We start from the raw sequence: 575,301 nt of genomic DNA on the forward strand, positions 1-575,301 counted from the left end.
CCACCACAGTACCCACCCAGCATGCAGTCGGTTCTCAGTGAGTGAAGTTCCCTTCATCAGTTTTCTCCTGAGGTTGGTCATCAGCCGCCAGCATTCCCACCTTTTGCCTGTTCCCATCTCAGCTTCATGTTCAACTCTCTCCTATTGCCTGGTGGAGCTCTGCCATCACCGATCAGATGCCAGAATTCGCCCGGGACCCTCCTGAATGGAGCCAACTTCTCTCCTCCAGGCCAGGCTCCCTCAGTTTTTCCAAACTCACAAACTGTTGCCTCCTGGAGGTTCTGTTTCTATTCCCTGGACTGCCTTGTACTTCATCTGTAGCAATGCAAATGTTCCTTACTGTCTATACCAGCTAGCAGTACCAATGAGTTTACATTAATGTTAATACACCAGTCTTGTTAATTTTAGGCCCCCACCTGCTTCTGTAGAAATACCAGTCCCCAGCGATGTTCCTTTCAAAAGCTTCAGTTGTGCCCGTGGATCAATCCAAGCTGCTGTGCTCCACTGGCTGCTGTTGCTAAGTACACCATGGATGCTGGCCTTGAATGTGTTTGCTTGATGTGCTCTGTTCTCATCGTACCAGGATAGTGTGAGAACACGGTACCTTCTCACCAAGTAAGAAGATGACTCCCTCCATGGTACATTCAGCTAGGAGGATGTGAAGCCCACAGCTGGGTTGTCGGAGCTCTTAAGTGTTAAAGAGACAGAGTTTCCCACTTACTCATCCAGTCTTTTTTCTTCTCATTATGTATGCCTACAACCATCAGAATCGTCAAGATAGGGTGAGATTATATAAGAGCCATCATGCTGAACCAAAGCCATGATCCCTCTTCAACCTTTAGTCCTGTTGCAGGAACTGGCTCATCTGCCAGACTCTCCCCTCCTCTGTCCTTAGGTCTCTTTCTCAAGCTGTGCTAGCCCTTCCAGCGATATGGTGTCCACTGGGTTGTCCACATACCCCGACTCTTATCATGTTGGTATATACCTGACCTAGTTATGGGCTTGGTTCAAATTTACTAGTTTTTCTCTAACAGGCTTTTCAGCCCCCTGTAAAAGAGTGTATTCAAATAGGTGTTTTGGTCAGGGATGTTGTCTAACTCCCCACAATGGATGTAACCCAATATCAGTCCCAACCCACTAAGACCCCCATTACAATGCATTTTCCCCCCAAGATTTAGTGAATAAACACCTATAACTGCCTGCCACTTCCCCTACCTTCCCAGACTAGCAGGATTTTGTCCTTATACCAGACCCCTTTGGGTTTCATAGTTTCTTCTTCCTGGTCTTGACATGGCATTCAAGTCCACTATACTTAGGGTCCAACTGGGCTTCCAGCCTTATTTCCCAATAGTTCTTTAAATCCCCTTCTCTTCCAGACCAAAGGGACTAATTATTACTCATCAAGGTGCTTTGTACTTTTCTGCCTCTAAGACTCTGCTGGTGGTGTATCCTCAACTGGGAGTACCTTCCCTATTTCCATCTCTACTTTTGAACTCCTAGAGAACTGTGTCCTGCTCCAGGAAGCACTCTCTGCTCCCAACTACTCAAGTGGCTGTTCCTTCCCCTCCTCTGACACCCCAAGCCCTATCTGCAGGTCCTGCCCTTCATGGCACTCACTAACTCATAGGGCAGGGGCTTGCTCACCGTTCTTACTAATTTTGAGACAGTCCATGACCATAGCTGCCTGAACCTGAGAATGCTGTAGGGTTTTTAGGAGGGCATCCAAAGCCTTCAGGGATCTCTTCCAGCAACCTCAGCTGAACTAAGGTTGAGCCCATACTCCTCCGACAGTATTCGTTTCCAAGATTCAACAAATATTCTTTGAATACCTACTTTGTCCTAGGCTCCTTGAAAGCACAGGACAAGAACATGAATAGACACTGTCTCTGCTATTACAGTGCTTGCACTTTCATGAGGGAGACACAATGGTAAAGAAGTAAGTGTCACTCAGAGTGATAGCTGTGATCATAGAGACTGCTCGCAATGAAGGTTTGAAAATGAGGCACTGATCACAGCTGGAAAATTTTCCCAGAACAGGCGACATTCAGGTCAAGCCTTAATGGTTGAGTAGGAAGGAGGCCAAGGAGTGGGGAAGAAAAGAGTAAAGAGAAGACATTCCAGGCAAAGGGAATATCATGAGCAAAGCCATGAGGAAAAGAAATGGCCCATCTGTGGATGGGAAGAAACTCAGTACTATTGGAGCAGAAAGTTAGCAAAGGGAGTAGTGAAAGAGGAGTTTGAAGAAGTAGGCGAGGGTTAGATCATGCCTAGGCTTAGAAGCAAGCCTTCTTCATGTATTTGGACTTGAACTTGAGGGCAATAGAGAGCCACTGAAGGTTTTAAAGCAGGGCAGTAACCAGGGCAATTCTGTCAAGGTGGTACTACTCAACTTCAATGTGCATTCCAATCACCTGGGAATCTTGTTAAAATGTAAACTGTGATTACATGGGCCTGAGAAAGGCATCAGATTCTGCATTTCTAACAATGTCCCTGGAGATGCTGATGCTGCTCGTCTGCAGACCGTTGAGTGGAGGACCCAAGTTTTAGATAGTGTAGTCTCTCTGGCCCGCCTTCCCACCTTCCCCAAATGCTTCCACTCACATCTGCAAGCACAGAGCATTCTTCTTCCTACTGAAAATGGCTCAAGGCTGCTGTGGCTCTTCACTTTTATTTAGTGTCTATATTTTAGAAGCCATCAATTAAATATTTGCTCCATGCTCAGCAAAGGACCAGGAACAGGGGGTTGGGGACTGGGGGAAGACAAAAAGCAAGACATTTTCCTGCCCAAAAGTGTTCGGCATCATCTATGAGGCAGCTTTTCCTGAGCTGCCCTCTGCCAGCCCTGTCATAAACATGGTAAATGAAGCCTGTCTGGCGGTGCTCCCTGGGGCCCCACTGCTTCTGCAGCCCTATCCAGAGATGAGCCTGTTTATCCCTAACGTTTGTCTCTGACCTCTAAATCAATTCCCTATCGGATAAATTTCTAGTCCTCCCCAACCCTCCTCCCAATCCCCGGCTATGTCAATTTGTAGAACTGGAGGCAGCATATGATGACAGTGTTTACCAGCCCAGGCTCTGAAGTCAAACTGCCTTGTACTTCGTAGCCAGTACTTGTGGTTGGGTGACCTTGGGCAAGTGGCTTAACTTGTTTAGGCTTCAGTTTTCTCATCTGTAAATTGGTGATGATAATTCTTCCTGTACCATGAGGCTGTTGTGAGAATCAGAGGTGACAGTGCATATAAAGCACAGCTCCTGAAACATGCAGAGAGCCTCCAGTAATCATTAGCTATTGTTTTTATAAATACAAAAACCTGTGTGTATAGCAGTTTATCAAAGCCCTTTTGGAAGCCTTTCTAAGCAAAAGTCCCTGTCATCCCTTTTCCACCTAGATGGCTTTTCCTGCTTGCATCAGCCTCTCCCTAATGCTGGGGAGGCAGAATGCCTCCTTGGAGGGTCAGCGCAGAGAAGCTCTGCTGGATGAGGTTTCGGCACCAAAGCTGAGGCTCCATGTTAGAGGGGATGCTTTGTGGATCTCCTCCTACCTCAGTCCCATCCCCACACTGTTCCCTCTGTTCAGGGTCACCCAGGCTGCACCTCCTCTGGCTGCAGGGAAAGAGGCAGTTTCAATCATTCATCTTAATGTCTCTATTAAGCAGGGTTATGACCAGGACGAGACAAGAAACAAGGTCTTTTAGTGCAAAAACATGGCTCCCCAGGCTTGGCCCCAGGGGACCCATCCCGGCACTGCTGCTGCCCCCAACTATGCTGCCCAGCTCTAGGTGGAACAGGATGATTTTACCCTGCCTTCTCTCTCTCTCCTCTTTCCCTTGATCCTTCTAAGAGCCTGCCCAGAGCTTTCTCTTCCAAAGAGAGGAGCAATGACTTGGCATCAGGTGGCAGCCACAGGGGGCCCCAAGGCTGCCTGTTCTAGGCCTGCATCCTGACTTGGAATCATTATCCTCATCACTGTCTCTTCACTACCAGCAAGATGGAGTCAGCATATGTTCAGACCCAGGCCTGGGCTCTCTGGTGGTAGCAGACAGCCCAAGGAGCCCAGTGCCTACTGTCTACTGCCTCTCACCTGTACCCATGCATAGGCAAGGCCAACCCACTCACCTGAGGAAAAGGGTTGAGGCTCCCAAAGAACCAGAATCAAAAACCTCAGAGGGAGCGTATGCACAGAGCCACCATTAGAATACAAGTCCATTAGATAGCTGGCATGGGAGGATAAGAAAGTGAAACACAGAGGTCAAGGTACAGGAGAAACGGGTCACCCAACACAGTCCGCTGACCACAGCCCTGTTGATCCTCAAGCCACTGACTTCTATTTCCCACTGTGCTGCGTGAGGCCTTCTCACTAGTTCTGTTATTTCCCTCTGTTTTAAGACTTATCTTAAACCTTTCTACTTGGGCTCCCCTGAGGTAGGCTGGCAGAAAGGGGAAGCTCAAGCTGTGAAGCCAGGTCAATCTGGTTCACGTCCTGGCTCTACCCTTTCTAAGCAGAGTGACCCTGGGCAAGTCGTTGCTTCTGCCTGAGCTTCAGTTTCCACCTTTGTTCCTGTAGGTCTTGAGGACTCAGTGAGGCAGCACATGCTCAGCTTAGGTAGGAGCTGGAACACAGAGGAGGAAGAGGGCATGGAGAAGGGGACTGGGAGGACCAGTCCTCTTCAGGCGTAGGAAGGAAGCCTCTCTGCCTAAATGCAGGGGGTGTTCCTCACTCTCCTCCCTGTGGGCTGTGGGTAGAAGGGCCTTGACCAAGGAGAGCTGTGAGAGCAGGGGGGCCATGGAGGGAATGCCAGAGCAGCTGAGGGCAGCACAAAGTCAGAGTGAGTTAGCACTGGTCCCAGGGGCTGCATGAGCCAGGCAGGCTTTTACAGAGATATCCAGGGAACAAGAAATACCAGCAACGAAGTTGCCCCATTAATAAATAAGAAGGCGGGAAATTAATGATGGTCTGAAAATGGCTGAGCTACTGAACTCGTTCTTTAAATCTGTCTTTAACAAGAAAAATAAAGAAAAGAGATTTGGCCAATTAGGAGGTAATGAAGACATTGTAGAAATAGCACTTGACAAAAGCACACATGGGGGAGAGGGGTAAGGCGCTGGGTGAACATCCAATGGCCTTTCCACAGCCCCCTTAGAAGAGGAGTGCCCAGGAGGGGAGAACAGACAGACCCCGGAAGGAAATAGGATGGGGAGACGCCATCTGGGCTTAACTGATGTCTTTCAGGAGCTTGTTGTGAGCCAGGCAGGATGCTCCACCTTCTCCAACTTTGTCTCCTGGAAAGGCTGGAATGAAGGTGAGAACTGGGGTGGGGTTGGTGGGGGAGTGGTGATGAGGGGCAGATGGAGGTGACAAAAGGATCTTCAGAGGAGAGATCTCTAAGAGCAGGGAAAGAGCAAGACCCTGATTAGAACCGCAGAAAGGCTAGGTCCCTGGTAAATTTGGGGTAACCTCCTTTAGGGAGTCTATGCCTATAAATGGGAGAAGGGAACAGGAGAGGAGGCATGGGAAGGAAGGAGAGAGAAGCCAAGAGGGGGACCTGGGATCTAAAGGAGAGATGGCAAGATGATTATATGGAGGAAGGAAAATTAGACCTGGTATTTGGGCAGGGCTTAGGGATGGAGCTGGGTGGACAATAGGAGGGAAAGGGGCCATTGTGTTAATTTGGGGCAGGGTGGGGGCACACTTCTTGCCAGCTCCAGCACTCTACTGAGGTGTGGATGACCCACCCAGTGAGCAGAATGGCAGCTTGAATGACAAGTGGCAATAAAGTAGACAGGTCACAGGTTGAATGTAAGCAGAGGGGCCTCAAGAAATAAGAGAAGGGTGAGCTAGAAGGATGAGGGTGATAAAGAAGTAGGGTAGTCTTTCTGCCAGGATGAGCTGCAGTGGTCAATAGGCTGGACGCTGCTCTGCACACCTTGCCACCCAGGGTCACTGCTGCAAAAGTACTCATCCCCCCATTGTCTCTGAGGAGCTGGGTACAGGGTGGATGCCTGTGAGACTAGCAGGGTCACAGAGGAGCTGATTTAAAAGAGGACTCTTGGGAAGATCTAGGCAGGAAGGGAGGAGAAGGTCTTGAGGAAGAAAATCCCCTCTTATGCACAAATGAACTTGGTCCTATGGCTAGGAAGGGAACCCTGTGCTCCCTTTCCCAGACCGGAGCCCCCTTCCCTGAGCCCCTGGGTGTCATCTTTGGACTAACCCACTGCCCAGGGAAGTGAAGGCCCACAGTCCCCCAGGGGTAGAGATGGTCTGGCCCAGGAAGCTCACCAGCTCCAGAGTCTGTCCTGAAATCTGGTTCCAGGAATCAATCCAAAGTGGCTGGGCCACAACACTGACACTGTCTGTGTAGGGGTGTGGGGGGTCCAGGCACTGAAAGTGCAGGAGAAAGAGAGGGCAGTCAGTGATGAATAGGGGTAGCCAGCACCTCATTAGAGGGGGGTGTGGAGAGGATGGCCGCTGCAGGGATGAGCCCCAGGCCTGATTTATCATCTTCAGAGCTGATCTGAGCAAGAGGGGTTAAGTAGCGAGTTAATGAAATCCGCAGATGCTGCTAAATGGGGAGAGCTGGGAGCACCTTGCGGCTGGAGGGGATACAGGGAGGGAGGCAGGCAGGCTGGCCACTGAAGAAGGAGATTCATCTGGAAGAGAGACAAGATAGACATATTCCAGCTGAGAGGAATCCTGTCACAGTCTCTGAAATCCAGTTTTGGCCAGCCAGAGAGAAAGAGGTTAGACAGCAGGGATATAGGCAGAACCCAAATCCTGTTCCAGGGACGCTGCCAGTCAAGCTTTACTGCCCCCTGCCCCAATCCCAGTGGGCTTCAGCAGACATTCTCAGGGTGGTCCCTGAGCCCCCAGACAAGGAGGTGGATCAGACCCTCTGCCATCTCTTCCCCCAGGCTGAGTGGTGAAACAAGTAACTACAGTTTGCTGTGCTAAGTGCTGTTGAGCAACACAAAGGAGGGAGCAATTAATTCTGACAGGGGAGGGCAGGAGGTCAGGATGACATTAAAGCAAGGCTTGAAAAATAAGGATTTTATCAGGCAGAAAAAGGAAAAGAGGGATTCTGGGCAGAAGGAACAGCATGAGCCAAGGCCAGGAAAAGCACAAGGTAAGCCAAGCGAAAGGGAGCTGACCTGGCAGAGATGCCTGGGACAGGGAATAGACAAGGGGAAACCAGCCAAAAGCCCTGTGTGCTCCAGCACTGGGCTCAGCTGGGCACGGTTGGTGTTGTGTGAGGCCAGAGCAGCGGCCCAGGTCCTGCAGCGGTCTGAATGTGTGGGATAGGCAGAGGCGCCACAGAATCCTGGCCAGGAGAGCTGCTTTGGCATGCCGACTGCATGCTCTGCCTCTGACAGTAGACAGGACTCCCGTTTTAGGGCTAACCCAGGATTAAATAAAATCACCCATAAAGCTTTTGGCACAAGGCCTAGCACACAGTAAGTGCTTACTTAAGCCATTATTATTTTGGTTGTTGGTATTTCCAGGCTGGGCCCCGGGTAGGACAGCAGCTCCAAAATGAACCCCAAGAGCAAGCAGACAAGTGGCTACTTAATAAGTAGAAACTTGGGCCTGTGAGGCAGGAGGTAATCAATTGCCCTAATGATGAGTTGGGTTGGGTGCTGCGGAAACGTAAGGGACCAGAGATCCCTGAGAAGAGGAAGACTGACATACAGGCTTAGAGAAAGGAACTTGGAGAAACAGACTTTCACCACCTCTGCCCAGATCCTTGGGTAGCTTTGGAAGCAGGGGAGAGCAGTGTGTATGTGAGGATCGAAGAGCCAAGCCATCTTATCCTTTCTCCAGCCCTCAGAGCTGTCCTGGGAAGATGAGTACAGCCTTTCCTACAGAGGCCCTCCCTTCTCTACTCCTGTCCTGAGCAGCAGTCCTCCCCTTGCAGGAGAAGGGGAGTGGCAAGGGTCTAGTGGCAAGACCTCTGTTTCACTCCTTTGCATTCTATACTAACAAGATACTCAGTGGACATGAGATGAAGAACTGAATGAACTAGTGAAAACCTTGAAGCTCTTTGGCACAGCATAACACAGACATAGCTAGGGAAGTCTCCCCCCATCCCCCCCAACTAAGACACATGTGCGCACACATACACACACAAACACACAACCCTTTTTCCCATTCTAGCTCATGGCAGCTAGCATGAAGAGAATGGCTTATAGTGTAGTTTCTTAAAGAATAGGCCTTAGAGCCAGACAGTGGTAGGATTCCAACTTTGCTCTACTACTTGCTATCCGTGCTCCTTAGGAAGTTACTTAACCTCCTTCAGTCTCAGTTTCCTCCTCTGTAAAGTGGTTATAATAACAATAGTACTGCCTGTTTTGTAGATTGTGTGTTTTTAATTAATAATTCATTGTAGTTTATGTAAAGAGCTTAGTACAGTGCCTGCACAGAGAAAGGAACTTATGCAGATGGAGTAGGATTCAGTAAAATTAAAACAGTAGAGAAAATTAAAACAGTGGTAGAGAAAACATCTTAATTCTCCCTTTACCTCCGTTTTGTGTTCCTTCAAACCTTCTCAGTGGGCCTATAATACCCCCTGCTGCTACATGGGTTTTTTTTTTTTCAGATCCTATAACTTTATTCTTCAATAAAGACTGGATTCTGAGTTTCCTTTGCATACCAAATCATATGGTTAGGCAGGCCCAGTAACAATCCATCCTAAGATGAAAGAGTGTGAGCATGACTGGAAGGCATAAGCAAGCTGCAAAGCTGGTGTCCCAGACTCCCAGGTCATCTCCCACTGGTGCACCGTTGCCCCTCCTCTGCTCACATCTAGCTTGTATAGAGGGATTCCTTGTGACCAGGGAGTAGGAGGGAAAAGCCCTACCTTGGTTCATGGGTTGCTCAGTATGTGGGCACAAGCTCAAAAGGGACAACAGCTACACTGAAAGACAATGGTGAGGGAGAATCTACCCAATGGGCAGAGTACTGGTCATCTGCTTTGTGTGGGAAGAAAAGTGACTCAAGGATAGAATATATATGGACTCGTGGCAGTGGCTAATGACTGGGTTGATGGTCAGGGGTCTGGGAGGAGCAAGATTAGAAGATCACAGACAAGGGGGTCTGGGGTAGTGGCTGGTGAATGGACATATAGGAATGAGCACAAAGTGTGAAGATCTTTGTATCACATGTTAATACCCACCAGAGAGTGCCTGCCATGGAAAGAGCACTAACCCATCAAATAAGCAAAATGACTCAGCCCACTGACATCAGCCAACCTCTGTCACTGGCTACCCAATGTCAACACAATGAATGCATGGATGAAGTGGCTACGATGGCAGGGATGGGTGGAAGTTATGCACAGGCTTGTCAGCACGGGTTCCTACTTAACAAGGCTGATCTAAATACTGCACTGTGGAATGCCCAGCCTACCAAAGACAGAGACCAGTGCCAAGCGTGGCCCCAGCCATAAGAAGATCAGCTGGCCAGTTGGTGGCAGGTTGACTATTTGGGGCCCTTTCCATTCTGAAACAAGCAGAAATTCACTATGACAGAAATAGTACATATTCTGGTTATGAGTTTGCCTTTCCTGGCTTCAGAGCTTTAACCAGAACTGCCAAATGAAGGCTTATAGAGTGTTTGATCCACCAGCATAGGATCTTTTATAATATCCACCATGTCAGACCAAGGGACCCACTTTAGAGCAGAGCAGGTGTGAGAGTGAGCCCATGACATAGATGCAGTGGCTGTGTCACACCACAGCACCCAGCCTAACTGAGCAGTGGGGTGGCCTGTGGAAGGCACAGCTGGGACACCAGTTGGGGGTGACACTCTGTGAAAATGGAGCACCATCTTCTAGGAGGTGACACTCTGTGAAAATGGGGCACCAAAACTATGGACAATTTTCCCTCTAAGGGATATTTGATAATGTCTGGAGACATTTTTCATTTTCACAACTGGTGGGGGGTAGGGAAGGAGAGGCAGTGCTACTGGCATCTAGAGGGTAGAAGCCAGGGAGGTATATCTATGTACAGGAAACCTCCCACCCCCCACCCCACGAAGAGTTATCCAGCCTGAAATGTCAGTAGTGCTGAGGTTGAGAAACACTGTTCTGGGGCACACTGTACATTCTAAATCAAAGATCTTTATATGGAGATATGTCCCCAGTGGGTCCAGAAACCAAGTTCCCAGTAATCCACTTGTGGAAGTTGTGCGATGCTGGGCTTTGCAAATTTAGAGAAACTGATTCCCAAAGGGAGACACTTCTGTTAGGAGACACAGCAAGAGACCCATTAAACTATATGATATGGCTGCTACCTGCATTCTGTAGGTTCTTCAGACAAATTGCCCAACAGACAAGAAAAGTCACTGTACCTTGGCAGCCAGAGGTAATTGACTTTGATCATCAGGAGGCTGCTGTTACACCATGGAAGCAGTGAGGTAACTACTTGATACATGAGCATTGATTGGTGCTTCTGTCCCCTAATTCGATAATATAAGGACAAATGAACAACCCCAGCTCCAGGAGGTCATGGTGACCAGCCTGAGATCCTTCAGTGACAAGAGGCTAGGTCATGCCACCAGGTAAGCTGTCAACATGGACAGATGTGCTAGCTGAGGATAAAAGGAATCTAGAGTTGTGCTTAGGGAAGGAATAAAATGGATATATTGTGACCCAGAGACCAGCTACAACAGTGGAGTTTGTAGTTCATTCTGCAACCTTCCTTTTCTAAGTTTCACCTAGGAAGAGAGGCCCACTGAAATCCTGGAGGAGATGCTCTCAGAACCAACATAAAAAAGTGAATCCAAGTAGTACTGGGGTAGATCGCAGTGGATGCTGTGGTCTCTGCCTAGATTCCCCTTTAGGAGTGAAGGATTTATCCCTTCAGTTGCTGGGAGTGCTGATAGCAGATAGCCCTCAACTGCTAGCCCTGTTGGGGGATTGCCACAATTAGAGAAATCTTCCCACACCTCCTTCCAGGGACAATTGACTCAGTGACTGATCAACATGGAACTTAAAGATACAGCCCTCTTGTCACAACTCCAGGTAATTTTGAAAGAGCACCTCAGCTCTAGAATTCCCTATGGGATTGGCCAAAGCCTTTGTTGGGACTATGTCACAATTTGACTTCTCCCTCTGCCTAATCCTGCTTCCTTTCATTGGTGTTGATCCCAAGAGCACTGTCTGACAAACATCATGCATGCTAGCCTTTTTCACAGAATTAGCTTCATTGGGTACACAACCTATGATAGTCAGTAAACAAAATAAGACCTCTGTCCATGTTGAGCTTACATGCTAGGTGTGGGAAGTAGGCAAAAAACAATAAACATAATAAATAAGTAAATCATTAAATATATTGGACCATGGTAAGTGTGATCATTTCTAAGGAATACAGAAAAAATAGAGCAGAGTAAGGAGATGAGTAGGGCCTGGGTATAGGAGTCAGCAGACAGGATGCAGTATTAAATCAGATGTCAAAGTAGGCTCATTGAGAAGATGAGATTCCAGTACAATTTGAAAGAGGTGAGAGAATTGAACAAGTGGATATCTTGAGACATTACAGGTAAAGAGAATAGTAAGAACAAAGACCCTATGGCAGGAGCCAGTGTGTTTCAGAAGCACCCAAGAGGCCAGTGAAGGTAGAGTAGGGTGAGCAAAAGGGAGATACAGTGAGAGGAATAGAAATTGGAGAGGTAATGTGTGGGTAGAGAGTATGGTTGTATAGGGATGTTTTAAGGATGATGGCTTTTGTTTTGAGTAAAATGAAAACTGTATCTTATTCATCTTCCTCCAGAAAGCCCTCCCTGACTCTCTCTGGTGCTTTCTCTGTGCTCCCACAGCCTCCTGGGCTTCAGCCATGGTTGCATTTATTATTCTCTATTGTAATCGCCTTAGTGTCTGTCTGTATTACCCACTTAATGATGAACTCCATAAGGACACATAAGATTGCATTGGTAATAGAGGATCATTGTGAGGATATAGATGAAAATAAGGAAGTTAAGACGTATAGCCACACAGTGAAACTTCACAGAGAACATGAAAACTTGAGAACTGGAAGGTTGTTCAGGATACAGCATAGTTCCAGAAATTAGGTATTTTAATTGCTGCTGCTGAATGGTTATTCGTTGATCTCCACTCTTGTATTTCACCATTATAGTCACTTAGTACTCTGTCCTTGCTTGTGTAGCACCTAATACTTCCAACCAACATGAGTTTATATTTTCCAAGAAAAAGGACCTAATTGGTTTGGCCATACCCAATCAATAACTGTTGAGCAGGGCTTTCTTGCTAGGCCACTTCATGGACTCCTGGCCAGCCATAGATTAGCTGCCTTGGGGTCAAGTGTCCATCCCTGTTCCAGTTAGCTGTGGTCAGAGTAGTAGAGTCACTTGATAGAAAGCATGGTCATTTATGTATGAGAAAGCACCCAGAGCCCCTTCTCCTGGGAAGGAGCTGTGTATTTAAATGTGGCCGTTATTCACTCCTCAACACAGATTCCTCTCTAGTACAACTTAGGACAGTGACTAGCAAATAGGAAACATCAGTAAATCAATCATTCTTATATAAAGTCCACCCCTCCCAAGAGTCCAACACAGTGTGTGGCACAGAGTAGACAATAATTATTTTGGAGTGGAAGGCTAGTGTGTCCAGATAGCACAGCACAGAAAGAAGCAGTTTAAGGTAATGGCTTTGCATGTGGCTTCTTGCCATAGTCTACTTGAGTTCAGATCCCAGCTCTGCCACCCAGCACCCAGCATAACTTTAAGCAAGCTACTTAACCTCTCTCAGACTTACTTCTTACAATCTGTAAAATGAGACCACAAATGACCCCAATGACGTAGGAACATTGGGTGCATTAAATGAGACACTGTGTATGAAGTACAAAATACTTTTCTACAGTCCTTGGCATGTGGTGATGCGTTGATAGTAGTAGTGTTATTGTTTTCCTTTGTGAGACTTAATGCTAATGAGTATGGAGCTCTAGGCTAAATACTGGTCTGGAAGGCAACAGTCATATTCCACCCTCAACTGAGTGAGTCAGGGGCCTACCACACAGAGCTTCCTAACCACACACTGATTCTGAGACAGGCAGTGCTATGGTCAGCTTGCTGGACCCTCTGTCCTCTCTGGGCCCCCACACACCAGGTTACAAGCAACCTGAAGTTTATGGGTCATCTAGGCAGCTGTCACTGGCTTTAGCAAAGAAAGCCACTATGAAGGGTATACCCCAAAATCTTTCTGGGTCAGTAATAAACATATTAGTTACTGGGCAGGCAGGCTATACCCTCAATCTCCTGAAGTGATGGGTGTCCAGTAGAGAATGGTGGAAGGGGAGAGGGAGAGAGAGAGAGAGAGAAAGGAAAGAGTACATTGACCACAATCAAGGATTCTATAAGTTATAATCAGTAAGTATCTAGCCAATCTAGCCAGGCCAATCTTATTCTATCCAGCACGGAGAAGCCATCTGGTCACCACATCTAGGTACACAGGGATCAATAACAAGGTCAAAATGAAGATAGCTTTCTGTGCATTTATGTGAAGGTAAACATGTTTGAGATTGGGGATTATTCCAGCAAGGCAGGGCCTGGCCTTATACCCTGTGAGCCCCACTCCAGCTGGCATACAGACTGGGAATTGAAAGCTGATAAAAGGTGAGGTGGTTCTTTAGCACCTCTTAACCACGAAGGGCTCCCACGGAAGAGACTATGAGAAGGTTTGGGGAAAGGAATGAGAGTAGTTGCCTTGGCTAGGATTATGTTGAGGAGGCAGAGGGTGTGGGCAAGGAGACAGAATGGAGAGAACAGAAGATGGAGACACTGCTGCAAGCTGGGCCCTCAGTAGACTGTGCAAAGAACAAGGAGAGTCCCCCAGTTGCCAGAGCACCCAGTGGCCTGCATGTGGGCGGGGCTTCACTTCAGACTTTCTGGGGCTGTATGGCTGGACCTCTTGGTTCCCTGCAGGTGTTCCAACTGCTACAAAACCTGCTGTGCCGGCCCGTAAGAGGACCACACAGCAGTGCCGACTCCCCCTGCTGTGCATAGCACCTGGTGGCTTTGAGGCGCACTTATCAAGGGAGAAGTTTCTATTAGGAAACCAGTTTTCTCTTTCCCCCACAAATTCCGCTATGAATTTCCTCTGAGGAAATGGTGGTGCCTCTGGCACCACCAGGGGGCACTAGGGCCTCTAGGCACCAGGGGCCAAGAAATGAAATCCCCTAAGCCTGAAGGCCCCAGGTCCAGCTGCTGAGCCCCCTGCATCAGCCCCCTCCAGCAGAACCTTGGTGCAGTAGATCACAGAGATGGTGCTGCTGACTTATCTAACGAGAAATGAGAGGACTGGGCCAAAGAGCCCTATTTCTGTCCAGCCCTACACTACCTGCCATAAAATTAAATGATCACAATGAGTACATTAATTACCTGACACGAATGCTTTAACATAACAAAATTATTAGCCGTTTTAGATTTAGTGTTTGTACAGCACTTTATATCTGCAAGGGCGTTGCAATAACTTCCCCTGCTGAGGGTGCATTTTGGGCCCTGAACGACATCCTGAAGGGTTTCTTCTGGCTAGCCAGCTGTCTGGCCTCTGCCACAGCTGGTCCACTGCCCTCCTCGCCTTCACTGACTGCTTGTCTTCTTCTCCAACTGCCACCTGGCATCTCCTCTTGACAGCCCCCTCCTCTGCTCACCACAGCCCTTTTGCTCAGAGTGCCATGAGACAGTTTCTTCACTTGTGCCCAGGTTGCCTACCTGATCCTGCATCAGAATTAACGGGCTGTGGGGGGCAGCCCTGAGCAGGGCTGGCCTTAGTGTCCATCAAGTCTTTCACATTCTGGCTGCAAGTATGGACACATGATGGGCTCTGCTCATAGTATAGACTCAGAGTTTAGGGCCTATTGTTGCTCAGACTTCACAGGAATTGACTGCATGTCCTGTAAGATCATTTGCATTGTGTTCACTGCACCCGTACCAGAGCAAGCCCATGGCCCAGTTGGGGGGCGAGGATGGCACTGAGGAGACTCACCACTGTGCACATTCAACTCCAGACTGGATGGGATATCACAAGAAACTTCACTAGTAAAACCTGTTGCAGTTGGCTTGGGTGTGAAATCTGCTTCCCCAGGCAAGGGAGACCAAAAGTCCCGTTGATGGATGTCTGTGTACCCAGCTCTCCTTGCTTGCTTTCATCTTCCTTCCAGAAAGAGGAGTAAACATTCAGCTAGGGTGGCTCTCAGGGCTACTGCATGTGTTCCCTTGAGGAGTGGTAAGGAATATCATTGAGAGCAGACAAGACCACCAATGAAGATATTCATGGGGATATTGAGGGTCTCAAAAAGGAGCAAAATGAAGGGCATTTGTAGCAGCAGGTCCAGAATGTCTATGTAGGAAGGTCTTTGAGGCAGCAGCCAGTGGCTGAAAGGCAGCTGGGGGGTACTTACCAAGAAGCTGCATTTGTATAGCTTGTATGATACAGATCCATTACATTTCCTAACATGCTTTTAGTCATACTTTTCAAAAGTTAAGATAAAGTTTATCTTACTGTTTTATAGAGTGGTTCAGAGCAGAACTCTGGAGCTGGATTGCTTGGGTTCAGATTCTGGTTTCCCCAGTAACCAGGTAGGTGATCCCAGGCAGGGACTTTAGCATCCCTGTGATCCTCACCTATAAAATGTGGATGACTATAGTACCTACCTAACAAACCTGTTATTAGGATTCAATGAGTTAATTCATAGAAAGTGTTTAGGATATAGTAAGTTCTCTTTACTTGCTACTGTTACTTATTAGAAAGAGATTTCAGAGATCCTAGGGGCCTATGGTGCCCAAACTGGGCATTTGGGGGTCAAGTTCTAAGTCATTGAAAGTGCAAAGGAGGTGAGGAGAACAACTCAGGATTTAGGATAGGAGTAGTGTGTACGGTGGGGTGCTGAGGAGACTTCTGAAAAAGTCCAGAGAATTTCATCTCTTCGGGGTCATGGGAGGGACAGGGCTGGGTTCCAGGTGATCAAAGGGCCTCAGCCTTTCAGTGTACATTAAGTCGTGGGGCTGCCTGACACCCCCTTTGACTGGACTAGATGTTATACCTGAGAGTTAGTGCAGAGAGTGGTGTGTTCTATTGCCTTCCCCCACACAGTCTGGGACACCAGTGGGAGGGGGTGTGGCAAGGGAGAGAGGAAGGTAGGAGAGAGCCAGGGGATGGGTGGGTTGTAGGCATTGCCCTGGGACAGGACATCTTTGTGGTGGGGAAGTGGCCTTGTACCCTGTCCCACCCACACCTGAGTGTCCAGGCTTTGGAGGGAGGATGGCTCTCAGGGCTACTCACAATTACGGGCTAATCAGCCGGCCTCCTCCCACCTCTCCTGCTGCTCTCAGGTTCTATACTTCCTAGAGCCTCAACCCAAGGATGGGGGAGCAGTGACCACTCCAGAGAAGGAGACATTCCAGTTCCTGGCCCTGACCTAAAATAGTATTGGGGTGGAGATGAGGCTGGCAGGCAAGGAAACCTGGCCCCTAAGTGGGTCCCACAAAGGCCCAGGCCCATGGACTTGGGGGCCCTTGAGTACCTCACCCTACTTTTCCCTCTCCAGTGAGACAAGGGGCTCTGACATGCCTCCCCTGAAATAAGCCCATTTGAAATTGTCTCTTCCTGTGGTTGCCACAAGGAAAATGAGGGAGCAGAGCTGAGTTCTAGGGTTTTGCTTTGTCTCTTCTAAGCTCTGGAACTTTAAAACTGAGATGACCAAGCCCCTGGTTCTCCCCTATGCTCCAGATGCACAGTAGGCTCACTCACCATGTAAGTGAACAAGAAGACCCAGATGTACATGTTTCTTCCTTGGAACAGCTTTTTCAGGAGGACTCTGGACTAAGCATTAGACCTTGTTACTTGAGGCAATCCTCTAGTGTAGGGATCTTCAAGGATAACTCCTTACATCAGGAGGAAACTATTAGAGTCATAATTTATGTGTGTTTTTAATGTAAAAAAGAAAGAAATTGGATTTTACTGATATTTGAAATGCATATTGAGACAGGCACCCTGTCTTGCTAAGTCACTTGTTACCTGTTAAGTAGGGGACATGATGTATCCTGAGGGGAGAAGGGGGATTCAACAACATGGGAGGTTGACAGTGGTGCTTATGACATACTGCAGTTAACATGTGCCCAGCTAAGATTTACTGATTATATTAACTAGTTTTAGCTAAACATCTTCATAGAATAGACACCTGGTTTTAAAAGATTCTTGCAGGGAAAACATAATTTTCAAATAATACAAAAGAATGCAAGCACAAGCAATCACTTTTACTCCTAGTAGGAGCTCTTAGTCAGATTATCAGATAAAAACAATTACAAGCTATCAGACCTGACAAGAAGTTAGCAAACACTTTTGGAAATTATTAAGAATATTTCAAATATGGATATACATACATTATAAGGAATTCTGCCCTAAGTATATGCTGTACCTTGAGATATTAGCTGATGGTAGTAGTTTAGAAATAAATAGGAGATTATCTGATTAAAGATGGCGGAATAGGAAGGCAAGACAGAAACCTTCTAAAACACGCAAATGAGGAAAATACAGCAAAATGCAACTAGACCTGAAAACAACCTGAAGACTGCAGAAAAGACCCCTTATACCTGAGGAAGAAGAGAAGACCACACATAAAACAGTGAGGTGGTAAAACTGAGATTGAGCAGGACCCAAAGCCTCCTTCCATACCAGCCCACAGACCAGAAAGCACAGCAGAGACATGTAATACAAAGGAAGAAACACAGAATCCCTGACAAAATGAGCAGGCAGAGGAGTTTGCTCCATCAAAACTGTAAGACAAAACCCCAGAAAGAGGGCTAAATGAAACAGAAATCACCAATCTTCCTGATAAAGATTTCAAAATAAAAGTTATAAACATGCTCATGGATTTACAGAAAAGTATTCAAGATCTCAGGGAGGACTTCAACAAAGAGATAGAAAAATCTGAAAAAGAGCCACTCAGAGCCGAAGGATATAGTATCTGAAATGAAACATACAATGGAGGGATTTAAAAGTAGGTTAGATCATGTAGAGGAGATGGTAAGTGAAATAGAAATTAGAGAACAGGAAAACAAAGAAGCTAAGGAACAGAGAGAAAAAAGGATCTCTAGAAATGAAAGAATGATAAAAGAGCTATGTGGTCAATCCAAACAAAACAGTATTCACATAATAGGGGTACCAGAAGGAGAAGAGAGAGACAAAGGGATAGAAAGTCTCTTTAAGGAAATAATTGTTGAAAACTTCCCCAATCTTAGGAAGGAAATAGATGCTCAGGTCATGGAAGCTCTGAGGTCCCCTAACAAAAGGAGCCCCAGCAAGACAAAACCAAGACATATAGTAATTAAAATGGCAAATATCAAGGATAAGGAGAGAGTGTTGAAAGCAGCCAGAAAGAGAAGAAAGATTACTTATAAAGGAAATCCCATCAGGTTATCAGCAGACTTCTCAACAGAAACTCTTCAGGCCAGAAGTGACTGGCATGATATATTTAATGCTTCCAACCAAGAATCCTCTATCCAGCAAGAGAATCATTTAAATTTAAAGCAGGGATTAAACAACGTCAAGATAAACAAAAGTTGGAGGAATTCACCACCACCACACCAGTCTTAGGTGGTATGTTAAAGGGATTGCTGTAGATAGAAATGACCCTAAGGTTAAATAGCTTTCACTGGTGAAAATAAACCCACAGTAAAGGTAGTAGACCAACTAATTACCAAGCAAGTATGAAATTAAAAGAAACAAAATCAACTGTACACAAAATTAGTCAAAGTATACACAAAAAGTGCAGATTATGACATCTAATATGAAAAATGAGGAGGAGGAAGAAGAAGAAGGGAAAAAAGTACCTTTAGATTATGGTTCAAATAGAGTAATCAGCAATTTAAGATAGATTATTATATAGTAAAGAAGCTATCCTTGAACCTTTGGTAACCACAAAACTAAAGCCTACAATAAATAGACACACACAGAAATAAATTTTAAAAAGAGAGAAATCCAGTTACAACACTAAAGAAAACCATCAATAACAAGAGAAGAATATAAGAGAAGAAAAGAACAGAGAGGAGATATAAAAAACAGTAGAAAACAATTAATAAAATGGCAATAAGTACATATCTATCAATAATCACCTTAAATGTAAATGGACTGAATACACCAATCAGAAGACACAGAGTGGCAGAATGGATAAGGAAATGAACCATCTATATGCTGCCTACAAGAGACTCATTTCAGACCCAAAGACATACACAGACTAAAAGGGAAGGATGGAAAAAAATACTACATGCAAATAATAGGGAGAAAAAAACAGGAGTAGCAGTACTTATATCAGACAAAATTGATTTCAAAACAAAGAAAGTAACAAGAGACAAAGAAGGACATTACATAATGATAAAGGGGTCAGCCCAACAAGAGGATATAACCATTATAAATATCTATGCACCCAACTGAGGAGCACCTAAATATGTAAAACAAATGCTAATAGAATTAAAGATGGAAATAGATTGCAACACATTTGTTTTTGAAGACTTCAACACACCACTCACATTAATAGACACATCAACCAGACAGAAAATAGATAAGGAAACAGAGGCACTGAATAATACATTAGATGAAATGGACTTAACAGACATCTACAGAACATTCCATCCAAAAGCAGCAGGATACATATTCTCCAGAATAGATCACATAATAGATAGACCACAAGAAAAGCCTCAATAAATTAAAAAAGATTGAAATTGTATCAAGCAGCTTCTTAGACCACAATGGTATGAAACTAGAAATAAATTATGCAAAGAAAACAAAAAGACAAACACATGGTGGCTAAACAACATGCTTTTTAAATAATCAATGAATCAATGAAGAAATTAAAACAAATCAAGCAATACATGGAGACAAGTGAAAACAAAAACACAACAGCCCAAAATCTGTGGGAGGCAGGAAAGGCAGTTCTAAGAGGAAAGTACATAGCAATAAAGGCTTACCTCAAGAAACAAGAACAATCCCAAATAAACAGTGTAACCTCACAATTAAATAAATCAGAAAAGGAAGAAGAAATAAAACCCAAAGTCAATAGAAGGAGGGACATAATAAAAGTCAGAGCAGAAATAAATAAAATAGAGAAGAATAAAACAACAGAAAAAATCAATGATACAAGGAGCTGGTTCTTTCAGACTATAGAAATAAATATATATATATTGCAGGAGTGTGTACTTTTGTACTGATAAGTATGCATGGTCACAAAATTTGGAGAGCACTATTTTAGCTTATCTGTGGCTCGGGTTTTGTAAAAAAAAAAAAAACTATTATTTTCCAAAAAGGTGATACAACTTAGCTTTTCTTTTCTTTTTTATTTTAGTATCATTGATCTACAATTTCATGAGGAACATTATGTTTACTAGACTCCCCCCATCACCAAGTCCCCCCCACAAACCCCATTACATTCACTGTCCTTCAGCATTGTAAGATGCTGTAGAATCACTACTTGTCTTCTCTGTGTTGCACAATCCCACAGTATACATGCTAATCATAATGCCCCCTTTCTTTTTCTTCCCCCTTATTCCTCCCTTCCCACCCATCCTCCCCAGTCCCTTTCCCTTTGGTAACTGTTAGTCCATTCTTGGGTTCTGTGTTTCTGCTACTGTTTTGTTCCTTCACTTTTTTCTTTGTTCTTATATTCCATACATGAGTGAAATAATTTGGTACTTGTCTTTCTACACCTGGATTATTTCACTGAGCATAATACCCTCTAGCACCATCCATGTTGTTGCAAATGGGAGGCTTTGTTTTCTTCTTATGGCTGAATAATATTCCATAGTGTGTATGTGCCACATCTTCTTTATCCATTAATCTACTGATGGACACTTAGGTTGCTTCCAAGTCTTGGCTATTATAAATAGTGCAGAGATAAACATAGGGGTGCATCTGTCTTTTTCAAATTGGGCTACTGCACTCTTAGGGTAAATTCCTAGAAGAGGAATTCCTGAGACAAATGGTATTTCTAGTTTGAGCTTTTTGAGGAACCTCCATACTGCTTTCTACAATGGATGAACTAATTTACATTCCCACCAGCAGTGCAGGAGGGCTCCCCTTTCTCCACAACCTCGCCAACATTTGTTGTTTGTCTTTTGGATGGTGGCAAACCTTACTGGTGCGAAGTGATAACTCATTGTGGTTTTAATTTGCATTTCTCCTATGACTAGCGATGTGGAGCATCTTTTCATGTGCCTGTTGGCCATCTGAATTTCTTCTTTGGAGAAGTGTCTGTTTAGCATCTCTGCCCATTTTTTAATTAGATTATTTGCTTTTTGTTTGTTGAGGTGTGTGAGCTCTTTATGTATTTTGGATGTCAACCCGTTATTGGATCTGTTGTTTATGAATATATTCTCCCATACTGTAGGATGCCTTTTTGTTCTTTTGGTGGTGCCCTTTGCTGTACAGAAGCTTTTCAGCTCAACATAGTCCCACTTGTTCATTTTTGCTTTTGTTTCCCTTGCCTGGGGAGATGTGTTCATGAAGAAGTCGCTCATGTTTATGTCCAAGAGATTTTTACCTATGTTTTTTTCTAATAGTTTTATGGTTTCATGACTTACATTCAGGTCTTTGATCCATTTCGAATTTACTTTTGTGTATGGGGTCAGACAGTGATCCAGTTTCATTCTCTTACATGTAGCTGTCCAGTTTTACCAACACCAACTGTCGAAGAGGCTGTCATTTCCCCATTGTATGTCCATGGCTCCTTTATTGAATATTAATTGGCCATATATGTTTGGGTTAATGTTTGGAGTCTCTATTCTGTTCCACTGGTCTGTGGCTCTGTTCTTGTGCCACTACCAAATTGTCTTCATTACTGTGGCTTTGTAGTAGAGCTTGAAGTTGGGGAGCGAGATCCCCCCACTTTATTTTTCCATCTCAGGATTGCTTTGGCTATTTGGGGTCTTTGGTGGTTCCATATGAATTTTAGAACTATTTGTTTGAGTTTGTTGAATAATGCTGTTGGTATTCTGATAGGGATTGCATTGAATCTGTAGATTGCTTTAGGCAGAATGACCATTTTGACAATATTAATTCTTACTAGCTAGGAGCATGGGATGAGTTTCCATTTGTTAGTGTCCTCTTATAATTTCTCTTAGGAGTGTCTTATAGTTTTCAGGGTATACGTCTTTCACACTTCCTTGGTTAGGTTTATTCCTAGGTATTTTATTCTTTTTGATGTTATTGTGAATGAAATTGTTTTCCTGATTTCTCTTTCTATTAATTCATTGTTAGTGTATAGGAAAGCCACAGATTTTTGTGTGTTAATTTTGTATCCTCCAACTTTGCTGAATTCCAATATTAGTTCTCGTAGTTCTGGAGTGGAGTCTTAAGGGTTTTTTATGTACAATATCATGTCATCTGCAAATAGTGACAGTTTAACTTCTTCTCTACCAATCTGGATTCCTTGTACTTCTTTGTTTTGTCTAGTTGCCATGGCTAGGACCTCCAGTACTATGTTGAATAACAGTGGGGAGAGTGGGCATCCCTGTCTTGTTCCCAATGTCAGAGGAAAAGCTTTTAGCTTCTTGCTCTTCAATATGATGTTGGCTGTGGGTTTATCATATATGGACTTTATTATGTTGAGGCACTTGCCCTCTATACCCATTTTGTTGAGAGTTTTTATCATGAATGGATGTTGAGTTTTGTCGAATGCTTTTTCAGCATCTATGGAGATGATCATGTGTTTTTTTCCTTCTTTTTGTTGATGTGGTGGATGATGTTGATGGATTTTTGAATGCTGTACCATCCTTGCATCCCTGGGATGAATCCCACTTGGTCATGGTGCATGATCCTTTTGATGTATTTTTGAATTCGGTTTGCTAATATTCTGTTGAGTATTTTTGCATCTGTGTTCATCAGGGATATTGGTCTGTAATTTTCTTTTTTGGTGGGGTCTTTGCCTGGTTTTGGTATTAGGGTTATGCTGGCTTCATGGAATGACTATGTAAGTATTCCCTCCTCTTTTATTTTTGGAAAACTTTAAGGAGAATGGGTACTATGTCTTCTCTGTATGTCTGATAAAATTCCGTGGTAAATCCAGCTAGCCCGGGGGTTTTGCTCTTGGGTAGTTTTTTTATTACTGTTTCAGTTTCGTTGCTGGTAATTGGTCTGTTTAGATTTTCTGTTTCTTCCTTTGTCACTCATGGAAGGTTGTTTTTTCTAGGAAGTTGTCCATTTCTTCTAGGTTTCCAGCTTGTTAGCATATAGGTTTTCATAGTATTCTCTAATGATTCTTTGTATTTCTGTGGGGTCCGTCGTGATTTTTCCTTTGTCGTTTCTGATTCTGTTGATGTGTGTAGATTGTCTTTTTCTTTTAATAAGTCTGGCTAGGGGTTTATCTATTTTGTTTATTTTCTCAAAGAATCAGCTCATGGTTTCATTGATTTTTTTCTACTGTTTTATTCTTCTCAATTTTATTTATTTCTTCTCTGATTTTTATTATGTCCCTCCTTCTGCTGACTTTGGGCCTCATTTGTTCTTCTTTTTCCAACTTCAATAATTATGACTTTAGACTATTCATTTGGGATTGTTCTTCCTTCTTTAAAAGGCCTGGATTGCTATATACTTTCCTCTTTCTATATACTGCTTTCGCTGCGTCCCACAGAAGTTGGGGCTTTGTGTTGTTGTTGTCATTTGTTTCCATATATTGCTGGATCTCCATTTTAATTTGGTCATTGATCCATTGATTATTTAGGAGCATGTTGTTTAGCCTCCATGTGCTTGTGAGCCTTTTTGCTTTCTTCATACAATTTATTTCTAGTTTTATACCTTTGTGGTCTGAGAAGTTGGTTGGTAGAATTTCAATCTTTTTGAATTTACTGAGGCTCTTTTTGTGGCCTAGTATGTGGTCTATTCTGGAAAATGTTCCATGTGCACTTGAGAAGAATGTGTATCCTGCTGCTTTCGGGTGTAGAGTTCTGTAGATGTCTATTAGGTCCATCTGTTCTAGTGTGTTGTTCAGTGCCTCTGTGTCCTTACTTATTTTCTGTCTGGTGTATCTGTCCATTGGAGTAAGTGGTGTGGGGAAGTCTCCTAAAATGAATGCATTGCATTCTGTTTCCTCCTTTGATTCTGTTAGTATTTGTTTCACATATGTTGGTGCTCCTGTATTGGATGTATATATATTTATAATGGTTATATCCTCTTGTTGGACTGATCCCTTTATCACTATGTAATGTCCTTCTTTATCTCTAGATATTTTCTTTGTTTTGAAGTCTATTTTGTCTGATACTAGTACTGCAACACCTGGTTTTTTCTTCCTATTGTTTGCATGAAATATCTTTTTCCATCCCTTGACTTTTAGTCTGTGTATGTCTTTGGGTTTGAGCTGAGTCTCCTATAAGGAGCATATAGATGGATCTTGCTTTTTTATCCATTCTACTACTCTGTGTCTTTTGATTGGTGTATTCAGTCCATTTACATTTAGGGTGATTATTGAAAGATATGTACTTATTGCCATTGCAGGCTTTAGATTCGTGGTCACCAAAGGTTCAAGGATAGCTTCTTTACTATTTAACCATCTAACTCAACTCACTTATTAAGCTATTATAAACACAGTCTGATGATTCTTTATTTCTCTCCCTTCTTATTCTTCCTCCTCCATTCTTTAAATGTTAGGTCTTTTATTCTATGCTCTTTTGTGTTTCCTTCGACTGCTTTTGTCAGTAGTTGATTTTATTTTTTGCCTTTAGTTAGTATTTGGTTGGTCTGCTTTCTTTGCTGTGATTTTATTTTCTCTGGTGACATCTATTTTTCCTTAAGAGAGCTTCCATCTAGCGCAGTCCCTTTAAAATATCCTGTAGAGGTGGTTTGTGGGAGGCAAATTCCCTCAACTTTTGCTTGTCTGGGAATTGTTTAATCCCTCCTTCATATTTAAATGATAATCATGCTGGATACAGTATTCATGGTTCAAGGCCCTTCTGTTTCATTGCAATAAATATATCATGCCATTCTCTTCTGGCATGTATGGTTTCTGTTGAGAAGTCTGATGATAGCCTGATGGGTTTTCCTTTGTAGGTGACCTTTTTTCTCTCTCTGGCTGCCTTTAATACTCTGTCTTTGCCCTTGATCTTTGTTATTTTAATTATTATGTGTCTTGGTGTTGTCCTCCTTGGGTCCCTTGTGTTGGGAGTTCTGTGGGCTTCCATGGTCTGAGAGGCTATTTCCTCCCCCACTTTGGGGAAGTTTTCAGCAATTATTTCTTCAAATACACTTTCTATCCCTTTTTCTCTCTCTTATTCTTCTGCTACCCCTATAATATGAATATTTTTCCTTTTGGATTGGTCATACAGTTCTCTTAATATTGTTTCATTCCTGGAGATCCTTTAATCACTCTCTGCCTCAGCATCTCTGTGTTCCTTTTCTCTGATTTCTATTCCATTAACAGCCTCTTGCACCTCATCCAGTCTGCTCTGAAGTCCTTCCAGAGATTGTTTTATTTCTGTATTCTTCCTCCTAACTTGATCCTGTAGCTCTTGCATATTTCTCTACAGGTCCATCAGCATGGTTATGAATGACCTTTATTTTGAATTCTTTTTCAGGAAGATTGGTTAAATCTATCTCCCCAGGCTCCTTCTCAGAGGTTGTCTGGGTGATTCTGGACTGGATCAGATTCTTCTACCTTTTCATGGCTATCGAGGTAGTCGTGAGCAGTTGGCACATGTGTTAGCTCAAGCACAAAGTTCCTTCCTGCTTCCTGGTCACCGTGCCCTCCTCAGAGCAGCTTCCAGTTTTATTTTCTAACCCACTGGGGGTGGGGCAGCCGTTGGGGCAGCCCAGAGCCCTGCGGCGAGGGGCAGGCACACCGAGTGTGCTCCTCTGGGAGAACAGCAACCCTTGGCACCCTGTCCTGGCTTCCTCTGTCTGTGTGCGCTGGTCGGGCCTCTGAGTCTGGCCTGGGCAGCTGCAGAGGAGGCTCTGGGTGGTTGCTGTGGCTGTGGCCGCTCTCAGGCTGCTTCCCTACTATGGCAGGGTCGCACCAGAGAGCAAATGAATGGGAGGCTGTTTATCACAGTGAGGGGCTTCAGAGCTGCGCTCCCTCCCAGGGGGCTGGGGTGCCTGGAGTTCCCCGGGATTCCCAGCTGCTGGGCTGCATGTGCCAGGACCCTTCCATCCAGCTGTGAGGCCCCTGTCCCTTTAAGACTTTCAAAAAGCACTTGCTTTTCTTTTGTCCCAGAGGCACCGGCTGTGGGGACCTGCTTGCAGATTTTACTGTTCAGTTTCCCTAATATCCAGCACACCACGCAATGTGTGTCTGCACTCCCAGTGCAGATGACTAGGGCTGGGTATTCATCAGTCCTGGGGTTCCACTCCCTCCCCGTTCCGACTCCTCTCCTCCTGCTGGGGACCTGGGGTTGAGCGGGCGCTCGGGTCCTGCCGGGCCACGGCTTGTATTCTACCCCCTTCATGAGGCACTGAGTTCTTACAGATGTACATGTAACCTGGCTGTTGTCCTGTATCTTCTGGTCTGTCTGTTGGGAATAAGTGTATTTGTTGTATTTTCAAAAATATATATGGTTTTGGGAGGAGTTTTCTGCTGCCCTACTCACGCTGCCATCTTGGCTTCTCCTCCTGCTTTTCTTGATTTGTGATTTGTTATTTACTATCTGGGCTGTCATTTTCTATCAGTGAAACCTTGTACAAGTGTCTGAAAATTCTGAACCTTGCTTTGATTATCTGTAAAATCATTATTGGGTTGGTATAAGGACTATATGAAAATGCTTAAATGCCTGCCACATTGTGGGCCCTTGATAAATGGTAGATATTGTTACAAAGAAAGGTATTGGTAAGCCAAATTAAGAGGATTAATAAGCTAATAGGATAAACAATATCTTGGCACACCATTTATCAAAGTATATGAACGTCACAAGTCACTTTGGGCTGAGGGCTAAGAATACAAAGACGTATTTAGTGTAGGCTGTGTAGTCTAGAATTTGGGACTGGCTTTGTCTAAATGACTACAGCAGCCTCCTGATGAGCCTCCCTGCTTTCAGTGTCCTGCTATTCCCCAGCTCCAGCTTCCACCTTCATGACTGACAAACCAGTCCTCATCACTTTTGTCACTCACTTCCATGCCTAAAAGCTTTCATTAATTCTCTTGTGTAATACAGTTCTCTTACCTGTTCTATATTGTTTTGTATTGTTGTGTAATTTTTCCTCAGTTTAGACTTCTCTTCCCAGATAAACTGTTGGAGTTAGTACTTAGAATTTAAAAAATAAGGAAAACAAGGTTGCGCATGAGAGAATTTAACTTAATCAGCAGGGAATGAAAGAAACCCAGTGTCTCCTAGGCCCTTGGGAATGGTTACTTGACTACTCATTGGTGGTACTAACACATCTAAGGAAAGAAAGCTTCCGTGTGGCCTGCAGTACAACTTGAAATAGAAGAATGGCACAGAGATAAACTTCAGCTGAATAAAGCCAGCACTCTCCATGGGAGAAAGATATCAGAAACAGGAGAACCAGAGCATTTCAACCATTAGTCTTCAGGGCTATTTATTTCCTCTGATCAGATGATGTCATGCTCCATTCTACATTATACTTCTCTAGTTAAGATGCCCAGCATTCTTCTCCTCTTTGATCTCCTGGATGAAATATTTCCCCTTTTTAATTATTAGTTCTGAGAATACCATCAGAGTACTGATTTACTAAATCTGCTTCTAATAGGGTCTCAAGCATTCTGGTCAGTGGAAAATCTTATCTCCATTGTTCATGAGTCTGATCATCAAAGTCTGATAATCTTAGTTTATGTGAATCTGATAATTAACTGAAGATCTAAGTGAAACTTATGGATCAGGAGGAAATACAGCAGAATAGTTTTAAAATTTTGTGGTTGAAAAAAGCAAATAATCCAATTAAAAAATGGGCAGATTCTCCAAAGAAGAAATTCAGATGGCCAGCAGGCACATGAAAACATGCTCCATATTGCTAATCATCAGAGAAATGCAAATTAAAACCACAATGAGATATCACCTCACACCAGTTAGGATGGTCGCCATCCAAAAGACAAACAACAACAAATGTTGGCAAGGTTGTGGAGAAAGGGGAGCCCTCCTACACTGCTGGTGGGAATGTAAATTAGTTCAACCATTGTGGAAAGCAGTATGGAGGTTCGTCAAAAAGCTCAAAATAGAAATACCATTTGACCCAGGAATTCCACTCCTAGGAATTTACCCTAAGAGTGCAGGAGCCCAGTTTGAAAAATACATATGCACCCCTATGTTTATCACAGCACTACTTACAATAGCCAAGAAATAGAAGCAACCTGTGTCCATCAGTAGTTGAATGGATACAGATGTGGTACATATACACAATGGAATATTATTCATCCATGAAAAGAAAACAAATCCTATCATTCGCAACAACATGGATGGAGCTAGAGGGTATTATGCTCAGTGAAATAAGTCAGGTGGAGAAAGACAAGTATCAAATGATTTCACTCATCCATGGAGTATAACAACAAAGCAAAAACTGAAGGAACAAAACAGCAGCAGACTCACAGAACCCAAGAATGGACTAACAGTTACCAAAGGGAAAGGGACTAGGGAGGATGGGTGGGAAGGGAGGGATAAGGGGAAAAGGGGGCATTACAAATAGCACACATAATGTAGTGGGGCAGCACGGAAAAGGCAGTATAGCACAGAGCAGACAAGTAGTGATTCTTTAGCATCTTACTATGCTGATGGACAGTGACTGTAATGGGGTGTGTGGTGGGGACTTGATAATGGGGGGAATCTAGTAACCACAATGTTGCTCATGTAAGTATATATTAATGATACCAAAATAAAAATTAAAAAATAATAATAATTAGCACATACATAATGTAGGGGGATCATGGGGAAGGCAGTACAGCACAGAGAAGACAGACAAGTAGTGACTCTATAGCATCTTACTACGCTAATGACCAGTGACTGCAATGGGGTGTTGAGGGACTTGATAATATGGCTGAATGTAGTAACCACAATGTTTTTCATGTAAAATCTTCATAAGATTGTATATCAATATTACCTTAATAAAAAATTTTTTTAATTAAAAAAATTTTGTGGTTGAAATGCTCTTTTAAGTAAGACATAACATCTAGAAGCTATAAAGGAAAATTTTTAACTAAGTAAAACCTTAAACTTCTATACAAAGAAAACCACTGTCAATAAATTTGAAAGACATGGTAGACTGGGATCACACATCTGCAACATCCATAATAAGTAAAGGATTAATATCCACAATATATGACAAGAACCTAATAATAAATAAGGAAAGATACAACCCAATAGGAAAATGGGCAAAGGATATGAATTAGGAGACACAGACAATATGTCCAATATTAACGTGTCTTGCAAATATTTGAAAATGGTTCACATTCAGTTTTAACTAAGGAAATTAAGTTAAAATAACAGTGATATACTCCTTCCATAAGATTGATGTAATTTTAAAAAGATACATGAGAAGTGTATATCACTGCTATTTAACTGAAAAATTGATAATGTCTTTAATGCAATAATAGTGTCTTTAATACAATTGATTTAATATAACATATTCTCAAATACTGTTAATGGGATATACATTGGTTGAGCTTCTTTTGGATAATCATTTAGAAGTTTCTATCAAATGTGACTCTTGATGTTATGTAGGCATTCCTCAGAGATACTGCAGGCTTGGTTCTAGACCACTGCAATAAGCAAGTCAAGTGAATTTTTTAGTTTACCAGAATATATATATTTATGTTTACATTATGCTGTAGTCTATTAAGTGTGCAATAACATTATGTCTTTAAAAACAATGTACATAATTTTAAAATACTTTATTATTAAAAAAGGCTAATCATCATCTGAACTTCCAATGAGTCATAATCTTTTTGCTGGTAGAGGGCCTTGCCTTAATGTTTGTAATGGTTAACTAATGAGGATGGTGGCTGCTCACAGCTGGGGCCGGCTATGGCCATTTCTTAAAATAAAATAACAATGAAGTTTGCTGCATTGATTGACTCTTCCTTTCACAAATGATTTCCAGCATTCCGTGCTGATTGATAGTATTTTATCCACCATAGAATTACTTTTAAAATTGGAGTCAATCTTCTTGAACCCTGCTACTGCTTTATCAACTAAGTTTAGGTAATACTCTAAATCATTTGTTGTCATTTCAACAGTCTTTATAACATCTTCTCCAAGAGTAGATTCCATTTCAAGAAACTACTTTCTTTGCTTATCTGTCAGGGCAACTCCTCATCCACTCAAGTTTTATCATGAGATTATAACAATTTAGTCACATCTTCAGGCTCTACTACTTATTTCTAATTCTCTTACTATTTCCACCATTATCTACTGTTCCTCCACTGAACCCTTGAAACCCACAAAGTTATCTATGAGGATCAGAATCAGCTTCTCCCAAACTCCCATTAATGTTGGTGTTTTGACCTTTTCCCATGAATCACAGAAATTCTTAATGGCATCTAGAATAGTGAATCCTTTCCAGTATGTTTTCAATTTACTTTGCTCAGACCCATCAGAGGAATCATTATCTATGGCAGCTATAGCCATATGAAATGTACTTCTTCAATAACAAGACTTAAAGTCAAAATTACTCTTCGAGCCATGGACTACAGGGTGGATATTTTGTAGCAGGTATGAAAACAGTAATATCTAGTTGTACATCTGCATTAGAGCTCTTGGGTAACCAGGTGCATCGTCAATGAGCAGTTATTTTTTTAAAGGAATCTTTTTTCTGAGAGGTAAGTCTCAAGAGTGGGCTTCAAATATTCAGAAAACCATAATGCAAACATATGTGCTGTCATCCAGTCTGTGTTGGTACATTTATAGAGCACAGCCAGAGTGGATTTAGATCATTCTTAAGGACCCTAGGGTTTTCATAATGGTAAATGATGCTGGCTTCAACTAAAAGACCCCTCTGTGTTAGGCCCTAATAAGAGAGTCAGCATATCCTTTTAAGCTCTGAAGCCAGGCATTGACTTATTCTCTCTAGGTGTGAAAGTCCTAGATGACATCTTCTTCCAATAGAAGGCTGTTTTGTCTACAGTGAAAATCTTAGTGTAGTCACCTTCACTAATGATCTTAGCTAGGTCTTCTGGATAACTTGCTGTAGCTTCTACCCCAGCATTTTCTGCTTCCCTTGCACTTTTATGTTATGGAGACGGCTTCTTTCATTAAGCTTCATGAACCAACCTCTACTAGTTTCAGAATTTTCTTCTGCAGCTTCCTCACCTCTCTCAGCCTTCATGGAATTGAAGAGGTTTAGGACCTTGCTCTGGATTAGGCTTCAGCTTAAGGGAATGTTGTAGCTGGTTTGATCCTCTATCCAGATCACTTAAACTTTCTCTATATCAACAGTAAGTCTGTTTTGCCTTTTTATCATTCATGTGTTCACTGGAGTAACACATTTTTTTTTTTGGTATCATTAATCTGCAATTACATGAAGAACATTATGTTTACTAGGCTCCCCCCTTCACCAAGTTCCCCACACACACCCCTTCACATTCACTGTTCATCAGCGTAGTAAGACGCTGTAGAATCACTACTTGGAGTAACACTTTTAATTAATTTCCTTCAAGAACTTTTCCTTTGCATTCACAACTTTGCCAACTGGTGCCAGAGGCCACCTAGCTTTTGGTCTGTCTTGGCTTTTGACATGCCTTACCCGCTAAGCTTAATTATTTCTAGCTTTTGATTAAAGTGAGAGACATGTGGCTCTTCCTTCCACTTGAACACAGAGAATATTGTAGGGTTATTAACTGGTCTAATTTCAATATTGTTGTGTCTTACGGAATAGTGATGCCCTAGGAGAGGGAGAGAGATGGGGAACAGCCTGTACACACACAATATTTACTAAGTTTGCTGTCATATATGGGTGTGGTTTATGGTGCCCCAAAACAATTATAGCAGTAACATCAAAGATCACTGATCACAGATCACCATAGCAAATATGATCATAATAAAAAGTTTGAGATATTGTGAGAATTACCACAGTCTGACACAAAGACACAAAGTGAGCAAGTGCTGTTGGAAAAATGGTGCCAGTAGACTTACTACACAAAGGTTGCCCCAAGCCTTCAATTCATAAAAAAAAAAGATGTAGTACCTATGAAGTGCAATAAAGAAAAGTGCAATAAAATGAGGTATGCTTGGACTTGAAAGACAGCTGGGCTGAGAATAAAATTCATGGGCTGCACTTTCTTCCCTTCAGAACCTTGAAGTTGTCGATCCATTGTTTTTCTGGTGTTGAGTGTCATTTGGTTCTTTAACCCCTGCATTTTCATTCCTCTCTTGGTTGGTTGGGTTTCATCTTGTCTTTTTTTTTTTTGCCAGGAAGGGACCATATTTTATTCCCTAAGTTCCTGCTTGTTTGAGAATGTCTGTCATTGACTTGTTTGCTTAAATGACAGCTTGAACAGATATAAAATTCTTGAGCTCCCATTCTTTCCCTAGAAACTGTGCAGCCACTAAACGCTGCTGTGGAGAAGTCTGAGGCCAGCCTGATTCCTCCTTCTTTAAAGTGACCTGCTTTTTCTGTCTGGATGACTGAGGAATTTCTTCTCCTGAAAAGGCTGAAGTACTTTTATTTTTACTATCAGGATATATCTTAGTTTTGATTGTTCATTCTCAGTTTTTCTTGAAACACAATATGTCCTTTTAATGTGTAGATTCAGTTCTCCACAGTCCTTCACATCAGGAAAATGTTCTTCTGTTGTGCATTAAAATACCTCTCCTTTTTAATTTGCTGCTTTGTTCGAGAACACCAGTTGTCCTTTGTCAGATTCATCTTTATGTGTTCTTCCATTTCTTAAATCTTCTCTCAAATTTTTAAAAAAGCTGACTTTTTCCTCTGATTCACAGTAATTAAACCAAGAATCATTTTGTTCCTTGCTGTTTTACTTTATGAGTTACGCAATCATGTTGACTGAATCCCTATTTTCATTTTCTGTGTTCTGCAATATCTCTTTTCCTCTCATGCTGTTGTTTTATCATGTTGTCTTTGAGTTATTTTATTTAATTCGTGTTTTTAAAAATTTCTTCTATAGCATGAACCATTCATGGGCAACTTTCTGTTCCTCTGGTTCTATTTCCCTCAACAGTGCATTCTTTATTTTTTGCATGCCGTGTTCCTTTCTTTCTTTGTTTCTCTTTCTTTTCCACTTGCTGTGTTATTTTACACACCTATCATGTTGATATTGTGGAAGAATTCCTTCGTGATGCCTATCCAACTTTGTTCATTCCAGGAGTGGGTACACATGCAAACAAGGCCAACCAGAGGTCTAAGACAGCTGATAAATGGATGCCTCTTGTTTCTTTTTTTACATTTTATTGCATTGACTGAGAATTGCCAGGACAGTGTTTTATAAATTACTGGGGTTAGCAGTTATAACAGCTAAGCATTCCTCACCCTTATCATATGTCCTCAGGCTACAGATACGTTGATAGACTGCACCAGTCCATGCTCAAACTGTAACTCTTAGGGAAGAACAAACCCCAGTTTTATTGTCACCTCCTCAGAGAGGCTTCCTCTGACCACCCTTTCTAAGGGTGTCCATGCTCTAGTTACTTATTTAAGTACCTGGCTTTATGTCTTTAAAGCCTTTGTCACTATTCAAGAGTATCTTATTTGTTTATCAGTTTATTGTCTTCTAACCCTTGGAATGTAAACTCCATGAGAAAAGGAACTTTGTATCTCTATTGTAATTTCTATATCCCCATCATCAAGAACAGGACCAGAGCAGGGCATTTTTTTTTTATTAAGGCATCATTGATATACACTCTTATGAAGGTTTCACAAGAAAAACAATGTGGTTATTACATTCACCCTTATTATCGAGTCCCCCCCATACCCCATTGCAGTCACTGTCCATCTGTGTAGTAAGATGCCACAGAGTCCCTATTTGTCTTCTCTGAGCTACACTGTCTTCCCCATGACCCCACACACACCATGTGTACCAATCATCATACCCCACGATCCCCATCTCCCTCCTTCCCGCCCCCCCATTCCTCCCCTTTGGTAACCACTAGTCCCTTTTTGGAGTCTGGGAGTCTGCCGCTGTTTTGTTCCTTCAGTTTTGCTTCGTTGCTATACTCCACAAATGAGGGAAATCATTTGGTGTTTGTCTTTCAGAGTATGGCTTTTTTGATAAATATTCATTTCCAATTTTATAAATTATACAGTGAACATTCTTAACATGCATCTTTTTGACCGATTTACATGATCTCTTTAGAGTAAATTTCTGGAAGTGGGATTACTATTTCAAGAGGTACACTCATTTCATATTATGTTACCCATTGCCAAACTATTTCCAGATATGTTATTCAAATTTATACTGCCACCAATAGTGCAGGTAACTTCAGTGAGTGTAGTCAATCTTCCTAATCCTTGCCCACTTATAGGTAAAATATAACAGCTCATTGTTTTATTTGTATTTTCTTTAGACTATTAGCCATTTGTTCTTACTTTGTGAATTGTCTATTCATGCAGTATGATCTTTTTCTAGTGGGTTGTTAGTATTTTCTTATTGATTTGTAAGAGCTAGTTAGGTATTTGTTATTAGCTCATTTTAATTATTATAAATAGTTTCCCTATTTTTTATTTGTCTTCCAGTTTTACTTTTGGCCTATCTTAGTATGTAGAATGTTTACATTTGTGTGTGGTTAATATTTTCTCTTTATGGTTTCTGGCTTTTGGGACATGTTTGAAAGGCCTTCTTTACCTCCAAGATTATACAAATATTTACCCATGTTTTCTTCAAGTATTTTTTATGTTTTCATTTTTTTACCCTTTTGGGTCTACAGAGTGAGATTAGGGATAGAGCTTAATTTTTTTCTAAAGGCTGGCCAATTATTCCAAAATCATTTACTGAATTATTTACCATAGCTCCACTGATAAACATTTATTGACTATCATGTGCCAGACACTAAGTCCTTTACATACACAGTCGTGTTTAATCCTTACATCAAAAAGGTGATTAAAATCAGATTTGTACTTAAACACACACTCACACACACACAGTCTGCCTTTAACATGGAAAATAGACTGGAGAAGGGAAAAAGAATCGCAGGGAGACCAATTATTTAAGTGATCCAGGCAAGAGGCTCTTCTTCTGAAGCTGTATAGTCTAGCACTTACAGGTCTTGGCACATGTAGATATTGAGTAAGTGCTTGTTGAATGAAAAATGATAGAGAAGTAGAAATGTAGAAAAGTGGACACATTTTGGGAAATAGTTTGGATGCAGAATTAACAGGTCTTAGTGATTATTTAAATATGGGGAGATGTGAGAGAAGGAGATGATGACTCGGATTTTGGAAGGAATGATTTAATGGAAAGTGATGAACTTACTTTTGAACTTGTTGAGTTGGAGGTACCTTGAAGATACCCATTTTGAAGACATCAGCTAAGCAGTTACATATATCGAACCAGAGCTCAAACAACAATTCAGAACTCAACATATGAATTTGAGGAGCATATGTATACTGATGGTAATTGAAGCCATGGGAAGAGTTGAGATTACTTAAAGAAATGGCATAGAAGGAAAAAGCTTCTAGGACAGATCCCTGAAATACTCTGATATTTGAAGGAGGAAGGAGGGGCCAGTAAAAATGTCTGTGAAAGGCTGCCAGACAAGTAAGAGAAACCAGGAGGGCATGATGTTTTAGGAGACAAGGAAACAATGTATTCAAGGAGAGAGTTCAGAGTAATTCTGAGAGAATGAGTGAAATGAAGGGCCATGAATGCTAAACTAGATAAATAGAGAAGTGAAGATGGGAGGGGAGTAATGGAAAGAAAGTGAAGGGATCAACCAGTGGATACTGAAGCAAAGGGAAGAACCATTGCAGCCAGGCTCATTTAGTAAGTGAGCTGGAAGGATAGTTGATTATAGTCAGAAAGTGGACTTATTAAAATTAGTCACTTTAGAAATAGAGAAAATGGAGGCGTTTCAGGTGATGTCAACATCCAGGGAGTGATTGTGGAGGCAGCTGGTCAAGTATCATTGTAGGAGGACATGGGCCATTAGGTGGGTCTTTCACAAGGACTCTGAAGTCACTTAGGATGATGGCAGGACTAGTACAAGAGAAGAAAGTATGCCAAGTGCCAGTATCTTCTGTGAATGACAAGCACACAGGAGGCAGGTAGATTACAATGACCAATCAGAGAGAGTGTAGCAGGGGTTTTTCCAAAGGGATGGGAAGCAGTGGAATGGGCACTGGGGAATATCCTCATGCCTTGATGCTAGGTAGATGTGAGAATATGAGCAGACTTCACAAGAGGGAGCTGCAGGAAAAGTGGCATAGAGAAGGCCAGGCTTAAAGCAGGAAAGAAGTGGAAAGGGCACTCATGGAGGTGATCAAGGGCACAGAGAAGTTGGTATTCCAGGAGGCAAATAGGAAGTTTTGGCAGAGAGAAAAGGAGGGGATTGAATTAGATTTAAGGAAGCATAGAGCATTTTAGGAATGACAGTTCTGTAGAGGACTAATTTGGGAAGGGAGCAAGTACTTTTATTTGGGGCTTTGACCTATGAAATTAGGAATGAAGGTTGGCAGGTTTAGTCACAATTGACCCTTGGATAACAGTGGACACAAGGGCTTAATAAAAGTTAGCTGTGCTCTGGAAGATCCTTCAAGTATTTGTTTTCATGCAGAGGTATGATTAATCACAGTAGTTAGTGATGCAGCAGAGGACAGTAGTAGGAGCAGAGAAGCTTGAAGTTCAAGGTTCTTTGAGGGGAGGGAGGAATAGTGGTCCTAAGAAGATTAGATTCTTAGGCATGGCATCCCTGGTGTCCCATTTAATCAGGGTTGGAGGTCTTGGTGTTTGTAGTTTGGGACAGGGAGTAAGGGAAGGGGGTGCTTAGTACTGACCCAGAAATAGAGCCTAGATCCTACAGATGCAGGAATAGCTTAGAACTTCCTTTGGAGCACAATTTTTTATTTTCACTTTCTAAGTAATAGAAATTATGCCAAAACTATTATTGCAAAGTACTTTCACTGTTTTTAGAGGCTCAAATTTTAAATGATTTGGGCCATTTCCCCCAAATTCCATTCCTGTTTTAGCATAGTGTGATATTTGCTTAATTTTAAATTTACATAATTATTGTTAAGTTAAATTTTCCAACACAAGAGAAATCATAGTTTCAGGCTGGTATAATTTTGAATTCAAAATTCTTAACCAAACTTAAAGCTGTCACATTTAAAGAGGGAAAATGTAAAGTTTAGCTTTTCATTTGTTCTTTTCTTGCCGGTGCCTTATAGAATCAACAGGAAATACATTAGCAAAACTAGGCCAGCATCAGACACAGGGCACTGCCCTCACCAACCTCAGCTCCTGGGGTCTTCCTGCTCCAGTGAACTTCTAAGGTCCTTTTTGTCCCTAACACTCATTTCACACTTTTATGGACACAGTCTGTATTTTCTCACTGTGGAAGCTTTGTTTTTTATCCACATATAATCACTTTTTAGCTGCATATTTTCCTACATTATAACAACTCAGAAAACAATTATTACTTTGTATCACTACCCCACACATCCTAACACAATTCCTGACACACTGTAAGCACTGAACAAATGTTTATTGACTAATATGTAAATTAAGAAAAGATCATCTAAGTTACTTTTTTTTTGTATCATTAATATACAATTACATGAGCAAGTTGTTACTTTTTTTTTCTGTAACAGCTTTATTGTGATGTCATCCATATCATATACAAGTACCCCATTAAAGCATATGATTCCACAGGTTTAGTGTATCTACAGAGTTGTGCAACCATCTACACAGACAAGTTTTGGACATTTTCATTACCCTCAGAAGAAACCCTTTCACAGTCACTCTCCAACCTCTCCAACCCCTGGCAACCACTAATCTATTTTCTATCTCTATAGTATTATTTTATTCGGGACATTTTATGTAAATAGAATCATATGATATCTGGTCTTTGTGACTAGCTTCTTTCCCTTGGTGTATGTTTTCAAAGTTCATCCACATTGTAGCATGTGTTCGTACCTCATTCCTTTCTATTGCTGGGTAATATTCCATGGTATGGGTATATCATATTTTGTTTATCCATTCATCTGTTGGTGAACATTTGGGTTGTTTCTACTTTTTGGCTATTGTGAATGATGCTATTTCATTCAGTCCATAAACCCTTTTGTGTGGTCATATGCTTTCATTTCTCTTGGGTGTATATCTAGGAATGGAATTATGGGGTCATTGGTGGCTTTATGTTTAACCTTTTGAGGAACTACCAGATTGTTTTCCAAAGCAGCAGCACTTTTTCACATTCTCACCAGCTATCTAAGGAGGGTTCCAATTTCTCCACATCCTCACTCAAGTTACCTTTCTCTTTGATCATAGTGGTCCTACTGCATGTGAGGTGGTATTTCATTGCAGTTTTGATTTGTATTTTCCTGATGACTAATAATTTCGAGCATTTTTCACTTGTACATCTGTATATCTTCCATTTATGTACTTTTTTTCAAGTGATGCCTGTTCAGTTCCTTTGCCCATTTTTAAATTATTTTTCTTGTATTATTGAGTTATAAGAGTACTTTATATATTCTAGATACAAGTTCCTTATGATATATGACTTGAAACATTTTTTTCCTAATCTGTGGGTAGTCTTTTTTTTTTAACATAAATAACAATTTTTTTTGGTACCACTAATATATAATTACATGAGCAACATTGTGGTTATTAGATTCCCCCCATTATCAAGTCCCCACCACATACCCCATTACAGTCACTGTCCATCAGTGTAGTAAGATGCTATAGAATCACTACTTGTCTTCTCTGTGCTATACTGCCTTCCCCATGCACCCTCCCCCGCTATATTATGTGTGCTAATCGTAATGTCCCTTATTCCCCTTCTCCCTCCCTTCCCATCCACCCACCAAGTCCCTTTCCCTTTGGCAACTGTTAGTCCATTTTTGGGTTCTGTGAGTCTGCTACTGTTTTGTTCCTTCAATTTTTGCTTTGTTGTTATGCTCCACAGATGAGTTAAATCATTAGATACTTGTCTTTCTCCACCTGGCTTATTTCACTGAGTGTAATACCCTCTAGCTCCATCCATGTTGTTGCAAATGGTAGAATTTGTTTTCTTCTTTTTTTTTATTTTGGTTTCATTAATCTACAATTACATGAAGAACATTATGTTTACTAGGCTCCCCCCTTCACCAAGTCCACCCCACAAACCCCATTACAGTCACTCCATCAGCATAGTAAGATGCTGTAGAATCACTACTTGTCTTCTCTGTGTTGCACAGCCCTCCCCGTGCACAATCCCACAATATACATGCTAATCATAATGCCCCCTTTCTTTTTCTTCCCCCTTATTCCTCCCTTCCCACCCATCCTCCCCAGTCCCTTTCCTTTTGGTAACTGTTAGTCCATTCTTGGGTTCTGTGTTTCTGCTGCTGTTTTGTTCCTTCACTTTTTTCTTTGTTCTTATATTCCATACATGAGTGAAATCATTTGGTACTTGTCTCTCTCTGCCTGGCTTATTTCACTGAGCATAATACCCTCTAGCTCCCTCCATGTTGTTGCAAATGGGAGGATTTGTTTTCTTCTTATGGTTGAATAATATTCCATTGTGTATATGTACCACATCTTCTTTATCCATTCATCTACTGATGGACATTTAGGTTGCTTCCATTTCTTGGCTATTGTAAATAGTGCTGCGATAAACATAGGGGTGCATACGTCTTTTTGAAACTGGGCTCCTGCATTCTTAGGGTAAATTCCTAGGAGTGGAATTTCTGGATCAAATGGTATTTCTATTTTTAGTTTTTTGAGGAATCTCCATACTGCTTTCCACAGTGGTTGAACTAGTTTACATTCCTACCAGCAGTGTAGGAGGGTTCCCCTTTCTCCACATCCTTGCCAGCATTTGTTGTTCCTATTCTTTTCTGTGTTGGCCATCCTAACTGGTGTAAAGTGATAATCTCATTGTGGTTTTAATTTGCATTTCCCTGATAATTAGCAATGTGGAGCATCTTTTCATGTGCTGTTGGCCATCTGAATTTCTTCTTGGAGAATTATCTGTTCATATCCTCTGCCCATTTTTGGGTGTTGAGGTGTATGAGTTCTTTAATATATTTTGGATGTTAACTCCTTGTCAGATATGTCATTTATAAATATATTCTCCCATACTGTAGGATGCCTTTTTGTCCTGCTGATAGTGTCCTTTGCTGTACAGAAGCTTTTCAGCATGATATAGTCCCATTTGTTCATTTTTTATTTTGTTTCCCTTGCCTGAGAAGATGCGTTCAAGATAAAGTTGTTCATGTTTATATTCAGGAGATTTTTGCCTATGTTTTCTTCTAAGAGTTTTATCATTTCATGACTTACATTCAGGTCTTTGATCCATTTAGAGTTTACTTTTCTGTATGGGGTTAGACAATAATCCAGTTTCATTCTCTTGCATGTAGCCGTCCAGTTTTGCCAAAACAAGCTGTTGAAGAGGCTGTCATTTCCCCATTGTATATCCATGGCTCCTTTATTGTGTATTAATTGACCATATATGCTTGGGTTTATGTCTGGGCACTCTAGTCTGTTCCATTGGTATTGGTCTATGGGTCTGTTCTTGTGCCAGTACCAAATTGTCTTGATTACTGTGGCTTTGTAGTAGAGCTTGAAGTCAGGGAGCATAATTCTCCCCACTTTATTCTTCCTTCTCAGGATTGCTTTGGCTATTCGGGGTCTTTTGTAGTTCCATATGAATTTTAGAACTATTTTCTCTAGTTCATTGAAGAATGCTGTTGGTATTTCGATAGGGATTGCATTGAATCTGTACATTGCTTTAGGCAGGATGGCCATTTGACAATATTAATTCTTCCTATCCATGAGCACGGGATGTGTTTCCTTTTATTGGTATCTTCTTTAATTTCTCTCATGAGTGTCTAAGTTAAGTTACTTCTTAAACATAAACTTTAACTTGCCCTCCAGCGTTTCTTCAAACTCTTAAGGTTCATAAGTCTTTATTCAATAAAACATTAGATTGTTACAAAAATAGAGGCAAGGAATAAGGAAAGTGTAATTATCTGCTTTCATAATGATTTAAAAATGAATTTCACACTTAAAAGGCATTCCTTCATAATATCTATCTTGCTTTTGTGTAGAATTTGTCATAAAACCTCTGCAATGTAGGTTAAAAAAAAGACTATTAGACTAACAGAGAAAGTATATGATTTATTTGCCTAAGTTCCACAACTAGTCACTGTCTTGGTTTCTTGTTTAGATGTGCTTGTTCTTTTCACTGGGCTGTGTCATCCCATGGAAGGGCAGATGTACCAAAAGCATTCTTAAATGCAGCCCATTTCTGCAAGGTGCTTCTTAAAATTGATTGCCTCAAAGCAAAATTCTACCTGCAACTGTGCTATTGCATTCATCCCTGTCTCATCTTCAAACAAAAAGGGAAAGGGGAAAGGGGAAAGATGAGGCAGAGCTGAAGTATAATTGCTTATAAGGCATTGCTCAATGAGGGAAGCAGTAAAAAGTGAAACTACTATTATTACATAGTAAAGAGCACCTTATTTAGCTCTTGGGAAAGATTGAAGGATATTTACTGCTGAAATGCAATTTTTACTCATTTTCAAGGCATCCTCACAAGTGTCAACTTGTTTTCCAACCTGAAACATTTAAGTCATTCTCATGAAATGTTTATATTCCTTTGTCTGACGTGATTCCTTCTCTGCACATTCCTCCATTGTGTCATTCCACTCCTTAATTTCTGTTCCACTTGTGGAGTAATTTTCACTTCTACACATCAATTTCCAGGCTCTCTTTAGGTTATCCCTTTCCTGCTTTTGCTTTCATTGCAATGATATCTTATCTGACATCCATTTTGGCCAAGATTAACTTCCTTTTGCCCCTGCATATTCTATTTTTCTCTACATATAAGCTTGTTTTGAAGCCAGGTGTGTCCCAGTGTGGGAGTGTCTATTTTCCATTTCACTGAAGTTACTTCCTGGAATTACTTCTTTCTTGGGAAAAGAAGGGTGGCTTTCAATGACGCTCATTACTCCAGAAAATAGTGGGCCTGATTTTGTAAGTTGTAGTGAAGGATCTTGACAGTAGTGGTTGCCCTTTCTTATGTTATCATATTGATGCCTTCTTCCTCTCTTACTCAAAATGTTTGCAAGTTATCAGAGAAGGGACCTCTAGTGATTTCCAGGTATTTCCCCCTTTGACTTCTTTTTTTTGATTATTTGTTTATATTAATTTTGCTTTCTAAGTATGTTTAATTTTTTAGCTATGTTTTAACTAACGTTTTGAGCTCCAATTATCAGTAAAATATGGATGAAATGTCTACCTAGCAGGTTTTTTGTGAGAATTAAGTGACATTGCTTATCTACAAGTGGCTAGCTGTTTCATTTCATAGTTAGCTTTTCACTACAACTTACAAGTTTCATTTCATAGTTAGGTACAATTTCTTCACTATCTGAAACTTGCAATCACTGTAGTGCCTTGCCATGCTCTTGTCCTTAATATTCTTGCCCTTAACTCACTCAACTTTTTCAAATTCTTGTGGTCTTCTAATTCTAGTAGTAGGCTGGCCATATAATTTATTTGGATACTTTCTGAGAGTGTTAAGGGGACAAGCACTATCAATTATGCTAGGACAAGAGGTGTAAACTGGGATTGTCCTAGGCAAATTAAAATGTATCCTCTTCTGGCTACAGCAGGCTGCTTTCTACCCTGGGATTATCTTCATGTTGCCCTTCTAGGACTCCACTGTGTTACTGACTTTCTCATTCAGTATACATTTTTCCCTCTGTCACCACACTTATCAATACCTGCTCAGAACTGTGTATATTTATTTTCTAAACCATCTTTCTTTACCAACTTCTACATTTCTGTTAAAGGCTAGACCATACTTCAGAGTTTATCTTTGAGTCTCTATATTCTTTCAGATCTCATATCCAGCCAGTTGGCAAAATTTTTCAGTTCAATTCTTTAACATTTATTTGAACATTTACTTTGCTCCAGACACCAAGTCAAGTGCTAAAAAGATAAACCAGTGATAAAAAGATAAATAAGATATGATCCTGATATACAAAAAGCTCACACTTTAGAAGCACAGCTAAATGTATAAATATGTAAATAAATAATAGCAATACAGTGTGTGTTAAGTACAAAAATAGAGGTAGTGTCTTTGATACAGTGGTGATGTTAACTTGGAAGTTATCAATTCTGCTTGAGTGATTCAGGGAAGGCTTTGCAGAAATAAAGATGAAGTCGACCTGTAGTTTACTATATGAACTAATTAATAAATATTTTATCACTTACAATTTGCTAGATGCTATGCTATGCACTAGGAATACATTGATAAGCACAACAGGTAAGGCCTCTGTCCTCTTGGTGCTAATAGACTATTATGGAAGGCAGACAGTATGAAAGGGAGGAGTGTTAGAAAGAATAAGACTGGAACATCATGTAAATAAGTAAAGGGAGAACTAACCAACTCTGCTTCCAAGTCCAGAACAATTAAGTTTAATCCTGGAAAGATAAATAGAATAGGTAAGTGAAGGGCAGAGATTGATAGGAGAGGCAGAGAGAGCAAGGTCTTGAAATGGAGAGATTATGATGCATTGAAGCACCAAGAGGAGACCAGTATGGCTAGAAAGGAGAGACAGTGGAGACAGGAACATGGAGTGCAGGTGGGAGTGTAGACAAGGGTCAGAACATATAAGGCCTTGTAGGCAGTATTAAGGATTTTAGACTTCATCCCAAAGTCAATGGACACCCATAATGTAAGCATTGAAAGTGATATAAACAGTTTTGTCCTTTTTGAAAGGAGTCTGCTACAGTAGCTTAGACAAAAGATGGTCGTGGTTAAAATGGAGAAAAGAATGGCTTTTAGAAATATTTAGGAATAATGACAAAATTAGTAATTAACTTACAATGAATGGTGAAGAAGGAATGGTCAAGGATGACTTTCAAAGCAACTGGTACTGTTTTTTACTGAGTCTAAGGAACACCAGTAGAGGACCAAGTTTAGAAATGAAGATGATGAGTCCAGGCTTGGGTATGTTGAGTTTGAGGTGTCAGTGAAATATGCAGGTAGAGAGCTTATATAAAAGGTTGGAAAGTTGGTCTGGAGCTATAGATTTGAGAACTATAGGTATATCGATGGCAATAAAGCCATGGGAGTGAATGCATTTACCTTAGGAACAAGCCAAAGTGGGAAGAGACGCTTACATTAGAACAGGATGTGAAAAACATTTAATGGTTGCATAAAGAAGATCTGTCAAAGACTATCAAGAAAGATCATCTAAAGAAGAAAGAAGAAAATCAGAAACATGTGATGTCATAGAAGATGAAAAGAGCATTTCAAAGAGGGAATAGTCAACTAAAATGAGAAATAAAAATTGATGGTCTTACTGAGAGCAGTTTTTGAGGAATGGCAGGCACAAATTCCAGATTGATGGGATTGAGAAATAACTAGGAGCTGAGAAAATAGTAGGCAACACTTTCTACAAGTCTGGGAAGAAAGGAGGGGAGAGACAGCATCATAGCTGGAGAAGGATATGGGCAAAGGACTAAGTAGAATTTTTTTTTAATGAGAGACACTTGAGTATGTTTAAATGAGAATAGAAAGGAACCATTAAAGAGGAAGAGGTTGATAATGATACTAGTGCAAAGAGATGATACTAGTGCAAAGATCCCCCCAAAGAAGGCCAGGGCTCCAAAGCACAGGTGGAGGGTACAGCCTTTAAAAGGAGGAGGGCTCTTCCCTCTGCAGCACGAGAAAACAAGGAATAAGAAGTTCAGGTGCAAGCAGGAAATGGGAAGTGAAGTAGTTTCCACTTGATGGTTTTCATCTTTCAAAAATAGGTGCTCAATAAATATTTATTAAACCAACGAATGAATAAATGTAAGTAACACAAATCTGATAGGGAGGGATGTTTAAAAATCAAATAATAAGGATACTAAAATCTTGCTCCAAATGGTAATCATCAGGGAAAATGCTACTAAATTTCATGAAGTGAAAGCAAAAGGGCTGGCTATCTGTTCTATACAGTTGTGTTTTGTTCTATACTTCCTTTTAATTAAAAAAATTCTCCTTCAACCCCTACAAGTTTCAAAGGCTACAAACTTAGACGTTGAGGGGACAGTATGGAACTCTTACCTATTGAGCACTTACTTGCCCAGAACTATGGAAAGCAACTTTCATTTAATCTTCCTATCAACTTTATGAGATGGGTGTAATCAATACTATCTCCATTGCAAGATTGTGGAAACTGAGCTTCATAAAGGATAAACGTGACAAAGTCACTTAACTGATAAGTGGTAGAAACAGAATTCAAACCTAGATCTGCCTTTAGTTGTTCTTAACTGTTCTTAACCATATAATTCCATCCCAAATTTAATACTCTTACCATTGCAGACCCTCTTCATGGTAGTCATGAGTAAACTGTTCCCTGATATGTCAAGAGCATTATCCTCGCGATCTTTTCCATTCCTCAGTATTCGAAACTTATCTCCTGCAATGCCCCACTTAAATCCTACATTCTGCCAAAACACTTCAGGACTCCTCAAGCCCTGATAGTCTCTCTGACCTTTGAAATCCTGCAACAGGTTGCCTGTGTTACTCACTTGATAAATTTTTTTCTGTGTTATAATTGAGAATATTGAACTTTTCTTTTGATTATGACAATACCACAAATGCACAAGCTTCTTAGAGGATAGAAAGTGTGTCTTATTTTTGGGGGGGTAGGGGAAGGATTTTACAACTTCTTCCTAATGCCTCATCCGTAGTATGTAGTCAGTAAATATTTGTTGCCATATTGCTGGATCAGTCTCATCACTGAGATTGATTGGGTGTCTCTGAGAGCTGTCTGCAGCTACTTGAGGAATTTTCTTATTGATGTCAATCTGAGAAATGGAGGATTTGTTTTATCTGCTGTGGATTTCTTTTCTTTTTCTTTTTTCTTTTTTTTTGGTTATAAAACTGGGAATCTCAAAAAGACTGTCAGTTTGTGTGTGCGTGTATTGTATGGGGTGGGTGTTCTTTTGGAAAGGGACTATAGAAAGGCAGACTTTTTATTTTGTAAAGGTTTTTTGAAGCTTACAAATTCTCATAAAAAATCTAAATTGGTCGAATTTGAAGCTCCCCTCTTCCATTCTCCTCCTTCAGAGCCTTTTTTTCTAAACCTACTTCCCTTAAAATGACTTTTATTGATTTTCACTCAATGAGAGTTATTCTTCAGAATGAGGATGGAGGGGTCAGAGAGAGAGATTTACCCTGTGTTACCTGTGGAATAGGTGTACCTCTGTATCCAGTCTTGCTTTATTTGTTCTGTTTCCTGTATCCAGAAACCTGCACACTAGGGATCATTAGGTCCTCTGTGTCTTAGTCAGAGCTTGAGTACAGTATACTAATGGATCAATTTATGTGTTCATTCATTCAGCAAACATTTATTGAGCAGGCATGTCCTAGGCATTGGAGATACTAAGATGAATAAGACGTAGTCACTGCCCTCTATGACCTCCAGATGTACATGAAGGCACCGGCTTTGTGGGGTTGGGGTCAGGGAAGTCTTCCTGGATGATGTAACTGAATATCCTCTGCTAGGGAATCCTAAGAGAATAAAAAGATTAGCCTTGTAAAATAAGTATCAATATCTAATCAAATTAGCCAATTAGAAAGACATTTATTAAGAAAAGACTATCTTTTATCAGTATGTCCTATGTTTCTTTTGCAGTATTTTCCTTAATTTCTTTGTCTCGAGCCTGCATTTAAAATTACCTCCAGAGTTCTTTTTCTAAACCCTGATCTGATAGTGTCATTCCTGTCTTGAAATTTTTTAATGGCTACTCATTCATGCATTCTAGATACTCATCAATCACCTATTGGGATGTTTTAGGCTAGTGTTACCTGTGGGATGCAATGGCGAGCACAACAGCCCCTCCCTTCTGGAAGCTTATAGTCTAGACCAGGAGACAAGTAAACAGTTTGTATAGTTTAATACTAGCTTGGACAGGGTAAGCACATGATTCTGTGGGTATATACAGGGAGTACCTCATACTGTCTTGGGAAAGCAGGTAGTGCTTCCTGAATCTTGTCCTCAGATTTAAATCAATTCAATCCAACAGCTACCAGTATCTACTGTGCTAAGTACTAGGCAAAACAACCTCATTTAAGCAGATCAAAGTCTAGTGCAGGAGCCTGAAAACTTAATAATTCCAGTACAATGTAGTAAGTGGATGGATAAACGCATAGAAGGCAATGATAACGGGTTGAAGAGAGGAGAGAACTGGTGAGCAGTGCAGCTTCCTGGAAGAGACCATGCCTAAGCAGTCTTATAGTAGGAATAGGAGTTAGCTAGACATTGGAACATCCAGTTCCTTAAAGTGACAAACAACACCCTTCACAATCCATTGATCTACTTTTCCAGCACACACTTGTACCTTCTATACCTTTGTTTTTCAAATGAGGAACATGAACCCCTGGATTATTTAGTGTTACACACAGGATATAAGAGCATTCTGGACAAATATGGTGCTTCTTCCTGGAGCGTCAGTTTTATCAGATAATAAATAACTGAAAACATTGTTTTTTATTAAGGCATAATGTATTTGTGGAGTTGAAGGCACAATTTCCATTGACTTTTTTCAAGATACATAAATTCCCAGCAAGTGGCAAGCCATTCCAGGCTGGCCCTTCCATACCACCATCCATCATCATCCCTTTCTTGTGGAAAAGTATGGAATGCATTATCTGAGTGTGCCAAAGACATTCATGTCTCTGTGCCTTAGCACATGCTATTTCTCATCCCTAGAGTGTTCTTCCTGCTTTTCTCCCTAGGTAAACCCTACTTATCCTTCAAAGCCCAACTTAAGTGTCATCATAACAGTCATTTTTAACACAGTTTAAATGTCATCCACACACTAGTTTTTGAACACTCATTCCTGTCTCTGCCTCCTTTCCTACTAGCCCTGGGGAGAGGTAGGGCCTTCCTCTTCTGTGTTCCCACCACCCTTTACTCACAATGTCCATTACAGCACTGCTCACTATTGGTTTCCTTAATCATCTCTGCTACTGAACTGTAAGCTTCTCTAGGGCAGGGACTGTTTTAAAATTAATCTTTGTGTCTTTACTGACTGGCATTTGGTAGACACTCTATACATGTTTGTTGAATGTTGAATTTATGGACCATTCCTCAGTCTGCATCACCTCTGCTCTTACATAAAGTAGATTCTCCTTTACTTCTTATTTTCAGGGAATGCTGTGTTCCCCAAATGTATATTTTCCAGACAAGTGAAATTTACTCCCTTAAGTATTAAAATCTACTTTTGGTGGGAATTTATTTTTCTAAGTTTTCACACACATGCTTGCTCTCGTAAGTAAAATATACTAAGCATAATGTGTTATTTGATGACTTATCCCTGAATGCATTAGGGTTTTGCTGGTTTGGAATTCATGACATTCTCTGGGGCCACTGATGAGTTTGGACTTTTTGTCTCCACTTCAAATAACCATTCTCTTCTGGTTTTTGAGTTCCTGTGCTCACTTCTTATGTTTTGGTCACCACTTCTTGCTGTTACTTGCCCTAAGAGCACTGCTCTTTGCTTCTTTTATATGCTTTTTAATGGACACAATATTTTTCGAACTGATATATGTTCATTGAAACAGACACAGAAGCATTTGAACTAAAAAGTCAGCGTCCTCCCTTCTTTCTTGGCTCCCCACCCCAACACTCACCCACATCTACACTCCCACTCTCCAGGCTTAACTGTTGTTAGCAGTTTAGTGTATATCCCTACAGGCCATTTTCTGTCAGTGTGTGTGTGTATGCGTCTATATACAAATATCAAATCCTATTATGCATACTATTATATGACTTGCTTTTCTTCCCACTTGACAATATACAATAAGTATCCTTGTGTGTCAGTACATCCAAGTCTATCTCATTCTTTTTAATGGCTGCCCCCTTTTAATTTGACAATCTTAATCAGCCGTGAATGGGAAAGCCAAATAATCAAGCTTATTAGAATTGTACCTAAGAAAGAGTAAATCGTCTCTGAGTGAGGCTTGAGGAATTCTCCTAGGAGTAAAATGTGTTAACTTTAGTGCATGGACTTTGTAATGTTTATTTTGGCTATTCTGGGACCATTTTTTGCTTATTTCCTGGTTCCTTGTGTTTTGGATAGCAGAGGTTGCTGGCCACATGATGTGTGAATTAGTGAGGTGTTACATATTCATTTTGGATTATGTAATTTTTCTATGGCTTTGTGGGGTTTTCTGCATTTAATTTTTTCATTTAGATTGTCTTTATAAAAAGTGTTGATTTATTCTAATTCCTAAGTACTTGCATTATAGTATAGACCATTGCATATTGATAGCAGTTAAAAATGTTTGGCTTGATGATTGACACACAGCTTCTCATCTATATCATCTACCTGTGAGATTGTGCACTGGGTTTATGGGACTATATAAGCTGATCTGAGGAAGCATTTCACTACTAATGAACATTAAAGCACTGACAGCATAAGGTCCTATAAATAATAAAATCCTATTTAGGATTTATATAGGGTCTTCCTTAGGCCTCCATCTACCATAGTAAGTGGCTAAATCCTGTTGATTCCACCTTTTAGATCTTACTGTAATGTGTCCCTTCTTCTCCATTCCCAGTGCCCAATTCCTTGGTTCAGACCCTATTATTTCCAAACTGAATTACCTCTAACAGACTTCTTAATTGATTTTCCTGCCTCCTCTCTAGCTTCCACCATTCTCACCCAGTAACTAGTGGACTTTTTAAAACAGAAACCTTACCATGTCACACCCCTGAAAAGCCCTCCAGGGGTTTCCCATCATCTGTAGAATAAAGTCCACTTTCTTTAACTTAAAACACATAGTCTGTTGTGATTTGCCCTACTTCTCTTGATTATCTTTAGTTAAATCAAATGGCTTGTAGTTCCTTCAACACACCACACAAGACAGTTCTCAGTAAATGCTTTTTTAATGAATGAATGAAACACCCTATGTAGCTTGGGTGACCATTCATTCTGCTTGGCTCAGGATGGTCCCTGTTCAAGCCTGCCATCCCAGCATGATTATTAATAGTTCTTCTTGTCACAAACTTGTCTCAGGGCAATAAGATTGCCATCCTAATTACAGTAGTCATCTAATTGTTTTCTGACTCTAGCCTCCTCTACTAGATGATGAGTCCTTTGGGGGAAAAATTTTTGTTCATTTGACATTCATATCCTCATTTATTCATTCAACTATGAGACTGACATTGTTAGAAGCTTAGGATATAATTTTGAATGAGACAAATGTGGTTCTTGCCCTCATGAAGTTTACAGTTCAGCAAGAAAGAATAACCTAGTGGGAAGAATAGTGCCTAATATAGTAAATCCTGTTGTGTGAATGAAAGACTAAACATGGATAAAGATTTAGAGATTCTTAAACAAACAACCCTAATCCATGAATTAACAGAGAGAAAAATAATCATAAACAGAACTCTAGGTTGATCAAATTAACCATTTACTTAAAGAGTTGCTAATTAAAATTTTTTAAATACAAGCAAGACATGTACACATAAACATACATAATATTTACACATTACCTTAGTGTTAAACGTTAAGAAAAAAAGAACAGTGAAATAATAGCAAGACTGAGACTTTAGGGCTCTGTTTTTAGAGAGACAGTTTGTGATTGTGATCCCATGTGTTTATTGCAGAGTAGATTATCAGTATGTATTTCCACCCCCCTTTTTTTTAGATGAGAAATCTGAGGTTTCAGAAACTGAGACATAAAACAAAGGAATGATTTCTTAAAGCAGGATTAAATTTTGGTTGGGCTTTGCTTTCAGAGCTATGACTACCTGCTACCCTAGATTTGTTAACTGTTCCCCTGGGCAAATAACAAAACTCTTTCAACCTCAGTTTCCTCCTCTATATTTAAAATAATGATAATATTATCTCCAGAATTAATCTAAGGATTAAATGAGATTATGTAAAAGCATTAAGTTCTAAAACCTGGCTCCTAGAAGGCACTCAGGGAATGTTAGTTCTCCATCCATTTCCCCTATTTCTTTCTGTCCTTTGAATTAAAGGGTGATATAAAATAACTTGAAAGGGAAGGACTGTAAGATAAATACCAATAAAATTTTTAATTTCAAATCTGGGTGCTAAACTAGGCCCTCTCCATCCCCTCTAAAAGTTATAGTTTTGTTATATTCATTTATTATTATCTTATTATAGGCAAACACTCAGAAAAGCATTCCAGGAGCAAAGCAGTAAGGTTTTTCTGGAAAAAGGCAGAGTTTATGAGGGTGCCAGGATTTGAGGGTCATTTAGCTGCAATGGGTGTCAGTCTTAAAGATTTATCCATTTAGTCTTGGTCACTTTTGGTTCAAGAGAGGAAGAAAAGCACCAGACCCTGAGATCTCTCAGTGGGTGTTTGGTGGGTGGGAGGGAATATGTGAACAAAAGCAAGAGCTCTTTTCAGTCTCCACAATGTCTGGCGGCGACCCCAAGACTTTCCAGCTCCTTCGTGAGGGCCGGCAGGTTTGCTCTCCAGGAGTGCCCTGGGTCTGGACTCCATTTCCCAGAGTCCCTAGTGCCCTAATGTATTCAGTGCTCAGAGTGCCTGTATGTGTGTGAGTGTGAGAGAATGTGTGCGTGTGTGTGTGCGTGTGCGCGTGTGTCTCCGAGTCCCTGGGAGAGTGGAGGCTCATTCACTGATTAGAGCCAGCGCTGAGAGGCAGCACTGCTCCTTCTCTCACACCAACCGAGTCTCCTGTTCTGTACATGCAATCCCAGGCAGCTCGCGAGCACAAACCCGGGGCCAGCCGCCTGCTGCCGCCGCCGCCGCCGCCGCTGCCTCCGCCGGCTCTGCGCACCCGGGACTGTTCATGCACCACACTCACCGCCCGCTTCCCTCCGTGTCCTGAAAAGTGCGACCGTTCTCCCAGGGAATTTCCACGGCAAGTATGGAGACCAGAAAGGGGTGTGAATGTGTGTGCGTACACAAGAGGGGTGGGTGCGAGGGCAGCCGGGCTGCTCAGGAACCTGGTTAACTTTCCGGGTCCGTTTCCTAGGGATTCGGACGGCTCCCCCCGCGACGGGGCAGGCGCTGGGACCTGGACTGGAGCGTCTTACATCTTCGCGACGGTGCCTCCCGGCACCGGTGCCCTGCGCACTCGGTGCGCTGCCTCACTCAAACTTTCCGTCTTGAGTTTTCCTTCAAGTGTTTTATTTGGTGGGGGTGCGAGGGGGAGGGACCAGACGCGAGAATTGGACAAGTAGGGAGAGTGAGGGGACAGCCAAGGGAAGGGAGCAGGACTTCTGTTCCCCATCTTTTAATCAGCCCCTTTGCCACTTTGTTTGGGTCGTTCGCGAGAATGCCTCTCGCCGGGCTCCGCTGTGTAACCCGCGGTGATTTCCGGCTGGGCCTGGACCGGGTGGTACTCAAGTGGGGAGCCCGAGGCGGCGGGCAAGATGAGGAAGGGGAGATCCGAAAGAGAAAGGACCCTGACCGTCCCCAAGCCACACACTACGGGCCCAGTGCGGTACCCAAGGAGAGGCTGGGAGCCTTGGGCCCCCGGGCCTCGGCTTACTTTTTCCTGGCGGGGCAGGGTGTGAAGGGTATGGAGGGGGGTGGGGTGGGGCGGGGGGAGTCGCAGCCTGCTGGAAGGAGGCAGGTGCTGGCCCAGAGGGGGACCGACCTCAGTGCAGCCAGTAAACTCCCCGCTCTGCTCGGCTGGACCGGCTTGGCCTCAGAGCAGCCCGATCCGTGGGGGGTCTCCCGGGATTTTCGGGGTCGGGACTCTCTCCCAGCGTTTCTACAGAGCGGGGCGGGAGGACCACCGTATAGACAGCGGCGCGTTGCTCTTTTCGTGATTGGTTTTTATCTTAGACCTGTCTTCCTGTCTTAAACTGAGTAACAATTTCTCTTCCTTCGACTTGAAAACAAAACTTTTCAGCGAGCATGCCAGTCGCTGCAGTCCTGCGGCCACCACCGCCGTGCTCGTCAGCCCCCGCGGAGCGACCTTCTCCGCCCGGAGCCCGGCCCCGCCACCGCGCTCCCCACCCTCCAGCCGTCCCCCCACCCCCCAACCCTAATCCCGGGCTTTTCAGGGCTCGGCCAGGGCGTTTCGCCTTTGTGCTCTGTAAGGGAAAGCCTTTTTTTCCAGGGCACAACAAACTTGGGCGGAGAGCTTCCGTGTGTCCCCTCTCCCCCCTCCAACCCGGGCAAGGCCGCCCACGGTGGTGAGGCCATCTGAAGGGATGCCCGGTCGGTCCTCCGCGCCTGGAACCCTTCCAAGAGCTTGAGGCCGGGGTGGACCCCGGCCGGCGAGGGCGCGCGGGAGCCCGAAGTAGTGGGGACCCGAGCTGCCCGGAGGCAGAGGAAGAGCTCTTGCTTCCCGTTAAGAACGCACTGCCTTCTCGGGCCGTGGCCACGGCTGAAGCGGAGGGCCAGGGTCCGGGCCGCCAGCCAGGCGCGCGTCACACCGGGTGGGTGCATGGGGCAGGGGCGCTTGGTGTGGAAGTCAGCCCTGCCGGGCCGGGCCGTCCAGGGTCTCTGGCCTTTGCCGCCTCCTCCCTGTCCGGGGAGCAGCCGAGAGGGGAGACTAGGGGCTCTCTGCCCACGATACCCACCAGCCACGTCTCGCCTCTCGGCTCCGCTCCGGACTCGGCTTGAGGGGCAATGGGGAAAGAAAGGAAAAATAGAGAGAAAAAAGGGCGCGCAGTGAGGAAGCGGCGGTGAGAATAGAGGGAGCAGCGCGGGAAGCGGAGCCCGGCCTCCTCCTCTGCCCTTCTCCGGAGTTCTTCCCGCAAATGGAAAATGAGCCGGGGTGGGGTTGGGGGGAGGCAGAAAGAGTGTCGAGGAAAAGCGTTGCGGGCGACTTCATCCCCATCCTTCTGGGCCTGCGGCAACCCGGCAAAAGTGGCGTGAGTTCGCTCGCTGCGCCCCGGGGTGAGGTGGACGCAGGCTGAGGGCAGGGCGGCGCCGCGCCGCTGGCGACCTACGGGGCTTGGCCCAGGCGCCGAGCGAGCGGGGACACACACCTGTTCGGCGAGCTGCGTCCTGTGCGGCGGCTGTGCGGCCGCGGCGCGACAGGCAGAACCCTCCCTCCCGCACCCCAGGCCTGCAGTTCCGGAACCGGGAGGGCCCCACTGACCCCCGCGGACCCACATTTGCAAGAGCGCCGGAATCCAGAAGCCCGGTGGCTGCCCGCTGAAGCGGTGGTGCGCGGCAACGGGACCCGGGTGACCCGCGGGGCGGGGCTGTCAGGGGCTCGAGGTCCATGGACTTTGATCCGAGGCAGCTCTCTCCGAGCCCCTGGCCTGCGAGCCTTGCCCGGCGGCGGACCAGGGCCCCTAGCACTCGCCCGTTCTTCCCTGGCCGGCGCCCTCGTTCCGCAAAGTTACACGCAGATTGTTGCGTGCGGAGGTTTGTTGGGACCTAAACTATTCTTTGTGCAAAGGCAGCCGGGAGCTGGAGGGAGAGGTCAGGCCTAGGAGTGGTGGGCTCTGCTTGTGTTGGCCCCAAGTGTACGTAGGTTTCGCCTTCACCTCTTCTTCCTCCGTTTTCCCTAAAAGAGTGGGTTTTTCCCAGATAAGACTCTTACCGGCTGAATTCTGCACCGGCTGGCTGAGCCGGCAGCCTCGCATCCCCGCACTCTAGGACAGGCCGGGGTGTTTCGGATTCGCATCCGGTGGTTACGCGAGGCCTGGGTCAGTGTCCAAATCTGGGACCGATACCCGGCCACATCTGAACCGCAGGCGCTGGCCCCAGCTCTGGAACCGTGTTAGCCTCATGCTTCCTGAGCTCTTGCATATGGTGGTAAAATTTCTGTTGGAGCGGTGTTTCCAAATACCCCCTTGGCATTTGGTGTGCGGGAATTCTCTTCAAGCGAAGAAGTCTGTGAACTTAAAAAAAAATTGTTTTTCTTTCCTGAGTTCTTCACGACCCCCCACTACCCTGGTTCCATTTACCATTGTTCTTTCTTTTTAAGTTGCCTGTTAATTTTTTTAAAGTTTATTTATGCAAAGGAAAAATATCGTTTAATTTGTTCTATTATTTTAATTATTGGTTTTTGGAAACGGTTCAGAGACCACAGAAATGTCACCTGTTGTAATAAGCAGAGGAGTGTTGCGTGTGCGTTTTAATTGCCAGCAGAGTCGTAGTTTGGTGCGTGTTCAGAGCTAGGGCTCCGGGAAAGAGGCTTTGCTGCTTTTCTTTGTGGCAGTCATTTGCAAGTGGGTTTGGCTCCCAGCAACAGCAGTCTCGCCGCTTCCTTCTACCGCGATCTCCGGCGCGGGTCAGGAAGCCCAGACCCTAGACAGGGGTGGTCGGTGGCTAGGGTAGGAGATTGTCCACTCTCGGAGACTTTCTCACTGGCTTTCGGTTTTTCAATGCGAAAGTGTCTAGTTCGCCCCGGGAACGCGCCGCGCTGCGCATCTGCCCAGCTTCAGACATTTTCACCTTCCAAACGTCAGCTTCTTCGTTTCATTTGTCTTGGTTCTGGCGTGTTTAACCACGCAGTTAGTAATCTCACTACTTATTCAGTTAGCTGGTGTCTTGTAATCACTTTAAACCATGGTCGGGTGTCTGATTTAACAAACTCCCACACATGCAGACCTGAACCAAACCCAACACGTCAAGGATTTGAAATTTTTTAAACTCAATATATGTTGGTCCTTCGAACGTCCAACCTTACTGCCTGCCGGACAATTTATTTAGCTTCGTGGATTGATCCCTCCTCCTTGTTTAGTTATTTCAACAAAGACTTTTTGCAATCTGTTTGGAGTTTGTCTGATGCCGTGGAAAAGTAGCTGATGATTTATTTGGTTGCTTTTCGATTTCTGTCTTCAGCCCTTCTTTCTCCTCCTTTCAGCGGGGATGTCAGCTGTTATTACTTCCTATTGATCCCTTTGCAAAGTGAGAAGTGAACTAAAATTAATGTCAATTCCACTGCTCAGATCAATAGCTGGAGTTATTTTAATCTGGATTTGCACGAAGTGCTAAATTAAAAAAAATCAGCATAGAGGCAGAAAAGTAACAGTTACTTACTTTCCCTTTGCCCAGTTCTTTACAGTCACCCAAATGCTCCATCACGCTGATTATCTTACAATCCATATTTTTTTAATTAAGAGGGTCAGTTAGTTTCCTTATTTTGGGTTCTGTGTTTAAGCCCATGACATTTTGACATTGGGAGTGTATTAACTATAGATTTTCATAATGACTGTGGTCTGCTGAAGCCTCATCTATACAATGTGAGGCGGGGGTACAAAAAAAGGGGGGAAGCACTCCTCCTTCTCCCACAGAGACCAACGCCCACACAGAAGAGTAAAAGAGATGTGGCCTGGAAAAATATTCTTGATTTATTTTCAGGATAATGAAGTTTCAAATGAATAACCAGGTTTGAGTGATTCACTGGGTTCTGTTACAGTGTCCGGTGCTGTCACCAGATTACTAATTTATGAAACTCATTTAACATAATGAGGTGGTCCAGGAAGTAGAAATAGAAAGTGAATTCTCAAGGTGGTTGGTTATTTTTTGGAGAAAACATTCCTCTTCTCACCCCCCAGTGAATTATGTTTGCCTTTTTCTCCAGCTTGTCTCATGTAATATTGCTTGTTGATAGACAAGTAGTTATTTTTGTTGTGGGGAGCTGCTTAGAACCCTTGGAACAGCTCTAGACCAATTTATGCAGCGTCCATGTTGTGTGACCATTAATCTGACTTGAAAACAGCCAAGAACAGGATTTCCAGACTTGTCAGGCTAACTACTGTCCTTGGCAGATCATTCCCCACACTGCTATAATTTGACAGGAAAGTTATTTAAAATTTGGAAGGGAGAAAAATCCGTTAATGTGAGATACATAATCTGGTAATTTAGCAATGATGTCTATAAGGAAAGATGCCAAATGAGGAAGCAGTCTGATGGCGTGCACTCATCTCCCCAATTAATAACAGTCATTGACACGTTTGCTACAGGATGGGAGAAGGAAATACTCTCTTCGCACTGCATTAAGCCAGGAGGATTCATCCACAGTTTTACTGAGGTTTCTCTGTTTGAGGGAATACCAGATACTCCATTATCTAGGTGGTTTTTTTAAAGGGAGGAGGTAAATTTTATTTGTGACATGACCCTCAATTTAAAGGTTATAATCTGTAGCAGGTGGTGATTCTTGGTTACACTTGGAGTTTCATTAACTTTCTATTTAGTGTATATTTCTGAAGCTAATAAGTCTGAGTATTCATTTTAGGTTATCCGGACTTTTGATATATAGCCCTTCTCCCACCCTCAAGATAAATTTTGAAACGGAATCAGTGGCTATGAAAATGCACAACCTAAATTTAAAAGGGAAATTGAAAAAAGTCTCCTAAAACTCCAGTTTGTTCCAGGGACCTTTATTGGACATCACCTCTGACTGGGCCAATAAGCAGAGCAAAATAAGTCTGAAATTTTGTTGACATTTTGCTCTAAATGTTAATGGCAAATTCAAGGCTGTTTACAAATCTACTTAAGAGTGAGTGAGTTAGTAACTAAAATCACCCATCCATTCTTTGAGGCTCCTGGAAGACAGTTGCTTCTAGAGAACATATGCCAAAGGCCCCCATTATGTTTTTAAATCTTGTCAGAGATGCCAGGCATTTTATTGATGAAGGTTTTGTTCCTTCTCAGAAAAGAGAAAGCTGTATGATTAGACAGGGGGTGTGCATCAAAAATAATGGTGCTGTTGTTTCTTCACATGGCTCTTCTTTATGGAAACCGTCTTAGATGATACATGAAGATGTGTGTTTATATGTGTGCCAATGTGTGTGATTTATCCACACATACAATTAGTACCAGCTAACATGTACAGATGGTCTAGATATGCTTGATTTAGGGATTCTTCAGTGTCAGGGCGTTGTTAGGGGAGATGAAGAGAGGCTGTGTATGTAGGGGGGATCCTGTAGGTGGAACGTAGTCTCTGAACATCAGGCCTGCCTTGAGTGGCGAATGCAGGTGCAAGCTCCTTAAAATATAGACCCCACCTAATCTACTGGGTGATTTAGCTGTCCAAAGCTCATTTGCTCAGGGAATATTGTATTTGGAGGTTTTATGATTTTTTTTCCTTTGCTGGGCTCAGGCGCATTTCACCCGGAACGTGTAGGGACCAAAGTCAGCTACGCGTACATCACAGTAAGTTGTCTATTGATTTTCTGGAATGAAAATGGTCGGATGCTGCTGCCCACTGGCTCCTAAAGCCTGTGGAGTCCCTTGCCTGAACATCTGTAAGCCAGAAGGATTGTGTTTTGATCACTTGGGGTTTCCCTTCTTTTTCTCCCCCTGACCTCCCTCCCCCGCTTTTTTCTCTTTGCTGTTTCTGCAGGTCTTAGAAGGGGATGATTCCCCAGTAACACTCCCTGCCCTGATCCGAGGTGCACTCAGCCTCCCTTCCAGGGAAGACTGCTTCTTGTGTGACGCCGGCCATAGAAAGAGACTCCGATGGACTTACACCGGGCAGCCTTCAAGATGGAGAACTCGTCCTACCTCCCCAATCCTCTGGCATCCCCGGCACTGATGGTCTTGGCGTCCACGGCTGAGGCCAGCCGTGATGCTTCCATCCCCTGTCAGCAGCCACGACCCTTTGGTGTACCTGTCTCAGTAGACAAGGACGTGCACATTCCCTTCACCAACGGCTCCTACACCTTTGCCTCTATGTACCATCGGCAGGGTGGGGTGCCAGGCACTTTTGCCAATCGTGATTTTCCCCCTTCTTTACTACACCTCCACCCTCAGTTTGCTCCCCCAAATCTAGATTGCACCCCAATCAGTATGCTGAACCATAGTGGAGTGGGGGCTTTCCGTCCCTTTGCTTCCACTGAGGACCGGGAGAGTTACCAGTCAGCCTTTACGCCAGCCAAGCGACTTAAGAACTGCCATGACACAGAGTCTCCCCACTTGCGCTTCTCAGATGCAGATGGCAAGGAATATGACTTTGGGACCCAGCTGCCATCTAGCTCCCCTGGTTCACTTAAGGTTGATGATGCTGGGAAGAAGATCTTTGCTGTCTCTGGCCTCATTTCGGATCGGGAAACCTCATCTAGCCCAGAGGATCGGAATGATAGATGTAAGTACTTTGGTGTGAGCCCCCTCCCCGCAGGAAGCCTGCCTCACAATAGTGTTCAACAGGTCCGCGGCATTTTTCAGGCTCCTAGTAATGGGAAGGGCCAACCACTGCCCATTCAGTAGCTGTGGATTACTGACATTTACTTATCTCTTGTCAATGAGCACTGATAGTCCTGATAGGAAATGTTTTTCTGAAGGTGGCCAGAGGCAAGTTAGCCTGGGTACTGCCTCTCCCCAGGCCGTGACTGGCTTATTCCCTGGGGACTCTGGAGTGAGGAGCAGTGCCATATGTGTACTGGAGTATATATCATTTCATTAGAAAGTGTAGGTTCCTAGGGAATTTGGGGGCCCCGAAGAAACATCCATCCCTCTCTCTTGGCTTGCCTCAATTGTGTTTCTCTGATGTCGGTGTTATTTTTTAGTTTTTCCATAGTATCACACCCAGCAGACTCCATGTGATTTTATTTTCACAACTCTCAACTCTTGTCCGCATCAGGCTATTTTTCAGAGAAGAACAAAGGTGTCGTCAATCACCATAAAGCATTTCAAACAGCTGTGTTTTCCTTGCGATTGCAAGGCTAGAAAGCTGACTTCTCTTGGGATTTAACACGTTTGCTGGATGCTTATCCTAGGGCTCACTTTTAGGACTAGACACGGTTGACCTGTGTGGCTGCTCCGTATTTGATGTTCACAACTATTACTAATTTCTGCTTAGGGAACACCTCTCTCATGGTCTCCAAGTGCCTTATTGGGCTGTGCACTCAGGAATAGTTGGAACTAAACCTTTATTTGGAACTTGTAGACTAGGAGTGCAATCTTCTCTTCTAATATAAGCAGAAAATAATTGTGTTTTGAAGCTTTTCGGTTGCGGGTAGACAGAGCAGTTTTCTTCAAGCCTGGTGAGAATTTATGAACTGAGGGTGTTTTTCCACCCAACCCTTTGTTCTAAGATTGCCTTCATTTTATTTTCTTAAGAAAACTACATCTGAGGTTTGCTTTCCCCTCTTCTCTATTTTTTGTGCTCCTGTCCTCTGTATAACCACCAACACGAATGCCATTTTTTTTTTCTCTTCTCTTTATGATGCCGAGGAGAGTAATAGAGACATTGCCGTTCTCTCCCCTGTCGGCACTGCTTCCTCAGGCTGTCTCCTTGAATTAGGCACTGTGTTAACTTTCCTGCGCTAAAAGGCATCTGCCTAAACCCAGCGTACCTTTTCAATAAAAGTCATCATAAAATCAACCTGCCTTGTAAATCCATCGCTCTTTGGTTTTGAAATATGTTGCGAGTGTGTCTTTTATGTCAGCGTCTGTAAGCCTGAGACCTCCCCACTTAAGGGAGAAGGCTGCTGTGTGATAGCTCGACTGCCCGTGTGTGCTCTCTTATTTTGCTTTAGCTGCTCTTCCACCTTCCCCCTTGCCATACAGCCAGTGTGAGTCACAAGTCTGCTTTTTGGATACACCTGCTGAACGTGGTATGGGGTCGGTCTGTTTTGTTTTAGTTCAGCTTACTGTTTTCATTTGTCGGTGTGATCAAGGCTAGCTGTGTTCTACCTCTGGCTGCCTGAGTTCGGGTATGACAGATTCTGCCCCTTTTTTCTCCAAATGTTAAGTTGAAAATGAAATCCTCTAGAAACTAATACACCACAAAGTAACATCTGGAGATCAAGATTCCTGTCTTCTCTCTTAGCACATCCAACCTGTCTCCATTTTTCTTTTCGGCCCAAACCTGTATCAGACCCCCAGAGCAGGAGGAAGCTTGTTAGTCAAGTCAGAACTCATGGATGTGGATATCCATTCCCCTCCGAGTGTCAAATCCATAACTCTTCTGTTTGCCTGGTTGGCATTGTGTGGTGGTGCCGTCCCCCGTGGAGATGGATCCCTCACACAGGAATACGCCTGGGTGGAGAAAAACTAAATGAGTCTATCTGCCAAAGTGAAATGGAATTCTGACCTTGAAATTAATGAGATTCTGATCAGAAGGGTGGGGAACTTCTTTATGTCATATTATAGAAATTGGAGCCCTTTTCCCTTTAATTTGTTTAAAAGACTCTTCATTTAAAGAGTACTTTGTGTTCTTTTTCCTCTTACACAAACAGTAAACCTACGGGCATGTCTATGAATGTAGATATTTGTACATCCACCTTATTATCTAGGGTTGTGTTTGTGACTAATCTTGAACAAGAAACAAAGGTGCACAGTGAACAGGAGACTGTTTGCCTCTGATAACCCTGGATAGGGTCTCCTTTCTCCTTCTGCTTCCTTAGATGGTGTGGGAGTCTTCACAGGATTGTACTGTGAGCACTGGTGCTTTTGATTTTGAGTTTTTGGAAAGCAGGAGAAACATTTTTCTCAGGGAAGGGTCGAAGAGGCACTGTGACAAAGTCAGCAGCAGCTTTCTTGGCTCCTGTCATATGCCGACGTGTGTCAGAATATTTATGGTCTGTTTTATGTAAATACATATTTAAGGGCCGTTAGAAGGCCTGATTATTCCCACTAGATGCCATTCAGTTCCTCCCTACAGAACCATTTTGAAATAAGTAATATTTCTCAGGTAATCGAGTGACAGTATACAAGACTGCTTCCAAAGGGGGAGCTCAAGGGGCAGATGGGGCAGTAAGGGGGTGGGGAGGTGAGAAGAGAGAAGATGCAGAGTGTTCAGAGGAGCAAAGTAATAGGACAGAGTGGCTTTTGCCCAGATTGCCGAAATCAACCATGTATATTTTAGTTTTTTATTCTTAGAATTTAATTTCTGATATGGTTGACTCATTTTTCAATTCCCTTCATATAAATTTTTTTTCATAAAATGTAAAAAAAGTTTGCATTTAATACAACAGTAAAACCCTCAAGCATTTAGCTTTAGGGGTTCTTGTGGCAGGGGGTGGGGTTAGTATGGGAGTGTGTATGTGTGTGTCCCTTACTTAGAGTAGAACTTTATGACTGAGTTTTAGGTCAATGAAAAACCAATTTTACAATGGAAACACTGACAGTTTTTACTGTTGAAGCAGCCTCTACCCCCCACCCCCACTGCATCCATTGGCAGATATGTTCACGTGTGAGAGCATTTGAAAGAGGTGCCTGCAGACATGTAATACACGTGTGCTCTTTCCTTAAATCTGGATACTGATAGGCAGGATTTCTTCTGTGATTAAATATGTGTTTTTATAGAAAGAAGTGTAGCTATTTGGATAAAGTATTGTCTCTCCTAGTAAATGATGATTCTGGTTTGCTTGCCTGTTCATCTGCCTGGCCTCACAAGTGATTCCTGAGGTAGGTGTTCGGTTCTATGGAAAAGGGAAGGCTTTACTCAACAGGACTGACTTATTTGCCCTGGAAAAAGGGAGAAGTGTTTTGTGAGAAGCCATTCGTGGAGGATGCATAATTCCCCCGGAAGGGGACTGAGGTAACTCCTGTTTATTGTCACTCCCTGAACCAGTCTCCAAGGCTCCTTGTCCAGGGAAATGATGCTAAAATTTATGGACCAATTACGAATAGTCCACGTGTGTCTTACATATGAAGTGTCTACAGATATGTTTCCCAGGGCTTTTAAAATAAACATTTCCTCATTAAGGAAACTTTATAACAAAAGGGAAGATAAGTATTGTCTGCTGCCTTTGCTAGAATCTATACATTTATTACCCCCTTAGTACTCTAGCTCTTATCATGTACATTTCCTGATTGTTCTCTGTAGGCACCCCTGTGTCCAGATTCCTGCCTGGGCGACAGGGTCTTTGGCCAGCCTGCCAGTCTCTCCCTTCAGTCCGAATTGGAGTTGGCTGGTCTGCATGCTCACCATGGCTGAGAAGGACCAGAACTGCCCCAGTGGAGCAATGACTGGCCCTGCATTCTGGCTTACCTCAGGGGTGGGCACTGAGCACCTACCCTAAGCAGCCCTCTTTCCTAGCCTTTCCTTACGGTTAGGCAGATTCACAGGTAGGCAGGAAACCAGGTGGCGTAGAGCAGTTCCTGGATGTTCTGCTTTGCTCTCATCTTTGATGTATTTGAAAAATCATTCTTAGGTCCCAAAGGCCTTGAGTAGGAGATGGCATTTTGTACTCTGAGATGTGTCTTTATAAAGGCATGTGTCACTGAAGAACCTATGGCTTAAGAACCAAATCAATTGAGCCCACATAGGCCCAGGGCAGCCTGGAGTGAGGAAGGCTGCCCCCAGCATGGGGGTAGTGGTAGTGGGGTTAGTTCCCAAGGGCTCTAGGACTAGGGTAGGTAATGACCCTAATCTGGGCTTTTAGGGGAATTTCTCTCTGCTGGGGAGAATGTTAGGGGCAGTTCTCAGGTCACCAGGCTCAACTTCTGGGCTGTAGCTGAAACAGAGACCACTGTGAAAGGGTCGGCAAATCACCACAGGAGATGGGTCAGGCTGTTCCCTGTTACTGACTGCCCAGACCTAGCCCGTCGCTCAGCTGCTCACTGGGCTCTCTGGGGGTCCCTTTTCTCATCCCCACCCTCTGCCCCCGTAGCCGGGCCGGGGTGGAGGGATAAGAACTCCTGATGTGTGTGGTTTCTGGTTGTTCACTCCACACACAGTCATGATGGAGACTCCTTTTCATGCTGCTGGGTTTAATTGTCTTGTTGGGATAAAGAAATGTTTGCACAGCTAAAGTGGGGCCGGGCTGGACGGGAGCAGCCCCTGATGGCTGCAGAGCCATCTGGCCCGGCTTGGCTTGGCTCGGAGCGCCGCTCGCCCGCCAGCGCGGCGGCTGGGCTCGCTCCCGCTCCAACTCTCTTCCCCGTCCTCGCTCCACGCCTGGCCGCTGTGGTCGGCGGCTGCCTCCTCGCACGGCCGGAATGCCTAATCACCATGGTGAGAAAACGGACACCGCAGCCGTCCTCCCTCCTCGCCCGACGCCCTCCCTCCCATCAATTGTCATGCAGAAGTGATCTGGGCTGCCGTTTCCTCGCGGCCGCCAGCCAGCCCCTCGCCGCTCCCGGCAGAAGGGTGGCTGGTAATTGATCGTTTGGGGGAGGGGGTGCGGAGAGGCGCAAGGCCGGGCGTGGGGCAGGAAGGACCACCGAGTGGACTCCGTTGGCTCCCTTGAAAAGGACCCCCAGCCTCCGCCACGGAGATGGCTTTCAAGTGGTTTCAGAAATGTTGGTGACCTCGCCGTCGCTTGGCCGGACTTGGAGGCTGTGGGAACACCGGGCGCTGCCCCAGGGCTGGGGAGCCCCGCGCGCCGCAGCCGCAGGGGCCGGGACCCACGGGTCGGGCTTGCCCCCACCCCGTCCCGCCTGCCTCGTCGCGCGGCCCGGGTCGCACTAAGAACCGATCCTTGGGCTGGTTTCCTGTACGTCGTTCAAGGCACAGAGAGAGAGTGGGGACGGGGTGAGAGGCTTGGGAGGGAATGTGACCCGGGAGGGGGCACGCCCACGCGGATGTCGGCGCGCTGGGGGCTAGGCTGGAGGCGCAGGTGGGCGGGCGCAGGGCGCAGGGCGAGGGGGCGAGGGGTGGCCGCGGCGCAGTCGGGGTGCACGGCAGGGGGCGCGCCTAGGCGCGCAGAAAGGGAGGGCGGCCGAGGGGACCTGCGCATCTGAATCTAGCGTTTCCCTCGGCACCCGGGGACTTCGACGTTTCTCCTGTAGGTTCGAAATGCTTTCCCCGTCTTACTTCTCAAATCTGTAAAACGTTCTGGGTTCGTGAACTGGCAGGACGGCTGGTGTTCGGACGAGGCGAGTCGCAGTCGCCTCGGCCCGTCTGAGGCCCGGAGCCAGCGCTGCGGGGCTTGTTAAAGTCCGGGCAATTTCTGGAACTCTTCCCACGGGAAGTTTTCCGGGGCTGCCTTCCGGTCAGCGGCCCCAGGTTGATTATTTGGTGGCCTTTTTTGTTTGAAAACAAAAAACACACATTGTATCCCAGTAACAAAAGTTGCTCTCCCTCCCCACCCCCTTCCCTCATTAAGGCAGGGAAGAGGAAGCTGAAAAATAGGATTGTATTTTTACGTTGGTTTTTCTTATTTTTAACCCGTCATAACTACATCCATCTGATTAATAAATACGAGCACACTTTGAAATGTATTATTCGTAGACACTCGGAATTTGGAGTGACACTACATTTAAGAAAGTTATATTTTCATAATGGTTTTTCATGTTTTTAACTCTTATTAGCCACATACGTCTGGTCAATAAATATCAGTATATGTTGGAATGTACCCTTTATAAATACTGGTACTTGGAGTGATGATGCATTTTATTGTAAAATCCACAGGATTTTAATACCAAAATAACCATTATTTTTGGATTTGACTATTTTCTCCGAACAGTTTAACAGCATTTCCCAGTGCCATTTTACCCCCCCCTTAAAGAGACGAACTGCAGATTTAAGGATAGCATTGCTATATAGCAACTAAAATGCCCTAACATTAAAAAAATGTATTTAAATTGTGGCATTTGTGGCTGAACAGAGTGTGTTTAATTATTTGTAAGCTCAAGGTATTCTATAGGGTATTTGTAAATATCTGTTAGGGGGCAAAGAGGAGAATTTTCTGCAAAAGAACTTTCACCTAGTCTCTCCTGCCTTTTCCAGGAAAAGATCCTGAATTGGGACTATATGGGTTTAGGCCTAGAGAAATGATAGGCTGTGCTATGAATCAGTAAACGTCATAGATGCTAAGTAAATAGGAATAATTCATTGCCTTCCTGCCTTACGCAGTGGATCAGACTTTTCTATTGCCTTAATCAGAGTTTAGTTTTAGTGTTAATAAAGTAATTTGTTTTTGCATCTGTGCCAATCACGTCAAAGGGTTCAGTAAGTGTTAGCTGACTAAATGGATGATGGTGATTATAATCTAATTTTTACTTTAATTTTCATCAGTTTACCACTCTTTGGCATTTCACTGGATAGTATCTGTAAGATGGCTATCCCAAAAGTGTAGAGGTTTGAGGAAAGAAAGGAAGAATTTATGTCTTAAGGTTTAGTAATGACAAAGGTAGGTAGAGAGTTTTTCAAGAGAGAATGTGAAATTACCTCCCTCAAATATAGACTCATTTTGTTGATTATTTTGAATACCAAAAAATATCTTTCCTAACTTAAAAAATAATTTAAAATGTGTATTTCTCTTCTGACTCTCTAGAAACCTTGAATGGAGTCTCTCCCCTTCCTAAATGTCTCTCACAACATCCCCTAGCATGGAGTCCACAAATAACAGATCTGCTTTTGGTGTGTATTTTAGAAAAATCAAGTTTCCCCCTAGATCCTGGTTGAAGCTGGAAACAGACAAGTGATGTGGGGCTTTTGTAGAAGCACATAACCAGCTGGCAATTCAGACATTTAACTGTCAGTTTTCTTGTGGAATGTGTTCTGATTGAAGATGAGCTAGAGAAAATAAAGTTGTTTTCGGGGAGACATGATGCTGTACCCAGTATATTCTGTTCATCAGACACAGTGCTTTAGGGAAGTCTAGAGCTGCATGTGTGAAGGAGGAACCTTTTGGTACAGTCTCATGAGAAATCAAGTCCAGTAAGCCTTAGTGTGACTCACCAGACAGGGTTGTCTTTTTTCCACTGAAATTCATTTGCAGGCTAAGACTTACGGCTTTGCGTCCATCTTACACCAGCATACAGAAAGATTGTAAGGAAGGGGTAAGGGCCAGCCCTGGGAAGACCTTTGCTCTGTTTTCAGGTATATGATTCTCATTTTGGTGCTAGCTAATCCTATATTGCTCTCATTTGACCTTGCTTTTTGGGGGTGTGATTTAAACCAAATCAGAGTGATGTAGCATAATAAATACCTGTTAGAGGAATAAACACAGTATTTTCCTCTTTGAGCCTCAACTTGAAGGTGTTTCAGATCAAAGGTGTGAGACAATATAACAGAGTAGTTATGAGTTCAATTTCTGGAGCCAAATCCTGACCCTTTAGCTTACTTTCTCCGTGACCCTGGGCAAATGGCTTAACCTCTCCCTCAGTATTCCCACCTGTAAAGTGGGGGAATTGTACAACTTAAAGGGTTGTGGTGAAGGACTGAAAGAGATTAAATATACAGATAATGCTCAGAACGGTTAGAAAGCACATACTAAGTGTTCAAATACATAACTATTATTATTTCATGGACAATCTGGTGATTGTAATCTTCATTGTTAGAAGCAGTGATGGGGCCAAACACAGGGTCATTAACAACTGGCATGTATGTAGGATCCTTTCACACACTCATGCCTTATGGCAGTGCGGAAAGAGAGCAGGGGCAGTGTGGAAAGAGAGCGGGACAAAGGCTCAGGGCCCTTTTCTGTGATAGCCAGCTGCTTCACCTCCCTTCATTATTATCCATCCAACAGGATTAGCCCGGCAGCCCTCTGACCTCTTTCTCCCTTCGTTTTACTTAGAAGCAAGGTAATGTTAAAGAAACTGAGGGTCTGAGTTAGGAAGGGACTTGACTAGGATTAGATATCCAGGCAGTGTGACCCAGGTTAGAGAATCCCATTCTCACCATATTTTCTTATTCTGGAATTTTGTATTATCAGATACTGTTTGAAATAAATGGGCCATTACAATTTGTGTGATAGAGATTTAGACTATATATAATCAGATTTGCAGTAATGGTATTTGACTAGTATTAGAATTCAAAGTCCCAGAGTTTCTTCTAGTATGCCCTTAGACTAAGTTATACAGGCACTTTTACACTCTTGCCAATGTGAGAGAGATCTGTGAACCTCCCCCATCTGTGTGTGTCACAGTCCCACAGCATGATGGATTGTCTCTGCTTGGGGGAGGCTTAGGATGGGGCTTGAAGGGGCCTTGTAGGTCAGGAGAGAAATACAGCAGCAGGCCTGAGCTGGGGGGTGCTGGTGGGGAGGGATTAGCAGGGGAAGGGGAGGGCCGGGTTGGGCAGGGTAGGCCTCTTCCATAGTGTCTGTATGCATTTTCCTAGGAGTAAAAGAGGGCTGTCCATTACCCTGAGTGCACAAATAAACTCAGTGTTTTTCTCTTTGTAGAAAGCAAACCCCATGGGACTTGGGAATACCAGAGAATGACTCTGCATGTCTGTGGGAGAGATGGGGAGTAGGAGTATGAGAGTGGGAAAAGCTGACCCTCTGCCTGAGGATCTTGGCTTTGAGTCTGTAGTTACATATAGTAGCTCATGTTTGAAAAGTCTTCTGTTCACATATGTATGTAGCAGAGGCAGCCATTGGAGGCCAGTTGTCCATACCTCTATCCCTATCAGTTGCCTCAAGGCTCTGTTGAAGAATTGGGGCTCAGGCAACTGTTGGGGGTGAAATGTCTCTATAGATCGGACAACACCAACTTCTCCTCTCTCCCTGCCCTCGTCTTGTCCACATATGGACACAAAGGTGTACAGGAGGTAGGAAGGGAAGTGTCCAACATTCTTAATTTCCAGTTTTAAACGGGAAAGTCTGGGATTTAGACCCAAGTGCCAAAGTCACAGTTAGGAAGGAATTCTGGAACAGGAGGGAGTTGGGTCTAAGAGGCAGATAGCGCAAAGGCAGCCCTGCACTCATGCTAGGGTAAGTAGGCAGCGGTACTGCAGTTAGGGCCTAGGCTTCGGCTTCCTTCCTGAGCAGTAAAATTTTAAAAAAAATCCTTAGAACAACAAAAGTCTGGACGCATGGGCTTCCTTCCTGACAGGCCAACCTGGTGGGGCTTCATTCAGCCTGAGCAGCAGTCAAGGCTGATTTACGGGTAAGAGGTCTTGGACAGATGGGTGGGCTTAACCCTCTCCTCACCACAGAGATACTTCACTGCAGATGCTCCCCTCTTCCAGCTTCCCATCGTGGTGGGGTAGCTTTTTATTTGTCACTTTTCTTTATTTAGATTGAATACCTGCTGCTGAAGGGCCCAATACCCTCTTCATGAAAAAGCTGAATCTATGAGAAGTTGAATGACTTATAAAAAGATCTTGACATCAAGTGCAGAGCTCACATTATGGTTCATGGCCAGTATAACTCTCAGGCTCTTGGTGATGTTCTATTTACCTGGGAGCATAGCATCCATCTCTGATCATGGGAAGTGCCTCCTGGAGTCAGTATTCGGGTGATCCTTTGAGCCTCAGTTCGATCTCTAGAAAATACCAGTACTGCAGAAGGAGTAGTGCTGCTTCATCTTAAGTGTTTATTGGTGGCATGTGGATAAAACTCTTGCAGGATACATGAAGCGTGATTCAGATTCCATCTTAACTCATTAATTCATTGAATCATTCAGCCAGTATTTACTGAGTACCTACATTGTTCCAGGCACCAGACTAGGCACTGGGGGATACAATGATGATCAAGACAGATTATAGTCCTTGCCTTTCTAGAGCCTAGCAAGCAAGTGCAGGATGTTGGAAAAGTACTATATGAGGGAAGTATAAAATGCTGTGGGATTACAAGTAGGAGCACCTGATCTTGTCCATGAATCAGGAATAGCTTTCTGGAGCAAGTGACCTTTAAGATGATATCTGCAAATCAAGGAATGACTTATTTTAAGGGGCTAGGTGCGGCAGTTTTCTTTTCTAGACAAACTATAGCGTCTGAGAATGGAAGAAAGAGCTGCCAAGGATTGTTCACGATGGAGTAAAATAGAATTTTTCTCCACTAGTGTCTGAGACTTGACCTCAGATCTGTATAATACTTCATTCTATAGCCAGGCATTCTTGAGACTATCATTTTGGTGCTCTATGTAGTTCTGAGGCCCAATATCATATAGGGTCTTGCTTCTGAAGTGACTTTCCAAAAATAAGCCATTGTAAAATCCTTTCTGAAGACATATGATATTTTAAGGCCCATGAGCACCCATGCTTGGTACAGCGTAGTCACTCAAGAAACATTTGTTGAGTGAAGGAGGATCATTACCCTGCTGGTATTTAGTGAGGCAGATCAAGGGTTCTGGTCTTTTACTGAAGTTCATGCTCAGCTTTATACTTTACCCTGCAGAAAGACCTGAAGGTCTCAAGACCTAGAGTACTCCCTGGCTGGGAAACCAAGCCACATAGCACCCAGGATTCTTGGCAGGATTTCTTGGCAGAGTTTGCTGTGGGAGGTGCTTTGCTCGGGCTTGACTTTCATGAGGGAGGTTAGCCGTATAGTGCCAAGACTATTGAAGAAGGGAAAAAAGAAGGCGAAACAAACTGTTGTTGCAGCTTGGCACACGCAGGCAGGGTATACTAGAAGCAGTCCTTTCCTGCCAGGGCCTCGGTACCCTGCCATCCCTGTTGTGGTTTCCCTTCCCCTGCCTCTTATCAGCACAGCCCTGGACATCCACAGCATTTCCTGAGCTCCTGTATATAGAGCTGCTGCAGTGGAGTCAAAGAAGTAGGAGATGATACTTCCTCTTCTTGAGGGCTTTGTGGTTAAGGTGTGTATGGACAAGAAACGATAATATAAAATAACAGACAACAAGGGCTCTGGGGTTTCAGGAAGAGTAATCCCCAAGGTGGGGTTTCTTAAAATGTGATCCATGCCCACCCACTACCCAAGCACCTGTAGTAGTGTTGGAGAATGTTATTTATTAGACAGATTCCCAAGGCCCAGACCTCCTCATCAGAATCACAGGAAATGTGGCCTAGAAATCTGTATATTTAGCAAGCAGGTGGTTCTTAACGCTCTTTAAAGTTTATGAATCACTCATCTAAGCTGAATCTCAGGGGCAAGTGCCCGTAGAGATGTATGGCATTGGAGGAAGGGGAGTTAGGACAAGATGAGTAGACAGGGAGAGGCTGGGATTTCACGGAGGAGCTTGGAAATCTGCCCCAGGGCTGTGAGTGCCTCCCGCCTCTTTGCCTTTACTCCTCCTCAGGTTTTCCCCCCTTTCCTCCCTTATTGCTGATCAGCTGATTGCATATGCTCAGACTGCCCCCTTCTTGGTGCAATATTGTAGTTATAGGGTGGCCCAGCGGTGCTTAGCCAGATGTGAGGGAGGCCAGTGTGTGCTCTGGTGTTCCTTGGGCTCCAGCCAGCTCATCTCACTGCCGTTAGACTGCCAAGAAGGGGCTGGAGAGGGCTTTTTGCCAGCCTCCTCTCTCCTCTTCCCCAGCCCTTAAGCTTTCTTTTTATGCTAAAATGCTCATTTGTAAAGAAAGAAAGATTGGAGGGTTGGAGGAATCTCTCAGTGGTGGAAACAGTCACCAACACCTGGCACTGGCCCTCTGCTTCAAGCTTTAATGCTCCTGGGGACAGCTGCCAGTGGGTAGAAGGTTAAATGAACCTAAGTGGAGGCCTGGTCCAAGGTTCAGGTGGCTTTAGACACCTTTCCCCTAATGAATGCCACCTTCAGCCTTGCTGATGGATTTGGCAGAGGTGTCCTTTTCCCAGCATACTTCCTCTTCTTAAACATTCATCACATTGTATTGTAATTATTTGCATAATTGTCCCTCTTCTGTGGGTCCATGTCTATCTCTGTGTGTGACTCTATCCAGGGTTTCTCCTCATGTGGCACCTGGCCTAGTAAATATTTGTTGTGAGAGGAAGTGAACCCAGAATCACTTTCCTCTGCTGAGTCTTGTTGAGTGTTTCCAGCTGGCTCTACCCTCTTTGACAGAGTCTGAAGGACCACACAGGATCCACCACAGGACTGGGCACCTCCTGGCACATTATCGATGATTAGAAATAGAGGCGTTGGGAACAGCTCAGTAACAGGGCAAGAGCATAGAGCTAGAAGCTCCAGCTTGTCATTTACTAGCTATGTAACCTTGGCTAAGTCTCTTTGTTTCTCTCAACCCCAGGTCCACATGTATAAAATGGGAGGTGGCAAATAATCCTTGCCCTACCTTCAGGGTTGAGTCAGAAAAGATAGCGCAGATGTGTTTTGTAATCTAAGAGGAACCATATAAATGACCCCCCCACCCCCTGGCACCCCAACACACACACACACACACACACACAAATACCTATCCCCTTCTAAGAATATCTAAAGAGCGGAATGGTCTTAGGACACTAAAGTAGTTTATGAAATACCTCAGTATTCAACCTAGAGGGAGCCCTCTTACATGCGGTTTCGTTCTTGAGGATGAACTCAGAAGAGATGGCAATCCCTGACCCTGATTGCACCATTATTTCCCTAAGTGGTTTGGGACAAAAGTTCCACAGACTTTTTGTGAATGTAGGTTGGCAGGCCACTTTCTATACAGATCTGTGACATCTCAGGTGGGATTTTATTTTGCCACATCCCCACCAAAAGGAATTTACCTTCTGCCTTTCTTCTCAGCAAACTTCAGAGCACCATATTTTTCAGTTTCCAGGGCTACTGACTATTCCTATTTTGTGGAGGGCTGTGTTTGGCGCCGAGGCATAATGCCTCGGCGTAAGGAATGATAGGCAGACTCAAGGTGAAGAGGGCTTTCTGCCCTCGTGATCTTGTCTAGGCTGCAAGAAGTGCCATGCTATGTAGGAGAGCATGACAAAAGGAAGATTTGGAAGGATTTGGAAGGCTTGCCCCCTAGGCATGATCTTTAGAAGTCAGAGCTGGGCCAGAACGATTGGAATGAGCAAGCATTTGAAAAAAAAAGGCTTTACTTGTGTGGTAAACTTCATTGTGTGATTATTTAATAGACCATTAACAAGCAGATTCATTAACAAGATCTTAATTAACAAGTTCCAGGGTTATTCCTCCAACTTCCCAGGGGAACTGTTCTCCTCCTATTTAGTCCCAGAGACTTCCTATCCTCCTTAAACTAACCATACCAGATGCATTTAAATTCAGTCTTTTTATTGCAAGTGAAATGACTGCAGGCAAAGGCAGGCGCAGAGCCCTACTCCTAATAAGAATAGCTAACACCTTTTTTAAAAAAATTTTGTTATCATTTATCTACAATTACATGAAGAACACTATGTTTACTAGGGTCCCCCCTTCACCAAGAAATAGCTGACACCTTTTGGAGCACTTTTGCTGTCAGGTAATATTCTGAGTGCTTTAAGGGTAATCATTTATTTAATCCTCCTAAACTCCCTCTGAACTAGGTATTGTTATTATCTCTGTTTTACAGATGAGGAAACTGAGGCCTAGGAGTTTGAGCAATGTACCCATTGTCACAAAAGCAAGAAATAGCAGAGATGAGATTCAAACCTAGGCAGTCTGGCTCTGGAGCCAATGGCGAAGAGGAAAACCCCAGGAGAGGGAGGCCTATAGGTCAGATTTATGAAGTAAGAATAAGAGTAATACTTGTATCTGTTCACTGTGTGCTAGGCACTGTTCACAACACCTTGTGTATGTATGTCAGGCTGTGTGCACAGTGGCAGAAACTGTGGGAGCCTTTTGGAATGAAGCAGCCCTTAGGCATAATCTATTTGGGCTCACTCACAAGCCTTTGTCAACCTCCCTGCACTGAGTTCCTTGAGGTGAGGACTGGCCGTTTCATCTCTGTTCTCAATACTTCATATGTTGCCTGGAACTTACTAGTTATGATCTAAACAGTTGGTCAGACATACCCTTTGATGGGAGAGGGGAAGATGGTTTAGCATCTGTGAACTCTTAATGCTCTTTGTGGAGTTGTGCCTGCCTTTGGGATTCTCAGCACTTTACCGACACAGCAATTCAAGAAGAGCCCACTCTGACATGGGACAGATGCACCTGGTCTTTCTGTGCCTCAGTTTCCTCAGGGAAAGGCAGGGTTGGCACTAGTACTGATCTCCTGAGGTTGTTAAAAGGAAGAATAGGGCCTGAATATAAGAACAGAACACGTAATAGCTAATACATGTTAGCTATAATTACTACCACAAGGACTTGGGCACAGATTTGAAATCTCTTGAACCAGGCTCTTACCCCTACCTCAGTTCTCTATGACATGATAGGAACAGTGACTCTGGTGAGCCCTGATCTCTTATGGGTTTATGCAGTTGGTGACAGGTTTTTCTAGCCAAAAATTTTTCCCAGTTCCTGTTAAGGAGCTGGTACCCATATGTTGTCTTTCCTTCTTGGCTCCAGCTAAATGTATGGAGCAAGGATGACTACAGCTCCTCTGATGATCCCTAAAAGACCCAGGGTGGAAATAACTGGAATCCCACACTGAACTCCTACCTGGGAAAGGACCGTGAGCCATAAGGGCTTTATTTTGGGATAAAGGGCTTGGTTAGTCTTATTCTTCGCTCTGCCTTGCCAGCCACTCAGCAAGCCTGTGGACTCTGCCAACTATACTGGGGACAGGAGAAGGAAGTGGCAGAATGCCTAGAAATCATTGGGAAATTTGATCTACAAAGGAACTGTTGCAGGTTGCTTTATTTTTTTGTTTTCTAATTACTCGTGTGAAGCTTAAAACTGTGTTTTCCCCTTTTCCTAAGAAACCAGTTACTTTTTCGCAGTTCAGATTCTCATCGCATTTGTTCACTCTACAAATGCAGTTCTCCTCAATCTCCACTTGAAGATTTACAAGAGCCCCAGTTCTCGCACCAGCTACTTTCGCTCCTACTCTGGTCTCCAGCCCCTGCCCCATCATCTTTAGTTAACGATAGATGCTCAAAAACCCCTAACTGGCCTCCCTTATCCCAACTTAGCATCCTTGTGTTCTTTCTAAGTAGCTTGGCCATAATATCACTTTCTTTAGCAGCATTCGAACTTCTAAGAAGCTTAATAGGCAAGGAGATTGTGGGGTCTTTGACTTTCTCTGAGCCTCGGCCCTAAGTGGTTTATTCTATTAAGCTGATTCTTGGTGGTGGATAGAGCTTTGCTGGATAAGAAGTTAGGGGTGGGGTGGGGGGTTTGCAGTTAGAGGAATAGGATACTTTCAGGCCCTCTTCCACTATGCCCCACCTTCCTGTGATTCTGTTTTTAGAGCTCAGGAATGAAGGGAGTGGTGATGGAGCTAAAGTAAAGAACTTTTCTTCTTCGAGGACTTGACAAGCTGGCTTTTTTCAACTTTCTGAGCTGCACTTTACCTCCTTACCTCCCCTTCCTGCCCATTTATTTGTTCCTAGTCTTCAGTCAGTCACTTTTGGATTTTTCCTTTCTTTCCTTCCACCCTTACTTTTGCCTTCACTCCAATTCTAGCTACCAAAAAGGAGTAATGAATAAAAATTACGAACTATTGATTCAAAGAGAGAAAATCCAGTTGTGGAAAGTAGGAAAAAATAATAGATTCAATTATAACAAAGGAAACAATGCAGAATTCTTCTTGATGTTTTTTCCTCAGAGTTACACCAAGATGAATTATTCCTCCTGATATTTTGACCCAGATTAAAGATTTCAGATTTCCTAATTAACATTCTGTCTTGGTTCAGGAGTGCCAGCAGGTTTGGAGAACAGGGAAAGATTGTCTGCTTTTATTGACAATTCAATATCAATGTTGAGCTACAGAGAAACTATAAGGGAAATTTGTGAGCAGGAAAAACGGGATTGTTGGGGCAGTGAGGGAAGGGAATCAAGAGTGTAAGTATGGGAAACAAAGCATAGGACAATCTTTGCAGAGAAGAGAGGAAGATTTCCAAAAGTGACCAGAACACTTAAAAAAAAAATGAAAGAAAACTTGAAAATGGAGGCAGAAAGATAGTGGACTATTTGAAGCAATCCAATGAATTACGGAGAATTTGTTTGATAACATGCCCATTGATGATGGAGGGATGGGGAAACAGCACCCTACATATAGTTTGTGGGAGTGTGAAGTGATATATAAATCTTCTTGAAGGACAATTTGTCAATACCTATCTATGAGAATGTTAAATGCAAATATCCTTTGATGGGATTTAACTATAGAAATTTATCCTGCATATATTTGGTCATACATCTATACATAAAGATGTATGTACTTTGTAGTGTTGTTTGTAATTTGAAAAAACACATTGATAGGGAATTGGTAGAATAAATTACGATACCTCTATAATGAATACTGTGTAGTGGTTTTAAAAATGATGTAGGACCATACATGCTTATATGTAAAACAAGATACAGAAAAGTATAGGACCCCTTTGCACAGCAAAGACAATAGATACATATATGTCTTTATATATACACATACACCTTTTGGAAGGGTACAAAAGAAATTAACAGTAGTTTCCTTTGGGGACGTATGACTGGGATGGAAAGTAGGAGCAATACTTTTAATTTTATGCTCTTCACAGGATTTGAAGTTAACGTGCATATACTGTTTTTATAACTTAAAAAATCTGGTTTATGATTTAAAACAATTTAGAGGAGTTGGAACAGAAAAAGGGCATTAGGTAAAAACTAGAAAACTGAATAAAGTATGGACTTTAGTTAATAATAATGCATCAATATTGACTCATTAGTTAGGACAAATGTACCATACTAACATAAGCTGTTAATAATAGGAGAAACTGGCTGTGGGGAATATGGAAAATCTCTGTATTATCTTTTTTTTTTGTATCATTAATATACAATTACATGATCACCACTGTGGTTACTAGATTCCCCCCATTATCAAGTCCCCACCACATACCCCATTACAGTCACTCTCCATCAGCATAGTAAGATGCTAAAGAATCACTATTTGTCTTCTCTGTATACTGCCTTCCCTGTGCACGCCCCCACATTATGTGTGCTAATTGTAATACCCCTTTTTCCCCTTAAAACCTCCCTTCCCACTCATCCTCCCCAGTCCCTTTCCCTTTGGTAACTGTTAGTCCATTCTTGGGTTCTGTGAGTCTGCTGCTGTTTTGTTCCTTCCGTTTTTGCTTTGTTGTTACACTCCACAGATGAGTGAAATCATTTGATACTTGTCTTTCTCCTCCTGGCTTATTTCACTGAGCATAATACCCTCTAGCTCCATCCATGTTGTTGCAAATGGTAGGATTTGTTTTCTTACAGCTGAATAGTATTCCATTGTGTATATGTACCACATCTTCTTTATCCATTCATCTACTGATGGACACTTAGGTTGCTTCCATTTCTTGGCTATTGTAAATAGTGCTGCGATAAACATAGGGGTGCATATGTCTTTTTCAATCTGGACTCCTGCATTCTTAGGGTAAATTCCTAGATCTCTGTATTATCTTTGCAAATTTTCTGTAAATCAAAAAACTATTCTAAAATGTTTACTTAAAGAAGACAATATTGTGGGAAAGGTCCACAACCTAGCATTTAAAGACTGAATCTTGGAGAGATGAATTGATTAGATTGCATGATTCTTCCAGTTCTAGAACTAACTGCTAGTTGATTCTGTTTCTTCCAAATGCCAATATAGTCATGATTGCTGGGAAAGTGTCTGATTTGTTGTTGTTTACAAGATTAATTTTCTTTTCTGGATTAGTTTGTCAAAAGTTTAACTGGTGGTTATTTCAGTTTCATCATCCAAAAAGTACAGACTGGTCCAGGAGCTACATATATAGAGAAGGGAGTTTAAAAATCAAAAGAGACTTAAAGGTGGTTAAATGCTTGCTACGTTCTGCAGAGGAGCCAGATGGGTTGGAGAGAGAGCAGGCATGAGGGGTAAGTGGGATCCCACTGAACCCACTCTGTTTGTGGCTGTTTCTATGAGATTTTCCCTCAAGTTAGCACTATGGCCAACAAGGAGCAGACCAGAAGACTCCATCCCTAAGCCATCCTGTAAGTGGAGCCTCTTCTCTCTCATGCACTGTCAGGGCTGGTAGTGGCCATTGGCTGGAGTTCTTTGCAGGATTAAGGTCTAGAGAACATAGACCTGGCATTGCCTCAGTATGGCATGTGCTCATCTATCTTTCTGCTCTGACAGTAATTAAGATCATAGATAAGAAATACTCCCTTTGAATTAATTTACATGCCATCCAGAGGAAGGCAGACTTAGTTTTACCTTCCATGTGGTAGAGGGAGATCTCTGGGCTCTGCCCCCAGTTGGCTCTGGCACCTGGCTCAGAGGAGGGACCCTCTGTAGTTTGGGATATAACTGACAACTTCATCCTTCTTGGAATTTCCCATCCTTTGGCCTCTGGTCTGTTATGCTCCCGCTGTTCTTCTCCTCCTTCTTCAACCCTGTTTTTGTTCCCATAATATCCTGTGTTTCCCTATATCTCAGCACTTACAACATTTTTATTGTGATACTGAAGGCGAGGGGAGCAGGGTAACTATGTCAGTCTGCAGAGGAGTTTTAAAACAAGCCCACTAAAAGTTGTTCTGCTTTTTAATATTGTTATATGCTGGCAATTTTTTAATATGTAAATTATAAAATATTTTTCCATGAAATTATCTTTTGTTGGTCTAAGTTCTAAAAAAAGTGCTGTGGTTACTCTGGAGTTTTAATAATATATATGTAAGTTTCAAGTTAGCACACTTTTGTAATCTATAAAGCATTATATTCTATAAGGAAGAATGGGAGAACTCCCAGTTATGCTCTGGACACCTGACATCTTCAGACTCAGTTTACTTCAAGAGTAAGCGCCTAACAGAAGCAGTTGAGCTCCCTTAGGGTGCAGTTCTACCTACAGCCCCTGTGACAATGCATATTGCTGCATGTAAACGGTAGACTCAAACAGTAAGAGGACCTTAATTGTAAAGATGAAGAAAGGTAAATTGAGTGATTTATGTTTACTCTTATTTGTGTCTCAGTTTTGAAACAGTAAAACCATGAACTGTGGGTGTGACATTTTCATTTGGTGTATACAAATTTTAGTTTCTGAAGTTTCCTAAATTAGAATATCTTTTAAAATAAAATATTCTTTGTAAATTGTTAAAACTGAAGAATTAATCAATAATTATTATGACTGATTATGACACAATGATTTGTCATAAAAAAAATGACCCATTGTGTCTGATTTGCTGGAGGTGATATGTTTGAATTGAAATGTGAATGATGTGCATGTGACAGCCATGTAAGGGCTTGGGAGAAGGGTTTCTTGGCACATTTGAGGAGCAGAAAAATGTCTGAGGGCTGGGATGGAGTGAATTTTGGGGGATCCAGCCATAGCTGAAATGGAAGCAGCCAGATGTCCATGAGCCCCTAAGGTCACACAGAGTTTGAATTTTATTCCAGCTGCCATAGGAAGCCACAGATTGTTTTAAGGGAGTACCATGCTGTGAGTTATCATTGTAAAACATTATTCTGGCTGCTGTGTGAATGACGGATTGAAGTAGAGTAAGTGATAGTAAAAGACCATTATAGAAAAGCCATTGCACTTGTCACAGTGGAAGAAGGAGAAGAAATAGTGTCTTATACTTTTTGATATGTCCACAATGCCTTTCCCATAGTAGTTACTCAATGAGTACTAAATAAATACATATAAAATACTAAATGCCTGAAAAAAAACCCAAACAAACCCAAAACTGCAAAGAGAGGAGGTACTGAACAACATGATGTAAAGCCAAGAGTGCTGATTTAAGAGTTCAGCAGATTGGGTTTTAGTAGAAGCTCTGGCTGTGCTGTGCTGCTTTAGGGCAGGTAATTTAAACTCTTTGAGCCTCAGTTTCCTTGTCTGCAAAATGGGAATGAGCTGACTCACCTTTTTGTTTCATTGAACAAATGAAGGGAGATAATGTGTCTATAGCATGTCTGATCCACAGTAAGTAACCACTCAATAAATGACTATTTCAGTTACAGGAATGAGATAGTGGTCATGAGGCCTTGATGTGGTTACAGCCACGAGAAACAGGGCGTCTACTGTTCCTTAGGTTATCAGGAACACTTGGATCTTTTCATAATTGAGATTCTGTCTCCTGAATGTAAACTTTTGCTAGCCTTTGAATAACTGGATTTTCAAGTCTAAAGAGGAAAAACATTGGAAGAGAAAAAAAAGCTTTGGGAAGAGTGAGTTAGGGCTAGAATATTCTCTCTCAGCTCAGTTCTTCCCCTGATTTTAGGAGTCAAATCTCCTGTCCCTTCATTTCCAAGTTGAATCAATAGAATCCTAAGGTATGTGCTTCCTCTGTGCACAAAGTAGCTGTTCCCTGAAGCAAGTTTCCAGTTTTCTTTGCAAAAGCTCCCTGGGGCACAGGGAGCTCTAGTCTTGTACCTAGTTAAATGCCTCGATTAAGGATGCAGTCATAGCTGTTTGGCTGTGTAAATCATTTGACCCTCACCTAGAGCTGCCTGGGCCTCTGGGGCTCCAGCAATGACCATTCTGAATCTGTGAGGCTAGGGTGAAACTGGAGATAGCTTTTATCCTTAGTGGGGAGATAGCTACTTCTTTAAGGGTGGCATATTTTTCTTCTTAAGGTTTTCTTGCCAAGATGTGTGTATGTGAGAGTGAAAGAAAATAAAAAAGAAAGGGGAAGAAAAGGCCCAACAGTGCACAGAAACTGTTAGCACAAAGGCCAGGGGAGGGACTTGCAGGGGAAGACAAGGAAGTGATTTTGCCCTGTTTAAATCCCACTTGAACTGTGTGGTTTCTGAGTCCTGAACCTTTTGAGGTTCAAGTTGAGTGCACTCTTGACAAAACGTGATTTTCTGGTTCACATCAAAAAGGCTTTAAAGGACTTCGAAGTCTTTTCCTTGGGACATCAAACAGTCCTCAACAAAGAGCAGGGTACTGATGAGATGTGTGCAAATGAACAGATTAAATTCTCCTGTGAGGATTAGATTCTCCTTAAGAAGCATGTGAAGTTGGAAACACGGGTGACTCGGCTATACCAAAACATACTCACACGCAGGGACCCCAGAGTTCTCCTTCGCCTGGTTATTCGCAGTACTGTCCTGGGCCTAGAGGCTGACCTTATTTGTTATAAGGTTCACATAGCAGTACCCAGGGAATTAGAAACTGGAAACAAACTCTTCTGTATTCTCTCTCTTGCCTAAAGCAACACTTACATCCCCCCAATAAAAGGTGTAAATTAACTTAGAAAAGATAGGTCATTCCTTTGAAAAATTGTTGGTTGTCTTGGTGGCTTATAGCAGAATTTTGCTTTATTGAACCAGCCTCAGTCTTTAGAGAAATAAGGACTTAAATGCCTGCTGCCTTAAGGTAAGTGGACTCGGCAGACTTTGGGATTGGTGTAGCAGCTCACCCAGTGCAGCCAGCTGCTGATGCCAAGGTTGACTGCATAGACAGAGCCGTGAATAGGTCAACTGCATGAGCACAGTTTCTGAGCTGAGCAGCTAAAATATTAACGATTAGCTTTAAGGAGGAGTAACTCTGAAGCCACTCTCTTGAAGAAACCATAATTAGCAATTAAAATATATTTAAAAAACTGTTCCAACCAGCAGCTTCTAAATAAATAATCGTCACTACTGATTGAACTTGTTTTATGTCCTTGTGTTTTTTCTTATCTATTCTCCCCCCTGCATAACTTACAACCCTGTAAATGCTCAGTAGCTGTTAATATGATTCTGTCAATATGTTTACCATGGTGACTTGGGCTGTTTTTGGCGAGCATTTGAAGAAATCAGTCACTAGTTGGAGGGAGGAAAGACAAGCTGTCGATATTCAGGGAGAAATGCTAATAACCCCGGTGACAAATCGTCCTCTGGATTCTCCAAGGGTTAAGAAAAAGCACCTCTTAGACATGGAAGCTCAGGGCTAAGTGGTGGTGACTTGTTAGGAAGCATACACAGCAGCTGTCACAGACCTGCAATGTCCTTTTCATTGTCTTATTTCGCACCTGTCAAAACCACAGGTGGGTTTTGAAGACAAATGGGCCTGGATTTGGATCCTGATTCCCCTACTTTTAAAGGTGTGACCTTGAACAATCACCAAATCTTCATTTTCTCATCTGTGAGTTAGAGATTGTGATGTTTAACCTCATAAGTGAGTGGGAGTGGCCTTGCATGAAAACATTCACTGCTTCTCAACCTCTTCAGGGAAAATACACAAATGACAGAAGAAAATAAACTGGCCCCAGCCATGGTGTATAAAAAGCATGACATATTTGGGAATCTTGTGTTATATACATTTTTGTGAATTTTGCATTCTGGGTTTAATTTATCAAAATAATGTTTAAATATGCTTATCATTAAGTAAATTGGTGCTCTGATATGACTTATAATTTCATACATATTCATTGAATGCCTAGTATGTGCCAAGCAATTTGAGATACCGGGGACTGGATATAGCAGTGAACAAGATAGGTTCCCAGTGAGTTTACACCTCCATCGACCAGGAAACCTGGTATTGGATATTTCTCAGGTTCTCTGTGACCCATGTGAGGGGACACCAAACCTCGCACCGGAGAATGCTGGGGAGGACCTCCCACTTACCATCTGCCATGAATCTAAGGGGGGAAAAAGAATGAAATATCCACCCAAAGAGAACCATTAATATTTTCCTTCCAGATTCCTTTTTATGAGTAGATAGGTAAGTTGACAAATATTTTTACATAACTAGACTCCTATTAACATGATAGCTTGTGACTTTCTTTTTTCATTTTCATTTTTTATAGATAATGCTCCATGACAATAAATATATATTTTTATCACCACTCTTAACAGCTACTTAGTAGCCCATTACAGTGATATATCATATTTTACTTAACCAATCTCTAGTGGTCTAATTAGGTTGTTTCCTACTTTTCAAATATTATAAACAACACTGCAGAGAACATCTTTGTAAATTCACCTTTGTCAAGTATTTGATCATTTTCTTAGGATATGCTCCTAAAAGTAGAATTGTTGAATAAAATGTATACATGTTTAATTTTTTATGCTAATTGCCAGATTACCTTTTTCTTTATGCTCTAATCATTATCTAATAATGATAAAATATCTTAATATATACTAATTTAATAGTAAAAATGGTATTTTGTTTATTTAATCTGCATTTCTTTAGTTACTAGAAAAGTTAAACATTTTTTAGAATATTTATTGAGATTAATTTATCCTCTCATTTGAATTGCCTGTTCACATCCTTTATCTGTGGGGTGTCCATCTTTCTCTTATTGATTTAAAGAAGTATTTTTATAAGAAGGCTATTCATCCTTTTTTATCTATAAATATGATGTATATTTTCTTCCAACCTGTCTTGATACTAAGATGGTAGGGTTTTGTTGTTTATTTTGCATTTAGAAAGTTTTTGTTTTTAATGCATCATTTTATCATTCCTTTCCTTTTTAGTTTCTGACTTTTGGCTTAACCTTAGAAAGGTCTAAGTTCACTTCTAAACAATACCTAAGTCTATTCAAATATGCAGTAGTTCTCTCAAACATAACAGCTCCCAACTTGAAAAAAGTTTAAACCCTAAGCTCCGCTCAAAGGAGTAGGGAAGATAAGAAGCATCCAGACCTGAAAGAGGGAAATTTGCGTGGCCCCAATATAACCAATGAAATTTACAACCTAGTGGAAACTATAGACAGTAGTTAAAATAAAATGTGATGAGTGATATAACAGAAGTGTAGAGGATGCTATGGAAGATAACAAAGGGGACACCTGAGTCCAGGATCTCAGGATATGCATCCTGGAAGAAGAGATGTTCAAGTTGAGATTTTAAGACCGAGTAGAAGTTAGCTAGGTGAAAAGTGGGGAGATACATTTCATGTAGGGAAATGGCAAATGCAAATGCCTACAGTCTAAAACTGTAAGTTATGGTAGCCACTAGCCATATGGGGGCCATTTAAATTTGATTTAATAAAAATTAAATAAGATTAAAATTTTATTTCCTCAGTTCCACCAGCTAGCATTCCAGTGCTGACTACCCTCGCATGACTAGTGGCCGGTATAGCGAACAGCTCAGGAGCAGCACTTTTTTCATCGTTGCAGAAAGTCCTCTTGGACAGTGTCGTGGAGAAAGAGCTTGATGTATTCAGAGAGCTGGAAAGGGTTCCCTGGAGCAGGTACATGGTTTGCAGAGGAGGGGAGTGGCCAAAGATGAAGAGGATATAGCAAAGAATGGAGGGACTTAGTCAGAGCTGACCCTGGCATTGCAGCTGATGTTCCTAGCCTATTACAGAGGAAATGGAAGGGAGCAGGGAAATAGATTTGTTTCGTTATCCAACAACCCTACTGATGGATATCATCTCCATTTGACCAACGCACAACTAGTTAGTGGCACAGCTGGGATTCAAAGCCAGACCTGTCTGATGCCAAAATCTTGGGCTCTTTACTGTATAATTTCAATGGACTACAGAACTTCTACTGGGTGATCTCTTAGGTCAGGGTGGGAGGGATTCTGACTTAGAACAGACTCCTTCTCTACTTGGTACCTGTTCTGTTGACCAGTATTAATCATGGGTGAACTTGGGACCAGCCTGGCAGTATAAGAGAGAGCTTAGAGACACAGCCTTCTGTGGAGCCTTAGGGCCTCCTGTTCCCTGATCTCAAAGAGAAACTCCTTCAGCTGCCGTAGAGACATTGGCATTAGCCAAATTCAAGAGGGAGTTCTACCCAGGGACTGACCCTCAACTAGGCCTCATCGCCAAGAAGAGAAGCCAGTCTGAAGAGGCCTCTGAAACCTGTCAGGGATGCTCACTGATATTAGAATATCTGATTTGATTCATCCCCTGACCTAGAACCTATTGTGGCCACTTTTAAGGTATTATCTTTGGGAAGAAAGAATGCTGATCCCCACTTAAAGGGGAAATCCTTGCCTTAGTGCAATCCCATCTCATTCAGCAGTTGAAAGAAGAGTGTGTCAGGCCATGCCTGCCCCAGCCCCAAGCAGTCACACGCACTGAGGCTTTTAATTTGCTGTCACAGCTCCAGGCATTTTCTCCAGTGAAAGTCATGCCTGGCAGGCTATTAAAGAAAACATTACCATCAGAATGTGAACACTGGATTAGTCTGTTTCCTAAGTCCGATATCTAGTATTTTCTAGGGTGAATATGATACCTTCACATTCTCTGAGCTGATATGAAGGAACGAAGGGGAGGATAAAATGTATGATCATACAGATCGGGAATAATGAAGGATGCAAATCTGAGGAAGAAGTACAGGCTATACAGTCAGGGCGGTTTTAGCCTTGTAGATGAGCAGTAAATCTAAGAATGAAAGAAGAGAAAATTCTAATGGATGGGGAGGAAAATGCTAGTGGTCTCTACCTTTATAGTAGTAAGCAAGATACATTGTGGAGAACAGTGGGATAGAGTTGCAGTCGGAAACAGTATGTGGAGAAGGTCTGTGATCTCTTGAATGTAGTGCAGAGAATAACAAGATACAGTAGTAAGAGGAGTGAGCAGCATTTCATCATTCATTCATTTCCTAAACTTATTGATTACCCACTATACACTATGAACCATTAGGTCATCAGAATCCAATGTAAACAAGACCAGCTTCTACCTTCAAGCAGCTTACAGTTTTTGTGGGGAACGCAGATATGTAAACAGTGAGGTAAGTGTTTTGAAAGGGAGAAGTACATCCTGTAGTTCACAGGAAGAGCCCCCAACCTGGAATTAGGTCAGGGAATCCTATTTTTTTTTCTTTTCTTTTTGGTTTGATAACTACTTGACAATCAGTGGTCAATTCAATTCTCATTCACATTTACTGTCTGTAGATTTTTTTAAGTGGTGAGAGGTTCATACATAACCAGCAAGAGCTTGTTGGGTGAATCTTCATCCCACTGTCTTCTGGACAACCACACTTGAATACGACGGTGTGGGACATTCCTTATTCCTTTGGCCCAGAAAGCTTTGTTGAGCCTGGTGATAATGTGCACATCTGGAGTTGCCACCTCCTTCCTGGCAAATTTCTGGATCTCTGTGAGTGCCCAAGGGGTGTGTTTCTTACAGCCTACTCCATGGATGTACTTGTGAATGGTGATAGTGTATTCTCTAGCCACTGTCTCATTGATGGCAGATGACTCTACTTCTCAACACCCCTCTTTGCAGGGGCAATTCTACCAGACACTGGTTTTAAAGCAGGGAAACCTTAACTACTGTTTTTATGCTAATGGAACCCCAAATTAAAACTCCAACCATGACCGTGCCTTCTAAGCTCCACACTGGTGTACACAATTGCCTGCCTGATGTTTTCAGTTGAATGTCTAAAAGGTATTTCAAGCAGAGCACAATGTCTTAAAAAAAGCACCTGAAGGAGAGCTCTTGATTCTCCTTCCATCTTTAAAAACAAACACAATTAAAAATAATCTTGCTTCCTCACTAGTTTTCCCCATTTCACATAATGGCATCACCATTTTTCTCATTGCTCTGGTCAAAATCTTAAGACCCATCCCTGTTCCCTTTTTTACCTTCATACCCTACTCTCATGCCCAGTGGAAGCGAGACATCTCAAACTGGTAGTGGTTCAAATCACATGGAACTTTTGAGCAATTCTGAGATCTAGGCTTACCAGGATTCAGATAAAATATTTCTGATCAATTCCCATGGCCTAACAATTCTCCTTATTAAATACCTCCATCTGTCCTTTCTTCCTTCTCCACAGTTCATGCTCTCATGATATCTTCCCAGACTCTGCCAGTTAGTATTCAATATTCACTGACCTTAGGTTATCTCTTTCAGTTCATTCCATATGCTGCTGATAGGGATCTTTCTAACAAGCAAACTGTTTATGTCATTCTACCTAATACTCCCCATTCCTATGACAAAAAAATCCAAGACTCCTCAAGCCTCCCTTTCCAGGCTTTTTTCTCACCATTATCCTTCTCTTAACTTCTAGCTTAGTCATACTGAATTAATCGTCATTTCCCTGATATGATTTGTTCACCCATGCTTCCATGCATTTTGGACATGCTATTTTCCTTACATAGAATTCTCCTTTTCTTACATTGGCTGGGCAAATTCCAACCAATCTTTTGTGTTTCAGTTCACCTATATCTCCTATGCAAAGCCTTCTCTGACTTTTATTTTCAACAAAGACAGATTTTCATTCATAAACACATCTAGCATACATAGCTGTTCATGTGCTTTTGTTTTTTCCCCAAACACACTACTTTCTTCTTTTATGTTGTGAAATATAACTCACATAAATAAAGGTGCACAAAACATACTGTACAGTTAAGCAAATAATTATATGGTGAATACTCAAGAAAATACACCCACCTCAAGAAACAGCATTTCCAGCATCCTAGAAACCCCTTGTTTGCCTCTCCTTGACCACAACTCATCCCTCGTTTACTTGGGTAATCACTATCTTGACTTTTATGATAATTATTTTCCTGATTTTCTTTGTAATTTTACCACCTATGTATGTATCTCTAAGCTATATAGTATATAGTTTACTTTCACATTTTTGAATACTTATATAGGTGAAATCACATTTTTATACTGTTTGTGTCTGGTTTCTTCTGTTCGTCACTAAGTTTATTGGATTCACCCATATTATTGCGTGTATTTGGAGTTCATTCATTTTTTTTATTGATGTGTATGAATATATTGAATATATATAAATATGCAGAGTTAACAGTAAAGGTATATTGTATGAATATGCCCTGATTCATATATCCACTCTAATATTGATAGACATTTGGATTATTTCCAATTTTTGGTTCCTATGAAAAATACTACTATAAACATTTTGCATATGGATCCTGGTGTGTCAGGCACACGTTTCTTTAGGGTAGAGATCCCTGAAGTAGAATTGCCACATGTTGGTGTAAGTGCTTCCTCAACTTTACTGGCTAACATCGACCTCTTTTCCAAAGAGCTTCTACCGATTTGTTCTGCCACCAGCTGTGTATGAGAATTTTTGTTGCTCTATATTCTCTCCTATACTTGGTACTGTAAGATCTTTCAATTTCTGTGAGCTCTTTGGGTATATTCTGATTTCTCAGTGTCACTCTTATTTACATTTCCCTGCTTCCTAATAACGTAGAGTACCTTTTCGTATGTTTATTGGCCATTTAAATGTTCTCTTTTGTGAAGTACCAGTTCATGATATTGCTCACTTTTCTACTGGGTTGTTTTCTCCTTGATTTCTTCACACAGGCTTAGTATTTCTCCTTTCCAACCATTGCTTCTTGTGAATATCTCTTCTAAGTATATCCTGTATATTTTAACTGATCTCCTTATTTCTAAATTCAAACCCTCTTATTCCTTCCTCTTTACTGCCAGGGTTCTGTTTCTAAAACAGACCTTGTTCTTGTAATTCCCATGCCTGGAACCCTTCAGCGACTCCCATGGCTTCCTGGACAGCACGGCCTGTGAGGCCTCCCCACCCTCCGCCATCATCTGCCTTTGTCTCAGCTCCTGCTGGATCCTCTCAACCCCCTTCTCCCTCTTTATTTATTTGTAACCTCCATCTCTACCATCTCAATTGCTTGCGGTTCCCTGAATACACAAAACTGTTTTACACCTGCCTTTGCCAGTTACCCTTTCCCTTTCCTTTGCTTTTAATTTGGAGAATACCTGCTCCTCCTTTTTAAACTCAATCCAAAATTGACTTCCTCTATAAAATCTTTCCAACTCTCCTTTCTCATCCCTTATTAGCCTCTCCTTTCTTTTTGTTCTCCTACTAAAAACACTATTATTTTTTCTAGCAGGCCACCTGTTTACTCTATTGCATATATTGGCTAATATACCTACCTCTCCCATCAGACTGTACCTAAGCCCTCCGAAGACCTCTTGAAGGTATGGAAATTTCTTATTCTTCTTTTTATTCTTGGGGCCTGGCACAGAGAAGCAGTGGCAAGTAGTAGAAATTATCATGTTAGTACTGTTATTGTGAGTGCATGTCTGTTTTCCTTATTAGGTTGTGAATTCCTTGAGGGTCTGGCACTTGGGTGTCATGCAATGACATTTATCTAATCAATGAATACCTTATGAAAACAACAATTACTTTAAAGCAATATTTGGAGTAGGAATATAGAAGTCGTGTGTATTAAATTTACAGAGAAACAAACCTGATATATAAATACATCTCATGAGGATGAAATTTTAGGCTCAAATTAATTCAAAGCAAAATTTTATAAGAACAAAAATAAAATGTTATGCTTGGGTTAAAATTTAAGCTGTAAAAGTGGGGAAAGCCTAACTTACCAGTAATAGGGAAAAAGAGCTCAAATCTGTTACATTGTCTCTCATCTAAAGAAATAAGTGTTTGCAATGGATTACAATTTGTATGTAAGTGTGACTGCAAAGATGAAAATCTGAGAAACACAGTGCCAGGATGATCCTTTGGAGAGCACCTGTGTCTGCTGCCTGAGGAATTTGTCACCGTTAGAAGTGAAATCTTGTAGCTAGCCCAGCTGTGACTTTCTTTGCTCAAAAACAGTGCCTGTTCCTTGGAGTAACCATTCTTGAACTGTTTTCAGCTTGACACAGTGGATGAGTTCAGATGTATGGTAGTTTGTCAGAGACAAATCTGTAGCAATGTATAATTTCTGGTCCACAAGCTCTGCCTTCCCCTCCCTGTCTCCCCCTCAAAAAACATATAAAGGAAGTGAGCAATAAATTGAGACATTATTTATTATATCAATAACATACATCTGCTCCAAGTTATAGTTTCTAAAAAAATCATTTCTATAAACTTCAATACTTCAATTACTAGAGGTAAGAAATTACTATATTCCTTAGTTGACATCTTGGTAGAGAACTAAGATGTGTACAGGAATATGTTTTGTTTGTAGAAAGAAGAGAGATTTTGGAGTTGCACCAGTTGTGATTCATAGTTCAGTTCAGTCACTGCCCTATAGTCCTGAGCTTAATATCTCTGGCTTTCATCTGAAAAATGGGCTACTTTATAAGTTGCTGTCAGGACTATGAACAATTATGTAAAATTATTATCACCCAGCATAGTGCCTCCCTCCTAAAATCTTTCAAATCTGTATGCATATCTTTCCTTGCACTCCCACCCCCACCCCACCATGGCTGCATCCCTGTTTTAAGCTGCTGTGTTCTGTATTCTAGATTACTGCAGCAGCCTTCTTCCTAGTCTTTTGCCCCAAGTCTTGCTTGCCCTATTTCTTTCAGAGCAAAGGATATTCTGAAAGGCTGATTTGTGTTCTTAACAGGTGTGTCCCTGGTTTGGAGACAGATATGTAGCAGCCATTTATTGAGGGCCTGTCATGTGACAAGGCTGGTCTAGCATTTTATGCATTATGTAATTTAATCCTCACAGTATGTAGGTATCACTTGAAGTAGTCATCACCATTCCTTTTAAAAACTGGAGGTGGGAGGAACTGAGTGACTTGCCCCAAGCCACTCTGCTGGGCAGTGGGGAGCCCTGTGGATGTCCAAGTTCATCTAGTTCCAAAGTCTGCTCTGTTCCTGTTTCATGTTGCATCTAATCAGGTTATCAGAGCCTGGTGCAATTAAACATCCTAATCCTATTACTAGCTTCCTCACGTGCTGATCCTGGTTTTACCATATGGTCTAATAATTTAGCTTTGCACATCTCTTGGCTACAGGAAGATGATGGCAGATGCAAATATCCAATTACATATTAATAAACTGACACTCTGGTTTTAGACTTCAGTTCTTTATGACTTAGTGAACATGCATAAGCGTCCGTGTGTTCTTTCAGCTCTGAAGGATTGAGTTTCTGGCTCAGCAAGGGTGAGGGCCAGATTCTGGACTTTGACACATTTGCCAAGGGAAATACCACCTGGGATGCGTCTTCTGGCAGCCAGCCTGCTCTGCTCCAAGCCTCAACTTTCTGATGCCTATAATTAGCCTTAATGACATTGATGAAAAATCTTTTATTTGGTTGAAATCTGGTTGCTTTTATAGACTTTTTGATGGTCACAGAGATAAAGACTGTCTACACTTGGTTTCCTGAGATTTAGGCTAGTTGTGAATGACTACTCCTTTCTTAATGTTTTCTCAGGCATTCAATCAACAAAAGTGTTTTGAGCCTAAATACAAAGAAATTTAGTATTTAAAGATACAGTGTAATTGAGAGTATAAGGCATGAAAAAAGAAATGACCGACAATTAAAAACACCAGATCCCAGTACTTTGACTTAATAAGTATTCCATGAACCAAATGGGTTTGTAGTGAATGTTTGGTATTATATATGCTGGAGCTTATGTGGGAGCTTGATAAGTATTTGTTGAATGATTACTGAATGTTGGCCTCCCAGATCCACTCTCTCCAGTCCATACCTCTCTCTAGCTCTGACCTCTCTAAGAAGCTGCAGGCTGGTGATATCCAGCTATCTACTGGATAGTCCTCAATGAATATCCCACCAGCATCCCATTCACAACATAGCAAAATTGATTTCATTAGCTTTCCATCTTTGGAGAGGCAATACAACCTCAGGATTAAGAGCATGGAGTCTGGGATATTGGTTTGAATTGCAGCTCCTGTACTATATGGCTGAATGACCTTGGGGAAGTCTCTTAACTCTCTATCCTTGTATGAGGGAATATAAGGTTGTTCTTAGGATTCAATGAGATAATGGAGACAAAGCATTTAATACAGTACCTGCACATAGTAATTGTTGCTTGTTACCTATTGTCATAATTTCCCCCAAATATCCTATTTTCCTTATTTGGTAATAATGCCGTTATCCACTCCACCCATCTTCCACCCCATCTCATCTAATTAGTTACCCAAAACTGTATGTTCTACCTTTGTATTATCCTTCAGATTATGGTTTATTCAACATGCACTTATTTAACATCTGCTGGATGCCAAACATGTTGGTAGACACTGAAGACACAGAAATGAGTACTTACCAGTCTGTGTTTGTGGGGGCAGATACATATATATTTGGAGACTTCAGATGGTCCACATAATGGAAATGGATGTTAATGGAAATGGAGAAAGTATGTTAAAAGAGCCTGGACAGTCCTCTTCCTCCTTTCAGAACCAAGGCTTTCACCTTCATCATCTCTTACTGTAGATATCGCAGGAGTTTTCTTCCTCTTCTTTTTATTCTCTGCCCCCTCCTCCTCTCTCTCCTTCTCCTCCTCCTCTTTCTTCTACTTTATTGATTTTGAAAAAGGTAAAACAGAAATACATGCTCATTGTAAAAAAATAAATTACAAAATAGTTGTAATGTAAGTCTCTTTTACTCCACCTCTTTAATCCTACTCCCTTCCACAAAGGTAAATATTGTTTACAGTTTAGTATGTACCCTTCCAGACCTTTTCCTATTTATACATATATACATTTATGTAAATTTATGTAGATAGAAATTTAGTTTTTTACACAAATAGAATCATGCCATAAACATACTTTGTGCTTTTTTCCCAGAACAATATATCTTTAAGGTTTTTCCATAACGGTACATAACAGAATTACCTTATTCTTTTAACCTGTAAGTGCTATTCTATATTTTGTAACTACCATTATTTAGTTATTTCCCTATTGGAAGCTTTTTAGTTGCTTCCAGTTTTTCACTATCATAAACAATGCTATGGCAAACTTTCTGCACATATACTTTTATGGACATCTGAAGTTCTTTCTGCAAGTAAATTTCTAGTATTGAAAGTTCTGGGTTAAAGATGTGAGAATTTAAATTTTTGTTAGTGTGTGCTCAATTACCCTCCAAACAGACTGTCTCCATTTATACTCCCATCTAACAGTGAGTGAGAATACTCATTTCCTCACACCTCACCAACACTGGATATTATCAGTCCTTCAATTTTTACAAATCTAGTAAGTGATAAAAAGAAAAAGCTATATTAATCTTTTATAGATTTGTATTTCTGTGGTCACAGTGAATTTGAGTGTGCTTTAATATATTGATCATTTGTATTTCTTCTGTGAATTGCTGTCTGTATTGTCTATTTCTCTATGATCTTTTTCCTTATTGAAGGTTTGTGTCATTACATTATGATATTAATCCTTTCTCTTATATGTGTTACAAATATTTTTTCAAGTCTACTGCCTATCTTTATTTACATTGTGTTACATCATAGAAAAGGTTTTCTTATGTGCCTAAATCTGTCAGTCTTTTATATATGTCTTGTGGTGTTTGTGTCCTGCTTAGAATGGTATTACTACTTGCAGAAGATTTTATATATATATAATCTTTTTTGCAATACTTACATAGTTTTATTGTCCAAGTTAGACCTTTAATACAATTAATTTTTTTTATTAAGGTATCATTGACATACAATCTTACGAAGGTTTCACATGAGCAACATTGTGGTTACTACAGTCACCCCATTATCAAGTCCCCACCACATACCCCATTGCAGTCACTGTCCATCAGCGTAGTAAGATGCTATAGTCACTACTTGTCTTCTCTTTGTTTTACTGCCTTCCCTGTGACCCCACCTACATTATGTGTGCTAATCTTAATACCCTTTCATCTCCTCCCTCCCTCCTCACCCGCTTTCCCTTTGGTAACCGCTAGTCCCTTCTTGGAGTCTGTGAGTCTGCTGCTATTTTGTTCCTTCAGTTTTGTTTTGTTGTTACACTCCACAGATGAGTGAAGTCATTTGGTACTTGTTTTTCTCTGCCTGGCTTATTTCACTGAGCATAATACCCTATAGTTCCATCCATGTTGTTGCAAATGGTAGGATTTGTTTTCTTCTTATGGCTGAATAATATTCCATTGTGTATATGTACCACATCTTCTTTATCCATTCATCTACTGATGGACACTTAGATTGCTTCCATATCTTGGCATTGTAAATAGTGCTGCGATAAACATAGGGGTGCATATGTCTTTTTGAATCTTTAATACAATTAATATTAATTTTTATCAATAGTGTGAATTAAGAATTATAGCTTTAGGTTTTTTTCTAAGATAATTTCCGGTTTTCCCAACACAGTTAATTAAATTGTCTTTTTTCCCACTGATCTGAAATGCCAGCTATGAATGGGTCTGCTTCTGGGTTCTTTCCTGTTCCTGCTATTCTTTGAGTCCACTTTTGTGCCAACACCAGGCTCTTTCAATTCTTGTAGCATTATAGGACATTTTTATACCTTATAGGACCTAAAACTGCATTGTCTACCTTTTTATTATCTTCCTTTCTTCTTTGTCACATTGTTTTTCCTTCTTATAATTATTTGACTGCTTTTGTACATTTCCTCTCCCAGGTGAACTTTTGAATAAATTTGCCCAGTTCAATAAAATATCCTGTAAGTATTTTGATTGGAATTTCATTAAATTTATAGTTTGAGACTCATCCAAGAAGATTATGCATTCTTTATTTATTTTTGTCTTTTCTTAATGTCTTTCAATAAGGTTTACAGCTTCTTCATATAAATCTTGGACACACTAGTGAGTTTAGTCACATGTATTTTATAATTTGCTTGCTATTATAAATAAGATCATTTGCATTACATTTTTCTATTTGATTATAGTTGGTACATAGGAAAAAGAATGATTGTTGTTGCTCTTTTATCAAACTTTTACTAAAACCTGATGTTAGTTTTTAAATTTTACAGTTAATTCTTTGATTTTCCAAGTTGAAAATTAAATCTCTTGTAAATTTTGACAGTTTTATGTCTGCCTTTATAATACTCCCATTTCTTTTTCTTGTCTTATTGTACCAGCTAAGACCTCCAGTGTCATGTTTAGTAATTACAATAATAGCAATGAAAGCAGGCATCTTTGTCTTGTTCCTAACTTTAATGGGAATACTGAATATTCTATCAAATTAAAGAAATTTTCTTCTACTACTGGCTTGCTAAGAGTTTTTAAATTTTTGTCTTGTTTTTCATTTGTTTGTTTGCTTACAAACACAAATGAAATAAAATACATTAAAATATATATATCTTTTTAAAATATCTTTTGTTTGGTGATCATGAAGTTTTTCTCTTTTAGACTATCAATGTATTGGATTACATTAATTGATTTCCTAATATAGAATCATCCCTTACATTTCTGGATAAATCTTATCTAGTCATGAAAATTGTTCTTTTAAGAACAATTAAGTTTAAGGTATTTGCATTGATGTTCTTAAGCAAGCTGAGTTTTCTTCATGGTCTGTTTTTCATGTGGAGGTAGTATTAGTTTGGTACAGTGAACCCCAGACTCTTTTGTCTCAGGACCCATTTGCATTCTTAAAAATTAACTGAAGATCCTCAAAGAACTTTTGTTTATGTGAGTTCCCTATCAATATTAGACATTAAAATGGAGACATTTTTAAAACAGAAGAATGTACAAGCATGCATTGTCTTAATTGATGCCAGAGCAATGACATTTTTCTAGTCATTACATTAGTTTCTAGAAAACTCCTCTATACACTTGTGTAAAAGAATAAGAGTGAAAAAGTCAAAATGTCTTCATGTTATCAAAATAGTTTTGACCTTACAGATCCCCCAGAAAGAGCCCCAGGGATCTTCAGGGATCCTTAGAATACACTTTGAGAACTCCTGATCTAGCAGAATAATTTATAAATTTTTCATTTTTTTCCTCTGTACTATATAATAACAGGAATTATTTATGTCTTAAAGGTAGAACTCATCTGTAAATTATTTGGAACTGATGGTTTTTGGAATGATAAGTCTCTGTCTACTATTTCAATTTCCTCTATGGTTATTGGCCTACCCAGATTTTATATCTCATCTTGAGTCAACCTATACATATGTATTTACATAGAAAATCATGCAATTTCATGTAGATTTTTATTTTTTAAGTGTAAGTTATGCTTAAATTATACTTTCAGATCTTCTTTATGTCAAAAATTAAATCCCTTTTTTTATTTCAAATAGTGTTTGCTTGTGTATTTTCTCTTTTATTCCCATTTGGGTTTGCTGAAGGTTTATTTTATTGCTATATATTTGTGTGTTTTAAATAACCATTTTTTGTATGAATAATTAAGTTTATTGTTTTTTGTTTGTTTCTGCATCTATCTTTATTCCTTTTATTTTGGTGACTTTATTTCTTTTAAGTTGTATTTATTGAAATATAATTGCCATTGAGTAAAATTCACCCTTTATAGTGCACAATTCTATGAGTTTTGGCAAATGTATACAATCATGTAACCACTAGTACAGTCAGGATTTAGAAGAGTTCTACCATTCTCAGAATTTCCCTCACTTACCTTTATAGTCATTCTTCCCTTCGATCCTCAGTTTCTGGCATCTTGTTTCCTATCTTAGTAGTTTATTCTTTTTATTTCTGAGTAGTATTCCATTATATGGATGTACCACAGTTTGCTTATCTATTTGCCAGTTGAAGGATATTTGAGTTGTTTCCCATTTGGGACATTTATGAATAAAGCCACCCAAAACATTTGTGAATAGGTTTTTCTGTGAACATAGTTTTCTTTTTCTTGAGTAAATACCTTGGAGTAGAACCTCTGGGTCATATGGTAAATATATGTTTGACTTTATAAGAAATTGCCAACTTGTTTTCCTATCATTCTTTGCTTACTGGATTTCTGTGTGTTTTGTCTATTTCTTTGCTTCTGTCAAATCTCTTTTTTGGGAAAGTGAGTTTGTTCTCCTCATGCTGATTCACCTTGGCAAGGGCATTAGGGCACACCACAACACCTCAAACATAAAATGCCAGGGAGGATGCCTCAGTGACAAGACTTGGGAAGTGGTATGGTATGACAAGAGTGAGATGATTTTAAGTTTTCCCAAGTGAGACTCATGGGAGTCATAGGAGGGAGAGGAGGAAAATGGGAAACACAAAAAAGGAGAGCAAAAGAAGAGAAAGAAATGAAAACAAAATGATGCATAAAAGGGAAGTGGTCAGTGCTCCCTTATAATACCTTAATGTAACGTCATGATGTCATGGGAGTCTGCAGAGAGCACTGGCCTTGAGGTCAGGAGGGTAGGAGAGGTAGGCTGGGAACCAAAAATGCAGATCCTGAAAGCCTGTGGTTCCAAGTTTCAATTTGAGTAGAGAGGTAAGCCATGGAGAGCTCTGAAAAAGGGGAAAGATCTGGTCCCAGTGAGTGTTATGATGGGACTGGGGTTTGGGTAAAGGAGAGAGGCTGGAGATGGGACCAGCAGTGAGGTCACTCTCCGAAGAGTCCTGGGGGGGTCATGATACTATCAAAGGAAAGAGAAATTTGTGACGTGAAAAATATGGTAAGTATTCAACAAATACTTGTCTAAGTAATTAATTAAGGACTTGATGTTCTAAGTTGGTTGCAAGAAATAGAGGTTTATTAGAATTGCAAGTGAATGAACTGGAGATGGTGAAAACATTGAAACAATATGAAAAGATCAGTAAAGTGAGAGGGGGAAAAGAATCCTGAAAATGAATTTAATGGTCTGGGATTAGGGAAGGAGTTGGCAACAGAGACTTAAAGCCGTGCATGTAACACAAACTTTTTGGAATGAACATGGAAACCTAGTGAAAATCAAAGATGACTTTCTGAGTTCTCTAGCTCCAGCACCTGCCATCTGTCCCTGGTTGACACCTGAGTTTATCAAGGGACGCTTGAGTCCAAAGCCATGTGATGAGAAAGGAGTGTTACTGAGAGGGCTTAAACGTTGGGGTGGGAGTGATGGGTAAATCAAGTGACTCTGAAGATCTTTCTAGCCTTAGGATCTTGTCATTCTAGTGAAAACATTGCTTAAGTGTCATATTCCTAGACTAAGAATAAGGACTCTATATTTGGAGAAAGGCCCTACGACCTTCAGTGGGAAAGTACAAGTAAAGGCTATTGGGTAATCTAAGCCAAGACAATTACCATTATCTCTGGAGGTGTTTAATTTAGAAGAGAATGAAGCTCCTTTCCACTGCAGAATGTGTAATTTGTGGCATTTTTTTTGTCCAATGCTCCTTTGATGAGGTATAGTTACTACATGATGTAGGAAAAGGAAAAAATCAGGTGTCAGGACACATGTCTTCTCCCATCAGATTATATGATTTTTATTCACAACTTCCACAGTGCATCAAGTAGGACTTCAGTTCCCCCTTTAGAAGAAAGGTCATTTACCTCTCAGAGCACTGGAAAGCTCGTGGAGATGAGAACCTATATAAGAAAATAATTAGAGTGTAATGTGAGAAATGACATAATAAATTTGCACTATTTACTATAGGTAACATTTATTAGGAACCTACTAAATGCTGTCACTGTTTTAGGCCCTGGACGTACAGCAGTGAGCAAAACAGACCTGCCCTCAAGAAGTTTCTAAATTTTGATGAGAGCACACAGGAGAAAGCACTGACCCTGCCTGGGACCAAGGAAGACTCAGGAGAGAAGTGACACTTGCCATACTCCCAATCTGCTCTCTACCCGCAGCCAGAAATTTTTTTTTGAATCACAAACCTGAAAATGTTATTCACTTGCTTAGTCTCACCAAGGCTTCTCTTGGGCTCTCTGAAGAAGATCCAGGTCCTATTAGCATGGCCTGTAGGGCCCTAAGGGATCTGGTTTGTCCCCTGTCTGACCTCATTGCCCCTGCAGTCTTCAGCCCTACCACCCTAGCCGCCTTTCAGTTTCTCAAACATGTCTCCCATCCTTCTGCCTCAGGGTCTTGGCACCTGCTGTTCCTTTATTCTGGAACACACATCCTTCTACCCCACTTTTTCCCCTACTCACCCCACTTTGCCCAGTTAATCTGACCTCTCTAGCTGATCTCAGCTCCAAAGTTAATTCCTCAGAACTTTCCCCACCATTTCCCTCTTCCTGCAAGCCACATGTACTCTCGTTAACAACCTGTACCTACCCTCCTTTCCCCTCTTCTTCTTCTGCTCTCCTCCTTCCCTTAAACATTAAACAAGTGAACACAAAAATAAACAGAAAATGGTGAATTGTGATATATGCTTTGAGGGAAAAGAACAGCTTATATTATTTTAATAGGGGCATATGATTATATATATATTAGTTCATTATTCACACAAATAGATATCCAGAATTATTTGTTCAATAAATGAATGAAGAATATTTATGATTTCTCCAACTGGAGGAGGTAATAAAGAGAAATCCAGGCAAAGAAAATGACACGTGCAAAGATACAGAAGCATGAGTGGACATGAAGTACTTGGCAAATGACTAGAAGTATGAGTAAGCAGACTGGCTGAAGATAAGATTAGAATGGTAAGCAAGATCTTGTTTGTAGCCTTGGATTTTTTCCAATTGGAAGTGGGAGAAGCTGGTGAAAGAAATAAAAGTTTTTAAGGAAGAGAGTGTCATATTCAGATCAGTGTTTTAGAAAGATAACTGATTCTCCACTTATTACTATTCCATCTCCGAAATTTTAAGTTCTAAAACAGATAAGTGATACTCATCGAGCATTGCTACTAGTTGATTAATCAAAGTCAGTTAAAGTAGGAAATCATACAAAATACTACATATATGTTTTCAATATTTCATTCTAATTTACAACATATAAAATGCATAAGCAACCACTTGGTAATCTTTAGCAAGTTAGAGGGCCAAGGCTTTTCCTTAAGGGTGGAGTTCTTGATTCTTGAATGACCCACCCATATTGAACTGTCTATGGATTTCAGTTTCGGCTTCTTAAAGTAGAACAAAAAAACTTAAATATTTGTAAAATAACTTGAGTACAGACTTCATTATTATGCTTTTTGCAGGTTTTTACATGATAGTGTAATGGTTAAGAGTGCAGTCTCTCAAGCCAAACCGCCTGGGTTCAATCCTGGATGTACTGCTTCCTAACTCTAGCAAATAATTTACCTTCTTTGCTCCTCAGTTTCCACAATACTCACTTCAGAGAGTTATCGTACGGATCAAATAGATATTTCATATAGAGAATTAATGCAGCACCTGACACTAATTAACATGCAATAGATGTTAAATATTTTCCAGTTGTCTCACTCACACCGAATTCAACAGCATTTTAAAAAGAGATTGCCTTTATTGAGACTTTCCAAAGCATTTGCTTTAGTGTTCTTAGAAATAACAATTCTTTCTTTTTGCACCATTGATTTACATAATACTTAAGTAAATTACGTCAATATAGTAACTACTAACATTGGCATAAACGGATTTTGGAACACTCACAGTGACTTACACTCTGATAGAAGCAGATGTGGACATGGCAGAAAGTAGCCTACTAGGCACCATCAATAGGCAAGCACTATTTGTATTTTTTGCACCTCAGGGTGCTGTGGCCATTGCCTAGTAGTGTGTGTTACAGTGGAAGTAGAAATTTTAGTGAACCCAGTCGGTCAGTAGAGAAGGGGTCAGTTAAGAGAACGTCTGCTCTTGGATGACAGCCTCTACCCTTCCAGCGTTCTCTCTCCCTTGCTTCTATTATAGCTATGTTTTAATCTCATCAGCTTTCTATACCCAGGCCAGACCTTTAGTCTTCCTAAGCACCAAAGAAGAGAATGTGCCCCTATGGAATTTAAAATAACAGCAATACTAACTTGTAAAATACACATAAGGAAGGCCAATAAAGTTCTGACTTTCCCATGGGGATAATTTCAGTGTTTTTTTTTTTCAAATTATTTCCCAAAAAATGTTGTAGGGGTTCCCTTTGCTTTGCTGGTGTCCTGAGGATGTGGTTATCTATTGGGTAATGCAGCGCTGCCTTTGACTCCTCCATTTTTTTCCCCTATCTCCCAGCCTCTTCCTAGAATCATTTCTCTCCTATTGAGCTAGATTCCACAATCCATTACTTTTGACTGTTCTCTTGCCAAAATTTGCTACCCTCATTTCCTTACATACTTGTCTTCACAGAGAACTTATCCAATAACCCCCAAACATTGGATATATTGAATTTGAGGTAACTTTGCACCTTTCAGGTGAATAATGTCCAATAGGCAGTTGAACATAAAAGTCTGGAACCCAAAAGAGAGAGTAAAAATAAATAAAGAGATTTAGGAATCTTCAACAAATAAGTGGGATTTGACCCCATGCAAGTAGGTCACATCACCAAAAAAGGGTATGTCAAGCAGGAAGAGCAACGGTTGAGCTGAGAACTCTGGGGACTATCGCTGTGTAAGGGGTAGGTGGGCAGGAGCTCTCCTTAATAGGCAATCTCCACTGCAAGGAAGTCTGAATGCAAGGAAAGAGGGCTTCAGGATGGTTATTGGTATCAAATGTAACAAAGAGGTGAAGTAAGATTAGGCAGTGCCTGGCACTAGTAGGTGCTCAGTGCATACTTGTCAACTAATTGATTAGGATTGAAATAATTAGTGTCATTGGTGATCTTGGTGCTAGCTTTGGGTTTCCCTAGAATCAGACCCTGAGAAAAAGATTAGTTTATTTGAAAGATGAATAAACACTGGGAGGCAGGAGAGAGTAAAACAGAGCCAGGGAGCACCAATAAAGGATGAGTTATCAAGGCAGCAACCCCTGAGGGCAGTTTAATCCCATTGGGAAAGCTCTGGCAGACAGTGCAGAACCTTAGCTCTTAGCTACCCTCTCAAGGGATGAGAAAACTGGGGTATTTACATACCAACTCTGCAGGTCATTGGGCTGCTCTTAGGGGGCATTAATTCACTGATGTTTGCTTGGGTTGCTAAGCAGATGCTGGTTGCAGGAGAAAGAAACGAATGCAGGTATTGGCAGTCTCAAGTCTGATGTGCCCTCAAGTAGTAAGGACAGGGAAATGAACAGGGCAGCAATACCACCCGTAACTCTTGGTAACTGGATTAGCAGTGAATTGCAGGTGAGAAGTGGAGATACTGAGTGTTGGTAACTATTTAAAGATGCTTGGCTGAAACGAGACGATAAAAGATAAACCAACAGGCTGACTCGAGTGGGTAGGAAAGAGAGGCGGGAGAGATCCGAGCGTCTGGTCATGTTCACTGAAGAAATTCACAACATTTCCCATTTCAGTTAGGGTGAGAAGTAGTTAGCTGCACCACTTCCTACCTCAGGGTCCTTCCTCAACTTCCTTGGACCAGCATTGAGCGTTTCCTGTACTGGGCTCAGGCCTGGGTTCCCCCACTGAGAGAGTCTTTGTCAGCCTCAAGGTCCCAGTGATTCTAAGCCCGAAGAGCCAGAGGAATACAGCTATAGGTGCTGAGCTGATGGGGCAGGTGTGGTGCCCAGTAGCCAGACTCTGAGCCCACAGAGAGCCACAAGGTCCAAGGAGAGCTGCTTCAAAGGGACCTTCCACTAAGTGGCTCCTTGCTTTCCTGGCCCTACCGTCTCATGTCAGCAAAGGACAGTGACGGTTTGGTTGGGGTATAACAGGCGTGACCTCAAAAGAAACATTGCTGTGACATTCATCTAAAGTATGGCTCTTTATTTGATGTCTCTCGTAGCTAAAGCATAAGCTCATGAGGGCAGGAACTGTAATTATTTTAGCACTATCAACCCCTAGTGCCAGGCACATAGTCAGTATTAAATACATACTTGCTTAATTGGGGAAAAACATACAAGTAGTACTTGCCTATTGATGGTACCTAGACCAAGAAAATGCTGAGATTTTAATCTCCCAGAAGTGGATTTTCTGTGAAGCTAATGAAATTTATACTTAAGGGCCTCTTACTTGCATGGGCTCCTTTCAAGACCCCAGAAAAGGCCTTAGCAATATTTTCACATGGTCACTTTATTTTTTAGTTTGCAAAAATAAAATACCTAATCAAAGTTGAATAAGACACTGTTTGTACTCCGACTTCACACTTCCTCACCTGTGTAGTGACTTTGGAGTGACTGTGGGTGTTTTCGGACCTAGTTAAGAAGTTGATTGGCAGTATATTTAGTTTATTTGTTTTTAATGGGATCTATATATGTGGTTCACAGTCTCTTCGGTGCAGAGTTAACTTACTATTGGCATTCCAAGTGTAGGAATGACTTGCTGGAGTACTGCTACTGCTCGCTGTGCTAATTTACTGGTGTAGGAACAGAAAGGTGCATGGCCAGAGCTTGTAGGGCATATGAATGTGCCCTACAGCAAGCACCCTGCAGTGGAAGAGAAGGTTTATCGTGTATGGATCCAGAAAGCAGTCATCACATACAAAAAACTGTAAGTGGAAATTTTGGTTCTTACTGACACCTGGTCAAAACAGAATCTTTCATCTATCAGGAATATACTTCTTAATGCAGTGTATAAAATGATAATTTTTTTTCTTTTCTTAATGAGACTCACATGAGATAGTTTATTAAAATTCCTGTGTTTACAGAGCATAAACCTGTAGCAATGCTACTAAAATGAGTGCACTATTTTGTGAAGTTATATATTTTACATATCTCCAAAATACTGATACTGTCAGAACTCAGGAAAATTTGAAATGCCCTGATATTTCACAACTCCTATATGAAAGAAACTTGATAGATGTTTCCTCAAATTTCACAATAATCCTAAAACATTTACATGACAATGCTAGCTGGGAGTTTTGAAGCAGAAAGAAACTTGTCTACATTATCAATAATAAACAGTCTGATCGACAATGGTAGAAGAAAGACTGAATTAATTTCTATATTCTATATAGAAAATGATGCCTTAAAATTGTGCTTATGAAGTCACAGTCTAGCTCAAAAACTGTAGGAACTTGGTACCTAGGGGTATATCATACAATTTTAAAATTACATTATTAAAATGTTTTTATGATGTTTATGGTTTTCCTCAAATTTAAAAATTTTATAATTTGTCCTGCTATCATTTATCATTCTAAAAAAACACTCACTTTGAGCCTAATTTTGTATTTATAATTTTGTTCCTTTTTTTAAAAGAGGGCCTTCAAAATTGTATGTGCTAAGCTTCAGATGCCACAAAACATGATCTGCCCCTATATCCTCCTTTATCTTCCTAGCTCTAGGTGGTTTTGGATGAATAGCAATATCATCTTTAGAGTCCCAATTATAGGTCATTGGTGTAGGACTAGTTTCTGTATAGGGATTTCAGATGGCTCCTGACCTTCTTTTTTGGTTTATCGAATAAGTTGAGTTTCTAGAATTAACTAGGAGCTTAGGATCAGTTCCTTTTGGTTCACTCATGGAGCTTAAGTTTTAATCTTAATTTTAGAGTCCCTCTGGCCCCTCTTAATTTTAGAGTCCCTCTGGCCCCAGGGACAAATTCCTTCTTCCTTGGCCATTTGACTGGCTCTAGAGTGGAGGCAGAGTTGAAGGGAAGAGAGTGAAAAGGGCCATGTGTGTGCAGAGTTCTAAGTTGATGACTCTTTGGGGGAGTACCTCTCAATTGGTCCTAGTTGATGTATTTTGCTAAGAAATTTGGCAGAAATGAGAAAGAAGGCTGATGATGACGAGGTGAAGGAAGAGGGGAGATTTAGTGTATAGAAAAGGTATCTCTTGAAAAGTTGTATTAGCAGCTCTTGTCACAACATTGCATAACAAACCTACTCAAAACTCAGTGCCATGAGATGGTGGGTATTTATTTCTTGAATGCACAGATATATGGATCAGATGATCTAGGCTGGGCTCAGCTGGGCTTGGCTCCAAGCTGTGGGTCGGTCTACTTCTCTCACATTTGTCTTTTCTACTCCTTGAACCAGCCACTACCAAAGACATGCTCTTCTCAGGGTGAAAGGCAGGAGCCCAAGAGACCGAGGTCAACATATGAGCACTTTTCAAGTCTCTGCTTGCACTATGTCTCCTAACATTCTATTGGATGAAGCATGTCAAGGGCCAAGCCCAAATTCAAGGGTAAGAAAATCACTCTACCCTGTTTTAAGGACTAAGCAAGTCATATGGGCAAGGCAGCATCAGTGGGGCAGGGAAGCTGGAGGTGGAGGACTGGAGGGAGTGAATACTTGATGAACAGTCATTTTCTAAAAAGCCACAAGAGCTGTCATCTCAAAGAAAGAGCAGATTTCCCCACCTCTCAGTCCTCAAGCCACTATAGTCTGTCCTCATTCCTGCTTTACCAAAATCATGAAGTCTTACTTATTTTTGCCTTGTATCTGGAATCTGATTCTTCTTATTCTCACTGAAGTGCTTGCCTAGATGACTGCTACAGCCTGCTAACCACTCCCCTTGTCTCTGGTCTTGTCCTTTCCCAATTTATCATCCACAGGGCTCTCAGTATCGCATCAGCATCAGCAGTATCAATATTGTTATCTATTTTGCATTACACTTACTGGTTTATGTGCCTCGCTCCTTCATTATACTGAGAGCCTCTGGATGGCAAGAACTGTGTTTTATTTATCTTTGAATCTCCAGCATCCTGCACTGGGTCTGACACATAGTAAAACTTCAATAAATGAATATGGAAAGAAAGAAGAAAAGAAGGAAGATGGGATTTCAATATAAGTCAGTATGACCTCAAAGCCTAAACTCTACCATAATTTAGCCTTAGTCACAGATGTGTTGCTGATAAAAATAAGGATAAAGCTCAAACCTTCCTGCTGCTATGCCAGGGGAAAAGCAAGCTACTAGATCTAGATTAACTAAAGATTCTTTCTCCCATAATCACTATAATCCTTCCTAATCCCAATTCTTCAAAAATGGAAAGGTCTAGAAGCTATAAAAAATCCTAAATGGACATAAGCACTTTAAATATATGAAAAGGTACTCAATTTCATGTGCAGAGAAATGCATATACCATTTTTTACCTATCAGGTTTGACAGAGATCAAAAAAGGTTTTAACATTGTATTGGTGAAGGAAAGAGACATTCACATATATTGCTGATGGGAGTGTAAATTGATTCAATCTCTATGGAGAGCAATTTGGCAATATCTATTGGCTCTTTATGTACTGACACGGAAAGATATCCACTATATCCTGCTGGTAAATGAAAAGGCAAGATGCAGAACTCAGAGGACACTGTTACCTTTTGAGTGTGTTTGGGGGCAGAAAAATAGATATACATGTATGATTCTATTGCTCAGGAAAGCTCTGGAAAGATATATAAGAAACCTGTAATAGCACTTGCCTTTGCGAAGAGAATTGAGCTGAAGAGTGAGAGTGAGAGGAAGATTCCTTTTCCATTGTGCATACTTTTACATCTTTTAAGTTTTAGTCCATATAGAATAGGATTGTTTAGATGACTGGAACAACATCATAAGATCAAACTAGAAAACATCTGCATACAATATAGCAAAGGTCTAATTTTCTTAATCTGCAAAGTTTATAAATCAGTTAAAGTAAGACAAGGAGAAACAGGTAAGGGATGTGAGTACTAGCTTTAGAAAGAAATACAAATGGGCAATAACTATATGAACAAGATGCTAACTCATACATTATTAAAAAGAAAAATCAAAAGGAATCCTTCAGAGAAGAATTGAGCTCTATTATTAGAAATGTTTAAGTGGAAACTAAGTGACCGATTAATAAGGTTATTGTTGAGAGGTTTGTTTCAAGCATTTGTCAAAGGAAAGATTTCTACCATCTGAAGGAACTAATTCTTTCTAATCCTTGAGGTCTTTAATTCCTTAAGGTGCCCAATGGAGGGGTATCCACAAGGCCTAGGGAGAGAAGGGAAAAGAAAATAATGAAAGCTCACCTAGAAAGCATGAAATCTCAAAAGTGGGAGGGATCTTGGAGCTCATTTTTCAGACTTCCAACCTGATACATTGTCTCTTCGGACACAGTCCCAGATTTGCCACTTAATAACATTGAGCATGTTTTTTACTCTATCATTCATTATTCAATAAATATTTACTGAGTTCCTTCTATGTGTCAGGCGCAGCCCCTGTCCTCATGGAGACAGACTTTAATCAAATATTTATTCAAACAAATGTAAGATTGCAACTGTGGCAGGCTATGAACTCCTAAGGGTATGATGTGACCCAGACAGGAGTTTTAGGAAAGTTGAGCTGATTCAGATGAATAGGAAGGAATTTAACTAGGCAACAAAGATGGAGAGAATATACTGGGCAGAGACAACAGCATGTGCCAAGGCCCTATCACAAAGCCTACCATGCCTAGGATGGGAAAGACTGGAAATGATGATGAGTATGTGGTGTGAGACAAGGCAAGGAGATAGGAGTCTGACTTTAAGGAATTCAGACATAGCCTTAAAAGCAATGGAAAGCCTTCAGAGAGTTTAGAGATGAAGAGAATGGGGACACATTTTAAAACCATTTTTCTGCTACAGCATGGACAATGGAGAGAGAGGCAAGAGCAGATGTGCACATGTGAGTTCAGAAGCAGATGCAATAAAGAAGTGGGTGTGGTTGCTTAGAGGAGAGTGTTGGGGGTGGAGCAATCTGGACAAATGTAAAAAAAGTTTTAGAAAGTAAAAATGACAAGACTTGGTGATGGATTAGATCTGAAGAATGACAGAAAGGAAAGAATATGTCAATAATATTTCCTAACTGGATAGTGATGGTACCATTCACTGAGATAGGAAACATTGAAAGAAAACTAAGTGTAGGAGAATATATCAGAGATCAGTTTAGAACATACAAATATGAGGTCATTTGGGAACAGCGGGAATATTATGCTGCTGACAGTGGAATATACAGGTTTGTGTATTTGCTATAAAGGGGGGAAAGGATAACCCCAGTTCTCCCTTCTTTGAGGCCCACTATTCTTTTGTGTCTTCCTTCTTATTTCTGTCATTTGTCTATTCTCTGACTCTCCATTCCTCATTTATTGGATAGAATCATCCAATACTTTACATTTATAGTTTCTTGGCCTATTAATTTCTAAAGACCTTTATTCACCACTCCACTTCACTATCCAGCCCCATGGCCACACCTTGAACCTTATCACTCAGCTCATGAACCTTAACCTTCTCTAACTCTACTCTCCTATCCCCCCAGATTTCCCATTTTGTCTACTACGTCCATGCCTTCCTCCATTTACTGTGCTATTTCGTCCCTTGCCGTTATTTCCAAACCTCCCAGAAGGATTTCCTCTCTGTCATGGCCTGACACATAGCAGACATTCAATACATATTTGTCGAGAGAATAATTGTCCCCATTCACTTATCTCCCACTCATTCCCCAACTCTTTGTGGTCCAGTGTTGACCCCCATCACTGCACCTGTAGGTCAAAGGCTTCCAAATTACCAAATACCATGGCTAGTTTTCAGCCATTATTTTACCAAGCCTTTCTTTGGTGTTCCTGTGACATTGTTGCCTTCCTTTTCAAACTCTTTATTTCCTTGAACTCTGTATTTTCTGCCCGTCCAACTACTTTTCCTTCATCTCTTCTGAGGAATCCTAACCCTCAAGGATTCTCTTCAGCCTTCTTCATGGCTCATCTGCACATTTTCCCTAAAAAAGTTCCATCCACTCTCTATGTTGTTAATCCTAAAATATCTATGTCCACCTTAGAATTCTCTTATCAAACTCCAGACATGTGTCTCCAACTGGCTACTGGATATTCCCATCAGGCACCTAATAGGTATTCATTGAATAGTGGTTGAATGAATGAAGCATCTATAAGCTCCTATAAGCACCTCATGGTTATCAGTCCAAAAATGACACCATCTTTTCCTTCCAACCCACTCCTTTTTTTGTGCTTCCTATTCTGGTTAATGGTAGCATTGCCTGTCTAGTTATCCAAATGTTTCAATTAAACACCAAGATCTGATTATTTTTACCCCTAAATATATTAAACTGTATCCTTCTGTCTATCCTCATTACTGTTATCCTAAAACTGTATCCTCCTGTCTGTCCTTGTTTACTATTATCCTAATCAGGCCCTCATCAGATCCCTGTAGCCCTTTCTTTTCTCACTCTTATCATAACTCACCTAGATCATTCCAACAGGTTTCTAAACTAGCCTTTCTGGCCTTTATCTTGTTCCTGTCCATTTCTTTTCTTTGTTAATTGAGATAAAATTCACCTAACATAGAATTCATCATTTAAATCATTTTAAAGTATACAACTCAGTGCACTTTTAGTATATTTAGTATAGTCATTACCACTATTTAATTCCAGAACTTTTCCATCAACCCAAAAAGAAACCTTATACTTCCCCACTCCCATCTCATGGCAACCACTCATCTACTTTCTGTCTTCATGGATTTGCCTGTGCTGGACATTGCCAGTAATGGAATCATACAACACGTGGCCTGTTATGTCTGGCTTTTTTCTCTTAGCATGTTTTTGAGGTTCATCACATTTTAGCATGTATCAGTACTTCATTCCTTTTTGTGGCTGAATAGTATTCCATCATATAGATACATTACACTTTATTTATGCATTCATCAGATGATGGACATTTGGGATGGTTCCATTTTTTGGCCATTAGGAATAATGCTGCTATGAACAGTAGTGTACAGGCTTTTGTGTGGACATATGTTTTCAGTTCTCTTGGGTGTATATCTAGAAGTGGAATTGCTGGGTCATGTGATGACTCTGTGTTTAACATTGTGAGGAACTGCCACACAATTTTCCATAGTGGTGGCACAATTTATAGCCACCATTCCCATCAGCCATGCACGAGGGTTCCAGTTTCTCCACATCATGGCCCACACTTACTATTTTCTGGTTTGTTTGTTTTTTAATAGCCATTCTAGTGGTTGTGAAGTGGTATCTCTTTGTGCTTTGAATTTGCATTTTCTCTAATGACTAATGCTGTTGAGCATCTTTTCATTTTTAGGCTGCTTGTATATCTCTTTGGTTGCAGAGACTTTTTAAAAAGCAGTCTCATCGTGATACTCCAGTATTCAAAATTTTTAGTCACTCCCTATTGTCTAAATAATAAAATTAAAATTTCTTAGTATGGCATACAAGGCCCCTCAGGACCTGGCCCCAGCCTTTCTGTTCAACGTCTTCCCTTGCTCTCCTCCACACACTTTCTGCTTTAGCCATACGGAAGTGAATAGAGGTAGAGGGGCTTTTGCTTTTGTCTCCTTTGTCTACTCAGTCTCCAACAATAGAGGATACTCAGCCAAAGGTAAAGGAAAGAGTCATCTGAGCAGTGGATTGATGAGTTGGCATTAGAACCCCAGCAATCCCTGCTGCTTTTTTCTTCCTCACTCCTGCTCCTTGGTGGCACTTGCTCTGCCCTAACTAGGCCACAGAAGTGCTGGGCAGGACTATGTTAATGTCCTTACACCTTCCTGAAAGGTTCTAGCTCCTTGGTCTTCCTGTGCTGTGAAGTGTGGGTCTCTGTATGTCCCTTCACTTTCCCGGGACTTTACAACCCAGGAGGAGGCAGGTGGGCAGAGGAATGGCAGGCAGTTTGCTCTATAAGCCCCTTTCCTCTCTTGTCTTGACTGCAAAGGGCTGGAAAGGCAGCTTCTATTGTGATTAAGTTATAATTTAAGGCAGTGAACATGTGCTCTGCTGGCGGCTATAAAGATTCAAATCATAAAGTTTTACAGTGGAACGGTTTCTGTAAAAGCATCGTTAGGAAGTGGGAACCATGCCTTTAATTCTTATGACATATGGGACTGCCTGGTTTGTTTTGATTTCAGTGGAGTTTAGTAGGGTGATGGTCTGACTAATTAAAATCAGACCTTCTTCCTTGCCACCGTGCTCTGCCCCATCAGAGGACAATGCAGAAAGGTGGAACTTTGCTCCTTACTTCTCAGCATATTAGAAAGAAGAAAGAGTAACTCTTCAATAACTGAATATTTTTAAATCCCCTCCAACCTATCAGGCTTCATTCCTTAGGGAGTCCATGTCTTCTTTTGTCCCTTACTGGCCAAGGGGCAAACCTAGACAAAAAAACAAGCTTAACTGGAAGATGATTTCCTCCAGCCAGATAGGCTGAGAAGATAGGCGGGCCCTCTAACTAGGTCAGCAATAGAGAATAAATACAGTAGCTCTCTTAACCACCTACCACTGAGCTTACTTGCCAGGTTAACTATGCCCTCTCTGTGCCCTGTGTCAAACATACTGATGCCTACAGTGTATTTTCAGCGGATGGTTACTCTTGATTTTGCTGTTACACAGTATGGCCACTCACGGCTCTTCCCACCAGCTGGCTTCTATGCTTACCAGCGCTCTGCTGTACTTGTTCCTAGGTCTGTCTATGCCAGTGGTAGCTGGTATTGTAACTGCCTAATTTCATTAAATATATGGTAAACTCCGCAATATAATGCTGGGAAAAGAAGTTTTTGTTGTCGTTGTTTATAAAAGCCAAGTTGAAAACTAGGGCGAGTTTTTTTTTTTTTTTTTTTTTTTTGAGAGGGCATCTCTCATATTTATTGATCAAATGGTTGTTAACAACAATAAAATTCAGTATAGGGGGGTCAACGCTCAATGTACAATCATTAATCCATCTCAAGCCTAATTCTCGTCAGTCTCCAATCTTCTGAAGCATAACGAACAAGTTCTTACATGGTGAACGAATTCTTACATAGTGAATAAATTCTTACATGGTGAACACTACAAGGGCAGTCATCACAGAAACTTTCGGTTTTGATCATGCAATATGACCTATAAACAATAGGGCGAGTTTTTTAAATAATTGCTGTTGAAAAAGTTGTGGATAAGACTGAGGAAAAAACATCACAACAGTGTAGGACTCTGCACTCTAATTTCTTTAAGTTCTTGTTCCACTATAAAAAACTAAAACCAAGAATTGTAGACAATGTATTACAAGTGTGATTTATGCAGGAAAGATCTAGAAAGCCAGTCAGCAGGCACATTCCTTGGACTGATATCAAAAAATTGGAGAATGAATCTACATTTATGTATTTTAAGTTACAATAAAATGTTTGAGGTAAGTATATATCTTTTTTAAATGATATTCTGCTTTACAGGACTTTATGGGTTATCAACCAGTTCATTGGATAAGAGGGTTTCTCTGTAATAGGATTTATTATTTTCTGTTGCCATTCTTGAGTGTGTTAAATCTTTACAGAGGGAGGCATTGCTATCCCCATTTCACAAGTGAGGAAACTGAGGCTTAAAGTAGTTAAACTTGTCCTAGTTCACACAGAGACAGTGGCAATTCCAGGTCTGTTAGCTATAGAATGAAGAAGAAAATGAAAAGTCTAATGTGGACCCGATGAGCAACTAGAACAGAGAAAGAGGTATTTGTGTTTGATTTAAAAAGTAATAAGTTGGACCTGATAGGCTACTGGGACTATAAATTGGTATCATCACTGTAACATAGCATTATCTTCATTTATTCAATCAATAACAATTGAGTCACCAACTCTGCCAAATATTGGTCTAGATTTGGGGTATGTGGTAATGAACGAAAGAGACCAAATCTCTGACCTCTTGCATTGTAGCTTACATTCTTGTAGAGCTGAACATGTTTATATGCCATGCCTTACCAGTTGCATCTCTTCATATTTTTCCTAGAGAAATTCTTGGTCATATACTCCAAGAGATGTGTATATGATGATGCTCACAAAAGAATTGTTTGTAATAGCGACAAAATAAAGCCTGTGAATAACCTGTATGTCTAGAGCAGGACGATAGATTGACAGATTGTGATATATTCATATAATTGAATATGAAGTGGTGAAAACAAAAGTACTACAGCCACATAATCAAACAGAGAACTCTTAGAAATAATGTTGAGTGAAAAAAAACAAAAAACAAACAGTTGCAGAGGAATACTTAGAGTGTGACACACTCGTATAAAGTTCCAAAATAAGCAATATATTGCTTAAGGACATACGTATTTAGTAAACTATAGAGAAAAGTAAAGATTGATGGGGGAAATGTCTGGGTTTAGTAGTTACTAGGGTGGGATGGGCGAGGCAGGAAAATGGGATCCAGAAGGAGCACATAACTGTTAGTGGTTATGTTCTATTTCTGAAATTGGAAGGTAGGTCACAAATGTTCATTTTGTTATTATGCTTCTTATCTTCATATGATATCCTCATATTATACATGCTGTCTTCATATCATATAATTTATATAATGTTTATAAAAACTTAATGCTTTGAAGAAGGAAATGGAAGTAGAAAAATATAGATATTTGAGCAAAGATCTTGACTGGGGAAGCTTTGGGTTAGAAAGGCCAGGAGAAGCCAGACCTCCAGAAACAATTCACTTAGCTTGGTAGCTTGTACCAGAATCCTGGCCCTGGTTTTTCTTTCCATTCCTCCCTAATGAGATGATCTCCATGCTTCTGAACCCCCTTTTTTTACAGTGTGTGGTCTATGGCTTCAGAAGCATTGCACAGATTGACATTGGGACCTTGTAGCAGGGGCAGAAATTCTACAAGGAAAAAGCTAGAGATGGCTTGGGGAAGGTATATGTTAGAGTTGCCAGGTTATGGGCTTGCAGCCACCAGGCTGAAGATATTTTTTGGCTTCAGGTTTCTGCCATAGCCTTGAACCAAACTCCATGTGTCTGTATGTGTTTTTGTAGGTATGCTTACATTATTGGACAGGATACAGTATACCAACCAAACTTTGTGAAAAAATTCCCCTGGCCTTGGTAGAAACAGCAGACGGCCCAACCTGCATCTTTGACCTCAAGTCATATTTGTCCAGAAGCAATCAGCATAGTGTAAGCAAGGAGTCCATCAGTAATGTATTTCGACTAAATTTGGTTACCAAGAAGGCAACCTAGTTCCCTGGGAAGCACAGTTCACTGGGAAGGGAACAAAGCAGTTATTATTAAAAATAAGAAAAATGGAAATAATTGAATTACATGTTCTAAAGCTGCTGTCTGAGTAGTCCAAAGAATATTCCAAGTGTTTCCTAATATATCTAGGTTCATTCACTCACTTTTAAAGTTCCTTTATCTAACAAATATTTACTTATAACCTACTATGCATCAGTCTTGAGTCCTAGACTTTGAGAACACGTTAGTGAATAAATGGTTATGGTCCCTCTGCTTATAAGGCTTCTAGTCCAATGGAGAAAACACAAATATTTATTGTTACAAATGGGCATGAGTGCTCTGAAAAGTAATGGCACAATAGTATAGAATAATTAAGTGATCTCCTAAGGCTGGTCTCTGAAGAAATACATTTAAATAAAGATCTGAAGTTAAGACTTACAGTGAGCATGGACATGTCCAAAAAGAAGGAAGAGGTTATTTCACAAGTCCTAAGACAGGAAAGTACTTGTTGCATTTAAAGAATGAGAAAGAACCAGTGACATCAGTGGTTTGAACAATGAGAAGGAACCAGTTAGCTATCACTTTGTAATAACCACAAAAACCTCAGTTGCAGACACACAGTAGCATTTATTTCTCATGCACGTCTTAGTCAGCTAATCTAGGTTCAGCTAGGCCAGGCATCTCTACCCCTTGCAGTAGCTGAGCTCTCTCTGATCCATGGATGCTCATTCTGCATCTTGGGCTGAGGAGATGGCAACCAGGGGAGAATTCTTCTCAAGAGGCCAACCACACAAGCACATTTCAAGCCCATGCTTGGGTCACGCATGACCCAATGTACCACTGGCCAGAAAAATCACATAATTGAGCCAAAAGTCAAGGAGCAGATAAGTAAACTCCTCCACAGAAGTAGCAGGGGAGTAAATATTTTTGGACAATAATCTAATCTATCACAGTCTTCTTCTTGTTTGTGAATATTCACATTTCTCTCAACTTCAAAATATAGTCACACACAATCCCAAGACTCCCCCAAGTTTTATCTAAATCATGGCACCTGGCTAAACACCAGAACTTTGTAATCTCTAAATATGATTTAAATGTGGTTTCTCTAGATGTGAAGATCTAAGAACTAAAAAAATAATAAACCAGTACTCCCCCCACTTACTTAATATACACTGGTGGAATAGGTACAACAGCAATAAATTATTCCCTTCAAAAAGGGAAAGAACTAGATGCACATAGAAATCACCAATCTGTAGCAGATCTGAAATTCTACTGGGCAAATGTTGACAGGTCCTGCCATCCTGGAAGTTGGGAACATTCTCTGATTAGGACCTGGTTCTGCTTCCCAGGAGCAGATCTCCAAACCACTGTTCTTTGTGGCTCCTTATTCTGTCCTTTGGAAGTCCCTCAGTTTCCATCATTTTTGGGCATTTCTGAAGAGTGTGTTAAATAATGCCTTTTAGGTGACTGATCTGTAGAAAATGCTCTTTTCTTTTTTTCTTTCTGCCTGCCTGTAGAAAGCTGGGAACTCAGAGATCTTTTTACATATTGAACAGGCTCAGTCTTTCAGTAAACGCATGTTTAGGCAGTGCTTTTGCCAATACAACTCTCTCACAAATTTTGTGCATTTTCTATGTATTTGATTCTAAGCAACGTTATGTGCCTACAATTTTTGTAAGACATCTTTACTTGATTATCTATACTTGATTACTGGTACTCTGGGCATGTCAGGCTGCTGTAAAACCATGCTCATAAGCTTTCTAGGAGCCTCTTTTCCACCTAAAAGAGCTTACTAGATACTATGTTATTTCCTTCAAGGCTTAATGAAGACCCGTGATTTTGACTTCACCTTGAAACTATACCTTCTGGTAGCACCCTGCATTTGATCTTTAGCCCCAGCATGGATCTTAATTTGAAAATCTTTTCCTAAAGAGGCTGAAGATGAGAAAAATTTATTTTACAACCCAATATATTCTGAGTTCTTTATATTACCACTGAATTCTGCTTGCAAACTAGCAAGAGTTGATCTCTTTCTTACTAGTGCCTCATCAAATATAGCTAAAAGGAACCTGCTAATGATTTCAATGTTTTGCCTTACATCTATTTCTCCAACTCTACTAATTAGATACCTTTTCTGCCTCCCAGATAATTATTGTTTAACCAAATGTGTATCACAACATAATGTAAGTTGCTATTATTCTAGTCTTATGCTATTATTCTATCAGCTTCTTGCTGCTCACTGCCTAGTTCCAAAGTCAAGGGTCACATATTAGATATCTTGTTTTTGTTATAACAGCACCTCAATATTTTAAATAATTGGAAAACTTGAAATCACCAATGCAAATAATATAAAAAGGATAAAATAAAAGGGCACAGATCCAACCCTTGGATAATTCTAACATTTAAGATTTAGTAGAAGAAAAGAAGAAAGAGTCTGAGAAGAAGTAGGCAGAGAGATGGCAAAACCAAGGAGCAGAACAGGGGTGTTTTAAGAAAGAGCAAATGGTAAGCTCTGTCAAATGCTACTGAGAGACTGTGTAAAGAGACATGTCTGCAGGGTCTGGCGACATGGAGGGCAATTAGTAACCTCGAGAACTATTTTAGTGGAGTGAAAGGGCAAATCCAAAATGACATGAATTGAAGAGTTAATGGGAGGTGAGAAAAGGTATATAGCAGATACAGACAACACTTTGGAGATGTTTGGCTATAAAGAAAAGCATAAAAATATGATGGCAGATGGAGAGGATATGGGGTTAAGTGAGGGATTTTTTTTTTTGATAGAGGATACTAGTACATGTGTGTATGCTGATGGAAATGACCCAGACAAAGAAAAAGACTGATAGTTCAAGAAAGAGAGGTGATTAATGAAGCAGTTTTTAAAAGGCAAGAAGGGTTGGGATCCAGAGCACACATGTACAGAGGACTAGACTTTAGTGGGAAGAGGGTCATTCTTCTTATCTGGAATATGGGTGTTAGTTCAGAGCTAGGAAACCAAACCAATGATAGCTAACATTTCCTGGGTGCCTATTATTTGTTGGGTATTGTGTGAGATGGTTTTATTTCATCCTCATTTTACAGATAAGAAAGCAGAGGTTAAAGACCTTAAGTGAGTTTTGTAAGATTTCTCAACTTGTAAGTAGCAGAGCTGGGGTTTGAACCCAGTAGGTCTGACCCTGAACCCACACTCTTGACTTCTATTCCAAACTGACTCATTTTTCCATAGAGGAATGTATTTTTTAAATGAGATAAAACCAAGAATGCTGTATAAACCAGAACTGGTCTAGCCTGGATCTCGGCAGGCCCCCTTCTCAAGTGGGCAGGAGGAATGGAGAGAGTGCTGCAGGCAGGGGAGACGTTTAAGGGAAGGAGGGAGATCGGACTGATTCTAATACAAATCTGTCTCTCTTTTATGTACTGCATATTTTCAAAGTGTTTTTGTGCTCCTTCTCCATGAGTAATGATAGCTTAAATGGAGCTAGAAGTCTTTCTGTAGGAAGAAAAGGAGCTATTTTCTGGTAGCCATGAGGTACTCTCTTCCTAGGGATCTGAAATGAGATTCTTCACATTTCACGTTGCTAGCCCTTGGTGTAATCTATGGCTACTTCAAGCAAGTATTAACATACACCTTTCAAGGGGTTGAGTTCCATCTGCTGTGGGCCAGTTAGCACTGCTCTACCCTGCTCAGTGTCAGAGGCCCAGCTTTCATATACCTGCTCTTGATCAGAAAGAAAGCTGAATGGAAGTATGTGGAGGAACTATCTCCAGTTTCACAGCACTACTTTAAGAAGCATCCCAATGTGTAAAGAGAGGGAGGAGTGCCAGCCTGTATCAGAAACTATTCTCATCCTAGTAACATGCACAGTGATTTGTGCCATCCATTTAGCAGACATTGATCTCGTACTGGGTTCCAGGCCCCAAGTTGGCTGAAGGTGCATAGAGATGAAAGAGGCTCTTCCTACTTTGAAAAACTCCCAAGCTAGCAGGCAAGCAGTACCTTGAACAGGTGTTCAATGAAGATGCGCCCAAAGAGCCATGAGTAGTGCCAGGAGCAGTGCCAGGCAGACAAGGAACCAGATCAGAGAGAGCCCAAGACAGTAGGGAGTGGTGCAACCTGATGTGATTGGAGATTATGATTTATAGTTTGCTTCCATGTACATGTTTATTATTCTGTTTAGATTAGATTTTCATATACTTCCCCCTCATTACCTGTTCTTCCTTGAGCTTTCCAAAGCCTATCAGAATGAAACTTGTCAGGCACATGAGGGACCAGGGAACCCCCAAAGTCACGGGCTCCCTTTGCCAGGTCAAGAGTCTGGGCCCACCGCTGACCAGAGCTGGCCCCAGCCCCTTATGCTCTCTAAGTGCTGAGATTCTCCCAGATCTGCTTGCCCAGCCTCGGACTCCAGGTTCTCCTTCCTCCCTGTTCTTCACAAGCTGTAAAGCCTCCTGAGGAAGGGGCGGGTCATCTCCTTTTCAGTGCATTAGTCAGAGCAAGGCAATCGCCACAGCAAGCAAACCCCATTTAGAAGGCAGTTTCACGGTGGATACTTTGTAATTCCGGTTCTTTAAAAGTTCAGAATCCTCTGCTGGATGTTCTAGCTGGCGTATGAGAAAAGAGAGCAAGGAGGCTCACGTAGGAGATTTTTACTGGCCCGGGAGAAATGGCTTACATCACCTCCTCCTACAGTCCAGTGGCCAGAATTCAGTCCTATCTGCGAAGGAGGCTGCGGAAGGCAGTCCAGCTGTGCCCAGGAAGAAGAGGAGCCAGGCTTCAGCGGGTACCCAGTAAACTCTGCACATCAGGCAGGACTGCCAAGGACAGGAGACTACTGAGCTCTGGTGACAACGATGAGCAAACAACGAGATGCCCCAGTGGCCATGTCTGCAGACCTAGCATGTTCTACTTCAGGTTATAGGTGGGATGACTGGGGGGGCACTATCCACCCTGTGAATGCAAGGAGCCCAGGCATGGTGGGCTGAGACCTGCTTTGAATAGGCTGGGCACTGCCTCATGTGGTCTGGAAGGGGGTTCTCTGGTGGGCTAACTGAATTATGCTGCAACTGAGTCAATCTGATTGTCCCTTTGCATCCTTTTTCAGCCAGGATAAGCACACATGCCCTAAGGCACCCTTTCCATATAATGAATTAACGTCTCTCTTATATATCTAGAATGTACCAACCTTGGGAGAAGTAAGAAAATAGTTACTCAAGTAATGTTTCTGTCTCTAGTTCGGTTGAGGAACCCTGATTGAGAAACACTGCCTGAGGAGGGGCAAACAGCATTTTATGTTTGAGGCAAAAGCCCTGGGCTCTTTCCCGCCTCCCCCAGTCCCCTGTCCCCTGAAGGGAAACAAACTGATGTCATAAGAAATTCCTTTCTAATAACAAAAACAAATGGGAGGTCTCAGGGGATTGTTCTAATGGAGAGACAGTGGTCGTTTAAGAATGAGAAAATGGTGACTCCTGCTCTGAGTTCTAGCGAAGTATCAGGTAGAATTTTTCCAACATCATTTTGAATCAAGAGAGGCAGTGAAATCACTTTGGTAAAATCTCTGAGTGGGAAAAATGTAAAGAAAACCAAATCCAAGTAAGGCTGCTTTTCCCCAGGAAAGACATTAGTCAGCAGCCGCTGGAGCCAGCCGCCTCTCAAGAGCCTGTTTTTCAGTGTCACTACGGTGACTCTCCATGCTCTGGGTTTTAATTCTAGCCTCTAATCTCAGTTGCTTCTGTGATAAATTAATTGTAATGATAGAGGCCCCAGTTACGAGGTCTGCACCGTTTGCTTGTAATGTGAGCGACAGGTTTAGGACCTGCTTTATTTAAGATGCTGGGGTAATTACATGGGAGTTAGCATATGCAGGCAGAGATATGATTCATTCTTCCAGCCGCAAGCATGACACAGCTGTTTGTGGGATAAAATAGGGGAACCGTGTTGTTACAAAATGTTCCCCTTATTATACCTCATTAAAAACAAGGCTGTGATAAGTCAGGACTGGCAATGAAGAAAATCTATTGCCCCTCTGTAAAACCTGATAGGAGAGGGGCTCAGAGCTGTGCTGTGTCACTTTATATTTTATTTCTTTTTAAATTTTTTATATTTTTGTCCTTTCTCTGACTCTTTTTTCCCTGTATTCAGCAGCTCAGTGACTACTTGGGGAAGGAACAGTCTCCCAGACCCTCTTCCTTTCTTCTTATGAAATAGGGTCTGCCCTTTCCCTTTCGTAGATAAAGCTAAGAATTTTCAGGAAGAGAGAGCATTCACTCAGAATAAAGGAAGTGGGGGTCTTTTGGGCAACCTGTCCCAATTTTGTCCTCATCACCTTTGACAGAGGTACATGGGTTGAGAGAGAGCTCAGAGGCCCCAGCAGGACACAGAGCTTCAAAGTCAGAGATCATGGGCGAGAGACAGAGGCTCATTCCTTTCAAGGGACAGACATATGCTGTCTTCCCCCATCATATTGCTTTTTAAAAATAACTTTAAAAATTGAAATGAATTTTGGCCTCATTTTCTTCCTTCTTTTCTTTCTCTCCAAGGGAACTAGTGAGAGTTTAAACCGACCTGCAGGACCAACTCAGGGCCAAATAAATTAGGCTGTTCTTTTTCAAACTGGATGGTTAGGAAAAATAGGAGCCACAGTGTAGAGAAGATTCTTCAGGCAATAGCTCCTCGGTGTCATTCCAGAGTACCTGTTCCATGAGGCACACGTGTGTCTGTCCAACACTAAAGTCCACTTGGGAAGCCATAGATCCTAGTGGTTAGGAGCATAGCTGGGAATCTAGACTGCATGGGTTCAAATCTTGCTCCACCACCACCTAGCTGTGTGGTCTTGGGAAAGTTGAGTCAATATCCCCATGCCTCAATCTCTCAGATCTATAAAATGAGGTTGGCAATAATATTACCTACCTTTAGAGTTGTTATAAGAATTAAATAAGATAATACATATAAAGAGCTTAGAACAATGCCTAGAAAATAGCAAGTGCTCAGTAAGAGCTAACTATTATTATAAGTAGCATAATTAACAGCAGCAAACTGCCATGAGCCCAGCTATGTGTTAGATTTGAAAGAACAGTTGTTTTTTTAATGTGGTTCCTGCAAGAAAAGTAAGAACTCTAACCTGATCTGTGATCCTTCTTCAGAGTTTGGGCTTAGGGACAAAGTCAAATTTACAATTAGAGATACAGGGAGGGAAGTTCACAGGCATTCTTAGGTGTTTGGATTATAAACCAAAGGCCCACTCACCTTGGCAATAGGGATCTCTTGGAGTATTGGCCTTCAAACTTCTTGCACTATAATTTGCAGTAAGAAACATGTTTTACAAGCTGACTCCGTAAACACCCAACTGAAACAGAAGTTTCACAAGGGAGGTACTTATCCCAACTTTATACAGTTTATACTTTATGTACACAGTGGGAACTCAATAAATATTTATTGAATAAATGAATGTGTGTACAATCTATAGAACAGAATCCTGAGAAATACCAGGAATTTCTAGAGGCTTTGGCTTTCATTTATCTCTCTGATTTTAACTGCAAGAGGATAACTTGGGTTTTCAGCTGCCTGAACGACTAGGCATGTTCCAGCATGAGAAAGCCAAAGTCTTTTTTCTCAAAATCCCATTTGAAGTCCCAGTGCATCCATTTTTTTTTAACTTGTGCCCACATTTTAAAATTAATGCCATAATTGTCTTATGCATGGGTCACATCTATTACCTACAAGTGAGGGGTAGAATCTGCTTCACCAGAATCTCACAGACTGAGGCTGGGGGAAAGGATGGTCTTGAATATCCCATTTTGTTTCACAGCCCTAAGACTTTCCACCCACTGTCTCCACTGCCTGGAAAATGGTCTTTCATCATTTTGCCTAACTAATTAATTACTATTTGTTTTTAGAAACCCTGTACAGTAATCATCTCCATTGTGAGATCTACTCTGCTAGACAGAGCTAATTACTTTCTTTTCTACATTCTTTTATACTTTAAACATAAATCTGTCATTGAATTTATCAACCTATATTATAATTGTCTGTTTCAAGGTAATCTATCCCACTGTACTGTGAATTATTTCAGTGCAGAAACTGTGTTAAAACATTTTTGTATTCCCAGCTCTCTGCTTGAACATAGGAGGTACTCAACAAATGTTTATTAAACTAAACTGTTGGGCAGCAAAATGTAATATCAACTAGAAAGAGAAATACTGGATATGTTTCTTAGGGCCAGTTAAAGATAAATAATGAGGGAACAAAAAGAAATAAAAAAGGAAGTTAGAAATTAAGATGAATGAAAATGACAATACAACATACCAAAACTTACAGGATGCAGCTAAAGCAGTGCTGAGGGAAATGTATAGCTATTAACACCTATATTTAAAAAATGAAAAATTTTATATCAATAACCTAAACTTTCAACTTAAGAAACTAGAAAAAGAACAGCAAACCTAAAAACAAGAGGAAGGTAGGAAATAATAAAGATTAGATAATAAAATTAATGAAATATAGAATAGAAAGGAGAAAATCAAGAAAACCAAAAGCTGGTTCTCTGGAAAGTTCAGTAAAGGGACAAACCTTTAGCTAGACTGAATAAGAAAAAAAGAAAACTCAAATTACAAAAATTAGGAATGAAAGAAGAGACTTCACTACCAGCCTTACAGAAATAAAAAAGCTTTATAAAGGAATACTGTAAACAAATGTATGCAAAAAAAGATAACTGAGATAAAATGGACAAATTTCTAGAAAAATGCAAACCACCAAAACTGACTCAAAAAGAAAGAAAATTTGAATAGGCCTATAGCAAGTAAAGAAATTGAATTAGTAATTTTAAAACTTCCCACAAAGAAAAGTCCAAGCTCAGAAGGGTTCACTGGCTAGCAAACTTTTAAAAAACAATTACTACCAATCCTTCACAAACTCTTCCAAAACATAGAAGAGGAGAGAACCCTTCCCATATCATTCCGTGAGGCCAGTATTAGTCTGACATCAAAACCAAGCAAATACATCACAAGCAAATAAAACTACAGATCCTTTCTGAATATATGTGCAAAAATTCTCAGTAAAATTATAGCAAACCAAATCCAGAAAAATCTAAAAAGGATTATGTACCATGATCAATTGAGATTTATGATAGGCATGCAAAGTTGGTTTAACATATGATGTAAATCAATGTAATACATCATATTAATAGAATAGAGAACAGAAGCCAGGTGATCATCTCAATAAATGCAAAAAAAAAAAAAGAATTTGAAAATTCAGCAGCCCTTCATGATAAAAACACTAAACAAACTAGGAATAGAAGAGAACTTCCTCAATGGTGAGAAACCAGATACTCTCTCCCTGAGATCAAAAACATGACAAAATATCCACTCTCATCACTTCTGTTCAACATTGTACTGGAGGTTCTAGCCAAATAAATTAGTCAAGAAAGTAAAATAAAAGATACCCAGACTGGAAAGAAAGAAGTAAACTCAATAAAAAGAATAACCCAATATATTAAAATCAGCAAAGGGTGTCAATAGATACTTCACTAAAGAAGATAGATATATGACTATTCAATAAACACATGAAAAGGTGCTCAACATCATTAGTTATCAGGGGAATGCAAATCAAAACCACAATGAGATTCTACTTCACACCCATTAGGATGGCTATAACCAAAAAGTCAGATTAACACTAAGTGTTGGTGATGATGCAGCAAAGTTGAAACAATTGTAAACTCCTGTTAGGAATGTAAAATGGTACAACCACTTAGGAAAACAATCTGGCAGTTCCCCAAAAGTTAAGTATGGAGCTACTGTTTGACCCAGCAATTCCATTCCTAAGTATATACCCAAGAGAACTGGAACATATGTCCACAAAACATATCTGTACATTAATATTCATAGAAGCATTATTCATAACTGCCAAAAAGTGGAAACAGCCCAAATGTCCAACAACATGGATAAGCAAAATATGATTTGTCCTCAAATGGAATAGTATTAAGCCATAAAAAGAAATGAAGTACTAAACATTTAAAGAATTAACTCTTCAAAAAAAAAAAAAATGAAAGAAGAAGGAACATACCCAAACTCATTTTAGGAGTCCAGCACTACCTTGATACCAAAGCCATATAAGGGCACAAGAGAAGAAGACTATAGACCAATATCCCTGATGAATATAGATGCAAAAATTCTCAATAAAATATTAGCAAACTGAATTCAACAGCACATTGAAAAGGATAATACATCGTGATCAAATGGAATATATCCCTAGGATGCAAGGACATTGCAACATACACAAATCAATAAATGTGATATACTACACTAATAGAATAAAAGATAAAAATTATATGATCATCTCAGTAGATGCAGACAAAGCATTTGACAAAAGACAACATCCTTTCATGGTAAAAACTCTCAACAAATTTCATATAGAAGAAACATATCTCAGCATAAAAAAGGCCACATATGACAAGTCCATAATTAACATCACACTCAACAGTGAAAGATTGAAAGTTTTTCCTCAAAGATAAGGAACAAGATAAGTGCCCATTCTCATCACTACTATTCAAAATAGTAACCGAAGTCCTAGCCATAGCAGTCAGGCAAGAAAAAGAAATAAAAGGCATCCAAATTAGAAAGGAAAAAGTAAAATTGTCTTTGTTTGCACATAATATGGTCTTATATATAAAAAATCCCAAAGACTCAACCAAAAAACTTTTTTAAATAATCAACAAATTCAGTAAAGTAACAAAGTACAAAATCAACATAAAGAAATAAGTTGCATTTCTATACAATGAAATTCCTAAAAATGAAATAAAACAATCCCACTTACAATAGCATCACAAACAATAAAATACTTAAGAATAACTTTAATAATTTAAGGAGATAAAAAATTTGTACATTGAAAACTATAAGACTTTGATGAAAGACATTGATGAAGATACAAGTAAATGGAAAGATATCCCTTGTTCATGGGTCAGAAGAACTAATATTGTTTAAATGTCTGTGCTACCCAAAGCCATCCTTAGATTCAGTGCAATCCCTATCAAAATTCCAATGCATTTTTCACAGAAGTAGAACAAACAATCCTAAAATTTGTATAGAACCAAGATAAAATACCCCGAATAGCCAAAGCAATCCTGAGGAAGAACAAAGCTGGAGAAATCACACTTCCTGGTTTCAAACTATACTACAGAGCTGTAATAATCAATACAATATGGTACAATCATTAAAAATAGACCATAAAAATTTTTTAAGATAATTAATTAATTAATTAATTAATTTGAAAAGATAGCACACACAAAAAAAACAAAGAATAAAACAAAACAAAACAAACAAAAAAATACACCATAGAGCAGTGGAACAGAACTGAGGCAGAAATATACCCTCACATATACAATGAACTAATAACTCACAATGGAGCCCAGAATACTCAATGGAGAAAGGTTAGTAGCATCAATAAATTGTGCTGGGAAAACTGGATAATCACGTGCAGAAGAATGAAATTGGATCTTGGTCTTACACCACTCACAAAAATTAAATGAACAAAGACTTAAACGTAAGATCTAAGACCATAAATCTCCCAGGAGAAAACAGTGAAAAAGCTTCTTGGCATTGGTCTTGGCAGTAATTTTTTAGATATGACACCAAAAGCAAAAATACTTAAGTGAGACTCTACCAAACTAAGAAATTCCTACACAGCAAAAGAAACACTCAACAAAATAAAAAGACAACCTGTAGAATGGGAGATATTTGCAAATTATATATTGGATAAGGGGTTAATATCCAAAATATATAAAGAACTTATACAACTTAATAGTAAAATAAACTATCTGATTAAAAATTAAGGAGAGGATCTGAATAGACATTTTTCCAAAGAAAACATACACATGGCCCATAAGTACATGAAAACGTGCTCAACATCACTAACCATCAGGGAAATGCAAATCAAAATCACAAAGAGCAATCACCTCACACCTGTTAGAATGGCTGCCATCAAAAAGACAGGAATTAACAAGTGTTGGTGAAGATGTGGAGAAAGAGGAAAACTCAGGCACTATTGGTGGGAATGTAAATTGGTGCAGCTACTACAGAAACTAGTGTGGAGGTTCCTCAAAAAACTACTATATGGCCCAGCAATCTCATTTCTGGGCATATACCCAAAGGAAATGAAATCAGAATCTCAGAGTTATCTGCACTCCCATGTTCACTGCAGCATTATTCAGAATAGTTAGGATATGGAAACAACATAAGTATCCATCAGTGGCTGAATGAAAAAAAAAATGTGGTGTATACACATACAGTATATTACTCAGCCATTAAAAAAAGAGAGAGAAATCTGCCATTTATGACAACATGAAGGGACTTGAGAGCATTATGTTAAGTAAAATAAGTCAGACAGAGGAGGGCAATACTGTATGATCTCACTTATGTGTGGACTAAATGAGCTGAACCCAGAAGCAAAGAATAGAATGGAGGTTGACAGGGGCTGATGGGTGGGGAAAATGGGAGAGATGTTGGTCAAAAGGGTACAGACTTTCAGTTATTAGATGAACAAGTTCTGGGGATCTAATGTACAGCATGGAGTCACTATAGTTAACAATACTTGAACATATTTCTAAGGGAGTAAATCTTAAATGATTCATGACAGAAAAGAATTATGTGAGGTGATGGAGATGTTAACTAACCCTACTCTGTTAATCTTCTTGCAATATGTGTGTATCAAATTAACATGTTATATACCTTAAATTTACATAATGTTATATGTCAATTATATCTCAATAAAGACGGGAAGAAAACTGGAATGAGATACTGATACATCCTATAATATGGATGAACCTTGAATACATCATGCTAAGTGAACAAAGCCAGACCATTTATTGTTTTATTCCCTTTATATGTCATGCCCAAAATAGGCAAATCTATAGAGACAGAAAGTAGATTAGTGGTTGCCTAGGGTTGGGGGGATAGGATTGATCTTAAATGTATGGATTTTTTAGAGGCTGATAAAAATGCTCTAAGTTTTATTGTAATGATGGCTGCACAATTCTCTGAATACACCCAAACCACTGAATTTTACACTTTAAATGAGTCTATTGCATGGTATGTAAATTATATCTCAATAAAGATGTCATTTAAAAAGAAAAAAAATCATGAGGACTTGAACTGGAAGTGTAATAGTGAAGACAGGGAAGAGGGGATAAACAAAAGAGATTACGGAGCTAGAAAATCTACTGGACTTAGCTAAAATTTTAATTTATAGACAAGTGAAAAGAAATCAATTCATGATAAAAGTTTCTAAATTAGGTGCCTGGGAGTAATCGTAACACCATTAAAAGGGACAGAAATAAAAAAAGAAAAAGTAGGTTTGGATGGCAAGATAAATGCTTTACCACAGTGCTTGGCACAGAGCAGGTGATAATTAAATATCTATTTAATTAATTCAGCAATGCTAGGTACTCACGGAGACAAGATGATGTCAGAGATTGCCTTCAAAGAATGTATAGTCTAATGGGAATACAGACAACTTAAAAAGTCGTCATAGTAAAATGTGATGAGTGTTTTGATGGAGCTGGTACAAGTTGCTTTGGAAGCATATAGTTGGGGGAACTTAACCTCGTCTGGTGAGTGGCAGAGACCTAAATGGTGAGGAGTTAACTAGGCGAGTGGAACTGGAGTAGGAAGGCATTTGCCAGAAGGAAGACAAAGAGTTTCTAAGCAGAATAAACTATAAACTATACATATGGGCCTAGAGGTGAGAGGGGAACCGAAAGTAAATCAGGATAGCTAGAGTTCCAGGATGGCAGAGATCCATTTTGTTCACATCTGTGTCCCAGCATTTAGAATAGTGTCTGGCACATGGTAAACACTCAATACATTTTCACTGAATGAATGAATAAATGAAAGAGTGGCAAGAGATGATGCTGGAGAGGTAGGCAAGGGCAGGTCATGTGGGGCTCTTATAAGCCTTGTTAAAGAGCTTGGACTGAATCCTAAAGACAATGGGAAACCATTGAAGAGTTTTAAGTGGGGCAGAAACATGACAGGTCTGTATTTTCGAAGGAGGAGTAATAGGGCTGTGGAGTGGAGAATAAAGAGTAGCTTCAGGATAGATTGGGCGACAGGTGAACAGAGGGATCATCCACTGAATGGAAGGACACATTAATGTGAAGGGGAGAGAGAATGAGCTCAGTTTTTGACATATTGAATTTGAGGTGCTTGTGGGAAATTCTGGTGAAGTTGGGGATATGGGCAGCTTTGCCAGCACAAAACTCCAAAGAGTCAGAGTCACTACCATTTGTATAATAGCTAAAGCTGTGGGAGTAAATGACATATCCTAGAAAGAGGAATGTATAGGCCTGAGAATGAATGAGTGGATGAATAAATGACATGCAAAAACCTGTTCTGAATAGCTTTGGCTAAAAACCTGTAGGATGAAGAACATGGCAAGAAGGGAAGCCTTAAATTAATGAACCCCTGCTCTGGCCCAACTCCACGCTCAGAGCTGGGTGTAAGGGAAGAAAGCTACGCACCCTGAAGTAGGCCAGGGACACTTGCCACATCAGCAGTTCCTACTTTTCCCCCTTACACTTTGACATCTCCCTAGTAGCATGGCTTTCTGGTCCAGCGTGGAGCTGTTGTGTAGTAGATTTGTGTGATGTGGGCTGATGGTCCAGAGCCCATCTCTCATTCTAGCTCTTCCCTTTCCCACAACAATGAAACAGCCTCCCCTGTTCACCCAGCAGGTTGCTAAAATTAAAGCTTAATCAAGCATATTCACTTGGGGATGCTGAATAATTTTGCAGCATGCCCCAGAGAACAGGGAACTGCTGGGGCAGAAAATTTTAGCATGAGAGCTCAAGAGGTGCCTCCTCTTTCTTGTGGTCCCCTTCGGACTCCTGATGGACAGGAAAGACGGTGGTGCCTGCCTCCTGCCCACCTGCCTATTCCTTCAAACGGGAAGGGTCCTGGCCAATAATGTCTCCTCCATGACTCTGGCCTGAGGATGGGGACAGGACCTCAGGGACCAGACTCACCTTTCAAATAAATTCAGGGTCTTAGAGCCCAGAATTCCTGAGACATCTCTGGAGGTTCTTTTAAAACAATGTGTCATGTGTCTGACTCATTCTTTCCCATTGTGTCCCACCTCATTCACAGTCCAGAAACTTTCTTTAGGGTCTTGTTGGTTCTGGGCATGTATGTATATAATTCCTCCTCCCTACCACCAGTATTCCACCAAGCTCTTCCTGCATAAAATCCCCTGCCCTTTATGACCTTGGACCATTATCCATCTGTATGGAATAATCTCCTACAATCTTGAGTGAACACCAGGTCTCATCAGAATCTGATCAAACTCCAGTGTGTGGCAATTCCTATCTTCCATCCTTGCATGATAAGCCCTTATTGCCCTATCACCAGTAGGTGATAACCCTTCTCTTTGGCCTTAGTTTTGTTTTACTGTATGAGATGATCTTCCCCAAGCAAGTCTTCCTGCATAAAGGCCAAACCTCAGGAATATTTGATCATCCTTACTCCTTTTCCACAGTACATGGTATCTCCCATCGTCCACCAAATTCCCCTCATTCCTGGGTTCATTTACTACCTACATTTATTGAGCACGTATTATATTGCTCCCAAGACCCTTTTTCTCATGCCCTGCTTCTTTTCACTAGAAGTTGCCTCCTAAATTCATAGGATACATCTTTCTCCAAAGCTAATGATGTCTCTTCTCTCATCTGAACTCCCAAGGCATCTGGACTGGAGCTGGAGGCCAAGATGCCTGATACAAAGCTGCCTATGCTTCCACAGAAACAGAAACAAGCTGGGGAAAAGCCTGGCCTGGCCAAGGAGCTTGATGGCAGGAAGCAATGGATGAGCAGTAGCCTGGCCCTAACTTGGCTCTGACAGTGGTTGCTTCCCTAAACCAGGCATGCCAGAAAGAAGCCAACATTTGCTATGGAGTATATTTGGTGGGTGAACAGCCCTATTTCTTTCATTTATGCATCTGTCTGTCCTCCCAAATTACATTTCTGGGTTTCCAGAAGAGAAGAACATATTTGAGAAGTGGAAACCCCAGAGCCCACACGGTCCCGATAATACTGTCACACCTTCAGTGCTAGCCCACCCAGCCTCACCACTGCATTCTGGCCCATTGTCTTCCAGGACTAATATCATAATGCTGTCTGTTTACTTCACTCACCATTCACCATAAACGCTCACAGGCTTCCAGGAAGCCTTCATAGCCTGGCCCGCCATTCCTTGGGGCTCTGTATGTTCCATAATCTAGTGGTGCTCAGCCTTGCCTGCATATTGAAACCACTGGACACACTTTCAAAAATGCCGATATCCCTAAAGCCCCTCCCTGACAGATTAGGATTCCCTCAATTCTGAGTACAGCCTCAACACCAGGATTTTGAAAACTCTCCTGGTGATTCTAGTGTTGTGCAGCTGTGACTGAGAACCACTGCCCTAATCTGACCCTACTCCTCACCCCTCCTCAATGTCCACAATCCATCAAAATCCAGTATACCAGTAATTCTCAAACTTTAACATCACCAACTATCCAGGAGGGCAGGATTGCTGGGCCCTATCCTCAGAGTTTCTGACTCTGTAGGTCTGTACTACGGCCCAAAGATAAACATTTCTAACAAGTTTCCAGTGTTACTGGTGCTGCTGGTCCATGGACCCCACTTTGAGAACCATTTCCAGTTTCCTGCTCTCTCAGTTCCTTGACCTCTCTCCTCCAGTGATCTTGTCCCCCACAGTACCTCAAAGACTCTAAAGTTTATCCCCAAAACCTCATCATTACCAATGACCCTACCCCTTTGTAATATCTATTTTAAGCATCCTTCCATCCAGCCACCAATTCACGCCTTGTAAGCACCCCAGTTCCAGCCCCAGTGGGACAGTTCTCCACCGATGCTACCAGTGTTGTACCATTTTACATTCCATCAGTGTCCCTTGCCCCAACATGCCCGAACTTCTCTCCTAACCCGGCTTAGATTCTATGCCCCACTGTTACTTGTGTTCCCTTGTGCACACCCTAGCCTCTTCCTCTACCCCTGTTCTTTCATTATACTCACCTAGCAAAACTCCAACCCTAGTTAAGTCTACCTGTTGTCTTCTCTCTGCTTAATTGTTTCTTCTCATTTAATTGAGAAAATGAAGCAATCTGATTCAATTCTACCTGCTCCCACCATCTCATGTCCCAACCCATTTGTGTCTGCACCATTATTCAGCTCTCTCACCTGTTGCTATGGATGTCTTGTGCTGCTCCTTCTCTAGAAGGAGAACTGCTCTCACTTCCTTCAGGACACTGTAGCAGTCGGCTCCCACATCTCATCATCAGAGTTTCTCTCTCTCTACTGGATCAATCCTGTCAATTTACAATCATGTGATAATATTTACTATCTTTTTAAAAACCCTTCTTTTGGCCCCGTGTCCCTTTTACTTGCTGTCACCTTCCTCTCCTTTCATTCTCACTTGAACTCTCTCTAGTCAGGCTTTCCCCCATCGTTCCTCTGAAATGGCTTTGAGGTCACCAAATTCCTGTTGCCAAGTGCAATGGCCAATCCTCAGTCCACATCACAGTCAACCCTTCCCTCCTCCCAGACTTCACTTGGCTTCTGAGACACCACTAGCTCTTGGCTCTCCTATCTGATTACAAACTCCTCATTTGCTGGTTTCTCCTCTCTCTGATCTCTAAACTTTGGAGTACCCATCTGCTTAGGCCACAGATTTCTTCTCTTTTCTAGCGACAGTCCCATCCTAGGTAATCTCATCCAGTCTCATGGCTTTAATACCAGCTGTCTGCTGGTGACTAGCTCAGACCTCTCCCCTGGACGTTAGACTCACATATCCAGTTGCTTATTAGACATCAAATAGGGAACTCCAATTCATAAGCCCAAAACTAAACTCCTGATTCTTTTAACTGCACAGGCTCAAATAATTATCCCCTTTATCTCTGCCATATCAGTAAATGGCTACTTCTGTCTTCCGTTTGGATCAGGCCCCAAAGCTGGAAGTCATCCTTGATTCCTTGCTTCCATATAACCTGTCGACAAACTCTATTGGATCTACCATCAGGATGCATTCAAAGCCACCATCATCTCACGCAGGCAATTACAACAGTTTCCTGATGTCTTCCCACTTCTACCCTTGCCCTGGGACCTTTTAAAGCATAAGCCAAATTCTCTGACTCCTCTGGCTTCCCACTTATTCAGAGTAAAATCCAAACCCCTTATTAAAGCCAGAGAGACTGTACATTATCTGGCCTCCCCTCCCGGCTCCTCCCTGATGTCATACTGTGTGGCCTCCCCTTTGATCTCTGCCTCAGACTTTCTGTTCCTGGATGGATAACCTGGGGCCTTGTTCTTGCTGTTCCCTCAGGCTAGAATTCTTTCCCAGACACTCCAGCTCTGTAGCATCTGGAGGCCTTCCTGACACGCTTACCACCCCTCCCTCCGTATAACATAACCCCCACCTGGCACTCTCTAGCCCCTTTTCTTGCTCTTCCTATATAGATTTATACGTGAGTGTCTGTATTGATTCAATTTGTTGATGTCTTGCCCACTAGAATGTAAGCTCTGTGAGGAGAGACTTTATTTTGTTCACTGCCATTTCCCCAATGAGCATATGGTAGATGCTCAATAAATACTTGTTGAATTAATTAATTAATTGACAGTTATTTAGGTCCCCCCCCCCCCCCCCCGCCTTTCTCCATTCTCTAATAGCCGCCTGGCCACCACCTGGGACCCCTGCCCTCCCCATTCTAATTGCTCCTGCTGCAGAGGGAGGGAGTTAGCCTCTAAAGAGGGAGGAGAGTGGGAGGAGCTCCATCTGGTGTCCAGGAAACTAAGGGAGCTGAGCTTGGGTCTGCTGTTCTAGGTACACCTGGAGCCCAGGATGTGCTTGCCCCCCGCACCCCAGCCCCCACTTTCTGCCTAAATTTGCCTTTGGCTCTTTTCCTCTCCTGTCAGAGGGTGGGCCTTGAGCCCCCATAGAGGCCCCAACTTCTCTTGGTTTGACCAGCCAAGCTGGGCCAAGCATCAGGCTCCAAGCTGCAGAAGGCAGTGGGGGTGGAGGTGGCGGGAGACAATGGAGAGCGGAGAGCCAGCTCTCCTTTTCCACCAGCCCCAAGTGATACAATGATACAAAGGGAGAGTCTTGTGCTGGGGCAAGGGGGGTGGGGGAGCCCTTTGTTCTGCTATTTTATGCATTGCTGGGGGGGTAAGGGGTTGCAAGGTTGGGGGAGGTGGTAAGCGGCTGTCTGTATGGGGAGGAGTAGATAGTGGCTGCAGAGGCCCTGGAAAGTTTTTGAATTTCAATCAGATTGGCTTTGAAAGAGTTTGGCTTTTGTTGTAAGAGAGAGGTTAATGCTAAAGTTGAGGGGGAGGGGTGGGTTCTGAAGATAGAGTCCTGTTTGCAGGCGGTCAGCTGTGGGACACCCAGGCTGGCAGAAAGGCTGCGCTGGGAGAGCAGAGGAGGAGCAGGGATGCCATCTTCCTTCACAGGACCAGACAGGGGAGCACGCCTGGCAGAGAAGCATCAGGGGTATTGGGAATGAACAGAAGAACCTGCTGGGAAGGGGAAGCACCACAGGGGCTGATCAGGACAGCCTCTTTCTTCCTTCTGCAGGCCTCACAGAGCCTTTGACTTTTTAAGCCAGCAAAGAATGAAGTTCCCTCCCTTCCTCCTTCGCACCCCACCCGTCACAGCAGCAGTGCACTTGCCAGGACTGACTTTGTGACAAGTGCAGGCTTAGGTTTTTAGGTTTGGGGGAGCGGGGGAGCCGCTTAGGACCGCCTGCTGGTCGGGAATCAGCAGTTTTCCCTGCTCTTGGCCTCTGCTGATTCTCCTGTACACTCTAGAAACGTGAAGTTAACATAAAAACGTAGTTGTTGTAGCCTTTGGAACAGAAGAAAAAGAGAAGGGGTGAGGGAGCTGTAGGCAGGAATCAGGCTAGAGAGCCGCAGCTCCAGGCTGGGTGTGGGGACCTGGTGGTCCCCCACTCAGTTCCACTGATATCATGATATGCAAAGTCTTGGGTCTTTCTCTTTCCTGAATTTGTGACAGACTACACACACATACAACCTGCACACTTTATAAAGCTCCTGGTTGAGGCTGAAACTTGATCTGGTGATCTGCGAATCCTTGTGGAGAAACCTACTGGGGTGATCAGTTCTCCAAATGGTACCACTGTGTGTTCTTAGCTCCATGCATTACAGATCTGCCAATGATAGCCCCAGACTAATTCCTGAATTACAGCCTGGAAATATTTGAGAGGAAAAGGGTCTAAGGCAGAGAGAAAGAGAATTGGTGAATGGGATTATTCTCATTTTTACATTTAATAAACATCTACACACTGTTCGGCCTCATCCTCACAGAGTAAATAGTCATTCTTTGAATATTTGTTAAACATTCTTTGCATTAAACATTGTGCCAGGCCCTCAGAGACACAGAGAGAATAAGAACAGTCCTTGCCCTCAAGGAGCTCACAGTCTAGAATATAAAAACAAACATTATACAAATGACTATGAACCAATATCACATCACATAGCACATTGTAACATAAATCACATCTAACTTCACCTGACAAGAGCATCTACAGAAATATGTGTGACTTATTTTGCTAAGATCACTTTCACATTTTTGTCTTTAATTTTGGTACACTGAAATGTTTACAGAGAAAAAGCATTGCAGGGGTGAACACTTGTCCCATCAAGCAAGAAGAGGCTTGGATTCCATCCAGGCCAAGGGGGAAAAAGTACATCCATTTTTGTGTGCACACAGACGAATTTGATAAAAGGCATCCCTAACTGTGTTGCCCATCATCCAGTGCCACACTGAAAGCATTTTTCTGATCTTGTTCTCCACCTGGTTTGCAGCCAGAAATAATCCCAGGCCCCCCATCCCCAACCTCACCCGCTATCACCTCCACCAGAAGATCTTTAAGGGCCAGATCTGAGGTGAAAAAAGGGCACAGAGGAGATTAACAAGAGGAGGATTTGGGGGCCAGCATTCTAAAAGCCTGACCCCTGGACCAGTAGCACTGGCATTGTTTGGGAATTTAGAAACGCAGCTTCTCAAGCCCCACCCAGGCCTACTGAACCAGAAACTCCGTGGCAGCCCAGCAATTTGGGTTCATCAAGCTGCCCAGCTCATTATGATGCTCCCTAAAGTTCTAGGCACGCTGATCAACATTGCTATTCTTGTTAGATAATCCTGATGCTTCTCAATAATGACTTGTCTGGGCAGAGCCAAGCCAGCAGGCCAGTCCAGCCCAACACCTGTCTTTTGGCTAGTTCTTGAGATCATTTGCCCAAAGACTGTGGATCTGAATGGCTGTCACACAGTATCATGGATACCTGGGTCCCAGACCCTTCCGATCTGCACTGGCCTCCCGTGCTCACATTCAGAGAGCAGGGCCTGGCAGAAGGAGGAGAGGCTGCTGGAAGTGCAAAGTGACCACCCAGTATGACTGGTCCCTTTGAGATTCCTCCCAGGAATCCAGGCTTCTAATACATTTTCACAGAAATTGATTCTCTGGGGTTTCTGGGTGGACATGGATTGTGAAGGGTTGGTTAGAACTGGGACGGGAAAAGAGCAAATCCCCCTCTTCCATATTTGATTTTTCAGGTAGTATCTGATACCTCAGTACAAGACTCAAGAGACCCCAGTGGGCACCTGTGTCTCCTTGGTATCAGTATCTTTCTTGGCTTAGATGGACAGTTTTATTTTGGAAAAGTCCCTTTGCCAAAGCCACGTGACCATCTCTGTCTTAAGAAGTTGGCATCTATTCTTTTCTCAAATTTTTCTCTCTGACCTGTCTATCCCCTTGGTTAGGCTCAGGGTCAGGCCTTTCCCAATTTCTGTTTTCCTGTCCCCCAGTTTGCTGTGCTCTGTGCCCTCTTGGCTCTGCATGGGCTCCCAGGGGAGAGGTCAGACTGAAGCCCAGACAGGTTGTGGTGAGGGTCCTTCCACCCAGTGTTAACCCCTGCGGCGAGCCACAGCAGGGAAGCTTCCTTGCCCAGCTCTGCACAGACTGCTCGCCTGCCTGAGTCTGCATTATTTATTTAATGTCTTGTACCGTAAATAATGGTAACTTTATGGTTATTAGGAACGGGTTAAGGTACATGCGGGTAGCACCAGGCTGCCTTCAAAAGGAACAGTCCTGGCATAAAATGTTGCGATAATTGCTTTACTGCTGAGTGTTGGTCTTTATTTTGTGTCTGATTTGTCCCTTAAGCCAGCGTAACATTCTCCCCACGGCAGGAGAATGCAGAGAGCAAATTGAAGGGCTGAGCATGAACAATGCGACATGGCGCACTGCTGGGTTTTTCTTTTTTCCTCTTTCTTCGTTTCTCCCTTGACCTCCCTCCAATCCTCTCCGCTCCCCTCCCCCCATGCCCTGCCCAGTCTCCGCCCTCCTCTGGTTGGTAGACTCATTCTCCCCCACCCTTGACACCTCAGGAAGGTATTCCATCTTAACCACTTATTTTGAAAATTAGGTTAAGAGAGCACTCCTGTTCCTTACCTCTTCTCCGGGCAACAAACAAGGCAAAACAGAAGAATAAACACAAATAAGCAGGCTTCCCTCCCAGGGACCCAGCACCCAAACAATGCCCAGGCATCCCAGACCAGAGGCTGTTGTCCCTTCATTTCTCAACAGTAGGCTAAGTCCCGGCACCAGCCAGGACACTAATCTTCTCCGTAGGACCCACCACACCAGCATGACCGTTCAGTCCAGTGCTGCAGCTGTCAGAGGGGCTGGGTGTGCGGGAACACTGGCTCTGCCAGTAATTTCCTGACAGTGGAACAGGGAAATGGCCCCCAGTGGTCACTGGGGGGGTCCTCTTCCTCCTCTCTTGGTGCCATCACACCAAGGCTGCTGGCGCTACTTACCATATGTCCTGCCCATATTTCCTGGTCTGCAAGGAAGGCTGTGGAATGGAGCAGTGGGCAAGGTGCTGCTCAGCCTCGGTCAGCCTTTTGCTTTCCCTGAGGTGGGGGCTCTGCCTTCATCCGTTTACCCCAAGGGTCATCTCTCAGCTGCTGGCAATGCCTCATAGGCCGAGATGGGCCAGGAAAAGTAATGCCTCTGCCCCTCTTCCCAAAGAGCAGGCCCTCGGTCAAGGCTCTCTAGCTCACCTGAAGCCTTGTCAACCAGCTTGGTGTTTGGCGGTGAGGAGACCCTGAGGCAGGAGGCAGGGGCTGGAGGCTTGGGCTCTCATCTCAGTCCTCCCACTAACTTGCTAAGTGGTAGTAAAATTGTGGAAGTGGAAGTTTCTTGGAATCTCTGCCTGTTTCTCTGTAAAGTGAAAGCAAAAATATCTGCCTTGTGGGATTATGATGAAGGTCAAAGGGAGGTCATGGATTGATACAAACCCCAGGACCAGGGTAGTAGGCTTTCGGGTTGGCTCAGACATCCCATCATGCTCTATAGCCAAAGGCAAGTAGGAAGAGAAGGAGGTGGGAGTAGAGGAGATTTGGGGTGGGCCAAGGAGGGGGGCAGGACTGAGGCAGAGCTCCCCCAGCCCCCATGGCTCTCCTTGGAGAAGGAAACAGTGTCAGTCTTCTCCATATGAGTGGCCATCAGGGCAGAGCACAGGGCTGTGCCCGTCTGAGCAAGATGCCCCCCAGCCAGCAGCGGGATCCCCTGTCACCTCCAGCCCCATTCCCTTCCCTTTGGCTTCCTTGCCTCCTGCTCCTTTGCTTCCCCCTCTAGGGTTTCTCCTCTTGGCTGCATGGGAGGGCCCAACAGAGTCCAAGCGTGTTGACAGCCAGTGGCTTTAAGCTGAAGGAGGCTGAGGGGATTTGTACTTCTCTCCACTTACCCCACCTCTCCAGAGCCTAGTAACTCATCAATAGCGGAAATTTGAACAAAGTGGAGAACCTGGGATGAAAGAAGAAAGGCAGCAGTGACTGGGGTGGGGGGGCATGGGCAGGGGGATGGCTTTAATTAGGGCCCCTTGGCCTCTTTAGTCGTGGGGCTGGTTGGGGTAATCCAGTTAGAGTCCTAGCCTTTCATCTCAGCTGGCCGGCCTCTCTGGGGCCCTGTCAGAGCCTTTAGGGGGCAACAAGTAGCGGGCAGGCTCCGCGTGGGCTGGGGGTTGGTACCACACTCACTTCCAGCTGGACGCAGAGGGGGTGTGGCCCAGCCAGCGCAGCAGTTGGTGGTGGGCAGTGAAGTGGCCAGCGAGGGCGGCTTGGGCTCTGGGCGGCTGTCTCCTGACACCAGAAACTCTCGTTGTGAAAGGATCAAGTCAGGGGCATTGTTCTCTGGGCCAGGGAACCAAGGGCTCAGAATGCTCTTTTGTGTGGAGGTGCCCCCCCCCCACTCTCTCCCTTCTCTTTTCTCCCTTTGAGCCTCTGCTGGCTGTGCTTGTGCCCCCATGCTTGGGGGAAGGGAGCGAAGGAGTGATGGAGATGGGCTCGGGACAGACAGTCCTGGGGGAGCCATCTGTGCTGGGGTAGGATCCACTGGAGCTGAAAAATTAAACAGCGTTTTCAATTAACTTTTCCTCTCTTGTTTGGGGGTGGGCGTGAGGAGGTTGGTGGAGCAGGCTGGTTGAATTTAACCTTTGAAAAGCTGCTGTGGAGAGGAGGAGGAGGGAATGACCTTTCTTCCTAGGCAGGGTTGGGCGGGGGTGGGGAGCAGTGGGATTGTTCCTCAGACCAGGCAGGGGACCCTTCTCTGGTGACTGTTCCTAGAAATTCCGGGTGTCCTTGGCCTGAGTCCCCACCTGTGGGGACTGGGTTTGTGTGCACATCCCCAGAGCGCACACCCCGAGGCGAGCTGCGTGGAGTCAGCAGGTGGAGTGAGGACTCCCTGCTGAGCAGGAAGACCTTTTTGACCCCTTAGTTACCCCTGCCTAATGGCCATCGCTGTTTCTCTACATGGCTTCTCTTCAAGAAGCCCTGCTGCTTGGTTTCAGCTCTTGGGAAGGGTGGCCCAGCACATGAAGGAACACTACAGAAGGGACCTCCTTCACGTGGTGTTTGATCCAGGTGCCCTCAAGCGCCTTTCCAACCCTGTGGCATTTGGTAATGTAGACTATGACTAGAACATAATCATGGCCAGAAATCAGAGCCCAAGAGTCCAGCTTGTAGCCTTCTCACATCCCCAGGGCTGCATCCTTGGCCTTCTCCACCTTCCCTGGGATCTGGGAGCAGATCTGCAAACTTCGCTGGTCTCTTGCTTACTGCAGGCCACTTAGTAGCTACAGGGCCTTCACCTCTTTCTGGGTCCCCAGTGGTGACCAGTGTCTCACCATAATGACTATTAATACCTGAAAAACATTCTGTAGTTTTCAAAGTACCCATGTGTGTCTTCTCTTAATTTGTGGGGATAAATGGATAGGATTCACCCTTTTTTTTATGGTAGGGACACTGAGATGCAAGAGAGATTAATTTTGAAAAGTAGGTTATCCCTTAGAAAGTATATCGGCATCACCTAGGGGCATCTTTTAAGTGCCCATCCTACCCAAAAATATGAAACTCTCCCTCCCATGCTGCACCTTCACTCCAGAGTATAATTGTTTAATGGAATTGTACCATTTGCATTTTCCTTTAACTAAGTACAGGGTCACACTTACAGGGGAGAAAATCAGGAAGGCCTCTCAAGTCTGCCAAGGCAAAAGAGGGAAATGATTCAATGGTTTCATTTGATTTTTCACCAGCCTTGGTTTTCGTCAAAGCAGCAGGGAAGAATGATACTGGGAAATGGAAATGAGTCGTCACTCCACATTTCTAGGACACCATAGAGCATGAGCTTCCTTCCCAGGACTGTGCCTTGTCCTGTGTTTCATGCTCAGTTTAAGACACTACTTTCTAGCTTTGGCTCTGGGTACTTGCCCTTTCCCTGCCTATGATCACAAGCTGCTCTTCCTTTGGTTCATCAAATGCACAAACTTTCCTTTTCAGTATCTTAGCATCTATTCACCCAACCTCACCCATCCTACCTGTCTCCCTGAATTGTACTGCTCACAGAAGCTTGTCCTGCCTCCCAGTGTAATTTGTCCTCCAGATACGCTTTCTCCCAGCACCTTGCACTCCCTCAGTATAACGTGTCATGGTCTGTAGTTACCCACTGCATGGGGAGCATCTAATGTCTCTCTTCCACTGGACTTTAAGCACTGTGAGTACAGGTATTCTGCCATTTTGTTCACTACTCTATACCCTGTGCCAGGACATGTTGAAGGAAGGAAGGGGGAAAGGCAGCAACTCACAGAGAGAGTGAGCAAAATGAAAAACAAGTTTTCCCCCGCGGTGAAAGTGAAGCCTGATGATTGCTTTGACATCTTGACTACTTCTTTAGAACCCCCGTAATGGAACCTTGTAGACATGAATGATGCAGAGAACCCTGTCACAGCAGAGGGTGGGAGAAGTCTTCTAGGAGAGGAGGGGAGAGCAGGCAATCAACTTCAATTTTTCAAGTTTCAAAGATGCCCATCCATTTTTGGAACACTGAGGAGGGGAAGGCTAGAAGAATGCTAAGAATGCCAGCCAGTTCTGATGAAGAATAAGAGAATAGAAAAAGCTTAGCCTGCTACAATAGCACTGGGTTAGGTCACCCTAGTTTTCTGCAAAAATAAAGGGATTGTCTTCAGGAGGCAGCAGAGAATAGATCCTGGGGCCTGTGGGCAAGAGGATGAACCAGAGGAGTTGGAGAGAAACTTGAACTATTGAAGGGTTAAAGGGAATAAACATTTTAGCAATATATTGAGGGTGAGGTGAAGGGAAAGGTGGGGAAAGACCAGTGTGCATACAGACCACTAATAAATGAAGAGAAGAAGGAGATTCATCTTACCTCCTACAGGGCAGAGATATACTCAGCTCATTTTTTAGATCAGTCTTTAAAAAGAAAAATGACAAAAAGGAATTTGGATAATTAGGAAGTAAATGCAGACTGTGCAAAAATCGTTACTGATAGAAAGCAGGTAGGAGAATACTCAGAAAATGTAAAGGTTTCACAAATCAGCAAGCCAGGATGACATCCATCATGAGGTATTAAGGCTAGTGTTCTGGGAACATGCTAAGCAGGGAGCTGATTGAACCACTTATAATTATGTCTAGAAAATCATAGAAAGTAAAAGAGGCCATCAGGAGCCTGGGGAAGTGAAATGGATGCGACTCCTGTCTTCTAAAAAATGGTGCTGCAGTCCTAAAAATATTCATCCAATTGGTTTGGAACTAGATACAGTGAAGGGGGAAAAAAATCTGTCAACTTCAGGAGGAAATTGAAAGCAGTATATGTGTGTGTGTGTGTGCCTGTGTGCCTGTGTGTGTGTGTGTGTGTGTGTGTGTGTGTGCACGCCTAAGGGCCAAACCACACCAAACAGAATAACGCTAAGTAATCAAATTGGAAACAGAAAAGCAGATGTGTTGTAATGGGTGTACCACAAGCGGCTGTTGTTAAATCAGGTTCAAGGTCTCACCAGTGGTGTAGGTATGTAAATGAAAACTGCACAGACAGGAAAAATCCATGGCAGGGAATCCATTCAGTGAGAGGGATGCCCTCCCATTGACCAGAGGATTCTCAACCTAATTTAACAAGGTCTCATTTTGGACTGGGAGGACTGCATGTGACTGAAGGAGCCGATAGGTGTGGCTGGGGAAGAACACAGGACCAGAAGCCACCGACACAGGCATTTAATATTACGTGTGTGTTGGGGTCGTGCTTGAACACATGAATGGTTTTGGGGGGATACCTCGCCCTGCTCTTCCAGGAGAGCCATGGGAAGGCCTGGGAGCTGCCTTGCTGGGGAAGCATGCACAAAAAGTGGGTGTGGAGCCCTTGGGCCTAGAAGAGAGGCATCACCTGGAGCGGTTTCAGAAGGAGCTGGAAGGTCCCTACGGGCTAGCTGAGAGGGAGGGGCCTCTCATGGTAATGATCCTAACTGACTCCACAGCCCCAGCGCCCTGCACCGCTTTTACAAGGTTAAAGCAACAGCTTGAACCTGTATGGGGTGAGCATTTGTTTCCTTTCCAGATTGCCAGCTAATGAGGAAAGATTAAAGGAGCTAAATCTGTTTAGCTTGGCTAAGTGACGGCGGAGGCTGCGGGAGTGGAGAGGCATGCTGGGCCCGCCTGGCCCAGCTGAGGGGTGTGATAACCGGCTGCAGATTTCAGATAGGTGCAACTCCAGCGCAGGAAGACCAGCCGCCTCGGGTCTATGCGGGCCTCAGCCACCATCAGCAGAAGGAAACCAAGAGAGGGTTTCCCAACAGTAAGCTCGCTTGGTGCTCACGGAGTAGTCAGCTGACAAGAGAAGGCGAGTGGGAGGCACGACACTGTCCCAGCTGAGCTGGGGGAGGGACCAAGCCAACCCACATTCTTCACAGGCCTGTCCCAGTGGACCAGCTTTCATTGTGCCTTCTGCAAACAACAACTTCAGCGTTCCTGAGGGGCTCCTCTGGCCCACTGCATCCGCCACAGCCTGTGCCTTAGGAAGGTTGGGGTCCAGAGAGGGTATCCCACTTTTTGGCCTGTGACACTCTTAGTAGCTGGCCTGGTGACTCACAGCCGGGCATTTCTTTGATGTCTTTAGATAGCCTCTTCTTCCAAGGCTGAGGTCAACCTGTGAGAACAGCTCTTCTAGGAGAGAAAGAATGTCTCCAAGAAGGCGCAAGGCCAAGGGTCTGGTGTCCCAGGGGCCCCCAAGCCTGGGCCCACGGGAGAGCTGGGCTGCCTCTCCTCATGCTTCCTGTTGGCAAGCTCACGGTTAAACACTTAAACAAGCTTTCTCTCTCCTCTTCTCTCTCTCCCCCTCTCTTTCTCTCTTCTTTTCAGAGTTGACAGGGGCCAAATAAAGGCCCTTTTAAAAAAAAACACACAAAACAATTTTGTTCCTTCTGAAAGTGATGGAGCGAAAGTGAGTGCAGATTATAGGCCTGTGAGGCGAGGGCCTTCCTGACGGGGAGAAGCGGTGACATGATGGGAACCTAATGGCAGTAATTGGCCCTGGCTTTGACAGGGCCCATATCACAGCTCGGGAAAAGAGAGATGTTTAAAGTAAAAATTTACACAAAATTATATGTTTTCGGGGTGAAAAAGACTGTTTGGATTTCATTTTTTTCTTCCTCTTCTTTCCCCCAAGGCATGTCTCATGAGTCTTCCTCTGCTGTGTGTGTGTGTGTGTGTGTACATGTGTGTGCACACATGGCCATGCATCTGGCCCTCCGGGTACAGGTACACTTTATACCTGCATTGCCAATGCCTTCCATTCTCTCCCTTATTCAAATGGAGGCATTGGGTAGTCCTGGAAGTTTCTCTTCCAGAGATAGAAAGAGCCTAAGAGAAGGAAGAAAAAGATAACTATTCAAGGCCACCCTTCATAATTTCACCATAGCAATTCTTGTTCAGACTCAGTAGATGGTCAGCTAGCATCTTGTATTTTCCTTGTAGCACTTAGTCCTAAGTGTAACCAAATAATTTATTAGGTAATTATATTTGCTTAGCATCTGGCTCCCACTCGACTGTGAGCCCTTTGAGCACAGGACTCTGTTTACCTTGTTCAGTCCATAATCCCAGCACCTAGCCCAGTGCCTAGCACATAGCAGGCTTTCAGTATTTGTGAAATGGGAGCCCAGAATAACAGAACTTTGTTCACAGCTTCCTGAGTGTAAAAAACTGATTAGTCAGACTTCTGTCGTGGGTTTTAGAATATTCAGATAATTGATTCTCCATTACTAATTGGAAATGTGGACTGACAAGAAGACTTCAGAGGTGGCAAGGAAACTGGAATATTAGGTGCTCATCCCTCGTTCAGAGTAGTTAAGCTTTCTCCAGTGTGAGCTGTACTACATGCACTACAATCAAACTCCAATCAGCTCTTTAATGCTAATGGTCATTTCCATGTAGACTGATCCTCTTAGGACCTGCAAGATGTACTGCAACCCCCTCTTTTACTTGGAGTTCAGGCATCATGTATGGGCTAAACTGAGAACTAGTCAACTATCCATGTACTTTTTAGATTTTTTTAAAAAGATGTACCCTTTGACTAATATAATAACAAGGCACATGAATGAAACTAAATTGAATATTCTATTCTCACAAGCTCAAGGTGAAGTACCAGAATCACAGGATCTCAGAGTAGTGAGTGGCTTTTAAAGGTTCTGAAGTCCATCCTTTCCTAGTTGCATGCATAACTTCTACTATCACCTTGCAAGCTGAAATTGCAGAGATTGACGTGTTCGGCAAGAGTCGAGAAATAAAGGGACTGGAAACTGTCTGGGCAAGAACCTGCCCTTGGGAATGGGCCAGTCGTGGGAAATAGTTAGAAAGGGAAGACCTACCAAGGACTGTGCCTTGCATGTGCTGCAAAAGTGGGGATCAGTTCTGAAAGGAGAGCCCAGGAAGCTGGTGTGGAATGGAGATACATAGGTACCAGCCACAGGGACCAGGCAACATCCTCTGTCTTTCCCATTTTACCTTAATGTTTAAAGAGAATTTCAGCCCAGGCAAACTGGGAGGTTCAAGACCACCAGGGAAATCAACAACACTGGGTGGACGTGCCTGGGGTTGGGAGATGGTCAGCACTGTCCAGAATCAAATGGAAATGATGCTCCTAGAGACAAGACTCTGAGACCAAATGATTGTGGGTCAGTACAATTCAGTGGCTGGTTCTTGAATAGTACAGGGTATGGCCCATGTGCTCAGTACTGAGTTAGGAACAGTAGTAACAGGGGATGTTGTAAATGATTCACAGGGTTGATGTGCTGTAGGAGTAGAGAGGATGAAGTGATCATTTATGGTCAGAATACACGTTCTAAAAGAAAAACTGAGCCAGTTGGAGTTTTAGAACCATTTATTCGTACAAACATCTATGGAATGTGTATTCAGAATGATCTATTCAAAGCCCTTCAGACTTACTATTTAATTTGCGTCACTTCCCTTTTATTTTCCCTTTATATGCAGAGTTGAGATTGTGAGTAAAGAAAAAAATGGCTGACATTCCATCCAGGAAAATCACAAAATATGAGAAGGCTCTCTTGGCAACCTCAGGGTTCTTCAAGCTTTGTAGTTGCTCCAAGAAGTCTAGAGGAACAGCTGCAGCTTACAGAATTTTCCTCCTTTGGCATTTAGGGTGAGATAATAACCTTGTCCTATATTAGCATGGTGTAGGAACATTAAAATTGTAAATTGCATGAATTTTCCTAAAATACAGTCATTTCACTGGGATCTGGAATAATGACTTGGCTGCAGGTGCCTCTGGGTACCACTTGGCTTGCCAGGCAATGCAGGGCGTTGATCTGAAGAGATGCTAAAACCTTCCAATCTTACTCCCTTGGATAGGATCTTTGCTATTATACCAATTCTTCTAAAAAAGCAAAGGAGCTGTGGGTAGTGTTCTTTATGCATCTAAACTTTTGCTTAAAACTAGGGAACTCAGAGCTTTGGAGGTCATGCAACATTTTTTATAGACTGCCTATTCTAAGTTAAATGCTGGAGATAATACAGAGATTTAAAAACAGTTCCTGCTTAAAAGAATTCATAGTCCACTGAGGAGACAGCCCAAAGAGATCATTTCAGTATGCTATGATAAATGCTGAGATAGATACCTGAGCACATTGCAACACCACCTAGAAGAGGCAAGCACCTTCCTCAACTAGAGACCTCAGGGAAGGCTTCACGGAGTTGGGAAAGCTGGAAATGACTCTTTAGAGAGAAGTTTGCTAAGCAGTGAAAGACAAAGAGAAGGGTGTTCTAAGCAGAAGACATACCATAATTGTTGAAGCACAAATTTTAAGTCAACTAATTCTGGCCCTGAGTTTCTGCTTAGCAGTTTCTAAGAAGTGCACCCTCCTCATTTTTGTGACAGTTGTGTGCAGTTTATAGGGACAGTGAGAAAGGGAATAGGTTTAAAGGGCCACTAAGAGGAAGGAAGATGGGACTGAAATAGAGGGAAGGAAGAAGAGAAAAGAAAGGAAACCAATATTTTATTATTATTTTTTTTATTTTGGTATCATTAATCTACAATTACATGAGGAACATTATGTTTACTAGACTCCCCCCATCACCAAGCCCCCCCACAAACCCCATTACAGTCACTGTCCATAAGGATAGTAAGATGCTGTAGAACTACTTGTCTTCTCTGTGTTGCACAGCCCTCCCCATGCCCACACACACATTATACATGCTAATCATAATGCCCCCTTTCTTTTTTTCCCCCCCCTTATCCCTCCCTTCCCACCCATCCTCCCCAGTCCCTTTCCCTTTGGTAACTGTTAGTCCATTCTTGGGTTCTGTGAGTCTGCTGCTGTTTTATTCCTTCAGTTTTTTCTTTGTTCTTATATTCCACATATGAGTGAAATCATTTGGTACTTGTCTTTCTCCATCTGGCTTATTTCACTGAGCATAATACCCTATAGCTCCATCCATGTTGTTGCAAATGATAGTATTTGTTTTCTTCTCATGGCTGAATAATATTCCATTGTGTATATGTACCACCTCTTCTTTATCCATTCATCTACTGATGGACACTTAGGTTGCTTCCATTTCTTGTCTATTGTAAATAATGCTGCGATAAACATAGGGGTGCATATTCTTTGTTTTTAAGTATTTTATTTTAAATATTTATTGAGTGTCAGTACTTATTGAGGTGCTTCTACATTATCTCATTTCATGTTATTGTTCCCATTTTACAAATTAAGAAAATGTGATTCAGAGAGATGAATGAATTCCTTAACTTCCTTCATTTTCAAGTCCTCTCCCATCTTCATTCCCACTGTAACTCTACTTCAGCCCCCTGAAGCTCCCAGCTGCTGTTTACCACCACCACTTGGATCTCTAACAGACACTCCAACTTAACCATCTAAAATGCTGCTAACGTTTCCCCCGCCAAATCTGCTCCTTTCCCACTCTTCCCCTTCACTTGCTCATACCAGAAACCCAGAATCACTCTGCGCTTTCCCCCTTCCTCAGCCCGACATTTGATACATCACTCAGTCCCAACCCTTCTACCCCTAAAACATATCTCAAATAAGGTGCTTCTCTGGCACCACCCTCAATCAGGCTGTCATCACCTGTCATCTGTCACTGCTGTAAGAGTCTTATTTGATTTCTGTCTTCCGTTCTTGCCACCTCCCCATCCAGCCTCTCTATCTGGCAACCCAGGGATCTTTAAGATGCACTTGCCCAGAGTCAAACCCATAACCCTTAACCCTGCACGGCCTGCCCCCTGTCTGCCCTGACCCCCCGCCTGGGGTCTTCACGTCTCATCCCCCCTCTGCCGCACCACCTTTTCACACAGCTGCATCCTTCCCACCCTTCCCATCTTCACTTAAATGCCCTTCCCTCCAAGAGCTCTTCCCAATCTAGTAAAGATTTCCTGTTTTTCTATCTCTTATCTTTGTCTTTAAGTGGCTGTATGACAAACTGTAGTGGTATGTTTCTGTGTGTGTTTATATGGTGTCTACCTACCTCGTAGTGCTCTATGAGGGAGGCTCTGTATCTCTTGTTCACCATTGAATCAACACCTCACACAGCAGCAAGCACAGAGGAAGCATCCAATATGTTATATTTTAAAATATTATGCATTTTTGTTTGTTTAAAAGGAATATTAAGTGAAACTGGTTCAGGATCAAGAAGAGCTTGGATTTAAAGCCACCTCTTCCTGACACGGAAGCCTATGCACTTTCCTCTCCCCACCCTCCCTTCCTGCGGGTGAGATTCAGTGCGGGCAGTCAGGTGGCGTGCGGTCTCCCTGGAGTTTGTCTTAGAGACAGGATAGAGAGCCTTCAGAAACTTCATCTTGACTGGACAGTGAACTCTGGGAAGCTGGAGGTCATGTCCTCACTGTTTAGTGAAGTGCCCGGAGCAGGGCAGGTGCTCAGCAAATGATGAATGAACAAATAGATGAACCATGAGAAACCCCAGGTTTCTAATATGAGCCACTGGGCAGCAGAACCATTTACTGAGGTGGTGAGGGGAGAAGGGGACAGATTGATTGGTGGGTGGGGAGGGGTGGGCCAAAATGAAGAGCTTAGTTTTGGAATGACACGCGGAGAAGACACAGTCATCAATAAGCGTGTGTTTCAGGAACAAAGAGAAGTTTATTCAGTCAGTCATTTATTCACTTATTTAATCAACAAATGTGTATCAAAAGTTTAGTATATGTCAAGCACTATGCTAGGTGCTGAACATTTGACAGTAAATCAGATAAAGCCAAGTAGGGAAAATGGATAAGAAAACAGATACTGAAATGCAGAATGGTTAGTGCCATTATAAAAATGAGCATGTGGTGGTGTGGGGCTTCAGACACAGAGGCAGAAAGGCTCCGGAGAAAGTAACAGTTCCATCAAATCTTGAAGAATAGAGGAAGCAGATGCCAGCCTGACTACAAGCCAGAGAAAGAGTGTTCAAGCGGAGGAAGTGGCATTTGCAAAGCCCAGTAGGAAAAGAGAGAAAAGCCACTGGGGAGCTGTAATAGTTCAGAAGGTGGAAGTCATGGTGTTGGGAGAAGGGTGCTCCATGCAGAGTAGTGAAAGACCCGAGCTGTGGACCTCCTCGACATCCCTCCTCCTACCTCTTCATTTAGAGAAAATAGAGCTGGAAGTTAAGTGCAGATGTTAGTAAGTCACTGTGGCTCACAGCCATGCGTGTGAGGTGAAGTGAGCAGAGAGAAAGTGGGGTTGGAATCATTAACCTTGGGCCAAACTGATGAAAGCCTTGTTTGTCATAATAAAGACTATGACTTGTAGGGGCAATTGGTAGCCACTGGAAGTTTTTAATTGGGAAAGGTGGTGATGACATGATCAGATACATATATTAGAAAGATAACTCATGCTAGTGTGAAAAATATGACCAGAAGCTACCATATTTTCTGTCAAGAAGACATTCTTCAGATTGAAAAAAAATAGAATGGTAAGCAAATACTGATGTCCAAGATTTTTTGTGTGTGTGTGTGTGTGATTTTAAGAAGCTACCTACATAAGTCCCCATTCTGGCCTTCATGAATCAACAGAACTATTTGCCATTTATTTTTTTCCCACACCCTGTGTTTACATCTATACCTGGACACATTTTGCCTCCTCTTCATGAAAGGTCCTCCTTGCCTCTTGTCCATTGTAAACTAAAACTTCAAGTCTCCGTTTAAGCCTTCCCTACTCCTTTTCCCCCAGAGCAATACAACGGTTCCATTCTCTGGGCCACTGAGTCACTCTGGACATAACAACTGCTTTAGAACAACTGATTTTATTATCCATTTCCCAAACTAGACTATAAGTTCCCCAAGGGCAAAGACTGTGCAAGTTTCTTTGTAGCCCCAACATCAGGTATGGTTCATGGTAAACAGTAGGTACTCAACAAATATGAGATGGATTGAAATTTACTGGAATACTAATAACCTAGATAGTCTAAAAATGTGAAATTTAGTAAATGCAAATTGGATCCAAGACTCCAGCTCTACCAGTGCAGGATGGGAAAGAAAGATTATTCATTCATCAAACATCTACTGAATATCAAGTACATGCCAGGTACTGTGCTTCATAATGGACATAAAGCAGTTAACCAGGAAAACACATTTTTTGCTTGCATGGAGTTTACAGTCTACTGGGATGATAAATTTTAAACAAATAATAAACGTAGGTGAAATGCTGTGGTGCAGAATATAGAGAGCAGTGGAGATCTAACCTAGTCTGAAGGGTCAAGGAAGGCTCTAGGAGGAAGTGATACATAAGCTGACCTGAAAGACTGGCAGGGTTTTCTAGGCAAAGTCAAGGGTTGGTGGAACCTGGGAGAGGGGAATAGGTGGGAGAAGGGCTTCTCGGCTGATCTCAGCTCTATTATTACTTCCTTAAGTAAGCGTTCCCTGACCTTCCTGACAAGGTCACAGCTCCTATGTTGCTCTGGCAGGACTCACCTCTGTTGCAGATTCTCATTTGTTTGTCATTACTTGATGAATGCCCATCACCCCACTGGACTTGTATACACAGTGAAAAGACTTGTCTCTTTTTGCCACCTGTGTGTTCCCAGTGCCTAGTACAGTATCTGGCATAGAGTAGGCTCTCAGTTGATGTTTACTGAATGAGTGAACAAATAAATGAAATAATTAGCGAGTGAATGAATGAGTAGGGGGACAATACAGGCAGAGGAAACACGCACCAAAGACCAGCATGGCCAGGAACACAGTGAGGGGGTGATCGAGTGACTGAGTAAACCTGAGGATTTGGTTGACTGTCAGCTATGTATGAAACAAAAAGTAAGATGGCTGCAGACTTAAGCTTCATTAGGAAAAATCTCTACCCTGCCCTGGCTAGACTAAACTCAAGGTATTTCTTTCTTTCCTGGGGGCCACACTTTAGAAAGTACTGTAACAAATATTTCCATGTGAGAAGAAGCTCAATCACATAATGGAAAGATCAGGGAATTTCTGACTTAGACAAACCTGAGTGTGAATTCCAGCTCTACCACTTGCTAGCTGAACTGGATGAACCAAGTAATTTCTCAGATCCTGTTTTTCCTATTTATAAAATAGAAATAATAACATCCAGAGTTCTGAAAGCTAAATTAAGTGACATGCAAAATACCTAACATGAAGCCTTGCATGCAATAGGAGCCCAGTAAATGTGAGCCCACATCAGTTAGAAGAAAAAGTGCTCTGGGCTGTTTGAATTAAGAAAGACTTTTTGAAGGGGGGAAAATTTGACCTGGTTACTGGAGGACTGGGCAATTCTATTTCATTAAAGAAAAGAGAGAGACCCTAGTTGAGGTGAGTGGGCAATAACTGAGCATTAGCACTGTGCTGGGCTCTATGCATGGACAGAGAAGCAGGTAGAGCCCAGTCCAAGCTCCAGAGCAAGAATTTCCCTCCTAGGCAGGGACCTCCTGTCCCTGATCTCACCTTCTCAACAGGAATCATCTCTGACTAGTGGACCCACTTTGGAAAGTAGGGAACCTACCCTGGCTCAGGATTTGCTCACAATCTCAGGCAACCTCTGAAAGCCTTCACTCCAAGCTTACACACTACATGCTCTCCACTTTTGGAGATTTGAGCAAGTAGGAGTGTGTGTGTGTGCACACACATGCACGTGCACACACTTAAGCATGCAGCAAAGCCAAAATGAAGCATGCTTCCCACACTGCCTTGGGGCTGGGTGGTTAACGACCAAGAGCAGCCCATCCAGAGGGTAGCTTTGGGTAAGGAAGAACTAGTCAGGGAGAAGGCAGGGAAGAGATGGGAAAGAACATATGTTCAAAAATAAACACTGCCTCCTGCTAAATGGTCTAGAAAGCATCTGTAAGAGGGGCTCGGGGCTGTGGGGTTTCCGAGGATGGTTAGTTCGGGAATGTTTTGTCTGTAGAGTTGGGGTTGGGGGCTTCTACATCCTGCCCCACCAGCACATCTGGGGAAGTCATCTGGGCTGGGCTGATGGCTCCCTGAGCACTCCTGTTTTAATGGCTCGTGGTGCCGCAAGAAGTGGCCCTGTAATGGCCATTCCAGGCCGCCCCGGGGAAGGGCCTGGGGCAGGCCCCAGGCAGCCTGTCTGCTTTTCTCCTGCTCCAGGCCATCCACCATCTTGTGGCCCCTCTTTTCCTAGATGAGCTGGCCTGCATCCTGGTTGGGAGCCTCGGACTGCCTGGGGGGCGACTGTGGAGCTAGAGGACACTGGCATTCAGAATGGGGAAAGGACTCGGCCCTACTCTTCTGGACTGCCATCCCCTTGATAAGGCTGGGGCTCCTGCATCCATCACGGTTTTCCTTCTTCTTTTGATGCAGCTCTGTCTCATCTCTTTGCAAAAGGGTGAGGTTCGGGGTTATGGGGTCACTTCCAAGACCAAATGGAGCAGAAAGGGCAGGCACTGCACATTCTGAAGAAGTGCTTCTCCCTGTGAGGCATGGTGTAAGTGAGAGATTGTGAGAGGAGCAAAGCAGAGAGCTGTGCTGAGGGCTTCTGCCTCTGCTGTCCCCTAAGGTCTAAAGGACCAACTGGTAATTCTGCCCTCATGCTCCGATGCAGCCCCATCCTAGAGACTGTCCCTCAGCCTGAGACAGACAGCTGCAGGTGCAGACAAGCCTGCTCACCGGGGAACTCAGGGACAGGGCATTTTAATGGCATGGTCCCCTTGCCTCGCTGTCAGCCCTGGAGAAGCACCTGGAGGACCCGAGAGGGAGCACTGCCTGTGGAGACAGCTGCAGGTCACAAGGACGGAGTCATGGACCATGGTTTCAGCAAAGCCCCCCTTCTCTGGTGCCCCCGTAGCAGCCTGGTTCGATTGAGGGCCCACAGAGTGCACAGAGAAAGGCTGGAGGGGCGGAGGAGAGGGGAGGGCTGCTCTGGCCTGGGCTCATAAAGCTGCAGGTGTGAGATGTTGTTATTTAGTCTAGAGCCTGGTATGTGACAGCCTGGGCCCTCTCTCCTGTGACTGCCACCACCACCGCCTCTGCTGGCCAGATAATTAGTCCATTACGACTCTCCCACCTCGGGTGGGTGGGGGCAGGGGGAGAGCCCACCCTCAGACTCCTTGTAATTCAACTTCCTGTGTTTTATGGAAGCGGGCTGTTGGGGGCAGAGAGTGAAAGGCCCTCCCTAGGCTTGGCCAACCCCTTGCTTGCTCCCAGCCCCCACCTCCCTCCTTCCACCCAAGCCCAGTTGCTGTGGTGACCAAATGTTATTTCCCAGCTTCATATTCAAACTAATTTGTAAAAGTTTTTTTACACCTCTTACCTGCCTCCAGAATGAACACAAGATGTGTCTATCTCCTCCCGAGTCTTGCCCTGCCAGTCTCTCTCCCTCTGCATCTCTCCTCTGTCTCTCTCTCTATTTTTATTACACGCTTATCGCCTTTTTCCCTCCTGCTTTTGAAATTGATTTCCTTTCCTTTCTCCCCCTATTCAGGACCTAAACGCTGAATGTTCGATATTTCATTTGAGACCGCTAATCGCATTACTGCCCTTGACGTTTTACAGATATCATATTATGGGCGCAAATTTGGCAAATTATTAGCGCTGTAATGTATAGCTTGTCAGAGGTATTTAAGACGCTAAGAGCCCAAGGCTTATCGGGGTTAGCAGAGAGCTCTCGTTGAGCTTTTGAAATGCAGAGAGCCAGTTATAAAACACACTGTGACTCTCTCTTCAGCTGCTGAAAAAAAAGAAAAGAGAAAAAGGGAAAGAAAAAAAAAATGTCACCCGTCTATCAGAGGCTTCCAGGGCTGATAACAAGCAAAATTCTTCTCTGTGGGTTTCACTGGAAATGTGAGAAGCTTTTAAAACATTTCTCAAGCTGTCTGGAAAAGAAAAAAAATCTTTATTGAAAGGATGTAGGAATCTTTTTTACTGTGGCCTATTTATCTCTGGGGAAAAAGCTGTAACAAGAAGATCCCCTACTGGCCATCAGCCGTGTCAGGGCCTGCCTGGCTTTGGTGGCAGGACTTTGGTGTGGGGGGCTTGCTGAGAGAGAGTGGGGCCACCTTTGGCAAAAAGGGGAAAGGCTGCTGCCTCCAGTGCCTTCCTCCGGGAGAGGCAGCCTCAGCACAGCGCTGGCCCCGTGCACAGGACCCATCAGACGCATCTCATCAAATCCTTTAGAGTGAATGGATGATTGAACCAACCAGCAAACAAAACAAGCGGAGCCTGGAAGCTGCTGCCCCGCTTTGGCTGGCCTAACTGCCCCCTGTACCTGCTGACCCCCTAGTGTTGTAAGCAGGGACACCTCGTGGTCACATGAGCGCTACTTTTTCCTCCCACAGTCAGCCCTGCTCTCTGGCGCTGTGCCATCCCCTCTGCCTCCTTGTCACTGTCATCTGCTGATGACATCTCCCTTCTATGCAGTGTGAACTTTGGCACTTGGCTCAATACCTCCCTGCTCATCCGGATTCCTGCCTTCATCCTGGGAATTTCAACACCCACTGCACCATCCAAATCCTAGGATATTCTCTACTCCAGTCTCCTTCACCAATGGCAGCAGGCCATAGGAACGTGGCCCCACCCTCCATCTGACCATCTCCTCAAATTTCTTCACCTCAGAAACCATGAACTCAGAAATCCCACTTTCTAATCGGAACCTGCTATCCTTACATCTGTTCTACTTCCTTCCTCCACTTAATCTGTTTTTTGACCTTATTTAGACTTTTAGTCCTTGGACCAGTTCTCATTTAACAAGCCCATCATTCCCTCCTAGCTTCACTTCCTTTCTTACCCAACCTTGACCCTTTGATCAATCTCTTTAAAGAATTTCTTGGTGCAGTTTCCTTACCCCTTTGCCTCTCTGTCCACCTTTCTGCCTATCTCAGATCCAGATCCATGTAAGCAGTTGCTTTCTCCTCTACTTCTGACCTGATATGCTTGACTGAGAAAATCATGTAACTCCCCGCATGTCAATTCAGCTAGGCCCTGAATGCTCCTCACCTCTGGTTTGTCCCATAAGCAATTCTCTTTTCCATTTCCCATAGCCGTAGTTTTAAGCCTTTCTTTCACTCAAAAAATTTCCTTCCTTGCCTTTGTTCACCTCATTCTCCATAGATGACCACTTTCCTATGTTAGAGAGAACAGAGGCCAACAGGTTCACCTCTGTTCCCCTTCTAACCTTACCCTTGACCCTAGCGGTCATCTTCCTTTCTTCCTGACTGCCTTATAGCCTGACTCAGCACTGACCCTTCCGCCGGCACCCTAGTGCCCATCACTCCTGCTCTTTGAGACCTTGTCCCTCCATCTCCTCTCTTGTATTTGGAATGTTCCTCTTCCCACCAATGCCTTTCCCTCCACCTTCAAACACCCTCAAGTCTCCCCCTAAGGCTTATATTAATGCTGTCTTCCATGCATTTTGCTGTCCCATATTCCTCTTTCTCTTTACCATAAACTTGTTTAAAAGCAACCCTACTCTTAGTACCTCCACTTCCTCATCTCTAACTCATTCAACCCATTTTAGACCGTGTTCTATCTCACTACTGATATTTTGATCATCTCTTCCATCTTAAAATTCTCTTTCTTTAACTTCTCAGACTCAACTACACCTTCTCATTCGCTTTCCCTAGTTTCTCCTCCTTTATATGCTCCTTCAGCACAGTTGCTGCTGTGCTTCGCCTGTGTCTTCTTATTTTCCACATCTGCCCTGAGTGAGCTCAGCCATGCCTGTGGTGTCACTTGCCATCTAAACACTGAAGACTACAACTTCAACCTCACACTCTCTCCTGAGCTTCATGTCCATATTCTACCTGCTAACTCACTATCTCCCCTTGAATCCTTGCTGAGCACCTTGTATTCAACTATTCAAATGTAACATCTTGATATTTTTTCTAGCCTGAATTTAAATAGTCTTAAAAACCAACCAGCCAAACACACAATCCAGAAACCTGGATCAACCTAAATTCTCACCTCTTTTCCTGCTCTTTACATATCCTCTTTCAGCTAAAAGGGAAAGGAATCTTGTGGGGGTAGGGAAGAAGTAGGTCCCTTGCCTTGTACCTCATATCAAAATAAATTCCAGATGAACTAAAAATCAAAATGCAAAAGATGAAGCCATAGTTAGAGCTGCATCAGATATTGATATAAATCTGGTTAAAGAAAGACCTTTTTAGCATAAATACAGTGGAAGACGTCACCAAAACTTTTAAATTGCTATACAACAGAAGCCCCACCATAAACAAAAATAAAAGGCAAATGCCAAAATGCCACCAGAAATAAAGATTTGCACTAAACATAGTAAAGCATTTGATATCCTAATATATAAAGAGCTCTTACAAATCAATAAAAAGCACTAATAGATCAATATAAAATGAGCTAAGTCATAAACAAGCCTTTCACAAAACAAATATGAAAATCTTCAAATTAATATAGCTAAGATCAATTGGAAAAAATGAGATGATATTATGCCTATACAAATGGTCAGCTTTTGAAATTATGAATTTAATAAGAGTAGAGTTCAGTAGGCATTCTTATATACTACTAGTAAAAGCATTAATTGTATAGCCATTCCAGGAGCAATTTGTAATATGTAGCAAAATTCTTAAAATATTTATGCCTTTTATTTTACTAATTCCCTTTTTGGTATCTATTGTAAGAAAATAACTGGAAATGTAGTCAAAGATTTATGCATAAAATAATCATTTCAGTATTATTTTTAGTAGGGAAAATCTGAAACAACCTAAATGTTCAACAAGGAAATGGTTACATAGATTGTAGTACAATCATATGATGGAATAGTGTGCAGCCATTTGAAAATCATGTTTTTGAAAAATATTTCAGCAGAAATCCTAAAATAACGTTAGGTAAAATATGCATAGAAAAAAATAAAACAAATTACATAAAAATGAATTTGAACATATAATACTGGGTGGTGAGATTATAGGTCACTGAGTTTCCTTTGGTTTTCTTGGTTTTCTAAATTATCTAAAATGGGTATATGTTACTTTTATAATCAGAAAAATATTATTATAGAAAATACTGATCATATAGTCACCAATGATCCTTCTATGTTTGTGCTTCCACTTTCTATACCTCCTTCCACTTCAGTCCTTTCTTACAACTCTCGCCAGTGATTATCATAAAACTCAGGTGTGACTCTCACTCTTTCAATTCGTCCCATCCTTCCTGTAATTCTCAAGGTAAACTCAAGGTCCTCAATGATTTTCCCTAAGTGATTCACAGTTCAACCCCAACCTATTTCTTCAGCCCCATTTCCCATATACCTCATCTTTCCCTAAACATACCCTGCTTGTGCACAATTCCATGGCTTTGCCCATCCTGTCCCTTCTACCTGTTGTAATCCTACTTCCTTTTTCCTTCTGGTAAAATTATTTCTTCCAGACTCAGCTCAAGGACCTCCCTCTGTCTCTGGTGCACCCAAAGCACTTTGCCAGACCATTATCACAGCAGTTAACCCCACGAGACTGTAAGACCTCTGAAGCCAAAATTGTCTTCTTATTTTTGCTCACTTTCTCAGCACCTAGCACAATGCCTGGCAGGTAGTAGATATTGGTATCTGGTAAGTGATTAAACTGAGAATTTCTGGCTCTTCCCTACCCTCTGATAACAGAGGACAGAAGGCAGAGAGTGCCTCTACCCTTGACATTTCAGGGTCAGGAGAATTTGAATTAGGACGTATTATCATCAACCATTCTCAGCTTGAATACCTCTTATGAGGGAGAGCTCATTACTTTTCAAAGCGGTCCTTATGTGGATATCTTTGTTAGAAAATGCCTTTCTTAAAGTGAGCCTAAATCTTCTAATGAGCCTAAATTAGCTTTCACTTTGACCCACTGTTCTTGGCTTTTCTCATAGGGGACATACAGGAATTAGCTCTCCCTGCCTTTATTAGCCTTTTATAAGCCTTCTTTTTACAAACTAATGATTTCCCTTTTCTTTCTGTGGTGCTGTCTCCCACCCTCCCTTGCAATACTATTTACTCCCCTCTGAAGTCTGTAGGATTATCTCTATCTTGGTTATTTTTATGCGGCTGATCATTCATAATAGCATTTTACATGTGCAAAAGTTCTATGGTTTACAATAGGCCCTCACTATGTTGTTATTTGGGGCTCTCAAAGAATGGTACCCAGACCTGCCCTGCTGGAAGTGGCTGAACCAGGGCAGAGCACGGTGAGCCTGTCACTGCTTTGTGAATGCAGTTGAACATCACATTAGCTGCTGATTCATGCTGAGCTTGTTATCAACTAAAACCCAAAACTCTTTTCAATGCTGAGTCATATCTCTTTCATCCTGTTCTTATGCTGGTGGCTTTGTAGATCCAAATTCAGACCTTTAAATTTATTGTTAGTATTCTTATCTTTTACTATTTATTGAGTCCCTACTACCTACCAGGGGCAGATACTTAAGATATACACATATATTGATATCATTTATAAAATATTTTATTCTTTATTAAAATTATGGGTGGGCATTATTATTCCCATTTTATAGGTAAGAAAACTGAAGCTAAGAAAGGTAAGCAGTTTTCCCAAGGTTGACTAGCTTGTAAGAGACAGAATTATTTTAGAACTTCAAAGCCCATGTTTATTTGTTTTTTCATTATAAAAAAGGTGCCTTTCAATGAGGAAGGAGTAGGACAGTATGACTTCAGTGCTTATGTAACTGACACAGTGCTAGGAGCATGGCATCAGCCCCATTAATGCCCTGTAAAAGGCATTAGTAGCTTAGCTCTTATCCACCTAAGTGTCCTGCAAATGGAAGTAATCCAAAGGAGAGGGGACCACTGGGACTTCCTGTTGAACAGAAAGCTGACCACAGCGTGGAAGGAAAAGGGGGGCTCCAGCAGTCTGCCTGGCTCAATAGGATGAAGCCCCAGGGGGCTGTCCCTGGCCTGGTCAGTTCCTATCTGCAACTTTAAGGACTAGACTCAAAGTAAGAAGTAAGTAGATGACAATAAAGTAGTGGACTTTCAGTGTCACAGAAATGGGGGTTTAACCCTTTTCTCTGGTTTTGGAGGGCACTGCCTGACTGTGAGTGCCTTGCATGTGCTTAAATTAGTGCTTATTGCATGAGAGTAAAGTCCCCTGCAGGCTCTTGTTGGGTATATTGGTGTGAGTTTAAAGCTTCAGTCCAAGTTGGTTCTCTCAAACTATGCAATAAGTAAAAAACACATTAAGCACTTGGTCTAGGCCAGGCTCTATACTAAATGCTAGGACTGCAAAGAATAAGACACCTGCCTTGAAGAGATTTAAAAGCTGCTGGTCAACACTGAGGTAGAGGTAAATACAGGCACACAAGGGGTTATTTAGATCAGATTAGGGGTGAGAGTGTCAGAAAAGGCCTTGGTTGGAGGTATTGCCTGACCGAAGTTACAAAGAGTTGGCAGTAGAAAACAAGTGGATGGGCATTCCAAGCAGAGGGATCAGAATGAGCAACAATAGAGAGGTACAAGAAAACCTTTGTTTGGGGGAACTAGACCCAGCACAGCCTTACAGGGGCTTTGGGTGAGGGCACAGTGCTGAAGAGGAGGCTGAGAGGGAGTTGGGTACCAGTTCACAGAAGATCTTGTAGCCTCTGCCAAAGAGCTTGAACTTGATTCTTTAGTCAATTCATGTAACAATTGCACCTAAATCCCAAAAACCATTTATTCACTGTTGGACTCTGCCAGAGCACTGGTATTTAGTCTGGGCTAGAAACTAAATATGAGTCCATCACCCTTTGCCCCCGCCCCCAGGTTCTCTCCTTAGATCAGGGAATTGTCAGGTGTCAGAATAAGGAGCTCACTCCTTTATCACCACCACCATCATCATCACCATGGGTGTCACCACAATAACTGAACAATAAAACTTGGAATCGCACATGGGAGAGAATTCTGACCCTCCATTTCATCAACCTAAAGTCTGTAATACATCAAAGCTGCCTCTGTCATTAGAAAATAGTCGAATGGCCACTTCTCTGGCCATTCGTAGAATGATTCAAACAGACATTTAAAAGGTATAGAGAATTAAGACAGCAGAGAACTTACCTAGAACAGAAAGTTATGACACATTGTTAAGTTCTTCAGGAGGTGATGTTATTCAAAGGGGGTAAAGCCGAGCTGTTCGGTTGTCTGGATTATGTATGACCGAGGGGTAGTTACAGCGTGTCGTCATGCTGGGAGAAGGAGAACCGTCTGGCTGCATGGGGGTAGAGGCTGGAGTGAGGAATAAAGAGGGAAACAGCTTCATTCCATTTCCTTTCTCCCTTGTTGGGAGGGACTTCGGGTATGCCCTCCTTTCAGGAGGCTCCTGCCTCTGAGCAACGTGTGAAATGCCTACAGGTTTGCCTTGTTTACCATAGGGTTCTTTGGGAGGAGCCCAGAGTCCAGGACAGATGTGTTCAAAGTTTGCATTTCATTTGTGAATCAGCAGATCCACTATGGATCACTAAAGGGAGTGTGGCTGTTTGGGGTACATCCATGAAACTGACATCCATTTCCTCAAACCCACATTCCTCCTTTGGTACACCAGGACAGTGCAGAACAAGGCCGAATTGACTCTGTCCTGCCACTGCTCCTGGGGAGCCACTAAAGTTGTTGTCCCTTGCCTAGTTAAGACTTCTGGTCAGAGAGATCCTTTTTAAGAATCCACTGGTTTGATTCTGTGACTCATTCCTAATGACTGTGAGGCTACTGGGAGCTGCCTATATGCTGTGGGTATAAGAAGTTCAAAAAAGATGACTAGGAGAACTTAGCGAGAACTCTACAAATTCTCCTTCAGCCTGTGCAGCAGTGGAAGCGGGTGAAGGAGCATGACAGGGCCCTGAAGCCTCTTCCTATTTCATCACTTAAATAAGGGGGCTCTTAAAATCTGCCACAGAAAAACTGAGAACGGGGCCTTCCCTGCTTTCCAGTCCCAGCACCATGATGGGCCTCCTCCCTTAGCTAGCGCTGATGGAGTAGAGGGACCTTCAGGCGTGTGGCTTGGGCCCAAAAGGCCAGCTGGAGAAGCTGGGGCTTCCCTCACCTTCTCCTAGCTTCTTCCAGAGCACTGAGGGGGGACAGGGTTCTGAGAGTAACTTGAGGCCACAGAAGCGCAGTGCAACCTTTGCAAGAACCACTATCTCCGGAATGTCTCCCCCAAACAAGGTTGCCTTCCCTAGAGCTCATGCAATAAACGTACTCCTGGTGGGATAAGGCATCAGGGGAATGTATTGCTTTGAACTGGGTTACTTGGGCAGCCACTTTGGAAGGTTGGAGAGCAAGTGGGCAGGTTTACAAGATCTCGTTAAAGAGCCTGCAGGACTGATACAGGACTTTATGCTTGGAGGTCCAGCGGGCTGCGGGCCTGTGACTCCAGGTCCAGAGGGGTAGGCCTGCAGCCCTCCTCAGCTCTCACTCTCCTTGCTTTCCTCCTGAGCTGAGGAGATGGGGAAGGATGGGATCTCATTGCTTCCCTCTCATGAAATGGCGCATCAGTAAGTGCTACTTAAGAAAACACATGGTCTGCCCCTTGAAAAGGCCCCCCTCAGCTGCCGCCGCCACCAACACCTTTCTTTATTCCGCCCAAACCTCACCAAGGGGAATTCGAAACAACTGTGGTGATAAATCCGCCTGCAGATAATTGGCAAGAAAACAACACTTGTGCAGTATATAACGTTTTATGGTTGTTTCATGTACTTTATTATAATACTAATGAGCAGTTATATATCAGGAGCTAACTGCACGCCGGATTAGCTTGTTAGCATGATATGAAATGGCAGAGCAAACAGTCCAGGCCCCTCGCTCCCTGCATGCCTCCCCCACCCTCCCTCCCTACCCCTCGGTCCCATTTGCACTCAGTAATTAGTATGCAAATTAGGCCCCGGGACCACACAAGTTCTAGTATATTACAAGGGCTTTATTATGCTCTTGTGAGTACATGATGGAAACGGCCCATGACAGTGTTTATCTCAGTACCTCTGTCTTACCTTCTCCTTTATCTCCCTCTCTCTCTTTCTCTTTCTACCTCTCTCTACACACACACACCTTCCTCTTGGCATGGTCTACAACCTGTTCCTGAATCAGACCTCCAAACTTGATGCAGATTTAACTAGGTCTTTCAGCATACCAGCAGTGGGAAGCGTGCTCATTCAGGAAAGCCGTAGATCCATTCCAATTGCCGTAATTAAGAGAAAATTCTCCTCTTTTTTGCGGTTGTTAGTGTGTGTGTGTGTGTGTGTGTGTGTGTGAATGTACATGTCACAGACCCCGTTAAGAATTTGTTGAAAGTCATGGACCCCCTGCATATTCACATATACACAGGATAGTCAGTTTTAGGAATCCTGTGCATAGAGGGGGATCCATAAACTTCTTACTTCATATGCAGCCAAAATTTAATTTGCCTTTATTTAATTCTCACTCTAGTATTAAAGTTCTGCCATTTGAATCTCTCCAGAGGAAATCTGTTTTCTTTACTATGTGATAAGTGGGCAAATACTTAAGAATTCTTATCACATTTCTCAAATAATTCCTTCTTCAGCTGCCCCAACCAATGATCACAAATCATGGTCTCAAGACCTTTCCATCCTGACCAACTCTGCCTTAGTTGCTGGTGCCCCTCAGCAGTGTGGGCCCAAACCAGAGCAGAGAGTCCCCTCCGCCTGTGGGGCAGCCAGCCCGCTTTGGTCCTAGCCTCTGCTGAGGCGGCCTAAGGGTTCAGAGACCTTTGGCAAATGTCCATCCATCTAGAAATCCCAGGTCTTCTCTCCATGAATCCTTCTCAAAGCATAATTCCTCCAGCCTACACTTTTTCAGAATTTACATTTTTTGGCCTACACAAAGAACACTTATATTTGTTTGTTAAATTTCACTGTGTGGAAGTGATTTTTGAATCCTGATCCTGATTCCATCCTGTTGGCTGTCTCTCACCTTGTCTTGCTGTAAATTTGTCCTATTGTGTATGGCTTCAAGTTGCTGATAAAACACTGAACAGGGCAAAGGACAAAATCTTGTCCTGTGTCACGGAAGACCTCTTTTTTCAAACGCTGGCCATGTCCTTTGGATTTGGTTATCCAAAGAGGTCAGGCTTTCCTTAACTTTCTCTCCTAGGTCTTCTTTTTCTCTCTTTTTTGTCTACTTTATTTTTAAACCCCCCTCCTTCCTGAAAACATCTCCCCTAGATCCTATATCTTCCCTGAAGCTACCCCCATTTTTCTTATTCTCTTCTTAGCTACAGTCCTTGAAAGACTGGTTTATACTTTCTCTCTTCCCTTCCAGAAGTGAACTGGCGGGTCTGGCTTCTGCCCTCACCACTGCAATTAAACCGCTGTCATGAAGAAAGATAAGTAATAACCTCCAAATTGCCAAAATCCTGCAGACACTTTTCTGCCTTTGCCTCATATAATTTCACTTTCCCATTTGGCACCGAAAATCGTTGCCTTCTTCTTAAAAGCTCTGTGCCCATGACCTGCCGTGAGCCAGTGATGTGACTCTCCTAGGCCTCTCCTAACTTGAACCTTCCTTCTCAGACTCCTTGGGTGGCTCCTGTTCTTTCGCCAGCTCCTAAATCCCTCAGCTTTCTATCTATAATTCTGTCTTCTCTCTTCTTTTTATTTGTTCATTTGTTTGCTTATTCAAAATAAGTACCAGTGAAACATTCTACATGCCATACACAGTAATAGATGGTAAGATACAAAGATTCATGTAGCCCAAACCCTACCTTCAAGGAGCTCAGACTAGTCGTCATAATACAAGGTGATAAAGCACCTGAAGGGAGGAGAGGGATGACAAAGCTAGTATGGGAGCCAAGATGAATGAATGAGCCCACCTGGAGGGGGTGGGCGTGATTTCCCAGGGAGGGTAACAGTAAAATCAGTCTCAGAGTATGACTAGGATTTACTGAACTCTCCTAATAATCCCTCATTTCTGAATCCCCTCCCTTACTGTGTTTCATCTGTATCACTGCAATACTCTTCCAGAATTTTCTGATCCCCACCTGACCCCTTTAACTACACCCCTCCCCAATCCTTTCTCCACTAATTATGCAGAAGAGTCTAACATGCAACTCTGATTCTTTATAAAATACGTGATTGAATCCCTTTGCCTGTAAGATAAACCCCAAACTCTTCAGCATGGTATGCACACCTCTTCTTACGAGTCTGGCCTCTGTTTAACCAGCCAGCTGTCTTTGGGGGCTTTTTGCTTGGCAGGTGGTCTTGCCCACTGTGATAGGGTCCATCAGAGTTGACCACGAGAAATCCAGGCTGTAAAAGACATTCTCCTACATTGGCTTCAGTTGAACTTTGAAGAATGCTCCCCCTACCCATCCAAGCTCAAAGACTACACCTGAAAGCCTCCCACAGATACCTCTGAGCCACTTTCCTCTACCACTGCCCACCCCCCTTCCCAGCCTACAGCAAAGCCCTACAGGACAGGCAGACAGCAGAGCAAGCGGGGGCAGTTGCTGCCCAAAGGAAAAAGACCAGAAAGGACGAATCTGTAAAGCAGGAGCACAGAATAATGGGCTCATGAATACTTAGCATAAGGAAGAGAGGGAAAAAAATCTGTGTAGCAGGCAGTTTTTGTAAAGCGTTGAACTGTACCACACATCACCCCCTGACAGGCCCTGATGTTAGCTCCTGGAATGGATCACAAGAGACTCATTAGAAAAAACAAATATTATCGCACGCTGAAATGATTTATGGAGAAAAATGAAAAATTTTGTGTTGTTGCTTTCCCTCTCACTCACTCCCCCTCGCCTCTGCCTTCTTATGGGGAAGTTATTTATGGCTCCAGACCCTTAACAAGAGAACAGCAAAGCTCTGAGCTGATCACTCCTGCAAACTGCCTACATTTGATTTTTATTAGTGACTTAAAGCTTCCCTTTTTTTTCTTTATTGTCCTGGGTGAACCAAAATGCATTTTAATGCCTGCTATTCAGGCCAGATAAGAAATGTGTATATGCCTCCCACACAAACCAGCCATTGCAATGTCTCTGCCCAGAACGGAGGGTGACGTGCAAGTAGGGAGGCAGAAAGACTGAACTCTTTGAGGGCAAGCCAGGTGCTGTGAATAGGGGTGCCTAACACATCTCCTCCTTCTGTGGTGGCCACTAGGTACAACCACTCAGGTCTCCTTATCGAGGCATAGACTGAACCAAGTTTCAGACAGGAAAGGATAGTAATTAACATTTACTTTGGTTTTTGCCATATGCCAGGCATTATTCTAGGTGTTTTCACTTAATCTTCCTAACAACTGGGAGTTAGATACCCTTCTGCTCATTTAACAGGAGAGGAAACTGAGCCTTTGAAAAGTAAAGTAACTTATTCAAAGTCATGTAGCTAGTAATCTACGGAGCAGAAGTTCATCTCACACCATTGTCTGGAAGTTGTCCTCTGTACACATTGTCTCCTAGATTGAATCAAGAAGTCTCTAGAGTTGTAACTCTGGACACTAAGTGGAGGGTTCTGCAGAAACCTCTTTCAGAGTCCCATCTTCTACCCCTCTTAGGAGCTTCCCCTTTTCCAGCTTGGACAGGTCACCACCAAGCCCCTGCTGGAAGGCACCTAGGGCACTGTGGAAGCAGCCCAGGGTAGTTTCTACTTCGAGAAGCCCCAAGTGCCTCTCACACTGAACAGTGACCTGAGCATCTCCAGTTTGGTCAGATGCTGTCCCATTTTGGTCACCTCACTCTGGAACAGTGCAACTATGGGCATCTCTTTTACCATGTGTGTCCCGGACATAGGTGATTTTACAAAATCAAATATTGAGAAATCCCTCTGGGGAAAAATTTGAACCTTTGACATCATCCTCAGATGGAAGGTGATCCTTGCTTCCCTCACTGTGGCAACCAGGACCTGTGCTACAGGACAGTCTGGGCTTGGCCTAACTAACCCTGACTACTGGTTTCTGCCTGGTCTCCATGATCGTTAACCTCTGTCCCACTCTGGTTCTCTAGGGTCTAGGATCTCTCTAGCTGCTTCTCATAAAAATAATGGCAGCACTGGGCCAAGAACAAGTAGGTCCCTGTGCAGACCCACGTGGACCCTCAGGGCAACTTTACAATAAATGTCATTTTTCCTTTTCCTAGTTATTTCCATTCTGACTCAGCAAACAGTGAGCTCCTCCTGGGAAGCAGACAGTTACAAAGATGCACAAGAAATCTCAGCAGGCAGGAGATGGCCGAGTCTTTCATCAGTATCTTCTGGGGGCCACTAGTCCAAGTCGGCGGCTCACTGAGGAAACAGTCAGTGATGGGTTACCAGCTGTGCGTCTAGTGATGAGCCTTGGAAGATACCAATGCCTCTGTACTTTAGGTTGTCTCATGGACGGGAGCACGTTGGGAGTGGAGGAGGGGTCATCAGGAAGCAGGGAACTACCGCAGGGATGGCTTGGCTGCGTGAGCCCAGCTAATCCTAACCTGTACTCTCCCCTCCATGGCTGTCCCAGAGGAAGGAGGGTCCAGGAAGAGAGGATGGTGGTACTGACAACACAGGGCTGGAAGCCCCAGATGCTAGGCCATGGGGGCTGCATTTCAGTGCGCTCTGTAACTCACTCTGACATCTGAACAGAAGGAAGGGCCCCTGACTAAAAAGCAGCCCATCCCCCTAACCGCCCCCCTCCTTAATCCTCTGGAGAACAGGGAACCTGGCCGGGGGCATCGCTGGCAGGTCCTCCCTAGTACCTTCTCTGGCAAATTAGCCTGGTCCCGAGGAGCCTGGGAAGGGGAGCAAGGGAGTGCTAGAGAAAGTACGGACACCTGAGTGGGCCTGATATCTGGAGGGTCTGAGCCTTCCCACCCTGCTCCTGCCCGAGTCCTTCCCGGCCTGCTCTAGGGCCAGCCGCACTGGGCCTCATTCCTGCAGGGCCCCGTCTCTCGGCAGTGTTGCTAGGTGCGGTGAGCCCGGCCGCCTGCCACCGGCTGGCCAAGGCTCTGCCTAGAGACCACTGGGGAGGCTGGGAAAAAGGAGCTGCATTATTTGGTTGATCCCTCCCTCCCTCCCCCAGCCTCAGCACAGTGAGCTTTCCGGAGGGATGGTTATGAGCTAGCCCATCCCCAGGCCTTCCTCTTTGTGCAGAGACCTCCCCGTCAGACCCCCCACCTTCGCTCGCTACCCCCTCCCCCTTCCCTCCAGTTCTGCAGAGCCAGAGTTAAGCCCGGGGTTAATGCCCAGTGACACCTGCAGGTTGGCTAGTGTTGTTGACATGGGGGTGGGGGGAGGGGAGGGGTGATGGGGGAGATCGTTGGTGGCTTTAATGGAGAACTCAGCAGGCCTGGGGCCTTCTATTGTCCAAGTGGCAAATAAATAAATAGGAGAAAGTAAGTCTTCCCCATGGCTTACCGACGGGAGGTTAACAGCTGGACATGACATGACAAATTGGGCATTTTTCTTTGGGGACTGATCCTTACTGCAGCTAGCAGGGAGAATGAGAAGGAGAGGGAGGAGGGGAGCTGAGAGAGAGAGAGAATAAACAAGCCAGAGCACAGACTGAGCTAGTCACCGAAATCAACATCGAAGTCGCATGTGCGTGGACAGGGGTACGTGACTGGGGTGTCCAGGGAACATGACATCATATTTTGGACATTTGAAGGAAATAAAACAAGTGTGTTGTGTGACTGCCTCAGAAGTAAATCCCAGAGCCCCAGAAGCTGGGTATCTGGCTATGGGGGCAGATAGCCCTGGGCTCTGTCTCCTTGGGCCCCCCTCCCCACTCCTGCCAAATGGAAAACCAAAAGGTCAACACTGGCTCTGATTCTAAAGGATCTCCTCCCTCCAGATGGGTGGGATTACTGGGCAGTTGACAGTGGTGGAGCAATCAGCCTATCTCAAGCCTGAGGCTGCAGAGAGGGTTCTTGCCAGTATGCCCAGTTGGCTGGAACTAGTCCCAGTCCCAGTTGGGCAGCAGAGCATCCAACTTGTATCCCTAGCTGGGGTCAGGGAGCAGCAGCTTGCTCCTGGCCCCATCCCAGCCCCTTTCTCTTCCCCAGGGAGTCCCCAGCAGGCAGTGTGGAGGCCCAGAGGAGAGAACCTCTCCCAAACAATCTCAGTTGCCCATTGTCAATTGCAGAATGGAAGAGGAGCAGATGGAGAACATTTGGTATCTGCCAGGGCCCCGGACCATTCAAGCCCAGGACCACTGTCCAGCTCCTCATTCTAAGGCAGCAGAGTGTAGTGGTTAATAGCTCATGCTCTTCAGTCAAATGGATCTGGGATCCCATTCTATTCCTCTTCTTGGCCTGTGATCTTGGCATGTTATTTAACCTTTCTAAGCTTCAGTTCCTTTCTAGGTAAAATGAGGATCATACTAGTACCTTCCATATAGGCTGATGTGAGGTTTAAATGAATTAATACCTGGGGGAGAAGCCTGGCCAATGTTCCAAGGACATTTAGAGGGAAGAGAGGATTCCTGACTTCCAGGAGGGATTGTGGCTTGTTTTTCTGGAAAGCAAGCTCTCTGTTCTTCCTCTAGGACCAGGGAAAAACCACAGGGAAATGGTGAGAGAAGCTGAAGTAATTAATTCACTCAAGAAACAGTTGTTGAACATTTACCAAGAGTCAGGCCCTGGCTCTAGACACTGGGAATAGAGCCATAAACAAAGCAGGCAAAAAAAACTGCCCATGTGCAGTTTACATTCCAGGTCTCTAAGAAAGGTACCTGAGTGTTGGGATACCTCAGAGTTGCCCCACCCCTAGATGGGCTTTTCCATGTGGCCATGGCCTATTGTGAGCTCTGATGCTCTTGCAGATGGATTTGAATCAGGCCCACACCGGAAAGGCACTCAGAAAGGGAGCCTGGGCGATGTGCAGGGTGCCAGAGAAGAGCAGGTGGAACACGTGGCACCTTTGGTTGGACGGAGGGCAGTTTCTGATAATTAACAGGAGCTTCATTGAAGAGAAGTTTGAGGAGGAGAAACGTGGAGAAGGAAGCTAGCAATTATCACGTGCTTATTCCCTGCCAGAACATTAGGCCCTGTGCGTGCATCGTCCAATTTCATCCTCACAGCTGATCGAGGTGTTAGTATTATTCCCCCCTCATTGATAAGGACACTGAGATTCAGAGGAATATGTGACTCATCCAAGATCCATAGCTGGAACATGGTAGGAATGGATTTGAATCCAGAGCCTCGGCTCTTTCCTCTGCCCCATAAGGCCCCATTTTGGTTTGCTGGAGAAAGCTTGCCAGAGGGTTCAAAGGCAACAACCATGGATGAGGCAGAGGCTGGGAGAGCTGGCCAAAGCAGAGAGGTGCTACATGGGCAAAGGAGTGGAGAATTCCAGGGGGCCTAAAGAATGGGTGAGTGAGGCCCCTGAGCCTCCCTAACGCAGCATGCTGCAACTTCCTCCTCGGAAACATTTCCAGGTGCCAGTCCCCATCCTGGTCCCTACCTTCCTGCAAATGTGTCTATGCTAGGAAAGGAACAGTCTGAAACTGAGCGAGGGAGAGGGACTAATTCTCTGAAGATCATTGCCAGATCATGGAACCAAAGGGGTGGAAGGTTTACAGAAAGGAGATTTGAAAGCTATAGGGCCTTCACAGGTGACAAAGATCATAAGCACACTGGTGGCTCGAGCGTGGCCAGATGGGCATCTCATGCAGGCTCCGGAGGGACTGGGAACGCACTCTGAGCCTCACTTGTTCTGACCACTCAGCCTCCTCACAGCCAGTACCACAGGCTGAGTCCCTGTCCCAAGCCCAGAGCCTTAGCCCCGTGGCCCCCAGGCCCAGCCTGTGTCCCCATGGCCAGGACCTCTACCTGGAGAAACACCTCCACTGTGAGGATCTGAGGGCAGGAGCCACCAGAGCTTTCATCTTCCAGGAAGTCCCTTCCCCCAGCCCCCTGCCACTCACTCCCCTATATAATATTCCACGTTAGAGCTCATAAATGCTGCTGCGGGTCCCCAGCCTGATTGAATTTGGAAGCCATTGTTTACAGACGTCTGGCTGTACAGGGGGATTTATTGAATTTTCCATGAAATGTTGCTCCCCTAATGCTGTAAAAGGCAAGCAGCCCACATCAGAGGAGCCCTGTGTTACAGGATCATGTTACCCCGAGATGGAGTGCTTGCCTCCGGATCGTTGACACACCCAGCCCTGTCTGTGAGCAGCGAGAGAGGCCACAGGGATCCCTCCAGACTCCTCCCTGGCCCCCCAGAGCTGCGACTTCCAAGGCTGCTCCTGCCCCTTCTGGCCCCGCAGCCTCCTTCCAGTCAGTCTCCAAGCCCTGGAGTCGCCATCCCAGCACATGTCTCCAGCACACGCTCCTCTCAATCCCACCTGCTACTGCCCAGGTCAAACTACTGCACTGCTGCAGTGTCCTCACCAGTGTCCCCTGCAGGCCTTTCTCTCTGGGCGTGTACTGTGCCAGCTAATTCAGATGACACAGAACAGGTGTTCAATAAATGTTTCTCTTAGAAAGGATGAGCAGTCAGGGCAGAAAGAATGGAGAAAAAACCAAGGTGTTCATGAGGTCGCAGGTTAAGGGGACCCTTCCCCCAGGGTCACTGGCACACTGGCCCTGGGGATCTATGACCTGGAGAGGCCTCAGGACAGAGGAAGGGCATCACTAACAGTCCTGTGAGAAGCTCACGTGCAGGTGCGTCCTTACCTGGATCACCAAAATGCATCTGGACCAAGTTTTTCCCATTTAAAAAAATCCCGTAAATCCTATTACTCCTTGAGCTTCTGGCCCCTTTCCTGCCTCACTGCTCAGCTGGTTGTTTATACTTACCAGCCACCACTTCTCAGCACTGGCCCGTCTCTGCCATCACCCCTACCTCGTTATTGAGTCTGTTCTCTTCAGTCCTCGCCCTTCTCAGAGTCCCCTCAGCTAACCTGCTGGTCACCTTGTGGAAACCCTCCTCCTGCCCTGGTACCACGCTCCTGGTTCTCCTAGCAGACAGCTCCTTCTCTGGCTCTCTGCCCTCCACCCACCCTAAGTAAAAGTAGGTGTTTTGCAGTGTTCTGTCTTTGACCCTCTTCTCTCCATGTACACTTTAATCTGATGATCTCATCCATTCCCGCAGCTGCAGCTATCATCTTTATTTAGAGGACTCCTGAATATAAAGCTCCAAATCTGATCTCTTGCTGCTCTGATCCCATTTTTTTCAAACTGCCTGGTAAATATCTTCAGGGATCTGTCCCAGCCACAAGGCAAAATTGAATCCACCATCAAGCCCCCACCCGCATCATAATTCCCCTCCAGCGGCCCTTATTTCCATTGATGGCATTGTCATCCTTGCAGTTATCCAGAGTGAGACCATGAAGTGATCTTTGGTATAGATGCTCTAGAACCATAAGCCCACTGCATACTGAATATCTCCAACTGGGCCAAATCTCAGTCTTAACAGCCATTATTACACCTAAACACACACATACACACACACACCACGAGTTCTCTTTCCTTTATTTCTCTCTCAACATGAATAGCACCACTCTCCTCCCAGACACCTCCAGAAACCTAGACATCCCTGCTCTCTTCTACCTTGGCCACACACACGCCCATGTCCCAAAAGTCACTAAATGCTATGGATTCCTTACCATCCCTTATGTATGTCCCTTTATCTCCAGCCCCTGCTACTGACTTAGTCCATCAACATCCTCGATATGTTTCACTTATACTATCTAAAATTCCTCCCACCTGGAGTTCACCATCCAGTCTCTCTCTACCGTCCATCCTCCATCCTGCTCCTGATATGACCTTGCTAAAATGCCTCTCTGTTACCTGCCAAAAACCCTCCAGGGGTTCCTAGGGCAATATCCTCGTGCTCTAACACCTCTAAGCATTTAAACACACCATTCCATTTACCCGGCATGTTCTCCATCCAAGCTACACACCCTGAGCCCTTCATGCAGCTTCTGTTTGCTACACTCCTAATCATTCTGTAAGACCCAGCCTAGATCATCTCTCTGTGACGACTTCTTCAACTCCTCCAGGAATAAATGAGCCTTTCTTTCCACTAAGTACAGGATTCATGCCGCTGTTAGAACAGATATGATGTAGCCAAGTGGTACATAGAACACATGGCCACCTTCCCCAACTAGATATTATCTTATTTGTTTCTCCAGCTCTGGCACCTGGCACAATGCCTTACATCTAGGAGGGTCTCTGAATGTTTGCTAAATACAGGTCAAATTTCAGTAAAGGAGGCACAGCTCACCCAAGGCAGTTTCACCTACAGTGGAGATTTTTTCTCTCCACCTTTTTTGTGGTTCTCTGAAGGTGCAGATTCAAGACCTATCATCTCTTTTTTTGCATCTTAGTGTTCCTGGACTGATCCTGGTGCATCCGTGGGCGGTGGTACTCACCAACCACCAGTTTCTGAAGACTTGCAACTCCCTCTCTCCCCCAGCCTTGACCAGCCTGATCCGTCATCCCTCCCAGCTGAGCCTCCTCGATTCTGCAGCCCCTTCCCTGCCCTCCCTCTGCCTCTTAGCTGGGGGATGCCTGGCCTTCCCTATTCCTCCCCTCCAGTGTGACTGAAGGGCCTGAAAGAGAAAACAATGATCCTCCAGAGAGCATGTGTTCACCACGTTAGGAAAACACACCAAGATGCAGGGGCCAGCCTGAGGAGGGGGTCTGCAGCCAGGGGCAGGGAGAGTCCCCAAAGCAGCTGTATAGCTCGCAGACAGACCCACCCTCCCTCTGAGTCAGGGGTGGGCAGTGGCTCTGGAGAGAAGTAGCAGGACACTGTTTTCTCAGATTTGATTGGTTTATTTATCCTATGCCTGGGCTCCATCTGTCCAACCTCCAAAAAGAGAAGCAGCAAGGACTTGAAGCCACCGCGGGAGCCCTGTCCTCAGCCGGAGGCTCTGCAGGGACCTGGAGCCAGCTGAGAAGTTTGGAGTTTGTCCCTTGCAGGGCAAAAGCCTGGGAGGACCTCAGGCCCTAAGGCTCAATTGCCCAGAGAGGAAGAGCAAACCAAAGAAGGAGAGCGTATAAGTACAGGCTTGAGCCCTTCTGACTGCCGCTGGTGTTCCTCCTCAGTCCCCTTAGCAAAGCCCAGGAGGTGCAGGAGTTTTTAGACAGGTGGCCAAAGGCTGCTGGAGAGAAGAAACCCAGAGGGCCCAGGTCTGACCCCTCCTCCTGCAGCCGAGTGAGGCAGGTTTGATGAGGGGGGCAGGTGGAAATATTTGGGGCTAGGGAGATGTCCCCTCGGGAGAGCCTACTATGTGCCTGTGTCAGGGTACACTATCTGGAAAGGCCAGTGAGCACCAGCAGCTGCCCTTGATTTTGCAGTGTTCTGGCAGTCTTCAGTTCCCTGAACTCAAGGACAACAGGACAAAGCTCCTCCCCTGGGTGCCTAGGGAGAATCTGAGGGCCTGTCACCAATGATGAACTGACAGGAATAAGAAATGGGGAAATCAGGAGAGCAAGAGATTCTAAGGAGATGCAGAAAGGTTACTTTCCCACCCTTAGGATTAGGAACTTTCCGAGAACAAAATCATGTCTGCACAAGACTTGCCCCAGATTTGTGCTCTGCCTTGTCCCAGCCCCTGAGGTTAGGCTGCGAGAGCTGTACCAAAGTGTATCACAGCTAGGCCATGGGTGAAGGCTCCATCCAGCCTGCTAGTCCTGAGCCAGTGAGTGGCTTCAGCCGCAATTCAGTGGAGAAGCTCTGTGATGCTTCCCCTGATCAGATTGGCCCCCTATGCATCTCATCCTCAACCTCCACCCCTAAACCTGGCAGGCTATCGGAACAGGTAGCATGGAGGTTTTGGCAGCTCAGACAAACGTCATCCAAGCCAATCTCAGGGCGATCAGGATAAAGGAGCTCAGTAGCAGGCTCAGAACTTACAGATATGGAGGCTCCAGATCCTGGTAACTGGCTCCCTGTAGGCTGCCTCAGACATGTCCATCATCTCAAGACAGGAAATGAAACTCCTCATCTTCAACCTGCTTCCAGACCTGCTCCTCCCCCCTTTTGTTGCTTCCCATCTCGCCAGTCATCCACGTCAGAAATGGGAGCAGTCTCTGACGCTTCTGTCTTCTTCCCAACATCTATCACTCACCAGTCCATATTGTCTCAGGTCTCCCTGTCCCTGTCCCATCCAGGCTACTGTATCCATCCCTATCACTGCACTGCAGCTGGCTGCTTCAATACAAACCTGGTCATGGCCAGCCCTGTTTAACAACCATCAGTGTCTCCCCACTGCTCTCAGAACAAAATCTAACCTCCTTAATTCAGCCTAGAAGGCCATATAAGATCTGGACTGTACCACCTGTTCAGCCCAGTCTCTCACCACTCATCCTCTTGCCTTGCAAACTCCAGCCTTTCTGAGTTGTTTGCAGATTTCCAAGGCATCGGACTCCAACTGCCCATGTCTGGACATGCTGTTCCTGCCTCCTCCCGACCTCTCCTCCCCCACCCTCCACTCCTGTCAACTCCAAGATTTCCTTCAGCTCTTAGCTTAGACTCACTTCCTCTGGGAAGCCTTCTCTGCCCTACCCCCAAGATTACGCTAGGTGCAACTTTTGTGTATTTTCACATCACTCATACTCAACTCTTTAGTAAGGTTATTTTATTGTAATTGCCTAATTACTGCTCTGTCTCTCAACAAAGTTGTGACCAGGATTGTATTTTGTTTACTGTTTCTTGTAGCCACAGTACCTAGCATAGTATCTAGAATGCACTGCTTCACAAATATTTGCAAAATATAAGAATAAATGAAAGAGTGAATGCTCCATGCCATCTGGCTATCCAGTCCTGACATTCTCTATTTCAGTTTAACTTCTTTTGGGACATGGTATGCTCTGCAAAGCTGTAGAAACAAACATCTAAGTAGAACTATGAGAAGCTGCCTAGGCCAAGAGCATGAGACAGTTTCCCTTTGGTTTCTCTATAGTCTGCCCACTGACCTGGCAGGGAATGGCACTTACCAATACAGTACTGAAAGGCCAATGGTAGACAAAGTAGCATGGGACCCAAGAGAACTTGCTAGAACAAATATATGTCTAGCTGGTGTTGTATCTCTGAAGATGCCTACTCTACACTCTACTAATCAGGATTTTAGCAGGACACAGGGGTCCCCAAATGGAGTAACTGAAGAAAGGTGTAATGAAGGGACTATTTGCAAAGAGAAGATGAAGTGCAGCAGGGAAGCCGTCATCACCCCCAGGCCTGAGTGAGCACATACCAGGTTCCACAAAGAGCTGTGGCTGTGACTGTGGCTGTGCACAGGAGCTGGGGCCTTCAGTAGAGGAAGAAGGAGCCAGGATAATATTTATCCCAACAGCTTCTCTCCTCCTATCCTCCAATGTCATCACGTGGAAAATCCAATACAAATCCTGACAGCAAGGGAGCTTGGCTGAGGCCGTCCACAGAAGTCGCCTTCCAGGGTATGTGACAGCATGGAGAAAAGAGGTGTCCGGAGCCAGAGGGGCAAACATATCCAGCCAGCCCTGACCCCGAGCACAGAGGCAGGATGGAGAGGAGGGCAGGGTCTCCTTGCCCACTCTGGCTTCATGCTGGACAAAGAGCAAGAGCCTCTGAAGAGGCAAAGCCCGGAATGTGGAGAGCTGGCAGCCCCGTGGGCACTGAGAGGGCACTCTTCTCAGTGAGGACCTCTTATCACCACGCAGGAAATGTTCTTATTGTACTCCACTGCTGTCTCACTTCCCAGTGTAGTACCAGGACCCAGACTAGGAATCCCAGCACGTTCCTCCAGATTACACTTCCGACCTATTTCTACTCACCTACGCTCTCTGTGCTGCAAGCCAAGAACCTGCCAATAGCTTCTCCAGTGTTGTGTGGGGCAAAGAGCTCCAACATTAGGTCCAAGAACCAGAAACAGTTGTGGGGCAGGGGGCATTGATCTGGGGCTGGGAGTGAGCTGAAAGATAATGGAGACACAGCAGATTCACCTTTTCCCTATAAATTATCTGAGGCAAACCTGTGGGGCCGAGGGACCCGATGCCCCATAACGGAACAGTTCTTACATGTGGGGTCAGGTGGGGACCCAGTCTAGGTCCCAGATGGAATTTCATAGCAGCACGTAGAGGCAATGGCCTTCCCAGCCCAACTTCCTACCCACCTCTTCACTGTTTCCTTCTCTTCCTCATTATCCCCATTGCTTCCATTGTTCTAGCTCAGACCTGTCCTCATCCTTTCTCCCATTTCTACAATAGCTCCTTAGCTAGTCTCCCTGCCAGCTATTCTGATTCCTTAATTCCTCCTCCACACTGTTTTGAAACTGACATTCTAAACTGCAAACCCAGACATATCTCATCCCTTCTTTAACTGCCTCTTTGCCTATAAGATCAAGTCCAGATTCAGTACAGCATTCAAAGCCCTTTATGATCTGACCCCACCCACTTCACTAGTCTCAGCCCCTTTGGTTCCTCCATGCAAACTCTAAATTCCAGATACTGAAGTTCTTCCTCCACAAATACTAATTCATTTTTACCTCCATGACTGCACACACCCTTCCCTCTGCCTAGATTGCTCTCTGCCCTTCATCCACCTGTGGAACTCCTGCTTATGTTCCAAGACCCAGCTCACGTGACACATCCTCCTTAAACCTTCCTTGATATTGCTGATCATTCCCTTTTTTGTGCCTCTACCCAGAACTTAGCTTCTACCACCACACCGTTTTCTAGCAATCCGTCCACATGTTTTCCTCCCCTCCCAGACGATGAGCTTCTTTAAGATAGGTACTCTATTTACTTAGATCTAACTCAGTGCCTGACACATAAAACATGCTCCAGGAATGGCTAGATAGGGGCAATCTGAATGGGAAAAATATCTCCCTTTATTTGAGTGATTATCCTCTGCAGACCTCCCCTGTTTTTAATGCAACTCCCCTGATGGGCTGCACCTATTGAGGTATCTCCTTCCCTCTCTTGTCTCATCCTGGCCGTACCTAATGCTCATTTTTAACCAAAATTCCCCTCTGTACAAATGTTGGTGGACAGGGAGGGAGTACCCAGGGAGCTCGCACATGATTGAGCTGAACATCCTTGCCCATAAGAACCCCAGGATGACAGAAATGGCAAAGACGTCCTTGTGCTAACAGGGAACCATGGGGCCTCATTCTGCATCTCTCCGGGGGCTGAGCTGAGGGAGCTTCTTTCTGTTTAGCTCTGAAACCTACCAGTTATTTTGATTCTTACATTTGAGAGCTATCTGAATCCCTGTCTGCTCCTTTCCATCTGAAGGCCTGATTGCCACTGGCTCTTGAATGCCTTGTGTTGGGAATTCTGACCCTGCTTTTACTCTCCGAAAGGTAGCTTTTTCCTTTGCTGTTCATCTGACACTGCGGGGTTCTCTCCCAAATATCTCTTCTCTCTTTCCTTCTCCTTCTCTCTGCCTCTGTCTCCCTCCCCTCTCTCTCTCCCCTTTCCCTCCTCTCCTGCCTTCTTACTGTACTATTATCTGTGCCTTGACATGTCTTTTATTTTTCCATCCCAAATCTTGGGACTTGTCATTCCCTCTTTCTGGGATCCCTTTATTGCCTTCTCCTCTTGCTAAAACCAACTTGTTCTTCAAAGCACATTTCATATATCACCTTCTTCATAAAATCATTTTGATCCCTTTTCCAAACCTTACAGAATCTCTCCTCCTTTAAGTGCCTATAGTCCCTGCATTTTTCTTATGGTGCTCGCTATGTCCACCCTGTGTTGACAATGTTCTTTCTAATCCTCTTATAAAAGTGTAAGCTTCTGGATAGAAACTGTTCAGGTTTTCATCCTGCACAATGCTTTGTCATAGTAGATACTCCATGAATATTTATTGCATTGAATTGAAATACCTTGAAAGCCAGGATCATCCATATGCATTCGTTCATTCACTGAACAAACCCTGATGAAGGGACATACATGACTCTGTCTTTCATAAATTTGTCCAAATAAATTTTTAATTCATTTGTTTTCTACCGGACCCACCACTTGAGATCATTAATTTTCTAAGTTTCCTGGCCACTGTGTAAAATAGCAGTCACCTTTGTGCATCTTAAATGGACTCAAGTTTCAAAGCAGACCCACTTGCCTAGCATTTCAGGATTTTGTGAATAAGTCTCTAATCACCTTCCCTACACCATTTGTGATTTCCTGCACATCCCCAGCAACCTTCACATTTGTAGGCTCAAGAGTGAGTCATTTAGCTTTCCTTACTAAGAAGGTGTCACACGCCCTGGATCTTCTCCAGAACAGGACAGAACAACACAGCCAAGGCCTAAATGTAGCACTGCTTTGGCTGGACACCTGGAGGAGTGTGTTCTCCTTCTTTAATACCTCATTCACAGTTCTTTTAGTCTTTTGGCCAACAGCCTCAGGGAACTGTCTAAATGAAGAAGGATTTCCAGGTCCTTTGCCAGAACTGTGGCTGACCATGCAGAGTTGAGCACCGGAGAGAGGGTTTTGATGTGTTTATCACAAAAGGCACTGCCTTGAACTCGCTCACATTTAATTGAGTCCATACCCTTTTAACCTGAAGTCTTCCTGCCACATAGATCCAGAAGGATCCTGGAAAACAGTGTCCCTTGGCCCATCCCCCACCGTATATACACATGCACTCCAAGGGCCATATCTTTCTTTGGCTGGATGCCTGGGGCTTTTTTCCAGGAGAGTCTTTGCACCATGTGAAACAGCAATCTCTTCCATTTCACCCTGTCTGTCCAATCAGGCACAAAATGTGTCAGACTGTCTAAGCCTTCAAGGACCTCACAGTAGGCTTGGGAGGAAAAACAGACACATGTACTCTTACTGTTAGTAGCAACATCTACTGCATTGGGCATGTTCTACATGCCAAGTACTGTCTGTATACATTCTTTATATTGAGGATCAAGCTTAATCCTTACAAAAGCCCTGCAAGGTGGGTACTTGAACCCCATTTACAAATGAAGACATCAAGGCACAGCGAGATTAACTCACTTCCCCAAGATCACACAGCTGGTAAGTTCACAGCTGAAATTCAGACCTAGGGGTGTCTCTCTCCAAAGTCTGTGTCCTTTGCCACTACATTGCATGGTCTCAGCACATAACAGTTATACAACATATAATAGTCCTGTTGAAGGTGAGCAGTTATTGGACTATTCTGGTCTCTCCCAGGGTACCTGTCACCTATCTCAAGCCAGTCTTTTCAGACCTTAGCTTAAACCTCATTTCCTGAGGTAAGCTTTTCCAGTGCCCATTCACTCTCATAACACCTGTCCTTGTCCCTCGCAGACTTTATTTGGGCAATTGTTTGTTTGAGATTTTCCTTTCCTACTGGAAAGCAAGTCTGTGAGGGCAATGCCACTGGTGGTTTTGTTTGCTGTTTCATCCCTACCACCTAGCACAGTGCCCAGCATCTAGTAGATGGTCATCAAAGCTACCGTTCTCAGAATGTCTCCCCCATGGAGCTTCACTGGTTTTCCAACCTTACGTCCTTCCCAGCTTGGAGCAGGACATCCCAGGCCAGCCCTCCTCTATCCCTCCAACATGTTCCTAGAACTTACTTCAGTGGTGACCACCCCAATCTCCGCTAGCCTCAGTCCTCAGCCTTCCTGTCTCTCAACCATTCGGGAGTTGATTGACACCTTCAGGCTTCTCTGCAGACACAGGGCATCCCCCAGATCCAGCAGGGCAGGGCACTGACAGGAGCAGCCAGCAGACAACCTCACCAGGTTTCCCTTCGCTAAGCTTTTTCCTGGGAATGATTTAAGGCCCTGAACAGATAAGTGAAGAGCAAACCCGCAATGAAGTCAGCACTCTGCTTATTAAGTGGAAAAAGCTGTGCTTGGCTTATTGAAATGTTCATTAGACAGATATATAGAGATGAGAAGGAGGGAGGGAGGGCAGGCAGCACCAGGGCTCAGACGGAGCTCTGGCAGGCAAGGCAGGGGGCATCTCAGGGGAGACCTCAGTCTAGCCCGGAAGGAGAAGGAGAAGGAGGGAAGGCTGGAGCAGGTGGGTGGTACCTGTGAGGAAGGGACAGCACAGCTCTGACTCAGGGGAAGGAGAGCAGGAGGCAGCTGGGCCCGCTGAAGCCGCTGTCAGTCTGGGGCAGTGGACGGAAGGACGTGGCCCTACAGTGGGTGTCAAGGCATCTCGGCTCACTCTGGAAAATGCTCACTTTTCTGCCTCAAACATTACTCCCTTTGCCCTGGAAACTATGACCCTGTCCGTATGCCTACGGTGAAGGCAGGGGTGGGGCGTGACCTGTGCTTTGACAGGAACAACGGGCCAGTGCAGAGAAGCATGGGGAAGCCACTCCATGCCCACCCCCTCTGCGGGAGCCTTCTCTCTGACAGATCCCCCATGTTCCTGCCTACAGTTCCGTCTGTCCTGAGCCGCTACAGGGAGGGCTGTTTCTGGGGTGGGGGCTAAGGCTTGCTGGGCCCCCACCCCCAGGCAGAGTCCTGGCTCGGTCAGCCCCTTCCAGGCTCCACGGCCCGCCCTCTTCATTGCCCATCCAGATGCCCAGAGGGCTCAGAGCTCCAGAGAGAGGTGGCCTCGAAAGGCTGTCACTACTTGCTGATGTGTCACCTCCTGGCACATGGTGAAGCCCATGGCGAACAGGAACTTGTCTGATCGTTCTGGGTCCCCAGCACCAGCACAGAGCCTGGCCCAAAAAAGGGCTTCTTACATGTAAGGCTGAGTTGGTAGCTGGTGGAGTGAGTGCAGATTCTGGAAGGATCTTGGAAGGGAGAAGAATCATGATGTGACTTGAGGAGGAGGCACAAACACTTCAAACGAGAAAAACAGCCTCAAGATTCTCCACTGTCTTCAGATCCCTTTCTTGGTTTCATCAGTTTGGCTCCTAGAGGTAGAGGTGGTGATAACCAACCTGATAACAAAAAGGACACTGGCAGGAAACGTGTGAGAACACAACCATAAGAATTGTTTCTTTAGAGTTTCAGAGGGTTTTTCACTCACATGGTCTCATTTATTCCTCATTCACTTACTCACCAAATAGTTGTTGAACTCCTATTACCTGCCAGGCACTGCCCAAGCATCAGGGTCACTGCCATGAATGAGACCCTCACTGTCTCCACCCTTGTGCAGCACAGGGCCTTATGGAGAGCAAACTTCATAGCAATTCTGCATTAATTCTTTCATTCAGCAAACAGGATGCCAAGCCAGACTCCTGGGGATGGAGAAGAGTCAGACATGAATTCTGTCATGGAGAAATTTATAATCTATGAAGTACGACGTAGTTATCAAATAGTGTGATAAATGCATTGAGAGGTTAGGGAAGCCTTCCTGAACGTATTTGAGCTGAGTCCTTTGAAAAGAGTATATGTTAACCAAGCATTCCAGGAGAAGGAATTTCTAGGCAGGCAGACTATGGATCTGAGGAGAAATTCAGATCATTCAGCCATGGAGGGAATTAAGTGGAAATTGGTGTTGAACACCGAGGCAGGGCTCAAATCCCAAAGGAGTTTCCATGCCATGTCAGGATTAGATCCCCCTGAAGGCAGCTGGAGGTCACAGAAAGGGAAGACTGCCTCGGCAGCAGTGGAAGAGGTTGTCTTGAGGGGCCAGCCAAATGCAGGGCCCGTTAGGGGCCGTCTCAATGGGCTGAGTGAGAGACGGTGCCATCTGGTGAGAGCAGGAACGGCTTGGAGGGCTCAGAGGAGGTCTGGACACAGCTTGGTGCCCTGCTAGACACAGAGAATGAAGGAGGTGGTTTCCATCTCACAAGGGGGGAGAGCGCATGGGCAGTGCCCCACCCGGGCGGACCCCAGGCAGTGTGGGGAGCTGAGTGTGCTGCAAGCAGGCGTGGCTGTTTCAGCCCACATGGCAGTGCCTGGCTCTGCTGTGGAGGCAGCTGACACCTGCTCCCAGGCCTTGATGACTCCATTCCCCAGCTCCCCCTCTCTGCCTTGCTGACTTTGGAGGTGATTAGTAATAAAACTTTAACAAGCATCCATAGGTGCGTCTCCCTGTCACTTTTATGAGGCCATTTCCTGAGCAAAGATATAGGAGCGCCTTCGGCCTCTCCCAGCCATGTCTTTGCTGCCACAGTTTCAATCTCCACCTCAGCCTTAGCAGGTCCCAGACAACCACAGCGGAAGGAGGCCAGAACGCAATGAGCCCAAGGAAGCCCAAAACGGGAGGCACAAGCACCCTTTAAGCCAAGGACTGCGAGTGGCAGGTGGCAAGCCTGGGGCTATTTTAACTTCTCAGACCATTGGAAATCAAAAGGGTCCTCATTTCTCCCACCTCCCCCTCCACCACCCGACGCATCCCTTTCCAGCTTTGTCCTAGAGTTCCACTTTCTTGATTCATTTAATTGGTATGTGTTTATCTAATGCCACCACAGAAGGATGCTGGGGATGCAGCCAAGAATCATACTTGTTCCCTGCTCTTGGGCAGCTGGTGACCTGCTTGAGGCTGGGAATGACAGATACTTTCCAAGGAACCAAAATACATTGTGATCGAGTTCTCGTAGGCAGGAGTGAAGCGCTGTGGTGGGAACCCAGGAAATGGCACCCTTTGTGAAGCCAGGGCAGTGGGGAGCAGCTGGGGACTATCCCACCAAGAAGGGGACAGTGGGCCTGGGCCTTGCCAAATACAAATGATTTTGTGAGCTGAGGCAGAGGGAAGCAGCCCGTTCGTCCTGGCAGGGTCCTCTTTCTGCAGAGGTGAGGCCAGGCTGGCCCCTCCCAACTGACCATGCTCTCACTGGGCTGAGCTGAGGCTGAGGGGCGGCCACTCAGGCTGTTGGGCACCTGCTGCAGGAGGTGGCTGAAGTGGCAGAGCTGTGGGGAAAGGAGCTCTATCCCAAACAGCTGACAACCTGAATGGGGCAGTGCTTCCCTCCCTGGCCTTGATGGGGCCTATTCCCAGGCCACCCAGGGAAGAAGGGCCAGGTGAACAGCAAGAGGGGAAGCTGCTGCATTTGACACTGCTGACCCCTCCGTGTCCTTGACATTCCCTCCCTACTGTTCCCTGTAGTATGACAGTGCAAAGATGTTTTAGATTGGACATGGTTTCAAATCTTAGCTCCTGAATTTGAATCTCCTAGTAACACCTGAGCCAAGTTAGATCTCTGACCCTGTATCTCGATCTGTAAAATAGAGATAGAGCATCTACTTCAAAGGTGGCTGTGAAGTTCAAGTGAGACGGTGACTGCAAGGCACCAGGACAGCGCCCACCAGAGTGCCGCCTCGGTTTGCTTTCCTCCTTCCTGCCTCTCTGGTCGCCCCGCTGTCCTGTCGCTGTGCCCCTTTTCTTCCACCAGCCCCTCGGTTTTCTCCAGGTTGACATCTCGCCATCCATATCTTCCCTTCCTCTCTCCTCCTGAGATTTCTAAGTGCCCCCTAGATTCGGTTCACATTGACATTTACTAGGCGTCTGTCCTGTGGTATCTCTGCTGGGCCCTGTGGCTCAGAACCATGCCTGCCCTCCAGGACTTACCATCCCACAGTTTACCCAGCGGCCTCACTTTCTTTGGCGAAATGATCATTGAGGTCATCTGCTAGGAGTGGTGGGAGTAGACCGAGTAAATGGGAGACCTGAGAGTGTTAATGGTTAAAAAATAGCTGTCAGGAGAAATGGCTCTCAGATTTCCTCTCCCTTCCATCCTCGTAACTGCTGCCCTTGTCCAGGATAGTGTTGCCTCTTGCCTGGACCATTGGAGTAGCCTTCTAATTCAGTGCTTTCCAACCTTGGCTCCGGGACTCTGGACTCTCCTGATGGGGTTTGGGCTTTTTGGAAATTCTGATGCCTGGATTCCTCCCCAGAGATTCAGATTTAATTGATCTTGATGTGGCCTGAACATCAGCCTTTTTAAATCTCCCCAGTTAATTCTACTGTGCTGCTAAGGTTGAGAGCTACTATTCTGCTTTCCTACCTCTGCTGTCATCTGCTCTCCACCCTGTGTGGTCAGGATGATCCTGATGCAACACAAGTCTGGTTGTGCTGTTCCTTTACTTACCTGCCTTCAATTTTAAGTTCCTCCAGAACACGGACTAGACCTGAATAGCTACGTATCCCTAATAGCTAGCATAGGGCCCTCAGTAGAGAGTGCTCAGTCAGCATTCAGTGAATGAATGAATGAACTAATGAATCAGTAACCAAAAAACCCACAGAGAGCCGTTGATTCTGTTCCTAGAAATATGTTGGTGAATTATGGCAGTTTACCACTGAGCCAAGAGAATAAGGCTAGTTGGGTACAGATCTAGAAGCCTGGGGAGAAAGCAGGGCAGGAGGGAGGGAGAGAAAGAGAGGGGAGGCAGTGAGAGGTCAGAAAGGCAGAGTTTCCTGAGAGGTGAATTATCAGAGGGACCACCACGGGTCGGGCAAGCACCTCAGCCAGGGAGTAATGGAGTTAGGGAGGAAGGCCCCGGCAGAGCCAGAGAGAGCGATGGAGGCAGCTTAATCTGCCCCCAGGAAGTACAGGCTGGGGACAGGCAGGCGGGAGGCAGCAGGCCATTCCTCAGCGGCTAATGCCCCCAGCCTAACACAATTCCTTCTCCCTCAGCACAGGCAAGGGGGAGGTTGCAGGGAGGGCAAGCATGCCCCGCAGCTGGGGAGGGTGGGGGGCATGACTAGAAATCCAATCAGGAGTTCCACTTCAGTATTAGCCTGAGCTACCCGTTCTAGCTGGGAGGCTTGGTGGGGTCTGGGTGAGGACTGGGACAGGGACACTGCTGGTGGACCCTTGAAGCCCTCCGTTTCTCACCCTTCCCTGGGTGCCCACGGCACTTGATCTGCTGACTCCCAGTCCCACCGAGTGGCCCAGTCCTGCTGGCCAACAGCCTTCCCATTTCCCTGGAGCCAGTCTGCCCCCTCGGGGCTGGCCCCCACTGCGGCTCCTCACTCCCCACGTCACAGCCTCTCACCCTCCTTCTCTGTCCACATTGATATAAATGGAGACTTCGGCTGCCTTTAAATAGTCCGATCTATCAGAGGGGCACACGCTGCCCATAAATCTGCCGGGGCTGATGGCTCCCTAAGTGGACTGATGGGAGCTATTTCCGGCAAGGTGTTCAGTTACTGTGCCCCTCCCATCCCTCCCCCAGCTTGCCCTTCCCCAGGGGCAGGGACCCGTTTTGTCATCTGATAATTGGCATTTTTTCACTTGCACTTGGTCCTGCAGAAGGAGTGCAGCGCCCAGCCTGGCCCCTAACCGGATTAGCATTGGCTTTCAGAGAAGGCCCCTCTGGGGTCGACCTTCCCTTTCAGGAGATCAAGATCGAGCTGTTGGCTCAACAAGGAAGGGGGCCGCGCTGGGAGGAGGGTGCCCAGGGGAGCCAAGCTAAGTGCAGAGGGAGGGAGGAGTCAAGTCCCAGCCCCTCTCTGGCTAAGCCTGCCTGCTTCCCAGGCCCTGGCCTATGAGGATGGAAGGCACTAGAAGATGGGCTCCGGAGTTGGGGCAGTGTCCATGCTGTTAGATCCATCTCTCCTTCCTAGCAAGGCTGCTTTGGGCTAGCCTTGAACTGTTCTTGTCAAGAAATGATCTAGCACTGAATAGGGATAGAGTCTCTCCAGACAAGTGGTAGGGGTCAGAGGCAGAAGCTGGAGAAGCCTCAGGGCCAGCTGGTATACAGCGGAGGGTCTGTACGGGGGCACATACATCACCCTAATGTGGGGGGCAACTGTTAATTGGATAGATTTCCCTGAGGGAGGGAGAAAAGACCTCGAGCTCTGCCCCACCTCCTGGCCCCAGGGCCCTGCTTGGGGAGACATAGAGATGCCCTTGGAGGTCACCCCCAGTGACCTCTGGGCAAGAGATCACTATGGCCACTCAGAGAACATCACTAACACTTCTATTTCCCATCTCAGCCTCTTTTGGTTTTCAGAGAGCAGAGAGCTGAGCCAGCCTGACTATATAGACCTAGGCCCTTGCCCCTGAAGGACTTCTAGAATATTCCTAAGGTTCTTGTGTCTAAAGAAGAACAGCCAGAGATGGTAAGAAGCAAGGACGAGCTGGTGGAGACTTACCTTGGAATGTGTCCAGAAGGCCTTATCAGGCTTCTCTCCTGAAATCCAGATTCTTAGGCATGGAATTAAGTGGGTGGGTCAGTGTTCCTTCTCAGGGTGCATGAAGTGGGATGTTCCTGCTGTGGATTCTGGTTAGGGAACCAAGAAGAGTCCAAACAGAAGGCTTGGATAAGTGTTATTTCGAACAAAAGAAGATTTTCCTATTACAGTGACCCCATTTCTGACCAGCTGTTAGGGATTTGGACAGGGAAATAAGGTGAAGGGAAGGGTATATGGTGAGATTCCCAGCCAGGTGGATCCTGGGACAGGGTCAGGAGTTGGCCATGTAGCCTCCTACCACAGTCTTGGATCTGAAGGGAACCTTTTCTTCTGCTCCAGGGAAGGGCCAAGCAGTCATCACAGTGACAGACTGAGCCTGATGAAGGACATCAGGAAAGCCCAATGTAATGGCAGTTGCTAAGGTCATGAATAGCACTTCTCATGTGATCTTTCAGGAGACATGGAGAGGCCTACCCTTTCTGGGTTAGTGGTGAGGATGGGGAGAGGAGCCTTTGGTTAGGAGCAATCCGGACAGATTGTGAGGCAACCCCTGAGACCCCAGGGGGAGCCTCACAGAGCATACACAGTGCTCTCCATTCATTCATTCATTCATTCGCTCATTCATTGCCCTTGGTCTCATCAACTGTGCAGCCTTGTGCTGGTGACTGAAGGTAGAGAAATTAACCAGGCCCCGTTCTTGCCCCAAGGAACTCAAGTCTAGTAGGGAGAAACAGGCTCGTAAGCACAGATGATGAAATCCAGTGTGCGAGGTACTGTGAAAGCCCAGAGGTGCCTGGCTGAAGCCCAACCTTGCCCTGCAGCCCAGACTCTACCTGGATTCCTGGATGTTCCCACTTGTCTGACCCTTATACCCCTCAGATTCAACTTGTCCAAAATTAAACTTGTCATCTGTCCCCAAGTCTTTTCTCCTTCCAGCACCCCTAACTCAGTAAGTGGCACCACAGTGAACTGGCATGGAGTCGCCACAGCCAAAACTTTGGCTCATTGTAGATTCCCTCCCATGCCACATCCCCTCCACCCTCAACCTCCACATTCAGCTGGTGATGCTCAGAGTGTCCCTTTAACAACCTAACACCATGCCCTCCTCTGAGGGTCCTCCAGTGACTCTCCCTCTCATGCAGGTACAGCCTTACTCTGGCCACAAAGTCCTACAGAATTTGCCCCTCCCGTCCTCACTCTGCTCCAGCCACGTTGGTTGCCTGGCAATCCCTCAAACAGACAATAATAATAAAAAAGACTTGATATGAAATAAACATGTGTTGTTTACATGCATTATTGCACATATACATGTGTGTACCTGTTCTTGTCTTTCCCATCCTTGATCCTGACAGCGCTGAATTTATCTTAAATCTTGTTGGATAAATTCGTCTTTGTAACCCCAGTGGCTCGTACAGTGCCTGGCACATGGTAGATGTTTGTTTAAGTAGTCTGCTGAATAAATGAATGCACTAGTGCCGAATGATATATCCCTGGGTGGAGAAAGACCCTGGGGGAAAGCACCAGTTCTAACCATTCTGCAGAATTTGGAAGGTGTTTCTCTCTATAGCCCTTGCCCTCCTGGAACTCTGTCCAGACCTATGACAATCCTAGACAGAGAGAAGTCAAGGCCATCTGACAAAGACTGACAAGCAATGTGCCCACTACTCATTGGTGCCCCTGCACTTGAGCTGGGCCTTGCTGGATGAGGAGGGTACCCGCCCAGGCTGGGGCCAGAGGAGGATGGGGTTGTCGAGGCAGGAGAGGAGAGGCTTGGAGGCATGCGAGGGGTCACGGGGCTGTCCCAGCTCTCCCACAGGCACACCATGTGGCTGGTAATAATTCATCTCCCCTCTCTGCTTTTTCCTCCCATTTGTGGAATGAGATGGAGGGTTAGATAGATTTCTGAGGGCTATTGCTTTTTGAACATCCTAGGATGCTACAGAAACAGTTTGGGTCCAGACTGACTGGGTCTGGCAGCTCAGCAGGGGAACCTGGTTTTGGTCTTTCCAGCAGAACAGTTTCTAGGATGAAAAGTTTGGCTTCAGAACTTGGTCTGTTTCAGGACTAAAGGCAAAAAACTTCCTTCCTGCCCTCCAAAGAGACCTGGAGGTTTTTGGAAAATTGATGAAGAACAAAGACTTGACTGGCGGGCGGGCTGGGCATGGAGCTGAAAAGCAGCTGTGGCAGAGGCACCCTCTCCCCAGGGGATGCTCTGGAAGGGCTTTTGTCTGTTTTTAGACTAGCCTCTCTCCCTGCCACACTCTCCCCAAAAATTATTATAAAGAATTATTGCCATTAGTACGTCTTTCCTACTGAAAGGAGAAAATCGCCTCATTCATAATTTATACCCTCAATTACTATTAATAAAGAAATATTTCAGCAGAAAATCGCCTGGGAAAATTACACGTAACATTGCATTAACATTCTATTTGAACATTTTCATCGCATTTGTTATAGAGTTAATAAGAGGGATACGGTCCCCTGACTTCTTCATGAAATTATGGGCTGACGATGATAGTTTAATCTTTTAGACTTTATATAATATATTCACTTTACTAATTGAGCTATCCAAGGAGCAGTTAGAGATGTTCTTAAACATGGAGACAGAGGAATCAGGGCTATGACTTTGCTGGCAGACACACCGCCTGTCAGGGTGGGGCTGCGAGTGAAGCCTGCTGACTTAGGCACTGGCTGGCCTAGACCCCACCCTGGCAGAGCCCAGGATCTTTGCACTACCTCCAGAGACACAGCTGCCCAGGACCAGTGGGGAGGTGGGGGGAGAGGGCTGCTGAGAGAGAGAGAAGGGAGGCCATGGGGAGAGGAGAGGAGAAAGAACATTCCTTTCTAGACCATTCCTTTAATTGTCATTTACTTAGATGCCTTCTGACTTCATTGGCCTGAGCCTCAGGGGGAGCTCAGACTCCTGATAGTTGGGGTTCTAGATCTGGTGTCCTTGGCATAATCCTGTGAAGGCCACGAGAAGCAGGTGCTGGAGATGGTGGTGTCCCTAAGGACCATCCTAGCACAAAGGAAGGAGCTGTGGCTTCTTCTTCAGGTCTTAATGGAGACAGTGGTTGTATATTTTGGGTAATGGGAAGGAGAGCTGAGCCCGGTTAAGACAGTCATGTGTAACTGCTTTAGTTGGCATGCTTTTCCATCCATTGTCGCAATGAACACCCATCAGAGCTGGGAGGCAGACCCAGGGAGGGTGCAGTTCCGGCTCCTGACTCAGCTCTGATGTTACCCCCACAGGAGCTTTGCTGACACACACACCCCTTCCCTTGTCACTTTCTGTGACAGTAGCCAGAGTGACTTTTTGGTAACATTTATTACTTAAAATTGCTTGTTGTGTCCCCTAGTAGAGCCGAAGCTCTCTCAGTCCCATTCAGCATTGACTGCCTAGCGCCTAGAAGAGGGCCTGCCTACCATAGGCGTTCTGTCCATGTTTGCTGGGTTAATGTAAGTGGAGTATAGAACGGTCAGATAATGTACCTAATACCACACAGTTATATTACAGCAGAAACAAAAACTGAAGTCTCCTTTCTAATTCACCTGCGATTCTCTATCTTGCTTATCCAATATATCAGCCAATGAGAAGGCAGTCAGACTACTTCTCGCTCTTTCCTCTGCCTGTGTTGCAGTGCAGGCCGCTGTCACCTCTCACCGTACTACTGAACTCGTCTTCTTGCTCCCTTTCTTGCCCTCCTACCATCTGTTCTCCACAGTGGCCAGAGAAATCCTTTAAAACATCAGTCAGATATATTACCCCCGCTCCCAACTTTTCCCGGTCCTCCTGTCGCACCCAGGGTGAAATCCAGTGCCCTTATCCTGGCCTGCAGGACCGGAGGTCTGGCCATGGCTTTCCCTCCCCCCACCATTTCCTGATGCTCTGCCACATGCTCTCCAGCCACATCAGCCTTGCTGCCCCTTAATACATCAAGTACATTCCCCATCAGCATCTTTGAACTTGTTTGCTCTGCCTGAGGCATGCTTCCCACAGATTTTCATGATTCTCTTGCTCACTTCATTCAGATATTAGCTCAACTGTAACCTCTTCAGGGAGCCCTTCCCTGACTGCCTACCATGGCTCCCATCATCTCCTTACCCTGCTTTATGCTTCTCCATTGCACTTGTCCCTTTCGGACCTCCTATTGTATTTGTATACAGTAGAAGGTAAGTTCCATGTTCACTGTTACATTTCCAGCACCTGGAATAGTACCTGGAACATGATAAGTGCTCAATAAATTTACTGAAGGAAGGAATGAATGTTTGCTCCACTTTTCTCTGCACACACTCTGAGTAATTTCATCCACTCCCAAGTAAATGCTGCTCCAATAGGCCAGTGGCTTCCAAATCTTAACTTCAATTGAAATCAATCTCCTGAGTTTCACCTCACTTACCAACCACCTCTGGACATCTCCCCATAAATATATCTAAAGGGCAATATGCCAAAAATTGAACGTATCATTTTCCTCCCTCCTTTGGTTCCCATTTCATTAAATAGCACTATAGTCTTAGATGTTCCATCCAGAAACCTGGGATCATTTTTTACTTTTCCTTCTTTCTCACCCATACATCCATTTAATTCCCAATTTTTGTTCATCCTACTCTTAAATGCTCTCAGATCTATCCACCTCTCTCCATCTCAAAGGCTCGTAGCCTAATCCTGGCCACCGCTATCATCTGAATTGTTGCATCAGCCTCCAGCAGGTCTCCCTGCCTCCAGTTCCCCTCTCCTCTGATCCGTCCTCTACAGGATGTTTTATGTTTTATCTAAAACATAAATCTTAGCATCGGAGATAATGTCCAGGCTTCTAGCTTGAGGAATTGTATGATAATGACTCCTATCATATTAAATGGAAGAGGAGGCAGTCTGGGACATGTGACATTTGACTGCCTTTGTGCCATTTTTTAACCTGTCTCATCCCGCTAGGTGACAGAGATCATGTCATTCATCTTTGTATCCTGTGTGTTCGGCACCCAGCACAGGGCCTGGCACAGAGCAGGTGCTCATGAATGTTTTTTGCATGTGATTGTCACCCTGAAGTTCATTAGGGTAGGAACTCTGTTTGCAATCCATGCCTTGATGGCACCCTATCACTGCTACAATATTTAGCATATTGTACGTCCTGTTTTCTTGTCTGATTCTTACTAAACAACAAGCCCCTTTCTCAGCTAAATCATCAGCACAGAGCAGGTGCTCAATAATGTTTGTTAACTAAATAACAGACCGAATCTCTGCCTGGTACACTGCAACATCCTACTTACTGGTCTGTTCCTCCTGACCAGCTGGCCTGCGTAGCAGCAAGGCCAGCCCTTCTACCAGGCTAATCTCTGGCTCAGCCACTTCTCAGCTCTCTTGGTATCATACTGCCTCAAGGGCAACTTTTGATCTCTACTGTCAACTATAGCCACTAAGGATTCAGGTCATTTTCACCCTCTTCTCTACTATCCCAAGTAAATGTTGCTGTCTAAGAGAAATGTTTGTCTGTAGAATCTGCTCTATTTGTGGGGAGATGCTCTTGAGGAAGGGTGGTGGAGGGTTTACCAACTAGACAATAAAGGGAAGGATCCTCTGGGCAGAAATCACATTGGATGAGGTAGACAAGGATGTGGAGGCTTGAAAGAGGAGTTCTCTAGGATCTCATGGAGGAAGTGTGTAGGAGAACAGCATGAATGGAGACTGTAGAGAAAGACAGGCAGTGGAACACAGGTTGTGGGGGAGCTTATAATATAATTATAATATGATATGATATAAATTATGTCATTATTAAATTAGTATAATAGTAATAATATAAATTAAGTCATTATTGAATTATAATAGTAAAATAGCTATTATTAATTGAATGCCTAAAATGTCCCAGGTGGTGTGCCAAGTGCTTTACATGCATTATCTCTACCCTCCACTAGAATTCTGTGAGTTTAGGTGCTAAGGAGTTTGAGCCTCACTGTTTATCTTGAGGGCATGGGGATCCACTGAAGGCTTGATGAAGGAGAGTTGCATGGTCAGATTGGTCTGAGGCCTTCATATGGAATGCTACATACAAAAGAGGGAGTTGTGAGTACCAGGAAAACCGTGGGATCGTTCGTAAGCTATCAGTCCATGGGGACACCAGACCAGAGATAAGAGGAGACCAGAATCCATGGAGGGAAGCTAACTAAGACAGGGTCATCGTGTAAACCAGACCTGAACCAGAGCAGAGGCCTGAGGTAGGATCAGGAGCTGGTTTGGAAGAATTTTCATATTGGATAGTTTGAATTTAAGGAGTTGACATCCACTGACAGTTGGATGTAAGAGTCTGACACTCCCAAGAGAGCCTGAGGGTAAAGATAAGAAGTTAGAATGAACAGAATATAGATGGCAGTTGATTCCATAAGAATGTGTCCCCATTTGAGACAAAGATCTGGGCTTACCAGGCCAGCCATCGGCTAACCCTCGCTTCCCTCTCAGGAACCATCCCTCAGGTCCCCTCATAGTCACTCCCCCCTCTGGCCAGGCTGCAGTTCTTGGACTTCCTGCCTGGAACATGCTCTCCCATCCGCAGGCTATTTTGTGCGCCCTCCCCTCTGTTTAGAACTACCTCTACCTCACCCACTTCCACTTGGCTAACTCCTACTTGGTCTTCAGATCATTTTTTAAGGTCAAGTTCTAAATTGCTTTCCATTAAGAAGGATGATACTCTAAGAAGAACACACGTTCATCTGGTGCATCCTGCAGCCCATAAGCACACCATGTCACTCCCCTTCAAGCTCAAATTGAGGAAGATTGGATAGCGCAGACAAAAACTACCTGAGGCTTCATGTAATTCTTTAATAAACCTACTTAGAGAACCCAGATCCAGACAGTTCAGTGGTCCCAGTGCCCAAGAGTCTAAAGCCTGGCCCTACTGTACTGTTTTGGGAGGACAAGGGAATAAGAGAGGTCAGCTTACCCCTGCACTGAGGGACTCTGCAAGTTCATCCTTCCTTCATTTAGTAAGCACATTTGTTTACTGTATCTTCAATGCGATTGCCTCTGAGAAGCCTTCCCTGACCTCCAGGCCAGGGGAGGTGCTCCGTCCTGTGCTCATCTCTGCCTCCTATTAGTGCTCTTAATTGAATTTATGACCTGTCTCTCCCACTAGTCCAAGAGCTTCTTGAGAAATATGTATTTTATAAATGAAGTCATTGTGTCCCACTGTGTGTCATGCTCCCTGATGGGCCCTGGAGGCAGCAGGTTGACTAGGACAAGGGCCCTGCCTTCAGCAGCTGCCAGTCTAGGGGCTCCATGCTCATCCCTAGAGATCAGCTGCCTCACTTCAATGGATTACCATACATGACTTCCATCACAGTAGCAAATGCTTTTCAAGTCTTTGCATACACATAATTTCCTTTGATCCTCGGAGCAGCTTTGAGGGGGTGGTAAGTAAGGGAGAGATTAGTCCCCAGACCTCAGCTACCAGGAAGAATGGGGGCCAAGGGGGGCTACCATCTTTGCTGCCACAAGTTCACCACTTGAAAGACCGAGACAAGGCCATGGATCCCAGCAGCTCTCCTTTCTCTGGGGCTGCGAAAGCCAAAAATTTGCTTGTGGGGCCAGGTCTTACTCTATTCTCACTCCATCTTGGGGCAGTGCCTTCCCTGGCCTTCAGGCATGTAGGCTGCCCCCAGCCTTACTGCTCCTCAGCCTGAGATTGAGGTTGAGATTAGGAAGCTCTGGTCTAGGAGAGGCCACTGGCTATGCCGACTGGAGCTCCCGGCACAGCCAGGACAGGATGGGCCCCGGCGTAAACCGGATTTGCCTTGTAAACAGCTGAGCAGCTGGGCTCCATCTTGGCGGGGGAGCCTGAGCAACAACCCAGCAGGACAGCCCCAGCCCAGCAGGGCATTGTCCAAAGAAAAAGGGGGGAAAAAAGCTGAGTAAACAAAGAGGCCTGGCCAGTTTTTAGTCTCTGACTTGTTATTTCAGCCGGACAGTGGCTGGGCTGACTGCGGGGTTGGGCCGGGCTGGGCCCAGCCAGCTTGGCTGAACTGTGCCGAACTGAAGCTCAGTGATCTTCCTCATCTCCTCTGTCTCCCTCACCTCAACTCACTCTGCCTTCTCTGATCTAGGCTCACTTCTGGGAAAGGGGCCAAAGATGGAGACGACAAACAAGTGGGGACAGGCTCCAGGAGCTGATGGGGGGGTGAATTGGGCACTTGCCAAGTTTTTGTGCATACATGGAGGTGTAGCCAAGGTGCTGTGAGACCATAAAGCAGAGACCCAACTAGTTAAGACAGACTGAACAACATTGTCACAGACACCCCCCACTCAAAGCGAGGTCACTCTAACTCCTAAGTTCCATTTGGAACCCTAAAAATGTCATTCCTATCAGGTTTCACATCCCAGTCATCCTCAGTCACTGCCTAAGACCAAGCCCTGCAGTGTTCTCCCCAGTCTTTTCACTTCCAAACTATTGTGCATTCCCTTCCCTCCCCTCCCCGCCTTTCCCGTCTGTCACCTGAAGCCACAGATAAATTCCTCTACAACCTGAGTTTCTTAATATTCACTCTAGTTCACCAGTTAACTGAAATTCAGCTATCTGCAAAGGTTTCTGCCTCATCGACAGCTTTCTTCAGCAGAGGCCACTCATTCTGCCAAGACCCCAGTTTCATTCTCTGATCACGCACTACTTCTAGGATGTCACTAGCATGCCTGCATGTAAAAAGAAAATCCCTTTTCCCTGCAAACTCCTGACATTTGGTTAGACCCTTTATCACTTGCTGTCTTTGTCATCTACTAGCTTCTTTGTTGTTCCCCAACATGTATGCCTATATCAGTCTTCTCTACCCCATTTCCTTCCCTCATCTTAGGGGATCTCAGTTCCCATGAAATGATGAGCCATCTAGTACCCTCAGTTCTCCAGTTTTGACCACCTCAACTTCAGTGGCCCTTATCACCACTTTATTTGTCCATCTCTGATCCCATGTCACTCATTCATTCAGCACATATTCATTAAGCACCCAGTCTATATTCTCAGTACTGGAGATAGAGTGGTGAACAAAACCTTATCAAAAAGCTTTTGCTTGAGAGGTAGGAAACAGATAAAGAAACAAATACAAGATAATTAAGAAGGTGATCAGTACTATGAAGAAAATAATCAGCATGATAAGATAGAGTCTCGTGGGAGAGACTGTTTTATATAGGATGATCAGGGAAAGGGCTCTCTGACATTACATTTGAGCTAAGAACTGATAGATGAAATGGAGTCAGACATGCAAAGAAGAGTCTTAAGAAAGGAAAGAATTGGAGGAGATCAAGGACTTGATAAGGAGGCCAGAGGAGCTAGAATGTATTAAGGAGAAAGTGGTACGAGAAGTCAGAGAGGCAACAAAGAGGCAGAAACGTAGGGTCTTACAGCCTATGGCAAGAAGTTTGGACATATTCCAAGTACAAAGGGAAGCTATGTAAAGGTTTATAAGTCATTAGATAAAACTGCATTACCTCTGAAAATGCTCATTCCAGCAACCTATGCTTTCCCCTCATGCACCCAACTCCCACTACATCTGCTACCCATTTCCCACCAGAGGGACAAAGACAGCATCCATCAAGTTTCACCCCTGTGTCCCTGGCACATGGTTGGTTTCCAAGAAATATTGTTTGTATAAGGGAATAAATAATAAAATACATGAATTTGTTACCTTTATTACTATTTATTATTAATGTATTATTTCCCCTTTGACCTCATTAAGGCCTCCAATACCCAATTTTAATATTTTCTCCCACTATATCAACATACCCTGTTCACTATTTCTTTACCCAGACTCAATCCCTGAACTATTTCTCACCAATAATCTTCAAGTCCTCTGCACCTGTCCTATAATAAATACTACATAGCAAAGCCCTAACTCTGTATCATTGCCATGATCTTTCTCTATGCCCATAGCTGAGTGTTCAACAAAATGACATGACTCTGCAGACCTATCCACCAATCATCTGTGTCTCCGTGTTGACCTTCTATCCCTTGATCACTCTCACTTCCTACTCTATCTAGAAAACCAGGATATATGACATTTCTCAACTTTGAGCCTCTCTCCCTTCCACTCCGCTTAAACCCTCTCTTCTTCCCTTCCCTCTATCCTAGAGGCCTGCCTCCCCTTGCTTAGGGCTAAGCTTCTCTGCCTACATACAGTTCCCTTCCCATCTCCCTTCATTCTGTCTTATCCTTTAACACCAGACCGTGCTGTACCAAATAGCCAACATAGCTAACATTTATTGAGACAATACTATGTATCAGTCTCTGTCCTAAGCACTTTGCGTATGTTAACTCATTTCATTATCACTATAACCATATAACACTATTACTGTATATTGGAATATACTATACCATGCATGCTATGTTATAATTATCCCTATTTTACAGATAAAGATAATTAGGCACAGAGAGACTCTAACTTACCACAAGGCCAGACAGCTAGTAAATGGAAGAGTTAGAATTTAAATCTTGTCAGTCTGACTGCAGAATTCATGCTTTTTGCTCTATTGTTTCTCTGTTGACAGCACCCTTTGCCTCTACCTCTTTGTCTAATTTCTACTCATCTGTAAAGTGTGATCTCAAGAATCATTCACTCCAGGGAACATGCTCTTACCACCCTTCCCCAGTCTCTCTCCCAGCTCGATAGCCCTACTGCCACCAATGTCTTCATGCCTGATAATTTTTTAGACAGCATTACTGAGATATAATTCACATACCATATAATCCAAAGCATACACTTTGATGTGGGATCTTTTTTTTAGTATATTCACAGGACTGTGCAACTATCACCACAGTCTAATTTTATAACATTTTGTCGCTCCTTAAAGAAACTCCATTAGCAGTCAATCCCCCCATCTTCCTCCCCAGCACCAAGCAACCACTAACCTACTATCTTTATAAATGTACCTATTAATACCAACAGAATCCTACAATATGTGTTTTTTTTTGTGACTGGCTTCTTTCCTTTTACATGTTTTCAAGATTGATCCATGGAGTAGCATGTGTCAGTATGTTATTCTTTTCTATGACCAAATACTATTCCATTGTGTGGATATACCACATCTTATTTATCTGTTCATCAGTTGAAGGGCATTTGGGTTGTTCCCACTTCTGGCCTATGATGAGTAATGCCACTATGGACATATGTTTTTGTGTGGAAGTATGTTTTCCATTCTCCTGGGTCTATAACTAGGAGCAGAATTGCTGGGTCCTATAGGAACTCAATATTTAATATTTTTAAGAACTGCCAAACTGTTTTCCAAAACAGCTGCACCATTTTACATTCCCACCAGCAATAAATGTAGAGTTCCTCTACATCTTCAACAACACTTGTTATCTTTTTCATTGCAGCCTTGCCAGGGAGTATAAAGTGTTCTGACAAATGTTTTTTAAGCTAAATATTAATTTAAGGGTTTTCAAGAAAGCTGACATTGGAGTTCCGTCTTGAAGGACAGGAATGAATTTACCGGGTGAACAAGGAGGACCTGAGACAGCTGGATGCCAGGCAGAGAGTATGATTTCTCTCTCCTGGCTCTGAACTACAGAATTTCACAAAGGACTTAAAGACATGTTGATGAGCCTTGCAGAAAACACAATTCTAGGAGAAAAAATGGCTGGCTTGGAATATCAAATGATGTTGATTGGCTTGAATAATGAGTAGAATCTTCGAGCCAGATGACATGCAACCACGATAAATATTTGAATTTGAGTGCATGCAGAGGGAAGGGAGAAAAAACTAGAGAAGCTCTGAGGAATTTTTTTTATAGTAAATTCAGAAGAATCCAGCAAGTGCTATGGCTCCCTCCAAGTATGTGGTATCATACGGATCCCATAACAGTTAAAGGGACAGATAGCTCTGCTCTGCTTCACACTGGTCAGACCAACCTGGAGGACCTTGTCCAATGTGGGAGAATAGAAACCAATCAACAAGTCTCATCACCCCCAGGGAACACAGAACTTGACTGCTTGCCAAGGATGACATGTTCCTATTATTGAGTACCCATGACCTTCACAACTGTCCTGGGAGTGAGATAATAATAATAGCTAGTGTTTATTGAGTGTTTACCAGGTGCCCTACATTCTTTGTTTGAGGTGTTTTACATGTATAAAATCACAAAATCCTTGTAACAACCCTGAAACAGATGAATTACCCACATATTTCAAATGAAGAAACAAGCATGAAGAGTTAAGGAGCTTGGCTAAGGTCACACAATTAACAGGTGGCTGGACCAAGATTCAAACCCAGGTAACTCAGGAGTCTGAGCAAGCCACAGATATGGGGACTTCCTGGGAATCAGCAGGAAGTGCAAGGCTGGATCTTAATTTCTCCCTAGACTTGGGGAGTCCCACTCTGAGCCTAGACACCTGAGTTCTGACGCTGGGGGGCCTCACTCCTTGGCTGCCCCATGGAGACAGGCAGACTCTTAATATGGGCTTGTTTGTCCAAACATGAAAGGCAAGAATGTCTGTTATCATACAGACAAACTGCACACTATTTACAAGGACTTGGGGCAGTTGATTCTGGGCACTCATCTGGGAAAAGCAGCTATTTGTGGGTATTGTTTACTCTTTCTGTCCGTCATCCTGTGACCTCTGCTGACCTCCTCTGATTGAGTAGGTGTCCACAGAGGTTCTGGCCAGTCCTTGGACCACACCTTGAAGAAGTCATTCCCATGAGGAAGTAGTACCTTCAGCTCGTATTATGATACAGAAACTGAATCTCGAAAAGGGGAAGTAACTTACTCAGATTCATACCACTATTAAATAATGAGGCTGGAATTTTGAACCTTGGACTCTGACTCTGGATGGTTTCTTTTTTCCCCTTTATCATACAGACTTTCTTTTCCCACCGTAACAATAGAAAATGGGTATAACATTCTCAGCGGAACAGACTAGAGTGCCTACAGGTCATGATACTTAAAGTTGATTCATATTGGGAATCATCGAATGGACTCAAAATACTCAATCTAGAGGAAAGACTTCAGGGGACATTATTAGTGTGTTCAGATTCCCAAAGGCTATTGTGTGGGACACAGATCAAACCTTTTCTGAGCCCTGGGGGTTAAACACAAACCAATGGGTATAACTTCCAGGGAAATGGATTTTATCTCAAGCTGTGTGTGAACTTTCTAAACAGCCAAAGCTCTCCAGCATATAAAGGCCACCTGAAGCTATGTGGAGTCTCCTGGCCTTGGAGCTGTTTAGGTAGATCACCTGTCAGGTGCATTGTGGAGACTGGCTGGACCAGGAGAACTTTGAGGCTTTAAACAGAATAGTCTGGGCTCCTTGGCTCCAATTCTGCCTTTCCTGGCCCTCCGAGCTCCAGCAGCCTCTGAGCACCACCCTTGCCACCAGCCTGCTCTCTCTGGTTGTGTGTCCTTCTTTCCCGAGTGTCCTCCAGTTTCTGCAAGAGACCACGGGGAAGTGACCGGCATGCCTAGGGCCTGTGTCTGTAGGGTGTCAACTTCTGGATGGCTGCCTCCTCCAGATCTTGCTTTTCCTGATGTTGGGAAGACCTCCCTAGACCAAGCAGTGGAGTCAAGGCCAAGTTCAGAGCCAGGGTCTGGGCCAGGGGAACGTCACGGGAGAGAGGCTTATCTGTGCTGGGAGCTGAGGTCCAGGGCCAAACCCTGGCTGAGAGAGGGAGTGTCCTGAAGCCCTGCCTTTCGGGGGCTGGGGAGGGAGCCTCGTTTGACGACATCTTCATTAGGATTTTCCTCTCGTCATGCAGACTCTGCACCACACTCACACACATATATAGCTATTGGAAAAACGATTTTAATACCCATAGCACATTGTCCTTGTGTGATATAAAATCCAATGACATGTGGCATTTGGAAAAGGTCACTTCTCCCATCAGGATTCATTAGCCTGTTTCAGTCTCTACGCCTGCAGGACAGGCCCCAGCTGCCTGTCCCCTGCAGTAGGGCCAGATGGACAGGTGGAGCCTGCAGGGACCCTCCCAGGAGAGCAAAAGGACTCCATGGGGTACTAACCAGGGAATCCTTGCTCTGGCCAAGCTCCTTCCCACACATGCCTGAGTAGGAAGGCATGGTATCCAGAGGAAATGAAGCCCCTGGCTTTCAGGTCTGGAGTGCATGGAAGGAGAACAGACAGAACCAAAGCCTTAGTGTCTTCCAGAGAGTATCATCCTCTGGGCAGAAAGGACCTGGATAGCACCTGAGATCTCCAGGTGTTTTATTCATTCCTCTTTGGAAAAGCTGGGGCCCAAACCTGGTCTTCTTACTCCACTCTTATGTTCTTTATGCTCTTGAATTTCATCTCTAGGCGTGAAGCAGCTGTGCCCACGAGCCAGGTCCATGGGTACAGGCACTATCCGTTAGGGCTGGCTTTGGTGGAGCAGGAGGATAAGCCAGCCAGCACCAGCATCCATGGCTCCTCCACCTCCTGTGTTTGGCCTGCGCTGGCTCGGTCTGCAGGAAACACCCAGCGCTCACTGTGGGAGGGGATCTCCTCACCAGCTAAATGGGAGCTGCCTGATCTTTGCGCCTGTGGTTTGTTTGCTGAGCGTTACCAAGAGATCACAGAGGAAGTCTATCTTCAGGGTAGAAAGAAGAATAAGGCCAGTCAGAGGAAGAGAAATGACTCTGAAAATACTAGAACTGGGGGCCAGTGAACTAGGATGAGGGGAACAAGAAAGAGTGCTCCTGAGGGAAAACCTGAGAGACCAGCACCCCAGTGTAAGCAGGGAGAGCCCAGGGTCCTGAACGTGGGGCCAGTCCACTCACACAGTCAAGCACGCCTTTTATGTAACTATTCTTGCACTCCAGTACTTAGAGGATGGGAAAAGGAGGGGCCCCAGCAAGGAGACCAAGGTGTGTCCAGTGAGGCAAGAAGAGAACAGGACAGTGTGTATGGTAGAAGCCAAGGAAAATAAGTGCTCAAGAAGGAAGAGTGATCTACTGTGCTCGCATTGCTGCCAGTAGAGAAAGATGAGGATTACTGAGACTGAAACATCAGGACCGGCAGACTGGGCATCATTGGCCATCCTGGCAAGAGCACTTCCAAGAGAGGATGAGAGAGAAGGAAGAGAAAATGATGACTATTGACGGCTCTTTTGAGTTTGCTCCCAGGAGCAGATTCGTACATTTATACAGAGATTCACTTATTCATCTGAGGAGTGTGTGAAAGCCCTAATGTCCGCAAGGTCCTGTGCTAGGCCTGATGTACCGGAAGTACCAGCACAGCCCTTGATCTAGGTAGCCTCACAAAGTAAAGGTGAATGAGTGAGATGACACCTCAGTTCTCCCACTGACGATTTTAGCTCCTTTTCGTAACTGTTCAAATAGAGAGATGAGAAATAGCTGCCTCCTCTGTTTGTGGAACTTTTTGAGGTCTTTCTCCAGATTTTCTAAACTGCCCCAATTCCGAGTGTTTTGACCTGTTGTTACACCAGGTCGTCACACTGGGTTCTAATTTTTTATTTAGAAAATGTGGTCATTACAGGATTATTGTGAGTCTCAAAAGAAGTAATCACATGAAAAGTATTCTGTGACCCACCAGGGGCTGTATCAGTCCAAGGCATATTCAAACTGATTCCTAGAAAGGGGAGCTCAGCCACTCCTTTCTTTGTGCTCGCAGAGTAACTTGTACAGCCCTCTAGCACTGGCCTCTCTTCTGTGTTTTAAGCTGTGTGCCTCTCACACTAAATTGTTGGATATAGGGCCTGGCACACAGTGTAACTTCTGAATAAAGATTTATTGGATTTCTGAATGAATGGGTCATTGGTGAGGGAAATAGACAAGTAAACAGCAAATTGCAATGTAAGGGAATGAAATTATAATTACCATAGCTAACATTCACGAGGACTAATGCTAATCCATTTACACAGGGCACCTCTCATCATTTTCACAGCTACACTACGAGGTAGATGGCAGCATCCCTCTTACAGATGAGGCACAGAGAGGTTAAGTGACTTGCCCAAGACCCAAAGGTCCTGAGGGCCTGGGGTCTGAAGCTCACTCCAGCCTACCAGAGAATTACTAGAGGGCCCTTCGGTCCTTGGATTGTACCCCCTTCTGTCCACTCAATTCAGAGCCCACTCAAGGACAATTGGCCTTGAACCCACCACTTACTTTTCCCCTCCTTCACCAGGGTGGGCCAGGCCAAGCTAGTCTAACCCTAAGCAGCCTGGGGAAGGAGCTGCTCAGAGCATTCATTCCTCTTTTACAGCCCTTGTCAAATTCCAAAGCAAGTCGTAAATTCATTAACCTCAAATGGATTAAGCTATACAGCTTACTTAGCACCATAAACAAGATCATTGAGATGTTGATTTTCCCCTTTTATTGCCTCACTCGAGGAAAGCGTAGCTGGCTCCAGCTCGGAGAAATAGGGGTTGGCTCCCTGTCAGGGCGGAAGATGTTGGGAAAATCCTAGCTGACTGGCCCTTAGTAGTTGCTGGTACAAGCAGGACTGGGACTTGGGGTGCAGGTATTTATAGCCCAAGAGTTCCCACCCTCGGCTTGTCTTGGCACAGCCAGAAGTAGCCATTTCCAATCCAGCTACTGGAGCTCCTCTCTCCGGAAGTGGGACTATGCATCCTGGGCAAAAGCAGAGGAAAGAAACTTAACCGCCTACACACCAGGTGACATGGCTGTCCCAGCAAGACAGTACTGAGGTGGCTTCTCCCTTCTCCTGGCTCCCCAGTCCCTGGGGATTTTCTCTAGCTCAGCTCTTGCCTAGTAAGGCTGCCATTGTCTGTTTAACCCATCTCTCTCTCTCCAACAGATTCCTGTCCCTCGTGGGCAGAAATTGCTCCCTTTTCAGGCGCTTGCGAACCCATTTCCTCGTGTTCTCTCTGAGGCCTGGCTCCAGCAATGATGGTGTCCCCTGGCACTCCAACCCTCCTCCATACACTAAAAACAAACTCAAGAGTTATTTTCAGACCCTGTGCTCCTCTCTCTCCTCCCTTCAAGTTTTTGAATGAGTTGTCCACACTCAAAGCCTGTCTATCATCCTGCCCACCCATTTACTCCTACAACTGCTGCAGCTTTACCATGTGCCCACCTGTCCCTTGACTCTGCTTTTGCCAGGTCAGCAACTACTCAATCTCTCAAATCGAATAGTTTTATTCCAGTCATTTACTTGTATGTGCTCTTCCACTCAACAGACATTGAATGGGTTCCTAGATGCTGGTGACACAACAGTAAACTAAACAGAACAAAAGTGAGACCCTGAGAGGTTAACTGTAGCAAAGTGGTCACAGCACAGACCACGAGCCTGCTGGTTTCATCCCCAGCTCTGCCACATGCTAAGCTCTGTGACCCTGGGCAAGTTCCTTAACCTCTCTGTGTCAGGTTTTCCAGTCTCTAGCAAGGCATATTTATAGTGTTGTAGTGAAGATGATTGTGAGGATGAAGTGAGTTATAAAGATAAGGCCTTTAGGTCAGCGGGTGGTGCATAGCAAATGCTCTGTGTTCACTCTAAGTAACTCGCCTAATGTCATATAGCTGGCAGGTGGCAGGGCCAGGCATTGGACCCAAATCTGCCTGGTTCCAGGGCCTTTACTCTTGGTGGCACTGTGCTACCTCCCTATTCTTCCTGCCTCTGCCTCCACCCACTCCACCCTGGGCCATTGGGCTGGTGCATGGCAGGTTGCCAGAAAATACTTGCTCGGTGTAGTGTATTCATTTCATCAGTGGCTCTGTGTTTGGGGTGGCTAAGCAACCAGAACAATAGTTACTTAATGGATATAACTGAGGTGGAGGAAAGAGAACCATTTTATTTTATTTTATTTTTATTTTTATTTATTTTTTTTTTTTGAGAGGGCATCTCTCATATTTATTGATCAAATGGTTGTTAACAACAATAAAATTCAGTATAGGGGGGTCAATGCTCAATGTACAATCATTAATCCATCTCAAGCCTAATTCTCGTCAGTCTCCAATCTTCTGAAGCATAACAAACAAGTTCTTACATGGTGAACGAATTCTTGCACAGTGAATAAATTCTTACATGGTGAACAGTACAAGGGCATTCATCACAGAAACTTTCGGTTTTGATCATGCATTATGACCTATAAACAATCAGGTCAAATATGAATATTCGTTTGATTTTTGTACTTGATTTATATGTTGATCCCACATTTCTCCTATTATTATTATTTTTTTTATTTTTAATAAAATGCTGAAGTGGTAGGTAGATGCAAGATAAAGGTAGAAAACATAGTTTAGTGCTGTAAGAGGGCAAATGTAGATGATCAGATGATCAGGTGTGTGCCTATGGACCAAGTATTAATCCAGGCTAGACAAGGGCAGCAAGACATCCACGGATGCAGAAGATTTCTCTCAAAGCAGGGGGGGTGAGGTAGAGAACCATTTTAAAGAGAAAGTAATTGCCCCCAAGTCCAGCATGTTGCACTTGCAGTGAGAATGGGATGCCCAAATGGATATGTCCTTTGCACAGCTGACAATTCAGGAGAGGAGTTCAGGAGAGGCATCAAAGTGGAGGCTGCTTTGGGAGTCACATGAGAGGGGAAACTTGAAGCCCATGAGGGTGAGAAGATAAGGTCTCCAAGAGCAAAGAGCACAGGAGTGAACCTCAAGTCGGGGGAACTGGGAAGAGGAGACAAGACGCTGGTGCCAAGTCAGCTGAAGAGCGGGGAGGCACGGCAGGAGACAGACAGCCGTGTGAGGGGGCGGAGCAGGGGCATGGGAGGCCGCTGGGCCCGGGGAAGGGATGCCACGGGACTAACCTAGGGGCAAAAGAAAGAAGTGAGAGCAGTGGGCACAGGAGAAGCCCCTGGTGAGGCCCGAGGGACGCAGCTCCCAAGGACAGGAAGCACCAGTTTTGGAGAAAAGGCAGTAATTCTGAGACAGAGTAAAGTGGAAGGAACCAAGTAGAGGCAAAGGGTATTTGAGCTGAAATGAGGAGGGGTGGACTCCTTTCACATGGTCTTCTCAGGAATAGAATAATGACAATAATGACGATAAAAAGAGTTTATTGAGGAGCTAGACTTAGAAGGTACAAATATGAAATCTTCTCCCCCCATCAACTCTGCTTTGTTGAATACCATTTTTTCTATGGGTAGTTGATCCCTTACAACATGGGCAAATTCCCCCCAGTTCCCAGTTACTTCTGGTTTGTAAAAGTTTGTGCAGTTTGAAATTCCAATCTCATATCTGGTTTAAGGTGTTTCTCACCTGGTTTTTATTCTCCCTTCTCTCTATCACTTCGCAGGGGGGCGGGGGCAGATCGGCCTCTAGAACATTCCCTCCCCCTCTGAACCAGCCTCTGGGTCCTTCAATGGGGAAGGGTGAGGGCATGGGGTGGCCTCTGTCACCCCCCAGGCTGCTGTAGAACAGGCTTTCTGGTAGAGTTCCTGTTTCCCTGGCCAGCAGCTGGGGCCTCGAGATTCTCTGCAGGGCACATGTGCTCAAATAAATTAATCTGCCTGAGCCTTAGTTTGTTTCCACTTCTAGAAAACGAGTAACACTGACTTTCGCCTTTTGGGATCAGCCTCAAGGATCAGACAAATGCTTAGAAAACACTGCCTGCACGGTACTTGCTCCACAAACGGAGCTCCCTTTAGTGGCTGCAGGAGTGGGATAGCTCCTGGACGTGAGTGCATTAGTGTCTCTGTCAAGATGTGTGTGGGTACCTGTGTGTACAAGGGAGAGTTATGTGTGGGCTGGGAATGGGGCACCCTTGTGAGTCAGCTATTGTGTGTGTCATTGCCTACAGCTGACCCCAGGGCTGTAAATCCTGCCTCAATGCCCGCTAGAGTGAACACTTTATAGCCCAAGGTCAGGCCCATGAATCATAAGTGGGGCTGGCAGGAAGCAATCAGACTGGGCTAGGCAGGGCCAGGCCAGGGTGAGGAGCTGGACTGGAGGAGCTCCCAGTATTAAGACCACTTGGAGAGGATCCCTGGGCATAACTGATCTCCGTGCAAGGGCTGTTCTCAGCAGGCTTACAGCTTCCCTGGAGCTTGCACCGGCAGGGGTCCTTCTCTACTGACAGCACCACACCCCCCCCAGGGTTCAAGCTGTGGCCTGCTTTCCCAGGCCCGGCCTCTCCTGAACACCGACACCAGCGCTGCAGGTGACTGAGCTGCACTGCAGGCCTTGGAGGACACTGGGCCTGAGCCGAGCCATCAGCCCTCAGCCTGGTGGATGTAGAGCACCCAGCCTTCGAGCCAGAGGCTTTTATTTCTTCGTTTCCTTTCCAATCTGTCTTGGGGAAAGTGGCCCCAATAAGGCAGCCCTTTCACTCTGAAACCTTTTTATGACTCCAGCCATAATTAACTCGAGTAATAAAATTTTTCAAATCCAAATAGATATAATTAACATTTAATGCCCCTGGTTGGTGCTGGTGGCTGGGCCCATTAAGAGCACAGTATTGATTGAGAAGGTGAGCCAGCTGGGCCTGCTGCTGGGCCAGGGGGCAGAGGTAGCTGGAGCCTAGAGCTGCCAATGGGCCAGGCCCCAGCCCAGGTGTGAGGAGGGTGGCAGGTGGCCAGTCCCCACCCCTGCCTGGGGACCAGGGCATGAAGAGTACTGGAACCGAGTGGACTGGCCTCTGCCATCTGTCTCCGATGGCTCTCCCACCTTCCCACTCTGTGATCTCAGGCCTCCCTCACTGCCATGCACTTCTGCCCAGCTGTCACGCTGCCTTCCCGTGCCTGAGGCCTGCCTCCTCTCAGGGAATTCATCAGGCTTCCAGAAGACAAGGCTGTGTCTTCTTCCTGAGGAGCCCCCTGACTTGAGGCATGCCGTTTCCCGATATTTCTCCTCTCTGACTCTCCCAGCTTGGCTCTGGGCTTCAGGTTGAACTCTAAACCCAGCTGGTCAGATAAGAGGCCTTACCTGACTTCCCAGCCTGACTCCCTACAGCCAACCAAACATCACATTCCCAAGAGGCTGGGCAGAGGTACAGTGGGGAGAATATTCACTTGACGCCCAGCCCCTCCACTTCCCTGCTGTGTGGCCGTGGGCAAGTCACCAAGCTTCCCTGAGCCCCAGTGTGCTTGTCTGTGAAACAAAGATAACAAGAATATCTTCCTCCTAAATGTGGAGTAATGTCAATCTTAATCTCATTTACACTCCCAAGTACCTCAGGTGATAGGGATTACTGTCTACTTTTTACCTCTAACAACACAGACTTTAGGAAGGCAGAACCCTCAACCCTGTGTCTATACTTCTCTGCCTCTCTCAGTAGTTAAATTGAACATATATTTATAAATGACACCTAGGCTGGGAACTAAAAAGAACAAGACAGTTCTGAAACCAGGCACCTGCACTCAGGGAGCTCCTGGTCTGGAGGGGTTACTGTGCAGGGAAAAGTGGCACATACAATTGGCTAGTTTAAGTTAAGGCTGCATGGATAGGTGTGCAGGCTGTGGGCTCTGGTGCGAGCTAAGAGGCAAAGTACTGCAGGAGAAATGGGTAATGGTCACGGGCTGAAGGCAAAGCCAGATATGAGAGCAGAGATACTGTGTGTAATGCATTTTCTGTAGGCAGCCCTGAGCCAGGGAGAAAGCACCTGGTGCCAGCATTCACAGTTGTGGTTTGTGACATCCCAGCTCATCCAGTCAGCATGTCAGAAGGTCCAGCCTCCCAGGCACCACCCACATGATGCCCTTTGGTTGGGTGGACAGCCCAGGCCCTGCTGGGCAAGGAGAGTCTAGGTAGGGGGCTGAATTCTTGCTTCCAGGCTTAGCATCCTCTGCTCTCCATGAAGTGTGGAATTCCCTAGCCTTCAAGGGCTGCCCTCTCAGTGGCACCTCCCCAGCCTTTAGGAGCCCCATTCTTCCTCAGAGTTCTCCTAGCCCAATGGTGGCCTTCCACTGGGGCCCTGAATACTTTCTGCTCTAGGTCAGGTCTTGCATTGAACTTAAACTTGAGTGAGTCTCTGCTTTCTCCATGGCCCCCTCCCGTGTGCTTGCTCCTGGCAGGCCTATGGCCATACTCGGTTCCATCTCTGTTCCTTGAGCCCAGCCCCTCAGAGAGTGCTGTGGACCAAGGAGGCCCATGGGAAATGGATGCTGCCTATACCAGAGCTAACAAACAGGAAGGTCAGGGTGGGCATGAGCTCACCTTCTACTCACACTCATTTGGCATTACTCACTGTGCCAGGCCCTATTGAGGAAATAGATAAATATGTGACAGGTAAGGCTTGGAGGCTACGGAGATACATAGTCTAGCCTAAAGGTTCAAACAGTACTGCTTCCTAGGAGAGTTCACTTTGCAGCTAAGCTCTCAAAGGTTTTCCAGGCGAAGGGAACAGCATACCTAAAGGCCCAAAGGTGGGAGGAAAAAAAGGTGGCCCTTTTGAGAAACGGAAAGAAATCAGTGTGAGCAGAACCATGGTGTCCACAGTAAGAAGTGGGACAAGACAAGGCTGGCCAGGTAGGCAGTGGTCGATGCACAGACCTTGCAGACCTTGCTAAGGAACCCAGGTCCTTTCCAGCCTCAGCTCCATTCTGTGCTGCCCTGGAACTTGGGGTATCTCATATGACTCTGAGTCTCAGTTCCAGCATCGGTGAAGTGGGGGTGATATTCCAGCTACCTCCACCATGCGCAAGGATCAAACTGCTTCGTGCTGGGCTGGTGCCCGGCTTCTTAGGGATTATAGTGGTTATAGCCATGGCCAAGACATTTCCTTCTGCAAAGAACTTCACTAGTCACAAGCCTCAATTCCCTGGCTTAAGATTAAGGGGGGTCAACAACATGGCCTGTGAGACCTCCCAGCTCTGAAATGCCAAGACTGTGTCATCTCTGGCTCACAACGCATCCTTGACTCCTAATGCCTACAGACCGAAGGCCTGGGCAGCCCCCACCAGCCTTTATCACCCAAATCCCATTACCCCCTCCATCTTCCTCCTACTCCAGCCTCCCCACGGACCCTGGTGGGCCTTCGCTCTGCCTTTGTTTTGGTTATTGTTCTACCCTTCCTTCTCTTGCTGTCCTTCACTGCAGACTTCTGGTGCTCCCTTCTTCAGGAAGCCCTCTCCTCCTCTGAGCCCCAACCTGGTTCTCCTCCTCAGTCTTTCCAACCTGAGCCTCGTAGTGGAATCTTTTGTGCCCAGACCAGGGACTTCTGACCCTGGGCCACACTTCTCCACAAACTCTCAGATCACTGGCCCTCAAACTTTGAGGATGTTCCAGGTCTAAGTTTGGAACAGCTCATGATAAAAATGAGAGGGACTGACAAACCCATGAACAGAATAAGAGAGGGCAGGCCGTCCCCCGGCCAACGCAGGCTGAGTTGTGGTAGACTTTCCCTAGATTCTTCCCTCAGCCCCACTCCAAAATTAGATCTGAGAACTAGGACAGGGGAGCCTGGGGCTGGTGACTCTCAGCTGCTGCTGGCAGGGCTTAAAGCTGGTGGCGCAGCTGGTAACAGGCTGTGCCTGGCCAGGCCTCCCAGCCGCCCCATCTCAGGCCCTCTTTCCGCACAGCCTCCAGCCCAGCCCCCGCCCCCCCCCCCCCCATGCAGCTGCCTTCCTCATGACACAAGGCTGTGTTGTCCTGGTGGCCGCTGACCACTATGCCTGGGGCAGGGCCAGGCCTGCTGGGAAGGAGGAGCCTTAGAGCCTGTAGGTAGAGCCTCCCCAAGGCTCCCAGGTTTCAGCCCGGTCCCCCTGCACTCGCAGCTCACAGCTGCTCCCCAGGGTCTCTGGCAGGCCAGGAAGGCATGCTGAGACCTACTGGGCACAAGTCTCTGTGCTTCAGGCTGTACACACTCACCTCATTCACTTGTTAAAGCAACCTGGGAGGCCTGGTATTCTTATTCCCCTCTCTAGGTGTGAGGAAATGTAGCCACAAATAGAGGGAGGTACTCACACAAAGGACGCATGGCTTCTGATGATAAATTGGATTTCAAGACCAGGTCTGTCTGACTCCAAAACCCATGCTCCACCCTCCCAGGCTTGTTCCCCACTTCTGCTCCCTGCCTTCAGCCCAGCCCTAGCCCTGGGATTCTGCCCGTGCTTGAGCCACCAGGACGGAATGCAGGGAGTGCAGGTGGAAGGGAAAGAAGAGAGAAGGATACAAGCTTGAGGAGCAAGGAACGGGTTTCTGGTGGTGGGACTGGGAAGTGTCTCCGCTGCTGTCTCTCTGGGTCATGCAAGCCCAGTAGGCAGCCCCAGAACACAGCGGCAGAGCCGACCCAGTCTCCTCCCCCCACGCAGACACCCCCATTAGCTCCCACGATTCAGCAAGGGGCAGTGAGGCCTCCACCCTGTTCTCTCCCAGGCTCAAGCCCCAGCAGGAGGCAGGGCACGCTCAGACCTATGTCCCGCCCAGCAGTCTTTGCTTCCTGACAGGGATTACTTTGGCCAGATGTTTCTAGTGGAGTAGACGGCACAGGGCTGGACTACAGGAGCCAAAAGTTTCTATTTTAAGCTTACTAGCAACAGACTCTGGACAACTACTTTTACCTTTTCCTATCTAAAGAAACTTTCCCTATTTAAGGTACCAAGTATCCCAAGATTGAATAATAATAATAGTAGCGGACACTTGATATAAAGCTCTTCTGCGTGGCAGACACTATTCAAATGACTTTATGCATAATCCTGTGAGTTATGTATTTTTATTTTTTCATTTTACGAATCAGATAAAGGAGGCACAAGGAAGTTAAGTAATTTTTCCAAGGATTCAAAAGGATCCTTTTAAATGGTTGATGAGAAAGTGATTTGTGAAACTATAGAGATAATTTGTAAATGCTTTATGAATACAGAGGTGGTTTTCCTAAATAGAGCTATTTACAAATGAGGGGCGAGTGCTTTTCAAAGGCAGAAGTGTTTGGCAGAGCAGGAGTATTTTTATGTTCACAGTGTGAGAAATGGTTCTTCTCTGAACCCATCTTCCGTAATCCAGAGCTGAGGAGTGATTCACAGTGGGTAGCCCACCAAGGCAAGACCAAATTGCTATTTAAAACTGCATTCCTACTTAAATGGCTCACATGGAAGAGAGAAACTCTCATAGTCTAGCTCATGTAACCTGTCATCCTGTAAGAACTGGCTTCACAGCACCCAGGAGGGCCAGACAGTGGGCAGGGCTTGGGAAAGAGCAGGGCCCCTCAGAGAAACCTTGATCTAGAAGAGCTCTGGAGGGTGCTTTGCCTGGCATCCCCCACTCACTACACCCCCACACACAGATACATACATCCTCCCTTTTCACCTGAATTGGGACTGGGCTAGTGAACATACTTCCTCCCTGCCCACCCCACGTCCCAGGAAATACAGCCCTCAGGACAGAGGAGAACATGGAGTAAGGGCAATGCACCCCTCTTCCCCCTACAGAAAGGGGCCTTCCAGGAAGAGTGTAGGAATGCCCAGTCTCAGCTAGATGCCAAACTGCTTTTTCCTCTACCTGGGGCAAATGCCTTGTTGCTGAGGCCTGGGTGACCTTGATGAGGCATGTGTGCCCACTCAGGCTGGTATTGAGCAGAAAGTATAACAAGGAGGTTATCAGAGAGGCTAAGGGGCATTCAGCCCTGGAACAGGATTGAGCAATGGATGGATGATACAGGTGTTGAACTCAAGAAAGCACAAGAGTTGGGCTGAGGTTGGTGTAGCTCTGAGGGTGGGAACTGGGGTTAATTTGGGGAAATTAGGATTGGATTCGGGTTTAGATTTAAGTTTAGGATTGACCTAGGAAGTAAGGCTGGGTTGGCTCAGAGGACTGAGGTTAGGTTTTGCTGCAGAGCTTCCCTAGAAACTGCTGCTTCCCTAGAAACTGGTGGAGCCGAGCTCATCTCCAAAAGGAGGGGATCCCTAATAGTTGCCCATGGCCTCTGGTCTGGGTAGAAATAGGGGGCAAGCATTGGCTTTGGAAGGGAGCAGAGTCAGTGTCCCCCCCACTAGGGAGCTTGCTGCTCAAAAGGTGCACAGCCCAGCCGCAGCCTCACCAAAGAGCTCCATGGAAATGTAAAATCTTGGGACCCACTCCAGAGCTACCAAATCAGAATCTACATTTTAACCTGAACTCCCAAGTGTCTCATTTTTACTTAATGTTTGAGAAGCCCTGGGAAAGCTTCACTGTCAGGAAGGCTGAAGGCTGGGGGCTGGGAGAGGCCAAAGGGCCCCCTGCCTGACACCCCCTCCCAGTGCTGGAACCACAGCGACACCTACTGGCAGTGGGCACCTAGGCCACCCCCTCCAGGACATCTGAACCCTAAGGTCCCAAGTTGCCTTGTCACAGCCCCGAAGCTGGCGTTCCTGAGTTCTGGGGATCTGGCTTCCCCAGCTAGGCTGGAACAGGTATAAGATGGGCCAGAGCCTCAGGGTGGGGCAGGGCTGCATGCAGGTTGGGGCTCTGGGGCCTCAGTGTGAAGAAGGACAAGCAAGCAGGTGTCCACCGAGGAATGCAGAGCTCAGGGCACATCCCCAGTGCTGGTGTTCTCACTACACTCAGCAGCACAGGGCACGGGCTTGTTTGCTTGCTCTCTTCATCTCGGACCCCGGCCGGAGAGGACAGGATGCAGCTTCTCATCCCACCAGCATCCAGATGATGCCCCGTGAGGAGGTGGGATTTCAACCTACGTCTAAAATCTCTTCCCGGGAGCAGACTAGGAACTACAACAACTGAAAAGCAGCTCAGGGGAGAGAAGCAGCTAGGATATTTCTGGCCCAGGGTGGTGGTTGCTGGAGACTATGACAGAATTCTTAGTCAAAAAGGGAGACTGAGGCCAAAGCACAGAGAAGTAAGAGGATGGGAAAGGAAACCCAACACACTTCCAAGGCAGGGCTCAGCTGACTCACCCCAGGGGACCTGGCTAGTCCAGAGGGCCCCCGAGGCTCCTGGCTGCTGGCTCAGGACCACCAGGGACAAGAGAGGGGCCTCTTCTGGGAAGAGCACCCTGCTCATCTTTCCCAGCTCCCAGTACTGCCAGACCCCTCTAACCTGCTCCCGACTGTGAGAAGGGGTCTGCCTGAGAACTAAATGATTGTGATTGCCCACCATTAGTGCTGATTAGTTAAAACATCAGAGTCTAAACAGTCGATTGGTTCTAATAATTAATACCATGGCTCAACTGTGATTGAGAACGAGTGAACAAGAGAGGTAAGGGAGTTGGAGAAAGGAGAGAGAAAGGGGGACAGGAGAGCCCTAGCTCTATATAGCTACCACTTCTTGACCCACGTGCCAGGGGCCGTGCCAGGATGCAACTAGCTCCTGATTCTGTACACTCACAAGACATTGGAACAAATTACATCACTGAGTTATCTCAATCACCCTGCTAGTCTCCATTTCATAGATAAGAAAAAGGAAGCACGGAAAGGAAAAGCTGGTAAATAGTGACAGTTTCGTGAATGAATGGATAAGTGAATGAATGAAGTACCCAAAACTGAAGTTCAAATCCAGGTTAGCCCACCTCCAGAAACTTGGGGAGTGGGAGGGAACATACAGAGGGGAGAATTTGCAGACAAAGGAAAGAGATACACCCCTCTCTCTCACAGCACCTCACAGCATCTCCTTATACTCACCCTCCCAGTCCCACACATACCCTCTCCATCATGTACCACCCTCGGCCTCACACCGAGAAACCGCCATCACCCCATGCTCCCTCCCTCACTGTGTGTGCCCTTCTCTCACACTCTTCACATGCACCCCGTGTGTCACACTCTCCTTTCCCTGATCCCCGTCTACACAGCCCCTCTCGCGTGTGCTCACAGTTTCCGTGAACATCTCTGGATGGCTCCCTTAGCCCTGCCGGCCTCCCTCTCCTGCTCACAGGTACAGATCCCGCTGACTCTCACTCATAGCCACACCTCTCTCTCTCCCTCAGCTGCTCTTCTCATTTTTACCTCAAGCGCACCTGTCTCTCGCACACTGACACATACCTCTTTCTCTCACACTCACACCTTCTTTTCAGGGCCCTTGTCTGGCCTCTTCAGTGCTGTGCCTGTTGATGCATAGTGAGCGCTCAGTGTTTGGGAAAGGAAATAAACATACTTCTGCCTTTCCAGCTCCTTCACACACACACACACACACACACACACACACACACACACAGCTCTCCCCTTCTCCCCTGCCTCCCACCCCACCCCCATACACTGAGGCAGGGTGGGTGTAAACTCTAGGGCCGCATCTCATGCACTCCTACTTTCCTGCCCCCTCCAGGAGTCAGGCCCCAGAGACCTCCAGCTCAGTTCTCTCTGGCTAGGCTCGCTGATCTCTGAGCTGTCCCCAGATCTGGAAGGGTCGTGGAGACCTCCCTGCCTGGCAGTGGGCGGGGGCTGGGCTCTAGCCCAGACTCCTTACCCTAGAGCAGGCTCACCACTCCCCACCCCTCCCCAGGTCACGCGCAGTGGCAGAGCGGCCAGTGAGCAGGATGGCTGTGTGTGCATTGCTATTAATCACCCCTCCTGGTCCGCTAACAAGGCTAATGTGGTAAGTGACAATAGCCCATCTTGGTTCCTGATTTAGGGGCTCAGGACGGAAGCTGGGCTCCTGGGAGTGAAGACGTGAATTCTCCACGACACTAAACCTTCAAATAAATCTCCTCCAGTCAGAGAAGCCCAGGGCACTAAATCCCATGCGCCGGTAATTGAAACCCTTAGAGCTTTCTTGGGTAGGGAAATTGCTGAGAAAGAGAGAGAGAGAAAGCAGCCCAGGGGTTCTGGGTGGGGTGATGGGTTAGTTAGCATAGAGGCCCACAGAGGGTTCTGTGATGGGGGAGGCTGCTGGGGACCCTCCATGAGACATGGGTATCTGTCTGTCCTGATGGGTATGTCTGTTTGTCAGTGATTCTAGGCATGGGATTTTAAAGTCTGGTTGTGTTCCCGTGATCACTGCCCACCCTGTTCCCACCAGATCAGTGAATGCTTGGTATTTTTCTGGGATAGCAGTTACGGAGCTTCTGCCTTGAGAACCTCTACCTTTCGAAACCCTTGAGGTCTCTGTCTCTCACTGACCATAAAGCTAGGCTTCATTTAAGCAAAAGAATTTCGAACATTACCTCAATTGCCTTACTCCCCCTGTTCCCACCTCTCTCACCCCCACACCTCCTACACCCACCCACTCCCACCTGTCACTCTCTTTCTGGGCATTCTCCTGCAGTCCCTTCACATCCTCCTCCCGTTAACTCGGCCACTGAACCATTCAAACCATTTATCAGTCACCACTCCTCGCCAGACTCTGTGTGGGGTCCTGAGCATACCAGGATGAATCAGAGACCCTCCTTGCCCTGAAGGAGCTCAAAGTCGACCAGTGGAGACTGGTGGGTAAATAAATAATTGCAATATTTTATGATGTGGGCAATAGTAGAGATACAGACATGTCAGAAACGGCATTAAAAAGAGTAGTTAATATCAGGGAAGGCTTCAAAGAAGAAGTATTGTCTGAGTGTGGTCTTTAAAACTAAATAGAGTTACAAGTTGCCATGGGGAGATCGATGTGGTGACATTACTAGCTGTGAGAGCCCAGCCTTGGCACACAGCATTGCTGGAGGGCATGAGGCTGGAGGCGGGCTTGTGTGATAAGGAGTGCAGAATTTATGCCGTGGGCTTTGGGCAGTGATGAGTGGTCTTAAGTGGCTGGATGAGAGGATCCCATTTGTGTTTTAGGAAGATCCTTCTAACCGTAGAGATAGAAATGAATTAGAGGAGAGAGAGATGCATTAGGAGACTTAATAGTAAAGACTGGAGATGTTGCCAGAACTAGGGCAATGGAGAAAAGAAGGTGGTTCTGAAGAGCCATGATGTTGATTCCTGGATGGAGGAGCCTGAGCAGAGTGAGAGTCCAGATTGCCACTTAGAGAAATCTGGATGGTGGAGCCACTGATGGAAAAAGCAGAAGAAGGGCAGGTCTAGAGGAAGGAAAGTCCTGTTTCAGCCACACTGAACTTGAAGAACTCAAGTAGAGAATCTGGTACACAATGATGCATATGTAAGGGTTGGAGGTATGAAGTGAGGAAACAAACCTGGAATAGAGACCACATACCCAAAGGGAGGAGTGGATGGTGACAAGGATAATAGCTAACTTCAGAGGGAGGGGAGTCAGGTGGTTAAGAACATGGGCTCTGGTATTGCATTGCTAGAGTTGAAAGTCCCATACCACTACTAACAGGGTAACAGTGGGCAAGTCACAGAACTCCTCTGTGCCTCTGTTTCCTCATTCATGAAAAGGAGATAAAATAGCAAAATACTCAGCATTTTATCAATGTTATCACTTCCCTTCCTCCTCATCTATTCAACTCCTACTTATCCATCACATCTCAGCTTGTGTCTTATCCTCAGCAAAGCCTTTCTGGATTCCTCTGAGCAGGGCGAATCTCCACTTGCAGGTTCCCATAGCAGTTCCCTTTCTTTGGCACAATGGAAATTTGCAATGTTTGTTTAATCATTTTATTTCATCTGTTTCCTCACTACTTTGTAAGCCTCAGGAGGACATAGATTTCACTGTATCCTCAGACCTTGGTGTAGTGCTTAGCACAGGGAGGACCTTCAATAAATATTTATTGAATTAACAAATAAATGAATATAACTGGAGTACTGTTATATTTGACAAATGATGGTCATCAAGAATCTGAGAGCAGTCTGAGTAGAGTGGTGGGATGAAAATCAACTGTAGTGAGTTAAGAAGTGCTTAGGAGATAAAGAAGTGTGAACAGCAAGCAAGACTTTTTAGAGCATCTTAGGTGACAAGGGGAAGGAGAAGGAAGGGGCATATTATCTGCCAGCTGCCATATGGAAGAGACATGAGTTGTCAGTAATGTAAAGGGATAGACTCAGACCGGGTATATGCGGATGGGGGGCTGCATGAGGAAGGACAGCGGAGTCGCAGGAGAGGGGGGGACCTCAACAGCTTTCCCAGGAAACATAGGCAGGAATAGGATTCTAAATCCAGGAGAAGGGATTATGCTGAAACAGGAGGATGAACACTTCTCCTACTCAAACTGGAAGATGAAGAAAGGCAGGAGTTGAGGGAGGTCATGCCAAAGGACTTCCAGTGTCTGAGTAAAGTAGGAAGCAAGGCCACCTAGTGAGAGAGGGCAGGACAGAAACATGGAGGAGGCCTCAAGGTAGTAAAATATTATTGGACCGTCTCTGCGGGAAAGAGGAGACAGAGCTGGCCAAGGGTATGTTAAAGGATTGCTTAGACATTGGAAATTGTGAATTTTTATTGGCACATATCTGCGTGGTTTTGTGATTTTCCCCAGCTGCATTTAACCGCCTGTGCATCTGAGACAAAAAGGAGACTAGTTGCATTGTGCAGAAGGCAAAGGAAGCACAGAGGTTGAGTGCGGTGGCAGGAGGAAGTGATGCACCCTGGGGTTCAGTGGTGCCTTGGGAGACGGCAGAGGGGAGAGGGGGAGCAAGCATGGTGGGTATGGGCCGGGCCTGCAGGACACAGGGTGCTCTCACAGAGCGACTCCGGGGGTTAACAAGGCCCTCCAGGAGCAAGTGGAGTCCAGGAAAAAAATAACGAGCTGAGGAGGTCAGGGCAGTAATGGGGCAAACAGGCGAGTGCCCAAGTCCTCCGCCCATGTGGAGAACGGGGACTAACAGGGATGAGGGGTGCAGGGCAGCACCTGGCCTCAGAGCCCTTGGGGCGGAGCAGCAGTGAGCACCAAGGAAGACACTGACCACAGCTCCCGGCCTGAGGAAGCGGGCTTGGGAGAATAAACAGCCTGCACGAGAAAGGAGTTTGGGGTGCGGGGGGTGTCCAGGGATGGACAGGTTTCTGGGAAAGTGAGGAGACGAAGTAAAGGGGGTATCTAGGCACCAGGATAGATAGCTGTTTGGCATGGAACTCAGTCCCAGAGGACATGATGGGAAGATAGTACGGAGACACCAGCCAAGCCCCGCAGCCCCCCTCAGGCAGCATCCCCCTGGCCTCAGGCAGCATCCCCCGGGCCTGGTCATCTCCAGCCCACCTCCTGCACCGTCCACTCCCACCTCCATGCTCCCACACCCTTGTTCCCTGTCCCATCCACACACCCATCCCTCCTCTTCCCCCACTTCCTCCCCAACCCCTCCCCCTGCCCCGCCCCACCCCAGCCGGCCTGAGTGAGCAGGAACCCCTGCACCTTCATTTCTCAGGTCACTGCTTGGCTAATGGGCTATTAATTTGCTCAATCGTCCCCTGTGAGGCAAACTCAATTTCTGCCAGCCAGTCGTCCCTCCCTGTCGACAGTGTGATTGATTGGAGGAACAGCTGTCACCGCCCGACTGCCTGCTCCCTGCCTCCTTTCCCGCGAGTCCACGCCACCCCTCCTCCTCGGGCTGCTGCCCCGCGCCCACAGAGGCAGTGCACCCCTGCCACCTGCCCAAGGATCTGTCGCCAGCAATGAAAAATGACAGAAATATTTAAGGACAAATAAGGTTTCCCAACGCAATTGAAAATGATTACAGGCAGCTACAGATGGGGCCAATCTGATGCGCAGCAGCAAATCAAATCGAATTTCCTTATCGGCGTATTATTTTAGGCGTTATCTGGCACGTTGATGCAGTTATCAATTCAATTTCAGCCGCTGGTCCGCTGTTTACTGTCTCGCCTTTGCTGGGAAAAGGTAAACATGCTCAGCCCAGCAAATTAATTTCTGGCTGAAACCAGAGGCTTGCAGAGGACTGCCATACAGCCCACGGCCCCCCACCTTGGCCCTGGGCTACAGTGGGCAGTCTGGTTGGGTTTGGGGCAGCCAGAGGTTGCTCAGGAGCAGAAGCCCTGCTAGCTGCCTGCCCCAGCCTGGCCCCAGCCCCAAGCACGATTCAGGGCTCCTAGGAGGCTGAGGTGACCGCTGTTGGCTCTGTGGCTGCTGCCAGGGAGAGGTGAAGGTCTCCCATTAATTCCCAGCTAAAAATGACAAATTCATCTTGGACGACAATTAAATGAAGTCAGTAATTGATGCTAATTGATCTCCAGATGCGAGGGCTCCCCTCAGCCTTAGCAGCACGTGGCTGTCTCGCGCGCTTTCCCCACCCCAGCCCTTCTCCTCTCCTCTCTGCTCCTCTCTTGGTCCTTGTTGCACCCCTAGGGCTCTGGGACTCTTGACCCTACAGGTCCATGGGAGACAGTGGGCCTGGCCGGGGCTGGCCAGCAGTGCTGAGGCCAATCAGTTGGGCCAGTGCCCATCCAGCCCCGCAGGTACTTGTCATCAGTGCCCCAACTTCCACCCATCAGCCTAGAAAGCAGGTAACACTGCCCTCCTCAGCGATTCAGGATTTATTGCCCACAGCTGCAGAGGTTCCCACTTCATTTTTATAAGCCCATAGTCAGAGCCAGCAGGGGGTAAAACACACTTGGATTTACTTTACTTTAAACAGTGTAGTCCTAGCATTTTGGCTCCCTGGCAAGGAAGGCACTGGGGGAGGGTGAAGTGCATGGGCACACTGGCGAGCGTATCCAGGTACACTCAGTCTGCACTTGCAAATACACAAGGTGCCCAGGTGTGTTTATCTAGATGTGAAAAAATACCCACACTTGTGTGAACACCTGTGTGTGCTGACGCCTGCATGCTTCCAGACATTTGAGAGGATATGTGTGCATATCCATATATGGATATTTTTCTGAATTGGACCCTTTTCTGCGGTTTGTAAAGCCTAACTCCAGGGACCTCTGGGAGGCCCCATCTACCCCACATACTGTTGGCCAGGCCCAGCACAGGGCACTGTCTGCAAGCTATCAGCAGGGAGGGGGGAACTGAATTGTAGCTCCAGAAGAGAAGAGAGGCTGCAGTTGGGTTTGGGAGAGCCGAGGGCAGGGGTATAAAATAGCTGTGACTCCTGAAGCCCCACCAGCCTCTGGGCAGGTTAGCTGATGCACTCACTTAGAGCAAAAGCTTGTGAGGCCAAGGATTTAGGTACCCCACCCAAAACTCTGTGAGCTTGCTCACTTGCTCATGCCGTGGCCCAGAAACCCTGGCTCCAGCTGTGAGCCTGTACCTGTCCACTGACCTCCACCTACCTGGCTTGCAGTTGTTTCCATTGGCCACCCAGGAGCCATGTCTGGCTCAATTCAGATGCTAGAGACAGTAAATAGCATCCATCACAATAGGGATCAGGACACCAGTCAGGCTGTTGTTTCACAAGGAGCTGGAGCTGGCAGGAGGCCATGTGGTGTGGGCAGTGCCAACACAAGCTTCTGAAGGCAGAGTAGTGGAGGAAGATGGGAAGGTGGCAAGGGCACGCGGGCATGACCATATCACCCCTGTGTACTGTATCTGGGTGTGCGTGTCACATGTAAGGACCCTGGTGCTGTGTGAGGGGTCTGCACAGGTGTTATAGAAGGAAGAGGAACAAGGGAAGAAAAGCACATCGAGTATGACAGATGACCAGACCAGAGGCAAGGAGCCCGAGAAAAGCCCCATGTCATCTCTCAGCTAACATTTGCATCTTTTGAGGATTTGTTTGGCAAGGTCAGTGATCACATATTCATTCATTCACTTAAGGAACACTTACTGATTTCTAATATTACTATTACTATTCTCTTATTTTAGGCTACACCCTCTGCTAGATGCTGGAGCTATAGCAGTGAACAAGTTAATCCTTGCCCTCAAGAAAGGGGGTGACAGACACATAATAACCCTGCAGTTATAACACTGTGTGACCAAAGGTAGCACACCAGGCTGTGGGAACACAGAGGAGTTACCTAGTATAATTTGGGAAGTCAGGGAAGGCCACCCGGAAGAAAGAAGTCTGAGTCCTAAAGGATGAGTAAGAGCCAGTTTGTGCAAATGGCCACTGCCACATTCTTTTTGGTTGTTTGGTAAGCCTAAAGCAGAGACAAATGAGCCTTTTTGGTTCCAAGTGACTCTGGAACTGCTAAAAATGTCACCTGGCCCCATAAGCACTGGCCATTACTGTGGAATCCAGACAGGAGAGTGCACAGCTGTTTGCAGGGCATCCCTGGGCACTGGCAGCTCAGTATGGGCCAGAGCTATATACACATCTCTCTGCTACCCGCCCCTCCCCCACCTCCTCGACCAAGGATGCCTATTAATCCTGACAAATGATGACTTACGAACATGTAATGCAAACTGATTCATCATACATTCAAATCCGCCGCCCCGCCCCAGCGGGAGGCCCCAGCCAGACAAGTGTATTACACGGATAATGTATTTGACGTATTAATAAAACCAGCCGCATTGCTCTGGCGCGGGGACTGGGGAATGCCAATATACGATGACAGATCACATATTGATGAAATCCAGATGTTTGGAATCATAGTCTTGGGGCCTTGTTCCTATTGACTGAAGGTAAAAAATGCCATCTGTCAGCATGCTAACTCTTCCTGTCCCACATCCAGCAGCGGTGCCAATCATGGTTTTCCAGAGAAAGATAAGGAAGAAGCGGGTGTGTGAGAGGGGAGCGTGGGTGAGTAACTAGGTGGTCGGGATGGGTGATGGATGGATGAAGTGGGGGGTAGACGGTTGTGCTGTGGGCACAGTGGGAGGGTGGGACACTGCTCATGTCTTATATTCCTGACCTCTCAGAAGCATGTGACCCTCTCAGTGACACCTGCCTCCTCCTTGGCTTTAGTGACATCACACCTGTTTTTGTCCTCCTCTTGACTCTTCCGTCTTAGTCTTTGATGACTTAAACTTCCTCCACCTGTTGGAATTACTCAGGGTTCTGTTCCAGTCTCTTCTTACAAACTCTAGGTGTATATATACATATGTATGTATATATATTTTTTCTTATATACATATAGGTGGTCTCCCTAGGTGATCTTGCCTACTCCTAACTTTATTAATTTATTTATTCATTCAATAAATATTTACTGAGTATATGCCAGACATTGTTCTAGGCACAATGGATGCAGCAGTGAACTTTGGCTCTTACCTATGTCAGTGTCTCCGGTCCTATAACTCTACTCGGCTCACATGGGGCACCTACTCACCATTTTCATGTGGATGTCTTAACAGTTCCTCAAACTAAGTACATCCAGAACTGAACCCATCTTCTCCCCTATCAAACTTGCCGTGGCTCCTCCTGCTCCATGGGGGAATAAATGGTCTACTGCCTAGTAGGTGCTCAAGTCAGAAACCTTGGAGTCATCCTTGACTCTTTTCAGTTCTTTAACTCCCACGTCCAATCTGCCTGCTTCCATTCATCTCCACCAACATCGCACTAGAGCAGTCATGTCTCACCTGAGCTAGTGAGATCACCTGCTAAACAGCCTTCCTGCATATGATTTCATCCCCTTAGACCCCTTAGAATGATCTTTCTAAAATGCAAGTCTGATATGTCACTCATCTGCCTAAAACTCTTGGATGACTTCTCCCTGTATGTTAAAAAAAATAACCAAAATCATTAACGTAGATCAAAAGTCCTCCAGGATCCAGCCTCTCTATCATCATATCTCAACACTCTGCCCTTCACTTTCCCTGCTCAGCCCCATGTACTCTTCATTCTTCACTTAGGTTTTCTCCTCTCTGTCCCTTCAAACATGCTATTTCCTATCTTGAACACTACATCACAATCATGGCTCGACTGGTTTCTGCTCATCCTTCAAGCCTTTGCTTATATGTCACTTCTGTCACCTCCAGACCTGATGATACACTTCCACAGTTCCATGTACTTCCCTTTTTCTAAAACCACTGTTGGAATGTTTGTTTAATCTCTGTCCTCCGGGAGTTCCTAAGCTCCCTGAGGGCAGAGAGTGTGTCTGTCCTGTCCATTTTTGCATGGCATTCATACTATAGCAGACCATCTGCATCCAGTTACCACTTGTTGAATATTACTGAGTTGTTACCTAGCCAAGTGGATAAGTAGGTAGGTAGCTGGGTATTGTGCAGCAATTAAGAGAACTAGCTTTGGAGTCAGACAAACCTGGATCTAAATCCTTACTATGAACCTTCTAGCTCTGTCACTTCATTGTTCTGAGCCCTATTTACTTTTTCCTTTTCCTATTACAATCATTGTGATTGTAATAATATCTTCCTCACAGAACTGCAATAAGGATTAAATGAGGTAACATATGTGTAGCATTAAACCCAGAGCCTAATATATACATAATAACTCTCAATGAACAATTGTGATTATTAATGACAACAGATAAGTGGTTGGGCAGATGGATAGCTAGGTATATTGACATACAAACCAGTAAAGAGCTAGATGAATATGGATGGATAGGAAGAAGGGCCTCCACAGAGGCCAAAAAGGTCAGGACCAGGATACCTGCCTAGTGGTACACAATCCTGATCATAACAAGGAAGAAAGCCAGATCCAGGGCACGGCGGGCTGGTGTCAGGAGTGGGTAGCTACAGGGGCAAAGCACAAACTATCTAGTGCCGTCCTAAAGCTGATGACTCAACACTTTGTACACATCCCTGATTTAACTGAATCTTCACAGAAGTCCTGGGAGTTAGATGTTATCATCCATGTTTCACACAAGGAAAAACTAAAGCTCAGAAGTGTTAAGTGATTTGCCCAAGGCTGCACAGCTAGTGAGAGGCAACTCTGCTGATTCTGCTTGAAGGCTCCTCTGTGTCTAAGGAATGAAAGCCCTTCTACTGGGGGTTCAGGCAGAAGAAGAGTGGGGAAACACAGACGTGCACACACACACACACACACACACACACACACACATTTGTACTCTTTTTGTTAGGTAGGTAGTAGATACAATAAAATGCACAATCTTAGTGTACAGCTCAATGTGCATGATAAAGAGCTCAATAAGCATGAACTTTAATGTATAAACATTCACACACATATGTGCTCTTAAAAGTCCAGCCTCCTTTGCCATCTGTCACTAGATGTACCCTCACCCTCATTTTAGTCCTCCCTGTCCTTAAATTGGACACCGTACAGTCAAACACTGCCTTTGGTGGGCTTTTGCTGGGAACAAGCCCCTCACGGTGCAGGTCCAGTTTCACAACCCTTCCAGTGGAAGGTGGCAGAGAAGGAGCAGCTGGGTGGGCCCTTGAGTTGCCTGCTCCCAATGGTCCGCAGTTCCCAACAGAGGGGGGCAGCAGAGGGCTGATCTGGGACCCCAGGTGCCTGAGGCCTTGTTTCAAGGCCTGAGAAGGGGATTGGCCAGAGTCTGGCCCAAACTGGCAAGGAAAAGACTACTTGGCTTGAAGGCCTGCAGACCGTCACTGCTGCTGGTGCTTCACTGCTCTCTGGTGAGGAGGCATTGGCAGCTCAGAAAGGAATAGGGACCCTCTGGAGGTCACATAACTAGGGAGCCTCCAGGCGGGGCCTCTCAGCCCTGACGCTGCAGTCACGTCTTGCTCCTTGAGCTCGAGGTGCCCTGCAGAACGCTGAGGATAGGGTCAGGGCCCCTCTGCTCTCCTCCTGCTTCAGGAGACACCTGCGGCAGGCGGACAAGTGGAGGTGGCAGGTGCTACAGCGACTGGGCGGCGGAGGGAGGTGCGGTAATGAATGTGGACGGGAGGCAGAATGAGCGATCCATCTTTGCATGGGAGGGGAGGGGGCTGCGGGCGTTCCCCCCATACACTCACACACTCAATCAGGCGCTGTCAGACCTCCGGCCGCCTGGCATTTTGGTGAAGAATCTCTCAGCTAAAAATTGTTGTCAGTCCCATTTCCTCGTTATCAGTGCAAGGGCTGAGGCAGCGCCCAGGGATTAACAGGAGCGACGAGCGCCGGCACCCGCCATCCGCCGCCGATAACACTGGGCCTCCCGCCTCACCTCCCCCATTCATCATCTTTAGCACTGACAGCCCGTCCCAGTCCCTGTCCCCATCCCCTCATGCTTCCCACGTCTCCCCACTATGCTGCCCAGCTTGGCTCCTGACGCCCCTGGGGAGCTAGGCCTTCTGAAGAGGGGCAAGGTTCGCCCTAGACGCACCTGTGGCAAGGGGCATGGCCAGCTCTGGGGTGGGGACCCAGGGGCAGAAGTGAGGGATGCTCAAGGAGAAGATGCTTCCTGACACCTGCCCTTAGTGGGCTCGATCTGCCTACCTGTGAAGCTGGCAGGAGCGCTGGTGAAAGGATTCCTACATCAGATGGGCAGCTGGAAGAACAGCTTCCAGAGGCCTCTCCAGCCGGAGATGGACTCCCAGATTCTGGGAACCAGGGAAGGATGAGCCAGAAGATGCCTCCTCCCTGGCCTGGGAAGAGTAGGGGGTTGAGGACTTCATTCCCACCCCCACAAGACCACAGCCCCCTCCTCTTGGCCATTCCCAGTGGTTTTATGGCCCATTTTATGGCTACTGTAATGGCCCAGGTCAAAAGCTTCAGGGAGCTGTATTCTGGGAATTATGCAAACGAGGAGCAGGCCCAGGGCCAGAGTATGGATTTTGTCATTAAACCTGGGCAGGCCATGTCGTTAGTGCAGTAAAACCCACGTCATGACCACAGGTCTCAATATAAAATTATAGGGAACACAGCAGGGGAGGGGTCGCAGGGGCCCGTGACCATGCTGACATCTGCCCCTCTGACCCCTGCAAAAATGGGGGTGGGATGGAGGGCACAGGCTGTGGGGTGCCTCTGCGGATCCCTGTCAGTGATATTCCTGAAGCCAGGGAGAGGGCCCATTGTCCTGGTAGAGAAACTGAGGCCAAGCTCAGAAATGTAGAGCTCTGTGGTAGCAAAGCAGACGAACTGAGAACAGGTATATGAGAATGTTGATTCCCGGCCCCAGCTTGGGAGGGAGGAATTTGCCTCTAGGAAGCCCTAAGAGATAGATTGGTGTCCCAACTAAAAGGGGATGAAACCCTCATATTTCCACCTTGGCTCAGACCCTGTGCACTGATCTTCTTTCTCCAGTCTCCTCCCCTACCATTTTTCCCTTATGCCCTAGACCCTGCCTCAGTGATCTGTTTAAACAGCCTTGTCAACTCTCCCTTATTCATCCCTCATGCCTCCCCTCAGCCATTGCCTTCCCTAGATCCTACCAATCCTCCTCTGGCCCCTTCTTGTCCCTTAACCCCCCAGTACCTGTTCATACCTCCCTTGACCTTAACCAGCCCTGACCCTGGCCAGGGCTACCCTGACTAGAACCACTGACTTCCTTTCTACTAGTTTGTGTTCTCCTTGAGGACAAGAATGTGTTTTATTTATCTCTCAACTCCAGTTTCTCCTAAAATAATGCCTGAAGTAGAATAATGGTTTAATCAATGATTGCTAGATGAATAAATAAATGAAGCAATGAGATCAAGAGCCAAGTATCTGGGTCCCTGTCCAGTTCAGAACCTCAATTTCCCCATCAGTCAAATAAAGATAAATAGCCTGGAGAATTTCTAGGGTCTTATTTCTGAGATTCTCTGGCTGAATGAGGTTAGAGGCAGAGTTGAGACTAGAATCCCAACTCCCAGGCCAGATCCACTTCTGGCCTTCTCTTCTCTTACGCAGAGCTGCCTTCCTGCTGTCCCCTGAGCATCTGAGGCATAGCCACCATAGCCATGTGACCAGTAGGGCCCCTTCCCCTCCTCAAAGACCTAATCACACAGACTAGAACCATACCTACCCCACCATGGCACACACAAAGCCTCCACAGCACACATCCCAGCTCTGAGAAGGTCATCTGGCTTCTAAGACAATCTCCATCTCCTTCCCGTCCTCTTTTCCTCTCCCTAATCATCCCTAATCATCCAGGTCTATTTTTAATTGTCAATAGGTATAAAGATATATAAAAAATGGCCCCTGCCCACAGGAAAACTCACAACTCATTCATTCATTCATTTGCTCCCATTCTCTGCCTAGAACACTTCTAAGGCACAGCTTAAATTTCACTTCTTTGGTTAAGTCTTCTCTTTCCCCACTCCTCAAAACACACACCGAGAATGAATACTCCCTCCTTTGAGCTCTCAGGTGACTCCTTCTGAGCATCCAGGAGAACTGTGATCATCCTGAGTCTTATGTCAAAGGGAGGTAGGTTCTCATGCTCAGCCTGAACTGGGAGCTCCTTCGGACATAGGATTGCTAAATTTAGCAAATAAAAATACAAGACATCCAGATAAATTTGAACTTTAGAAAAACAATGAATAACTTTTAGCATAAGAATGTCCCATGCAATATTTGGGACATACTTATACTAAAAAAAATTATTCATTATTTGTCTGAAATACAAATTTACCTGGACAACTTGTATTTAATCTGGCACCCCCTACTCAAGCACCATCTTGGTCATTACTGGCATGGCCTCTGTCTCTGAAAGCCAATTTTTACCCTCTCCAGGTACCAGGGGGAAGAAACAGGAAGAAAGAGTTCCGGGCTTAAGCTAAAAAAGTCCTTTCTATAATCAGAGTTTACATGGCTAGGCAAGGGTGTTTGTGTAGATAAATAGGACTCCTTGACCCCATGCCCATAAGCAGAAGTCAGAGGAGCACTGGATAGAAGACTGGAAAGGAAGGGAGTTCAGGCTTCCCCAGGGGGTGTGCATTAGGCAATCTCCAGGCTCCTCCACAGCATGGTGTGTTCTGGCCAGTATCAGTGACAGAGTTGGGACAGAGTTCAGGCTCCCCACCAGCCCCCGAGCCAGCAGAGCCAGCCCTAGGTATTCCCATACAATTTGAAGGGTATCTTGAAGAGAAAGAACCCAGAACCTTTTAGACTCAGAAGAGGCTAACGAGATTATCCAAGTGAGAGGTAATAAGACCTAAACAGGATGACTGTAGATTCTAGGAATATGGAGGAAGCAGAATGGACAGGACTTGGGTTTAAATGTGAGGGAGGGTAGTAAGACAAGGGAGGGGCCTAAGGTGAGGTGAAACTTCTGGCTTAGGTGATGGGTGGGTGCCAGTGTCACTGAGACAGGCACTGCTGAAGGGGGAGCAGGTTGAGAAGGGGTAAAGAAGCTGAAGAAGGTGTTTTTGGATTGTTAGGTATCAGATTCTTGTGGGACATCCAGGTATTGCTGTCCATGAGGTGCTTGGATGCGGCACCTGGAGAACATAGGAGGGATCTGGGGTAGCAATACAGATTCTGGAGTCTACCGGGCACAGATGGGTGTTAGGGCCATAGGAGGAAGAGGGTGGTGTAGCATGCAGAACGAGGAGCGGAGAGGCTGTGGAAAGGACCCCAGGGAAAATGAGGAACACTACCCTGGAAGTCAGCAGAGCCCCTCTCAGTCCTTCCCACCTGGCTGTGAGAGCCTTGCGGGCAGGGACTAGGTCTGATTATATTCTGTGTCCCCTTGGCTCTATAGTGGGCCTGGTTCAGGGTAGACGTCAGACAAAGTTTGTTGAATGACTGCAGGAACAAACCCCCTTTCTCCCTCTTTTCTTCCTTCCCCAGCTTTGGGGAGTGTGAAAGCAGTGAGGAAAGGAGAGGCAGAGGGGGCACTGCATATTCTGGGCCACAGTATGATTAAACCAAGACCTTCTGCACTAGCCCGTGGGAAATGAAGTGATCACGGTTTGAATGCACAGAGCACTGCTTGTGTCTTGGTAAATTTCTGAGAGGGTGGCTAGCTAAGAAGGTTCTGCTCATGGCTTCTGGAGCTGCAAAGAGGAAGGATGCTTGTGGGCCCTGAGATCCCCACATTCATCCCTCCTCTAGGCCAAGAAGCCCTAGGAGGCAGCATCAGGCTTGGGTTAGAGGACTGGGACATTGGGTTTCCCTCAACAGACCAGCCCAGCTTATATGTCTGTCTCTTCTTCTTCCCTCACCAGGTAAGAAAAAGGCAGCAGCATTGTTTGACAGCCAGGCCCCTATTTGCCCCATCTGCCAGGTCCTGCTGAGGCCCAGCGAGTTGCAGGAGCACATGGAGCAAGAGCTGGAACAGCTGGCCCAGCTGCCCACCAGGTAAGCCACCAACCAGGGCAGGCTGCCTGCCAGAAGGTTCCACTGTGGGTTCTAGCCACCAGGTCCCAGAAAAAGCTGTCTGGCCCATGCCCCAGCCTTCAGGTGAAGACGAGGCCCTGCTGCTATTCTCCTCCACTCTGCTTTCAGATTTCAGAGCTTCCAGCTGAATGGCGCTGCCTTTCTCTTCTTGCTCTACTTTTGGAGATGGGAGAAGCGTGATTCCTCCCCCCCACTTCAGGCCTCAGCCTCAAAAGGGCACAAGAGGATCTGGAATGGGGATGAGCCACTGCCACAGGCCCTGCACTGCCATGCTGAGCCTCACGGCAAGGTATCAGAAGCAGGGACTGGGCCTGGCAGCCCACCAGAAGTGCAGCCTGGTGCTGCCATCCAGGGAAATTAGCTTTCCCTTTTGTATGGATCTCAGGGTCTGAAAGAGATGATCTTGAGAATGTGCTCAGGCTTGACCCACCCTGCACCACCCCACCTCCCTTATGCCCCATCTGCAGGACTGGGTGGAGCTGCTTCCATGGCCCTGTGGAGGGGCCAGGTTGTCAAAGGGAATAGAGGAGAGAGGTGGACCAAATCACCCCAAATCTTAGTGGTTTAAAGCAACCATTGCATTATGCTTGTGGGGTCAGGAATTCAGACAGCAGAGCAGAGAGGGGACAGCTTGTGTCTACTGCAGGGTGTCTAGGGCCCCAGCTGGGAAGACTCAACAGCTAGGAGCTGGAATCATCTGGAGGCTGGTGGCTGATGCTGGCTGCCAGCCAGAACCTCAGACCAAAGCACCTACACTTGCTTCTCCATGTAACCTGGACTTTCTCATAGCCTGGCAGCTTCAGGGCAGTTGGGCTTCTTACATGGCAGCTTAGGGTTCTAAAGCAAATGCTCCAGCCAATGGGATGAAAGCTGGATCACTTTTTATAATCTACCCTCAGAAATCACTTAATGTCACCTCCCTTGTACTCAAGACAGTATTAGCCGGCCAGATTCAAGAGGAGGGGACACACACTCCGCCTTTTGATGGGAGAGTGCCGTGGTCATATTGTAGAAGAGCATGTGGGATGGAAGATGTGGCTGCAGCCATCTTTGGGAAACACAGCCTGCCACAGGGGTTCAGCCTGCCCAGCTACTCCCAACCCCACCCACTGTTTAGTGCAAGTCAGCCGACTTGACTGACCCTCCTTCTTCTACTGTCTCACGGAATCCCATGTGCAGGGTGCAGGGGATCCAAAGGTGAATAAGAAATGGTTCAGCCCTCAGAAGCCCATTGTAGGAGAGTAAGGAGAGCTGGGCATAGAGACACGGAGGGATGAAGACTGCCCTTTGGGAAGAGCTGAAGATGCCAACCCTGGCACAGAGCTGAAAAGACCTCCTGAGGGGGCGGTGTGGCCTGAGAGGAAAATTTGAAGGAAGAAGTAGTGGTTATCTATTGCTATGTTACAAATTACCCCAAAACCCCATAGCTTGAAACAATACACATTTATTATCTCACAGTCTCTTTGGACCATCAGATCAGGAACAGCTTAGTTGGGTGGTTGTGGGTAGTTGTGGCTTCTGGCTCAGAGTCTCTCCTGAGGCTGCAGTCAAGATGCTGGCCAAGGCCATGGTCACCTGAGGGTCTGACTGGGCTGGAAGGACCTGCTCCCAAGCTGGCTCGGTCACGTGGCTGTCGGCAGGATGCCTCAGTTCAACATGTGGATCTCCTTCCATGAAGTCACTTGGGTTTCCCTATGACATGGCCGTTGACTTCCAGTAGAGGAAGTGATCCAAGAGAGAGACTGACAAGGAAGCCACCATGCCTTTTGCAGTCTAGTCTCAGAAGTCATTCTCTCTTCTATTCTATTTATTCTATTGTTCAACATATTCTGTATTCAATGTATTCTATTCATGAGGAGCAGGTCATAAAGTCCAGCCCACACTCAAGAGAGGACAATTAAACTCTGTAAGCTCTATCTCTTGAAAGGAAGATTACCAAAGATTTTGTGGGAATACTTAAAATTACCACAAAAGGCTGTACTACTACTACTACTAATACTAATAATCCTATTGAACACTCACCATGTGCCAAATGCATTTACATTGCATTAATTTATTTAATCTTCACAACAACCCTCTGGGGTAGGTAATAATTATTGAGTCCATTTTGCAGATGAGGAAACTGAGCTACAGAGGAGTTAAGTGACCTCTCTAAGGTTACCTGGCCTGTAAAGTGGTAAAGATAAGATTCAGACCCCAGCAATCTGACTCTAGTGCCCATTAACTAAATCCCCCCTTACCTCCCCCACACCCCACCCACACACATACCCAGGCCTAGCCTAGAAGGGGCAGAGAGTGAAAGAAACATCCTCTGCAGCTGAGCTCCATACCTTGGCTGTCCATACCAGGGTTTCTGGGTAATTTGTTTCCAAGCAGCACTTCCCCTTTGCAGAAACAGAGTAGAGGCAGAGATGTGGAGGGACCTGCAGTGACTTTTAAAAGCAGTGCACCCCTAAATATCTGGAAAATGGGGCCCAACCTCCCGTTCCACCTGCTCAGTAGAGGCCAACACATGACCCTGCACCAATCCTTTCTTACCCCTTCATCCTCTCAGAGCATCTCCTACTTCTGCACCCTTACCCCCACGTCCATTTCCCCACCCTGAGTCCCCTTAGCGATTCCGCCCTTCACGGCGATGTCTTGAGACCCCCCACTCCGGTGCCCCTCACCTCCAGACCCAGCCCAGCACCTCCTAAACCCCGGCACGCCCACCCACCCCCCAACCCGGTGTCTGACAGCCGGACAGCGGGATCTGCACAGCAAGTGAAATTCCCGTCGGATCGATAAAGCCGAAGCGCTGGCGGCGACGGGTCGATGGTTTTATCTGTCTCGGCCCCGCCGCGCCCGGCGCGCTGACAGTCCGACCGGCCGGCAAAGGCGTTCAAGGGCAGCCGCGCCCGCCGCCCCCTTCCCCCACCTCCCGCCCGCCCCTCCCTGCGGCCGCTGCGCCCACCGGACTGCAGGCTGGACCGGCCCGCCGCCGCCCTCGTGATTTATCTGGATTTTTAATTGGAAAAAATTTGCGAATTAATTGATTTCAGGAACTTGCCAATTAACATTGTAATTGGGTGCGTGATAAATTCCCAAGGAGCGTGTCAGCTCCCTCCGGGCTGGGGCTGGGTAGTGGGGGGAGGGACCCCGCTTGGCAGCCCTTGCCCCTCCCCTGCTGCTCTCCCGGAGGCAGAAGAGCAGCGGACGTTGGAAGAGTTGTGCGCTCGGCAGACCCCTCCCTTCTGTCCCTGCCATCATCTCCCTGAGCTGAGAGGGGCCTCACTAGCCATTTGACAGATGGGGAAACTTGAGTTCTGCAGGCGGGCAGAGCCTGTGTGTGCATCACTCAGACAGTTCTGGGCAGGACACAAAGAAGGGCATCCCATCCATGGCATGTGGCGGCACCTTCCTCCCCAGCTCTCCAGTCCTCCCTCTCCCTCCTGCTCCAAGCTCCCTTCTCCTCTCCATTTCCTTCTCTTCTTTCCTCTCCTCTTCTCTCCAGCGGTCCCCTTCCCGCTCTTACTCTGTCTTTGCCTCCTCTGCCCTGCCACGCCTCCCTCAGACTAGCCATCTCCTGAGCCTGTGAATGCTGCTGCCAGGGTGCCTATCACTGACTGCCTCCCACATGGTTGCTCCCTGAGAAGCTCTTCAAGGTGGGCTGGTGTTGTGCCCTCTGCCTCCTTCTGCCAGCACCACAGAGCATCACCACCCCAAAGGAGGACCAGCCGGTTTGGGACACAGGTGCAAGCATATGTAGGTGGCATACAGGCACACACACATACACACACACACACACACACACATTCTGACACACACAGATGTGCTCACACAACCCCTCAAAGAAACCCTTCCTGCAGGTGCTCATTCCTGCAGGCACGTGGGCGCACAGACACCTCCAGGAAGAAGAGTCAGAATTCCCACTGGCACAGCGCTTTCACTTTTCAGAGCATCAAAGCACTTTCACATTCAAGATCAGAGGCGATGCCCACCCACCCTCCTTCACCCCATCCTCTATCTTTCCCCCTGCTCAGTCCTCCAGCAGATCCCAGGACTTGCCTAGATAGAGAAAGGAAGGCAGAGTTAGACTGAGGACAGGTGTGGAGGGCCTTCAAGGCTGGAGGGTTGCCCTAGACATAGTGGGACAATCAAAACTTGCTGAACCAGAAGAAGCTTGATCAGAGAGCTGAACTGTAGGAGAATGGCTCTGGGGGTTGGTGTGGCACACAGATGGAGGTACAAGCAGGGAGGCGAGTGAGGAGGCTGAGCAGGGCCCAGGGGACAGATGCAGAGGCTGACCTAGGACAATAGCAGTGGAAGTGGGAACGGAGAAGAGGGAACAATGAGAGGCAGGTGGAGAAAGAAGCAAGAGAAGTAGCTGATTACTACTCATGGGACACCTACTTGAAAGAGCTTTGACTTGGATGGGAAGGGCCTTGATACCAGGGAAGCAAGCATCTGAGGAAGGGACAAGGAACAGGGGCCTGGGCATGTAAGGCCTAAGACGTCTCTGGGATGGTGATGGGGTGGAGACGGGACGGATGTGTACAGACAGGCAGCAACAGAGATGGAGGCTGAAGCTTGAAGGACAGGTGGGGCACGTTCCCCAGACGTCTCTGTGGCCTTCCGACAGGAATTTCCACCCAGAGGGATGAAAGAGCCTTGGACACGGAAAGAGACTGCCCAGAGCCGAAGTGGGGCTTGCCTTTGGCTGAAGCGTGAGTTCAGAGAGCTTTTCTAGGCTTCTGGAGCCACTTTGAGATCTAGGCTAGGAAGCCAGCTCTCTAGTCACTGCTTTAAAAGGGCTGGAAGGAGCAAGAGGAAGGCTGGGTGACTGTGGTGAAGAGAAGGGGTGTGGAGACGTCAGTGCCCCCACCCCCACTTAAGCCTTATTTAAGGCCGGCCTCGGTGTTTGGTTGGGTAATGAACTAGATAAACAATTCCCCAAATAGATTAAAACGAAGTGTAACTTACAAAGGCGGCTGGTGATGATGGTTTATTCCCCGGCAGCGCACCATTTCTTTATTTCCAAGGATAATTCAGTGTAAATCACCTTAATTAAAAGTGTCAGCCCAGCCCATGAATATTGTACTTAGGAACGCGTTTCCTGGGTCCCAGTTATAATTTAAAACCCATGGATCACTAGGCAGCGAGTGACTGAGAAAGGAGGAAATCGTTGGGGGTGGGCTGTGGAAACAGGGAGGGACGGAAAGCAGAGCCCACAGGCTGGGCGAGCCGCCTCACCACTCCTCTCCAAGGCGGGCCCTGAGCCAGCCTCCTGTCTCTGGGGGATGGAGCACACTTAGAGGTGATCAGATTGTTGGAGGAAAAGTAGGGTCAGGGGTGCTTGCTCAGAGAGACCGAAGGAGTCTGGGGTAGTACCAGGCCAACTCTAGGGAAAGGGAACAGGATTGCCAGGGAAAGATCCAGAGGATGGGCAAAGGGAGTGGCTGGGCATTCTGACCCTAAGTGTCCCCAATCGTTTTCACCAGCAGAGGAAACTAAAACCCAGAGTCAGAGGACCGTCCCCAAAATGGAGAGAGAAAAAAAAATTCAGAGCTCTGCCCTCCACCCTAACCACTGAGTACCTTTAGGGAAACAGTGTGAAGAACTGAAAAGCAGCACTTTTAGATTCAATCAGACATGAGCTCAAATCCCAAACCCTGCAGGGACTGTGTGAGCACAGAGATGTCACTCAACCTCTGTTAGTCAACTTTGTAAAGTTTTTGTGAAGATTACAGAGATAACACATGTAAAGTGCCTGGCCCATGCCTGTCACATGTGGTGGTTGCACCATAATGGCTCATTCTTCCCTTTTCTGTTCCATCTTGACCCGCCCCAGCAATATTCAGACCTCCATCCAAGGGTCTGATGAGAATTGTGTGATACAGTTCTCATGTCCATACCTCTAGGTGCAGGCATGGTGCCTAACATGATGGTGACATCAATACCTGTTGACTGAGTGAAGGAATGATAGAAGTAACGAACTCACAAACCAGCTGCTCAAGAGCAACTCAGTTTCCTCTCTGGATCCCCAGTGCTTAGATTGGGCCCTGGCACAGAGCAGGAATATGGGGACCATTTATGAACAAAATATAATTGAATGGAACCTGGTCTGGCTGTTCTTCCCAGGCTGTAATGCCCGCACTGTGTGATCAGACAGGCAGAAAGCTCTGTTTTTGTACTTTGACTTTAGCCTCACTCTGCTGCCCATCTGGTGGCCCCAGCCCCGTGCTGTATGTGTCTATGTGGGTGCCTGTCCACTTGTGTCTACATGAGCATCTGGGTGTGTTAGTGCACTTGGGTGGCTGTATCTATGCGTGTGTTTAAGTGGATGTTGGTGCATGACCAGCCTGTCACCCAGGTGTGGATGACTGCTGTGAATGTGTCTTTATGGACATATTTCTAGGGATAGGGCTCTGTGTGCCTGTGCATCTGTGTGCCTGTCTGAACCTCTGGGTGTGACCACCTGTATCTGTGTGACCGTTGACAGAATTATAGAGAGACAATGGATATGTGTGTGTCTGCCTTTATACCAGGGTTTCTCAACCCTGGCGCTATGGACATTTGGGGCTAGATAATTCTTTGTTGTGAGGAGCTATCCATTACACTTCAGGATGGTTAATATCCTTTACTCACTATTACTACAACTCCCCACCCCCAGTTGTGGCAATCAAAAATATTTCCACACATTGCCAAACATCCCCTGGTGGGGGAGGAGTGGTGTGAAAAACGGCCCCTGGATGAGAATCACTATTTTATTAGAATTTGCCCATGTCTTTGCTTGCATATTGGGAGTGTCTATGTCTGACCCTGTGGGAGTCCATGTGTGCCCAGCATATTCTGCCTTAGATGTGCATGTGTCTTTTGCGCTTTGTGGCTATCTCTGTGGGTGTGCTCTACCTGGATAGCTTGTATATGTGTCTGTGCAGGGACGCTGCATGAATGGGCTGGGTCTGCCTCCTGAATTTATCAGCCAGTGTCTCTGCGTGCATGTATTTGTGTGTGTGTGAGTGCATGTGCATGAATGTGTGAGCACAGATGTAGTGAGCACAGTGGAGGCAGCAGGGAGGGAGGGACAGGAACAGGGATATTAATGTTTCTGAAGTGGATCTGATTTGATACATCTTGTTCCATTGTCAGCATCTGTTTAGCAGGGATTTGTAATACTTTGTGGCTCTGGATCACTCATGCTTAGCGCGAGATGTGGCCTTGCATACCAATTTTGTTATTAAACACAGTCCTCGCCTCCCCCACAGCCCATCCATCACCTCCCGCCCCCGCCCCTGCCTTCTCCGAGCCGCCCACCATATTTCAGGGCCCAGCTCCCGCCCGCCGCGCCCGACGCCGGAGGGCCTAGGGCTGACAAATTGAATCAGGGGGAGATCATTCCTGGCCTAACGCAGTTTGCAGCGTGTTGGAGGGAGAATTGACAAGAGCCTTGTCAGCTACATCACCCCAATCCCATAGGAACTAAGAGCAAGCTAGGGACAGGAGGTGAAGGGAAGGGGGTATCCAGGACAGGCAGAATCCTCAGGACTGGTACCAGGAGTCAGGTAAAGTCCTCTGCTCAGATCCACGGGGGTGCCTACCGTGCCTGGGTGTATTCCCTTCCCAGGAGCCAGCTCTAGTTTTTGGCCCCTGATGGAGGTTGAGCTAGGCAGGGCCAGCTGGGGTTGAAGGAAGTGGGTGGACCTTGGCTTAGCTGGGCTGGCTAGGCTGGCTGTGCCTTCTCTCTTTGGGGTCTTCTTGCTCTTCTACTCTTGCATGCCCTGGGCAGCAAGTGGGATGGTCACCCTGTTCTCTTCTTTCTTGGCAGCAAGAATTCCCTTCTGAAGGATGCCATGGCTCCAGGTACCCCCAAGGTAGGTGGACAATTGTGTGTTTTCCTCCTATCCATCCTAACCTAAGCCCACCCAGAATTGGTTCCTCTTGAGAAAAAGGAGCTTCTCCGGGATCCCCAGCTGTCTGCAGGGTTTGATTGTCAGCCTAAGGCCGAGTTCTGCCCTGTGTGCTTAAAAGAGAGAGAGAGAGAGAGAGTGTGTGTGTGTGTGTGGTCAGAGCAAGAGTATGCTCATCTGACTTCCTCCTCTTCCAGTCAGGACAGGAGTCAAAGCCAAGAATGACTTGAGGATGTGAAGGACCCAGACACTAAGGCTGGGAAGACTCAAAGGAGGAAGACGGGCAGTAGCAGATAAAGAAAAATATAGAAGTACAGGTCAAGACAGTACAGGGCCTTAGAAGCCAGACCACGGTGGGTGTGTATATGTGTATGTGTGCGTGTGTATGTGTACTTTGTCCTAAGGGCAACAGGGAGCCAGGCAGGATGCTGGACTAATTTAGGGAGACAGTCTGCCCCTCTGAACAGACACTGTGGGAGAGAGGCCTCAAACATCAGGTGGAGAAAGGAAAAGTAAAGGGCAAGTAGCTGGCTCAGAGGAGGAGCCAGAGAGTCCTCTGCACAATGATGTGATTTGTATCAAGAACTCCCATCCATAGCCACGGAGGCAGATGGTGCTGCTTCCCCAAAGGTGATGATTTTGAGGGCATGCGAATCTGGGGAGGAGGACTAAACCCTCATTTACTGTCTCCTTCCCTATCCCTCAGTAAGGTGTCACCCTTCCTTAGAGTTCTCGCAATGACTCATGAAGGAATCCCTAGCCCTGTTTATAGGGAGTGAGAAACTAGTGTTAAGCTTTGTGAAGGGATAAAATCATTCCGGAGGAGTGTATGGAGACATGAGAGCAAAAGCCGAGAAGAGAATCTGGGGGCTCCTACACTGGGGGTCAAGAGGAGGAACAGGAACCTGCAAAGTGTCAGAAGAGGTACAGTCACAAATAAGGAAGGGCACTGAAGAGCATGGTCGTTCAGATTCCTAAGGGAAAAAAGTCCCAAAACATATGAGGTGGTCAGCAGTCACAGAGAGAAAGGCTGGAGAAGGAGGCCATTGTATTTAGAAGTCTTAAAGGCACTGGTGACCTCTGAGAGGACAGTTTTAGGGAAAGGAGGCAGAATGACAATATTATCTCCAGAGGGTGGCCCAGCTCCCCTGCAGGCCTTTGAAAAGAGGGGGAGTGGACTTGGTACCTTCATTCAGGAAATCACTCCAAACAAGCTGAACAGAGGAGCCACAGAACCTAGCCCAGCCTTGGATTGGTACAGGCCCTGGCCAAAGAGGCAAAGTCCTCCCTGCCCTGAAGAGGACAGGTGGGGGGCTGCCAAGCAGCTGGGGATCACGGAGCAGGAAGCCACACTCACTGAGCTCACTGAGCTCTGCCCAGCCTGCAGCATTCAACGGTTGTGGTCGGTCTTGGACAAGCTGCCAGGTGGGCCACAACCACTGACACCTGACCCCTGAGCATGGCTGGCAGGCTAGAGATTGATTCCCAGTGAGGCCTGTATGCTAAGGATAAACACAGATGCAGTCCATGTCCATACCTAGGTCCCCACATACACAGATGTACACACACCCCCAGGTGAGAGAACTCACACAGGAAATCTTAAACACAGGCAAATTCCTGCAACCACCAGCACCAGGAATAATGAGGATCAGACTCAGTGGCAAGGATCACTTCTCAGCCACTTCCAGACATGCTCACACCACCAGTGCTGAGCATTTCAGGGCCTATCCCCTGCCTTGACCTAGGCTTTAGGGAAGCAGGTCATAGGTGGAAGAGGCGCGAGGTAGAAGGTTCAAGTAAGAGACTGAGAGGACAGGGAGAAGGAGGGAGGGAGGAGGAGGAGAGGGCGAGGGGGCCTTAGACAAGATTGATGGCCTCATTGCCATTAAGAAAAAAATTAGCCGGTGGCGGCTATCATATTAAAGGGTGAAGAAGCCGTGAATTATTTTCTTAAAGATCTTATCGCTTACAATGATAATTTTACCTTCCAAAAGGCCACTTTTAATGAGGCAAAGAGCCAGGCAAAAAGTCATGATTTAATGCCGGGATTTTTTTTTCAAAACACATTTTACTGCTTTTTGGTCCATGTTTAAAAAGCGCCAGTGACCTTTTTTTATTCCGCTTGCCCCAGGTGTAATGCTGAGGCCTCCCAGGGCTTCTAACCTAGAGAGAAAGGGAGGCGGGGTGGAGCACACAAGCATGAGCTTTCCCATGGTGGGGGTGCAGGAACCCTATGTCATTGCCCTCCCTCAACATCTTCCTTGGGACCAGAGAAGGAGAAAGACGTTGCCTGAAAGCCTACCTCTTCTGAGCTGGGGTCTGAGTTGCCCACTAGGCCTCCCCCTGGGCCTACGTGGGTGAAGCAGGAGCTCCAAGTTTCAGGACGTCCCACCCCAGGCCCTTCCCAGCCCCTGCCCAGCCCCAGGGCCAGACAGGGAGCCCTGCCAGACCAGCAGCTGCCCCCTCCCTTCACAGGGCCCTTGCCTGAGGATGTGCAGCCTGGCCACGGCATGCGGGTCACATCCTAAGGCTCAGTCGGAGATGAAGGATAAATGGCTGCTCCATCTTTCCCAAATTGCTTTCTTTGGGCTGTCACTGGCGATTTGGCATGGTTTTCTAGGCTGGGGAGGCCTCCTAGGGAATTGTATGCTTCCGGCTCAGAGCTTTACAGGCTGAAGAAGGTGGGGGAAAGAAATATGGATTGCTTTCAGGCCTCCAGGCCCCCAGTTTGCAGAGAACAGGCCTTGGCAGGAGCCAGTAAGAGCAGGTTGAACGTGCCATGTGGTATTTAGAATTGTGGTGCTTACACACAATTTAAAGCAGACAGTTTATTAATCTAAACTGCAGGCGTATGTAGAAGAGGCCGTGCAGGATTGACATGGGGGGATTAGTTTTGCTGGGTTTTTTGCTGGGGTCATCGCTGCAGCACGGGGATAAATGGACCCAGCGTACATCCCTAGCTGCACGCAGGAAACTCATACATACTATTTAATTTACTGTCTCCATAGCAGAGCTGCCATCAGCCTGTATTAGGGGCAGGCAGGGCAGCAGGTATGTGGCTTTACCCCCAACCCTTCACGGGGGTCCCAGAGTCTCTGCTCACTAAGGGAAAACAAACCACATACCAACTCAGCCTACTGGGGTAGAGATTGGCTGGGGTCTAGGAGGTTTGGACCTTCTCAGGGGGACTCTACCCATCCCTAGAATTAAGCCATCCTTTCCTACAGCCACACTCCCAGGGCTTGACCACATGCCTTTAGAATCACAAGTGGTCCCTCCGTCCCTCTGCCCTCCTTCTCTCCACCTCCCTTCCCAAAGCTCCATAGAACTGGGGACTCTAGGGGACTGACTTCAGGTCTCATTTGGCCTGAGGCCACATGTCCTTCTTCTTCTTCCAGTCCCTCCTGTTGTCTGCTTCCATCAAGAGGGAAGGAGAGTCTCCGACAGCATCACCACACTCCTCCGCCACCGACGACCTGCACCACTCAGACAGATACCAGGTGAAGAGGGGATGGGAAGTGGGTGTGGGACATGAACTTCTCTGGATAAGAGCTTAGAGGGCATGCCTGGTGTTAACTCCTTTCATCCTCAGGCGATGAGAAGCGAAGCTTCCTCCGTGTTCGTGCCCCTAACTGAGCCCAGAAGGCACAGGTGTCAGGGAATGGGCCTTAAATAGATGGAATTTAGGGAGTGATGCCTAGTTCACCTGGGCTCTGAGCACCTCTGAGGCATCACATCCACCAGGAGGTACCCTGTAGGGTTCAGTTTCTTGAGGGACCCAGAGAATTAGCCCAGAATCACCTGAAGACGTCACACTTCAAAACCAGGAGCCTTGAGCAGATAACTATTCCATCCTGCCAAACCTTGGAATTGCACCCGAGGGGTGTGGCGGATAGGGGAGAGGCAGCGATTGTCTGGTAGTGCCTTGGGCAGAAACAAAGAGAGTAATCACACAATCCTAAAAGACCAGAGATGGAGGGGGGCTTAAGATGACATCCTAGCTCTGTATGGACCTTCATCAGCGAAGGAAAGAGAAAAAACTCCCCCAGAAGCTGCTATTGAAGAGAGACAGAGGCCTGCCTTTGAAAACAAGGCCCTGCTACAAGGCATTTGCCTAAACAAGGCTTCTCAGGGAGCCCCAACGTGAAAAGGAAAAACAGCCCTGACTTGTGATGCAGAAATCTGGGTTAGAGAACCAGGGTCACTGCTGGCACACTTGAAGCCTTTGTGGGAATTGAAGGTGTTCTCTTTGGGCACCCTTTACAACCAACTGATACAGCCTGGTGTCAGATTGCAAAGCTTGAAGAGTGGAGGTCCGAATATGGCCTGGACACCAGCCACCACTGGCACCTCCTCCACTAGATGCTTTTGTATGGAACTCAAACTGCATAGTCCAAGAAACCAGCCCTGGGGAAGGATCCCTGCTCTCATGAACCCTGGTTTGAAAGAGGCAGCCCAGTCTAGCCCCTGAGAGACACTCCCCTCACTCAGACAATTCTCACAAAATAAGAGAAATGACTCAACCCTGGGGAAGTCTGGACTGATAGGGAGATCAGGGCTCTGTACCAGAGTTCCACTCCAAAGGGATAGACAGAGCCCTGCCCTCAGAGGCCTGTCCTCTCTGCCCCAGTAATGGCATTCAGCTCACCATCTGCTGGACTAGGAAGCATAACCATCAGGCATTCACATGGCAAGCTAGGCATAGGCTAGGCATGCTAAGGCATGGCACCAAGGCCTTCTGTGATTTAGGTTCAACCTGTATGTCCAGCTTCCATTCCTAATACTGCCATCCATGAATCCTATGGGCTCTGCTCACCAACTTAATGCCAACCACTCCCTGGCTGTACCATTCCTTTCTTGCCCCCAACTTTTTACATATACTGTTTCTTCATCAAATTTCTGTTTATCCTTCAACATTCTCCTCCAGGAAGCCTTTCTAGATTAACTATCTCTTCTTATGACCCCTGTGTGACCCTGTTATTGCCCTTATCATCCCATAGCGTGATCATCTGTTTAGGTATGCCCCATTATCTACTGATATACATTAAAACAAAGCACCCAAAAATCTATTACTTTGAACACAATTTATTATTTCTTATGATTCTGTTGGTTGACTGGGCCCTTCCTCACTCATTCAGCTGGAGGACTGGGTGGTCTGGAAAACCTAAAATGGCCTCACCACGTCTGAGAGACTGGAGTCCCTTGGTCCTCTTCCACATGGTCTCTCATCCTTCAGTAGGTTAGACTGGCTTCTTGACCCGGCAGCCTTAGGGCATTGTGACTACCAAGAAGACAAAAGCCAAAGCTGTGAGGCCTCTTGAGGCCTAGTCTCTGGAACTCACACATCACTCAGCGAAGCAAGTCCTAACCCATAATTGAGGGATGAGAAAATGCAGTTCCTGATAGGAGGAGCTGCAAAGAGCTGTGACCATAATGAATCTATCACAATGAGCCTGACTTCCACTAGGCCTGGAGTTCCTCCAAGGCAAGTACCTTGTCATCCTTCTTTACTCCCTTCTCTTACTCAGACTTTTCTCTAGTACTCATGTTCAGCCCCCAGTGCCCTTGTCCTGTAACTGCAAATAAGCAACTATAGCCCAGTGTTTTAAGTGCTATGACAGGGGTATAAATAAGTTTTCTAGAATAGCAGTGGAAAGGGGGAGAGTCAGAGCAGGTTTCACAAAGGAGGTTATAACTAAACAGGGTTGCAGAAGACGAGTAAGAATTCACTTTGATGGACAAGAAAAAAGTTCCAGATCAAGGCAACACTGTGCAAGGGGCAGAGCAGTGTAACTCAAATGATGTGTTCGAGGTCCTGCTAGTAGTTCAATTTTTTTAGAATGTAAAACACAAGGAGAACTAGTAGGGGGTGAAGCTGCAAAGTACCCCAGGGACTAGGTAGGTATCCCATCCCCTGGTCTTTATGCAGTCAATGCCTGGCATTTAGTAATTGCTCAGTTATGTTGGATTTTTTTAAAAAATCATCAAACTAGGCCTTAAAAAGCAGGGAGTATTGGTTTCTGGTTTGGATTCCCATTTACTTAGCTCCTGCTGGGTTACCTAACCATCTTAACCATTATTACCGAACTTTACCCTCATAGCAATTGTGCAAGCTAGGATTCAGTGCTTCCTACTACTTACTGCTAAGGAAACAGGCCTAGAGAAGAGAAGTGACTTTTTTAAGAACCCGTAAATTATGAGTAACATAGTTGGGATTTGAAATGGGATCTCTCTGGCCCTGAATCCTAGACTGTTTCCCAGCCCTGCACTGGGCTCAGGGGTTTCCCTCACACATATCCTTCTCTTCTTCCCACTGATTTCTCCTGCATGCTAGACCCTGTGCTGGGTGCCTGGATAAAGATGACCCCCCCAAATAGAAGGGACTGATATATAAACAATGAAAACATACAAGATCAGAGGGAAGCCAAGGGACCATGAAAACTCAGAGGCAACTGACCCAACTTTGGGGGTAAGAATGAACAACAGTTAACCAAGCAGGGGATATGTGAACACAGACAATCTAGCCCAAAGTCCAGAGCGTGGAGTGCTCAAAGAACTATAGTAGTTCTGCTAAGCTGAGAGTCAGGATGGCAAAGGAAGAGAGCAGGAGTGGTAGGAGGTGCCTCTGGAAAACAGGGCGGGTCAGAGAAGGCCAGTAACACAATGTCATAGATCTGAGTGGAGAACATTGAAGGATTTAAAGTTGGGGGGGGGGGGATGGAGTCAATTTTGCCCAATAAAAAGATCACACTGTGTGTAGTGTGGAGGGTGGGTTACAGGGAGAGAAACTGAACACTGAAAGGCCATATAGGAGACAACTGCACATTTAAAGAGCTCCTAAGGTTATGAACTAGAGCAACTGACATCCAAGATAGCTATAGCCATTAAAGAAACACTCAAGAATGTCTTGCCCATGCCAAATGTCCTGGGCTCTGGGTTCACCCATGACTGCCTCATACATGGTGCCAACCCTGGAGTGGTCAGTCCACCAATGAAAATTTTTATGAACTATAATTAGGGTAGAGATGGAAACATATTTTTTGGTTAGGCTCGGAAGGACGAGTAGGGGGATACACAGAGGTGAAGACAATAAATTTAAGAAATTTGTAAAGGTAGACTCCATTGGACCTAGAGTATGGAATTGGAAGAATGTAAAAGAATGTGGTCAAGGAAAACTCTGGATACCGGTGTGGGCACTCCTGAGTGGATGGTGGTATCCCCTTATGAACTGAGAACCCAGGAGGAAGGTGCCTTTTTGGGGATGTCGACATCCACGTTGGCCTCGCGGTTTGCGGTGCCTGTGAGAGCTCCAGAGGATTCCAGCAGACTGCGGCAATGTTGGGAATCCTCTAACGGGACTGCTGCAAAGCTAGGGGCTGGGGGCGGGACAGTTGGGACACGAAGTGTGTTCGCCCACGGGTAGTTGGGAATTCCGACTTCGCCTCCTCAGCAAAGCGCAAGCCTCTGCGCCGGTGCCATAGGGCGGCCGCGCGGGAGCTGGCAAGGGGGAGCCGGGGCGAGGGCTCCGGGACAAAAGCACCGCGGCGGGATGGGGCGTGGAGAGTAGGGGGAGGACCTGGCAGCCGCTAAAACTGGGGCGGGCAGGTGTTTGCGGTTAGTGGGAGGAACCCCAGGGCGACCCCAGCCGGTTCCTACGGGACTACTAGCAACTGATTCCTCGTCCCGGTCCAGGCGCCCCCCCACCCCCGCCCCCATCGTGAACTTTCACCCCCAGCGCGTGAGACGGCAGCGGGTCACGTGATCAGGGCCAACATGGCCGCCGCCGCCGCTGGGAGCTGAGGTGCCGCCGCCGCCGGGCAGCCGGGGGGAATCCGCCCGCATCGCTGCCCTTGCGGGCCAGGCGGCCGCGGGGGCCGGAGCACCGGAGACCGAGACCGGGGCGGCGCCGCGCGGCGGCCACGGGGTCCCGTTAGAGCATCCCCAGCGGCTATGCCGAGGGCCCGGAACGGCCGGCGGAGCAGGGGGGCCGGCAGGAGGGAGGAAGTAGGTTTGTTTACGGGCTGTTTGGGGCGGGGCAGGCCTGAACTAGGGTCTGGTGCTGAGGCAGCACCTGACGCTCTCTTCTCTTTTTTTGCATCTGCCGGGGATCTTCCCCTAGACCTTCCTGCGAGTGCGAGCCAACCGGCAGACCCGACTGAATGGTGAGTCTTTCCCGGCCCCTCCCTCCGCCCCACCCCCGGCCTCCTCCCTCCTTCACTGCCTGAAGCTCCTGGTCTGTCTGTGACTCTTCAACTTTGAGGCCCATTGGTTTCGTCGCCGTCAAATCGCCTAAGAATGTGCTTACTAGGGCGGCCGCCCTCAGTTTCCCCGTCTGTCTAATGGAAGTTATGGTTCCTAGTGCCCCCAAGCCTCTTTAAAGGCCTTGAAGAACCCTGGGGGGCAGTAAGTGCCAGAGAATGAGGAACAAACTACACAATTCCACTCGGGAGCTGGGCTTTGAATTTGCAAACTGCTGGGACCTCACTGTACAAACCGGCAGGGCGCTGAAAATGTTTTTCTTCCAGTTTTTAATCAGTGCCCGGTAGTGTGAATTCAGCCTCTCTGCTGAGACTTGACAATGCAGTGAGATCTGGAGTTCCCACGGCAACAGGAACTAACTCATCGTAGGGCTCTTTGAGTTATCAGTCGGCCCACATTCCACAAAGGTGATCAGCATGGGCTCTGCAGCTCTTAGAGGCCTCTCTGAAAGCACACCGTGTATGCACTACCTGGCGGCCCCCCCCTTTGGATTCAAACCTCTGGAGCATTCCTATTTGACGAACACAATTGAATGATCCTAGCTTTTTGTGCTGACTAGGGTGTGGTATATCTGGGGGTTTTAAGGGGTTCAAGGAAGGCCCTTGGGTAAGTGCGTGAAGCTATGAACTTTCAAGATTCCCCACTCCTGCCAGTTGGTTTCTGCTGCCTGGCTGAGCCCCAGTCTCAGGAGGGAAAAGCAGTTATGGCCTGGCACCATGCAAAGCATCATTCTAACATCTCTGAGAGGAAAGTGTTAACACACATTTTGTAGATAAGGAAACTGAGGCTGGGAGTGGTGAAGGTGACTTTTCACGCAGCTGGGATATAACTGAGCCATCGTTTAAAGTTTACCTCCAAAGCTTGTGCCTCTGCGACCATGCCAGGCTACCTCCTTGGCAGATACTTTGGCTCTGCTTTCTCAGATAGCCTCTTGGTAGGAAGCAAAGCTTTCCTACCACACTCAGTAAACTTAGTTTAGGACTTGGAAGATGAATGACGAGAATAAAAAACAAACGTGCCTTGCTTAGCTGGGAAGACCGTAATGCCCAGTCCATCAGGTTGCTTTTCTGAGACTACAAGAATCTTCTGTCCTGGGTGGCCCGGGCAAGGACACCATCTGGTATTGCACCCTCCTTGGCAATTCTGTGAAGTTCATTTCTTTAGTCTTCAGTGTCTGTCATAGGTCCCTTCCTACCAGAAAGGCACTTACTCAGGCTCCATGCAGGGTAGGTAAGGAATCTGCATACTGCTGCACAGTTTTCTAGAACTCTTAGGGCCTCTTACTCAGTATTTTCTGATGACTACCATCCCTTCTCCATCCCAGCCCTGGATCTAGAGTATCAAGGTGACTCAAGCCTGAGATTTCAAGGGTTAGGGCAGTCAAGGCAAAGGATCTAGATCTTTGTCCCCAAAATTAAGTAGGGGACCAGAACGTAGTCCTCTGTCCTATAGAGAGAGCCCAGGAATTTGAAGAGATGGAGCAGGCTACAGACCTGGGTTTCTCAAACTCCATGCTTAGTTCTGGTGGGATGATGGCTTTCCTGTTGGTTTGGGTCTTTGTAAATCTACTCTGTTTTAGAGTTGGAGGTGGGTCCCTGCCTCAGACCCTCAACAGGCAGAAGCTGGGACCCCAAGTGCATATTGCTGCCCTGGCACACACTGTTGATGCTGATCAGTCAGGGGAAGAGGACAAGAGAACGTTATAGCCTATGGAGTCAGGCCTGGTTTCCTCTTGTGCCCTTGCTACTTGTTAGCTACTTAAACTAGTGCCTTGATCCCTCTGAGTCTTGAGTTCCTTCCTCTGTTAAAGTGGAGAATGCATGAGCTACCTTGTATAAGATATTTGGCTCTGAGCTTAGCACACAGTTGAAGCTCTAAATTATAATATATCATCTCTGACCTGTGTCACTTCTCACCTCTGCTTCCTGAACTGCACTCATGAGCTTCCTACCAAGGTCAGTGTCCATAAGAAAGTGCTTCCTGGGCCTGCAGTGGGGAACTTCTCCCTCGTTGGCTGCATCCCCCTCCAGTCAATCTAGTCTCAGAGTAGTTAGCTCTGCTTCTGCTGTTGGATCTGGGGAGGGGCCAGAGGGAACATAGTCCCTTGTTTTGACCCCTTCCTGCTTCAGTGACAGGAGGGCTGCAAAGAGGGATTAGTAAGCTAATTAGAAATGATTGCATCTCTCAGCATTAATTAGCAGTACTGTGGGCTTACGGTGTGTACTTTGGAATTGAGCCCCCTGTGGGACAGCATGGCAGGCAGTCCTCTGCCTCGGGGGTCTGCCAGCCCCTCTGCACTGATTAGAAATGATGGAACAGGTTTGGGTAGACACAGTAACAGCTGCCCTCTCGGAGAGCCCAGGGCTCCCTGACTCAGACCCTCTCTACCTTTATGACTGGGCCTTGGTCTCCTCTTCTATAAAATGGGGCCAGTGGACATGCGAGAAATTCTTCCTAAAGTGATTCTAGATAGGACATTAAGAGCTATACCTCTTGGCCTAGGAACAAAAGGAGTTTTAGCTGAGAAGTGAACAACAGGCCAGATCAGGCCCCTGGATGGGTTCTGGCCAAGAGATGTTCTCTGAGGTTTTATTTCTTGATACCAAAAGAGCCATGGTCTTGGCCATCTGGGGAGATACCCAGCAATGGGGAGTGTCTTTGCTCACTGGATTGATTGAGCACTGCAGGTAGCAAGGTATGGGTTGAGCTTGAACCAGCTATGGCCAGAGAGTGAACACTTCCCTGGCCTAGCACCAGTGTCCCCAGGTGCTCTTGGCAAGGCCCAGTCCCCAAAGGAGCTGCATAATGAGAAGGTGCTGCATAATGAGGGCCAGATCAGGCACTGAACAAAAGGGCTAATTGGCTGGCAGGGGGTCAGGATGTGTCAGCTCCCCTGGGACTCTGGGAGCTACAGTGACCGTCTGCCTGTTCTGTGCTTTGTTTTTGGTTTCTCCATGCAGCTCGGATTGGGAAAATGAAACGGAGGAAGCAAGATGAAGGGCAGGTATGTCCCCTGTGCAACTGCCCCCTGGCAGGATCGGAGCAGGAGATGAGTAGGCATGTGGAGCATTGCCTTTCTAAGGTAGAGGGGCCATCACCACCTACCTCCCCTTCCCCCCTGCCACTACTTGCCGACTGCCCCCAGATCTACGGGCTGTTGGGGTCTCCATGTGGTCTCAGAAGCTTCTTCCTCCCTGTTCTTTGCCCTCTTCCTTTGTTTTCATTCTCCCATTTCTCCCCTGGGCGCTCCAGTGGAAAAATTGTTGGGAACAGGCCCAGGTCTTTGACCTCTAGATTGGTTTATTTCAAAGGAGCCCTAGAGCTGGGGGTCCCTCTGGCATATCACAGCTGGGGGTTAGGGATGGCCTGGGACCTGCATGATCCTGCTCTGCTCTTCACAGAGGGAAGGCTCCTGCATGGCTGAGGATGATGCCGTGGACATCGAGCATGAGAACAGCAACCGCTTTGAGGAGTATGAGTGGTGCGGGCAGAAGCGGATACGGGCCACCACTCTCCTGGAAGGTGGTTTCCGAGGTATTAGCAGCTGACACATAGGCAGTGGCACTCTGGTGGCCAGGCCTCTGCTGGGTATCCATCTGTTGGGAGCTAGGAGGCCAGGGCTGGTGGCTGGTCATCCATTCCACCGCGTGGGAACTGCTGCTGGTGGGGCTCCTTTGTGGCCATGCTGCCTGCCTGTGATGTGCATATTAAAATGGATGTATTTGGGTGGGGAAATGGAATTGTGAGGCTGCAAGCTAGGAATGACGAGGGGGGCTCTCAGCCTCGGGTGATGCATTGAAGGTGACAGCCAAGCCGCGTTAGCACCTGCATAAAATATTAAAGGGACGGTTATGCATTTATCACTCCATCCCTCTTAAGGCTGATAAATGAGAATCCAGCAACCTGCTGTACACCTCCAGCACTGGGGGCCCTGAGGGCTTCCAGGCAAACACATTGGATTTTCCTCCTCCTCCTCCTCCTCCTCAGCCCCATGTCAGGGAAATCAGTTACAGAGGAGAGAGTGAGTTATGGCAAAATTTGACCTCCCATGAGCTTCATTGGTGAATCTAATTTTAGTTCTGATCCCATCCCTTCTCCCTGGGCGCCCTCTGCCCTAAAGCAAGAGAGGCCTGGACCCAGCTGCTCCCTGCTTCCCTTGGGCTCTTCCCCAGAGTGCAGAGGGGAATGCAGGGCCTGCCCAGCTCCATTCCCCCTGCCCATCTTCTTGGAGGGATTTGACTTGGCCCAGTGGAAGTCCTCTACCCCCACCAGGTCATACAGCAGACAGGTTGGGTACCCAGGGTCAGTGTCCTCTTGTTAAACTGCCCTGCTTTGGGCAGAGGAAAGGGGAAACTGTCTGCCTCCTGGCCTCCAGCTTTTTTCTCCTTCCGTGCATAAGCACAGCTGGCAGTGCAGTGATGGTCTTTAAGTGATCCAGTCTGCTTCCCATCTGCCTCCAGGTCTCTGGGCAACACCCTTGGGAATACTACTGTGTCTGGTCCCTGGGGAATCTCACAGCAGCTGGGAAGAGGGTCTCCACCTCGTTGTGGCTGTGCTACATGGACTTGCTGAGGAGTGGTCTCCATAGTGCCATCCATTGCAGACTGGCTACGTGGAAGGGCTACAAGCTACAAGCATTTGGGGACAAGCCAAAGTATAAATCAGGAAGGTTTATCAGACCAAACCATTACCTGAGCCCTGAGCTGGAGGAAGTTCATTTGCCATTTCACTCTGGTCCTGTCCTGGAGTTTTAGAGTGGGTCCCTGAGAGGATGAGCAGCAAAGCCTCAGGCCCCTGAATTGCACACACAGGTGTTTGCTGGCAGCCCCTGCAGGGTCAGTTCCAGGACAGTGCTCGGGGTTCACTCTATTGGCAGTTGCAAATACATCTCCCATTGCTGTGGCAACTTCTGAGTCAGCTTTCTTGGCACAGAACTGGACCTGATGGCTTCTGGGCACCAGACGGCATGAGGGGGATACAGTTGTGTAAGGCCTGCTGATGGGCCCACAGAGTGGTGTGAGGGGCTCTTAGTCCCTGAGCGGTGGTCAGTTCTCCCTGAGTGTTTATGCTGTGAGGCTGTTCCCTTTAAGAATTCCTGAGGGGAGTTCAAAGGGGGCTCTTCTTTGAGCATCTTGGAGAGCGAGGACGAGCGTGGGACTTGAAGGGGGAATGGGCTGGAGGTGCCTTTATCTGCAGAGAATCGCTCCAGCTTCCCTGATAGAAGCTGCCACCGCCTCTTATTAAACAGCTTAGTGCAGTCGAAAGGCAGGCCGACTTGAAAGGCCGTTACACAGCGAGACCAGCAGGGGCCACAAGGCGGAGAGCGGGATGCAGTGGAGCAGAGGTGCTGAGGCTCCTGGGGCAGAGGTGGAGGGTTGTCAGAGGAATCCCTGGCTGATCCTGGCTGCCCCTGCCCCAGAAACCCTGCGTGCAGAAGCTGGCCGTCTGTCAGCCTACCCTCCCTGGCCGGGACCAACAGTCCCCAACTCTTGGGGGGCTGGGTGTGGCCTGCCAGGCTGGCCAGTGTCACTGCAGTGCATTGATCGCCCGCTGGGCGGGCCAGGCCGCAAGCTGGGCAGCACGTGCTTAATGTGATTGAAAGGCAGTTAAAATGGCGGTGACCTTTTCAGGAGGAATTAGATTGCCTGCCAAGACCGGTTAGAGGGAGTGATAACGCTGGCTGAAGAAGCTGCCCAGCCAACTTCAGAGAGAAGGAGCAGAGGCAGGATGAGCAGGCGAGCAGTGAGGCCATTTAAGCTGTGCTGTACGTGCTGACAGAACAGAGATTGCTGTCCTTGTTAGATATGAAAGAATTGAAGAATTGCAGATAAGTTCCTGTATCTGAGCATCCACTTTCCCTCCTCCCAGATCAGGGCCCTTCGTCATCCTCAGCAAAGCTTCCCACCAGGCCCACTGGAAGTTGGTCTGATGGAGCAAATCGGTTACCTTGAATGCAGTCTGCTTTGGGGCCAACGAACAAGCAAGAGTTTTGTTGGAGACACTTGGCTGAGGAGACTGGGCCTTACAGGTGGACCTGTGGCTACTGAGGGTGAGGCCAGATAGCTCAGGCCAAGGAGTGCTTGGAATTGGGGTTTTAGGACAAAATGAAGGACCAGACAGAACAGGTAAGCATGGAGACAGGTCCAGCTGGAAATAGATCTTAAAGAGGCTAAAGGAAATAGGTACAGGTTTCAAGGGTAGTTTGGAAGAAACTTAGGTTCCCTAACACAACTGCGTCTGTTTCTCCCTACCCAGTTAAAATTGGCACAAAGGGCAGTACATACAGCCTAGTGCCTCATCAACATTTCCCTAAGAGCTCAGCAGTTAGGGGGAAAGATGCTCTTCTGAGCCACCATGCCAGCCCTAGGCAGGGTAAAGCAACTCCAGGCTAGGGCATCAGGCCACAGGGAAAACCTAATTATACAGCCATTTTACAAACCTGTTTCTACCTTTAGTCAAAGGAGGTATGGGATGGATGAGCCTCAGCTTTCCCTGTTTCCTACATCTAGCCCCTGGGTCCTAGAGGAGAGCATTGACCATAGTGAGCCTTGATTCCTCCCCTGTATTGGTTGCCAGTGAAAGTTCACCCAGCTAGATTTGGGGGGCCTGAGCTCATCGTATCTGGAATGGACAGGCTGGAGATAAAACATGGGAATGGTTGCTTTCAGATAAGGTGACAGTGATGTGGACAAGAGTGGTGAGATGAAGGAATTTCCCAGGAGGCTGCACAGGAATTGGAAGGTGTTGCAGCTGTGTCCCTGAACCCCAAAGGAAATTCTGTGCTAGAATCCAGCACTGAGCCCCTTTGGATCAAACTGGTGGAGTGGCGGGAGAAAGAGGGTACTGAGAGAGACAGCTAGGCAGGGCCTGTACTCTGCCCTATCCTGGTCTAAGGCCTGCATCTCTCTTAAGTTCCTTTCTTTGACTCAGGCTGGTTCCAGGTAGCCTGGGGTGAGAATGCTCAGAGAGGATAGGCAGGGTAACTTTGGCCCAGATCTTTTAACTGACTATTGCTTGGTAAAACTTCAAAGGCAGATAATGGCTCAAGGGGATGAAAGGTATTGCGAGTCCAAGGGCATGGAGAAACCAGCCTCGCCCTAGCTACTGGCTCCTTCCTTTAGCATGTTGATCCCCCAAAGTGGGAGCCCTGGGTGCTAAAAATGTCCCCCAGCCCAGCCCAGCTGCCTGGTCCATTCAGTGACAGGCAGTCCTGGAATGGGAGGGTTCGGGCTGTGGCCTGGCCTTCTAACTCCTTACCACCTTTAGTTAAAACTTGCCTGGTGGGAGGGGTGAGGAGAAGTAGCAGGGAGCAGAGCACCTTCAGTCCCCTATGGCAACTGACGGAGAATTAATCGCCTTTTGGAACACAATTGTTAAACTAGGACAGAGGGAGTGCAAGCAGAAGGAGCAAGTATCAATGGTTTTAAACGGCGTCTGTCTCTCTGCGTCTCTCCTGACGTGAGGCAGTGAAACGCGTTATTGAGGAGGCCCGGAAAGTGGCTAAGTGCGTTTGACACACGCCAACTCCCTGCCTCCACACTGGATAATTGCATTGTCAACTGTTCAGCGAGGTGGCAGGTGACACTGCAGGCCGATTGATTGTCCCGCATCGCCGCTCCCCAGACTGTCAGCTCCCCAATCGATGGCGTTTACACAAGACACCGTAACTGCATCTGTAACTAATTCCAGTGTAAAACTCTCTGGAAGCTGCTGCCCCTACAGCCTCTGACCCCCCTCCCCACCCCTGCCTTTGGACAGCCCATGCCACTGGAGGGCCCCAAGACTTTACCTTTCTCCCTGGGCTTAGTTTTGTTGGGAGCAGCAGGTGAGGAAATCAATTGCTCCTGTTTTGCGGTTTCAGGTTCCAGGACTCTAGTGCCCCCAATAAATGGGCATCTCCAGTTTCTCAATCGATCACCTGATCAATTGATTGAATTAACACTGACTTTTTTTCCCTTCTCCATGACCCAGGAAGAAATGAGTTTATGAGACAGGGGTCGTTTTTACACAATTCAGACTTGCTTATCATTTCTGCACTTACCCTCTCCCTCTCTATTGTGAAGTGTTCTCTGGGGGTGGGGGGTGAGGATGGATGGACTTTCTTTCACTGCCCACCTTCCCAGGCCTAGGTGTCATTGATCATCAGGCTTAGTTTGCCTGTGTGGGGCCAAGCTCCAGCAAGGGGGCCTCCCTGGTGACTAAAGAGCACTGTGGGTCATCTTGGAGGTCTGGGAGCGTCGAGTCCCTTCCCCAGATAGCAGCAGGAGTGGCAGCTTGCCTGTCACCCCGGGAGCTATGCTGAACAGGAGCCAGAGGCTTGGAAAGGCGCTCTCTGTGCCATCTTGCTTCTGACTACTGGCTTGGGATGTTCCAGCAGCTGAGAACATAAAATGACTGTGGAGCCTTCCTCTCAGCAGAAGGGGGGGGGGGCAAGCTGGCGGGGCACTATCTGTATAAAATGGCTTTATGGCTGTTTCTTTTTATTATGATTCTGCCAGAAGTCAGCAAGTGACATTTCATTAAGAAAATAAAGTTTAATGTGCTGGGAAGGAGGTTGGAGCAGGCTGGGGCAGCACCAGAGTGAAATTGGCAGCAGCGGCCTATTCTGAACACCTATGGGGATAGGGAGGGGTTCCCAACATCTGTTCCCTGGGGCTGGGGTCAGGGTCAAAATAAACCACTTGGACCAGAGACAGAGAAGCCTTTTCCATGGCAAGCAAGATGTGTACTGCTCTCTGTCCTGCCCAACTGGTCAGAGGATCAGAAGGTCACTGTCCGCTGGAGTCTAATAGGGAAGGTTGTGTCCGGAGAGGTTTCTCCAGGCCACCAGCTAATCAGGCTTCAGCCTGCTTCTGGCACAGGGCTCACAGAACGTAACAAAATCACACCATTAGCTTGTAGCCATTACTGCTGGGGTGTGCTGTATGGCATCTGCTGTAGACCTGGCCAGCTCTGTGCTGGGTGATACTAAAATGATAGCAGTTGAGTCAGACTTGGGCTTTCAATCTGGTGAGGGGCAATGACAATATGTGGTAATAAGTTTCAGTGTGGAGTTGCACAGGAGTCTGGGAAAACACTAAGGAAGGGACATGTATGTAGAAATACCTGAGGAAATCTCACCCACCCTCAGTGCTTTGAGGGTAGGTATCAGGTCTTGAAACTCTGTCCTGGAGACAAAGTGAGGCAGAGGAAGATCTCAGTGAAGGTTGAAAGAGTGTCACTGAAATGAGAGTTCATTCAGGAATTATTTCTAGAGCAACTACTTCGTAGGCACTAGGAGAAGGCATGGATGAGCAAGTCAGACTTGGTGAGTGAGCAGGCATTTGTTGTGTAGACCAGAAGAGAAAAGGTTCTAGGCAAAGATAACAGGAGGTATGAAGGTATGGGGAGCATGAGAAAACATGTAGGATTTGGGAAAACCAAAAGAGCTATGCTCCACTGAAGTATGACTCCAGGCTGCAGAGCTGCTATATGTCTTGAGAAGCTGGGACTCTTCCTGGCAGCTTTGGGGCGTCCTGTTTTCTCGGCTTTGCCATAGGATCTTTGCTTTCCTTTTTGCCCACCCACAGTGCAGAACTGGGCTGAGCCGAGGATGTGAGGCTGACTGCCAAGCTGCATATACTTGGGGGTGGGGGAGTGTTGACAGGGCTCGGGGGGCACAGGCTGTAAGTGAACGTGATAGCTACATTCTGATTGATGGCAGAGTTTGTCTCCCAAACTGTCAGAGGGTTTATAGAGGTGCCACTCACCCACAGGCAAGAATTGCTTGTCAGGACACCTGGCTGGGAACAGGAGACAGAGCTGTAACTTGGTGTTTTCCAACCTAACGGCCCTGCTGGTGACCTGCCTGCTGCCTCGAGTGTGTTGGTGCCTCAGTGTGGAGGACAAATGAGACCTGTCAGGGGGGTGGAGCAGAGGCAGTTCCTGGTCTCTCCCTCCTGCTGCTTAACCTCTGGGATTGGAGGAACCTTTCTGAGACCAGAAACCAGATACGTGCAAGGAAAAAGAGGATCAGGAAGAAAATGTTTTTGAAATGGGCTTAGAAGATGGAGAATATTCCAGATGGAGTGAACAGCATGAGCAAAGGTCTTAGGAGCAGGACATGCAGGTTATGTCTGAAGTGCAAGAGTCAGTCCATATGCACTGGGCCTATGGAGTGAAGTGAGGGAAAGAGTGGAGGAAGTAGGTCCATCCGGATGTTGATAAGAGCTGGCCAAGGAGCCTAGACTTGATTGTGCATGCCGTGGGAAGCCATAGATGGTTTTGAGCAGGAAAAGAAGGGTCGGTAGGGTGAAGGAACAGACATGAGGCTTGAGGACCCATGCCAAGACTTAACTCTAATGAGTGGAAGAAATGGACAAGAAGAAATTTCTGAGATCATTAGGCAGAACCCTGAGCTGCTGCTTCTCCTCTGTCATGATTTCCTTGCTGAAATCTACTCACCACAGATTCCACTACCTTCATTTCTCTGTGTTCTGGCAGGACTGCTGTGCTGGCTAGTGAGATGTGGTCTGAGACCACTGGGTGAAGTCAGGGGCAGGGAGGGAGAAGCAGTTTTGTGGCCCCTGACCCTAGGCTCTTAGGAAGGGTGGTCTAGAAGTCAGACCACATGGCAGATGAGTGGGCCTAATGTGGCTTTAGCACCTCACCCCTCCTCATTGGCCAAGAGTCTGTCTTTGGCTGGTCCAAATGCACCTGTGTGGGGTCAGCTGCCTGTCAGCCCTGTGGCCCTACCTCCACCCAGCCTGCTTGTCCTTATAGACTGCTTTGAGAAGCAGGTGTGCATGTCTGTCCTCTCTTGTCTGTGCCTTCATAATCCTTTTATAACTGTACTTGTCCAGGAATCTGGGCTGAGTGAGGTAGAGATGAATAATTAATGTCAGGCGCTTCAGACACCAAATATTTGAACAGCTGCTTGCTGTTTTTACTGGCAAGGACCTAGCGGCCAAAATCAGGACGTTGGCTAGGGGTCTTGCTCTACAGCTCTGACTGGCCTTAGCCAGCCTGTTCTCCCCTCTGATGGCTTTGTCAGGCTGGACCAGGCTGCCCAGGTGGGGGTAGCTTTGTAGACCTGAATTTCTCTGTCCTTTTCCTATTCTTCCCAGACCTGGAAGACATGTGAACAGTAGGCCTAGACTGGTATCTCCTGAGGACCTAACATAGTGTATAAATGGGCTAGTTTATGAGCAGAGATCACTTGGAGCAGCAGGCAGTAGCAGAGAAGGGTGAGGTATAAAGAATAACAGGGGATGAAATATCAAAGCCAAGAGTACCTAAGTATCTGACTCTCAATTTTTCAGGCCCACATTTCCATCTGGGCCTTACCTGGCGCACAACCTGATCCCTACCTAGAGGCAACAGAAGGGGCACTCTTGGCTTAGTCTTATTGGCCCTGAAGCTCACATCCCTGCTTCCCACAGGCTCTGGCTTCGTCATGTGCAGCGGCAAAGAGAATCCGGACAGTGATGCTGATTTGGATGTGGATGGGGATGACACTCTGGAGTATGGGAAGCCACAGTATCCTTGGGGCACTGTGGGACAAGGTGGGGCTGGTGGGACAGGACAAAGGGGATCAGAAAGTAGCTAGTACCTCTACTCACCCACACCATCCACCTGCTCACCCCCCTCACTAGGGTGAGTGTCTCAGCTTTGGCCAGAGGGAGCCTTCTTGAGGGCTCAACCCTCATGGCCTACTGCAAACTGGAATCTATTGTCCTTAACCACCATGCCAGATACACGGAGGCTGACATCATCCCGTGCACAGGCGAGGAGCCTGGTGAAGCCAAGGAGAGAGAGGCCCTCCGGGGCGCAGTCCTAAAGCAAGTGTGGGCACAGGCTTGGGCGGGTGGGACAGAGGAATGGGAAGCCCCGAAGCTGGGGTCAACCCAATACCCACCCTCAGGGCTGTCCTGTCTGCCTTCAGGCCTCACGTTCTTTGTCCTCCTTTTCCCTAGTGGCGGCCCCCCCAGCACACGCATCACACCTGAGTTTTCTAAATGGGCCAGTGATGGTAAGTCTGGACCCAGTTCAAGAGTAATGAGGGAGAGGGGACATCCCTTGGGTACTGGTGCTAACTCAAGCCCAACCCCTCACCTGTGCTGCCCAGTCTGGCCAGAGCATGAGTTGCCTCTCTGTCTTAGCAGAGATGCCATCTACCAGCAATGGTGAGAGCAGCAAGCAGGAGGCCATGCAGAAGACCTGCAAGAATAGCGACATCGAAAAGTGAGTGTTTGGCCAGGAGGGAGGCCCCTGGCTCATCAGTTTAGTGGAAGGGAAAGGGGCCCTTTGCTAGCAGGAAGGCCTGCTGCCAGGGCTCCTAGCCCTCCCAAATGCAGCTTAAGTCCTGCAGCCCTGGGCACACACTAGCAGTGTGGCCCAGCTGGTGCTAAGCGTGAATCTGTGAATTGATCACTGGGCCACTGCCCCAGGAGCTTTGGTGGAAGGCGGAACAGTCCGCCTGTTTGCCTGCCCGCTGCGGCAGCCTCTGCCCGGGGAATGTGATGTATGGCCACCCAGCCCAGCCAGCACACTTGATTCATCTCCAGTTTCTGTTTCTTAATCGGGAGCTAAATTGGTTTCATTTTTCTTGTCCCGGGTGGCGCTTGCAGTGGGTTTAGGCAGGAGCATCAGGTCTCATCACATCTAGTAGGAATTTTTGGCCTGGGTTCTTTGGCAGGGGAAAGTGGGATCCATTAGCACTTTACCCAGAGCTGGGCAGCCCCTCACCTGGATCCCCAGGAGCCACAAGGATGTGAAATCAACTGAGCACCTTACTGCCTTTCCAGAAGCCCAAGGAAGACTGGTTCTCGCCCCAGGAGGTAGCATCGTCCAGGTTGGGCTGCCTGGAGCCGCTGCTGTTGGCCATTGCTTAACTCCCCACACCCACCCTTCCCTCCACTGGAGGCTAGGTTGCTGGGGTTAAAAGGCAGCCTCTTCATTCCAGGGCCAGCGTTCCATCTTGCTTTCTGCCAGGAGAGTGGATTGCAGGCCAGTGCAGGGCTGGGTCGGTGGCCCAGGGTCACCTCCCATTTGTTTCCCTCCATTTTGTGTTGTCATAAATTCATTCCAGCCCGTTGTGGTTGATCAGTTTATCTCGGCCGGGGCCGCGAGTGCTGCTGGCATGATGTATGGGCCGCAGCTCAGGGCCCGGCTGCCCATGAATCACCGCAGCTGCTCCGTGTCAGCGCTGGAGCGGGCCGCACGGGTTCGGCGCAACCAGCTTGGGGTGGGGGAGAGGAATGACGTATGGATGTTTATTTAATAATTCTCTCCTACTCCAGCTGAGCAGGGCGGGCGGGGCCATAAGGAGCACCCACCCTCATCTGGAGGGGCTGCTCATAAATCAGAAAGACAAGATCATTAATCAGGGATGGCGCCCGAGGAATAGGTGGGGGCCTGAGCCAGTGGCCATCCATGAAGGTACTACCTACCCAGGACTGGGGAATTTGGGATTTCTGTCCCACCTGTGTGAGCATAGGCACCAGCAGGCGGGGCTCTCTGGAAAGAGCTGGGGACTAGTTCAGTCATGTGCAGAGATCTCCACTGGGTCTGGATCTACCAAAATTGGCACCCTTCAGTTCCTGTGACTTCTTTCTTACTCAAAAACAATATGGGTTCCTTTCTTAGAGCTTTTTCACAACTCAGGGAAGGAGGAAGACAATGCCATGGCTTCTTCCAAGACATTGTCCACCTCATGTCCTGGAAGGGCTCAGAAATAGCTCACAACCAGCCTGGGTCGGGCTGGAAGGTAGGTATTTCACCAGAGCAAACATGAGAGGTCAGAGAGGTGCTGAGCAAATCCAGGGTAGGGTGGCCTCTGAAGTTTGTTGTGGCCTTGGAGCTTTTGGAGAGGGAGTGGGAAATGGCTTCATTCTCCTGGCTCCATCCCTTTTGCTTTTCTAGCTCTAGTTCATTCTCTGATTTGGGGTTTGAGAGTTTTCTCTGGGGTAGCCTCGGCTCCAGGCCTTAGTTCCCAGTATTTGAAAAAACCACATGGGACCAGCAAATGCCCAGCTTGGTCCTTGGAGAGAAAGGGAGCACAGCTACCCATCCTTGACTCCTTGTCAGGAATTTGCCAGCAATCCAGATGGAGATGGCACATATGGATGGCACTGGGCAGAATGCCAAGGGAGGAGCCAGCTGTGCAGGTGCTTGTGAGGAAGGAGGGGTTGGTGAAGGTTCCCAGGCCTGGAAAGTTGAATGAACGCTCCCAGGGAGTCAGCCAGTGTTAGAAGGAGCTGGAGTCAGAGCCTTGTGCAGCTTCCCTGTGGAGAGAGGCAGGGCAGAGAGAACCATGGACTTGGGGTGATGATGGATCTGGAACATCCCTAATACACGGAACACAGCCATCAGCAAGTCACCTATGTTGCTGCTAGCGCCCTGAAACAGGAAGGTCAGAGATCAGAGTTTGCTGCCCATGGAGTATTACCCACCATCTCCCTGCACCCTCCATTACTCCTTAGACCCAGAAGGGACAGACCACTGGTAAGCTTTCAGGTTTTCTTGGGCTGACTTGACAGCCCTAAACCTCAGCTCTTACCTCTCCCAACATCCTCAACAACTTCCCGCTACCTGTAAAAAACTTCCCTTTCCAGTTGTGGCATCTGAGGTCTTGGTTACAATCTCTGTTCCCAGTTTGGCACCTTCTGCTTACCCGTGGATGAGCCTTCCAGCCAGATGGGACTCTGGGACCTCTTGGCCTTTGTTCCTACCATTCCCTTGGCTTGGAGACCCGTCTCCTCCTGGGCACAGCCACTGTAGAGCAATGGTCACTCACACAGTTACTGGTTGATCAGAGTTAGCCTGCCAGGGTTTGAAGCCCGTCACACCCTGCTCTCTGTGAACCTGGGACAAGCTACGTAACATTTCTGTGCTGCTTTTGGTTCTTATGTAAAAGAGGAATATTAGATCTCTGTGTGGGTTTTGTCAGGTGTAAATAAGGTAATAATTTTCAATCCCTCAGTACAATCTTTGGCATTTAGTAAGTGCTTAATAAATTTTAGCTCCTTTATTCATATCATCATCATCATTATTCCCCAATGCCTATCCCCAGTACCGTCTTCCTACTCCTCTGGGAAGCATTCTTCTGAGCGCCTCGAGGTTCTCCCTTGTTATAGAAGGGGTAGGAGGGATCACTGGAGATGGCCCTGGCTATTCCTTGTTCACTATAGCAGCCCAGAGAGTCGCCAAGAAGTTCTAAGGATCTTCTTGTGCAGGGCCTGGACAACAGGTGAGGACTTCCAGGGCATCTGATGTGCCTAGGAAGAAACAAGGAGCCCTTGAGGTAGGCCAGGCCTGTAGCCCAGGGACCTAGATTAAGTGGGACTCGTTCAGTCCCTGCATCTCCCGCTCCTCCTGGGGGTTGGGCTGGCTCTTTATTTAGCAAATGTTTACTCATCTGTACATGCCTAATGTGGGACTGATGTCCATAGTCAGTGCTGGTGGAGTAAGCAGCTTGCCTGCAGGGAACTTCATTTAGCAGAGGGGACCAAGACATGTGCAGTTCCACTGCTGTGGTGGAGCCCAGTACCGGGTGCGGGAGGAGCACAGAAGAGGCAGCCATCAATGCCAGTGCTGGCTGGAGGGTGGAAAGGGCTTTGGGGAGGAGGTGGGGACTAGGCCTGAAAGATGAGCTGGAACTAGTGAGTTAGGAGGTGGGTGTGACCCAGAGGAAACAAAGTGCCCAGAGGCCACAGTAACAAGAAGGGTGGTAGGTGTGGAGAAACTTGTGGCTTGGTGTGGATGGAGCAGGCGGCACCTAGGGATGCTGCTGGCTGGGGCTCGACTGAAGAAGCCCTTGTGAGGCTGTGAGTTCTAGTAGAGCTTCGCTGTGAGAGAGACTTGGAAATGCTGGGAGTAGATATGGTCAAATTTGCAGAATTCTAGTGCTGGGAGAGTGGGATGGAATGAGGGTACTGGGGGCAAGAGAGGCCTTTCAGGTTAGTGGAGTAACCCATAGAAGAAACCAAAACCTGGGCTAGCTGGTGGTGGTAGAGGTGGAAAGAAATGGAGAGAGTCCAGAGATATTAGGAACTAGATGACAGATTTTGATGTCACGTGGGAAGGAAGGTTTTTAGAATGACGGTGGTTTGAGAATGGCTTATAGGTAACATGGTTCAGAAACCCACCAGGATGGAGGTGGAGGAACAAGGAGGGTGAGTTCAGGTCTGGAATGTGGAGTTTACAGATGCAGGATAGGAGCAGGTGCAGAGTGGGGATGGATGGGAAACATGATGTGGCTCTGGAATTCAAGAGAAGTGTGGGCTGGAGGTTCACATTAAGGATTACCCCCTGCTACCCGCCCAGCTATGCCACCCTTTTTACAGAATCACCGAAGATTCAGCTGTGACCACATTTGAGGCCCTGAAGGCTCGGGTCAGGGAACTTGAACGGCAGCTATCCCGTGGGGACCGTTACAAATGCCTCATCTGCATGGTGAGAGAAAGGAACATAGGGGTACCCTTGGTCAGGCTTCAGTGCCCTCTGGGGGGTAGGAGAGGGTCTCTCTGTTGTGATTGGATTTCTTAGAGGGTGGGCCAGCCTCAGTGTGACCCCCTCTCTGCCCACCTCCTCCCTAGGACTCATACTCGATGCCCCTAACGTCCATCCAGTGTTGGCATGTGCACTGTGAGGAGTGCTGGCTGCGGACCCTGGTGAGGTGGCATGGGGTTCTCAGAGTGGGTGGCTGTTTGGGGTACTGCCCAGATGTCCATGCTTATGCTTGAGCCTGCTTGGGGAAGGGGGAGCAGGAGCTTAGAACACAGCTAGAAGCCAGGATGTTCACCCCCTAAGCTCACTCACTGCATTCTCGCCTCCACCAACCCAGCTGTATTAAATTCTCCCTTTCAGTGGATTCACTGCCTGCTCCCCTCCCCCTATCCTTCCTCCCCTCAGAAGGTCCATGTATCACACATACTGGTGAGACCCAGGTCAGGAGGAGGCTGGATGTGGGTAAGCAGGACCAGGGCCTCAGCCCCTCCCCCTCCCATTACCAAGCTCCTGCCCCTGTTCTTCACTGGGAGCAGCCATTAAAATGTCGCCCGGAGACAGCAATAAAAGGCCCGGACGTGGGCTCTGTGTCCTGATCAAAGGCCGCGTGTAATCTTGTTAGGGCCGCGGCAGCCACAGCTGGACCCAGCCTTGTTCTCATTACCGGGGCTCCCGCTGCGGGGCTGGCCAGGCGGTTTGATCCTGGCGTCCGCCCAACACAGGAGTCTGCCAGCCTGCCTGCTCACAAGGCCGCCTGTGCATCCCCAGCCTGGGTTGACAGGACCAAGGTCTCAGCACACAGCTGGTGCAGGGAGACAAGTTTCAGGGCCAGGTGTTCACAAGCACAAATGTGCAGTATGGTGTGTATAACCAAAGCCCTCCCTATGCTTCCTGCAGGGTGCCAAGAAGCTCTGTCCTCAGTGCAACACCATCACAGCGCCTGGAGACCTTCGGAGAATCTACTTGTGAGCTGGCCACCCCAGGCAGGCCTTTCCTCGAGCAGCTCCACCTGCCCACCTCTGTGATGTGACCTTCCCCCTTGTACATACTTGCACACAGATTCCCCGTGTACATACATAGCGTACACACACAAACATACACATACACACACACAGGACTCTGGAGCCACAGTGGAGGCTGAGGCCCAGGCCCTGCCTGCTGGCTACCACCGAGACTAGGGCCCAGACCTATTCCAGGTTCTGCTCCCAGTGTGGGCAGAGGTGGAGGTTGGGGGAGTGGTGGGGCAAGGCTCCTGAGATCTAGCCCCCAGACTGACCAACGGACAGACAAACATGCAAACACCAGACTGAAGCACATGTAATATAGACCGTATATGTTTACAATGTTGTGTATAAATGGGACTCCTCACCCTTCACCCTTCACCCTGTTCCCTCCCCTTTGGTTGTATGATTTTCTTTTTTTTTTTAAACACCCGGAAGCAGTGCCTCCTCAGGGCTGGCTGGGGGCTCGGCCCATCCACCTCTTGGGGGGCCTGCCTCTTCCTCTCCCATGGTGTCCCTTCCCTCTCCCATGTGCTCGGTGTTTAGTGGTGTATATTTCTTCTCCCAGACAATGGGGCACATGCCCCAAGGGACATGATCCTCTCCTTAGTCTTAGCTCCTGGGGCTCTTTATAAGGAGATGGGGGAGGAGGGAGGTACAGGGAATGGGAACCGAGCTGAAGCAGAGGCTGAGGTTGGGGCTGGAGGATGGTGCTCCTGGCTGCCCAGCCTTCCGCCAAGAACCATTCCTGGGATTACAGCTGCTGCTCCCAGGGAAAAGTGACTTCCTTTGCCCCTCCCGTGGGCCCCATGGTGTGATGCTGTGTCTGTATATTCTATACAAAGGTACTTGTCCTTTCCCTTTGTAAACTACATTTGACATGGATTAAACCAATATAAACAGCTGCTGCCTGTGTATGTGTGTAGGGAGGGATGGTCATGGGGTGGTGTGGACAGAGGCAGTTAAGGGGTTAATTCCTGGCAGCAATGGGAAAAGGACTTGGCTAGAGTGTGTAAAGCTGGGCAGGGTTGGTCTATTCAGCAGCCCTGGAGCACTCGGTCAGGGGTTGGGGGTGGGCTGGAGACCTGGACTCTTGACTATTGATGGGTAGGGGCTCCAGGTTAATTCCTTATTGATGGAGAATCGTCAGCTCATTAATCACAGAAGAGGTCAGAGCTTGGGGGTACAGAGGGGATGCAAGCTTTATCCCCCAATGTAGGGCAGGAACAGCTATAAGCTTGTGTGAAAACAAGCCCCATGCCTCTTCTAGTCCCCTGGAACAAGCCAGGAACCACAGAGAACCTGCATCACAGCCCCCTGTGGCTTTTTTCTCTTCATCCCAGTGACAACAGCCCAGTAAAGCTACTGCCAGGATCCTCAGGAGAAACCATTGTTATCCAAGATGGACCCTCAAGTTGGGGAACTGAGGCTGGGCAACTAGCACTGAAGATGGCACTTAGTCAAATCCCCACACCTGTCCACAGCCAGTGAGTGAGCAGCATCCGGTGCTCCGCGGCCACCTGAAGCAGAGGAGTCCTCGCCCACCACAGCTCTTATGAGAAAGTAAGACCCCAGACCATCTCCATGACTCTAGACACCTTTCCTTTACATATTCTCATGCACCAGACCCACCACCATCTTCCCAAGTCCCCTGCTTTAGATAGACCTGTCTCCTCTGGGAGCCCACAGTGCACACAACAGAATGGGCTTCAGCCTCTTTCTGTACCCAGATGATAAATCACCCTGGTTGGAGCCCTGTAAAGGCTGTTCACAACCCCATGCCCAGCTTGATGGCACCAAATAGCCCCTAGGGACCCAAATTCTAGGCAATGTGTGTGGCCTATCAAGGCAAAGCAGCCAGTGACGGCTGCAGGTTTGGAAGAGGTGGATAATGCCCAGTTCCCATCAGGCTGGCTCCTTTCAGGTTTCAACTCTACCCACTCCCTGACTTGGACTCAGGTCCTTGAAGGCTGGTTACTCCCACCCTAGGAGCTACATGCTAGCAGGGGACAGTAACCCAGAGGGCTTGAAGCCCACCTTGCCACGGGATCCTCAGACTCCTCATGGCACAGGCAGCACTGCCACCTGTCAGCCATGGTTGGGAATGCAGCCATGCAGCATAGCAGTTGGTACACCAGTCCCAGAGGTCCCAGCAGTCCCAGAGAGCTGACGTGACACAGATGAAGCTCAGCTCTGGAGACAGGGCCCATCAGCCCTAGGAATACCAGGAGTCGGTTTCCAGCCAGAGCTACTCCAGGCATCTCCTTCACTGCCTGTCAAACTTTCAAATACCAGCCCTGTCCCCCAAGTCCCTTGATCACAGTAAACTCATTCAATCAACAGATATTTATTGAACACCTACTGTGTGCCAGCATTATGCAGCAGTAACTTGGAGAATGATAAACAATACAAAACACTAAGGTTGAAGTCACCTCCCTGCCTAGAGAGGATCCAACTGGGTCTCAAGGAGATGGAGTTTGTTGTTTCGGCTAAATGGCCCTTGCCCTGGTTCTGGTCTTCAGGGCTCTTGCCTGTTTGTGCCACTATCTTCCTGCCCTCTGCTCTGTCTGGACATCACACACACACCTGGCAACACTCCTGGATGCAGCGGCTTCCTGGCAAAGTGTGGTGCACCTGGACACATCTGCATCTTCAGCTCCCCATCTGGCTTTTGCCTCAGACTCCCTGGCAGTGAGGTCAGAGAAGCCTCTGAGTAACTGCTAAGTGGGACCCATGGGGATGGTGTTTCACACTGTGGGGCTTTGCCCTTCTGGGGCCTTGCAGCAGAGATCACAAGCCCTGCACCAGCCTGACCCCACTTTCTGGCACCTCTCCACAAAACTCACCTTCCTTTTAAGGAATCAAAGCTCAACTCTGGGCTCATCGTCAACCTCCTCCCCCAGCCTTATTAACCCCATGCAGCCTAGTATCACAGGAATCAGTAGCCTAGCTGTTCCACTTGTCCAAACCCAACCACTTCAAGGCTCCAGCACAGACATGCCCAAACACTCCTGCCCCCTAGGATCCTAGGATAAGCAGACCACAACAGTCCCAGCACAGTGGCCCACAAGAACTCTCTACTGGGGGACCACAAAGTCCAAAGGGCCATAGGGAGTTGAACCAGAAGAGGACCCCGCCCACGGATGTAGGTTGTAGAAAGGGGTTAGGCATTTCTTTCTGGAGCAGAGGTGAGGTGGGTGGGGCAAGGACCTCAGCAATGGACACAACTGTGCATGAAGTTGATACAGAGGCTCGTGTAGTAAGTAGGATAGTCACGGAGGTGGCTCACGTGTGCAGATGACACAAAGTCCACAGAACGCACCAGGACCCGGCGTGCCAGACGTGCCTCCACCATGCGCTCCACATCCCTGGCCAAAACCACCTCATCAGCCCTGGAGTAGAGGTAGAGTTCAGGCCAGCAGGAGGCTGCATCAAGCAGCCGACTGTAGAAGTGGGTGTGGAAAAGGGCGGTGAGCGGAGCAAGCAGGACGTGGAACAGAACTGCCACCAGGGCGAAGGCCACCAGAAGCAGCAGGCGCAGCACAGCAGGCCGATGCTCCAGGATGGCTGCCAGGGCTCGCAGAGCTCCCGCCAGGTTACTGTCTCCAGGCCCGCTATCAAAGATGGTGCCTACCACATGCAGGTGACAGAAGCGCTGATGGGTCTGCAGGAGCTCCAGCACGTATCGGTACAGCATGGCTCCAGCGTTGCTGAAGACATGGAAGAGCAGGGGCTCCTTCTCAACCTCATAATCAAAGAGTAGCTCAAGTAGCTTCTGGGCCAAAACACGAAGTGAAGGGATGCCCAGGGACTCGGAGAAGAAGACCATGTGCCAGGGCGCTGTGTATCGAATCACGATGCAGCCCTGGGGAGAGGAGAGAGGCCTGGTCGGTCCTCAGGGGAGGGGTGAGAGAGGGGGTACAGGTTCAGGTCACAGCAGCTCCAACTTGCAGGTGCCTAAGTCCAACAGTGCTCCAGGCCCTGCTGCAGCCTGGGTGCCTGCTCACCACTCACAGACACAGGTGCCTTCCAGAGTGGAAGGCACCTGCAAGACCCATTTTTGGAATAATGCTAGCCCAGCCACTCAGCCTGGGACGGTAGGTGAGGCCAAATGTCTCGCTTTGGAGACATCCAGGCTGTCCAGAAGGAGGTCCCCTGCCTGTCTCCCAGCCCCCACCTTGTACCCTCATCTGCTCTATTCTGGCACATTTACAGCCTGCTATAGTGACTCTGCTCTGCACTGTCTACCTCCCAGGCACACAGAGGTAACCCCGTAAAACCCAGCACCCAAGACACAGCCTGCAGGCTCCAGGCTTGACCACCAGAGGCCACTCGTGAACCAGGCCTGCCTCCTGTCGATCTCTGGCTACTGCCACCTTCCCAAAGGTTCCTGAGAGCAGAGTCTGTACTCCAGGGCTAGGCATCCAAATGTGGTTCCAAGGCCTGGGATCACTCTTCCCATTCGCTCTGAAATTCCAAATACAGTAAATACTGTTGTTATCAAATTCTCAAATCTGAGCCACTCTCTCAACTAAGCACCTCAATGCCTGAGCCAAGGATGCCTCAAAGTCTCTAGACAGATCCCCTTCTAGGCCAGTTAGAAAAGGCAGCCAAAGCCACCTGCTTGAGTCCTAATCCCTCCCATTAACCTGTTCCAGAGAAAAAGGTCTCTTTGTCAAGAGAATCTGGAGTCAGACAGGTCTGGATTGGGTCTGATTCCTGGCACCACTTATTACCAGTAGATGGAAGGCAATTTACTGCATCTTTCTGAGCCTGTGTCTCCACCTGTAAATTGGGATAATATCCATCTCATAGGGTTATGATGAAAATTAAATGAAAAAATGTATCTCAAGTGCCCAAAACAGCACCTGATACAAAATAAACTCTCAACTAATAGTAGCAGTAATACTGGCAGTAGACGTAGTAACAAGGAGGAAATTACCTGTGCGCAGGACTTGAATGACCCATAGCTCAGCTGAAGTAACCCTGCCATCAGCCCCCTGAATGTGTCCCCACTATGACTCCAATCTGACATCTGCCCAAACTCCTCCTGGTACTGCTTTCACCTAGACCCCAGCAGGCAGGCACCCCTCCCGGTACTCTGCAGAGGGATCACTGATGCCATCCTGCCCCACAGCTCTGCAAAACTTCAGCAAGTGGACTGTAATGGGGTTTGTGGGGGGGGACTTGGTGAAGTGGGGAGCCTAGTAAACATAATGTTCTTCATGTAATTGTAGATTAATGATTTTAAAAAAAAGGTTATGGGGTTGTGAAACCAATATAATATTGTATATAAACTTTATTTAAATAAAAAATGTTAAAAAAAAATTTCAGCAAGTGCTCTGTGAATGGGATGTGAAATATCTTCCCACCCAACCCAGTCCACACATACAATTGCACACAAATGCAAAAACACTCCCACATCTCATCTTCACACACACTCAACTCCCAAGACTAACCAACTCTCCACCTCACATCCCACAGATGCAAACACGCAAGTACCACTACCCCACCTGTGAGTGTACAAAAATGCCTGGCCACCAGAGCACCCACAAACACACCCACCTCTGGTGGGTGTAGCCCCACCCGCTGCACCAGCAGGAGTGCATGGACACTCCTCCCCAGGAGCACACACCTGTGAGAACCACCTGTCGGTGCAGATGTAAGCTCAGCAGTTCCTGTGCGATACCTGTGAGCACTGCGTGCCTCACCCCACTCACCCCACGTCACCCATGAGCACACACACTCCTTGCGAAGGGCACACACACACACCCTCCCTACGCCACGGGTCTGGGCCTCACTGGAGGTTTCCAAAGTACCTGGCTGCCACCTCCCTGATCAAGTGCTCCTAGAAGTCCCTGCACCAGAGCCCTGTGGTCTCGCCACGTGTCAGATCTCCATCTCCTCTCTCCCCTGAAGCCAACCATTCCCCATCTCCACACATGGCATGGCCTCAGGACAAGGCCCTGCTGTCAGTTCTGGCCTCCCTCTCCTATATTTTCAATCTCTTCCTGTCTCTAGATTCCTTCTCAAACTCATAAAAATTTTCTTAACAGCCTCTGTCTCTACACCATGTTCCCCTCTCACATTCTCCCACCCTCTCTTCACCTGCCTAGACCCATTTTGACACTGCTCCACCCTGTCCCTTCCCACTGACTCCACTCTGATGAGCATGCTGCTCCTGTCAAGGGCACCTGCATTCTCCCCACTGTCAGATCCCCTGATGCCTTCCCCTCATCCCCATCATACTTTCCTTCCAGCAGCATCCAGGATCATGCATTCCTAGACCCAGGCTCTTCAGTAAGTCAGCATCATGAAAATTAGGACTGTTGTAGATTTAAATAAGAGGCTTAAGGAACAAAATAGCTAGATGCAGTGGGTAATAATGGACTGAATCCTGGTTTGGGCAAGTCAGTTCTAAAGGACACTTTGGGGACAATTAGAGAACCTGAATATGGACCAGAATCCAGATGAGATGAAAACTTGTTAACATGGGAAGGTGGAGACCATGACGTGGGAGAAAGCAGGATACAAAAGTTATTCAGTAGATCTCATTTAGGTGAAGGAAGGACACACAAAAAAGCTGAAAGGATATACACCACTGTGGAAATAAGGTAACCTCTACGTGACAGAAGTGCTATTTCTGTTTTCTTTTAAATAGTAAAACATTAGGAGGTTGGGGTTGGAACACTTTTCCCCACACCCATCCTGTCCTGAGCAGAAGGTAAAGTGCCAGCTCCCTCTGCCGACCACCCCTCCACAAGCCCGGCCTCTTCAAGTCCCGGGCATTCCCTGGGATCACACACCCTCACTTTCTCCGCAGACCTTCTGCCGCCGTGACATCCTTCCTCTGGCTGCATTTCCCAAAGACTGTCTTCCTGCAGGTTCTGCCACACTCGGGGGTTTCCTTGTTACCCCCTGGGCACACCTCCTCTTCTCAAATGGCCCTCTTCATCTTCTGCTCCCCCAAGTGTGGGCATCTCTTTAGGCCCTCTCCTCCTTGCCCTCTACACACTCCCTGGGGAATCCCATCTACTCCAGGGCCTATGGCTTCTCTTCCAGTGTTCCTTGTCTCAAAAACCAACCCCCGCCACCCAGGAATTGCCAGAGCCAGAACCCTGGCATTTCCCTGGGCCCACCCCCATCTCTCATTAAGCTGCCATCCTGTCTGCTAACAAGCTCCTTGGATCCAACCACCACTTCCTTCCCACAGCCTGGTGGTGGGTCCTGGCCCCTCCCATCTTCTCCACACTCTGCAGGGAGGGGCTTTCAGAAGCACAAATCTAACATCATATCCCTGCTTAAAGCCCCTGGGGGCCTTCCTTGGCCTCATCTCTTGACACTTGCCCTTTCTTTCATTCTCTGTCCTAGACATGCTCATTGATTCCTATTCTTCCGCCTGCCCTCAATGACCTTAGTCTAACGGTGAAGCCAGATAAATAAGCCTAGCATGGCAAGTGAAATTCATAATTAGCTAAAACTACTTGCAGACTAAGGCAACGCCAGAGGACTTGGTTGGGAGAAGTCCCCAAGCCCAGAAGTATTTTCCCCCCACCCTTCCCCCATTGCAGGGCTACCTTCCACCTCAGGCACAGTGCAGACCTGGGTTAGAGGAGGGAGGCAGAGGCAGGGACAGGAAAGTTCCACTCTCCTCAGGCCAGGGCTTCCAGTTAGCAGCTGGAGCTGGCTGTCTCCCTGCTTTGGGACAGGGCTGAGACAGAAGCCAAAGATGTGAAAGGTGCTTCCAAACATATAACCATGTCCCGCTAAGACTCTCCAACTACCACAATCTCTATGTCCAATGGTTGGTGTGGCCTAAGAAGCAGCAGGAAAAGCTCAAGCCTGAACCTCTTTTCCAAGAGGCTTCTCTAGTCTTGGAATGCAAAGGTGCCATGGTCAACCCCAAGACAGAAACTCCCCTGGTCAGAAAAGGAGAAACTCCTGGAGCAGAGACTATGCTCAGCACACCCCGCACGGGCTCCTGCTGCCCAGACAGGCAGCATCCAGCCAACAGAGACTTGAGATCTGGACTGACCCACAGATGGGAGCACCTCAGGCCTGGGCTGCCCATTGTGAGGTTTGCAGACGAAGGAAGGGGAAGCTGGTCAGGGGCCTGAAGCGGACAGAGCCATAGAGCTGGCAGCAAAGGGGGGATCATCCTGCCAAAGTCTCCATGACCGCAGCGTCTTCCTCACAGGCCATTTCCAGGCCTGCCACATTGGTGTCAGCCTTCACTGCAGCCCAGAGATGAAGGCAGCCAAGACTCAGTGCGCTCTGCCCTGTAAGGCCCCAGCACGCCAGGCATGGCATGCCTGTAGTACTCACCCTTTTGTGGTAGATGGCGCTGTACTTGGCAAGGTTCTTGTCCATGCAGCCACCCCAGCCCAAGAGAATCACCAGAGGCTGTCGAGTCCCCGCCTCCTTCCCACCTTGGCTGGTGCCATTCTCTGAAACACAGATGTGGTGGGACTGTCAGCACCAGAGCTGGGATGCAAGGTGGGGATGGCGGGCCATTCCCGAGCCAGCACTTCGGCTGCGGGTCAGGAAGGGAACCAAGAGCGGGGTGCCAGGCCCAGGCATCCCGCCAGCCCTGTGCCTCAGGTTTCTCCAGGGCTCTCCTTCCTCTGTCTTCCTGCTTCAATGGCTTTTAGGCCTCTCAGGAGGCACTGCAGGGTCACTGGAAAAACCCCTATGAGGGCACCTTTGGTGACTCCAAGACATAGGCCAGGTGAAAAAAATGAGTATTTTCTCCATGCAACTTCACCTTCTAACCCAGGGGTCAGCAAACTACAAGCCAAGGGCCAAATCCAGCCTGTGGTCTGTTTCGTATGACCTATGAGCTAAAAATAAAAATTGTTTTTACATTTTTACATGGTTTTAAAGTATCAGAAGAAGAATAGTATTTTGTGACACATGAAAAAAATATGAAATTTTAATTTGGGTGTCCACAAATAAAATGTTATTGTGATGCAGCCACATTCATTCATTTACTAAAATAGCAATTGAGTAGTTGCAACAGCGACCATATGGTTCACAAGCTTAAAATACTTATTAGCCCTTTAAAGAAAAAGTTTGCCAATCCTGTTCTAATTCCACAAGCATATGGAAGAAGAGGGTCTTAAAAGGACGGATGGAGAGGCAGTGTAAGCAGGGTGTGGAGCAGACTGACCCTGAGGGCCCATACCAAACCCACCCCATCCTGCCAGAGAATCACAACCAATATTTATTGAGGCTTAACCCTCAAACAACATGATGAGGAATTATTATTACAGATAAGGAAACTGAGGCACAGAAGGGTTAAGTTTCTTGCCTAAGGTCACACAGGAAGTATAGAGCTGGGAATTTGGCCTCTGCTCCCCACCCTAAGCCACTAGTGACCTTCTGTGCAGTCAGCCCTGTCCACAGTTAGAAGCATGTCTCCTTCATTGATGTTGCCGAGGCACAAGCCAACTGCCTCCTACATGGCTGCTTCTGAAGAGGCCTCTCCCACAACCTTGTTGGTCAGACCTCATCTCATTTCCCCTGCCAAGAGAGTACCCACCCGCTCAGGGAGCCTTCTGCGCAGACTGTCTGTTACTAGTTTATCTGCCCTCCCAAAAGGGCTGGGGTGTACCCTTGCAAGGATCAAGCCACTTGGCGGTGCTCAGCTGCCACCCTGAGATTTACGGATGCCAGTGGTGACCTGGCAACTGTAAATTTCAAGGCTAGTTAAGAGGATGGTAAATATAAATCACTAACCTTTGGACAAAAGGAAGACAACAATTTCCTGTGGAAATTAATGTGATTGAAAAGTTCAATGTTCCTGCTCTCCAGCAGTGGTGACTCTGGCCTTTGGAGATTAACTGCCCACCCCGGCGGGATCCCAGGCTGGGTTGCAGCTCAGCCTGGAGCAGGAGCTGCCGGCACCTCAGTCCCATGCTGATGCCTGCCAGCCCTTCCAGGCTCTGCGATGCTGGCCGCAGCCTCTGACAAGGGAGACAATCCCACGGTTCTGAGGCCACTCCGAATACTCTCACCACCTTTCTTCACCTGGTGTCCCTGTCCTCTGCCAGGGCAGCTCTTGGCCTGCACTGGCCTTTCGGGTAAAGAGGCCATATCTGGGCCTCACTAGGGCCCCAGCCCTGCTTTGCTGGGGATGACTACCCATGAGGCTCAGGTTGCAGCAGCCTCATGGGGTGATTACCAGCTACCATTTGGATCTGCCTTTGAATCTCTTAGATCCAAAGATCTAGATTAGCTTGATTTCTGAGACCTGCCCTAGGGAGGCTCCCTTACCTCAGCAGCAGTCTGAGCAGAGGGTCCCCTCGCCAGCCTCTGGGGTGGGGGGCCACTCCATGTGCCACCATCAAGCCGCACCAAGGTGCTTTGGGGTTTACTTCAAATACAGAGAAAGCAGCCAAGGGAGGCCACATCCCCTGGTGGCTGCCCAAAGGTAAGGCCAGCCCCAACCATCAGTGACGGTGCATTCCCAGCCGGGAGGGTTCGAACAGCTTGCTGGATCCCTGACCTGCCCGTCCTCTCACGGCTAGGATTTACTACTCCATTTGCTCCACCACAGGCTGTACTGGCACCCTTGGCTTGGCGAACTCCTGTAGGAACGACTCTTCCCCAGACATGCACCTCCATGAAGAAACTCAGAATACAGACACTCTGAACACACTGCCTGCTCCCAGAGACCCAATTTTCCATGTTTCTAAAGGAAGGGAATCAATCCCCGCTCCCCATCCTAACTAAGCCACTTGTGACCTGTGCCACCAGCCCGTCTCTTTCAGTGATATGCTGAGGCACAAGCCAGCTGCCTCCTCCATGGCTGCTTTTCAAGAGGCCTCCCTGCAATCTTGTTAGTCAGATCTCATCTCATTTCCCCTGCCACTGACTCCACTCCAGCCAGGTCTTTCTCAGCCTGGCATCCCCCCATCCTCTGCCAGGGCAGTTTCTGGCCTGCCCTGGCCTTTCTGGTATAAAGGCCATTCCACTCCTGCTAAGCACTCAAGGCTGCCCCCTAAGCCATGGCCACACTTCCTATCTGTGGGCATCTCCCACTCCTGCACATTCTCCTCCCAGTGCCCTGCTCCCTACGCCCATTCCTAACGTGGGACCTTAGTTATGGCCTCCTCCCACTGGAGCATGCTGCTCCTTGAAGTGCTCTAATCCAGAAAAGACCAAGGTGCTCTGGGAACATGGTTGAGAAAATTATGGTGACAGAGAAAGGCCTCCTGAAGGAAGATACATTTGCTCTGCTGGGCATGAAGGACCAGTAGGGGCATGCCAGGTGGAGAATGGGCATGAATGGGAGCTGCCAAAACTGGGGCTGGGGCTTGATCCTTCAGGGCCTTCCAGCCATGCTTAGGAGTTGGGATTTTATTCCATAGCAGTGGAGGGCAAATGAAGACTCTGGAATTGGAAGAGTGGTGTGATCCAGTCTGTACTGATTAATGACTTGAACAATTATTCACTTAATGTCTGTCTCTCCCCTTAGTCAGTAGGCTCTGTGAAGGCAGGAACTGGGTCTTCCAGGTGTCTCCCCATTCAGGAGCTCAGCAGAAACAGGCTGAATGAATGAATGCGGGTTTGCAAAGTGAAGGATGGATCCAAGGAGAAAGAGCTGGCGTTCTTCTTGTTACTCATTGCCCTTTCCAGGTAGCAAAAGTAATTGCCATGGCTATTGTTATTTATTACCCCGTCTGGATCATGATTACTCCACCTTCTATAAAAACCTCTGCTCCTTTTATACTCATTCAGCTGTCCAGACCACCCACTCCCCTCTGCCTGCTGATAACCCCATGCCTCTGGCCACTGCTCCTCAGGCACCGTACACTCTGGCTCAGCTCTCCCCTCCCGTGCTCCAAGACTTACCATGACCCCGCACAGGCAATCCAATCTACCTTGTTCCTAAACCTCACTAACCTCCCTGGATCTCACATATCATTCCGGCTCCTACCTCCCCCCTTTCCCAACGGCAAGAAAAACTGTAACAATAACAGCAAAAAGAACATTATATAGCAGGCAATATTCTAAGAACTTTATACATCAACTTATTTAATCTTCACAATAATCCTATGAACAAGGTAGTTATTCTTCTCATTTTACATGAAAAAGTAAGCCACAGAGATAGTAAATAACTTGCTCAAGGTTATACAACCAGTAAGGAGTGAAGTTGGAATCCAAGTGCAAATGGCCTAGAGACTAGCTTGTAACAAAACCCAAGCACCGAGTCTTCTAAATTTCTATCACCTCAGCTCCAAACCTGTACATGACTGCCTCTGCACATCAACAGATCCGGTGCTGACCTCTTCCATCTGCTCCTCCTCAAGACCTGGCTAACCCAGCCAGAACCTCATACACTGCTTCTTTGGGTTCTAGGACATACGGGGTTTTGGCGGGGGGAAGGGGCTGGAGAGGGCATTACGGGGGCTTTCTGGAAGTGAATGATGAGCTGACTCAGCCAGTGGAGTGGGTCATCCTAGAAAAAAACTACATCCTAGAAGTAGCTACTATTGTTAGCTACTGCCCCCATTTAACAAATAAGAAAATTAAAACACAGAGAGGGGAAGTCCCTTTCCCCAAGAACACGCAGCCAAGAAGCAAGAAAGCCAATGTTCGTCTCTCTGGACCACCATACCACCCTGCCTCCCCCCCAGCCCAGCATGCAGGTGCTCTGTGTTTATGCTTTGCTAATGCCCACTCCACAGGCTAAGTCAGCTCATCATTCACTTCCAGAAAGCCCCTGTAATGCCCTCCCCAGCCCCTTTCCCCTCACAAAAAAAAAACCCTCAAATAATCAGACTGAGTTAGATGCCCCTCCTCTGTATTGTCATAGCAACCGCCATCACCATGCCACTATGCTCATCAGATTGAAACTGAAAGTGTCCATTAGGTACAGGTAGGAGGCTACTGCCACATGCAGAGCATGAGATGACAAAGGCCTGAACCAGAGCAGTAGTAGACAGGTAGAAAGAGGAAGGGAAATGACAGGAAGAAGAGTCACTATAGCTTTGGAACATGTATCAAAAGTCTCAAAAACATGCAGTCTTTGACTTAGTAATTCCACTTTTAACAAAGAAAAAATGTTTAATCATATGGAAATATTTAATAATATACTAACAGGTAATAGACATAAATGCAAGAGCTAAAACTACAGAACTCCTAGAAGAAAACACCGGGGTAAATCTTTGTGGCCTTGGATTAAGCAGTGGATTCTTGGACATGACAAAAAGTAGAAGGAATAAAAGAAAAAAACAGATAAATTAGGGCTTCACCATAATTAAAAACTATGTACTTCAAAGGACACCACCAAAAAAGTAAAAAAAGTCCCTCTCTCTGGGGGCAGCCATTTTCTCTTTCAGATAATAAAACCTCTTGCATGGGCCCGTGTCTCCTGAGTTGTTCTGGGGTTAGGAGGGTCGCAGCAAGATACCCTTTCATTGGTGCCATGACTTCAGATGAGGTTCTCCCATTGACTTTGCTCTTCCTCCAGGACTCTGTGCTCCTTTGGGAACCCTCACTGCCCGATCCTTGTCCACGGGCTCACCGTTCATTTCCCTGGTCACTCGTCTTCTCACCCAACACCAGCCTTCAATCTGCTACTGCTCTAGGGCTATCAGGGCCAATAACGAAACCAGCTAGATGCCACCGCGAATCATCTCAGGATGCCCACCCTTCTCCAACTCTACAGCAATGGCCTTGCTAATCCCAGAATCGGCGCCCCCTTCCAGCAGGAAGTAGCAAGAGAATGAGATTCTACACCCAGTTCCCCAGAGGCCCAATTAAGAAAAGGAAAAGATGGGAATGAAGGCAAATTCTGGCGTGCTAAAACCCCCACCCCTTAAGATCCAATCACCAACGACCAGATGGTCAGGCACCCCTTAAGATCCAATCACCATCAAAACCGAAAGTTTCTGTGATGACTGCCCTTGCACTGTTCACCATGTAAGAACTTATTCACTATGTAAGAACTTGTTCATGTAAAAACCTGTTCGTTATGCTTCAGAAGATTGGAGACTGTTGAGAATTAGGCATGGGGTTGATTAATGATTGTGCATTGAGTCCCCTATACAGAATTTTATTGCTGTTAACAACCATATGATCAATAAATATGAGAGATGCCCTCTCAAAAAAAAAAAAAAAAGATCCAATCACCAACGACCAGATGGTCGCGCACTCCTTAAGATCCAATCACCAACGCTGAACACATCATACCCCTACTCTTTAAAAATGTGCTTCCTCACCCACGAGCTGCTGCTCCCTCTCTCTGGGGGCAGCGATTTTCTCTTTCAGATAATAAAATCTCTTGCATGGGAAAAAAAGTAAAAAAAAAGCCAACCCAAGGAATGGGAGAGAATATTTGTAAACCATATATCTGGTAAGGAGCTTGTATCCAGGATATATAAAAACTCTTACAATTCAACAATAAAAAGACAAATAACCCAATTTTAAAATGGGCAAAGGATTTAAACAGACATTTCTCCAAAGAAAATATATGAATGGCCAATAAGCACATGAAAAGATGCTCAACATCACAGTCATTAGGGAAATGAAAATCAAAACCACAGTGAGATACCGTTTTATAGCCACCTGGATGGCAATAACCAAAAAGTCAAATGACAGCAAATGATGATAAGTATGTGGAGAAATCAGAACCTTCAGATACTGCTGGGGTGAATGTAGAAAGGTACAGCCACTGTGAAAAGGGTTTGGCGGTTCCTCAAAGAAATTAAGCATTGTGTTACCATATGACCCAGCACTTCCACTCCTAGGTACATACCCAAGAGAAGTGAAACCATATGTCCACACAGAAACCTGTACACAAATGTTCATATTATTATTATGAAACATTACTTGTAATAACCAAAATAGAAACGATCCAAATGCATATGCCCTGTAAATGGATAAACAAAATACAGTATATGAAATACTATTTGGTCATGAAAAGGAATGAAGTACTGACACATGCTACAACATGGATGAACCTTGAGAACATACGCTAAATGAAAGAAGCGAGCCACAAAAGACCATATATTATATGATTCCATTTAGATGAAATGTCCAGAATAGGTAAATCCATACGACAGAAAATAGATCAGTGGTTGCCAGGAGGTAGAGGGAGGGGAGAATGGGGAGTGACCACTAATGGGTACAGAGTTTCTTTTGAGATGATGAAAATGTTCTGGAATTAGTGGTAATGGTTGCACAATTCCATGGACATACTGAAGACCAACGAACTGTACAATTTAAAAGGGTGAACTTTATGGTATATGAATTATATATACCTCAATAATGCTACTATTTTTAAAACTAACAGTAATACATTAAACTGAAAATGCAAGCTGAAAAGCAGTATGTACAAAATACGTACATATATATACATACACACACGTTTATGCACAGAAACAATACATCAAATGTTAATAGCAACATTTCTAGGACTAGAGGCAATTGTTTTTCATGATATTTTTTACCCATCTTCTACAATCAATATGAATTGCTTTTACAATGAGATTAAGATGTTATTTTTTTAAAAGGGGGTGGGGAGGTGTGTCCAGCAGAGTCAAAAGCAGTAGAGAAATCAAAGAGGTCGTGGATGCCCAGAAGTCCCTTGGCAAGGTGGAAGTACTCTTTTCAACCTGGTACGTCTTGAGCACCCCCATAAACAATTTAATCTCATGGACTCCTTGTCTTCTAGAATTTCTCAACAAAACAACACTGACACCAATAATATTAAGAGTCACAGATGTGTATATGTCAGCTCAAGTCATAAAACTAATGCATAAATTAGACTGTGTACATCCCACGGCCATATGGAGAAGACAATGGAAAGGGCTTGTCTGTGGCACAATACATGCTTTTTATCTGTAAGCTGGAATCAAAATACAAAGAGCATACGTTTTCTTTTTAAATGTGAAGAATAAAAGGATCCTCACTTTACTCCCCAGAAATATTTTTCTAGAGTCTCACAGTTCCTAAAATAAAGTGAATTACTTTATTTTAAAATGACATTTTTTTTTAACTTGTTGAAATAACAGCATAGGAGAGCAGCACAGTATCTAAGATATGTATAAAACTGTATCTGGGTTCAAATCTCTGGTTCTGCCGGTACTATGAAACAAACCTTGAGCAGATTCTCTAAGCTTCAATTTTCTTATCTGTGAAATGGGGATAATAATACAGAGGATTAAATAAGCCAATGACTGTAGAGAGCTTACCATGGCACAAAGAAAGTTCAATAAACCGAACTTGTTATTAATACTTCATGAGGAATGCATGCTCACTGCAGAAAAGGGGAAAATGAGTATCTCATAAAACTGGAATCAGATTGTTTTGTAATCTTTCTTCCATTTAGCAATATATTGTGAACATCTCTCCCTGTCAGCTTATATATTTCTACTCCATTCCTTTTAGTGGCTGTAGAGCAGCTACAGAAATTTCATAATTTATGGTGACCCATCTCCCATTATTGGACATGGTGTTGTTTCCAATTTTTTGCTGTCATAAAAATACTTCAGTAGACACCTTTTCTTTGTGCATGTCCTTACTTGTTTCCTAGAAATGGAAAACTGTATCCAAGCAACATTTCCTAATGGCAACTGAAATTCACATGCACAAGTGGCTCCCCAGCAGAAATGTGTGATGACCTGGGGCATGATACTTCACCTCCCCCCAGCTTCTGTTCCTCATCTGCAAAACAGGATAAGGGTCCTCCCTACTTCACCAGGTGGTCGTGAGAGAGGGTCCTGCCACACTTGGCATGTAAGAAGGGCTTGGTCGGAATGGGCAACAGGGTAGTGCAACAGAAACCCCAGAGACCTCAGAGAAAGGAGGCCCATAAAGGGTCCATCAGGTCTGGATCTCAAATCCAGGGCCTAGCACAGTACCTGGCACAGAGCAGACAAATTAGAAAGGGTTTTTATTAATGCATGAAAGAGATCATGAATCAAAAATAAATGAAATGCCTCTGTTTTTTTAAAAAAGTGCCTTTGGGGGTCCCCGTAGTCAAGGAGAGGATCAAGGCTCAACTCACTTTTCCCCTGGACCTCTGAAGTCTCAGGTGTGACAGCTCTTGAGGTTTTCACCTCATCCCCCTGCTCCTAAAAGCATGTCATAGCCTCCTGCCAGGGCCTTGCTCCCTTGGGTCACTCTCCTTCCTCCCCAGAGCCTTTATTTCTGCACTTACCCACCTGTCACTCCTCCTGAAGCTTTAGGTCCAGCTTGGGCCACTCTTCTCCAGGAAGCTGCCCTGACACTGTAGCCCACCACGGTGGTCCAGACCACTCTGGGATGTTTCGCAGATGCCAGTGAAAGCTCCCCGAGGGTTAAGATGCTGTGTATACTTCTGTGGCCCGGGCCACTGCTTACCAAAAGAGAAGGCTCACAGTAAAGCCTGGGTTCACAATAAACCTATCACTTCCCCTCTCTGTGAGCCCCAGAAGGCCCTCTTTGTACTCTAAGAGCAAGCCCCTTGTCCCAGCCCAATCAGTTCTGTGAATCAATCATTCCTGGAAATGTCTACTGAACATGAGAGCAACATGGTGCCTTTAAGAAGGCCTGCTGGCAAACAGCAGAAAGGCCCTGGAGCAGGACCCAGCTGACCATTCCCTGGCTGCGCGGAGGGGCAGCACAGCCAGGGCCTGGAATATCGGAGCAGCTCTGGCTGGGGCCCACGGTGCTGCCCACTGACTTCATTCAGCTCACTTGGCACCTCACCCTTGCCAGGCCCTGGCAACAGTGAGCGAAGCCGTCAAAAGCACTACAGGGACAGGGGTCCTGCTGCAAGAGCCCTGAAAACAGAACCTTCCCCAAGGAAATGAAATGGGAGCAAGATATTAAGAGGGGGAGGTGATCACTGGGCAGAGCAGAGTAGGTGGGTTGAGGGGAGATTTCAGGTCCAGGGATCAGCTTGAGCAAAGAACCAGGCCAACTACCCTGGCATGGGCTTCCACAGATTCTAGCTGGTGGGATTCCTGGCAGAAGGATCCTGGGCTGAACAGCCTGGATCCTGGAAGACCCCAGATCTGCAGCTTCCTCCCAGCTAACTGATGGGCCAGCAATAACTGCTCACCTGTCAGCTCACAGCAGTGCTATCAGCTCACAGCAGTGCTGGGTTCTGTAGTTCTGATGCTCAAATATGGGGGGAAAGCAATTCCAGAAACCAAGTATCACTGCCCTACACACCATTAAACAGCAAGTGCAAGAGAAGAGACAAGCTTCTTCAAAGCTGTCACTGGGAGAAGCCATATCCTCCTGAAGGGAAGCTCTCTGCAAATGGAAAGCAAATGAACTCAGGGGATCACAGTTTTGTCACCTCCTTCTGAGGGGTCCTACAACCTCTAGCTCAGCTCTGGGGTATGCATTTTGAGAGGGAAAGTGCATGATGAACTAAAGCCAGTTCATAGGAGCAATCAGGAGGAGGAGGTTATCAGAAGGACATCACATCAGAGGACAGACAGCTAAAGGCCTGAGGTATTTTTCTTGGAGAAGAGAGATTTGAGGAAGGCAGGAAACCATCCTCTTGGAGAGAAAGAGAGACTACCTTGCCCCATGTTGTACCCACCATGATCTTGAAGCCCTGCAGTTACATATCACCGTGAAACCACCTGCTTATAAACCACCACCCCTCCCCAAAGCCACAGCTCCCTGGAGCCTGTGCATGAGTCATTTGAGGCACTGGCAACTAACAGGTGGCCAGGACATGGCTGAACTGAAAGCAGAAATGGCAGGAAGGCCTATTGTGGCTCAAGAAAGGGAAGTGCTTTCTAACAATCTCAGCTGCCTTCAACAGGCCAGGATGTTTGGAGGAAGCATCCTGTCAGAGAAGGGTCTGGTAGCAACAGAATGTCCTCATGCCAGTAAAAGTATACAGAACAAAATGGTCCCCTGAGATTTCTTCCAATTCCAGGACCTAGCTTCCTCAGTGAAGGGAGCCACAAGCAGAGGAAATGCACCCACAACATGCCAGGCACAAACATCAAGTCACTACCTTGCTGACCCTCACAATCCCAAACAGAAGGCCCTATTATATTTCCCATTTTACAGCAGAGGAATCTGAGACTCAGAGAGGCTTAATAACTTGCCAGAGTCATAGAACCAGTAGACGTGGAGCTGAAATGCTAACCAAGACCAGCAGTCTGCCCACCTGGGCTGCGGGAGAACTTCTGCCCCACTGGCCACACAGAAGACAGCTCCTGCTCTTGGCCGCTGAAGGTCTCCAAGGGCAACAATATTAACTGGCTTCATCTCCTGCCAATGGCAAAACTTTTCAAAAGCATTTTTACATCTCTAAGTCCAATAGCCCTAAGCCAAAAGATCCAGCACTAGGGAAATGCAGCTGGTCTAGAACCATCTGTTCTGTGGGAGCCTACGGGCTGCCCTCCCCTCTTAACCCCAACCAAGGAACATAAGATGCTTTGGGAGAGATCTGGGAAGGCTCTCCTGAAGGAGGCAACATCCGAGCTAAGCCTTAAATAATAAACCAGACAAGCCAGGGGGCAGTGTGGGGCCGCAGAGGGGAAAGGGTATTCCAGACACAGGAAAACAGCAGGAGCAAAGGCAGAGAAGCAAGTGTGTGGAGAATCACAGCATTTTGGGTGCCAGAATATAAAACTGAAACTGAACAGCGGAAGGACATAGTAATCAAAGAGATAAGCAGGGGCTTATAAATTATGGAGAATTTTGAATGCCACGTTAAGGAATCTGGGCTTGATTTATCCTGAGGGCAATAAGAAGCCACTGAAATAAAAAAATAAAATAAAATAAAATAAGGAGCCACTTGAGGGTTTAAGCAAAGTGTGGTAAGATCAAACCTCTGCATTAGGAAGATCGCTTGCAGCAACCTGAGAGGCGGAGCTGGGGCAATGTGACGGGAGGCATAAAGGTGATGGGGGTAAGGTGATGGGGAGTAATGCGGGGGAGAGACATGCTGGGCTCAGGCTGCTGTGTTATTCAGGGATCCTCTATCATAATTCCAAAACCGGGCCAAACTTCCCATTCCCTGAACCCCCACCAATCCTACTCACACTGCCAACTGAGCAGGGGAAGCAGCAAGGGAGCGAGGCTCGGACAAAGCGCGCGCTCGGGGCGGGACCTATAAGGGGGCGGGGCTCTCAGGGCCCGACGTAGTATGGGACCTGCGAGACCCTTGAGGGGGCGGGGCCGAGAGGGGCGGAGCCACAGCTGCGTTTGCGAACCACAGACTCGTTAGGTCACCTTCCCACGGCTGGACCGAACCCCGTTCCATACCCTGGCTCCGGCAGAGCTGATCCGGGATCTCGATGGTGTAATCCAGTTCAGCCGAGGCCATGGTGAAGGTCCCGGCCCTCGGCACAGGCCTCCACCGGAACTCCTGCTCGCGCGCCCGCGCCTCTCCCGGCACCTCCTGGGCACCGCCCAATCACCACCCTCCCCCAGCGCTGCCCTATCCCTGAGCTGCGCTCCGTGACCTCTGGCCCTAGCAACCACCGAGCCTCTCGGGCCTCTCGCAGCACCCCACTAGCGGGAGCCCTAGCAACTGTGCCCCGCCCCACTCTGGCCCTGACCCGCATCCATTGGCTGACTGGCTTAATCTAAGTCAGGTATTGGTCAGCCTGTAGCCGTTCAGAAAGAGTGCCCACCCTCCTGTGTAGGTAAGAGGGTCTGAGAGTAGCGGTGTTCTGGCAATGGGGAGGGTACTTCTTCCCAACCGTCGCTTATCCAAACGGGTGGACTGCAGTGCTCTTTGAATTACGTCTAACTACCTCTACCAGCCGCTCCTCCGAGGGCTGGAGGTAGAAAACCGTATGAAACGGCCTTAGGGGGTGCGTGTCAGCCCATCCACCCAGGAAGTCGAGGCACTTCCTCACTGGTGGGAAGAGCGGGAAGCAGAGGGTGGTGGTGTCTTCAGGGGAAGGTTAGAGATGGCCCTGTTCGTGAAAGATACAAAGGGGCTAGAGAGCACGGTTTTGTTGCATTTATCCATGCATTTAACATTTACTGAGCACCTATTATGTAAGTGGACTATAGTGAGGGTTAAGCTTGTGGCCCAGATTTCCACAAGCCTTAAAAGGAGAGGGAGAGAAACTATGCATGATCCAGCTCCAATTCTGTGCGAGGAATAAATACTGCAGAAGAGTTAGGCCCTAAGGATTTTAGAAGCGCAGAAAGTGTTGAAGGAGTATTTATGGCAGTGGGGATGGCTCTTGAGCGGGACCAAGAAAAGCTTGTGGAGATATGGAGGGAAAAGAAGTCTTTGCGGGAGCTCAAAGAGGGTGAACTGAGTGGTGAATGTCAGAAATTAAGAGTATCTGGCCAGAGGAGATACTAATGGAGTAACCCTGAAGAACAGTTAGGCCCAGATCCCGGAGGGTCGTTGGTGCCAAGCTCAGCTTTGAGCTTATAGGTAGATCTTACTGATGGTAAAAATTCTCCAATGCACTTTACAGTGAGCACAAGAGCTTAGACTTTATCCTCAGGGCAGTGGGGAGGCATTGCAGGGCTTTAAAGCAAAGGAGTAACAATCAGATTTGTTTTAGAAAGATCAATGCAGAGAATGGGTTGCAAATTGGGAGGAGGAGACCAATCAGGAAGCTTCAGTAAGAGGGAAGGATTACTGTGGCCCGAACAATAGAGAGGTAATAGGAATGAAGAGGAAGGGGGTGGATTCCTGAGACGCTTAGAACTAAAAAGAACTGAACTTGGTGCCTGGTTGTGCAAGGAGGAGAAATGAAGGATGCCTTTTAAGTTCCTGGCTTGACAAACAGAAAGAAGAGGAAGAAGGGTTTTAGGAGAGGGTAAGTTCTGGGCCTGGTGAGTGTGAGGTGCCAGTGGGACTTGCAAGTGGAGGTGTTCAGGAGTTGCATATGCGTGACTGGCCTTTGTAAGATAAGTCGAAACTGGCATTAAAAGTGTGGTAGTCTGTAGTGCCTTACAGTTGGCAGCCACACCACTGGGTTGATTCGTTGGGCTTCCCAGAGAGTATATGTTATGTACGAAGAGAAGAGGGCGTCAGACAGAGCCCTGAGAACCACTCAAGTCAGAGGGTCTGGCAAAAGACAATGAACCTGCAAAGGTAATTGAGTTGAAGTGCCCAGAATGGTAAGATAATCAGTCATAGAATGTGGTGTTTCAGAAGCCAAGGGAAGAAAGTTTCGAAGGCTGACTAATTACATAAAATAAGATCTAAAAAACCCCACTGGATTTAGAAACGAGGATGTCGGTGACCTTTGCAAATGCAGTTTCAGTGGGGTGATGGGAGCAGAAGTCAAATTACAGCGAGTTAAGAACTGAGTGGGAAGGCGAGGAAGTGAGGACTGCGTGTACAGGACACTTTCAAGAAGTTGGCTCTTTAGGAGAAAAAAGAGCAATACGTAGGAGACAGGTTTTTATTCAGATGGGAGAAATGCTGTTGGCATTGATCACCTAAAGGGAAAAATAAAATTATAGAGAAAAAGAAACAGCCTCAAAAAAAAAAAAGTAACATGTCAGGGGATCCAAAGCATTCGTGGAAAAATTCACTTGGAAAGGTAGGGGGAACATTTGCAATGTGACAAATAGGAAGCATGTGAGATCAGTACATTCATAGGTTTGATGGCAAGAAGTTGAAGGAATTCTTTTTTGTGTTTGTTTTGGGAGTGCAAATATCCACATTTTTCTAAACTTATTTTTGTATTGAGGTGCATACAATTCACAGATCTTAGTGTACAACTCAATAAATTTTGAGATGTGCCTACACTCATAACTATCACTCAGGAGGGAATTCTAGTTTGATGATTTCTGTTTCCTCTGTGAAATGGGGACATGATGTCAGCCAGAGAGAGTGAGATTGGACATGCCAAATTGGAGAAGAGCAGAGAAAGACTGAAAACAGCTGCAATGGAAAATGGGCAGCATACCAAATTCTGGGCAGTTATGAGGCCTGTTGAGGTTGGTGACTATAGGTTTGTAGCAGTAGCAGTCTGCATGGTTGTGTGATGGGTATATTTCCCCCAACAATATTCAGCCGTCAAATGGTGGGTGCAGAGAGGTTAGTTGAACTGATCCAGGTTTGGGTTTTATCAGGCTGATGAAATGGAAGGACAAAGGACAAGGAAATTGAGAATCCTGGCAAAAAGTTGAGATGATGGGTCTTAGACCCTAAACTGTATAGGAAAGTATAAAGGTGTTATGGGTAGGGGGTCCCAATGAAGTCAGAGAACCATATCTTGGAGAGCTTAATGAGAGAGTTGTGATCAGCAAGTGGAGTAATGAAGCTTGAGTAGTTCCAGGTGATGCTTAGGTCTGGGGTGTGGCTATGAGAGTGCATGGCTAAAGTAGAGTCCAGAAAAGACACCCAAAATGTTGACATGGCCATTGAAATGCCTCTGGATTATGGCAGGACTAGAGGGAAAAGGGAAGAGAATGTTGTGAGCTAGATACCAAAGTCCTTGATGAATGAAGTAGGTTTCCTGGCATCTGTAGATGTCAACATGAGGAATAAAGGTCAGCACAGCTGAATGGCATGACCCTCAAAGTAGCAAGGATTTTCCCAAAATGAGATGGAATAAGGAACTAGGTTGGGCTTTCCTGAGGATACACCAACTCTGAGCTCCTTGGGGTGTAAGGGTGTATGCAGCCCCCACCAGGGAGGGCTTGCAGAGGTGGTGCTCCAGGGTGGAGACAGCTTTCAGGCAGTTGGAGGTAGACAGAGCAATGGTGGGGAAGCTATGGATGGAGGAGACTGCTGTCAGAAACAAAAGCTTTTGGCAACAGAATAAGAAGGTTGGGAAGGTGTGGGGAAAATTGAAGTTCCTATGGCCAGGATCCTCACCTGAATTTAAACTACTTGATGATGTAACTGGCCTACTACTATGCTAATGCCTCCACACCCATAGGCAATGAGCTATTATTTACTGAGTCACTATATAAAGAGCTTCTGCCCAGTGCTCTGGGTGGAGGCAGAGGCGGAGGAGTACAGACCTGCAGACTGTTGGATGCAGAGGTAATTCCAGTGCTCGACCTATTGCCAGGAGAGCAGAGTAATAAACCCTTTTACCTCAAGAACATTCCATTGTCATTTCTCAGTCTCACTGAATCCGTAGTGAGCTTGCCCAGGGCTGAAACCCATTCACAAGATAGAAGGGAAAGAAGGGTAGGAAATCAGGTCAAGGAAGATGAAGCATTGAGCAATGAAGGGATGAGGAGAATGTGAGTAGAGAAATTATGGTTGACCTCAAGTTACATTTTGTGGGGAGAGCATGAGAGTAGGTTCTGGGGAGTGGAGTAGGGGGCAGAAGTGAGTCTGGTGAGAGGAAAAGTGGGGTGTGTTGGTAGAGAATGAGGGTAGATCTGGGGAGAGAATTAAGGCGGGATTTTTGGCAAGAAGAAGATGGGGAAAAGATGGTCTATGGGGAGAAGATGGAAGGGAAGGCGACTGTGAGGAAAAGATGGGACGGACGGAGTCTGTAGGCAAGGAGTCTGTGAAAAGGGTTTGAGTGGGAAGCAGAAGGAAGGAGGTCTGTGCGAAGGAAGTGACAAACTGTAGAGCATATGCCCTGAGGTAGAAGTAAAGGTGAGGACACCCTCTTTGGCCTTCCAGGTTTGGAAGGAGAATATGTCTCTCTCTCTGCCTCTCTGTCTCTGTTCTCTCTCCTTTCCTCCCTCTCTCTGAATGGGCAGCTGAGAGTGAGGAATCAGGATGGGAACCAAGAAGGCCTCTGTCCCGTTCCTGCAGGTGGAGCCTGCAGGAACAGGAGACATTGATGGCCTTGTTGTCTCTGAGGCCATGTGGGGACAGTGAGCCAGGCAGGCAACCCAAGCCCTGGAGGCTTCTTGCTTTTAGAAATGTGCCTTTTCCCCCTCTGAGAAATTATATTTAGAAACAAGAGCTAGTGACCTCTGATTCTTAATAGCTCTTCTCCCTTGCTGCTAAGGGCGTTTGGCTTAGCAAGAGCTAAGGTTTTTGAGATTTTGTGATTTTAGTTTCTCTGCATGAAGAACCATTTGGCTGCTATAGAAATGATTTATGGATGAGTCCAGATTTATTAATCACCTCTGAAAATAGAGAGGAAATTAAAAACAGAGAGTCCACTCTGGGCTGAAGATAAAGTAGATTTGTTGTCCTTGCAGAGGGCCTTGCCAAGGTTAGAAGGCCACAAACAAACCAATTTGGACCAAGGTTTCCAATCTGGATTTTAATTTCATGTGCCTTGATTTCTCAGACCGTTTTCTCTCCAAGGTGAAATAATGATTTTTAATTGGCTGCCACTTACAGAGAGATTCCAGGAAGCATGATGGCAAACATATATTTTTCTCTGGCATTTCGTGTGTGCTCCAGTTCTTATGATCAAGCTGGTAAAGCTGACTTTTATTGCACGCTGCATGCCATGATCGGTTGACTATAAATTAAATCCTCTTTTCCAAAAGCCATTTTCCATTAGTGCTAATTTGTTTGCTTCTCATTTCCACTGATCATTAGAGTCTCTGGTTGTGAGCACCAAATTGGAAATAATTTCTTTGACATTTCAAAAAATTTTCTCCCCTTCTTGAATGCCATTTGGCTATAGCTAAAGAACATTATGGTTTGCAGAGGAACAGTTCACTTCAATTACAATTTAACTGACCGTTCATGGCACTGATTCCATCCTTAGTGCCCAAAGATGACACGGCTGCTGACACTGCTATTTCCTGTCATCGCTGTAAAATGCCTCATAGGCTGCACTGGCCTTCTTGGGTCGAGGTGCTGCCACTCTGCATGTGGCAGCTTTGGAAGTTGGTAGTTTTGTGGACATTCATTTATAACCATCTAAACAGATGCTGGCTGATTTCTTCATCCATCCACCCAGCAAGCATTCAGTAAACATCTATTTTGTGCCAGGCATTATGCCAATCCATCGGGGCATGGAGATAGGAAGACCAATCCCTGCTCTTGAGGAACTCACACTCTAGGAGGAGGGATGGTTAGGTTCTACAGCACAGTAAGGTACATTGGAGAGCCTTCAGTTGTCTTGGGGAATTAGCCAAAGGGCTAAAAGGAGGCTGGCCATTCCTGAAGGCAGGGCAGCATGGAGATGCCGAGGGCCCTGGAAGGGCAGGGGGAGTATGTGGAAGTAACAAGATGAGGTCAGCCTGGAGCCATGTTTTGAAGGGCCTCATGTGCCATGTGGAGTTTAGACTTTATCCTGTAGACCAGAGGGAGAAATCTGGGGATGAAGAAGGGAGAAAGTATAGAAGCTTGAGGGAAAGGTAGTCAAGGAAGGCTTTATTTCTGTATTGATTTGGTTTGGTGAAGATTGAGTAAGGGTTTAAGAGGAGTCCGAGGAAATGGAAAGATTGAGAATGGAGGGGCAGAATCTAGTGCACAGAGAAAGGCTGGGTGCTGATATGGTGAGGCTGAGAATGGAGGGGAGAGAAGGGAGTCGCGATTAATGGTCTCTATAATCTCTGTGAAAATTATCCGGTCCTCCCCCTTGAGTCCTTCCCCTCTTTTGTCCTCCACAACCAGCCAGTCACAGGTCCTGGTCTTCCCACCCATGTGGCATTTCTGCTTCTCCCCAGCCCTGTGTGGTCAGCATATTTTGCCAAGATGATATTTCCATAACACTCTTTTCTTGTCACTTGACTTAAAGCCCTTCAGTGCATTCACATTGGCCTCAGGATAGAGTGTAATTGCAGCGGAGGATATAAGGCCCTTCATTCTCTGGCCTCTGCCTATTTTCCCAGCCTCATCTCTTGCTACTTCCATCCTCACCCCATGTTCCAGCCATTCTAAACAATCTCAGCAATGAAAATAAGAGCTAAGCTTTATTAAGGGTTTTCAAAGTTAGGTAGTTTATTGACCCTTATGAGGTAATTATTATCACCTCTTCTCAGGCAAGAGAACTGAAACCTAGAAAGGCTAAGTAATTTGCATAAGGTCATACAGCTGAGAGGTGGGAGATCGTCCCACTCATGTCTGTGTTCCTAACCACTACACTGTACTGCTTCTCACTTGCAATTCTTTTATAGGCCTTATAACTCTCACCTCTGAGCCTTTGCATGTTCCATTCCCTCTACCTGGAATACAGTTTCCTCTCCTCTTAACCCAATTAGCTGCCTTTCAGCCTGATGGCATCTCCTCTGGAGAGCCTTCCATAACAGCTACCCGCTGAACCAAGGCTGGGTTAGATGTCCCTTCCACATTCCTAAAGTATCCTGTGCTTAGTCCATCATAGCACTTACCACACTGTTGGGGCTAAATTGCTGATTTACAGCCCTCTCTATTCCACCCTCAAACTGTGTACCCCTGAAAGAAGGAACTGTGTATTTTCTTCATGTGTACCCTAGAGGCCTGGCACAAGGATGGAACATACTTGCCTCTCACTATTTGTTGAACTTCATGTTTAAAAGAGTTGCTCATAATGAGTTTGGAGGTGGGGCAGAGGGACTCCTAATCATGTTTGAGGCAACTTCCTGAGGACTTAGATATGTGACAGGCACTGGAAACTCAAAGATGGGGCAAAGGGAGGCAGCAAGCAGGGATGCAGGCCGACCAAGAGAAGATGTCATGGTAGAGAGGCATCAGGGAAGAACGTGTTTCAAGTAGGAGGAATGGTCACTGATGTTAGCTGAGCAATTAGGAGGTTGTCAGGGACGCTGGCCTGAGTGATGTTAGTGTGGGGTCGGGGTGGGCAGGGGCTGGAGAGAGACGCCAGACTGAGCTGGATTGAGGAGAGTCTGGTCAGCGGGAGAATGGAAAAGAGTGTGTAGACTGTTCTTAAGTTCTGCTGGGAAGTGAGAAAACCAGAGAGGTGACTGGAGGGGGACAGTAGGGGGAGGTAAGTGGTTTTTGTTTTAATTTTTGCCTATTTTTGTTGTAGGATAGGCAAGCATTAAGTAAGTTAACAGGAAAAATGCTTAAATAAAGACAGCAGTTGAGATACAGAGGAGGAGGGAGTAGTGGACAGAGTGAGGGCCCAAGGTGGCAGGTGGGTGGATGGAGAGCTCCTGTAAAGGGGAAAGAAGGAAGGAGGGTGGGTGTGAGTACAGGTGTTAAGCAAAGAATGAAGAGGACTGGCAGGACATTCTTGCCTAGTGGCCTATAACTTTTTTGTAAATCCCAAGAGTTGGTCTTTTGGGAACAGATGGAGGAGGTGGGGGGAGGGTAAAGGGCGTGGAATTGAAGGCTTCACAAGCGATTCACAAGTTGAGGATGTAGGTCATGAGTGTGAACACTGGGTTGGTTAGAGGTCATTGGAGTCTAGATTTTGTGCCTCTCCTATGTGCTCCAACAGATCCTGGGATGGCCTCCAGCAGAGCACTTAACCACTTTTCATTAAAATCTCCTGGTTGCCCCATACACGAGAGTAAATTCGAAATGGATCAAAGACCTGAATGTAAGTCATGAAACCATAAAACTCTTAGAAAAAAACATAGGCAAAAATCTCATGGACATATCTCCCCAGGCAAGGGAAACAAAAGCAAAAATGAACAAGTGGGACTATGTTCTATACAGCAAAGGATACCATAAGTAGAACAAAAAGGTACCTACAGTATGGGAGAATATATTCATAAATGATCCGATAAAGGGTTGACATCCAAAATATATAAAGAGCTCACATACCTCAACAAACAAAAAGCAAATAATCCAATTAAAAAATGGGCAGAGGAGCTGAAAAGACAGTTCTCTAAAGAAGAAATTCAGATGGCCAACAGACACATGAAAAGATGCTCCACATCACTTGTCATCAGAGAAATGAAAACTAAAACCACAATGAGATATCACCTCACACCAATAAGGATCGCCATCATCAAACAGACAAACAACAACAAATGTTGGCGAGGTTGTGGAGAAAGGGGAACCCTCCTACACTGCTGGTGGGAATGTAAATTAGTTCAACCATTGTGAAAAGCAGTATGGAGGTTCCTCAGAATGCTCAAAATAGAAATACCATTTGACCCAGGAATTCCACTTCTAGGAATTTACCATAAGAATGCAGCACTCCAGTTTGAAAAAGACAGATGCACCCCTATGTTTATCACTGTACTATTTACAATAGCCAAGATATGGAAGCAACCTAAGTGTCCATCAGTAGATGAATGGATAAAGAAGATGTGGTACATATACACAATGGAATATTACTCAGCTATAAGAAAAAAACAGATCCTCCCATTTGCAACAACATGGATGGAGCTAGAGGGAATTATGCTCAGTGAAATAAGCCAGGCAGAGAAAGACAAGTACCAAATGATTTCACTCATATGTGGAGTATAAGAACAAAAGAAAACTGAAGGAAAAAAACACCAGCAGAATCACAGAACCCAAAAATAGACTAATAGTTACCAAAGGGAAAGGGACTGGGGAGGATGGGTGGGAAGGGAGAGACAAGGGCGGGGAAAAAGAAAGGGGTCATTACGATTAGCATGTACAGTGCATGGGGGGGCATGGGGAGGGCTGTGCAACACAGAGAAGACAAGTAGTGATTTTACAGCATCTTACTATGCTGATGGACAGTGACTGTGAAGTGGTATGTAGGGGGGGACTTGGTGAAGGGGGAAGCCTAGTAAACATAATGTTCTTCATGTAATTGTAGATTAATGATACCAAAATAATAATAAATAAAAAATCTCCTGGTTGCCTTTCGCTCTCTAAGCACCTTGAGGGCAAAGACTGTGTTTGTCATGTCAACCAATCCCAGTGCCAGTGCTTGGCCAGGAGTCGACACCCAGGACATCTGTTTAATTAACTATTGTGTGGAGTTAAGAAAAGTAAAGCACTCATGAGTACAGTGTGTTGGATGTCAGTTTAAACTGCACTTGTCGAGCACCCATTATGTGCAAGGGATGACGCTAACCAAATTAGGAGGTGAAACATGTTGACGCTGAAATCGCCTAGCAGCTCTCAGGTAAACAGGAAGCCTTCGGGGGCAGACATCACAGCGTGAGGAAGGGGCCCGTAAATGCGCACTGAGGCAAGGCTGAGGGGAAAGGAGAGGAGGCCTGACCTTAGAGAAAAAGGAAAGATTTAGAAACAGTTGGGGAATTCAGAGAATGACTTGAGGTGTGGGAAAGCTGGCAGCCTCCTCCTCCCAATCCCACTGGAAGCAGGGACATGGGGTGTGGGCGGGGAGGGAGGTCAGATTTCAGCTGTGGCAGAGTTTAGATGGAAGGTCTTTGGGTTTGAAACTTTATCTTGTGGGAAATGGGGAACAACCAAATAATTTTAAGCAGGGACACCGCTCAGATTTGCATTTTTTCTGTAGCAATTAGGAAGGGGTAAACCTGAAGACCAGTTAGAAGGCTGTTGCAGTAACCATGTGTGGGATGAAGGAGTAAATTAAAATAGTGGCAGTGGAGATTAAGATAAATAGACTGATCTGAGGTAGATTTAGGAGACATAATTGGCAGAACCTGGCCACTTTTCAGATAAAAAGAGCAAGGGAGAGGAATACATCAAAAATAGCTCTTGGGTGACTAGAAGACTGGTGGCCCGGTAACTGACATAGAACCAACTCAGAGGAAGGAGCAGGTGTGAGGGCCTGACGGTGCAGCTTGGGACTGATTGATTTGAAGGGTGTGTGAAACACACTGATGAAGACACCCACTAGTCATTTATATTAGAAGGATCTGCACCTCTGGAGGGAGGCCCAGGCTGAGAATATGGATTTGGGAGTCATGAAGCCTGCAGATGTAATCTGAAGTGATGGGAATGGAGGCGGTCACCCCGGAAATTATGAGCTTGAGAACTGAGAACAGCAAAAAGACCTGAAGAGGATCCAGGCTGAGGTGCAGAACTAGCTGAGGAGTCGGACCAGAACCAGGAAGGAGTTTTGAGAAGAGATCTTCCACAGTCCACCAGAGGTCAGACAAGGTGGGACTGAAAGCCAGCCACTGAATCTGGCAACAGCAGGTTATTGGTGTGGAGTTTTGGAACAGGGGAGAACAGAATCAGTGCTTTTGGTTTAACTGAGAGACCCTGACCTCTGGAGTTCACACAAATCTGAGTTCAACTTCCATTTCCACCCCTTTTTAACTGTGAGATCATTAAAACATGAGCATATCTTTTTAAACCTTCAGTCTGTCATCTGAAAACTGTGGATAGTAATAACTATCTCCTCAGGATCTTAAGAGGATTAAAACAAATAATGTATATAATACATATAATGATATGTGAGTAGCTTTTAATAAACACTCAAAAATGTTAGTTTCTTCTCCTTGCCATCTTTCCTCTCTTTCCTAGGAAAGACACAGAATATTCTCCCTTCAATTTTCGTAGTCAAGAAGCACTTAGATATAGAATTTATCCCAGCAACTGTCTCTTGAAATTGGCACATTTCTCTCCTTTTCCCACTGTTTTCTTCTTTTTAAAATTGTACTTAGTTCGTTTTGATTTTCATTTTATTTTGAAGAATAGTTAAGATAACAATAAATAAGTGGCTGGAAGTACTTGATTAAACATGACTGCCACCTTTTATCTCCCCCCACCTCTCAAAACCTCACCACCATAATGCTACAGAAAGAAATACCTAAAAGGTATTAAGTCCAGAGAAGGAGGTAACAGCAGATGAAAGTTCAACAAATATTAGAAGGTAGAAGGAAAGCGAAGGAATGTTACCTGGCTTGAAACATCCTGAGAAATTAGGACTAAGCGCCAACAAGGGTGATTACCAACAAGAAGCCAGTCGGCTCACCCACTTTACCCTCCACGAGACTGAATGCCTCGGAAGCTCAGTTAGCAAAGGTCAGAAGCGAGGTATGGGGTAAACATGGGAAGGCCTGAAGTCCGCATGCTTTACCCCCACCCCCGAGCTCTTCTCAAAAGCCAGACCACACCTCAAGATCTTTTGCTGCACAGGGAGGAAGGGAACTGACCTGAACGCTGCAGGCCTCCATACCAGGAGCCTCGTGCACAGTCTCAGCGGCAGGGACAAGATGCAGGGTGGAAAACCGAGTGAGGAGAGAAGGGCTGCACGCTGCCCTTTGGCTACCCAGCCCCTCCCCCTCCTCCACTCCCAGCGTGCCGGCGGCCAGGCACTTAGCATCCCCACCCTCTCACCTTCCCTTGGAAAGTAGAAAAGTTTCTCCAAGGGCCCTGAGAACCCCAGGAGGGGGAAAAAATCATTTACTGGCATTTATGGGTTCCTAAAAAGATTAGTCGTTGCCTGATAAAGAAATTTCCAAGAATTGAAGGACATGGTGCCTGACTAGAAGAGCCCACCAAGGGCCTAGTGTAGTAATGAAAAAGATCCGCACCAAGGCGTGACATCATACAATTTAAGAAAAGGATTTAAAAGCATCAGGAGTAACAAAAATAGCCACAAAGGCACAGAATCAGAATGTCAGACTTCTCAACAGCAATAATGGGGAGGCTCAAGCCAAGGAAGTTTATTTCTAACATGGAATTATATACCCAACCAATCTAACATGAGATCAAAATACTTTCAGACTTTGAAGGACACACACATACACAAATAATTTGCATATCTTAGGAAGCTTCTGGAGTCTGTGCTTCAACAAAATGAGAGTAAACCAAGAAGAAAGAAAAGGTAGATCCAGGAACTAGGGCACTGGACAGAGTAGACTGGCAAAAGGAAATCCCAGGACAACATTTGTGCACCAGGCTCAGCGAGCAACCAGTCCAAACTGGAATAGAAAGAAGTCAGTGGGACAGAGGTCTCCAGGAAAGAGATGGAACTGATCAGGAAGGGGCTGAACATTTGGAAAAATCATTGCTACATGTTTGAACATTTGGAAGAAAGTAGCTCTAGGTACTTAGAAAACTACATGATGGAAAAAAAGAAACAATTCCAGGGAAAAGCAACTTAGAAAATGTAACAGTAGTTTACAGCTTGAGTGAACAGATTTTATTTACTTGGTCAACAGTATAAACACTAACTACTGATTTAAGTGTAAATTGTGGAAAACTCTTTGTGAGGTTTAAGAGAAAAAAATGGGGGTTAGAGTGCTAAAAGACAGCTAATTTCTCAACTGTCAGAATAAGAAATAAATACTGCCTGATGTGGATAAATCAAGTAATGTCATGTATGAGTCTGCACAGGCTGCCGTGACAAAGCACTGCAGACTGGGTGGTTTACACCACAGAAACGTGTCATCTCACAGTTTGGAGGCTCCCATCAAGGTGTCTGAGAGGAAGGTGTGGCAGGGTTTCTTCTGAGGCCTCTCTCCTTGGCTTGGTCCCTGCAGAGTGTACCCTCTATGTGTCTGTGTCCTGGTCGCCTCTCATAAGGCCCACCTTAATGACTTCATTTTATCTTAGTTACCTCCTTAAAGACCCTGTCTCCAAATAGAGTCACATTCTGAGGTACTAGGGGATAGGGCTTCAACATATGAATTTCAGGGGTGCAGTGATGGGGACACAATTCAACCCATAGCAAGTAGTATAAACTCACTTGAGGATCTGGAGGTAAATACCTGAAGAAATAGCTAAAAAGGTTGAAAGTGGTTGTCTTTGAAGTGAGATGCGAGATGGTGAGGGCTAAGGCAGGCGCCACTATGTGACTGTTCACTGAACAGCACGCGGGGACCTGGGCCTGGGCGCTTCCGGCTGCAGCCCTCCTGTTCTCCAGCTCTACCACAGCTCGAGTTCCCCAAGGGCCCGCAGTGCCGTGTCTGTCTCCACGTCTCCCTCAGCACCTTGCGTGGTGCCCCATGAGGGCTGGTCACTGCGTATTTACTGAGTCACTGCTGAATCACTATAACCTTTAAAGCTGACATTTGTGGGTTTTCTTCTCCTGTTAAAGAAAAAAAGAAGATAGGGGAAGGCTGAGATTCAAGAAAATCTCCAGGCCCATAATACGGAGCATCCATCTCAAAGCTTCCCACCTGGGGGTCCTAGAGTTGCTGGGTGCATCTCTGCTGTAGCACCTGACCCTAGAAAATGTCCATCCATAGCAGGCCAGGGGAACAGGGTGCTTTCCTGCCTCATGAAACTCGTGGTTGTATTTCAGCCTCACCTCCCTGGAGTCTAGAACAGCCACTCATCCCCATTTTCTTGAGGTCTGTTGAAGGTGGCTATGTCCTCAGAAAGTTAAGTCTACAGACTTAGAGGTGTAATGTCATCCACAGTGACGGATGCCTGATCCAATGAAAGGTTTTGGTCATTTCTGTGTAGGATAGGCCACAGTTACTCACCTGGCTGTTAAGGCTGACAGGATTTTGTGGCTGTCTCCATCCCTGAGGCTATGTGGGATGCCCTTCCTGGGAGCACATATCCAGTGTCCTCTGGGGACCAGTGGAGGTTGGTGTGTATGTATGTCTGTCTCAGCATGCATCAGATTATTACTTCCTAATAAAATTCTGATAGCTAGGCCCCATCAATATCTCAAATACATGTGAGGAAACGTTAATTTAGAATCAATTTTAGGATGTTTCAGACTGTAAAGTCCTTTTAACTAGATCTCTGGCGAAGATGTAGAAGCACTTTATGGGACTGTAAATTTCATGTTGAACAGTCTGAGTGAAATACACATCTCCCCTACATACAAGCTCCTCTCTCCATATCAATCATGGCCCCTGCACGTAATGTTTCACAAATATTCTGTAAATCACGGAAAACCCCATGATAATGTGAAATATGACTTTCACTTGTCTGTTAGACAAAAGAATCACACATGCCTCTTTCCCATCAGCACTAACATTTGTTATGGATAATAACACTTTCAATCACAACTATTTTTGGAAAACGGGTTTATTTTAAACCTTCCCTCCCCCACTGAAAACACTCTCCCAAGGACACAGACTCCTACAAACCACAGCCCATTAATCCAACTACAGAATGGGAACTTTTTCTTCCCACTAACTTTTTTTAAAAGTTCCTTTTAAGAGAGTTAGTATAAAAGCTCAAGGTACAAGGTTAAGGAGAATTTTCCCTTGGCTGACTGGCATAAGAGGGAGCCAGGTCTCTGAAGACCCCAGATCTCTGAGCCGGTATGAAGTGAGGGGTGAGCGAGGCCTGGGTCTTCAGCAAGCAGCGGGAGCCTGTAGTCCTTTTAGTTGCCTGCATCAGCGGAGAAGCCAAAGGGCTAACATTTTAGCTGTTAAATAGGAAGCAGATGTTTACTACCTTGATAGCTTTAATTCCATTACAGCACAGCTAGATCCTCCCTGTTTAAGTAGCAGGTGACCAGTCCTAGAGATGCATTTTGAGTGTCACTACATCCAAGTGGGTGACACAGGCTCACCCCACTTCCAGGTGATTCTAGAAAAGCAAAACCCATAGAGTAACTTAAGGACTTGCATGGTTCTAAATATTGTGGTAACCTGTCTATTTCCCCTCCCTCTATAGCCAACTTCAGGACTGATTCATCATGACTTCTGTGAAGGAGCAGGCGGCAATTAGCCGGCTGTTGAGTTTTTTACAGGAGTGGGACAATGCTGGCAAAGTCACAAGGAGTCACATCCTCGACAGTTTCATTGAAACCAACCAGGGCAGAACTGCCCCTGAACTGGAGCAGGAGTTTTCCCAGGGAGCCAGCTTATTCCTGGTGCGCTTGACCACCTGGCTGAGACTCACGTATCCTTTGCTAAACAGAAAAAAAAAAAAAACGAGGCAGTCTTCCAAAGAGCAAAGGAATGAAGATGGAGAGAGCTCTTCTCTTGGTTCTAAGATATTAGAACAGGACCTCTGGTGATCAAAAGACCAACATCAAAGTCAAGAGCTCCCTCACTCCAGTCTTCCCAACCTATAAATAGATCCTCATTCTTACTCCTAGTCTCTTTTGCTCCCATCAGTTAAAGTGGGTATTCCTTCCATCCAGGGCTAATCTCTCTGTGCTGCGCTTGAATCCCCTCTGATCTCCTCAGGGACTTTATTCTTTCTCCCCTATAGCCTTTGCTTTGGCCTCATTACCTGCTTTTTCATCAGCATTTACATATGCTCAAATCACTTCCATCTTTGAAAATGAAATCCCTTTCTCAATCCTGCATCTCACCCAGCTCCTGCCTTTCGCAGTGAAACTTCTTAGAAGGGTCACCGACCTTCCCTGCCTCCATTGCCTCACCTCCTTTTGCCACCCCCGCACTGCAGTCTGACTACTGTGCGCTCCACTCCACTGATGCAGGTCTGGCCAAGGTTACTGGGGATTTTCTAGTTGCAAAACCACATGACTACATCCTTAGTCCTGCTAAGTGACCTCTCAGTGGCATTTGTTACTCAACCATTCCCACTTCTCAAAACACTCTTCCCTGAAACTATATAATGTCATATGTCAATTATGCCTCAAGAAAAAAAAGAAAAAAAATGAAGCATATATAGACCATATCTCACACACACACACACACCTCCTCCTGTGGTTACTATGATACCAGTTCTCTTGGTTATCTCCTTGCTTTCTGTCCATTCCTTCTCTTCTTCAGCCATCCCTTAAATGTCAGTTGTTCCCTGGGGCTCCATCCACATCCCTGTTCTCTGCTCACTCTCAGATCTCCCTGCGTGACCTAATCTATTGTCAATACCACTCCAGTTCAGGGACTCCCAAGTGTGTACCCCTGCCCAAATGTCTCTCTGGAGTCAGGGTTCCATACCTATTAATCCAACTACCAACTCCACCCATATCCCACTGAATGACTATCGTTCCTGGCTTGGGAACCTAGCTGACTGGGATGCCATTATGTGGGAAGAAAATACAAGAAAAGAAGTGAGGTTAGGGGTATGCAGGTTTAATTTGGGACATGTTGTGTTTGAGGTGCCTGTGCTCAGGAGCCCCAGAGGCTGACTGGGGCTGGAGACACAGGGGGTCACCTTTGGGGTGACAGTTTACATTATGGAATATGAAATATTATTGGGTGACTTGGTGCTCCCTTAAATCTCACACCCGAAGCAAGTACCTCACTTGCCACACTCCAGCCCCAGTCCCTGACCACTGCCCCTTCAAAGGCCCTCCACTCCTCCACCTTCTCCCACTGCTGCTTCTCAGTCACTATTGTGGATTCTTTCCCACCCACCCCTTAAATGTTAGTGGTTCCAAGAATTATTCTGTGTTCTGCCCACTGCTTGCTTACTCAACAATGCCCTTATTCCCCGAGGCCTGGTATCACTCTTCTCTGTATCCTAATGCCAGTCAGAGTGGCTGACATTGCATGGGCACTCAGCAAGCTGAGTGAATGCCTGAATGAACTATGCTTTTTATACACAGCTGTATATTTATTTTCTACACCTGTAATAATTCATAATTTTCTAACTTGTGACCTTGTCAGACAACAGAGAAAAGACCAGCTGAGGTGGCATGATGTTTTAAGTCAGTGACCCTACTTCTCCTCCCCACCTCTCCAGTTAGAGTGGATTTTTAAGGAAAACAAATCAATATAGTATCATTATGTGTGGCAAAACTGACTTCTACCTAATCCCACATAAACCCCAAACCCCCTGTTTAACCTTGAACTTACTAATAAATCAGTAAAACTAAGGATTTATACATTATATGACAAAATTATTAGTTACTGTTTATAGAGTCTTTTTATGCTCTAGACACTGAGCTATGTGATATACAAATATCTCATTTGAGCCTAATATCAAGCCTAATAGGAGGTTGGCATTATCCCATTTTAAAGATAAAGATGAGCCTGAAAACATTGCATAATTTACTAATGTCATAGATAAGGTTTGAAATGGGTCTGGTTGGCCCAAAGCCCATTATACTGTCCACTCTACTTCAATGCCTTCTACCCCATGGACAGTGCAGACCCACAGTTCTACTTCCAACTCTACACAAGGAGATAATCCAAGTGAACAGCCCCACTCCCTCTGTCTACAGGCAGGAAGGCCTTACAGTACAGACTCAGACTCTGAGCTAGGCTGTCTAAGAACTTAGGCTGCCCAGTTCCATCAGTTAACTTTGGGACCTTGGCCAGGTCGTTAACCTGTCTGAGATTGTTTCCTAGTGAGGAGAATGGAAACGCTAATAGCACCCACTGCAGGGTGTGGTGAGGATTAAATGAGACGGTGCAAGCAAAGCAGTTAGCACAGGGCCTGGCACACACTAAAAGCTTAGCACTTGTTAGCTGCTGTGATATTGTGGCAAACTTCTGGAACTAACTGCTGGAAACAATGGACCAGAAATGTGTAGAGAGAGTAGCTATGAAAATAAAAGACCAACCTGGGACAAAGGAAAAAGATGGTGACAGAAGTTGGCTAACCTCACTGGTCCCTGAGGGCAAGAGAAAGAAGGCCCTGAGGCAGGGATGGAGATGGGGCTTTGGAAGAGCAGGGTGGAGGACAGCGTGGGAGTACCACATGGGCTGATAGCCTGGCCCCCAGCTAGTGAGGCAACAGGCAGGGGAGCCTGGCTCCAGAGCAAACACTGCTTTTGCAGTAAAGAGCCTTTCCTAATGAGCCAATCTGTCTCTACTTCTATTGGCATCCTGGGAACCAGGGTGCAGCAGAGATAATTTGCCTCACGCACCCTTCCCCCAACAAAGCACCATTACCTCCAACCCATTACATTAGCCTTTATCAGTCTTGGAAGCTCTCAGTCATCCTCCATGAGCTGCAATAATTTCAGCTAATTTCTTAAGTGTTCTAAGAGCCTGTGATGTGTTATGAGCCTAGTAATTGTTGACTGGTTCCTTTTCTGTTGTGGCTTGATTTCATACCTTGTATCCAAGCTGATGCGTGCTCTGGGTGCTTTATTACAATGAGGCTTTTTGCAAAGCTCACATTAAAAAATAACATTAAATACGGAGGTTGTTTTAAATCAGAGCTTAATTTTTCCACCATCTCCCGTTGTTCTTAATAGAAAGACATGCAATTCTTCATAAAGATAGTGACCTCCAGTGTAAAGCTTTGAGCAGGTATGAAATTGAGAATTAATGATGAAGCTGATTATATTTAGAGAAGTCTAAAAATGAGGCATAAAGTAATGGACTGTGTTGAGACCCAAGGGTGCAATGGTCATGGCTAGAGAGGCTTGGAAATTGACCCCCAGCTTTCTCCATGTACTTTTTATTCAGCAGAGCTTCCTTGCTCTCTAGGGGGCCTGTCAGCCAAGATGGCCGAACTACCCCTGAAAAGCTTACAGGAGAACCGTGAACATGCTTGCCAGCAGCCCACATTCCTCTTACCCTGTATGTGTAGCCACTTCCCCTTCAATCTAGTGTGGCCTCTTCTCCAGTAAAGGATACAACTCAGCTGTTGGTCACCCTGGGCCATAGCCGGTACCAGGGATCAGACCCCAGATCTGGTGTCTGTGTGCAAAGCAACCCTGAAATTCATTCTTTAACTTGTCATACAGCTATATGATTGGCTCATGTTTAAATAAGATACTAAGGTCCATTGGCATCTTCTTGTCAGCTGTAAGCAGGTGAGTTCTAGTCTAGAGAGATTCTGGGGTCTTAGTTTCATATTGGGTTCATGGCATTCTTGCTATTCATACCACATGGGACCACGGCTTCTAGTTATCAGTGGGTACCTAGTAGCCCTCAGGATGTACCCAGAGGTAGTGTCAGATGTGGTCCTGCTCTGGTTTCTCCATCCCTGTGTTCTACTGACACTTTATCAGTCAGCACCCTCTTGGTTGTGAATTATAGAAAACCAATTCATACTAGACCAGGAAAAAGGGGAATTTACTAGTTCACTTCACTGAAAAGCCCAGCAGGAAGGTAGAAATCCATTTTCAGGCCTGGCTATATTCAGGAGCTCAAAAACTGTTATGAGTACCTGGTCTCTCCCTCCATTTTTCTCCATTTCTCAGCTCTGTTCTCTGTAGTCATAGGCCTCCATGTGTTATCTTCCTCAGAAGTGCTAGATACATGCCCTTCTAACTCAGCCAAAAAGAGAGCATACCTTTCCCAGGGGCTCCCAAGAAAGTCCAGGGTGTTGAACCTCATTGGAGCAACTTAGGTCACATACCTGGCTCTAGCCAATTACTGCAGTCAAAAGAATGATATGCCCTGTCACCTGCTCACTCTACCAAAACCACATGGCCCATGAGTGGCAAATGGGTGTTTACCCAAGGGACCATTTAGGTGCTGTTTCTAAAAGAAGAGGAACAAATGCTGGAAAGCCAAACATGAGAAATGTCCGTTGTATTTAACTTTTGCATTTCCTGCTAGAAGGAAGAACTTCCAAATTATTGTGTCACTTTACCCATGGACAAAATATGTGAAGAAAAGACCTTGAGATCCCTTAGAAAGGTTTGTGCCAAAGAAGTTGACAAGTGTCTTATTTCTACTCTTCTACCCTCTGGACAGTAATCGGTACCTTGTAGAATTTCTTGAGGTTGGAGGTGTCCTCACTCTCTTGGAAATCCTTGGGCTGGAGAAGATCAAGGAGGAGGACAAGAAGGAATCCATCAAGCTGCTTCAAGTTATTGCAAACTCTGGCAGGAAGTACAAGGAGCTCATTTGTGAAAGCTATGGTAGGTACTAGGTATGGAAAGGGTATCAACTCCCATGTCTCTCTAGGGACCTTGGTTAACTGGCGGCAGCACCTAGGCTTACTACAGCAAAACGCATCATGGAACTATTTGCAGGCGAAGCACTTTGTAGAGTGGACTCAATTAGCTCCTGTCCAAAGCACAACTAGAAGACCCAGATTTATGGTTTTCATGATTTGTCACTTGCTCAAACCTTTCCATGGTGGTTTTGGAAATACTTCTCCATTTGAAACATATTCTCTCTCATGCATCCATTCAACAAACATTTGTTGAGCCACGGCCTAAAATCCTTTGTGAAACTAAGTGAGTTAGGAATAATTCTTGAAATAAAATTACTGAATATGCATGCTAGGTATTTGCTAAGGTTCTTGGGGTACAAACTGAAAGAGTTTTATCCTCAGAGAGTGTACAGTATGGTGATAAAGGTAAATAATCCACTGATTTCAGTATGTTCTATCCAGTGCTCTAAGTGTGCAAAGGAGATGCCATCTCCCAGGTGCCCCTCCTCAAAGCACGTCCCCCACTCCACTTCCATCATGGTTCTTCTCTATGTCTTGCCATGGCCTCTCTGAGCCTCAGTGTATTTAAGCATGAAATGGACAGTAATACCTCCCTCTCAGTATAGTTTCTGGGATTAAATTAAGTGATATTTGTCAAAACATTTAGTAAACTGCTGAGTGCTACACATTGTTAGTTATGGACCAATCAGAAATGCATGCTTATTTATGCATTTTGCAGAGCCAAGTTAAATTTTAAAACAGATTCTGACAAGCTGACAGGCCTCTGTTGAAATGAAATCCTCCAGCCACATAGCATTAAGGTGAGCAGCACAGTGATGCAACGTGAGAACTGAGTGGAACTCGATTCTGCTCTGATTGAATGGGCTTGAATAACTTCTTAATACCACTACCGTGTACTCTTGAGTGAGGACTATTTATATAAATCCCTTCCAATTTAGCATTTCCTCTTTTCTTTGCTCAGGCATACGATCCATAGCAGAATTTTTGGCAAAGTCTAAATCAGAAGAGACCCAGGAAGAAGTACAGGTTCTGCTGGATTCTTTGGTTCATGGTAATCCCAAGTACCAGAATCAAGTGTACAAAGGTCTAATTGCTTTACTGCCCTGTGCATCCCCAAAAGCTCAGCAGCTGTCCCTGCAGACCCTCAGGACTGCTCAGGTAAGCCCAAGCTTCATGCTCCTGTGGTTCTGATTCTAGCACAGTAACCTTACAATTACCTACCACAGTCGCGCTCCATGCAAGCATGAGAAACCGAGCTTGGCCTCCCACTGCAGGTCTGCTCTTCAATCAGTGTTACTTCCAGAAGCCTGAGGCAGGGCAGAGAGTGCACGTCTCCCAGCGGAGTGATTTGTCCTGTTTACTTCAGGATCAGAAAGATGTTGGCCAACTTAAAAGTGGTTGAGACAAGCAACAAGGATGGTGGAAGGACTGTAGTAAAGATCAAAGGAGTCAATATGATAGGGAAAGAATCATGGCACACATTTGTAGATGGCATGTAAGTGAAGAGGCAGGATCTTCAGTGCCTGAGGAAGCCCCTTTTCTCTTGTTGGAGTCTGCCTTCTCAGACAGGAGTGGGAGAGAAGTCAGATCTGGGGCATGGTGGCCACATGAAGACACTGTGCCTAGTAAAGAAGGAAGAGAGGAGCTCAAAGAGTGGTTTTGAGATGAATCACCAAAAGCTTTCAAAACAGCCCCAGGATGGATGCAGGAAAAGAGACCATTAAGAGATCAAAGAGACAGTAAGACCTGAACCGGGACAGTGGGAAGAGAGGTGGCCATGTTGGACAGACATTTCTGAGGCAGAGTACATGGGACTTAAGGCAGTAAAGGAAAAGGAGTTACAGATGACATGCAGTTTTGGACTTAGACAGCAGGGTGAGTTGTGTGCCACCGAGACAGCAAGAGAAACTGATTGGATTTGCGAGGAGATGTGTTTTGACCCAATAAACTTGATGAGCTGGCTGGTTCCCCACTGCCCATCTAAGGAGCAGGCCATGCTAGTTGCAGAGATGCAGCTAGGTCACTTGTGTAAAAATTGCTGTATCCTGAGCCTCTCTCGCACAGAATCTGACAGCTTTCAGGCAGCCTCTGGTAATGCTTTTCTTTTTTAAGCTCCCCAAGGAATTCAGATTCTCAGCTCTGTTGAGGAATTATTGCTCAGGACATCGAGTAGAGATGCCCAGTGGACAGTAGAAAACAAAAGCCTGCAGCTCCAGAGAGAGACCTGAAATGAGGACGCACTTTGGATTCCATGAGCAGAGAAGTGTCCCTGACAACAGAAACAAATAAGATCACCCAGGTAGCATGTACCAAGTCAGAAGAAAAGGAGCACTGCCAACCTTTAAGAGATGAGCTGAGGAAGAAGGTCCAGGAAAACAGAGCTGACGATCATTATTATTTCTAGTTTCCATTTGTTAAGTGCCTCCTACATGCCAGGAACTGTTAGGGGCCTTACCCTGTTTCTTTTAGTCTTCACAATAGGTAATGTAGGCAGATGATATTATCCCATTTTAAAGATGATGGAACTAAGCCCTGGGGATGTTCAGTGACTTATTTAAGGCCACACACTAAGTAAGAGGCACTTACTAAGAGGGCGTTTAACTCCAGCTCCAATTCCAAAGTCCTTGTTTTTTCCATATACTGCTCTGCCTCTTTGAAAAGAACAATGGAAGCCATAAAAGGAAAACAGATAAAAAGCAGAGCTGCAAAAATGAAGGGAAAAGTTTCAATATGGAGAACACGATCAGCTGGGTCAAATACCACGGAGAGATTAAGCGTGAGTAGACCAGGATGATGGTACCAGCAGGAAACGTTTTTGGTGAATTAGGCCCCTGCCCTTGGCAGGAAAAATAAGTTGCAGCAGATTGTCTAAAGATGCTCAGAGGATGAAGGAGTGGCTTCCCCTGGGAAGCTTGGGTGTAAAGGGAAAAAAGAACAATAGTGAGAGAAAATAGGTTGAAGGATAATTTTGTTCCATGTGGGTGAGCTTGCGGGTGGTTAACGCTGCAGGCCCAGAAACAAAGCCTGGATAAAGGCTGAAGAGGTGGGAAAGAGGGTTTCCCTGACTGCGCAGCTCCGGAGGAGAGAAGATTTAGGATCTAGGTTCCACACTCCCCTCAGCCTGTGCCCACCCTCCCCTCAGCAAGGCAGCCAGCTTTTCCCTGCACCTCTGGCAGGTAGCCAACCAACCTCAACGGACCGCCTCCCAAGCTACAGGGTCGGTGGCAACCTCAGCAGGTTCACGGGCTAACTGCTGGCTGCCCACCTCTGCCCCTCCTCTTGAGAAGAAATGTGCCCCTATGGTGCAAGGCCTTGCTCAGTGACTCACTGCCGCCTTCCCTCTTCCATTCAGCCAGGCTGCCAGCTGTTTGGAAGTCTGCTTTTCATTTCTTCCAGGCGGACTAGCTCTAAAGAGTAACCACATGCCCCGTTGTCTGTCTTGTCAGTCGATCATCAGAACCACCCACCCCAGCATCGTGGACCATGTGCTGCAGCTGCTGCGCACGATGCACCTGGAAGTCCAGTATGAAGGTAGGGGAGGCAGCTGGGTCTGCTCCAAGCCCCAAAGCGCAGTGACAGCAGCAAGTAGACCGATTCGCTCATAAAAGTTTTCTCTTAGTCACAAAGAGCCTTGTTGTGGAGTGTCCTGGGTCACTTGCTAGATGGAAGATGCTGGTTCAGTATTGATCAGCAAGTTATTCAGAAAATGACAGTCCCTTTCTGGACTTTGAATCAGCCACTTAGTGCTTTAACAGTTGTTAGTATCTGCCTGGGTCCAGAGCTTATGTGGGGCTTCCCTTTAAACAGAAATCACCCTGAGGACTGTCCTTCTCCTAAGAAACTAAATTGGGTAATGGTGGTATTAATAAGTTTTCATTTATTCAGTACCCCTTTGTGCCAGCCACTTTCCATGCAGCATTTCACTTAATTCTCACAATAACTACAAGAGTCCAGAGACCCACACATAATGGGTATTCAAATGTTCCCATGAATGAATGGTGGGGTTGGTATTTTCACACTTTCAAGCTAAAGCACTGAAGCACAGAGAGATAAGTATGCCTCCCAAGGCTACACGGCTAACTAGATTCAAGCCAGATTTGTCTGACTCCAAAGCATATGCTTAAAACATGTAACCCGTGGCATTTCCTTCCCTGTTCCCACAGTGGTTCAGAGAAGGGGTATTCTTTTTTCAACAGGAGGGATCAAAGAAGGGTTCTCTGAGATGGTGTTGCTTAAGCCGAGCCGTGGAGAATGGGAAGGATTTGGGAAGGTAGAAAGGAGCAGAGGAAGGCATTCTGGAAAAGGGAATGGCACACATGAAGGCCTTGACAGAGGGCAGTACAAGATGTGTCTGGGAAATGACAGGTAGATCACTTGGTAGAGGTCTGGTAGAGTGTCAGTCCAGAAGGATCTAGAAAGGTAGGCTAGGACCAGACGGAGGAGCTTTCAACCCCAGATGCAGTATTGGCACTTCCTCCAGCAGGCGGCATGGGGCCCAGAGAAGGAACGGGCACAGAGCGGTTGCGCCACCTCAGGAAGATCTCCTGGGTGGTGGTGTGCGAGGTGGGCCAGAGCCGCAAGGAGACTTGTGATGGAGGCCATTCGGAAGGCTTTGCAGGGTGTTCAGACAACAAAGTAAGAATAATGTGCAGGTCTAGTCAGGTGCAGAGGCCCCGGAAGAGAGAGTGGACAGGATGAGGAGGTGCCTGGATGTGGGGAATTAGGTGGCATGTGGGAGAGGGAATGGCAGGGCCCAGGAGGCCAGCACAGAGGCCCAGTAAGCAGGAAGGTCTGGACGCCAGTACATATCAGGACTCCTGTGACCGGAATGACAGGCTGAGCCCCAGGGCCAAGAAGTCTGTGAGGGGCAGAAGGAGCGGATCCTGGGGAAGATCAGCAAAGGTCTGGAGGCTCACTTCCAGTTTCGAGTATTTTTCAGAGGCAGTGTTGACCTTGAATGTCAACCACATTTTTCCTTCAGCAGCCCATCAGTTTTCTATTTGTCCCCTGCAGGCATGCATGGGTCTGTGGACCTTGTAGGCTGGGAAGTGATGCTGTGGTGAAATCCATTACCAGCCGGAGCAGAGTCTCTTAGCCCGGAAGGAGTTGCCAGTAAGGGGTGGAGTGGTGGAGGGACCTTGGTTAAAGTCAGACCCAGGGACAGAAATTTATCACTGGCGTTGGAGCAAGGAGGTGACTGGAGAGTGGGATCATGTTAGGAAGCTTAATCAAACAGCTGGAGAACACTGGGCTGGGTGGCCATGAGGCCACCTGCCCACACCCCGGCTCCATGTGGCAAACGTGGCCACCCTCCTCACCCGTCACCCCCAGCTTAAGCATTTCCTCTCTGAGGCCTTCCTGACCTGCCTGCAGCCCCTGCCCAGATGTCAGCCCTCCCCCCTTTGACAGGATGAAGAGGTGCCTGGGTGTGGGGAATGAGGTGGCATGTGGGAGGGGGAATGGCCCTGTGCCCTCCTTCCCCTCCAGGACCTGCCTTCCCTGAAACAGCCATGCCCAGGATGGTAACGCCTCTTGCACAGACTGCACAGTCTCAGGGCGGCTCTCACTTTGCCCCCAGCACAGCCCTTAGCTTATGTTCGACCCTAGTTAGGCTTGTAGAGGAGGGGGTGAGGGAGCACCGCACGTACACACTGTGGTAGTGACTACTTGCCTGTATCCCTTGCTGCTCCCGCCCTCTGAGCAGCTTCAGGATCAGGGACTGGGTCTGATGCGTCTGTTTTCCAGCTCAGTAGGAGTTTGTTGAATACACCTATGAAAAAATGGCTTCGTTTCAGTTTCACTGATGAACCCCTCACAAGTTGCAACTGGCCCAGCTCCTTCCCATCTTAGGGCCAATTGAGACTCCCTCTGCGTTCCTTATGTACCAACTAATCCTGGTGGAGGCAACAGGAACATGAAACTTTCTCGTTGCTTTTTTGGTTTCACATCTGTTCATATGATAACAGTGAAACTCTGCATCTCAGAGGAATTTCAGATATGCCAGACTCTTGACAGGCGCTCATGAGTTGTTTGTTGAATGAATGAGTTCCCGTTTTTCACCAGGCACTTCAAAATAGTCTTGAACTGCGAATATAGAGCACGCATATATGGAGATTGTCCACTGGGGGGAGCTGTTTCACACGGTCGGTGGCGTGGAAATGAAGGGACAGAGCGCAGGATTCAGCTTCCACTGAAACTCCATCAACGGCAGGAGGTCTTAGATGTGGTCCTAACAGTGATGACTGGAAAGGATCAGAGGTGCATTTGTCCGAGTTTTAGGACACCACAGTACAAGACCAAGTCCTGCCAGAATGGCAACAGTCAGGTCAGAGAAGCCTGGACTGAGAGGAACAGGTGATGTAGCTGTGGACTAACCTTAAAAGGGCAAGGTTGGTTTTTCTTTAAAAAACAAATACGATTGAACATCTGTGATGTGCCAAGTACTGGGCTTTGTTTTGTTTTGTTTTGTTTTGTTTTTCTCAAATGTACATCACAGTGATTCAACAGTTTCCCACCCCCTCCCCCTTGGTAACTTACTTCTCAGTATCTATGAGTCTACTGCTGTTTTGTTCCTTCTGTTTTGCTTTGTTTTTATATTCCAAAAATAAGTGAAATCATATGGTGTTTGTCTTTCTCCACCTGACTTACTTCACTGAGCATAATACCCTCTAGCTCCATCCATGTTGTTGCAGTGGCAGAATTTCTTTTCTTCTTAAGGCTAAATAATATTCCATTGTGCAAGTACTGGGGTTTTGACTGTGTTTGTATTGAGGAGAAAAATGGATAGTGTGGTAGGAGGAAGGCAAGGAGTATGAGTGCTCTACCTCCCGCGCTGCGTATGGCTGGGGACCGACAGCCTTCCACAGAAGGCTACAAGAGGAGCAGAATTCTCAGGAGAGTCTGATGGAGACAGGAGGTGGAGAGGCGTGGGCGCCCAGTGGCTCTTTCCTTTGCAGTGGGCGTTGGTGGCAGAGGAGCCAGGTGATGGCCTCACCTCTTTTTTTCATGTAGAACTCCACCTTCCCACCTCCAAATCTACCAGCCTGCCGGACAGGTTCCCCACATTCACGACTCTTTTGCATCACAACAAAGTGTCCCTGCCCTTTTCATAGGCCCCCTCTTCTGCCTCTGCTTATTCTCTGAATCACATTCCCTCAAACACTCCTCTGAGGCAGTGACCCCCTCCCTTTTTCTCAGGACCATCTCCATGGACATGCAAATATGCTGTGTCTCCCATCTTAAAAAAAAAAAGAGCCCCTCCATGGTAATCTATAGATTAAAGAAATTTAAAAGACATGTCCCTCAAAAAAGGTAAAGTCATATTAATTAAGAATGCATACCCCTCCTTGACCCTATCCCTCCAGCTACTCATTTTTCCATTTTCTTCCTACTTGATCTCTCAGCTGTTTTTGAGCCAGTTGGCCACAGGCTACTCTCTCTTCTCTTGGCTTCTGTGACACCACGTGAAGTTTCCCTCGTGCCCACGGCTTTGCCATACTCTCCTTTGCTAGCTTCCCATTTCTCTCCCACTGTCAGGTCAGCCTGCTTCTCATCTTTTTAGCAACACCTTCTCCCTGTGTGATTTTGTCTAGTCCCATGGCTTGACATGCCATATATATGTTATATACTCAAGATACCAAGTTGTCTGTATGTCTGGCACTACTCTCCCCCCTGAAATCTCCATGGATATCTAACTGACATCTGAAATTTATAGCCAAAACAGAATTCTTGGTTTTCTTCCCAAAACCAGTTCTTTCTTCAGTTTTCAGTAAAAGGTACCACTACTAACTGATGCTCAAGTAAAAAGTATAGGACTGATACCAGATGATCTGCTTTCTCCCACCTCCCACCCCCTCCCTTCCTCACCAAGTCCTCTACACTCTATCCGCACTTCCCTGTCCCCACTGTGATCCCCCTAGACTAACCCACCGTCCTGTCTCTTAGCTGATCTTTCTGCTTCCATTCTGGCCCTATGTAAATATTCTCCCACTGCAGACAGCATCATCATTTTTTTTTTTGAGGGCTCTAGATACTCTTTATTATTTAGGTGTACATTTTTGTCATGTTTAAAATTACAAGATTCCAAAGGACTGGAGTGGAATGAAGAGTGCTGACTGCAAAGGCCAGTTCTGCCCCTCCAGTGAGTAACTCTCAGGTTCCTCCCCGTGATGAGGGGTCATAGCACCTCTCATCCTGTGTGGCAGGGATTTGAAGCAGCATCATCATTTTTAAAATATAAACCAGACAATGTCACTCCTCAGCTTCTCATTGCACCTAGACTGCCATGGCCTGCAAAATTTCTGGAAGGCTCTCCTCCCAGACCTTGGGTTGATGAACAACTTCTCAAACCTCAAGTGCCAGCTCAGATGTCACTTCAGAGAGAGGCCGTGCAACCACTCTCTCTCTAAAGCTTCCCCATTTACTCCCACCACCCGCCTAGGTCTCTCTCCATCATATCACATCATAGCACTTATCTCCTTCAGAAATTGCCTTCTTTATTTACTTATTTATTATCTGTCCTCTGTTAGGAAGTTGACTTCAGAAAGAGCTGAGACTTCATCTTCTTTGTTTACCATTGTATCCCTAGGGCCTAAACAGTACTGGCAGTAGGCTCTTAAATATTTATTGAATGAATGAATGAATTGGGGTGACTGCATGCTGTGTACCCTAATGTGTACTAACAGTCATATTGGAAATAAAATTTGAAATACCTAGTTTTTAAGCCCAGATGGCTAAGTGGGGGCTATGTGTCTTAAATGACCCTTTACTCCCTGAGAGTTCTTAGGGCCAAGGAAGAGGGTTTGGAGAAGAAGGAAAAAAGAGAAGTTTCTGGAGGAGGGTAGAAGATGGTGAGGCCTGTAGAGCAGAAGGTGGATGTTCTGATTACCTATTGCTTATAACAAACCACCCTAAATTTAGTGTTGCAAAACTATCACTGTTTTATTCTCACACAGTACTTAGGTCAGGAATTTGAACAGGACACAGTGGAGTGGAGATCCACATTGTCTGGGCCTCACCTGGAAGACAGCTGGGAGCCACAGCTGGAACTAGAGTGAGGCTAGAGAGGATTACTATTACTGATTTTTCCTTTCACCTCAGATTCCCATATTGGCTCCACATGGCACTCCTTCAGATCCTGTTTTTACTTAACATTTTGATACATTCATCATGAGGTTTTTTTACATTCATTTTTTTATTTTTAAGGAAGATTGCTTTAAAGTAATATTTATCTTGATTACTGAGTTTCTTAGCCTTTCCCTTAAATTTTTCATCTGAAGCACATGTCTCACTTGCCTTACCTGAATCCCAGCCTTGGGGTAGCCCCAGGGAGCTGAAATCATTTGGGGGCTTGAAGGTAGCTGTCCAGCAGCACCTACATGTGGCCTCTACGTATCATCTAGGCTTCTCAAGCTTGGTGGCTGGATTCCAAGAGGGGGCCGCCAAGAGCAGGCTTCCAAGGACATTGCAGAACTGAAGCTGCCTGGCCGTTTTTGACCCAGCCTCGTAAGTCACACAGCATCACTTCCTGCCCATATTCAAGGGAAGCACATAGACCCCACATCTCGATGGGAGGACAGTCGTAAAATTTTGTGGCCAAGTATTAAAACTACTACAGTGAGATATGTGGGAGCTGGGTCTATGTCTGTCCACATGAGATAAGCTTCCCTTTCTTCCTTTTCCTCCCCTTTTCAATATTTTAATGCAATTTCTTGAAATATGTTTATCTGCCAGAGCTGGGTTTCATAAAATTACATTTCTCTCACATCTGCGCAGGTGCCCCTGGAGGTGGGGTGGGTCAGGAGCACTGCAGGAAATGTGGGGAACACCCTGCCCTTCCAGGTTCTTAAAAAGGAGTGGAAGAGGAAATCTATGCACCAAGTAATGGCTTTCTAGTCCCCACTGCAGAAGATTCTGGTTGTCCATTCTTAGCCGTGCTGCACTTTGAAGTAGAAATAGTCAAGGAAAGGGTACTGACGCCTACACCCACTAATTTTTGAGGTTTTTTTTTTTCAAAGAACTGAGATTTTAGAATTTCTTTTAGTGATGATCCCACTTAACCTAAGAGAGCCAAAATTTAAATTAAGGGAGGACTTCTCCAAAGTGGTCCTGCCTGGAATTTATCTCCATTTATGATTGCTGTGAAGTGAAAAATGGCAGTTTCCTCCCAGGGAGGATTGCTATTCCAGGAATTAGTGGCAGGCAGGGACTTAATCATGACAAGCAATGTAAAGCCACAGAAGTATCTGCCCACTAGCCTCCCTCCCTAGAGAAGAGCAATTTCAAAGTCACAGAAAGTTTTTTGGAAGGAGAAATTAATGAATTATGTTAGGAATCTGAAATGTATGTATGTGTGTAAATAAATTAGTATCTTTTACAAATAAATTATTACCTTAGAATGTTAAAATCACTATGTATGACTTAATTAGAAGAAAGCCAATCATCGTAAATTAATTGCCAAATGTATGCTTGCCAAAAATCAACTGGCCAAATGACCAGTTTGCAGAGTGCCTAATTCACCAAATTACCAACTTACTAAAACATGTTTCCTTTAAATATTTGTAAGGTTTATAGCAGCTCCTACTGGTTGTATTGGTAGAGCCTTATAGAACTGGGGGAAGCCACACCTTCCAAGTTCTCAGGACTTCAGACTCTCTCTGCCCCTTCACTGGCCTCTTCTCTCACGCACCCTCTCCCTGTCTCCTCCTCTCAAGGATGAGCAGCCTAGGTCATGCAGTATGGTGACCTCCCACAGGGTCCCTCACCAGCTCCCCTTTCCAAGCCCCCGCTCCTGCTATTGCAGCCACAGAGAGCTTGGGCAGAAACAAATGAAGATTCCTTAAAATGTTGCTGATGAAGTCAGCATGCACACCATTAGATTCAAACTTTGCAGAAATCTACAATCAGTAGATTTGTACTTAAAATGTTGTGCTGTTTAATCAGTCCATCTATATTCATTACCTATTATTATACAACAGATTATTCCAAAATGCAGTGGCTAAAAAAAAATAAACATCATCTCACACAGTGTTTGAGAGTCAGGAGCCTGGGATGAGCTTCACTTAGTGGTTCGGACTCAGACTGTGTCATGAGGTTGCAGTCAAGCAGGAAGCGGCAGCTGTGCTCATCTGAAGGTGTGATTGGGCCTGGAGGACCCCTTCCAGTGTGGCTAACTCACATACATGGCAAGTTAGTGCCGGGTGCTGACAGAAGTCCTCAGCTCTTCACCACATGGCCCTCTCTTTAGGGCTGCTTGAGTGTCCTCCCAACATGGCAGCTGGCTTCTCCCAGAGTGGGTAATCCAAGAGAGAGCAAAGAGGAAGCCCAACATCTTTTATAATCTAATCTCAGAAGTTGGACATCGTCACCTGTTTTACTCTGTTCATTGGAATCCAGGCACTAAGTCCAGCCCACACTCAATGGGAGGAGAATTAGGCTCCACCCCTTAAAAGGAAACACACTAAAAACTTTGTGGATATATTTTAAAGTTAATATTTCAACTAATAAAAATTGTTGAAATATTAATAATAGGTATAAGAAACAAGTTTATAGTAAAATGGAAATGTTTGTGAATTTGGAAAAATGGTCATTTGGAGAATAAAATTTTTGTCTAAATGACCTGGGACCTAGGATTAACTGACTTGCTAATCAAATGATCATGCTTCATATAGTGTGGCTTATCAGCCACAAAGTACAGCAGTATTAATGACTGAGCAAACCACACTGCAGTACTGTACTAACATGGTGGAATCCTCTAGAGTGTCACTGCAGGGAAACAGTGGCCTTAAATGACCAAACAGGACAGACATGGACAGTCTCTCCAAAGACCTGGAGAGACTAACTGCACAAGAGTATCACTGTCAATATTCCTTAGGTTCTTGGTTTTGCGAAGTTACATAGATTCCTAATACTAAGGAGTATGATTTATTTAGAAATTAATCACAGATTTGGTTTACTTTTTTTCCTTCATAAAAGATGAGATTCACATCTCATAAAATTGGCCATTGTAAAATGGACAGTTGAGTGGCATTTAGTACACATTGCCAACATTATGTAACCACCAGCTCTATCTAGCTCCAAAACATTTTCATTACCCCCAAAGGAAACTGTACTATCAAACATTTGCTACCTGTCCCCTCTTCTCAGCCCCTGCAAACCACCAATCTTCACTCTGTCTCTATGGATTTACCTATTCTGGATATTCATGTAAATGGAATCATATAATATGTGAGCTTTTGTATCTGGCTTTCACTTGGCATAATGTTTTTGAGGTTCATCTATGTGGTAGCATGTATCAGTACTTCATTCTTGTTTATGGCTGAATACTATTCCATGGTGTATATATGTTTCTGTCTATGCATTCACCTGCTGATGGACAGTTAGGCTGTTTTCACCATTTGGCTATTGTGAATAGGGCTGCTACGACATCCATATACATGTATTTGTTTGCGTGCCTGTTCCCAATTCTTAGAGATGTATACCTGGGAGTGGAATTGCAGGGTCATATGGAAATTCTGTTTAATCTTTTGAGGAACCATCAAACTGTTTTCCACAGCAGCTGAACCACTTTACATTCCCACCGGCAATGTATGAGGGTTCCAGTTTCTCCATGTCCTCACCAATCCGTGTTATTGTCCTTTTTTAATATACAGCCATCCTAGTGGGTGTGGAGTGGTGGCACCTCTTTGTGGCTTGGGTTGGCATCTCCCCAGTGACTAATGATGTTAAATATCTTTTCATGAGCCTCATGACCATTTAGATTTCTTCCTTGGAGAAATATCAACTCAGGTCCTATGCCCATTTTTAAGGATGGGCTGTTTGTCTTTTGCTTGCTGTTGAGTTGTAGAAGTTCTTTGATATTCTGGATACTAGAATGATTCTCCCATTCTACAAGTCTTTGCACTTTCTTGATAATGTCCTTTGTTGGTTTACTTTCACGTGATTCAAGTTTTTCATTCATTCATTTACTTACTCAGCGGACACTGGGCTGGCATAGGGACAAATTAAACAAAGTCCCTGCCCACAGAGAGCTTCATTACAGAACTAGTAATAATAGTAACAGTAACCAGGAGGCACCGCCTGTGACCGATGACTATACACTGGGCACCATTCTAAATGCTTTCATCATCTCATGTAATCCTCAGGAACAATTCTGAGAAGTAGGTACTGTTATCATCCCCAGTTTACAGATGAGGCAGTTGAGGCACACAGCAATTGAATAAGCTGTCCAAAGCCTCGAAGATGATGAATGGAGAAGTTGTGGGTCACACCCAGGCAGTCCTACTCCTGTACCCATCTCCTCACTACCACACCATCCTTTCTCCCCTTGCTGACAAGAACAAGACTTTTTTAGTTCTTCCCTGTTTTGAGAAGCAGGCAAAACCTAAAGATAAATAACATCATTATGATTACAATAAAACATTTTTAAATTATTTTTTCTCATCTTCATGCCCTTCACAGGGTCAAGCAAATACTACAAGACCTCATTTTTAAAACAACAGCCTTCACCCCATAGAACCCTGTGCCTTTGTTTTCCTCTTCTGACCTAACATGAACAGTAGAACCAGCCTTTCCTGCGGCCAGAGGCCACCTGTCTCATGTCACTTCATTGAACAACAATCACAAGGCTCTGATGCTATAGTTTCACATAAAAACCTGCTGAATATTTTTAAAAGATACATTATTTCCCCAAAATGATATGTGCACTTCAACTGCAACACTTTATTCAATGTTTATGTTTTACTATATAGTCTTTCAGAGTTTTTTTTAAAATAGAAAGTCCTTGGGAAGAACTTATTTCTAACTACCAGTTTGTCTGGCTGTCAAAACCTCCGTTTCTGCCCTGCCTGGTACTGTCTGACCTTGTACACCCAGTGCAGCATGCTGGACTCACATGTCAGCAACAGCTCCAAGTGTCAGAGCTCAGGCCAGCTAGACTTGGTGAGATTTGCCCGGACGAACAGGTACTCAGGGAAGACACACCGCAGCAATTCCTGATTCAGCAGTGCATACACCACCAGAGCACATAACATCAATTATTTTGTTGTCTGGTTTTTTTTTTAACAAAATAGTACATAAAATATGTTTTTAATGTTTCAACATTGGGCTTTGAACAGGACGTGGTGAAAGTGGTGGCAAAATATACAGAAATCAGAGAGAGAATGTAATTGGTCAGGAAGATGCCTGACCCTGGTCTCTTTCCTACAACAGCAACTTGCCGAATCTGTGCCTACTCTTCCCTGCAGGAAAAGGAAGCCAACCTGTAGGGATACAGGCACTGAAGCGTACTTCTCACACACGCCAGTAGGTGGCAGTCTTGTCTGGAAGTGAAGAGAAAGCACAGGACACTGGTTTCCAAGGCCGAGGAGCAAAGCATTGTAAAAGCTCCTCAAGCTGAGTGCCTGGGAAATGGTTGCAGGGCATGGCCACAGTTCCCAGGTGGAGTACCATTTCTAAGGTCCGTCTGCTAAAATAATACTAAGGCAGCTACTACAGCTCTGCCCCCTATTCACTGTGATTCCCTGGGCAAGTCGTTTGTCATGGGCTGCTTCATCTACCAGACTGGTGATCACCCAGCTTCCTTCTGGCACTGACAGGCTGTGGGTGCTGTGGTTCTCCTGTGGAGAGGAGGACTCTTTCCTCTTGCACTGAAGTTTCCATCGAGTGTCAGTGGCCCACTGCTGGCAGGTTTTGCTTACCGCTCTTTCAGTCAGCATGAGCACCATGGCTGCCATGTGCCTGATCAGCCTTTGTCACATGAACCAGCATGGACCCCGCAGAGCTGTTCCACAGCCTCACCGAGCTTGACTGTCAACTGCCTGAGCACCCAGATCGCACCCCCCTCCCTGAATCCTCTGATCCCTTCTTCCCAGCCCCAGCGCTCGCCTGGTTTCTCTCTCTCCAGAAACTGCTGCTAGGTCCTTGTACTTTCCTATTCTTCCACCAGTCCCTCAGGTATCAGTCCCTTTGTCCCTCAGGATTCAGTCCCAGGTCCTCTTCTCTTCTCTCTTTCCTGTCTGTGGTACCTCATCCACTACCGTGGTTTTAATTATCACTTACATTAATAGAAGCAATGAAGTTTTACTCCATGCTAGGTGCTGCTCCAGCTCCATACTTTTAATCCACATAACAAGCTGACAAGGTGGACACTATTATTATCCCTGTTTAGTGGGTGGTAGGCAGAGTGGTGAGTGGCATCCCTACAGCTCAGGCCACTCTCCCGAGCTCCAGGTCTCTATTCTATTCACCGTCTGAACATCTCCCCGTGGATATCACTGACCATGTTCACAATATGGCTCCTGGTATTCCAGCCAAGCCCCAATCTCAGTGAAAAGCATCCAATTCCCAGGCCAGAAATGTGTCATCTCTTCCTCCTTCCTACCTTCAACCAACTTCTAACAAGACCAGTCAACTCTAACTCCCAAATCTGTCCCCTCACCTTAACTCCTGTATTGTCTCCACTGCCATAATTCATGTCCCTGCATTTCTTGGTCTTCATCTCTCCAGTATGGTGCCCACACCCAGTCTGTTTTCCTAGCCCTCCATCACAGTGGAGGCAGTAGAGCTGAGTGGTGAAGAATATGCACTTTGAAATCCAGCAGTCACTCCACTACTTATTAGCTGTGTGATGTTGGGCGAGCTACTCACCTGAGTCTTAGTTTTCTCTGAAATGAAAGACCAAGAAAACACTTTCTCTAAAGGGTGGTTGGAGCCGCTCCTATTGTACTTTCCTATTCTTCCAGGAAAGCATTCAGAAGCTGGGGCTAGCCTGCCTCCACAGGCTTAGCTACCTCTCCATGACCCCACACCCTGTGCCCCAGCCAGACCTGCCTGCTTGCCTAACCACAAGGGGGGCATGCTCCAGCCAACATGGTACTCACCACATGCCTCACTCCAGACACTCCCTTCCTCCAGAGAGCTTTGTCAGCTCACGTGGCACCTTCTCCAGGGAAGCCTTTTCCTGACTCTCTGTCCTCCAGCCCCCTCAACATGCCCTCACACCAACCTGGCTTCCTTTGTGTTCCCATGGGTCTTGTAACACTGTGTTGCAATGCCAGTGACCTTACTGTTTCATATGCTGTACTAGACTGTCATCCCTGAGGGCAGGGATTGCATCTGAGTCCTCCTCGATGCCCTAGCATGGGGGTCTGGCACACAGAATATGCTCAATAAGTATTTTGTTAGATATATGAATGAATCAATGGGTAAATTAGTGACTGCTCCAATTTACAACAGTTGGGCACTGTCAGAACCATAGGCTTCAGGCAGAGCCGCCAAAGACCACAGTGTCCTGCTGCCCTTGTTTCCTGAATGAGTCGGTATGCTTAAAAAGCCACACAGCGTCTAGAGCGGTCACTGGCTGTGGTTCTTGCAGACACATTTGGGTGGGTGCTAGCTCTTCTGCTTTGGGTGTAAAGAGTGACAGCTGTGAATTTTAAAACTGAACCAGAAATGACTCAGTGAACAAATCTGCATTGTTCCAAGGAGCACCAAGTGTTGCAGGTCCATCGTCAATGAAGGATCAAGCATTTAGTGTAAAGTGAACAGGGAGAGCCCAGTATTTGTCTCCTGGAGTGCTTGGTTCTGTGTGGGCAGAGAATGCTGTTTGTGGTCAGGGAAATTTCATAAAAATATTTTCACCCATTCATTGTCACCCTGAATGTTTACTGAGTCATTTCTCACTGCAGGAAGAGCTCTCTTAGGCACAGGCAGGCATTTTTCCCAGGGTATTCTGGCAGTAAGGGGCTGCCAGCTTGTGCCTGGGAAGAGCCCAGCCACTCACAGGAGCCGTAGTGCAATTGACAAGGCCCAGGAGTGTCAAATATGAGGGGGAGCCAACCACTCAGACCCCAAAACTGAGCCACACTAATTCAGGAAGAAGGGAGAAAAGGTCTCATAACCAAACAGCCAGAGGACCAGTGAGAAAGACTTGGGAGTCTCAGGCACCAGCCGGCGCAAGCTGTGGGAGGCATCTGGGGCTGCATTTGTATCCAGGCAGGAGAGCATTTGGGGGAAGCCAGGGAGCCTCGGCGTGCTGGTCCCTTTCCCTCCACAATGTTGCTGGCTCCATGATTCCAAATTAGAACCACATCCGAGGAACTGGAAACTGGGGCAGGGGACTGCTGGGATTGGGAGGGCTACCCTGAGAGATGAAAGAGAAAGCCCTGAACAGTGGCTGGATGGTCATAGGAAGTGCGTCTGAATGAAGCAGCTGTTTCTGGATCAGGCTGGTTCAAAGAGGAAAGGGACTTCCCAGGAAAGCCTGTCCCCAGAGTGCCGAGCACTGAAAGGGGTTCCACATGTCCCTGAGGACCTGCTGCCTGGGAGTGAATCTTTGATTCTGTGACTGGGAAAAACTGGCTGAGACAAGACCAGCTTTGTGTGGGGGCTTCAGGACTGGGCCTTCTGGTGTGCCCCATGGCTCTGGAGTCCAGATGGCTGGGAGACCCTGCAGGATCTGGAACAGAGGCTATTTGGGGGAGACAGGCAATTTGGGGGAGGTGGGCTGATTCACTGTATGGTAGCCTAGCGGTGCCTTTCCTTAGACACACCAGCCCAAACTGGTTCTCCTTCCTGCCAGAGGGCCCTCCTGAAGCCTGGAGCAGTTGGCAGCTGATGATGTTCAGTGCCAGACAGGAAAGTAGAGTGTACAGCATACGAGGCATAGGATGGGTCTGCCTGCTGCTCCCCAGCCTCCACCCCTGGGTAACAGGCCTCTGCTCTGTTGATGATTGTCAGTGAAGATTTTCTGACAAGGCTGTAAATCACCAGCACATGTTTGCTGTTAGGCAGCATGTGTTTGTTTGGAGTTAAGCAAGTGAAGCTTCCAGAAGCTGAAAGCAGTCTCCTGGAGAGACCCACTCTCTGTGTCAGCACATCCGTGCAGTTCCTTTCAGTGGCCACTGGCCCAGGTGCCCTTGTCTCCCACACGGAGGCAGGGCTGCATCCCTTTACCTCTGCACATGCCCAGCTCACATGACGCAGGCATTCATGGCACAGGATCCATTCAGGGCTGACCAAGAAGTATAAGTTCCTGGCTTCAAAGAGTGCTCTCAAAAGTGGCCATGAGAGGTGGAGGAAAGAAGCTGCGGCAGTGCTGGCTCTCAGCCTGTGGAAGTCAGGGCTGGGAATAGTTCCAGAGCTCAATGTGGACAAGGGCCATAGGGGCTAGTGCAGAGCCTGCTCTGGGATCATGTCCCACCAGGCTGGGCATTTCCAAGCACAGTCCCAGGCTGCCATGACCAGAGCGTCTCTAGCCTCAGAAATACAGGATTTGGTCAGTTCTTTTCAACAACATTTATGGAGCATGTGCCTGGAGTGGTTTGAGGCTCTGGGTAGGGCAGGAGAAGATGCCTAAGTTATGTTCACTGGAGTTCATGCACTAGAAGAGAGAATGTTACTGCATGACACCAGTACTCCATGGCGGGAAAATGGGGCTAAAGGGCCACAGACCTAGTACATCTCTATTCTTGAGAGGCCCAGAGGAGGCAGGGGGAGAACAGGCCAGAGAAAGCTTCCAGAAAATTAATTTTGGAGCTGAGTCTAGAAGAATAAGTAGCAATAGCCAGGTGAATAGGACTCCTTTCTCTGATAATGGTAACCTAGGAAATTTGGATCAGTCCCCCTCCTGGGGACTAAAATATTGAGTGTTTTTGTTCATAATACTACTGACACCAAATGCGTTAGGGAGTTTTCCACACCAAGCAGTTCTCCAATTCTCTGTAGACACTAACTAGATGTCCTACAGTTCAACTCAATTCTGACACTCACTACCCAGAGTTAGCTTCAGACTGCACAGGTTTAAGGGCTCAGTCCCACCAGACTGCCCTCGCTTCAGTCACAGGTGTCAGGTCCCAGGTTTACCCACACTTCTGTCCAACATAGCTACAAAGTCAGGGGAGTCCCACAACCCCTCCTCTGTTTCAGGTTTGATAATTTGCTGGAACAATGCACAGAACTCAGGAGAGCATTTGCTTACAATTACCAGTTTATTATAAAGGACACAACTCAGAGACAGCCTGAGGGTCATGTACAGGGCAAGGTATGAGTTGAAGGACTGCTTTGGGCATATCACCCTTCCACACCTCAGTGTGGGCTGAAGCTCTGAACCCCATGACTTAAGGGTTTTTGTGGGTTTCACTATGCAGCTGTGACTGATAAGTCATTGATCATTGGTGATCAGCTCACTCTCCACTCCCTCCCCAGAGGTCAAGGGTAGAGATGAAAGTTCCAACCCTGTGATCATGCCTCGGTCTTTCTGGTGACCAGCCCCCATCCTGATGCCATCTAGGGGCTCCCAGCCAGCAGTTATCTCACTTATCATACAAAGGACACTCATAACTCTGGAGATCCCAAGGGTTTCAGAAGCTGTGGTCTAGAAACCAAGGACAAAAATCAAATAACTGTTTCCCATTGTACCACAAATATCAAGAAGGAAAAAAATACTTGTAATTGTCTTAATAACACTGGAGAGCAAGGCAATGAGGAATTACCAGACCAAAACTTAGGGGAAGGTCAGAACTCAGAAAGATAAGCTCAGCACTCAAAGCTGAGGTCACTTGTTGATCCTAAAGAAACTCAGCAGCATCAAAAGACAAGGGAGAAAGAAGGCACCAGGGCAGGTCTGATACCTCTAGCAAAATATACTAAGCTGGGACCCCAGAAGACAATGCCCTCAAGGTAAAGGTGAGCCAGAAGTAATCCAGCCCTCAAGTGGTCTTGCATGGATTGTATAGCCACCTTTATAGTCCAGGGAACCTCAAGTCTTAGACTTAAGCAAAGATGGTCCAGAATTGTTAGTGCCTGAGTGGCTGACAGAAACAAATGAAAATACTCCCTGGAAGCAAGTATCTTCATCTTAGCTCTGAAGTTTTTCCAAAAATTAATTTGCAAATATAAGACCAATCCAAAATATAAAATAACCATGCACACACAAATCACAATGAGAGACTAGTAGACTAGAAAATGACTCATAAAGACTTCAGCCAAAGTAATTATTAGATACAGATACTATCAAAAAAGTACATTTTAAGAAATATGGTAAATAACTTTAGGGAAGAAGCTATAAAAATGACATTATAGATTTGAAAAACAACCAAATGGGATTTTTCAAACTTAAAAATACAATAGCAATAGCCAAAGCAATCCTGAGAAGGAAGAATAAAGCTGTGGGGATCTCGCTTCCCAACTTCAAGCTCTACTACAAAGCCACAGTAATTAAGACAATTTGGTACTGGCACAAGGACAGACCTACAGACCAGTGGAACAGAATAGAGAGTCCAGATATTAACCCAAATATATATGGTCAATGAATATATGATAAAGGATCCATGGACATACAATGGGGAAATGACAACCTCTTCAACAGCTGGTGTTGGCAAAACTGGACAGCTACATGTAAGAGAATGAAACTGGATCACTGTCTTACCCCATACACAAAAGTAAATTCTAAATGGGTCAAAGACCTGAATGTAAGTCATGAAACCATAAAACTCTTAGAAAAAAACATAGGCAAAAATCTCTTGGACATAAACAGGAACAACTTCTTCATGAACATATCTCCAGGGTCAAGGGAAACAAAAGCAAAAATGAACAAGTGGGACTATATCAAGCTGAAAAGCTTCTGTACAGCAAAGGACACCACCAATAGAACAAAAAGGCATCCTACAGTATGGGAGAACATATTCATAAATGACAGATCCAATAAAGGGTTGACATCCAAAATATATAAAGAGCTCATGCACCTCAACAAACAAAAAGCAAATAATCCAATTAAGAAATAGACACGCAATCTGAACAGACACTTCTCCAAAGAAGAAATTCAGATGGCCAACAGGCACATGAAAAGATGTTCCACATCTCTAATCATCAGAGAAATGCAAATTAAAACCACAATGAGATATCACCTCACACCAGTTAGGATGGCCACCATCCAAAAGACAACAACAAATGTTGGCGAGGTTGTGGAGAAAGGGGAACCCTCCTACACTGCTGGTGGGAATGTAAATTAGTTCAACCACTGTGGAAAGCAGTATGGAAGTTCCTCAAAATGCTCAAAATAGAAATACCATTTGACCCAGGAATTCCACTTCTAGAAATTTACCCCAAGAATGCAGCACTCCAGTTTGAAAAAGACAGATGCACCCCTACGTTTATGGCTGCACTATTTACAATAGCCACGATATGGAAGCAACCTAAATGTCCATCAGTAGATGAATGGATAAAGAAGATGTGGTACATATACACAATGGAATATTACTCAGCTATAAGAAAAAAACAGATCCTACCATTTGCAACAACATGGATGGTGCTAGAGGGTATTATGCTCAGTGAAATAAGCCAGGCAGAGAAAGACAAGTACCAAATGATTTCACTCATATGTGGAGCATAAGAACAAAAGAAAACTGAAGGAACAAAACAGCAGCAGAAGCACAGAACCCAAGAATGGACTAACAGTTACCAAAGGGAAAGGGACTGGGGAGGACGGGTGGGAAAGGAGGGATAAGGGTGGGAAAAAAGAAAGGGGGCATTACGATTAACATGTATAGTGGGGGGGGGGCACGGGGAGGGCTGTGCAACACAAGAGAAGACAAGTAGTGATTTTACAGCATCTTACTATGTTGATGGACAGTGACTGTGAGTGGGTATGTGGGGGGGACTTGGTGAAGGGGGGAGCCTAGTAAACATAATGTCCTTCATGTAATTGTAGATTAATGATACCAAAATAAAACTAATAAAAAAAAAAGAGAGACAATGGCTGAGAATTTTCAAGAACTGATGAAAGACACCAAATCACAATAAAATCTAAACAGGACAAATGAAAATAAATCCATACTAACCCAACTACATACTGTCTCACTTCAAATAAAATAATGAAAGTAAGAAGATAGAAAAGATATATAATGAAAACACTAATCAAAGGAACACAGGAGTAGTATATTAATAACAAAAAAGTTGGCTTCAGAGCAAATAAAAAAAATTTACTAGAGACAGAGAGGTACATACATAATAATGAAGGGGTAAATCCACCAAGAAGCATAGTAATCCTAAATATATATGCACAGAACTAGAGATCCACAAAATATGGGGAACAAAAGGAACAGAATTGAAAAGAAAGATCTATAATCATAGTTGGAGACCTCCACACCCCTCTTTCAAGAATGTATAGAACAGTAGACAGAAAAATCAGCAAGGATCTAGAACTCAACACCATCATCAACCATCAACATGGTCTAACTGACATTTATAGAACACAATGCCATATAAACTCTTCTAGAAAATAGAAGAGGAGGGAATACTTCCTAACTAATCTTATGAAGTCAGTGTTACCCTAATAACAAAACCAGACAATGGCAGTGCAAAGAAGAAAAAAAAAGTCTATAGATCAATATCCATCATCAGTTTGGATGGAAACATCCTTAACAAATACTAGCAAGTAAAATTCAGCAGTACGTGAAAAGAATTATACACCATGACCAAAAGGGTGGGGGCTCATTCCAGAAGTGCAAGGCTGGTTCCAGATCTAAAAATCAACCAGTTTAATTCACCAAATTAATAAGCTAAAGAAAAAAAATCACATTATAATGTCAATCAGTACAGAAGATGCATTTGACAAAATTCAACCCCGATTTGTGATAAAAATTCTCAGGAAAATAAGACTATAGAAGAACTTCCCCAACTTGATAAAAGCATCAACAACAACAAGAAAAAAAATCAGCTAATATTATACTTTAATGAAAGACTGAATGCTTTCCCCCTAAGTTCAGGGGCAAGGCAAGGATGGCTGCTAAAGGATTACTACTAGCAAAAGAAAAATGATCCTCAAGACAATTCTCTACATGTCTCTCACATTTCTGCATGTCTTATAAGTGAAAAACTAACTGTTCTTTGTTCCAGACTAGCTTTTCAAGGATGTTTGGTTAGCAAAAAGCTAAGCAATATTTCCCCCTTTGTAGCAAAGGGTAGGCATGCTTACCAACTACTCTATAACATTCTGGTTCTCTGAGATCAAGCCTCTTCGTAATGCACTCCACTGCATAAGGAGGCATCCATCTGTGTTACCCCATGGGACCTGAGGGTAAAGGACACTGAGACAAAAAGAGAAAAGCCATTTAATCAATATGAAAAACATAAAAGGAGACATTCCCAGAGATGCTACATTCATTAAAATGATAAAAAGGTGATATAACTTTTTTCAATATGTTTGAAAATTTAGATGAAAACTGCTAGAAAACACAACTTACCAAAACAGACTTGAGAAGAAATAGAAAACACAAATAGTCCTCTAACCCTTAAAGGAAATAAATCAGTATTTATTTATTTTTTCTATAAGATCAGATAGCTTCAGAGAATTCTATCAAACATTCAAGGAAAAAAAATTCTAGTCTTACACATACTCTTCCAGAGATTAGGAGAGCACATATCCCAACATTTTCTAAGACTAACATAATCTCAATATCAAAATCCATCAATGACAGCATGCAAAAGAGAAGTTATATACCAATCTTGGGAAGATAGATGCAAAAATCCTACACAAAATATTAGCAAATTGAATCTAGCAGTACATAAAAAGGTTAATATGCCATATACAAATGCACATATATCCTCTTATTAGAAAAAAGTTTGAAAAAATTGAATCTCGCTCTGATAAGAGGTATCTATAAGAAACTATGGCAAACGTCATACTTCACAGGTAAAACATTGGAAACTTTCCCGTTGAGATAAGAAATAAGGCAAACTTGCAAACATTCCTCTCCATGGAAATCTTCAGTAAAATGCGAAAGACGTGTGAACTGAAGAGAAACCAGAGTACACTTAGCTACATTTGCCACTCTTTCCTTAACTGATACAATTCTCCCAGTCTAGTGCCTATTCCTGTGCCATGACCACTGTGCTCTGAAAAATCTGTGATGAGGTTTTCTGGAAAAGATGTACATTGACCCAAAGATGTACATTGACCCAAAACACAGGAACATGCTGTTTTAAACTGAAATGGAGTTCCGGATACGGTGCCCTGTGGGTGTGCCTGTAAGCCTTGGCTCCATGCCTTACCGAGGGTGCTAGCGCGGGTCCGCAGCCTGCCCCGTCCACGGCTCCGGGTGCAAGCAGACCCAAACCTGTAAGATGTTGTCCAACCCTGGGAATCCCAGAGAAGCGCTTTTGGTTTTGTGGCTCCTTAAGGACGGGGCATCTATGCAACCCACGAATGAAGGCCTCAGCTGCAGCTGGAGGAGGTAAATAAGAAAAACCAGTTATAAGCCACCTTTACAGAAAGAAGACCCAAGTCACAGCTTCCAGGCAGCATGTTCAAATTCTGTTTCCTTACAAAAAAAATCAAAATCCTTTTTAAGGAAGCAGGTCAAGAATCTGTCTTCAACATGCTAAATACTTAGTCTTAGCTAGCTAAGGCCTACCAAAAATTTTACTACCAATTCTCTATTGTTTTCCTTCCTAATTAACCTCTGCTTGAAGGCAGAAGGCTCACTTAAACTGAAAAGAAACAAAAACTTACCTATTCTTACCCTGCCCATCTTCCCAGATACTGGCTGATCCCCTATGCTGTGCTGCCTTTGCACCTACGGACAAAAACTTTTCTTCCCGTCATACAGAATTATCCCAAGCATTTTCTTATTGGGTAAAATCTCCCAAAAAAGAAAATAAAAGGCTAATTTTCATTATTCAAACAGGTAACACTGGTAATAGTTCTCACGTCTACACTGCATTCTGTTATGCAAATGAGCTAGTCAGGGAAACAAAAACTCCCTAAGTCCTGTCTCCACCTGGAGTAAGTAAGGGAGAGACAGGCCGCCCTTGACTTCTGTGCTGGGGGCAAGCTTCTAAGTCCTGTCTTCCATGTCTCCAGCACGGGAGTTTAGAATAAGTTACCCTGGTGTACATTATCACTTCACCCTGTCTCCTTCTAGCTCTGCTTGTTTCCTTTCTCTTACAAAAATATGCAGTCCTCCCCCATCTTCCTAGGTACTCCCACAACCTACTGTCCCCTTTTCTATCACTTGTCACCACATTGTGCACCTGGCACAATAGGTGTATGCAGATTTGCCAAAAGGCTGCATGCATGCTGGAATGAATGATGAACGAAAAGCATCTACAGAAGAAAATCCTCTCAATAAGCTCTAACTAAATCTTTCCCTCCTTTTGTTTCCACTATTTCCTAGCTGTGGAACATTAGATAAAGAGCTTCACTTCTCCGTGCCTCATTCCCTCAAATGTAAAGTGGGAATAATACTCATAGTGTTTTTGCAAAGCTAACCTCATTTGGTTATAGTGAGCTTCAGTGGGACACAATATAGGAAGCTCTTAGCACAGAGCCTAGGCAAAGAAGGACTCAATAATGGTTTGTCAGAAAAACTGCTGTGTACCTCATTTTCTGCCACACATCCCACACCCACTTGCTCTATTCCTTTCACCCCTTGTTTTCCCCCATCCTGGTCCCCCTTTGAAGACACAGCCCTTTCCTCCTCCATTAAACCTGATTCTTCCAAGCCCAAGGCGGGCCTCCTGCTCTGACAGACTGAGCCTTCTTGATAGCTATCACCATCTATCCCTTCCATCCCCACAAACGACTGGTTCTGTGAGCTTGGGCAGTCTCCGTCCCTTCTTCCTCCTCCTAACCACAAGCTCCAGGAGGGCAGGTCTGAGGTGTAGCCTGCCCAGCTCCCCCTTTGCCTTGCACAGTGCTGGTCAGTGGAAGGTGCTAGAAAAGGTCGTTGAAGAGGATGGGAAAAGGGGGACGAGGTTTGGTTCAAGGGGCTCTTTGCTTCCTTGGTGGGGCTGTAGAGTGTTGGAGCGGCAGGCCTCCCCATTGCCTCTGTCCTTCCCCAGCCATAGCTCTGATCAAGGACCTGGTCGACTACGACGTGTGCCCGGAGCTGCTCAAGGGCCTTGTGGAGCTGCTGATACCGTCCTTCAAAGAGACCAGCAAACTGCAGCCCAAGATCCTCTCCGGTAGGGATCTGCTCAGACTCGGCGGGGAAGGCACCTGGGTGGGGGCGGGGACTCTCCTGCCTCACGGCCGCCCTTCCGCCAGAATCCTCGGCTCTCCAACTCACCGCTCCGCTGCCAGTGTTCTTACAGCAGGCCGCGGCCGCCAAGGCCATCGGGTAAGCCGGCAGAGGGTGGTGGGTGGATGCAGCAAGCCAGGCTGGGCGCTGCCTGCCGGACAGGCCCAGGGTCCAGCAGCCCGAACCCCCGGCCCAGGGTCCTGGCGCGCAGCAACACCAGCCTCGCGGAGGAGATGCTGCACTTGCGCGTGGTGCACAGCCTGATGACCGCCATGGGCAACACCGACCACAGCAACAGCCAGCGGCAGGCCAGCCTCACGCTGGAGGTGAGCGGGCGGCTGGGGGCGGCACGGCGGGCACCGGGCGTGGGCACTGCAGTCACCCGCCTGCCGCCGCAGTACTTCGTGCAGACGTTCCCGGTGGTGGAGGACCACGTGCGCAAGTCCATGGGGGAGGAACTCTACCAGCTCTTCCTCGTAAGCGTGCCCCGCCCGCCACAAACAGCAGTTCCCTCCCACACATCGGGCCTGTCGGCCGGCTGCAGAAGGGGCTTGGGCTCCTCCACCTGGGGTCCTTTGGTACCCTTTCCCGCCCCTCCGGTCAGCAGCATCCCTCTGCCCAAGCCCACCTCCGGTCCGCACTGTCCTGGCCCCGCAGCCGGGTTCCTCTCGCTGCCGTCCTCAGAGCAATGCCGGGGACTTATACATGAAAATGAACAGCATTCAGGCGGATATCTTGGCGGCCAACAAAGTCAATGTTGCCAGAGGTGAGTGGGGAGTAGGGGGCCTGGAGCAGAGGTGCAGCCGGCAGCCAGACTCAGGTTCCCATCCCCCGCCGACAGCATTATACCCAGGTGACCTCTCCTCCGGCATCACGGGCTTTTACTTCGGCCCTCGGGATCAGGAGGCCCGTCTCCCACAGTTCCAGCAGGAGAATACGCAAGGAAAAGAGTAACAGAGCCTCTGAAGCAATCCAGGAAGGCCACGCTGTGTGACAGGAAGCCTCGCAGAGGAGCCTGGGGTCAAGCTCAGGGCATTTCTCCACTTGGCCCTACGTGGGAGGCTGGGGGTTAGGCATGCCAGTGGGTGTGAGGGAGAGCAGCTGCCCGGGAAAGTTCAATAAACAGTCTTGCTATCTGTCTGTCCTGTGTGCCTGTGGAGCTGGGAGGGAGATCAAATGACAGCTATGACAGTGGGGTGGGGTGCCTCTGTTTACCAAGCAGAAAAGTTGGTGCAGAGGGAAGGGACGCCAACATCCCGGAAGGCCCAAGAGCACAGCCTAAGGAGAGACCCCCACCTCCGCTCCCTGCTGGCCCCTGCAGTCTCTCCTCCAGGACACCACACTCAACCTGGTTTTGCTCCTACCTCTCGGGTTGCTTCCTCTCATTCTCTTTCGCTGATTCTTTACAGCCCAGCTTCTTTCAAGTTGGAGTGCGGCAGGACTCTGACCTTGAGCCTCTTCTCTGTCTACTTTTACACCTTGGTGATCTCATCCAGTCTCCAAGCTTTAAATACCACTTCTATGCCAATGACTCACATTTCTATTTCTAGCTAAACATATTTCCACCTCATGTTCAAAACTGAACTCCTGCTCCTGTGCTCTCTCTGCCCGCTCAGCTCATCCTTCCTGCCACTCAGAACAATGGGATTCTCCTTGATGTCTCTTTAATCTCTATATCCATTCTGTCTGCTGACTCCACCTTCCAAGTATATCCAGAATCCAACTATATCTCACTACCCCCATTGCTAATACCCTGGTCTGGGCCACCATCATCTCTCCTCTGGTTTACTCTGCTTTCTGCTGATTCCCTTTTCAATACAGCAGCCAGAGTGATCCTTTTAAACTTCAGATTCTAACATTCTGCCCCCAATCTCGCAAGGCTCTCCATTTCACTTAGAGTAAAGCTAAAGCCCTTACTGTCGCCTGGAGGATCCTAGGTGATCTAGTCTCCCATTCTGAACTCATCCTCTACTTCTTTCTCCATACTGGCTCCAGAGGAACTACCTGTGTGGGTCTTGAAATTGACAAACAAGCTCTTGCCTTAGGGCTTTTGTACTGACCTTTTGGCTGACCAGTGAGAGAGGTTCTGTTCTTAGAACTCCTGACCCCACAAAATCTGGCTGCATGGTTAACTCTCTCGCCTCTTTTCAACTCTATACAAAAGTCCCCTTCTCAATGCGGGACACTCTTAAATTGCATCCTACACTGCCACTCCCTGTACTCTGCCCCCCAGGTCCCTGTGCTGCTCTTTTTCCTTAGCGCTTATGACTTTGTTTATTGTCTTGTCTATCCACCTGAACGTAAGCTCCACTAGGAGGAAATTTTTTTTTTCTTTACTGATATCCCAAGCGCTGAGAACAATGCTGGGCATGCATAAATGATATGACCATACAGGAGGGAATTGTGCCTCAAGTCCGACGAAATCTAAGTCAGATGGCGGTAATTCTCCAGATTGCCACAGGAGGGCACCATGGTCCCGATGGGCTGAAGCCGCCCAGCCTTCCCTCAAACTATTTTGAGCCTTAAATTTTCTCTATTTGGGCCCAGGAAGGAAAGTAAAGTTAACAGAACAGTTATGGTTTCTATAAAGTTGAATGGATTTCCAACTTTGGAGAAGTTTCCTCTCTTTCAGGCCCATCATTCTTACTCTTTTTAGTCTTGAAATGGACTAATTTTAATAATTGAAAAATCAAAAAATATGGAAACCACTGGTATAAGGTGATTATAGTTTAATAAAATAATAAAACTTTTAAAAAACGAAAACTTAAGTACCATACAAACACCTAAAACACATATACATGACATGGAATTTATTAATAGTTTACTTTCTTCCAACTTTTCACTTTCAAAAGTTCAAAGTCACAACAAAGCTGAAAGAAAAATGTAATAAATACCTATATGCCTAGCACTGTTTGACACACTTCTCTCTCCTTGGTTACTGAGCTATTTAGAAGTTTCAGATACCATGATATTTCACCACTAAATACTTCACATTATGTTTCTCCTAAGAATAAGGACATTCTCCTACAAAATTACAATATCATTATTATAATAGCCTCCAGATGTGTCCACATCCTAATCCCTGGAACCTGTGAATATGTTACCTTACATGGTAACAAGGATTTTACAGATGTGATTAGAAGTCTTGAGATGGGGAAATCATCGGGATTACTGGGGTGGGCCCAAGGTAATCATGAGGGTACTTACCAAAGGGAGGTAGCAGATGGAGAGTTAGTACTAGGATAAGACAAGACAGAAGCAAGAGTTGGAATGAGGCAAGGAACGGGTCATGAGACAAGAAATGCAGCTTCTAGATGTGAAAGATAAGGGAACATTCCCCCCTCAAGTCTCTAGAAAAAATGCCACCCTGCCAACACCTTCATTTTAGACTTCTGACCTCCAGAGAATAAACTTGTGTCATTTTAAGTCACCAAGTTTATGGTTTTTTGTTACAGCAGCAGCAAGAAAACTAATACAATTATCAATTCAATAATATAATCTAAAATAGAGTACATATTGAAATGTCCACATATGTCCCCAAAATGTATGTTTTGTTTTCTTCTTTATGTTTTATTTTTGTTTTCTGTGTAGGATCCAGTTAAAAATTGTATATTGCTTTTGACTGTCAACTCACTTATTTTTAAAGTTCAAATTTTATAACAACTACTTGCCATTTTGATCTACATAAAAATATGAAACACAGATATACCTGAGAATTTCTTATTTTTAACAAATGATCCAGTTCTAGTTTTAAGGCTAACTTAGCTTATTAGGAAAAAAACAATACGCAAATGTGTGTCATACAAAAAGTAACCAATTATACTTCAATTTTTTTAAGTTTTTTTTTTTTTAAAGCAAACAAGTGCAACATTTAGAGCCAGAGCCCCCAGAGAGATAGGCCTTGCCTGAGGTGCTCAGGTGCTGCCTTGAAAAATCTGTGTTAACAGATATGCCCAAACTTGAACATTAAAAGTTTTATTCAACGAAAACAGATTAACCGGATAGTCCACAGGCAGCTAACATCTAGGGGACTGCTCTGTAGGCCCCGTGCCAAGCACAGGAAGCAGTTCAAGTTAATGCTTGGTGGGTTCCAACGTGCAACATAAATTCGAAGTCTTAGAGATGAAGTGTATCCGCCATCTTTGTGAGTGCTCTTGAATTCCTTGTATCTGTGTGGTCAACTAGTTGGGTAAGGCTGGGGTTGGGGCCCTCCGGGCGGTGGCCCTGTCCTCCCGGATGAGCGCGCTCATCCCTCCTTCCTCCTTCGGGGAACAGCACCGCCTCTCCAGCAAGAACTCCACGCAACTCCGCGAGAACTGACAGCACCATCCACGCCACACCCAGGACCGGAGTATTTACCTAAAGGCCCCCTAGGAGGTAGGGCTCGCCCCCCGAGAGCGACTTTTCTCCAGCCAAGGAGTCGAGATCGACTCAAGAGACGAGAGCCGACTCACGCACCTATCCAGTCTTCAGCCGTTTGCCCACTGGACAAAGCGGCATCTGTGCCATTCGCTGGGGGTGGGAAAGGGACTGTTCACCTGAAATGCACTTGGAACCCAGGTAGTTCCCGCTACGGCGAGAACGTGTGAGAAGACTGGAGAAACAGGAGTTTATCCTGGAACAACGCCACTCACGCACAAGGCCCCAGAGCTGCAACTAAAACACCTCTACAGCAAAACTTACTCCGAGCTGTTACCTTTGCGGCTACCTACACATTACAGGCTTTTTTTCAGACACGCGGATACCAGTCCTGCAAGTGCAAGACCTCAAAAAATTAAACCAAAACTCAGAGTTGCTTCTCTCCACGGAAATCTTTAGTAAAAGGCGAAAGATTTATACGATTTGAAGAGAAACCAGAGTATACCAATGTTGAGCCTCACACAGTTCTCGAGTAACTGTAACTCCTAGGTCAACAATGGTAGTTATGTGCGCAAAAGAGCTAGTCACTTCTGGCCTTATCACAGACAATTGTGTAAAAGTAGTATCATTTTTAAAGAAAAAAAAAGGCTGAGAGAAAAAGAAGATCTAGTTGTTTTAAAATAAGAACATCTTGGATGCAATGCATTGTGGGTATGTAAATGAGGCTGAGGCACCAACCTCCGGTTTCCTCTAACAATTACCTATTCTATTACAATTCTATTCCCGCTGAACCGCGGGCCACCAGCAGGGGACAGAGCATAAACCAGATTGGCAGGAATATAGTCGGGCGGTCCAACCAGAAAGTCTGATTTTGTTTTGTAATTGGCACTCCAAGTTAAATTTTCTTTTGAATTAAAAAAAAATTTGGGGGGGGAAAGGATTGAAAATAATGGTCTGCATTTCACTCAACCAAAATTTATTGAACAGTTATTCTGTCAAGCCTGTGCTAGGTAGGCCCTAGGAGATAGATAGGTCTGCGTGATGAGCTCTCCTAAAATGTTCAGTGACACATGGGCTGAGCCTGAAAACATCCTTAGAGGTGGTGGTGAGGGCAGAGAAGCACCATAAGCGGTGTGAAAGGGCAAGTGGCTAAGGGGCAGGGACCAGATTTTGATGGACCTTCAGTGCCATGTTGAGCTTTGATTTACCTTGAAGGCAATGGGGAGTCATTAAAAAACTTTAAAAGGAGACTATTATTGTCAGGCAGGAAAATAGATATGAGCAGGATGGAAAGAGAATAGGGCCAGTAAAACCCACTAGAAGGGACTCAAAGAGTTAACCAGTTAATAGAAAACTCAGAAGGCCAGGAGCAACTTGGCCTAGAAGTTGGAATACTCCCCAGATAAAGAAGTATTTCAGCATAACCTATGTTTTCACTGGGTCAATTAGAACATACCACTGTTAAGATTTACTTTAGCACCTGCTAAAAGGCCCAGCTTATTCAAGAAGAATTCTATCTTAAAGCTAAGACTGCATTTTAATCAAATGGACAGTGGCTCAGCCCACCTTGGAGGCAGGGCAGACAGTCTTGATTGATATGCTTCCAGACAGAAGCTGATATCCTGAAAAGGAATCAAAGCAGTATATTTCTTGTGTTAAGAAAGAAACTCAATGTCTTCACAAAGATGAACATTCTGTGACAATTTGGCCGGTCCGCACTCGGTCCTGTGTCGCATTCCTGAAAATCTTCAACTGCCTATAAAACCCCAGACCTTAAACGTTTCAGTGCACTCCTCTCTCTGAAGTCCCCTGCACTTTCTAAGTGTGTAGCCTTAAACTTTATCTCAATCTTTCGGTGTGCCTCTTCTATGATGTAGCTCACACTCCCCTTTCTACAAGTGTCCACTTGCTCTCTTTAAGTAAAGCTTAAATCTTTCAGGGCACCTCTCCTCCCTGAGGTTGTCCGCACTTTTTCTCTCTTTAAGTAACTTTAAGTAAAACTGTTACTCTGCTTCACTACTGTATCTCTGCCCTTCAATTCTTTGTTGCAGGGAGGACAAGCACCAAGGAAAATACACAACGCCACCCTAACATTATGATCAGATTAGTTTTGAAGCTACATCAGCATCGTCTGGTGTGTGTGATGAGCTGAACTGTGACACTGCAACAAAATTCGTATGTTCAAGTCCCAACCCCCAGTACCTCAGAATGGGATTTCATTTGGAAATAGAGTTTCTAGATATTAGGATGAAGCCTCTAGTTCATCCAGAGACCATAAGTTTCTGTTATTTAAGCCACCAGTTCGTGGTACTTTGTTATGGTTCCCTAGAAAATATACTTAATACATGCCAGACTACTGACTCAGACTTGGGGTGCTCCCAGGTTCCTGAGTTTTAACAATCCTCCTGCTGATTCTGATGCAGGTTAAGATGAGAACCACTGGTTACCCACTCGGGCTAAAGTATGGAGACTGGCGAGCAGCAGGAAGTTTGAGAGGCAATTTAGGACACGCGGCAGTAAAGCCAGAGAGAATTAAATGGTGGCTTGGACCAGAGACTACCTGGATTGCCCAAGGTAAGATTGTAAAGTTAGGACAGTGATAGAATCCGGGCAGGAGTACCGCCTTTTTAAATAAGCCCACCTGTCATCTCAGGCCTAGGTTTCATCTTATCTAGGCTACAAGTATTCTCCAGGGGACATGTCAGCAAGCCACAAGCCCACCTTTTCCCTGATCCCTCCCCTCAAAAAGTGCACCAAAACACCTGGCCATAAAAAGCCTCTTTGCCTGAACAGAGGGGGTATGTCTCAGGTGTAGCAATAAACCTGCCTGGACTGTTGACCTCGCATTCCTTCTGCTCCTTTCAGAGAACAAACGACTAGGAGAGGCCCTTAGAGAACAGTGCCCTAAAGGATAACTACGCAGCATAAAGAGCATGTTAAATTAGGTCTGATGGTGGAAAACAACACAGAAACCAAGGGCTGAATGGAAGTTTCAAGAAAGGAGTAGTCAGTTCTGTCAAATTAGGGAGCGTGAGACGTGAGGACTGCAGTCCTTTGGATTCAACACCAGGCCAGTTACTGGTGACCTTGGTCTGGGCAGTTTCCCTGGAGGCGGGAAGGGGCGAGGAGGGATGGGAGTTGACTGCAGAGAGACGGTGGTAAGAGGGTGGAAGGTAGAACATGCAGAGTATAGGCAACTCTTGAGAAGCGTGACCCTGGAAATTTGAAGACCCTGGAAGGGGTGTGAGATGAAAGGCAGCCCCCACCTCTTCCTAATATGTGGAGAGTGTTCAACCAGTTTAAACACTGGTGGGAAGAAGCTAGTACAGAGAGAGTGAAGATCCAGGAGAGAGGGATTAAACATTAAATAGATGGGAGAATGGAAAGAATGGGTCCACTTTAGGTAAATGGAGGATCCAGATTCCGACTACGTGGTGACAGGAGGCGGGACAGGAAATCACCACCACAGGGGTGCTCATTAACGCTGCATGTCCTCCTTGTCAGTTCCTCCTTCCCCGCAGTTCCTCCTCCGTCCTCCTGCCCTCCATCTGCCTCTACCTTCAGCATCTGCGCTCTAGGACCCGAACTGCACAAATCAAACACCTGAGCCAAACCTCCCACGAAGGCCCTCTCCTGCTTGACATGGCCTTTGTTGGCTCTGATCCGCTCCCGAGGCACCCATTTCATACCTTCCTATCCCAGCAAAAACATCCCACATCTCCTTCCGCCTCTCCTCTCAGGGCAACCTCCTAGAGACTTCTGAGAGAGCAGAAGCCATATCCTTATCCTCCCAGACCCCAGCCGGGAGAACCCCAGCGTCTGCCCTCCTCCCACCCAAGGCCGGCGCCCACTCTGCCAGGGCGGGGTGCCCAACCCCGCAAAGCCGGCGCGGCTCCTGCTCGTCTCGCAGCAGCGCCGGCTGGCTGCTGCTTCCCGGCCCATCCCTGCACATCCCTGCACAACAAGCAGGCTCCACTAATCTCCCAGCTGAAACAGAAAGGGGGAGGGGAGGAGGGAGCCAGACCTACATCACCCTCCAACTTCATTCTCCTTTTGAAATACAGCGACCGACCACAACCAAAGTAAAAACAACGCTTTTGTCCTTATGTCCTTATGTTTCAGAAAAACAATTCATATAGAAACCTCATTATTCAAAACAAACTTTCCTGCAGCCACAAGAGAACAAATGGAGATTTTCATTCTAGTTTCCGCTGAATTTCACCTTAAAAAGCTTTCCTGTGGGTGCATTTACGTCGACTGGTAGGTACAATTTTGAATGAATCTTCACACGAGATTTTTTTAAATGATTTATGTAATTGTCTGAATAATGCATCACATATCTTGAAATTGATTCAGACATCAGAGACTTTAATATGTATTTTTAATAAGGTGAAATAACTTCCAAAGTAAAAGAGTTCTTAGTTTTCTCTTTGTCCTACTTTCTCACTTCTCATTCATTATTATTTAAAAACTTCATGAACTATTTCCAACTACTTCTAACCCCACAGAAAAGTATAGGGGACAAAAACACACAATACTCCAATTTAATAGATAGGAACATTTCTTCAAATGTGCTTTAGACATGTTCGAAAAGTAAATGAAACCTTATTAGCTCTCTTTTCTCCATTGTGGAGCCTGTGGGGGCCTTGCTGGGACCAGGGCTTCAACAACATTCCTCTGGAAGGCTGTGGTAAAGTCCATTGTTGCTGCCTATACGGGCGTCTGTGGACCAGAGGGAGGCACACGGCTGTTCTGAAAAATGAAGGTGTTTATTCTCTAGATGAAACTGTTCTCTCTAGGCAGGAAATGTGCTTCTATGTATGAAGGAAAGAACAACACAGTGACTTCTCGTGGAAAACCAAACAAACCAGTCATCTGGTGAGAGAATAACAGGGGTGGTGGAAACAGCACTGTGGTTTGTGCCAAATTTCAAAGCAACCTTCCTTCCAAGGGCATCGGACACAGAATCCATGTCATGCGTGCCCTCAAGGATTTAAACTTACTGAAAAGTAAATAAATAAATGATTTGTTCTTTTGTTAAAAAAAAGGTTTACATATGACATATAGTAATCATCTATGTTAAGTTGATAACAAGACTGATCTCTATAAAACTCAGCATTATAATTCTGTTTAATGTTTTTGATGTCACATTTTACATTTTTTTATCTTGTGGATTCCTTAACTAATTATTGTAATCATAGCTATTTTTACTACTTTTGTCTTTTAACCTTAATCCACTACCTTTACTAGGTATTTATTTGTTTCATGAGATTTATTCTTTCACGTGGGTTCTTGTTACTAATCAGCGCTCTTTCTTTCCAGCTTAAAGAAGTCCCTTTAATATTCATCTTAGGCCAGTTTAGTTAGTGATGAACTCCTTTAGCTTTTGTTTGTGTGAAAAACTCTTTATTCCTCCTTCAATTCTGAGTGATAACCTTACCAGGTAGAGTATTCTTGGTTGGAAGTTTTCTTTTGTTTTTTTCTTTCAGCACTTTGAATATATGGTCCAACTCCTTTCTGTCCTGTAACATGGCTTTACTATTCTCATAAAGATGTCCTTTATAGTTGTTCTTTTTCCTCAGTTTACTCAGAGATTCATGGATCTTATTTCTCCACATAAATATTAAAATAACTTTATAAAGTTCCTTAAAAAATTTTGCTGAAAATGTAATGAAAATTGCTTTAACTTGTTGTATATACCTAGAAAGAAATAACATCTTTACCATATTATTATCCAGCCTTAGGCATTTCATTCTATTTGCTCTTAATCTCAAGTCCTTAAGAGACTTAAAATTTTTTTCTCTATACAGATCATATTTTAAGGTTTGTTCCTAGGTACTCTATAGTTTTTGTTGCTAGCAAATGGTATCTTACTTTTACTATTACATTAACTAGCTGGTTATTGCTGCTAGAGAGGAATACCAATTTGTAAGTTGATTTCATCTAGAGCAAACTTGCAGAATTATTTTTTAGTTTTCATTATTTATATATTGTTGTTGATTCTCTTGGGCTTTTCTATATAAGAAACCGCATCATCAGCAAATACTGACTTTTCTTTCTTCCTCTCTGTGTTAGTATTCAATTCTACCATGAATAACAAAGATTCCCAAAAGAGTATCTTCTACAAGCAAGTTTATCTTCCCCTCACACGAAAGAAGCTAGGGGAGGTAAATTCAGAGTTATGGAGGCTCCATGGGATCTGAGGCCCAGGCTGCTCTGGTGACTGCACATGGCCCCTAACACATGGCTGAAGCCAGCTATGTCATGTATACATCTCTTCTCAACTCTGTCTTCAGTGATTTCAACTTGATAGCTTGAAATCAGCCATGGTAGGTATATTTACACCATGGAAATGGAAAAATGTTATAAATCAGGGCTCCCCACTCCCCAGTTCTCACATGAAGATGGTTGCTGGTGCTACATTATCATCTCCACACTCTAGCAGCAGGAAAGAAAAAGGAGAGTGGAGAAAGCTGATCCATCCTTTTAAAAGAGAAGTCTCAAGTACTTTACACAGGCTTAGTATACTTTCCTTTATATTTACTTATATTTCCACTTCCACCTCTACTTGATCTTAGTCTCATGGTCATACAGAGTATCAGGGGAGTCTGGGAAATGTAGTCTCTTAGCTGGTAGCCATGCTATGCTGTCTACGTTGAAGTAAGAAACAGGAGAAACACTATAGGTAAGCAAGTAGCAGTCCCTGTAACACCTTTCAAACCTTAAACACTGAGGCAGTGCCAGGTTGAACAGTAGTGGGGATAACAGTAATCCTTATCTCTGTCTTAAGTATGTACATTTACATATAATGTTTACTATAAGTTTTTGGCATGTAGCCTATAGTCTGTTAAGGAAGTGTCCTTTCACTGTCAATTTTCTGTTTTAATCAAATATGGGGGCTGAGCTTTCAATCAAATGCTTTTCTGATTCTATTGAGATAATGGTATTTTTCCCCTTTAGTCTATCAATGTGGTAAATTACAACTGCTAAGTTTTCATATGCTGATCATCTTTGCATTCCTGAGATAAACCCTATTTTAATCATGATACATTTATAAATTTGAGTTTACTTTTGAATATGTAAAAGACTTACAAGATTCAGAGTCAAAACTATAAAATACATAAATTCAGGGAAGTCTCACTCCTGTCTTTATCTTCTCCACCCCCCACTGTGTTCAGTAGTTTCTGATTTAATCTTTGTTTCTTTTTGAAAAAAAAAATGAATTACAATCACACACATTTTATTTATTTTCACAAAAGATAATATACCTTTTACTAATTTCAGTTAATAGTATATCCTGGAAATCATGTACTATCAGTTTATAGAGATTGTTCTCATTTTTTTGGCTATACACCATGGTTGACCCTTGAACAAGTTTAAATAGCATAGGTCCATTTATATGCAGATTTTTCAATAAATATATTAGAAAATTTTTTGGAGATTTGGAACAATTTGAAAAAAATATTTTCTTTTCTCTAGCGTACTTTATTGTCAGAATATAGTATATAATATGTATAACACACTAAATGTGTTAATTGCCTATGTCATCAGTAAGGCTTCCGGTCAACAGTATGCTATTAGTAAAGTTTTTGGGGAGTCAAAAGTTATATGTGGATTTTCAACTGACCAGGGATCAACACCCCTAACCCCAAGTTGTTCAAGGGTGAGCTGTACGCCATTTTGTGGATATACTATAGTTTATTCAGCCAGTCCCTATAGGTGGCAACTTGTTTATAGAATTTGGCTATTACAGATAATACTGCATCTGATAACTTGTGCATATATTTTTCATATTTGTGGGTATGTTTCTTTAGGGTAAACTCCCCGAAGTGAATTATTGGGTAAATGCATGTTGTTTTATTAAATATTGCCAAATTCCACCGGTCTAACACAATGTATGTACTCCCTCTGACAATATAGGAGGGTGGCTGTTTTCCCACAGCTTTGCTAACAGGATGTTGTCAAGTTGTTAAATTTCTACCCATCTAAATGGTGAAAAGTGGTATCTCAGTGTAGCTTAAATTTATATTTCTCTTTTTTATAAGGGAAGTTGAATATTTTTTCTTATGTTTAAGGGTCATTTGTGTTATCTATTTTGTGTGTCTACTTTCTTTCTTTTTTTTAACTGAAGACAGTTGATATACTATGGGTAAAATTGCAATATTTCCAGAATCTCTTGCCTGGCTTTAGTTCATCTGCATATCAATAGGTGCTTCAAGGGGGGGAGAAAAATAGTCATCTATATATCAATAGATAATTACAAGGGTGTGCAAGGGTTTATCTGAACCGGAGGAGGAGAGGTTGGGTGGAGCTCTCTTCTACTGCAGCCTGGTCAGGAGAGAGATGGGAATGACTCCTTGTAAGAAATAAAAGGGTTTCTTAACTTTATTTCTCCCTTTGACTGATTTCGGTTTTAGAGGTATTTTGCCCTGGGATTTTCCCCCTGGAGTTACATATACAATTATACTGGTTTCAAATGTACAGTACAGTGATTCAACATTTATTCTCAGTTTATGTCTTCTGTCCATTTTTATCTTGGGTTTTTGCTCTTTCTCTACCCCCTCAATTTTTCTTGGAAAGCTGAAGCGCCATTTTAAGCCATGCATCACAGAAAGGAAAAGTTTTCCTGAATTTTAAAAAGCCTTTCATGTATTAAGGAGATTAGTCCTTTATCTGCCACATAAATTGCTAATATTTTCTCCCAGCTTTTAATTTTTGCCAAGCAAAAGTGTTTTTTTAATAGGGTCAGATTTATTTGTCTTTCATTTGGATTTTGAGTCATTGTTCAAAAGGCCTTCATATACGTACTATTTTTAAAAATTCACTCACGTTTCTTGCTACTACTTCATGTGGTTTCATTTTTTTACATTTAGAATGCTAGTTCTGTTTGAGGCTTATTCCAGTGTGTAGTGTCAAGCATAGATCCAATTTCATTTTTTTCCCAATGCCTGAAACTACTGACATATGATAGAGGGGCTAACTACTCCTGTAAAGTTCAGTGGAAGTTATCTATAACCATTTCAACTTGGAGCTTTGGGGATGGAAAACTTTTTATTATCTGTGGGTAAAATTTAACTTTTCCAGAATATCTCGCCTGGCTTTAGTGTATTTGCATATCCTCAGGGGTGGAAAGAAGTTCATCTCTGTGTCAGTGGGTAATTACCTGAGCAACCAAGGGCATATCTGAACCTGAGAGTTTAAAGGGAGGAGCTGGCTGGGTTGCTTGCTTGCTTCTTCCAGAGCCGAGGAGAGATGGCCTTGGACTGCAGTTTGTAAGCAATAAACAAGTTTTAAACTTTATTTCTCCCTTTGACTGATTTCTGTTTTTAGAGGTATTTTGCCCCGGGATGTACATATTATTTTTCAATTTCTTTATTGGTTATTGGTCTGTTTAAGTTTACTATTTTTTCTTCTCTTGTGCCAGTTTTAACATTTTACATTTTTTCCTAGAACTTTATCCATTTTGTTTGTTTTTAAGTTTACTGACATAAAGTTGTTCATGGATTTTTTTTGGTATCATTAATGTACAATTACATGAGCAACATTATGGTTACTAGACTCCCCCCATTATCAAGTCCCTCCCACATACCCCATTACAGTCACTGTCCATCAGTGTAGTAAGATGCTGTAGAATCACTACTTGTCTTCTTTGTGTTGTACTGCTTGTTCATGGATTTCTATAAATATTTTTATTCTGTGTGACTATACTTATTTCTCTTATTCTGTATTTGTTTATTTGCATATTTTTCTTTTTTGTCACTCTCACCAGGTTTGTCTAGGTTAAGACTCAACTAGCCTTTTAAAATTCTTTCTTATACCTCTTTTTCAGATTTCTGCCATTTTTCCTTCTCTGAATCTTAACTAGCCCTTTCCCAAATTCTTGAATAAAACATCAGTTAGGAATGTTTTCAGCTACAGGTTAAAGAAAATATGAATAAAGGTGGCTTAAATAGGTGTGTTTTTGTTGTGCTTTGTTTTGTTTTGTGTTTACACAACAACAAGGAATCTTGATGTGGGTGGTTGCTGGCTTTGGTTCAAACACTTAGCCGTCAAGAAACCTTGTGAGCTTGTCCTGCTTTTGGACTTAGCTGTCCTGAGTGTGTCAGATTTTTTATCTGATGACTGTCATCCTACCTCATGATCACAAGGCAGCTGTCACAACTCCAGACAGAATATCCATGTCCAAGGCCAGAAAAAGGGGGATGAAATATTACAAGCAAAAGCATCCTCCATGTCATTTCCTTCTATTAGATAACAAAATATACTGCCCAGAAGCCCCCAAACACTCCAGCTTATATCCCACTGGCCAGAACTATGGTCACATGACTAGTTCTAATTACATGGGAATCTGGGAAAGCAAGTATTTAGCTTTTTCTAATGCAGAGATGAATAAGGAAGGGGGCTGGGGATAACCTGGATTAGCCAACAATCGTATGTGTGTCACAAACAACTGGCTCATTTGTTTTCAGTCTTTCTTGTTTTCTTTATCCCTTCCTAATGCCTTTTAGATGAATCCTCACCCTGATCTTATTGTTTCCTTTTGGCTGTAAGTATTCTGCTATTCAATCCATGTATGGATTTAAGCTATTAAAAATTTCATACCCAGTATTTCCAATTGTTCCTTTTTGTCTATTCTTAACTTGTGTTAACAATATCCCCCTTTATCTTTTGAGGATATTTATTATGCTTATCTTAAACTGGATCAGGTGGATTAAGTCTGCTTCATCTAGTATTAGTTTCTCAGTTCGTTGTTTTTCTTTTACTATAAATGTTCCCCTTTGAGTTTTTATTACTTTGAGGGTGTCAGCAGACATGGCAGGGGAAAACTAATGCTCAGGTCCTAGGATATGAAGAAGGAGGTGGAGAGGTAGAGTTTAAGGTCCACTGGTCTAACCAGTTCCTCTAACAGGAGGGTACTGGAATAAGAAAAAAGTCAGGAGGGCTGGAGTTTTATCACCCATGCAGAGTCAAGAAAAATTAATTGGATCTGCCCAAGGTTGAAAAACTGGTAACCCCCCTACAAAAACCTATGCACCACAAGGGTTTCACATTGGTCTCGGGAAGCAGCAATGAAGTTCGCAATTACCTGGACCCACAGATGGAAAAAACCAAAAAGGTGTGAATGGGTCTGAATTTACATCACATTCTCTCCACAGGAGATACAGAAAAGAACATAGTCAACATTCATGTACACCCAGGATTCATGTAAAAACATAAAACCTATTTGTTGAGGTACCACTTCTCTACAATCTCATTACCCTCTGCCAGAGGCAAGTGCTCTCCTGAATCTTAGTGTTTATCACTCCCAAGCATACATTTATCCTTTTATTACATAGTTTGTGTCCCTAAACAATATTTCACTTCTCTCTAGTCTGGCTCTCATCCTCAATACTATGCCAAGACTGCATAAGGTCATTAATGACTTAGGGGCTAGCAAAATCAGAGCACTTCTATGTTCTCAATTTACAGTTAATCCTTCTCTAATCTTTCTTAGTCTTCACTCCCTGGCTTTCCTCATCCCTTCAAACCACCCTAAACTCATCTCTTTTGTTCTTCCTCCTCTGCCGTACCTCAAAACTGTTAGCATGTCCCAAGGCTCAATTACAGATGTTCTTCTCATCTCCATCTCTCCCTAGATATAATTCAGTTCCATGAGTCTAAATACATATACATAAAAAGACACCAAATCTCTACCTCTGGGCTTGATCTCACCCTGAGCTAATTGTATATCCAACTGCTCACTTGATACCTCCCCTCTGAAGTCTTGTAGATATCTCAGATTCGACATAACCAAATGAAACCCTTGACTTATGCCCCACTCCACCCCGCCCATACCTATTTCCTTTACAACTCCACTCCAGTTTCAGGAAATGGCCCATCATTGACTCAGTTGCTCTATCAAGAAATCAGGAATCATCCATGATTATCCCTTCTCCTTAACCCCAACGTTCAACTCTCCTGCAAGACCCATTCACTTCCCTTCCCAGATATGGTACACCTTTAAACCATTCTCTTAGGTACATACTCACTGTCACTACCCCAGCCTGCGTCAGCATAATCTCTTGCCTACTAAATGGTCTCCTCACTTCCAGTCTGGCCCCCTTCAAATCAGTTCTCCACACATCGGCAAGACTGACAGACGTAAAGTCAAATGTATCTCAGATCTTGTCACTCCTTTGCTTAAAATTCTTCAATGACTTACCATTAGAATAAAAGTCAAAATTGTTACCATGGGCTACAAGATGCTACATGATCTTAACCCTCTCCCCCTCACCTATTACCTTCCAGCTACACTCGTTTCTTAGCTTTTTCAAACAAGACCAAGTTCTCCCCTGCCTCAGGGCCTTTGCACAGAGCACCCTCAGATCTTAGTCTGGAAGGCTCTCCACCTTTCTGCCTCCCATTGTGACATGGTTTCAGTATCACTTTAAAGACTTGTTCCTGGCCACTTTATCTAAAGGAGTCCAAAGTCTTTGAAGTCTTCTAACTTGTCCAAAGACTGAAGTTAACTGAAGTGACGATTGGAACCGATGTCTGGAGGACCCCAGAGCTTCACTCTCAAACACCACACTGAAGTTTCTCCGTTTTTGAAACCCAGCAGAACAATGGGACTCAGCTGCTACACCGAGAACCGAGAGCCTTACGTCCCGCCGGCCGCCGAAGCTCCCAGCAACCCAGGACTCAGGGGTGTGACCAAGAGAGAGGGCGGCCCCAGGCCCCGGAAGGCCGCCCAGAGACTACGTATCCCAAAAGGCTCTGCAAACTAGCGGAAGCGAGGACGGGAACAGCGTGATGACATTTCAGGGACGCCGGCGCGCGGGATTTAAATTGCGGCGGTTTGCACAGCGTTAAGACTTCGTAGGGTTACCATAATTGTGGCCACTTGGCATTTAGCGTTTCTTTTCCTGGCGCATCTGCTGACTGCCCATGGACTCGTCGCTTCAGGCCCGCCTATTTCCCGGTCTCGCCATCAAGATCCAACGCAGTAATGGTGAGGGGTAGGGTCCTGAGGAAAAAGGGAACTCATGGGCTGTGAGACGACTTAAATAACTTCTCCTCCCCTAACGGCAAGGCCTGAGACACTGTTGGGGGTTTCACCACCTCCTCCTGGTCCTGGCTTCTGCCCTGGCAGTCGGTCTTTCCCACCCAGAGCAGGGACCTCTGCACCGGCGGTGGTCCCCTTTCCCGTCCTCGGAGTGGGCGGGGCTCCAGCACATCAGTGGACCTCCCAGGGAAGTTAAGGTTGCTATTATTCACTTTCCGTCCAAAGTTTTCCCTGAAACTGCCCTGTGCTTGAGGGACCTCGGCTTCCTGGTCCCTTTACTCTCCTCTAAATAAATATTTCTCACTCGCAGTATGTCAGGCCCCTGGGATTCAGAGTAAGGAGACAGAATCTCTGCTCTTCAGGAGCTTGCAATTCTGTCCTCTCTTATTCGGTTAAGCAGCTACCGCGTCAATGGTAGGTCTAATACACATGTCACTAAGAAAATGGTCAGACATCACCGTCAGGGATGAAGCAGGGGGACCCCAGGGCGCTAGAGCCTCAGTGCTGTGTTGGGGAATAGTTCCTAAGTACTAGAGTGACTTCCCTGCCCAAACATACCTTCAACCCACTGTAGGCTCTCTTTTGAGTGGAGGTGAATCCTCTGCAGCTCGGTTTTAAGACCTGTTCCCTGCCTCCCTCACCGCGGGGTGTCCTAAGGATGAAGGGCCAGGAACTTCATTATCTCCTGGTGTTTAAAAGAAAAAGGAAAGGCAGTTGTCCCTTCCTTCAGGTCAGCTGCACACTGAGAGTCTCTGTGGAATCCTAAAAATGAAAAAGATGGGTAACTCTGGCCTTTTCATACTATAGGCATAATTCACAGTGCCAGTGTAAGGACTGTGAACTTGGAGAAATCCTGTGTTTCAGTGGAATGGACTGAAGGAGGTGCCACAAAAGGCAAAGAGGTAGGTTCTATGAGAATGCCTCTACCACATTTAACACCTAACTACCTAAAAGGTCTATGTAGAAATGGAACTTGTAAGAGCCTTATTTCTGATGCTGTCTTGTCCTCCCTGATCTTAAACATGGTTCTCTCTCTCTCTCGATGGATTGGGATTTTATTTAAGTGAAGCCTGTTCTAAACTGAAGCAATCAACAGTTTCTGGTGTGTTTGTAGAAAGCAAACTGCACAGAATCCTATAACCTTGCTCACCTGTGCTAGCTTCTGAGTGCACACTACCTATGCAACCAGTTTGGGCAGCAAAATTGATAACCTGGTTGAGACAGAAGTATATTTCTGCAACACCAAATGACAGAAGGGAACTTGTAATGAATGGCACAGATGAATAGTGCTAGAGCAGTTGAGAGGTGGCAGCTCACTGTGGATGAGCTTAATTTGAGTTGGTGGGGGTGGGAAGGCTTAGCAGAAACAGTGAGATTACCCTCATGGAAACTAATGAAGAAGCTAGGTCCAGGTAGTGGAAGCTCGGAATGCTTGGCAGCAGGAGAAAGGCTGAAAAGGAGACTAGAGGGTCTTCATCTCTGGCACTAGGATGTTTCAGAGTTTATTCTGGAGGCCTTGGAAGGATTCTGAAGAGAGATGTGACTAAGACGTGTATGTTTTAGAGGGGTTTTGTGGTGAAAAGGTCTTCAGGCGAGGAGTATGAAAACCCGGATCTTAGTCTTGCTCTGCCACTACTGTTTGTATTCCCAGGCATTTTTCCACCCCTGTTTGGAATTCAGTTTCCTCATCTATAAAATGAGGAGGATGATAACATCTATCTCATGGGTTGCTGTAAGGATTTACTCAACAAATCTTTTTGTACTGGTCCCAAAATACCAGTGTGTTTGGTGCTGGGGATAGAGGTGAATAAGACGGACCTGGACTGTCTTTCTGGAGCTTAATGAGAGAACATGTGAAGGGCTTGCCTAGTATAGCATGTGTGCCTTAGGGTAGGCATACAGATATTTAAGTGGTATATTTGAGAAATGAAAGGATTGAATATTTTACATTATCTGCCCTTAAATTACGAGGTTCCTAAAATTCCAGCTATTAGTTCCTTATCATCTGTTTTATGGTTTGCTGTTGTTTACAGTACAGCCTTTGTGAATGTTCCCTGTAATTTAGGGACTGAAAATGGGGGAGGTGTGGGTAGTAAGGGTCTGTAGTGGTCCAAGAAACAGACAAAAGTTTGTTTACTGAAGTACTTGCCAGCTTTTGTATTTGACGATTCTAGCCTTGCCTATCCCATGCCACATTAGTTTCTAGCCCTTTGTGCATATGACTTCCCTCCTCCATTAGAATGTGAGCTCACTGAAGGTGAAGGCAAGGGCAATGGAAGTCTTAATTCATCTTTGAATACCTTTCCCCTACTGTCTGACTTATGCCTAATAAATGTTTGAATAAGCCAGTTAGTAAATATAAGTTGTATACATAGGAGGTAAAGCTCTCACCTGGAGCACATGCTTTAGCTCTGTTGTATTTGGAGATACAGATAACCAGTTGGTACTATTTTGGTGTGTTTGAACTGCTATGAAGTTTCTGGTGAAGGTTGAGTTGTTCCTCAAGGATTGCAGGACTCTGGTGATGTAGACCTAGAATTGTGACCTCATTGAAGGCATGAGCAGGAACCTCCAGTTTCTGGACCCAGTAGAAAATGTAGGTAGACATAGGGCTAGGTAGCAGCTCTAGGGAACTTATCCCTTGCCCATAAGATCCTGAAGGGCCCTCTCTTTTGACTATCACTGGGACAGTTCGAACTTGTTTCCTCCTTCGTGTCAGCCCTCAAGAGGTGCTTGGGTGGCTGTGTCCAGCAGGACTCCACTGCCCAGCAGAATATTAGGAGAACCAAGTGGCCTAGATCTATTGTAGACCACCTGACTGTCGGCATGTGCCTTCCTCTTCACCTAGTTCTCATCACTGACATCTACCACTGACTTAGAAATCAGAAACCAATATTCATCTAGATGGTAAAACATGACTAAGGAACAAATATTTGTTTATACCTATTAGTACTTGGTGGAGCTTAAAGTTAGTAAAGTTCTGAATCTAGGAGTAGCTTTGGTTGTTGCAGAGATGCAATTGGATTAAAGAAGCTATGATGTTCCACTGAAACTTTTATTTGATCTTTGCAGATTGATTTTGATGATGTGGCCTCAATAAACCCAGAACTCTTACAACTTCTTTCCTTACACCCGAAGGACAATCTGCCCCTACAGGAGAATGTAACCATGCAGGTAGGTGCCTGTCATTTGGCTACAGCCAGTGCCCCAGGTGAGTCATTTGGCTTGGTGGCTCTTTGGTTTTCTGGGACCGCCTAGGACTCAGCACAGCAATGGGCCCAGGATAGGCCTTTGAGAATTACTAGGATCCACTACATTGTGGTTTGTTATATATTTGTTTTTCAGAAACAAAAACGCAGATCAGTCAACTCCAAAATTCCTGCTCCAAAGGAAGGTAAATGTATTTCTATTGGTTTATTGTCATGGGATTTATGCCAGGAATGATATTCCTGGGGCTCAGATGAGTGAAACAGACACACTGCTCCAGTTTAGCAGGTGGCTTCCATGTGAGCTAAGTCCTGCCCTGTCTTCCAAGTATCTTTCTCAGTAAGAAAGAATCCAACCTACAGGGAGAGGGAAATGGGGAGGTATTGTTCAGAGGGTACAAAGTATCAATTATGCAAGATAAATAAGTTCTGGAGATCTAATGCATAACATAAGACCTATGATTAACAATACTGTATTTTATACTTGAAGATTTACCATGAGAGTAGATCTTATATTAAGTGCTCTTACAACAAAATAAAAGTAAAAAGAAAATATAAAACAAAGGGAGCAGAAGGAAACTTTTAGACCATGGGTAAGTGTATGGCATTGACTGTGGTGATGGTTTCATGAGTAGATACATATCTCCAAACACATCAAGCTGTATACATTAAATAGCTATCATTTTTTGTATGTCAATCATACCTCAATAAAACAGTTTTAAAAAAAAGAATCCAACCTACAGCTCTTAGACCAACCTCTCAGGGACTTGGGAGATTTGCTAACTGGTCTACAAGTCTTTCCCATAGAATCCAGAGCTTGTTTTCTTTCCTCAAGGGAATAGTGTGCCTTGGAGTGAGGTGGTGAGCACTCTGGGAGGAAAGCTAGATCTGGCTGTTTAGAAGTATAGTTGGTGGTGCTATTGGGCTCTCGGGGTAGAGCAGGATGGGAAAAATATTAGCAATGCCTCAAGTCTAGGAGAAGGTTGCCTTTCTCTGCAGAAGTAGTCAGCGGGTAAACCTACTTCCGACTGCAATAGTCTGTGACTATAAGGGGTGGATGTAGGCACAAACTACCCAAGAGATCCTTATTACTCAGAGCTATACCTTGCAGCCTGAATGGCCTATCCCAGTCCAGGAATTATCATTGCTCTGACATGATCCAGCTACGTCAGGGCCCAGAGACTGACTTGGTTGCAGCTTCAGGCTTTGGAGACCCAGGTGGAAGGTGGTGCAATTGCAAGCACGGGCTGGGCCTGAGTGGTGTGGCTGTACCGTAAGGGCCTATAGGAGAGATGGAATTGACAGTGGTCTCACTCCACATGTATGTCCTCAAAGGATATAACCACAGCTATTTTTAATGAAAAAACAATAATAATAAAGCTGCATGCTATTCGATAGTAGAAATGAAATCTTTTGTGAAACAGCAAAAATATAATAATTCATGCTCTTTATGAAAGACATGGATTATATAGAGCCATCAGATCAGCCTAAACTTAGGAGACTCAGAAATTCATTACAAGTTAATGTTTGCCTATATGACAGCATGTTTTCTATTCCAAATTTATGACTTCTTTTATAGGTGAGGAATTATTTCTCTCTTAATGAAGGGTAGAAAATTGACAAGTATTTAAGTATAACTCAATTGTTTCTCTCAGTTAAGCATTCTTTTAAAATTCCAGAAAATCAGTGTAGCTGATTCTATGTGTTTCTGATGATGTGGCCCAGGCCTGGCTCTGTAAAGCTTCCTGAAGCAGTGGAAAAACCCCAGACTTTGGAATATGACGGTCCTGGGTACACTGCCTGGCTCTGACACTTACTATTTGAGTGACACTGGGCAAATTGCTTAATTTTTCTGAGCTTTAATGTTCCCTTTCATCAGATGGGAGTACTAATATTCACCTTTTAATGTTGTTTTGAAGTATGGGAAGATTGTACAATGGTAGATACTGCTGCTGCTAAGGTTAATAATGCTTTTTTCAAGGATTAGGTCTATCTCTTCAGAAATAATTTCAGATGGGCTGTAGGTCCCCTCATACTCAAGACAGACGCTCTTGTGGGAGATGTCCTTGCCTTCAGTAGCTCTCAGATTTGCAGAATGTGAACAAGTTAGTTTGGGGTCACTGGTACTTGGCCTTTCTAATTTTTCCTTTCCATGGGTGGAAGGAATGGGGAACTGGTTGTTTCCTTTCCTAGTGGTCAGGAGCCATTTCACTGTGTACAGTATCTTGGAGGGTTGCTCCCATCAGCCCCCCTGATCATGCTGCACTGACTGGCTACTGCCCTTGGTTCTTCAGGTCTCCGAGGGCGTTCCACTCGCATGTCCACCATCCCAGAGATTCGCAACACCTCTCAGGAGAATGGCATGGAGATGGAGCTGCCTGCATCTGCAAATTCCCGCAAGCAGTTTTCAGTGTCCTGTGAGTAATGTTCTCCTTTTGAGGCCTCACACACTGCCTTGTCCCTCTTCTGGAATATCCTAGAATTCCTACACTCCCTGGCTTCAGGACTATTCTGCCTCTGCTGCACTGCTCCCTTATCTGCAAATATCTCGCTTTACTTTTTTGAACTTTATTGAAACACAATATATATACAGGAAAATTATCATTGAATATATCATTCACAAACTGAACACACTTATGTAACTAGCACTCAGATCAAACACAGCATTACCAGCACCCCAAAAGTCTCCCTCAGGCCCCCTTCCAGTTCCTAACCCTCTAAGGATACCTATAATCCTGACTTCTGATAGCATAAATTAGCTTTTTCTCTTTTTGGACTTCATACAAATGGAATGAAGAAATATTTTTTAGTTGTCAACTTTTATTAAATATATAAAGTGGGTGCAGATTTTGTAACATACACAATTGTTACATCTTACATGTTTCAAATTCCGCTCTAATAAAATGAAGGTAAACAAAAGTGTTACAACCAGGAATGGGAAGTGATGCATTGTCAGGGGTTAAATCAGTATAGTTAGTTGTTGCTCCGGTTCCCATTAGTCCTTGCTTTTCTGTCTTTACTCCCATTAACCACCTGGGTTTCAAGGCTTTGGAGAAGTCAGATAGGCTTGACTTTTCTCCCAAATGAGTAGGAAGGGCTGGCCCAGCCTGAGAACCCGTGCTTGGGTAAGCCTGAAGAGTTCAGGCCTTTAAAGGCCTTTCTTTATGGCAAAGCCCATACTGAGCTACTAGTACACCATTTAAGATTTGACCCCAGGAGCCAGCCCCAGTAGTGAGACTGGTCAGGTTTAGGGTGTGGGCTGAGGTGAAGGGAAAAGCCCAATCTCTGCTCACACTGTAGGAGCCTGAGCCCTTGCTGAGCTGGTAGCCAGAAATCCTCCTCTTGGACTGCTAAGGTCCAAGGTCCTCTTGGTCCTCCTCTCAGGGCTCAGATGAGTGCAAGCTGCAGTATGCCTGCCTGCTTCTCCATTGACCCTTATTCCCCCACAGCTGGCCCCTCTAAGCCCTCCTGCCCTGCAGCAGCTGAAATACCATTGATGATGGTCAGCGAGGAGGTGGAAGAGCAAGTTCATTCCGTCCGAGGCAGCTCTTCTGCAAACCCTGTGAACTCAGGTAGGCACGCTGAGCTGTCTGCTGCCCTGCTCCTGCTACAAGACAGGTAGTTGCAGCCTGTCTTAAACCTGGCCTGCCTTGGCACTTCAGTTCAAACCATGTTTGTCACATGGGGGCATGTTTCCCTGTGTCCATGGAATTGGTCTTTCACAAGAGGAGACCTTGTCCCCACCAGCTGGCAGGAACCCTCTGATGTAGCTGAGGTGTTGTCACAGCTCAAGTCTTGGCCGACACCTGAAGACCAGCCCAGAATGACCATCAGGACCAAGCAGGAACAGTCTCACCTCCTCTGGTTGTTATGCCACAGAGGCATGGAGAGAGCTTGGGCTAGACCTGGAGTGCTCACATCTTTACTTTGTGGGCCTGGCCATCCCAAGAGTCATATCGCTTCCTCTCCCTGCATATGGTGATTTAAGAGCAAGGGTCTGGGAAAGGCCAAGTCCTGGGGAAGGCCCAAGATGCAGTACAGCTGCTGGAGAACCGGAGGCTGGCTAACCTAGACTGTTAAGAGTGGGTCTTCTTTTGTCCCCCTCTAGTTCGAAGGAAATCATGTATTGTGAAGGAAATGGAAAAAATGAAGAGCAAGCGAGAAGAGAAGAGGGCGCAGAACTCTGAAATGAGAATAAAGCGAGCTCAGGTACCTTGGGTGTTTGGGCAGGCATCCTTAACTGCAGCCAGACTGGCAACAGAAATGGCTGGGCCCCAGCATTTCTGAGGCTCCAGTTCTGATATCCAGGACATTCAAATGGTTTCTCATCAGGATTCAGAGAACAGAGAAGTGAGATACTTTTCTGAAGGCCCTCAGATGAGGAGTATTTCCTGCTGATCCAGTGGGTACACCCAGCACACGGTTCATTGACCAGTGGGGCTCCTGGGCACAGTTGCCAGCTTTTCCTTGGCCTCCTTGTGTGTATAGGGTGGGGTGGGGAGGGTGCTGCAGTGGAGTTCCAGTTCAGAGCATTTCCCTTAAGTTGACTTAATTGTTCCAGGGAGTCTCAACCTGCTGGTCTCCTAAGAAGGGGACAGTGGCCCTGGCCCAAGTTCCTAGAGAGTTTTGGTGCATATATTGGCTTCCCTGCCAATCCCTTTGTTCCTAGGTTCTCAGCTAGAGCCAGGGTGGGAGGAAGGGAGATTTGTGGGGAGTTTGTCAGTTCTGAAGGGCTTTGTGCATGTTAAGGAGCTGTTGGTGCTGCTTAGCGCTGCGCTCTGAGCACTTCAGTTCAGTCCGTCCTTTTTCACGCTTGTCCCAAACAGGAATATGACAACAGCTTTCCAAACTGGGAATTTGCCCGGATGATTAAAGAATTTCGGGCTACTCTGGAATGTCATCCACTTACTGTGACTGATCCTGTGAGTAAACCCAAAGGGCTTCTACCTCTCCTTCCTGAGTAGGTGTACAATTGAGAGACAGTAAACTTTAAGGGAGTGAGAGCATTCAGGAGTCTTCACTAACCCTTGAGGGTATTTTTAATGCCATTTGATGGGCTGAGCTAGAAAAGCCTGGGTGGGAGGGTCTTTGTAAACCTCCCTCTACCTCTGCACCCACTCCCACCCTCCTTGCTTCTGTAGGTTGGCTAGATTCTTACTAATAATAATGAAAGTGGGGCCAACAACCTGTGGGTAAAAGAGTGAGAAAACTGGGAAGAAAAAATCAGAGCTGCTTTCTTGTGCTTCAGCATAACTAATGGCAGAGGTGGGTGTCCTAGTGACAGATCTTGGTTCCTGACTAGGCTAAACATGGGATTAGAAAAGGAGGGGTCCTTTCAATATTGCTCTGACTTTGCTGGTTGGTGGTCTTTTCTCATCCTCTTGAAGATTGAAGAGCACAGGATTTGCGTCTGTGTTAGGAAACGCCCCCTGAATAAACAAGGTAAGCCCCATTCAGCCAGAAAGAGTTTTTGGACTGACAGGGTTCCTTTGTGTCCAGGGAGCATCCCCTGAAATACTCTCCTTCTGCAGAATTGGCCAAGAAAGAAATTGATGTGATTTCCATTCCCAGCAAGTGTCTCCTCTTCGTACATGAGCCCAAGTTAAAAGTGGACTTAACAAAGTATCTGGAGAACCAAGCATTCTGCTTTGACTTTGCATTTGATGAAACAGCTTCAAATGAAGTCGTCTATAGGTTAGTCCCTTACCTTTTTTATTTCCCCCTCTCTTCCTGCCTTTCCTCCTTTCAATGTGGGGCATTGTAGTAACACTACTCATAGATGTACTGAACTCTGAAGCCCTGCCTGGCCTCAATTCATGTTCTCTTTGGATCAACCTTCACAGAGCTGGCTCTGGCTCTGCTCCTGGCACCAGCAAGGCCCTGTTTGGACCTGCCACTTCCCACTTTGCAGCCTTAGTGGCCCATCCTTGAGTGGATCAGAAGTTAGGTATTACCCATTGCCCTCTCTGAGACAGAGCTGGGCAGGCTCCAGGGGCTCATCCACTGTTTTGTGCAGCCACTCCATTACCCACTGGGCTTAGCTGAGTCAGCAAACTAAGTCTAGCAGACTTAGCAAAACTCTGTATTGAGCCCCCAGTAGCCTCATGTGGCTGTTTAAATAAAATTAAAAATTCAACCCTTCAATCACACTACCACATTTCAAGTGCTCAGCAGCAATGTGTGGCAATGGTTACTCTTGGACAGCACACATAGAACATTTCCATAATGACAGAAAGTTCTATGGGACAGCACTGCTCTAGACCAGAGGTTGACAAACTATAGCCCATAGGCCAAATTTGGCTCACAATCCCTTTTTGCAGAACTTTAAAACTAAGAGTGGTTTTTATGTTTTGGGATTTTTTTGTTTGTTTTTTCGAAGTATAGTTGACATTATAGTTTCAGATGTATAACAGTGATTCGACATTTATATACATTACAAAATGCTCACCATGATAAGTGTAGTTACCATCTGTCACCATACAAAGTTATTACATTATTGACTATATTCCCTATGCTGTACTCTTCATCCCTATGACTTACTTCATAACTAGAAAATTGTATCCCTTTATCGCCTTGAACTATTTTGCCCACCCCACCATCTCCCTCTCTTTCTAGTTTTTTTCATTGATGTTTATTTGTTTTGTTTGTTTTATAAATTCCACATAAGTGAAATCATATGGCATTTGTCTTTCTCTGTCTGATGTATTTCACATAGCATGATATCCTATGGGTCTGTCCATGTTGTTGTAAATGTAAGATTTCCTTCTTTTTTTTATAGCTGCATAATATTTCATTTATATGTGTATCTTCCTTATCCATTCATCTACTGTTGGACACTTAGGCTGTTTCCATATCTGGGCTATTGTAAATAGTGCTACAATAAACATAGTGGTGCATATACCTTTTTGAATTAATGTTTTCATTTTCCTCTGGTAAATACCCAGAAGTAGAATTACTGGATTGTATGGTATTTCTATTTTTAATTTTTTGACAAACCTCCATAACTGTTTTCCATAGTGGCTGTACCAGTTTACATTCCCACCAAGGCTTTTATGTTTTTAGAGGGTCATTAATATATATATATATATATATATATATACACACACACACACACACACATATATACACAGAGAGAGAGAGACACCTGTGTGGCCCACAGATCCTAAAATATTTTAGGCCTCTACTTTAGAAGATTTCTTCTGATCTTTGTAGTGTTTCTTATGCTGGAAGTTTGCTGCTGAGCTCAGGGTTTCATCTGTGTCTCCAGAGCCAGAGAAGGACCTGTTGGCTCAGAGTGAGGGCCCCCAGCTTGCTCTTGGCAAGTCAGTCCAGCCTCTCCCAGTCACCTAGGAGAATTTCAGATTGTAGGTGGGGCTGGGCTCAGATGGGACACTTTGCAGGAAAGCAGTGCTTGGAAGGAGGAATTGACCCCAGGAGTTTTGCAATGGAAGGGCAGCAGGACCATGTTCCAGGGACCACACTTTGGGAAGAGACAGACACTCTTCCCTATCCTTTCCCCCAGGTTCACAGCAAGGCCACTGGTACAGACAATCTTTGAAGGCGGAAAAGCAACCTGTTTTGCATATGGCCAGACAGGAAGTGGCAAGACACATGTGAGTATTCAGGCCTGACAGAGAGCAAGCCTGTTCATGGTAGAACACTGGGTTCCTGAAAAGGAAGACAGTGACATTCCCCTCAGTACAGATTCCCCATCACCAGATATTCTTGCTGTGCCAGATGCAGGGGAGGGCCTTGCAGGTCCAGCCTCCCTGCTTTGGTGGGGCCCACTGTGGCAATGGAGCTGTCGTGCTCTGGCTTAGGCCAAGGACCCTTTACCACAGTCTTCTGTCCCTTCCCTTTGCAGACTATGGGTGGAGACCTCTCTGGGAAAGCCCAGAATGCAACCAAAGGGATCTATGCAATGGCCTGTAAGTAGCATGTTCTGCCGCCCTGGGGTTTGGTACAGAGAAACAGGTTGCTTACCTAATCCAGGTTCTTGCCCACAGCCCGGGATGTCTTCCTCCTGAAGAATCAGCCCCGCTACCGGAACCTAGGCCTGGAGGTCTATGTGACATTCTTCGAGATCTATAATGGGAAGGTAACTGGCAGGGAGTGCCTGTTTATATTCTTGGGGCCCATGAACTTTCCAAAACCTTGAGGTTGGCTAGATATCATAGAAGCCAAACAACCTGTAGGCTGGCAATCCTCTGATGGGCCACTCTGCCATGACCTGTGAGAGGTTTTATCTCTGGGTGGGATGGCACCCAACCTCAACAAGTATGGCAGGAACACTCCTCGGGCCTCTCAGGTGAAGGTTTGCTGTGTCCCTGTCCTCCCTCAAACCAGCTCCTTCATAACTTTTTCTTCCCCTGTTCACTCCCATTCATCTCGTACTCGTATTCTCTCTCTCTCTCCTCTATACCCTCTGTGCTTTTGCAGAGTTGCCTTCCCTAGAGAGGGATCTAGATAATAGCTAATTTGATTATAATGCGGTATTATGTGCTAAGCTCTATACTCATCTCAACTCATTTAATCATTACAACCTATGAGGAAGTATTACCATCACTATTCTACAGATGAGAGATGAGTCTGGGTGGTTAAATACCTGTCCAGGCTCCCATAGCTAGTAGAGCAGTGGAGTTGTATGAAGCTGAGGTAGCCTGGTTCAGCTCCCAAGTGTACTGCCCTCTGCTACTCTGTCATCCATCCAGTTTAGCTCTTGTCTGTGTTCCCTGCTGCCAGCTCTTGTCTAAGCTGGGACAGTCCGTAGAAGAGAGGGAGGACTTAGGTGGGGTGCCCAGCACCTGATGGCCTTAGCCTTTCTTCCCTGCCTGGCACAGCTGTTTGACCTGCTCAACAAGAAGGCTAAGCTGCGTGTGCTGGAGGATGGCAAGCAGCAGGTGCAGGTGGTGGGGCTGCAGGAGCGCCTGGTCAGCTGTGCCGACGATGTCATCAAGATGATCGACATAGGCAGTGCCTGCAGGTCAGAGTTCTGGAAAGGGGAAGGGGCCGCCTTGTAATGCTGGGTTCAGGTGACAGAAACTACCTCTGAGCTCACTGCTGTTTCCACAGAACGCTGCTTTTTCCAGCTTGGTAAGGGCTGTGAAGGCCTCCTCTGCCTTAGGGGTCTTAATGAGGCAGATGACCCAGGGCCAGAGGCTCATCAAGAGCAAGTGAAAGTGTCTTAATTTAACCAAGGCAGCCTTTATTCCCAGGCTTTTACCCTAAAGCCATGCTTCCTGGTGTCTCTGGGTTTCTCCTTACTGTTCTCTCCCTGTGGTGGGAGATAGGAGCTCCAGGTAGGTTCTAGACTGGAAGTGATGGCGTCATAGCTCCTAACAGAGGTAGGGAAGCACTCTTCCACCAGGCATAGTGCAGGAGTGTACTAGGTAGCTTTTGGAGGCCCAGGGAGGGGCCTCAGCAGAGCCCTCAGGTCTTGGTAAGTGGTTCATGACAGCCCTCCTTCCCTGTGTGCCCTGCAGCAGAGTCAACTCATCCTTCCCCAGGTCTGGCCAAGGCCCTAGTACAGAACTCAGTAGTTTGGCTGCCAGGAAAACACAGAAGTCAGGGTCAAGAAGACACAAGACTTGGAGTCCTGACCTATGATCCTGTCTTGCCAGAGAACTCACTGCTTGGACTCTGGGGTGCCACAGTGGCTGGTGATCTCAGAAGTTCATAGCCTTTCTTTGCTCTCCTTTGCCTTCAGGACCTCTGGACAGACATTTGCCAACTCCAACTCTTCTCGCTCCCATGCCTGCTTCCAGATCCTTCTCCGAGCCAAAGGAAAAGTATATGGCAAGTTCTCTTTGGTGGATCTGGCAGGGAATGAGCGAGGTGCAGACACTTCCAGTGCTGACCGGCAGACCCGCATGGAGGGTGCAGAAATCAACAAGAGTCTCCTGGCCCTGAAGGTAGCAGGGGCTAATGTGAGGTGGTTGGCCGGTAGGCTGCTGGTGGAGGGAGGGAGGGACCTCAGTTGATCCTGCTGCCCCACAGGAGTGCATCAGGGCCCTGGGACAGAACAAGGCTCACACCCCATTCCGTGAGAGCAAGTTAACACAGGTGCTGAGAGACTCCTTTATTGGGGAGAATTCAAGGACCTGCATGGTGAGTAGGAGGTGGTGCAGGAGGACATTTAGTCCTGTCCACAGGTGGGAGGCTTGGCACCCTTGCCACCTGGGTTTCCAGGCTCTGACATGAGTGGGCTTCCCTTGCCTATCAGTACCAGGCTCCCCTTTGCCTACCAGATGGGGGAAAGGATCTGCTCCCTTTACTGTGGGAAGCTCTTGGTTCACGGGAAGTCATTTCTCCCTCACCTGGTGAAAAGAGGGTTCCAGAATTCAGAAGCAGGAGAGGGAATTTCTTGTCTCCTCTGGCTTCCCTCAGGCTTATTGGCTCCCAGCCTACAAAATAGGAAAGGGCTTCAGCTGTGTATGACATTTTGTTCCTTTCCTTATTTTATCCATAAGCCCTCCTAGCTAGGGTCTGCCCTCTCTCCCTTCCGGGCACTGTGTTACCACTGCCTGCTGGGGAAGGTGGGGATTTCTGCTAAGCTATAAACCCTTCTCCCTGAGGCATTATCCCTGAGCCTAGCTGAACTAAAGGTCCTAGCAGGTGCCACAGAGCCTTGAGATGTGACTTTGGTGAGAGGAATGGGTCAGTAAAGAGATAAAGAAGCAGGGGGTGATCAGATATGCCTTTAAAAACAGGAAACGAATTTTTAAGGTGCCTCAATTTACAGTGTCTATGGGGTAAGCTTTCTGGCACAGAGTGGGTACTTAATGAGCTTTCTTCTTCCAGTACCATGTGGGTGTCAGCAGGGAGAGAATCCTCCTGGCAGCCTCTCTTACGGTCAGGTGGTCTAGCAGTCTCACCCCACAATCCTTAACCTTTAACTGCCATTCCCTCTTTTGCAGATTGCTATGATCTCACCAGGCATAAGCTCCTGTGAATATACTTTAAACACACTCAGATATGCAGACAGGTACTGGTGCCTACATCCAGGTGGGGTGGGAAGGGGGGTTCAGGAGCCAGGGAAGGAATGGTAGTGAAGAGAGGGGAGGAGGCGCTAGGGCCTCATTGCCTAATTTACATACTTTTCTGTAACTCAGTGATTCTGAGGCTTTAAAGTTCAAGACATGATGCTAGAAGTTCTGTCCCAACCCCCTTCAGGTCTTGGTGGAGAATCAGCATGCTTGAAGGTCTTCCCCTAGGCCAAAGGAAAAGATGCTACTCTAGCCCCTGGAAGCCTCACTGTCTGAGTGGTGCTGCAGTCTGATGAGTGCAGGGGCCTCACGTGCAATCTGAAACCTTCTTGTTTTCTCAGGGTCAAGGAGCTGAGCCCCCACAGTGGGCCCACTGGGGAGCAGCCAAATCAAATGGAAACAGAAGAAATGGAAGCAAGCTCTAATGGGGCCCTGATCACAGGCAATGTAAGGGGTTGGGGATCAAGACAGAAACACAGCCTGCTGAGGTGGGAACTGAGCCATACTGTGGGGTCTCTCCTTTGGCTCCTTTAGTTCTCCAAGGAAGAGGAGGAACTGTCTTCCCAGATGTCCAGCTTTAATGAAGCCATGACTCAGATCAGGGAGCTGGAGGAAAGGGCCATGGAAGAGCTCAAGGAGATCATACAGGTTGGGAGCTGACCCAGGCCAGGGAGGAAGGGGCTGGATATCCATCCTAGCACAGGCCCTCAGCAGCGCTCTGTACCCCTCCTTAAACATGATCTCGGCTCTGCTCCCACCTGGTCTTCAGGTAGAAATGGGAAGAGCCAGCCTCTGCACTAGCAATCCTTAATCCTCTGCCTGTTCCTCTGGCTGGTCTAGGGCAGCTAGTTCCCATACCCCTTCTCTAGCCTGGCACACGCAAGCTCTCATCCATCTTCCTAGCCGAGCTAGGCTCTCCTCCATGCTTTTGATTTTGTATGCAGGGACATTGTCGCCTTTATTGAGCAAATGTTTGGCATGTACTTTTCTATACGACAGCTCCTGTGCAGAGACCAAGGACCAGAAACAGGAATTATAGATAGTACGCCCTAACATAAGACTTGATCAATCCTGATTCTTCTATTTTTAAGCTGATTTCCTTGTGAAAGTCATTTAGCCTCTCTGGGCCTCTGTTTTTTTATCTTTAAGATGGGCAAAACGGAATGGTTGCATCTGAGGATTAAGTGATATGCTTTTAAAGCACTCAGCAGTGCCCAGCATGTGGTCAGGGTACAGTAAATGGTAGGTGGTAGCGTTGCTGGGAAGGGCAGCCGGGCAGAGGCCCGAAAGTGCATCCTAAGATGTGGTGCTCAGAATGCTCAACAGAGGGGAGGAGCCTGTGGCACTCTGAACTTAGAGGGGAACATGAAGGATCTGTGCTTAGGCATGTCCTTCCTCCCCAGAGTGCTCAAGTGTACAGATGTTTGAGAGGACATGGTATTTTCGGAAGAAAGGGAGGTTCACTCTGGCCAGAGCAAAAGGTTTGAGCAGATGATGGAGGGAGATTAAGGCTGTGGGCAAGTCAGCAGGGACCTGATACTGAAGGGCCTTATGGCCCACATGAAAGCCTTTGTTATAGGGACAGTGGATGCCTTTGAAGGGAGGAAAGCAGAGTGTGGTCATATCAGATGGCATGGTCTTATCAGATACGACATGGTCATAGCAGAGCTTTAGGTACATCCTTGTGGCCAGAGTGTAAAGCCTGGTTTGGGGGTGTGGGGGAGCATGAATAGAGGTACTTCGGAGTTAAGAGCAGCTAGGAGATTGTTGTAAAAACCAAGAGAGATGCTGGTGCCTAGCCTAAGTGTGACCATGCTCATGGGATTAGAGTGAGGACATGAGGACATAAATTCTACTCAAGTAGAATTTAAGTTGGTAGGATTTGGGGATTTGCAGGGTGAATAAAGTTGCTACTCACATTCTGGCTTAGGCATCAAGCAGATGATGACATTTATTTGAGGGATACATTTGGAGTAGGGAAGAGGATGGATTCAAGCTTAAGGGTATCTGTGGGAAAAGATCAAGAGGCAGCATATGGGCCATGCTGGAAGAAGGGGCATCTTGCACAGGCATCTGCAAAGATGGTAGGGCCCCAGGAATGATTTGCTGAATTAGTTTGGTCATTATTGAAATGACACATCTTCCCTGTGTCACTGCAGCAAGGGTCAGGCTGGCTTGAGCTCTCTGAGATGACGGAGCAGCCAGACTATGACTTGGAGACCTTTGTGAACAAGGCAGAGTCCGCCCTGGCCCAGCAAGCCAAGCACTTCTCAGCCCTGCGAGGTGGGTGTGGCTGGAGGATGGGGGCCTCTGCAGGTGACGGCAGCTCTGCCCTGAGGGAATGGGGCCTCTGAGACACCCACTAACCCGAGTGCACCGCCACCCCTTCCTTCTAGATGTCATCCAGGCTCTGCGCCTGGCCATGCAACTGGAAGAGCAGGCCAGCAAGCAGATAAGCAGCAAGAAGCGGCCCCAGTGATGACTGCAAATAAAGATGTTTGGATTCATACCCAGCCTCTTCCCCTCCCCACCCCCACCCCCCAGTGAACTTTGGCCACCTGATGGATCTAGTCAGGGTGTGACCTGGGACAGGCTTTGGTAAATGCCAAGTGTGGGGGCATCTGGACTCAGGGCAGCTGGGGAAGGGGTCAGAATGACACAGGACACTGCTTTCCTTTTCCTGTTGTAGCTCTCAAGGGAGCAAGGATGGGAGGAGGGAGCTTTTAGTTAACGTTGGGCGGACACCCTTCTGCCCAAGAGGGGAAGGCTCTGGGGCACAACTCTCTCCTGGGTGGCATGTGCCTGTGCAGACTGGCTGCTGGTGGAGGGCTCCCTGGGGCTGTTGTGGCTCAGGGGAGAGGGAAGGAGCTTTCAGTCCAACTCACTGCTGGCTCTGGACTGCCTTCCACACTTTTGGTCTGGGCACTAACATGTTTTGTACTTTAAAAAAAGTTTCTGGGACCTCTTCCTTCCTTGCTGTTTTTTAAGGCCCAAGAGGATCCCTGCTGTTTTGTTTTATATGTTTATACATTACGTCTAACAATAAAGAAAGAGGAAAAAAATCAGCCTCTTGGGTGGTGTGTGGGCAGGGTCTGGGATGGGTCTGAGCCTCTGTGACTAAGGACACTTCTGGAGCTCTGGGGAGTGCTGATTCTGTACTCCATCTAAGAGGCCAAATCCACACCTGCAGTTTCATTGACATGAAGATTCCAACCCTGTCTTGTTCAATGCTCCAGTAACCCAGTAGTTTATGCTTTAAATAAGTCATCATAAAGATTCTCCAGGCCTAATACCAATTGTTTGTTCTTAGTTACTAGTGGCACTAGTCTGTGCAGCCGTGTGACTTATGCAGGCACTCTGTAACCCAGGTGTCAGGTCCAAGAGGTTGGATTGAACCCATGTTTCAGAACTTACAGGGTGAGGAGCTGGTGAAAGCTTAAGGTTGTGGGAAGTAAGGATGTTCATCATGTGTAGGAAGCCAAATACTATGACAGGAATAGTATTAGAGAAAGTGACAAGTGAGTCAGGACATAAAATCTAGCACAAGTTGGTGAGAATGAGAATTTACAGATATGCGCAGTATAGAGAAGTAGTGTTACGGTCTCAGCATAAGGTTCAAATTTTGTGTTTTTTTAGGGAGGATAGAGTACAAACAGTCTGCAACTGGCAATGCAGACCATGGAACCCACCCGTCTCCCATCTAGAGAATAGGAGTGTGTCATCTTCCACGTGAAGGCTGACAAGGAAAGTCCTGAGAACCAGATTTCTGTTAGAAGGCAAAGTAAACATTCTGAAAAGAGATTGAAGGTTGTAGGGAAAGTGGAGATTCCACAGCCAGGATCCTCACTTTACCCTGATATGCTTGCTCACTGCGCACATGCAATGCTAGCAGGCATAGGCTTACAACGTGCGGGCAACAGGCTATTACTGACTGTAGAAAGAGTTCCGCCCAGTGCTCTGGGGCTGCCAGGCTGCAGAAAGGCCCCAAGGCAGAGACCAGCTTGCTACATGCAGACTTGTCCTGAGGTGGATGGGTGGGTTCCTAGCTGACCTGCCACCAGGTAAATAAAGCTGGGTATAAACCCTCTACCCACAATGTTCTATTGTCTTTTTTTTTTTTTTTTTTTTTTAAGTATCATCGATATCCATTGTCATTTTTTGGCCTCACCAAATTCAGAGTAAACTTGGCAGGGGCTGAAACCTTCAGGTGAGGCAAAGATACAGGGGGTTTTTCTCATAAAACATGACAGGACATTAGGAAATTTTAGGAAATGGAGAATGGAGGGAGATAGGTCAAATACGATTCTAATAACCTATGTCAGGATTAGAATGTGGAAGATAGCTATAATTTGGGAGACAATTTTTTTAAAGTAACTAATGAAAATGGGGCAAATGCATAATACAATTAATGTTTATGGTCTCAAAACAAATGGAGTGGTGGCCAACCTATATATGGTATTGGACGGAAGCAGGAGACACAATTTCTCCAGGATGATATGGAATTAAAGAACTCCTATTTGACTTATATTCAAGCAAGAGAACAGACTTGGAGGGCATGATGTGGTATATGGGACACTGTCCTAACTGACTTCAAGAGCTCCAGGGGTCCCTCTTTGATATTGCCCCAAGAGATTGATGCATTTATAATGAGACTACTATTCAAGCACATTTAAAAAACATATATACAATGGAATGTTATTCAGCTATAAGAAAACAAATCCTACCACTTGCAACAACATGGATGGAGCTAGAGGGTATTATGCTCAGTGAAATAAGCCAGGTAGAGAAAGACAAGTACCAAATGATTTCACTCATCTATGGAGTATAGTAACAAAGTAAAAACTGAAGGAATAAAACAGCAGCAGACTCACAAAACCCAAGAATGGACTAACAGTTACCAAACGGAAAGGGGCTGGGAAGGGTGGGTGTGATGGGAGGGATAAGGGGATTAAGGGGTATTATGATTAGTGCACATAATATGAGGGGGCACGGGGAAGGCAGTACAGCACAGAGAAGACAAGTAGTGACTCTAGAATCTTACTGTGCTGATGGACAGTGACTAATGGGCATGTGGTGGGGACTTGATAATAGAAGGAAATACAGTAAGCACAATGTTGCTCATGTAAAACCTGAGCATAAAATTGTATATCAATGATACCTTAATAAAAAATAAAAATAATAAATAAATAAACATATGTTCATGTGATACAGACTGGCTTAAGTGGATAGAGACCATGGTGGGTGGGGGTGGGAAATATCAGTTCCATTCTCTTTCAAACTTAAGACTCATCTTTCTAACTACTTACAATACAAAGAATAGCCACCTATAGTCCTAGTGGCAATTCAAACTCAACCTGAAATTGAACTTTTTAGAAACCTCCTGTGTTATCTATTGATGTCAACCCATCATTTAATGTGGTTTATCAGGGAAGAACCTCATGTCACTCTTCTCTCACCCCCACAATACAGTATCACAAAATTCCATCAACTAACAAGTGCTCCTTGAATCCATTTTCTCCTTTTTGTGTCCAATGCAACTGCCTTTTCCTTTTTTGGTGCCAAAAGGCTAGGGATAGAGTGATGAGTAAGGTACTACACTGTACTCTTTAAGATCTTACAGTCTACTTGGGAAAAGCCATTGCATACTATGTGGTAAGTGTAACAGTAAGTGGCTCAAATATTTCAGTATTCAATACAAATATTTAAATATTGAGCGCTTACTAAGCCAAGCATTATTCTAGCTGTTGGAAATATAGTAATGAACAACACAGTTTCTACTCTCATGCTTATTATAATTTAGTGGGGAAGACATAATGAGCACGTAAAATCAATGTTAATATTAAGTGGATAGAGAAAGAGAAGAGTGTGCTACTATAAAGAGCAAGCTCAGAAAAGGCCAGTGTGTAGGTGAGGTTTTGAGCAGAGGCTTGAAGTAGGGGGGGAGCCATGACCTAGGAGAAGAGCATTTTTTGTCAGAGCATGAAGGCCTGCGGTAGGAATGGCAAGGTCAGAGTGCCTGGAATGAGGAGGGCAGGTTAGAGATATTTGATCAAACTGTTAAAGTCAGAGATAAGCAGAGACCAGATATTCCTGGGTCTCCCAGGCCATGGTAAGAAATTTAGATTTTATTCTGAATGTGCTGAGAAGCCAGTTGAAGCTTGAAGATACGGATAAAAAATGGCTAATATTGAGAGAATCTCTTCCAAGGATGGGATAGGATCTGAAGCTGAGTGCAAAATGGCTGATTCATTAGGTGGTTTGCTCCTTTAAATACTGCCCTTCTGCTCTGCTTCCCCTCCAGCCACCAGCTAGCTCTCTCCTCCCCTTTAAGTCATACGTCTCAAAAGAATTGTCTACATATAGTTGGAGTTTTTTTTACTTCCTATTCTGTTTCAAGTTTTTGAAAAAACTAATTAAGTCTTTGCCTACTCCCCTACACAGAAACTGCCCTTGCCAATGTCACCAAAGATTTCCAGGTTACTAAATGCGATAATTACTTTGTAATCCTCATTTTAACTAGCCTTCAGGGAAGTATTAGACACCACCCCATCCTGTGCCAGCTTCCCCCGTCTCACTCTAATTGCGCCTTCTGTCGTCTCCTTTCCCAGCTTCTTTTCTCCACCTGGCCTCACATGTGGGCATTCCTCAAGTTTTGAATTGAGACCATCTTCTTGTATTCTTTATGCCTGGGTTTGGCACACCACTGTATGTGGACTGGGCCCATCAGCTAAGAATGTTTTTTGTTTTTAAATGTTTGGGGAAGAAAATCAAAAGCGTAGTATTTCATGACAGGCGAATCCCAGTACCCACAGTTTTACTGGAACACAGCCACACCCATTCATTTGCTTTCACACTACAACAGCAAAGTTGAGTAACTGACAGACTCCATAGCCCACAGAACCTAGAGTACTTACCTTTTACAAGAAAAGGTTGCTGTATGCTCTCTCCCTAACGTTCATATTGGTGACTTTATGATTCGTATACCAACAAGTCCCAAAGTAACATCTGTCCACATCTCTTTTACAGGGATGACCAGACCACTTACACATCACCAAAATCTCAAAAGAGTATGTCCAAAACAGCTCCTACCTTAACCTACCCCATTCAGTAAACGGCACCAATATTCACGCAATTAATCAATGGTGAGGTTAGGAATCCCTAACATATTTCCCTATCCCTCAACCCCCACGTCCTATCGCTCCCCAAACCCTTCAAAACAAAACGCAAATCCACCGTTCGTTTCCATCTCTACTGCCTTCCACCCTTTTCCAACGCACCCGCACGCACATGCCTCGTCCCGGACTACTGTAACAGCTTCGAAAACGGGTCTGCTCAAAATGTAAATAAATCCAGGCCACTCCCGCCCTAAAATCCTCAACCTCTACAGAAAGCTCTCACAGCCACGGACCCCGTGCGGCCCCTCCTCCACCCCCGGGCTTCAGAGCCCACAGGCCACCGTCCGCCATGGCGCGGGCGCAGGAACGTAAGGAACGACGCGTTCGACTCCAGGCTTCTGGCCGCGGCGCCCGAAAAACACGTAAGAGGGCGGGGCAGCGTTTTAGAAACTGGACCGTGAGGCTCTGCGTTTTCTCTTTCCAGCCAGCGCCGGGCAATGGGTGAGTGTTGTCTGCGTCAGGGCCGGGAGAGGAAGGTGAGCGCCATCCGGTGCCATCCTGCTTCCCAGCCAAGTTAGGAGAGTGGGCGCCCCGACCCCCGTCTACGAGCAACCCTGAGGAGGGTGGTGCTCAGGTTTTTGGCCGCCGAGGCCAGCGCCGGCAGCGGGAAGGGCTCCGTGCTGCCAGCGGCACCAATATGGCTGCCGCGGAAAAGGTTCCAGGCTGAGCCGCACGTGTATGATGACATTTTGTTAATGCTGTAAACTCCCGAGTGCGCAGTGGGGGCTTCAACCTTGGAGAGCTGAGCGTGCGGCCCGCCCGGCGTGGGCTCTGGGGCAGGCGAGAGGGGTCTGCCCCGAATCGTAGTGGCCCAACTTTCCACCCCCCGCTCTCACAGGCATTTCTCGGGACAACTGGCACAAGCGCCGCAAGACCGGGGGCAAGAGAAAGCCCTACCACAAGAAGAGGAAGTATGAGCTGGGACGCCCTGCTGCCAACACTAAGGTGCCTGCGGGGCCCCACGACCCCGGAGGGCTTTCCCCGGCTCCCTGGCGTTGGTGCGCCTCTGCGTGTGATGGTTGAAACTTTGTAGAGCTGTAATTTGTTTCAGGGACTGGGCAGCCTCCGTACCTTTAGTGTTGGGTAAATAGTAAGGGGTTGCATGGAGGCAGATGATGTATACTAGGCTCTGAAGGGCGTCTGGAGCGAGTGGGCTTCTCACGTAATATATAGTTGGAGACCTGGCGTATTTATTGCATGGAGACTTAATTTTCATGTGTTTGGAATCAGGTTTTTCCTCTTGGAGGTAACTAGAATGATGAAAAAGAATCCTCAGGCGTGGTTGTAACCGTTTCGGTCACCTGTATGCCACTTGCCAATGCTAGGACTTGTCATAGTTACACTGACTGTTGCCTCCATCCAGCCCAGGTTCCTTTCCTCTCTCGCTTTGCCTCTCGATAACCTACTTCCTGTCTGTATTTTCCAGATTGGCCCCCGCCGCATACACACAGTCCGTGTGCGGGGAGGCAACAAGAAGTACCGGGCCTTGAGGCTGGATGTGGGAAACTTCTCCTGGGGCTCCGAGTGTGAGTGAGGCCCTCCGCGAGGGGGTGGGAACTCGGCACCTAAAGCTTTCTAAGCTTAAGTAAGTGCTTTTAGCAGGAAGTCCATGGCCTTGACCAACATACTTAAGTTTATCCTTGTTTGAAAGACCCCGAGGTTATTGCAGCTGGAGAGTTCTCTCCATCCTGTCCTATTTCTTAACCCCTGTAGCCTCAGGGATTGATCAGGCAGAATCTAGAGATTGGTTGCCAGCCACCTCTGGAAAGATGGGTTTGTGGAAGAGGAGCTGATGCCCCATGGCTGGGTAAAGGCTTAGCGTTCCCTTGCTTTTCCTTAGGCTCCCCTGCCCAGGGCTGGGGGGTGGGCAGGGCTGGTTGGCTTCGTTTACAGGGCTTGATTCTGAATTTTCTCTGAGCAGGTTGTACACGCAAAACAAGGATCATTGATGTTGTCTACAACGCATCCAACAATGAACTGGTCCGCACCAAGACCTTGGTGAAGAACTGCATCGTGCTCGTTGACAGCACACCGTACCGACAGTGGTACGAGTCCCACTATGCACTGCCCCTGGGCCGCAAGAAGGGTGCCAAACTGGTGCGTGTTTGGGGGCTGACTTCCCTGGAGGGGTTGGGGGAGGACAACCTGATTGCAGCCTTCTAATGATGAAAAATGTCCAGTTCTGCTACTGAAGGGGAAGAGATGCAAGCCTTTGAGTGCTGAGGAAGGCAGCAGGATTGGCATGTGCAGGGTTTGGGGCTGTTGTGGCATCCTTCCCTGAGTTGGAAGGGGGAAGGGTTTGGGAAGCCCCAGCTAATCTATTTATATCTCCTTTATTCAGACTCCTGAGGAGGAAGAGATTTTAAACAAGAAGAGATCAAAGAAAATTCAGAAGAAATATGATGAAAGGAAAAAGAATGCCAAAATCAGCAGTCTTCTGGAGGAGCAGTTCCAGCAGGGCAAGCTGCTTGGTGAGAGCTGTTGCATGCAGCGGGGGAGAGTCACAAGATGGGATGTGTGCCCTGTATTTTTCCCTTGCTTCAGTTCTTTTGACTGCCAGCTGTGCGGTCTAGAGGGTTCACCAGGAGAGCTTAATGGTAACACTGCAAGCATGAAGTGTTTGAAGTGAAACTAGTATGAAGCTGAAATGAGAAACAGTGGAAAGCAGTACATAATAGACCCGAGTTCAGCCCCTGCATTTCAGGGGTCTGTTAAGTCCGTGCCCAGGTTTAGGGGGCTGTGTCTCAGTGATGAAAACTTTGTCCAGTTCTGCTACTGACTCTTGAGTGACGAGATGATAATATCTGAAGAGACAGTGGGCTTCATACCTGAACCAGCATGGACTTTTCAAGGCTTATAGGTTTGGGTAACGCCATATTGTCATATTGCTAAGTGCCACACTCTCTTGCAGCATGCATTGCTTCACGACCAGGCCAGTGTGGCCGAGCAGACGGCTACGTGCTTGAGGGCAAGGAGCTGGAGTTCTATCTGAGGAAAATCAAGGCCCGAAAAGGCAAATAAGTTCTCTTCCTGTCCTAGTTCATGTAATAAAGGGTCTGTTGTTCTATGTCCTGTGTTCACGTCTTAAATATTCGATTGCTGGGCACACTGTAGGGTGCCCTTGTGTCTCCAGCTCCTCCCTCCCCTAAAGGCCAAGGCCTATCGTGGGCTGTGCCATCTATAGTAGGGGGAACATGGTGCACGCTGGTTTTAAGTGGGAGTCAGGGATGTGGCATGCAGGCCAAGCACAGTGATTTTATGAGGGAGGTGTCCCTGCCCTGGGGTTCCCAACAATATTAGGGTATGGCTGAGCTGTGATTAGAACCTGAAGCTATACTTCTGCAAAGTTGGATCTTGTACCATATTACTGTGTGGACCTTGACTTTAAGGGTTTAATTCAAAGTTTTCAACCTGGATTCATGGGTGGTCTAGAAATCTTAAAATTGTGTTGCACATTTTTTTTGCATTGTTGAGAAGGTTGAACAAACTTAAACCTGTCAGTTTTTGGATGTCTCCCTGAAGTTAATTTTCTCTTGAATCCCAATCCCTTCCCTACTTAGTATTCGAAAGCATGTAAGATTACCAGTGATTTCTGCATTGCAGATTCAGTCTCACTGAATTACAATCCCATTTAGATAACAATCTCAAAGGGTCTTTGCCTTCAACTTGGCTACATTGTTGTCTGTCCTCAGCATTTAAATGTGTTTTATGCTCCATCTAACTTTAACCCAGACCTACTTGACACTTGTACTTGGATATCATAATTGGACTCTAATAAAATGTCAGTATATTAAAAACTGCTCATATTCCTCAGCAATGTCTTTTCAGTTTCTCAACTACTTAATAGCAAATAGTTGTCTTCATACTTGGGCCATCCTGACCCTTATTCTTAGCACTCCCAACATCTAATTGCAACTAAATCTTGCTGGTTCAACCTTTAACACCACCTCGCCATTCTAGTTACTTTTTTACATCCTTATTTGCTTGGTGCTACCTCTTTTAATTGTAATGAAATCCCAGCAATCAGTGATCATTTTGAAAGATCCAGCTTTTTAACAAGACATCTTCCCATCTCAGTCCTTACCAAAGGCTAAGAGCTCAAGGTGACCTCATCCCTTTTTCTATAGTGACTTCCATTCTGGTCTTAGTGAACATAGGTATTCCCTTGTTGGGAACACAGTTTTTGAAATACCACTTGGCTTACTCTATCCAGGGCTTTGTCACTCTAATAAGGTACGCCCTGATCACAATTTTACATTGTAATCTATGCTGTATCCTTTGTCCCTGTTTTTTCTCCATATCCCTTAGTCTGGTATAAATTTTGCTCATTTTGTTATCTTCTTGTCTTGTTTGGCATATAACTCCAGGGGTATGAGGTTTCCTACTGTGAATCCATTACCTGGAAAAGTGCAGGGCAGTGTACCAGTATGCTAATATACCATGGCTTCTGAGTTCTGGTATTTTGTCATCCTTTGACCTTAACATTCAGTCTTGGCATTCACCAGTTTCCTCTGGAGCTGAGCTTTGAAGGCAGGACTCTTGGAGGAGGCTCTGTTTAGCAACATCTCCAACATAGTACTCGGGATCCCCTGTAGCAGTGCAGACCCATCATGAAGATGGACTCACAGCTTTCACCCCTTAAATTGTTTTCTCCCCAGTTTGACTGGTGGTAGTGGAAGGCTTGGTATTCTAAAGTCCAAATGCTGAGGGTCTAGGCTGGGTGGTGTAGACTGTGCACAGCATACCAAATCTATTTTACTTCTAAACAATTGTATTGCACAAGTAGTAATATACTCATTGTAATAAAAAAATTGGACATTACAGATAAAAGCCCCCTACTCCAGTACACGTTTTGATCCCTCTTCAGAGTAAGGTTATCAGGACAGGGTACAACCTTCTAAAACATCTTTTTATGTGTACTCAAATTGTAACCCCTGACCAACAAGGCAGGGATCACCTGAGAACTAGAAATGCAAATCATGGAGCCGCATTCCATATCTAATGAGTCAGAAACTCCAGAAGTGGTTCCCGGATGTCTTAACGAGCCCTTCGGGGATTCCTCTCCCTCAATCTTGAGAACTGGTCTAAACCGCCCATTGCTTAGGCGATTAACGGTGCATCTGGGCCCTATCTAGTCTTCTATGCCTCATGCCATGTACCCTAACTTTACTTCCCCAAGCAATTCACCCTGTCTTATCCCGCCAGAGCGTACACGTTCCCAGACCTGGCTCGACCGGCCGTCTCCCTCTTCCAGGGTCCGCCCGTAAATACTCTGGCTCAGGGTCCACCGGACGGACTTGCTGCTCCAACAGCGCCGGAGGGCAGGCCCAGGGGGTGGGGAGGCAGGGCGGCCCGGCCCCGGCCGCCTCTGCTCAGGGTTCCTGGGCCTCGTCTGCTGACCCCGCCGCCGCCTCCTCGATGCGGTCCGCAACCTCAGGGTCGCCGCCCTCCCCGGCTCGGAAGCGCAGTAGATGGGGGGTCCGGGGAGGTCCTCGTGAGCGGCCGAAGGTTCGCAGGCTGATAGCTGGGGAGGGCGCTCCTGCGGCCAGAAAGCGGCCGAGCAGCGGGGTCTGCGCTGCAGGTACCGACCGAGCCAGACCGGGGGATGCCTCCACCTGCAGGTTCTGCTCAGGGTTGTCGCTCACGCTGCGGGCGGGAGGGCGAGCTGAGTGAGCGCCCCGCGGGGCCCCACTCGGGCACTGGCAGCCAAGGGGAACAGGAGCAGGAGGGACCGAGTCATTGGCGCCTCAGAGGGTAGGCGGGTACCTGGGGCCCTTGTACAAGTTCAAGCCCCAACTATGCCCCCGCCAGTCTCTCACCGGAGGTTGAAGGTGGACCCCAGAAAGGAAGGCCGCAGAGACTCGGCGGCCGTGGCCACTGTGTAGGGTGGCAGCGCCGAGTCTTCGTCCCAGTACGGGTCCTTCTCGGCTGGAGGCAGGTTCTGGTACATGTCATCCACAGACAGCAAGGACACCTGAGGTGGGCAGCAAGTCACAAGGATCCTCCTGTGCTCCCCTCTCCTCTCCACGCCAGAGCTGAGAGCTGGCAGGATGGGGAGCTGCCCCCAGACCCCTATCTCACCTGCAAGTTCCGGTCTATGAGCTGGTTAGTCTCAAAGTCGTCATCATCCTCACCAAAGGGGTTGATAATCTGTTCGGCCACCTGCAGGTTGTAGGACAGTGTTTTTCTAGGCTCAGAGTTCCGTTCTCCATCCCTGAAGTCAGGGTGGGCCCTGGGCCCACGTCTCCATAGAGCAGATTGGCATAACCACCTGAAGTGCCCACCTTGAGCCAGCCAGCATAGAAGAAGAACTGCAGCAGTGTGGTGAGAGGCACATACATATCCAGGTCCCCCACGGCTGGCGCTAGCTCCTGGGCTGCTTCCAGGGGCTCCCGAGGTTTGACAGCCCCTGCCCCTGGCTCCACAAACTGGCGACCAACCAGGGAGAGGGCAAAGAAGGAGTATACTGCTATGGTCACCACCTGGAGAAGGAAAAGCTCCGCTGAGTGGGACAGGAAGAAATGCTGCCCCTGCCCCTGAGGGCAGGCAGAGGAGTCTGACAAGTAATTCAAATATGTAGCAGGGTATGACAGCACCCAAGGGGATGCGATCATCTTAGTAGGGGTCCAGGGAGGCTTTGAGGATGAGCCCTTGTCTGTTCAGTGTCTCACTGGACAAAACTGCCCCAAAGCAGGTACCATCTCTAGTTCTCAGTGTCACATAACTCAGCGTATCCAGGAGGTACTGGGACTGGAGAGGTGAGAAGCAGTTACCTGGGTGTAGACGAGGGGGATGCTGATCCAGTCATAGTGGAACAGCATGCTGCACTTGGCCCGGTACTTGTTCAGCTCCTGGTGGTAACAGCAGGAAGAGGAAGTCAGTGGAGGTAAGAAAGGAAGAATGGGGAAACAGGAGAGCCCAACACAAACTAGGTCTGGAGGCCCATCTGCTCTCAGAGGTGTTAGCAGGCTAGAGTGCCTATGGTGGGAAGCAGTTTAGCAAAGTAGTTGCAAGCACAGAGCCTGCAGCCAGGATGTCTGAGTATGAGTTCCAGCTCCACTCACTAGGTGAGTGATTGGGCAAGTTTCTTTTCCATTCTGTGCCTCAGTTTCCTCACCTGTGCAAGGTGGGTGGTGGTGGTGTTAATAATAGTACGAATTCTCCAGGGTTTTTGTGAGGGTTAAGTGTTAATATGGGTACCATACTTCCAACAGTGTGTGTTACATAGTTGGCACCATATACTACAATTATTCCAGTTTGCAAAGCCAGGGGCAGAAAGGCAGATGGCCTGGTCCTAGGCTGACTCACTTCCAGGAGCAGACAGAGAGCAATGTCATCTCGGATTCGCCCATCCTTCCGGGCCTGGGCCGCTAGGTTGGTAAACCAGACGCAGGGTACCCAGTATTTGTTAAAGTCAGATTTCAGACTCTCAAACTTTTTCCTCTCTTCCTGGGACATGAAACCTGCCGGGATAATATGGGTGGGGCTCAACTTCATCCTCTGCCCTCGGGACTTGCCTCCCTGGGGCCCTGGAGTCCCCTGGGGGCCAGACCTCCCTTCCCAGGAGGCGGTGGGGAGGGAGGCAGGTCCAGGCCCCTGCCTGCCCTAGGGTCCCCGAACGCAGCACCTGCATCCACCACATGCTCCATGGTGGGGAAGCGCTTGCGCACTCGTGTGCTGACTGATCGCAACACCAGCAGCGAGGCCAGATTGGCGTAGCGGATGAGTGTGCGGCGCAGCAGGCGGCCACGCTGGTCCACGCCATGCACGCTGGCAGAGATGACGCACATCAGCTGGTCCGGCAGCGGGATGCTTGTGTATTGGGCCCACCAGCGGTTCACCACCAGGGTTACGTAGAAACCTGGTCGGCCACCGTGGGTAGTGGGGATGGGAAGGAAAAATAATGGAGGGCCTGGGAGTCAGTATGCTCTGCCCCCAAGCCAGAGCACCTGGTCCAGGCCAGGTTGAACTAAGGCCGGTGGAAGGAACATTTGACTCCAACGCCCTGACTCACTGTCGGGGATGGGGACAGCCTCTTCCTCTGGTCCTGCCCTGCTGAGCTAGGCCAGGCGGGGAGGAAGGAGTGCAGACCTCAGGCAGAGAAGTTGGTGGCTCATGAGGTTGGGGAGAGGGGATGTCACCTCTCTCCGGCTCCCCTCCAGTACCCAGGGTGGGGTTGTGAGGCAGCAGGTGTCTTGTCCCTTTTTTGGAGAATCCAGCAAGTGATAGGGCCTGGCCTCCTGGAAATCCAGGACCTGGCAGGCAGCTCCCATGTCTGCTGAGCCTGCTCTGGTTGATTTCTAGGCTGTGATGTTGGGGTAATTCTGACCTTGAGAGCTATCAACCCAACCCAAAGGTCAGGGACAATTTTAAGAAGGATACCAGGGAGAACTAGAGAGAGCCTTACCCAGTACAAAGGACAAGGGGATGAGGTCAGCAGAGCGGTTGCAGTATCGGGCCACCTGAGCATACACATGCCTCTGTTCCTGGGTCAGCAGCATCCTGGGGAAGGTCCTGGGTTAGAGGGAGCTGAGCAGCTAGTTCCTCACCAGCCAGCCCCGAGACCCCACCCTCACCCTCGCACCGGTAGGTGATGCTGAGCACAGCATACAGGGCAATGAAGAGGAGGAATTCCTTGTAGAGGAGCTTGTAGATGCTTCCCCTCCAACGGAGAAGCAAGCCAGAGAAACCTCCAAAACGGGCCTCCGCCACTTTGAGTGTGTATGAAACCGTCATGGTGTTGGGGGCCTGGGGAGGAGGTCACAAGAGCTGCCCCCAGAGCATCCCTCTTCCCCAGAAGCCCTTCTCCTTAGATTGCTTTCTTAGCACCAAGTTTAGTTCCCCAGGCAACCTCCCTTCAACTCTGCTCACATACACCCCCACCCTCAGCCTGTGTCAATAGACAACGGGGGAAGAAGCAGCAGAGTAGACAAAGCACACCCCATCCCCTCCAGCACTCAGTGGGACATGGTCAAGCCAGGATGGGGTGGGGCAAGGGGGAGCTGAAATCTATAACCTCTTTTGCATGAGGCTTCCCCAAGCTTCTATTCCATTTGCAGTGTTTGGAGTAACCAGGTCCTGGAACTGCTGTGGACAGGAGGTCCAACTCTAGCCTAGGCCCACCGCTGTCCCTTGGGGTCTTGCTCTTGAAGCTGAAAGCTGGTCTCCCAAGGCCCAGGACACTCTCACCCCATCCCGCACCTGCCTACCTGCTCTGAGCAGCAGCCTGTATTGAGGAAGGAGAACTGGGCTAGCCTTCACCCCCCACACACTTAAGTAGCTCCTGGGTCCATAAAGTTTGGCTGGACTGAGGTTATCAATGATGGATTGATGCTGTTACCCAGCTTCCCCTGGTCCTGGGAACTGGATGTATCTCTCTACACCTGCAGGGCTGGGCTGGCCTTTGACTGGCAGAAGTGCCATCTGCACTGACCCCATAGCTCACACAGCTGACACCACGTCCTTGAAGCCAGAGTGATGGGGATTATTGTCCCACGCTCTAGGTGAGAAGACAAGTGCATAATAAGTTGTTGTAATGATAACAGCTATTGATCAGAGAGCACTAACTGACAGGCATTGTGCCAAAGGCACTACTACATCATCCTCATGAAATCCTCATCACAATTCTGTGAGGTAGGAATCATTTCATTTCACAGATGACTCCAAGAGTTAAATGACTTGCCCAAAGTCATACAGCTAGGACCTGTTGCAGGCAGGATTCAAAGCCAAAGTTGATGGACTTTGTCAACATTGAATATGAAACAGCCACTTATTTTACCAGCAAAATGGATCTATTCAGGAATAATAGAGTAATTGTGATTCAGGACACATAAGCTATGGCAAACCATAGCAAGTCCAGAAAACAAAGAACATTGTAGAGAAAATGGGGAAGTTGGGAGGGGCTTCTTTGGACATGTCTTTTGGAGAATGGCCCCCATTCAAAAGACAATAAATAACCAGTGTTGGTGAGGATGTGGAGGAAAGAGAGCCCTCCTGCATTGTTGGTGGAAATGTCAGTTGGTGCAGCCACTGTGGAAGGCTGTATGGAGGATCCTCAAAAAACTAAAAATAGAAATACCACATGATCCAGTAATTTCATTTCTGGAATTTACCAAAAGAAAACCAAATCCCTGATTTGAAAAGATACATCCATCCCTATGTTTATCACTACATAATTTACAATAGCTAAGAAATGAAAGTGACCAAAATGTCCATCAGTAGATGAATGGGTAAAGAAGATGTAGTACATATACATAACAGAATATCATTCAGCCATAAAAAAAGAAAGAAATCCTGCCATTTGCAACAACATGGATAGACATAGAGGGTATTATGCTAAGTGAAATAAGCCAGACAGAGAAAGACAAATACCATATGATTTCACTTATTTGTGGAGTATAAAAACAAAGCAAAACAGTAGACTTATAGACACTGTGAATTGACTGGTGGTTACCATGGGGAGGGGTTGGAATGGGTGGATGGGGAGGGTGAGGGGGATAAAGGGGATAAAGGGGCACAAAAATTCTCAATCAAAATATAAGTTGGTTATAGGGATGGTAGTATAGCATGGAGAATATAGCCGATAATTCTGTAATACCCTTTCATGTTGACAGATGGTACTGCACTAGTAGGGGTGAGGATTTAATAATATGGTTAATTGTTGTACCACTGTGTTGTACACCTGAAACCAATAAAAGATTTTATAGCAACTATATTTCAATTTTTAAAAATAGGGTTATTTGGTTTTTGCTACTTATTTATAGGAGTCATTTTTTTTCTAGATGGACGTTTTGCAGGAAAATCCCTTTGAACCATGACAGATGTTTGGTTATTTGTTCCTTTAAGAACAGCATTTTTAGTGGAAACATTAGCATGGTGGTTTCCATTATTCTCAAGGGAGCTGAGTCTGGAATGCCCAGGGACTTTTATAATAGCCAGAGAAGCTGACAAAAGCATGGCATCTAATATATTTTGGACATTGGAGTTACTTTTATTTTTATTCCCATCAAAAGTAAGGAAAAAAACCTGGCTATTTCCTTAACATCCCCAAGTCATCGGCTATCCCAGAGGCATACTGATTGTTATTATGTATAAATGTTCTGGGTGTTGTCCATGGCAACAGTACAGGTCCGAGTAAGAGCATATAACTCAGGCTGTTGGGCCAAAGAAGCTACTGGTAAAGGTGCTGCCCCAATGATTTCAAAAGGAATTGCAATACCTAGTGTTTACCATTTTCATCCTTTGTTTAAGACCCATCAGTAAACCATGAAAAACCTACATTGGTTAGAGCAATTTTCTATAAATGATCATGGGGAATCGAAAGGTGATCTGTCAGTGTCAAACACTCATGAGGGGTTTCATCAGTGAAGGAGGGGAGCAGATTGCAGGTTGAGGTTACTATGAGAAAGAGTTATATGAGGAGGAGTTAGCAAGAAATCTTATAGGAGGTAAGGTAGGATGACTGGCCGGAGGTGTTGAGAGTGGTGAGAATTCAGGAGGGCCTTTACTGCATGCAGCACAAAGATGGTTAGAAGAGATCCCATGAGTATTTCTTTGGTGACCTTAGCTCAAAGAGCAGTGTCAGGAATGGCTCTCAGGCAAGGGGTGGGGGCATATCCTTGCACACAGGGTTCAGTTGGCTATACAGTTGACCTTTGAACAATGTGGGGGTTAGGGGCACCAATTCCATCCACAGTGGAAAATCTGTTAACTTTTTTTTAAAATTTTATTCATATTTATTGTTATCACTCACATGGTTGTAAATATATCTTCCATTTTGCTTTGTTTTCTATATGTCTCATGTATTTTTTGTTCCTCTATTTCACCTTTATTGTTTTTTTTGTATTAAGCCATTATTTCCTAGTGTAACATTTTCATTCCTTTAACTGTTTTTAATTAATTATATTTAATTGAGTAATATTCCTTCAACGATTTATAATCATATTTAATTAATTTGAGTTATATTCTTAGCAAATGCTCCATGGCTTACAAAACATATCTAAACTTTTAAGTGTTTACCTCAAATTTGTACTGACTTAGTTCAAGTGCAAAATGGAAAATTTATTCTTATATAATTCAGTTCTCATACCTCTTCTTTTTTCTGTCATTGTTAGACATGCTACAGCTATATATGTTGCATGTACATCAAGACATTTTCTTAAGTTCAACCTTGTGTAATCTTATGTGTTTAAAAGAAAGTGAAAGAAGAAAGGCAAACAACTATAGATTTACAGAGTTTGTTATATTAACCTTCTAACTTTCCCTTGTAGGTTCTCTTCATTTTGTCTTACACTACTCAGTTACCTCCTGGTTTAATATCTTTACTCTCATATAGCTTTGTTCATACCACCTTCCTTATGCTGTTATTGTCCAGTTTATTACATTTTCACAGGAAACAAATAATGTAACTAATTATTTGATTAGCAATATTGCACCTAATTGCTTTTTAAGGTCAGTTAAGAAAAGATAGAAGAATAAATATGCAAATATACTGCCTTTTGCAATTACCTACAGTTACCTTTACTAGTACTTTTGGGGGTGTGGATTGGAATCATTATCTGGTGTCATCGGCTTTCAGATGACATTAAGAGAACTTCCTTGAGCAGTATTTGCAAGACAGGTCTTCTAGCCATGGTTCCTCTGATTTGATTTATCCAAGGATTTGTCTCACCTTTATATCTGAAAGATAGGTTTGAGGATATAAGATTCTTGGGTGACAGTTGTGTGTTTATGTGTGTCTGTATCTGTATATGTTTTCTTTCAGTATTTGGATCATGTTATCTTTCTGGCTCCCATTATTTCCCATGGGAAGTCAGATATTTGGTGTTCCCTTGTACTAATGAGTATTTTTTTCTTTTACTGCTTTCAAGGTTACTCTTTATCTTTGGAAAACTTTGACTATGATATGTCTGGGTGTGGATGATCTTTTTTTGTTTATCTTACTTGGATTTTTGTTAAGCTTCCTAGCTGTATAGATTAAAATTTTTAAAGAAAAATGTTTATGGCCACTGTGTTTTTTTTTTTTGAGAGGGCATCTCTCATATTTATTGATCAAATGGTTGTTAACAACAATAAAGTTCTGTATAGGGGACTTAATGCACAATCATTAATCAACCCCAAGCCTAATTCTCAACAGTCTCCAATCTTCTGAAGCATGATGAACAAGTTCTTACATGGTGAATAAGTTCTTACATAGTGAATAAGTTCTTACATGGTGAACAGTGCAAGGGCATTCATCACAGAAACTTTCAGTTTTTATCACACATCATGAACTATAAACAATCAGGTCAAATATGATTATTCGTTTGATTTTTATACTTGATTTATATGTGAATCCCACATTTCTCCCTTATTATTATTATTATTATTTTTTAAAATAAAATGCTGAAGTGGTAGGTAGAGGCAAGATAAAGGTAGAAAACATAGTTTAGTGCTGTAAGAGGGCAAATGTAGATGATCAGGTGTGTGCCTATAGACTAAGTATTAATCCAAGCTAGACAAGGGCAACAAAACATCCACGGATGCAGAAGATTTCTCTCAAAACAGGGGGGATGAGAATATCTGTTAACTTTTGACTCCCAAAAACTTAATGGCCTACTGTTGACTGGAAGCCTAATGACATAAGCAGTCAATTATCACATTTTGTATGTGATATGTGTTTATACTGTATTCTTATGATAAAGTAAGCTAGGGAAAAAAATATTTTCTTCAAACTGTTGCAAATCTCCAAACAATTTTCCAATATACCTATTGAAGAAAACCCATATATAAGTGGACTCACACTGATCAAAGCCATGTTGTTCAAGGGTCAACTGTAATATCCTATGGGTTGGTGGCAGCCCCCATATTTTTGGGTGAGTATTCCAGCTGCATTCCCTTCATTCTTGCATTAAAAAAGGCAAAAGGGGAGCTGATAATTAGGATGTCTAAGGGCAGAATAATTAGGATGTCTAAAGAAATAATCATGGGATCTCTAAGGGCAGTAGGATGTCTAAGGGCAGAAGGTTTTATTATGCTTTTCTTTAAGACTCCAAAGTCTGTGTCATCCTGATCTTTCAGAATCTTACCTAATAGGATAAGGTTTGTTGATTTTTAGTAAAACATAGAGGGGTTGGGCCAAAAGAAAGAAGTTTGTAATCCAATTTGACAGTAGCCAGCTAGCCCAAGGAAACCTTGTCACTGATGCTTAGTTTAGGTTTGGGGATATTCAGGATACCATGAAGCTTATCTGGATATAAATGTAGCCCTTGTTGCAAGATCAAGTGCTGTAAATAACCTGAGTTTGAGCAAACTGAAATTTTTCCTAGGAGACTTTTTGTCTCTTTAAGGCTAAAAGTTTTAACAGGTGAATGCTGTCTTCCTGTGAAGAGGCTTGGGAAAGACAGCAGAGAAGCAACATATTATACAGGATATAATATATACATATTATAACAGGACAGAGCCTCCAGAAAGTTTTTGATCATCTAAGTCAGCTTTTAAGGTTTATGAAAATATGAAGGACTCTCAGTAAAACCTTGGGTCACTGTTTTCCTTCCCAAGTGAAGGCAAAAAGATACTGGCTGGTCTCACCCACAGGAATGCTAAAGAAGCCACTAAATAAATTAATCACAGTGAAAAATTTGCTTTCACTGGGGATGGAGGCCAGAAGTATGGGGATTAGGAACAACAGGGTGGCAAGGGATAACAATATTGTTTATGGCTCAGAGGTCTTGGACATACCTCCATTCTAGGCCATTGGGTTTTCTCACAGGTAAAAGGCATTACAGGCACTAGTTCAGGGAGTAGTGAGGTCCAGGGCCTTACAATCTTCTATGGGCTCGATGCCTTGAAGGGCTTCTTTATAGAGAAAGTATTAATTAATTCTGGGGAGAGGTGCTGAAGGATCTATTTAAATCTGAGTAGGTGGTGCATTGTGCATTCTGCCAATGTCAGTTGAGGATTTTGCCCATGAGAAGGGTAATAGCTGATCCAACAGGGACAAATAATTAGTGTCTTTGAAGTTAGCTCTAATGCTATCTGAGATGGAACAGGGTTCAAAAGATGTTGAAGGGTAATTTGATTCACCTCATTAGTCATTTTGGTTGTTACAAATTCTAGAATTATTACACCTTTCTGGAGAAATAAATTCCAGCATATTTTTCTAAGAAATCTTGACCCACTAAGTAAATTAAGGTAGAGGAGCTAAGGGTATCTATTAGAAGGCCTAAGAGAAAGGGGATTTGTCTAGAGATAATTACTTGTTGTGGTTTCTTAGAGACCCTCATTATTTGAGTCATTTTAGTATTTCAAGGCAGAGGCCACTTTATTTAAGTGAGATTGAGTACTGAGATCATAGTTCCAGTGTCAATAAGGATAGAGAATCATTCCCAATCAGGAGAGTTGTTCTTCAAGTCTATTAGGATGGAGGATTAGGATGAGCCTCTGTAATTCTTTAGAGCCCTGCCACTGGGGATTAGGAGGACATTGGATAGACTGGCTTGAGGACTAAAGGTGTGTGGAATGCTTAAGCTTATAATACTCTTTTTTCCAATGTCCTGGTTTTTTGCAATAATGGCAGAGATCGGGAGGGTTTGTATTTTGTTTAGGGGCCTCTATTTGTTGGAATTGAAAATGAAGTATTTTAGTATTTTCTTTTAGTTGAATCATCCAGGGTATGGGCAAGCTGGTTTGCCAAATTACCTAAATCTGGAGTGCACATAGTTTCCCATCTATCCTGGTTCTCTTAACCAGAAGAGACAGATCCCTCTTCATCCCATTAATAAAATAGAGTTTTATTCCAAGTGGATTCAACATCCCAAGGAAGACCAGAAATTTCCTTAAAAACAATCTGAAGTTGACTGAAATAACCATGAACAGGTTCATCAGGTTTTTGCATGCAAACCTGAATTTTGTTCCCATCAACAGGCTTAGGAAATCTTTTACAATTGCTCTGTGAAGTTTTCTAGTGAGTGCCCAGGCCTTCTGCCAAAAGTGAGAGGCCTATTTGTCTAAGTCCCTCTCAGGATCTTCCCATTGGGCAAGTTTCATCCAATGTTGGGCCTAACCCTCACTACCAAGCATGTGAACTGATTGATGTAAGTCTGAGAAATCAGGTTGGTAAGTTTTAATACCTATCTTAAATTCCTCAGCAAGTCTATGAAGATTCTCAATCACTTTTGGGAAACCTTTGACTATAGCTCATAATTTAGCTTTAGATTAGGGAACATAAGAAATCAAGGGTTTAGAGTTGGATCCTTAGTGGCCATAACTTAAATGGAGAGGTTCTGATTCAGAGGAGGAGGGAGTGGGGAGAGGTTTGAAGGAAAACAGAAGTTCAGAGAGAGGATTAGAATGCAGGACTGGAGCAGGATACAAAATTAATACACAGAAATCTGTTGCATTCCTCCTATATACTAACAACAAACTAGCAGAAAGAGAAATCAGGAAAACAATTCTGTTTACAATTGCATCAAAAAGAACAAAATACCTAGGAATAAACTTAACAAAGGAGGTGAAAGACCTATACACTAAAAACTGCTAGACACTCATGAGAGAAATTAAAGAAGATACCAAAAAGGAAATCTATTCCATGCTCATGATATGAAGAATTAATATTGTCAAAATGGTCATCCTGCCTAAAGTAATTTACAGATTCAAAGCAATCCCTATCAAAATACCAGTAACATTCTTTAATGAACTAGAACAAACAATTCTAAAATTCATATGGAGCCACAAAAGACCCCAAATAGCCAAAGCAACCCTGAGAAAGAAGAATAAAGCTGGGGGACTATGCTCCCTGACTACAAGCTCTACTACAAAGCTATAGTAATCAAAACAATTTGGTATTGGCACAAGAACAGACTCATAGATCAATGGAACAGAATAGAAAGCCCAGATATAAACCCACACATATATGGTCAATTAATGTATATGATAAAGGAAATTGAATATATAGTGGGGAAAAGACAGCCTCTTCCACAACTGGTATTGGCAAAACTGGACAACTACATGTAAAATAATGAAACTGGATTGTCTAACTCCATATACAAAAGTAAACTCAATGGATCAAAGACCTGAATGTAAGTCATAAAACCCTAAAACTCTTAGAAGAAAACATAGGCAAAAATCTCTTGAATATAAGTATGAGTGATTTTTTTCCTGGACACATCTCCTCGGCCAAGGGAAACAAAATAAAAAATGGATAAATGGGACTACATCAAACTAAAAAGCTTCTGTACAGCAAAGGACAGGACACTATCAGCAGAACAAAAAGGCATCCTACAGTATGCCTTCTTCTCCAAAGAAGAAATACAAATGGCCAACAAGCACATGAAAGGATGCTCCGTGTCACTGATCATCAGGGAAATGCAAATCAAAACCACAATGAGATACCTCACACCAGGTAGCATGGCCAACATCCAAAAGACAAAAAAAAAACAAATGCTGGCGAGGATGCAGAGAAATAGGAACCCTCCTACTGTTGGTGGGTCTGCAAATAGGTGCTACCACTGTGGAGTTTCCTCAAAAAACTAAAAATAGAAATACCATTTGACCCAGTAATTCCACTCCTAGGAAAACAAAGTCCCTTATTCAAAAAGATATGTGCACCCCTATGTTCATCGCCACACTGTTTAGAATAGCCAAGATATGGGAGCAACCTAGGTGTCCATCAATAGATGAATGGATAAAGAATAGGTGGTACATATACACAATGGAATATTATTCAGCCATAAAAATAAAACAAATCCTACCATTTGCAACAATATGGGTGGGGCTAGAGGGTATTATGCTCAGTGAAATAAACCAGGCAGAGAAAGACAAGTACCAAATAATTTCACTCATTTGTGGAGTGTAACAACAAAACAAAACTGAAGCAACAAAATAGCAGCAGACTGTCAGACTCTGAAAAGGGACCAGTTTTTACCAAAGGGGAGGGGTTGAGGATGGTGGGTAGGGAAGGAAGGGGAACAGGATTCAGGGGCACTATAATTCACAATCAAAATATAGGTTGGTCACGGGAAGGCATTACAGCATGCAGAAGACAAGTAATGACTCTATAGCATCTTACCATACTGATAGACAGTGACTGCAATGGGGGTGGGGGTGAGGACTTGATAATATGGGTGAATGTTGAAACCACAATGTTGTTTATGTGAAACGTTCATAAGATTGTCTATCAATGATACTTTAATAAAAAAAAGGTGGTACATATACACAATGGAATATTATTCAACCATAAAAAGAAATCCTCCTGTTCGCAACAACATAGATGGATCTAGAGAGTATTATACTTAGTGAAATAAGCCAGGTGAAGAAAGACAAATATCCTATGATTTCATTTATTTGTGGAATATAAAAAAGAAGCAAAACAGAAGGAACAAAACAGTATTAGACTCATAGACACTGAGATGTGACTAGTGGTTACCAAGGGGGAGGGGAGTAGGTGGAGAGGGTGGAGGGGTGGAAGGGGGACTGTTGAATCACTGTGATGTACATTTGATAATAAAAAAATTTAAAAAACCAGCAACAAAAGAATGAGGGACTGAAGAATGTAAAGGAAGCAGGATGGCACCAAGGGGAAAAAGGAATATGGTGCTAGAGGTAGGATCTGAGCGCAGATGGCTGCTGCTCAACTAGGGGCCCCGAAGGCTGAGGAAGAAGTCTCAGAAACCATTTTGCTTTTTTTTTTAAATTGTTTCTTTGCCTTGGTTAATTTAGAAATGATATTTTTCAAAGAGGTTTTAAAGATTTAGATTTAGGTTACAAAGATTTTAGAGTCCTGAATATGTTGAAAACCTCCAGGTACCAATTGGAATGGGTATCCCATTCAGTTGGTTTAATTTTAGAGCCACAGTCTTCTAATTTAGCTCTGAGAAAAGTAAGTTTGGGGAGACTGCAGGTTCCCCATAATGGCCATTGATGTTCCATATTTTCTATAGCTAACTTGGTCCATTTAGTTGAAAAGGTGCATGAGGAAGGACCAGAGTTTTTAAACATAATGTCAGCCAGGGTGCCAGATAAAGGGCTCTCCTGAGAGAATCTAGAGCATTAGGATCCCATTACTCAAAGTCAGAGGTTCAGAAAAAACCAAGTATCACCAGAAAGAACAAAGCCTTTAAAAAGATCCCAAATAAAGGTGAAGAGCTCCAGATACAAAAACGGTAGAACCTGGATCCAGGAGAGACTTACGCTCAAACTCAAGGACCAGTGAGAAAGCAGCGAGTTCATTGGGCTCTGTGGATACTGGCACCTCTTTGCTCACGGGCCTCAGAGTTGTTGTGGGTCTTTCCTGGATTTCCTATAATGTTGATCTTGAAAATACTTCTGATCACCATGTAATGTTGACCTTGAAAATAAAACAGCCAGTTGTTTTACCAGCAAAATGGGTTTATTTGGGAATAACAGAGGAAGTGCAATTCAGAACTTGCAAGCTATGGCAAACCATAGGCAAGTCCAGAAAACAAAGGAGAGGATATTTATAAAGGAGGGAGTTGGGGGTGCTGCTTTGAATAAAAGTCCATTGGAGGAAAGCAAGAGTTTGGGGTAGTGATGGTTTCTCATTGACTGAATTGTAGCAGTTTCTCACTATCTGGGCAAGGAGGAAATCTTCCTCCCTCGCTGGAGTAAAGTAGGCTTCTTCCTGTTGGAAAAACAAGGTATGCTTTTTCCTGTTGGAGTCTGCAATTGACAACGAATTGGTAGGGCACTCCTCCTTCTTCTATCCTGGTTCTATTTTAAATGAGGTTTCCTTTATTCAATTTCACAACCTCAAAAGCGGGAATAGGTCCAGTTGGGCTTTAACAGTGGCTTAGCCTTAGAGCCAGGGTCCTGTGCACCAGGCACACTGCCAGGCTTCTGGTCTAGGCTCTGGGGGGCCTGGCCTGCCCCTCCTCATCCCCACTCCATGGATAAGGCCACAGATCCGGGACTTAGCCTAGGGATGCAGACTCCCCTTAGCCCTGTGTTCAGCATCCTGACTCCTAGGGGTGCCCAGAATCTTGAGTGAGAATGGGTGTAGGAAAGGCCATTCCACCTCTAGGCCTCAATTTCCTCATCTGTCAAACACAGTAATAGGTGAGGCACCAGCTCATTTGCCCATGAGTGCTGAGGTTATCTGTAAAAACCCAGGAGAGGTGGTTGAAAATGTATCTCACCGTGACACTCCTTATCCCAGAACGCTCGGGCCTCAGCCATCATGGCTGTGCAGGCCTTTCCCAAGCCCTGATCTGCCGCTTATCTCGAGTGTTCTGGGCTGTTTACCACTTAAAGAGCTTCCCGTATCTGGGAAGCTAGGTTCTGGGGACTAGAGGAGCTGAGGTTTTGGGGGCCTGGTTGTCTCTGGCAACCCTGCTGCATTTCAGGCCTTCCCCATCCCCATCTTCTGCCATTACCAACACTCTGGGTCGCTGGGCTGGGAGTTTCTCACAGCCAAGAAGAGTACAGGGCCTGAAGCCTTGCCCCAGGAGGGGTCAGTCCGCAGACCCCACCCTGCCCCTCCCTCTGAATCACCACATCTCCCTTCCCAGCTGCTGACAGTCCCTTTGGTTTATGGTCCAGGAGAGGGAACCACTCCGCCTGTAAATCATTTACCCCACCCTTCTTTTTGACCTCTAGCTCTTACTTCTCCCTCTCTTCTGGTCCTAACCTCCAATACCCCTCTCTCCTCACAACTGAAAGCCCCATACATAGCTGGGCAGGTTGCAACATGAGTCTGGGGCCAGACTGCCCAAATTTTCAAATCTGGACTCCACTGTGAACTACCTTTGTGACACTGGGCAAGCCATTTAACCTCTGTGTGTTTAACTTCCCCATGAGGAAATGGGAATGATAATACCCATCTCATAGTGTGGTGAATATGCAATGAATTAATATTTCTAAAGTGCTCAGAACAGCACATGGTGAATATGAAATGCTACAGTAGCTATTAGCATCTCTTCTCTCTGGTCCAGCTTTAGCACTTCCACCTCTGCACCCCTAAGACACCTGAGATCTCATTGCTGAATCCAGTAGCCTCCTCCCAAGTCCTAACTGTACTTGGCATCTCTCATTCTTGAAAGACTCCCTTGAACTCTGTGACCTGATGGTATCAAGAAATTCTCAGCTTCCCAAGGGGCAAGGAGTGTGGGACAGGTGCTTAACTAGGGGCAGCAGGCCTGACAGCATCCTGTGGAATGCAGACCCAGAGAGCTGAGAAAACCTCAGCTTGGGCAGAGATTGTGAGAGTCTTGGGGAGAGGAGAAAGGGCGCTAGTAAGAGGAACATGATGACATGGAGCAGTGTGGTAGGAGGACAGGTGCAAGGACAGAGAAGCAGTGACCCCAGAAAAATCAGGTGATGGCAATAGTGGAGTTAGACGTCTTGGGTTCAGAGCTTGGCTCTTCCCCTTGGTAGCTTTAGGTGACCTTGGTCAAGAAGCTTAACCCCTTAAGCCTCAGTTTTCTCATCTGTAAAATGGGGTAATATTTACATCCACATCATAGGGTCAGTGTGAGTAGTCAGTAAGATAAATGCTTAGCCAGTGCCTGGGACATGGCAGGTACCTAAGATCCACTAATGGTAATAGTCTATGTTCCACTGAGGGAGGAGGCAGAGCAGGCTGCCAGTTCAGTTACAGCATCCGGGAGGATCTACTCCTGGTGTCTGGCTCTCTGAGGAGGTATCAAGAACCTTGTTAACCTCCCAAGGGGAGAAGACAGTGAAGGGTAACAGAATATGCCACCCCACATAAGTCACTTTGGCATATGGATTACTTTGAGTTGTATGCACCTGAAAAACAGCAAATGCAGGGAGAGGCTGCTTCTGAACTTCCCTTACCTGCCTAAAGACAGATCTTCTAAAGGGAACTCAATGGTCATAAATCCCTTTCCTGGGAGTTTCATCTCATATCACAGGAGAGGAGACTATACCACTACCCAGACAAACCTTGTTGCAAACTATCATATCTCCCGTACGTTCTTCTAAGGGCCCACTCCTCTTTCCTAGAAATTCATGTACTCCCTCTAAGAGGCCTACATTCCCCTTAGCCTTTCCTTATTAAAATGGTATTTAAGCCTGAATTCTAAGTCACATGGGAGACTTCTCATTTTTCCCTGGGTATCTCCCATGTACACATAAGTTATACATGTTAAAAACTGATGTTTGTTTTTCTTTTGCTAATCCATTTCTTTGTTGAAGAGTCCCATCCAGAAATCTAAGTTTTGACCTCTACAAAATTCTAACAATTAATACCTTAGAGTCTGACTGTATTTGGAGATAGGACCTTTCAAGCAGTAATTAAGTTAAAATGAGACTGGTAGGTGGGCCCCAATTTGATGTAAATGTTGTCTTGTGAGAAGAAATTAGGACACAGAAAACAAGAAAAGATCATGTGAAGTCAGAGGGAGTAGACCACCATCTACTAACCAAGAGAGAGGCCTCAGAAGAAATCAACCTTGTCAATACCTTGATCTTTTGGACTTCCAGGTTCCAGAACTGTGATAAAATTAATTTCTGTTGGTTAAGCTACTTGTCTGTGGTTTTTTTTATGGCAACATGAGCAAACTAATACAAATATATTTTGCTTTATTTTCCAAATATAAAATTGTAATATCATCTATGCGTTTCCAAACTATACATGCCTCAGCTCCATTTCCTTTCTGGCCCCACTACTATCTCTGCTCTGGAAAATTGTTGCCCTGTAGGAGGGAGGACAAAGACCAAACTACTGAGTATGGCACCTGGGCCCTCCTGCCCCACTCCCGCTCATCCTAGCTACCTGTGTTAGGGTGCAGGCTTCTGAGGCTTCCCCAGAGAACAAAATACACAGGCATAGAGATGTAAATTCAAGCAAAGTCTTTATTCAGCCAACTAGTTGGGGTCCAAGTCAGCCCGATGCAGTGGGTCTCAACAAGGACCCCAACTAGTTGGCTGAATAAAGACTTTGCTTGAATTTACATCTCTATGCCTGTGTATTTTGTTCTCTGGGGAAGCCTCAGAAGCCTGCACCCTAACATTTGGGGGCTCGTCCGGGATACGAGCAGCTTCCCTGAGAACAAAGGACAGCTGGAGGCAAGGTCTAATTGTCCGGACGGGGCAGTGTAATTCGAGGGTCGCCCCCTCGTGTCTGCATAAATCCATTATAAAGCGGGAGTCGCCATCCCGTGTATGGTCTCGGGTTAGTGGTCCCGAGTGAGGAAGTCCGGGCTGGTAGTCCCGGCCCCCAGGTTAGCGACCCTGGGTGAAGCCCAGGTAACCAATCCTGGCCCTAGGGTCCGAGTGACTCGGCCTTAGGAAGGCAAATCCGATCGGCAGAAAACTGGCGCCCGAGGAGGAAAAGATCGAGCTCGTCACCCTGCGGCAGTCCGAGTGGACGCCCTTCAGGAGAATTACGAGAGTTTTTGAAGACCCTGAAAGTGGTGAGTGTGGTGCGCACCAGAGTGAGAGAAGGACCGGTCCGAACGAGTGCGATCAGATGTGGTGTGTGTGTGCTTGGTGTTATCATTGACTGTTTTACTGTGTTTTGGTTTCAGTTTATATTTTTTTGCGCTTCTCATTTTAAGTTTCCTTGTTCTAAGGTTCTCCTGCTCTCTCCGTTCCTCCTTTCTGCCACTACATCATTCCCCGCGGGCACGGGTCGGGCAATTAAGAGCCATTAGGGCGCCCGCCGCTAGAAGACTCCCGTGACAGGATAAGGGGGTCACAGCCGCGAATCCCAGATAAATTCGCGTCCCCCGTGGAAGAAAAACTGTGCAACGACAGGCACTCGTTCACAAGCACATACAACAGTCATTTTGTTTGAAGTGGCATCTTCATCCTTCGCCTTTGTCTCCCTCATATTCTTTTTCCTTCTTTCTCACCATGAGACAGACTCAGACGACCCCCTAAGTGTGTAAATGAATATATCTTTCTACCTCCGGATGGTATTAATGAAATTGATTTAAAGACAAGCGCTTGTGAAAATTGGGTATTCTAAAACTTCCAGAAAACCTGATAAAAAGTGTTAAGCATTAATGCTAATTTGAGTTTGCCTGAGGCGGGCATGTCCTTGTAGTTATCAGCTGCCTAAATTTACCTGAGGTCATTTAAGTCATGTTATCTGCTAAATCTTTTAAAAATAAAATGCTTAAAGGCTTGGCTTTGTCTAATATTCAGTAAAGGTCTTGTAAGTAATCTAGAATAGTTGTTACGAATGAGTGAACTAAATGACTGAAGCAAGTGAACCTCTTTTTAATTGTGTGTTACAGTGTGTATACCTACCTACTGCCTGAGAATCTTTGTAGAAACCTAAAACCTTAAAGTTTTGCTAAGTTAAGAAGATATACTCTATGAGAGATTGTGCTGTAAAGCTCATGGTTACAGAAATTATAAAATGTGTTCATAAATTTGTCAATCTAAAGAATGTTAGTTTAACAGTTTACAATGGCCTGCTTCTCGGTGTTCACTGGAAATTAAAGTTTCTAATGGTTTTAAGTTTTAATTAAAACTATTTAAAGTAATAAAACATTTCTCTATGCTAAAAAATGTATGTTTTAATAAGAAAAAGTATAAAGAATGAAAAGTCTTCTGCATGCTAAAGAATGTGTTTTGTGATAAAGTAACTTTGTTCTAAAGTACAGCTATTTGTTTAAAGAGAGAAAACAGCGTGGTGCCTTTTGTTGTGGAAGACCCGCTCAGCCTGTTGCTTTGGGGGGGAGGGTCAGGATGTTTAGAGATTAAGTGAGATAAACCCAGTCAAGCCGCAGGCAAGCCCAGGCTAATTCTCACCGGCTTATGTGCTTGGGACCATAGGGCAAATGAAGAATAAATTACTATATTCTTACAGATATAGTCGTGCCTAGTGAAATTAAAGCAAGTGAGTCTTGATATCAAGTGCACAGCAAAATTAGAATCTTGTTTCTAGTTAAACAGTTTTCTTTAACTGTTAGTCTGCTCTTAATGTTGAAAGATCAAAGCAGTTTCTCATGCTTAAAGTCTCAGTGAGTTGCCAGAATATTAAAAAAAAAAAAAAAATGAAATCGTAATATTAAAAAGACGAAAAGCTAAAGTTTCTTAACAACTGTATAAGCTTTATTTGCCTTTGAAATATTTTGTTATTGAAAACGATTGCATGGCCTGAGAAATTGAATTATTTATTCCATATATTTTTATAAGTGGAAAAATCTCTAACCAACAAATGATTAAAGTTGTTACTGATTATTTGTTTTCTTAATTTATCCACCTAAGCAGAATGGTAACAAAGCTTTTTTCAGCTGATTAAATGCACTTAGTTAACAAACCAAAATTTATTCTTAAAAATTAAACTAGAATCTAGACAAGATTATGTTTCTCCCAGAAAAACAAGTTTCACTGTAAAAGTTTAAATGGACAAACGTGTGACCACTTTTGAGAAAAGTTGTAATAGATTTTTTTGACAACCACCAGGTCTTCTTGTTTAATTTATATGCTGTATGTTTTAAAAAAAAAAAAAAACATGGGGGATGAAAGGAAAGGAGCGACACATAGCAGCAATTAACCGGAGAGTTCCGCTTTATTAGGGAAAAGTGCTAGGTTATATAGGAAGGGGCATGAATTGATTGAGGTGTCACTTCTACGGAGCTGGTGGCTGTTGGCTAGGTGCTGGGATTGGGAGGGGAGCGAGAGGTGATTGGGCTTCAGGTGGCGCCGGCGGAAACCAAGGACCCCGAAGAGAAGCCGGAAGTTTGCCATCTTACTAGTAGTAGTCCTTCAGAGGACTCTTCATATTTTTTTAATGCAAATGATCTTAGAGCTTTTAATAGAATTTGCATAGCAGCTTATATCTACTATTAAAGAGTAAAACATTCTTGAAGCTTTCAGAGAAGACCTGTAGACTTAAGCACTTTCTCTGCTTTTTTTGTATCTGGTCTTGGACACTTATGCTAAGTTCAAAAAAAGTGCTTTTACCTCTAGTTAACTCTGATATTTTCCAGAGGGCCCCTGGAACATGTCAGAAGAATTTTTTTCTCATTAGAGAAAGTATTTGACTAATTTGGCTTATTTATCTGATATATATTTATTTATTTACCAGGAAAGCACTGTCAAAGAGAATGATGCTAAACTTTGTTACTAAATGTTTTGTATTACAGAAATAACAGAATTTCCTTATGTCAACTGTCTTACAGTAAGCTCTCATCAGATCTTTAACCATTGTCATTTGTAAGTCTTTTGTCATTTATAGTATTATCCCTAAACTGGTAAAGAACTAGATTTCAGCAGAACAAGTATTAGTTACATAAGATTACATAAACTAAAGAAAATGATTTTGTGTCTTTTTGTTTCAAATGTTGCTGATAAAGTGTTTTAACCTTGTTCTCTTAAACTGACAACAGTTTAGTAAATGACTATCTTTATGAGCAGAATTGAAACTTCCTTCTCTCTACCTGATCCCTCCAGAGTTTAAAAACTTTCAGTGACTGTTTTTGTATTCCATGGCAGTATGTTTATTTGCATGAGTTCAATAAGAATCTGCTTTCCTTGTGAGAAGACTACTTAAGAACACTGGTTATACTGCCAGGGCTTTGACTGGAATGTCATACCTGAGAGACATGTGCATAGACTCAGATGTGAACAACTTTAAGGAACTAAGATTGACTTTATAAAGCCAACAAAGCCCCTTGGAAGAACTGGCCTGGTACCTTGCTTACAGAGTTCCCAGCAGCCTTACCAGGTGAGTAAAGAAGGTCACTTCCTGGCAGGTTCAGAGACCTCGAGAAGAGAAGAATTCATCCAAATCTACAGGTACTGCAGGCAAAGCCTGATGGCAAGTCTAGCTTGGCTGTCTGGCCTCAAGAGGCCTTTAAAAGTTCAATCTGAAATTCCTTATAAAAAGTTCCAGCAAAGCATATTTAAAAGAGCCTGTGTAATCAATTGCTCTTCTTGCTGCACTTGTGCAAATGATCAAGCCAGCTGTTAATTATTTTCTTAACCTGGTTATTTCTAATAAAAATGAGGGTGATTTTAGAGAAAAGTATTGTTTCAATAACTGCAGCCTCCAGAATAGAAAATCCAACTCCAGATGTTGCTACATAACCTAATAACACAATTTGTTTTATCTTGCCTAGAAGCCACAAAACTGCAAATAATAATAGAAGCGCCAGCCTTCTGAAGCCCTCTCAACTGACCAGTAATAGAGACCTAGCTGCACCCTTTACTGCACCCCCTTCTCAGCACGAAGCAGCCAGAGCGGTCATCGCCCCTTTTCCCTAGCAGCAGCTAGAGTCCCTATCTGTAGAAGACAAAGACCGAGACTCACTTTATCCTCTGCAAGTAGGCAAAGAACCTGCATTGAGAGAGTTCCTAAAACTTACACCTCCCTCTACAACACGACAGAAGTAATCAGCACCACCCCAGCTTATTCTAACAAGTAGTAGGCCCGCCAAACCGGAGTCACTCCATGTGTTACCTTTATCAAAGAACGCATTAGCACCGTGCAAATCATAGTGTTGAGACAGAACTATCAGAGTGTTAACCAAACAGATGACCCCTAATTTCATGATTGAAATAGATACAAGAAGAAGAGGGGAATGTAAGAATAGAAATAGGTTAGCATAAGCATAGCCATCTTAAAGGCCTAGAAGCCATTTTCTGAGTATGTGACTTGGAAAGAAAAACTGGAACTGGGTAAGGCCTTGAAAAACAAGTTAATCATGAGCACCGGGTGGTGGGCAGCTGTGACCCTTGGTCAGCTAACCTTGGTCAGTAAATCTTACATACCAAGCTTATCGTGCAGAACCTCCCTAACCATTGAGGAGTAGTCTTACCCTGCCCTTGCTTAACCCCAGGATATATGTCTTGCAAGAATAATGTATAGTTATAGAAAATTGCTATGAGTTAAGTGCTTTGAAATTGCTATATAAACCCTTGGCTCTGAGTGCTCGGGGTCCTTGTTGAGACCCACTGCATCGGGCTGACTTGGACCCCAACTAGTTGGCTGAATAAAGACTTTGCTTGAATTTACATCTCTATGCCTGTGTATTTTGTTCTCTGGGGAAGCCTCAGAAGCCTGCACCCTAACACCTGCACGTCTGAGCTACTGGCAGGGCTTGGGCTCTCCTTTCAGTGGCCACGAAGGGCAAGGTTAGAGAAGTAGGCTCCTGTGGGCCTGACGAGGGATTGAGCGGGATGGCCACACGCAGGGAAGATGAAACGTGGGTGAGGCAAAAGGCAGGGAGACGAGCTTGGCGTTGCAGCAGTAATCCCGGCCAGAGAGGCTGTGACTCAGATTCGGGTCTGAAGGGGAAGATGGAACAAACTGGATAGATCTCAGAGATACTTGGGAGATAAAACCGACAGGAATTGGGTACTCAATAAATATTTGTTGAACTTGCCTGGCTACTCCTTCACAACTAAGCTCTTCGGTTACTCTTCTGTTTACTGCCTTCATAGCGCTTTTCACAGCCGGCAGTTACCTTGTTTACATATTTGCCTGCGGGTAAAACTGCGATATTTCCAGAATCTCTCATCTGGCCTTAGTGCATCTCCGTATCAATAGGTGTTTCCAAGGGGTGGAGAGTAGTTCATCTCCATATCAATAGGTGATTACGTGCAGGAGAGAGGGCATATCCGGACCGGAGAGATGAGATGCGGCCTATTTTTTGCAGCCCGGTCGAGAGGGACTCGGGCCACCTGAAGTGGGCAACTGCTTGTTGCTTGTAAGCAATAAACGGGTTTCTACCACTTTATTTCTCCCTTTGACTGGTTTCGGTTTCAAAAGCAATTTGCCCCAGGTCGAGAGACAGATTTTACCCCCTGGAGTTACATTGCCTATTGTCTGTTTCCATCAGGCAAAATGTAAACTGTTCAAAAGAAAACCGCAGACCCAAATTATGTCACTTATATTAAGGCTCTATACTTAATACCTAGCTGCAGTTTCAACAACCCCTTCTCCTATAAAGTAACCTTTAACCAGCCGAACTGGAATCTCCTGGTCCACACTAGGAGGTTATCTCCTGATAGCTCCTTCCATCCCTTTTAGGAGAGCGAACTTTTCTAAAGCAAATTCATTCGTTGATAATCATTCCTTTCTTCCACCTGCTCCCTCTTTAACTTCAGATTTAAGAAAATCCAATCACCATTCTGCCTTCCTGGCTGCTGACTCAGAGCAGTAGGTGTTTTGAGGGAAAGGTAAGAGAACCCTGCTAGAACCTGAGATTTGCCCCTAAGGAGTGTGTTAGTGGGGAGCAGAATATGTGGCCTGGCGCGTGGCAAAAGCCTTGAATGCCAGGCCCTGGTCCTAAAACTCAGCACTTCAGACCCGCTCTGCCTCCCAGAGAAGCATAGCTGGGAGCGTGCAGTTCCTCCCAGGCTCTAGAGTGGACAGCACTGGCCTGGGCCTGGGGACTCTGGCCGAGGGCGAGAAAAGAATACACCGTCCCTCGTATTTAAAGGGGAGTGGTGGTGACAAGTCCGGGCGAAAAAGTGCATCGCCCCAGACTCTCCCCTCCCAGCTGGAATACTGGTCATCTAGTGGCTGGGGAGACTGCCCAGATGCTCAGCCCCTATTCCGACTTCAGCATACACCCCGAAAGATGGGGAAAGAAAGAGGCCCATCAGCAGGACTCTGAGTCACCAAGGCGGAGTTAGAGGGCCCCAACCAGGTTGCATCAGCAAGGTGACTAGCCGTACAGTGGCTCTTTAAAGGAGTGAGCAGGAGGCTGGGTCTCGAGGTGAGTGGGGGTGGGAGGAGGAGCTTCTTGATGACTTAAGGCCTGGGTGGGCGTGGCTTCTCCGTGACTTGCCGCCAGGAAGGGGGCGGACTCTTAATGACGAAACGTGGGGCAGTGGGGGCAGGCGTTCATTGATAAAAACGCCGGGCTCCCTCGGGCGCGAGCACAGCGTAGCGAATCGAGGTAACGCCACGCGCATTCTGGGCGGTGCGGAACCGAGACAAGCCAGGCCCACGCAGCGACGCACGCTCCGTTAGCATGGAGCCCGCCGCGGGCTTCCAGTCTCCGCGCCCCTTCCCGCGTGCTGCCGCCCCGCCCGCGTCCCACGCCGGGCCCGGGCCGCCTGAGAACGCCATGCCGGGAGCTGAGCTGGAGATGCTGGCCGGGCCGCCGGCGACGGATCCAGGGCGCCTCATCACCGACCCGCGCAGCGGCCGCACCTACTTCAAAGGCCGCCTCTTGGGCAAGGTGAGCTGGAGGGTGGTGCTAGAAAGGGTGGAGGGGGACCCTGTCGGCCTCTTTGTCAGTGCTGGGCGCGGCGCTTGTCCTCGGTGCGGGGACATCTGCGGGCCAGACCCGGCCTCCCCAGGGGCACCCTACCTGAAGCCCTTCCCCATAGGGGGGCTTCGCCCGCTGCTACGAGGCCACTGACATGGAGACTGGCAACGCCTACGCGGTCAAAGTCATCTCCCAGAGCCGCATCACCAAGCCTAATCAGCGCGAGAAGGTGGGCCCGGGCCCAGGCCCAGAGGTCGAGAGACGAGGTGGGGACCGTTGCGTGGGAGCCCTTGAAGGCTAACAATCCCACGGCCCCCACTGCAGATCCTAAACGAGATCGAGCTGCACCGCGGTCTGCAGCACCGTCATGTCGTGCATTTCTCGCACCACTTTGAGGATGCTGACAACATATACATTTTCCTGGAGCTCTGCAGCCGAAAAGTGAGGGATGGTGATGAGGATGGGGGAGGGAAAGGGAGCTTTAGACCCAAAGTTGGAGCCCTGTCTTTCTCAGCAAGCACAGATGGAGGGAGGGTCAGGGAAACGAGGCGGGGAGGCCCCAGGGTTTGAGGCAGTGGCTCTCTGCAGTCCCTGGCCCACATCTGGAAGGCTCGGCACACTCTTTTGGAGCCAGAAGTGCGATATTACTTGCGGCAGATCCTTTCCGGACTCAAGTACTTGCACCAGCGGGGCATTTTACACCGAGACCTCAAGCTGGGTGAGACTCCTGGGCCAGCAGGATACAGGGTTGGGGAGGCAGAGAGAATGGAGTCTAACACACCTCTCTGCCCCCATCCAGGGAATTTTTTTATTACAGAGAACATGGAACTGAAGATAGGTGATTTTGGGCTGGCAACCCGGTTGGAGCCTCCAGAACACAGGAAGAAGTGAGTGTTTGAGGATGGTTGGTGGTAACCACAGTCTGTGTGACACAGATTATGTGCGTGACAGTGAGTATGCATGTGGGCGGAAGGATGCTGGCCTGACGTGTGCATGTGGTAGATGGGGAAGAGGCGATGGGCTGTTTCTGGGTGGGGTGGAGGTGGCGGCCTGGGTCACTGGGACTGGTGGAGAGGCTGAGGGTCCTTGGGGTGTCTGAGTCTCTGAGACAGATGGGGGTATTAAGGATTCTTGGAGATATATGATTAATCCTGTGTGGTTGGGGGAAGGTGACACAAGCAGTGTGTGTGTGAGACAGTGTGGGAATGGCAGGACATGACACCCTGTGTGCATGTGTGTGTGTATAAGAAGACACTGCTGTGGCCATGATGACTGGGTGTGAGTGACAACAGATAGCATGTGTGGCAGTTGAGTGTTTATGGGGATGTGACAGCTGGTGCTGGTGTATGCATGGCACATAGGAAGTGACAGCCTGTATGGGTGTCTGACAGATGAGAGTGGGGGAAGGAGGAAGGGATCAGTGATGCACCCTCTGTTGACCCTGGAGGAGAGGGGACTGGGTTGGGGGGTCAGGGCTGCCTCCTGTCCAGCCGAGCAGCTGGCCAGGCAGGTGGGCGGGGACTCACTCAGCTGCCATCCCAGCATCCATTGTCCGAGGACAAGCGAGAGTTCTCTAGCCTTTGGTGACAGACAGCTGCTTTGGACTCACAGTGGGGGCAGGGATGAGGGAACTGGCCAAGCTGGGCCTAAACTTTCACCCATCCTCCTCCATTCTCTTTTTCAGAACCATCTGTGGCACCCCCAACTATGTGGCTCCAGAAGTGCTGCAGAGACAGGGCCATGGCCCTGAGGCTGATGTGTGGTCCCTGGGCTGTGTCATGTGAGTCCCCGGGTCATCAGCACACAAGGTGGGTGCAAGGGTGGGGCATACCTGCCACCTCACTCCTGATCCCCTTATCTCTGCACCCAGGTACACACTGCTGTGTGGGAGCCCCCCCTTTGAGACAGTTGACCTAAAGGAGACGTACCGCTGCATCAAACAGGTTCACTATACATTGCCTGCCAGCCTCTCACTGCCTGCCCGGCAGCTTCTGGCTGCCATCCTTCGAGCCTCGCCCCAAGACCGGCCCTCAATTGACCAGATCCTGCGCCATGACTTCGTCACCAAGGTCTGTGGCTCACCTGACACCCAAGTGCAGCCTGCGTGTCCCCAGGGATTGAATGGGGACGTGCTGGTGATGGGACCCCTGGGGCCGCTCTCTGCTCACACGGCTCTCCTCCTCAGGGCCACACCCCTGACCGGCTCCCTGTCAGCAGCTGCGTGACAGTCCCAGACCTGGTACCCCTTAACCCAGCTAGGATTCTCTTTGTCAAAGTTACCAAGAGCCTCTTTGGCAGGAAGAAGAAGAGTGAGTCTGGGATAGCATTGGTTTTGAGGATGCAGAGCCCCAGGGGGGCTTATCCATACCTTGTGGGGGCATGAGAGTGGGTGCCTGTGAACCCCGGAGGAGAACATGTGTCATGCAGCACTTGAATCTGTCTGTATCATCCTGTAGGAGGCCGTGGGGCTAGACAGGGTACTGAGGGCTATCTCTTTGCCATCCAGTTAAGAATCGTTCTGAGGAGCGGAGCGAGGTCTCCTGTTTGGTGAACGGCCTCACTCGGATGTCGATTGGCTGTCAGGCCGCGAGGCCTGAGGTGAGGTGCTCACGTGGGCAGTATTCCCCTGACTCACCCCACACCCTAGCAGCTGCGGGAAGCCTGGGATAAAAGAGGCTAGTGAAGCATGTTGCCTCGTAGTGGCCTAATTGGCTGTGTCTCATTAGCCAGGTGGGGCTGACCTGGGGTTCCCCAAGTGACAGGACAGGACAGGGCTGGGCCATGGACTCTCAAGGATTTGGATTTTGAGGCCTATCGCATTCCCTTCCCCTAACCAGTCCCAGGCTCCAGCAGCTTCTGGTCCTGCCCCCCTCAGCCTGGTGGAAACAGCACCTGAAGACAGCTCACCTGGTGGGACAGTGGCTAGTAGTGGAGATGGTGAGCAGCCAGGGGTGGATGAGAAGGTTGCTGGGGCTGAGACCAGGGACCAGGGGGAAGCAGCAGACAAAGGAACATGACCTGGGTCCTGGGGGACTAATTGATGCCTAATTGCCAGTGCCTTGTCCCTTTAGGATTTGAAGAAGGTCTTACTGTGGCCACAGTGGTGGAGTCAGCCCTCTGTGCTTTGAGAAATTGCCTGGCTTTCATGCCCCCTGGTAAGGTTGGGGTCTGGTACGTGTGAATGGTGGTGGGAGCTCTTCTGCTGGGAAGCCAGGAACGGGTCCTCACTCCTTCCTCACCCGTCACAGCGGAACAGAACCCGGCTCCCCTGGCACAGCCAGAGCCCCTGGTATGGGTCAGCAAGTGGGTTGATTACTCCAACAAGTTTGGCTTTGGGTATCAACTGTCCAGCCGCCGTGTGGCTGTACTCTTCAACAATGGCACACACATGGCCCTGTCGGCCAACAGAAAGTAAGTGCTGTTATGGGGTGCCTTGTATCCAGGCCATGGTACCCAGCAGGGTGTGGCTCCGTGTGCTCTGGGGCTTAGGGACCTGGGGTCTCTCAGGGGAGGGCTGTTGGTGCAGGGCTTCCTCTGACCTGTCTCCTCCTCTCCAGGACTGTGCACTATAACCCCACCAGCACTAAACACTTCTCCTACTTGGTGGGCGCTGTGCCTCAGGCCCTGCAGCCTCAGCTGGGTGTCCTGCAATACTTTGCCTCCTACATGGAACAACGTCTCATGAAGGTGTGTGGGCCCTGGTGGGGCACACTGAGGAATAAATCTGAATTCCTTCCTATTCCCCTTGGTGTAGGGGAGTAAGGGGGCTCAAAGGCAGAGGCCAAACCTCTAAGGGAGACACCAGTGGGGAGGGGTCTAGCTCCTGCCAGACAGCTGACCCCCTGTGCTCCCAGGGTGGTGATCTGCCCAGTGTGGAAGAGGTAGAAGTGCCTGTCCCCCCACTCCTGCTGCAGTGGGTCAAGACTGATCAAGCCCTACTCATGCTGTTTAGTGATGGCACTGTCCAGGTAAGAGCCCCTCCTGGAGCTGGGTGCAGGTCTGAGAGGCCGTATGCTGGGGAGGAAAGGACCTGGAGCCTGGGCTCTGGTCAGTGTCGCACTCCTGTGCACAGGTGAACTTCTATGGAGACCACACCAAGCTGATCCTCAGTGGCTGGGAACCCCTTCTTGTGACTTTCGTCGCCCGAAATCGCAGTGCTTGTACTTACCTCGCTTCTCACCTTCGGCAGCTGGGCTGCTCCCCAGACCTGCGGCAGCGCCTCCGCTATGCGCTGCGTCTGCTCCGGGACCGCTGCCCAACCTAGGCCCCAGCCTGCAGAGCAGGCAATGACCCAAGCCCAAGCCCTCAGGCCTAGGGCCTTTGCCTGTTAAGGCTGTGGCCCTTGCCTTGGTGGCACTCCCTGTCCCTTTGGTGCCTCGCTGGGGGCTCTGGGCCAAATCCCCCAGGGAATCAGGGACCAGCTTTACCGGGGTTGGAGGCTGCCTATCCTAGCTGCCTCCTACCCCTTCTCCAAGAAAAGCCTGAGCCTTAGCCCCCAGCTAGGGGGCGTTATTTATGGACCACTTTTATTTATTGACATTTATTTATTGGAATATTAGCTCCAGGAAGGGCCTCCTTCTGGGATAATAAACCATTTTTGCAGAATTTGGAGGCCTCCTTACTCGCAGTAGAGCCCGTGGACCGTGGCCACAGCGAAGAGTGAGGCGTTGGTGAAGGTGGCAGAGGCCAGCCCGTCGTGCGCCGCGTCCCACAATGCACGGCTGACCACGCGCACACCCTGGCCGGTGCGCGGCCCCAGCACCACGTTGCACACGAGCTTGTAGCGGGGCGGGCTGAATTCGCGCATGCGTATGCGCACGAGTTCGCACAGCTCCTGCGTCAGTGGCCCGAGCTCCGTGCCCGAGTAGCTGGCATTGTGCAGTCTGGCGGCCAGTGCCGCCTCCAGGGCACCCTGCGCTCGTGGGGCCTCCCAGCGCTCCCCGGGCGCAGGCTCTGTGCGGTAGGAGGGGGCCACCCGGCGGGCAGGAGCCAAGAGCAACCCCGAGAAACTAACCCGCGAACCTAGAGGGGGCACTGGGCCCAGGGATGGGCGTTGACCCCCAGGACCCGTGCCTGGTCCGGCCAGGGAGTTACGGCGTGAAAAGGATGAGACCCCACCCAGCACGGAGCTACGGCGGGAGGCCGGGCCTGGACCTGCTGGTCGTGCCTCATCAATGCTGGGCAGGCGGCCTGGAGGTCGCACCGGTGATAGTTTCAGCCCAGGGTCTCTGGCATTCTCCTCCTCCTGGCTTGTTGGGTGCACAGACCTGCCAGCCATGGACCTGCGGCTGGAAGACCCACACTTGGGCTGGATGGCCATCACTGGCCATCTTTGTACACCATCCAGTCTCTCACTCCAGGATAAGCGTTTTTACCCCATAACCCTTTCTTACCTGTGTTTCTGGACAGGTGAATCAAATAGTCTGGGGCGACCTGGCTTCCTAGGAGCTTAGAGGGGCTTAGAGGGTTAAAAGCAGTATAGATATAAGCAGGGGGAAGAAATGCTGCTCAGACTATCATCTAGGGCTAGTCCCTGCCCCCTGAGCTCCACTTTCCCCTGGGCACTATGGGAGTTTAGCCAAGTGAGTTCCAAATACACCTTTTTTCCCTTCCACCTGAGCTTGCCAGCAGATGTATCTGCCCTTTGCCTCAGCTAGACAGTGGTGCTTTCAGCCCCTAACCAGAGGGAGGAACAGACAGACCCAGCTCCTTCAACCCCACAGATCCTTCTAGCCCTGTGAGTAATAAATCCAGTCATCTTCCACCCCTACCTGCTCCTAGAGTGGCTGGCACAAAGATCTCCCCACACAAATGGCTGAGGCTGTGGGCAGGTAACTAGGGAATCTCCATGCTCTGCTTCTGGCCTCAGGCCCTTCTCCCGAAACTCCCACAGGCACCCGAGTCACCCACAGCCTTTGGCCTCCACGCTCTTCTAGCTCCACAGCCCTTGCCCAGCTGACTGGTAGATGGGAGAGTAATAGCCCCTTGCTGTGTTGTGGAGTTGCCATGGGTTGCTGAGAAAGAACTCCTCCCTTGGCTCCCTCCCTCCAGTTCTGCCTCTGGCCTATTAACCTGGGAGTGTGACTACTGTGACCGTGTGCTCAGCACTGTGTGCCTGACTCATCAGTGGAGAGAGCACAATAGGGCTGAGAGCCCAGGGGCTTGCTGCAACAAGACTACTCCTGGTGTGGGGGTGAGGGGGCAGATGTAGGAGGGGCTCTGGTCAGAAAGGGGTGCCCCTACTCTTCGGCCTTTGAGCCACCGTCCTCGGGAAGACTGGCTCTTCACTTGTGAACGAGTCAGAGGCCTGGGACATGGGGAAATCTTGAGGCTGTGGGGGTGGCTTCTTAGGAATCAGAATCTGGACCCACAGGAAGGGGCACGTCATGGGTTCGGCAGTCTCCCCATCAGCCTTAACAAGGACAAACATTTCCATTCTCTCGGTGCAGAGCTAGGGCGGGCCTTGGATGACTTCCTCAGTTCAGGGCTGTTCCTGGGGGAGGGGAGGTGGCAGCCCTGCTGGTGGGAGCCAGACCTGATGCAACAGGCAGGTGACCCAATACGGGAGTCCAGTGGTGACTCAACACCCAGAGTCCAGCCTCCTGCTGACCCGTGTGTCCTGGGGCTTGTCTCTAGCCACACCTCTTGTGTGCCTGAGTGCCCAGATTGCCACCCCACCACGGATGCATTTCAGTCATGCCAGAACTCATGACACCTCTGCCAGAGCTGCCACCTCCTCACCTGACCTCCTTTGGATGGGACAGGACTGCCCCCTTCCAAACAAGCCAGTTCTGGGCCCTGAACACCTTGCTTGTGGGTGAGGACTGTCCCTGTTGTGGGGTGTTCCCAGGCTTGGCTAACCTGATTCTGACCCAGTGTGCCTGTGGGGAAACTGGTGGGAGGAGCAGAGAATTTGAACTCTGAACCCAGGACAGGCAGGAGCCTTGGTGTTGAGACCCTCGACTAGGCTTGAGACCCACAAAAGGCTGAAGTTTTCCCTGGGCCTGTGGGGATGGGCGGGGCCTCCTCTCAGGCTACAGTTTCCCTGGAAACCCACAGGCTTCCCATCCAGCAGCTGCCTTGGCAGCCTCCCAGCCAGGGCCTCACCCGCAGCCAGGCTCTCCTTCCCGGTCTGGGATCCTCCATCTCGGCCTCTCTTGGCCCCCTTCCTGAGTCCTCATCCCCAAGCCCAGCCTCAGGCCTCCTCCACCCACTTCTCATGCCTTCCTCAGGAACCAGGGCCTTTCCTGCCCCATCCCTAAACTTCAGCTTCTCAGCAAATAGGCCTCCTACACTCCTGCCCCTCCCTGGCAGGCCTTTCTAGTCTCCTCACCAGCTCTAGGGCCTACCTAGCCAGAGAGCTCCCGCTCACCTACCGCCTCCCACAGACCAAAACAACTGGCCTCCTGGGCTATTCCACCTGTGTACTCCCCTGCCCTGGCCCACCCATGGAGGCCCCAGGACTGGCTGTACACGGGGAGACTGCACCCTTTTCCACAGCACTCCGGAGCCTCGTCAACAACCCCCTTTACAGGTGAGGGGGTGGGCCCTGTCTGTGGGTTTTCCCTAGTTGGCTCTGCTGGGCCCCAGGACTGAGAACACCCTGTGTACAGAAGAGGTGGGGAATTAGAACAGGCCCCTCCTCCCTGGTGAACTCAGTCTGGGGTAGTCAGGTGTACAGGATGGCGAGTGGCCACTCAGTTTCTGGGCTATCCTAAGCACCAGAGCTGGGGTGGCGGTGGGGGCTGGGACTCAGAGCCCGTGTGTGACCTCAGGCAAATGCCTTCCTTTTTTGGACCTCGGGCTTCTGGCAAAGAGCCCTCTGTTCCCTGAATCCTGAGAAACTGGATGTAATTTGAGTCCCTCCCTAGGGAGGCAGAGGAGCTGATGACCCTATTCTGGGAACTGAGGATTCACAAGAGGAACAAAAGCTCAAGATTGAGCCAGTCTCAGACAGGAAGCAGTTCAAGGGTGCTGCCTTGGGCTCACTCACTGCCTGCCTAGGATGCTAGTGGTTCTGAAATCAGAACTAGAATGCAGCCTTCTGTGCCCACTGCCTGAGCTGGCTTCCTCCCCAAGGGCTGGTGGCTTCCGTATTTCTACTGCTTTGGGGATCTGAGTCTGGTCTGAGTAGTGGGAACCCCAAGCCTTGGACCTGGGCTTAGGAGGCTCCAGGAAGCCCAAGCTTCACCTCCCACCTCCTCCCTACTATGTTGTTCAGAGGCCCAGAGGCTGGGGCCGGAAGCAATCATGAAGATGGAAAATGTGGTCAGGCCTCATCATGGGGCACCACTGCCAAGTCTGTCAGCCGCAGTGCACTCTGTCTACACTGCCGCCCCCACGACCTGCTGGGGGCGGCTGAGAAAAGCTGAATTTGATCCACGGAGAAGCCAAGAAGAGCTTCCCTTCCCCCATGCTCAGGCTGGAGAGGGCAGGGATATGTGGGCTCAATCTTGCTGCACCCCTGGTGCCCCCTCAGTGGTCAAGCATAGCCACCTCCTCTGAGACCCTTCGTGAGTGAGAAATCTGAGATTCAAAGGTAGGAAGTTAATTTGCCTGAGGTACCATAGGGTAGAGCTGGAACTAGAACCCAGACCTGTGTCCCAGACCTTTGGCTGGAAGGACTAAGCCCTGTCTCTTATATGACTGCTAAGGAAACGAAGGCCCAGAGTGGGCAAAGGCAGAACCTAGAGTTGTACCTGGGCGCTGGCTCTTTCCGCCTGGCTCTCTGCCCTTCTTTCCCACAGTGATGTTTGCTTTGTGGTCGGTCAAGAACAGCAGGAGGTGTTTACCCACCGGTGCTTGTTGGCCTGTAGATGCAACTTCTTCCAGAGACTTCTGGGCCCGAAGCCAGGTCCTGGGGTGCCTAGCCCCGTAGTGTTAAGCACCATACCAGCTGAGGCCTTTCTGGCAGTGCTGGAGTTCCTGTACACCAACAGTGTCAAACTGTACCGCCACTCTGTGAGCCCACTGGGCAGGGGTCAGGGTGGGAGAGGGAGGAGGTGGGCTGAAGGGCAGGGGAATCTCCCGTCCATTCCCCCAACCACCCACTCTGCAGGTGCTGGAGGTGCTCACAGCAGCTGTGGAGTATGGACTGGAGGAACTGCGAGAGGTGGGTGTCGATGGCAGGCCCATCTCGGTTCCCTTGCCTCTTATGGGCTCTGTTCACACCATGCCCCACACACTCTGGCCTGAAAAGGAACATGCACAATACAAAGAGAAAAACGGCTCTCTGTGTAAACAGGCATTTATGTGTGCCTGTATGCAAAGGGTGTGTGCCCTGTGGGGCCGTAGGGACATGTGGGATGTTTATGGCTGGTGCTATAAATGCCAGGACAAGTCAGCCTTGCTCCCTGCTCTTCAAAGAGAGATAGACACATGAAAACTCTTAACCCAGTGACATAAGAAGTGACAGAAAAGGGCAGATGGTGCTAAGACTGTAACAAGGGTCTCTCTAGTCTCAGCACTAGGGAGAGAGGAGGGGAAGACTTCCTGGAGGAGGAAACATTTATACTGGATCAGGTAGAATGGGTAGGAGTTTGTTCTGAATGGGAGTACAGTGCTGTTCAGACAGGATTCTAGCCACAGAGGCACAGAAGGAGGAAGTAAGACATCTGGTGTGGTTGGACTAAGAGTCTGAGAGGAGAGGGAAAGATGAGATTGGAGAGGGTGCCAGGGGCTGTTTCATATACTTTCAAGTACTTGAACATTTTTACCCAGAGGGCACTGGAATTCATTGGCAGTTTCAGGTAAGGGAGTAAGGGTTTGGAAACTAGGAGAAGGGATTGGGAGAGGATAGTTTTTGGGGTGGCAGTGGAAGCCCAAGAGAGAGGTACATGGCTTTGAGAGAAGTGGAACTGGTGGGAATCAGTGCTTTTCTGGGAGCGAGGCTGAGAGGGAGATGTCAAAGATGAAATTCAGTTTTTTTGTTAAAACAGAAGGTAAGTGTCCTGAGAGAAAGGGAGGGTGGAATTTTTATATGGCTCTTACCTAGTCTGATTAGTGGGTAATGTGGTAGAAAGTAAACTACTGGGCTTGGCTTTACTAGTTCCCATGCTCTCCAGGCTTGCCAGCTCTCAGGCCCTGGGTATTCTCGACCTGGGAGGTCAGGATGGGCAGGGGCTGCTAGAAACCTGGGTGGCTGACTGTTCCAAGCCTGCTGGCTGCCTGTGGATGGGGGCTGGGACCTAGGAGCTGGGATACCTTGGCCCAATCCGCGTTCATTTCTGTTCCCAGCTGTGCCTGGAGTTTGTGGTGCAGGTGCTGGACGTGGACTTGGTTTGTGAGGCACTGCAGGTGAGTGATGCTAGACAGGCTTTCACGTAGTCCTCATCGTGGAGGGCTAGGCTATATGGCCTCTCCAGTCTCCAACCTGCCCTCCCTCATTCTGCTCCCAGGTTGCCGTAACCTTTGGCCTGGGACCACTGCAGGAGCGCTGCATAGGCTTTATAGAGGCCCACAGCCAGGTACAGCTCCCCATCTTCATACTCCCAACCCAGCACATTTCATTCTGCTCCTCCCTGACTCATTCGAGGACCCACAGGAGGCTCTCCGGACCCGTGGCTTCTTGGAGCTGTCGGCGCCCGCGTTGCTGCCCCTGCTGCGCAGCGATGAGCTCTGCGTGGACGAGGCTGAGCTCGTTTTGGCAGCCCGGAACTGGGCGCGCGTGGGTGCGGTGAGCAGCAGCTAAAGAAGCATGGGGTGGGTGTGAAGGAGGCCTGGGCTGCAGGGACCCGTCGAGCCAGCCGTGGGGCAGGCGTCCCCGCCACCAGGGCTCAAGGCTGGCATTTGCAGGCGGTGCTGGAGCGGTCTGTGGCCGAGGTGGCGGCTCCGGTGGTGCGGGAGCTGAGACTGGCCTTGCTGGCCCCAGCGGAGCTGAGTGCCCTGGAAGAGCAGAACCGGCAGGAGCCGCTCATCCCGGTGCGGACCGGGAACCAGGCTCAGGTTCCTCGAGGGGCGTGGCCCACGGCCTGCGGGGAGAGGGAGGCACGGGGGTGGGGGTGGGGGGTCTCTGCGATGACCGGCCTCCTCCTGCAGGTGGAGCAGATCGTGGAGGCGTGGAAGTGCCACGCTCTGCGGAGAGGGGATGCAGCCCGGAGTGCCCCGTGCCGCCGCCGGAGGGGCATTCTGCCCCGGGAGCACCACCGGTATTTGGACCTGCCCTTTAAGTGACCAGAAGCCGAGATTTGAGGGGGAATTCTAGGCTGAAACTACAACTCCCGGCATGCTGGGCGCTCGCAGCGGCCTTCCGCTTCCAGCAGGCCCCGCGAACGTGACTCTAGGACCGCCGCTGTCTGCCCTGCACAGAGCCCCTAGGGTGGAGCTCCACGGGGAGGGCGGAGGTGGGCGTGGCCTAGCCTCCCGGCCCCTGCAGAACCTCAAAGCGATTATTTTTACACGTCATCCTTACTCTACATTCTGTCCCAGGGCAGTCTCGCCTTCCCCTTTTACTCTTATACCCGCCGTAATATCTTTTCGGTTTAGCTCCCTCTTTAGTTCCAGACCTTCCTCCTGAAGACCTCTAAATCCCCAGACACCTCAGACTCAGTCCAAAATTGAGCTCCCTGCTCATCTTTCCCCTGTTCTGCCCGCATCGTGTTTCTCATCTCCCTGGGTGCCCAAGCCAGAGACCTGGATCTCAGCCTTGCCTTATTCCTCTTCTTTACACATGCCTCCTTTGGCTTTTAATTTCTAGGAGACTGAGGGTAGCACAATATGCCACCTCAAAATATGCCTCTTGGCTTCAGGATTATTTTAAACTGATTATTTTGAGAAACAGAAACTCCGAAAACAAAGTTACTCTTTTGTAAGGAAAATTTATAAAGGAAGTCTGCATTTGTGTCTCCCTCTGTACCACCAAAAGAAGGATGATTAATTCGCAACGGAATCTATCAGTGGAGGAGGCAGCCATTGAAATCTGGTTAACAAACTTCACCCTTGTTTAGTTTTTCCTGGTGACCTCCCCGCACTTTACTTTGTCTTTAGGTGACGATGGTATGTAAGCAGGTATTTTAGTCCACCTTAGGGAGTTACTCATTTTTCCCTGGGTGTCTCCCTTGTATATATGCATTATACATGTTAATAAATTTGTTTTTCTCTTATTAACCTGTCTTTTATTACAGGGTTCTCAACCAAGAGCTCAGAGAGTAGAGAGAAAATTATTTTTCCTCTCTGACAAGACCCAGTTGGTTCAGCTCCTCAACATCTCCATTGCCCTCTCTGGACAAAATGCAATTTCATTTTCAGGGCTGTAACTCCGGGGTGAAAATATTTTCCCAACCTGGGGCAAAATACCTTTGAACTGAAATCAGCCAAAGGGAGAAATAAAGTGGGAGAAACCTGTTGATTGCTTACAAGCAGTTGTCCACTTCCACTCGGCCCTCTCGCCACTCAGGTGAAAAAAAGGGACCCTATCCAATCTCAGGTCCAGATATGCCCTTGCTCCCCCTTGTAATTAACTATTGATATGGAGATGGATTTCTTCTCTCCATCCCTTGGAAACACCTATTCATAAGGAGATGGACTAAGGGCAGGCTAGAGATTCTGGAAATGCTGCAATTTTACCCACATTACAAGTGGTTTCAAAGGTTAGCAGCTCTTCTCTCTACTACTATTGCATAAACTCACTGGTCCTGGAGGCACTAGTCCTCTAGCTCTGGATTTACTTAGTAATTGAAGACTCCCCATGCCACCTTTCATTCATTAAATATTTTGTCTTCCTAAGGATCTGAATCTCCCTGGACCTGGGACCTGGAGTGGTGCCTTATTCACTTCTGCTTCCCCAATTCCTGTCACATAATCAGTGCTCTGTGATGTTCAGTGATGACTTTTCCTTATTTCAATGCTGTTTTATTCCATAAAGGGTTTAAAGGAGCTGTAAAACAGGATCCTATCAATCTAAAATGAGGGACATTTGACTATTTGGAAGAAAGTAAAGCTAGATTGCTCTTAGGGATTTTATATAAAATGTGCATGGATTAGATAGTTATTTGGCATTATTTCTCAAGACTGAAAATGTGGCTACCAGCAGTACCACTTCATGACGGCACTGTTTGGATAATGAAATTGAAAACAATGTAGATGTCTTAGAGGACTGGTTAAATTACCTATGGTATATTCCTACAATGATACAAAAATATGTCTGTGACCTTTGGTGACAAAAGCACACTGCAGACCCAGTAGAGCATTTCTTTTGCTAAAGAAAAAGTTAGTGTAGGAGAGGCAAATGTTTTCCTTTCCTCTGAGGGACCCTGGCTGGGTCTGAAAATCAAACTGACAAAGATTAACAGGAGAAAAGCATACACATGGTAAGTTTTACATGACACAGGAGGCTTCATGAGGAACTGACCAGAAGAAATGGTCCAACTTGAGTATTTTCATGCTGGCTTTGAGGAAGAGAGGAGTCCTGGAGGAATATGATGGGTTAAAGAATGTGTAGTTAAGTGGAGGAAACCTAGCAAGGCTCAGTTAGGATTCTTCTGGAGTCTCGTTGGAGATGAGGATGGCTCCCTTCCTCTCAGAGTAGAGAGGGCACCTCTCAGAGGAGGCTCTTATGACCTGTTTGAAGGGAGAAAGGATGGTGTGGAAATGGAGTGGGGAGGGGAGGTTGGAGTGCCTTTCTTGTTTTCTCAAATTCCTTCAGCTTAAAATATTCAATATGCAAAGGTGCAATATTTTGGAGTACTGTATGCTGAACCCCACCAGTAACACACTGATTAAGAGTATACTATACCTCTTCTACAAGTAGTGACTCTGGCACCTTACTACACTGATGGATGATGACTTCAGTGGGGCATGGGGGGACTTGATAATATGGCTGAATGTAGTAACCACAATGTTTTTCATGTGAAACTTTTGTAAGATTGTATATCAATGATACCTTAAAAAAAAAAAAAAGAGTATACCTCTTCTGGAGCCAGGTTGCTGTGTGAATCCCAGGTCTACCACTTCCTGGCCTTGTGACTTGAGTGAGGCTATTTAACTTTTCCATGCCTCAGTTTCCTTATTTATAAAAGGGAAATAATAACAAAATCTATTTAGGATTTTTAGTAAGGTTGAAGTAATTTTGTAAAGTGCTTAGAACTGGTAGTGGGACAGATTAAATACTGTGTATGTGTTGAGAAATGTGCTCACTGGTCCAAACTTAGTAAGTGGACACAGAGACAAAGAGACCAGCAGAGCGAAGCTTTAATGGTGATCTTGAAAGATTGGGTGTCTGGTAAACATGCACACCCAGGGCAGTTGGAGCAATTTATTCTCTAGTACGCAGGTCTCTCCCCTGGTTCCTCACTGGTTGAGTACTACAGGGTTCACATTCTTTCCCAGAGATTGCCTAAGCAAGTTAGATCCATATTAGGCTTTCTTTTACATTTGTCTTAATTTTATTGGCTGGTTCAAAACTCCCCGACCCCCAATAGGCACAGGCTGTTCCTTTTCAGTTTCCTCTCCCCTCAGTCTGAACAACTTCCTGGCACGTGCTTCCCCACAGTGGGCTTTTTGTCCATATCTTACTGTTTAAATGTTTAAACCCCGTAGTGGGAGAAAATCACATTTAGGTTTTGCTTTTTCTAACAGTTGCTCCTCTTCTTATTTAAGAATTTCTAATTTTATTCCCAGGAATGGATTTCAACTTATGCCCATTCTTTTTCAAACTTTTCCAATATATATCTTCTCTCTTCTTCATAGTTAAATTTATTTTCTGATAACATAAGATTATTTTGGGTGTATGTCATAGGTATTTGTTCATGGCTGTGTGAGCCTCTGGGTCAGGCCTCTCACACAAGGGGTGACACAGCATCCTACAGCGGGTAAAACTCCGGCAGCTCTAACAAGGGATGTTAAAACAGAGGCAACTATACCTTTCCATTTTCAGAACCGTCCTTCTGAACTGTAAAAGGATCATCGATGCCAGAGTTTTCAACTAATTCATGAGCTAAAGTGGTGAGTCCCTGTAGAACTTTAGTAACAGTACTATCAGTGGCAGTATTACTTGGAATAAAAGTACATTTTCCTCCCAACACAACACAGACTCTGCCTTTTTCTTCTTACATCATGTCAATGCTATCCTAGTCTCCCAGGCCATCCTGCTGGTAGGATCCAATCGGCTAGCTACTTCTTGAAGAGTATCCCTGGTATAGTTTATAAACCTTTGTTGATATAGTAAATATAACTGATCCAGCCTACGTTTTTGTTGATGGTGGACCACCAAGAGTGCTGATTCAAACCCTACAGCTCTTTGGTTTCTAGCTTTAGATTCATTAGGGACTCCCCCAGGGACTCCTCTTGAGCCACTATATACATTTGAATCAAAGGATCCTTGCAATGATTTCTATGAGAAATTCTTTCCCCTTTGGGAGTGGAGAGAAACTCCAAGGTAAATGGAATAGGCAATTGGACTAAAGCACAAGTCCCAGTTCAGTTGGATGGCAATGAGCTGCCCAGGTTCCTCTTTCTGCAGTACCACCAAATATCCGCTAGGGGGATAAGTAATCTTGAGAAGTAACCCTCTTTAGAGACTTTCAGGACAGGGGTACAAATTAGCAAGTTTCCCCCACAGTTGTGAAACCTTCCTCTTGCCTAGAGAGACATGAGGAGTGATTTATCATCCCTATGGAAAAAGGAGATTGCCATCGGGTCTGACTTCTTTAGTGCAGGAAAAAGTAGAGACAAGCACGTGCAAATCTCATCTTCCCAAGTGTCCTTGTCCTATACAGGGCCAACATGCAGTTCATCCCACTGGGGTCTGTGTCCCTGCAGAGAAGGAACAGGACCACCTGCACCTGCGGCTGTCCTGCAGCACATGCATAATAGTTGCTTTTGTTCAAAGCTAGTGCTGAAAATTTGACATATTCTCCCCAGGCATTGGTGTTTCTGTAACCTGTCTTGATTTCCAAGAGTTTTGTTTTAGATCCTTTATCTCTGTTACAGTAATTAGTGTAGGGTCATTACTGGGAAGCTCTGGCTCATCTACCTCAGTATTAGGGGTGGTTACTATGCGTGAAGTCTTGTCTTTGATTAAATTAAGACCAAACCTTCCCACGGGATCTATTCCAGCAACATCTGCACCAAGTCCATAAACACGAGGAGCAATTACGGGGTTTGAGTCTAAGTCTTGAGGATTATTTATATTTAACAAGAGAGGGTTACATTGTTTGTCCTGGCAATTCTTAGGGGGAATGCCTTTAGCTAAGTGGAGCTTTCCTTTCAAAGGTTTTAAGTCTCTAGATCTCCCTCTCAGGCTGGCTAGGTGGGCTGGGCTGGCTGTCCATCCTTGCAACTGGGTGGTCCACCATACATCGCTCCAGGTAGGGCAAGGATAGGCCACATAGGCTTCCTGGCTTGGACTTGGTTCAGGACAGAGGTATTTATTTTCCCCAGAAAGTCGTCTTTGGTCATTTAAATCACCACAAGAGAGAATTTGACAGGCATCAAACCTAATGGTTTGGGGGCTTAATGTCTTTGTAATATTGATTACTAATTTGACAGGATAGTCAGGAGTCCCTTTCCAACTTAGGGTTCCTTGTGATTTGCCTATAAAATATAGAGAGAGAAGAATAAAAATTAACATTTTTAGGTTATTTTTAGTTTTAGCCTTAAGAGTTGGTTAGCTACTTGGGACACCTTCCAATTCTCCGTTTTGTTTCCAGATCCCTCAGTTAATTTCTTTATTCTGGTGTAATGAGTCCAAGCCTTTTCAGCCGTCCTCACTGCAGTTTCTGTGGTCAGGAGCACTTGGGAGGGGCCTTCCCAGCTGGGCTGGAGTCGATCTTCTTTCCAGGACTTTACTAACACCAGGTCTCCAGGCTGGAAGCAGTGGACGAAGAACTATAGTGGGGGAAGCGTGGGCGAGGAGTCCTTTCAGCCTGAGAGAAGATAAGGTAGAAGACATGGCCAGCACATATTCCCTTAGAAATTAATCTTTTGTTTCCATGGTTGGCAAGTCTGTTGTCCTTCCTAGGTATGGCAGCCCATATAATAATTCATAAGGGTAAAGTCTTAAATGCTTTCGGGGAGCAGGTCTAATCCTTAGGAGTGCTATAGGAAGACATTTAGGTCCAAGGCAACTTGGTTTCTAATATTAATTTGGTTAAATGTTTCTTGAGAGCCTGATTCACTCTTTCTCCCTTGCCAGAGGATGGTGGATGCCAAGGAGTACGGAAATCCCACTGTACCTGGAGTGCCACCATTATTCCTTGTGATACTTCCAAGGTAAAATGACTCCCGTTGTCTGAGTCAACATTTTCTATTAACCCAAACCTAGGAATCACTTACTCTAAAGGTAGTTTTATGACTGATCCTGCAGTTACAGGGTAAGCCTCTACCCAACCAGTGAGATGATCAACAATCAATTATAAATATTTAAGCTTTCCCACTTTTGGCATCTCAGTAAAGCCAATTTGGATACTCGGTAACAGTCTTAGTCCTGGGAGTCTTCCTCCAGGTACTGGCTTTCTCATACTCTTTTCCTTAATTTTTTGGCATGTTATACAACTCCTACAAACATGTTTAGCAATGGTGTAAATACCAGGACACCCATAAACTTTTAGCAAAACAAAGCACCACACATTGCCTGGGGACCCCAGTGGCTCCCTTTATGTAACACGCTCATCAGCTCTCTCGCAATAGGTCGGCCGATCCTTTCCCTCCCATCTGGTAAAGTCCACCGCCCTTTCTCATCTCGAGATGCCCCAACTTCCTGCAGCTCTTTAATTTTTTGGAAAATTTTGGGATCAAGGTAATTTTGGGGATATCAGAAGTGACATTTAAAAGTCTAATTTCACCTTTAGATGCAGCCTCTTTAGCAGCTGCTTCAGCAATTCTATTACCAGTTGCTTCGTAAGAATTTCCTTTTTGGTGACCATTTATATACATTATAGATATTTCAGTTGGAACTAAGAGATTTTTAAAAAAAATCTTTGATTAATTCTCCATGAATTAAATCCTTTCCTTTACTGTTCATGAGACCTTTTTCTGTCCAGATTTTTCCAAAGGCATATTTGGAGTTTGTGTAAATCATACCCTCCCTATCTGAAAGTTTTAAGGCTTGATTAAGGGTAAAAAACTCACAGGTTTGGGCTGACCAGTTACTGAGTGATCTTTCTTTTTCCCAGACAGATAACTGATCTCCATCAATAAGGGCACACCCATTACGTGGTTTGCCCTTATCATCAGGGAGGACCCATCTTTAAACAGTTTCATACCCCCACCCATAGGCCTGATTTAGTCTGATATTCTATGAGGTCCATGCAATTGTGACTCAATTCTGACCGGCCTTCAGCCTCTCCTGCACATAGGAAGCTGGCCGGACTGCGACAGGCATCTGTGGTTACTATCAGGTCATCTCTGTCAAGAAGAATGGCTCCATATTTTAAAATTTGAGAATCTGTTAGCCAGCACCCAGCCCGCTGATTGAGTGTGGCCTGGACCTGGTGAGGAGTACAGACGGATTCCTCCTAAAGTTAATTTCCTGCTCTTCTACTAGTAAGGCTTCTACCCTTGAGAAACAGGGTCCAATAGTTTAGACATAAAGGCCATCGGGTGTTTCTTTCCTTCCCAGGTTCGGGTCAAAACCCCTATAGCAGAGCCTTGTTCAACCATAACAAACAAGTGAAACGGCTTTTCTAAAGACAGACTGCCAAGCCTGGGTGGTGGCTAAAGATTGCTTTAATTCCTCTAGAATTTGCAGTTCCCCTGGTGTCCACTGGAGAGCGTCTGGCTCTCCCTCTGACAATTTAGAATACAAGCTTTCAGCGTTTTGCGCATGAGTCAATCCATAATCTACACTATCACACCAGTCCCCCAAATTTTCTAAGTTCCTTCTTTGTTTTTTGGCTTGGGGTAATTTATGATTCCAGAAATTCTTTCTGGGTTGATTCTTCGTTTCCTTTCACTTATAAGATGACCTAAGTATTTAACTTTCTTTTCTACAAGTTGAAGTTTATTTCTAGAGACTCTCAACCCCTTTTGTCCCAGGAAGTTAAGCAAATCTATAGTGGTTTCAGACAGTCTTGTCTTTTCTTCCCTTGAGATTAATAAATCATCTACATATCGCAGAAGCTGCATTCCTTGCACAGGTTCAAAGTCCTCTAAGATGGATTCTAAGATTTGACTGAACAAGTTGGGGGCCTCCATCAGTCCCCCTGTGGCAACATGGTCCAATGACATTGCTGTTTTGTTTCCATTAATGGAATTTTCCCATTCAAAGGCAAAAAGGTCTTTGCTATCCAACTTAGTGGACAGGCCCAAAATGCATCCTCCAGGTCTACCGCACTAAACCATTTATGTTTATATGGTATTTTACTCAGGATGGTATAAGGATTAGGAACTACAGGATGTCGGGTCTGGACTATTTGGTTTATAGCCCAAAGATCCTGCACCAACTGGTATGACCCATCAGGTTTTCTCACCAGAAAGATGGGAGTATGGTATGGTGACGTACAAGGCTCCAATAGACCATCCTTAACAAAGCCTTCTGTTACGGCTGGAGACCTTTTCTCCTTCAAGGGGACTGGATATTGTCCCCTGCAAGTATTTTCATCTGGTTGTTTCAAAGTTACTTTTATCAGGGAAACTTGTAAACTTCCCCTATTTCCTTTCTTAACCCATACCCTAGGGTTTATTCTCTTTTCTTCCTCCTCTGTGAGGCAGGCCATTAGAACCTTCATTTGGCCCTTCTCTATTACTAGACCCAGGCCTGAGTAATTAAACCCCTTCCCAAGAAATTAGTTTCTGCTTCTGGGACATACAAGAATGATCCCTTTGTAATCTCATTTTCTAATTTGATTACAGTTTTTTCAAAAATAGGAACTTGGAATCCTTCCCATTTCAGGTCAAAATTTCACATTTTGTGGCTGAAAGGTCAAGGAGGAATGGGCTGCCCCTGTGTATATTAAAAAGGTTGTGTTTTCTTCTTTAGGCCCCACCTACAGATTTATCAAGGGCTCCTGGTGGGGCCTAACAAAGGGGAACTCCTGGCCTCCCTCATCTTCATCTAATGCCATGAGGGAGTCACTTCTCTTTCCCCTAAAGGGCACTCTCTCGTCAAGTGACCTGATTTTCCGCAGTTAAAGCATTTCTTGTCTCCTTGTGGACACATCCCTCTTTTGTTCTCTCTTTTCTGATTCCCTCGTCTTCTCTGAGGTGGTCCTCCGCCTCTCTTCTCAATTACTTTTTTTATGGTGGTCACCATAATTTTTACTTTCTGCTTCTGCTTCTCTTCCTCTCTTTTAACACTTTCTGAGCTTCCCTTAGTAATTCCTCAATGGGTTTCTCCATCCATCTAGCTTCTGTAATTTCTTAGCAATATCTAGCTAACTTTTGGTTACGAAATTAACCTTTAGAAGGCCCTGTCCTACCTGACATTCTGGGTCAAGTCCTGAATACTTCCTCATCTGGTCCCTGAGTCTCTGTGAAAATGTGCTTGGGTCTCTTTACTCTCCTATTGGACCTCAAACGCCTTAGAAACATTTTGAGATCTTGGGGCTTATTCTCTGATTCCGTTTATAATTAGTGCTCGAAGATCCTGCATTCTAGTGGATCATTATTATCCCACCCAGGATCTACATTTGGGAACTTCTGTTCTGCTGGCTGGACACAGCAGCTCTCCTGATCACCCCGCTCTCCTCACCAGGGAATAGGACATTCATGATGGACATCAGCTCAATCCAAGTATATTGGTCTAGTTGGTCCGCTAGGCCAAGGGGATCTTATAACAATGGTTTCATTTCCTTCTTGAAATTTCTCACCTCAGTACTAGTGAGGGGAACATGAACAAACTCAATTTCCCCTCGTCCTTGTGGAACCCCTCTCAATGGAAAAATCTTAGGGGTTCTGATGGACTCCCCAGAGGAAGGGGGAACCTCTCTAGGTCCTTCGTACATTGTTCTAATTCCCCGCTAATGTTGGAATAAAGGGTTGTAGGGGGCCTGGTAAGGGCCGAAGTCCCCTGATTCTCAGATGAATCTGAGTCTCCTGCTTGATCTTCCTGGCATTGTTCCCCTTGATTCCCCTTGAGTCCCAGCCTGAGGATTATAAAGCGGACGGAGACAAGAAATTGGGTGCCAGGATTTGTCCTGGGAAACCTTTTCTAGTTGGTCCTCCTCAGCTTTCCCTTCTCAGTTGTTTTGGGAAATATGGACAGCGCCCTTGGTGACCAGCAGAGAGCGTAGTCACACTCCTCTGGCGAACTGGAGGCTCTGTCGCGCACACGAACTAGAGCCTGGCAAAGCCAGTTTTCACCCGGTCCAAACTGCGGCCAGAAAACCGATGGCTTACAGATCGGTTCTATAGCCCAGACAAAACAGCAAAATTTGATCATTTTCTGTTTTTCCTTAGCTCCAGCTCAGGAGGCGTCCCACAAGCACGGTAACATTCGCCCCGGCGGGCTATCTGGGGGAATTTCAACGGACCTCTTCTGGCTCCCTTTCCCTGGTTCCCTAGGCCTAGAATTTTTATTTACCATCTTTCAAGAGGTCCCTGTGTCTGAGCTCCCTGTGTACTCAACCCCCTTATAATGGAGGTTTCCTGCACACCCCGAGATTCGTTTTCTCGGTCTCCCGCAGTCTCCTTTGCGGGAGAACGGAACCGCGGATCGGGACTCCACACTCGCTTCATATCCAGGATCTGTCTCAGCCAGACACGCTCCACCTCCGAAAAATGCCCAACCACCAAGGCAGTACTTAGAGCCCAGTTTTCCTACCTTGGCTCCTGCACAAGATTGCCTGGTTGCCGCGGTGCCTGCCTTTCCTCTTCTGTGTCAGGTGGCTGTCTCCTCACAACAGTCTGGGTTTTTTTTCTCGGTTTCCGAGGGAGGGTGAAACACCCAGACAGAGCGGGCTGCCCTAAGTCGGGCAGGGCTTCCCCACTCCCCTTGGGCCCCCACTTCCACGGGCACGAGTACTCCGGATGAGACCCCAAATTGTGAGAAACGCGCTCACTGTCTGAACTTAAGTGGACACGGAGACAAAGAGAACAGCAGAGCGAGGCTTTAACGATGGTCTTGCAAGATTGGGTGTCTGGTAAATACGCACACTCAGGGCAGTTTGAGCAATTTATTCCCTAGCAGGCGAGTCCCTCCCCTGGTTCCTCATTGGTTGAATACTACAGGGTTTACGGTCTTTCCGGCAGTCCCCAAATGGGCAAAGCCGTTTCTTCTCAATTTCCTTCCCCCTCTCAGCCAGAGCCAACAACCTGGCCTGTACTTCGCCTCGTGATTTTTTTGTCAATATCTTACTGTTTAAACGTTCAAATCCCTTAGAGGGAGTAAATCACATTTAAGTTTTATGTTTTTTCTAAGATAGGTGTTAGAAGGAAAACCCATTCATTTGTTTCACAAAGACTGAGAGGTTGTGTGCCAGGCATTGATTTAGGGTCATGGAATTAATCAGAGAACAAGTGGAGGATTGGGACAAAGTGGGAGGGCAGAGTGGAGACAGGAGAAGGCCAGAGAAGAGTTAGAAAGGGGGCTTCTGCACGAGTCTATCAAAAGCTCTTAGACCACGGCGGTAGCAGTGGAGGAGGTAGTATGAAACATATGCTTTAAATATGAGAGTCAATGGACCTGCTAACGGCTGTGAACTTGGAGGCCACCAGCCGCGAGATTTAAGTAAAGCCGTAGATGTGCTCCCACAGCAGATTGGAGATAGGAGAATTTAGGTCTGAGGTATTGGTAACTAACCCCATCCTTTTCCTCACCCTATTTTTCTGTAAGGAACTTCTCACCAAAAAGCGTCTAACTCAATACCCGTACTGAAACCCACACAGCAAACTACAAGTATTACGAAAAGGAGTACCAATAAACCCAGCGATGATTTCTGTTTTTCAACTTCCAAAGTAGCCTTGTAAAAACAAGGCCTCAAAAAATTGGCTATAGACTCATAACTGTTTCTCTCCACGGAAATCTTTAGTAAAAGGCGAAAGATTTATGCGATCTGAAGAGAAACCAGAGTGTACCTGTTTGTTTCCGCTTGGAAGCTTCCAGAGCAACACAACACTCAGCACACTTGTGGTTGTTCAGTGCCTGCGCAGTTCGCACTCCCGGCATGGAATACATATAGACCTCATCTTTCTAACGGGCAACCTGCCCCACAGCAGTGGACAGACCTCCATGCGGCTGGAACTCAAGCGTCGTAAAACTATCTTTTCGTGGTGCATCATGGGTATGGAGATTGTAGGCGGCACAGTGCTAGTCCGAGACCCCGGCTGCCCGGGGCGGGGCGGCGCCGCGGGGTCCCCTAGGCCGCGCGGCTCTGTTTCTTCTCAGCCGGTCTGCCCGGGAACCCCCGCGTTACCTGGATAGGTAAGTGCGTTTCCTGCCGGTGCCGGTGCCGAGTCCCTCACGGAAGCTGGGATGAAGTATTAGTGTCAGTTGTTGAAATTCAGACCTTCATTCCATACCCGCAGGGTTTCCCCGATTCTAGGGACAGAAGCAGAAACGGTCGAGGGCGGGCACTGGGGCCGTGGGACCAACTCTGGGGGCTGGCATCCACTTAATCTTGACAGAGTGTACGGCCAAGGGGAGGCGGGAAAGTGTTCTAGGCAGAGAACGGGGTGTGTGCGGGCAGCATGCAGTCATGCGGCCTGTCGAGAGCACAGCGGGTGTGCGAGTGAGGGCGTGAGTGCGGTCGGGCGCTGTCGCGGAGACAGCCGGGGTGATGGCACAGGCTGGATCGAATGAGGCCTGGAAAGGGCTTGGGTTTTGTCTTGTCAGAGATGGGGAGGTGCGAAAGGGTGTTGAAGGCAGAGGGCTGAGCAGTGTGAGGTGCCACACCGGGTGGGCTGCCCTGCAAGCACTGGGCCTCGTCGCCGAGACTGGATGTGGTCAGTGGTCGAGGGCTGACCAGGCCTGGGGTAGGCCCACTCCAGCTGGCTAGAACTGGTTCCGCTGCTGCCGGCCAGGACACCGTCCGTGTTTCAGGGTCATTTCATAAGCACGCCATCAGAGCAAAAACTTTCAGACATCTCTACAAACTACAAAAATAGCACCTATGACATGCCAGGTCATTTCTTATGTAAATATTATGATTTTAAATCCCTAAAGAAAAAAATAGCACCTTACAAGATAGGCTCTAATCTTCCCATTTCACTGATGAAGATGCTGAGGCTCAGGGAGGTTAGCTAACTTTCCCAGGTCGCTCAGCTGGTAAGAGGCACAGGGGGCTGACATCTTTTGTGCTATTCCAGCCTGATGAGCTCTCACCACCCAAAAGCCCCTCCATAGTGACCCAAACACTACTGACAGGAGTCCAGGCTCCATTCCTGGGGTGTGCTGGATGCAACCCTACTCTCTTACAAGCCAACTACCTCTTTTATCTTTTCACTTTTGCTCAGAACATGATTTCCTGGCCTTTGGCCTAGTGGGTGGGGTGTGAGAAGGCCGTGCTTTTGGGTGGGATTGTTCCTGGTGAGTGGGTGGCTGGAATCCAGGCCAGCTGAGCCCTGGGATAGCTGGAGAAGGGCGATAAAAGACCACCCCCTTCCCACGGGCAGAGGCGCTGTACTCTAGCCCAGGGCAGTGGCCAGAATCTCCAAGGCCTCTGTATAGTGCTGCTGTTTAACCTTCACAGAACAAGCAGCTTAACCACAGCACCTCACTAGTTGCTAGCACAACCTCATTTCTGAACAGTTCCCCTACTGATGCTGTGGCTGTCTGGCCAAAGATGCCTCTGGGGTGCCAGGCTGACTGCTGTCTTGCAGAAGCCTCTGCCTGGGAGGTTGACCTGGGCTCAAAACTCCTAAAATATCTCCCCTGACCCTGCTGTCTGTCCCCATCTTTGCTTCAGTGGCCACTTCCCTGATCTGCTTCCACTTTACCTCCCACCTGTTTGCATGGTTATGCCCCTCTGCCTATGCCTGCCATGCTGCTGAAACAGGAAGGCAGCCGACAAATCTGGAGAGGTGGGCAGGGCTGGATTATGATGGCTCTGAAAGCCACACAAAAATGTTTGTGTCATTTTTGTATACTAAGCACTTAACCCATACCTATTACCAAGTATATGATCAACATGTGTTTGCTGAACTTCATCTTCACTTGCCAGATAAATAAACCAAAGTTACCGGACAAAAATTTAGAACCCTTCCCATCCAGGACTAGAGCAGCTCCAGGACCTTAGGCCCTGACACCTCTACTTGCAAACTCCCAACTCTGTTGCAAAGAAAAGCAGCAAAGTCATGTGAGATGAGTTCATACAGAATATATTTTCTCTTTAAAAATAAAACTTTCAGCATAGCTAACAGCTATACAAACTACAAAAATAAACATCTTCATATAAATAATTTATATGGTAGGTGGTGGGCAGGGAAACAGCCTGTCCAGGAGTCACTTTGCAGTGGGGGGCCAGGACTGGCAACAGGTGCTAGAGATTCCCCAGGCTTGGTCGGCTGTGGGCAGCAGTGTGGGGAGGGAAGTGGCCATGCCACAGCCTTAGGGGCTGGCTTTCATGCCCCCAGACCCAGGCTGGGGCCTGGCCCAGAGGGTGGTGGCTCTGTGTGGCTCTCAGGAGGCCTGTGATGGCCCAGGCAGGGAAGGGTGCAGGCAGACAGCAGCAGCAGGGCCTCCAGGAGTCTGTCCTGCATTCAGTAATCCACCCACTGCATCCCAGTGACTTCAGGTGGCCCAGGCAGGGTCTCCATGCTCCAGTTGTTCTCACGCAGTGGCCAGACATAGTCCCCTAGAGCTGAGGTTGTTGGAGCCACCGGCAGCTGGTATGGCAGCAGGGGACCAAGTGGGCTCATCGGAGGCTGGGTGGATGTAGGCACCAGGCAGCGGGGGTGGGTGGAGGGCCACGGTCATGGAGGTAGTCACTCTGGCAAAGCTTTGGGGCAGGGTAGGGGATACCCCCCACCTGAGCCCTCCTCCCTGTGCAGCTGGCGGGCTCAGGACCTCTGGGTTCTCCTTGTACATCTGTACCACCTGGGGGGAGACCCCAACCCCAGTGAGCCCATGGGCCACCAGGACCTCAGACCCCTTCAGACCTCCCTGGTGCCTCACTGTGTTTGTTGGGAAGCTGGGCCCTTGTTGGCCTCCAGCTAGATGAGAGCTGACAAGGGACAGGATTGACAAGGCCTGGGGCAAGCCTGTGCCTGGCTCAGACCTTAAAGGCTAGGTGGGTCCCAGAGAAGGCAGGAGAGCTGAGGGGCAGGGGCAGGGGGTCTGGGAAAGTGGGGTTTGCCCTTTGCGGCTGCAGGTGCCTGATAGTGGGGAGGGTACTTGTGAGTTGAACCTTGTCTGCTGGCCACTTAAGGGGTTTGTCCTGGCCCTTCCCGTCCCATCCCTGGGCTGGGAGCAGAGGGTGAGGGTGGTCACCTCCGGTGGGGGACCCAGGATGGACAGTAACACTGGCAGCAGCACAAGCCCATGCAGCAGGCCCAGGAGCGTGAGAGCTGTCAGCACCATGAAGAAGTACCTGCGGGGGTGGGTGGTCAGCTGGGGGCCCTGCAGCCAGTGCCCGCAGGCCTTGCTGCCTTGCCCTGAGCTCTCCCTACCTTATGATGAAGTCAAAGTTGGAACCAGTAAGCATGAGCAGACCCAGCAGTGTGGAGACGGCCCCGTCGGTAACCGGGGCAAATGTGTGCTCTAGGGCACGGGTGGCTCGCAGGTTCCGGCTGCCCTGGGTGGTCAGGAAGCCCTGGGGGAACACAGTGGTCCTGGGGCTGCCCTTCAGCCGACCATGGACCGCTCACCCATGCCCCCAGCTTCTGCTCATCCATCCCGAGGGCTCACCCTGGCCCACAGAAGGTCAGGTGAACTGAGTTTCTGGGGACTGCCCCAGAATGCATGCATGTGCCCATTCGGGTAACACTGTGTAGGTGTGTCTGGCGAGACGCAATGTCTAGAACAGATTGACCAAGTACACCATGTCACCTGTTTGGTAGTAAAGTTTGTATTCACATGTGGTCTGTGGCTGCTTTTGTGCTGTACTCTGGTTGCAGCAGAGACTATATGACCTGCCAAACCTGAAATATTTACTATCTGGCCTTTTATAGGAAAAGTTTGTTGATCCTTGGTCTAGAAGGATGGACACCAAAGTGGTAACAGTTACTTCTCAGGGTGGCATTTCTGAGTTCTAATTCTCTCTTTGTACCTTCCTATATGCTGACTTTCTCCCTATATATTGTTCTGATAATCCAAATAATAATGGGGCTGTTACGGGGGAAAAGAAAGGGGCTGTTTCCACCTGGTGTGTGGCCCCACCCCACTGCCACTCCTTCTCTGCCAGAGACCACAGGCTTTGGGTGAGACCCACGCCTGCCTCAGTTCCCCCATCTCTGCCTGGGTAGCCTCCCTCCTTTATCGGCACTGCCATTCAGCTACCATCCCGTTTCTCTGACCCCTTTCACAGTCAAACCAAAAGAGTTGTTGGTTCCCATTTTCTCACCTTCCATTCTGTCCTTACACCATTCTAGTCAGGCCTTTGTCCCTTCCTCTCTACTGAAATGGCTGCTTAATTATTTGTTTACTTGTTTATTGTTTATCTCTACACTCCAGAATATAACCTCCTTTAAGGTAGAGCATGTGTGTTTTGCTATTATATCCCCAATTGTTAAATTGTACCTGGTATGTTGTAGGTGCTTGATAAATATGTGTGCAATACCGATCGGCCAGCCCCCACCCAGGGCCTGTGCTCTCACCAGAGCCACGTGGACGGTGAACTCCACACCAATGCCTACAGAGGCCACGAGGATCACCACGGGGATGGCGCTCAGCTTGATGCCCAGGAAACCCATGATGCCGAAGAGCTCCATGGTCATCATCGCCAGGACCAGCACCTGGGGAGGGAAGGGCTCACCCTGGGCTCCTGGGGCACCGGGGGTGGGACGGGCAAGGTGGGGAGCCACAGGTCTCTCAGACCTGGCCCTGTGAAGACTCACTATGAGGCCGGCAGTCCAGGGGTTGAGCAGCAGGAGGGCACAGACCAGAAAAGTGCCCACCAGCAGGACGCAGACAGCCAGCAGGAAGCAGCGCCGCAGGCCCAGATACTGCTCCCAGAAGAGGAAGGGGGAGCCACTGGGGTAGGCACGCACCCCGGCCCGGCCTGCCTCGGCGCACGCGGCCCGGGCCCCCTCGATGGCCTCCACGAAGTCTGCGGTCTTCTGGAGGCCGCGCAGCAGGAAGGGGAACTGGGCAAACTCCAGGGGCTGGGCTGCCGGGACTGTGGAGGGGAGGGCGGCAGGCAGAGGGGGAGTGGTGGCTGGTGAGAGCTGGTGAGGACCAGGAGTCGTACGCAGGGCCCCAGGGCAGGGTCTGTGCAGGCGGCTCCCCGGGACTCACTGCGAAGGTTCTCCCCGGTGCTGTCGTACTTGTCGTGCAGCCACTCAGGAGGTGGGGGGTAGAAGTTTGCCTGTGAGGCTGCCAGACCCAGGGGGTCGCTGCTCACCCACACAGTCAGCCCCACATAGAAGAGCTCAGGTGGAATCAGTCCCTCCTTGTCTACCAGCTTCCTGGTGGTCAGCTGCAGAGGCAGAGAGGCCTGTGTCCATGAGGCTTGGAACACAGACCCTCTGTGTTTCCTGACCCTTCCAGCCCTCTGCCAACCTGGCTGAAATCCAGAGGCTCCTGGTCATCTCCTGTCTGGATGAGCAGCTTGTAGGCCAAGGCCCCATCCTCAGAGCCATTGCGGTACGAGTGGCGGGTAATGCGGCCAGAAGCCCAGTCCTGGTCAAATGCAGCCTGGATTCCTAGGGGACAGAACGGTAGGCACAGTCAGCCTGCGGCCCCGGGGCTTCTGCCTGCACAGCCCTCCCTGCCGGTCTCCTCGCCTCTTACCTTGTAGCCAGTTGCAGTAATAGTGCAGCCAGGTTCGGGGTGCCTGGGTGGCAGGCGGGGGTAGCACGGCCTTAAGGGAACTGAAGCGCTGGTGCAGATCAAAGAGGGCACGTTGGGAGTGGGCGTAGTCAAAGCCACCCTGTGTCACCAGGGCCACCTCGTACAGGGAGAAGTACCTGAGCTGGGTGCTCAGGAAGGCATGCTCCTTGGTGCCCCGAGGCACCACATCTGTCAAGGCCAGCCCATCCTGCACCAAGGTTGCTCCATAGAGGCTCAGGCCCAGAAGAGCCCCAAAAAGCACCAGCACCATGGCCTGTGGGAAATGGTGATTAAGTTGGAGGCCTAGGGATGCCCCCATCTTTGAATAATGGGCCAAGCCCTCTGCCCTTCTTGGGGCCCAGAGATGCCTAAGCCTCTGCCCTGACCTCCCCTGACTTCTCCAGGCCTGGAGTCTCACCTTGGTGTGTGGCTGGAGCAGCAAGGGCGCAAAACAGCAGCGGGCAAAATGGGCGAGATTCCAGTGGTCACAGGGCAGGGACTTGCCGGCTGCCTTCTGCATTGTCTCCTCCTCCTGGCCTAGAAGGTCCCGTGTGGACCCTCCTGGGCTGAAGAGCTCAGAGCCCAGTGGGTCAGAAGGTGGGGGCACCAGGTGGGCTTGGGGAGGCAGGATGGTGACCACATGCTGGCTGCTGGCTTCACAGTGGGCAAAGGCTTGAACTGTGGCAGTCAGGTGGGCAATGCCCACTGGTACCATCCTGTCCCCCAGCTCCTGGGGCAGGATCTGAATCACCGGAGCAGAGCAGGGGCTGGAAGAGGGAGAGAGGTGGTGACAGGACTGGGCCTGGAAATGCTGGCGAGGGGATAGGATGGATGGGGCCAAGGGAGGAAGGCCTGGTGGGGTAGGGTGGTGGGGGCGGTGCAGGGACAGCACCTTGAGAAGCAGCAGAGCACGTCGAGGCGCTGGCAGTGTCGCCGCTGCAGGTCCAGGCTGAGGACCGCGGGGAAGACAAGCATCACGGCTGCAAAGTTGCAGCCAACAACCACGGCTGCCTAGGGGGCGGACAGGCAGGGCACAGAGGCCGCATGAGGCATGTCCCCGCTGCATGCCCACCCTGAGCCCAGGCCCTGCTCGGGAGGCCTCACCTGCAAGGAGAAAGCCCGCAGTGCAGGGATGGGAACAAGGGCGGCCATGCAGAAGGCGGCCATGTTGGTGATGGATGTGAGTGCCACACTGGTGCCCGTGCGCTGCAGACACTCGCCGGTGCGCTCCTGCTGGGGCGGGGGGTGGGTGGGCATGGGGCTTCAAGGTAGAGTGAAGGGGAGCTTCGGGAACTCGGGATGGCAGAGGAGGGACAGAAATCACACAGCTGCTGACATTTCTTGGGCACCATGCATAAGTTCTGCATGCTGTTCTAAGCATTCAACTTGAATTACCTCGCCGATCCTCACAACCACCTCATAAACACTTACTACCCCTGTTTACAGATGCGGCAACTGAGGCACAAGTTAATTACCAGACCCGGTGCTGAACTGCCTCAGGTGAGCCAGCCTGGAGGATGAGGCCTCACCTGGAGACTGGTGTCTGGGGGAGCCTCTGTGAAGGCATGTGCCAGCAGGAATATGTCATCCACGCCGATGCCCAGTGCGAGAAAGGGCAGCACCTGGAGGGGCACAGGGGTGGGCAGCTAGAGGAGCCGCGGAGTCCAGACTGTGGGCACCCAAGTCTGCCCTGCAGCCCTGCTGTACCTGGGTGGTGGCAGCGTTGAAGGTGATGCCAAGCAGGGCACAGAGCCCGAGGCCTGAGGCCACTGCCAGGGCCACCAGCAGCACCCCAGCGAGGCCCACGGTGCCCTGGGACTGGGCACAGTCCCACCGCAGCATGGTCACACAGGCATAAGCCAGCTGCGGGAGAGAGGGCGCAGTGTCAGGTGGGTTCCCATGGTGGGCACTGGGTGCAGGTGGGGGCAGGGTGCCAAGAGCAGGACCCACCATGAGCAGATAGCCTCCTGCCACACGGGCAGCACTGACTTCTGAGAATGCATGCAGGATGTCATCCAGGGTGGTGGAGGAGAAGGCATGGACCTGCTGGGATGCATTCTCAGGCAGGGCCTCCTGGGCCAGCTGGAGAAACAGCATGGGTCTGAGGGGCAGGAGGCAGGAGCGGCTTCAGGGCACTGCCTTTGCCCTGCTCCACACTGACCTGCACGAAGCGCCGCTGCCAAGCCTGCAGCACAGTGGTGGCCTGCTCCTCGCTCCAGCCAATGTCATGCGTTTGGTAATCACCCCGGAAGTGTTCGTATAGCTGGCGGGGACTCATCAGCAGGAAGGTGCTCTGCAAGGCCTCTGCCCTGGTGAGGGGTACAGGAGAAGCAGGGCTCAGAGCTGGCCTGGGCATCCAGTGGGGGCATGCAGGGGCCTTTTGCCAGAGCTGCCTGGAATCAGAGTGCAGATTCCCATGCCTGGGGTCTCCTTGCCAACTCCCAGGGCAGGCCCTACCTCAGCAGCTGTCCTTGGGAGTCTCTGGCTATGCCCCCCAGCAGCAATTCCTCCTGCCAGTGCATGAATTTGTGGGAGAAGCCGTGGCAGCCTCCACTCAACTCCTGAGCCACACTGGGAGCCTGGAGGAAGACAGGAGAGAAGTTGTTACTTGAGGTCCTGGCTGTGGATGCCTGGGATGCCCCTCCAGAAACTGCCTGCCATGGAGTTCAGCAGGCCTGCAGTGTAGATAACTGAGCCCCTTGCCTACTCTAAGTGAATAGCTACCGTCTCACAGAGAGGAGGCCATGAGAGGGAGGAGAGGCACGGAAATGGGTTGCTGGGAGGCACTGGCATAACTGTGGTGGGTTCTGGAAAAAGGTCCACATTCACATGGCCACACAGACACTCAGGAAACTAGGTATGATAAAATTTGTCCTCAGGTTCTCTGTACAAATCTATTTTTGATAACAGCCAGTCTTTCTGAGCTTAGAAAAGGACAGAGGGATTCATATGCCATTTGAGGGCTCCTTTGGAGAACTGAATGGGAATGGAACACTCTAGGCGTCTAGCACACTGGGGACAGGGTAAGTGTCCATAGTGGACAGAATGCAGTCTGCTCTCTCCAAGAACACTGGAGCATACACGGAGGGAAAAGGACAGAAAAGAGCCTTTCTCTGGAAGACCTGGCTGGAACCCACCTGCCTGCTGTGTTGGTTAGGGGCACTAGGCGGGCAGTGGAGGTCATCAGGCTGCAGACAGGGCCGCCCCACATAGGCCTGGCCCACCTGTGCCTTGTCTAGCAGCTCCCGGAAGCCCTCAAGGGAGGCAAAGGGGACCAGCTCCTCCAGCAGCTGCTCCGGATCTAGATTGGTCCACTGGATGTCAGGACGGCCGCTGAGGGGAGAGCCCACATTTGGTAGGAGCAGGGACCAATACCCACCCTGCAAACTGCTGCGAGGGGGGCCCTGCTGTACCCCACCCTTGTCCTACTGCAGCTTCCCAGGCTACGCCAGCCTACTAGTTCACTACTGTGAGCTGGGGACGGATACAAGGTGCTGAGAGGGACATTGGGATAGATGATACTCCACACACACAAAAGGCCCAGAAAAGCCCCACAAAGTTCCTCCCCAAGCCATTGATCTTTGGCTCTAATACATAACCACCACAGGCACCTGCTGTAACAGGTTTTCTTTCTGGCCTGGGCAACAGCTTTGCAGATGCCTTACTAGCTCTCTTTGCTGATGCCAGACTAACAAAGTCTGTGTATGGCGATCTTTATTCTCCTTTGCTCAGATCCTACATATCTTTGGTTTTCTTCAAATAGACAAGCCTGCCTTTCTGAGGCGAGGAGAAGGTGGGTTTGGAGAGAGCCCTGGGGCAGCCCATGTTCTGACCCTGCCCTTGGAGGTAATTAGGCCCTTGACATGGTTTTGGGCATTATCTGCATCCCCCCCTTGCTGCTGGGGAAGTCGGGGCAGGAGATGAGGCAGGGCCCAGGGGGCAGCTGTGGTGGCACTCACGGCAAGTAGGCAGAGCCCCCTTGGAGCTTGGCGCCCTCCCAGAAGCAGTCGAGGGGGGTGAGGATCACGCACGGAAACAGCTTCTCAATCATCTGCCAGGGACAGCCCAGGCCACATCAGTCCTGTCCCTGGGCTCCTTTCTCCATGACCTGCTCAGGATGCCCTCAGCACCCCCTACCCCCAACTTAGCCTCTCGGAGTCTTGCAGAGCCCTTCCCGACTTTGGGAAAGGCCCCACCCCAACTGGCCAGAGAGCAGATCAGGATACTCACTCGCTCAATCATCCCGTTCTCAATTAGGGGGACTCCTGACTTGTAGCAGATTTTGTTCAAATCCCAGGACCTGCGACAGCCAGGGGCATGGCAATCAGCAGAAGAGGGGGCTTCCCGCTGCAGCGCTGCTGTAGCGCACCTCACCCCCAGCTCAGGGGCTCAACCAGACTCACTTTCCATAGAGTGATACTTGCACTTTACTGGCAGTGAGGGCTGCCTGGAGGTGGAGGTTGAGCGCCTCAGATGTGAGGACGTTCTCCCCTTCCTGACGGGAGGTCTGTATCAGCATCTGGGAGGTGTATGCAGCCTCGTACCCCAGCTTCTCCTTGGTGTAATGCAGCTCCTGGCTCACCCGGCTGCCCACTGCCAGAGCAGAGAGAGAAAGTTGGGGAGAAAGAGCCTTGGTGGACCAGAGCTCTGGGCAATGTGGTTCCCTAACCCACAGGCCTCTCAACACAAGTGCGAGTGCTGCCAGGAGGAGCCCCACCTTCTGCCTGAGGGCCATGCAGATGCCTTGGGCTCCTGACCCTGTGCCTAGCAATGTGGAGCTCTGCCTGGGGAGTGACAGCCTCTGTTGTGTGGCTCCATGGAATTCTTGTGTGGCTAAGATTTAAGCATGAGTCATGTTTGGGGCAAATAATTTAAAAACGAGAGATCAGTATGAGTGGGGCCAGGGCTGGGGTTATGGGGGTATCTGGTAGGGGAGCCCTCACTCAGTCCCTTTACACTCGGTGGGGAAGAAAAAGGGGGACAAAAGGGCCAACAGGAAACATCTCCTAAAAGAACAGGTCTAGGGCTGGGGCTGATTCCTAATTCAGGCTGCCCCAGGCAGTGATTTATAGCCATACACCCTTCTGCCAACTGTTCTGCCAAGAGGCAGACGGGAGTGCCTGGGAGCGGTGCTGGCTGTGGAGCGGGGGTTAGTCTTCTAGTGTGATGCTGTCAACATCCTGCACTCATGCAAGAAGGACCTGGAATCCGCTCATGTACCCAGGCAGAGGTGACATCAAAGTGGGCCAAGGAGGAGAAGGGGTTCCAGATCCCTTTTACCCGTTTCACTGTCAGACAACAGGGAGCCCTAGGTCAGGCCTGCCTTATTCTCCCTGGCCTTAGCGCCCCTCAGGTCCTGCGTTATGCTGGCCATGGAGTCATGCTCGGTAACCAGGGCCTGGGGCTGGGGTGGGGTGCTGTGAGGGGATGAGATCTAACTGCCTTGTTTGGGAGGACAGACCCAATGCCAAACCCACCTCAGAGGCTTTGGGGGCTTGGTCTGGTCTTGGACCTAGTTCCACTTCCACCTACCTGAGGTCTCTTCCTGTGGGTCACTGACACCCTGGGACCCACATGTCCTGCTTCTCCCTGACTTCACCTGTCTGGATTCATCATGCTCCCCAACCTCTTTTTCAAACCCACATCATTTCCTCACTCATGAGAGCCCCAAACTTTGGTGGCCCCGAAACAGATTTACCATATGCTCACCACTTCACATTGCTGGCCCTCCCCTCATGAATGCAGTCTTACACAGCCATCCTGGCACCCCCCCATTCCCCACTCTTTGTCTTCCTTCCCTGACTCCCCGCACACCCCCAGGCCTGTACTGCAGTGTTCATCTCACCAGGCTTAGGGCAGAGCTGCCGCAGGGCGGGGCAGAGAGAAGCTCCCCGCAGTGAGTTTGCTGAGAGGAAGAAACCTTGGGAGGAAGGAAGGACCCAGAGAGAGCTAATTAAAAAAGCAAGAGAAAGAAACACTGACAATTTAAAATACAACATCAGAACAAAGGATCCTCAGAAAAACTGAGGAAGAGAAAAAGATAGACCTTGGCTGACAGTGTTGTTAGATATGAGGACAGATAAACTGGGATGTTGCATGAGAACAAGAAGAAATAGCAGGTATGGGGAGAGCCCCGGCCTTTGTACATACTTGGCTTTGAGCTTTGGCTCAACACTTAGTCAGCTGGGGGCAAATCACTTAGTCTCTCTGACCCTCAATTTCCTCATCTGTAAAATGGGGATAATGCCTATCTTAGTAGAATTACAATCAACACAGGCCTAGTACTTAGGAAATTTCCCAGCATACAGTGGGTACAGATATGGAATAATTATTCCGTAGTTGCTGGGAGAGAAATGATGTGATAGAAAAATGAGAAAGAACTGGAGAAAAAAAGACTGTGAGTGGAAAGGAAGTTGAACAGGGGAAGGAGACATCAAAATCAATACATTTGTTAAGACTTCGTATGCCTTTATACATAACTGGGTAGTCAGCATGGAAAGAGAGCCTATCTTAGAGATCATCTTATAAATGCAAATTAAGACAGCAATAAATTACCCCCTACCAAATTAGCAAAAACTTAAAAATTGATAGCACTCATTGCTGGCTTAAGGAGTGTACTTTAACCTACCATGGGAGTATAATTTGGCATAATATTTGGGGAAAGTAATATTGCAATGTGCATTGACACTCTCAGAAATGTTCATAATCTTTGGTCCAGAAATTTCACGTGTAAGGGCTTGGAAGCTATTGTAAGGACTCAGGCTGTCTTTGAATGAAACGAGAGCCATGGTAGGTTTTGAGCAGAGAAGTGAGATGAGCTTTTTCATCACTTAACAATACATTCTGCAGCTGAGTTGTGCATGATGAATAGGAGTTGGCTAGGGAAAAGAAGTCAGGAAAAGGCATTCTGCACCAAGTGTGTGTGGAAACTGTCAGAGACTCAGTGTTGCTGGACTGCTGAGTGAGGCAGAGACAATGCTGGAGGAACAATTAAGAGTTTAATCACACAAAACCACAAGATACCACCTCACACCAGTCAGGATGGCTACTATGCAATAGATGAGAGATAACAAGTGTTGGTGAGGATATGGAGAAACAGGAACTCTTGTGCACTGTTAGTGGGGATGTAAATTGGTGCAGCCACTATGGAAAATAATATGGAGGGTGCTCAAATCACTAAAAGTGTAAACACCATACAACCCAGTAATTCCACTTCTGGGAATTTACCTGAAGAAAACAAAATCACCAATTCAAAAAGATATATGCACTCCTATGTTTATTGCAGCATTACTTAAAATAGCCAAAATGTGGAAGAAACCAGTGTCAATAGATGAATGAATGAAGATGTGATACGAATATACAATGGAATATTACTCAGCCATAAAAAGAACGAAACCTTGCCATCTGAGACATGGACGGACCTAGAGGGTATTATGCTAAGTAAAATAAGCCAGGCAGAGAAAGACAAATACCGTATGATTTCACTTAACTGTGTGAAATCTAAGAAGACAGAAAAAGACTTATGGACACAGAGAAGAGACTTGTGGTTGCTGTAGGAGAGGGGGGTGAAGGGGTGGGCAAAGTGGGTTAAGGGGAAAAAGGTGCAGGCTTCTAGAAATTGGTCCTGGGGATAAAAGTACAGGATAGGGAATATAGTCAATAATATTGTTCTATCTTTGTATGATGACAGATAGTAACTACACTTACCCACGTCAACACTTAGTAATGGATATAATTGTCAAATCACTGTTGTACACCTGAAACCAATATAATATTATATAACAACTATACTTCAATTGAAAAAAGAGATTATGGAGAAACTAGACTGTGTGATAAGATGCCTGAACTTGATTCTTGGGACTTCCCAGAACCTAGTAGAAAGCAATGCAAGGGCTGTAAGCAGGAGACAGACTTGGCCAGATTTAAATACACCACAGGAGGGCAGTGTGGTGGCAGATTTGAAGATGTCGCTGACAGATTAGTCACCTTTCTAAGAGACCTTGATTTAATCTGCCATCCTCTGAAAGGCCTAGTGATTCAGGGCAGCTGCGCCCTCCCCAGCCTTAGGGGGTGAAATTTGATTAGTCTAAGAAGTCAACCACAGTAATTCCATTGCTTTTGCCAAGGGAAGGATTTAGTCAGAGGATGCCTCACTGTTCTAGCCAAAGTGACAAAATGGGAAGTCAGCTGGAGGGCTTCTGGCAAATTTTTCCTGACTTTCAAGACAAGGATGACGATTTTCTGTTACTGCATCAGCCACCTTGGGACAAGGAGGTGATGTGCCTGAGGACAAAAGCCCAACAAGCTGGAAACGGCAGAGAAGGGAGGGCGAAGAGCCCGGGTCCTTGTTGATGTCCTCAGCTGCTGAACTAACCATCCTGAGACTGCCCTACTGTCTACTGCCAGATTTCTTGTTACAGCGGAGAATAAGTAAATCATCCTTTCTTCCTCTCCCCCTCCTTTCCTTCCATGTGGTTGAAAGTGTTCTAAGTAATACAATTAGAAGTATACTGACAGAGACTGAAAAAGGCCTCGACTAGAGCAATGGCTGAAGGGTGTGGAAAGAAGGGGTCTGTTATGAAAGAGGTTAAGAGGGAAGAATTTGTATGTTTAAAAACCAAGGAGGTGAGCAAGAAGAACTGAGGCTGACTCCCACGGTTCCAGCTTTGAGTATCTGAATGGATAGTGGTTCCACCAATCAATATGTGGCCATCCCCTGCCTTCCAGGTAGAATGGATATTATGTTCCTTATCTTCAGGGGCAGCTCTAATTTCAAACCATCTGTAAGTACCAGCTGGGCTCTGTGTTGTATTTTTTATTTTAGAGAACAATCTGTCTCTGAGCCCTTTAGCTTTAAAACTGATCAGGAAGGACAAGTTACATTTCAAGTCTCACCATAGCAGAGCTGGAGAAGACCCTGAACCCTGGTCCAGAACTCTGATAGCCAATGTTCTGCTTCTTTCTTTGCTTTCTATATTAGCAAAACAGAAAAGGAACAGAGAATACCCTCCAGTCCACACCTTGATCAGCTCCTTATTGCTCAGAGCATTGCTGCAAGAAGCCTCAGCTACAGATGCACCAAGAAAAGGTCAGGCCAAGATTGCTCCTTTTACCTCTCCCAAGCCCTAGTCAGTACAGAACAGAGTAGTATCTGAAAGGAGGAAGCTCCAGGAATCAGCTACCACCCTCCTACATCTCCCTTCTACAAAGAGTAGCAAAAATCTGGTGGGATCTAGCCTGTCCTATGTGAGAGTATAGGAGAGAAGGTGAGGAAACATGGAGGTTCAGGCAGTGTTTAGATGGGTAAGATCTGGGGAATAGAGGAGAAAGAGGTGGGGAGACAGCCTCTATTGTGGCAGGAAATCAAAGAGCCATTTGGGACCACCCAGGCAGCAGCAGCAGGTAGGGGGTGTGTGTGTGTGTGTGTGTGTGTGTGTGTGTGTGTGTGTGTGTGTGTGTGTGTGTGTGTGTGTGTGTGTGTGTGTGGCAGCAGGTAGGGGTGTGTGTGTGTGTGTGTGTGTGGGTGTGTGTGTGTGTGTGTGTGTGTGGCAGCAGGTAGGGGTGTGTGTGTGTGTGTGTGTGGGTGTGTGTGTGTGTGTGTGTGTGTGTGTGTGTGTGTGTGTGTGTGTGGCAGCAGGTAGGGGTGTGTGTGTGTGTGTGTGTGTGTGTGTGTGTGGCAGCAGGTAGGGGTGTGTGTGTGTGTGTGTGTGTGTGTGTGTGTGTGTGTACGCACTTGTGCGTCCTGGGGCTGGGGGTAGGCACAGACAAACATCTGCTCTGGACCCCAGGGCTGGCCTGGAGTGTGTATGTCTGTGAGAGTTTGCAGAGGGCTGGGGTAGGGTGGGGATGGGCTGTGGGAGCCCAGAGGCAGGCAGGCAGGCAGGCATGCAGGCTGGCTGGCTCCAAGGAACATCTGCTCTGGATCCTAGGGCTTGCCAGCATTTGAAATAACTCAAGGGTGTGTGATCTAACCTGGGCCCTGCCTTTGGGTGTGGGCCAGGCCTGGGGGGAGGTCTGGGGGAGCTCATAAATGTAAATTTCCCAGTGAAGTACAGAAGGGAGTTTGACTCTATTAAAGTGCTGCCATATGAAGTGAGGCCCCAGGAAAGGAGAGTTATGCTGAAATTATTAATCATCATTTATCTAATGTTTCCATTAGGAAGTGAGGGTTTGGTCCCATTCAACCCTGCTGTTACCTTGAAATGAGGACTCTGTGCTGCTTTTTCACTAAATGGTTGCAGGGGGCATAGGTGGGTGAGACTTTCCCTGGAGGCCTGCCAGATGATTTGCCATTTGCCCAGCCTTCTAGCTCTAATTTATGATTCTCCTCACCATATGTGATCTCTCTGTGCCTTCTCTTATTATGAAAAAAATCCTATTCTGCCTTGTATTATATCCTAGTACATATTTTATTTTATTTTATTTGCTACTGAAAGATTGATCTTTTTAATTGCCTTTGCAAACCCTGCTGTGCCATCAAAACTACACACAGAAGACTGGTATTAAATGCTAAATACACACACACACACACATACACACTCACTCACAGATAACTATTCTAAATACCTATTCATAGGACTCCATCATCTGTAAATGTCCATTTACGGGTGTGGGAGGGAGCAATGCTCCCAGATGCCCAGGTTCTGGTGCCCCCTCCAGATCCGGAGCCAAGTCCTCTAGAACTCAGTAGCCAGTGTCTCACCCTGGTTCTTGTCTTGGTCTTGCCACACGCAAGCAGTTATGGCTGGTGTCCACAACTCACCTTCTACCCAGAGCTGCTCTAGGTCTGTCTCAATGATGGCCACTCGGAGACCCAGTGCGAGGGCCCCCAAGGCCAGCAGTCCCAGGAAGAGCACTTTGCCACAGTGTCTCTGGATCCCACAGCCCAGAGAGAAGAGGAGGCCCTGGAAGTAAGCACGCAGCCAGAGTGGAGCCTTCAGGCTCCCAGCTAGGATCTGGGATGGGAAGAGAAGGGTCAGCCAGGCATTACTGTAACAACGCATGAAATCCTTCCCTTTCCCTCTCTCTACACTCTGCTAAGCCCCAGTTTCTTGACTTCTGGTTGCAGGATAGGTAGGACCTACAAAGATACAGACCCAAATTGGTAAAAGATTTAACTCTGTTCCCTGCCCGAGGAAGGCATACACCCATCTTCTGAGCATAGGGTACATACACACACACCTGTTCTCAGGTGGACCCAGAGGTGAACCCACAGACACACACTCTCACCCACCAGTACCCAGGAGGCACAGACACACACACACACGCCTCTCCCAGGCAGGGGATAACACAGGGCACTCAGAGCCATCACGTGAACCTTGCAAAGCTACAGATTCGGTGTCTCTAGACTTGGTCCCAATCTTCCTTCTTTTGGCTTCCCTTCTACTCACCTGGGGTGCCACAGATGGAGCTGGGGCTGTGTAGCCCGGGGGCAGCTCTCCGGGGGGCGGCGACCGAGCCATGCTGGCAGAGATGGGGGATGTGGGCGCCCCCAATCCTCGTTATGTGGGATCCCGCATAGGCTGGCCTGGCCCCCTGCACCGCAGAACCCCGTGTGGGGACTCGGCTGCGGGTGTGCTGCGGTGGCAGCGAGGGGCAGGCGCGCAGGGCGAGGAGGGCGGGCGCGGAGGCCGGAGTGGGGGCCGCGTGCAGGCGGAGCTACCGGGCCCCGAGGCCGGTGGGACCGCAGTGCCGAGGTGGCCGCTGTAGCCCCAGAAAAAGGGAGCTGGACGGGGCGACGCCCTCTCATTGGCTGAGGGGCCGGCAAATTACCCGGAGCCGCACGGCCGCATCCGCAGCCAGGCAACGGCGCCGCGGGGGGCGGGCCAGAAGACCACCCAGGCAGGGCCACCCCCGGCCTGCTTCCCGCCAGCCCGCGGGGCCCTCGGGGAGGACGAGGGAGGGACCTCCCCCCGAGGCCGCGCGCCGGCCAAGTGCACGTCTGGAGAGGTCAATGCCGAGGAAGGGTAACTGCTGGCCGACCCGCCCAAGACCTACAGGCTTCTTTTCACTCTTTCCTGTTTCCTATTCTTGCTCCCTTCAGTCCATTCTCTCTTTGGAGGCCAGAATCATCTCTCAAAAAGGCAAACCTGATGAGAGTTCCAAAACACAAAGCCCAACTGGAGCACAGGGCTCTGCGTGATTGTACCAAAGCTCTCTCCCATGGCTCCTTCACACTCACCCATGTTCCTTCCAGTCCTGCTGACCCACATGTAATTTCCTAAACGTACCAAGTTACTTCTCGCATTTCTGCCTTTGCACCTGTTGTGGCTCTTTTGTCTTGGCAATCAACCTTCAAAACTGAACATAAATCCAGCATTCTTTGAAGTCTTCCTTGATTCACGCCTCCCTTCTGAAAGGTACTTGCTTCTTTCTTTGTGCCCCTTAGAACTCTCAATGTTTTTACTATTGCATCTATGACACAATACATATACTTATGCATTGACATAAGGATTTCAATTTGTGTACATAAGGAAAGATTTCATGCATTGTTACAGTAATGCCTGGCTGAACCCTCTCTTTCCATACCGATCCTAGCTGGGAGCCTGAGGGCTCCACCCTGGTGTCCTGCTTGCTTCCAGGGCCTCCCCTTCTCCCTGGGCTGTGGGATCTGCGGCAAAGTGCTCTTCCTGGGACTTATGTCTGCCTCCCTCACTAGACAGTAGGTAGGTGTTCAACAATTGTTGAGTCATTGAGCATTGCAGAAAATAGGGTGGAAAGTACTAGAAACGGAATAGTCCCTTTATTAAAGTATCCCATCTGAGTATGCTGTTCCTGCCAGGTCTGAGTGGCAGAAGGGGATCAAGTCAATATTCTAACATGTAAAGTTTGGGAAAGAAAAAAAGAATCTCCAATAAGTTCATTACTATAACGCAACTACTATTACCTCCAGTCAATTTCTTGGTCAGTTCTTCTAAACTTGTTTATCATCATTACATCATAAACATTTAATGTTACTACAGTCTCTGTATCAACCATTTGGAGAATGTCCTTAGGTTCCCAGAAGTGGGGGTGCTGGGTCAAAAATATGAACATTTTTAGGGCTCTTGTTACACATTGCCAAACTGCTTTTTGAAAATCTGGATCAATTAATATCATCTCCAGAACCTCAGTCTTGGGGTACAGGGCAGCTTTAGGCTAAAAGGGTGAACACCGAACAGGTTCGCCACTTCCACTGGTCCATTCATCCAGCAAAATGCCTGTGGAGGAACTAATACATGGATGCTGCTGTTGGCCAAGTCTAGAGACAGAAACAGCCTCTAAACTAGGCTAGGCTCTCTGGGCCCCTAGATTACTCTTGGGTACGGCTAAAGATGGATATGGCTGGGTGTCATCAGGACTCCAAGAAAAGCTTTGCTATAAGCAGCTCTTGAGATGTCCTTCCTTCTCACCAGACTCTACAAGACTTCCATGGAAAAATACATTTGCTGTTTGCCTGGGCCTTGGGACTCTGCTTCCACCAGGCCCACTTGCTCACAACTGTGGTGAAGTCCAGCATTTCTGTGGATGCTTCTGGGCAGGGGCCTGCCTGCTGAGAAAATGTCTTGCTTTGTATCCAAAGACCAGGGTGGAAGAAATGGGTCTGTAGTTCCAAGCATTGCAACCCAGAGCCTAATGAGCCTAATGCCCTCTGGCTGTTCTGAGCTCCAAAATGACCTTTATTCACCCCAAAAAAATGATTTCCAGAGTACAGCTGAGCTCAGCCAGGGTGAGCTAAAGCCACAGACCCCAGGGAACAGGAAGGGAAGTAGAATCTCCTCTTTTGTCTCTGTAGGCAGCCTGCTTGCTGTTGAACAGCTTGGATCACTGTCACTGCCACTGGACCTGGGTGTGTGTTTTGGGGTCAAACCAGAGTTCTCCAAAGAATAACAAAAGAGAAAAAGCAATCTAATTCATTATCACCAAGTAGTAAACCTAATTACTCATTAATAAGAACAACACCCCTTAGGGTCTCTTATGTGTCAACCCCTTTGCTATGTTCTGTAGTTACAGGGTACCTGCTTTTTATTTCTTTTTTAATTGAAATAGTTGATATACAATATTATATTGGTTTCAGGTGTACAACAGTGATATGACAATTATATACTTTACAAATGCTCACCATGATAAATGTAGTTACCATACAAAGAAATTATATTGATTATATTCTTTTTTTGTTTTTGTTTTTTTCAGGAACCAGTTTTTTTTTTCTTTTGGTATCATTAATCTACAATTACCTGAAGAACATCATGTTTACTAGGCTCCCCCCTTCACCAAGTCCCCCCTACAAACCCCATTACAGTCACTGTCCATCAATGTAGTAAGATGCTGTAGAATCACTACTTGATATTGACTATATTCTTTATGCTGTACTGTTATCCCTGTGACTAATTTTATTTTATAATTGGAAGTTTGTACCGCTTTATCCCTTTCACCTATTTTGCTCATCCCCCCATGCCCCTCGCCTATAGCAACCACCAGTCTGTTCTGTGTTTGAGTCTATTCTGTTTCTTTGTTCATTTTGATTTTTAGATTCCACATGTAAGTGTAATCATATGGTATTTGTCTGTCTCTGACTTAATTCACTCAGCATAATATTCTCTAATATTCTCTAGGTTCATCCATGTTGTTGTTGCAGTGGCAAGATTTCATTTTTATGGCTGTATAATATTCTATTGTAGATGTAGGGGTCCATGCTTTTTAAGACGTTCATGGCCTGAGGAGGAACACAGAGACCACTGGGGAAACCACCGTGAGCTGGAATACTCAGGGAGGTTTCCAGAAATGAGAGGAATTGAATGGGAGAGGTAGGAAGATGACAGAATTTAAAAGGAGATGTGTTTCAAGGTCTGGCTCTTTCATTTACTGGTTATGAGCTCTTGAGCAAGTCACATACTCTCTGACATTTACATAAGGATTAAATGAGATAATACCTGTGGCTGAGGAACAAGGCCAGAAAAAACAAGGTGAAACACACACACACACAGTGTTGGGGAACGTGACCAGTCTGGCTGTAGGGGAGAGTCCATGTGGGAAGAGCCAGAGCAGGTCTTTCCTGGGCATTCCCCCAAACTTCTGACTCACCACGCTTTGGGCTGGTTTCTGCTACCTGCGTAGGGCAGAGTCAGTGACTGAGATGTGGAGGAGGGAAGCAGGAGCCCTGGCAGCACTCCCTCCCCCATTACACTGGGGGCCAAGCTGAGCCTGGGAATGTACACCCTTTCCCTGTAGGCAACTTTAAGCCAAAAGCACCTGTCAAGTCTCTAGTGCCAGAGGCTACAACATGGCCTTTTCCCTTGTGTGGATGGGGGAAGGAGAGAAGCTAAGAATCAAAGCAGAATCTCCCCATCTATCCATGGCAGAAGCCCCTGATGCAATTCTTCTGGGTGGAGGCAGACAGCTCAGGTCGAGGACAGGTCATCTTGGCCTCCAGTAGAATGTTCTCCTGCCCAGCCTCTTTCCCTCCCTGTCAGCAAAATCAGTTGCGCTTTCTAGATCTTCTGTCTGGGTGGGCCTTCCCACACCCTTCTCTCCACAACTCAGGCGCATTTAACTATTTAGAAATTGGCTTACAAAGTAGGGGTAGGGACGACTGAGGGTGAAGAAAATAGACTGCAATTCTCTGGAAATAGAAACAGCTCTAAACTAGGTTGTGCAGGCTCCCAGACTGCTCTTGGGGCTCCAGCTGAAGACCATTCCCCCCTCTTTCACTGCGGATGGAAGCGGGATAGGAAGAGTAATGTGGTGAATGACTGCGAAGAAGTTTAGCCTCTGGCCTTCGGGGTAAAGCTTGGAAGGCAATCTTGGCTGTCAGTCCCTTTCCAGGCTCAGGGAGCTCTTGCCAGCAGGTAGAGGGGAGGCGTTCCTGGATTAGTAGGCACCGAAAGCTCCCAGAACCCCATTCCTCAGCCACTCCCTGGAGTACCCCCCTCCGTTTGACACTGAAGGCCCCATCATCCTCTCGTCCACCTCCTTCTGGGAGCGTCACTGGAGGGGGCAGGGCAGGTCTGGCTCTTCTGGCTGCTGTCCCCTGGAGAGGTGGATGGCTAGCGGATGTTCAGTTGCTCATTGTATTCCAGCCATACTCAAACCCTCTACAGCTGCTGCCAAAAGGAAAGGAAAACACGGTCCCTGCCTTCTGGCTGAGAAAACGAGCAAAGAGAAGAGAAATCAAAGCATCTGGGGCACCCAGCCGGTCCTGGAGTTGCTGGGAGACGACAGTGGCAGTGTCCTGAGCTGGGGGCTGCCCCCAACTGGGACTTAAACTCAGAAAGGCCTTCCCCTGGGGAAAATTTGCCTCATTTATTTCCTCCAGCCCCCTCTTTTCCCTGAGGCAGGCAGTACTCATGGGCTTATGCAAGGGAGGGCAGAGAAGAGGTTTTTCCTCTACCTTGCTGTCCAGGGTTCCCAGGGCTCAGTGGGGAAGATCAGAAGGGGATATGGGAAGGCTCTGGGACACTGAATCAATCCCTCTCCTCCTCCACCTCACCCCCCCTCTAAACTTACCCAGCTTCATCCCCTCTCTGTGGCCAAAGAGCAGTCTTCTGGACTCTTGGGCTGCCCAAACCCCAAGGGTCAGAAAGCTCTGAGAGAGGGGACAAAACCTGAGAATAGGAAGGGCCTTTAACAGTCACCCAGTCCAACTTGCCCATTTTGCAGATGGGGAAACAGAGGGACAGAGGGGAGGCAGTGATTTGGCCAAAGCACGTCCAGAGGCAGGTCTTCTTCCTTCCAGGACAGGACTGTCTCCAGCATCATCTGGACCCCACAGTTCAATCTTTCCCAAAGGGGGACCATCTTGGGCATCACCACTGCTCTTGATTCCCTCCTCCCTTGCAGTCCTGTCAGTTTCAACCACTTCTGCTAGGCCATTTCAGGTCCTGTCTGATTAGGGCACATATTCAGCAACCTTGTCCTGACAGTGAGAGGAAGTGGAGTTTGAGATCCCCCAGGGTAGGAATGCACACACATCTAGTCTTTCAATGAGAACAAGGCTGACACTCAGGCAAGATTACTCAAATGAACTTGAGAGACTTCAGATTTTTGAAGCAATATAGAAACCAGTATTTCAAATCATTCTTCACTGCCACCCACAGTGAGCACATCAAGAGAAACCTTTACTTTGATAATTCTAGGAGATAAAATCTCACCCCAGGAACCACTTTTATCTTCCACCAAACACCTGCAGGTTGTAAAAGCAGTGCAGGGAGAGGCAAGAGCAGAGTGTGCCTGTACTTGGGAGTGGGGGTGGCGGAAGGAAGGTGGATGGGACTTCAGAAGGGCTGTGAGTATGGAAATCTCGTTTCTTAATTATCTAAACTAGGAGAGTCTATATAATTAGGATATAAAAGAGTTCAGCTGGAGAAGAGTCAGGAGGCATTCAGACTGTGATTTAGGGGCCTGGCCCCTCCTCACCAGCTCGCACGGACCTCACTGTGGTGAGGTAAGTAAGGGGTCTGGCCACACACATCATGGCTTTCTTTTATTGCTCTTGCTTCCACTAAAACCTGTGGGGATAGGCTTGTGAGCTAGGTTGGGGCTGCCTCCTGCTTGCTTTCAGTCTCCAAGGGGACAGTACTTGACCTGGAGAGACAGGCTGGAAACTGGGAGGGTCGGGAGATGGGTGAGAGGGTGAGGCTAGGGGTGGGGTGGGGGCAGGGGCTGGGTATCATGTGGCAAGTCCTGGGTTGAGGCTCAGAGGCCAGGCTGCCCAAATTGGCAGCTACAGAGGGAACATGTGCAGATGTGGCACTGCCATTAGGGAGGCCTGTGGGGCGGGAAAGCCTGATTAAGGTTAGGGACTGAAGTATTCCCATGTCTTTCCAGGTGTGAGATGCTTTTTGGACTAGGCTTTACAGCTGCCGTCCTGCCTGATAACCTTGGTACACAGGAGCTGGGCCATTGGGTCCTACCCTCTTCTGCACACTGGCTCTAGATGGTCTTCACCATATGACCCGTATCACACACTGTGTATCCCTGGAGCCCACCTGTGTGGAGCTTGCAACTACTCCACAAGTCTCCAGCATGCCTTTGGGTGCCCTTTTTTCTTTATTGGGAAATAAATACAGAGTCAAACAGGTGGGTCAGCCAACATCTGCGGCTGTGCAGGCCAAGAGGAAGGAGTCTGACTTGAGCAGAACTCAGATCTCCATGAGCTGGTCATTCCCCACGATCACCTCATTTACTCGTTTGGCTACAAAAGAAAAGGAAAAGGTTGCTTCAGAACTGGCAGTAAAAGATGTTGTTTCAAACCCAATTACCTCTAATTCCGTGTTCACAAGCATTTATTCCTCCCTTATACTGCTCTGGTCTTAAGTTCTTAGCAATACAACTTGCCAAAAGAATACAGGAGAGGCAGCATCTTCCCACACAGGATGAGGGACCTGACTCTGCACATCTGGCTTTCAGGAGACCTCACTTGAGAGGGGAACTGCAGTTGGGTCTTAATGAATGAAGAGAGTTTTTTCAGGCAGTGTATCAAAGGGAAGGCATTCCAGGTGTTAGAACAATATGAGCAAAGACATAAAGATGTCAGAAAGGGGAACATGAAATACGATGGTGTGGCCAGAGGGTAGGGAATGTGGGAAAAGAGAGGAGATGAGACTAGCTGGTTAAATGGAGATATCCAAAGGAGGAAGGGAGACATGTCATATGGAATATGGAAATAACACCACCTACTGTGTAGGGTTATTGTGAGGACTCAGTGAGTTAAAGCATCATTGCATACTCCATAAATAGTGGCCATTATTATTTTTGTAAAGTCCAAACCCATAAAGTCCTCCATGACCTGACTCCTGCCTACTTCTCCAGCTTCATCTTCCACCATTCTCCACTTATACCCACAAGCCACACTACTTTATAGCTCTAGACCTCAGCACAGGCTATTCCCTCTGGCAAGAGCACCTTTCTTCCATGGCCTCTTATCCTACATACCCTAATAAAGCCCCTTCATATATGATGTTTTCCCTTCTGAACTATTTCCTGCTTTGTGAAAAACACTCTGCCTAACACATATCTCAGTCTCTACAGCATTATAGGAGTCTCTACTTCACTGTGAGAATCTTAAGGAAAGAGGCAGTGTATTTTATAATCATACCCCAGTATCTAGCACAGCTACTGACACATGAAATATTTCAGAGGTTTTGAGTAATGACAAGGTTAGGATGTGGTTATAATACGTGGAGAGCTAAAGTTGAAAGTAGGTAAAAGTTGGTAGAATAGAAAAGGTCAAGGAATTGTGAAGCCAAGGGGTTGGATGGCTCACTGATGAATAAGTTTAAGTTGTCCAAGATGTTTAGAAAAAGAAAGGGAGGGCATATCTCATTCATCTTCTAGGCAGTAACTGTTGAATGTGTGTGTCGTTTGGGGTTATGTGAAAGCACAGGTGTAAGAAAAGGCACATGTATAGAAGAAAAGGCCTCCAATCTTCTTGTCAAAGAGAATATAATTGACACATCTAGGGTATTACAGCAAGGGTGCTTGGGCATCCAGAGCATCCTCAGGCCTATTTGTCTAACTTTCTCCAGTAGAAAGACAAACCTAAGTCTAGGCTTTTCACAAAGTTTGCCATTACAGCACTATAACGGACAGAGGGAATCTCATGTGAGAAGAAATGGACAGGAAAGGAAAGATGAAAAGGGGACAATGCAAGGAAGGAAAGAGCTTCTGATCAGAAATACATGAATTCTAATTTAATTTTGATTTGGGATTTAGTTTTTCTCACAAAACTATGGGGATTCAATAAGATAACTGATGTAAAGAGTCTAGCATGGTGCTTTGATAAATATAAAACAGAAGGTACAGAGTGGGGCTGGGGCTGGCCTGTGTGTACCTGCCCTAGGAGGTGCTCCTTTTTATGCTTTGTAGCACCTGCTTCCCTCAGTGAGGGGAAAGGGAAGGAGGCCCAGTCCTCGGCTGCTAAACTCCCTAGAGATGGGGCTGGTCCTGGCATGTGACTGTCAGTCGTGATCCTTGCTTGTGGTGGGGCTGACCAGGAAAGACAAAGAAATGCTTCTCTGGCTAGCTTCCCAGGATGCCCCCAAAAGCTCCTTTACCCTTTACCTCTCTACAACCATGAGTCATTCTCATCATCTCATATCTCAACTCTGACATCTGCCCTCCCTTCATCCATGGGCACTCAGCTGTTCTGATGACAGTCCCAGTTTCAGTTAACGCTACTCTTGGCCCTCAGAGCTCCAAACCAGAGGGGTGGGTGGGGAGACTGGCTGGGGCAGACAATGCCTTTTTCTGCTCTACTAAGTTCCAAAATAAATCTGTGAGACTTCTCCAGCTTCCCCTCCCTACTTTCCCCTCTGCCTTCTGGTCTGCTCTTGGCTTGAGGGTGGGAGAATACTTGATCACTGGCATTCAGGGAAGAGAACCTATCTGGCATTTTGCAGGTAGATATATTTCCATAGCGATTCAGTGAGGGGAGGATACCTGAAAGGGAGCAATAGCCGTACTAGTTCTGTTTGGCCAGGGTTGGAAGGAGGTACACACTGGAAAAGTTTTGGGCTGGAATCAGGTTGGGAAAGATCCTGAAGGTAAGAGTACAGGGATAATGGTAAGTTGGGGAAAAGCCAATGGGACAGAAGGGAGTGACAAGTTACATAGGGTAAGAGGCCATGGAAGAAAGGCGTTCTTGGCAGAGGGAAGCTGGGGAGGATTTCTGGTAGCCAGGACTTGACCTATATGCCCATCAGGTCTACTTTCGTGGCCAAAGGGCTGAACACTGTGGTCATAGGGAAGAGATCCAAGTTCTCCCACTGACAGTAAGAAGAAACAGATGAAGTGCTCAATTAGAGTCTCCCACGTTTTGACTTGGTTGGCTGTGGCTTTCTACTGGTTTAAGCAGGAGGTCGAACTAGCTGCCAGGATTTCTGCCAGAGATAATCTCATTAACTGAGCATGCTGGGGTGGGGTAAGGAAAGCCAGAATTTTGTTAGAAAATGGCTTTTTCTAACAAAAAGTAGTGCTAGTAGAGGGCAAAGAGGCCTACTCTGGATCATAAGTCACATTTCCAGGGAGGAAGACTTCTGTGCATGTGGCAGCTCAGTGGGATGTGAACGCCTGGAATTTGGAGAGGTGACAGCATTACTTTGGAGGGTGAGTTTTTGTCTTGAAACCCCCCAGTGCAAAGACTGTCCAGGCTCTTTGCTATCTACTGAGCCTCTGCTGGTGAGGACCTGTTTGTCTGGGTCATCCACAGTAACAGGTCTCGAGTGTTGTCCTGCTATCTAGAAATTTGCTTTCTCCTTATGGGCTTAGCCTCAAAGAAAAGTACTAGTAATATGTGACTGGCCATCTCATGATAATTACAACCATTTCACACACGCCTTCTTGGAACCCTAAGTTCCTGCCCTGAAATCCCCCCAAATATACTTTATGGATCCAAAATTAATTCACTCAGCCTGCAACCATTCCCCCTGCCACCAAAAAAAAGAAAACCCTACTACAAACCAGGACCTGTCCTGAGACCTAGGGATACAAACTGGAATACGTCAATCCTTGAGAATCAGTGTAGTAGTGAAGGCAGATTCACAGATAACTACCACAACTTGTGAATATACTTTAATAAAGGTGTTGATGAAGTTCAGGGGTATACTGGAAGAAGGAATGTTTAATATGGCTGTGAGGAATCATGGGAAGAGTCAGAAAAGGTTCTATAGAGAAAATACTTGAAGAGTTTTTTAAAATTAAGGTATCATTGATATACAATCTTATGAAGGTTTCACATGAGCAACTTGTGGCTGCTACATTCACCCATATAATCAACTGCCCCCCACCCCCCCACTGCAGTCACTGTCCATCAGTGTAGTAAGGTGCTATGGAGTCACTTTAAGAGTCTTAAAGAGAGGCATCCCAGAGAGTGCGGGCATGTGCGGAGGCAGGGAGAGGCACAATAGCGTGGTGTGCGTGTGGAGCTCCAGGTCCCCTGGTATGCTCCAGAAGTGTGTGTACTCCTCCTAACATTTCATCATCTTTAATTCTCACAACAATCCTCCAACATAGGTATTATTATCTCAGTTTTTCTAGTTTCAAAAGTCTGAGGCATAGAGATTAAAAACTTAACCTGGTGTACATCCAGGACAGCTGAGATCTGAAGCCAGGTCTATTTGATTCTAAAGCTCAAAAGGGAAGTATTCACTTTAAAAAAGGGAAGGAGAAAACTGAAGAAGACCTCTGTTTATGGGGGGAAGGAAAATGATGTGGCTTCCACTACTTCAGAGTTGGTGGGGTTAATTCCTTCAGCAGCTCCCCTATTTTAGGTTTAGGAATAATCTCAAAAGGAATTAGCCATTCTTACTGATCTTGAGCTTTATCTATTTTTGGTTAAAAACATTCAGCCAGATTATGGACCATTCAGATTCGCCCATTCCAGCAGGGAACCCTGATGTTTGCACGTCTCTCAAGTGCTCTTCGCACAGCTGCAGAGAAGGGTGAGCTAATAGTACAGCTCACAGCGCCTCCTCTCAGCGGCTGAGAATGGCTGAGTATGGCTTCTGAAGACGCTGCTAACTTTCCTTCAGGCCAGGAATCTATGTGACTACCTCCCTTAAATACCAGGTCAGATGAGGTGCTCAGGGACGTCAGGGGGCCAGCCAGAGCTGTTTCAGAGCCTTTGGGGGATTACCAGCCCTTCTCTCTGTATATACCCAAGAGCTACTGTAAAGTATTGGTGCCCATCTGGGCCATTAGATCCTTTTGCTATATTTTTATTTTTTGAAAGTAAGGCTGCATACATTATCTGTATACATATATGAGCTTATCTATAAGATAAATTCCTAAAAATTGAACTGTTAAATCAAAGCTAAAAAATTTGACAGTGATGTCAATCCCCCTCCAAAGATGGTTTTATCAGTTTATGTTCTCACCTGTAGTGTATGCTTGTTCCTGAATCCTCACCAGCACTGAACATTACCTGCGCTAGCACAATAGGTAAAAAATGGCATCTGAGACTGTGATCTGGGTTCTGGCTTACCTTTGGCTTCAATCCTCTGGCTACTTCCAATTAGGCAGTCCTTGATGTCTGCTCCCTTCTCAATCACAGCATTGTTGCAGATGACGCTGCCCTGGATGTTGCTTCTGTAACACAGGAGTCAAGTTAGGGAGTGTCCATGGCTCTCATGACCACTATGGGTTGGGGGTTCTTGCTCCTCCATTGGCTCAGAATAGCTGGTCAGTCCAGTTAATGGCTACATGCCTCTAGTTATCACTAAAAGACAGAATGGCTCATCTGGGCCAAGGGAAGACCTGGCTTTAGAGAAGTCCAGAGTTCAGGTATGTTTCTATCCAATCTCTCCTCCATTCGCCTGGGGGTGGAAGTCAGTGATAATCTCTGGGCTGACCCATCACTCTTGCCTCTAATCTGGGAATATATACCAAATTTCATTTAAGGTTTAGATCCCCTGAATCTCCCTAGGAGATCAGCTATGGAAACAATGGATGCCCCACAGCTTTCACCACATACTCTGGTTAATCAAAAGTATACTCATTTAGAAATAAAAGAATATTTTAAAAACTAGTTCCATGCTACATAAAAGACTACTCCAGATACTAAAGCCACACACTCTCGAGAATAGCACTGCTGGCTCTTAGGACTTGAATGTGTTTAGAGAACATCTTCCTGGCTTCTGACGACTGGTAGGTGAGAGGAATGGTCCTTTTGAAAATCTTCACTAGCATTTTTTATATACCTATTCTATGCCAGGTACTGTGCTAAATATCTCTATGTACATTACAGGAGTGACTTACAAATCTAGCTATTTAATGAGAAGAATCACCTGGGCACTGTAAAAAATAACAAACAAAAACATCATCAATGTCTTGGACCTCATCAATCTTTTTGGTAGGTCTGGGATGGGGGCCTTTATGTATTTAATTAGAAAAAAAGGCTTCCTACATGATTCTTGGGAGTATCATTTTTACCTCTGACACAGTAAAAATAACCACATTATGCAGATGAGGTAACAGACTTAGAGACATTAAATCATTTACCCAAAACCACACAACTGCTGAGTGGCAGATTCAAATTTAGGTCTGCCTGACTCCAGAATGCATACATTTAATCATAATGCCATACAGAGAAATTAAGCGGAGAAAAGAGTAGAGGAAGCTTGGAACTGCCAAGTTGCTTTTCTGAGCCGGATGGCTCTCCGGAAGGAGGAGCTCTGCCCTGACAAGGGATTGTCAGGGCCCTACAGTCACAAGTGGGCAGCTGGAGGGCAGGAGGAGGTCGGTAGGAAGGGTGTGAGCATCCATTTAAACAAAACAAAGCAAAACATCAAGGAAAAGAAATCCTCCAGCAACCCAGGAAGCATGGGGGTGCGGAAGGGACACCCCAAGTTTCAACACTACAAATGCAACGGGCCTTTAAAAAGATTCTTCCCAAATGCCAAAACGTTAGTAAAATGCAGAAAAGGAATTCTAGCACTTATGGTATTTCAGAGTCATTTTCATCTCTATTCTCTTAGAAGGTTGAAGCTTTTTGGAAAGAAGCAAAGGCCAAAGCTGTAGAACATGTGGTGTGGGTTAGAGATGGGTAGATACAGTATTAGTTTGCTGTTTTTTTGGCTCAAAATAAGGATACACTTAGTGGATGGGCATTAGGAGACCTTCTAGGACTTTATGACTTGCACTCTGCCTTAGGCAAAGCTGTCTGTGTGCAGTTAGGGTGGTTCTTTCTCCTTGGGGAAAATTCCCCCCAAAATCAGAAAGTATAGGAAGACTCAGATACAGAGCCTCCTGGGATTGAGCAGGCTTACAATTGGCTACTAGTTTGTCACTGAGAGGTCTAATTTCTTTTTCTGAGGTGGGAATAGGGGAATGCTTTCTGTTCAGTAGTTTAAGAGCCTGAGAATGCCCTGGAGCTAGGCAACACAGTTGGCAGTCAAGACTACTAAATGGCTGTTTTGGGATTTGGAATAAAGTGGGAATCATTTCTGGAAAGAAGAGGCTGAAATGACTGAGGTCAGATTTCCACCACAGTGATAGCCCGGGTCCTCCTGAGGATTAGCAGGTCTGACTGAGGTCTTCAGGAACCTCCCATGTTGCTTGTCTCACCTAGCTGGTGTGTAACTCCCTCTGAGACACATAAACCACCACTGGAGAGTCTGCAGATGTGACCGGGAAAAGTGGGTTGATAGATGGGAAGCTGGGCCTCTCCTGAGGCTCTTGGTCAGTAGCTCTGTGGAAGGCTTTATTTGAGATGAACACCCGACAAAATGCTTAGCTGGTGTGAAACCCTTTTCCACCACTTGTTTCTTTAATTGTTCCCCATTATCACTGCTTCAATCACAAGTCACCTCCAGGAGCAAGGCAGAGATACTCTGGAAAAATTTCTAGCCACAATTGTTTTCCCCCTGTCCAGAAAGACATTCCAAGATTAAGGATTTTACTGGAAGTGTGTGTTTGCTCATGTTAGAGGGCAAGGACGATACTACTATGCCAAACAAACCCTCTCCAGGTTGCCAGTCCACAGTAATGACTTTGTCTTTTCTGCTCAGTTCTTTAAGTGGGAGGGGAAGTTAACTTCCTATATAGCTCAAGAGAATGATGGGCCCCAGTGCCCGTTTGGTAGAATAAGAAAAAGTTTCTGCATTCTACTTTTAACTCTTAGCTTGGTACTAAGGACTCTGCTGCGCTAATGCCCGACAGTGCTCTCTGAGAAGCTGTTCAGAGATGGCTAAGATTAACGGGGTTTTTGGTCCTCCTTTTTCCTTGGTGGGGTCAAATTTTAAGCAAAGCTACAGGCCTTGGGAGATTATCTTGAAAACCCTAATGCTTCAGTGGAAAGGGGGCCTTGAGAAAAACAAAGAAATCTACAGTAAGATCACGGCTTGGTCAAGCACTCCATGCCATATACCCTGTCATGGCGTACCCCATGAGGAAGAGACCCTGCCCTGGGAGGCAAGAGTGCCTCCAAATCCTTGTTCCCCTCTGGCTTTAGTTAGGATTGTCTTCAGTTTATTCCAGGAGGAAAGGGAACTCACATAACTCTAATGTCTAATACATCTCAGTCATTACACAAAGCACTTCATACTCACTACGTAACTTACTCCTTTAAGTACACCTGCAGAGATGGTGGTATTTGTCCTCATTTTTACAGAGAAAATAGAAGCGCACAGAGGTTAAGTAATGTGCTCAAGCCTACACAGTGGAAAGTGATTCTCCACGGTGTCAGGAGCTTCTTCTGCTTCAGCTGTTGACTGGGCAGTATTTGGCAAAGGGCCACGAAACTTCTCAATAACTGAAGACAGGTTCTCCTCTGGGGACTAGTTGGTAGGCTTTCTAAACTTACTAACTTGGGGGAGAAATGAGTATGGAACTGAGATACATGTAGTTTTTCTAGGCATGTGACTAAAGGTCTCTCTTAGGCCAGCTCACTGCTTTGGCCCAGGGATTATGGCTGAGTCACCTGTATCTCCCCAAGTGCCAGAGCCTCCTAACGTTAGCCCAAGCGGTCCTTGTCCAGGTGTCTCTCTAGATGAAGAATCATGTATTATTTTTAACAAAATATTTCAGGCATAGAAAAAAGAAGTCTAGAGAATATAAAAGACACCTGTGTACCCAAAAAACAGCTCAAGAAACAAACAATACAATTGGCTGTGCACCTTTCTTTGATCACATTTCTCTTCTCCTACCGGAGGGCCCTATTTGATTCTGGTGTTCACTGTTCCTCAGCATTTTTACTACATACATTAGTAGACGATATACAACACTGTTTTGCATGTTCTAAACTTTATATATAAGTGCTATAATTCTCTATGCATCCTTTTGCAACTTGCTTTTTTCCCCCTTCAGCATCTTTGTCAGATTATGCAGGTTAGTTCATGGAAAGACATATAATACTTGAAGAAATATCTTACCTTCTTCCTGTCTCTGGTCACTCTTACTCTTAAATCCTTTAGATTAAAATTCTTTTGCTCCAGTGAGCAGGATGAAAATGTCTGCTTTTTAGTTCTATGTGCCTCCTTCTCTTTTTTCTATATAAAGGTTTGGTGGTGATAAATGTCTCCCTCCTAAGTAATCTAAGTCCTTATATTCCCTAAGCAGAGGCTAAGAAAAAGAAAGGTTTGGGGAGAATCAAAGTAAAGATGCAAGAACTTTAAGGAATGAAGCTGTAATATTCGCCATCTCAGAGGATGAGTTTAATGCAAATGGCTTAAAGGTGGAAATGAATTAAAAGCCCTAAGGAGCCCTGTAAGTGCAGAAGATCTTCCTGAATTTCATAATTTGGTGTTTTCAAGAGTGGGACTGAAGAAACATGGACAGAACTTTTTTTCTGTAATTGCAGCACTATTTATTATAGCAACAAAAACTTGCATGATTATTGGGAGGACACTGGCTTAATAAATTTGTGTATATTAGTATAGTCAAAATCAGACATTCAGAAAACATCTAACAAATTAGGGAAACATGTTTGGTAGAATAAGAAAAACAAATACAGGAGCAACAGCATTAAACTGGCTTTTCTGTGCATATATATAGATGTATTTTTTTTCTTTTTTGAGAGGGCATCTCTCATATTTATTGATCAAATGGTTGTTAACAACAATAAAATTCTGTATAGGGGGGTCAATGCTCAATGCACAATCATTAATCCATCTCAAGCCTAATTCTCATCAGTCTCCAATCTTCTGAAGCATAACGAACAAGTTCTTACGTGGTGAACGAATTCTTACATAGTGAATAAGTTCTTACATGGTGAACAGTACAAGGGCATTCATCACAGAAACTTTCGGTTTTGATCACGCATTATGAACTATAAACAATCAGGTCAAATACGAATATTCGTTTGATTTTTATACTTGATTTATATGTGGATCCCACACTTCTCCCTTTATTATTATTATTTTTATTTTTAATAAAATGCTGAAGTGGTAGGTAGATGCAAGATAAAGGTAGAAAACAGTTTAGTGTTGTAAGAGAGCAATTGTAGATGATCAGGTGTGTGCCTGTAGACTATGTGTTAATCCAAGCTAGACAAAGGCCTTAAAACATCCACAGATGTAGATTTCTCTCAAAACAGGGGGGGTGAGGTTCTAAGCCTCACCACTGTTGATCCCCAATTTCTCACCTGATGGCCCCCCTGCGACTGTGCCTTGGACAGAACTTTTAACAACTGTATTCTTTTGCTACTCTTATTACCACAGACTTAATTTTATGTTTAAGGGAGTTCACTTTTATGTTCAACCTACTCATTTTGTTTCATTCCTTACTTGCCTATATGATGTCTTTCAAGTAGAATTTTTCAGAGGGTTCATGGGTGACACATCTCCTGAGCCCTGAGTTATTTCTGATGATTTATCATCTCAATCATAACTTTGCTAGCTATAGAATTCTTGGGTCATGATCATTTTCCCCCATTTCCTAAATATTTCACTGTCTTCTGGCCTTAAATGTTGTCTTAGAAAAGTCTGAGACCAGCCTGATTTTTTTTCCCCTTCTGTGTGCCTCGATGGCTCTTCCTTTCAGCTCTACCTGCCTTGAGATTTTGCAAAGGGGGTTTGCCATTCCTCCCTCAGTTCACCCATGCCCCTTATTTCTTATGCTGGACAAATCTTGGTGTTTTCTTTGGATGTCATCTAAGTTTCATTGTGTCTGGCAGAACTTCCTTAGTCTGTGTATGGGTATGTGGCTGTTATCTAGTTTTATTATAAAGAAGTTCCTTTCCTGGTTTTGTTTTCATTTTGCTGAGTTTCAAGGAGTGAAGTACTTACTCCATGATTTTTTTCTAGAAGTGGGCTCTATTCACCTTGGACTAGAAGCAAATGCAGGAGATGTTACCTGGGACCAGAGGGCCAGCCACAGAACACAGGGCGGACACTGAAGCCTTGACAATGAAGTTTTCACTAGACTTTGGATTGTGGAGCATCAGCTGTCATATAACTTGGAAGTGGTAGAAAATGGGAAAGACAGGAGCCTTCTCTGCAGAGTCTCGCCTAGGTGGTCCACCTTCCCCAAGGTGGTCCTATTAGCATCCCTTAAGCCCTGAGGACCTTGGGCAGGTGTCCAAGCCACTGTTCAGAAAACTGGCAGCTCACCACTGCTGGCAGACACAAGCAAACCAGGAATATGAGAAACTCCCTTCTGGACAAATTCATGCTCCTATTCTGCTACTCAGTCCAGATGTGATAGCAGCAGGAATATCAAGTCTCACATGACTGCAATGTAATTAATTACCTTTCCCAAACTTACTGAGTAATTAAAACTAAGTGACCTAAAAATAATGGGAGAATGTTCAGGCGGGATGCAGGATGTCTGATCTCATCACCAGGAACTGATTTTCTGGAGGGCTGGGTAAGCTCAAATGACCTTCCTAGTCACTGGCCCCATGTGGACTGCCTATAGCTTTTCCCTAACTTTTTTAGTTGGAAAAATAGCAGCTGCCAGCATCTAAACCTTTACTGGTCCCCAGCTGGAAACCTTATTAGACCATCCAAGATTATGTCTCGTCTAAAACAGCAGTTGATTCTGGGGAAATTATACTTGGCCTTTTCTGTGAATGCCTCTCATACAAGCAAGCTGGAGTTTCGTAGGGAGCCTTGGTGTCCTTGCCGAGTCTCTGCGTGCCAGCTTAGGACACTAACACTGGACTGAACGGGGTGCTGGAGGGCTGCTCCTTTGTCTACCCACAGGAGGTGGGGATGAAGTTGTTAACAAAAGCCAACAGGAAAGTTACGGCACCATCTTCCCCGGAAAGTCTGAGGCCAGATGTGACCGAGAGTGGAAGTTACATGAGCTATTTTGGAACTAGGTGATCAAACTGGGTAAAGGGCAGAGCAGTTCTGGTTTTGAAGGGAATGTTGTCTGTCAGTCTCACACAGGAATCTGGAATGGACCATGGTGTAGGAGGGATTTGGATGACTTCCAAGGCCCCACCTCACTCTGATACACCAGGAATCAGTGTCGGAGCTAGATCGTGAGAAACCTTGAATTTTAAACTTTATTCTTAAGGTTATAATATTAAATTATTATTTTATATGTAATGTATATAAATTTTATATTAAATATTCTTTACATTCTTAAGGTAATGGGGAGTTTTCAAAAGTTTTTGACTAGAATAGAGGTAGATGAGAGATATTCTTTAGGAAGACAATGCTGGCTGTGAAATCAGGTAAGGTAATAGTGGTGATGATGACGTAACAGCTAACATGCTGTGTGCCAAGCACTGTTCCAAGTCTATTAACCAAAGCACTGAATGTCTATTAACTCATTTAGTACTCCCAATAAACTATGAGGTAGTTAAGTTTTTACCATATTTTCTAGTGAGAAAATCAAGCACAAACAGGAAAAGCCAATTTCCTCAGTGACTAGTAAGTGGCAGACCCAGTATGTAGCTTGGCAGTCCGACTCCAAAGCTTGTGCTCTGATCCACAGAAGCAATGGTGGAAGGGTGCATTTGGAAAAGAAAGAAAAATGGAGACAGGAAAATAAGTGGGAGAAGACCGCAGTGATTCAGGAAGAGGTCTTGGGGTCTGACCTCTTCTCTGAACCTCTAATCACAAACTGGCTATTAGATTCTTCCACATACCTGGAGTCCTTTGTGTAATTTATTTCTAGAAGTTGCTTGATACAATTTCAATCTTTTTGAATTTATGTGGCCTAGTATGTAATCTATTCTGGAGAATGTTCCATGCACTCTTGAGAAAAATGTGTATCCTGCTGCTTTTGGGTGGAGTGTTCTGTAGATATCTGTTAAGTCTGTATGATCCAATGTGCTGTCCAGTGCCTCTGTTTCCTCATTTATTTTCTGTCTGGTTGATCTATTGATGTGAGTGGTGGATTAAAGTCTCCTACAATGAATGAGTTCCAGTCTATTTCCCCCTTTAATTCTGTTAGTATCTGTTTTACATATTTAGGTGCCTCCTACTTGGAGTCCTACAGGTCCTTCCAACCTCATGTGCCCTACACAGGCCTGTCTGCTCCTCCCTCACCCTCCCGCATCTCAGCGAGTACACTACCATCTACCCCGTTTCTCCAGCTAGAAACCTGGGCTTTACCTACCAACTGTCCTCTCTCTTACCCCTTTCATCCCTTCCTTGCTCATTCCTTATCAGTCTCCCTAGATTCCTTATTTTTAAGGAACTGCTGACATTCCTCAAGGTTTTGTCTTGGTTTATTTCTTTTAATGCCACACACTCTCCCTGGGTGCTCTCATCTATTCCTGGCTTCAGTCCCCACCTCTGTACCTGCCACTCCAAATATATACTTCAAGCTGTAGTCCTGCACATCAAGGCCAGTTGCCATGAACTCAACTTGTCCCAAATGACTCAACATTTCCCAGCCGCCACCGTACAAATCTTGCTCCTCCTTTAGTGATTTCTATCTTAGTGAATAGCACACCAGAAACTTTATTGTTGAAGCAAGAAATATGGGAGTTTCTTAATTTCTCTTTTTCACCTCACATATCTAGGTAGTTGCCATGTTTTAAGGTTTTTATCACTTATTATTTCTCCTCTCCATCTCCACTGCTATTACCTTAGTTTAGGACCTCTTCTATTTTACTAGGATTATTTCAGTAGTCTTTATGCCCCCATGTTTATCCTCTTCAGATCATCTACACTGTAGCCAGAATGATCTTCATAAAATGTGAATTTAATCATGTTATTCCTTTGCTTTAAACTCTTAAATTACTATTACCTATTAAACTCCTTAGGGGATTGTTCATGATTTGGTCTTTGTCCATCTGTACAACCTTGTCTCTTGTTGTGTCCATTTCTCTTTGAATTCTATATTGTGGTCATTATGAATTGTTTTACCATTCTTTCACATAACAAATATTTATTTAGTTCCTGCAGGCCCTCAGGATATAATAGTAAAACAGAAAAATAAGGTACCTACATTCTCAATCTAACATTTACTTGTAAAAGACTGGTAAATAAGGTAAGCCCAGACAGTGATAATGCTACAAGGAATAAAGCAAGGTTGATGTAATGGAGAATGTTGGGACAGATCACTTCTGGTAGGGCGGGTAAAGCCTCTTCTTAAGTGGTAAAATCTGAACTAAGATAAAAATGAGGAAATGTTTCTGGAATAAGATATGTTCTCCCACACTTCATGCTCTTGATGTATTTAGAACACTCTCCAGCCCATGTGGCAATCTATTAATTTTTCAAAATTCAGCTCAGGGTCATTTCCTTAATCAAGTCTTTTCTGACCCTCTCCTTCTTTGTGACCATATTTGTGGTCTCCTTTACGACCACATTTCTACTATAGCACTTTGTGACCATACAGATTTCTAGTACAGCACAATTGTAACTTCTAATTGCATATAGCCTATGAGTTCCTTGAGGGAAGAGATTGAATATTAGGTGGTTTAATGTCTTCAGTTGCCTAGCAGTCTTCAGCATAGAGTGGGGTCCTTGAGTGTCTGATGAAAGAGTGAAATACTTGAGACAGGTCTCTACCCTCAGGGCTGTGCTGGAGCCAGCTTGTTCCACTTGGAAGAGCTGATTGTTGGCATCTCCTCCCAGCTCAGTGTTCACTAATATTACTGGCCATGTGGGAGAATTTATACCATTGAAGTTGGCAAATGTAACAAATCTCATTTGGAGAGCTGGTTGTTAACAAGTTATCAGCATACCACTGGAAGGAGTGCACCATGAAATTCTGACTTTTTTGTGATTACAGTTACACATGCATGCAGTTTAAAGCAAATCATACTGAAGTTTTTGTTACAAAAACAGCAGCCCCTGGTTTCCCCTCCTTGTTTCCCTCTTCCCAGAGACAGCTCTGACTTCTTTTGGTTGAGTACTTCGGTATTCACTTTTGTGTCTCTGTAACAATATGCTTATATTACTACTTCTTGATTTTTCAGTTTTAGGTACTATTGACAGACTTTCCACAAAGGGAGATGAAGATTTAACTCCGCTTTCTCCCTCTGCTCCCTTTTCCCTTCTTATTTCCTCTTTTTTAAAATACTTATAGCATAATTTTCATCAATATTGTTTATTGTGACTATGTAAATTCTATTTTGTAGTTGAGCTACACAGCAAACCATGACGCCTTTTCCAGTCTTTTAAACAGTTAGTAATTGCTTTGTTTTTGTTAGTGTTCTATGTTACTACTAATTCAACTCCAACTTTTAGCCAGTTGTTGAAATCTTTCAACATGTTTGTATCTGGTATTTCATCAGTTTCACCTTTTGTAATAAGTCTTTCCTAGGTTCTATTCTGGGCTAACTGCACCCTTTATGCTTCATGCTTCCCTGTCACTCTTGGGCCTGCCTTTACTATTGTCCTAAGGATTCTTTTTGCCTTTTCCTGAGTTGGATCTCTTGTTTCTTTTCTTTTTTATTTGCTCTTCATTTTGGTGGAACACATCTTCTAAAAAAGTTTTTGAGACTTTTCATGCCTGAAAATGTGTTTATTCTATTGTCATACTTAACATTTTGCTTGGGTATAGAATTTTAGGTTGAAATTAATTTTTCTTCAGAATTTTGAAGGCATTGTTCTATTCTCTTGCAGTTTCCACTGTTGCTAGTGGTAAGTCCAAAGCCCTCTGGTTTTTGATCAGCTGCATATGAGCTGTTATTTTCTCTAAGTTTGCAGCATGCTTTGTCTTCAGTGCTCTAAATCTCAAAATGATGTGGGTTTATTTTTACCCATGTGACTGGCACATAGTAGGCCCTTTCATTCTGTAAATTTACTCTTTCACTTCTGGGACATTTCTTATATTAATTCTAAAATAATTCCCTCCTCTGATTTCTCAACTCCTTTTACAGAACTCCGTTCAGATGTTGGACATCCTGGATGGGTCTTCTCATTTTCTTATCTTTTCTATGTTCCATCTTTTTCTCATTTTGCTCTGCTTTCATGGAAATTTCAAATTTATCTTCCAGATCTTTTACTGAGGTTTTCATTTTTTGTTATCCTATTTCTAATTTCCTAGAATTCCTTTTTGTTCTTTGAAATGACAGGTTGTTTGAAAGTATTTTTCTTTCCTTGCAGAGTCTGTTTCTTTTAAGTTGCTTTTTTCTATTTGTTTGATTTGTTGATCTTTCAAGATAGAGGCTTTCTTTAGATCTCTGGTAATAATCTTTGATCTCTTCATATTTAAGAGAAGATTCTAAAAAAAGTTGATTTGGAGCTCTAAGGGCATGAATGAAATTTGTCATCCATAATTTACACTACAGGATGATTTGACTGGGCCATTCAAAATCCCTGATATAAATAAATTCAGGTTTTTCTTTTTGGATGGGTCAGATTATCTAGAGAAGATTCTTCCAATCTCCTGACTGAAGGCTTTAGGCCTGGTTTTCACAGTTCTGGGAGTCAAGTCAGGAAATGGGCTTGGGAAGAGAGATCTTAGTGGCCAATATCCCTATGGTCTCCAATTTTATTTTTTAATTTATTTTTTATTATAGTAGTTCCTCCCTATGTCCTGTCTATTGTCTTCCATCAGTTACTCTTCCTAAAGAGCAAAGACTAACCTTTAGCTCTGTCCTCCCCCATACCCCAAAAACTGTGCTTCTATAAGTTTTTAGTATTGAGTTTCTACATAAGATTTACATTAAGAAAAAGTTCCCTTTCTAAAAAGTCTGAAACCCATTGATTTGGTAATAGCCTTCCTCTGTTCTACTACCTATGCTTGCATTATATACAAGGAAAAACTTGAGGTCATGGAAGAAGTATATTATTAAACATTCAGTTATTTTTACTCTAAGTTCAGGCTGCTCATAAATCAACTTTTTAGGGTACTTTAAAGTGTCTCAAATAGGGAAAGATTTTCCACAACTTGTAACAGAGAAACTCGACTTCAAAAAAAATGTGTCACTTGTATGTCCACCCTCTTAGGCCTCTGCCTTCTTCAGGGCTGCTCTGGGACACTGAGATAGGCGAAGGTGAACTCTAAACATTAGTACAGTGTCTTTCCAGTACTGCTACTGGCTCTTTACTGTGACCATCCCATCAAGTAGGATATCAAAGCAAAAGAAGACAGCTTCTCTCAGGACCACAACTGTCATAAGTGTGAGAAGGCCACTGGAAATGCTTTCAGAAACGATGTCATTATGGAGCCAAAACTAAGGTCTCAAGGATCCTACACCCTATTCCTTTCTTCACTTTTTTTCCTTTCTTTCTCTCCACAAGATGAGCCCTAGCTCAGGCTAAACTGTCACCCAAAGCCTCTCAGAGGCACCAGGGAAACATACCCTTCTTCCACAGTGACTGAGTTCATGAGAAGACAATTGGTGATAGTCACTCTATCTCTTATGACGCAGGATGAACCAATGACTGAGTGCTTAAGGGATGACTTTTCTCCAACTTGTGTATCTGGCCCGATGAGGCTGTCAACTCCAATCTGCAAAAGGCAAATATAAAACCGTGTCCATCCATTTCAACCAACTGCAAATCAGCCCCTCAGATCCTTTGAGCTAGGGTCTAATGGGATGATGGGGGATCACTATCAGTGTTTCTCAGAGCTGTAAGGTCATATAATATCTCTGAGAATAATTCAAATTTACATACTCAATCACTTGTGTATACAGATTTGCTCTCTTGAAGACAGTGTTTAAATCAGGGTAGGTAGAGGGACAGCGATGGAAGGCTCCTGTGTCTGGGTCCAGGACTACAGTGGACCTTCCTTACAGGGTTTGTGTGGCTTGGATAAGCACCTATCCATACAGTCTTCTTAAGTGCCTGGGCTGGAAGGTGAGATTTTATAACCAGAATCCAGTTGTAATTTCCCTGGGACTAATAAGATTCAGGGCTTGGGAACTCCAATCTAGATTCTCAAGGACAAACCTCAGTGCACCCAGAGACTGCCCCATCCTTGCTCTGCCCAAACTAGAACTTACCAGGTGTTTGCTGACAATCTGGGCTGATGAATGGACCAGTGATTCTTCTGGACAGAGAACAGGTAGCAATTTGGGCACCTTAAAGAAAAGAGGTTTGGTCACTAAAGTCAGACCAGAAAACACCTGAAAGCACCACAGGTGGAACCCAATGCCCAGTCAGAGATGTGGGGAGCTTCCTGCCTGGGTGAGGCACAGCAGGTGGCTGTTTTATTTCCCCCAGAACAAGGATTGTTTATGCAGCTGCTTTTAGGTGGTTTTCCTTCAGTTTACTAGCTAGGTGTTCTCCTCCCTGCATGTCATGTCATGTCCCTCCACTGCGAGGTGGTGAGACAGCTTTGGGATACTGAGGCAGCACCCCAGAGGAGGCCTAATGAGGGCGAGGAGCATCCTGAATTCTGACCACAGCCATTCTGGTTTCTATGCCCTCCTGGACCACTGTGTACATGCATGGGGTATGGATGGGGGCAATGTTAGACAAACTTCACAATCAGAACAGACCCTGAAAAGGCATCCATTTTCTTCAACAGTCAAAATAAAATGTTGAATAAAATGTTCACACTATTCCCTCAGCAGTATAAGGAGACTGAAAGGTTACAGGTATGGAGAGTTTTAGCTCAGGACCCATTGGGAAGTCACAGATGTGTCCCTATCTGTGATTCTCCAGTGCAGGCAGAGTGCTGGGCAGAGCACTGTGTGTGGCGGCCACAGTGGTCAGGGGAGGGTGTGCCAGGACTGGCTGCACTGGCTGGTTGGAGGCTAACCCTTCAGTCCCTAACCCGGGATCTCCCCAAGGCCTGTCTGCTGCATAGCCCCTGCTGGAACTTCAGAGGATATTTCTCCAGTCTCAGGCCATCCACTGGAACTGCTTTGCGACCAGCCTGACAGACTCTGGTCATAGATTTAAAGAAAGAGAACTAAAAGTCAAATTACGGAAGTTTTTAAGAGCTCTGACCCTAAATTGGGATTAACTTTACCCCAGACGGGCCTGGGTATACAAGGGACTAGTTGTAATTTCTCATAAACTCTCTGGCTTGGAATGCCTTGGATCTCTAACCAATCCAGCTGAGGACAGCTTGAGGTCTGAGGCTGGGGCTATATCCACCGTAGGGTGTGGGTCTGTAAGGTTTATTTTTTATTTTGGTATCATTAATCTACAATTACATGAGGAACATTATGTTTACTAGGTTCCCCCCTTCACCAAGTCCCCCCCACATACCACTTCACAGTCACTGTCCATCTGCGTAGTAAGATGCTGTAGAATCACTGCTTGTCTTCTCTGCATTGCACAGCCCTCCCCGTGACCCACACACACTATACATGCTAATCGTAAGGCCCTCTTCCTTTCCCACCAGCTTATCCCTCCCTTCCCTCCCATCCTTCCCAGTCCCTTTCTATTTGCTAACTGTTAGCCCATTCTTGGGTTCTGTGATTCTGCTGCTGTTTTGTTCCTTCAGTTTTTCTTTGTTCTTATACTCCACATATGAGTGAAATCATCTGGCACCCCTTTCTCTGCCTGGCTTATTTCACTGAGCATAATATCCTCTAGCTCCATCCATGTTGCAAATGGTAGGATTTGATTTCTTCTTATGGCTGAATAATATTCCATTGTGTATATGTACCACTTCTTCTTTATCCATTCATCTACTGATGGACACTTAGGTCGCTTCCATTTCTTGGCTATTGTAAATAGTACTGTAATAAACATGGGGGTGCATCTGTCTCTTTCAAATGGGGCTACTGCGTTCTTAGGGTAAATTCCTAGAAGTGGGATTCCTGGGTCAAATGGTATTTCTAGCTTTTTGAGGAACCTCCATACTGCTTTCCACAATGGTTGAACTAATTTATATTCCCACCAGCAGTGTAGGAGGGTTCCCCTTTCTCCACAACCTTGCCAACATTTGTTGTTGTTGTCTTTTGGATGGTGGCGATCCTTACTGGTGTGAGGTGATATCTCATTGTGGTTTTAATTTGCATTTCTCTGATGACTAGCAATGTGGAGCATCTTTTCATGTGTCTGTTGGCCATCTGAATTTCTTTGGAGAAGTGTCTGTTCAGCTCCTCTGACCATTTTTTAATTGGATCGTTCACTTTTTGTTTGTTGAGGTGTGTGAGCTCTTTATATATTTTGGATGTCAACCCTTTATTGGATCTGTCATTTATGAATATATTCTCTCATACTATAGGATGCCTTTTTGCTCTATTGATGGTGTCCTTTGCTGTACAGAAACTTTTCAGCTTGATATAGTCCCATTTGTTCATTTTTGCTTTAGTTTCCCTTGCCCGGGGTGATATGTTCATGAAGAAGTTGCTCATGTTTATATCCAAGAGATTTTTGCCTTTGTTTTTTTCTAAGAGTTTTATGGTTTCATGACTTACATTCAGGTCTTTGATCCATTTTGAATTTACTTTTGTGTATGGGGTTACACAATGATCCAGTTTCATTCTCTTATATGTAGCTGTCCAGTTTTGCCAACACCAACTACTGAAGAGGCTGTCATTTCCCCATTGTATGTCCACGGCTCCTTTATCGTATATTAATTGACCATATATGTTTGGGTTAATGTCTGGAGTTTCTATTCTGTTCCACTGGTCTGTGGCTCTGTTCTTGTGCCAGTACCAAATTGTCTTGATTACTGTGGCTTTGTAGTAGAGCTTGAAGTGGGGAGTGAGATCCCCCCTACTTTATTCTTCCTTCTCAGGATTGCTTTAGCTATTTGGGGTCTTTGGTGTTTCCATATGAATTTTTGAACTATTTGTTCCAGTTCATTGAAGAATGCTGTTGGTAATTTGAGAGGGATTGCATCGAATCTGTAGATTGCTTTGGGCAGGATGGCCATTTTGATGATATTAATTCTTTCTAGCCAAGAGCATGGGATGAGTTTCCATTTGTTAGTGTCCTCTTTAATTTCTCTTAAGAGTGTCTTGTAGTTTTCAGGGTATAGGTCTTTCACTTCCTTAGTTAGGTTTATTCCTAGGTATCTTATTCTTTTTGATGTAATTGGGAATGGAATTGTTTTCCTGATTTCTCTTTCTGTTAGTTCATTGTTAGTGTATAGGAAAGCCACAGATTTTTGTGTATTAATTTTGTATCCTGCAACTTTGCTGAATTCTGATATTAGTTCTAGTAGTTTTGGAGTGGGAGTCTTTAGGGTTTTTTATTTACAATATCATGTCATCTGTAAGTAGTGACAGTTTGACTTCTTCTTTACCAATCTGGATTCCTTGTATTTCTTTGTTTTGTCTAATTGCTGTGGCTAGGACCTCCAGTACTATGTTGAATAACAGTGGGGAGAGTGGGCATCCCTGTCTTGTTCCCGATCTTAGAGGAAAAGCTTTCAGCTTCTTGTTGTTCAGTATGATGTTGGCTGTTTATATGATCTTTATTATGTTGAGGTACTTGCCCTCTATACCCATTTTGTTGAGAGTTTCTATCATGAATGGATGTCGAATTTTGTCAAATGCTTTTTCAGCATCTATGGAGATGATCATGTGATTTTTGTCCTTTTTGTTTATGTGGTAGATGATGTTGATGGATTTTCGAATGTTGTACCATTCTTGCATCCCTGAGATGAATCCCACTTGGTCATGGTGTATGATCCTCCTGATGTATTTTTGAATTCGGTTTGCTAATATTTTGTTCAGTATTTTTGCATCTATGTTCATCAGGGATATTGGTCTGTTATTTTCTTTTTTGGTGCTGTCTTTGCCTGGTTTTGGTATTAGGGTAATGTTGGCTTCATAGAATGAGTTTGGGAGTATTCCCTCCTCTTCTATTTTTTGGAAAACTTTAAGGAGAATGGGTATTATGTCTTCTCTGTATGTATGATAAAATTCCGCAGTAAATCCATCTGGCCCAGGGGTTTTGCTCTTGGGTAGTTTTTCGATTACTGCTTCAATTCCTTTCCTGGTAATTGGTCTGTTCAGATTTTCTGTTTCTTCCTTGGTCAGTCTTTGAAGGTGGTATTTTTCTAGGAAGTTGTCCATTTCTTCTAGGTTTTCCAGTGGTCCATACGGTTTTTGAGCCAGGTTTTTCTTTAGAAACTCAACCCCAATCCCAATTTTCAATAATACCTTTTTATCACTCTACCTTACCACCCCCCAAAACCCCACCACCAAGCTTGTACTTGCACCAAGTTGTCACAGACTTCTATGAGAAACCATGTCAATAGCTAATCTTTTCATGATCTCATCCCTATTGTGCTTGAATGCCACTCCAATGTAGTTCCCTCAGTCATCTACCTTTTCCTATTCTTATCTCATCCTTTACCTGTTCTGTATTTCCTTTCCATAGCTTCATCTCATCCTCCTTCCTAAAACATTCCTCCTGTGTCTGTTACAGATAAAGAGCTCTCTTCCACCCTGTACAGCCTCCTCACTGGCCCCTCTTCACCTTTGCCTTAACTTCCTTGCTTGTCCTTTAAGGCACTGCTTCCCCTTCAATAGAAGCTCCTCATTCTCTGAATCTCACAAACTTTAGGGTTAAAAGGAGGAGTTAGCAAGACTCCTTACTCTCTAATGCTGTTTCCAGACACTTCTGTCTCACAGACATCTCTTTCTTGGCCATCTGGCTACTCCACATTCTGTTCCTTCACCTCCACACAATATTTATCTACTTGTTTATGAACTATTGTAGATATCATTATCCTGAGCAGAATAGGAGAAAGCTGTAAACTCAGAGGCCAGAAGTTAGAATCCTGGAGATCTTAGGTTTTCCTGGGAACCACAGAGGCTCTGCCTTTATGAACCAGGCCCTCCATTTCCCCTTTTGCTGTGCCTGGGTACCACAATGCCCTCCCCTGACATGCCAGGTCTTGCTCAACCTTGGGAATGAAAGGGATTCTGAACAAATTGCTGTGTACCTAATGAAGAAATAAGATAAAAGGCTCAGTCTGCTTCTGGGGCAGGTGCTCCCAAGATTTCTCTTCTAAACCCATCTTCTCACCTGTCTGTTTGCTTCCATGTAGAGTCCCAGGGTGCTCACTCGAGAGCAGAGTCCCTCTTTCATGATGTGGACATAGCAGCGCACCTGTGACCCGGACAAATCTCTTTGACAGGCATTCCAGCAGGCATCATAGGGTGCAAAGGTCAGTGTATTGGCTTCTTTCATGAAACTGTAAATATCTTCAGAACAAGCAAGTAAATGAAAGAAAGATAACATAGGGACACAGACTCAGTAAACTTTTGAAAGAGGTTACAGCTCACATTTCTCCCCCTGCAACTCACCCATGCAGCCGGACCCTGGGGAAATCCCACTAAAACTTGAAAGGTTAAGTCAAATTAATAGAGGCAATGTGCTAGCAGACTCACAGACTCCAAGAAGGGACTAGTGGTGACCAAAGGGGAGGGGTAGGGGAGGACGGGTGGGAGGGAGGGAGAAGGGGATTGTGGGGTATCATGAGTGGTGTACATGGTGTGTGTGGGGTGATGGGGAAGACAGTGTAGCTCAGCTAAGACAAATAGGGACTCTGTGGCATCTTACTACACTATGGACAGTGACTGCAATAGGGTATGGAGGGGGACTTGATACCCCATAAGGTATATATGGGTGAATGTAATAACCACATTGTTTTTCTTGTGAAACCTTCGTAAGAGTGTATATCAATGATACCTTAATAAAAAAAAAAAAAGGCAACGTGCTTCCTGTATGTTTGAAATACTGTATGCTTAAAAAAGGTCCTACAAGCAAGTGTGACCAATAATCAAGTAATACTAGGGAAAATAAAATAGATGACTTATAAATCCTTAAGCAACACAAGCAAGATGCCAGACTTTAGCGACTAGCCCTGTTAGCTTTCTACTGCTAGCTTTTATTCCCATATCTGGTAGTTGTGTTGACAGAAACAGCACAGGACTTGGAGCCAGGGAGCCTGGGCCCATTTTTCAACTCATACAACAATCACTTGAGATCTCTGTGGTAAGAAAACTGGGGCTCAGAAGAACTGAATAACCTGCTTCAGGACACAGGGCTAATAAGAGGGAGAGTCAGATTTCAAACGAGATGCTAAGTCTTGATATCTTAACCATAATGGTAAACTGTCTCCATTTATTCATTTGATAAATATATTTTTTGGAATATCTACTATGAGCGCAGGACTGGGTCAGGGATATGAGAGCAGACAGGACAGACCTTGCCCCTACATCCTGGGAAGAAGACAATCTGTTTGGCCTCTGGACTGTAACTGTACACTTCTGCACCTTTCTTCTCTTGACAGAAGACGCTGATTTTAATCAGGAGTAGGGCTGCCCAAAGCCTAGAGAACCGGGGAACTGAGAAGTGGTGGGCAGAGTTTAAAGTCAAAATATTCTAGTGAGGAACATGGCCAAACCAGAGCTGAGAACCAGAAAATGGACTTGAGGCATGATTAGCCTATTTGTGAAGAGCACAGCGACGGGATCTGCTCAAGCAAGCTTACCCAGTGCCTGGGGAGCAGCATTGGCCAGCCTGCTGGCTAGAGAGGACCCTTGTTGTCTTGAGATAGGCACCTTGGGCAGGGCTAAGCTGCCCAGCTGCAACTTCCAAAGGCGCTGCTAACCATACAATACGGCATTATCCCAAACACTGACCTAAGGACTTCAGCTCCTTTTTCTTTAGATCCTCGTCTTTTTCTTCTTGTCCTTGTTGTGAGGAAGCTGAGGAGAACTGTTTTCTTACTAGGTATGGAATCAGTTCACTCCGGATGGAAGTGATTGACCTAGGAGGAAAGAGTGGTCCAATATGAGAAATGACTGTATCCTACTGGGATTAAGAACTCTGTACATCCAAGGAAAATCCAAATTCCTAATGGGGACTAATGGAGATCAAAAGTGGCGTGGATTTGGCAGCTCTGAAGAAGCAGAGGATCTAAGTTCTTTATCAGCCTCAGGATGGAGGTGGGAGGATATTGTATTGCACCGGAGAATCCCTTCCCCTGTCTATGCAGAAAACAGTCTTTCACAAAGTCCCATCTAAATGGTGTGCATGCGCACGTTTGTGTGTGTGTATTTTAACATGGTACCTGACTCTTAACTGGCAATAACCCATGAGAAGGCATAATGCTTTGGATGTTTGAAAAAAGTTTTCTTCATCAAGGTCCTGCATATTCTCTCTTAGATTAATCCTAAGTACCTTATATTTTTGTTGGTATTATAAATGGTGTCTTTTAAATAATTATTTTCTTATTGTTGGTTTACAGAAATTCAATTTTCTCTGTATTTTGACCTTGTAACCAATTGCCTTGCTAAATAATCTTATTAATTCTAATTATTTAACTGTAGATTCTGACAATCATGCCAACTATGAAAACAACAATTTTCTGTCTTCCTTTCCAATCCCTGTATCATTTATTTATTTTTCATTACCATACCATATTGGATAAGACCTCTAATATGCTGAATAGAAGCACTGATAGCAGTCATCTGTACTTATTCTTGATTTTAAAGGGAATTCTTCTAACATATTATCATTTAGACTGATGATTGTTGGAGTTTTTTTCTTCTTCATTATCCAAGCAATTATTTATTGATTGTCTTCTTTGTTAAGATAATGGGCTTCATGCTTTATAGGTGGTAGCTGGCACATGTGACAGGTTTTTTGAGATGTCCTTTATAAGGCTAAGGAAATTCTCTTTTATTCCTAACTTGCTAAGAGCTTTCATCAAGGAATGGGTATTGGATTTTATTAAAAATTTTTTTTTGTATCTATGGAACTCATATTTTTTATCTTTTAATGTGTTAAGGTGATGAATATTTTAATTTTTAATTTTCTAATACTAACAGCTCTGTTATTCAAAGACATATACATGACTTCTATATTCCTTCACAATAGAGGAATTATGGACAACTCTTTAATTCTTTAGGCAAATTATCAAATTTTACAATTTTAGGTCATTTTTCAGTTTCTGGCCTCTCATTTTTTCTTAGCTTCTATGGCACTACTCTCCTAGTTTGATTCAGCCTCTGCAACTTAAAAATCCAGTCTAACTACCAAGTACTTTCCATACATAATTCATCATCCTATCTACTTAAGAGTGGGCTCCCTTGCGCTACAAAAGTTGTACTTACCAATGGTTATCAAGGAATTCCCACAAGAAAGTTAACTTCAGTTTACTTTCATGAAATCAGACCAGGCTAACTAGGACAGCACTTACAGAAAAATCACATCAAACATCAGTATGCAGAAAATCTTCCAAAACGCAAACAAATTCCTGCCGTATTTTTACATCACTCAGATACTCAGATGAGATAAAGCAGTTTAAGCAACCCTGGCCAAGAACTTTGGAGCTCCCCTTCCATTGGCCTTTTGGGGCCCAGGAGCCATACAGCTTCTGAGCTGGGGTACTGGATCTAAATGACCAGGAATCTGTAACAGGGGAAAGAGACCCCTGATCCTTAGGACAGTGAGTATGTTTTTGATTTATACTATGCAAAGGAAATGGAAGCACAGGACTGTGAGAGACTAGCACATTATTTTTAGTTTTCTCTCTCATACTATTAATCATACTGTTAATTAAATCACCAATTTACTTAGCATTTAACAAGCATCTTTTAATATGCCAGTCACTGTTTTAGGCCTTGAAATTATACTGTTTCTGGCTTCAAAGAATTCATAATCCAGTGGATGGTAGCCTGATTATGGATTTAAGAAGAAGGGTAGAAGATAAGGCTGTTTAGGCAGGCAAGGGAGCCAGATCATGGAAGCCTTCTGTGGTGGTCTAGCAAGTCTGGACTGAGAAACTAGTGGTAATTTTTAAGCAGGAGAGTGACATGATCAGTTTTATTTCTTGGTAAGGTAATTCTGGTAGCAGTGGAAATAGGCCTAGAATAAGGAGACTGAAGACAGGGAGACCAACACAAGACTCTGAAAGATGAGATAAAGTGGCCTGAGGAGTTAATGTGCACACAGCCCTACAGATCTGATTGCAGCTGTGTACTCCCCCTTTCCCCAGCCCCCATTCAAAGCAGCTCTGCAGGCTGACACAGGACCACACAGACGGAGTGTACGTAGGAAGGCATGACAGAGGCAGAGGCTTAAGAAGGGTAGGCAAAATGATGAACCCTGGAGCTACACAGTTCATGATTTTTGTCATTTTTAAAGGATCAAGTCAAATATCTGAAAAGTCCTGTGTAAGCTGGAAGCTCTTGTATTGAATTTCAATGTTTTTTTTCTCCTGATCCTTTGATGGAGATGAAAAATTTCCATATGAATACAAAGAATGAAACAACACTTACTCTCAGCTCTTTTTCTCCCCTTTCAAATGTGCCAAACCAGTGTGGGCTGCCAATGTTCCTTGGCCCCCCTCTGGTGGAAAACAAGTCAGTTTCCTTTGAAGAAATGACAAAGCATGGACAGCTGGGGGATTTCTGAGCCATGATATTTACATTGAGGGCCAAACAGAACTGTCACTGCCAGAGGCAAGCAAACAAGCCTTGGCATAGAGCCCCTTCAGGCAGCGTGCTTTAAGGAGATCAGACAGCAATGTGAAGAGAGAATATGAAGCAGTCCTGCCAAGTCCCACCTGCCTCTGCTGGCACTTAGCATCCGGACAGTTCCCCTAATGCAGGTGGCTTAGCAGCATAATGGAGGACAAAATTACTCTTCCTGCTTCCCAATCAAAGTAGAGGCAGCTTAAAGCTGTGCCGGGAAGACAGGCCGCTGTGAACTGTTGTAAACGTCCTGACCTCGGGGCTGATGACCAGCAGCTGAATCCACTGCCCTGGGCAATCTCACTTTCTCCTTTTCCTCTTATATACAGCGTTCCCAGAAACACCTGCCTCATATCATGAACTTGTAAGCAGCTAAGAATAAGAAATTGTGAAGGAGAACAACAGGTTTGACTACTAGCTGTAAACAAAAAACTTCACCAAATTAAAAAGACAAAATAATTGCTACAAATAGGACAAAAGATTAGTATCCTTAGTAGATAAATAGACATAAATGTTCAAAAAACATAAAAATTTTTTAAGAAATAAAAATTAAGATAAGATGCGATTTCTCCACCAAATTAGCAGATTTAAAAGAACTTTCATTCTGATAAGGGTGCTTTGAGATAGTGTCTTGCCAATGGGTTTCAGCCCTGGGCAAGTTCGCCATGGATTCAATGTGACCAAAGAAATTGACAGCAAAACGTTCTTTGGGGTGAAAGGGTTTATTACCTGGCTTGTTCTCCTGGTGGTAAATCGCACACTAGCATCTCTGCCTCCACACAGAGCACTGGGCTGAGCTCTCTATATAGTGCAATGATAGCTTATTGCCTAAAGGTATGGAAATGGTAGTCTAGCAACAGGCCTGTTACAGCATCACGTGGTTTAAGTTCAGTGAGGATCCTGGCCATAGGAACCCCAACTTTCCCACACTCCACCCCTCCAGGATTCTCACTGTACAATCTATATGTTTTCAATTTTCCACAATGGTCCCTGTGCGAGAAAGCTGGAGCACTGTAACCAGATTCCACAACAGCAAGAGGATAATAACTTAAGAGATAATAACAAAATTTAAGATACAACAAAATTATGATACAGGTAACAAAAATTATAATAATTCTCAAGCCAGAGGAAGTTCCCAATCCACAAAGACTTTAGGGGTGATAAGACACATGTTTTAATGACACCAACATAGGCAAATCTTGTCCCTCAGGTAGGATGCATGCAAGAGAGTGGTCCTGTGATAGAACTGTAACAGGAAGGGGGTCCCTTGCAGGTCTAGTATACCATACTTTTTCCTTTCCCCATGGGGGTTACTGAAGGGTCTATATATAGTGCTACTGGAGGAGCATGCACTGGCCATAATGATAAAACAAAACTCCCCAGTAAGATGCTCCTACCTTCTGGCTATTCAGGATATACTACTGTGACCTTTGGGGGCCACTCTGCTGTTATTCCAGGAATCCACAGGAGGCCAGCTTCCAGGCCTTGTCCCCAAGGTGCCAGGAGAGCCAGACATCATTGGTCCATGTGTTGAAAGGTCCAAGGCTATGTCCACTCAATGGGGTCTCCGGGGTTCAGTGCAGTTGGTGCTGGCAGCAAGATATTATTCTGGTGGCTGAACCTTGGCTTCAGTGATTCTTCCTTGGTTTGTACTTGCAGTTGTATAGGGGAGGCAGCCATATGTATTAACATGTCTATGGGGTTCAGGGCTCCCTTTCGGGATCTCTCGTTCAAATGCCATAGCACGGTTCATAAGTGGACTGACCATCCCCACAGACTACTGGTATCTGACTTTAATCCAAATTATAACAAGCTACTGTACCTCTTTGGTCTTAATAGCTGGAACTGCTACTCTGGTTTCAGTTGTTGCCATAGATCCTATTTGACTTCCCATCTAATTTCCTTCCATCAGCTCCTGCCCATATTAAATTAACCCACATCTGGGTCCCCATAACCTTCATGGGGCCCTTTAAATTCTTCTTGTGAGTAGCAGATCTTATTTCTTTCTGGGTTCTCATTGCTTCAGCCTCTCTTAAGTCTGTAAACTATATGTGTCACCTCACTTATGGGATACCCTAAGTGAGGGGAGAGAATGGCCAGTAGAGACCCAAAGAGGGATATGGGAGCCATTTGAAGCACAGTATTTCTCATCCCAGTAATGAAAATCTCTTCATCTGGGCCATAATTCTCTGGACTACAGATGGCATTTCTTATGCCTAGCTCTCGTAGCACCTGTTGGAGCTCAGCATATGTCTGCCATCTAACAGGAGAGGATGACAGATCACCTGGATTGGGCCACACAGTATGAAGTGCAGCCATAAGCCAATCAAGAGGGAGTGACTCCCTGGGGTCTGATGTACATTTTGTAATCACTGCCTCAAGGCTGGCTGAACTGTCAGGGAAGACAGCTTTCCCATCTCTGATCCCGACAGAACAATTCCATCCACCCCTAAGTCCCACAGACGCAGGAGCCAAGCTGATATTGACTCCGAGGACTTCTGCCTAAACCAGGAGCCCAAATCCACCAGCTCAGCCTGAGTATAGGGGTGGACCATAGAGTGCTCCATGACCTGGGGAGGGGGCTGTGCTTCTTCTTGGGAAACTTTCTGCTGCTGGACCTTTATTTTCTTTACAACCACTGGGCGTGCTTTCAATACAGGAGGGGTCAGTGCCTCTGGCACCACCCCTTCATCCTTCCCCAGATCCTCCATTTCTGGGGCTGATGGCACCTTTCTCTCCCTTTCCCCGAGTGCCTCCTCTGCTACAACCTTTACCTTTTCTACTGTGCCTCGCAGCAATGCTAGCTCAGTCTTCAGAAGGTCTCTTACCTTCACCTCAATGCTTTGCAGCTGGTGTTCTCGTGCCACCTCCGCCTGTGCTTCCCTCAGGAGTTCGTCTTTTTCCTTGATGGCCTTTTCCTCCTTCAGAGCACCTGGCAGTGCTGCTATCTCATTCTGTAAGGAATTTTTTATCTCTTCAATGGCACCTTGTGCCAGCGTTCTCATGCTGCTTCCTCTTGCATCAATGTGAGAATTTCCTTCTTAAGGGAATCCATAGAAGCTTGCAGCTTGCATTCTTGTGCTGCCATTTCTTGGGTCTTTTTCAGGAGCATGTCCTTCTCTTCTGTCGACTTTTTTAATACTGTGAGAAGCAGCCAACCCACAGTCCTCACTGCCTCATGGCACTCTGCCTCTCAAAAGACCTACTTACTATATATATATCAAGGGTACCCCTACTGCCTCAGGTATCACCTCCACTTGCCTCAGTCCTGGGGTGGGGCACAGTCCTCTAGGAGGCAAGCCACCTTAGACCACATACCCACTGGGAGACAATCCACTATCTCCCCATTCATAGGGGCAGTCCACTGAAGCATCCCTCCTATAAGGGCAGCTTGTCTTTTTCCTTGGTCAACAATGAAACCTGCCGACTTTCGCCAACTGTCTTGCCAATGGGTTTCAGCCCTGGGCAAGTTTGCTATGGATTCCATGTGACCAAAGAAATTGACAGCAAAATGTTCTTTGGAGTGAAAGGGTTTATTACCCGGCTTGTTCTCCTGGCGGTAGATGGAGCACTAGCATCTCTGCCTCCGCCCAGAGAACTGGGCCAAGCTCTCTATGTAGTGCAATAATAGCTTATTGCCTACAGGTGTGGAAGCAGTAGTCTAGCAACAGGCCAGTTACATCATCAGGTGGTTTAAGTTCAGTGAGGATCCTGGCCATAGGAACCCCAACTTCCCCACAGATGGTTACTCTCATACAAACAGCATCAAAGTATAAACTGGTGAAATATTTTCTGAAAAGTAATTGGCAATAGATAGCAAAGATACTGAAAATATTCATATTATTTCACCCTTAATTCTATTTCTATAAATCTATCCTAAGGAAAATACATTATGCTTAATAAGTATTTGCTGAATAAGTGAATGAAACCATCAGATTATAAAAGAGGGTCTTTGAAAAAAAGGTATTCTTCTTAATGTTACTCATCAAAATAGAGAAGAATGAAATATCCAACAATGGAATAATAATAATACACCTAAGTAATAGAATATTATATAGGCAAAACTGATTGTAAAAATTTTTTAATGACACAGGAAAATGCTCATGAAATAAAGCTGAATAAACCAAGCAGAAAGCAGTTATTTTTACAGCATGATTTCAAGTGTGTGTGAATAAATAAATAAAACAATAAAAAGAAATACAAATGTTCAGTTATCTCACAGTAGAATCATGGTAATATTTTCTTCTTATATTTTTTGAATTTTCCAAATTTCACAGTCAGAGGCCATTCTTATGCCCTCTTACTTTCTGTGGCATCACTCTCGATCTGTTCCTGTTTCTCATAACCTCTTTTTCTGTTTCTTCTATAATATTTGGTGTTTCTCAGGATTTTCCTTTTTGTCTATGATTCTTCTCATGCTTCTTGTCTTCCTGACACAGGTCATCACTTGGTGGCTTCTTTGCTGCTCATTCACAAATGTGGACCCACAGCCAAGACCTCTCTCCTTTACTCTAGTCTCACAATTTCAACTGCCTGATAGATGCTGCCATTTAGATGACCCACAGGTACCTTAAACTCAATGTCTAAAACTGAAGCCATCATCTTTCTCCCACCCAGCCTTCCCTCACCAACACTGGTCATCTGGCTTGATATGAAGATTCATCTAGTCATTCAAGCCAGAAATCCTGACATCACCTTGACTTCTTCCTCTCACACACAACCCATCACCAAACTGCTGATTTTATCTCCTAAATCTCTTTCAAAACTGCCACTTTCTCTCCATCTCTATTGCCACCACCTAATCTAAGCAACTATCATCATTTCCCTGGATTCAAATGCTTTTAATTGTTCTCTCTCCTTCCAGTCTTACCTCTCAAAATCCATCCTCATATGGCAGACAGAACGTACATTTCTAATGTACAGTCTAATTGTGTCTCTTCTTTCTTCAACCCATTCTATATGGTAGGCACAGTGATTTTTCTAACGTACAAATCTGTTCATATCTCCTTAAATTTATTTAATGCTTAGGATAGTGGTTAGTTTTGTGTGTTTGGTGGAGGGAAATAGTTACTGCCTGGGAGATAGCATGAGGGGAGTTTCTGGAAATCTGGTCATGTTCTATTTCTTGACCTGAAAGGCAGTTACAAGGGTGTGCTCATTTTGTGGAAATTCATTGAGCGTAAGCCTGCTTTCATATATCACTTCTCCTTGGCAGCCTTTCATAACACTTGTAGGTTTCCGTACAGTCATAGCAAAGACAATTATATATATCGTTTCTGAATCCACACCATGTACGAGTTCTCTGCTAGGAAACTAATACACATCATCTCAAATTTGTAATAGTAATCCTCACGGTTTAAGTATTACTGTCCTTATTTTGTAAGTGAAGAAATTAAAGCTTTAGAAAGATTAATCCTCACTCATGGAAAGGCAATCCTCATGGTAGGTATTATTGTTTTTATTTTATAAGTGAGGAAACCAAAGCTTTAGAAAGGTTAATTATGTTAAGCTTAATATAGTTTTTAGAATTGGGAAAACTGAAACTTAATTCACATCTATCCCAAAGCTCATGACTCCTTCTGCTATGCCATGTTAACTAGTATCTTGTGCTTACTGTAACCACAGCACTTCCTGCAGGATTTATAATTTCTGCTTACTGTCTTCTCTACCAATAAACATGCTGTCAGTGCTAAATATTTATTTGATAAAAATGAATGAGTGAGTGTGCAAATGATTGAGTATCATCCCTGTAGGCGAGACAGCTGGCATAATTTCTTCTTCTGATCTGTGGATATGGAAAGTAGAGCTTTCCTGACCTGGAAATGAAATGAACTCTAACTATGTTTCTCTATTATTAATATTACTAGCAATAAAAAGCCAACATTTGAAAAAACACATGATTATTACTTTTGCTTAAATCTGATATTTTTAGAATTTTGCCTTGATTTGTGATCATGTCCTGATTGTGGCTACAAGCTTCCAGGGAAAGCCTTAAAATGGTGAGGGGAAAATCTGGGCCACTTTTGCATCCTGGCCTTTCTGTTGTAAGCAAATCAAGAGACTTAAAATCATCTAAATGTCTTCCATTTCAAAGCAGTCCTTCAAAATATTAGTTGGAAAAGAGGAAGACCAGAAAACCTCCTTTTATAGTGCTTGGAACTCAAGTCTGCAGAACAGAATGCTAAAGACCTGGGTTTTCTTTGCTTCTCCTCTCAGCAGAGCTGTAACTGGGAAAAGGTAATTGCTGAGTTAACCCTACACTTTGTTTTCAGGCTTTTTGTTTTGTTTTTGTTTTTGCCTTTAAAGAAATATGGAATATATACAGGAACTTATTTTAGATTAAAAGGTACTGATTTTAAATCTGGGTATAAATATCTTCTTTCCTTCTTAACAAAATACTGAAAATTTTTAGAATACATTTTTAATGTTGGTGCATATGGCTTGAGAACGAAAAACATGTTCAGATCCTACAGGCTGCCGGAGAGTCAGCTTAGGCTTAGGTCAATTCAATAGCCATTTTATTCTTTCAAATTTACTCACTTACTATCCAAAATGGACCGGGCATGTTCTAGAGAGTGGGCATATAACAGTGAAACAAAATAGGCAAATCCATGCCTTCATATGAAGCAAAAAATTTGGTTGCCTTTGTATTTACTGAGCATCAACTGTGTGTCACAAGATGAATCAGTAGTAGGTTCTGTCTTCAAGGAGTTCAAAAGAGTAGAAAAGACAGATATGCAAATACAATTTAATAGAATGCATATAATAATTGAAGATTATTCAGAATCAGAAAAGAAAATGATAAATATGCCCAAAAGAGATAAGCACAGAGTATTATGGTAGCGCAGAGCAAGGGTACCTAATCTAAGAGGAGATGAAGGGAAAAAATTGAAAGCTTCCTACAGGAGAAACATCTCACAAGTTTTAATGGATATTTAGGAATCTGCCAGAGAAGGAAGAAAGATGGAAAGGAACGGATGAAGCATTATGCTTATAGGGAAACTGTTTTGAAGTCTCACTAAACTGAACATATTGTATCTTTCCTTTGGCTTTAGATTTTCTGGTTCCCTACAATGCTTCTTCCTAGGAGTGCTTTAATTATAAATATTATACCAGTCTTAAAGAACTGCTTAAAAAGGTTATCTTTGCTGCCATAGTCTGACCCATGGCCTGCTCTGATGGCACAGGCAAAGTTAACTGCAGTCTAGTGCTTCTAGGCTTCGTCTCTTCCCTGGGAGCCAGGGATTTCCAGAAGTCCCATAGATCAAAGTGAATGAACTAAGATGTTCAAAGGAGCCTACTCTGCTTTAATCTTGGCAGCACCTGCACCTGCAGACTTCAGTATACAGTCACCACATAAAAGCTCCAGTTAGAAGACATATACACTACATGTTCTTGGCTTAATTTCGTTCTGTTATTTAATAAGTAAAGGATACCTCATGCAATCTCCAGGATACATTTACAGACAGGAAAGCAAGTGTAGCTAAATCATACGGATGCTTAAATTCAACAGTAGAGAACAGAGGCTCCTGCCTCTCCTGGAACCACATAGTCCCTCATCTCTGCTTATCTCCACTCTGCTTTCCTATGCTTATTCATGGCTTTCCAGCAAGTCCATTAACTTCATTTTGCACGTGGCTTTAATGATCACCCTGATTCTGATGTTGTACCATGGCTTCCTATCCCCAATTCCTGACTTCACTTTGTGGGGCCCACCCTTACTCCTCTGTATCCCTATGTCCTGAAGACTAGGAAGTTTTAACAGCTTTTTTATCCTCCCAGGTTTGTGTGCATTAGTCTGCAACAGAGAGACATCTGATATCTGTGGTGGATGTGGCTAACAATCAATTCATCAACAGTGACTGACTTTGTTGGGGCTCTGGCTGTATGACATTGAGCAAATGACTTTTGAGTCTCTTTTCCCTCCTCTATAATATGAGGATAATACCTAAATAAGATAAGTGTTTTAAGGGCTAAATGAACTTGAGCATTAAAAATACCCAGAATAGTGTCTGGTACATGGCTGGTGCTGTTAGAGGTAATTTTCTTCTCTTGTTCTCTCTTTCCTCTTGCTCTGAAGGCCAAACTCCAAGACTGTGTATCTTGCATGGATGGATAACCTTCTAACACTAGGAAAGGTTGACTGGAACTTTGGATTCTTCTTGGCAAGAAAGAAGTATTCAGCTTTAATTCTTCCTTTTAAGAATAATTTCCTCTAGGTCTCTTAAAAGGACAGGCAGGTCTATCAGGTTAGGGAAAGGAGAGAAAGACAAATTTTTCTGAGTTTCTGTGCTAAAAGGAAATCAGGACTAATTTCTAGTGTAAACTGCCTGTCTCCCAAGGATTCACCTCAGAGAGCTGGCATATTGCGAGTCCTTTACAGGGCCAGTCTTGTCTTTGGAGCAACTTTTACTAAGCCAAACAAAAAGCTCCTACGAGGCCAGCTTCCTTAGGCTTAGACCGGTTGACACTGTAAAAGAAGGAGGAGCTTAGAGCTCACTACTCAACATCAAGAAGCATCGCAGTCAAATACTCAGCATAAGCTAAGCTCTACTCTGGCTATGGACATAAAATCCAAGACATTTTGAATTAAAATGTTCAAGAGAGTCTTTGGAGCATTCACCTGAGAATATATACTAATACTGCAATGTTTTTTCTTAGGTAAACATATCTTGGAAATTTTTCTGTATCACCTCATAGAGCCAAATATTCTTTATAACAGTTGTACAATATGGATATATCATAATGTAATTAATTACTCTATTTAAATTGTTATAGTTTTTCCCTGTTATGAACAATGTTGCAAAGAACATTTTCCAATGAATATTTCCATACTTTTGAGTAAATATTTCTGTGGGATAGATTTTTTGAAGAGGAATTCCTGAGTCAAAGAGTATGTAATTTTAAGTTTTGACAGATATTATCAACTGCCATGCAAAAAGTTCGTATAGAACAGTATAAGAGAATTTCCCAACAGCTTTGCTAACTTTATCACAAAATTAAAAATATTCTGCCATGATACAGTATTTTTTAAAAATTTTGGTATCATTAATCTACAATTACATGAGGAACATTATGTTTACTAGACTCCCCCCCATCACCAAGTCCCCCCAACATACCCCATTACAGTCACTGTCCATCAGCATAGTAAGATGCTGTAGAGTCACTGCTTATCTTCTCTGTGTTATACAGCCCTCCCTGTGCTCCCCCCCACATTATACATGCTAATCGTAATGCCCCCTTTTTTTCCCTGCCCCTCTTATCCCTCCCTTCCCACCCATCCTTCCCAGTCCCTTTCCCTTTGGTAACTGTTAGTCCATTCTTGAATTCTGTGATTCTGCTGCTGTTTTGCTCCTTCAGTTTTTTTCTTTGTTCTTATACTCCACAGATGAGTGAAATCATTTGATACTTGTCTTTCTCCGCCTGGCTTATTTTACTGAGCATAATACCCTCTAGCTCCATCCATGTTGCAAATGGTAGGATTTGATTTCTTCTTATGGCTGAATAATATTCCATTGTGTATATGTACATCTTCTTTATCCATTCATCTACTGATGGACACTTAGGTTGCTTCCATTTCTTGGCTATTGTAAATTGTGCTGTGATAAACATAGGGGGGCATATGTCTTTTTCAAACTGGGCTGCTGCATTTTTAGGGTACATTCCTAGAAGCAGGATTCCTGGGTCAAATGGTATTTCTATTTTGAGTTTTTTGAGGAACCTCCCTACTGCTTTCCACTGATACAGTATTTTTAAACTGTTTTGCATGCATTTATGAGAATAAGCATCTTTTCATATGTGTACCAGCTTTTTCTGTGACCAACTACCTTTAACTTTTGCCATTTTTCTATTGAGTAATTTGTCTTTCCTTATGGATTTTAAAGTGCTTTTTGTAACTTAAGCAAACCAGCATTTGGGCTTTTCTGGTATTGCAAATATTCCCCTTCATCCTTTGTTGTTTATTTTTAGACTGTTTATTTTTTTTTCCTACTATAGATTGTTAAATATTGGTATTAGTCAAACTTACTAATCCTCTTTTGAAAAAAAATGGCTTTTAAGATTTATGTGGTACTTACAGAGCTTGGGTTAGTTCTAAGACCACATTCTGATGGAAACTAGATTCCTCAGTACACATGTAGACAAGAAGGCATTCAGCAAAGATTGTAGCATCCAAGTCAAACAGTGGGATCCCTCAGGCAACTCCTGTTGTGTTCTTACTACCTGAGTCACTGCTTTCTGGGCCCATGTTTCACTTCAACTGGTAAATGCCTAGGTGCTGGGAAACCTGGTCAAATAGGTAATAATGTGGCCAGATTTGCAATTTAGAAAGCCCTCTGGTAGTTGTGTGGAGGATGGATTGGAAGGGGACAGTCTGGAGGTAGAACAATACCAAGAAGGATGCTATATTAAACCAGTTGGGAGATGATTTGAATGTTAGCTAAAAAATCAGTATTGAAACAGCAAGTAAATACATTAGGTTGTTGAATTCTGCCCAATTTTAGTGATGGGTTTTGCCACTAAAGTTGCTCTAAACCACTGATGTTAGTTCAGCCCAGTATTCTTCAGTAGCTACCTTGCCCCCCACTGCTGCTGGAGTGTCTTTCTAAAGCGTAGCTGTCATGCTGCCTTAATACCCTTTCCCTACTTATTAAGACTGGGGATCTCTGACTCATTTTTTTCCCTCATGCTTCATAATATGATTTTCTCAAAGTTAGAGAGGACAATGGCATGTAAGACTTTGTATTCATCTTGGTATACTCAGCGTCCCACAAAGCAATTAGGATATATGTAGGTATTTCTTAAGTGTCTGTTGTTTTGGGTTTTTAAAAAATTGTGGTTAAGTCCAACTCATTTTTTGAAACCTTTAAAATCAATTTTTTGGTATGTAAATTACATATAATAAAATATACCTATTTTAAACAAACAGTTCGATGAGTTTTGTTAAATATATACTACTATGATTACTACCCCAAACCAAGATACAGAGTATTTCCATCATTCCCCCAAATCCCCTTGTGCTTCTATTATGCCGTTATACTGTCCTATATTATTATATTATATATTATACTACTATACTCTAATACTAGTCACTACATTTTATTGTTAATAATTTGTTTAAGCTGTGCCTCTATCCCTATACTGTGAGCAACTTGAGGGCAGAAACTCCATCTTTTAATTTATACCACCTAGCAACACAGTGCCTGACACACAGTAGGTGATCAATTAAAAGTTAATTCAGAATTTTGCTATGTACTGACTATTGACCTAAGCTCTTTGCAAGTATTTTTCACAATAACCACATGGGTCAACCGTATAATGATTCCCAATTTTCAGATGAGTAAAGTGAGGTACAGAAAGGTAGACACCTGTCCAAGGCCACACAGTTCAGTTACTAAACTTCTCTTGTCAGACAGTATAGATTTTCTTCTCTTCACAGCGTTCCCTATAGTGTTTCTACTTAGTCCACTGCAGAAATCCTCATCTCTTCTTTCATTACTGATGTACCAAATTACTCCTGCTGTCTGAACTGTCACTACCCTGTCACTACATTAAACATATACTGAATACCTTACAATCTAATCTAGGTATCTATCTCAGAGTTTGGGTGGAAGACATTAACCTGGAAACAACTAAAAATATACAGGGCAGAAAATAAGTGAAAGAGAGCAAAGGACTGCTTTAGCAATCCTTTCTTGAAGTGTGTCTACTAGGTTTACTTATTCCTTTAATCCTTAAAGGAGTCATCATTTCATAACCAGATTATTATAAATGACTCCTATTTACCTTGAAGGAGTCTCTTTTCCATCCAGAATGGTCTATGTTCCCCTGCCAGGTTATATCATTGCTCATTCCACATGGACTATTCTGTTTAAAGATCTGTAGCTCCCTGCTCAGCTTTCAAAGTCTTTTATCTACTCCCATCAACCTACTCAGTCCATCTCCCACTACTTTGAGACAATACCTCCACTATTCCAGGCAGGAATAAAGAATTCCCCTGGAGAACCACTCTAATTTGTCCTGATGTACCCTTATACTTTTCCTAATGTATTGAAATGTACCAATTTTCAATATAATACCTTTAACCTCAACAATGCTGAGAGGTGAAGAGTAGATGGGAGTGAGGGGAGAAAGACGTAAGGGTCTCCTTAACAGATCTTGATATTAGGTAGTTTGGGCTGAGCTGTGTATCATTCTTTATGCAACTGGCTCTGGAAAGTCCCATTTCACAGAGCTTCTGTCCAGAACCCATATATTTCAGGCTTGTCCTCAGAGCACATACCCTTTCACCACACTTGAGCCTACCACTGGTATAAAACTGCATATCCAGACACCAAAAGCCACAATCCCATTTGGTAGTACAGCTAACTCTTGAACTATATGGTTTGAACTGCATGGATCCACTTATATGCAAATTTTTCCCAATAAATATATTGGAAAAAATTTTGGAGATGTGTGACAATTTGAAAAAACATTTTCTCTAGCTTAATTTCTAATAATAATACAGTATATAATTCATATATAAAATGTGTACTGATTTACTACTTATGTTATCAGTAGGCTTCTGGCCAACAGTAGGTTACTAGTAGTTAAGTTTTTGGGGAGTCAAAAGTTACATGCAGATTTTCAACTGCATGGGGTATTGGTACCCCTAAACCCCACATGGTTCAATGGTCAAGTGTATTAAGTAAACAGTTAGTTATTTTTTTTAAGGTGTGATAATGGTTACTTTTTTTTTTAGGTATGATAATGGTATTGAGATATTGTTTAAGAGATAAAAAGTTTGTTTATATTTTAGAGATACCTACTGAAATATTTAGATAATTACAACTGAAATAATTACAGATGAAATTACATCATCATGATTTGCTTTAAAATAATCTGGCATGATCTTACTACACTGATGGACAGTGACTGCATTGGGTTATGGGTGGGGACTTGATAATATGGGTAAATGTAGTAACCACATTGTTTTTTCATGTGAAGCTTTCGTAAGAGCATATATCAATAATACCTTAATAAAAAAAAATAAATAAAATAAAATAAAATAGAATAATCTGGCATGACAGTGGGGAGGTAGGTGGTGGCATATATAAAATAAGATAAGCCATGAATTGATAGTTGTTGACGCTGTGTGATAGATACATAGGAGTTCCTTACATTACTTTCTCTACTTTTGTATTTGTGTGAAATTTTCCATAATAAATAATTTAAAACAATCATGATCTCTACTACTATTGCATCCCCACCTAGCACATCAAAGCCAGGGCCTATTTTACAGGGCTTCATTTCCACTTGGGAATAAAAAATAAACCCTTTCATGGCCAAGAGTTAACTTCATGTTTGGCATATGGGTAGTCCAGACTGATAACTGGAAAACAGGTTCTGGAATGCTCTCTAATCTTGGCAGCAAGTTTGCTTGCTATTTAAAAAGAAAAGTCTCTGCAATCACTGTGGAGCGTAAACTGTAAATTCTAGGAGGGCAGGGCCCATGTCTGCTTAATCGCCACAGACCTCATGGTTGATGTAGCACAATACCTGCCTCATAACAAGTGTTTAATAAATATTTCCCGACCCAGTGAAAAAACAGAATATAGAGGGGAGCAGCACAATAGTGTCCTGGGGAGGGGAAACAGAAACAACAATCCTTGGGAAAGTTTTGTGTGAGTCCAAATGGTTTGTTTTACCATTGGCTCTGCCTGGGCCTCCCAGTAGGGGTTTAGCAGGTGTGCGAGGTGAGGGTTAGGATACTGCTAGAGATATATTGGGCACAGAGGAACACATCTCCTTCCCCTTAATATTCCTGTATATATCCAAGTCCATCAGCCAAGGGCACGCTAGCATTTAAACTCAGGTCCTCAGACTCCCTTCACCAGCTGATCTGAGGGAACTTGTGGTCCAGCATACTTGCTTCCAGTTCACCAGCGCTATTCAAGGCAGAAACTTACAGCAGCCATCAAGGGAGACAAGCTGCTCTCTCTTCTTAACCACACAGGTATTAAATCTTTTCCTATCTGTTCCTCTGAGGATTCTAGTTGCACTTCCTACCAAAAATCCTTAAGATCAACTGCAAAAGGGGTTTTCTCTCTGGAAACCCAAGTCCTATTATCTGCCTGACACAGTCTCTGGGAAGCATTTAAGGCACACAGTTCTGTTCTCAAAGCAAAACAGAAGAAGTACCAAATTTTGCTTTTTTTGTATTCATGAAAGTTCACTCAGTGAGGTGGACTTCTTTTCCAAAATTGGAGGGAACTTGTTTTTCTTTTTTTCTTCCTCTTGGGTAAGTCTCTGATTCTTTGCTAAGAGGGCCCATCTATAGAATAACTGCCTAGGGGAAGGACATCTGCTTGGAGACAAAGAGAACCAGAGCTGGAAGCTCACGCTTCCTTGCAGAAGAGAGTAAGAGCCCAGAACGGTGCAGAAAGAGACATCATAGGTTACTATTAGTTTTACAAAACTATTTTGCTGGTTTATTTTAAGACAGGCCCCAAAAATACAATTAGGGGAATCTGTGGTACAGACAAAAATAACAGTATGCTGATAACATGATTTCTAAAACAAAGGTGAGAATCAACTGTGTTATTTATATATAAAGCTATCTAATATTATTAAGGTTTGAAACTGTTAACTAAATCACATGGTAGCTTAAGCACTGAGGGTTTGACTCTACCTCCCTCTTTCTTACTCATTTTCCATTAGGAAGTCCACAACGTATTTTTTCAAGCAGTAGAGATGGGCATCCACAAGGCCTGTGTGGAAACGTATTCTAGGGTGCCTGCAAAAAAGAATAAGAGAGAAGGGGCTCACGATCAGTTAACACGGGTTCTATCCTATTATTACGTAGTAGGCATTAGAAAGTTTATAACAGTCAGAGCTATGCTGCCTACACCCCGCTCTGCAGATACCACGAGGGTGGATTACAGCTCTGATCCTGTCACAAAGGTCTTCTCTTTATAGAAACCCTCTCTCACATTTTATGAGGCCTTTAGGTGAGCCATCAAATCACTGACGAGTCACCTTCTTTTATTCTATCACAAACTGTCACAAACTCTGACTCACAATTCTTATAACTGACATTTTCCTGCTTCCACTCCAATTGCCCCACTTACTGCAAGGTCATACTTTAGCCATGCTTTCCACGAGAATTTAGCATGTATTACTCCATTTTCAAAGAAGAAGTAAAATTCTATGAAAACTCCCTAACTCCCTTCTCTTATGTATTCATCAGGACCATCCCCAGATATATTTCCTCCAGGACATCTTCACTTACAACCCAAGTTCCTGCTCCCACAACACTTGGTGCCCACCACTATCGGATAGATAACTTATACAGTAAGGTAACGACCTACTTACTTGTCTCTCTCCCACTAGACTGAAATTCCCTAAGGGTAGAGATTTATCTTTATAGCCTTAGCACTGTATCTGACACAGAGTAAATGCTTAATAAATACTTGTTAAAAAAACAAAAAAATGAATATACATCAGGTTTATATGTAAAAAATAGAATTTTACCTATGTGGTGCCAGGGTTGCATCTGAAGTCTGTACCCTGACAATTTTCTCCCTTAATCTATCCAATATGGAAAGTTGTATTTTCCTGTTCAGTCCCTTGATTTACAGACTTCCTTGAATCATTCCACACACTCTACATATATTGTCAAATCTTCACAACTACCTCTTGAGGTAGATATATTACTCTCATTTTTATAGCTGAGGTCAACTTGCATTATACAGCCAGGAAAGGAATAACTTAAAAGCTTGAATAACCACCTTTTAAACCTGCTATCAATCCCTAGCATATATGGCACTAACATTCATATAGCATTTTATGGTTTATAAATGTTTTTTCAGCTTTTTACTGTCATCCTGTGAAGTAGGTAAAAGAAAAAAAATTCTTCCATTTAAAAAAAATTTCAGAAACTTAGGTTGTATCTCAAGGCTAGAGATTTAGATACAAATCTGGAATACAATGAAAGCACACAGATGAATGATTCAGATTATTTTTTCTTCCAGACAAAAATATAGCAAATGTAAATCTTGGGATTGGAAGACTTATGACTAATGCCAAAAATGTGGTTTCCTTGTTTCATTTTATTGTTTTTGAATGATATTACAAATAAGGATTGATATTTTAAAGTAAAACAAAATAAACAAAGCCAAAAAACCTCAAAGAGGCCAGTAAAATCAGGGTAACTGGCTGACTGCTCTGGGTGAGTGCGATTTGTATAACATACAGTAAGAAATCAGTGAATGGAAATGAGTAAGAGATTTAGAAATAGTTGTAATTTAAATTACTTGCCACTCAGAAAAAGTTCATTACAATAAGAAATAAAATATTGAAAATTTGTGAGAATCCTTTCAATGATTAAAATGAAAGCTCAGGGATACTGTATAAAAGTAACCTTTAATCTTCAAAGTCTGTAAGATCTCTGAAAAGCTCCCACAGGTTTTTTCTTCTCTTCATCTAACAAAAACATTTTTTTAATGCTTTTAAAATGGTCAATTATAAAAAAAGAAAAAATGAGTAGAGAACAAAAGAGAAAAATCTTAGAAAGGTGGAACAGAAAACAGACAAAGATACAAGAAACCGAGGACAATATAAACCATCAGGAACATAAAGAATATCTTTGGGTTATTTTTACAGACTTTAAAGAAAAGAGTAAGTTGCAGATTTTAGAATTAGAATTTGTAATGTTTGAATGAAATAAAACATGTTTTTATGACCTTAAAAACAGGAATATCAGTTTAAAAGCAAGGAACAAAACCAACAGGTGAAATAATTATAACAATTCTTTAATAATTCTTATTAATAATGTTATTTGAGAATAAAGAAATAAATAATGGGAAAGATCCAGGGATAAGCATTTACTGTTTAACTGTAAAAATCAATGGCTTTTAAAGCATTCTTCATAAAAATTCTTAGCTTGTCTGCATAACAGAGTGTCTATACCTACCTTCAGTGTGCCAGAGAGAGGTCTGGCTTTGTGAGGACTCTCACAACCAATTACTCATTATCACCCATGTGTGCATACTGCATTCCCAGAGGGAGAAACTTCATTTTGAGCTCAGCTGGGGCAGATTTCTCAGGTGGCACAATATTAACGTGTTATGCATTAGCCCCATAGCCTCATACATTTCACTCTGTGGGTTCAGAATTTCTGTTGTTGATTTCACCTTATCCAAAGTTCTCTCCAATTCTTTAACCCATCTCTTATCTGAACTGTTTGACTGCCATGGTTCCTTTATCTTCTAATACCCTTGCAATCTGACTATGGGTGTAGTGAGGTAGGTGCCGGGCACTGACCCCACTGAGGCCCACTTTGCTCTAGTCTATTGTATTTCTCACTTAGCCCCATCCCTCTCATATTGGCTTCTAGGTCTCGTCTATTCTTTCATTCTGCCTCCCCATATCCTGGGTCTTCCTCTCTAGAACCAGTATGAGTTTACCTCACCAAGAATCCTTTTTTTCTCTACCCACTTTATATTGTACTGAAACAGATGTCTCCTAGAACACTGCTGGAAAAGATAGTATAGATTATGTACTCATGGTTTTATCTTCATTTGTTCTTTTCCAAATGCAATCTAAAGAGGAAAAGAAAATTACTTTTGAAAAATGATTTCTGGAAGTCACTACATTTAGGAATCTACCACTCAAACATGCATTCCCCAACATTTGCTAATGGCTAGTGATGGTAACAGGCTTTGTGTTAGACAGATGAATAGGACAGATCTGATTTCTGCCACAACGTAGTTTAATTGTCTGTGAGGCAATTTCCTTTCAAAGCTCCTCAAAGAATTTCCGGCTCAAATCTTTTTTTTATTATGGTAAAATATACATGCTATAAAAGTTACCATTTAAACCATTTTCCAGTGTACAGTTCTGTGGCATTAAGTGCATTCATATTGTAGTGTGACCATCACCAACATCCATCTCCAGAACTTTTTCATTTTCCCGAACTGAAATTCTGTACCCATTAAACACGAATTCCCCATTCCCCTCTCCCCTTAGCTGCTTGCAATCACCATTTTACTTTATATCTTTATGAATCTGAGTACTCTGGGAACCTCAGGTAAGAGGAATCATACAATATTTGTCCTTTTTGTGACTGGCTTATTTTACTTAGCATAACATCTTTAAGGTTCATCCGTAGTGTAGCATGTATCAAAATGTCCTTTCTTTTTAAGGCTGAATAATATTCCATTGTATGTATGTATATACTATATTTTGTTTATCCACTCATCTTTCTATGGACACTTGGTTTGTTTCCATATTTCGGCTATTGTGAATAATGCTGCCATGAATATAAGTATACAAGTATCATTTAATTTTCTGCTTTTACACATACATTTAATTTTTTTCTATTCTGAAAAACTTAAAATATATATCAAATCAGAGGAAAACAAAAAAAATCCTGTGTATCCATCAAACACATTAAAAAATTATCAATATTTTCCAATCTTTATTTTAATTTTTTGCTGTAGTATTTATTATGGGTTGAATTGTGTCCCTCCAAAAATATTTTGAAGTTTACTGCCAGTACCTGTGAATGTGACCTTATTTGAAAACAGGATCTTTGCAGATGACCAAGTTAAGAAGAGGTTACTGGGGGGAGAAGGGACTCTAATCTGATACGAATGGTGTCCTTATATGAGGGGAAATTTAGACACAGAGGCAGGCATGCACAGAGGCAAGACAATACAGGGAGAATGCCATCCCAAGCCAAGGATGCCTAAGGCTACCAGAAGCTAGGGAAGAGGAATGGAACAGATTCTCCCTCACAGCCCTCAGAAGGAACCAGCCCTGCCAACACCTTGATTTTGGACTTCTAGCCTTCAGGACTGATATAATTTCTGTTGTTCTAAGCCATCTAATTTGTGGGTGGCACCATAGCATTACTTGGTTAGGACAAACCTAGCAAATTAATACAGTATTTTATGGCAAATTCCAGAAATAATGCCATTTTACCTGTAAATACTTCAGGATGTGTAGTATGCATTTCAAACTGATAAGGACTTTAAAATATAATAATCACTATATCATTACCATACCTAATAAAAACATCAATGACTTCATAATGCCATCTAATATCCAATCCATACTCAGATTTCTCTTTTTTCAGTTAATTTGTCTGAATCAGGATTTGATCAAAGTCTCACATTGCATTTGGTTATTTCATTAAAAAGTATAATGCTATAAAATTTCTCTTTCCTTAGTCTCCTGCCAAGCTATATATAGTTAGAGTGAGTCACCTGTCTTGTAGAACACATTCTTATGGCTGATTGCTTTGCCAGGTATCTTTTAAAAAATTTTTTTATTGAAGTATGATTTACGTAACAAAATGTACCTGCTTTAGGTGTACAAATGAATTATTTTTAGAACATTTACAGACTTGTACAATTACTACTACAATCCAGTTATAGAACATTTCAATCACCTGAGTGAAATCTTACGTAACTGCCACCACTCAATCCCCTTTCTCATTGTCATGTTCAGTCAGTCACTAATTTGCTTTCTATGTCTACAAATTTGCCTTTTCTTTTTTTTTAAATAACCATTCTAGCGGATGTGAAGTGGTACCTCATTGTGGTTTAAATTTATATTTCCCTAGCAACTAGTTATTTTGAGAATCTTTTATGTGCTTATTAGTCATTTGTACATCTTTGGTTATATATTCATTTAAATCTTTTGCTCATTTTTAAATTGGGTTGTCATCTTATTGAGTTGTGAGTTCTTATCTTCTTATTTTGTCAGTGTTGTCTTGAGATTTGAAGTCTTTAATTTTGAAGAAATACACTTTGTCAATCTTTTTTCTTTCAAGAATTATGTATTTGGTGTTATAACCAAGAACACTTTGCCTATCCCAAGTTCATGAAGATTTTGTTTTCTTCTAAAACTTTTATAGTTTTAGCTCTTACATTAGGTCTACAGTCCATTTTCAATTTTGTGTAAGAAACAAGGTAAGGGTCTAACCTAATAATTTTCCATGTGAATATCAAACTGTCCCAGTACCATTTGTGTAAAAGACTATCCTTTGCTTTCTGAGTTGTTTGACATCTCTGGTGAAATACAATTGACAATAAATGTAAGGGTTTATTTTTGGACTCTCAGTTTTTATCTATATGTCTATCCTTATGCCAGTACACTGTCTTGATTACTGTAGTTTTATAAGTTTTGAATTTAGGAAGTGTAAGTTCTTCAACTTTTTTGTTCTTTGTCAAAATTGACTTTTGGTTATTTTGGGTCCTCTGTATTTCTATATAACTTTTAGTATCAACTTGTCAATTTCTTTAAGAACACTACTGAGATGCTGATATGGTTTACACTGAATCTATAGATCAATGTGGGGAGAACTGCCATTTTAACAATACTTAATCTTCTAATCCAGGAACATGGAATGTGTTTCCATATACTTAAATTTTATTTAATTTCTCTCAGCAATATTTCATAATTTTCAGTATGTAACTCTTTTGCTCTTCTATTAAATCTATTCCTAATTATTCTTTTTTATGGAATGGAATTATTTTCTTATCATTTCAATTTTGGATTGTTCATTGCCCAGTATTTAGAACTATAACTGCCTTTTGTATATATATATTGATCTTGTATCTTGCAACCTTGCCAAACTCTTATTAATTCTAGTAGTTTTGTGGATTCCTTAGAATTTTGTATATACAGGCATACAGGATCATGTTGTCTATGGATAAAGATAGTTATACATCTATCTTTCCAATATGGATACCATTTCTTTCTTTTCCTTGCCTCAATGAACTGGCTATAACCTCCAGTACAATGTTGAACAGAAGCAGTTAGAGAAGACAATCCTTGCTTTGTTCCCATTTTAGGGGAAAACATTCAGTCTTTCACTATTAAATATAATGTTATCTGCAAGTTTTTTGTAGATGTCCTTTATCAAGCTGAGGAAGTTCTCTTCTATTCCTAGTTTGCTGGAAGTTTTTATTATGAATGAGTGGTAGATTCTGTCAAATGTTTTTGATGAGTATATTTAGATAATCACATGGTTTTTATCTTTTATTCTATTAACATTGTATCTTATGTTAATTGATTTTGATGTTAACCTTGCAACCCTGGGTTACATGTCACTTAGTCACAGTGTATAAATGTGCACATTTTATAAATGTTGCTGGATTCAATTTTCTAATATTTTGTTGAGGATTTTTCAGCTATGTTCATGAAGGATATTGGTCTTTTGTCTAGATTTGGTATTGGAGTTATATTGGCTTCACAGAATAAGTTGGAAAGTGTTCCCTCTTTCAATTTCTGAAAGACTTTGTGAAGGATTAGCATTATTTCTTCTTAAATGTTTGATAGAATTCATTAAAGAAGTTATTCGGGCCTTGGCTTTACTTTGTTGAAAGAATTTTAATTACTAATTTAATTTTATTGCTTGTTATAGGCCTATTCAGATTTTCTATTTCTTCTTGAGTTAGTTGAGTTAGGATGTAGCACATGATCTTTGTGGCTAAGACTGTACCATGCTGATTAATACAAGGTCTCCTATGCTCTTTAATATTCTCAGTATATCACTATGTGTGCTCTTTAACCTAACATTTTAATTGATTCTAGTCACTTAAGGGGAAGACAGAAGGGAACCAACATTTGTTGAATAGTTTTTATGTGCCATGCATTCTTCAATGTATTTTCATATATACTAATCTGCATCCAATCCTAACATCTCTGTCTTCACTTTACAGGTGAGGAAAGCATAGATTCAGAGAGGTTAAATAAGTTTTCTAGGCCACAGAGGAAGATAATAGTAGAACTGGGATTAAAACCTAGGTATGTGTGACTCTAAAACTTTTCTAGTATCTCATAAGGTCTTTCAAGCAACTTCTTTCTTATCTCTATATAAAACTCTAGGAGTTCTATATAGATGAAGCCCTGCTCCAAACAGTTTCATATCTAAATCTGGGGCAAGAACAAGAAAAAGAAATCTTCTTCTAAGGAAGGGCTGGTTAGTAGCGATCTTGCAAAGATAGCTGGCAGTGGGCATCTTCCCAAGAGGAAGAACTCTCTCCCCAAAGAGGAACCAGGCAGTGACCCTGAAGAGGCAGGAAACAGGAGTGTCCCCAAGGAGGAGGAAATTCTCTTCCAAGGAGAAGACCCTCAGCACTGGACCTGAAGAGGACGTTGGTGGCAAGAGCGGCAGCTCTGAGAAAAAGGAGAAGTCACAAAAACTATCCCAGGAGATTAGAATGGACGTTTCCCTGGTGGGGCACAGCCCACGGTGATGCTTCCCACCCTACCCCACCCCCTATAGTTCAATAAAAACAAACTCACAAGAAAAAGAAATTGGGGGCAAGAAACAGAGAATGCTTGGTTGGGATTAAAAAAAAAATCTGTGTTTGTACTGGCTCCCCTGCTGAACAGCCTACTTAGGAGTTTATTAGCTACTAGTACCATTCAGAAAGGAATTTGGTAAGGAATGGTGTTCTAAGCATTGACCCTAAGATGAGCCTGGAGGAACTTATCTCTCAAGTTTTCTCATACATTCTTGGATAGCGGGAAAGCAGATATTAAGAAGCAACTGCCTGCTTTGGGCGGATTATTATTATTATTATTATTTTTTAAATTTTATTTTGGTATCATTAATCTATAATTACATGAAGAACATTATGTTTACTAGGCTCCCCCTCTTCACCAAGTCCCCCCCACATACCCCTTCACAGTCACTGTCCATCAGCGTAGGAAGATGCTGTAGAATCACTACTTGTCTTCTCTGTGTTGCACAGCCCTCCCCGTGGCCCCCCCACTATACATGCTAATCGTAATGCCCCCTTTCTTTTTCCCCACCCTTATCCCTCCCTTCCCACCCATCCTCTCCAGTCCCTTTCCCTTTGGTAACTGTTAGTCCATTCTTGAATTCTGTGATTCTGCTGCTGTTTTGTTCCTTCAGTTTTCCTTTGTTCTTATACTCCACATATGAGAGAAATCATTTGGTACTTGTCTTTCTCTGCCTGGCTTATTTCACTGAGCAAAATACCTTCTAGCTCCATCCATGTTGTTGCAAATGGTAGGATTTGTTTTCTTCTTAGGGCTGAGTAATATTCCATTGTGTATATGTACCACATCTTCTTTATCCATTCATCTACTGATGGACATTTAGGTTGCTTCCATATCTTGGCTACTGTAAATAGTGCAGCGATAAACATAGGGGTGCATCTGTCTTTTTCAAACTGGAGTGCTGCATTCTTAGGGTAAATTCCTAGAAGTGGAATTCCTGGGTCAAATGGGATTTCTATTTTGAGCATTCTGAGGAACCTCCATACTGCTTTCCACAATGGTTGAACTAATTTACATTCCCACCAGCAGTGTAGGAAGGTTCCCCTTTCTCCACAACCTTGCCAACATTTGTTGTTGTTTGTCTTTTTGATGATGGCGATCCTTACTGGTGTGAGGTGATATCTCATTGTGGTTTTAATTTGCATTTCTCTGATGACAAGCGATGTGGAGCACCTTTTCATGTGTCTGTTGGCCATCTGAATTTCTTCTTTAGAGAACTGTCTATTCAGCTCCTCTTTTGGGCGGATTATTTTTAAATGTCAAGGAGTTCAAGGACTAAGCTGTGTACATGTGTTTCAATATTTGCTTACCTGAATTTTTTCCTAATATTCACAACTTTGAAGTACTCTGTGTCAGGAACAAAGCTTTAAGATCTCTAGGGAAACCACAGGAAAGACTACCACATTGACACTGGTCTTCAGGATTATGCAGGACTGCAGACTCTTAAGATTTTTTTTTATTAAGGTATCATTGATATACACTCTTATGAAGGTTTCTCATGAAAAACATTGTGGTTACTACATTCGCCCATATTATCAAGTCCCCCACTGCAGTCACTGTCCGTCAGTGTAGTAAGATGCCACAGAGTCACTACTTGTCTTCTCTGTGCTACACAGTCTTCCCTGTGACCCCCACCCACACACACCATGTGTACCAATCATAATACCCCTCAATCCCCTTCTCCCTCCCTCCCCACCTATCCTTCCCCACTCCTCCCCTTTGGTAACTGCTAGTCCGTTCTTGGAGTCTGTGAGTCTACTGCTGCTTTGTTCCTTCAGTTTTGCTTTGTTGTTATACTCCACAAATCAGGGAAATCATTTGATACTTGTCTTTCTCTGCCTGGCTTATTTCACTGAGCATAATATCCTCTAGCTCCATCCATGTTTTTGCAAATGGTAGGATTTGTTTTCTTCTTATGGCTGAATAAGTATTCCATTGTGCATATGTACCACATCTTTATCCACTTATCTACTGATGGACAGTTAGGTTGCTACCATATTTTGGCTATTATTATCATATTTGGTAAATAGTGCTGTGATAAACACAGGGGTGCATATGTCTTTTTGAATCTGAGATCTTGTTTTCTTTGGGTAAATTCCTAGGACTGGAATTCCTGGGTCAAACGGTATTTCCATTTTTAGTTTTCTGAGGAACGTCCATATTGCTTTCCACAATGGTTGAACTAATTTACATTCCCAACAGCAGTGTACGAGGGTTCCCCTTCTCTGCATCCTCGCCAGCATTTGTTATTCCTAGTCTTTTCAATGCTGGCCATCCTAACTAGTGTGAGGTGATATCTCATTGTGGTTTTAATTTGCATTTCCCTGATAATTAGCAATGTGGAGCATCTTTTCATGTGCCTGTTGGCCATCTGAATTTCTTCTTTGGAGAAGTGTCTGTTCATATCCTCTGCCCATTTTTTAATTGGGTTATTTGCTTTTTGGGTGTTGAGGCATGTGAATTTTTTATATATTTAGGATATTAACCCCTTGTCGGATATGTCATTTACAGATATATTCTCCCATACTGTAGGATGCCTTTTTTTCTACTGATGGTGGCCTTTGCTGTATAGAAGTTTTTTAGCTTGATGTAGTCCCATGTGTTCATTTTTGTTTTTGTTTCCCTTGCCTGAGGAGATGCATTCAGAAAAAAGTTGCTCATGTTTATATTCAAGAGATTTTTGCCTATGTTTTCTTCTAAGAGTTTTATGGTTTCATGATTTACATTCAGGTCTTTGATCCATTTTGAGTTTACTTTTGTGTATGGAATTAGACAATACTCCAGTTTCATTCTCTTACATGTAGCTGTTCAGTTTTACCAACACTAGTTGTTGAAGAGTCTGTCTTTTCCCCATTGAATGTCCATGGATCATTTATCGTATACTAATTGATCATATATGCATGGGTTTTTATCTGGGCTCTCTAGTCTGTTCCATTGGTCTATGGGTCTGTTCTTTTGCCAGTACCAAATTGTCTTGATTACTGTGGCTTTGCAGTAGTGCTTGAAGTTGGGGAGCATAATCTCTCCAGCTTTATTCTTCCTTCTCAGGATTGCTTTGGCTATTTGGGATCTTCTGTGGTTCCATATGAATTTTAGAACTAGAGACTCTTAAGATTTTTCTGAGCTTTGCTTTAATTCAAAGAACACTGAACACAGAGCTATGTGTGCCACCAACACTACCAAGCAAAACATATGTAGAATTATCAAGCTAGGGAGTAAAAAAGCAGTTCAGAAAGGCAGCCCAGATACAAGGAAATATGTTCATTAAGGATGATGTTAAATACTTAACAAAAACAAGTTAATTACTATGGTTAAAATCATACCAGTTTGCTCCCTGGTAGAATAAACTTCTTAAGATTTTAAATATCCAAAGCTCTTAATGACTCTACATTAAAGTCTGAGTCCCTTTATTTAATAACAAGATCTGTAATTTTCAGCAGAAGATCTCAAGGGATTTCAAGCCCTCATTTCCTTCAAATCTACAGGATGAGGGCAAAGGTCTCTAGGCTCAGAGTAATGCAAAATGTTCTTGGGACATACTCCTTTCTTTCCCAACTCTAGAATCATCATATTACAGGAAATGAGTTGTTTTTATCCTGCTTATTGCATCAGTAATAGCAAAGGACAATTGGGAATTCTATTTTCATGCTTATAGTACAATGCACATTTCCTACGAGAGTGGGTAGAAAAAGGTTGATAGACAGGTAAAGAAACGGTTTTTGATAGTTGCATGTTCAAAAATTGAAATTCAACCAGAAAACCCACATGGATACACTATTAGACTTCCAGCACTGCTGTGAATGGTACTGAAGGATTTCTAGCTTAATCAGAGAACTGGTGTGTATGCTAAGACACTACACAGTGATTCACTGGAGAAGGAAAGAAAGCTTCCACTAAATTCAACTGAGTAAATCCTAACAGTTGATATGGCTGCACAAAACAACTTTTTCCAAACCAAACAACCCAAAATTTGGGGACAGGAGGGTAGCAAGGGATGGAAACAGAGTGAAGAAAATGCAGTTGAACAAAAACTCAAAATGCAAAAGAAACTTAACTCTAACATGTACTTTTCTTGGCATAAATATGAATGTTTACAGATAAAGGAAATGTCATGGATGATTGATGCCAGGGTAATCAAGCTTGAAACAATCACTCACAAGAACCAGAAAGAACAATTTCAATGAGGTTAAAGCCTCCTATGACAACTTAGCCATCTTTAAGTGTTCAACACAATGACATACACAACCTCCTTCTCTTTTTAAAGACCTTCAAACGCCTTCCATTTCATTTGGCAATCTTCAACATGTTCTGATCAAGAAGCTCTTTTTTCCCACTAGAAGAGTTAGAGTTAATTCCCTACTGCTTCATCATTATAATTTAAAAGAAACTAGAGCCTAAAGTATGTTTAAAATAACCAAGTTTGCTGACAAGTGGAGGAAAGAGAATGACCTATCTATCTACCTATAATTCTAATGAGGCAGATTTCAAGGCAAGCACCTGCTGTATAACTACCTGGCAGCTGTTTTTATAGGAAGATACCTGCTATACTATTCCCAATACCTGAACTTGGTGGCACTGTAAGTGGCAGCAGTGACATATCGCTGATCATTAGGAATGCATATGGAGTTACCAAACCAAAGGTCTGCTTATGCAACAGAGTGAACTATGGCACCATCTGTGCTCAGGTCCTCTCCAGAAAAGCAGCTGGGCTCAAGTAAAAGCCCTGGTCTCAAAGAAGCAGATAGAGACTTCCAGAGCTAGAAGAGCTCTAAGTGTTGCTCCTCATTATGCCAACAGAAAAACATAAGGAAATGATTTTATTCCATGTTAAAAGCAAATCACTTCAATCCTGTAGGTGACAGTCCCTAGCCAACATTCATTGAATACTTACTATATGCCAGGTACTTGGGATACAGCAGTAGATGAAATGGACATGACCCCAGCATGAAGCTTACAGTTTAATGGAAAATAAATTATTGCAAGTCTGTAATAACTCTGAAAGGCAAGTACAGAATGCTGTGGAAGCATAATGGGGGACTTCTCCCAGACTAGATGATGGGAAACTTCCCTTTAAGCTTAGACCTGAAGGAAGAGCAGGAGTTAACCAGGCAATGGAGGTGGGAGGGGAAACTGAGTGGGCAGTCTGGGCAGACAAAATGGTAGGTGCCAAGACCTTGAGGCAGACTGGTGACTGTGAGGAACTAAAGATGCCCAGTACTGATAAAACACAGAAAACAAGTCGGGGACGGGCACAAGATGAGGCTGGAGAGGTTTTAAGCCATGTTAAAGATATTGATCTTTATTCTGTAGGAAGTAACTCTCAGGTTATGTGTACAGGTAAAGATAGAAGTATGTAATACAGAATCATCTCCTATGTCTCTAGCATGTTCAATATCTTCAGACTAATGACCCCTTGTATTCTGTGATGATATTATTGGCTTAATAGTGAGCTAAATCAAAGTTGAATGGCAGCTTGGTATAGTAAAAAGAGCACTGCACTAAGAATCAGGGCTCTAGTTCTGGCCTCACCAGTAAGTATGACACACTCTTTCTTCATGCCAGTTTTCTCGTTATAAAACCAAGTAATATGCTTCAAAGAGACCTTGAGTTTTGTGGAAGTGCTTCAAGAACTGCTATGGGAAGCCCAAACCAGAATAACCCATGTTCCATGTTTTATATCTTAGGCTTCTAGATAAGATTTCATTTAAAGAAAAAGTTTCACTGCCTTAAGATGAAGTTGGAGAATGATTCTGATTTTAAATCTTAGATAATATATCCATTAAGTTATTTTATTCAACAAACACGAATATCTATCATATTACCTACCTGTTGCACAGTTATTAGGATGATTAGAAATTACTCACTTGAAGTATGTGACATGACACTTGTCATGTATTAGGCACTCATTAAATGATAACAATTTTTTTTTTTTTTTAGGAGAATGAGGCACAGGCTTTTATTTAGGGATACAGTGAAAGGACAGAGTTCCTGGCTCACACCAGGAGGGGACAAGAGGGCCCCAATGATAACTATTTTTGTTATTACCATGGGCCAAGTACTATGCTTGGTACCAGGGCACACAGTTGAAATAAACAAATCTTGCCTTAGGAGCTCACAATCTAGTAGGGAATACTACATACTAAAAAAGACTTTTTAGTATAACATGGTATATGTAATAATGGAGGGAGGTAGCACGCCAAAGAGGATGCAATGAGCTGTCTAAGGGAGCAGGATAATGTTTCATGGGGGAGGATGAAGCTTGATGTTATTCTGAAAGATGAAGGTTAAAGATGGAGAGATACCAATGATTGTAATTTTTATCTTAGGCATAGTCCTACCTCTGAGCTATCTTCTGTATATATATATAAAACTTCCTGACATCCTTACCTGGATGTCTTAAAGCACTTTGAATTCATCATATTCCAACCTGAACTTTGGATCTCAACTCTGCAAACTGAATCCTCCCTATCTTATCTATCCTGTTGCTCAAACCAGAAAACCTCATCCCCAAGGTTCAATCACACAAGTTCTCAGATTTTACCTGCTAAACCCTTCTTTAATTTATCTACTTTTCTCCATTTCCACTGTTGACACCCTAGCCCAAATTAGCATTATTTCTCATTTGGATTACTACAATACCCTCCCTTACCTGATCTCTCTACATCCTTTCGTACCCAACTCCAATCCATTCTCCCCACTATATCCAGAGTTATCTTTTCAAAAGATGGATTTGATCATGACATTCTCCTATTTAAAACCTTTTGGTAGTTAGGACCAGGGCAGATTATTTTTAAAAACAGTCACATTATTCCCCTCCCTGTATTCACATCCTTTTGTAAAATGACTCTGCAGCTCTTCCCATCAAATGGTAGAATTTACTTTGCTACCCAATTAAATGGTTGGCTTTGTGACTGCTTTGACCACAAGAACATGGTAGGAATGATGCTGTTTCAGCCCTTTCTCCAATATACAAAATTAAAAGGTATCACTTGACTCTGCCCATAAAAACTCCATGCCAGAGTACATTCAAATACAAGATGACACTCTGGCTTGATTAATGTTCTCTTCCAAGAAATTTACTGAGCCCCTGCTATATGTTAGGCCATGTATTAGGTCCTAGGTTTACAAAGACAAATAAAATAGTCATTTTCATGTATTATAGTCTAGAGTAGTACAGGGTTTAGATGTTATGCAGAAATCTCTACAGTATATAGGAAAGTACAAAGGAAGAAGTGTCAATGCCGCCTACAGCAAAGAAGGTCAGAAAAAGCTTCTTAAAGAAAGGATTTATGAGCTGAGTCTTGAAAGAAGAGCAGGTATTTAGCCAGGAAGAGAAGGGCAACTTTGGCTGAAAGAGTGCTAGGAACAGTGAAAGCAAAAGAACAGAGGCCAAAAAAAAAAAGGGTGCAGAAGTTGAAGAACTGGGAGCAACTCTCCATAGCCACATGGTAGAGGGTTGAGTATGGAGCTGCACTGGGGGAATGGTGGGGCGAGCATGGTAGAATGACTGAAGGCCTCAGGAATCTGTGCTTTCTCCTGTAAGCGATGTGTTTACATACGCAGAAGAAAGAAGTAGTAGAAAGCGAAGTTGAAAATTCTGGAGTGTTAGAAAAACTGATTGAGCAAGGTTCCAGGGGAGGTAGAGGAGAATGGGGTAAAAGACATAAATGAAGGGACTGGGCCTAACTGGGAGGAAGAAACCTTCTTCTTCCAAAGCTAGAGAAAAGGAACTGTAGGTGGGTCTAGGTAAAGGTAAAATCAGGGGTAGGGGTTGGGGAGAGCAGTACCCGTTGGGGAGATTTTCTTGCAGAAGGAGGCAGGGTCATTTTCTGAGACAGGAAAGGAAAGTGGTGCTGGTTGTGAATAGCTGCTGAGAGAAGCAGAAAGGTCCAGGATGGGTATAATGCTGTGGATCGGTTCTGAGGGCTCAGCCAAGACTGGAACCATGAATTTATATTGGTGCCAGTTAACAACACTGCATATTTCTCTTAAAGACTTTAATAGAACAAATGTAGGAGTAGTCAAAGTACATGTTAGAGTAATCCAAAGTTAAGGATTATGAGGGTAAAAAGACAATGAGTGTGTATATGGAGGGAAATGCAGAAATAATGTACAATAGGGTCTAGATTGGATAAAAAAGGAAATGAGGGAGACAAAGAAAAGAGAGATAGAGGGAGGTAGGGAGGAGGGGTGGTAAGGGACTGAAAGATACACTGAGATAGAAATGAAGGAAACAGGATTCTAGGTACAGATGGCAGATAAAACACTAACATTAAGCTCTATTCCTTTTTTTTTAATTTTTAATTTTGGTATCATTAATCTACAATTACATGAGGAACATTTTGTTTACTAGGCTCCCCCTTCACCTAGTCCCCCCCACAAGCCCCATTACAGTCACTGTTCATCATAAGCTCTATTCCTTTTGAAAGCTCATTAAAGAGATAGTGAAGGGTTTTGTTGCTGTTATTGCTTTTTTTTTTTTTTTAAAGGTATAACCACTGAAGACAAAGATTAGGAAAAGAGAGGATGGATGGTTTGGATAAAGTGAAGGCTCCTATGGCCAGAATCCTCACTTGAACCTAAATCACTTGATGATGTAACTGGCCTGCTGATAGGCTACTGTTTCCACACCCTAGGCAGTTAGCTATTATTGACTGAGTCACTATATAAAGAGCTCTGTCCAGTGCTCTGCGTGGAGGCAGAGAATGAAGGAGGATTACAGACCTGCAGACTGTTGGATGCAGACGTAATTCTAGTGCTTGACCAATCGCTGGGAAAACAAGCTGGGTAAAGAACCCTTTCACCCAGGAATGTTCCATTGTCATTCCTTGGTCTCACTGAATCCATAGTGAACTTGCCTGGGGCTGAAACCTATTGGCAAGACAACTGGCAACATCTGCAAGATTCATTGTTGACCAAGGAAAAGAACAGGCTGTCTTCATGAGACTGGTGCTTCTGTGGGCTGCCCCTATGAATGGGGAGACAGTCAGTTGTACCCCAGTGAGGTATGTGGTCTGAGGTGGTTTGCCTCCTAGAGGGCTGGGCCCTACCTTAGGACTGGAGGCAGGTGGAGGTGATACCTGAGGCAGTAGGGATGGCCCTTGGAATAGTAAGCAGGTCTTTTGAGAAACAGAGCACCTGTGAAGCAGCAGGAACTGTGGGTTGGCTGCTTCTCATAGTATTAAAAAAAGTCTACAGATGAGAAAAACATGCTCCTGAAAGAGAAACAAGAAATGGCAGCATGAGAATGTGAACTGCGAATTGCTGTGGATTTACTGACGAATGAAATGGCATTGATACAAGAGGAGGCAGCACAAGAACACAGGCTGCAAGGTGCCACTGAGGAAGTAAAAAATTTGCTGGTGACTGAAATGGCATCACTACGAGGTACTGTGGAAGAGGTAAAGTCCCTGAAGGAAAAGGACAGACCCCTGCAAAAACCACAAGAAGAGGCATTGTGAGAACATGAGCTTTGAGGTCCAGTGAAGGAGGTAAAAGATTCCTTACAGAATGAGACAGGAGCACTGCCAGGTGCTCTGAGGGAGGCAAAGGCCATGGAGGAAAAGGACATACTCCTGAGGGAAGCACAGGAAGGGGTGGCATGAGAACGCCAGATGCGAGGCATTGAGGTGAAGGTAAGAGAGCTATTGAAGACTGAGCTAGCATTGCTGTGAGGCACTGCAGAAAGGTAAAGGATGTAGCAGAGAGGCACTCAGGGGAGTGGAGAGAAACGTGCCATCAGACCTGGAATTGGAGGAGCTGGGGAAGGATGAAGGGGTGGTGCTGGGGGCACCTCCTCTATTGAAAGCACTCCCAGTGATTGTAAAGAAAATAGACACAGCAACTGAGGGTTCCTCTAGGAGAGGTGCAGCACCCTCCCCAGGTTGTGGAGCTCTCTATGCTCCACCCCTATACTCAGGCTGAGCTGGTGGATTTGGGCTCCCAGTTTAGACAGAAGCCCTTGGAGTCATTATTAGCTTGATTCCTGCATCTGTGGGACTTAGGGGTGGATGGGATTGTTCTGTCAGGATCAGAGATGGGAAAGCTGGCTTCCCTGACAGTTGGGCCTGCCTCGAGGCAGCGATTATAAAATGCACATCCGACCTCAGGAAATCACTCCCTCTAGATTAGCTTATGGCTGCACTTTGGGCTGTATGGCCCAATCAGAGTGATTTACCATCCTCCCCTGCTAGATAGCAGACATAAACTGAACTTCAACATGAGTTATGGGAGCTATGCATAAAAAATGTCATCTATAGTCCAGAGAATTATGATCCAGATAAGCAGTCTACAGGGATGAGAAATGTATTTCAAATGGCTCCCACATCCCTCTTTGGGTCTCTAGTGGCCATTCTTTCCCCTCACTTAGACAGCCCATAAGTGAGGTTACCCACACAGTAGCAGACTTAGGAGAGCCTGAAGCAATGACAGCATAGAAAGAAATAAGGTCTGCTATGCAAAGGAAGAACTTAAAGGGCCCCATGTAGGTTATGAGGACCCAGATGTGGGTTGATTTAATATGGGCAGAAGCAGATGGAAAGAAATTAGACAGGCAGTCAAACAGGATCAGCTATGGCAACAACTGAAACCAGAGCAACAGTTCCAGCCATTAAAACCAAAGAGGCAGAGGTCAGAGACAGAGCCACGAGTATGGCCTGTGTATTTGTATGACTTCCTGCTGGAAAGCAAGCCAACCTCACTTGAGCCCACACAGGAAGGTGATTGGGGAACACGGTTTGACTGTGGGGAAGGTCAAGATACCCGCCCTGAGGGACCAGGGGGGCACTGAAGGTCACATGTTGAAATAGCTATCCATTGGTCCCCAGTGAACATACAACGCATCCTGGCTCTGGTGGACACAGGGACTGAATGTTCACTGATTCATAGTAACCCTGAGTGGTTTCCCAGGACCCCCACTATCATAGATGGATATGGGGGTAAGGCTATCAGAGTGAAACAAGCCCAAATCCCTTTGTGAATAGGGTGTCTACCCCCAAAAGAGTATACTGTGTATATATCTCCTATCCCTGAGTATATTTTGGGGATTGATATCCTGCAGGGTCTATGGTTGCAGACCACTGCAGGTGAGTTCAGACTGCGAGTACGTGTGGTGAAGGCAGTTCTGAGGGGACATGCTAGGCACCTGCCCATAGCTTTGCCTGTGCCTCAGTGGGAGACTAATACCAAACAATACAAACTGCCTGGAGGGCATAAAGAGATTGGAGAAACTCTCCAGGAGTTGGAAAAGATGGGTATTATAAAGCCCACCCATAGTCCTTTCTCTTCCCCAGTGTGGCCAGTAAAAAAGCCAGATGGCTCCTGGCGTATGACTGTGGATTATAGAGAACTGAATAAAGTCATAACCCCTATGCATGCTGCTGTCTCTTCTATTGCAGACCTGATGGATACTCTCAGTCACAAACTAGGAATGTACCATTATGTGGCAGAGTTTGCTAATGCCTTCATTTCCATTGACATACAGCAGGAAAGTCAGGGACAGTTTGCCTTCTCATGGAAAGGATAGCAATGGACTTTCACTGTCCTTCCACAGGGACACCTCCAAAGCCCCACCATCTGTCATGGACTTGTAGCCCAGAACTTGGCTATGTGGGAGAAACCGCCAATGGTGTGGGCTGTACCATTATATTGATGATATCATGCTCACATCTGATTCTCTTTAAGATCTAGAAGGTGCAGCACCTAGACTGCTGCAACATCTACAGGAGAAAGGATGGGCTGTAAACAGTACCAAGGTTCAGGGACCTGGTTTGTCTGTCAAGTTCTTGGGGGTCGTCTGGTCAGGTAAGACTAAAGTTATACCAGAAGCAGTCATAGATAAAGTCCAGGCCTTTCCTACCTCTACAACTGTGGCATTGTTACAGGAGTTCTGGGGTCTTCTAGGGTACTGGAGAGTGTTTATCCCACACTTGGCACAAACTCTGAAGCTCCTATACTGGTTGGTACGAAAGGGCATCAGGTGGGACTGAGATGAGACATGTGCATCTGCCTTTACTACAGCGAAACAGGCAGTTAAGGCTGTGCAGGCCTTAAGTGTGATAGACCCATCAAGGCCCTGTGAGTTGGATGTTCAGGTGACTGAAGACGGTTATGGCTGGGGTCTCTGGGAGCGGCTTAAATGAACTTGCCAACCTATTGGATTCTGGTTGCAACTCTGGAAAGGGGCAGAGGTATGATACACCTTGATAAACAATTGGCTGCTGTGTATCATGCCTTGCTGGTAACAGAAACCATCACTGGAATGGTCCCAATAAAGGTAATAACCACCTATCCCATCATGGGGTAGGCATGAGACTGGATCCAAAAGCCAAGGAGTGGTGTGGCACAAATGCCTACACTGGCCAAGTGGGGTGCTTACCTACAGCAGTGTAGCACCCTCTCTAGTAGCCCCCTGAGTGAAGAATTTCAGTGCTTATTGGTGCCAGTGACATATACTAGTGAAAAGCAGGAAGAATTTACTTTAGAACCATGAGTAGCAGAGAGTCCCTATGGAGAGGGAAGAGCCCCTATACCTAAAGATGCATGGTATACAGACGGCTCCAGCCATGGACAGCCCCCAAAATGGAGGGCCGTAGCTTTCCATCCTAAGATTGAGACAATATGGATGGAAGATGGTGAGGGAAAGAGCAGTCAATGGGCAGAGTTGTAGGCAGTGTGGCTTGTGATAGGCCAGGAGCCCTCCCCAGTAGCTGTCTGTACTGACAGCTGGGCCACCTTTTGGGGCTTGACACTCTGGCTACCAACCTAGTACCATGCCAACTGGCTGGTTGGTCACTGACCCTTTTGGGGGCAAGAATTGTGGCAAGACTTATGGGCCTGTGGTGAGACTAAAACAGTTGCAGTATTATCACGTGACAGGTCATTTGCCACTGGCATCTCCAGGAAATGGTGAAGCAGATAAATTGGCCCAGGTACATTGGCTAGAAGGAAAGCCTGCCTTTGATGTAACCCAATAGTTACATCAGCGTTTGTTGCATGGGGGGGCAAAAGACAATGTGGGCTGTAGCCCATTGGTGGGGCTTGCCTTTGACCTTTGAAGAAGTCAGCAGAGTCCCGAAGGAGTGCCTTGTGTACTCTAAAAGGGACTTACACCGAGTTCCACAGCAACATGGGACAAAAGCTAAAAGGTTGATACTCCTTGTCAGGTGGCAGATAGACTATATTGGGCCTCTGCCTGTGTCAGAAGGGTACCAGTATGCCATGACTTGTGTGCACACAGCTATTGGACTTCTGGTTGCTTTTCCTACATGTTGTGCAGATCAACAGATGACCAAAAGAGGCCTGGAGTGTCTCTTTGCAGGCTGTAGACAACCACAGGTAACTGAGAGTGATCAAGGCACCCATTTTACTGGACATGCACTACAAGAATAGGTGCAACAGTTGGGAATCAAATGGAAGTTTCATGTGCCATACAATCCTACTGCAGCAGGCATGAAAGAGAGGTACAATGATTTGTTAAAATCTGAACTGAAGTCATACATCAGTAGTCTGCACAGATGGTCAGTCCACTTATGGACAGTGTTACAGTGTTTGAAGGAGAAACCCCAAAAGGGAGCCCTAAGCCCCGTAGATGTGCTAATGCATATTGGTGCCTCTCCTATATGACTGCAAGTATAAACTAAGGAAGAATCATTGAAGCTGAGGTTTGGCCACCAGAGTAGTATCTTGCTGCCAGTAACAGTTGCACTAAACCTTAGAGAGTCCATTGACTGGACATGGCCTTGGACATTTTGACATATGGAGCAACGATGGCTGGCCCTCCTGGCACCTTGGGGACAAGGCCTGGAAGCTGGTGTCCTGTGTATTCCTGCAGTAACAGCAGAGTGGCCCCCAAAGATCACAGTAGTATATCCTGAACAGCCAGAAGGTAGGAGCATCTTACCAGGGAGTTTTGTTTTATCATATGGCCAGTGCATGCACCTCCAGCAGCACTATATATAGACCCTTCAGTAATCCCCATGGGGAGAGGAGTAAAGGTATGGTATACTAGACCTGCAAGGGACCCCCTTCCTGTTACAGTTCTATCACAGAACCACTCTCTTGCATGCATCCTACTTGATGGACAAGATTTGCCTATGTTGGTGTCATTAAAACATGTGTCTTATGGCCCTTAAGGTCTTTGTGGATTGGGCACATATCCTAGCAAAACAAAAACAAAAAAAAACTGCTACTCGCTGGGGTGCATGCAGAGCTCCCTATCCATACCACTACTAAATGTAAGTCATGAACTCATCTGAGTAGAACTGGTTTTGATTATAGTTGAAATAACCTCCTCAGGTTCGAGGATTATTGTAATTTTTGTCACCTGTATCAAAATCTTATTGTATCTTAATTTTTGTTATTATCTCTATGTTGCTGTTATCCTCTGTTGCTGTTGTGGAATCTGGTTACAGTGCTCCAGCTTTTGCACACAGGGAGCACTGCAGAAGATCTGAGAGTGTGTAGACTGTGAGGCAAGAATCCTGGAAGGGTGGAGTGTGGATAAAGTGAAGGGTCCTATGGCCAGGATCCTACCTGAACCTAAACTACTTGATGATGTAACTGGCCTGCTGATAGGCTACTGCTTCCACACCTTAGGCAGTTAGCTATTATTGACTGAGTCACTATATAAAGAGCTCTGCCCAGTGCTGTGCATGGAGGCAGAGATGAAGGAGGATTACAGACCTGCAGACTGTTGGATGTAGACCTAATTCTAGTGCTCGACCTATTGCCAGGAGAACAAAGTGGATAATAAACCCTTTCACCCCAAGGATGTTCCATTGTCATTCCTTGGTCTCACTGAATCCATAGTGAACTTGCCCGAGGCTGAAACCCATTGGCAAGACAGATGGTAACAAAACTTTGCAGTTTGAAAGGGGAAGGATGGTGGTAAGAGATTTAGCATATCTAAGAAAGCTGCATCCTGAACCAGCCATAGGAAAGATGAGTAGTAACCAGATTTGTACTGCAGAAGCCCGGAAATGAATAGGAATGGGCAGTATGGCTTTTATCCACCTCAGAAAGGGTTTGAAGATTTTTCTCTATAGCCAGTCCAAAAGAAAAGACTTAAGGATACTGACATGGGGGTTCTTTTACAAATAACCTATCTGTATCAATTTAAAGAAGTGAGTCCCGAAGGAGTGCCTTGTGTACTCTAAGGAGTGCCAGCTGTGGCAATCTATGATTCTTAAATATCTACAAATAAGATCAACTTTTTAGCACACTTAGATATTATTTAATTGCATTTTATGGTGAGCTTTTCTAAAATACAAAGAACTGCTCCCCTACCCCCCGTTTCCTAAAATTTGATTTTGGTAAACAAATTTAGAAAAAAAGAGAAAAGCCATTAACAAACCTTTAGTATAGAAGTATAGAAGAATAAGAATAAAAGTCTCAGTGCCTTTGCTGGATAAGATACCTTGGGAGGTTCTTGATCCTGACTTCCACAAGTCCCTCTGCACCCCACCCTGCAAAAAGCCACTAATTTAGATATATTTTTCAAGATTTTCCATACCATTGGGAAAATAATCAAGAATATAAACCCATTTCTCATCATCTGTAGTCCTGGAAATACAGATCTGGCCATGATCTTTAAGGGTTTGACTGAAGTCCTTGTCTTTCCAGATATAAATGTCCAAACTTTCCAAGATGAACATGTGAACATTTTATTTCATTTTAAAAGATATCCTTTAGAAACTTGTTTGAATACTTTTATTACCCTTCCAGTAAAAAACCTTGACTTGTATTCAAAACAGCATAACATTGGAGAAAAGCTACATGATTTTCTTATTAAATATTTGGCACAAATATGTTTTACTTATGAATTATTAAAAACACATGTCTTTCAGAAGTAAAACAGGGATTTAGAGCTGGAGGGGGTTCTTTAAAGAAAACGAATCCAATTTTAGTTGGGGAAACTGAGGCTTATAGAAGCAAAGTGATTTGCTCAAGGTCATATAGCTGGTTTGTTTCAAGACTAAATTCCAAATTCTCTGGACTTGAATTCCCAGTAGCATGCTCTTTCTTACAGTAACATTCTTTTCTACTATGTATAATGCCTCTCCAACTTGGTAATGCATTAATTTGACATGTAGGAAAGGTGTTGTACTTTCTCCCAATCCACTAAGGTAGTTAAGAATCTGGGTGTCTTGAAGTAGTTATGAGTACTGCCTGATGGCTAAGCCTGTGGGGGAGACTGCCTCTGTGCCTGACCTCAGGCGTAGCAGGACTCTAATCCAGCAAGTGTCTTATGCTATACCACTTTCCAGGACCAAATATGCTTGAGGCCCAGCAAAACAGAACCTTCTCCTTGCGATCAGGCATACACTTTATCCTCTCAGAAAGGGAAAAAAACAAACGGATGTATATTCCGTTATCACAGTCCTTTTCTCCTACAACCAGTACAAAAGTAAGAAAACTTTAAAACACAAAGTTTCTGGCTCTCCTATATACACAAAGGCCTTTTCCAAGATAATTTTAGTGTTTACCCAATAGGAACTAGCTCCCACCTTCAGAAATTCAATTAAAAAAAAAGTAGTATTGTATTCTCATATTCAAAACTGCTTGAAAAATCTGAATCTAATTAGCTTTTACCCACCATCTCACTAAGGCCAGGAGGAACACAATACCCCAGAGGGTGATAGGAATTGAGAAGAACATTTTTACTGCTCATTTATCCATCCAGCTGCCCTATTACAACTACACACCAAAGATCCTGAATCACTGGGGTATAGATTACAAGAAAGAATGGAAGGAAAAGATCTGCCAACAACCAAGAACGCACCCTAGTCTTGGGAAAGTGGTAGAAGATCTGTCTTAATGGTCCCAACGCTTACCCAAGGCTGTGAGCTCAACAGCTAAGAGGGAAAAATACTAATGGAAAAGGCCCAGCTCTGTCCCTAATCAAATAAACAATACAGAATAAACCTTTCTTCCTCTGGCTTTCAGCATCATTATCTGAAATATAGGGGACTGGACTAAATGACATTCCAGCTGTGGCAATCTATGATTCTTAAATATCTACAAATAAGATCAACTTTTTAGCACACTTAGATATTATTTAATTGCATTTTATGGTGAGCTTTTCTAAAATACAAAGAACTGCTCCCCTACCCATCGTTTCCTAAAATTTGAATTTGGTAAACAAATTTAGAAAAAAAGAGAAAAGCCGTTAACAAACCCTTTACTCCTTTCTTCATAGACAGAATTTCAGATCCAGTCAGCCATATCCTGACTATTGTACGAAACAAGCTGTGTTAATGAGGTCCCATCATAGCTGCTCTTTATAGAGGGAAAAAAAAAGAAAAGAATGGCAAACTGCAGCCAGTCAGCTGGATGGCCCTGCTGCCTGATTTTGTGAATAAGGTTTTATTAGAACACAGCCACATTTTTTTGTTACATATATATGCATGCTTTGAGCTATAACAGCAGAGTTGTGTAAGTGCAAGAGACAATACGGTCTGCAAAGTCTAAATTTTTACTATTTGCCCTTACAGAAAAGTTTGCCAGTTCTTGTTTTATACCTCAACATTTGTCACAAAGTGCCAAAGCCCTCGATTATAGACCCTTAATCACAGCTGGTCAGTAGGTTATTTCCCGCTCATTCATTCAATGAATATTTACTGGGACTTCTTATTTCTAACTAAATCTTCATTCCATTTCCCCATTTGTAAAATGGCATATAGTAGTATCTACTTCATAGGACTATTGTAAGGATTATATTAAAAGGCAGTGTGATATTAAATGATTCCACTGATGTATCACTACCTCCCAAATTAACCATCTACCCAATCTGGTAACAAATTTTCTCACTTATTGTGATAACTGTAATTTTTAAAAATACCTACAGTCTGAAATGTTTATGTAATTTTCTCTAATGCAATCCAACAAGTAAATGGTGGTTGGTTTTCTCTTTTACAGTGTTGGTCCTGTCTCTCTAACATGCTTAGAAGTTGTCTGAGGAAATAAGTATGCTTTACACTCACTTGGGGATCCTTCAAAATTCTGAGCAATGAAATTCTAAATGATTTATTGGTGGAAAAAAAGACTACTTAAAATCAAGGGCCAACATTTCCTAATAAATAATGGATTAACTCAACTCTGATATACCTAAACAACATAATATTATTCATAATAAAAAGGAATTAGGTACTGACATGAGCAACTACACAGACAAACCTTCAAAACATTATGCTAAGAACCTAAGTGTCCATCAGTAGATGAATGGATAAAGAAGATGTGGTACATATACACAATGGAATATTATTCAGCCATAAGAAGAAAACAAATCCTACCATTTGCAACAACATGGATGGAGCTAGAGGGTATTATGCTCAGTGAAATAAGCCAAGCAGAGAAAGACAAATACCAAATGATTTCACTCATCTGTGGAGTATAAGAACAAAAGAAAAACTGAAGGAACAAAACAGCAGCAGAATCACAGAACCCAAGAATGGACTAACAGTTACCAAAGGGAAAGAGACTGGGGAGAATGGGAGGGTAGGGAGGAATAAGGGCGGGGGAAGAAAGGGGGTATTATGATTAGCATGTATAATGTGGGGGGTGGGGGAAAGGGGAGGGCTTTGTAACGCAGAGAAGACAAGTAGTGATTCTACAACATCTTACTATGCTGAAGGACAGTGACTGTAATGGGGTTTGTGGGGGGGACTTGGGGTAGGGGAGAGCCTAGTAAACATAATGTTCTTCATGTAATTGTAGATTAATGATAACAAAAAAATATATTAAAAAAACATTATGCTAAGTTCTTACTATGCTGATGGATAGTGATTGCAATGGGGTAGGAAGAGGGGACTTGATAAGATGGGTGAATGTTGAAACTACAATGTTGCTCATGTGAAACCTTCATAAGATTCTATATCAAATGATACCTTAATAAAACAAACAAACAAACAAACAAAATTACACTAAGTGAAAGAAGCCAGCCACAAAAGGCCACATATGGGATGATTACATTTATATGAAATGTCCAGAATAGGCAAATGCACATAGACATAAAGTAGATTAGTGGTTGCCTGGTGGGAGAGGGAGGATTAGAGAGAAATAGGGAGTGGCCTAATGAGTTCTGGGTTTCTTTCTGGGGTAGGAAAATTCTCCAAAAATTGATTGTGGTGATGGCAACACAATTCTGTGACTATATTAAAAATTACTGATCCAATGAATGGGTGAATTACATCTTGTGTGAATTATATCTCAATTATATCTCAAATAACCTTAAACTTTTACCATGTTGCTTGTCAAATTTATTCAATTAAAAAACAAATTTAGGTCATGGGGACAGTAGTACAGCACAGAGAATATAGTCAATGATTGTGTAACATCTTTGTATGCTGGTAGATAGTAACTGCACTAGTGGGGGTGAGGATTTATTAACATGGGTAACTGTTGAAGCATTGGGTTGTACATTTGAAATCAACACAAGATTGTATATCAATGGTACTTCAATTAAAAAAAAATTTAGAACTTCTGTCTTCCGTGTAGGATTTTTAAAGTTGGAAAGAGAGCTACTTTTACCCTAACATAAGAAAAAACTATGGTGACAGATGATGACTACATTTACCACGATGAGCATTTAACATTGTATATTACTGACTAGTCACTAAGTTTTAAAAGTCTGAAACAACTATATTTCAATAAAAAAATAAAAAATAGAAAATCTGAAAGAAAAAGAGAAAAAACTGAATAACCTACAAAACCATAACTTTTCTTGAACTCATCACAGGCAACTGAGTAGCAAGAACTCTAAGAAAAGACAACGGACTCCAAGAAAAGATAAGATATAAAGACATCAACACCGGCTCACGGACAGCATAGCATGGAAGGGAATCAGGGCTTCCACACAAGTGGGTAAGAAGAATTCAGAAAATTCTTAAATTTCTAAAGGTTGAGTGTGAGCTAATATGAGAGCTTATCATTACAGGAACCATAGACACATGCAGCATTTGCACTTAGTTTTCACAAATTACTGAGAACTATATACTACAAAGAGTAAATTTTGCTGTATGTAAATGATGCCTTAATAAAACCAACTTAAAAATCAAGTGTCAGGTAATTAGAAACAATCTAAAGTGCACAATACTGGATAAAGTTAATGAAATGATAGTATATATTCATACGAATTATAAGTATACAATTATTGAAAATCATGTTAAAACACTAAGAGGACTGTGGTAGTCAGATAATGGCTCCTCAAAGATGTTCACATCCAAATCTCTGGAATCCGTGACATGTTACCTCATGTGATTAAATTAAGGATGTTGAGATTGAGTAGATTATTCTAGATTATCCTGGTGGGGCCTAATGTAATTACAAGGGTCCTTATAAGAGGGAGACAAATAATTAAATACTTTTTTTTTGGTATCATTAATATACACTTACATGAACAACATTGTGGTTACCAGGTTCCCCCCATTATCAAGTCCCCACCACATACCCCATTACAGTCACTGTCCATCAGTGTAGTAAGATGCTATAGAATCAGTATTTGTCCTCTGCGCTATACTGCCTTCTCTGTGCCCCCCACTAAATTATGTGTGCTAATTATAATGTCCCTTTCTCCCCTTATCCCTCTCTTCCCACCCATTCTCCCCAGTCCCTTTCCCTTTGGTAACTATTAGTCCATTCTTGGGTTCTGTGAGTCTGCTGCTGTTTTCTTCCTTCAGTTTTTGCTTGCATCTTATGCTCCACAGATGAGTGAAACCATTTGCTACATGTGTTTCTCTGCCTGGCTTATTTCACTGAGCATAATACCCTCTAGCTCCATCCATGTTGTTGCAAATGGTAGGATTTCTTTTCTTCATATGACTGAATAATATTCCACTGTGTATGTGACCACATCTTTTTTTTTGGTATCATTAATCTACAATTACATGAGCAACGTTATGGTTACTAGACTCCCCCCATCATCAAGTCCCCACCACATACCCCATTACAGTCACTGTACATCAGTGTAGTAAGATGCTATAGAGTCACTACTTGTCTTCTCTGTGTTGTACAGCCCTACCCGTGCGCCCCCCCTACATTACGTCTGCTAATTGTAATGCTCCTTTTCCCCCCTTATCCCTCCCTTCCCACCCATCCTCCTGAGTCCCTTTCCCTTTGGTAACTGTTAGTCCATTCTTGGGTTATGTGAGTCTGCTGCTGTTTTGTTCCTTTAGTTTTTTTCTTGGTTCTTATACACTACATATGAGTGAAATCATTTGATACTTGTCTTTTTCCACCTGGCTTATTTCACTGAGCATAATACCCTCTAGCTCCATCCATGTTGTTGCAAATTGTAGGATTTGCTTTCTTCTTATGGCTGTGTAATATTCCATTGTGTATATGTACCACATCTCTTTATCCATTCATTTACTAATGGACATTTAGGTTGCTTCCATTTTCTTGGCTATTGTAAATAGTGCTGCAATAAACACAGGGGTGCATCTGTCTTTTTGAATCTGAGATCTTGTTTTCTTTGGGTAAATTCCTAGGAGTGGAATTCCTGGGTCAAATGGTGTTTCTATTTTTAGTTTTTGAGGAACCTCCATACTGCTTTCCACAATGGTTGAACTAATTTACATTCCCACCAGCAGTGTAGGAGGGTTCCCCTTTCTCCACATCCTCACCAACATTTGTTGTTGTTTGTCTTTTGGATGGTGGCCGTCCTAACTGGTGTGAGGTGATATCTCATTGTGGTTTTAATTTGCATTTCTCTGATGATTAGTGATGTGGAGCATCTTTTCATGTGCCTACTGGCCATCTGAATTTTTTCTTTGGAGAAGTGTCTGTTCAGATTCTGTGCCCATTTTTTAATTGGATTATTTGCTTTTTGTTTGTTGGGGTGCATGAGCTCTTTATATATTTTGGATGTCAACCCCTTATTGGATATGTCATTTATGAATATATCCTCCCATACTTAGGATGCCTTTTTGTTCTATTGATGGTGTTGTTTGCTGTACAGAAGCTTTTTATTTTGATATAGTCCCACTTGTTCCATTTTTGCTTTTGTTTCTCTTGCCCCTGGAGATATGTTCATGAAGAAGTTGCTCATGTTTATGACCAAGAGATTTTTGTGTATGTTTTTTTCTAAGAGTTTTATGGTTTCATGGCTTACATTCAGGTCTTTTATCCATTTTGAATTTACTTTTGTGTATGGGGTTAGACAGTGATCCAGTTTCATTCTCTTCCATGTAGCTGTCCAGTTTTGCCAACACCAGCTGTTGAAGAGGCTGTCATTTCCCCATTGTATGTCCATGGCTCCTTCATCGTATATTAATTGACCATATATGCTTGGGTTAATATCTGGACTTTCTATTCTGTTCCACTGGTCTATGGGTCTGTTCTTGTGCCAGTACCAAATTGTCTTGATTACTGTGTCTTCGTAGTAGAGTTTGAAGATGGGAAGGGAGATTCCCCCCTACTTTATTCTTCCTTCTCAGGATTGCTTTGGCTATTCAGGGTCTTTGGTGATTACATATGAATTTGAGAACTATTTGCTCCAGTTTGTTGAAAAATGCTGTTGGTGTTGTGACAGGGATTGCATTGAATTTGTAGATTGCTTTAGGCAGGATGGCCATTTTGACAATATTAGTTCTTCCTACCCAAGAGCATGGGATGAATTCCCATTTATTACTGTCTTTTTAAATCTTTCTTAAGAGCGTCTTGTAGTTTTCAGGGTATAGGTCTTTCACTTCCTTGGTTAGGTTTATTCCTAGGTATTTTATTCTTTTTGAATACTAGTGAATTCGTGAATAATTGTGAATGGAATTGTTTTTCTGATTTCTCTTTCTGCTAGTTCATCATTAGTGTATAGGAATGCAACAGCTTTCTGTGTATTAATTTTGTATCCCGCAACTTTGCTGAATTCAGATATTAGTTCTAGGAGTTTTGGAGTGGATTCTTTAGGGTTTTTTATGTACAATATCATGTCATCTGCAAACGGGGACAGTTTGGCTTCTTCCTTACCAATCTGGATGCCTTTTATTTCTTTGTGTTGTCTGATTGCCGTGGCTAGGACCTCCAGTACTATGGGGAATAAAAGCAGGGAGAGTGGGCATCCCTGTCTTGTTCCCAATCTTAGGGGAAAAGCTTTCAGCTTCTTGCTGCTAAGTATGATGTTGGCTGTGGGTTTGTCATATATGGCCTTTATTATGTTGAGGTACTTGCCCTCTATACCCATTTTGTTGAGAGTTTTTATCATCAATGGATGTTGAATTTTATCGAATGCTTTTTCAGCATCTATGGAGATGATCATGTGGTTTTTGCCCTTCTTTTTGTTGATGTGGTGGATGATGTTGATGGATTTTCGAATGTTGTACCATCCTTGAATCCCTGAGATGAATCCCATGTGGTTATGGTGTATGAACCTCTTGATGTATTTTTGAATTCGGTTTGCTAATACTTTGTTGAATATTTTTGCATTTATGTTCATCAGGGATATTGGTCTGCAGTTTTCTTTTTTTTGTGGTGTCTTTGCCTGGTTTTGTTATTAGAGTGATGTTGGCCTCATAGAATGAGTTTGGGAGTATTCCCTCCTCTTCTATGTTTTGAAAAACTTTAAGGAGAATGGGTATTATGTCATCTCTAAATGTCTGATAAAATTCAGTAGTGAATCTGTCTGGTCCAGGAGTTTTGTACTTGGGTAGTTTTTTGATTACCAATTCAATTTCTGGTATTTTTCTCTTAAGAGTGTCTTACAGTTTTCAGGGTATAGGACCAATTGCTGGTAACTGGTCTGTTTAGATTTTCTGTTTTTTCCTTGGTCAGTCTTGGAAGGTTGTATTTTTCTAGAAAATTATCCATTTCTTCTAGGTTATCTTGGCCACTGATTTTTAAGCTTTATTACATTAATTATCTTCATTGTTTGCTGCTGTTGAAGAAATTTCTGCCAGTTTTTTAATTAATTTTTCCACACTTAAGTAAGAACAGTAGTAGGAAGTTCTATGATCAATCTGAAACAGCCATTTTAATCTAGAAGTGATATCATGCATGTATTTCTTTTTTGGTATAATTAATCTATAATTACACAAGGAACATTATGTTTACTAGGCTCCCCCCTTCACCAAGTCCCCCCAACAAACCCCATTACAGTCACTGTCCATCAGTGTAGTAAGATGCTGTAGAGTCACTACTTGTCTTCTCTGTGTTGCACAGCCCTCCCCATGTACCCCCCTCACGTTATACATGGTAATCATAATGCCCCCTTTCTTCCCCCCCACTTATCCCTCCCTTCCTACCCATCCTCCCCAGTCCCTTTCCCTTTGGAACAGTTAGTCCATTCTTGGGTTCTGTGATTCTGCTGCTGTCTTGTTCCTTCAGTTTTTTCTTTGTTCTTATACTCCATATATGAGTGAAATCATTTGATACTTATCTTTCTCCACCTGACTTATTTCACTGAGCATAATACCCTCTAGCTTCATCCACGTTGTTGTAAATGGTAGGATTTGTTTTCTTCTTATGGCTGAATAATATTCCATTGTGTATATGTACCACATCTTCTTTATCCATTCATCTACTCAGGGACACTTAGGTTGCTTCCATTTCCTGGCTATTGTAAACAGTGCTGCAATAAACGTAGGGGTGCATCTGTCTTTTTCAAACTGGGCTGCTGTATTCTTAGGGTAAATTCCTAGAAGTAGAATACTTGGGTCAAATGGTATTTCTATTTTGAGCTTTTTGAGGAACCTCCACACTGCTTTCCACAGTGTTTGAACTAATTTACATTCCCACCAGCAGTGTAGGAGGGTTATGCATGTATTTTTAAGATTATTTGTTTAGAAATAATAATAATGTCAACTAGTTTTGCGGCACTTACTGTGGCACAGGTATTATACTGTTTTACATACATTTATTTTCCACAGAAGCTCTATTATCATTAAACCCATTTTTACAGATGAGGCAACAAGGCATTGATACTGAACTCTAATGCACAGGGGTAAGTGGGCTAGCTGAAGCTACAGTTTAATTTCATTTTCATTAAAAGCATATATTTTATATTTTAATATACTTTGAAATATGTCTCCTAACTCTGTAGTGCTGAATAGGAAAAACAAAAAGTAAGATATTTTTCTTTTCCCAATTTACTCTTCTGACATTCATTTATCCACATTCTAAACATTATTTAAGCATTCCTATGTATTGGCATTAGGTAGTAAAGCTCTAGTATGGTGGCTTCTGATGAAAAAAATCCATGCTGGGCAAGCCCTCAGTAAATGCTGATTGAAGAAAATGTGATTGAATTGCCTATGTGTGGCCAATAAAGAATTAGGGCAGATACATGGGACAAGCATCATGATTAACTTTTCCTGCCTATGATGAAAAATGCCAGATATAAACAGTATAGGAAGAACATGAGGCATCGAAAAGACTAAGAACAACAAATGCTGGTGAGGATGCAGAGAAAGGGGAACACTCCTACACTGCTGGTGGGAATATAGGCTAGTTCAACTATTGTGGAAAGCAACATGGAGGTCACTCAAAAACCTAAAAATATAAATACCATTTGACCCGGGAATCCCACTCCTTGGAATTTACCCAAAGAATACAACTTCTCAGATTCAAAAAGACAGATGCACCCATATGTTTATCGCAGCACTTTTTACAATAGCCAAGATATGGAAGCAACCTAAGTGTCCATCAGTATATGAATGAATAAAGAAGATGTGGTACATATACACAATGAAATACTATTCGGCCATAAGAAAGAAACATATCCTACCATTTGCAACAACATGGATGGAGCTGGAGCACATTATGCTTAGTGAAATAAGCCAGGCAGAGAAAGACAAATGCCAAATGATTTCCCTCATTTGTGGAGTATAACAATGAAACAAAACTGAAGGAACAAAATAGCAGCGGACTCAGAGACTCCAAGAAGGAACTAGTGGTTACCAAAGGGGAGGGGTGTGGGAGGGCGGGTGGGGAGGGAGGGAGAAGGGAATTGAGGGGTATTATGTTTAGTACACATGATGTGGGGGATCACAGGGAGAACTGTGTAGCACAGAGAGCGCACATAGTGGATCTGTGGCATCTTGCTGCACTGGTGGACAGTGACTGCATTGGGGTATGGGTGGGGACTTGATAATATGGGTAAATGTAGTAACCACATTGTTTTTTCATGTGAAACCTTCATAAGAGTGTATATCAATCATACTTTAATAAAAAATTACAAGAAAAAAAAGAATAGGAGGGACTCCATCTGAAGGCTAAGATTCTGTTTTAAAAACCAGGGAGTTAGGAGGTAAGATTCCTAACATATTCTTTGGTAATCAGTGAGCAATCTATCCTAAAGCAGGGAAGCTTAACTGATATGTTCCTAGTGCTTGAGGGTAACCACTATCTTGGAGAAGAACAGGACCAACAAATTCCTTGTGTTAAGTTAATCTTACATAATTATCTAGAGGACTGACTCTGGATGGTGATATAACGTTTCTCACTGGAGAGAGACATCATGAGACCACAAGTCAAGCCTATACAGCACCCTCACCCTCCTGCCACCCTTTGCCCCATTCTTGAAAGCTTTAAAAGAGAGACTCCTAAGCCCTTAAGTGCACCTCGTCTCCGAGATTGCCTGCACTCCTCTTTCTCCAAGTGTGTATTTTTGCTTTAAATAAAGATTTCTTTCTGTTCAATTTATTGTGTTTTGTCTCTGTACTCTTCCAGTGGTGTCTTTGTCACTTTTCTATTTCATTCTGTTTTCCAGACTTAAGCACATGTCTTCACTCTGATTCTGCTCTACTCCAGATAAGTAGGGAGGGGCTACTGGGAACTCTGATTTGGGCTTGCAAGTTCCGGTCACTTGGGTGACATGGAGAGGACTGCAGCTATATGATCATGCTCTTTAGTAGCCTGCCTGAAAATCTCCTTTCTTTGTCTTTGGGAAGTTCTCAGAACATAATCTTACTCCATTCAGTGCTCTGCAGTGCCCCCAAATCCTGGGGTGGTAGGGACTTAGTTTCCCACACCATGCAGGTCCAAGCAGACACTGGACACCAGGTGATCCTAGCATTAGCTTCCCTTTCCTCACTCTATTCTTCCTTGCTCTCTGCTGCCTCTAAGGGAGCTGTCATTCCCTGCAACTCTTGAATTCCTTCCTTACCTACAGTTGTCTGACCTGCTTGAGAATTCTTTCTCATTCAGAGTCAAGAACCCTCTCCCCTCTCCCCCAGTTCAGGTTGAAGTTTTACCTAGTGCACAGGGAGAGACCTCCCTAGTCACAGCTGCCTGGCAATATTAGGGTGGCTACTATTAAAAAAAAAAAGCCCAGAAAATAACAAGTGTTGGTGAGAATGTGGAGAGATTAGAACCCTTATGCCCTGTTGGTAGCATTGTAAAATGGTACAAACGCTACAGAAAACAGTATGGAGGTTCCTTAAAAAATTAAGAATAGAACTATTGTAAGATCCAGCAATCCCACTTCTGGATATATATCCAGAAGAATTCAAAGCAGGATCTCAAAGGAATTTGTACACCCATGTTCATGACAATATTATTCACAATAGCCAAAAGGTAGAAGGAACACAAGTGACTATTGATAGGTAAACTGATAAAGAACATGTGGCATGTACACACAATGGAATATTATGCAACCATAAAAAGGATGGATATTCTGACACATGCTACCACATGGATAAACCTTGAGGACAGGACATTATACTAAGTGAAATAAGCCAGGTGACAAAAAGACAAATACTGTATGATTCCATTTATATGAGGTATCAAGTAGCCAAATTTATAGAAACAGAAATCTTATGGTGATTATCAGGGGCTAGGGAAAGGAGAAAAAGGAGAGGTGTTTTAATGGATATAAAACTACAGATTTGCTATATGATAAAGTTCTGGAGATCTGTTTCATAACAACATGAATATATCTAACAACTGCTGAACCATATACTTAAAAGTGGTTAAGATGGTAAATTTTATGTTGTGTGTTTACCACAATTAAAAAAAAAAGAAGTGCTATAACACTGTCAGAAAGACAGTCCTGTTCCTCATTTTCCCCACAGCTGCTCTGCCCCACGCCTATGCAGAATCTGACTCTATCTTGGCAAGAAAAGACACAGGGAAAAGCTAAGTTCATGCGGTAAAGAAAAGCCTTCATCCTATCTCATGGGAAAACATTCACATACTTTTGTCAATTTCACACAGTATAATCTAGTTTTCATTTCTTCTTTCCCATCCACTGGGTGGTTTTATTTTGTTTTAAGACAAGGAGAAGTGCCAAAAAAAAAAACCCCAGGGCTTACTTCTGTAGGATGGATCCCTTAATGACCAGCTCTTCATCCAAGTCTGCTTCATTAGCCACGAAGAGCAGCCTCTTTCCTGTGCTGTCCACTCCAATGAAGTCACGCTGTTCCACTGAATAATACAAAAGAAGGAAAATCAAACAAAACCATTTTCCAGGCCTGCATGACTAAGTCAGGAGACAGGGCACCTGCTCACAATTCTCTTAGAATCAAATACAGTATTATGTAGCACATACCAGAACATTTAAAGTACGGGCAGTCAAAATTTTTTGATATTGTTCTAAAGAATATTATTAGGTTAACTGGTGGAGTCTGAATAAGGTCTGTAGATTATAAGGTATTGTACCAATGTAATTTCCTGTTTTAAGTGACTGTACTGTTTGGGCAGGGCTGGGAGGACACACACTGATGTATTTAAAGGCAAAGGGAATCATGTCTGTAACTTATTCTCAAATAGCTCAGAAAAACAGTAACTATATGTATATAATATGTTGTATATACATATTATATATAAGAGAAAGAGAGGGAATGATAGAGCAAATGTTAATATTTGGGAAATCTGAGTAAAGGATGTATAAGTTCTTTGTATTATTCTTGTAACCGTTCTATAAATGTGAAATTATTAAAGAATAAAGAGTTAAGGAGGGGATGGAGATGTTAGTTAGTTTCATTGTGGTAAGCATTTCACAATGTCTATGTTTATCAAAACATCACATTGCATACCTTAAGTATATATGATTTGTATTTGTCAAAAATAAATAAAAATTAAAAATAAAAAGTAAAAAAAAAAAAGAGGGGCAGCTAAGACACCACTTAGCCAACTAACTGGATGAACCACAAGCCTATTGCATGGCACAGAAAGAAAGTACAAGGAATTCTTTCTCTGTGAATACTAATCTAGGTCTGCTCACTGTGAAAATGGGAGTAATGTTATTTAAGGACAGCCCCATTACTATGTATCTTAAGATGAACTTGTCTGCCTCCTCTTTGCAGACAATGGCTATTATAAAACTGAACATGGTTCACTGTTGGCTGCAGCTGCCTGTACACCCAGAACCAAGCGCATACTCATAGTCTGTTCAGCTCAGGTGCTTGAAAACATTCACTCCTTCGGACGGTCTCTGGTCATCTTATCTTAGGAAGTGTTTGAATCTGAATAAGTAGAAATACTCAGAAAAAGTTACATGTTCTTTTAAAAACTCAAGATTAGTGAACTTCAAAAAAGGGCAAAAAAAAATTCCAATTTGAAGGTAAGTGTTACAGAGAATTTCAACTCAAGTTAAATTTTGCAGAGAATTTCAAATGCCACAGAACAGCTTTGATATTTATCAATCCATCCATCACATGAAAACTTGAGACTATAAGAGTGTCTCCAAAGGTCTGATTACCAGCCAACATTTTAAAGAGAAACACAGAGATGTTGTTTTTGGATATAATTTGGAGTGCTTACCCTATCCAAGTTCTTAGGCCACAGAAACCTTGAATTACTGAATGTCCTGGGAGCAATAATTTCCAACAAGTCAATTTTTCAGCTATGTTTCACATTAGTCACATTCCCTGTACTCTCAGGCTCCCTCCTTGTATTTGCTTCTTTGCAGCAGCTACCATAGTAACTGGGGCCTCAGAATATGATACATATTATAGAAACTTGGAAAGGTTTCTTTCTGTTCTGCTCTAACAAATTGAATGACACTTTGGGAGCAGAGCAGGTAACATTAGAATGTCCATGATAAGAATAAAGACTTCAGAAATAAGGTCAAGAAATCAGTTAAAACTATGAACATTAAAAAAAACCTGTCATATTCAACTATTTATATTTTTTCTCCTTGTTTTCTACTTCTCTGATTGACCTTTTCATCTCCTCTACAGTCATTTACTTATTCATTCATTCAACTTATAATAAATATATTTGTGTACCTCCCCTGTGACAGCATTGTTTGGAGTGAGGAATTTCAACTCATTTTATGAGGTCAGCATGATACAGGTAAAGATATTATGAGATAGGAAAATTACAGGCATATTCACTGATTATATAAATACAAGGATACTAAACAAACTATTAGTGAATTGAAACTAATAATGTATACAGTAGATTTAGAAGGGTTACAAATTTGCGGCAGCTCTTCCCTTTAAGAGGTAAGGTCTAGAATGTGAAACGGTATAGCCACCATAGAAAACAGTATGGTTGTTCCTCAAAAAATTAAAAACAGAATTGCCTATGTTCCAGCAATTCCACTTCTGGGCATACCACTCAAAAGAACTGAAAGTCAGAGTCTTGAAGAGTATTTGTATGTCCATGTTCATGGCAGCATTATTCACAATAGCTCAACTATGGAAACAACCCAAGTGTCCATAGATGGATAAATAGATAAGCAAAATATAGAATATACATACAGGAAATATTATTCAGCCTAAAAAAGAGGGAAATTCTGCAATTTGTTACAACATGGATGAAATTTGAAGATATTATACTAAGTGAAATAAACCAGCGACAAAAAAACTAATACTCTATGATTCTACTTATATATGGCACTTAAGATAATAAAAAAGTAGAGTGGTGGTTACCAGGGGCTGTGAGAAGGGGCAGTGGGGAGTTATTATTTAATAGGTATAGAGTTTCAATTTTACAAGATGAAAAGAGTTAGGGAGAGGGATGGCTGCACACCATTATAAACTATTTAATACTACTGAACTGTACACTTAAAGAAGAGGGTAAATTTTGTTATGTGTATTTTGCTATAATAAAAAAGTCTGAAGAGGAAAAAACTGCTCATGGCAGGGGGAAGAGGTAAGGTCTCCAGTTATCTATCTTATCTATCTATCTATCTATCTATCTATCTATCTATCTATCTATCTATCATCTATCTATCTATCTATCTATCTATCTATCTATCTATCTATCTATCTATCTATCTATCTATCATCTATCCATCCATCCATCCATCCATCCATCCATCCATCCATCCATCCATCCATCCATCCATCCATTCATCCATCCAAGCAAAGAATATTTTGAAAAAGGAATGTATACACTCAAGGAGGGAGGTGCAGGCATGCTTCACAGGTGGGCAGCAAGTGGGGTTCAGGTTGGGTGGTTTTATAGCTGGAGTTTAAGCAGGGGTGGAATACTCATCGGGTTAGGTGGGGTTTTCTTGGAATAGGGAGGGGATTTCTGGGAAGTAGGGTGACACCCTCTTTTTGTCTTTAGACCGTCTTCCTTGGAACTGATATGGTGCCAAGGGGTGTGATATTTAGTTGCTAACAGGCGTATAATGTATTTTGAGATGAGGTCAGGGTCAATAGTCAATTTTGGCAGGTCTGGTATCTATACCCTCCCTCCCCACATCCCACAATTACAGTTTACACTGAATGTTTAGAACCCATCCTTCATATCTAGGCTGGCAACGAGCTTTGACTAACTGAGTGCAGCAGAAGTGATACAATATGAGTTCCGACTTTAGGCTTCAAGAGACACTGTAGCTTCTTCTCTTACTTTCTTAGAACCTTCTGCAGCCACCATGTAAACAAGCCTGAGATAGCTTCCTGAATAAGAGTCTAGATGGAAAGAAAAACTGAGTTGTCACACATGAGCCCCTAGACATATTAGGGAGTCCAGCTGTGGTAGGCAGGCTCTAAGAATGATAATTGCCTCCTGGTATTCACACCTCCCTGTACCCCTACTGACTTGTTTCAGTCAGTATAGGATGGCCTACTGATTTGTTTCTAACCAACAGAATGTGGCAAAAGAGATGAGATGTTACTTTCATGATTAGGTTATAGAAGTTTATAATTTCTCTCTTGCTATAAGATTGTCTCTCTGCTGGCTTTGATGAAGCAAGCTGCTATGGTAGAGAGGCCCAACTGGTAAAGAAATAAGGGCAGCCTCTGGCCAACAGCTACTTAGAAATTGAGGCTCTCAGTCCAGTAGTCCTTAGGGAACTGAAATTTTGCCAACAAACAAGTGAGGTTAGAAACAAATTTTGAGACATCAGCTCTGGATAGCACCTTGACTTCCGCCTTTTAAAAGACTCTGAATCAGAGGGCCTAGCTAAGCAGTTCAGAATTCCTGACCTGCAGTGTTTTAAGATGTTAAGTTTATGGTAATTTGTTGTGCAGCAAAAGATAACTGATACACTAATTAATATCATTTGAACAGAGATGAGTCATTTCAGTTACACTAGGCTAAAATGCCACCTATAGAATCATGAGCAAGTAAATGACTGTTTTTTTTTTATATGAAACATGGCTTTATTGTATGGACTCAAAAGCATGACATTAGTGTTATTTGCAAACCTAATATTTCTCTTTTCCTTTTTTTTCTGATATCTTTTCTTCTTCAGATTTTGACCATTGTGACTTTTTTTTGAATATTTGTTTGATTTTTATACTTGATTTATATGTGGATCCCACATTTCTCCCTTTATTATTATTATTCTTATTTTTTATTTTTAATAAAATGCTGAAGTGGTAGGTAGATGCAAGATAAAGGTAGAAAACATAGTTTAGTGTTGTAAGAGAGCAAATGTAGATGATCAGGTGTGTGCCTGTAGACTATGTGCTAATCCAAGCTAGACAAGGGCAATAAAACATCCACGGAGCAGAAGATTTCTCTCAAGACAGGGGGGGTGAAGTTCTAAGCCTCACCACTGTTGATCCCCAATTTCTCACCTGATGGCCCCCCTGCGACTGTGCCTGTCTTAGGTTGTTCCTCCCTTGAGGAATCTTACCCGTCTCTGGCTAACCAGAAATGACTGTTGTTTTAAGCCACTAAAGTTTGGGAAGGTTTTTTATGCATATAATCTAACTGATACAATGTGTAAAAGGGTAATAAGCCGTGACCAAGTTTGGTTTATCCCAGGTATACAAAAATAGTTTAAATAGAAAACTCTACAACTGTAATTCATTACAGTACCTGAGTAAAAGAGAAAAGCCATATTATGCAGAGATAATAGCCATTTGTGTCATAAAATTGTAACAGCATTAAACATTTGCACAGAGAAATGTACAGAAAAGCCCCTTGGTGAACATACTATCTGCAATAAAGCAAAATAAGTATACCATGTTCACACTGAATCTGAAAAACAAGGAAATCTTGAAGTTTCTAACAAGCAAAGGATGGTAAATGGAAATTGATGATCTTTACATATTATTGCCAAGTTTAAGATATATATGTATACATAGTATCACTGATATTTGATTTGTATGTTATTTTTACTGTTTGATTTATATGAGTAAAAAATTATATATGTGAGACTTTCATCAGTTCTTTCAAGATCATAGTTCTAATCCAATTTTACCCATCCGATTTCAAGTTTTTCAAAATGCCCTATAATTAGAGAGGTTATAATGAACACCTGTCTGTCTATCCTTGAAGGAAGGATATTGTGTGTTGTTTTGCTTTTTACATTTATATGGGCCTTGGTACCTGGTTCCTTGGTACTTGGCTTGGCATAACACATGCTCAGTAACTGTGTTAAACTGATTTTTCGCTTCACTCACTCAATAAGTAATATCAAGCAATGGTGGAACGATGGATGAATGCCAACAAGTTGCAGATCTTATATTTCAGTAATGGTACCCACTTTTACAGAAAAATCAATTGGGATCTGCCAGAGTTTATATAACCCATTACCCCACACAGCTTAGCTAGGATTTTGGGTCCCTCTCACAGCTCTAAATCATCCATTTTTTTTCTAAGAAGCTGATTAACTAAAAAGGCTAGAAAGCAGGGCTTGTTTGAATCACCAGAAAATGTTACATGTGGCCCTTCCAAAGAGGCTTGTCTAGACATTAGGCTGCCACTTTTAGTTTCCCTTTAGATTTACAAGAGACTATGTAAACAAAACATTTTGATATTTTGTGATTAAAGCATTACATTTTATATGAAATATAAAATTTTCCTTTAAATATATAATGTAGAATACTTGCAAAGTTATTAAATGTAATTTGTTAGGCTACAGACCAAATTACTTCCCAAAGGAGTATTTCTAAAAATGTATGTGAAAGTGGTGATGGTATTAATAGCAATTATAATTTATTAATAAGCAACTACTATGTTTCAAGGAGTAGATCACATACTTTACAAATACCTCATTTTATTTTCACAAAAAGTCCTGAAAGAATTCGGTTTCATTTTACAGCTAAAGAAAATGAAGTTCAGGACAGTTGGATAATTTGTCCAAGATCATAGTTTTTGGGCACGGAAACCCACAAAGTCTAAACTCTAGAGCCTGTGCTCTTTACAGTCATGCTCTAGCAGAAGGTATTTATCAAAAAATCTTGAAAACATTTCTAAATGTAAGTTAATAGACAATGTAGTATCAGTCTGAAAATTATTATAAACTTGATCTGTTATAATACTCACTCATGAATCCAACTACAGCTCAGATTCACATTTTTAGGATTTAAACTGCCAGGGCCTGAATGTACTTTATCTTACCTGGGGGGCTAAGAATGGCCTTTATAGGCAGGCCCCTCAACCATGCAATAATACCTACTAACTGCTTACCATGGGCCATAAGTGGCCAGGTGCTGGGGGTAAAATTAACAAAACAGATATGATTCCTGCTCTCATGCTTACAGTCCAGTAGAGGAAAGAGTAAATAAGAGAGTGGGGCTGCCATATGTGATTAAACAAAGGGATATAGTTTCATATTAAGAGGGTCAAGGAAAGCCTCTCTTAGAAAATAACTTGAAGGCTAACTGGATTTAGAGTGCATTTGTTATGGAGAGAGATGGGATGGAGAGCATTATAGGCAGAAAACAATATGTGTAAAGGCCTGCAGCAAGAAAAACAGTCCAAAAAATCCAACATGAATTTGATCCCGCCCTCCTCAGTATCTACATCAACTACAAATCTTCTGAGAAGAAAGTGGCAAGGCAGCAAAAATACCTCCTGAAATATCTAGGCATTGGCCAATTTCCTATAATCCAGTAAGACCACCACTGGGAAAACTGGACCCAGGGGATCCAAACTATTAAACCATATCTGGGAAAGAGGGGACTGCTGGCTGTTCTGGCACATAACAATAGCTAAGAGTCAGACCAAATATACAATCTGAGAAATTTAGGATTCTTTTAAAAAATGCTTATCATTGAAATGTATAGCATTCTATGGAAGGAATTCAACACAGTTATTTAGGTGAAACTTAGCCTTCAAATAAAATAAAATACAGATACTGACGAGTTCAAATTTCATTTTAAGAATGAAAAATCTTTCTAAAACGCAAATCTGATTATGACATTTTAAAATTCCTCAACAATTCCCCAGTTTTGGGGATAAAGTTCAAACTCTTTACTCTGATCCCTGTATCCTCTCTAGTCCCATTTCCTGCTTCCCTGCCCTCCACACTTACACTCCAGCTAAATAGTAAGTGGCCAGTATATATCATGCCTTTTCAAAGAGGATAGATGAAGCAGCTTAAAGGAACTTCCACTGGCTAAGCTGTGACAATTTATGCATCAAAACATTTTGAAATGGAAGGGTAGACAGACAATAAATACAACTGTGAAAAGCTATCCATTTATAATGACACTTAAGAGATAAAAGCTAATATGAAATGTACTAAAAGTTCCAGTACCAAGAAGAGTAACTATAATAGGGTATTTGATTTTTTTATTTTGGTATCATTAATATACACTTACATGAGCAACATTGTGGTTACTAGATTCCCTTCATTATCAAGTCCCCACAGCACATCCAATATTACAGTCACTGTTCATCAGCATAATAAGATGCTATAGAATCACTACTTGTCTTCTCTGTGCTAAGTTGCCTTCCCCATGCCCCACCCCCCAACATTATGTGTGCTAATCATAATGCCCCTTTTCCCCCCTTATCCCTCCCTTCCCACCCATCCTCCCCAGTCCCTTTCCCTTTGGTAACTGTTAGTCCATTCTTGGGTTCTGTGAGTCTGCTGCTGTTTTGTTCCTTCAGTTTTTCCTTTGTTCTTATACTCCACAGATGAGTGAAGTCATTTGATACTTGTCTTTCTCTGCCTGGCTTATTTCACTGAGCATAATACCCTCTAGCTCCATCCATGCTGCTGCAAATGGTAGGTTTGTTTTCTTCTTATGGCTGAATAATATTCCATTGTGTATATGTACCACATCTTCTTTATCTATTCATCTACTGATGGACACTTAGGTTGCTTCCATTTCTTGGCTATTGTAAATAGTGCTGTGATAAACACAGGGGTGCATATGTCTTTTTGAAACTGGACTCCTGCATTCTTAGGGTAAATTCCTAGGAGTGGAATTCCTGGGTCAAATGGTATTTCTATTGTGAGCTTTTTGAGGAACCTCCCTACTGCTTTCCACAATGGTTGAACTAATTTACATTCCCACTAGCAGTGTAGGAGGGTTCCCCTTTCTCCACATCCTCGCCAGCATTTGTTGTTGTTTGTTTTTTGGATGGTGGCCATCCTTACTGGTATGAGGTGATATCTCATTGTGGTTTTAATTTGCATTTCTCTGATGATTAGTGATGTGGAGCATCTTTTCATGTGCCTATTGGCCATCTGAATTTCTTTGGAGAAGTGTCTGTTCATATCGTCTGCCCACCTTTTAATTGGATTATTTGCTTTTTGTTTGTTGAGGTGCATGAGCTCTTTGTATATTTTGGATATCAACTCCTTATTGGATATGTTATTTATGAATATATTCTCCCATACTGTAGGATGCCTTTTTGTTCTACTGATGGTGTCCATTGCTGTACAGAAGCTTTTTAGTTTAATATAGTCCCACTTGTTCATTTTTGCTTTTGTTTCCCTTGCCCGTGGAGATATGTTCATGAAGAAGTTGTTCATGTTTATATTCAAGAGAGTTTTGCCTACATTTTCTTCTAAGAGTTTTATGGTTTCATTACTTACATTCAGGTCTTTGATCCATTTTGAGTTTACTTTTGTGTATGGAGTTAAACAATAATCCAGTTTCATTCTCTTGCATGTAGCTGTCCAGTTTTGCCAATACCAGTTGCTGAAGAGGCTGTCATTTCCCCATTGTATATCCATGGCTCCTTTATCGTATATTGACCATATATGCTTGGGTTAATATCTGGACTCTCAGGGTATTTGATTTTTAAAATTCTTTTAAACAGAGGAGTATGAAAAAAGGTACAAAAACATTCATATTTATAAAATATACATCTGTTTATAAAGTCTGGATATATAGTTGTTTCTGTCTGAAGGTAGCAAAGGTCTGAATACAGTAAGCAAATCAGACCCTGCAAAAGCAGAAACTATGTCAAGAATAAAAGGACTGATTATAGGAGATCATTCATAATAATAAGGTAGAAAGAGGATCCAATAATTAATCTGCACCAGTAATCATCTGAACACAAAAAGCAACTACAATGAAATTTCAATGATGTAATCCAAAATTATAAGTTCACCAAATGCCCTAAAGAAGAGGGCTGTAAATACAAACTAGATTATTAAAATCTTAGGAATGGAAACTCTAGGAATGGCTGTATAAATAATAGTAAGATACTAATAAGCCATACATAGCTTCTAATAATTTAACAGACTATATATCAATATATTATAAAGACAGGACAACGGGTTGCATAATGTTGGCTAAGCAAAGCATAAAGAACACATCATTCCAGGAAAAACTAAAACCTATATAAAAGGTGTGATCTTATAAAACTTTTTGGTTATATATTCAGTCATTAAAAGTAGCCCTGTCACAGAATCAGCTCAGGTTTGAAATACTCTGGGAAAAGCAACTCTGGGAAAAACAATGCCTTAACCAAAAATCAACAACAGGTCAGGAATCCAAATTCTATAACCTTTGCTGAACTGGAGTATTAGTCCTTGTTTTTTCTGATAGGATTACTATAATCTCTGAAGATTAAAAAATAAAAATAACCTACTACTAAAAGCCTAGGAAAATAATCAAGGATAAGTATGTTGCAATCCTAGGCAGACAAGCACAGTTAATGACTATCTTGTTCATTGGATTTTTAGGGTGGTTGGAGTATTCAAAAGAATCAACCATACTACATTTTTAATAGTAATTTTAATCACTTAAAGGTATCTAACTAAATTTGTAATCAAATGTTAAAATGTTAACATTTTAGATTTTTTTGTTTCGTAGATACATAGTTATTTGAGCCTTAAACACAATGCAGTTTTGAGTGCTCCTCTCTACATACAAAAGCCTTAGACATTACAGAATCCAATAATTATAAGCCTCCTAAGTCAGAGACTGTGTCTCATCTGACTTTGTAATCAACTCCTAGCATAATGCTTGTAGTGCAGTCAGTTCTCAGTGTTTCTGAAATGAAAGCATGAATGATGATAAGAATTATAAAAGCCCAAAAGACAAATAAATCAAACTCCAGTCTCCCTCTCACCTGTTTTTTTTTTCCCCTTTTGACCTGGAACCTGTTCTAAGCTATCTTGGCCTTTTCTCATTAACATGGCGAGTGATGCATCATAGGCTCTGAACAGGTCCACAACTTCATGTAAGGCAACATCTGTTATCAGATCACAGCTCAGGACCAGTACATCTGTCTGTTAAATGGAGAAGAGGAAAGTCAGTATCACAAAGGACAATGGATCACATAAATCATCCATACAAACTTGCAATGGATTAGAAGCAGAGACAAACTGGACATTTATTTTCAAACCTTTTTTATAGCATGAGAATAAGTAAAATAAATGGGGTTGTTCTAACTGAACTGTGCTGGGGAGGGTCTAAAATATCTACCTCCCCTGTATGTGTCTTACTGCTGCTGTCCCTGAGGTACCTGTGGAATCTTGGGCTCTTAGGAACAGAATCTGAAAACTGACATATTGTTTATTTCCATGGCTATGAAATTAAATTATCTTAAATTTATATATTCCTTTGCAGTTTGAAAAGCATTTTCATAGTTTGAGGATTCAATAATGGTTATGAAATACTACAAAGCTGTCACTTTGCTACAACTCTAGGGAATAACAGGATGAATATAATGTAATGTCCCATTCTTGGGAAATCAATCTAACTAGTAAACAATTATAATACAACCTCAGGTTGGAATAAAAGCACTCATTTAATCCTTATAGTAATACCATGGGGATGGGGTTGTTACTATTATTAGTTCTTATTTTTATGGACAAGAAATATGAGGCCTAATTACCACAGTACCTGGCACATCACAAGTGTTTAGTAATTGCTTGATGAATCAATGAATAAATCAGTGAAGAAAAAAAAGATTTTTTCATGTGGTGGGTTTTCTGATGCAATTCTGGTAATTCAGATTATTTATAATAATAAGTAATAATGGTAATTAATGTTTACTGAATGCTTAGTATTGGCCAGGAAATGTGATAATACCATGCATCACCTCAATCTTCAGCAAGCACTATTATTATTTGCATTTTACAGACAAAGAAACAGGTTTAAAGTAGTTATGTAACTAAGATCTAACAAATAGGAATGACTATTCATATAATGTGCATATAAGAGAGGTTAAAGAAATATAGCTTTGCTAGTTTGATGACTCATTTAAAGGAGGTTCTAGTCCACAGTACTGGTTAGCAAACAGACACAAATTTAGACCTTAGACAGATACTCTAAATTTTGGTCTGTCTAGTACCTAATAATGTGGGTACTAGATATCAACTAGAGTATCATATTTTAAGAATAACCGTGATAAACTAAAAGTATAAATAAGAAGATGAGCAAGATGATGATGAAAGAGCTGGAAACCATGACAGCTAAAAGGAAAAGAAAAGATTGTGTGTGAGACAGCGGGCAGGGCAAGGAGCAGGGGTAGGGTTTAAAAAAGGAAGAGATAATAGCACTCTTCAAATATTGGACAGTCTTAAGGAAGAACTAAATTTTACCTGACTAGCCCAAGAGCAAAACTAAGAAGGAATAGGTAAACCATGAGTAGAAGTATTTATGGTTTCCAAACCTATCTTTTGTCATCAAAGGTAGTCAAAAACAGTAATTTTGTAAGCTAATGTGTTTTCCATCTTAAAGTACTCTAACATAAACTGGATTATTACTTGCAATGATTTATTTATCTAACATTTATTGAGCACTTACCTAGGCTCAGCCAGATCCTGTGCTGCAATATGGAGGAAACTTGGACTAGAAAGTGTTAAATATGAAGTGCTAAGAAAGGCTACTTAATATGTTTTAAACAAATTTCTACCTATACATTCTGCCATTATGTTTTATCACAAATGCAGAAAACAGAAGTATGAAAACAATCAAATGGAAAACTAGTTATTTAAATTGCAGTTAAGATGGACTAGATCAGTGCTTCTCAATAGCACACCTGCAGTTTCCCAGAGGCGCCTCGGGGAAAGCCTGGTTCCTACTGCCCTTCCTGAGCAAACCATGGCAGCTCCTCTTTTATTAATTTTATTTTCTAGGCTTTTGGTTTTTAAAATACGTTCTGCTACTTTAAAAAGTCTCAAAAACACTGGATTAAATTATCCCAGGTTTAGGAATAAAATGAACACAGGTATACCTTGGCGATACTGCAGGTTCAGACCCAGACCACAGCAATAAAGTGAATCAAATAATTTCTTTGGTTTCCCAGTGCAGATAAAAGTTATGTTTATCCTATACTGTAGTCTATTAATTATGCAATAACATTATATCTAAAAAACAATGTACATACCTTAATTAAAAAATATTTATTGCTAAAAAATGCTAACCATCATATAAGCCTTTAGTGAGTCATAATCATTGATCACAAATCACAATAAACATAGTAATAATCAAAAAGTTTGAAATATTCTAAGAATTTCCAAAATGTGACACAGAGAGAAGTGAGCAAGTGCTGTTGGAAAATGGTGCTGACAGACTTCTTTGACACAAGCTTGCCACAAACCTTCAAGATGTAAAAAATCCAGTATTTGCAAAGTACAATAGAGTGAAGCACAATAAAATGAGGGTATGCCTGTTATGGAAGACATGGAAATTTCTGTAAGTGATTACAGTTTCTAAGATTTTAACTTAAAATCAAGAATCCTGCCTTGGGTAGGAAAATGGATGACTTCAACTCACATTCTACTACAGCAAAGAATCATGTTTGCTCAGAATAGTGAGGCACAAACATCAGAATGTCTTATCTTATTGCCTGAAATTTCTTATTCTGAATATAAAGCCTGTACCATAACTGTCATTTATTTTTCTACATATATTAATTATTTATAGCCTAAACAATTCCTTTTGAAGGCCTCATAAGGTTAAAAAGTTCAAATTTGGATTTTGTTCTACTCTGCTTATGGTTCTCTTAATGCCTTAACTCTGGGCTAAAAAAAAAAGTCCCTATAAACATCTTTTTAGGAAAAAAATTCCTCAGCTCACCATCCAGGAACCACCAAACATCAACAAATAGCCCACATTCATGCAAGCTAAGGAAGAAATAGCATGCAGAATCCTACTTATAACAATGTTTAGAAAGCCAGGGAGCATGAGCCATCACTAAAGATGTCGCTACAGCAGCACAGAAGTCCCATTTCATTATAGTGAAAATGACAGCTGAGAAAAAAAAATGTCCTTTCTATTTTTCTAAGTTTCTCTAATGAGATGACTGACTTTTACAAGCTGGCTGTTCTACAATAAAGTGAATTATCAAGTGTACTCCAAAGTGAAGAAAATGACCCAAATGCAGATGCTTCTGAAGTGGTGACAAAGTTGTCTTGGAAAATAAATGCTGTTATCATTCAATATCTGCAAAAAGAAATCTATCAGTATAGAATGTCTAACAAGTCCTGCATAATTGTGAACAGTCTGCAGCCTCATTTTTCTTTTTCCTTTTAGATGACTTTTTGCCAAACTGAATGCAAAATCCCCAAGGAGCACAAGAAACAGACTCCCCCCAGTGTCTGGTTGCCATCTGTTCTCAGTGTGAAAAGAAAGGAGTCAGTATGAAAGGGCAGGTCCTGAGCTACAGATGGAGGTGCTATTCCATGAGGCCCTCTCTGCTTCTGTTCCAGAGAATGCAGCAAGTAACACTCCCCGAGACAAACACAGCCCCACCCTCTTTCCTACTCTACCACTTTCAGAGTAAAGTCTTTGCAGTCTGATCAATGTACTTTGTTTCCAAAGCTGGATATCTTGGAAGAAGAAACAAAAGTCTAAAAAGGAAAACTAAATCGTCCTCACATCTTCATACTACTGTTTTTCTTTACATTTTTATATATGCTATAATATGAAGGAAACAAATGACTATTTTTTTTGGGGGGGAGCCGCCGTCGCTGAGGGGAGGAGGCGGGCACTGCACAGCCTCAGAGGGGCACAGCCACTGGTTCCGAGTCACCCTCGCAAAGAGGAAGAAAACCACAGCTGCTGTTCAGAGGCTTTCACTCAGCACCTGTTAAAGGGATCCCCACGGCCTCCTCAATCCCTTTCTATTGTATCACCCTCTTCCCTCTGCTCTGTCAAATGACTATGTTTTGATTGTCATTTTTAAAAATGTAAATTCCATTCTAGAAATGCAAATGTTCTTTTACTAACTGGGCCCAGAAAGAAAAAGTGGAAAAACTGTTAAAAACCAGAAGCTTTTCTGATCATGTATGACCACAAACCATGAATAAACATGGACTATTTGGACTGTGAAGCAACTGTGTATCTGAAATGCAATTAACTTGAAATTTCCCTGAACTGCCTCATGTTTGAGGGACCAACCTCAGCTGCCTCATGTTTGAGGGACCAGTTCTTTCCTAACAACAGTATGCCTCTTCTGAAGAGATCAACTGGAATCTCCACAAGCCTATCTCACTATTCTAACAGTCCTCAGTATGTATTATCCCAAGCCTCTTCCTCTAAAGGAGAGGGAAGGGCCCCCACCAGTAAGATGGCAAACTTCCGGCTTCTCTTGGGGGGGGGGAGGGTCCTCGGTTCCCGCCGGCGCCACCTGAAGCCCAATCACCTCTCGCCCCCCCTCCCAATCCCAGCACCTAGCCCCGTAGACGTGACACCTCAATCAATTCATGCCCCTTCCTATATAACCCAGCACCTTTCCCTAATAAAGCAGAATTCTCCGGTGAATTGCTGCTGTGTGTCGCTCCTTTCCTTTCAGAGAGGGCAATGTCAAGGCAAAAGCACAGCTCTAAAGGACATCAAATGTGTGTACTTTTGACAACAAAGTCTTCAAGGGAAGGCGAAGACAGAACTTTAATGTTTGGGGAAAAATCAAGACACCAGGAATTCAAAGCCCAAACTGCTGCCAGTTAATTTTGGCTAAAACAAACAAATTACGCTCAAAAAACCCAATTACCAAGCCCTGGCAAAACCTAGAAATCCCTCATTACAAGAACATTTTCAATCAGCAGCTGTTCCATGACAGATTGTTACAAATAACACAATCTGGCAAACAATTTCCTATGGCAAGGAAAAAGAAAACATACTTATTCCCTGGAAAAAAAAACTGTTAGGGCAAGGTAACAACTACGCTTTTCCCCACCCAGCTCTTCCACAAACAATGGCTACAATCCAAGTCACTATGCTGTGCTCCACCCCTGCCCATATGGAACTAATGAATTCAGCTATTGGGTGTGACAATGAATAGTCAAAATTTACATTTCCTTATGTGGTCCAATCCCAATTCAATCCGCAAGAGTAGTTTGGTGCTTTAATAAACACCAACGGCTAACTGCAATGAAGACCTCACTGTGTTTAATTTCAGTTGAAAATGCTTGTTGAAAATTCCTTGTCTGCAGTCCCAAAGTGCGTGGCAAAGGAATAACTGCCACTTTGTTTTTACCGAAGTTGGGGCAGTAAGTGCAGGAAGGAATGACCGATTCAATCTCATAGTAAGAAATGTGACCATCTGCAGGCTCTAGAGCTAAACATCCTTCCTGTGTTCCTCAGCTTAATCACAGCGTCACCACGATCCCGGATCTAAGGCAGAAATCTAGCCATCATCTAGGACTAAAGTCCTCCCTCTCCTGCCCAGGCCCCACCTAACATCTCACTAGTCCTATTTTTTCACGAACTGCACAACCTTAGTTCCAGCCTCAAAGTATTTTTCCAGTCTCTTAAGTTGTCTCTCTCACTTGTTTTCTTCTGTTCTAATACATATTTTCCCCTGCTTATTTCATTTCCTTGCTTAAAGACATCCTATGATAGTGTTCTCCAAACATAAAATATGTAACACTTACATATTTATTTCCATTTACTTTTTAAATTTACTTAAAAATACATGAATCACTACAAATGATATAATATGCTCTTTATATAACATATACAAAAATAGGTATTTTTTAAAAAAGACATAAAATTAAAAGAACTAGACATTCTAACATTTTCCTGTGGTACTCCATCATGCACACACACCCCTGGCTTTGAGAACATCCCATTTTGGAGATCACTGCTCTACAGGACTGAGTTCAAATTCCTTAGCATGATATTAAGGGACTTCAAAATGTGACTCCACCTACCTAATTGAGCCTTCTCTCCACAGTTCCCCCTCCACATCATAGATAATGATGATTTGTTAGAGTACACTGCCAAAATTGCATTCCTTATTCTCTTTTCTCATCCCACTACACATTCACCCATCAAGGTTCAGGTCTTGTCGCAGTTATAAGGCACACAGCCAAATATATTATCTACTTTAGAGATGAAGTCTTTTCTGATCCACTACAGACCTTAAATCACTAAATTGGATTACATGTTTTTGTTTTTTCTCCCCCATTTAGACTTTGAGTGTTATAAGGAGCTCCTTTATCTTTGTACCTCCAGCATTCAACCTAGTGCTGGGCAAAGAAGCATCAGTAATGTTAGCACGCTTCCTGTGGCCTTTTCCTTGTTTAAATTTTAATCAAAGATTAAACCATCCAATTTCAGATGTTTAGAAATGGCATACTTTGTACCAGAGCTGAGTGTTCCCTTTGACTCTGCAGCTGCCTAAAGCAATGAGGTCGGGAATGAACCTGCTGCCTCCAAAGAAGAGAAAGGCAGAGATTTCTGAAAGGAAAGAAGTCAGATACAGCTGTCCTGGAGGGCATGGCAGGAGGGTGATATGCTAGATTTATAATTTTAAAATGCAGACTTAGTATTTATAGTTCTAATATTTATAGTTAATTTTCCTTCTCATAGGAAAGTTTCCTATTCAGGTTTGGAAAAAACAGAGGAATTCTATTCATCTTTCCTGTGTGAAGCTAAGAACTGAGAGTGCGTTAAAATGCTAGTCATTTCTCTTCCAGGATTTAGATACCTGCAGTTTTATTTTAATCTCCAAATGCACTGATATTAGAAAAAACAAATGCTTTTTTGTCCTCTCAAACCAAACCTTCACTTGGAAATAATTCATTATTCTGAACTTACATTAAATATCTCATTCTTTTTCTTCAGTCAGACACAAATACTCCAAAGGATAAAAAATATTGCTGCATTTTTAAAAAGACCATTAAACATGCTCTTACATTTGCATTACATATTTTCTGCCTATAGCTTGAATTTTAATTTTATCCTGAAGTATGACATAGGAAATATTGTTCAGTTTACTTGAAAACCAGAAAGCTTGAGAGAAGGTCAGCAGAGGATGGTTAGTGGCTGTGATAAAGGGGAGTTTATAATATTATGAGAAAATGAAAACTAAAAAAAAAAAAAGAAAAACTAAAATCAGGGTTTTGTCAGCCCCCAAAAAAACAATTTCTAAGATAAGATATATATATTTTTCCTATTAATTCCATATGTGACTTTGAATAAGTCACTCCCTCTTTAGGCCTCAGTTTCCTCATCTATAAGGTGAGAGGACTACACCATCTCTGAAGTCCTTTATGGTATAAAGTTGTATGATTACAAGGGTCAGGCTACACTCAATTCTTTATCTAGAGCTACACTCTGGGTTTGGAGGCATTAAAATAATGGTGGTGATCTTAAAGTCCTGAGTTTCTCATCCACTTTGGGAACCATCATGCAAGATCAAATCAGGTTGTGTATAATTTTGATGCTTAACACATTTAATTAAACTAGAATTTTTTTGAAAGTAATAATCCCTGTATGGCGTATATGGCAATTCTCAGTTAATCAGAGAAGTCAGCCACAAAAACCATCCTGAATATGTTACTACCGAAGTTCATTCATTAAAGGATGTGTCTTTCAGTATCTTTTCAGCAACAGCCTGAGTAATCACATACTTTTAGGGTTCCAATCCATAAAAATAAAAGCAAATCTTACAATCATATAGTACTTTACAATTTCTAAGTATGATATATAAGTTATTTTGAAATACAACCATCTTCTAGTTTTTGTATAAAATTATAGGGATGAATAAATAAAATTGTAGGTCTAAAATGTGGAACAAATGGGACTTCCCAGTGAAAAAGATGGTGGCTAGGAAGGCAAGGTGAAAACCTCCTCCCACATACACACCAAGGAAGCAACTACAGCAAATACAACTAACCCTGACAACAACCTGAAGACTGCAGAACAGACCACCCACACCTGGGGAAGAAGAGAAGACCTCACAGAAAAGGGTGAAGTGGCAGAGCCATGATGGAGCAGGACCCAAGCCTGCCCCCCATCCCAGCCCAGAGGCAAGAGGAAGAAGAATGGAGCAGGGGAGAGAATAGGCATTCAGGAACTGAGCACACCTGGCCCTAGAGATCTGCTCTGGGAATGCAAGTCCACACTGCATCAGGCTTTGGTGACTAACAGGCACTGGACATCAGGGAGAGATAGAGCACCCTGGGGAGCTGAGACTGCTGTCATTTGTGGAGTGACACCTGTTGGTCCTGCTGAGACCCAACTTAGAGGTTACAGTTTGAAAGATTTATTAGCAGCAGGAAAGGGGTCAGAGGGGTAGGGGTTGGAGTTCTCTCTGCAGAAGAGAGGGCAGGTATATGAAGCTTCCCCAGCTTTCCCTCAGCCCAACTTGTTGGGCGCTCGTGGGAGCCCCAGAACTCCATTTTCCCAGGCACTTCTCTTCATACCCACCTGCCTGGCAGGCTTAGCCCAGCAGTGGTCAGATTTTGCTGCCTGGCAGGCGGAGGGAGGCTTTCCCAGATTTCCCAGCCCTCTCTCAGCCCAACTGGGGAGTAGCCTGAGGGAGCCAGCTCCAAACAGTCCTTCCTCCTTGCTGGCAGATTAGCCCTGTGCCACACTCCGCTGTGTACCTGGCTCCACCTACCCCATCAGCCCAGCAGCACTGCCATCAATGCAGGGCAGGCAGAGGGTGGTGTGCCCACAACAGTCCCAGCAGTAGCCCTGCTCTATAGCTCATGAAAGGCCTCTGCTGACAGAGACGAACTACTGACGGCAGACAGGCAGAAACGAGGCCCCACCCACAGCCTACCAACAGCAACTATGGCTCTGGCAGAAACGAGGCCCCACCCACAGCCTACCAACAGCAACTATGGCTCTTCCAGGTCCTAGAAGCACAGAGACCCCCTAACAAAAGGAACCCCAGAAAGATAACACCAAGACATATAATAATTAAATGACAAAAATTAAGGATAAAGAGAAGTTACTGAAAGCAGCTAGAGAGAGGCAAAAAAGTACTTGTAAGGGCAATCCCATAAAGCTATCGGCAGATTTCTCAGCAGAAACTTTACAGGCCAGAAGGGAGTGCCATGAAATATTTAATATTGAAATAGAAGGACCTTCAACCAAGAATCCTCTACCCAGCAAGATTATCATTCAGAATTGAGGGAAAGATTAAAAGTTTCAGATAGACAAAGGTAAAGGAATTCACCATCACTGAACAGACCTTATAGGATATGTTAAAGGAAGTTTTGTAGATGGAAATGTTCTTAAGCCTAAATATTTTTCATCAGTGAAAATAAACTCAGTAAATGTAGTAGACCAATCACTTACTAAGCAAGTATTAAGTTCAAAAAAAAGTTGTAAAATCAACTATGCACAAAATCAGTCAAGAGATACACAAAAAGTACAAATTATGACATCTAATATGTAAAGTGTGGAGGAAGAAGAAAAATAAAAAAGAAGTACTTTTAGACTGTGTTTAAAATAGAGTGACCAAATATAGATTGTTATATATTTAGGAAACTATCTGTGAACCTATGGTAACTACAAGGCTAAAGCTTGTAACAGATACACAGAAAATTCAAAAGAAGAAATCCAGATGGACTGTAATGGGGTATGTGGTGGGGACTTGATGACAGGGGGAGTCTAGTAACCATAATGTCGCTCATGTAATTGTAGATTAATGATACCAAAATATAAAAAGAGAGAGAGAGAGAAAAAGAAAGAAGAAATCCAATCACAACACTAAAGAAAACCATCAAATAAAAAGATAAGAGTATGAGTGGAAGAAAGAATCAGAGAGGAACTACAAAAATATCCAGAAAACAATTAATAAAATGGCAATAAGTATATACTATCAAAAACTACCTTCAATGTATATGGACTGAATGCACCAATCAAAAGACATAGGGTGGCAGACGGATAAAGAAACAAGACCTATCTATATGCTGCCTACAAGAGACTCATTTCAGACCTAAAGACATACAAAGACTGAAAATGAAGGGATGGAAAAGATATTTCATGCAAATAATAGGGAGAAAAAAGCAAGAGTAGCAGTATTTGTATCAGACAAAATAGATTTCAAAACAAAGAAAGTAACAAGAGACAAGGACATTACATAATGATAAAGAAATTAGTCCAACTAGAGAATATAACAATTATAAATATCTATGCACCCAACATAGGAGCAGCTAAATATGTAAAACAAATACTAACAAAACTAAAGGGAGAAATAGACTGCAGCTCAATTATATTAGGGGACTTTAACACACCACTTAGATCGATGGACAGATCAACTAGACAGAAAATAAATAAGGAAACAGAGGCACTGAAAAACATACTAGATCAGAGAGACTTAACAGATACCTACAGAACAGTCTACCCAAAAGCAGCAGTATACACATTTTTCTCAAGGGCATACAGAATGTTCTCCAGAATAAATCACATATGAACACAAAAAGAGCCTCAATAATTTTAAAAAAGATTGAAATTGTATTAAGAATCTTTTCAGATCATAAAATTAGAAATAAATTAGAAAAAAATTACACAAAGAAAACAAAAAAATCCCACAAACACATGGAGGCTAAACAACATGCTTCTAGATAATCAATGGATCAATGAACAAATCAAAGAAACCAAGCAACACATGGAGACAAGTGAAAAAAAAATACAACAGCTCAAAATACATGGGATTCTGCAGAAGTGGTTCTACAAGGGAAGTACACAGCAATACAGGCCTACCTCAACAAACAAGACCAATTGCAAATAAACAGTCTAAATTTACAATGAAAGACACTAGAAAAAGAAGAATAAATGAAACCCAAAGTTAGTAGAAAGAGACATATAATAAAAATAAAATAGAGAAGAAAAAAATCAATGAAACCAAGAGCTGGTTCTCTGAGAAGATGACCAAAATAGACAACCCCCTAACAAGACATATCAAGAAAAAAGAGAGGACAAAACAAAATCACAAACAAAAGAGAAATAGTTATAACTGATACCACAGAAATAAATTATTAATAAAAATAAATAAATAAAAATTATTAGAGAATTCTATGAAAAATTATATGCCAATAAATTGACAACCTAGAAGAAATGGACAAATTCCTAGAAAAGTACAACCTTCCAAGACTGACTGAGGAAACAGGAAATCTGAACAGACCTATTGCCAGTAATGAAATAGAACTGCTAATAAAAAAACTCCCAACAAACAAAATTCTAGGACCAGATAGCTTCACAGCTGAATTCTACTAAACATTTAAAGAAGAGCTGATACCCTTCCTTCTTAAAGTATTCCAAAAAGGGGGGGGTGATACTTCCAAACTCATTCTGAGGCCAGCATCACTCTAATGCCAAAACTACACAAACACTACAAAAAGAAAAAAAGAAAATTATAGACCAATAATAACTCTGAACACAGATGCAAAAATCCTCAACAAAATATTAGCAAACCAGATTCAAGAACACATCAAAAGGATCATCACAACCAAATGGGATTTATTCCAGGGATGCAAGAATGGCACAATATTCATAAATCAATGTGATATGTATCACATTAACAAAAAGGAAGATGAAAACCATATGATCTTCTCAAAAGATGTTGAAAAAGCACTTAACAAAATTCAATATCCCATTCATGATAATAACTCTCAACAAAATGGATCTAGAGGAATATGCCTCAATATAAACCATACATGACAAACCCACAGCTAATACCATACTCAATGGTGAAAAGCTCAAAGCTTCTTGTCTAAGATCAGGAACAAGACAAGGATGTTCACTTTTACCACTTATTCAACAGAGTACTGGAAGTCCCAGCCATGGCGATCAGACAAGAAAAAAAGATAAAAAGCATCCAAATTGGAAAAGAAGTAAAACTGTCATTATTTGCAAATGCATGGAAATATGTATATAAAACCCTAAAGACTCCACCAAAAACTATTGGAATGAATAAATGGATTCAGCAAAACTGCAGAATACAAAATCAATATATGGAAATCTGTTGCATTCCTATATACTAACAACAGAGTAGCAGAAAGAGAAATCAGGAAAACAACTCCATTTATAATTGCATGAAAAAGAATAAAATACCTAGGAGTAAACCTAACCAAGGAGGTGAAAGATCTTTACTCTGAAAACTGTAAGACACTCATGAGAGAAATTAAAGAAGACACAAGTAAATGGAAATCTATAAATAAATGATCTATGAATAAATGAAAAAATGAGTATTTTATAGAGGAATTAAATGTAGGTTTGGAAGAGACTTGTAACCTCATCCAAGGTCACATAGCTAGTGAGTGATGGAAAACAAGAATTAGAATCCAGGTCTACCTGTCTTCGTGAAAGCCTGTGTTCTTTTCATTATGCCACCACGTCTCTTCAATAAACTGTAAAATAATCCTCTCTCTAGGATAATCTGCTTGGGGTAGAAAGCCAGCCATGTCAGTAAACGTAGGGCTTGATGGGAACTTGCAGATGCAAATAAAATGACACCGAGCAGCTAATGCTGTGATCCTTCTGGTCTGTAATCACTGAAGCTCATCCTTAGGCTCACACAAACATCTGTGTAAGGGGTTTGTTCCAAATGTTAACAAAGCTTACTTCCATTTATCATTCATTCACTTAACAAATATGTACTGAGCATCTTCTCTGTGACAGGCCCAGATATAGTTCTTTTCCTACAGTCTTGTGATAATTTAACAGATAATTTTAATCCTCTGTGCAGGTACAGAGAAGTGGCACCTAATCCAGTCTTAGAAAGGCAGGGAAGGCTTGTTAGAGCCGATGCTGTCTAAATTATGCGCTGAAAAAAGGTTGGATAGCTACAGCTACTTCAAATGAACTCCCTAGTCATGATGACAGAATGACTTCCTACAAATTGTACAGGTCCATTCCACTAGTCAGGCTGTTGTGTTATCTAATGATTCAGAGTAGGATAGATGGCCCTACCAAGAGCTTCCAAAAATCTAAGCCATGTGAGCTGCTTGTCAGCCAAAGGTAAGACTGTGTGATGACAGCGTGGGCTTAATTCCCAGCTATCACATTTTCCCCCTATCCTACAGCCCTTCATTCCATGAAAGTGTCCCTATTTGGACAAGAAAGAAAGTGACTTAAAGGAATCAAACTCAAGCAGAGTTTGCAAATTTTCTGGCTACCAAATGTAGTATATGCTGCAGAAATTGTATCCCACAGACCAGAGTTCCAATGAGGAGCAGTATGAGAGGGTATGAAAACACTTCAAGCTTGTTGATATGTATACTAGGTTAGTATAGTCAAGAGAAAGACTCTTGAAATTTCCTGGGAAGAAATAAAGGTTCAAAAATTCCCTCATTCAACTTGTTAACATGTTTCTCCTGGGCTTTTCACTATGCCACCAGCAGGCTCAAAGAAGGCATTATTAGGGATATTCTGAGGCCTTCCCCAGGCAACCACAGCCCACCAAAGCAGTCATAAAAAGGAAAGTTGCCACTTAAAGTCTTCAAGCAAGTTGGAACCAAGTTCTCAAATCTTCCCTTGACCAAACTGTATTCATTCTCTTCAAGCAGACAGAATCTGCCAAAAACAAATCCTTCAGCAAAATGAAAGGTTCCAGGAAAGAAAGACAGAAATCTGTAATTTGATAAAGATATCAAACACTTAATTGAAAATACCTTACACTTAGCTTTTTGAACATCTAAAAGACATACGAACATAAACACATATGCTTGATCTTTCTAATAAGCTGTCTCTAGGATGGGGAGTTCATGGCATAGTTTGTTCTTTGTTGCAGCATGTTAGCTGTTTCATAAGACATATAACAATAGTCCTTTTTTCTACATCAAAGTACTTAAAACTAAACCTCTCCTTAGTGCATTGGTATCATTACCCCTATTTTCTTGGTTGTGAAACTGAGGCAGAGGGTAAAGGAGGCTTGCCTGAGGCCAAAGAAAGATTCCTATCTAGATCAAACAGAAAATTATAAACCCTTCAATCTCTAAATTAAGCCCTGAGACCTGCAATATAAGGCAAGTACTTTAAACATATGCTGCAAAACTCTATTACAGAGTTAGTCTACTAAGGCATCTTAAATATACCTCACTTACCTGTTTTCAAAACACTTATCTAAGGAATAAGCACATTGTTTCTAAACCACAAAATGGACACAAATAGCTGGTTACCTCAGTAATCAGAAGAGCAACTAAGGTAGGCCAGGCTTAATATCCAGGGAGGCAGCCAGCTTTGCTTTGGGTGTCATCACAGACTGCATCCTCACTTCTTGCACAAGAAGAGCTAAGAGCTATTCTTGCTCAAGAAGAGACAGGCTTTGTGCTCATATGGCTCTAGACAGAACAGAAAGTCTTCCTACACACTGGATCTCCCTTCATGTAGAGAAAGATATCAATAAGCAACAGCTGCACACTTGCAAGACAAGGATACTACATAGTTCCTTGAGGCTTGCTGGGAGATTTGTTCATTTTATACATGTTTTACAAAAAAAATTTTTAATTAAGAATTCTATATATACTAAGAACCTCTGGATTGCATACTTTGAAAGAATTCTATATATACATACAACTATCTAATGTACACAAAAAATTATATATACATGAAATCCAAAGTCTCAAAAAGAAATGGAAAAAGTAATTTTGAAAATACCAGACCAGCAAAACCTGTTCTAAGTTAAGGGTCTACCCAAATAGCCAAAACAATCCTGAGAAAGAAGAACAAAGCTGGGGGGACTATGCTCCCTGACTTCAAGCTATATTATAAAGCTATAGTAATCAAAACAATTTGGTGCTGACACAAGAATAGACCTATAGATCAATGGAACAGAATAGAGAGCCCATATGAACCCACATGTATATGGTCAATTAATACATGATAAATGGACCATGAATATACAACGGGGAAAAGAAAACCTCTTCAACAATTGGTTCTGGGAAAACTGGATAACTACAAGTAAGAGAATGACCCTGGATTATTGTCTAACTTTATACACAAAAGTAAACTCAAAATGGATCAAAGACCTGAATGTAAGTCATGAAATCATAAAACTCTTAGAAGTAAACATAGGCAAAAATCTCTCAAATATAAACATGAGCAACTTTTTCCTGAACACATCTCCTTGGGCAAGGAAAACAAAATAAAAAAATGAACAAGTGGGACTACATCAAACTAAAAAGCTTCTGTACAGCAAAGGATACCATCAGCAGAACAAAAAGGCATCCTAAAGTATGGGACAATATATATTTGTAAATGATTTATCTGATAAGGGGTTAATATCCAAAATATATAAAGAATTCATATGCCTCAATACCCAAAAAACAAATAGCCCATTAAAAAATGGGTAGAGGATCTGAACAAAGAAGATACTTCTCCAAAGAAGAAATACTGAGGGCCAACAGGCAAATGAAAAGATGCTCCACATTGCTAATCATCAGGGAATGCAAATTAAAACCACAACGAGATATCACCTCACACCAGTTAGAATGGCCAACATCCAAAAGACAAGAAACAACAAATACTGGTGAGGATGCAGAGAAAGGGGATCCCTCCTACACTGCTGGTGGGAATGTAGATGGGTTCAACCATTGTGGAAAGCAATATGGAGGTTCCTCAGAAAACTAAAAATATAAATACCATTTGACCTAGGAATTCCACTCCTAGGAATTTGCCTGAAGAAAACAAGATCCCTGATTTGAAAAGACATACACACCCCTATGTTTACTGTTGCACTATTTACAACAGCCAAGATATGGAAACAACCTAAGTGTTCATCCATAGATGAATGGATAAAGAAGATGTGGTATATATACACAATGGAATATTACTCAGCCATAAAAAGAGAACAAATCCTACCATTTGCAACATCATGGATGGATCTAGAGGGTATTATGCTCAGTGAAATAAGCCAGGTGGAGAAAGACAAACACTAAATGACTTCACTCATTTGTGGGGTATAAAAACAAAGCAAAACTGAAGGAACAAAACTGCAGCAGACTCACAGACTCTGAGGAGGGACTAGTGGTTACCAAAGGGGAGGGTTTGAGGAGGGTAGGTGGGGAGGGAAGGAGAAGGGGATAAGGGGTGCTATAATTTACAATCACAATATAGGTAGGTGATGGGGAAGGCAGTATAGCACGAAGACAAATAATGACTCTATAGCATCTAACTAAGATGGTAGAGACTGCAATGGTGGGGGTGAGGACTTGATAATAAAATGAATGTTGAAACCACAGTGTTGTTTATGTGAAACCTTCATAAGATTGTATATCAATGATACTTTAATTAAAAAGGTGGGCAGAGGGTTTGAACAGACATTTTTCCACAAAAGACATACAAGTGGCCAGCTAGTTGGGCCATTATTATTATTAAATAATGTGTGTAACTGTTGAATCACGGTTGTATACTTGAAACCAATATAATATTGTATATCAACTACACTTCAATAAAAACATAAAATTGCTCAACATCACTAATCATCAGGGAAATGCAAATCAAAGCAACAATGAGATATCACCTCATACCTATTAAAATGGCTATAATAAAAAAAAGACAAGAAATACCAAGTGTTGGCAAAGATGTGGAGAAAATGAAACCCTTGTGTACTGTTGCTGGGAATATAAATTGGTGCAGCCACTAATGAAAAACAGTGTGGAGGTTCCTCAAACTATTAAAAAGAGAATTGCCATATGATCCAGCAAACTCACTTCTGCATATTTATCTAAAGGAAGGGAAGACATTAACTCAAAAGGCTATCTCCATTCCCATGTTCATTAAAGCAAAGATATGGAAACAACCCAAGTGTCCATTAATGGATGAATGGAAAAAGAGAAAGTTGTGTGTATATATATATACACACACACAATGGAATGTTATTCAGCCACATAGAAAAAGGAAACTGCAACCTCAGCAATATGGATGGACAATGAGGGCATTATGCTAAGTGAAGTAAGTCACAGAGAAAGACAATACTGTTTATCCTCACCAATATGTGGACTCCAAAACAAAACAAAATAATGTAAAACAGAAATGAATTGATACAGAGAATACATTGGTGGTTGCCAAAGGCAGGGGTTGGGGGAGAGAGTGGGTGAAGGTGGTCAAAGGGTACAAACTTAGAGTTGTAAAATAAGTAAGTCCTGGGGATGTAATGAAAAAAAAAAAAAGACTATTTAAGTAACTGTCCTGATGACATTGTAAAGGGTCTAGGTTACTTCCATATTGCTTCTCTTTTCTTCTTCATTGTACAGTTCTACAATATCTTCTCAAAAACAGTAATGTGCAGTGGAAAATGTGTAGGTGATTCTTCCCATGTGTTTCCTATTCAGGGCAAGGAATCCCTAGATACAACTTGTTTTTTCAGACTCTGTTTCCACTGAGCTTATTCTGAGGCTGAATAATATATTAGTCTACTGGGAATATAAAGAGCTTCCATCACATTCCATTCAGTACAAGTTTCGCATCCTTTGTCTTTGCCTTTTCATCAAGATATAACCTTCATTGGAAGATTAAGAAGTTGATGTTTGTTTTCACATCTGCCCACTATCCCCAATCCCAACATCTGATTTTCAGTTGTGATATAACTTATTCAAAATGGGTGCCAGATACTGTGCTAGCCTCTTGGGTTTCAGGGCCCCTGCACTCTTGGACCTCACAGATGGCTGGAGACTATGTCAAGAAAACAAGCAAAGGCACAACCTGAGAAGAGGTCTCTCTATCACAAGGCCATTCAGTGGGCTCTGAGAGTGCTTAGCCAGGAGAACTCACCTGAGGTCAGTAGAAGTTAGGCTGGTGAAGAGAGGGGGTAGAATGGGGTAAATTTTTATTGGCAGGACCAGGTGATTGATGGGATGTGTTAGGGGTGGCAAGAGCAGAGGAGTCTGAGATGGCTTGGGGCACTAGATAGATGGTGGTGTCTTTCTCAGTTACTGACATCAGAGAAGGCATACGTTTGCCAGTGGAGAGAGGATAGATTCAGGTGTGTGCATGTTGGGTGTCAAGTGTCTACAGGACCACTGGATAGAGGTGTCTAGGAGGCCACTGGATACTCAGAACTATCACCAAGATTGAGCTGAAGATGTGGCTCTGGGAGTCATCAGTGGATGACAGCATGGCATGATGATCAGTATCTAGAATGATCTTCAATAGGCTACAACACTTATTACATCTGTTACTGTGTATAGTGTACTTATGCCTTCTGAGCCACTTTCATAATCTAGAAAATGAGTATGATAATAATTTGCAATAATCACTAATGTCTGCTCTGACCATTTGTATAAAATAATGATCCATTTTGTAAACTTCAAATGGCTATTTGAGTGTTAGCTATCTCCTTGGCAAAAAGGGGAATGAATCCCTTTTTATCTGTTGGAGTGTGCATACAAGATACATTTTTAACACGTGTATATGTGTTCCTATTAGAAACAGATATAAATAAATAGATACAAATTTAGAAAAAGATAAAATTAAGGGTCTAGAGTAGATTATAAGGGCTACTGATGCTTGTCCTTAGGAAGGAACATGATAAAGCAAAAGCATGGGTATTTGAGATGTACAAAAGCATCTCAAAACCCAGGGCTGGGCTCTAGCTCTGGCTCAGCACTTAACCAGGTGTGGGACTTGCAGCAGGCTTTTTCAAGCTGAGTATCAGGTTTCCCAACTGCAAAATAGAATAATACCACCTAACTTTCAAGGTGGCTGTTGGGATTAGAAATCCCCAAGGCCAGACACATACAGTGAACCTGAAAGATCTCCCTTATAAGCTTCGGAGCAAACATTCTAGGTAACTCCAACGAAAATGAAAACATCTTTATAATCAACTAATAAACTAACTTCTTACTTTAGTGTAGTATCCAGGAACAGAAACTAAGGTTCTTAAGTAAATTAATTTCTCAAATGTACTAATTTATAAAACTTTGTTTAGCAAATTTAAGAATCCCAAGAAGTACTCAACTAGATAGAGGTATAGAGATCTTGAGTGAACAGCTATTCTTGCAAAGCAGGTCTCTGTTACTTCTCAATTTCATTTTTCATCTGCCTTTTTGTTCTCCCCCAAATTGTTCAATTTCAAAAAAAAGAGGTATCAAATTAAATCTTAAAATATATAATTCAGACTGACACCCAGAATAAAAAGAGACTGCCAATTAAATCATTTAAGTAATATGTTTTCTTTTTTATCACATCTCAAAGAAATATAGACCTGGGTAAAAATTTTAAAGGCATATACTTGGACTGAGACCTTCAGATCACACAATTTGGAGCCAAAAATATACCCTAATATTTCACCTTTGTAGTAATTCTTCACCTGTTAAAGTATAGGATCTACCAACATTTTCATGCTTTTTATGGAGCTATTCTAACTTCTTTACACTAGGAATATTCATTCCTATACATTGGCCCACCATCACAAATCCCCATTCTTCCTACTAAGACTCAGTTAGAAAGGGACATTCATGAGGTGGTCCAAGCAGTGTTTCCCCATTGTCCTCTAGAGGGCGCATGGTACTCTTCTAATTCTTTATCTTGTCCCTAATCCACTCCATTCCTACACTCCGGAATAAAAATTCAATTTCCGCTGAGATGTGCTATCTAGATGTACCTACCAGACATTATCCTATTAATCTCTTGACTATCCAATACTTTTACTGAGAATTTGGCACCTAATGCATAGTCTTTCTTTCCACCTGAACTTTAGGAAAGTCACTCAAGCTCTCTGAGCCCTATTTTCCTCATTTGTAAAATGGGAATAAAAGTAGTGTCTACCTATGACTGTAGTTGGATGTAGGCTTCTGGTGTTGGAAAAGTGGTGGACTAAGAACCCCCAAATTCTGTTACGAACACCTAAAAATTTAGAATCAAACAACAAAAAATTATGCTAAATATATTCAAATTTACAAGAAAGAATGGGAAAACACCAAGGGCCAGAATTGAAGAAGAAAGTGAAGACTGAGCTGAAATCTCAGCTGCCCTAATTGGGGTTTTTAAGGGCTACATTGGGCCAAAGAGTGGCTTGAAGCTGGTATGAAGGAGGGCATTCATTCATTCATTCATTCATTCATTCATTCATAATTTATTATTAAGTATCACTGATATAGACTCTTATGAAGGTTTCACATGAAAAACAATGTGATTAACTACATTCACCCATATTACCGAGTCCCCCTCCACACTCCATTGCAGTCACTGTCCATCAGTGTAGGAAGATGCCATAGAGCCACTACTTGTCTTCTCTGTGCTACACTGTCTTCCCCATGATCCCCCACATACACTGTGTGTGCCAATCATAATACCCCTCAATCCCCTTCTCCCTCCCTCCCACCTGCCCTCCCACACCCCTCCCTTTTGGTAACCACTAGTCCCTTCGTGGAGTCAGTGAGTCTGAAGCAGGGCTTTTAAACTGAGACCTTGTATAAGCAAGACCTGAGTGAAAGGGTGAACTTTGGAGGGAAAAAACATGGCATCTAGGAACCAGGGCATCTAACACAGGAAAGAGAAGAGAAATTCCAGAATCATGATGAAGAGAAGTGCTAGCATGACAGCTTTGCAGCAGGCCTAGAGATCTGAAAAGAGAATGGATGGTTCCCTGTATAAAAATAAAAGTAACTGAGAAAAAGATTAAAGATGGTGGCATGAGAGAGTGTATATCAATGATACCTTAATAATAATAATAAAAAAAATTAAAGTGACAGAATACCTGATGTGTTTAACATACTGATACATTTATGTTCCTTTTAGGAAGTCTGGGGATAAATTGATGACAAAAACACAGAAAACTAAGCAACTTTAAGAGTGAGAACAGTTCTGTATCTTGATTGAAGTGTTAGACCACCACAATACATTGATCAAAACTCAATACACTAAAAAGGGTAAGTCTTACCATAACTTTATCTCAATATAACTAATTTAAAAAACTTATCAAACTGTACATTTAAATGGGTATATTTTATTGCATATAACTCAATAAAGCTGATTTTTTAAAAAGGAAGTAAAATAGGGTATCATATGAGCCACTATAGAGCTCAGCTATAAATAAACCCTCATAATTGACTTAATAAAACATTATGAGGTAACTGTATTTGGAAGATTGGGAAAGGGGGAACTTGCATATATACATGGGCTCTTAAGGGTGGAGAGATGGGTGGTAAGTGAGCCAAAGCCTTTATCTTCCACAGACATCATCTAAAACTAAAATTTTAAAAACATTAGCATAAACATGTTATTTAGAAATATTGGAGACATTACCAGAAGTAAAAAAAAAAGAGTTGAGAGGTGTTGCCTCTGAAGAGCAGAAATCACAAAGCAGAAGGACAGTGCAGAAGGCCCTTATCCTTTACTTAGTCTTGTAAAACTACTGATTCTTTAAGCTAAATACATTATTTACATAAACAATATGCATACTAATAAAAAAAAGCATGGAAACACAATCTGGAAATAAACCTAACAAAAGATAAATAAGATTTTTATGAAGAAAATGATAAAACTTTATTGAGATATGTTTAAAAAGCTTGAAATAAACAGAAATTCTAAATGAATTAATGCCTGAAATGTGAAAAGCAAAACTAAACCTTTTAGAGGAGATTATGAGAAAATATTTTTAAGACCTCATAATAGGGAAGAATTTCTAAAGCAAGGCACAGAAATCACAACCCATAAAGGAAAGACTGAAAAATCAATTACATTAAAATTTAAAAGCTTCTGTTTCTCCTGGATCCCAGATTTTCGTCTACATCATTCTCCACAGAAAGAAGCCAGGGCTTTTCAAAGAAAGTCAATTTACTGAAGCATAATAGACATGTGAAAAAGCTATACATACGAAAATCAGGGCTTTTAAAAGAAACATCTGATTTCAGATCTGGATACAATACAACATGGAATACAGATATAAAATATTATTGCTCAAAAACAAAATTGAAGGTGAATCAATCAACATTTGGATCCAAATTCCCATTTACAAGAAAAAACTGGGAGAAAAAAAACAAGTTAAATGACGTCAACAGAAAGCAATCAGACATACTAGAAATGTGAGAGATTCTACAGGACAAATAACCGGTTTTCTTTGAGAAGTCAATGGCATAACGAAAAAAAGGAGGTGGGAGGGAGATTATTCTAGAGTAAAAAGAGATTAAAAAGACAACCAAATATGTATGGATCTTTAAAAAATTACTATTTGCAGTAACAATAAAACTAGAAAGTATCTACTAATAAATTCAACAGAAAATCTGTAAGACATTTTAATAGGAAATTATTAAACTATTTAAAAACATAAAATAGCTTTAATAAAGATATATTATGTTCAAGGAATAGACTCAATATTGTAAATGCCAACTCTCCCAAATTAATCTGAAAGTCACTGTAATTCTGGTGAAACAACATGAAAGATTTTTCATGGCTGATAGTAAAATGTATATGTCAAAAGTGAAAAACAGCCAAGATAACTTTAAAGAAAAGTAACTAGATGAGGTAGAGGGGAGTCAGCCTACTAGACAGAATTTCCATAAAGCTATTGTAATTAAAATAATAGGGCACTGATGAAGGGAAATACAACTAGACCAGTGGAACAGAATATAAAGCTTGTAAATAATCCCATGTATATGTGAAAAGGCAATCTACTGTATGGGAGAATATATTGCAAATGATATATCCGACAAGGTGCTAATATCTAAAATATGTAAAGAGCTCACAATTCAATACCCAAAAAACAAATAATCCAATTAAAAATGGGCAGAAGAACTGAACAGACATTTTTCCAAAGAAGGCATACAGACACCTGAAAAGATGCTTGACATTACTAATCATCAGGAAAATGCAAATTTGAGACCACACTGAGATTATCACCTTACAACAGTCAGAATGGCTAGCACATATATAAAAAAAGAAATAACAAGTGTTGGCACAGATGTGGAGAAAAGGGAACCGTTGTGCACTGTTGGTGTGAATATAAATTGGTGGAACCACTGTGGAAAGCTGTATGAAGGTTTCTCAGAAAACTAAAAATAGAAAAAAAAACCCCATGAAAACAGAAATATCATGACTCAGCAATTCTTTTTTTTGTAAATTAAAAAATTTTGATATCATTAATATACAATCACATTAACAACACTGTGGTTACTACAGTCCCCCCATTATCAAGTCCTCACCACAGACCCCATTACAATCACTGTCCATCAGCGTAGTAAGATGCTATAGAGTCACTACTTGTCTTCTCTGTGCTATACTGCCTTCCCCATGCCTCCTGCTGTTATGTGGGCTAATCGTAATGCCCCTTATTCCCCTTCTTCCTCCTTTCCCACCCACCCTCCCCAGTCCCTTTCCCTTTGGCAACTGTTAGTCCATTCTTGGGTTCTGTGAGTCTGCTGTTGTTTTGTTACTTTAGTTTTTGCTTTGTTCTTATGCTCCACAGATGAGTGAAATCATTTGGTACTTGTCTTTTTCTGCCTGGCTTATTTCACTGAGCATAACACCCTCTAGCTCCATCCATGCTGTTGCAAATGGTAGTATTTGTTTTCTTCTTATGACTGAATAATATTCCATTGTGTATATGTACCACATCTTCTTTATCCATTCATCTACCGATGGACACTTAGGTTGCTTCCATTTCTTGGCTATTGTAAACAGTGCTGCGATAAACATAGGGGTGCATATGTCTTTTTAAAACTGGGATCCTGCGTTCTTAGGGTAAATTCCTAGGAGTGGAATTCCTGGGTTAAATGGTATTTCTATTTTTAGTTTTTTGAGGAACCTCCATACTGCTTTCCACAATGGTTGAACTAGTTTACATTCCCACCAGCAGTGTCAGAGGGTTCCCCTTCCTCCTCATCCTCACCAGCATTTGTTGTTCCTAATCTTTTCTATGCTGGCCATCCTAACTTGTGTGAGGTGATATCTCATTGTGGTTTTAATTTGCATTTTCCTGATAATTAGCGATGTGGAGCATCTTTTCAAGTGCCTGTTGGCCATCTGAATTTCTTCTTTGGAGAAGTGTCTGTTCATATCTTCCCCTCCACCCATTTATGGTTATTTGCTTTTTGGGTGTTGAGGTGTGTGAGTTCTTTATGTACTTTGGATGTTAAACCCTTGTTGGATATGTCATTTACAAATATATTCTCCAATACTGTAGGATGCCTTTTTGTTCTGCTGATGGTGTCCTTTGTTGTACAGAAGCTTTTTAGCATGATGTAATGACTCAGCAGTTCTACTTCAGGGAATTTAACTGAAGGAAACAAAACCACTAATTCAAAAAGATATATGCACTCCTGTATTTATCACAGCATTATTTACAATAGCCAAGATACAGAAGCAACCTAATTGTCTATGGATAGATGAATGTATAAAGAAGATATGGTAGTATATATAATGGAATATTACTTAGCCATAGAAAATAATGAAACCTTGCTATTTGCAACAACATGGATGGACCCAGAAGGTACTGTTAAGTTAAATAAGTCAGACAGGGAAAGACAAATGCTATATGATTTCACTTATAAGTGGAATCTAAACAAAACAAAACAGAAACAGAAACAAATTCAAAGACACAGAGAACAGACTAGTGATTGCCATAGAGGAGGTGGTAGAAGAATGGGTTAAATAGGTGAAGGGGAAAAAAATTAGAGAGGTTGTCTGATATTCTGATTTGGGTGATGGTCACATGAGTATATATCATGTCAAAATTCATCAAGCTCTATGTACACTATGATTTGTGCATTTTATTCTATGTACCTCAATACTTTTTTTTCAAAAAAATTTAATTGAATAATTTGAAAATAACAAAATGTAAAAAAATTTTTAAAGGAAATTGTTCCTTTGGACTCTAATTCTACCTCAGTCCATCAAGAGATTGGAAGAGAGGAAAACAGATAAGTAATAGGAATTACAGTATAGTATTATATAAAAATATTATATAACAAAGAAAAGCACAGGTTTGCTTTTCTAAGCACAGGGTTGCTTAGAAAACAATTAGGAGACAATTAATCTAGGCTTGGAGGCTAAGGAAGGCTTCTAGAGCAACATAGCCAAATCCTGAAAGATGATGAAATCAAGACCTGTCCCATGACCCATCTCACATTCTGTGGTCCTTTTTATTCTAGCCATTGTTCTGGCAATCAGCTACATGACCTGACAGCATTTCATTTTATTCACCAGTTATCTCTCATTTTCTGCCCTGAGACTTCTAGCAGCCACCATGTTGGGATACCTGTGAAAATACACAGGCAAATTTTGAAATGCGAGGAAACTTATACCCATGGAGCAACCTCTGACCACTGGGGAAAGGAAGCCAGTGAATAAATACTCCTCTTCTCTGAGTCTTGTGCAGGTGCTCTGAGGTACTTTCCACACGGCCCTTTAGAAGGTCTCCAATGAAACTATGCCTCAGTTGCCCAGAATGGTAACCAAGTCTACAACACACACACTTAGAATGGCTTCTCCTCTTTCCCTATGTTATTCTTTTTCCAAATCCCACTCCTGTTCCTTGGGCTCATTTCTCAAAATAAACTACTTGTACAGATACCCTTATTGCAGGTTCTGCTTTTTGGGGGAAATCTGGTTAATACACATAATAGGGAATCAGTAATTTAGGTAGAGATGTGGTAACTGAATGTGTTTCAGATAGATGGGAAGTATCCAAATATGTGGAATAGCAAAGGCACAGTATATTTAGTGAGCTAAATGTGCTTACACATATTACTACCCCTGTAAACCTGTTTCCTGTCTTGTAGCCTCTAAATTTGTGAATGCTACCACCATCCACCCAGTTGCTCTTGCTAGAAACCTAGGAGTCATGTTTGACCCTTCTATCTCTTTACCTTCCATTATCCAAATTAATTAGCCATAACATTCTCCTAAATATTCTCCATCTGTCCCCGTCTCTCCATTACCACTACAACTGCCTTGGTTTGGTCCCTCATCATTTCTTACTAGGATTACTGCAACAGCCTTCTAGTGATCTCTCTGGTTCTCCTCACTCAGTCAATGATATTCCTAAAATATTAACCTGTTCATGATCCTTTAAAGTATCCCTACAAGATAAAAGTATATATTCTACCCTGACTTGTCACTCAGACTATATAGTACAGTATGGTAGTTAACAGCATAGGCTTTGAAGTAAGAAACCCAGGTTCAGTCACTAACATCCATTAAACACTCCTACGACTCAGACTCCTTATCCATTTTTAGTAAGGCCTGAAGGGGCTGGAACATTCTTGGCTTTATAAACTCTCAAAACTAGCAAGCCAATATTCACTTTCAAAATGAAGCCCTGCACTGAGGAGAAACTGCTAAAACTGAGTCCAAATTAAGCAGGACGGGTAATCAGTGCAAAGGAAAGAGAAAGGCCAGATAAAATGGAGATGATGGTCTCCTCAGGCAAGGCAAACAAAATAAAAAATGAACAAGTGGGACTACATCAAACTAAAAGCTTCTTTACAGCAAAGGACACCATCAGTAGAACAAAAAAGCATCCTACAGTATAGGAGAATATATTAGTAAATTATATTTGTCTGATCAGGGGTTAACATCCAAAATATATAAAGAACTCATATGACTAAAGACCAAAAAAATAACAAATAACCTGATTAAAAAATGGGCTGAGGACCTGAGCAGACATTTCTCCAAAGAAGAAATACAGATGGCCAACAGGCACATGGAAAGATGTTCCACATTGCTAATTATCAGGGAAATGCATTTCAACAACACAATGAGATATCACCTCACACCAGTTAGGATGGCCACTACCCAAAAGACAAGAAATAACAAGTGTTGATGAGGATGTGGAGAAAAGGGAGCCCTCCTACACTGTTGGTAAGAATGTCAATTGGTGCAACCACTGTGGAAAGCAGATGAACGTTCCTCAAAAAACTAAAAATGAAAATACCATTTGACCCAGTAATTGCACCTCTGGAATTTATCCGAAAAAAAAAAAAATCCCTGACTCAAAAAGATGTATGCACCCCTTTGTTAATCGCAGCACTATTGGCAATAGCCAAGATATGGAAGCAACCTAAGTGTCCGTCAATAGATGAATGGATAAAGAAGATGTGGTACATATATACAATGGAATATTACTCAGCCACTAAAAAAAAATCCTGCCATTTGCAATAACATGAATGGATCTAAAGGGTATTATCTAAGTGAAATAAGCCAGGTGGAGAAAGGCAAATACCATATGATTTCACTTATTTGTGGAATATAAAAACAAAGCAAAACAGAAGGAACAAAACAGTAGTAGACTCATGGACACTGAGAAGTAACTGGTGGTTACTGTGGGGGAGGGACTGGGGTGGAGGAGTGGGGAAGGGGAGGAGGATAAAGGAGCATAAATATTCTCAATCTCTCAATCATAATATAAGTTGGTCACAGGGATAGTAGTAAAGCATGGAGAATATAGTTAATGACTCTGTAACATATTCCTATGTGACAAACAATAACTGCATTAGCGGGCTGAGAATTTAAAAATATGGGTAACTGTTGAACCACTGTGGCATGTATTTAATAACAACATAAGACTGTATATCAACGATACTTCAATTTAAAAAATTAAAATAAAGTGGAGATGATGGAGCACAGGAGGAAGATCTTAAAAGAAGGCGTTCTACAGTTATGAAGCTACAAAAGTTATCCTGACATCCTCCCCTTCTAAAAATTTAGGAAAACTAATTTCAGATAAAAATTAGCAATAGAAAAGGAGTATAGTCCAATCCTACACAAAGTTATTACCAAAAAAAGATAATAATAAAGGTTAGAATAACATCTCTACAATGAAGCACATGTCAGAAAGACATGACCACAAAACAGGTTAAATCCACAGTCTAATATTTTAAAACAATCTAAATAAGAAAGTGAGAGAAGATGTGAAAGAACAACATAAATCTGAATTAGAAGTTAGAAATGAGATGATAGAACTCAAGAAAGAATTAGAAATAAAAGAAAAAAATCACTTCAAAAATAACAGCTAAACTAGGAAGAACACAGAATGAATAAAACAACTCAACTCACAGTGCCTTAAGGGAAAAGGAATGTAAAAAAGGAAAAATCCTAAAAGTACAAAATAGATAAAAAAACATTTGAAGCAAAGTAATAGAAAGAGAAGAGAAAAGAGAAGAAAGAAAGATCCAGCATGTGTGTATGAGTCCCAAACACTAAAGCCAAAGTAATGGAGTAGAACACCAAAACTATGTTTCTAGAAAACTTCTCTGAAATAATAGAAAAGCTTGAAACTTCACATGAAAAGGACACACTACTTATCTAGAAAATATGATTCAGAGAAGTCAATGGGATATATGATATAGTAAAACCAAAAGATTTTAAAGAAAAAACTTTGGAAATCCAGACAACAGGACTAAGTCATAAGAGAAGGAATTTTCACTTGGACTTTTTGGACAGCAACACTTTATGATAGAAGATAATGAAAGAATACATTTAAGATATTCAAGGAAAAAATCCGAGTCAAGGATTTTATATCCCTATAAATTGGCTTTGAAATATAAAGGCAAATCTGCTGAGCACTGATATCATGGGACACGTTTCAGCTAGCCAAATGACTGGAGAGACAGGACTAGGGACTGGGAGCAATGACCATTAACAGCTGCTAATAAAACAAAAAGAGATTAATCAGACAATCAAAATTCAGAAAGTTATGTGCCTCCAGATAGAACACACTATAGCTATGGAACAGCTTTGTCAAAAAAATTCACACCTGAATTTAATTGAGCCCCTAGGTCCAACCACCAATTTAGAGAAACTATATAGAAAGGAACACTTGTGTTAAACAACAACACAGGGTTAAAATGAACAAAATGCAGACTGTGGGAAACTCTACAAGAAAAAGACATATTTCTTCAAGAAATAAATTATAAGGGAAAGAAAAGGAAGGAGATAGAAGGAAAACCTACATATTAAAAGAGATATTTCAACCAGTTGTAATGGGTAGTTCTTATTTGCTTCCTGATTTAAATAAACACACTAAGAAACATTTAAAAATAATATTTATGAGGCAACTGGAAACTCATATACTGAGGATAATTGATGGCACTAAAGAATTATTAATTTTTTAAGGGTTATATAATGGTAATATAGTGTTTTTATTTTTTAAAGAGCTCTCTTCTTAGCAATATATTCTGAAATATTTACAGATAAATTATATGATGTGTGAGATTTGCTTCAAAAGAATGTGACAAGGACAAATTGGGTGGGGATATAGCTGAAATAAGATTTGCCATGGACTGATAACTGTTAAAGCTGGGTGACAGATACACAGGCAATGTTCTGTCTACTTTTGTACATGTTTGAAATCTCCTATAGAAACCAACACCACCCAAAAAACTATGTCTGGTCTACATTTGGTGTTTAATAAATAGCATTATGATAATTATTTTTAGTTGACTCTCAATAAATCTCTGCTATATGAATGAATTCCGACTAGATAAGACTGAATCACTCTTTAACAAATATGAAACACTACTATGGAGAAAATATTATAAAATCTAAGAACTTTTATGTTATCAACTTTTATGTTATAAAAATGGAGCTCACTCACCCAGAGCCTGGGAGAATGAATGAGCCAATAATCTCTCTTGATAAGTCAGGGAAAGAGGTTTGAGCAGCTGAAATAAAAAGTGAGAAGCCAGTAAATCAGCAAAATTGTGGAATGAGATAAGGCAAAATGAAGTAGAAAACAGTGCCAGAAAAATAAAACCAAATAATATATGTGTACTTTAGTTGAAAAAACATAACATAGCAAATATGACATCTAGCTTCAATATACTTAAAGCACACATGATGGAAGTTTTCACATATAAGTAGGACTGCAATACATTTAGCAAATGCAATGTAAATGAAAGTGATTATAAAGTAAAATGGTGAAATATATTTTAAGCAAAATGCCAAATGAAACTTCTTTGAGAAAAGCAGAAGCCACATGGGATAACCTCACACTGATATTTGGGGAACTTAATCTGGAGGAAGTGGATAAAGATAAAAGAACCAAAGCTAAAAAACCCAAAACTCTCAAAAGCAACAGTCTTTTATCTTACCTAAATCTTACTGAAAACAGACCAAAAGAGTCCCCAAATGTTTCTGGAGCTGCTATGTCGGCACAGAAGAAGAGATATAAATTGGCTCAAAAACACACTGCTTTTAAACCATGACATAGCCTAGGTGTACAGCTTTCTCCTTTAGAGAGGTACCTGACGTCCCTTAGCAAACACTGACAAACTGCCTCTCAGATTGTCTCATTTTCTTCAACTGTTTGTATGTATTTCCACTGCCCTATCTACAAGTCTATGTTGATCCCAACCAGACAGTTCTGAATTATGGCTCTGTTCTCAGTGGTTACTTAGGAGTCTACTTATGTTCCTCCACAGGTTAGCTTTGTTGCCTTTTACTCCAGGTTGAAATGCAAGGTGATGTCAGCCAGGATTTTAGGAGCCACTGGTATGGGAGAAACCAAGTAGAGGTAGCAAAGATAACCAAGTAGAGATAACAGGGACTTGCTAACCAAAGTTACAGTTTGAGAAGAAGGCACAGAAATAGGATTATATGTAAAGGATGCTGTATAAATGATATGGAAACAAAGGGGTTAAGAACATCAAAAAACCCTACAAATAATCTGATTAAAAAATGGGCAGAGGACCTGATAGACATTTTTCCAACAAAGACATATAGATGGCCAACAGACACATGAAAAGATGCTCCACATCACTAAAGGAAATGCAAATCAAAACCACAATGAGAATCACCTCACACAAGTCAGAATGGCCACTATCCAAAGACAAGAGATAACAAGTGTTGGCAAGGATATGGAGAAAAGGGAACCCTTCTACACTGTTGGTGGAAATGTAAACTGGTGCAGCCACTATGGAAAGCAGTATGGAGGTTTCTCAAAAAATTAAAAATAGAAATACATATAATCCAGTAATTCCACTTCTGGGAATTTACCTGAAGAAAACAAAACCACTAACTTGAAAAGATATATGCATCCCTATGTTTACCACAGCATTATTTACAATAGCCAAGATACGGACACAACCTAAATGTCAATCAATAGATGAATAGGTAAAGAAAATGTGGTACAATGGAATATTACTCTACCATAAAAAGAAAGGAATCTTGCCATTTGTGACAACATGAATGCACCTAGAGGGTATTAAACAATAAGTGAAACAAGTCAGAAAAATACAAATACCATATGATTTCACTTTTATATGGAATCTAAAGAATAAAACAAACAAAACAGAAATAGACACATGAACAAGGAGAATTGGTGCTTATCACAGGGGAAGGGGAAGGGAGATGGGCAAAATAGGTGAAGGCAATCAAGAGTGACAAACTTCCAATTATAACATAATTTTTGAGTCACAGGGATGAAAAGTACAGCATGGGAATATAGTCAATATCTTCGTATGGTGACAGCTGGTAACTACACTTACCATGGTGAGCACTCCGTGATATAAGTAATTGTTGAATCACTATGTTGCATACACCTGCAACTAATATAATATTACATATCAACTATACTTCAATTAAAAAAGAAAAGAAACAGAGGGGTAAGGGAGGAAAAGAAATGAGATGGTACAAAATGACTTGGGTCCAAGGGGATGCCATAATATAAGGAGTAAATGATCAAAACCATAACTAACTAGGGAGTAAAATGTCCTTTCGGCAGTTACTTTATTCCCCTCCTCATGCTCTCTCCTATTAATAGTTGCCACCATTATTTCTCAAGCCTCTACAAGTTAGTTATAGGAATTCATTGTATGAGACTCCCAGGATCTTCAATTCTAAGCTAGACTGAAAGTAACATTTCTAAGATTTAGGAATGAGGGAGCAAACAGAGTTTACACCTCCATCCTAAATAGACAGTAGCTAAAACAGCCCCTCAAAGATCACTAACAGCCTAAGCCTCTTTTTAAGCTGCCATCTGACTCTGTGAAAAAACAGAATTCTTATTTCATTATCCTAATGAAATTCCCCCTATGTTCCCTAAAGAAATAAGCAGCTGCACTCCAGATAGTAACACACCCACCATTTTGGTATTGAAAATCTCCACTCCAATCAGGAATACCAAAACCTACTTGGGTGTCAGCATAGAAAGACAAAAAGGGAAGCCAAAAAGGGGATGAAAATATCTATATACATTGCACTGGAGGCCCTGGCCAGGGCAGTGAGACAATAAGAAGAAATGAAAGGTATAAAGAATAAAAAAGAAGTTTTTATTTACAGGCAACTTGATGGTATATGTGGGAAATTCTAAAGAATCTACAATTTAACAATGGCACAGGGTACAAAATCAATTGTATGTCTATATACAAGCAGTAAACAATTTAAAAAAGAAAAACACCAGTTACAATATTAAGACATTTATCTAGGAATAATTTGCCAAGAGATGTTCCAAAACTGTACACTGAATATTATAAAACACTACTAAGAGAAATTGAAGGAAACCTCAATAAATAGATGCTCAGGGGTGACCATTAAGATGTCAATTCTCTCCATTTTTTTGGGGGAGATGTACAGATAAAATGCAATACCAATCAAAATTCCAGGAAGCTTTTTTTTATAGAAACTAATTCTAAAATTTAAATGGAAATCCAAAGAATCTAGAACAGCCAGGAAAATCTTAAGGAAAAGGAACAAAATTGGCTGATTTAAACTACCTGATTTCAAGACCTACTATAAAGTGAAAATAACTGAGGCATTATTCATTGTGGTACTGAAGTAAAGGCAGACAAATAGACCAATGGGACAAAACAGAGAGGACAAAAATAGAGCACACATATATGGTCAGTTGATTTTTAGTTAAGGCACCAGTGTAATTCAATGGGGAAAGGAAAGTCTTTTTAATAAATGGTGCTAGAACAACTGAATATCCATAGAGAAAAAGATACACCTTTATCTCTACCTCAAACACACATAAAATTGAATCAAAATGAGTTACAGAACTAATTATAAAAGCAAAACCTGTAACATTTTTCAAAGTAAACATAAAATAATATCTTCACAAGCATGGAGTAGGCAAAGATTTCTTGGGACACAAAAGATACTAACCATAAAAGAAAAAAATCAGTAATCTGGATTTCATTAACATTTAAAAGTTCTGGTTATCAAAAGACACCATTAAGAAGGTAAAAAGGCATGCCACAGACTGGCAAAAAAATATCCATAACACATATCTAACAAAAGATTTGCATCTAGGACATATAAAGAATTTCTATAATCAATAATAAAAATACAAACAATTCAATTAAAAATATAGGCAAATACCTTGAACACATGCTCCATTAAGATATACAAATGGCCAATAACCACATGAAAAGGTCAGCATCAATATTATTAGGAAAACGCAAATTAAAATCACAAGATACTACTACCTATATGCCCACTAGAACAGTTAAACTTAATATTATTGACAATACTAAGTGTAGATGAAGATGTGAAGCAAACACAACTCTTAACACATTGGAGATACTGCAGGTTCAGTTCCAGGCCACCGCAATGAAGTGAATATAGCAATAAATCATGAGTCAAGTGAAACTTTTTGTTTTCCTATGCATAAAATGTTTACACTATACTATAGTAAGTATGCAATAGCATTATGTAAAAAAAAAGTACATACCTCATTTAAAAAATAATTTATTGCTAAAAAGTGCTAACTATCGTCTAAGTTTTCAGCAAGTTGTAATCTTTTTGCTGTTGGAAGGTCTTGCCTCAGTGTTGATGGCTGCTGGGTGGGTGGGTGGTGGTTACTGAAGGCTGTGGTGGTTGTGGCAATTTCCTTAAATAAAACAATGAAGTTTGGTGTATAGATGGGCTTTTCCCTTCATGAACAATTTCTCTGCAGCATGCCAAGCTATTTGATAGCATTATATCCACAGTAGAACTTCATTCAAAATTGGAGTCAAGCCTTTTAAATCCTGCTGCTGCTTTATCAACTAAGTTAGTATAATATTCTAAATCCTTTGTTGTCATTTCAACAATTTCACAATATCTTCACCAGGAGTAGACTCTATTTCAAGAAACCACTTTCTTTGCTCATCCGTAAGAAGCAATTCTTCATCTGTTAAAGTTTCATCATGAGATTGCATCAACTAGTCACATCTTCAGGCTCCATTTTTAATTCTAGTTCTCCTGCTATTTCCAGCACATCTGCAGTTAATTCCTTCACTGAACTCTTGAACCCCTCAAAGTCATCCATGAGGGTTGGAATCAGCTTCTCCCAACCTCCTGTTAATGTTGCTATTTTGACCTCTTTTGGTGAATCCTTCCAGACGGTTTTCAATTTATGTTGCCCAGATCCATCAGAGGAATCACAATCTATGGCAGTTATGGCCTTACAAAATCTACTTCTTAAATAATAAGACTTGAAACTAGAAATTACTCCTTGAGCCAGGGCTGCAGGACAGCTATTTTTTTTAAGCAGGCATGAAAACATTAACCTCATTGTACCTATCCATCAGATTGCTTGGGTGACCAGGTACATTGTCAATGAGCAGTAATAATTTAAAAGCAATCTTTTTTTCTGAGCAGTAGGTCTCAACAGTGGACTTAAAACATTTAGTAAACCATGTTGTAAACTGATATGTTGTCATCTAGACTGGCTGTTCCATTTATAGAGCATAGGCAGAGTCGATTAAGCATAATTCTTAAGAACCCTAGGATTTTCAGAATGGTTAATGAGCACTGGCTTCAACTTAAAGTCACCAGCTGCACTGGACCCTAACAAGAGAGTCAGCCTTCTGTTTGAAGCTTTGAAGCCAGACATTGAATTCTCCTGTTTAGCTATTATAATCCTAGATGGCATCTTCCTTCAGTATAAGGCTGTTTCTTCTACTTTAAATCTGGGGTTTAGTGTAGTCACCTTCAGTAATGACCATAGCTACGTCTTCTGGATAACTTGCTGCAGCTTCTACACCAGCACTTGCTGCTTCACCTGCACCTTTATGTTATGGAGATGGCTTCTCTCCTTAAGCTTCATGAACCAACCTCTGCTAACTTCAAACTTTTCTTCTGCAGTTTGCTCATCTCTCTCAGCCTTCATAGATTTGAAGAGAATTAGGGTCTTGCTCTGGACATCAATTTAGTACAATTTATGGTGGACATTCCTCAGGATTAGGCTTTGGCTTAAAGGAATGTGGCTGGTCTGACTTTTCTATCCAGACACTAAAACTTTCTCCATATCAGCAATAAAACTGTTTTGCTTTCTTATCATTCATATGTTCAGTGGAGTAACACTTTCAATTTCCTTCGAGAGCTTTTCCTTTGCATCCACAACTTGGTTGTTTGGTGTAAGACCTAGCTTTTGGTCTGTCTGAGCTTTTGACATGCCTTTCACACTAAAGTTAATCATTTCTACTTCCAATTTAAAGTGAGAGATATATGACTCTTCCTTTCACTTGAACACTTAGAGGCTATTGTAGGGTTATTAATTAGCCTGATTACAATATTGTTGTGTCCTAGGGAATAGAGAGAGACCCAAGGAGAGGTAAAGAGACAGGGAACAGCCAGTTGGTAGAGCAGCCTTAACACATACACATTTATCAATTACATTTGCCAAATAAAATGGGTGTGGGTTCATGGCACTCCAAAACAATTACAACAGTAATGTTGAAGATCACTGATCATAGATCACTGTAACAAATATAATAATCATGAAAAAGTTTGAAATATCATGAGAATTACCAAAATGTGACACAGACACACAAAGTGAGCAAATGCTGTTGGAAAAATGGCGCCAACAGCCTTGCCCGATGCAGGGTTGCCACAACCTTCAATTTGTAAAAAACATAGTATCTGTGAAGTGCAATAAAGCAAAGCGCAATAAAACAAGGTAGACCTGTACACTTTTGATGGAAATGTAAAATGGTACAACCACTTGAAGAACTATTTGGCAGTATCTAATAAAGTAAACCCTATAACCTAGAATATTTTACAAAAGATTTGCAGAAAAATGTTCATAACAGCCAAAAATTAGAAACAGGGGGTGGAGCCAAGATGGCAGCATGAGTAGTTCAGTGGAAATCTCCTCCCCAAAAACATATATATTTATGAAAATACAATAAATACAACTATTACTAAAAGAGACACCAGTGGATACAGTACAACAGCCAGGCTACATCTACATCTGTGAGAACTCAACATCACATGAAGGGGGTAAGATACAAGCCGTGGCCCAATGGGACCTTAACGCACCCCCCACCCCAGAACCCGGCAGGAAGAAAGGAGTCAGAACGGGGAGGGAGTGAAAGTCTAGGACTGCTAAACAACCAGCTCTAGAAATCCACACCTGGCACACAGACACACAGTGCATGGGGAGCTGGATATTAGAGAAATGGAAAAGCAAAACTTGCGGGCATATCCCTGCAACCGGTGCCCCGGAGACAAAAGAAAAGCAAGTGCTTTTTGCAAGTCTTAAAGAGACAGGGACCCCACAGCTGGACGAAGTCGTCCTGGCACACTCAGTCAGCAGCTGGGAATCCCAGGGAACTTTAGGTGCCCTAAACCCCTGGGCAGCAGCGCAGCTCTGAAGCCCCTCACAGCACTAAGCAGCCTGCCAATCATTCCCCCAACTGGTGTGGACCCCAACACACCAGCCCAGTAGTGGGAGAGCGGCACTGCGTGCCAGGGGTGGCGGAGCCAGAGGGGACCGGAAGCAGCCTGTGCGAGCCCGCAGCAGCAGTGACTGAGCGGCCTGGGAGCGGCACGCGTGTACTGGCGGTGGTGGCGCCAGAGGGGCACGGGAGAGGCCCGAACGCACCTGCAGTGGTGTCAGAGGGGCCTGAGTGCGGCCCGCGTGCGCCAGCGGAGGCAGCACCAGAGGGGCCTGGGAGCGGCCCACAGGAGCCAGCGGGGGTTGCAGAGGAGCAGCCCAGAAGCATCTGCGCTTCCAGCAGCCAACCGGAATCCCAGTCCAACGCACAGCCTCCCGGGCCAGACCCAAAGGCCGCTGCCAGCACACAGCTGCCCGGCAGGGGCACTGCTATCACAGAGGAAAGCACCCAGCATGCCTGCCACTCCTCAGAGGGCTCTGCTACTCTGACGGAAACCCCGCCCACAGCAGCGTAGGGGATTAACCTGGTGGCTGCTCCAGGAGTGCGGGTAACAACACAGGCAGCACAGAAGGGCAAGGCATCCAGCAAGCAGGAAAGGACTTTCTTCTCCCAGCTGACACACCCACAACCTGCCTACAGTCACCACTATCACCATGAAAAGGCAGAAAAATTTAGTCCAGTCCAAAATAGTCCAGACAACTCCTGAGAGAGGATCTGCAGAGATAGACCTAACCAGTTTCCCTGAAAAAGAACTCAAAATAAAAATCATAAACATGCTGATGGATCTGCAGAGAAATATACAAGAGCTAAAGGAGCAAGTACAGAGGGAGACTAAGAAATAAAACAATCTCTGGAAGGACTTAAAAGCAGAAAGGATGGGATGCAAGAGGCCATTAATGGAATAGAAACCAGAAAACAGGAACGCATAGAAGCTGATGCAGAGAGAGATAAAAGGATCTCCAGGAATGAAACAACATTAAGAGAACGTGTGACCAATCCAAAAGGAACCATATCCGCATTATAGGGGTACCAGAAGAAGAAGAGAGAGAAAAAGGGATAAAAAGTGTCTTTGGAGGAGGCGGAGCCAGGATGGCGGCGTGAGTAGAGCAGTGGAAATCTCCTCCCAAAAACACATAGAGCTATGAAAACATACCAAAGAAAAATCTTCCTAAAATAGAGACCACAGGACACAGGACAACATCCAGACCACATTCACACCTGCAAGAACCCAGCGCCTTGCGAAGGGGGTAAGATACAAGCCCCGGCCCGGCGGGACCCGAGCGCCCCTCCCCCCGGCTCCCGGCGGGTGGAAAGAAAACGGAGCGGTTTTTTTTTGGCGAGTGCTTTTTGGAAGCCTTAAAGGGATGGGCCCCCGTTGCTAGGGAGGCAGGGTGGCGGGACCAGTGAGCAGGTGCCTGGGACCGGCACATGAGGACAAAGAATATCCCGCGTTTCTCCCTGCGGGACCGGCGGGCAGGTGCCTGAGACCGGCGCCTGAGGACGGAGGTAATCGCGCGTTTCCCCCCCCTCTTTTTTTTTTTTTTCTCTTTTTGGCGAGCGCTTTTTGGAAGCCTTAAAGGGACAGGGACCCCGGTGCTAGGGAGGCAGGGCGGCGGGACTGGTGAGCGGGTGCCTGGGACTGGCACCTGAGGACAAAGAATATCCCGCATTTTTCCCTGTGGGACCGGTGGGCGGGTGCCTGAGACCGGCACCTGAGGACGGAGGAAATCGTGCGTTTTCCCCCTTTTTTTCTCTCTTTTTGGCGAGGGCTTTTTGGAAGCCTTAAAGGGACAGGGACCCCGGTGCTAGGGAGACAGGGCAGCAGGACCAGTGAGCGGGTGCCTGGGACCGGCACCTGAGGACAAAAAAAAAAATCGCGTGTTTTTTCCTTTTTTTTTCTTTCTGTTCCCTCTCTCATTGTTGCTGTTGTTCTTTTGGTTTGGAGAGTGCTTTTTGGAAGTCTTAAAGGGGCAGGACAGGTCACTTAGACCAGAGGCAGGGAATCTGGGGATCTCTGGGCACTCTAACCCCCTGGGCAGCAGGGAGCACAGAGGCCCCTTACGGAGATAAATAGCCTCCCGGCCGCTCCCCCTCCAACGGGGCTCCACCATTTTGGAGGAACTGCCCCAGCCAGGCCAAGCCCACAGCAACAGCGGAGATAAACCCCATAGCAACTGGGCAGGAAGCAGAAGCCCTGTCTGCGCACAGCTTCCCAGCACAAGCCACTAGAGGTTGCTATTCTCCCAGGAGAAGGCCACAAACCAACAAGAAGGGAAGCTCTTCCAGTGGTCACTTGTACCAGCTCTGCAAACTATCTCTATCACCATGAAAAGGCAAAACTACAGGCAGACAAAGATCACAGAGACAACACCTGAGAGGGTGACAGACCTAACCAGTCCTCCTGAAAAAGAATTCAAAATAAAAATCATGAACATGCTGACAGAGATGGAGAGAAAAATGCAAGAGCAATGGGATGAGATGCAGAGAAAAATGCAAGAGCAGTGGGATAAGATGCAGAGAAAAATGCAAGAGCAGTGGGATGAAGTCTGGAAGCAGATCACAGATGTCAGGAAAGAGATCACAGAAGTGAAACAATCCTTGGAAGGATTTATAAGCAGAATGGATAAGATGCAAGAGGCCACTGAAGGAATAGAAGCCAGAGAACAGGAACGTATAGAAGCTGACATAGAGAGAGATAAAAGGATCTCCAGGAATGAAACAACACTAAGAGAAATATGTGACCAAGCCAAAAGGAATAATATTCGTATTATAGGGATACCAGAAGAAGAAGAAAGAGGAAAAGGGATAGAAAGTCTCTTTGAAGAAATAATTGCTGAAAACTTCCCCAAACTGGGGGAGGAAATAATCGAACAGACCATGGAATTACACAGAACTCCCAACAGAAAGGATCCAAGGAGGACAACACCAAGACACATAGTAATTAAAATGGCAAGGATCAAGGACAAGGAAAGAGTTTTAAAGGCAGCTAGAGAGAAAAAGTTCACCTATAAAGGAAAACCCATCAGGCTAACATCAGACTTCTCGACAGAAACCCTACAGGCCAGAAGAGAATGGCATGATATACTTAATGCAATGAAACAGAAGGGCCTTGAACCAAGGATACTGTATCCAGCACGACTATCATTTAAATATGATGGCGGGATTAAACAATTCCCAGACAAGCAAAAGCTGAGGGAATTTGCTTCCCACAAACCACCTCTACAGGGCATCCTACAGGGACTGCTCTAGATGGGAGCACCCCTAAAAAGAGCACAGAACAAAACACACAACATATGAAGAATGGAGGAGGAGGAATAAGAAGGGAGAGAAGAAAAGAATCTCCAGACAGTGTATATAACAGCTCAATAAGCGAGCTAAGTTAGGCAGTAAGATACTAAAGAAGCTAACCTTGAACCTTTGGTAACCACGAATCTAAAGCCTGCAATGGCAATAAGTACATATCTCTCAACAGTCACCCTAAATGTAAATGGACTTAATGCACCAATCAAAAGACATAGAGTAATAGAATGGATAAAAAAGCAAGATCCATCTATATGCTGCTTACAAGAAACTCACCTTAAACCCAAAGATAAGCATAGATTAAAAGTCAAGGGATGGAAAAACATATTTCAGGCAAACAACAGTGAGAAGAAAGCAGGGGTTGCAGTACTAATATCAGACAAAATAGACTTCAAAACAAAGAAAGTAACAAGAGATAAAGAAGGATACTACATAATGATAAAGGGCTCAGTCCAACAAGAGGATATAACCATTCTAAATATATATGCACCCAATACAGGAGCACCAGCATATGTGAAGCAAATACTAACAGAACTAAAGAGGGAAATAGACTGCAATGCATTCATTGTAGGAGACTTCAACACACCACTCACCCCAAAGGATAGATCCACCGGGCAGAAAATAAGTAAAGACACACAGGCACTGAACAACACACTAGAACAGATGGACCTAATAGACATCTATAGAACTCTACATCCAAAAGCAACAGGATACACATTCTTCTCAAGTGCACATGGAACATTCTCCAGAATAGACCACATACTAGCTCACAAAAAGAGCCTCAGTAAATTTCAAAATATTGAAATTCTACCAACCAATTTTTCAGACCACAAAGGTATGAAAGTAGAAATAAATTCTACAAAGAAAACAAAAAGGCTCACAAACACATGCAGGCTTAACAACATGCTACTAAATAATCAATGGATCAATGAACAAATCAAAATAGAGATCAAGGAATATATAGAAACAAATGACAACAACAACACTAAGCCCCAACTTCTGTGGGATGCAGTGAAAGCAGTCTTAAGAGGAAAGTATATAGCAATCCAGGCACACTTGAAGAAGGAAGAACAATCCCAAATGAATAGTCTAACATCACAATTATTAAAACTGGAAAAAGAAGAACAAATGAGGCCTAAAGTCAGCAGAAGGAGGGACATAATAAAGATCAGAGAAGAAATAAACAAAATTGAGAAGAATAAAACAATAGCAAAAATCAACGAAACCAAGAGCTGGTTCTTCGAGAAAATAAACAAAATAGATAAGCCTCTAGCCCAACTTATTAAGAGAAAAAGAGAGTCCACACAAATCAAAATAATCAGAAATGAGAATGGAAAAATCACGACAGACTCCACAGAAATACAAAGAATTATTAAAGACTACTATGAAAACCTATATGCCAACAAGCTGGAAAACCTAGAAGAAATGGACAACTTCCTAGAAAAATACAACCTCCCAAGACTGACCAAGGAAGAAACACAAAAGTTAAACAAACCAATTACGAGCAAAGAAATTGAAACAGTAATCAAAAAACTACCCAAGAACAAAACCCCGGGGCCGGACAGATTTACCTCTGAATTTTATCAGACACACAGAGAAGACATAATACCCATTCTCCTTAAAGTGTTCCACAAAATAGAAGAAGAGGGAATACTCCCAAACTCATTCTATGAGGCCAACATCACCCTAATACCAAAACCAGGCAAAGACCCCACCAAAAAAGAAAATTACAGACCAATATCCCTGATGAATGTAGATGCAAAAATACTCAATAAAATATTAGCAAACAGAATTCAACAGTATATCAAAAGGATCATACACCATGACCAAGTGGGGTTCATCCCAGGGATGCAAGGATGGTACAACATTCGAAAATCCATCAACATCATCCACCACATCAACAAAAAGAAAGACAAAAACCACATGATCATCTCCATAGATGCTGAAAAAGCATTTGACAAAATTCAACATCCATTCATGATAAAAACTCTCAGCAAAATGGGAATAGAGGGCAAGTAACTCAACATAATAAAGGCCATATATGATAAACCCACAGCCAGCATTATAGTGAACAGTGAGAAGCTGAAAGCATTTTCTCTGAGATCGGGAACCAGACAGGGATGCCCACTCTCCCCACTGCTATTTAACATAGTACTGGAGGTCCTAGCCACGGCAATCAGACAAAACACAGAAATACAAGGAATCCAGATTGGTAAAGAAGAAGTTAAACTGTCACTATTTGCAGATGATATGATACTGTACATAAAAAACCCTAAAGACTCCACTCCAAAACTACTAGAACTGATATCGGAATACAGTAAAGTTGCAGGATACAAAATTAACACACAGAAATCTGTAGCTTTCCTATACACTAACAACGAATCAATAGAAAGAGAAATCAAGAAAACAATTCCATTCACCATTGCATCAAAAAGAATAAAATACCTAGGAATAAACCTAACCAAAGAAGTGAAAGACTTATACTCTGAAAACTACAAGTCAGTCTTAAGAGAAATTAAAGGGGACACTAATAAATGGAAATTCATCCCATGCTCATGGCTAGGAAGAATTAATATTGTCAAAATGGCCATCCTGCCCAAAGCAATATACAGATTTGATGCAATCCCTCTCAAATTACCAGCAACATTCTTCAATGAATTGGAACAAATAATTCAAACATTCATATGGAAACACCAAAGACCCCGAATAGCCAAAGCAATCCTGAGAAAGAAGAATAAAATAGGGGGGATCTCACTCCCCAACTTCAAGCTCTACTACAAAGCCATAGTAATCAAGACAATTTGGTACTGGCACAAGAACAGAGCCACAGACCAGTGGAACAGATTAGAGACCCCAGAAATTAACCCAAACATATATGGTCAATTAATATTTGATAAAGGAGCCATGGACATACAATGGCAAAATGACAGTCTCTTCAACAGATGGTGCTGGCAAAACTGGACAGCTACATGTAGGAGAATGAAACTGGACCATTGTCTAACCCCATATACAAAGGTAAACTCAAAATGGATCAAAGACCTGAATGTAAGTCATGAAACCATTAAACTCTTGGAAAAAAACATAGGCAAAAACCTCTTAGACATAAACATGAGTGACCTCTTCTTGAACATATCTCCCTGGGCAAGGAAAACAACAGCAAAAATGAGCAAGTGGGACTACATTAAGCTGAAAAGCTTCTGTACAGCGAAAGACACCATCAATAGAACAAAAAGGAACCCTACAGTATGGGAGAATATATTTGAAAATGACAGATCCCATAAAGGCTTGACCTTTATCCAGAATATATAAAGAGCTCACACGCCTCAACAAACAAAAAACAAATAACCCAATTAAAAAATGGGCAGAGGAACTGAACAGTTCTCTAAAAAAGAAATACAGATGGCCAAGAGACACATGAAAAGATGCTCCACATCGCTAATTATCAGAGAAATGCAAATTAAAACTACAATGAGGTATCACCTCACACCAGTAAGGATAGCTGCCATCCAAAAGACAAACAACAACAAATGTTGGCGAGGCTGTGGAGAAAGGGGAACCCTCCTACACTGCTGGTGGGAATGTAAATTAGTTCAACCATTATGGAAAGCAGTATGGAGGTTCATCAAAATGCTCAAAACAGACCTACCATTTGACCCAGGAATTCCACTCCTAGGAATTTACCCTAAGAATGCAGCAATCAAGTTTGAGAAAGACAGATGCACCCCTATGTTTATTGCAGCACTATTTACAATAGCCAAGAATTGGAAGCAACCTAAATGTCCATCGGTAGATGAATGGATAAAGAAGATGTGGTACATATACACAATGGAATACTACTCAGCCATAAGAAGTGGAAAAATCCAACCATTTGCAGCAACATGGATGGAGCTGGAGAGTATTATGTTCAGTGAAATAAGCCAAGTGGAGAAAGAGAAATACCAAATGATTTCACTCATCTGAGGAGTATAGGAACAAAGGAAAAACTGAAGGAACAAAACAGCAGCAGAATTACAGAACTCAAAAATGGACTAACAGGTACCAAAGGGAAAGGAACTGGGGAGGATGGGTGGGCAGGGAGGGATAGGGGGGAGAAGAAGAAGGGGGGTATTAAGATTAGCATGCATGGGGGGCAGGGAGAAAGGGGAGGGTGGGCTGCACAACACAGAGAGGACAAGTAGTGACTCTACAACATTTTGCTAAGCTGATGGACAGTAACCGTAATGTGGTTGTTAGGGGGGACCTGATATAGGGGAGAGCATAGTAAACATAGTATTCTTCATGTAAGTGTAGATTAAAAATTAAAAAAAAAGAAAGAAAGAAAGAAAAGGGGGATTACTCCTTGACAGGATAAAACTATTGGTAAATCAAAGATTAACGCATGCTTTAAATATCCTTAATGTTGATCACTTAAAGGGTGTCAGATGATCAGCTATGGAGGTACTCTTTTCTGATAATATTCCTTTCTCTTAATTAAAAAAAAAAAAAAAAAAAAAGCAGTTACTGTGTGCTGACCTCCAATGAGTTCTGCACAGTGGTATAGAGGGCATGTCAAAGTGTGGGCAAAGGGTCTGTTTGTTTCTATGCAGAAGATCAAGGCCTAGCTTGGATACCCAGAAAATGAACTAAGATATCGTATGAGGAGGAGCTTCCGGCATCAGCACTCTCTGGAGGACTTGTGCCAGGGGATGATCATCAAAAAGCCTCCACAGGTATCCGGACGATGCTGTGGTTGTGGCTGCATCCAGCCCACCGTCTCCTGGACTTGCCATAGGAATGAGGAGGGAGATGTCTAGGCTGGCCTGTGCATACAGTGAGACAACGAATTTGACCGGATCTGTACTGTTGGAACTCAACCAGGAGTTGGGAGGGGTGCAAGTTGTAGCGCTCCAAAATCTCATGACTATAGACTATCTATGGTTAAAAGAACATATGGGATGTGAACAGATCCCAG

The 575,301-nt window shown here is 44.5% G+C and overlaps 11 protein-coding genes, 5 long non-coding RNA genes, 6 other non-coding genes and 1 pseudogene across 62 annotated transcripts in view; 13 read left to right on the forward strand and 10 right to left on the reverse strand.

The window, feature by feature from the left end:
• The first annotated feature begins 51,706 nt into the window (after positions 1–51,706).
• RNF220 (ring finger protein 220) lies at positions 51,707–261,220 on the forward strand. 5 transcript variants are annotated; one of them, XM_073233800.1, is made up of 15 exons: positions 51,707–51,938; positions 58,341–59,081; positions 226,507–226,639; positions 234,486–234,531; positions 237,966–238,067; positions 242,687–242,729; positions 245,787–245,908; positions 246,228–246,360; positions 254,247–254,343; positions 254,559–254,645; positions 254,781–254,836; positions 254,967–255,048; positions 259,152–259,260; positions 259,404–259,478; positions 260,212–261,220. In XM_073233800.1, the coding sequence occupies exons 2-15, from the start codon at positions 58,457–58,459 to the stop codon at positions 260,281–260,283; spliced, it is 1,782 nt and encodes a 593-aa protein (XP_073089901.1). In that variant the 5' UTR covers positions 51,707–51,938; positions 58,341–58,456; the 3' UTR covers positions 260,284–261,220. The 5 variants fall into 5 exon arrangements, with proteins under 5 accessions (XP_073089901.1, XP_073089902.1, XP_073089903.1 ...); XM_073233801.1 differs by having other exon boundaries at positions 51,712–51,938; positions 254,970–255,048; XM_073233802.1 differs by having other exon boundaries at positions 51,712–51,938; positions 245,787–245,830.
• On the reverse strand, positions 82,939–86,002 carry LOC108402663 (large ribosomal subunit protein eL31-like; annotated as a pseudogene).
• A 1,958-nt stretch (positions 261,221–263,178) lies between the features above and the next one.
• Positions 263,179–280,760, reverse strand: TMEM53 (transmembrane protein 53). Of its 6 annotated transcripts, XM_073233808.1 has the most exons (4): positions 277,490–277,656; positions 276,424–276,457; positions 268,641–268,762; positions 263,179–264,180 (listed from the first exon to the last, which is right to left on the reverse strand). In XM_073233808.1, the coding sequence occupies exons 3-4, from the start codon at positions 268,683–268,685 to the stop codon at positions 263,527–263,529; spliced, it is 699 nt and encodes a 232-aa protein (XP_073089909.1). In that variant the 5' UTR covers positions 268,686–268,762; positions 276,424–276,457; positions 277,490–277,656; the 3' UTR covers positions 263,179–263,526. The 6 variants fall into 6 exon arrangements, with proteins under 6 accessions (XP_073089909.1, XP_017524837.1, XP_073089908.1 ...); XM_017669348.3 differs by lacking the exons at positions 276,424–276,457; positions 277,490–277,656 and adding an exon at positions 280,548–280,760; XM_073233807.1 differs by lacking the exon at positions 276,424–276,457.
• A 49-nt stretch (positions 280,761–280,809) lies between these two features.
• Positions 280,810–327,803, forward strand: ARMH1 (armadillo like helical domain containing 1). 6 transcript variants are annotated; one of them, XM_073233806.1, is made up of 12 exons: positions 280,810–280,930; positions 295,540–295,767; positions 299,483–299,551; positions 300,441–300,607; positions 301,607–301,803; positions 304,092–304,176; positions 326,485–326,607; positions 326,690–326,762; positions 326,860–326,989; positions 327,062–327,139; positions 327,321–327,429; positions 327,505–327,803. In XM_073233806.1, exons 2-12 carry the CDS (start codon positions 295,562–295,564, stop codon positions 327,615–327,617), a joined length of 1,350 nt encoding a protein of 449 aa, XP_073089907.1. In that variant the 5' UTR covers positions 280,810–280,930; positions 295,540–295,561; the 3' UTR covers positions 327,618–327,803. The 6 variants fall into 6 exon arrangements, with proteins under 6 accessions (XP_073089907.1, XP_017524841.2, XP_036877857.1 ...); XM_017669352.3 differs by having other exon boundaries at positions 327,348–327,429; XM_037021962.2 differs by having other exon boundaries at positions 326,860–327,139.
• On the reverse strand, positions 314,055–328,235 carry LOC108402667 (uncharacterized). The gene is made up of 3 exons (XR_012130145.1): positions 328,028–328,235; positions 324,694–324,866; positions 314,055–323,729 (listed from the first exon to the last, which is right to left on the reverse strand). It is a non-coding gene; the product is annotated as an uncharacterized lncRNA (long non-coding RNA).
• A 3,174-nt stretch (positions 328,236–331,409) lies between these two features.
• On the reverse strand, positions 331,410–331,525 carry LOC118973065 (U5 spliceosomal RNA). Its single transcript, XR_005062284.2, has one exon. It is a non-coding gene; the product is annotated as a U5 spliceosomal RNA (small nuclear RNA).
• Positions 331,526–333,406: 1,881 nt separating this feature from the next.
• LOC140848679 (uncharacterized) lies at positions 333,407–341,636 on the forward strand. Its single transcript, XR_012129779.1, has 3 exons — positions 333,407–333,596; positions 335,145–335,282; positions 337,098–341,636. It is a non-coding gene; the product is annotated as an uncharacterized lncRNA (long non-coding RNA).
• Positions 341,637–343,795: 2,159 nt separating this feature from the next.
• On the forward strand, positions 343,796–361,338 carry KIF2C (kinesin family member 2C). 2 transcript variants are annotated; one of them, XM_017648486.3, is made up of 21 exons: positions 343,796–344,013; positions 344,875–344,969; positions 347,140–347,241; positions 347,413–347,461; positions 349,568–349,690; positions 350,723–350,845; positions 351,382–351,482; positions 352,100–352,195; positions 352,661–352,715; positions 352,805–352,967; positions 354,796–354,886; positions 355,138–355,201; positions 355,280–355,371; positions 356,114–356,256; positions 356,980–357,184; positions 357,270–357,380; positions 358,190–358,257; positions 358,600–358,705; positions 358,793–358,906; positions 360,418–360,541; positions 360,655–361,338. In XM_017648486.3, the coding sequence occupies exons 1-21, from the start codon at positions 343,950–343,952 to the stop codon at positions 360,735–360,737; spliced, it is 2,172 nt and encodes a 723-aa protein (XP_017503975.1). In that variant the 5' UTR covers positions 343,796–343,949; the 3' UTR covers positions 360,738–361,338. The 2 variants fall into 2 exon arrangements, with proteins under 2 accessions (XP_017503975.1, XP_073089912.1); XM_073233811.1 differs by lacking the exons at positions 343,796–344,013; positions 344,875–344,969 and adding an exon at positions 346,682–346,974.
• Positions 361,339–365,747: 4,409 nt separating this feature from the next.
• Positions 365,748–368,500, forward strand: RPS8 (ribosomal protein S8). The gene is made up of 6 exons (XM_017648504.3): positions 365,748–365,874; positions 366,272–366,378; positions 366,860–366,959; positions 367,355–367,530; positions 367,775–367,904; positions 368,345–368,500. Exons 1-6 carry the CDS (start codon positions 365,871–365,873, stop codon positions 368,452–368,454), a joined length of 627 nt encoding a protein of 208 aa, XP_017503993.1. The 5' UTR covers positions 365,748–365,870; the 3' UTR covers positions 368,455–368,500.
• LOC118973059 (small nucleolar RNA SNORD55/SNORD39) lies at positions 366,107–366,186 on the forward strand. The gene has a single exon (XR_005062278.1). It is a non-coding gene; the product is annotated as a small nucleolar RNA SNORD55/SNORD39 (small nucleolar RNA).
• Positions 366,682–366,785, forward strand: LOC118973062 (small nucleolar RNA SNORD46). Its single transcript, XR_005062281.1, has one exon. It is a non-coding gene; the product is annotated as a small nucleolar RNA SNORD46 (small nucleolar RNA).
• Positions 367,590–367,661, forward strand: LOC118973061 (small nucleolar RNA SNORD38). Its single transcript, XR_005062280.2, has one exon. It is a non-coding gene; the product is annotated as a small nucleolar RNA SNORD38 (small nucleolar RNA).
• LOC118973060 (small nucleolar RNA SNORD38) lies at positions 368,176–368,246 on the forward strand. The gene has a single exon (XR_005062279.1). It is a non-coding gene; the product is annotated as a small nucleolar RNA SNORD38 (small nucleolar RNA).
• A 996-nt stretch (positions 368,501–369,496) lies between the features above and the next one.
• BEST4 (bestrophin 4) lies at positions 369,497–374,707 on the reverse strand. Its single transcript, XM_017648502.3, has 9 exons — positions 374,018–374,707; positions 373,841–373,935; positions 373,061–373,294; positions 372,742–372,896; positions 372,207–372,284; positions 371,718–371,915; positions 371,515–371,595; positions 371,253–371,407; positions 369,497–371,079 (listed from the first exon to the last, which is right to left on the reverse strand). The coding sequence occupies exons 1-9, from the start codon at positions 374,167–374,169 to the stop codon at positions 370,806–370,808; spliced, it is 1,422 nt and encodes a 473-aa protein (XP_017503991.1). The 5' UTR covers positions 374,170–374,707; the 3' UTR covers positions 369,497–370,805.
• Positions 374,708–395,191: 20,484 nt separating this feature from the next.
• On the forward strand, positions 395,192–400,175 carry PLK3 (polo like kinase 3). Of its 2 annotated transcripts, XM_017648493.3 has the most exons (15): positions 395,194–395,540; positions 395,692–395,799; positions 395,895–396,011; positions 396,159–396,288; positions 396,370–396,457; positions 397,255–397,350; positions 397,441–397,639; positions 397,756–397,879; positions 398,077–398,168; positions 398,408–398,507; positions 398,642–398,725; positions 398,819–398,981; positions 399,128–399,257; positions 399,425–399,538; positions 399,643–400,175. In XM_017648493.3, the coding sequence occupies exons 1-15, from the start codon at positions 395,331–395,333 to the stop codon at positions 399,832–399,834; spliced, it is 1,947 nt and encodes a 648-aa protein (XP_017503982.2). In that variant the 5' UTR covers positions 395,194–395,330; the 3' UTR covers positions 399,835–400,175. The 2 variants fall into 2 exon arrangements, with proteins under 2 accessions (XP_073089921.1, XP_017503982.2); XM_073233820.1 differs by having other exon boundaries at positions 395,192–395,540; positions 396,159–396,457.
• Positions 400,176–400,188: 13 nt separating this feature from the next.
• On the reverse strand, positions 400,189–404,400 carry DYNLT4 (dynein light chain Tctex-type 4). Of its 7 annotated transcripts, none has more exons than XM_037022001.2 (3): positions 404,270–404,400; positions 400,964–401,028; positions 400,189–400,858 (listed from the first exon to the last, which is right to left on the reverse strand). In XM_037022001.2, the coding sequence occupies exon 3, from the start codon at positions 400,846–400,848 to the stop codon at positions 400,189–400,191; it is 660 nt and encodes a 219-aa protein (XP_036877896.2). In that variant the 5' UTR covers positions 400,849–400,858; positions 400,964–401,028; positions 404,270–404,400. The 7 variants fall into 7 exon arrangements, with proteins under 7 accessions (XP_036877896.2, XP_017503990.3, XP_017503989.3 ...); XM_017648501.3 differs by lacking the exon at positions 404,270–404,400 and adding an exon at positions 401,481–402,090; XM_017648500.3 differs by lacking the exon at positions 404,270–404,400 and adding an exon at positions 401,342–401,480.
• On the forward strand, positions 402,104–409,746 carry BTBD19 (BTB domain containing 19). 7 transcript variants are annotated; one of them, XM_037021995.2, is made up of 10 exons: positions 402,104–402,383; positions 402,959–403,104; positions 404,318–404,531; positions 404,629–404,682; positions 405,807–405,866; positions 405,968–406,036; positions 406,114–406,245; positions 406,365–406,514; positions 406,608–406,717; positions 407,693–409,746. In XM_037021995.2, exons 1-10 carry the CDS (start codon positions 402,267–402,269, stop codon positions 407,718–407,720), a joined length of 1,080 nt encoding a protein of 359 aa, XP_036877890.2. In that variant the 5' UTR covers positions 402,104–402,266; the 3' UTR covers positions 407,721–409,746. The 7 variants fall into 7 exon arrangements, with proteins under 7 accessions (XP_036877890.2, XP_036877892.2, XP_073089925.1 ...); XM_037021997.2 differs by having other exon boundaries at positions 406,365–406,490; XM_037021999.2 differs by having other exon boundaries at positions 402,249–402,387.
• LOC118973056 (uncharacterized) lies at positions 409,740–417,588 on the reverse strand. Its single transcript, XR_005062274.2, has 2 exons — positions 417,268–417,588; positions 409,740–412,432 (listed from the first exon to the last, which is right to left on the reverse strand). It is a non-coding gene; the product is annotated as an uncharacterized lncRNA (long non-coding RNA).
• Positions 417,589–417,781: 193 nt separating this feature from the next.
• Positions 417,782–426,077, forward strand: LOC118973057 (uncharacterized). Of its 2 annotated transcripts, XR_005062275.2 has the most exons (4): positions 418,033–418,866; positions 423,135–423,578; positions 424,090–424,259; positions 425,818–426,077. It is a non-coding gene; the product is annotated as an uncharacterized lncRNA (long non-coding RNA). The 2 variants fall into 2 exon arrangements; XR_005062276.2 differs by lacking the exon at positions 424,090–424,259 and having other exon boundaries at positions 417,782–418,866.
• Positions 418,403–418,518, reverse strand: LOC118973064 (U5 spliceosomal RNA). The gene has a single exon (XR_005062283.1). It is a non-coding gene; the product is annotated as a U5 spliceosomal RNA (small nuclear RNA).
• Positions 420,745–436,309, reverse strand: PTCH2 (patched 2). 9 transcript variants are annotated; one of them, XM_073233815.1, is made up of 22 exons: positions 435,762–436,255; positions 435,134–435,326; positions 428,775–428,964; positions 428,602–428,671; positions 428,331–428,422; positions 427,509–427,704; positions 426,829–426,950; positions 426,533–426,680; positions 426,322–426,453; positions 426,079–426,234; positions 425,901–425,993; positions 425,476–425,604; positions 425,264–425,382; positions 424,790–425,138; positions 424,333–424,645; positions 424,102–424,244; positions 423,838–424,036; positions 423,438–423,718; positions 423,198–423,335; positions 422,052–422,194; positions 421,873–421,972; positions 420,745–421,479 (listed from the first exon to the last, which is right to left on the reverse strand). In XM_073233815.1, the coding sequence occupies exons 1-22, from the start codon at positions 435,831–435,833 to the stop codon at positions 421,213–421,215; spliced, it is 3,645 nt and encodes a 1,214-aa protein (XP_073089916.1). In that variant the 5' UTR covers positions 435,834–436,255; the 3' UTR covers positions 420,745–421,212. The 9 variants fall into 9 exon arrangements, with proteins under 9 accessions (XP_073089916.1, XP_017503980.3, XP_073089914.1 ...); XM_017648491.3 differs by having other exon boundaries at positions 423,838–424,018; positions 425,476–425,601; positions 435,762–436,245; XM_073233813.1 differs by having other exon boundaries at positions 426,079–426,444; positions 435,762–436,262.
• Positions 436,310–442,377: 6,068 nt separating this feature from the next.
• The window catches only part of EIF2B3 (eukaryotic translation initiation factor 2B subunit gamma), a 147,735-nt gene continuing 14,811 nt past the window's right edge, over positions 442,378–575,301 (reverse strand). For 3 of the 4 annotated variants that reach the window (XM_037021925.2, XM_037021924.2, XM_037021923.2), the window contains exons 4-12: positions 530,447–530,606; positions 520,090–520,201; positions 484,236–484,325; positions 466,715–466,842; positions 465,093–465,271; positions 460,151–460,228; positions 459,506–459,654; positions 447,332–447,435; positions 442,378–442,543 (exon numbers count right to left, since the gene is read on the reverse strand). In XM_037021925.2, coding sequence (XP_036877820.1) covers positions 442,491–442,543; positions 447,332–447,435; positions 459,506–459,654; positions 460,151–460,228; positions 465,093–465,271; positions 466,715–466,842; positions 484,236–484,325; positions 520,090–520,201; positions 530,447–530,606 — 1,053 coding nt within the window. In that variant the 3' untranslated portion in view covers positions 442,378–442,490. The remainder of the gene's footprint in view (positions 442,544–447,331; positions 447,436–459,505; positions 459,655–460,150; positions 460,229–465,092; positions 465,272–466,714; positions 466,843–484,235; positions 484,326–520,089; positions 520,202–530,446; positions 530,607–575,301) is intronic. The other variant, XM_037021926.2, reaches the window with a different exon arrangement.
• Positions 527,961–535,024, forward strand: LOC140848883 (uncharacterized). Its single transcript, XR_012130146.1, has 2 exons — positions 527,961–528,143; positions 533,860–535,024. It is a non-coding gene; the product is annotated as an uncharacterized lncRNA (long non-coding RNA).

This window comes from Manis javanica, chromosome 4 (genome assembly GCF_040802235.1).
Source record: "Manis javanica isolate MJ-LG chromosome 4, MJ_LKY, whole genome shotgun sequence".
Taxonomy (NCBI): Eukaryota; Metazoa; Chordata; class Mammalia; order Pholidota; family Manidae; genus Manis; species Manis javanica.

Excerpts from the sequence above, each read along its gene's own strand:
- PTCH2 (XM_073233812.1), bottom strand. The coding sequence starts at position 435,833 with ATGGCTCGGTCGCCGCCCCCCGGAGAGCTGCCCCCGGGCTACACAGCC. Across the intron at positions 428,672-428,774 it reads CAAGTATCACTCTATGGAAA|GTCCTGGGATTTGAACAAAA; the intron begins GTGAGTCTGGTT and ends TGGCTGTCGCAG. Across the intron at positions 424,037-424,101 it reads AGCCTCTGGATTTCAGCCAG|GCCTCTCTGCCTCTGCAGCT; the intron begins GTTGGCAGAGGG and ends TCATGGACACAG.
- KIF2C (XM_017648486.3), top strand. The coding sequence starts at position 343,950 with ATGGACTCGTCGCTTCAGGCCCGCCTATTTCCCGGTCTCGCCATCAAG. Across the intron at positions 344,970-347,139 it reads GTGCCACAAAAGGCAAAGAG|ATTGATTTTGATGATGTGGC; the intron begins GTAGGTTCTATG and ends TGATCTTTGCAG. Across the intron at positions 360,542-360,654 it reads GCACTTCTCAGCCCTGCGAG|ATGTCATCCAGGCTCTGCGC; the intron begins GTGGGTGTGGCT and ends CCTTCCTTCTAG.
- TMEM53 (XM_017669348.3), bottom strand. The coding sequence starts at position 280,608 with ATGGCCTCGGCTGAACTGGATTACACCATCGAGATCCCGGATCAGCTC. Across the intron at positions 268,763-280,547 it reads TCAGCTCTGCCGGAGCCAGG|AGAATGGCACCAGCCAAGGT; the intron begins GTATGGAACGGG and ends TCTGTGTTTCAG. Across the intron at positions 264,181-268,640 it reads GCGCCATCTACCACAAAAGG|GGCTGCATCGTGATTCGATA; the intron begins GTGAGTACTACA and ends TCCTCTCCCCAG.
- ARMH1 (XM_037021962.2), top strand. The coding sequence starts at position 295,562 with ATGACTTCTGTGAAGGAGCAGGCGGCAATTAGCCGGCTGTTGAGTTTT. Across the intron at positions 295,768-299,482 it reads ACCACCTGGCTGAGACTCAC|CTATATGATTGGCTCATGTT; the intron begins GTATCCTTTGCT and ends CTTGTCATACAG. Across the intron at positions 300,608-301,606 it reads GCTCATTTGTGAAAGCTATG|GCATACGATCCATAGCAGAA; the intron begins GTAGGTACTAGG and ends TTCTTTGCTCAG.
- BTBD19 (XM_037021995.2), top strand. The coding sequence starts at position 402,267 with ATGCCAGAACTCATGACACCTCTGCCAGAGCTGCCACCTCCTCACCTG. Across the intron at positions 406,037-406,113 it reads TTATAGAGGCCCACAGCCAG|GAGGCTCTCCGGACCCGTGG; the intron begins GTACAGCTCCCC and ends GAGGACCCACAG. Across the intron at positions 406,246-406,364 it reads ACTGGGCGCGCGTGGGTGCG|GCGGTGCTGGAGCGGTCTGT; the intron begins GTGAGCAGCAGC and ends TGGCATTTGCAG.
- PLK3 (XM_073233820.1), top strand. The coding sequence starts at position 395,331 with ATGGAGCCCGCCGCGGGCTTCCAGTCTCCGCGCCCCTTCCCGCGTGCT. Across the intron at positions 395,800-395,894 it reads AGCCTAATCAGCGCGAGAAG|ATCCTAAACGAGATCGAGCT; the intron begins GTGGGCCCGGGC and ends CCCCCACTGCAG. Across the intron at positions 398,169-398,407 it reads GTCAGGCCGCGAGGCCTGAG|TCCCAGGCTCCAGCAGCTTC; the intron begins GTGAGGTGCTCA and ends TCCCCTAACCAG.
- BEST4 (XM_017648502.3), bottom strand. The coding sequence starts at position 374,169 with ATGACGGTTTCATACACACTCAAAGTGGCGGAGGCCCGTTTTGGAGGT. Across the intron at positions 372,897-373,060 it reads GGAGCATGTGGTGGATGCAG|GTTTCATGTCCCAGGAAGAG; the intron begins GTGCTGCGTTCG and ends TTATCCCGGCAG. Across the intron at positions 371,916-372,206 it reads TCCCCCTCGTCTACACCCAG|GTGGTGACCATAGCAGTATA; the intron begins GTAACTGCTTCT and ends TTCCTTCTCCAG.
- DYNLT4 (XM_073233827.1), bottom strand. The coding sequence starts at position 400,890 with ATGGCCATCCAGCCCAAGTGTGGGTCTTCCAGCCGCAGGTCCATGGCT.
- RPS8 (XM_017648504.3), top strand. Across the intron at positions 366,379-366,859 it reads GCCCTGCTGCCAACACTAAG|ATTGGCCCCCGCCGCATACA; the intron begins GTGCCTGCGGGG and ends TGTATTTTCCAG. Across the intron at positions 366,960-367,354 it reads CTTCTCCTGGGGCTCCGAGT|GTTGTACACGCAAAACAAGG; the intron begins GTGAGTGAGGCC and ends TTCTCTGAGCAG.
- RNF220 (XM_073233800.1), top strand. The coding sequence starts at position 58,457 with ATGGACTTACACCGGGCAGCCTTCAAGATGGAGAACTCGTCCTACCTC. Across the intron at positions 242,730-245,786 it reads CCGGCAGACCCGACTGAATG|CTCGGATTGGGAAAATGAAA; the intron begins GTGAGTCTTTCC and ends TTCTCCATGCAG. Across the intron at positions 254,344-254,558 it reads CTGGAGTATGGGAAGCCACA|ATACACGGAGGCTGACATCA; the intron begins GTATCCTTGGGG and ends CCACCATGCCAG.